Source organism: Somniosus microcephalus, chromosome 21, assembly GCF_052327205.1.
Source record: "Somniosus microcephalus isolate GS21.2 chromosome 21, FLI_Smic_1.0, whole genome shotgun sequence".
In the NCBI taxonomy this organism is placed as follows: domain Eukaryota; kingdom Metazoa; phylum Chordata; class Chondrichthyes; order Squaliformes; family Somniosidae; genus Somniosus; species Somniosus microcephalus.
Window position 1 is genome coordinate 44222692 of NC_141007.1, and position 576716 is coordinate 44799407.

The following is a 576716-nucleotide window of genomic DNA, read 5'->3' on the forward strand; positions in this document are numbered from 1 at the left end:
AAGTGTTGGCTGCTGGTAGGGGAAAGAAATTTGGGCTGTGCAGCAAAATTCACCAACCTACCATCATTTGCACATGAAAAGCTGAGGAGGCAGCAGTCAAAGATGACCAACCCCAGTAGGGGCGGACAGGTGGCACTTTTTGGGGGCAGAGAAAGTCTCCACACCGAATTTTCTTTAATTATCAGCCCTGGCATCACCCATTTTTGCAGGTGGTCAAACTGAAGATAATCTATGACCCCCCTCCCACCTCCCACCCCACCAATCCCCACCCATCCATCATACATCACATGATGTTTCAGCCTATTTTTTTCAGTTGGTCCACCATTTCTTTATTTTCTTTGTGAGAGTAATATTCTCCTCTTCTCACTGCCCTGCCCTTCTGAACCATGCAGCATCAGCAGCCAACAGGGTGTTTGACCAAAGTGCTACCCAGGCGTCCTCCAATATTATTTCAGTGGCCACCAGCAGATTGGACTATTTCTTTCAGTTCTTTCAAAAGGAGGGACATTTTTTTCAGTCAGTCTGGTACACATAGATACCCCATCACCATGGTTTAAAGTCTCCAATTGAAGCTACTGAGAAACCTACATCCATGGGTTTCCATATTTTAATATGGAGTGCACTCTCTCCCCTATAGAGACGCATCCCACTTACTTATGTCCATAGAGTTTGGGTGCAGGCTGTCACACACAAAACGTAGGGATTTAGGGATGATCGAGTGTGCATAAGGGTAGTGCTAGAGATTAACCAGTTAAAACCATGCAGCTTACCAGAGCCGATCACTGGTAAACTTCCCATTGCTTGTCTAGCTAGAACCACCCTACCCATTAGAACATTGACCTACAGAGTTACCTGAAGCTAAGTGGGAAGATTCCCAGCTCCCAGTAGCAAGTCTACCCTTCCAGGTTCTATTAATGAGTTTGGTTGACTGGTCATTCATCAACAGCTCCCTGTCTCCCTGTGGACTTGACCAGCTCAGGTATCACATTACCATAGAGGGTTGACTTGGTTCCAAACTTCCATCACCAAGCATGTCACCTGGGGCCGCTTTGATCCCAGACACCCATCTACCACCCGCACCGCCCACCCCCCCCCCCCGCATCCCCAAGAAGAATGGTCACTAGTTTTTTTTTTAGATATTTGACAAGCACAGATAGAACATCTTGCTAGGTGGACATCAGGTACTAAGAGCTCCTCACCAATGGTATAATGAGCAGCGCAACTCACTATAAAATGTGTGAGTGCATTGTCACCATCCATGTAATCGCAACTAGACACACATCACAGCTCATTCCACCAGTTAGAGGTGTGGAACTTCAGCAGTTGCTGTTTGGTTCTCTGCACCCCACTCATGGTAGACACCAATTCCAGGATATATGAGCACACATTCTCATACCCAACTTCCACCAGCTGCCATTCAACGTCTTGGAGCTTCCTCAACAGATATACAATGGATACCTGCCTTCAGCATGGTTTAAGGAATCACAAAGGCCAACTTGTGTTGTGTCAGTCACCTGGTGATTTAGATATACAAGTCCAATGCCATATACCAGGCTTAGTCATCACCAACTCCAACTGCATAACCAAGGTCCTCATGTGAGGGGCTTTGGCAAAGAGGCATTCCTGCCATGAAGGAGACTTCGCTTTCAGGGTACCTAGTGACAGGTCAGTGTCGACAGGAACCTTTTCTCCTTGCAACTGCTAAGGACACAGGGGCCTAGAAATTGAGTTTTGGCTTAGCCAGGGCTTTAGCGCCGGAAGTTAGTGCCGGCGCTAAGTCCCCCTGCGCGCGCCAAAAATTCAGCAGGGCCGCGCCCAAACGGCTGCCGGCGCTACTGAAGGGTCTTTGCGGCGGTAAATCGGCGCTAACTGCCGTTTCGCGCCGCAATTCCGGCGCTGCGGCACCCGATGCGGTGCGGCAGGCTCGGGAAGTGCAGGCCTCCTCCTTCCCTTAAGGAGGAGCTGCCTGCACCCGATCGCGGCCCGCGAAAATCTTTTAAAAAATGAGCCCGGCACCTCGGACAAGTGCCGGGCTTGCTTCTGTTCCGGGGGGGGGGCGGGGGGAAGTCCGGGGAGGGAGCTACGGCCAGGCGGCCGGCGGGAAAGCGGCCGGCCGCCGCGGGGCCTTTAATGCGCCGGCGCAAAGACTCGTAAGACTCTGTTGCCAGAGTCTTAGTTGCGGCTGTCACGGGCGAGGCGGCCGCAACTGAATTTCGGCGCTGGGGCCCGTCGGCATGGCAACCGGGACGCTGCGCACACCGATGACGTCATCGGTGCCGGCGCAGCGCTACCGGTCTACCGCGGCGTAAGGGCCCCAGGCAATTTCGGCGCCGGCGCCAAATGCAGCGCTAGGCCCTCTAGCGCCGCAAAATCGGCGCTAAGGGCACTCAATTTCTAGGCCAGGCATCGCCAATGATTTGGCCCAGGTTGCTGACCATATCCAATGTATTTGAAGCATGAAATTATTCACAGAATGAGGAATAGTGCAGCTCACGCTGAGGAAACTTTCTTTTGATTTCAACAAAGTTTTGAACAAAAAGGTGAAGTTTCAAAATTCTAGAGAGTGGATCAATGTGGATCAAATGTAATCTGACTATTCTAAATGGTTAGGTGTATTTGGAAATACTTTCTGATTAAAGGATACCAGGTTAGGTAGTTGTCATGCAAATTTAGCAAAGCTAAGCAAAAAATGATAGTGAAACACAAGAATTTTTAAAACAAAACACTACAATATAAGTCGCTACAAATCTCAAACAGTAAGACACTAATCATTTATTTTACTCGTTCCCAAATTTTGAGGCTCTGATGCTTCATAAAAATCTTGGATGTTCCAAAGTGACATTGATGGAAGCATGGAGCAGGTCCCATTCCTGGGATGGTGTTTTACCAAATGATCATTCAAAGAGAGGGAAGAAAATATCTTCAAATACCTTCCCATCCTAATGAAATGAAAGTGTGTTTAAATATAAACGAGTTCAGGCCTATGGTACTAACTGTCTTGGACTGCTTTGTGAGTTTCATTCAATCTGGATTATGGGAAAGGCTCCTTTTGATAAATGAATAGTAATTAAAGTGAATGTTCTGAGGCACCTCCACTTTCATCTGCTGTTGATTACAGTGCCAGAGAGGTCGTTTCCAGAACCTTCCATAAAAAAAGTAGTAAAATCTTAATGGAAGGGAAGTTAGCTCTGTATTAAGCTCAGTAAATATTACCCCAAGTAAGGATGGGGAGTGGGTCCGCCCAGATTTACGATTTTACTAGGATTGGGGCAGTTAGTAGAAGCCTTCGACACTTGGGAAGATTCCTGGGTGAGTTTCCAAATATGGCTGTGGTACAAGAGTGTATAGAAGTCTCGCACTAAAAGAAGTTTTAATTGGCCCGGATTTTGCGGTAGAAACAAAGGTGAGGTTATCAGCGCTCACCATTATTATGGAGTAAATCAGACAGCAACTTCCGGCGTCCACACGTGCACAGTTAAACGCGGAAATCAGGAAGTAGCTGTCCGAGTTGCCCTGCTCCTCCAGAATCTGCACTCACTGGTACCTCGCTGAGAGACTCGGCATTCAAACACATGGGAGGTCGTGAATTTGCTGCACTTACCCACTAAACAGGCTAGAAAAAGTTAGGGCTTGTTTATTCAAATGTACTCTTTTGAGCAACCCATAAACAAATAAACTGTAACTGTAAAATACCTTAAAAGAAACTTAAATTAAATTTAAATTTGGTTGGCCAGGGTAATGATGCACCCCAGCCCCTGCGGTGCCCACTGGTCGCGGAAGGCCTCGAGCGTGCCAGTGGACACCGCGTGCTCCATCCCCAGGGCCACCCGGACACAAACGTGGCCGCAGAAGAGAGGCAGGCAGTCGGGCTGAATGACCCCCTCGACCACCCGCTGCCTGGACCAGCTGGGCCCAGAAATTCGGGTCCCCATGGGTGAGTACGTACTGTGTACTCACGCGTAGGGCCAACGAAAGTGCCGGTTTCGTGCATGCACTGCGCATGCACTGGAAACCGAAACTTCCGTTCCCTTGAAGGAAGGGGTTCACAGGTCAAACGCGTGCGCCAGAGAGGCAGCGCGCACGCCTGGAACTTCCGATTTTTTTACAGGTTTCTCCGTGCGGGTAAGTCCCTAGCAGCTGCGCATGAGAAAAGCAGTCGCAAGGCCTGCTTTTAACAAGGTAAGAGGTTAATTAAGTAAAATTAAAACATATTTTCCACAGGTTTACCATTTTAAAACACTTTAAAGAAACATAAGTTTATTTTTAGCCCCATTAAAAAATTTAATTAATTTTTTCAAAAATTAAAATTTTTGTTTAAAATAGTTAATTTGTGTAATTTATAGTTATTTTAAAAATGTGATTTAAAAAAGTTATTTGAAGTTTTACTTAGGTTTTAGGGTCGATCTCTATTCATAGATTTGACAGGTCCTCCTGTCAAATCTATGAATAGAGATTCCCTGCTCTGATTGGCTCCCCATGGCCCACGTAATCCCAGGGGACACTGCGAACTAACTTCACCGCTGGGATACGCAAGCACTGCACAGCGGCAGCTGGAGGAGGCCCAGGATCAGAATCCCACGCGGCCCCAGGCACGCTATGTAACTGCGCCCACGGGAAACCTCCGACCTGAATTTCTGGCCCCATGTTTCAGTAAGGAATCTTCAATCTGATTGTTTAAGGAGACACACCATCGCTTGCCCTGTTCACACTGGTCCCAGCTGCCCGCTAGAGGGCACTGCACTGTTTTGGCTCTCCAGTAACCGCACATTCCAGTGCAAAAGCCCACAGAAAGTCTGTGGGCAAGTGTAAATGTAATGGAAAGCTAGCACCATCCGTTCGCCGCTGACCGCAAAATCCGGGCCAGTGGCTCGGAATTTGCTTTTGTAATGACAGCGAAACTGTCAGTGCTCGCTGTCATTATTGTGTAAAACTGCCAGCAATCTCTGGCTTCTGCACATGCGCAGTTAAACGTGGAAATCCAGAAGTTGCTATCAGTGATACATTGCTCCTGCACAGTCACTGAATTGACATGAACTTCAACTTTTTACACACTAGTCATGCTGTAAAAACTTTTGAAAAAGTTAAGCTTTGTTGAATGAGGTGTAACTGAGTTTTTAACGGCATACTAAGTCATAATTGTAGTGTATGTACCTTTAAGAGAGAACTACTTTTACAGCTCCTGTATACTGTAGTACCGGCAGTGACCACACCTCAAATCTCAAATCTCAAATCAACTTTTATTGTCATTGTTAGTGCACAAGTGCAGTACAACGAAATGTAGGCTTGCGGCTCCCGAGAGTGTACATTTGGATTAAGACATTTAAACATTCAACATACATTTGGCTTGTAGTATATTAACATAAATATGACCATAATAAAGTGCATTGGCAGATGTGCAGGCTTTAGAGTTTATTTGTGGAGTTCAGTAGGATGACAGCCCTGGGAAAGAAGCTGTTCCTAAATCTGGTCGTACGGGTGCGAATGCACCTGTAGCGTCTCCCAGATGGTAGGAGGGCAAACAGACTGTGGCTGGGGTGGGTAAGGTCTTTGATGATGGACCGTGACCTCCGTAGACAGCGTTTCTGGTATATGTGCTCTATGGTCGGTAGCCGGGTGCCGGTAATGCGTTGGGCAGTTTTGACTGCCCGCTGCAGGGCTTCCCGGTCATAGTAGCTACAGCTGCCATACCATACTGTGATACAGTTTGTCAGGATGCTCTCTATAGTGCAGCGGTAAAAGTTAGAGAGGATCAGGGGTGACAGATTACATCCCTTCAGCCTCCTTAAGAAATATAGGCGCTGCTGGGCCTTCTTCACCAGAGAGGAGGTGTTGAGGGACCAGGAGAGGTCTTCCGTGATGTGGACTCTGAGGAACTTAAAGCTGTCCACCCTTTCCACCACAGCCCCATTGATGTGGATGGGGGTGTGACTTCCGCCTTTGGACTTCCTGAAGTCCACAATGATTTCTTTTGTTTTCTTGGTGTTAAGGGCCAGGTTGTTATCGGCGCACCACTTCACGAGATGCTGGACCTCCTCCCTGTAGGCTGACTCATCGTTGTTGGTGATCTGGCCTACTACCGTGGTGTCATCCGCAAACTTGATGATGGTGTTGGAACCATTAACAGCCACACAGTCGTGGGTGAAGAGGGAGTAGAGGAGGGGGCTCAGCATACATCCTTGTGGGGCCCCCGTGTTCAGGGTCGGGGGGGGAGGTGTGGTTACCTAATTTGACAGACTGGGGTCTGTTTGTTAGGAAGTCCAGGGTCCAGTTGCAGATGGAAGTGTTCAGACCAAGAGTTTGGAGTTTGGTGGCCAGCTTGTTGGGGACGATAGTGTTGAATGCTGAGCTGTAGTCTATAAACAGCATTCTGATGTAAGTCTCCTTACCATCTAGGTGATTCAGTGCCGAGTGTAGAGCAGTTGTGATTGCATCCTCCGTTGATCTGTTTGCACGATAGGCAAACTGGTGTTGGTCAAGGGAGGCAGGAACACTGGCTTTGATGTGGGCCAAGACCAGTCACTCGAAACACTTCATTATGATGGGTGTGAGTGCGACAGGTCGATAGTCGTTCAGGCACGTCACAGCCGTTTGTTTTGGCACAGGAATAATGGTAGCGGTCTTGAAGCATGTAGGGACTACTGCCTGGGCCAATGACAGATTGAAGATGGCGGTGAAGACATCAGCCAACTGATCAGCACATTCCTTGAGTACCCGTCCAGGGATGCTATCTGGTCCAGCAGCCTTTCGTGTGTTCACTCCGCGTAGAACACCCCTTACGTCGGAGGTTGACAGAGTGAGCACCTGGTCTTCCGGGGGTGGCAAGGCTTTGGTAGCTGGCTCCATGTTGTCCCTGTCGAAGCGAGCGTAGAAGTTGTTAAGCTCCTCCGGAAGGGAGGCATCGCTAACCGGGGGACTGGTGTTTTTGCCCTTGTAGTCAGTGATGGACTGGGTGCCTTGCCACATGCGCCGGGGGTCCGAGTTGTTGCGGAAGTGATCCTCTATCTGCAGTGTCTGTTTCCTTTTGGCAGTCCTGATAACCTTTTTTAGGTTGGTCCTAGCTGCACTGTAAGCCGCCGCGTCGCCTGATTTAAATGCTGCGTCGCGTGCTTTCAACAGTGAGCGGACCTCTCCGTTCATCCAGGGTTTCTGGTTGGGGTATGTCCTGATATTTTTATGGGTCGTGATGACCTCGACGCAGCTGTTGATGTAGAATAGCACTGTGGATGCGTATTCCTCGATGTCATTATGGGCAAACATGCCCCAGTCAGTGCGTTCGAAGCAGTCCTGAAGCTCCGATACAGCCCCCTCTGGCCATACTTTCACTGCTCTCACTGATGTTCTCCCTCTTTTGATGAGCGGTTTGTATGCCGGGGCTAGAAATAGAGAGAGGTGGTCAGACTTCCCAAGGTGGGGGCAGGGAATGGCCTTATAAGCGTCTACAATGCTCGTGTAGAGCCTATATATAAGCCTTGAGCATGCCTCTACTGTTAGTCTTTAGACTACCCTCCTCCAGTAAACACCTGTTGATTGTTAAGTTACAGCCTCCGTCTAGTTATTGGGAAACATCATACTTTAAGAATGACGGATTCAACAGTGGCGACGAGGTCGATTCGAATCTACCTGCAACTCTGCATTTCCTTTCAAGGATTCGCTCCGGGAGGGCGGTGGAAGAAAGTCGAGGCCGGAAGCACGGGCGTCGACCACGAGCAACCGCCCAGTCATCCGGCAGAGAGTGAACATCGCAGGGGAGGCTGTTGAGAGTCGGGCTTGGTTCTCCAGCCATGACGATCCAGCAACAGACTGGCAACAGGTACAGCGCAGACCCTTCCCGGACAGCGGCGGCTGGAGCCAACTGACGACACAGAAAAGGCCGAGCAGCGTCGACAGGGTAAGAGAGAGGGTGAAGCGCACAGGGCGCAGCCGGGGGTTGAAAACCGAGCGGCGTCGAGGAAAAACAAAAAAAAGAGAGAGAGGGTAAAGCAGCAGCCGGGTTCAGGACCGAGCGGCGGCAAAAGGCGAGGCGCACAGGAGAACGCGCAGAGCACAGCCAGGGCTCAAGGGCTGAACAGCGTCCGCGGGGGAAAGAAAGGAAGCGCGGGAGACGCCATTGAGCCGTGGAGAAGAAGGGAGAGCGCGGGAGACGCCATTTCAGAAGCCGCAGCGGAGAAGAAGGGCGAGCGCGGGAAGAAAGGAAAGCGTGGGAGACGCCATTTTGTGCCAGCGAAGAAGAAGGGAGAGCGCGGGAGACACCATTTTAGACAGTTTAATCACATCCAGGGATGCCGAAGAGTGGCAGTAACACTGCGTTCGACAATGAAGTCGAAGATTGGGCGACATATGTGGAATGCATTGAGGTGTACTGCAGGGCAAATGAAGTGCCAGATGCTAGGAAAGCACTAGTTTTGTTGAATTCCATGGATGCAAAAACTTATGGCTTACTGTGAAACCTAATAACACCAGAGAAGCCAGTGGATAAGAATTTCGAAAGCATAGTGGAAATCCTACAGGACCACTTAAACCCCACACCGCTGCTGATAGCAGAAAGATTTAAGTTCCACAAAAGGAACCAGCATAAAGACAAAAGTAATGCCGAGTACTTAACGGAACTGCGCAAGCTATCGAAACACTGCCAGTTTGGATTGGGACTAGCAGATACGTTAAGGGACAAGTTTGTGTGTGGGCTTCAAAGTGAAGGAACCCAGAAAAGGCTTCTATCAGAAAAGGATCTTACGTTGGACAAGGCTTTCAGCATGGCAGTATCATACGAAGCAGCCGCACGGGGCGCTGCAGAAATACAACGGAGACCGCAAGAATATGGCACCAATGAAATGTCATATGGAGCAGGGAAGTGTTATCGCTGCAGCAGAACAACACACGACCAGAAGGATTGTTGGTTCAAGGACCAAGTGTGCAGACAGTGTGGAAAAGCAGGACACATAGCAAGAGTCTGCAGGTCAGGTCAGGGAAGAAAACCAGCAGCAAGAAATCTCCACAGGAGAAGTACAAAAAGGTACACAAGGTGATGGTCAGTACTTCAGACGAACAGAAAAGTGATACAGACTCCGGAAGCAAGGAGCTGAGTTGTCTGAAACTACATAAGGTAATCAAAATGGAGGATCACCAGACTATCTGGGCCACGCTCAAGATAGACGGAGTCCAAGTGAAAATGGAATTGGACACAGGATCAGCCCTAACTGTCATAAACCAAAGGGACTACAAGCGGCTATTTTCACATATACCCTTGAAAGCTACAGAGATTGTCTTGAAGACGTACACGGGGCAAAAAGTCTACCCCAAAGGAAAAATAAGGGTGAACGTGATATACAAAGGCCAGAAAATACCTAAAATGGACCTATATGTATTGCCAGATGGAGGACCACCACTACTAGGACGTGAATGGATCCGGAAGATACAATTAGATTGGCATTCCATACAGGCACTGAAGGTTGAGGCCAAAAAGGATGACGACGTCACACCTGGACGACTGTCAAAAATGCTAACTGACACACAAGAAGTGTTCCAGGAGGGACTCGGAACATTAAAAGGCATAACAGCGACGATTAAAATAGAGGAAAATGCAAGCCCAAAGTTTTTAAGGCCAGACCGGTGCCTTATGCGATCCGACCAGCCGTCGAAGCAGAGCTGGAAGGGTTGGAACGTTCAGGAGTACTGTCCAAAGTAGACTGGAGCGAGTGGGCTACACCCATCGTTCCTGTAATGAAGAGGTCGTTGAGTAATACGCCTGGGGAACCAATGAAAGTCCGCATCTGTGGGGATTTTAAGGTGACAGTGAACCCAGTCCTTCACACAGTACAATATCCGCTTCCACGGATTGAGGATATTTTCGCCTCGCTATCTGGAGGTAAACGCTTCACCAAAATTGATCTGGCCCAGGCGTACTTGCAAATGGAGGTAGAAGAAGCCTCGAAAGAATACCTCACGATCAACACTCATAAAGGTCTCTACCAATACAATCGGCTGGTGTTCGGGGTAGCATCGGCTCCGGCTATTTGGCAAGGGGCAATGGATCAAGTCCTGCAAGGGATTCCAGGGATCCAGTGTTATTTGGACGACATCCTGGTCACGAGCAAAAATGACAGTGATCACCTCGCCAACCTGGAGAAGGTGCTCACTAGATTAAAGGAATATTGGCTACAAGCTAATCGCCACAAGTGCGAGTTTTTCCAGAAGCAGATCTCGTATTGTGGCCACGTTATTAATTAATACACAGACTCCAAGAGTAACTTAAAACAGGACTTTACTATTCGAAGGTCAGGGCGAATCTGCCCAATAATCCTGACACAGCACTTATATACCGGTGTGGTCACCGTCGGTATTACAGTGTACAGAAGCCAACAAAGTAGTGCAACACCTAAAGTAGTTCTCTTAAAGGTGGACGGTTACATACAATAGTTCTCTTAAAGGTAGACGGGTACATACACTACAATCCTCCCTTTTTAGCTTACAACATACTGATTCCCCATTAAACATACATTATAACATATACACAACTTTATGCAAGACAGTTCACAGATTCAGTCTCTCTGGAGGTTTCCGGACTCTGTCCGGATAACGCCTCGGTGATGTCGTAACTCCCGGCGGGGTAGTAGGTGCTTCTGGCAAGGTCAATTCGGCTTGAAGGACAGTGTCAGGTTCATCTGATTCCAGTATTACCAGATCGGAGGTAGGTGTTCTGGGTATCTCTGTCTCAACATTAACCGTGTAAGGTGGTGGAGTAGGTTGGCCATTTGTGGCTGACCCTATGATCTGGTCAACATGGCGCCTTATTATACTGTCCCCAATGTCCACCGTATACATCAACGGCCCTAGCCTTTTTCCAATAGTTCCAGGCTGCCATTTCTCGGTACGGTAGTCCCGGGCCAAAACTTGTTGACCTATCTGAAAAGATCTAGTTGGCCTTTCATTCATGCCCTGGAATTGCCAGTTCTCTACGTCCCTTCTGACGTTTGGCTTAAGCAAATCCAGCCGGCATCTTAGTCGTCTATTAAAAAACATCATGGCGGGAGTTTGATTTGTGACCGCATGTGTTGCATTCCTGTACGCCAACAAGAAGCTATCCACCTTATGTTGTAAGTTAATGGCTTCATTACCCATGGCCTTTATGGCCTTCTTGAAGGTCTGGACAAACCTTTCAGCCAATCCATTGGAGGCGGGATGGTATGGGGCTGACGTGTAGTGCTTAACCCCATTGCTCTTTAAGAATTTCTTGAATTCTTCAGACACAAATTGCGGTCCATTATCAGAACAGATCTGTTCCGGCAGCCCATTCCTAGCAAACATGGTCCTTAACACTGTGATGGTTTTTTCCGTGGTGGTGGTGGACATCTTTATTACCTCCACCGCTATTAGAAACATTGAGCCCATAAATGGACCAGCAAAGTCGATGTGTACCCTTTGCCAAGGAGATGAGGGCCACTCCCATGGATGCAGAGGAGCCTGTGGTGGCGCGTTTTGGACCTTCTGGCATCCTAGACAGCTCTTAGTGATTCCTTCGATGTCCCCATCAATGCCTGGCCAGCACACAAACGCTCTTGCTACGTTCTTCATTTTCACTCCACCCAGATGTCCCTCGTGCAGCTCCTTTAACACCTTCTGTTGAAGTTTGGGTGGAATCACCACTCTAGATCCACACATCAGGGTTCCTCGACACACTGACAGCTGTTCTTTTCTCTGTGAAAATGCTGGCAGCGTTGGTTCGCCCTGTGCTGGCCATCCCTCCACCGTTAAATCATAGACTCGTGAGAGAGTCGGGTCATTTCTTGTTTCGTTTTCGATCATCGAATTTGTTACTGGTAGACATTCCACTATGGATGAGTGGAACATCTCTACCTGGTCCACTGTAGTCGCTTCTTCTACTATCGGCAATGGCAAGCGCGATAACCCATCAGCATTTCCATGCTGTTTGGACCTTTTGTATTCGATGTCATATTGGTGTGCCCCAAGTAACACGGACCACCTCTGTAACCTTTGCGCTGTCATGGTGGAAACGGCCTTGTTAGGGTTGAATATGGACACCAACGGCTGGTGGTCTGTCAGTAATGTGAACTTCTTGCCCTGCAGGTAATGATTGAATTTCTTTACGCCCCACACAAGGCTGAGGGCCTCCCTATCTATTTGAGCATAATTTCGCTCCGCGGAGGTCAATGATCGGGACGCGAATGCCACTGGCCTTTCCGAGCCATTTGGTAACTTGTGTGAAAGTACTGCTCCAATTCCATAGGGGGAAGCATCACAAGCTAGACAAAGAGGTAACGTTGGGTTGAAATGAGCCAACACTTCTTCAGAGGTAATCAACGCCTTGCTTCTGCGAAAGGCCTTTTTACATTCCTCACTCCACTTCCATGGTACTTCTTTCCGCAACAGAGCATTCAGCGGATGCAGCACCGTGGATAGATTCGGCAGAAACTTGTGATAATAATTAATCAACCCCAAGGATGATCTTAACTGTGATACGTTTTCCAGAGCGGGGGCCTTCACGACAGCTTCTATCTTGTCAGGTGACTTGTGCAGCCCCTCTCGGTCAATGACATGACCGCAGTACGAGATCCGTTTTTGGAAGAACTCACATTTCTTGCGATTAACTCGAAGGCCATATTCCTTCAACCTAGTGAGCACCAGTTTCAAATTTGTGAGGTGTTCTTCCTCGTCTTCTCCCGTAATCAGGATATCATCTAAGTAACACTGCGTGCTTGGAATTCCTTGTAATACCTGCTCCATGGCCCTCTGCCAAATTGCTGGAGCCGAAGCTACCCCAAAAACCAGTCTATTATAACGATACAAGCCTCTGTGTGTGTTGATGGTGAGGTACTGACGCGACTCTTCCTCGACTTCCATTTATAAGTATGCCTGTGCCAGGTCTATCTTGGTGAAGTGTTTCCCTCCAGCCAACGAAGCAAAGATATCTTCAATCCGCGGAAGCGGGTATTGTACCGTGTGAAGCATCGGATTCACTGTGATCTTGAAGTCTCCGCAGATGCGGACCTTCCCCGGTCCCCCTGGCTTGTTACTTGGTGAAGACTTCATGACGGGAACAATGGGCGTGGCCCACTCACTCCAGTCCACTTTTGACAGTACCCCTGATCGTTCAAGTTCTTCCAGTTCTGCCTCCACAGCAGGTCGTATCGCGTAAGGTACCGATCTGGCTTTGAAAAATTTTGGGCTTGCATGTTCTGCAATCTTAACCTTTGCTTTAATTCCTCGCAGTGTTCCCAGTCCTTGCTGGAATACCTCTTTAGCTTCGTCTAATATTCTGGACAACCGTTCAGGTTTGACATCTTCCTTTCTGGAATCTACCGTCATGGTGTTTAGTGAATGCCAGTCTATCTTTATTTTCCTGATCCACTCCCGTCCCAGAAGTGGTGGACCTCCCTCAGGCAACACATACAGGTCCATCCTTTGGTGCTCTTTGTCCTTGTATCTCACCTTGACTTCTATCTTTCCGATGGGGTATACTTTGTGCCCCGTGTATGTCTTCAATACTAGTTCCGTATCCCGTAGGGGAATATGCTTGAATAACTTTTTATAATCATGCTTATTCATGACCGTCAACGCCGATCCGGTGTCCACTTCCATTATCACTTGGACTTTTGCAATCTGTAGTGTGATCCAGATAGCTTGTCGGTCAGCTTCATTACTCACATTGTGAATTCTCAGACTATCCAGTTCCTTGCAGTTGGAGTGTGAGTCCGAATTCTGTTCTTCCGGACTCTTTCTAGTCACCTCATGTACCTTTCTGTACCTCTTTTGTGGTGACTCATTATTGTTGGTCTTCTTTCCTGACCGGCATACCTTAGCTATGTGACCGAGCTTGCCACATTTCCTACATTCCTGGTTTTTAAACCAGCATTGGTTCTGGTCGTGTGTTGTCTTCCCACAACGATAGCATTTCGTTGTACCCGAAGTAATTTGCTGCACCCTGAGTGCCGCTGCCTTTAGCTGCATTTCCGCCGTTCCTTTCACTGCGGCTTCGTTCGATGCAACAATAAGGACAGCCTTCTCAAGTGTAAGATCGTTCTCTTCGAGCAGTCGTTTTTGTGTTTCTTCCTTCGACATTCCGCACACGAATTTGTCTCGCAATGCCTCTGTCAGATTCCCTCCAAACTGGCAGTGTTTCGCTAGTCTACGCAGTTCGACCAAGTATTCTGCGTTGCTTTCATCTTTCCTTTGCGTTCTCGCATAGAATTTGAATCGTTCCGCCAACATCAACAGTGTGGGGTTCAAGTGATCCTTCAGAACAGCCACAATATCATCGAAAGTCTGATCCGCCGGTTTAGCTGGTGATAGTAGATGCTTCAAGAGCCCGTATGTCTTCGCGCCCATCGAGTTTAGCAAGGTTATAGCTTTGTCATCTTCTTCTATTTTATTGGCCTCACAATAGATCTCAATGCGTTCCACATACGTGGCCCAGTCTTCTACCTCGGAATTAAAATCGTTGATGTTACCACGCTTAGGCATCTTCCTCTCTTCCTGATAACACCACGAATTATTTCTTTAAATTTTCTTTTTTTTTTCCAAGATGGCGGTTCCCGCGAAAATGGCGGTTTCCCGCGCTTATCTTCTCTCCCCGCCCACTTCAATGGCGGTTTCCCGCTTCTGTCGTCTTCTCCGCCTAATGGCGGCTTCCCGCGTTTCTTCCCCTGGCGGGAGGGGTACACTTTCCCCACGGGCTACGGCCGCTGGCTTTCAGGTTCACAGCCTGCGCGTCGGCTTCAGTGCTTTCCCTTTTCTCGGCAGGGCAACCGGCGCTGGGTACACCCCGTTGACGGCGAACAGTTTCAGCTGCTGGGCTGGCTCTCGCTCAGTTCCCCTTGCTCGGGCTCTGTCTCTCTCCCGCTCGCTCGGCTCTACCGGCGCTGGGTACACCCCGTTGACGGCGAACAGTTTCAGCCGCTGGACTGGCTCTCGCTCAGTCTCCCTTGGTCGGCTCTGCCTCTCCCGCTCGCTCGGCTCCCAATCGCGCCTCCCAGCCCTCTCGCAGTCCGGTGCTTCCCTCCCCGGCTGCGGCTGAGTTTTTATATCTTCCCGCGCCTACGCTCCCGGTCGCAGCGCTTCGTGGCTTCGGTCGCTGCCCGGCCTTTTTCGCCGGTCGCGGTCTAGCTGTCTCACGACGCCGTTGCGTCCCTAGCCTGTCTGTACCGCGGCTTCCTTGCTCCACGCTGCCCCAGTCTCAGCGCCTCTGGGCCCGACTTCTGTCCGGCTCCTTTCCCCCTCGACCGTGGTCGAGTGCACCGCCCTTATCCTCCGGTTATTCTTTTTACTTTTCCCTTACTCACAGTCACCGTGGCCGGCTTGCTTCTCGTGCTGATTGGCTCACTCCTCATCATGGCAGAAGGGACAGTCAGTGCCTGTTGCTGATGGAAGTCTTTGTCTCTGAATTCTTCCTCCTTTCCAGCTCTGCAGACTCGAGTTTTCTCCCAGCAGAATGACGAGGGCGGTTGCCTCTTCTCGACGCTCGTTAACTGCTTCGGAAGTATTGTTGCCGCAGGGTACGATCGGACTCGTCGCCACTGTAAAGTCTGTGGGTTGTTTAGTTAATTAATACACAGACTCCAAGAGTAACTTAAAACAGGACTTTACTATTCGAAGGTCAGGGCGAATCTGCCCAATAATCCTGACACAGCACTTATATACCGGTGTGGTCACCGTCGGTATTACAGTATACAGAAGCCAACAAAGTAGTGCAACACCTAAAGTAGTTCTCTTAAAGGTGGACGGTTACATACAATAGTTCTCTTAAAGGTAGACGGGTACATACACTACAGTTACATAAGTCACCTGAAAAGATTGAGGCAGTAGTCAAGGCTCCAGCACCGGAAAATGTGTCACAACTGAGGTCGTTCCTCGGGCTGGTGAACTACTACCATAAGTTCTTACCAAATTTGTCTACAGTACTACACACACTGAACACCCTACTGCAAACGGGGGTACCATGGGAGTGGAATGACGAATGTAAACGAGCTTTCCAGAAGTGCAAAGAATTGATCACATCAAAAGAGGTGTTGGCCCATTTCAACCCAGCACTACCAATTTGGTTGGCATGTGATGCATCACCCTATGGTATTGGAGCGGTGCTGTCGCACAAATTCCCAGACGCGTTGGAGAGGCCAGTAGCCTTTGCGTCTCGGTCACTAACCTCAGCCGAGCGCAACTACGCCCAGATTGACAGGGAGGCCCTCAGCCTAGTATGGGGAGTAAAAAGATTCAACCACTATCTGCATGGGCAGAAGTTCACCTTGCTGACTGACCACCAACCACTTGTCTCCATCTTTAATCCAAAGAAGGGTGTTCCGGTGATGACTGCACAACGGCTACAAAGATGGTCACTTTTTCTAGGGGCGAACCAATATGAAATAGAGTATAAGGGCACGAAACAGCATGGAAACACTGATGGGCTATCATGCCTGCCACTGCCTACGGTGGAGGAAGCACCAGCGGTGGACCCTATCGAAATATTTTATTCGTCGATAATTGAACGATTGCCAGTAACTAACGCGGATATAGAGAAGGAGACCCGCAATGATCCGGCACTGTCTCGGGTATATGATTTGACGGTGAAGGGATGGCCAACACATGGCAACTCACTGTTGCCAGCATTCTCATCCAGAAGAGAACAGCTGTCAGTATGCCAGGGGACAGTGATGTGTGGATCCCGAGTGGTAATTCCACCCAAGTTAAGGGAGAGAGTGCTCAATGAGCTTCACGAAGGTCATCTGGGAGGGGTGAAAATGAAAAGCCTTGCTAGGGCTTATGTGTGGTGGCCAGGGATCGATCAACAAATCGAGGACCTAACAAAGAGCTGCTCAGGATGCCAGAAGGTCCAAAATGCACCACCACATGCCCCTCTACATCCATGGGAGTGGCCCTCCTCTCCATGGCAACAGGTGCATATTGATTTTGCTGGTCCATTCATGGACTCAATGTTTTTAATAGCAGTGGATGTGCACTCGAAATGGCCTGAGGTGATCAAAATGTCCTCAACCACTACAGAGAAAATGATCGCAGTCCTACAGACCATATTTGCCTGGAACGGCTTGCCAGAGCAGATTTGCTCTGATAACGGACCACAGTTCGTGTCCGAAGAGTTTCGGAAATTTATGAAAAGGAATGGGGTAAGGCATTTCACACCCGCCCCGTATCATCCAGCCACAAATGGATTGGCTGAGAGGTTCGTACAAACCTTTAAAAAGGCAATAAGGGCCATGTGCGATGATGAAATTCCACTAGAGCATAAGGTGGACAATTTCCTGTTAGCCTACAGAAATGCGACACATGCAGTTACCAACCAGACCCCGGCCATGATGTTCTTTAACCGAAGGTTGAGATCTCGTCTGGATTTGCTCAGACCAAATGTGCGAAGAAATGTTGAGGTTAAGCAATTCCAGCACATCAATGAGAAGCCAACAAGGAGCTTCAATGTAGGACAACCAGTCTTGGCCCGCAACTACCGAACAGAGAAATGGCAACCCGGAACGATATGCACACGGCAGGGGCCATTAATGTACACAGTGGATGTCGGGGAGAACATTGTGAGACGCCACATCGACCAGATCCTAGCGTCACAGGAACGAGTCAACCCCATGTCTCGCGTCCCTGGGGATGAACCTCAGAAACAGTAGCAGCGGAAACTGATGAACTAACCAACAAAAGGGGGCCAGAATCGCCTCCGCACCAAGAACAAGAACCTCAGGAAAGGCGCTATCCAGAAAGGATCAGGAAGCCGCCCCAAAGACTGAATCTATAAATGGACTATTTCAGTTTAATGTGCATGTTAAAGTGTTAACTGTTATTTGAATGTTATGGGTACTGTTAATCTAAAAGGGGAGGAATTGTAGTGTATGTACCTTTAAGAGAGAACTACTTTTACAGCTCCTGTATACTGTAGTACTGGCAGTGACCACACCTGTATATAAGCCTTGAGCATGCCTCTGTACTGTTAGTCTTTAGACTACCCTCCCCCAGTAAACACCTGTTGATTGTTAAGTTACAACCTCCGTCTAGTTATTGGGAAACATCATACTTTATGAATCACGGATTCAACAATAATTACTACTGAACAACATCGCTGACCCTGAAAAACTCTTATAAGAGTGGAGTGTCATTCCTTCCATTCCATGATAAAAATTCCATAGATTTTTTAAATAATAAAAATTATTTTTAATTTTTTTTAAGATTGTTTATATTTCAGCTTCTACCTTAATCCCATGTATATATCCCAATCTTTATTTTGTTTTCTGTAAACTGAATAAAAAGTGAATGACAATCAGTGCTTTTTACTTCCTGGATTGCTGGCTAAGAATTCTTCAATCTGATTGGCTGCTCAGCTTGCTTGATGACATCACTGTTCCTGGGATGTGGGTGTCGCTGGCAAGGCCAGCATTTATTGCCCATCCCTAGTTGTTCTTGAGAAGGTGGTGGTGAGCCTCCTTCTTGAACCACTGCAGTCCGTGTAGTGAAGGTACTCCCACAGTGTTATTAGGGAGGGAGTTCTAGGATTTTGACCCAGTGACGATGAAGGAATGGCGATATGCTTCCAAGTCAGGATGGTGTGAGATTTGGAGGGGAACCTATAGGTGGTGGTGTTCTGATGCACCTGCTGCCCTTGTCCTTCTAGGTGGTAGAGGTCGTGGGTTTGGGAGGTGCTGTCAAAGAAGCCTTGGTGAGTTGCTGCAGCGTATCTTGTAGATGGTACATACTGCAGCCACGGTACTCTGGTGGTGGATGGGGTGCCAATCAAGTGGGTTGCTTTGTCCTGGATGGTGTTGAGCTTCTTGAGTGTTGTTGTAGCTGCACTCATCCAGGCAAGTGGAGAGTATTCCATAACACTCCTGCCTTGTGCCTTGTAGATGGTGAAAAGGCTTTGGGGAGTCAGGAGGTGAGACACTCACTGCAGAATATCCAGCCTCTGATCTGCTCTTGTTGCTACAGTGTTTATGTGGCTGGTACAGTTAAGTTTCTGGTCAATGGTGACCCCCCAGGATATTGATGGTGGGGGATTCAGCGGCAGTAATGCCGTTGAATGTCAAGGGGCGGTGGTTAGACTGCACCAGATTGAAACTGACATTGGAATTGGGGAAATTGACGCCAGAGAACCTGCTAAAGCTTTGTAGGCAGCTTCCTTCAAGGTCCGCGGCGAATGCTGTCCCTACGTCACTGACTGCAAAATCCAGACTATTATCTTTATTCAGCAGAGCTGCTGGTTGATGAGATATCCCTTTGTGATGAGGGGAGTTGAGCAGCCTGAAAGATTTGCTTCATCAGATGGAGCTCTACTCATTTGAATAATTACAAGAAGTGCAAATTCTGGCCAGAGCCGACCTCTTTAACTAATTGCAAAATCTTTTCAAAAGCTCATGGATGCCGCACCCATCATGGATTAGCAACTGCACCTGGACGAGTGGGTGGCAAATTCCACCCTTACAGAATTGACTTAGAGTTTAGGAGAGGGGGAGTTCAGAGGAAGGCACATATGGGATGAGAAAAGATCTTTCTGACTGAACCCCAACAATAGAATATGATGTAATATTTAACACATACGTATACTACCTGGACCTGACACAGAGAGGTATGGTTCAAGACTTTACCAGTTATATAATACCTTTGTTGAGACTCAACACTCTTCACACACTTATCCCCTTGCGTAGCCAAAAAATGTAGTCTGATTGGAACTTCACTCATGTACTGAAACCAATGGCATGTTGGGAATGGAGATTCATGCAGTGACAGCCAGCACTAGTTGGGCTTTCCCATTGAAAAGGGCCATTCTCCAGAAGTGACTGTCACCTTGCAGGACATCTGTTTGCTGCATCCAAACCATACACATGAAGGAATTAAACATTCCAATCCAGGATACAAGGCATAAGAAACCTCTAGAAAGTAACTACAACTGAAAATGCAATCTACATTTGACCATTAAGCCTGACCAAGTATTATAAAGTTTGGGCCTATTGTGAGCAGTGGTGTGTGTGGAAGCAGGAGGTCCTAAATTAGCAATATTGAAAGACTGATTGGAAGTTTGTTCTTGGTGGGGTCTGATAAGCTCACTGGCTTAGTTCAGTTCATCTCTCCTATCACTTCCTGAGTTCAATCTGAGGACACCCATCCTCTTACTGATATTAGAGGTCAACAACCATTAAAAAATCAGTCTTTATTCCAAAAGAAACACAAAATGTAATCTTTAGACTAACTTAAAAGGCAATAATTGGGAGCAGGCCTTATAATAACCTTGGGGGTAACAAGGTAAAAAAAATCTTTAATGCAATTCAGTTTAGCATTTAAGATATTATTTGATGATTACATAAGAAATAGGAGCAGGAGTAGGACATAAGGCCCATCGAGCCTGAGTTATGGAAGATACATTAGAAGGAACAACCAAAATAAAAGTGGTGGGTGTAGTTGTAGAAATTGTAAATTCAAAGATGCTTTAAGTGAGCCAATGCTTGGAAAACATTTAAAAGTCGTATTGGGCTGATTTCCTCTAAAACTGTGAAATTTGCAAACCTATTTGGCAGCCTTTATTTTAAAGCTTTTCCCTCAGATGAGTGAGCCACCAAAATATTCCTGGGACCGCATTCAGTTATCTTAAACTAAATAAAGAGCAGAATACGCAGGTGAAAAGGCTTTGGTATGATTTTGAGAGAAACCATTTAGTTTTGCTCCTGCAATAGTTCATTGCACAGAAGCAGCTAAATCAGATTGGCTTTAGGACCCAGTGGAAAAGGAAAAATTACCTTGAACACCTGCCTCTCATGTGTTGTAATAAGCATAGGCAAAGCACAAATAAAATGCTAGTTGTATCACATGTAAAGAGTCTGAGCTTAATTTTTGTTTGTATAGAACAAATGGGATTCTAGAAATTGAGCCGTTAATAGTGCTGAAGTAAGTGGCATTAGAAACCCCCACGAGGATGATATCTGGAATGCAGTAGTTGATGTCTCATTTGTTATGCTATTTACTTTAAATGTGAGGAGTGAAAGTCTTACAATACTGAATGGACTATGAGTGGAATCTCTTTCAGTACTTCTGTTTGATCTTAATGTGAAAAGGTTTGAACTATTATCTTGCAGTTTCAGATGGGAGCTGCAATGTACTTTGAACAGTGAATTCATCCTACAGTCCATGCAACTGTACTAAATGAGCTGCACCATGTAGACAGGGTAGGGAGGGTGGTTTTTTTTACACACCGAACAATCATGTTGATTTTTCTTTTTGAACTACATAAAATGGTATCAAACTAATCTGTAGATCTTCCAACGTGTGTTGTAATAAAACTATAGTTATTACTAAGAGTTTTAAAAAAAAACATGCTTGAGAACAAATGAGTTTGTGATTTCCCTGCTGCTTTTGATTAGTTGGGCAAGGCCAAAGATGTCTAAGTTCATCTGATTAGGAAAGGTGTGTACTAATTAATGGGAGTGTTGCATGAGCAGTTGGGCTGTGTGCAAGGGAGCTCAACTTACTGGTTCTTTGAATGAAAGTCTGAAACTAAGTCAGTTTCCTGTGAAGTTGTCCTTTTTTTTTGATTACTGAGCACTGTGTAAGTAACCTAACTTGATCCTGAAGAGTGTCCTTTTTATATGCAACTTAGAAACTAGCCATGAAGAAAACTTCTTTTTCAGGTGAGTCTTTCAAGAGGCTGTGTTAGTCTTCATGTACTGGATATTTTGGTAGGAGAGTTGTTCCAATTTGGCGGCGGGGGGGTGACGGGACTACTGAAGTAAGGTTTTAATCATTTTCCTGGCAACAAGAATTAGTGGCAAGGAAGTTCTTCATGGTTTTGTATGTTTGAAAAGAATTAAAAAGTGAAGCAGTTAATTTTCTTGGGCTCCATAAACACTGCAGTAGGTTGTACCTCCCATATAAAACGATTAGACGAAAAAGTCTGTGAAATTTTAACTAAAATAGGGACTGACTAAACATTCATATCAGCTTTCCGTTTGGCCTCTGATGACTAATTGTAAAGTCTGTTAACATTACCATGCCCATCCCAGCTTGTGCGTGGAACTGCTTTGAACGACTAAGCGGCAGCTGTATTGCAGGACCTTGATCTGAGCCAAAATGTATACTTCCATGGCCGTAAATCTGTTTTGTTAAGTAAATAAAGGAAGCAAGATGTCACTTCACTACTGTAGTAGCTCATTGGTGGTAGAGTTGTACAGATTTGTTATACTTTGTTTTCCTAAGGCAGTACATTCTCTGTTCTTCTATCCTGTGTTTTTTTTTGTATTTGCCTGGGCAGGACTGGAGCTGCACACTGCTTGTACAGTAACAATCAGGTTTTTTTTTATAAACGTTAATACATTCCAGACAGTTTTCTGGAGATATATATGCGCGTAACATGAAACTCATTCCCCGCTTTCTGTTTCTCTTAATTAAATCATTTCTTTTAGAATAAGACGATGTGGCTATGTTTCTGATCTACATTGTAAAAGCTTTTTAAGTGGTTTTTAAAAATTGACATTACCTGTATCACTTTTTTTTATATTTCAGATATATGCACTGTATGCTTCCAAAACAAATCTGCAAGTAATCTGGGCTTCTTGGGGCTGTGACATCAGTTTGAAACTGTCCAAAATGATTGCATATTCTGCTGTATCTTTTGGATATTCCAATATTGACACATTTTTAGGTTCTTAATTTGTTCCCAATGTTACACTTTGCTAGAAGGGAACTGGTTTTCATAGTTCCATCATATTACTATTTTACCTTGTTTCCACCACCCCCTCCCCTTCAATAAATAAACCTCTCTGCGGTTATACCCTTTGCTTTACTTAAGATCCAAATTTTTAATAGTCCTCTTGTTAAATCGTGCATAAAACTTCAAGATCCCAATTTTTAAAACCATCTTTAAAAAGCACGATATACATTTTGTAACCTTGCACAATTTAGATAAGTGACAAGGATTTGATTGCGTGTCGCAAGGTATGCTGGTCGTAATACCACATATATAAATGTTCTTTGCCTCATTCTTATCTTGCATATCAAACGGGGGGCCAAGTTGAAATATATGGAACGTATTTTCCTTGTATAACTTTAAAGATATTCCAAGCAACCTAATGGCTCCTATATCCTGAATTGTTTGTCAGACAGACTTGCTCGATTATGACTTGTACATTTGCTGTCTGGTGCTACATCAACAATTTTTTTTCAGTTTGAGCTATGCATTTGAGACTGTTGGCAGCCAGCTAAAAATGTATGACTTGGAAGGTTTCATCCCATACATCGAAATTCCTCAGCAACCTCTTCATGTCTGGTTTCAGTTTGCAATACATGGCATATGAAAGATAGAATATATAATGTATACATTGTCACAACAGTCCTTTGAGTGTAGGCAATGTTGCCCTTTCTGTGACACAAAGCTCCTAAGTTTTCTTCCATTTGAAAATCCTGTAATATCTCAATAATTTGAATTGTACTTGTGGTATAAAGTGTCAAAAGTCTGGGAGCGTGTTAACAAGGGTAAAATGTAGTCTCTTGACCAGACTCCATTAATACTCATAGTTTGACGTTTTCTGAGCTCATTGACTGTGCTACAGACTCCTACTCGACCACTCTCAATTATCTGCTCTTTTAACACTCTGATGTTACAGAACTGTTGAGATGAGCCTGATCAGACAAGTCCTCTTGTATCCCACAGATAGTTTCCCTGTATAGTTTTACCTTCATGTAAGTTAGGTTTGGTGCAATATCTATTTATCTTTTAGACTCAACGCCAGGAATTTGGGATACAGTTGACAGGGTCTTCCTATTATCCAACATGCACATCCAGTATCTGAGAATTTCTGCCGTCTGCGAGAAGACAGCGTTAAAGAGACAGTATGTCTTTTGTTTGTATATGTGGCTTGGATTTCAGAGTGTCAAAAGTTAATCTGGAACCCAATTTTTATGTAGTCCAGCTGGTTTGTGAACTGAAGATAGTAAAGCTCACAATTGGCATTCGCATTCCTCAGCTAGGAAAATGTGGGGACGGAATGCCACACTTTCTATTTCTGATGGCTATCTATCTCCAGCTCCTGCTGGAGAGTGAATCTGGTGGGAGAGCTGTGATGCTATCCATAGTCAAAGAGCTTGCCACTGTTCACTGTCTAGGCTCTCGGAAAAAGAATGTCCACTTTGGAAGGCTTCTGCTGCTCATGGTGCTGTACCCCAGTAAGAGGAATTGTCTTCAGGAGAGGAGGGTGTATAATGGGTGGCCCATCTACTACCACTCACTTTCCGTTCCTGCTGAAGTTGAATTTTACCCCCATTCTTACACTTCCTTTTTTGTATCCTTGTTGACAACTTCCCACTACGCGTGCTCAATTACATAACACTGGGTAGTCGAAGCTGCAGATTTTACAGCCATTAAGAGGTGGCGGGTGGGGCTCTCCAAGATTTTACCACTCTCCTTCACTAGGTGCCACTCCTGAGGATTAAAACTTCAGTTTACATTAAAAGCTTGCATGTGGTGAATCATGGGCATGAACCCACTTCACTACATTCCATTAAACTGTGAGCTACTGTGGTAGGAAGTAATGGTTGCAGAGGGCAATTAGGAAGGCTATGGAGGCCAGAAGTGCCACTCCCATCCACCTCCCCGGGCAAGCAGGAAGACTCTCTGTTTTCCTGCTGTTATTTTTGACCTTTCCCAGCAGCTGCCTTTCATTGCACTTTTATTTAAATTCACCAAGGTATGACATAAATGTATTAATTTTCTAAAGGCAGTTCAATGACCATAACTTGCATTTCTATAGTGCCTTTTAAAGTAGGAAGGCATCCTAATGTGCTTCACATATAGCTTTATAAACAGGGAAAGATGATTCATGTGGTGAAAACAAAGATAGATATTCAATGATTGTCAAATACCAATTTTATAAAATATCTTTCTCGGCAGCATAAAAAATATTTTCTCCACATGAATTATCTTAAAACCCAGTATAAGAATATAGCTTTACTTGAAGTTGCAATCACACTGATCTTCATAACTGGTGCATTTGTATGGAATTCTTTTGTCTTTTTTTGAACAATGGCTGGACCAGCCACACATACTGTGGCCAGAAGAGCAGGTCAGAGACTGGGTATTCTGTGGCAAGTGATTCACTTCCTGATTCCCCGAAGCCTATCCACCACTTAAAAGGCACAAGTCAGGAGTGTGATGGAATACTCTCCACATGCTTGGATGAGTACAGCTCCAACAACACTAGAAGCTCAACACCATCCAGGACAAAGCAGTCCACTTGATTGGCACCCCATCAACCACCTTAAACATTTACTCCCTCCGTCCTCGGCATGCCGTGGCTGCAGTGTGTATCATTTACAAGATGCACTGCAGTAACCCAAGCCTTCCTGGTCACACCTCCCAAACCCCCAACCTCCTCCACTTGGAAGGAGGAGATTGGCAGACACATGGGAACACCACCACCACCACCACCTCCAAGTCACACACCATCCTGACTTGGACACATATCGCCATTCATTCATTGTCGCTGGGTCAAAATCCTGGAACTCCCTACCTAACAGCACTGTGGGAGTACCTTCAGCACACGGACTGCAGCAGTTCAAGAAGGTGGCTCACCACCACCTTCTCGAGGGGTACTAAGGATGGGCAATAAATGCTGGCCTTGTCAGTGATGCCCACATTCAGTGAATGAATAAACAATTTATTGCCTTTCTTAGCTAGGAATTACCAATGAATGTGTTGGTGGGTCCATTGCTTATGTCACATAGCAAGATTTCAACTGTTTTGTTGATGAACAATTAAGAATTAAAAAAAAAAAAAAAAAAACTTTTTGCCATAAAATGTAATTTGGTAGGTGGTGGAAATATTCTGCTCTAAGGTGCAGGTCTATTATCTGATTGCAAAGCATGTATAATGACGTTTTGCTTAGTTGTACATGCAGTTGCTGCAGAGTTTTATGATTGTTAAAGTCCCAACACAGGCATGATGGGCTGAAGGTCCTCCTTGTATCATTCGATGGTAAGTCAGACTTTTATGGTGGAAACTATATTGCCTGTGTATGGGGTAGGAACAAAACCCTTTGTATCAGAACATTGCGGATATTCAAACTTCACTAACTGTAATTTAGTGAATGTTATTTTTAGTAAATGTGTACCATAGAATTGTGAGATTGCAGGGTAGAGTTTCCACTTCGGGCATAATCGGCAATCTGAGCACAAATTGAGCTAGTTTTCCAAATTGACTTTTTTTGCTCCAGTTTCTGCTCAAACTCATTTGCATATCACCAAACATAAAGGAAAAATTTGTTTGCTTTACGCCTCGCGCAAAGCAACTAGCGCTCGGGTGCGGCATGGCCAACGCCTCCCGTGAAATTCAGCGGGAGGTTAGTAGCGGCAGTAACTGTTAGCACCCTGCGGCGCTGTGCCGCGGCGATGACATCATTGCCATGCCCAGTGCCCCGCTCGCGCCCCGGCCGCGATCTTCTGTAGTGCCCCTGACTTCTCTTGAGTGCCGGGCTCTTTTGCCGGCTCTCCGATCCCCGGGGGCCCAGCCAGGCCCCAGGTCATGCTGCACAAGGCCCCTCCCCTTTTAAGAAGGGGAGGAAAGCCTGCAATACCGCGGCCATAGCGCAGCTATATTCCCTCGCAGCGCCCCAAGAGAAGAGGAGGCGGGGCGCAACACTCAATTTCGGTCACGGGTGCTAATTTTTCCGGTAGCACCCTGGCGAAGTTAGCGCCCCAAAGAGGTGTGACTCAATTTTTTTCACCCAAAATCTTACATGAGCCAGTGCAATCGGGCCGTGTTTTAGAATGTAATTTTGTTTTTGTGTTTTTTCTTGTATTAAAATAATTTGCTATATTTGAGTGGTAACCTGATTTTCCTAATACCACTGAAAACAGCTTTATCACTGATTTTCTGCAGCGTCTAATCCACCACCTAATAGGTAACCTGATTTTAAACTACTGAAAATGACAAAAAACTATACAGAATCATTTATTAGTTTCATTGGTGTACAGTAGTCAGTTTTTTTTGAACGTTAAATTTAATTTACTAAGCGTTTAAAAGGTGCAGATGAGCGATCTGGGGGCATGGCCAGTTTTGTGGGCAGGGCCGGCTTCTAGTGCGATATTTTTAAATTAGGGCTAAAGATCGCAGAAACTCTTATTTGCGCTGAATGTAATTTGCGCATGAAATTCCTTGATCTTTTGTTATCTTCAGCGAATGATGCTGAAAACTCCAGTTTTCAATGGGTGTGAGATATGACCTCTAATTATGAATGAAATATAATGGAAAGTTTGAGTTGGGGAAAAAAAGCTCCCTATCTTAATAGACCTTTAGCAATTGGTTATTAAATAGTTAGATTCCTAACGAAAAAATAACACTCCAGTTTTAAAGTTTGCAGACTGTTTGGGAACAATTGTTTGAACGTCAGCTGTGGCTCAGTGGGTAGCACACTCGCCTACGAGTCCGAAGGTTGTGGGTTCAAAGTCCTACTCCAGGCACTTGAGCACAAAAAGCTAGGCTGACCTCCAGTGGAGTGCTGCACTGTCAGAGGTGCAGTCTTTCGGATGAGACGTTAAACCGAGGGTGCATCTGCTCTCTCAGGTGGACGTAAAAGATCCCATGGCACTATTTCGAAAAAGAGCAGGGGAGTTATCCCCCGTGTCTTGGCCAATATTCACCCCTCAATCCACATAACAAAAACAAATTATCTGGTCATTTATCACATTGTTATTTGTGCGAGCTTGCTGTGCGCAAATTGGCTGCCGCATTTCTCACATTACAGCTGTGACCACACTTCAAAAGTAGTTCATTGGCTGTAAAGCGCTTTGAGACATCCGGTGGTGGTTGAAAGGCGCTATAGAAATGTAAGTCTTTTTATCTGCAAATTATAAATTTATATGGTTTGTCTTTCTCTATACAGTACTTCATATGCAGGAGTTAACCAGTACAGAATATCACCAATAAACCTCACTAATTAAACCATTAATTACCTACAACAAGCTTTTCCTTGATAAATCATCTCTCCTGGGTATCTCTTTAGTGCCTTCCCTGTGACTGATTCAGCCTTTATCTGTGTATTGCTGTCCCTTGCCTTTTTTTTACAAATCGTGGAAACCACTGTTTGTATAAAATTGTCAGCTTTGCTATAACTAATGACATTGTTTTGCTCTAGGACTGCAACCTTGCACAAGAACAATTCTGCTGCTGAATACGTGGGATTTTAATATTGCAAGGCTAATTTTTGAAAAATAAACCCATATTCATTTTTTTTTTTTTTAAAAGGCTGTGGAACATGTGTTCACTCACTGTTGAGCTGAATAATTGTTGCACCCCCTACAGAGCTCAGCAATGCACCCAGCTCATTAGTGTCAGGCAATGCTCCGGTCTCGTTCTTTATTTGCACAATTCAGTTGCAATATTTTAGGTTTGGACAACAATTAATCTACTGGGCCCATTTATTTATTTTAATCCTTTTTTATTATTGGGTTAGCATCAATGTAGGATGATCAGGAGCTTTAAAATTGGCCTAAAAAATTTCATTTATCTAAAAATTAAATATTTGGTTTTTTTTCCAAAGAAACTTCTATAATGTGGGAAAAGAGACCATCATCCAGCGCTACACAAATGGTATCTTATTGGAACCATTTGATTGTTGGGGCTGATTTTTCTCTCTTCCTTTTGGGCCCCCTTCCCACCAGTGTGAAGTGCACTCCATCTGGCCCAACCTTAATTCAACCATGTTTTTTGGTTCAGAATTTTAAGCTAGGCCCAGTGTGTCCCAGCTACCTGGCAGGGCCTTGGCACCTCCAGTGGGGACAGAAATACAGCAGTGGTATTGCCTTCAGCAGCAGGCCCAAAAATAACTGCCAGAAGGCCCCAAGATTTTTCCTGCTTGCTTGGGAAATGGGTGGGGGTCACACACCTCCCTTTTGGCCTCCAGGGCCTCTAATTGCCCTCCTTGAGATCTTCTAAGTGAAGCTAGATGCACAGCAATCCTACTTCTTCTGAATGCCTTTCCTCATGGGAGTCTGCCTAACATTGTGGGAGGAAGATAAGGCAGGAGATGCGAGGGCATCACTTTTGGCTCATTTTTACATGGAATTAGTATCTTCGCCTTCTCCAAGTTCAAGTACACCTCCTCACTTTCACCCACCCCAACCCCTTCTATCTCAATTCCTAGCAAAAGCTTACCAATGGTAATTTTTCCTAACCAAAATGATACAAACCTTGTTTTCAACTGTTTCTCATAACTCTCTTCTGTTGATGTTTCTATTCAGAGAGGATGTTTGTCAGTATTTTCTGATAAATCCTCAAATTAAGGATAGAAACTTATTAAAGAGCATCATTTGTACATTAAAGTTCAATCTTTTATCTCTTCTGTCCCTTCCCTTCGCCCCCACCCACAGTCCTCATCCTCTTCCTGTTCCTCTAACATATATTAGTGGTGACCAGAGGGCAGCATCTTCTGCATACGTCATAGCCCCGTGCTGCACATTGTAACAATATTCTATTATGTCTCCCTATCTGCACTGAGATATCCCTTTTGGTCTCTTTCCTCTTGGATTACACAGGATTTCTATTGGGATTCCCTTAAAAGACATTCTGCTTAAATGGCTAAACTACCAAAACACTCTTTTTTGCTGAATCACCTGGGATACTGATATTTAAAGAAAATAACACATGGGTCTTCTCAAGTTAAATGCATAAACAACAACAAAACTAAAGCTGTGGTAAATGTTTAATTTAATCCCAATACTTTCTGTAAAATGATCTTCACACAGTTGAGACTAAAGCTTGTCGGAGCAAAATATACTTGATGTTTTGTTGGATTAAATTTACTGTATTACCATGTTTAAAATTAAAATGACATTTTTAAAGGTTTGAGTACTATGAGATGACGGTTCAGGTCAGATTTGAACTAAACATTGACACATTTCTGAACTTGAAGCTGAGTACTTAAGCCACCATGGATATCTCAACTTATCAGGTTCAGTTCTCGAGGAACATTGGGTGGGTCTAAAAATGACCAAGTTGTTCCCCCACCCCAAGGACCACTGACTATTTTGCATGTCTGATGTATACCCCTTGACTACTGTAGAAATTGGACTAAGTTTCCGAGTTGTCGGCAAGGAGCCTCCCCTTCAGACTGCGGAAATTAACTTTCCGTTGCGTTCCCTGCTGGCAGTGCTTACGTTGAAACTCTACCTGTGGCTTCCTAAACCATGGGAGAAATCTGGTGAATTAGCTGGATAGTCAGTAGGCCACTATGGAAATAGAACAGATCAAATGCATAGCACTGTAGACAGCAAGAGAATATGGGTACATATTTATCTCACTCGACGTGTACGGACATCAGATGTGTACCCTTTTTTTTTAATTATACGTTTTTTAGGGGAAAGTTTGTCCTCTTTACAGAAAAGCGTAAGCAAGTGGCTGAAGCTTGGTGACTCTTGTCACATGATCTGCCAATATAGCACTGAATGCATGCTACGTTAGGCCACATAAATGCCGCTTTTCCTGCATCTTCTGTTGAATCCGTGATTCTTAAAGTATGATGTTTTCCAATAACTACACGGAGGCTGTAACTTAACAATCAACAGGTGTTTACTGGAGGAGGGTAGTCTAAAGACTGACAGTACAGAGGCATGCTCAAGGCTTATATACAGGTGTGGTCACTGCCGGTACTACAGTATACAGGAGCTGTAAAAGTAGTTCTCTCTTAAAGGTACATACACTACATCTTCCACCACCCTGGACAGTAACAGATGACAGCAACACCAAGCTTTCCTGTCCTGTGCCATTAATGTGATCTGATTGCACTCCGAGTGGAAGCCTGCCCTGCCCTCTGGTAAGGCATAGCGATAATCAGGAGAGGTAGGAAATGTAAGTGCAGCAATCTAGGAACAGGGCCTTCTGATTGCTGATGGTGAGCAATGAGCACTAAAGCCCTTGGAAAAGCACAAGGCTGTACGTGGGCGATGCAATTCTTGGTTCAACCCCTGGAGTCCAAGGCTGATATTTTCCTCCCAGCTGCAATGTTCTGGCAGTACAGGACTACTGCCTGTCATTAAGCTTGCTGAAACTCTGACCCTGTTTCCTGGGCTGGGGAGAGGGGTCATCTCCTGCATGGTGGGCTCCTGGCATGATTGATCACATCCAAGAGGAAGCCTGCCCTGCAGATGAGGGACATTTTACCAGTGGTGGTAATGGCGTTAAATGGGCAAAAGTGTCTCAAAGATTGAAATGGATCTCCCACTGAAAGCAAAGACTGGGGCCCAACAGAAAGTAAGTGCTGGGAGTGTAATGGAGGGAGGAGACAGTAAAAAATCCCTTCTCCTCCTGGGGGGGGAGGGGGTGGGGCACCTCCGAGCTCGTACCACTATTCCTCGGGTCCTTCCGGCACATTGCCAATGGTAGCCCTGGAAGCAGTGTTAACACAGGGATGTAAGTGGGAAATCTGGACCCCTTCTTCCTGACCCCCTCCCCCCCCAATCCTGCCTGCTGCTGTTTACATATGGCGAGTGGGGAAGGAGTGGCGGTGAGGTGGCAATAGGTTTAACTGCCCGAATTTCCCCTCATTCTCCGATTTGCAGAGAATCCAAAATCAGAAACTGATTTGAATGGAAGGTATTTGTGCCATTCCGCACTCCCAGTTGGGAGTGGTGCCTGCAGGGGAGCAGGTAGGGAAATTGCTGGCATAATTTTCTGTCAATGATGGAAAATGACAGGCGCTACACACCTGTGGTTTCCCAAGATGCATTGCCTGAGTGGATCAATTCCCGCTGAGAGCATAGCCCTATGGAGAAAAGTCAGCAATATATAGTCCAAGCCAAAAGGCCCGAGTTGTTACTTTCTGTCTGGCTCAAAGACAAAGGTAAATGTTTGCATTCCATAATAGGCCAGCTGTTATCTAAGCCTTATTGATACTTTGAACCGTGTAGTGTGCTGCATTTCTACTAGAGTGAAAATCCCTCCTTGCATTTAGCCATTTTAAAGCACATATCTATAAGCTTGCCTACTTTTGACACTTACCAGCAATTGAAACCTTTTCTGCACGATTGCATGGTGGCATCTACAAACAAAATACCCATTGTCCTTCAAAGGACGCATGAATTGACTAACACCTAAAGTCCTAAGATTAAGGGATGAACTAATTGAGGTGTTTTAGGTGATTAAAGGATTTGATCGTTTCTCTCTCTCTACCCTATTTCTCTGGTTGGGGTGTCCAGAACACAAGGGCGTAACCTTAAAATTAGAGCTTGGCTGCTTGGGTGATGTCAGAAAGCACTATGCACAAAGGATAGTGGAAATCTGGGAATCTCTCCTGCCCAAAAGCTGTAGGAGCTTGGTCAATTGAAAATTTCAAAACTGCGTTGATAGATTTTTATTACCAAAGGTATTGAGGGTTACGGAACCAAGGTGGATAAAGATACAGAAAATGCTGGAAATACTCAGGTCAGGCAGCATCTGTGGAGAGAGGAACAGAGTTAACGTTTCAGGTCGATAACCCTTCATCAGACGAAGGGTCATCGCCCTGAAACGTTAACTCTGTTTCTCTCTCCACAGATGCTGCCTGACCTGAGTATTTCCAGCATTTTCTGTTTTTATTTCGGATTTCCAGCATCCGCAGTATTTTGCTTTTGGATAAAGATACAGATCAGCTATGATCGAATTGAATGGCGGAACAGGCTCGAGGGGCAAAATGGCCTATTCCTACATCCTGGCTAATCTACAGGTCAAGGAGCCTGCCTGCAATTTGCAGACAATTGTGCACTGGTCGAATTTTGAAGTTTAATAGAAAAAGGCAGCCTCCATCTTAACTCTAGATTATTTCTATAAAACGTTTCCTCAGTATATTTATGATCATCCCATTTATATCACAATAAGAGGAAGAAAGAACTCTCATTTTATATAGCATTGTTCGTGACTTTGATGTTCCAAAGTGTTTCACCGCTAATAAAGTACTTTATGAAGTGCAGTCACATTGCACATATAACTAATGTATGTAAATGCAGTTCAAGATAACACAAATCCTCACTGCACTGTGCTAATGAGGCAAACAAACAACTGCTTTGTCCCTGCTTATTTTGTACACTTTTTTTTTCCTGTAAGTATTCTGGGGTAGATTTAACTGCAGGCTTGTGTTTTCTGTTTGAACTCAATCCCATGACTCTTAATGTGGCTAGTGTACATCACTATTTACAAAGCATACTAATGACCTCCAGTTGTACAAAACTTGTTAATTGCAAGCTCTCCCTGGCTACAGGAAAAAATATAATTTTAAACCACGTAACAACAAAATGTGTTTTCAGGAAAACTGGCATGGAGGCAAAACATCCCTGGTTTCTCAAAGGCTTGTGAATGGAAGCCAAATATTTTCAAAATTTGAGGCAGATTGTCAAACAGCCCATTATTAAGGCATTTTTGGCCAGCGTGCTGGTGGGAAGTACGTGTTTACTGCCAGGCATTCCAGTTGTCCGCATCTTAACTTGTTAAGGTACCAGTCAGATATTGGTTGAAATTATTGAAATTTGCTGCTCTATTGAGCAGAATTGAACTTCTTGATTGCAAATGAATTTTGAATTTCCTGGATCACACTTGTGCAGAAATTATGCCTCATTTTATGCTGGTTTCTGCACCAATCAGAGCAACTGAAACTTGCACCTAAATTTCCTGCAGAGCTAATTTGCTTATGCCAGGGCGTAAAGCAAGTGCAAATGCATTACCACCAATGGGGGTAACAGCAAATGGGTTGGTGTCTTTCAGTCTCTGTCTCGGAACCTCTTGCCTCTTCCTTCACCCAACCATTGGCGGCCATGCATTCAGCTGTCTAGGCCCTAAGCTCTGGAATTTTCTCTCTAAACTCGCCACCTCTTTCTTTTAAGATGCTCCTTTAAAACCAACTTCTTTGACCAAGATTTTGTTCACTTTCTTAATGTCTCCTCCTTTTGGCTTGGTATCGATTTCTGTCTGATTCACACTCCTGTGAAGCACCTTGGGACATTTTACTATGTTAAAGACGGTATATAAATGAAAGTTGTTGTATTGTAGTTCAACAGGGACAGAGTGAATGCAACTCGTGATCCAGCATGTGCATGCAGACGAACGTGCGTGCACACGCACACTTAATTTGTTCATTGTCACTGGAAATGCCTGCACCCAACCCTAGGTCACATTTCTAAATCAAATCCTGGGCTCCACACAGAATGGTAGGCCTGACTGTGGGGAAAACTTGTGGCAGGCATTTCTAACGGGAACTCATTTTATGGGTAAATGTAATGGTTTTTTAATGTTTATACTTCTATAAATGTTTCTAGCAAAAGTAGCAGATGAAAATTAGTGAAATTATTTGGCAACTTGCTCAATTTTGGAGGCTAAAGTGATTGCTTGGTTTTCTGTTTTTTTCTTAATATTTTTTTGAGTCATTTACATTTAATCATTCAAATATTTGATCAACTCAACAGAATTTTTGATGGCTGCATGTGAGTTGCTTTGGAGTTGTAACGCTTCTGATGTGCAGCATCTTTTGAGGAGGGGACACGAAGGTTTTATTGTACAGGAAACTTTGGTTTATCCGGAGGTTGTATGTCCAGAATACTCGATCTAACGGCAAAAATTAGGAGCCGCTTTCTGTAAGTATTTTTAGATCTCGTTCCTTTTTTTTCCCAGTCAGCCACTGCAAGGTCTGTAGCTATAGCAACAGCTTCAGCTACAGATGCTTGCAGCTGCAGCCGACTCTTTAGAAGCTGTTGCTAAGCAACAGTGTTTGTTGTCAGATACGGAGATGAAAACCTCCGTATGCTTCAACATTAACTTTGTATGTCCGGCAGTTTTGATAGATCGGCAACACGCCGGTGCCGGATATATCACAGTTTCCTGTAATTGGATATTTTGTCTACATGAACTTGGATAGAAATTATGTATAAGACGCTTGACCTAACTGCTTTATATACCAGAAAACTTGGCGTATGCCATTTGAACATCCATAGTTGTTGTGCAGGTCTTGAATTAAAACAAAAATGATGATAGGAGTGAAAGTGTTTCTCACTTGGAAGCTGTTGCGTTGCAGTACAAAGCTTTGCATGCAGTTGGTCAGAAGGGTTATGAAAACTATATTGCTTCCGGTTATCCTTAATTTTGTAAACCATGAATAGGTATTGATGTAGTCGGGCCACACTTAAATATCGATAGAACAGACCTCAAATAATCTCAACTTTCCTGGTGTGCAGTCTTTTCATTTTTGTATGCTAGAAACTGGAGTTACAGTTCCAACTTTTCAAATAAAAGACACCATTCCAGTAACTGGCGCTATTAAGTTTTTGCTATTTAGTTGTGGTGACTTTGCTCTTTTTTGGGTCATGCACAGCCTGAAAGGATTCTCTATTACAAAGCCCTGTTCTGTGTAACGATTTGTCAGTAACTGAAACCAAATCCCTATTGCATTTCTTGACAATACAGCTACCATTTAGTGCACAACTGGATCAATGTAATTTAAGAAAGATTAGTTGGACTTTCAGATGTTTTTAAGGTCACGTACACTCTGTATTAAAGAGTGACTTGGGTTTAAGTAGAATCCACAGCGTGTACTTCCTTGCTATCAATTCTTCGACACTGGCTGACCTTGCTTGTGGTCAACCTTCCCCTGTAGTGCTTGTGTATTTGAGAAAATGCACCAAATACATAGGGAGGATAGCAAGTGAAAGCCCCGATCAGACTAACCAGAACACTGTTCTCGATGGTGTAAAAGCAGATATGCTGCTCAGGAATTTCCTTGGTCTATGATAAACAAATCTGGATATATGCTGAACTCGTGCAATTGTTCTACTCAAATAATGAATACATTAAAACAATATGGTATTCTCACTGATCGATTAGTTATAATGCCCAATTTTTAATTATAATCTACAATATATCTTCATTTATAGTCTGCAATGCCCAACATCAGAACTCAGTAGTTGTCTTATAAAGTTGAGCTGAAGCTATTTTGTAAAATAAAAAATTCCTATCGAGTTAAAAATATCCAGAATTAAAGAGAAATTGCTTGGAGGTTTTCAGGTGAAAATATTTACAGGAACGATCACCCTACTGCTCACACATATACCATAGTAGTTAGTGCAGTGCCATTTTTTTTGTTATCATTAGAACTTGAAATAACACAAGATAAAATACATCATAAAAGGACATTGTGTTACAATGCATTAGAACATGATTAGTTTGTCCCTTCCACTGCCTTTCTCTACAGTAACCATAATAACATTTGAGGACCCATTAAGAGGGAATCTGAAGAACATGGAACACCCAATTGGTTATTTTGTATATTTTCTTTGTCCAGGCTTTCAGAATGGATCCCTCCAAACTGTCACACTCTGAATTAATTCTTGCAGTATCAGACCAGAGATAAAAGGAACTTGTAAATATAAACAACTCCAACAAAGATGAGATTTGAATTAGAGTTGGATCTGTTGTGGGATTTCTCTCTGCCTCAAAGCAGACGGAGATGAGCGTGTACTGGTTCCAAGCGATCTTTATTCAAGCACGTGCAGGGAGAGGCCCTCTCAGTCTGAGCTGAGACACAGGAGTCTAATTTTTACATTCGAGCAGTTGGCTTATATACAATCTTGCATCTTGTTTCCTTCACATCTTCGGGACTTGGCCAATTAATTGTCCAAGTCACACATACTTAATCACATCTCCACAAACCACATCTTGTTTATCTCATTTGCCCTGTTTCCACATCTGCCATTGTTCTACTCTTTAGCTCTTGTCCAATTTACGCACACTTAACCACATCTTCGCAAATCACATTGGCAGCCCATTGTTCAATGCATGGCCTCTTCGCCGCCTTTCACTCCCCCAATCATCGTGTAATATGCTTTTTCCAACTGTCAGCAACTGTCTTTGTTCTGCCAGACTTCTCCTTTATTACATCAGCCAGCTAGTCCATTAAGCCGCTAATCTAACTTTTAACCCCTTCAGATCTCTGGTTGTCTATTCTCCCTTTTTTATTGCTCAGAATTCTGTTATTTTATTTAAATGCAATTCATAGAACCAGTTTAAATCTGTCATTGATGAGCTATGCTTTGAGACCTATTTCAGTTTGCTTACAGGCACTAGAGTATGCCAAAGGAAATCTTAATACATTCAACAGACCTGGTTTCTCTCTCAAATATTCTAATGCCTAGGCCAATATAAAAATGTAAATGATAAGAGTTCTGAGTTAAAACTGGACAAGTCCTAGGATTCGCTAGAACTAAATTCAATCAGGAAGTGCTTGACTATTGGGAAAAAAATGCTAATCTTATTTCTACATACAATGCTTTAGTCAAACAATGGGTTCCCGCTTGAAATGGCCATTAAAAAAATCTTCCTGCACTGAAATTCTCCTAATTAAGATTTGATGAATCAAAAGGCCCAGATGCCAGTGGAATTCAATATGAAAATTCCACTTGTAAATGGTTATAATCCTGTTTTAAAGTTGCATTAGGAAAGGTTTTTTTTTGGGTGTTACCACAGTAGTTGCTCTGTGGCCTGAATTTTGTTCAGTCCATTTTATATATAAACTGAAGAATAGGAATTTCTGAGAACTTCAGTTTTACCATGTGTAACCTTGATATTGAAGTAATTTGTACCTTGCCCTTTTTATCATAACGTAATGATGCATGATCCCACACACTATACAAATTGCATTGTACAGTGTTCTTCTGACCATTCTTGGTGTATCAACAACATGTATTTTGAAGGCCCAGAAGTCTGGACACAATGCAGTATTTACATTTCAAAAATGTACAAACAAGTTTAAATCAGCTGAGTTGCTGATTTAATCAGTTGATGCTGAATAAAGGATTTGTACCTCTGAAAGGAGGAAGGGAAAATCAGACTGACTAGTGTCTTGACTTATACAAAATACCTCGGATGCTGGAAATCTGAAATAAAAAGCAGAAAATGCTGAAAATACTCAGCAGGTCAGGCAGTATCTGTAGAGAGAGAAACAGAGTTAGGTCGATGACCCTTTGTCAGAGTTGGAAAAAGTTGGAGATGTAACAGATTTTTAAGCAAGTGTAGGGGCAGGGAGAGGGGGGAGGAGAGGAAAGAACAAAAGGAAAGGCATGAAAAGATCTAGAGAAGTTAAGAGGCCAGAGGGAGGGGTCCAGGTAGAATGAGAATTCTGAAAACGGGAGAAAGAATCCGCCGTGCGGGGGGGAAGACTCCTGGCCAAAGAAGTGGGCACGGAGATGAAGGCGATGGAAAAAAAGCTCAGCATCGTGCCGAGTTCGAAATTCATTGAGGTGGGGGCATAAGGAGATGAAGCTCAGGCCTTTGCTGAGGACTGATTGTTCGGGATCCGAAAGGGGAAGGTCAGAGGGGAATAGTGAAAACACAGCAGGGGGTGAGATTGGAAGAAGGGATGGGGTCAGAGGAAAGTGAAGGGGAAGAAGGTTCTGGAGGGGCATTAGTGTCCAAGAGTTGTTGAAGCTTACCATCCTTTACACCTGAAAGGAAGAAAAATAGTTATTTGTTAAATCACTGGATGAGGCGAAGGATGAAATGGAACGGTGGACCAGGACAGCTTTGAGAGAGTGCGTCAGTGCTGCTGAAGAGAGAGGTTGACCATGTGGCAGCGCATGGCGTTGAGTGTTGAACTCGGGATGCGGTGAGCACAGTGGTTCGAGGAACGCTGAATATCTTGGAGATATCTGCAATCCTGGGTGGATCCAAAACATGAAGGGTGGAATTTCAGTTGGAATCCACATGGAATAAGTCGGAGCCGAAGACGGTTGCTGAGGACAGATATGTGGCTGTGAAAGCAAGTTTTGGTAGATACCTGATCAAGCACAAGAAGGGAAACAGAAAGCAATGAAGATGAACAAGGTAAAAGAGACAAACTGAAATCCCGTCGGAGAGAAGAGCAGAACTTCAAGGTGGGCATTACCAGAAGAGAAGTGGCAGTGAATTAAACACGAAAACCAAAACCAAATACTGCGGCTGTTGGAAATCTGACTTCTTGCTGGTGGCTGATAATAGAACTAAATGTCGAGGTCTTCAAGCTAATATTGTATCTGTTTCTTCCACCATAGGAGACTTTTATCCCATTGGGACCTGAAAGCAAGAAAAAGTAGGAAAATTGAAAGATAAATATGCGTCAAAAATAAACAATTTAAATGTGCTGTATATTGCGATAGCTCAGATTGAACTTGATATGTTTACAATTTAAAAAAAAAACTCCTGTCTCATTGAGCATCCAATTTACAGATGAAGAAATACATCATTTTATTAACTTTATTTTATGCCTTTTTCGTGTCAGCTTAGTTAGCAGCAGTTATTCCTCCCTGAGGCAGAAGACTGAGCGTTCCTGCCCCACACCAAGGTTTGAGCACCTAATCTAGACTGACACCACCATACGATTGAAGGAGTGCTGCATTGACCAAGGTGCTATCCTACAAGCTAAGGCCCATCAACCTGTTCATGGAGGCTAAAAATACCAAGGCCCCATTCAAAAAGCAAACAGTTTTCCCAGTATCCTGGCCAACCGCAAAAGTGTTTGTAGAATTTTGATATGCGCAAAATTGTCACCATATTGTGCATGCATTTGTGATAATTATACGTGAAGTGTTTTAGAATGTTTGTTGTGATTGTAAATACAGTTTCTAATAAACCATTTTTTAAAGTTAAGTTGTTTTATGTAACCATGGACTCGGCACCGATCCTTGTGGAACATCACTTCCCACCTTTTGTCTATCTGGGTAACTACCTTTTAATCCCTACTCTGTTTGTTTTCTGTTTTGTAGCCAGCTTGCTATCCATTCTGCTACTTGTTCCCTGACTCCACATGTTCCGGCCTTAGTCATGAGTCTACTATGCGGTACCTTATCGAAGGCTTTTTGAAAATCCAATATTACTTCTATTGCATTGCCCTTAACGACCCTTTTTGTTACTACTACAAAGAATTAAATAAGGTTGGCCAAGCATGACCTTCCCTTTTGATATTAATGCTGACTATTATATTTTCAGTTTCTAGATGTTTTTCTATTGTATCTTTGAATAAGAATTCCATTATCTTTCCCACCACTGATAAGCTAACTGGTCTATAGTTCCCTGGATTTGTTCTATCTCCCTTTTTTAAATAGTGTTTTTTGTGGCATATTGTATGGGATAAATCCAATTTGGTAAAAAATGCACGAGCCTGCTGTGTTTTGAGGGCACTCCATTCCTCTGTGACACTAGTGACCAATGAACATAACTGGTTGCAGTGTATCTGATAACGGCTTACTTGATGGGAACCAGCTATCCTCAAAAGGAGTTTTGGTATTTGTTTAAAGGCTTTTGTCCAGAAATCAAATCGATCATGAAATTGTTTGAAGGCGGCATTTGTTTATTTTTAGTAATATTTTATGGATTGAAAGATGGATTGTATAATTTTAATCCTAAACATAGAAGATAGGAGCAGGAGTAGGCCATTCGGCCCCTCGAGCCTGCTCCAGCATTTAATGAGATCATGGCTGATCATTCAAATTCAGTATCCTGTCCCTGCTTTCCCCCCATATCCCTTTAGCCTTAAGAAATATATCTAACTCCTTCTTGAATATATTTAATGAATTGGCCTCAACTGCCTTCTGTGGTAGAGAATTCCACAGGTTCACCACTCTCTGGGTGAAGAAATTCCTCCTCATCTCTGTTCTAAATGGCTTACCCCTTATCTTTAGACTGTGACCCCTGGTTCTGGAACCCTCTGTCATTGGGAACATCCTTCCTGCATCTAGTCTGTCTAGTCCTGTTAGAATTTTATACGTTTCAATGAGATCCCCTCTCATTCTTCTAAACTCTAGTGAATATAAGCCTAATCGACCCAATCTCTCTTCATACGTCATTCCTGCCATCCCAGGTATCAGTCTGGTGAATCTTCGCTGCACTCCCTCCATGGCAAGAGCATCCTTCCTCAGAAGGCGACCAAAACTGCACACAATACTCAAGATGTGGTCTCACCAAGGCCCTGTACAACTGCAGCAAGACATCCTTGTTCCTGTACGCAAACCCTCTCGCTACGAAGGCCAACATACCATTTGCCGCCTTAACTGCCTGCTGCACCTGCATGCTTACCTTCAGCGACTGGTGCACAAGGACACTATTCAAAAAAGGTGGTAGAGAGAAAACGGGGAATTACAGACCGGTAAGCCTGACGTCGGTAGCGGGGGGAAAATGCTAGAGTCCATTATAAAAGATGTAATAGCAGAGCACTTGGAAAACAATGACAGGATCGGACAAAGTCAACATGGATTCACAAAAGGTAAATCATGCTGGACTAATCTACTGGAATTTTTTGAGGATGTAACTGGTAAAATAGATAAAGGAGAACCAGTGGATGTGGTGTATCTGGACTTTCAGAAGGCCTTCGATAAGGTTCCGCATAAGAGATTAGCGTGTAAATTTAAGGCACATGGGATTGGGGGCAAGGTATTGACTTGGATAGAGAACTGGTTGGCAGACAGAAAGCAAAGAGTTGGAATAAACGGGTCTTTTTCCGAGTGGCAGGCAGTGACTATTGGGGTACCGCAGGGATCGGTCCTTGGACCCCAGCTATTCACAATATATATTAATGATCTAGACAAGGGAACTAGATGTAATATCTCCAAATTTGCAGACGAGACAAAGATGGGTGGCCGTGTGTGCTTTGAGGAGGATGTCGAGAAACTCCAGGATGATTTGGACATGTTGGGTGATTGGGCAGAAACATGGCAGATGCAATCTAATGTGGATAAATGTGAGGTTATCCACTTTGGTGGCAAAAACAGGAAGGCAGATTATTATCTAAATGGCAATAGATTGGGAGAAGGGGAAGTGCAACGAGACCTGGGTGTCCTTGTGCAACAGTCGCTGAAGGTAAGCATGCAGGTGCAGCAGGCGGTTAAGAAGGCAAATGGTATGTTGGCCTTCGTAGCGAGAGGGTTTGAGTACAGGAACAAGGATGTCTTGCTGCAGTTGTACAGGGCCTTGGTGAGACCACATCTGAGTATTGTGTGCAGTTTTGGTCGCCTTATCTGAGGAAGGATGTTCTTGCCATGGAGGGAGTTCAGCGAAGATTCACCAGGCTGATACCTGGGATGGCAGGAATGATGTATGAGGAGAGATTGGGTCGATTGGGCTTGTACTCGCTGGAGTTTAGAAGAATGAGAGGTGATCTCATTGAAACTTATAAAATTCTGACAGGACTGGACAGACTAGATGCAGGAAGGATGTTCCCGATGGTCGGGGAGTCCAGAACCAGGGGACACAGTCTAAGGATAAAGGGTAGGCCATTTAGGACAGAAATGAGGAATTTCTTCACCCAGAAAGTGGTGAACCTGTGGAACACTCTACCACAGAAGGCGGTGGAGGCCAGTTCATTAAATATATTCAAGAAGGAGTTGGATATATTTCTTAAGGCTAAAGGGATCAAGGGGTATGGGGAGAAAGCAGGGACCGGGTACTGAATTTGGATGATCAGCCACGATCGCATTGAATGGCGGAGCAGGCTCGAGGGGCTGAATGGCCTACTCCTGCTCCTATCTTCTATGTTTCTATGACACCCAGGTCTTGTTGCACTTCCCCTTTTCCCAATCTATTGCTGTTCAGATAAACTGACTTCCTGTTTTTGCCACCAAGGTGGATAACCTCGCATTTATCCACATTGGGCAGATGCATGGCAAATGCAGTATAATCACCCAACCTGTCCAAATCATGCTGGAGTTTCTCGGCATCCTGCTCCCAGCACACACGCCCACTCAGCTTTGTGTCATCTGCCAACTTGGAGATATTACATCTAGTTCCTATGTATGTATGTATGTTCGTTCCCTGCGGTACCCCACTAGTCACTGCCTGCCACTCGGAAAAAGACCCGTTTATTCCAAATCTTTGCTTCCTGTCTGCCAACCAGTTCTCTATCCAAGTCAGTACCTTACCCCCAATCCCATGTGCCTTAACTTTACACGCTAATCTCTTATGAGGGACCTTATCAAAAGCCTTCTGAAAGTCCAAATACACCACATCCACTGGTTCTCCCTTATCTATTCCAGTTGCATCCTCAAAAAAATTCCAGTAGATTAGTCCAGCACGATTTACCTTTTGTAAATCCATGTTGACTTTGTCCAATCCCGTCACTGTTTTCCAAGTGCTCTGCTATTACATCTTTTATAATGGACTCTAGCATTTTCCCCACTACCGATGTCCGTCTTACCGGTCTATAATTCCCCGTTTTCTCTCTACCGCCATTTCTTTGTTCCCCATTATAAATTCCCCTGATTCTGACTGCAAGGGACCTACGCTTGACTTCAACAATCTTTTTCTCTTTACATATCTATAGAAGCTTTTACAGTCAGTTTTTATGTTCCCTGCAAGCTTACTCTCATACTCTATTTTCCGCCTCTTAATTAATCCTTTTGTCTTCCTTTGCTGAATCCTAAACTGCTCCCAATCCTCAAGTTTGCTTCTTTTTCTGGCCAATTTGTATGTCCTTTCCTTGGATTTCCCTTGTTAGCCATGGTTGCACCACCTTTTTTGTTTTTTTTATGCCAGACCGGGATGAACAAATTCTGTAGTTCATCCATGCGATCTTTAAATGTTTGCCATTGCCTATCCACCGTCAACCCTTTAATTAACGGTCCCCATCCCTCCTAGCCAACCCGCGCCTCATACCATCATAGTTTCCTTTAAGTAAATTCAGGACCTTAGTCTCTGAGTCAATTACTTCACTCTCCATCTTAATGAAGAATTCGATCATATTATGATCGCGCCTCGCACAACAAGATTGCTAATTAATCCTTTCTCATTACATAATACCCAGTCTAAGATGACCTGATCTCTAGTTGGTTCCTCAACATATTGGTCCAGGAAACCATCCCGTATACATTCTAGGATTTCCTCCTCCACAGTATTGTTACTAATTTGGTTAGCCCAATCTATATATAGATTAAAGTCACCCATGATAACTGCTGTGCCGTTATTGCATGTGTCTCTAATTTCCTGTTTAATGCCATCCCCAACCTCAGCATTACTGATTGGGGGTCTGTATACAACTCCCACTAACGTGTTCTGCCCCTTGGTATTTCTCAGCTCTACCCATACAGATTCCACATCATCAGAGCTAATATCCTTCCTTACTATTGTGTTAATCTCCTCTTTAACCAGCAATGCTACCCCACCTCCTTTTCCTTTTTGCCTGTCCTTCCTGAATATTGAATACCCCTGGATGTTGAGTTCCCAGCTTTGGTCACCCTGGAGCCATGTCTTCGTAATCCCAATTATATCATATCCGTTTACATCTATTTGCGCAGCTAATTCATCCACCTTATTACAAATGCTCCTTGCATGAAGACACAAAGCCTTCAGGCTTGTTTTTTTAGAATTATTATTTACTGTGGCCCTGTTTGATTTACACCCTTGATTTCTCTGCCTTCCACTTTTTGCTTTTCTCCTTCTTTGCTTTTATCCTTGCTTCCCTTTCCTCTGTCTCCCTGCACAGGTTCCCAACCCCCTGCCATTTTAGTTTAAACCCTCCCCAACAGCACTAGCAAACACTCCCCCTAGGACAGTGAACCATCAAGGGAAATGTCTGATGGAAGTTTCAAGAGTTCAGAATCTCAATCGCTTCTGAAAATGCAACAACTGTTTGTTCTAAAATAAATTCTGTAAAGGTCCTCCTGATCTCTCACTGTAATTTCAGTGGAAACTCCAGAGAAACAGCATAAATGTCCATTTACACCATTTCACCGCGTTTTCCACTGAAGTGATGATGGGGAAAGAGACCCCATGGACATTCTGGGCATCAATCTATTTATGTAAAGGAAAAGTACAACCTGAATTACTTCATAAGTATGACTGTTTAACTTTAGTTCTTGATAAGAGACCCAAACTTCATGGATCAATAGGAAATTTGCATGGCTCACATAGAACACATGGGGGTCTGGAACACATTGCCTGAAAGGGTGGTAGAGGCAGAACTCTTCATCGCATTTAAAAAGTACTTGGATGTGCACTTGAAGTGCTGTAACCTATAAGGCTATGGACCAAGAGCTGGAAAGTGGGATTAGGCTGGATAGCACTTTTTTGGCTGGCACAGACACGATGGGCTGAATGGCCTGTTCTGTACTGTAAATTTCTATGGTTCTAACATTGCATCTGGAAAATCTACTATGGCACAAACCTATGAGATAATGTATATTGCAAAAAGGGTGTGTGAATTGATTCTAAATTTATAGATTTTTAAAAAGTATTATACTGATTCAGTATCTTGCATGTTTTTGGCTTCCGTGTATTTAACCTGTAAATAAATCTTGACGAAATAGTTCTGTACGCAGTGATCTGACTGCCTTTAGGGAAGTACAGGAGAGTTCAGTTGGCATCTCTCCTGTTCTCTAGTGAGTGATATGCCACAACTGAAAGTTAATTATTAAATCTCAGCATGTTCATTCATGCAGCACATACAAGGGCACAGGTTTTAGATCATGGGAGACTCTAAGCCTGTGGAAATATCCTTTCTTTCCACAGACACAAAACAAAGGTGTTGGTGGGGGGTGTGCGGAGACACTAAATGCTAAAAGTTTTCTATTAAAACTGTAGAGGGAAATCTGTCTTTTCAATTCACTCAGCCATAATATATCTACCGAGTTAAATCATGAAGCCTATCACTCAAACATTTCAATGTAGGATTGCATAGGATATACGGCACAGAAACAGGCATTTCGGCCCAACCAGTCCATGCCGGCGTTTTATGTTCCACTCGAGCCTCCTCCCGTCTTTCCTCATCTAAATCTATCAACTAACCCTCTATTCCCTTCTTGCTCATATGCTTGTCTAGCCTCCCACTAAATGCATCCATACTATTCACTTCAACCACTCCCTGTGGCAGCGAGTTCCACATTCTCACCACTCTTTGGGTAAAGAAGTTTCATCTGAATTCCCTATTGGATTCTTGGTGACTATCTTATATTGATGGCCTCTAGTTAGGTTCTTCCCCACAAGTGTAAACATTCTCTCTCTATCAAAACCTTTCATAATTTTAAAGACCCCTATTAGGTCACCCCTCAGCCTTTTTTCCAGAAAGAGAGACCCAGCCTGTTTATCCGTTTCTGATATGTATACCCTCGCATTTCTGGTATCATCCTTGTAACTCTTCTCTGCACCCTCTCCAGTCCCTCTAAATATCATTTTTTCTAATATGGCGACCAGAACTGTATGCAGTACTCTAAGTGTGATTTGGGATAAGCAGAATAGCTCATGTCAGAAAGGTAGTGAATTTCTTGAGCGTGTTAGGACAGTTTTCTACAACAATGTCCTAGAACCAACAGAGGCAGGCCATATTCTATCTAACGGTACGTGAACATTTATCTAATAGCGATCATAATATGCTCGAGGTCAACATTGTTTGAAAGGGAGAAAAGTGAAACTGCTACCAAGATTCTAGATTTAGGAAAGGCAGACCACCAGGGTGAGAGTGTGTTCACAGTAAACTGGACAAATCTGTTAATGGGTAAAACAACAGATCAGTGGGAGGTGTTCAATAAAGAATTTAACGTGATACAGAACCAGTTTATACCTCTTAAGAGGCAAGAGCTCTGTCTATAACAGAGATGCCGTATAAACACACTACTTGCCTTAAAAAAAAAAAGCGATGGGGCAAAAGAAAAAGCCTACAAGAATGCAAAAAATAGCTAAGATCCTGGCGAATGGGAGAGATACAAAGGGTGACAAAACCGACGGTAAGAGCTACAAAAATGGAATATAAAATGAAACCAGGGATATCAAAATAACGCAACTTTTACAATTATGTTAGGAAAAAGAGGATAGTTAAGAGCAATATGGACCCCTTAAAAACTGATAATGGTGATATAAATGAAAATAAGGAAATGGCAGACGTGTTAAATAATTACTTTTGCATCGTAGTTACAGTAGAGGGAGAGCATAGCATGCCGGACATCCCAAGGAAACTAATGTTTAATCAAGGACGGGGACTCTCCATAATTAACGTAAGCAAATTAATAGTAATGAAGAAAATAATGGCACTAAAGAGCGACACATCTGTAGAACCAGGTGGCTTTCATCCCGGGCTTTTGAAGGAAGTAGATGAGAACCTTGCAGATGCCTTAACTATGATCTTTCAAAGTTCTCTTGATGAAGCAACCGTTCCTTTAGATTGGAAAATTGCACATGTCAGTCCACTGTTTAAGAAAGATGAGAGAGGGAAACCAAGGAATTATAGATCAGTTAGCCTAATCTCTGTTGTTGGGAAGTTACTAGAGTCTATAATTAAGGATAGAATAGTTGAACACCTCCTGAGAATTTTCAGCTGATCAGAGAGAGCCAGCATGGATTTGTAAAGGGTAGGTCATGCCTGGTGAACCCAATTTTGAATTTTTTGAAGAGGTGACTAAAGTAGTGGACAGAGGAATGTCTATGGATGTTACTTATATGGACTTCCAGAAGGCATTTAATTAAAGCCCCTCATAAGACACGGTTAGCTAAAGTTGAAACTCATGGAATTGAAGGCAAATTATTGACCAGGTTAGGAAATTGGCGGAGCGGCAAGAGACGGTAGGGATAATGGGCAGGTATTCTAATTGGCAGGATGTATTTAGTGGCGTCCCACAGGGATCTGTGTTTGGGCCACAACTATTAACTGTATTTATTAATGACTTGGATGACTGGATAGAGAACCACATATCAAAGATAGGCAACATTGTAAGCCATGTAGATGGAAGCATAAAATTAGAGATATTAATAGATTAAATAACTGGGCAAAACTGTGTCAAATGGATTTCAATATAGGCAAGTGTGAAGCTATCCACCTAGGGCCTAAATGGGATAGAACAGGATACTTTCTAAATGGTGCAAAGCTAGAAGTAGTGGGGGTTCAAAGAGACTTGGGGGTCCATGTACATCATTAAAATGTCATGGACAGGTACAAAAGATAATCAAAAGGCTAATGGAATGCTGGCCTTTATGTCTAGAGGAATAGAATACAAGGGATTAGAAGTTATGCTACAGCTATACAAAGCTGTAGGCCACACCTGGAGTACTGAACAGTTCTGGGTCCACACCTTAGGAAGGATATATTGGCCCTGGAGGAAGTGCAGCGTAGATTTACTAGAATGATACCCGGACTCCTAAATTATGAGGAGAGATTACACAAACTAGGCAAGTACAGGTTAGACCCATTGGCTGAGATAATCTGAAAGTCTATTTGTTTCCAAGGCATAAATGTTCTCTGGATCTTAGAGTTGGGGCTCATCAATGACCATAGTCAGAAACATGGAAGCCAAAAAAAAAAGTAGAGAATAAAATTTAAAAACACAAGCATGTTGACAAAATAGCATTGTATAGATCGTAAGACCTGTGAACTACACGTACATCTTGCAGTTCACAGTTTCTTCCACACAATTGCGACAGTTGCCCCTTTAATTTTTTTTTAAAGCCTAGAGACCTAAAGGTTTGGCCACGGAGTTCCCGGACCAATACACCCACAAGAATTTCCATCCTGCTGCTTAACACGTGAAGTCTGTTTGTACGGGCAATGATACCAAAGATTACAAGCTTTTGCGAATTGTATGCTTTTCATTTATGTTGGCTTAAAATATTTACAGGCCTTGGATTAGTGGTCCACTGTACCAGTCATTCAGTGATGTATTGAGATAACATATAGAACTTAAATGGGATTTACAGACACAGCCACCTCCTGACTTGTGATAGTGTCTAGTTAGCATAGCACAGGCCCAGAGAATTGGAAAGTATGACTGTAACCTCGTATCACAAAAAAACAACTCTGGTAAATAGCATACTGGCATTTACAAATGCACTTTTGAAAGTTGAAGAATAAGAATGGTGGGTTTAGTGGAACTCCAGGGCTATGCTCTTACAGGGCTATTTTGAAGCTAAATGCCGAGATATTTTTTTATAAATCTGCAGTAACTTAATATATTGTAACTTAATATGCTGTTTGGGATTTTATTTCAAATATTGTTTCTTTAGAGGATTTTTTTTTAGGCCAGGCTACTGTTTGTAATAAAAAAAACTTTTATGCTTTCCATAAGAATGTTTAATAGAACATGGTACCAAAAATATTCTCCCACTTGAAAACCCTAAGGGGCCAATGGCCAGCTGTTCCCTGTGCAATGGAAACTTGATTTCCAATTTATACATGACATTTTGATAATTGTAAAACATTTCTCTTGATGCCAGTTTTAGGACATCATGTAAGATGGTAGCTCTTGTCCTGCCTGTGTCCACTTTGCATAATTAGTTCAGCATCTATTGAAGTGAGCAAAAAGAATTGCAAATGTTTAAACATGATGGAAGAGAAATTGAGTATAGCCCCGTTTGGGATGCCAGCCTCGCCAGGGCGCTAAAAGTAGCGCCCCGGAAACATTCGCACCCGCGCACCAGAAATTGAGTTGTTGCGCCCCAAAGGGAAGCACGGCACTACTGGAGGCGCCCCGCATCCCTCTTGGGGCGCTGTGAGTAAATATCGTGGCGCTACGTGCAGCAGCACCACACGCTGCGGCACATCGCGCTGCGGTATTGTAGGCCTTCCTCCCCTTAAAGGGGAGGGGCCTTGTGCAGCGCGATCTGGGGCCCAGCTGGGCCCCCGAGGATCGGGAGTGCAGGCAAAAGAGCCCGGCACCGAGAAGTGGTGCCGGGCTCTTGGAGCGCAGCCGGCACTTCACGGGGCGGGGGGGGGGTTCAGGAGGCCGGGGACGGGAGCGCAGGCAGGTGCTGGCAGGCGGCCAACAAAAATGGCCGCCCCGCACCTCGCCTTTAATTTGCGCCTCCCCGGCCACAGGTAGGCCCCCCCCCCCCCCCCCCCGAACCGGTCGGACATGGCATCCGGTGGTAAATCAGGGGGCGCTGCCAAATATCGTGGCCGGGGCGTCAGCGGGGCACTGCGCACACCGATGATGGCAGAGGCGTAGCGCTAACGGTTAGCACCACCACTAACGTCCCGCGGAATTTAGCGGGAGGTGTGGGCAGTGCCGCGCCCGGGCGCCAGTTGGCTTGTGACCCACTTAGCGCCCTCTTAAGGCGCTAACGGGTGGCGCAACCTACTGAATTTCTCCCCTGAAATGTCTGAAATGATTGGTTTCAAGGATGAACTTAACTTGGCTTGGGTGAAGTAAATGGTACCATCAGCAGTTTCTGTCTCCTGATCATGTTTGGTGTTGACCTTGGCTCAGTGGTAGCACACTCTCCCCTGAGTTAGGAGATTGTAGGTCCACAGTGCCACTCCGGAGACTTGAGCCCATAAGCTAGGCTGACACTTGGGTGCAATACTAAGGGAATGGTGGGTGTAAAAGATCCCATGGGACTATTTTGAAGAGCAGGGAGTTTTCTTGGTGTCCTGGACAATTATCAAAAGTACTTAATTGGCTGTAAAGTGCTTTTGGGACACCGAGGTTGTGGAAGGTGCTGTATAAGCGCACGTTCTTTATTTTGGGTGAGTATTGAAAGTTATGAAGAAGTGGCTGTACCTGGAAAATCCAAGAAAGCTATATTTCAGTGAAGTTGACACAGTGGCAGGGCAAAAAAAAACCTTTTCCCAATTCTGAGTGCGTGAAGATTCCAGGTTATTTTAATATTTATTCAAACTTTATACAGTGATCACTCTTAAACAAGCTTCTTGCAGTATTTAGAATTTTTTTTCTTGTTTTGATAGGAAATTTGGGGTCTGGTTGCATGCTTATAAAATCAATCTAGCTCATAATAAAAACTCTAGGCAGTTTCTGCTGTTTCCCAGCAGTAGATTTTGGTAATGATCTCCAGTCTATTTTATCAGCTGAGATTCATGTTAAAAATGCTGCCATTGAGGTATTCTTGGCATAGAGAAAGGATGGCTTTATTATTAACTCTTCTGGGTGCAGGAGCAGTCCTCTTGCTGAAGGTGTTCTGGACCAGACAAGTAGTGTGATTTTTTTTTGTTTGTTTTAATTGTTCATTTTACTGACTCTTCAGTCTAGGGAGTCCTGAAACATGACTGATAACTTACACGAGATTCATGAGTCAGGACTATCGAACTCTATTTTGTTAATCATTATAGTTATTTTATAAAAAATACAAAGACATTTATGGACTCTTGATCTCTTGCAAAGGATGGTTTTGACTACAAGACCTAGAAAAAATGTATTGTATGTGTAGTATAATCATCTTGCTGGCCCCTTTTGATTTAATTTGGTTTTTTTAAGAGCTTGGTGTTTGAAATTATTTTTGAACTATTTTCATGAACCAGTGGCACGGTTAACAGTAAATTGGATCACGGGGCTGTCTCTTGTTTGTCTGTTATTCCATTCTTCCTCTCTCCCCTCCATTTTATTTCTCTTTCCTTGGGTGAGGTGGTAGGGGACTGGGCCACAAGCCTCATTTTTTGTGTAACCCCTTCACGGTTCTTTAGATATATGTGAGATGTGGTCTCTGTTGTAGACAGTATTCTATAGTCCAGTAAGGAGATCACTACTACAATGGCTTAATTCTAACTATCTTACTTTATAGTTTTAACATCAGACAGTATAAGAAGATTACAGGTCAATGAACTAAATTAGACATTTGCATACATTAGAATGACTCTAGACATAATAGACATACATTCTCCATTTACATGGATTCAAAGGACTATCCCTGTGTCCAAATTCGAGTGCACTCTTTCGTTGGCGTGCTTAAGTTGGAGCTCATGGTATGTATAATGTCTGCAAGACTTACGACTCCGAACCCCTTCGTTGAATTCTCTTCACGATCACTGAATCCCACTTTGAGTTCTGGGTGCAGAGCACACAGCAGCCGCTGGAGTTGGTGGCTCTCTCTCTCTCTCTCTCTCTCTCTCTCTCTCTCTCTGCAGCTTTTCCAAGTAGCTCCCCATCAGCACGAGGCAAGCAGCTCTCCCCAGACCTCTGCCTTGCAGATCTGGGTTCAGACGACGATCCCCCGGTACTGGTGACTTGCAGCCAGCCAGTTCAGGATGCAGTGCTACTAATACGAAGGGCGGCGGTCGAGTTTGGAAGCCTGGGACGGGATGCGGCAGCCATTTGCCTCCTGAGCCCTCTTTTCAGAGCTCCTGCCCTCTCCTCTTCCAGTCGCTCTCTGCAGCTTTTCTCGCTCGAAAAACCCAACTCCACCCCTTCCTCCTGGGGTTTCTGCCTGGAGACAGCGCAGCCTCACTGTCTGCAACAGTTGATACTGGTGCAGAATTATGGAAAGTCTGCTCTTAGTCACATTGTGTCCTTAAAAGTTCTTGCCGTACCTTCACATGGCAACTTTAACCCAGGGATTTATAACAATGATAATACCACGTCTAAGTTAAAGATTGATAACCATACTTAGCGTACATAACATTTCCAGTGGGTATTACACTCCCCCACCCCCCTACCAAATATAGGCATGTCCCCATGACTAATGAACTTTACACATATGTGGTTGCATGCTTCCCAACCATGTATAAAGGGAGGTAACATTACACTTGGCACTCCTAGTCACTTTGCATGTGAAACAGAGGAGCAACTCTTTTAGGTAAAGTCTTTCTCTGGACACCGTGCACAGGACTTGCAGAGCTCCTCAACCGCAGACTTCATACGCGGCCAATAGAATCTGTCCTTGATCATCCCATAGGTCTTATCTACTCCCAGATGACCTGCGTCATCATGCAAAGACTTCATCACTATTTCCCTGTACTTTTCAGGCAGGACCAACTGTGAATGACATGGTTTAGTGGGTGGGTGAGTGATTCTACACAACACTCCCTCTTTAATTTCCAAGCGGTCCCATTCTCTTAGGAGCAGATGACAGTCAGGATGTTTTGATTTGTCGATCTGTGTAATATCACCCAGACGGAGAGCTGAAAACACCTCATGAATACAGGGATCCTCCTGTTGTACTTTGGATATTTCAGATGAACACAACATGGGTAAGCTTTGTACATCCAAATTGGAAAGGTTGCAAAATGCCTGGGGAACAGCATGCATTGACGCTCCCAAGTGGTCAATCTCTCGGGCATGAAATGAATTCTTTGGTCCAGATACCACGGACATCTGACACATTACTTTCACATCTGCTGAAGCAACATCTTTCCACTTTGGTTTCTGGTAGTGTGGGTGACTGGTAGTGTGGGTGACGAGACAGAGCATCTGCGTCAATGTTCTGTTGGTAATTACGTGGTGGCCCTCGGCGGCTAGGGTTGTAGCGACGGCAACGATTTCGGTCCACGGCATATCGGCTTCCTTGAACTGGAACTCCACCTGGACCAGTGATGTTTGCCGCCTCTGCACCCTTTTCACCTTCCACTACGTCAAACTCCACAGTTTCACCGTCACCAACACTGCGTAGATACTTCCGTGGGTTATTCTTCTTTATGGCAGTCTGATGTACAAATACATCTTCCTTTGTATCATTCCTGTTGATGAATCCATAGCCATTTCGTACGTTGAACCACTTTACTGTTCCAAGAACCTTTGTTGCGATGACTTTCTTCTCCCCTCGTCTATTATTGCACTTAGCGGAACGTGTCTTAACTACAGGGACAGCAGGCCGTTCTGTTACTGTGCCCCTTTTGTAGTTTCCCGACTTCTTGGTAAGTGTGATAATAATAATAACTTCCGGGAAGTTATGTCATCACTTACTGTGAACTATGAACTGTGTACATACCTCACTTCCTGTCATATGTCACTTCCTGTTGGACTGGTATAAATACTGGACTGTTCAGTATTGTAAGAGGCTTCTACCAGAGGCATGGTAAAGACCTCTCTTGTATATAGTGTGTTTGTAAGTTGCTTAAAGCTTACCTTTAAAGTTACTTGATGTGAAGACTCCTTTTCTTACATCAATTTAAGCAACTTAATATTTACACTCTCAAATACTAGACCTTCGGGCAAACTCTGAGTTAAGGATCCAGGGAACCACCCATCATGGAGAGAATCCTTAGACCTATTCGTCTGGACTTGGACCCGAATACACCAGCAGCTGGCAGGGTATGGAAGCATTGGTACCGTACTTTTGAGAATTTTCTGGATGAATGTGAAGCGGATGCTCCTACTAGATTGAGGATACTTATCAACTATGTGACCCCAAAAGTGTTCGAATATGTTGATGAATGGGATAATTACGATGAGGTGATTCGGGCACTTAAGAAACTGTATGCCAAGACTCCAAATGAGGTCTATGCTAGACATCTACTGGCCACAGCCCAACAAGGGCCAGGGGAATCGATTAACGAATTCCTTCAAGAACTTCGCAGGCTCAGCATAGATTGTAACTTTCAGGCAGCCTCAGCTGAGCTGTACTGTGAAGAAATGATTCGTGATGCTTTCATCTGCGGGATTGCCTCTCCATTTATACGCCAGCGTCTACTAGAAAGTAAAACACTTGAGCTACAAAAAGCTTTTGACCTAGCTTGTTCTCTGGATTTGGCAAAGAGAAATGCAGACCTCTATCAGCTGCCCAGATCTCGATCTGCTGCTGTAACTGCAACCAGACAATTCAAGCGGTCTCAGGTGAACCCTATCATGGGGGAATCTAATTCTGATGAAGAAGAGGAGGATGACCCCACTTTAGCAGCCTCTTGGCAATCTAGGAGGGAATGCTTCTTTTGTGGAGATGCTTTTCACCCTAGGAAAACCTGCCCTGCTCGCAATGCAATCTGCAGTTATTGCAAAAAAAAAAGGACACTTTGCTAAAGTTTGCCTATCAAGGGCCTCTACGAGGGCCAATCCAGCTAAGGCCTACCGAACTGCCCCAATTAGGGCCTATCAAGCTTCCTCTCGAGCTCTCTCCCGAAGAAGCACACTGAGAGTTTTAGCCACTCTCTGTGCAACGACACCAATTACAGCTGCTTGCCCACAGAACCTGTCTCATGCAGCTACAAAAGTTTCAATTAAAGGGCATACCTTAGATGCCTTAATTGACTCAGGAAGTACTGATAGTTTCATGAAGGAACAGATTGTTGCGAAATTGAAACTACATGTCTTCCCATCGGACCAGGCAATTGCGATGGCTCAGTCATCACTGAATACCAGAATCTCCGGCTTTTGTATTGTTGATATGACACTTAATGGTCGCATGTATCCCTCCACCCGACTTTCGGTACTCAAGGACTTATGTAGTGATCTCCTCTTAGGGCTGGATTTCCAGAAACAGCATAAGAAACTCACTATTGAGTTCGGCGGATCCAAACCTGGTCTTACTATTTCTAATATACCATCTAAATTACCATTTTGTGCATTATCAGCAGCTTCACTGGATGAACCCTCATTATTTGCCAGTATTCCGCCTCGATGCAAACCAATAATAACGAAATCGCGGCGCTTTAATCAGGAAGACCAATCTTTTATTGAGGCTGAAATCTCTCGACTTCTAGCAGAGGATATCATCGAACCATGTTCATCGCCCTGGCGGGCTCAAGTCGTCATTGTCAAGGACCCTCTAAAACCTCACAAACAGCGACTATGCATTGATTATTCGCAAACCATCAATCAATATACCAACTTGGACGCCTACCCATTGCCACGCATTGATGATATGGTTAATAAACTGGCCGAATACAAAGTGTTCTCAACTTACGACTTAAAGTGCCTATCATCAGGTACCCTTGAAGGTCTCCGATAAGCAGTACACGGCCTTTGAGGCTAATGGACGGCTGTACCAATTTCGTCGCCTCCCATTCGGGGTTACTAATGGAGTGGCTGTCTTCCAACGGGCAATGGATGGCCTGGTTAAACAGGAAAACCTAAGGGATACTTTTCCCTATCTTGATAACATTACCATTGCAGGTCACGATCAACAGGAACACGACGCCAGCCTCCAAAAATTTCGGGATGCCCTCCATCGCTGTAATTTAACCCTGAATGAATCCAAATCTGTTGAGTCGCAACCGACCATCAACATCCTTGGCTACTGCGTAGGCAATGGTATCATTAAGCCAGACCCAGAAAGACTTCGCCCGCTCCAAGCGCTCCCGTCACCTAAGAATCCGGCTTCTTTACGTCGGGCTCTCGGTCTGTTTGCATACTACGCTAAATGGATTCCTCATTTTTCGGACAAAATCCAATCCTTGCTGCATGCTAGATCATTTCCACTGGGAACAGCAGCTGTTGCAGCCTTTAACCTTCTCAAAAAACAGTTGGAGAAAGCGGCTCTTCACTCCATCGATGAGAATCTCCCTTTCGTGGTTGAATGTGATGCCTCGGAGGTGGCGATCTCGGCTACTCTGAATCAGGAAGGTCGTCCTGTAGCATTTATGTCCAGGACCTTACAAGGTGCCGAGCTACATTATCCTCCGGTTGAGAAAGAAGCCACAGCCATCATAGAGGCAGTACGGAAGTGGAACCATTTTCTAGCTCGCCAGCACTTTACATTAATCACGGACCAACGATCAGTCGCCTTCATGCTCTATAATCGAAAACGAACCAAAATTAAGAATAATAAAATACAACTTTGGAGGATGGAACTGGCCTCTTTTGGTTATACCATTCTCTATCGGCCAGGCAAGGAGAATGTGGCCCCGGACACCCTCACACGGGCATTCTGCTCCACTATGTCGTCCTCGACTCTCGTGGATGTCCACAATGGATTGTGTCATCCTGGCATTACGCGCATGCTACATTTCGTACGATCACGGAATCTGCCTTTTTCCACTGGAGATGTAAAGAAAATATGCTCAGAATGCCGGCTTTGTGCGGAATTAAAACCTCAGTTCTTCCGCCCCTCAGATGGTATACTCATACATGCAACCCAACCGATGCAACGACTTAGCATCGATTTTAAGGGCCCAGTGCCCTCTTCAACTCGGAACACATATTTGCTCACCATGATCGACGAATATTCACGTTTTCCGTTTGCCTTCCCCTGCTCCAATATGCTGGCGTCCACAGTAATCTGCTGCCTTGAGCAGGTATTTTCTCTCTGTGGCATGCCGGCTTATATTCACTCAGATCGGGGTCCATCCTTTATGTCAAGGGAACTCCAGGACTACCTCTCAGAACGGGGAATTGCTACAAGCAAAACAACACCATACCATCCCATCGGAAATGGGCAGGTAGAGAGGTATAACGGTATCATCTGGAATTCCGTACATCTCGCTTTAAGATCTCGGGGCCGACCAGCAATGGGAAACAGTGCTTCCAGATGCATTGCACTCTATACGGTCCCTGCTTTCTACAGCCACAAATACTACACCTCATGAGCGGTTCTTTGGATTCCAGCGTCGCTCATCTCATGGGACATCACTCCCATCATGGCTAACTACTCCTGGACCTGTATTACTCCGAAGATACGTTCGGACATCTAAAAATGACCCTCTCGTAGACGAGGCCGAACTAACCGATGCCAACCCCACCTATGCAAACATACGATATTCCGACGGCCGAGAATCTACCGTATCATTACGGGATCTGGCTCCCTGCCCACCAGGACCTAGTGGGACATCGGGTGATGGCATTTCACCAGGAAACTCTTGGGACCTATCGGGTACCCCTCTCCAGGATCCTGATCGGACACCAACTAGCTTGGAAGCCATGATCTCCCCGACCCTTCACAGGGCAATCCAGGCCACACAGACTCTGACCAATGGCCAACCGCATGTAAGCGGACCAGCGACCCTCTACGACGGGAACCCAAACGGGTGCGACTCTTCCTCGTTCGGCAGCTGCGGAACAAAAGGTAGACCACAGCCTCCTAATCCTGCAGGAGGGAAGAATGTGATAATAACTTCCGGGAAGTTATGTCATCACTTCCTGTGAACTGTGAACTATGAACTGTTTACATACCTCACTTCCTGTCATATGTCACTTCCTGTTGGACTGGTATAAATACTGGACTGTTCAGTATTGTAAGAGGCTTCTACCAGAGGCATGCTAAAGACCTCTCTTGTATATAGTGTGTTTGTAAGTTGCTTAAAGCTTACCTTAAAGTTACTTGATGTGAAGACTCCATTTCTTACATCAGTAAGTTTTATGAGACGGTCATTTACTTTTTTTAGATTTTCCTCACCTCTACATTCTCGCTTGAAATGTCCATCCTTTCCACAGTTATAACAAAAGACTCCAGGTCTATCTCCTTCATGGGGATATCCTTTAGAGGAATCATTCATTTTGCTGTTAGACTTCGCAGGGTGTTCAACCTTTTGCACCCATGCGTCATCCCTTTCTGTGTTGGGCTTAGACCGAAAATATGCCATCTCGGCTCTCATGACATTTATGTTCCATCTCAGGGTTGACATCACCCTTAGGAGTAGGAACTGTAACAGGAGTCACAAGCTTGGACATCACAGCACTCTTTGCTACATTCCGGGCCTGAAGCATATCCTCCTCCTCTCTGACTTCCCTTAGCAGCTCAGTGAAGGTAGGTGGATCTCGCAACTTATGGGTCATGCGTATGCGAAGAGCAGTCACGTCTTCGAGCAATGCACCTCGCACAACCTGTTCAATGCGGAACCGATTCATTTCAGGCAACTCAATCCCTCTTTTCCGTAACATACAATGCAGCAGTTTGTCTATTCTCAGCAGATAACTGGACAGCTTCTCTCCCTCACACTGGAATGTGCTTCTGAATCTGACCATCAAATCTGAAATGGTTTCAGTAGTTCCAAAGGCAGTTTCTAGAGCCTGCATGTAGTCAAAGGAAGTAGCAGAGGTGTTCTGCGCCTTTAAGAATCTTACAATGTCAGCAGCAGGACCCTTAAGGCTTTCTACTATTCTCTGCCTCTTCACATTGTCACTGCCCTGCCATTCCTCTAGCAGAGGCAGGGTCTGCTCAGCCCAGGCGTCGTACTCCTCTTCCCCACTGGGAGTTGGTCTCACTCCTGAGAACATACGGAGCTTACGGTATCCCTGAGCCTCGAAGGGCAGATTGGTGCATTTATCCACCAGAGAACTAATGGCACTGACCAACTGAGTGTTCATATCCAGGGCCGAAGGACCTATCAGACCTTTGACATCAGCAACAGTCTTTCCTTCTTGTCTCAAGAATGACAACAACTTGGTCTGAAACCCTTCTTCTTCCTTAGTAGTAATAGGGACAAACTGAACTGGCCAGGGACCAGCCTCTTCAGAAAGCCCAACTGCCTCAGGTAAGCCATGACCTCTCAGGTTCTCTGATGTCTGGATCATCACAAACTGCTTCTTGGTAGCTGTATCCAAGCAGCGCTCAACTATCCTAACCTTTCCAAAGGCTTTGACACAATTCAGAGCCCTTAGCAAGACATCATCAGGGTCATCGTTAGCAACACCATTCAGCACAATGGCATGGGTAATAGCTATCTGCTTCCGTTTGCACCAATCTTCAACCTCAATAACATCCATCTTTTATGCTCAAACAGCCCAGTAGAAACCACAAACCACTCTCTCTTAGCAATGAGCATTCAATACTGTTAGTTTACTGACATAAATAGACCACAATCCCGGGCGAGCCCCCAAAATGTAACCCCTTCACGGTTCTCTAGATATATGTGAGATGTGGTCTCTGTTGTAGACAGTATTCTATAGTCCAGTAAGGAGATCACTACTACAATGGCTTAATTCTAACTATCTTACTTTATAGTTTTAACATCAGACAGTATAAGAAGATTACAGGTCAATGAACTAAATTAGACATTTGCATACATTAGAATGACTCTAGACATAATAGACATACATTCTCCATTTACATGGATTCAAAGGACTGTCCCTGTGTCCAAATTCGAGTGCACTCTTTCGTTGGCGCACTTAAGTTGGAGCTCATGGTATGTATAATGTCTGCAAGATTTACGACTCCGAACCCCTTCGTTGAATTCTCTTCACGATCACTGAATCCCACTTTGAGTTCTGGGTGCAGAGCACACAGCAGCCGCTGGAGTTGGTGTCTCTCTCTCTCTCTCTCTCTCTCTGCAGCTTTTCCAAGTAGCTCCCCATCAGCACGAGGCAAGCAGCTCTCCCCAGACCTCTGCCTTGCAGATCTGGGTTCAGACGGCGATCCCCCCGGTACTGGTGACTTGCAGCCAGCCAGTTCAGGATGCAGTGCTACTAATACGAAGGGCGGCGGCCAAGTTTGGAAGCCCGGGACGAGATGCGGCAGCCATTTGCCTCCTGAGCCCTCTTTTCAGAGCTCCTGCCCTCTCCTCTTCCAGTCGCTCTCTGCAGCTTTTCCCGCTCGAAAAACCCGACTCCACCCCTTCCTCCTGGGGTTTCTGCCTGGAGACAGCGCAGCCTCACTGTCTGCAACAGTTGATACTGGTGCAGAATTATGGAAAGTCTGCTCTTGGTCACATTGTGTCCTTAAAGTTCCTTAAAAGTACCTTCACATGGCAACTCTAACCCAGGGATTTATAACAATGATAATACAGTGTCTAAGTTAAAGATTGATAACCATACTTGGCGTACATAGCAACATTTCCAGTGGGTATTACATTTGCTTGTGGGTGCAGGATGCCAGGGGATCTGACCATGGCTTCACAGCCCAGATGAGAAGATCCTCGGTTGAGGGAGCAATCCAGCCAGGGCCATTGGGTTGCTTTGGGCTGATCAGTTGTGGAACTTTTGGATCTCTGTGCAGGAAGGAATCTGACCATAGCAGAAGGCTAGTTTTACATCTTGTTTTTGGGGAGAGGATCTGACTAGTGTTTGGCTGGAAACCGAAAGGAATGTGAAGGAGATGGTGCTCATACCTCTTTATCCACCTTACTGTCATTCCCTCCACTGTCTGTCACCCCACTGTTACTTGCCCTTTCCCTCAATTGTCTCTACTATATCGTCCCTTTCTCACCTCCCCTACCCCTTAACAGTGCCCATTTCCCTCTTCACCTTCCATTCCCTCACCTCCCTATTCAACATAATTTCCTTCCCTTCTTTTCCCCTTTCTTCACTTTCACCAATTTCTCCACAACACCTTGACCCCAAAACTACTATAACATGCATTTTAAGAAAAAAAAGTTAGTGCTGGGAAACCAGTAAAGGAAAAAAGGAAACCAGTAAAGAAAAAAGGACGGGTACACTCAGGGTGGATACCAGGGAGTACTGCCATCAGCATGAGTGTGGGGTACAACTGGGATAGTACAGCAAGTGAATACTATTGACAGAAGGTAGGTTGGTGCACAAACATGGAGGTGGAAGATCAGGAGTAGAAAGGGTGAAAGTGCACCTCACCTATGATGAAGACAAGGTTGGGGAGAGTAAGCAGGCAGAAGCAGAGAGGCTTGTGGAGGTGGCAGCAGGGAAACGAACTGAAATAAATCTTGCATAAAGTTAGATTAAAGTAATTTGACTGAAGGATACAGGACATGAAAAATAAATATTTAAATGTAAACTTATCTATGGCCCTCCTGGGAGATGAGTCTGAAGGAACAAAAGCACCACTTTGTAATGGGTGCACTGAAAGATAATTGGAATTATACGTACACTAAAGTTTTTTTTAAGGCATGACACAATTGTGACACTGAAAATGCGAGAAAGAAATCCACAACTTTTTTAAAATAGAGACATATGATGTTTGGGTCAACATATGTCATTCATTTGAGTTTCAAGATGTCTTAATTTTTACACAAACACATTCTGCAGTTTACTGTTGGGTGTAATTGGTGGGGCAAGATTTTGAAAATCTAACTTCAAATGGTTCACTTATATTTATATATCTATATATCTAAAATCTAACTTCAGGATTTTACTGTTTTTAATTTCTCTCCTCCTGCTTTCATTTTCTGTGGGATTAATTATATATAGTAAAACAAAAAGTTGAAAACAAATCTGCAATAAAGCGCAAAGACTAGAAATACAGCTCCCTCATTGCCTGATCTGAGCCTTGTCAAGTGTGAATAGGGGGGAGGGGAGGCGAGGCATCAGCGAAAGGAGACAGAACCATGTGATCCTTGGCTTGCCCTGGTATCTGATTACAGGGACATTGGTGACACTGGGATCAAGTTGTGTAGCTGCCCCATGGCTGTAAGCATCAAGCCAGATAGATGAAGAAAGGAGATTTTAAAAAGTCACAAATTTGAGTTCTAACATTGGTGTTCTGAATATGGGGGGAAAAAAATATTTGGTTTGGAGGAGCTGTAATTGGATTTTAACACAGTAAATGGAAAAAACCTTGCACGTGACCTTCCTTGTGCTACTTGATTGAAGTGTTTTTTTAAGAAAGCTAACCCAGCTGAAGAGTGAGTCACTGCAGTGACTCACTGACCTATTCCTGCCACGTTTTTGCAACGGAAGAAATTTATGAGAAGAATGATTTTGGTTTTGGTTAAAAATTATTCCCTTTGAATTCCATGGTCTCCATTTAGTGGCAAATTAAATACTTTTTAATCCACATGGACTTCACTAAAGAGTTTTCAAACATGAAGTATTTTTTTCCAACTGGCCTGCCAATCCTGTTGAGCGAAATTTCTCTTCAAACCCTGTTTGACCATGCCAGCACTTTTTCTGTTTGTTTTTAACCAAATACTGTAGAAGTTTTAGATTTTAAAGAAACACAAAATGGGGATCACAGTATTAATGGTTAAACTGCAGTCCAGATGTGTGGGGGGTGGAGAAGCGAAGCTGAAGGCTTTAGTCACTTAGCAGATCAGTTTTTGACTGCAGGCTTTGGCAGACTGACATCGCATTTAGATTGCAACCCGAGACATCAAATATCCGGTTGCAAGCCACTGTTTTCTTAACGTGTAACTAAGAATGCTTTATGTTTTTGATTTTCATTCTTAAAATTGCATTATGTAATGGCTACTGTAATAGTTCTTCTAGCAGCAATTTTTCTCTCTCCCTTCCTTCCGAAAATGAAATATAAGAATATCATCGTCCTCCTTTCTTTTCCCCCACCGCCCCTCACCTCTATTCTGCCAAAATCCATTGGTCAAAAAATCATTAGCATGAAAAGAAGTCATGGACTGTTGCTGCTGCTCTTTTAGTGGCAGTGACTGTTGGAGGCAGACATTAGAACTGGCAGGATACCAGGATATAATCTGAAACTGGCAGTTGTTACTTCAGTTTTCTGGCCTTTCTATACTTAATTTTTTTTTTAAGAAGCGGCCAAGAAAATATCTTAAATCAGATTTGAGGTTAAGACTTTTTCCTAATTAGATGGCAGGAGAAATGCACTGTTTACTCCCCTTCCCCTACCCTGGTTAGAGTAAATTGTCCCCACCTGCTGATCTCCTCGAGGCTACCATGATACTGAAGTAGCATCAAAACCACAATGAATATTCAAAAGGACAGCCACTGAAGAGGAGTTTGGGAGGGTATGCTGGCAATAGTCTATGCAAACAACAAATGTCCAGCTTTGGTATTTATATTAAAATAGCTATTGTGGTATTTATATTAGCTATATATTAAAACCACCCTTGATCAACTATCAATGGGACTGCTCAAAAGTGATTGTCCCAGTGAGGTGGTTGGCTTCGAAGGACTTCCTGATTTTCCTATTATGTGAAATGAACACGTTGTTCCCAGGTTTTATGTTTTATTATATGAAAGGAAGACACACTCCACTCCTCTAGCACTTTGATATTCAAATAGCATCTCTTCCTCCCAACTGTAATTCTTGTGCAACCATACTTGCATCTATAGCCAAATACAACAGTTTCTAGGTATACCTCTAGTTAGAAATCAAAGTAATTCATGACCACGGTGACTACAACAACCTGCAATGTAGCAAAAGATCCCAAGGCACTTCACAAACTTAATCAGTCAAAAATGGAAGTCAAACCAAAGGAGGTGATATTAAGAGGGGTAACCAAAAGTTTGGTCAGAGGTTTAGGTTTTCACCGTTCCTTTTATTTACTCATCAGTTAATTTCTTTCCCTCTTGATCTGTTTTCATTATCCCTACCTCTGCCTTTTATTGGTTTAAATGTTCTCACTACCATAGCTACCTTCTCTGCAAGAGCACTGGTACCATTCTGGTTTGGATGGAGCTTTCCATCCTGAAAACTTCCAATTGTTTCAGAACTTGCCTTAATGCCCTAGAATCTAAAATCAGTCACGCAGTAATGTATTTAACCTGTTACAGTTGAGTGGTCCATCGAATGGCATCAGGAGTAAACCGGCGACTCCCCTTGAGGTCTTGTACTTCAATTTAAAACGTAACTCCCTCTGCAAGACCTTCACTCCACTCTTTCTTATGTCATTGGCTCCTGTGCGACCCACTACTTCGGCTGGTTTTCTTCTCCAAGTTTTACAACTCTTCGTGTTGCGTCTCTTACCCTGGCATGAAAGGGGTGAGATGCCATTCAGAAGTCCAAGTCCCAGCTGTGAATCAAGCTGTCGTAGACCTCTAATTGTTGAATTGTCTCCCTCACGTTTATATATTTTTTTTAAATTTTAATTGCCCACCTGCCAGGTTTCTGCTGAGCGAGTAGAGTTAAAATCCCCCCCATTGTTTTAAGCACTTGGGGGTATTTTGCAACTCCCCACTTGAGCGTAACACCAGTGTTGTGGGTTGGGAACCTGTTATACAAACTGACAGATTTTCCTTTTATATTGTAGTATTTAAATTTTTTAATAAAATGCAGCAACAACAAAAATGAAGCAAATAGACAATTATATGTTTTTTTCCTCACCATGCAGCTCTCTAAACCAGCTCTTGCCACTGAGGGAGGGGAGGTAGATGCACAACCTGTTGCCCTGCCAATGCCATCCTCGGCTATAAACTTCTGAAATTTCTCAATTTAATAAAACAATCATTATTTGGCAGAATTTTCAACCATTCTTCTTGGTAAGATGTCACCTTGACGCCACTGTTATATGCATTTGAAATGAATGGATATTTCAAATAGTGGAGATCTCTGCAACCCATTCACTTTCCTCTCGGTAAAGGAAGATGTTTGGCGATAAAGTGTTGGGGGGGGGGGTTGTTGTGGGGGAGAGATATCTGGGATAACCAGGTAGATAAGTAAATCACGTATTGTGAATATTATGTTCTATCATTGTGTTTTAGGAATTACAAGGACAGCTAGTGGAAAATTGAGAAGAACTTCCGATGTCACTAGTCCAAGTAAGTAACCACATAATCAACATTACTGTATGGAACACTAGCAGCTCATCAAGCTTTCTGCTCTGGTTTGATCCGTGATGAATTCAGTTTCATTTATGAAGCCTTTTGTCATGTGCTTTTGATGTTGCAGTGATGTGCACTTCATTCAGTGCTGTTTGCAGCATTTTCTCACGGTATTTAATCTAGTTTCCTTTTATTTAGGAGTTAATTGGGAATATTGATTGAAAACAATTGCTTCTTCAGTGAGTTCAATGGGTATATGGTCACAGCAGAACACATCCAGGCCAATTCTATAATGCAGTTAGTGAAAACAATGAGATAGAAGAAAAGGAAAAAACTTTCAAGCATTGCTGAGCGAAGAACATTACAACCACTAAATAAGCTAGTCTGTCTGGACATTCTTTATGATGAGGAGCAGAAAGCTTTAGTGGATGGAAGCATTATAGATTGTGGCAGTTTGAGAGACACTTGTATCAATTTGGCTTCGGTGGCAGCACTGAGTGGGCAAATGAATCGGCAGTAATAAAAACAGAAAATGCTGGAGATACTCAGCAGGTCAGGCAGCATCTGTGAAGAGAGAAACAGTTAACGTTTCAGGTCGATCTTTCATCAGAAATGAATCGGCAGGCTGTTTTGCACTCTGCCTGATTTTTTTCTTTTCCATGGATTCAGTTCGCTACTGCCCATTTTGCGCTACTGACCAAGACTAATTCATGTACCACTGTTTCCTTTTCTGTTCACTGAGGGTCGGAAGGTTGAGGCATAGACCTGAGGTATTCCCATGTTCTAAAAGACTAGAAAAGACCATTTTGATCTGTGTAGCTGGTCTTAGTGTTCAAATTATAACCCAGAGTGAGTTATGGGCGAGTGCAAAGTGCACTCGCATGCCTAAATTTTTAGGCCTGGGGTATTTTAACTCCAAGGCCTCATTTTTACATTATGCTGCTCCATTTCTCTGCAATAGGCCAACAGTTGGACATCTGCCGGCTTCCAGGTAAGTGGCAGGAAGAGGGTTTCAGGCAGCTCTCGTGGGAGGGAGGGCGAAGAGTCCAAAGCAGGATAGGCCATGACTTTCCTTGTGGGACTCCGAGGAGCACTCCTGCTTCTCTGGCCCCACAACGGAAAGTTTTAGGCTTGTCTGATGAAGCCTCTTCTGTCTTATGACCTGATTGGGCCTAGCGGGAAATCTGTCTTAGCTTCCCAGCTCAGGCTCTGGTTTAAAACTGCATCGTGGTCCTATTGTATGTCTTTGTAGGTATGTATAATAAGCAATATTTGAAATTATAGCTTCTAGCTCTATTTCCAAGATCATGCAAGTGACCTGCTCTCATCCCTTTTCCAATTGTGTTCCTGAGTTGACCTCTGGGATGCCTTTTCCATTGTATTCTTTTCCAGGGCTTTGCTTCACGTTGTTACCATGATAGAATTGTAAGTGTGAACTCCCTACCATGTTGTGGTACACCAGTCTGAAATGGTTTTTCATTCTTGTCACCGGGATTTTAGATTTCTCACTGCCTGGTGTGAAATTTGAAGACTTTGCCCCTTTTGTATTGTTTAGATTTGCAGAAACCAGAAATTTTTGACCTTTGGTTCATCTCCGTGTCCTGTTTGCACTGCATTCGTGGTTGGTTGGAAATTGATGATTACACTAAAATCTCTTGGACTGATTCTTCTGCGGCATATCACAGCAAATTCTGATTCCCTGGCCTGAATTATATCATTTTAGGTGTTTAAATTATAATGGCCTGCGCAGCCTTCTTCCTGATGATGTTAACAGGTAACTACCTTCACTTTTTACAATTTCTAAGTTATCCATCAACTGATAACTTGACCAACAGTTCTATATCAGCAGCTGGACTTCAGACACTTTTTTTTTTAAAAGCTTCTGATTATGGTTTAACATTTGGATTAATAACATGTATCCTCGAAACATAAAGTACGACAATTCTTTCTTCAGTCTGACAAAAATGAGGATTGCCTTTTCACTGTTGCCATTTTTCTAGTGTAAGTTGCATCTGGTACAATTAAACTCCTGGAGTTTGCCAACTGCCACCAGGTGCCAACGTATTTGAAGCATTCATGTCAAAAATGGATAGATCCTGATTCAACAGCAAGTTAGCAGTCTGGAGTGGAGTGAGAATGGAGTTTAAAATGGCTGGAGAGAAGAAGAAATCAAAGTAGATGAGCTGAAGAGCCTTTTTTTTTTGTATTGTGTGTATTGAAGCCTGAAATTATTTTTGTATCAAACAGCATGAGTTCTTGATTTTATTGTGATTATGTGGCAGGATGAATGGACTGAGCCTCATTTGCTGTAATTAGCTGAGTTTTGTTTACTGCTGAACAGCTAAATGGAGCAAGGTATTCCATCTCGAGGCACAAAACTGAAATCATATCTTACCTGGCTGGCCAAAAAATGGCTTCAGTGGCTCAGAAATCCTTGGCCTGGACCATCCTACTTTGTAGTTCGAGGAGAGTAAATGGTTAGTGTTTAACTGTGTTCTCAGGATAATTTTGGCTTTTGATGAGACCAACAAAATAACTGTTTCTAGAAACATAGAAGATAGGAGCAGGAGTAGGCCATTCGGCCCCTCGAGCCTGCTCCGCCATTTAATGAGACCATGGCTGATCATCCAAATTCAGTACCCTGTCCCTGCTTTCTCCCCATATCCCTTGATCCCTTCAGCCTTAAGAAATATATCTAACTCCTTCTTGAATATATTTAATGAATTGGCCTCAACTGCCTTCTGTGGTAGAGAATTCCACAGGTTCACCACTCTCTGGGTGAAGAAATTCCTCCTCATCTCTGTCCTAAATGGCTTACCCCTTATCCTCAGACTGTGACCCCTAGTTCTGGACTCCCCCGCCATCAGGAACATCCTTCCTGCATCTAGTCTGTGTAGTCCTGTTAGAATTTTATAAGTTTCAATGAGGTCCCCTCTCATTCTTCTAAACTCCAGCGAATATAAGCCCAATTGACCCAATCTCTCCTCATACGTCATTCCTGCCATCTCGGGCAAATATCAGTTGGATACTTGCACGTATATCCCCACCCCTACCACACAATCTAATATTGTATAGAATACTTCCATTCTGTAGTATTTCTAATTTTCCAGTGATACTGACTTGCAAGGTTGTAGAAAATCTTAGGTTTTAATTTTTGCCATTTTATTAACTGACATAGGATATAAAATTTCAAAATAATGAAGGCATTCAGAAGAATGACTTGGGCCATTTTAATAGCTAGCACATCATAATAGCGGGTGTCTGGAACAGGCTGCCGTCTCGTGCGGTGGATGCTGATTCGCTGAATTCCTTCAAGCGAGAGCTGGACCTGTTTCTGGCTGGGGCAGAGATCACCTCTTGGGTACTGCAGGGGATTCAGGGCCAGAGCGATCTCCTGGGCCAATTTCGATCGCCCAGATGGATCAGGGAGGAATGTTTCAGATTTGTTTTGTCCCAAATTGGCCTGTTTTTTTAATCTCTCTGCCATACCCAGGCGATCACATGGTTTCGGGTAGGGTGGAGTATATATTTTGTGATACACAAGGTATCTCAATTGTGTGGGGCAGGCGCGATGGACCAGATGGTCTTTACCTGTCCGTCATTGTTGGTAAGTTGTTTGTAATTTCAAATTATAGCTGTAGAGCTTTTAAACTACCCCAGAGATTGAAACGACTAAAGTGCCACTTGTTGATTCATCACGTCACCTAGGCTACATCAAGGCAAATTGTGCACTCTCTTTAGAAGGAGCTGGTTTGATATTTTGATATGTTGGGAGGGTTATGTCAAGGTACTCAAATGACTGGTCATTGGTCATTTTCCACAGCATTGTATTCAGGCCCCAGCATGCGATTTGTTAATTCCGAATAGGTTTTTTTGTTCAAGGCGTTGCCTCTCTCATGTCTACAGCCCCTGCAGTCTGTGAACACTATCTGGTCCCATCTTCCCATTAGTCAGCAACTTCAGAACATGGCCTATAATTATCATATTAATGTGGTCTAGATATAATTGGTGAGCGTTTTGTTTATAAAGCTGAATTAACTTGCCTCCAATAAATTGTAAAAGTAAGGAATCCTGTGAAGCTAATCCATTTCTGGCTGGCTGCCAAAATATTAAACTGGTGGTAATCATGTGGTTATTTCAAGGAAAATTCATTAAAAATTATTTCATGGCAAAATCTTGGTAAGAAATGGAATGTCTTGCTGTGTGGTGTATGTGAATAACCATAACCTTTTATCTCCATGTGGCGTATGGGTATTTTTTGGTATGTTGTCCAATTTGAATTGTAGCTTCTGACTTGCATGCCACAAATTTGTAATTACAAAATCAAATCCCTTACCATATTTAAAGTAATTATGGCAGTACAATCTTAAACTCCAGGGCCTAGAAATTCAGTTGCTTGCGCCAGCCGGTAGCGCCTTAGGAGGAGGAGATGTTGGGCGCTAGGTGGCTAGCGGCCGGGCGCAGCGCGATCTGCGCCTCTCCCCAACTTCACTAGAGATTTAGCGTCGGTGCAAAGTCTTTGCGCGTGCTCAGCTGCGCGCGCAGATCCTGACGTCATTTCATCGTGCAACGCCCTTTGTGCGCCCCAAACCGGAACTTCAGTGGCGCCGCCCTTCTTTGCGCCTGGCGCCCCCAGCGACTGGTAGAGGGGAACGGTTCCCAGTCGCTGCGGGGTGCGGGGGGCGCTATTTAAAGGGGACTCCTCCTGCATTATAAGTGACAGCCATTTTGTGCCAATCCTGTGTGAGAGACAAAGGCAGAGAGCTTTCTGCTTTGACTCAGTGCTCGCACAGCATAACTTCTCTACTTTTGTGCTCAATACCTCTATTTATGAAGCCCAAGGTCCCATATGCTTTGCTAACCATTCTCTATGTCCTGCCACCTTCAGGTGAAGGGATAATTACTAGTCCTAGCCCTTTTCGGGCTACACCAGATCAGGCATATTCCCCAGACGTTCACCTTCAACTAAAGTTAGAGATAGCTGAATTCTATAAGATGCTTAATTGGGTCTAAAGGTTCAGGCCATCTCTCCCTGAAGGGAAGGAACGACTTGAAGATGTTACCATCTTCCAGATAGCATTTTTAATAAGTTTAACAAAGCAGTAACCTTCCGGATAATGAGGGTCTGGAAACCCCTCCTGGAATTCTGCAACTCCTCACAAAAAAAGTGTACAGAAATTGAGTGTGCGAGTTTGATACAGAAATACTATTTGAGACAATTCTAAAAATATATTTATTTATTTAAGAGCTGACATAGTCACAATTGACTCATCAGCTGTTAACTAACAGTTCAAAATACAAATGGCTTACATTTCTTATTCTCAGAGATCCTTGCTCTCAAATCTTTACTTCGTACATGAAATAAAGAATAGATTTGCCTTCCAAAGTTAGGCTTTATTAACTTTAAAATCGGCAGCATATCTTTCTACATCCAGTCCCAACTAAAGCTAGAAAAGGACTGAATTTAAGGTAGCCACAACACATCATGTGATCATCAACTACCAATGAGATTACAACACATATCCCAAGGCAGTTAACAAACAACGAATCACAATACTTTTACTAATCAAGGAATAATCACCACAGTACATTTATATATTTCTTATTATTTCTAATCCAGAATATCCACCAAAATCAAATAAGAGTACCTTTTTGATCCCTGAGACTCAAAGAATTAAAAACTTATAGAGCCTATCTCTGAAGTTGAGAATCGCTTGCCCTTTCCAGCAACTTCTGACTTTCCATCTGAAAAGCTCTATTTTTTATACAATTTTTTAGTGGCTTGTTCGTTGAAGTTTTCTGCTGATGTAAGCTAATTATCTCTAGTCATTCTCTATTGAATTCTTTCTACTCTTGCTGTCATTTCAGCTGCCAACTCTCAGAATCCTGTTTCTTGTGTAGGTGTTCAACTTATCATAAAAAACAATATGACTATTTATTTGATGCCATTTTTATTGAAGGACTTCCATTCAATTCTAAAATCACCTAGCTGTTTGGAAGCAGATGTCGTGACTCCTACGTGTTCCAAGTTCAACACAAACACAATATGATTGCTTGGTGTCATCTATTGAAGTCATATTTTCAAAGTCTTCTGTAGGTACTTTTTACAACATGTAAATCAAAACCACTTCAACCAGTGTGTTTACTGGTTTTCTAGCTATCTCAATGGTTGTATACATAATCGTGTTTCCTGTTTTTCATTTGATGTTACTTTTATCAAAGGCACATGGTTTTTTAATGTATTGCGCTTATGTTCAAAGTGTTAGTTTTTAAACACTTGGGCATTGTTATTGTGTTGGTTTGAAACTGCAGACTTTCTGGGCACTCCAATGGTTTGCTTCAATAGGGCCATTGTTTTATTGTCAATAACCCATTCCCATTTCAAAAGCTTGTATGGTGTTTACAGCTTGTGTTAACAACTGATCTTCTCTCAAAAGCCTGTGTTCTGTTTGCAGCCTGTGTTGTTGAGGCTTTTAGATTTTTAAACACAGTTTTCATGTTTTAATAAAGTCAAAATTCTGTTCATAGGATGGTGTCTCTCTTGGAATATGGCTATTTCCTTTACACGGGGACCTATGCACATTAACTCCCAGGTCCCTCTGTCCCTGCACACACTTTAAAACTGTGTCATTAAGTGTATATTGTCTCTTCCTGTTCCTTCTGTCAAAGTGCATCACCTCACACTTCTCTGTATTAAATTCGATCTGCCACTTGTCTGCCCATTCTGCCAGCCTTTCTATGTCTTGTTGTAGTTGATCGGTATCATCCTCACTGTTTGCCACACCCCCAAGTTTGGTGTCATCGGCAAATTTAGAAATTCTACTCTGTATTCCAATATCCAGGTCATTGCAGTGGCCCCAGCACTGACTCTTGGGGAACACCACTGTCTACCATCCTCCAGTCCGAAAAACAGTCATTTACCACAACTCGCTGTTTTCTGTCCTTTATCCAATTCCTTATCCAAGTTGCCACTGATCCACCTATTTCACGAGCCTCAATTTTGTTAACCAGCCCTCTATGTGGTACTTTGTCAAACGCCTTCCGAAAATCCATGTAGACAACATCCATTGCATTCCCTTCATCAATCCTCCCTGTTACTTCATCAAAAAATTCAATTAGGTTAGTCAAACACAATCTGCCTTTTACAAATCCATGTTGGCTCTCCTTAATTAGCTTAAACATTTCCAAGTGCCCATTTAATTTTTTTCCTTGATTATTGTTTCTAAAACTTTACCCACCACTGATGTTAAACTGATCGGCCTGTAGTTACTAGGATTGTCCTTGCACCCTTTCTTGAACAATGGTGTCACATGCCATTTTCCAATCCTCAGGCATCTAGGGAAGATTGGAAAATTATGGCAAGCCCTTCCGCTATCTCCTGCCTCAATTCCCTTAGCAATCTGGGATGCAAGCCATCTGGACCAGGCGACTTATCCACTCTAAGCATACCCAGCCTTTCTTGTACATCCTGTCTTATCAATTTTCACCCCTTCCATTGCTTCTACCTTTTCCACTTCTAATATTTTGTCAGCATCCACTTCCTTAGTAAATACCGGTACAAAGTACTCATTGAGTATTCTAGCCTTGCCCTGCGCCTCTAAGGATATATCACCTTCTTTGTCTCTAATAGGCCCCACCCCACCTCTTGCTACCCGCTTACTGTTTTTACATGCCGGTGGAAGATTTTTGGGTTCCCTTTTATGTTGACCGCCATTCTACTCTCATATTCTCTCTTTGCCAATCTTATTGCCAACAATTTTGGTAAATAGACTTCCAGTCAAACTAACTGTGTACTCCATCAAATCTGAATGTACTCGAAGTACAGCATTAATCTAGTCAGAATATTGTATTTTCAACCACTGTGACCAAACTTGTAAGAATGCTGAATGACCTCTTTGGAGAACAACCCCATAATTGTGGGCATGCTAAATAATCACTAACTCAATTTTGTTTAATGTAACCTTTGCTCATGTCAGAAGTGGCAATCAATGTTGATGTTCGGGTAACCTCAGCTTGTCGTCTTTAAATCTACGGATGGGACTTTCTTTTGTGGCAATTCATACAACAGGGACAAAATTCAATGGCAGCCATTTAGGCAATTTATTAATAGTGTATTGACACTGCGTACCTGCAGAAGAACAAAAAAAATGAAATTTGAGATCCCATAGAGTGCCCCAATTTCACTGACAATTCTTAAAATAAAAACAGCGGGGTGGAAATCTCGGTGTAGGAGAAATTAATATTAATGTCTTAAATTTTTAACTGCCTGTATTGGAGTACACGTTTTTATATAATTTTTACAGCAGCTGACTCCACATCTCCTGCTTTTCTTTGACCAAGGTAATTGCCTCAGTATAGGGGTTGCACTGACTCCGCTCAAATATAATAGCTGGAGTGGAGACAATCTGGAGAATCCAATGCATTTCATGCCAACACAGCATTGATTCAACCTGCCTTATATTGGCTGGTGCACTTGTGCTAGTAAGTTGATACAGTGTGTGCACAGCCAAGTGCCATGGGCTGATTTGTTCTCATCTGAATCTACCACCACAACCTTTGCCAGTACTTGACACAAGAAACAGGAATGCAGGGCTGAAACCTGGTTGGTGAGGTAAAATGCCTGATTTGCACCAATTGGATAATGGCTGCACAAGAAAAATAACTATCAATATATTTTTTTAATCCGAAGGGGATCGGGGTGGGGGAGGGGTTGGTGACAAACAGAGGCCTCATGGGAACATCTCTGATCATGGGGCGTGGGTTAGGCAGGGCCCCTGGAGGTAGGTGTAAAGGCACTTGCCTCCTGGATGCAGCAGTCCCCGCCTTGCTGTAGCTGGCGAGCTTTACGAAGTGTGTAAAACCAAACCAGACCAGCTACAGTTAAATACAAAATAGAGGTTAAAGAAGAGGTTTCCAGCCTCATTATAATATTTAAATAGATGGCCCGCCTCCTGCCTGCGGGTTGGCTGCCTGCCACCCTCCCCCTGGGTCCTGTCTCCGTTAAACCGGAAGTGGGTGGGTTGATGGAGGATTCAGTTCGGGATTTCAATTTTTTTTTAATACTAACTACCCCCACACCCCAACTCGCCCTTTTTAGGTTAAAATTCCTCCCATTGTGTTTTTTTTAAAACTTTTTTAGTAAAACCTTTTATTCCTATAAATTAATGTTCCTTGGTTTAACATCCTAATCTCTGCCTTATCTTTCCTTTTACATTTTCTTAAATTTTGGCAGTCAGATTACTACCTCCTCGGCCTCCGCAGATGCTGCTTTGTTACTAATGAGTCGGGATCTATGTAAGGATGGCTTGGTTTGAATTTCCCTCTGTATGGAAAAGGGTTCCAGCTTCCACTCAGTGCCTCTCTTTCCTTAGCAGCACCACTGATATTGCACACAAGGGGCTGGATTTTACTCATCGAGACGCGTTGGGGGCAGGACTGCTGCATTCCAGGTTCTAGTCCCACCCCCAGCAACATCCGATGCACAGACGCTATTTTCCCCTGATTGGCCTTGTTAAGCCTACCCTGCGGGCTTGCCGGCCAATTAAAGGAAAGCCGGTGTCAGTTGATGACACTTCATCTGCCGGTTTTTTTAAAGGCACATGAACCATAAATTTTTGATAGGTGATTTGACAGTGTTTGACAGCATTGAGTTGCTGTCAAACACTGACAATCACTGTACACAGATGAGCCCTTGCACCTAAGCTCTCCAGTGACTCTCTCCTTAGGATGAAACAGATGGCAACTGCAAGTGAGGGTGCAGAAGCGATCTGTCACTTCTCCCAATGAGGTGAGGCCACACAAACACTTCAAAGCTAGCCACCTACAGAAAAATCTAAACACATTAAAAATGACTTCCAACATTTCCTTACATCTGATACTCACCAGTATCCCATTGCATCCTTCACACCACTTCTGCAGCTGTCACCTGTACACCAACATAACAGACCCACAGCATGCCTCACCTACCCTCGTGGGGTTCCCTGACATCGGGAAGCCCACAGCAGAAGTCTCAAAATGGGGAAAAAGCCTCTTGACTGCCTGTTAATTACCTGCTATAATCCTCTTCCCGCCGCAGGGAGTCGGGTCTCTGCGCAAATCGGGGACCCGACTCCCGGGAAGATTGGTTGGGAGTGGGTTCGGGACCCGCTCCCATTCTTTTTGACTTTCCCAGCAGTCCCGCCTCCTCAGGGCTGGTAAAATCCAGCCCAAGATGTTCGAGCGGCAAGCTTGCATGTTACTACTCCACGGTACCATATGAAATCCCTGTCATTCTGTTCCCTCTTTTATTAAAAAAAAAGCAACCAACTTTAAATCGGTAACATTATTTGGGATTGTTGCTGCTAGCAACAGTGGGGGAGAGGAGGACAGAAATAATGAGAACAGAAAGGAATAGAAACACAAAGCATGGTAAATTTCCCGCAATGTTTGAAAACGATATTCTAATTGCTGAAATAGTTGTGGGCCTGCAACAAACTCCAGCATTTTTTTTAATGAAAAATTCTCCTTCATGTTCAAAATTTGAGTATTATAGCCTCATAATACTACTGCAGTATAATATCTGCAGGACTGCCTTTTTATAAAAAAAAAAAAAAAAAAAAATTCATTATCAGTAAAATCTATTCTTCCTGTCAACTGGCATTGGTTGACAGGAAGAATAGATTCTACTGAGAAATAATGTGACTGTGACCTCTCGCCTTCTGGCTATAGGCTATAGAACACCCCTACTTCCTGTCACTAGACAAGGAGTTGGACAGACTTCGGCAGCACCTCCCAAACCCGCAACCTCTTCCACCTAGGACAAGGGCAGCAGATGCGTGGGAACACCACCACCTCCAAGTTCCCCTCCAAGTCACACACCATCCTGACTTAGAAGTATATCGCTGATCCTTCATCATCGCTGAGTCATAATCCTGAAACTCACTCCCTACTAGCACTGTGGGAGTACCTTCACCACAGGGACTGCAGCGGTTCAAGGCGGCGGCTCACCACCACCTTCTCGAGGGCAATTGGGGATGGGCAATAAATGCTGGCCTTGCCAGCGACGCCCACATCCCATAAAACAAATTTAAATAAAAGATAAACTTGGCAATCGTAGCGGTGAAACGTCAAGGATACAAATTCAAATTCTTATGAGCAAGCTCTGAAAATGTTTGTTTTTAAAAATTGTTTACATTATAATGTGTGGGTGTGTTGAAAGTTGCAACAGAATAGTAGCATTTACAAGAGCATGATCAATAGCTTCACCTTTGATCTTGCATTTAATCATGTCATCACTCCTCGGGCTACAGCCTTGTAACATTTTACCAGCATCCTCTCTTTTCTATATAATATATAGCTTGCACTGCAAGAAAATACCATCTTAATTCCCTCTTGGCCTTTGAGTCAGAAGGTTGTGGGTTCAAGTCCCACTCCATAGACTTGAGCTCAAAAATCTAGACTGAAGCTCCCCTGCTGTGCTGAGGGAGTGCTGCACTGTCAGAGGTGCCATCTTTCAGATGAGACTTTAAAACGAGGCCCCGTCTGTGCTTTCAGGTGGACATAAAATATCCCATGGCACTATTTTGAAGAGGAGCTGGGGAATTATCCCTGGTGTCCTGGCCAATATTAATCTCAATCAACATAAATAAAAACAGCTTACCTGGTCATTATCACATTGCTATTTGTGGGAGCTTGCTGTGCACAATTGGCTGCCATGTTTCCTACATTACAACAGTAACTACACTTCAAAAAAGTACTTAATTGGTTGTAAATTGTTTTGGGACATCTTGAGGTCGTGAAAGGCACTCTAGAAATGCAAGTCTTTTTTCTTGTCGTGTGATCCTATTACCGGGTGCATTTATTATTTGCCATTCTGTCACCTGATGTGTGTATAGAGATCATTCTAACAAATTTGTTCTAATGGCCTCAAACTGCTGCACAGGCATTGGGTTAAAAATGCAAGTGCTGAGAAATAGTACATTTTACTTAATGTGAACTAAGACTTGTGGAACTGTTACAGGCTGTAATGTAGCCTCACTTCCTGAAGTATTTATTAATTGCTTTGAGTAACCCTCTTGTGGGTTAAAACTTCATCACAATTCCTTCCAGCAAGTTGGAGCCCAGTATCATACTCCCACTCATTTTTTATTCTCTATATAATTGTCATTCTGCTCTGAGACCATTTCATGGAAATGCATAAACTAAATCTTTCCTTGAAGGTAAATGCTGCAATAGTATTGCAGCCCATATTGCAATAATTCAATTTTCAACTCCAGTCCACCTTTGTAATTGAATTTGGACACTTCAAATATTTTATTTAAAAAAAAAAAAAAATGATTATCAGTAGAATTGCACTCTGCAGATATATATTTTAAGATATACAGTTGCCTCCTCCTGGTAGGTTATTTTAAGCTTATGAATGTAGTCACGTGCTCAGTTTTTAAGCCACAAGCTGACAATGCTGCTTCAGTGTGTGGTACAAACATATGATCAGCACATGGTAATGTGGTAATATGGTGCATTCATGATTGCACAGATTGAAGAAATTGTATCGGAATAGACACTTGTAGAAAGCCAACTCTTGATACGATAGACAATATTGCTGTGGATACTACTGTAAATGCTGTTTGTACTAATGGACAGAGTCAGAATTTCAGGTAGGTTACAGAACTTTTTATTTCAGAATCCTTTTTTTATGTGCTTACTGCTAACTCTGGTAGCTGTTCCATTTGAAGTTTGTATTTTGCTGGCCAAGATTCCTTTTCTGAGCAGACAGTGTCTGTCTTTCATTTCGGCTTCCTACTAGAAATTATTGAGTCTTCAAAAATGGTATGCAGATTGTCGGATAATGAAGTTTTTTTTCATATATGTCTTGTGTTTTGTATCAGCAAATCTTATAACTTTTTTTGTCAACAAGAAGTTAAATCTCTACATGCATCTCAATGTCTAAACTATAACGATTTAGACTGGGGGCAGAGAGGAATGTGTTGCTCATAATTCTGCCACAGACCCAGAACTGCAGTTTGTAAACTTCAAGAGAGTTACTGTTAAAGAATGGGCATGAAGTGTCTTTTTCCTGTATTATCTGACCGACAGGTTTACAAAAAGCTAAATGTATAGTTTGCACCGTGATTTGGAACTGTGTTCCAAATAAGGAAGGGACTGAGGTTGAATGCTGGCAGCCGACAGTGGCAGCAGCCTGTGACACAGTTTTTAAAATATTCATCGTGAGCTTTTCCATAAAAGTAATTCCATTTGTTTGCATTTTTTTCCCCTTTCTTCACTTGACATTCTCTTATTAAAGTCATAAAAATGTTCATATTCCAATAACGGGAAATATGTCAATGCAGTAGGAGAAGGCATTCATTTAAAATCTAATTTCTTGAGTTTAACAGTGGGAGGACACCATTATTTGTCATGCTAGTATTGAGTTTAACCTTAACTATAGTCAAAAGTTGTTTTACAATTGCAATTACTTGGCCATGTAATAAAAGTGCCACTTAAATGCGGTTGAAAATGATGTTTGATCATGTGAAACATTTTGCCAAGAAATTTGATAGCCGCTTTGGAATGAATTGCAGTATTTTTTTTAACATTTTAGACTGAGAGGAGTCTATGCCAGGGATTCTGTTAAGGTCATAATGTGAATGTGGAGTTCCAGTAACATCAGTAACTGCAAGAGGAAATTTTGATTTTGTTTCTATATTGATTAGAAGGCTGAAGTTGCCTCACAGCAAACGCCATGCTCCTGGCCATTCTTTAACTCTCTTCCTAAGCTGCTACTTTCTGTTTACTTCCATTAACGTTTCTTTTCTTCCTTCCCCCCCCCCCCCCGACCCCCAACCAACCAACCAACCACCATCCCCACCAAACCAGTCAGTTCCCCACTACTGTCATTATGAATGTTCAATTTGTTACTATTTCCAGGCCATGTGATGTGGTTTAGATGAAAATAAGTGATGTGATCTTGTGATGGGAAGGGACTGTTTTCATGGCAATTACTACAGCAATGAATTTCACAATATAACTACAGTGTATTCTGACTGCTAATAACATTCAGTAAACAAGCCGCGATTACTCTCGGTTGTTAGTCCCTCAGTGTAGATGTCGTCATGCATCACACCCGTGGATTGTGCAGGACGGAAAGAGCGGAGAAAATAAAACTGCCCTCACGTACTTCACAATAGATGTGGAAAATGGGAGTGGTTTACAGCCATTGATCATCTCTTAAGGATTCTAGTAATGCAAAGTATTCCAGCTTCTCTCATTTAATGGTATCACCTGAATCTTTGAATGAGATCACTGCCTGCTGCACTCTCCTGGGCATCCACTATTCTCTTGCATATTTTTAGTTAAGGTCACACGTAACCTCCTCCTCGACCCAAGGAGAGCTATTTTCAGTTTTAAAACCTGTTATTCATTATGCTTAATTGAATTAGGAAATATTGACATCTCAAAAGTAGAAAAATATCAAGTGCTGGCGCAAATGTTAATAACAGGAAATGTAATGGTTAATTGGTACTTGACTTCCGTTGCTAAGAATTAATGTCAAAATTGTCAGGTTCAAGGGCGACTTGCCAAGCGGAAATGATTGAAGCAGCTCAAATGCTTTACTCCATTTGTTTCAATCGCTACCAACTTTTATGTATGGATCCTCATACTGTGCTGACGGCATGCAGACAATACTGGTGGAGCCTCGTCATCTATATACTGTTAATCTAATAAAGGCATAGAATGTCACCGCAGCAACAACACCATACTGCTAAACATGTAAATATTGAGTGATGGTTAAATCCTTTCCCTTGTGTTGGTTCTTTCTCTATATATTGATGGATGGTAATTTGCTGCTTTATAATAATGCCACTTCAGTATTTATTCTAAGAAGCTTTCAGGATATTAAAACTGCTACAAGATTGAAGTAGCTATAAATGAATATAGCTCCAAACGAGTGCTTGATCTGAAACTTTTAAACATGATCTAAGAAATTGTATAAACGTGTGGATGGCATTGTCACATTATATTAATGATTCAGTGGCATAGGTTGGCAACTCTAATCTTTCGCACAATAAATTACTTCAATATATAGTAAAATAACGCAATTGCTTATCAGAAGCAAACTAGAGGACTAGCTGTATGAAAATAATCTTAATGTACCAGTTAACATGAAGGGAAGATTTTGTCTGATTAACCTCCTTTTCAATATTTTTGAGGGACTGACATTCCAAATTGACAGTGATAAACTATGAGGTGGTGTACATAGATTTCCAAAAAGCCTTTGATAAAATTCCTCACACAAGGCTGCTGTTGAAATTGAATGCGGTGGGAATTCAAGGTAAACAGTGTGCATAAGGGGAGAAATGTCAGTTGAGCAAAGTACTGAGTGGGATGTCCCAGGGATCAGTGGTGTGCCCTTCCAAGCAATGTGTGGTGTGGGGGGAAAATCTAAGAGATGGAGGAAGCATGAGACATTAAATAAAATAGAATGAGTTCATTATGAAGTGTTGCATTTTCTTGCATTAAAATGTACATTTGGGTGTTAAAATTCTTAAACCCATGATGTAATATTTCTAATAATAGTGCTGGAAATACTCAACAGGAAAGGCAGCATCTGTGGCGAGAGAAACAGAGTTGGCGTTTCTCTGTCTCTGTCGCATCAGCTCTGATGCTGGCTTCTATACTAGTGCTTCGGATATGTCTTCCTTTTTCCTCAACCGAGGATTCCCCTCTACTGTGGTTGACATGGCGCTCAACCATGTCCATTCCATTTCCTGCACTACTTCTGCTCTCGCCCTTTCCCCATCCTCCCAGAACCACGATCGGGTTCCCCTTGTCCTCAGCTTCCACCCCACCAGCCTCCACATTCAATGGATTATTTACCACCACCTCCAGTGTGATTCCCATCACCAAACACATCTTCCCCCCCCCCCTCCCCTGTTCAGCATTCCTACCGAAGGGATCATTCCCTCCACGGCACCCTGGTCCATTCCTCTATCACCCCCTCCCCTTCCCATTGCATCTTCCCGTGCAAGCACAGGAGATGCAACACCTGCCCTCTTACCTCCTCCCTGCCCACTGTCCAGGGTCCCAAACACTCCTTCCGGGTGAAACAGCAATTTACTTGTACTTACAATTTAGTATACTGTATTCGCTGCTCACTATGCAGTCTCATCTACATTGGGGAGACCAAATGAAGATTGAGTGACCACTTTGTGGAACACCTCCATTCAGTCCGCAAGTGTGACCCTGAGCTTCCGGTTGCCTGTCAATTCAATTCAATTCAAATCGCTTTATTGGCATGACAAGGTACATCTTATGTTGCCAAAGCATTGAAAAACATTCATGGTTGAACACATAAATACAGATCTATCCATAGTGTATAAATAGATATATCCCTGAGTGTATAAATATACATTCATATAATTTGTATATACTCTTATATTTAGTGGTTGTCCCTCTGTTGCACAGAAACCCCACAATGCAGATAGAGGCCATTTCGGCCCATCGAGCCTGCACCGACACATATCCCACCCGATCCCCGTAACCCCTACACCAACACATATCCCACCCTATCCTCGTAACCCCCCGTATTTAATCCCCCTAACACTAAGGGTCAATTTATCATAGCCAATCAACCTAACCCGCACATCTTTGGACTGTGGGAGGAAACCGGAGCACCTGGAGGAAACCCACGCAAACACGGGGAGAATGTGCAAACTCCACACACACAGTCAGCCAAGGCCGGATTCGAACCTGGGTCTCTGGCGCTGTGAGGCAACAGTGCTAACCACTGTGCCACCGTGTTTATGGCAAGCTGTAACATAGTGTGCCGCTAAGGTTACACAATTTCTCTCTTCCCTTAGTAGGTATGGGAGTTTTTGGTCGTCATTCAAATTTCTGAATTCCGGGCATATTTTTGTGAATTTTGGGTAGAAATTCTCCCTTTATGCCCTGATATTTTCTACAAGCTGTGAGGAAGTGCATCTCTGTCTCCAGCACTCCCTGACTGCAGTGAGAACATAGCCTGTCCTCTCTTGGTAGCCGGGTCTGTCTGTGTCTACCTTTTTCGATCGCCAGGCTATGTTCACTAAGTCTGTACATTGTCAAGGTTTTTCTCAGTTTGCTATCCTTTACCATGGTCAGGTAATCAGCCATGTTGCCTGTCGCTTTAATTCACTGCTCTACTCCCGCTCTGTCCTTGGCCTTGCACTCTTCCAACGAAGCTCAATGTAAGCACGAGGAACAGCAACTTATCTCGACATTGAGTTCAACATTTTCAGAGCATAACCTCTGCCCCCATTTTTTCAGATGGCAAATGTTTCTGCTATTCTCACTTACAACTCTTCTCGACCCATCTTTTGTTTCTTTACTTGTCCCATTACCATCACCGTTTGCTTTGTACAATCATACCTTTATCATTTAATCTCTCCTGCCATCCACCCTAGCACAGACTTTCCTTTTTGTTCTTTCCTCCCCATCCCCCTTTCCCTGCCCCCTGCTTAAAATCTGTTATACCTCTAACTTTTTCCAGTTCTGAAAAAAAGGTCATCAACCTGAAACATTAACTCTGTTTCTCTCTCCACAGACGCTGCCTGACCTGCTGAGTATTTCCAGCACTTTCTGTTTTTATTACAGATTTCCAGCATCCGCAGTGTTTCGCTTTTGTACAATATTTCTACTTGTTAAATGCCTACTTGTTTGTATCTCCAAAGTACAGTGATATTGGGGATAATATAAATATTTTGGCTGGAAACAAAATCTATTTCAACTGGACCTTGTGGGTAAATAAGTCACTCCGATGTCATGGTGTCACATTCTAAGTGAAGCCATGCTGGAGTGTTGAAGATTCACTGTACTTCTCAAAAGCCTGGAAAGCATTGTCGTTTGGTTGCAAACAGTTGACATCCTGTATGAGTGTGTATATGTCTATATATTTCAGGAAGGGTTTGACTTGAAGAAATTGCTTTCCAGTGGTACAGTGCTTCACCATGCCCCAGCCTTCTGGGTAGAGAATTCCACAGGTTCACCACTCTCTGGGTGAAGAAATTCCTCCTCATCTCAGTCCTAAATGGCTTACCCCTTATCCTTAGACTGTGACCCATGGTTCTCGACTCCCCCGCCATTGGGAACAACCTTCCTGCATCTAGTCTATCTAGTCCTGTTAAAATGTTATAAGATTCAATGAGATTACCCCTCATTCTTCTAAACTCTAGCGAATATAAGCCTAATCGACCTAATCTCTCCTCATACGTCATTCCTGCCATCCCAGGTATCAGTCTGATGAATCTTCGCTGCACTCTCTCCATGGCAAGAACATCCTTCTTCAGATAAGGTGACCAAAACTGCACACAATACTCAAGGTGTGGTCTCACCAAGGCCCTCTACAACTGCAGCAAGACTTCCTTGCTCCTGTACTCGAATCCTCTCGCTATGAAGGCCAACATACCATTTGCCTTCTGCACCTGCATGCTTACCTTCAGCAACCGGTGCACAAGGACACCCAGGTCTCGTTGCACTTCCCCTTTTCCCAATCTATTGCCATTCAGATAATCTGTCGTCTTGTTTTTGCCACCGAAGTGGATAACTTCGCATTTATCCACATTATACTGCATCTGCCCAATCACCCAACCTGTCCAAATCATACTGGAGTTTCTCTGCATCCTCCTGTTTGAATTTCGGTCTCTGTTACTGCAGGCTTCCCATAGACAACGAGTTGCTTGTCTCGTTCAAGCTATCAATAAGGCAGTGGGAAAATCTGAAGAAGGTCCAGCCACAAACCCATACAAAACCTCCCAGTTGAAAGCAGTTCTGATATGAATGGTTTCTGTGGAACCAGGCCAGAACCTGCATCCTTGCTGGTAAGAGCACCTCACTGGAAATATAAGAGGTGCAGTTAGGGGGACAATAAAGAGAGTGCAAATTCAACAAATACTTTCTTAATAAAGGCTTTGGTTCTATTAACTTTTTTTAAAGGTTGTAAAAATAAAATTTAATTCCTGACTTAAAACAATGTAATCATTTGACATTTTATCATTTTAATAACTATATTTTGTGTATTCTGAAGTGGGTTTTGAGATATTTCCTCCTTGCTTCCAGTCTGTGTGGCCATTGTGACCTGAAACAGCTTTGCTCAAACAGAATGCATAGTGTCAGAGGTCATTACTGTGACCCACAGACTGTTACAAAGAGCACTTTATAATGTTTTTCTATAAAACTGTAGTGCTCACCCCAGCAACCAAGGCATGCAGGGAATTTTATTATACACAGTTTTGGATATTTTTTCTTTATGCTGACATTGACTGTTACACTCTTTAACCACTTAATGACCGTATTGTACTGGTGTTCATACTAAAATGATTGTTTCTGCTGAAAATGCCTGCATTAGTAAATGATTTATTAGATACTGACTGTGTCCTCTGTGCTATGTTGGGTCTGTTTTATTGTAGCCTATTGGGGATTACACGGAAGAGAATATTTCTCTGACATTTTTTAAACATGTTGTAGGAACGGAGGTTCCTATCAAAAGACTGAGTTCGACTCAGATAATTAAATTAATGAACTTTAATGATAACAAGCGAGTTCAAACTGGAAACTGCTAGGGCACATCAATAACAATAAATTCTCTCTCGGGACTCCACGAGGACTGATCTCCTGATCTGGAGAGTGACGTCATGACGTCATCACGTGCTGTAAAGGTAACTGATAAACAGTGTAATTAAAGGTACAGGTACAGATAGTAACTACATCGCTGTTAAAGGAATTATGTACAACCGCTCTGAGTCCTTTGGTGGCTCCGCCACATGCGCACCCCCCCCCCCCCAGAATTGTCTTTAACAGAAAAGGTTAGGCGAGGAGGAGGCCTGATGAGCCTGTCCGATCGACTTCGATACCCTGGTAGAGGAAACTGACGACTGGTGGACGTGTTGGCAGACGGTGGTGGCTGAGCAGGCGGGATGTCAGGCGGCTTTGGTTGATCAGGTGCGGCGGCCACGGGCGGTCGGCCACGTTTGGGTGGTTGAGCGACTACGACCGGGTGATCCAGGTCCAGATGAGCCGGCTTCAAGCGGTCCACTGAGATGTGATCCGGTTTCCCTCCGACGTCGACCAAAAAGGATTTGTCATCCGGTTTGATGACGTGGAAAGGACCAGTGTAAGGAGGCTTGAGTGGATCCTGGTGAGCGTCGTGTCGCATGAAGACATACTCCGCATTCTTCAGTCCCGGTGGCACGTAAGAGGTCTGCAAACAGTGATTGGACGTAGGGATCGGGGCAAAGCATCTGACCATTTCTTGGTGGCGAACGAGTTGCCGGGAGGCGGACCATGGCTATGTGGCCGAAGGGAGGAAATATCCTAGCACCCGGAGCGGCTGGCCATAGACGAGTTCAGCTGAAGACGATTGTAGATCATCTTTGGGCGCCGTACGGAGACCCAACAGGACCCATGGGAGTCTGTCCACCCATCCTGTGCCTTGAAGACTGGCCCACAGAGAGGCTTTAAGCAACCTGTGGAATCGCTCACAAAGGCCGTTTGCCTGAGGATGGTAGGCGGTGGTGCGATGAAGCTTGGTACCGAGCCCCTGAGCCACAGCATTCCAAAGATCCGAGGAAAACTGCGGCCCGCGGTCCGAGGTAATGTCCGCCGGTACTCCGAAATGGGCGACCCAACAGGAGATGAAAGCTCTAGCGACGCCTGCCGACGTGGTGGAAACCACAGGAATTGCCTCTGGCCACCTAGTGGTGCGGTCCACTATGGTAAGGAGATGAGTATAACCTTGAGAAGGCGGAAGCGGCCCCACAAGGTCCACATGCACATGGTCGAAACGACGCTCCGGAGCAATGAATGCAGCTACTGGAGCCTTGACATGACGCTGGACTTTGGCCTTCTGGCATACGACGCAGATATTAGCCCAGTCACGGACATCGATGTGCATCCCCTTCCAGACGAACTTGGCTGACGTAAGCCGTTGCGAAGCCTTCATCCCTGGGTGCGACAACCCGTGTATTGCATCAAAAACCTTCCGGCGCCATTCAACTGACACTATGGGATGAGGGACTCCCATGGAAACGTCGCAAAGGAGCGTGGCACCTGTGTCCTGGAAGACGACGTCGGTCGCTTGGAAGCTGGAGGGAACGGTTCGATATGATTGGACCTCCGAATCCGAAACCTGATCTTTCGCCATGAGGGCGTAATCGATCCCCAGGTGGACCGTCGCACGGGAGAGGCAATCTGCCACCAGGTTGTCCTTACCAGACACATGTTGAATGTCCATAGTAAGTTCGGAAATGAACGTCAAGTGACGTTGTTGACGAGTGGACCATGGTTCGGTGGTCTTGGCCACGGCGAACGTAAGGGGTTTGTGGTCAACAAAAGCCGTGAAGGGGTGCCTCTCCAATAAAAACCGGAAATGGCGAATGGCGAGGAAAAGGGCCAGTAGTTCCCTATCAAAGGTGCTGTACCTTTTCTCATTTGTTCGCAATTGACGGCTGAAAAACGCCAGCGGTTGCCACGTGCCGTTGACCCATTGCTCTTGCATCGCACCAATGGCGTAGTCTGACGCGTCGGTGGTAAGGGCGATGGTAGCACCTGGAAGTGGGTGTGCCAGCATGGTTGCGTTGGCCAAAGCATTCTTGGTGTCACCGAATGCCTGGATCATTTCAGCTGTCCAGCTGATTGGATCTTTACCGGACTTGCCCTCGAGGACCCCGAACAAGGGTTGCATGAGTTGAGCCGCCTTGGGGACGAAACGGTGGTAGAAGTTAACCTTCCCCAGGAACTCCTGCAAGGCCTTGACTGTCGACGGCCGCGGGAAAGAAGTAACCGCCTCAACCTTCGTCGCCAAAGGGACGGCGCCGTCCGATGTTATGCGGTGTCCCAGGAAGTCGATTTGTTGTAGGCCGAACTGACACTTGGCCGGGTTGATGATTAACCCGTGCTGGCTGAGGCGCGTAAAGAGGGAACGCAAATGGGAGATGTGCTCCTCCTTGCTGGCACTGGCGTTGAGTATGTCGTCCAGGTAGACGAAAAGGAAATGCAGGTCCCATAGGACGGAGTCCATTAAACGCTGGAATGCCTGTGCTGCGTTCTTTAAGCCAAACGGCATCTGCAGGAACTCAGAGGCCAAAAGGGGTGATGACCGCGGTTTTCGGAACGTCTTGTGCGTGCACCGGAACCTGGTGATATCCACAGATGAGGTCGACTTTAGAGAAGATAGTATTTCCCGCCAAGTGGGCCGAGAAGTCCTGGATATGCGGGATCGGGTACCGATCCAGAGTGGGGATGTTGTTGAGGCATCAGTAGTCACCGCATGGCCGCCAGCCGCCGCCTGGTTTCGGCACGATGTGGAGGGGCGAAGACCAGGGACTGTTCGATCGCCTAATGATGCCGAGCCACTCCATTGTGGCGAACTCCGCCTTCGCAGCTGCAAGCTTGCCGGGTTCGAGCCTTCTAGCCCGTGAATAAACTGGGGAGCCAGTAGTGGTGATGTGATGTTCAACACCATGTTTCGTCGCTGAAGAGGAGAAGGTGGGCCTTGTCAGCTCCGGAAACTCCCCGAGGAGCCGTGTGAAATCATCTGGAGGAGGAAAAGCACGAGCAATGGAACGGGCCACGGAGGTACCGTGGAAACACGGGATCGAGTGGAAGGTGGCCGCGTTGATCAACCGGTGGTGTCGGACATCGACTAGCGGGCTGTTGGCACACACAAAATCTGCCCCTAGGATAGGCTGAGAGACTGTAGCTGTGACGAAATCCCAAAAGATGCGCTGACCGCCGAAACGGACTTCGACCCCGTCGCTTTCGGAACGTTCGAATAGCTGCGCCATTAGCCGCTACGAGGGAAAAACCGAGGTTCCCAGTCTGCGTGTCGAGCTTCGACGCAGGTAGAATGCTACACTGCGCCCCGGTGTCACAAAGGAAATGGCGGCCCAAGAGGGAATCGGTGATATAGAGGAGTTTCCCCGTAGAACCGACGGCCATTGCCACTGCGGAACACCCGTTAGATTTGGTCATCCGTCGCCAGGGATGCCGCCTGCGCCGCCTTGTTTTTTTTGGGGGGCGAAAAACTGCAGGGGGAACGGCAGCATCGTGCATTCGCGCCAAAATGGGTGTGGTAGGAGCACCAGCCCGCTGTAGGAGAAGCCGGGACCGCGTCTGTGCGGGGTGGGTGCCTCGTGGCCGCGCAACGCTGCTGGGTAACCGTGAAAATCTTATCGGCTTCGGCTGCAAGCTTGGCGCAGTCAGTAATGTCGGAGCTGGCCAGGGCAGCCTGAACCTGTTCAGGCAGTTAGTAGAGGAAAAGCTCCCGGAATATGAAACATTCCAGTTCAGCACCCAAGAGCGTGAGCATTTGGCTCATGAGCTCGGACGGTTTGGAATCCCCGAGGCCGGGCAGTGTGATGAGCCGGCGAGCACGCTCCAACTATGATAGCCCGAAAACCTGCAGCAACCGCGCCTTAATTGCATCATACTTGCTGTCAGTAGGAGGACTACCGACGAGGCTGATGATCCGAGATGCAGTTGCGCTGTCGAGGGCGGAGACCACGTAATAATAACGGGTCTGATCCGCGTTGATGTTCCGGATGGCGAACTGGGCTTCAGCCTGGATGAACCAGGCGTCTGGTTGTTGCTCCCAGAACTGTGGCAGTTTCAGCGTGACGGTGTTCGTGTCCATGTTGAATCTTCCACAAAAATCGTTCGTAGAAGTCGGGGTCACCAATGTAGGAACGGAGGTTCTTCTCAAAAGACTGAGTTCGACTCAGATAATTAAATTAATGAACTTTAATGATAACAAACGAGTTCAAACTGGAAACTGCTAGGACACATCAATAACAGGTCTATTCTCTCTGAGGACTCCACGAGGACTGATTCCCCTGATCCGGAGAGTGACGTCATGACGTCATCACGTTATTCCCGCCGTTGGGGCATCACGTGACTAACGGCATGATGTCATCACTTGCTGTAAAGGTAACTGGCATTGTACAGTCAAACAGTGTAATTAAAGGTACAGGCACAGACAGTAACTACATCGCTGTTAAAGGAATTATGTACAACCGCTCTGAGTCCTTTGGTGGCTCTGCCACAATGTGATCTATCCTGCTGGCTCTCTCATTGCCACTCTTCCTGCCAATCAAGCTGTTCATTTGTTTTGATAAGTGACTTTTTTCTGTGATTCTTTTCCAGTGTAACAATCCTAGGCCTAGGTTGTAGGCGTCAATCAGTTAAGTAGGTAGCCATTTAGTGTTGAGTAAAATAGCAATCGGAAAATTATGCTTCAGCCACAAAAAAGAGGAAATGGTGGAAGATTCCCAGGCAGCAGCAGTGGGACTGTTCAAATTTCCATATAGTTTATTATTTTGGATGAATATCTATAGTATACTCGTGTACAAGTATCCAATTATGTTTTTTTAACTATCGCTTCTCTGGTTTTCTTAGCGTACTATTTCCTGGTGCAGTTAATTGCCCAACCCGATGAGTTCATTCATATTTCTTTTTCTGTGCTGTGCAATTCGATTTGCAGCAAGTTCTACTTGTGAAATTTTTAAAGATTACCGTCCAAAAATACTAAAGCTTGCAGCGAAGGGACCAGACACTGTCGGCGGCGGGTGGGGGGGTGGGGGTGAGGCCACACACCGTTTGGATTCTTTCTTGCAGGAAAGTATTTCTCCTGAAGTGATCTGTTAGCAACTTGTGAAACATATGTGTTTTTTTGTACAGAGGAGTGTAAAGTTGCTCCTTTTAGTAAACTCTGCCTGGAGACTCCACCCAAGTCAGTGCAAGTCGCAGGTGAAATGCCAATGAAGGCTTATTCTACTGAACCAACAACTTCTTGTTGCAATAGCTTAGTCTATACATGTCTGGGCAATGGCAACAATATATACATTTTGAATTCTTTTTGAAATGTAAATCTATGCAGCTGGAGGGCATGACTTGCGAAACATAGTCCTAGGGTGGAAGAGTAATATTGAGAGTTGGCTGTGGCTCAGTGGTGTTTCTTGAATGTGTTGAATGATCTCACTGGAACAGACGTGACCTAAAATAAAGAGAAAAGATCGGTTCTGACATTTTGGGTGTACACCTTTCATCAGAACGGAGGACTGCTACAGTGATTATTTTGAATTACCTTGCGTGAAAGCTACAACAACACGGCAGTTTAGGCATTTATCCTCGACCCGAGTAGTAGTCCTAATCCCATGTGCCCACCCACTGCTCATGTCCCTTTTATCCCCCTTTCCTTCAACCAGCTACCTTTTCTTTTAATCTATTCTTAAATGTTGACCCGGGGATAGATTGTCCAGCTGCTGTCTGGACATAAAGTTGGTGCAAATCGGTACTGGTTCTAATGACCATGCCTTTCAGGAAGACATATTTGAAGCTGTTAAAGTTTAAGGTTTTGTTCACTTTTGCAGAACCTTTTGGCTGCCAATGTTGAAACGTATAACAAATTGAAGGTGTCCTTATTCTATAATCCTTTTGGTTTCCATTTCCATCATTGGAATTTATTTGCATTTGTCCACTTACTGAACTGTTGGTTCTTAAGTCAGCTCAGCGTATGAACAAAGTCAGATCAGTGTATGAACAAAGTTTTGCTGAATTCATCCAATTTATTTATAATTGGTCTAGTAGGACATTGCACAATAGATAATGCATCATAAGTCTGGTTATTATTAATGAATCCCAACAGATATAAGGGGTGCAATTCCCTAATTATTGGTGGAACTTCAGATGACACTACTTCCTAAATACTATGTTGAACATTATTATGTAAGCAAATCTTAAATTATGAATTTTAAGTGGCAGGCGTTGGAAAATCAATTTTCATGTTGCCCAGAAATGTGAATGATGCCTGATGAATGGTTGGGTTAACACTGGTTAAAAACTGGTTCAAAATTGAGCTGATGAATTGTAAGTGTCCTTTTTCTCTAACGGTCGTGAGTCCCAAGTGAGTTAGTTGAAACCATCTCAATCCAATTCTTCGCAAGTGTGAGTCAATGACACAAAACGGACCTGTAATTCAATAATAATTAGTAGTAAATTTGTGATCTCGCTCAGACCACAAGCAAATCTAATGTAGGCAATGGGGGGAAAAAGTTGCACTGGTTGAGTATAAAGAGAATTTTTTAACCCTTATACAAAGCACATTAAAAAGACTGACAAAGAGCAGCTGGCCCATCAATGTGTATCCCATTCAGCTATACTGCAACTAGGCGAATGACCCCAATGCTCCTCACCCAGCAACAGCCATGTCATCTCCTGGGAGAGACAAAAATAAAATAATAAAACCCGAGGCCAATTCTGGGGGAAAAAGTAATTTTGCGAAATTCCTCTCTGACCCTTGAAGCTGATCCAAAAACTGGTTCCAAGAGATAACAATGCCCACGTGACGTATTGCCCAACTTCACCTACCTTTTTTATATGCAGCGATATCCTGCTTCCTCCAGGAACTTGTCCAGCCCCCTTTGGAATGTTGTGCAGTGGGTGCAGATTCACTGTAAAGCCGGCAACTTATTTCAAAGGTCAATGACGCTCTGGGAGAAGAAAAACCTCCTGACCGTTTACTTAACTTGTATGCGTGTCCCCTCATTCTTCCTAACTTAGCTAATTCAAATAATCTTTCTAGGCCCTTTGTCAATTTAAATACATCAATCCAGTCTCTCCAAAATCAGGACTTTTATTTTGAGTAAAGCGATCTTGCTCCTTGAGCCTATTGTGATAACTAAGGGTTTTTCAACTAGGTATTAATGTAGTTGCCCTGCTCTGAACCTTTCCTAGGAACTCCTTCTCCCAACATGTGAGGGGACCAGAATTGGGCATTGTATTCTGGAAGGGGTTTTACCAAGTTCTTGTAGAATGACATTATGGTGCTCTTTGTTTCATATTGGCTAGCTTTAGCTCTACATCCTAGCACACTCTTTGCTATCACTAATTGGTCCATGACCAGTGCCGCAAAGCTACAGAGACTTGTGCATTATAACACCCAGGTCTCTTTCCTTCTCAACTGACTTTAATAGAGAGGCCAGCATGGTATACAGATGCTTGGCATTAGCCCTACCCACATGAATTACACTACATATATCTACATTCAATGTCACCTGCCAGATGTAGGCCCATTCTTCCATTGCATTTAAATTGAATTATAACTTTTTTTCCTCAAGGGTTCTGACACCAGCACAGATCTTTGTCATCCACAGACCTGCAGACATTTATCCTATATTTTTAATGGAGCACTTCACTTGAAACTGAAGGAGGTGGGGGAAGGGTGTGGAGGTATACAGGGATCCAACCCCAGGTTTCAGCATGCTATCTCTTGCAACTGATACAGTGGTGGTTTGTTTTTCCATAATTTATTGCATACGTATTTACCAACAGAGAAAATGTTTCATCATTGTGATGTGCTTTGAGTGCCAAAACAAGATATTGCCTCTGGAGTCTAGTTCTTCTGATCACCCTTGATCATGTGTGGTATTGGTGTGAATTGAAGAATGTAGGTGGTTGTATTTATTACAGGGACGGGTAATATAATTGAATGTGGACTTGTATAGACACGTTTTCAGTGTGTCTTGAAATGGAGTGGTTGTTTCTTGTCCAAGTGTATTTGTTTCAACTGTTCCATTTCAAATGATAACAAAAGTTTCATCAATTCAAAATGCAAAGGGTTCAAAACACGCACAACATCTTTTATTGTTTAGTAAGGTTGCTCATGTCCTTAAGAATAAATTAAAAGGATTGCAAGCATTTGACTGTAATTATCTTGTATTGATGTATTTTGGCAATTCAGTACCAACTATTAAACAAATAAGGACTGTGGCTAGACAATGTCTGAGTCAAGGTTTGCAGCATTAATGCACATTGCTGGAAGTGAAATTTTAAAATTTAAATTACTGTGCTTTGTAGCCAAAAGTATTTAGGGGGCTCACATTTTCTGAACTCTTACCAGCAGATAATAGTTACTTTCAGAAGTGTGGTTTTATAATTTCACTGCACTGGTGGTCAACGATAATAATCTATTGATGTGAAAAATACCTGTTAGCAGTTCATGGATTCCATCATTCATTCAAAGATTTGACATGTACTTGAAGAGGACTAATTTGCAGAGTTCTGGTGGGGAAAAACTGGGGTGTGGAACAATGTTTCCCTAATTTTTGGGGGGTGCGCGGTCCCTTTAACAGGCTGTGCGGCCCATTCAAAGTTTTTTGAGTGTATGAAATTTTGCATTTGAAAAGCCAGTCCTAGGCTGCACCAGACCGGCAGACAGCTGCGTGGCCACGCAGTTTAGAGGGAACGTTGGTGTGGAACCAAATTAGACAGCTCTTTCAAAGAGCCGGCACAGGCGTGACGAGCCGAATAGCCTCCTTCTATACTGTAAGATTCTATCAGGAACCAGGTACTCGTACAGTAAGCTGTGTGACATCATGAAGATTCACTCACAGGCCTATGTACTGACCTACTTGAAGGGAAAAAATTGCAGGGCTATGGAGAAAGAGCAGGGGAGTGGGATTAATTGGATAGCTCTACCAAAGAGCCGGCACAGACAGAATGGGCTGAATGATCTCCTCTGTGCTGTATCAGTCTATCATTCTATGTATATTATTTCTTCCTTTGTCAGCACTTAACCCCATGCTATTTTTGTAATATATAATTAATCATAAATGTTCCTCTGTTGCATTAATGAAAATGTGTTTGTATATAATAAGAATTCAAGAATAGAATGATCACGAGTGGCGCTACCAGGTGACGGTAAGGACATCAATTTCTTGCCCAGTATGTTTGCAGCCAGTTAATACTGTATAATAAAAATCATAGGTTTTTGTCACCTTTGTAAAATTAACATATCCGAGCAAATCCACAATGGAAAGCACTATTGTGGCACTTGCTGCAACGGTTTGAAAAAAAAAATCCCGAACACATGCACGTACATAGAAATTGCCAAGCGACTAATCAACAAAGTGTATGAATGTTGTAAATCTGTAGCTTACATTCAACAAGTATGTAAACTTTGCTGGTGAGTTGTAAGTCATATGAACTTTTACATTCCTGGAATAAATTTTAGATTGCAGTCACAACTGATATCCTACCCCTACATGCACACGCATGTACACATCCACACGAATTGGAAACAACAATTTTTGTTGTAGATCTATTAAAATTGATTGATGTGCACCAAGATCATGAGTAGTCAAGGAGCATACAGCTGCTTGCAAGTACATCATAAAAATGGGAAAAAGATACAGTTTTTCATGCAGTATGATTTTTGCCATTCCCATTTGCAACATTTTATCTTTCCTGCCTCTTACAAAAGTACAGGGTGTTCTTTCTATTCCTTCCTCCCCTCCCAAACCCCCCCCCCCCCCTCCCGCCACCCCTATCTCTGCACCTGCTTAATATCTGATATCTCCAGCTTTTTCCAGTTCTGATGAAGGGTCCCAGACCTGAAACGTTAACTCTGTTTCTCTCTCCACGGATGCTGCCTGGCCTGCTGAGTATTTCCAGCATTTTCTGTTGTTATTTCAGATTTCCAGCATCCGCAGTATTTTGCTATTACATAGAATGATAGACTGATGCAGCACAGACTGATGCAGCACAGAAGGAGGCCATTCGGCTCATCCTGCCTCTGCCCGCTCTTTGGTAGGGCTATCCAATTAGTCCCACTCCTCTGCTCTTTCCCCATAGCCCTGCAATTCTTTTCCCTTCAAGTATTTATCCAATTCTCTTTCGAATGTTACTATTGAATCTGCTTCCACCGCTCTCTCAGGCAATGCATTCTCAATCACAACAACTTTCTGTGTGTATTTAAAAAAACAAATGTCACCACCTGATTCTTTTGCCAATTAACTTAAATCTGTGTCCTCTGGTTACCGGCCCTTCTGCCACTGGAAACACCGTTCTCCTGATTTACTCTATCAAAACTCATGATTTTAAACACCTCTATCAAATCTCCCCTTAACCTCTGCTCTAAGGAGAACAACCCCAGCTTCTCCAGTGTCTCCACATAACTGCAGCCCCACATCCCTGGTAGCATTTTAGTAAATGCTTCTGCACTGTATCTGGGGCCTTGACATCCTTCCTAGTTTGTGGTGCCCAGAATTGAACACAATACTCCAGCTGAGGCCTAACCAGTGTTTTATAAAGGTTTAGCATAACTTCCTTGTTTTTGTACACTTTGAAATTGTGCCCTGTATACCCAAGTCTGGTTCATTCATAGAATTGCATACAAATACATAGAATATACAGCACAGAAACAGGCCATTCAGCCCAACCAATCCATGTAGGTGTTTATGCTCTACTCGAACCTCCTCCCATCCTTCATCATCTATCAGCATAACCCTCTATTCTCTACTTCCCTCATATGTTTATCTAGCCTCCTTATCTATAAATGCATTTATACTATTCATCGCCACCACTCCCTGTGGTAGCGAGTTCCACATTCTCGCCACTCTCTGGGTGAAGTTTCTTCTGCATTCCTTATTTGATTTATTAATGACTATCAAAAAGAGCCTTGGTCCTAATAGCGACCCCTGGGGAACACCACTGTGTACCTCCCTCCAATCTGGAAAAACAACCGTTCACCACTACTCTCTGCTTTCTGTCCCTTAGCCAATTTTGTGTCCATGCTGCCACTGTCCCTTTAATCTCATAGACTTGTTAGCAAAATTAAAGTCCACTATTGTCGAGTGCCTTTTGAAAGTCCATATACATTACATCAGCTGTACTATCCTCATCAACCCTCACCATTACTTCACCAAAGAACTCGATCAAGTTAGTCAAACACAATTTGCCTTTAACAAATCTGTGATGACTTTCATTTATTAGCTCATACTTTTCCAAATCTCAATTAATGTTGTCCCGATTATTGTCCCTAGAAGTTTTCCACCACCGATGTTAGGCTGACTGGCCTGTAGTTACCAGGTTTATCCCTTTTTACCATCCTCCAGTCCTCTTGCGCCACCCCCATATCCACGGTGGATTGGAAAATTGTGGCCAGAGCCTCTGCAATTTCCACCCTTAATTCCATCAGTAACCTAGGATGCAATCCATCCAGAGTGGGTGTCTTTTCTACTTTGAGGACTGCCAACCTTTAAGTATCTCCTCTTTATCCTATCCAATATCGCTACTGCCTCCTCATGCATGCCTCAACAAGTGATAATCACAGAATCCTCACAGTGCAGATAGAGGCCATTTCGGCCCATCAAGCCTGCACCGACACATATCCCACCCTATCCCCGTAACCCCCACGTATTTAATCCCCTAACACTAAGGGTCAATTTATCATAGCCAAATCAACCTAACCTGCACATCTTTGGACATAATGTAGGATAATAAATCATGCTACCATTTAAGCTTTGGTGAAGGAAATTTTGAGCCTTGTTACAAAGCCCTTTGGAAATGTATATTCTAATAAAACATCGGTCACCAGTACATGTAGGAAGAGATCAAAATATTGGTTAGTAATAAGAATAGTAACTAGTGGAGAGAAAGGATTATGCGGGAAGACATTGGAAACAAATCTACAGGAGTGAATGAATCGGAACATTTTAATATGACCTCTGCCAATTCTATAGTCCTGCATGTGTCTTCCCAGTCATTGAGTGATGGTCTGCACATAGATATTTTTACTAGTGTGTGTGTGTGTGTGCTATCGCTCTGTTGAGCAGTGATGGCATTAAAGAGGCAATAGGTACTGTTCTTCTTCATTAGAAATAGAAAATGGAAGTTTATAACGGTGAACTTCTTCCATTTTCTATTTCTAATGAAGAACAGTACCTATTGCCTCTTTAATGCCATCAATTTGGAAGGTATTTTTGCTTATTTTTTGCCATGTTAAGTTGCATACTTTGCCACAGTATTGAGACTACATTACTAGGTTTTAAAAAGTGGATTTTGTGCTGCAGCAGTGGACGTGTCACCAAGTTTTTAAATGTCTCATTCGCAGTCTCATTCGCGGTTTTACATGCCAACTTTAAAATAAAAATAGATTTTTTTTTCCTGTGAAGTGACATTTGTTACCCAAACTATGCTGCCAGACTAACTGTTAGTAGCAGAAAATGTAATTTTATAACTTTTTTAACATTACTGCTGGCTCAAAACTCCCTTGAGTTTGTACCCGGCTGAATCAATACAACATGGTCCAGTAGCTCTCGTGACCATAGCGATCCTTACTGACTTGAGCTTTTGATTTTTCTCTCCACTCCCTTCCACTGCAGTGTCATTTTTAAAATGTAATGACATCACCATGAATGTTTCAAGGAAAACAGGAAGAGAAGTATTAACACGGGCTGCCTTTAACACCAAAGAGTTTAAGTTAACGTGAAAAGAAAAGACTGTGGTGGAAATTAAAATGATGCAATACTGCTGGCTGGGGAAAGACATTCCAACCCGGCAGTGCTCCAGCCGTTGAGCGTTGACTCATTTTACAAAGACTAAAGTGACCCTTTGTGGCTGTAATAGAATGTTGCCAGCCAGAAGTGCTGAATATCTGGCCATTTATTTATTTAAATGTCATGTTTCCCTCAAAGATCTGGTGTCATTCGACATTCTGTGCTATTCCATAGGTTTAAAAAAAGACAGGTCTAGAACACTACCTTTTTCACCTTCTCATCTACAGTCAAATATGTAAGGAAAAGGAATCTGGCAGCATATTTTGGAGGTTTGTATGTAATTGTATTGTAATATTTAAACAGTTTGTATGGTCAAGAGTATATGCAATGCTTTAGTGCATTTATACTGTTCATGACATCAGCTGTAAAGATTGTGAATAGGAAACTTACAAATTGTCCATGAGTTGGGCCACAAGTAAGTATTAGAAATCACTCCTGAGAATTCTGAGTGCTATTCATGCCAAGTGAGTTTATTAGATACTTCAAATATAAATTTTAGGCATTCTGCAGCTTGAATGATATAAAATAGGCTTGCGTATAATGTAGATGGGGTAGTTTCCAGTCTGGTCACATTAGGGAGTCTCAGTGTGTGATGGCAGAAGAAGTGAAGGCCTTTTCTGCCTCTGGTATGTTGCTGTCTGAAGCCAGAAATCTGAGTTCACATGTGGTGGGGCAACATGCCAGTTGCAGTTCAACACAACTTGGATTTTTACAGCATCTTTAACAGAGAGAAATACCCAAGGCACTTCAGAGGTGTAAGGAAAAATGGATGCCAAATCTAGGAAGGGTGACCAAAAGCTTGGTCAAAGCAGTAGGTTTTAAAAAAGGTCTTAAAAAGGAGAGGATGGTGGAGGATTTTAGGGAGCTAATTCCAGAGCGTGGAACTGTAGCAGTTGAAGACATGGCTACCAATGATGGAGAGGCTTTTGTGGGGGGGGGGGGGGCGGGGGAGTGGGTGTGGGGCTGAAGGAGGTATCCGATATAGGGAGGGGCAAGGTCATGGAGGGATCCAAAGATAAGAATCTTAAATGTGAGGTGTTGGGAGATCATGAGGCAATGTAGGTCTGCAAGGACAGGGGTGATGGGCAAGTGTGACTTGGTGTGGGATAGGAGATGGGGAACAAAGTTTTTTGGCTGAGCAGAAACTTAAAAGGCATTTGAGTAATTTGAGCCTGGTGATGACAGAAGCATGTATGAAGGTTCCAGCAGCAGATGGGCTGAAGCATGGATAGAGGCGAGGTGATGTTGGAGGTGGAAGTAGACTGTCTTTGTCATAGAGAAGATATGGGGTTGAAAACATGGTGCGGAACTGAACAGGACGCTGAGGGTGCAAATAGTCTGAGACAATGGCCAGGGCAAGGGATGAAACCAATAACAAGTATGTGGAGTTTGTGGCAAGAGTGAAAGATGAACAATGTTTAGCTGTTCAGACAATGGCCTGGTTTGCTGCTAGCATTTTGATTTATTAAAGATGAACTTGCCCTTCACAGCACCAGACATTTTGTTTCTTTAAATGATTCTATGGATTTCTTCCTCCATTACCCTACTTGGATGTCCATCCCATGTGTTAGTCACTTTGTGAGAAGAACATCCTAGAATCAGTCCTAAACTAGGTTTAAACATCTTCTCTTGTCCTTTTTTATTTTAGTTTAAAGTAGTGTTTCTGGATCTACCTTTTCTGTACTGTATATGCATCTTATAAGGTCAGCTCCGAGTCACTACCATTCAAGGCTGAAGAGCCCAGTTTGCTCCAGTCTTTCCTCATCATTCTGTCCTGTCCTGAAAGGGCATCCGTCTTGTGGCTTTTTTCTGAAGGGCTTGAATGTCTCCTGTGTCTAAGTTTGTTTGTCGATTAAAACTTGCACCGACCAGTTGTTACATAGGCACTGCTAACAGTACAGATACAATAACTGTTTTTAAAACTTGCATTTATCTGGTGCTTACACATCTGAGAAAGAACTCAAAATGCTTCATGGAAATTCCTTTTTAATTGTAGTCACTGCAAACATGAGAGCCCTATTGCAAAAGCAAGATCCTACAAACAACAATGAAATGATTGATCAGTTAATCTGTTTATTAGTGAAAATGAAAGAGTAGAATGTTGGGCAAGAGAAACTTTTCTCTTTTTAACAAGGCTTTAATAATGAAAAGAACAAAGCTATTTCTCTGGGAAATGATTAAGCAATCAAATGATTAATCTCGATGTTGTTTCAGTTTTCTCTTTCAGTCTCTATTCTTTGTGCTACACATCATAGTCCAACTAAAGAGGCTGGCAGTCCGCCTGCCTGCCTGTGACCTCTGCCGGTGGTGTGTTGCCTTGCCTATCAGATGTTTAAGAGCAGCTCATGCTGATGCTCTGTCAGATTTTTTTCTTCTTCTTGGAGAGGTGGTTGGTCTCCACTTGGGGTCTCCCCAAAGTGTCAGCTCTAAATCCAGGGGTCAAGATTTCCTGTATTCATTGTTTGTAGTGAAGTCATAAATGCATGTATAAAAACGTTTGAAATTTCACTACAAATAGCTAATAGAGAAAACCTTCCCCCTTTACCCCTATGTGGAGAATCATGGGCACTGATCCTTCTCCTGTTATGGCAGATTAGTACATTATAATTGTAATGTGATTTATTGATGCCCTATTTCTACTGTCATCCTTGATGCTAGTGATCTGTTAGACAGTTCCAAATTGTTAGCAAAAAATGCTCTACTTCCCAGTGGAATATCTGATGTTTTCTTTAATCCTTTTTTGAAGACTGCTGCAATACTTATTGCTAAAATTAGTAGGACTTAGCTCATAGAATGCACCTGTAGCAGAAGTAACTTTCAGGATTCATTATTGAAGTGCTGAGACAGTCCCAAGACTCTTGTGCCATGCTTGATGTCTGTAGGCAACTCGTTTCACATTCTTGTTCATGGAGTACATCAACTGACTTCTTCCCTCCCAATTGGAAAGGCAGTTTTAATGAATGGTTTTATTGTGTTTGAAATGAACAGTTGCGACATGCAGCCTGTTTCTACAAAGGATCTGTGTGGGTGTAAGGATTTGCTTGCAGTGTCTGTGCAGTGGGGTCTGGCCAGGTATTTCTGGCCGTCAGCCACAACACAAGTCGACCTGAAATATGGCTCAACATTTAAAATGTAACTGGGTAACCATTTAATAAAGAAGATGCTTTTTCATCTGGGAATATTGCTGTGCTTTGCTTTGCTTCTAATTCTATTTTGCCCGAGAAGGAACAAAAGGCAGCATAATCAGTTTTCCTGATGGTGTATATGGTTGACTATATTTGTATGGCTAAGTTTTTCAGCGCTCATACTGTTAAAAAGGATTACCTCACAAACCTGTTTCAGTGAACCTGACCCAGTGCCCCTGTAATGTTTGATTTGTGTGTTTTAATATATAATATTGAAATTAAACCTGGTTGACATTATAAGCTGAAAAAATGGGCATTATTTCAATATCCACTAGATGGCATTTTGACATCAGCTGTTAAACCTTGCCAGCTTTAGATGTATAGTCCCTTCAGCTGAAAGTTCTTAAAAGGAGATAGAAAACCGTTTTCGTGTCTAACAAGACAGATGAAAATATACCCAGATGAAAAAGCATCTTGTATCAAAGAATGCACACATCTTCCAATAAACTAATTCCAAAGTGATTTAAAAGTTCAGCTTCTTCGCTGACCTGTAAATGCAAACTTCAACTTGCATAAATAAAACTTTCAGAATTGCGTCTTGATTTCACTGAAAGCTGTAGCATAAATGTAAGGACTAAACGGTCAGAAAAACATTAATCAGCTGTATTTTCAATGTCCTTAATTTCCCACTTTTTCAAAGTAACATATTAATAGATACATAGAACTTTAGTATTGCAGCTGGAAACTCCTCTTTGTATGTAATCATTCTCCTAGTGTTGATTGGCCTAAAAGATTGATTAGTGTGCAGTCTGGTATTTACGGATTCATCTTGAAAGTCCAAACCAACTACCGAGACATTTTGAAATCGAACCAATTGGATACAGCAAAAGTTACAATTGTTCTGTGCTAGTCATTTTCTCTCTGATACTGAAAACTTTTAACACAATTGATTATTTAAAGAAGAGCTTTTCCTAATGAGGACTGTACCATTTGCCTGCAAATAGCTTGAAATCTGAAGTCCTCAAGGATTTCTTGGGCTGGAAAACAGCACTTCCTTAAGCATATGGAAACAATTTTTTGTGGGATTGCAGCCTTTGCCAACTTTAAAATAGGAATCATATGATGAGTAAGCAGATATGATCATTGTTTGTGAGTAACTGTAGTCTGTTTTGCAACATCTTGGACTTAAGTGAGGAACAGAACATCTGAAGTGTTTCAGATGGATTGTCTCTGAGGTGTGTGTTTTCACATCAATTAATTAATATGGGGAATATATTCAGTATTTTGGGAAGAAAAATGTTTGGTTCTTTCTCGCAGCTCTGCCTCATCCGTTGCATGGTTGTCTCCGACTGGGCTCTGGTCATCTCGGGGGGGGGGGGGGGGTTGGTGAGGGGCAGGATAGAACCCGAGTAATCAAATTGTGCTATAAAGGTCAAAGAAAGCGGACAGCACACACATAGGCTGTATTGGGAACAATGCTGACCAGTCGGTCTTTGTAGATTAATGCACACATCATACTGAGCTCACACATAAAGTACCAGTACCACCACCTTTTGCTGTGAGTGGGAAATGCTGCATTATACTGGCTGTTTATGCAGCTATGGGTGGGGTTAACTTGAGTTCATGTGTAGTATTCTACATCAGATTTACACTAGAAGCCTGCTACCATTCTAATTCCCTATTGCTTTGAAGAAAAAATGCTGTTGGAAGAGAATAAAATGTCAATACAGGAGGCAGCATCAGACATAAAAACAGATGAATAAAATAATGGTTATTGTATTGGCTGCAGTTGTCACAAAACCAAATCTGTACAATACTGTGGCAATGAACTCCTTTATACCACGAAAGAGGTGGAATGGAGCTGTAGGCAGCACGCTGCACTCTTGGGGATGGTTTGATGGAAGCCTTGTAACATCACTAGTGCAAGCACATCCTAGTTCCAGCTAGGAAATGTCCAGTGCCATGAGATTCTTTCCTAAACTACACTGAACTATTTAAATATCAAATCGATTCTGGGTGGCACCCAACATAATAGCACCATGCAATGATAACATGCAAAAAGATGTTGACACTATGAATTCCCTATCTCTGCCCTGCCACCATTTTTAACAGCCATTTTGTTTTGGCAATTGTGATTGTTTTCATATAGATATCTATTACTGCCATTCTATAACAAATACAGTATTGTCTGCTTGCATCCAGATTCCAAAATGACACTACTGGCACTGTTATTGAATAATTGGGTAAATAAAAACTTTTATTTAAAAGAAGCCTGCTGTTCGCAAACCAAGATAACCTATCTCATGCTGCTCTTCAGTGGACATGAGTATTTGATATTGTAAACAAGTATTAAAATAAAACACTAAAGGGACATTAAACTACAGACAATTGTCTTTTTTAAGTCCTTTCGAGATAAAGGCATCCCAAAGTCACTATCATTTTTGAGGGAAATATGGCAGTAAATTTAAACAGCAAGGTCCCACAAAAACCAGTGAGATACATGTCTTGATGTTGGTTGACTGGTGAATGTTGGCCAAGGTATCGGGAAAACAACTCTGATCTTCAATAAAGTGTCATAGAACCTTTTACATCCATCTGAAGAGACCGACAGGGCTTCAGTTTAATGCCCCCTCCAAAAAGTAGGATCTCTAAATGCAACAATCCCTCAGAACCAGATTATCACCCAACTTCTGCACTCAAGTCCTGGAGTGATTCTTGAACTCATAACCTTCTGACTCAGAAATGAGTGCTGACTGAACCAAAATAACATTTCAACAAGAAAAATGAAACTTTTATTGCAAATTTATTTTCTAGCTGAAACATCAATGTAATCTTCAAAGAATTAAGTCCTTCGTATTTACAGAACCGACTTAATATTAATATTTATGTTTTCTGTCATGACCATTGTGTCAATCTATCAACTTTAGTCATCATCTTTGCTTATCTCTGTTATTCTCCTTTCTACTTGCTGTTTGGGTTACTTCCTACCTTCATTATTCTCCAATCGTATTGTATAAAACCTTTCTGTTAGAATGTAATTGGGGAAGAAATTTAAATTTATCAAAAATAAATGCCACCCCATCACAGTGCAGTTGGTATGGGGTAGTCTCCATCCAGCTTGGAGGAAAGATTTAACTGGACCAATCATGTTAACACTGGTTACAAGAGCAGGGCAAAGGCTGGGTACTGTGCAACAAGTGGCTCTCCAAGCCTTTCCACCACCTTTCACACTGAAGTCAGGGTGTGATAGAATACTCACCAGGGTGGGTGCAGCCACAACACAAAAGCAGTTCCATACCATCTCCAGCCAGGCCATCTGCTGGATCAGTGCTCTTGTTACGTAACGCAAGACCCACCCCATTCTTTACCACAGCTGCAGTTTATACAATCTGCATGATGCAATGCAACCATTTAACCCAAGTTACTTTGACAGCAGCTCCCAGCCCTGCAAGCTCCATCAATTAGAAGCACCAGAGCAAAAGTGCACAGGATTGTCATCATCTCCAAGTTTGACTCATGTTGTACCTCATCCTGACTTGGACATATAGGGGGAGAAATTGAGTATAGCCCCGTTTGGGGCGCCAGCCTCGCCAGGGTGCTAAAAGTAGCGCCCCGGAAACATTCGCGCCCCCGCACCGGAAATTGAGTGGTTGCGCCCCAAAGGGAAGCGCGGCGCTACTGGAGGCGCCCCACATCCCTCTTGGGGTGCTGCGAGTGAATATCGTGGCGCTACGTGCCGCAGCGCCACACACTGCAGCACGTCGCGCTGCGGTATTGCAGGCCTTCCTCCCCTTCTTAAAGGGGAGGGGCCTTGTGCAGCGCGATCTGGTGCCCAGCTGGGCCCCCGAGGATCAGGAGTGCAGGTAAAAGAGCCCGGCACCCAAGAGAAGTGCCGGGCTCTTGGAGCGCAGCCGGCACTCTGCCGGGGGGGGGGGCGGGGGGGTTCAGGAGGCCGGGGACGGGAGCTCAGGCAGGTGCTGGCAGGCGGCCAACAACAAAAATGGCTGCCCCGCACCGCGCCTTTAATTTGTGCCTCCCTGGCCGCAGGTAGGCCCCCCTGAACCGGTCGGACATAGCGTCCAGCGGTAAATCGGGGCGCTGCCGAATATCGTGGCCGGGGCGCTGCGCACACCGATGACGTCATCGGTAACGGTTAGCGCCACCACTAACGTCCCGCGGAATTTAGCGGGAGGCATGGGCAGTGCCACGCCCGGGCGCCAGTTGGCTTGCAACCCACTTAGCGCCCTCTTAAGGCGCTAACTGGTGGCGCAACCTACTGAATTTCTCCCCCATAGTGCCATACCTTCATTGTTGCTGGGATAAAATCTTGGAATTGCCTACCAAGTATCATCACCACTAGTACTGCAACTATTCAAGGAGAAGGCTCACAACCACCTTGGGGCAACTAGGGATGGGTAGTAAATGTGGCTTATGAGTGTGTCCCACATCATGAAAACAAATGAAAGAAGTGTTGCAAATTCAGAACTGAGTAGATTATCATCTAGCAGAGGTATTGGGCTGGATTTTCATTGAGGAGGCAGGACTACAACTTTTAGTGTTGTAGTCCCGCCTCCATCGAGTTCTAGACAACCCACGCAATTTTGACTTGATTGACCTTGTTGAGCCCACCCAGCGGGCTCAGCAGGCCAATTAAGGGCCACCCGGCAACAGGTGACATCACAGATTGATATTTCATCTGTCAAGACCTTTTGACAGATGAAATATCAGCGTTTCACAGCTTTTGAAGCTGTCAAACATTGACAATCTGTGATCTCTAAGTTAATTCTTTCCTCTCAGGATGATTTAGAGATCTCCCCGGAACAGCAAGCTGAATGCTCCAATTTTTGACAGCTTTCAGCCATTCTGATTTCTGTGCCGGTGAGATGAGGGACTTCCGAGACCTGAAGGAAGGAAGGCTGTTAAGGGAAATAAAGGTATGTAAAACTTATTTAAAGACTTTACACACACCAAGCACACTTACCTTTGCACCCATCACTCACTGGACATCTCGACCCCTCCAAGCCCTTCATCCCGACGGTCCGCCTCCTCTAATTTGGCGTGGTTTGGAGCCATTGGGAATCCCACACTTCAACATTAAAAATAGGGATTAGGCTAAAAACTGCCTGTTAACTACCTGTTAACAGGCAGTTAATTGGCACTAATCCCCTTCCCGCCTCGGAGGCGGACCCCAGTGCGGGTCGGGTACCCGCCTCCTTTGAAACTGGCATGGAGGCGGGTTGGGTGCGGGATGGGTTCGTGCCCCCCCGATTTTGGGATTTTAACCACCCACACGCCTCCAATCCCACCTCCACGGCCCAATGAAAATCCTGCCCATTATCTGCACAAACCTTCTGTTTGATTTCCAACATGCTGATTTAAGAGATGTCTGGATAAACAAAATCTTTTGCATTTGATTCAAGGAGCCCACTTACCTGCCTCATTGTTTGGTTCTGGTCCCAATATGTGCATAACCAAACCTTAATTTGGCAACATCCTCCTCCTGAGTGTTGGCGATGGCCTCCGCTCAAACCCACCTGACTTCTTGCTCATCTGTTCCAATCAGACACACGACCACATCTCCTCCTTGTTTTGGTAGCAATGTTGCAGGAGATCATAAAAATAAACACATCTTTTTTCTGTGACATGAATTTGATATAACTGAGTTAATTGCCAACATTGTGAAATTACAGTTTTTAATCATTATTTTGGCATGATCTTGTGTAATTGCAGTATTATACCACATGACATTCCTGGTAAAAGGCCAATCAATCACAGCTTTTTGTTAGCTGATATTAGAGCACATGCACTTTCCTTTCATTTTCCCTTTACTGTATATCTGCCATGAATATAAAACTGTATTGAGCCTTAACTGCTAAAATATTTCTCTCCCAATTTTCACGTGCTCCTTGGGCTCATGCTGGATTTTGGATCCACTAATATTGGGAACCCTAGCGACTATTCTTCATGTGTGAACTTGGACAATGTGTGTTGGAAAGTTTTTTGACGGGAGGAGGGACACCACAACCAACTGTGAACCTGTCCTAACCAGACATCTACACATGAAGTTCCAACAAGATAGCAATGAATAATCAAAAACTTGGTTATTGTTTCCTCTCCGTAGTCCAGGAGAGCTGAAGCTAAGAGTAGCACCTCAACTTCCTGATAATCGGCCCTAAATTTTCTCTTTTTTTGAATATGACCTAATCTTGCAATTTAATTGAATTTTCCAGATTTATCTTTTCCATACCCTTGACTATCATATTTATATCTAAGATTACATCTCGGATGCCTGCTTTCAGCACTGAAAAGCCTAACTTCTTCCAATTTATCCTCGTAACTCGGACCTTTTGACATTATGGTTCAGCCTCATGTCTCTTCCCTGCATTGCCTGCAATATTTGAATGTTTGCCTTGTCTCGGTGATGAGAACTGGACATAGTACCCGAAGTGTGGTCTGACCAGAGAGCTGTACAGTTTGATCGGGGCTTCTTCCTGACTTGCATTCTCCTGTTTTGGCTACATAGATTAACCTTCTATTGGCTTTGTTGATTGCTTCTCTCTGTTAATTGAGCATGTTGAGCATGGACTCTACTTAGATGGTGTGTGACCTTTGAGGGCGACTTGCAAGTGATCGTGTTCCCACGAGACCGCTGCCCTTGTCCTTTGTGCTTGAACTGCTGGTGGAGTAATACTGCAGCCACTGTGCACTAGTGACAGAGGGATGTATATTGAATTGAATGACAGTAGTGCCAGTCAAGCGAACTGCTTTGTCCTGGGTGGCATTAAGGTTCTTTGCACAGCAAGACCCAAGGAACAGTAAATGGGATAGCTGACCAGTAAATCTGTGTTTAGTGTTTGAGAGGGGAATACTTGCTTGGACCCTAGGCGAGCATCCTGTTCTCTTAAATAATGCCCTGGAATCATTTATATGCATCTGGTCTCCATCTAGCATATCACCTGAACATCCATGTCTCCACGAATGTAGCACTCGCTCAGTATTGTACTGGCTGGATTATGTGTTCAAGTGTTGGAATGGGACTGATCTTTTAATTTTCTAACTCCAAGGTAAGAATATGATCTATTGAGCCAAACTGACACTCTGATGGCTGAGGTAGTTATGGAGATATATTTAGCACCCACACCATTGGGCTAGTCAAAAAGCCTGCTGACCCTCACCGCTCTGGCTCATACATGAAGAATGGCTACTTCATGGACATCCAAGATAACTGGCAATCCCTGTGAGACCATTTTCCAGGATGATGCACCTGAGGAGAAAAGTGGGAAAAAAACAATTCGATCTATGTTTGTGATGTGCGTATATCTTCTCCCTGTAGGATGTTGTGTTTTTGAGCTATTATTTAAGTGGAACTACATTCCACAATGAAACTGTACATGCTCTTGAAATCAATGGCCTGGGAATCTTGACATAGAAAAGCAAAATACTGCGGATGCTGGAAATCTGAAATAAAAACAAAAAATGCAGGAAATACAGGCAGCACTTGTGGAGAGAGAAAGGGATTTAACTTTGTGTTTCTCTCTCCACAGATGCTGCCTGATCTGGGTATCTCTAGTATTTTCTGTTTTAATCTTGATATAGAATCAGATTCTAAATATTGTGGCAAAGGAATACTGGAGATTTTGAAAGAATTTCATGTGGGAACACGCACCCTACTTCAAGGAAAATTTGTAAATGATCCGTTTATAACATTGGATCCAAAAACATTTATCTGATTACCAAACCTTTTTCATGGGTCTTGAGAATTTGGATTAAGATTTTACACTCTTGTACATTTTTGGCAATCAGAATCTCTGAACACACATGATACCAGCGACATCTTAGCTGGTTGTAAAATCTTGAGCAGAGTGGAACCAGATCTACAGAAACATTCTATAATTTTTGTTTCCACTTAACTATTTCAATGAAGTAGAGCTTTTAAACTAAAATGAAGGCTTGTTTCCAAGATATTGATGGTGGGAGATGTGGTGATTTACAATCCAATTTGATTTTTTTAAACTTGCTAATTTAGTTTTAAGTTCCAATTTCTCAGATTTTTGCTTGACGCTTGCATATATGTGCATTAATTGTTGTATATTCTCCTAAAATCTTTGCAAACTAATTAACCATGTTCAGTTTGTATATTTCACAAAAAAACCTAAAATACAAAAGGGCAGTCTCTTATTTTTCTGTATTTAGTTCTATTTTCAAAGTTTGGAGGGGGTATTTGTTTTGCCTGAACAAAATTCTATAAAGTCAAATGAGTTGAACAGAGACCACATTGTTCTGCATGTCACAACACATGACCCCAAAATGCTCGTTCTTCAAGATGTTGGCTTCAACTTCTTTTACAAGCTGTTTTGTAGCTAAAAATCATTGAAAAGCTTGGATGAGGCCTTGCATTATGGAGCATATGTGAGGTTGAAGACAAAAACCTGAGAGAATCAGTTAGACTGGAACAGTTACTGTATTATAAAATGGAAGAACGAAAAGGAAGAACTTGCATTTAGATAGTGCCTTCCACAACCTTGAGACGTCCCAGCTTTAAAGCCAATGAAATACTTTTTAAAGTGTAGTCACTGTTGTACTGTAGGAAGGGCGACAGCCAGTTTGTGCACCGCAAGGTCCCATAAATAGCAATGTGATTATGACCAGATAATCCGTTTTGGTGGGGTTTTGAGTGATAAATATTGACCTGGACACTGGGAGAACAGCCCTTCTTCAAATAGTGCCCTGGGGTCTTTTAAGGCCACCTGAGAAGGTTTAACGTCTCCTCCAAAAGACAGCACCTCCAACAGTGCAGTGCTCCCTCAGTACAGTATTGAAGTGTCCGCCTTCTGCTCAGTTCTCTGGAGTGGGACTTGAACCCACAAACTGAGCCTTGGCTAACCCTTCCCAAAACGCCTAAACACTACTATCACTGCTATGGGATTAACCAACTATTCTAGTAATATGAACATTCCCTGATGGCTCATTTGGAGTATTTGGCCCAGTCTGGAATTGCGACACACGAAGCAGATTGGTCCCAAGTTTGATCTCTGATCTATGCTGAGTTGGATGATGAAGGAGATTAAAGGCCTTGATGATCATTCAGGGAGTCACTGGATGAAGTGTTGTCAATACATTGGTAACAGACTGAAATATTGGCCATTATCAAAAAGGGTGACCAAGCAGAAGCAAGCAACTTCCGACCCATTAATCTTGCTTCAGTCCCATGTAAAATAATGGAATTGAATGTCAGGAGTAAACTGGAGGATTATCTGTAAAATAATGCTCTGGTTAAGAGCAGTCAACATTGATTGATTCACTGCCTCTATCTCTGTCTCGTTCCTGATCCTATCTCTAAAACCCACCATGGCCTCCTCCCTCATGATCTCGATAACCTCCTCCATCTCTACTACACCATCACCCCCCCCCCCCCCCACCCCAAGAGAAACTCTCTGCTCATATGACTCTTGCCTCAGACATTTTTCCTTCACCCTACCATTGGCGACTGTGTCTTCAGTCAGCTAGATCCTACTCTACGGACTTTCTTCCCTAAGCCTATCCACCACCACCCCGCTCCCCCCCCCCCCCCCCGTCATCCCTTTTAGACCCTTCTTAAATCCATCTCTCTCTGCAAGCTTTTGCCCACCCCTTCTAGCCATTTTTCTACCTTTTTTAAAGGCACTATAGAAATCCATGTTGGCAGTTTTCCCCTTCCCCTTTTTTTTTGCTTGCTTTCTCCCCCTTCTCTCTTGCCTTATTTGCATTTCCCTTTCTTACTTTCCTCTTTTTCCTCCTTTCCTGCCCATATTCCTCCCTTCCCTCACTCTTTTTGGGAAGTCCAGGACAAGGGGATACAACCTTAAAATCAGAGCCATGCCATTCTAGAGAGAAGTTAGGAAGCACTTCTTCATGCAAATTGCAGTAGAAGTGTGAAACTCTCTCAAAAAGCAGTAGCTGCAAGCTCAACAATTCATTGTAAATCTGAGATCGATAGACTTTTGCCAGCCAAGAGCCTAAAAGGATAAGGAGCCAAGACAGGTGGATGGCGTTAAGATACAGATCAGCCATGTTCTCATTGAATGGTAGAACAAGCTCAAGGAGCTGAATGGCCTACTCCTGTTCCTAGGTTTTTTTCCTCCCCGCTTTCCTCCCAATACCATTCTCCAGCCAAGACACTCAACAAGGAGCCTGCTTCTGGGCCTCCATCAATATTGTTCTATAACTGACCTCCAGGAAAGAAACAAGAGCAGCTTGGGTTGACTCACGCTCTGTTATTCCCTACCTCCCCAAGGGGGAAGTGCAGCCCATAGTGCTTTTCTTGTATTTGGACAGCAGATGTTTCACATGAGGAAAGTTTAAATTCGAACTGGATCTGTACTTCAAAATAACAGATAACCGGTCACAGCAACTTTGGAGAAGCTTGTTTTGATGAATTTCAGTATAATTACTGACAGACTCCCTCTACTCGTTCATTTTGTTTTAGCTGAAGGAGAGGGGGGAAGTAAAACATAATGATTTTCTTTTCTTGTGACCACAGTTCATTCCGATTCCCATAGCAAGAGTATTTGTTTCCAACAAAGCAAAAGTTCAAAAATAGTTTCGTTCTTCAGGAAACTGCACTACTGGGTGTTCATAACCACACCTTTGGCACAGAAAACTAACTGCGTTAGCCAGTATCAATGCACGTGATGAAGCTTAATCAGTCACTTTTATTTTTAATGGAAAACATAATCAGAATTTAAAGTTACATTAACTTCAACCTAAGAATAAGATGAGATGTGGTCATCGTTCATTTACTGTTCCTCATTTAAATATGCCACCATTGGTTCAGGCCAGAAAGTGAGTGTGGTCTATATATCAAATTAAAGTCTTAAAAGATGATTACTACTACTACAACAACAACAATAACTTGTATTTATATAGTGCCTTTAACGTAGTAAAACGTCCCAAGGCGCTGCACAGGAGTATAAGACAAAATTTGACACCGAGCCACATAAGGAGCAATTGGGGCAGGTCAACGAGGTAGGTTTTAAGGAGCATCTTAAAGGAGGAAAGAGAGGTAGATAGGCGGAGTGGTTTAGGTAGGGGATTCCAGAGCTTAGGGCCTAGGTAACAGAAGGCACGGCCACCGATGGTTGAGCGATTATAATCAGGGATGCTCAAGAGGGCAGAATTAGAGGAGCATAGATATCTCTGGGTGGGGGGTTGTGGGGCTGAAGGAGATTAGAGATGGGGGGGGTGAGGCCATGGAGGGATTTGAAAACAAGGATGAGAATTTTAAATTCGAGGTGTTGCTTAACCAGGAGCCAATGTAGGTTAGCGAGCAGTGGGTGAACAGGACTTGGTACGAGTTAGAACACCGGCAGCCGAGGTTTAGATTACCTCAAGTTTATGTAGAATGTGGGAGGCCAGCCAGGAGTGTGTCGGAATAGTCAAGTCTAGAGGTAACAAAGGCATGGATGAGGGTTTCGGCAGCGGATGAGCTGAGGCAAGGATGGAGACAGGCAGTGTTAGAGGTGGGACTAGGTGGTCTTGGTTATGCCGCGGATATGTGGTCGGAAGCTAATTTCAGGGTCAAATATGACACCAAGGTCGTGAACAGTGTAGTTCAGCCTCAGACAGATGTTGGGGAGAGGAATGGAGGCAGTGGCTAGGGAATGGAGTTTGTGACAGGAACCGACAACAGTGGCTTCAGTCTTCCCAATATTTAATTGGAGAGCATTTCTGCTCATCTCATCCAGAACTGGATGTCAGACAAGCAGTCTGACAATTTAGAGACCGTGGAGGGTTCGCGAGAAGTGGTAGTGAGGTAGAGCTGGGGGTCATCAGCGTACATGTGGAAACTGATGCTGTGTTTTCGGGTGATGACGCCAAGGGGCAGCAGGTAGATGAGAAATAGGTGGGGGCCAAGGATTGATCCTTGGGGGACACTAGAGGTAATGATGCGGGAGCGGGAAGCAAAGCTGTTGCAGGTGATTCTCTGACTACTATTGGATAGATAAGAATGGAACCAGCGGAGTGCAGTCCCACCCAGCTGGATGACAGTGGAGAGGTGTTGAAGGATGGAGTGGTCAACCGTGTTAAAGGCTGCAGACAAGTAAAGAAGGACGAGGAGGGATAGTTTACCTTTGTCACAGTCACAAAGAAGAGCCATTTCGGTACTGTGGCAGGGGCGGAAACTTGATTGGAGGGATTCAAACATGGAGTTGTGGGCAAGGATTTGGGAGGCGACAACACATTCAAGAACTTTGGAGAGGAGAGGGAAGTTGGAGATGGCACGGTCGTTTGCAAGGACGACCGGGTCAGAGGTTTTTTTGAGGAAAGGGGTGATGACTGCAGCTTTGAGGGAGAGGGGGACAGTACATGAGCAGGGAGAACCATTAACAATGTCACCTAACATGGGACCCAGAAAAGCAAGTTGGGTGGTCAGCAATTTGGTCGGAATAGGGTCGAGGGAGCAGGAAGTGGGTCTCGTGGACAAGATTAGCGCAGACAGGTCGTGAGGGGAGATCGGAGTGAAACTGGAGAAAGATGTGAGTTCAGAGCCAGGGCAGGGGGGAACCTTAGAGGAAGTTTAGCCTGGTGGGCTAGGGGAAGGAAGCGAAGTGGCAGAAGCAGCTGAAAGGATGGTCTCGATCTTTGAGGCAGAAGTCCATGAGCAGCTCACACTTGTTGGGGGCGAGGGTGGAGGAGACTGGGTTTAAGCAAGTGGTAGAAGTGGAGAATAGAAGCCGGGGTTTATCTTTGCATTCCAGAATGATTCTGGGATAGTGAGCAATTTTGGCAGATGAAAGCAGGACCCGATAATGCTTTGTGGTCCAGCCAAATCTGGCGGTGAATGGCTAAACCAGTTGCCTGCCATATCCGTTCAAGTCTGTGTCCCTTGGACTTGAGCGAAGATGAGAGCCGTACCAGGGGGAAATGCCAGGGTGAGGGAGAGTAATTGTTTTAATAGGGACTGGGGCATCAAAGGTGGTGGTGAGGAGGGTGTGGTTGAGCAGATCGGTAGCCGCAGAAATGTCATGGTGAATGGAGGGCAAAAGGCTTGACAGTTGGGATTTCATAAGTGCGAGTGTTTTCCAGGGGCGAATACAGAAAGAAGTAGGGTTGGGGGAGCGGTGGTGGAAGGGGGATGTGGGTGGAGAGCGATACGAGGAAGTGGTCAGAGATGGCCTTAACTGCGATTGACATGATGGGAGTAGCGAGGCCACGAGAGATGGCAAGGTTGAGGGGGTGGCTGTGAATATGGGTTGGGGAGTTTACATGGAGGGACAGATTAAAGGAGGATAGGAAGCTAGTTAACTCGGAGCATGATGACTTGAGATGGAGGTTGAAATCACCGAGGATGAGAAGTCATTCATTGCAGAGGCTGAGGGAGGAAAGCAGTGAAGATATCTCGGTAATAAAAGGTAAGGTGAGATGCTCAAAGGAGGAGAAAGTGCCAGAGGAGTAGGGGGACAGACAAGGTGTGATTTGGTGATGAGAGCCACACTGTCACCACTGCGGTCTGAGCGGAACAAGTGGTCGAAGGTATAGCCAGGCGGGGAGGCTGCATTTAAGGGTAAGGTCTCATCACCCCTCAACCTTATAGGCTGTATTAGAAGGAAGGAAGGTTGAGGTTATGCACTTCTGTGCAGTATGAATTGATCATCAATTCTGTTTGTTTTTGTTTCAAAATTCAATTTTGAGTTTCTCCCCTTCCTCCTTGTTGGCATCAGTGCCACCAAGCTTCAAGTGGGGAAGTTCACGCTGCACTATATGGGATTGATCTAGGGTTCTGAAAATTGTGCCTTTATGAATTAGTAAGTATGTGGAAAATGCAAGATATCCTTGAAAGGGAACTATTTGCAGGGCTATGGGGACGAGCCAGTACAGGCACGATGGGCTGAATGGCTTCCCTCTGTGCTGTATGATTCTATATATCAGCAATAACTTGTTTTTTAAATTTGAGCCAAGCCAAGATCATTACCATAGGATTCTACCAAGGTTGTAAAGATTAAAAGATATTAGGTAAGCTAGGAAGCAGTGATTTCAATAATCCTGCATTTGGATTTTCAAAGCCCTGGCAGGAGGATGGAAAAGTCTTCTGTTCAACTCCCATTGAACTCTGACTTGAGCTTGTCCTGCTGCTTGCCCTCAGTATTTGCAAAGGTGTCTGGACAACTCCTGGAGCTGTGAGTTCCCAACCACAGAGTCCCACGTCCTAGGTTTTATAGCTTTTATAGACCTTTTAAGATTGTGTAATATGCATTGTCAGCCTCCTACAATTACATGGTAATTAAAAACACATTGGAGAACTGCTAACAGTTGAGCAAGATTGCAATGATAGTTCATGGTGCATGCAGCAAAAGCCCTCGAGTTTACTTCATTGTTTTAACCATTTGTTCCCATTCCACCACCAGACTGGGGAGAGCAGGTTTTGGTTGTGGTCTTGTTGTCCTCACTCGTTTCCTCAGCTCTGAGGTCGAGCTGCTCCACTTCAGGAGTTTTGAATCAGTGGCACTATTGATGTGGTGCATGTCTGGCATTCTAGATGGAGTCCAGGGGAGAAGAAATGCCTTTTGGCTTGCCTACGTGCAGCTGCAACCAAACTGATTGTGTTAGAATCCCTTGATCAGCTACTTTTGTGTCTGGGTTTCTGGGTGCTTTAATTTCCCTACTTGCCTCACCCTTCAAAATACCCGAGTTGCCCAAGTCTATATGGCATGTGCACTTGTTCCATAGAGTCTCAATCCAGCATGGGAATAGGTTAACTTGGTGTTCAGGAGGCAGGACACACTGTATGCAAAGTATTATCTGTAGGCTGGCCTTGCATTTACTTGGGCATGATGGGACTCTCCTAGTTTGTGATGGTGGGTGCTCTGGGTTTGATTCCTTACCCTGAGTGGGTGATGCCTCCCCGATGCAGGGAAACAGAAGTATAGGCCTTTGGAAACTTGGATGAAATTGCCCTCTGCTGTTAATAGTCCCTGCTTGTAGTGTTGACTTGGGGCTTGGTATTAATCAGAGTATTTTTACTGAGGTCAGTGAGAATCTAATGGGCAGCTGAGCAACAGTGGATCCGCTGAGGGTGCGGACCAGGGGCTTCTTGGCTGCACTGAAGGTGACATTTCTGGAACCTATACGCTCACTCTGCTGTCTTTTAAGGCTGAACAGAGGACTGCAGTGGGACTACCATGCTGCTAGAAAGGCATCAAGCACTGTGTTTGAGAGCAGTGAGGGGAGGGGAGTCCCATTTTGGTTTTATAGGTGATGGAGCCTGTTTTTAAAAAATCTGTAATCATGTCGAGTTTCAAGAATTTTTACCCATTTGGCCTTGGAGGGATCTTGGAGTTTATTTGTATTATGATGTTACAATGAAGTTGTATTCAATTCACAAAGAGTTAACTCCCAGAAACACAAGCTATCTGGAATGTCATTTAGAGCAAATTAGCTAGGATACTAGCCATCTCGGCATTCTGCTTCTCGTACAGATAAGTTTGAGATAATGCGCATTGTCCACACTGGTAAAGTTATTCAGCAGAGCAGGGATCTTAGCTTAGCAGGCAATGCAATTGCCATGACACTCACTAGATGGAGGAGGGGAGAAGGTTATACAGTTGAGGTAATAGTTTGATTGGCAGCTTGATGAGACAATCCTTGACACAGATCTGGGGGAGGAGTAGAGATTAAGCTTTTGGCTAGTTCTCTCTTCACATAGAAAATGTTAGTATACTGGACATTTGTGTCTGGAACAAAGAGAGGCAAAAGTACCTTGCTTCTAAGCGAGTGCCAGACAGCCTGCAATACTGACATGTACAGTGAGGTAGGTCCATATCAAGGGAAAAGTTTGCATAATTTATTATTTCTGAGTGCTTGGAAGTCAACCTTTCAAAATATAAAAGAAGGGCACATGGGTGATCACAGTATCTAGTGCACACAATGAAGAGCCTTAATGTTACGGTACAGTACGGACATAAGACCAGTGACACTGAACCTGAGACAATAGTGCAGAACGATTTGTAACAACCTGCCTGGTCTGTATGTTGATACCAGACTAGCTCTTGCTTTCCTGGCCATTCTCCAAGTTCTGCAGGAGATATTTATTTTGGAACCCAGCAGGTGGTCCTGGAACTGCTTTTTGTCATCTGCTAGCTGTCACTGGAAAACCACCTTTTTCTGCTTTGATTTCAGATTTCCAACATTTGCAGTTTTTCTTCTATTATCACATTGCTTTTAACGCAGTATTAAAACCAAGTTAAAATTTACCTGAATGCTCCTATCTAGTAAAGTGGAATCATTTTGCTTTGAAGAAAAGAAAATATCATTTTAGTGGGAAATAGTTAATCTCCAGAGTTAGCAACAGGTCCTTATTGTTTTAAAGAAAAGTTTAACATGACTTATGCATTGATTCAGCCCTTTCGTATACCAATGATTCAAATTTCATATTTTGGTTGATGAGGAAGCTCTATTAGAGCAAGTGATCAGCCGTATGCACCTGTGTTGTGCAGAACCCAGTCTTGTGTCTTTGCATCTGGGGAGTCCTGTTCCTTCTCCTGCAGGCAGTGATTTTTTTCCGGGTAAGGTGACCACAATCAAATTACTCTAGTTTGCTGCATCATTTTGACAAGTTCAGGATAAAGTAAGCTCCTTACTTTTAAATGGAGCAAATTATTGTAACAATTAGTAAACATCATCAATCTGTAGACAGAGTATCCCATTCCCTCTTTCTCTTCTCCTTTGACTGATTTCCATTTTGTTTGACATTTTTCTCATTTACATATACTGTTTTTGACTTGCTCTTCTTTCACTAACAACATATATGTATTATATAACCCCTTTTAACATGGCAAAATATCCCAAGGCATTTTATGGATTAATGTCAGACTTGTAGAGGAGAACCTAGGGGACTTGGCTGAAGGTGCAATTGAAGGTGTTAGTGTTACGGACTGGTCAGTGATTTGGAGGAAGCTTTTCTTTCTAACTATTGTACATGTATCTGCCATTTCAGAGGTATTTTAATGAATACAATTCATTTCCTACTTGAAAACTTGTAGTTGAATTCTCTTAATATATAATTTTGTTTACTGACTGATCTACCTTTGTTAATCGCTATGTTCCGCATACTTAACCTTATAGTAGTTCTGGAACTTAAAAAAAAAGTGTTCATGGGATGTGGGCGTCACTGGCAAGGCCTGCATTTATTGCCCATCCCTAGCTGCCCTTGAGATGTGGTGGTGAGCCGCCGCCTTGAACCGCTGCAGTCCGTGTGGTGAAGGTACTCCCACAATGCTGCTGGGTGGGGAGTTCCAGGATCTTGACCCAGTGACGATGAAGGAATGGCGATATATGTCCAAGTCAGGACATGTTGCTAGGAAGTGATTGTTTCTGGGAATATTGCTATTAGATTTCTGTTGTGGGACCTTCTTGATCTGAAAGTACCCTGACATGGGGTAGAAAGCAACAGTAAGCGCAGCTATTTGTAAATCCATCCGTATCACTTTTTACTGTAGAAGAGATTAGTTTGAAGAGTAGTTTTTCCCAAATTTACTCAGTTAGTTGGGATTTGTTTGGCTACGTTACACATCAAAGCCAGAGACTTGCCACAAATATATTGCTATGTATTCAGCAACAGCTGTATTCTTTATTGTTGACTGGCACTTTTTATTTTTTAAAGATTTTCCTTCTCCTGATTCTTTGGTTGACATTCTTCATTTTTGACTTGTACAGGAATATAAACTGAAGACTCTGGAATGCTGAATGCAGAAAACCAAAACATATTAATTGTCAGTGGATAGCTAATTCAGATTTAACTAGTTATTCTGCACTCCATTTACAGAGGTACGGTATCTGATACAGCCACAGATTTTAAGAGCTACTGCTATGCCTTAATGGTGCAGACACAACCATTTGAGTGACAGAACTGAAGAAATCAGAGTGCAATGGAATAGAGAGTAGAGTGCAGGGCAGAAGGGGGTCTGTTTCTTTAGAGAGCACTCGAGGTGATGCTGAGGGTAATGCAGCAAAGAAGGGTTTCCAGTCTTTGGGGAAGATGGAGATTCTACTCCAAAATTCTGCTCTCTGGAAGTAGCAGAGCAGGTGAATGCTGTTTCATGTGTGGAGATCATCAGCATAGATAAGGAACAGGTTTGCAACAATAAGTGAACTCTAAATGTAGTAACCTCCTCCAGCTGCTCACAAACACCAGTTTCCTGACTGGCTCACTGTGTTTTACACATTTGCTGCCCCCTCATCTCCGATCTACCATAGATTGTAGAACTTTCCACCATCATGACCCTGCTCTCAAATTTTCTTCCTAATTTGACCTTTCTGCTTTACTATTTCGCTGCCCACCATCAAAAGTCACCTCAAAATCATCTACTTCAACCTGCCCTTCAGTCATTTCCCTTACCTCCTTAACTAATCCAAGTCTGGGTGATTTGATAACATTCATTATTGTTTTCTGTATTTCTCTCCATGGCTCTTTTTTAAATTTTAAACGATATTTTTACTCTCGTTCTCCTTTCCCCTTTATATTTTCTCTGGCTCCCTCTTTACACATTTTAGTATCAACAACAGCCTCCCTCAGTCATTTAATTCATCACATTAAAACAACTGATTATAAATTGTGGGGGTAAAAATCAGCTCTAATGAAAACCAATGGCCATTAGGTGACGTGTTATAAACAAAGAAAGCACTGTGGGTTGCTGTGAGGTGGGCTGCATCAGGACAGGCTGTGACTTTTCTACATTTTCTCTTTTTTCAAAATGTAAGCTGCAAATAGGCAGAACATTCAGGAGGTACCCAACCCATTTAGTGGTGGCCATGTGGATTACAATTCTGATCTCTCCCTTGTAACAAAAGATTCTTGCCATAGGGCTAGATCAGATAATGTGGCATGGTCTAAAGAACAAAGTAGAATAAAATGGCTGACAAGACAGCTGGGTAGAGGTTGGATACTCTGACAAGTTTCTGGCCTCCTGAACATTAAAGGCCAATCCACCATCTACAAGGCTCAAGTCAGGGGTGTGATGGAATGCTTAACTCACCTGGATTGGTGCAGCCTGATGTGCCATCAATAACTCAAAGACAAGGAGTTTAAAGGATTCAACTAAAGGCTTTTAATCACTAAGAACATTGCAAGTCTTTCCACATCGGGTTCGTCTGGTAGAATGACTCATACAGCTCTTGAGACCTTTATATGACAAAAGACGGACGTAGCCAATACACACAATAGGAAAAAGGGGCGGTACACACAATACAAAGCAGGTAAAACACAGGGGCTGATGAAGGCATATATTTCATCACATTCACCCCTTCTACAGATTTAGTCTGTCCGGGGGTGTGATAGTCCTTCCTGAACGTCGCAACAATACCTCGGGTTCCGACCGGGAGTCCGTGGTGCCCTCCTGGGCATACCCATGTGTTGGGGGTGTTGCAGGTACTTCTGGGGATGGTGGAGGCTCTTCTGGGGGTGGTGGTGATGGGTCGTCATTGCTTCCTGCCGAGGCGAGGTCCTTTATGGACACGGTGTCCTCACGCCCGTCGGCGTGCTTGACGTACGCGTACTGTGGGTTTGCGTGGAGTAGGTGTACTGCCTCCACGAGGGGATCCGTTTTGTGGCCCCTCGCATGCTTCCGTAATAGGACTGTCCCTGGGGTGGAGAGCCACGAGGGTAGGGACACTCCTGAGGTTGATTTGCGGGGAAAAACAAACATCTTCTCGTGAGGAGTGGCGTTAGTAGCAGTACACAGTAGCGACCTTATCGAGTGGAGTACGTCTGGGAGGGCCTCTTGCCAGCGGGAGGTGGGGAGGCCTTTAGACCTTAGTGCTAAGGTGACCGCCTTCCACACTGTCTCGTTCTCCCTCTCCACTTGCCCATTACCCCGGGGGTTATAACTAGTGGTCCGACTCGTGGCTATCCCCTTCGACAGCAGGTATTGGCGCAGTTCATCGCTCATGAACGACACCCCCGTCAGTGTGGATGTAGTTAGGCATGCCGAACGTGCAAAACAGGTTGCCGAGGCACTTGATGACCGTGGCACTGGTCATGTCTGGGCAGGGGTAGGCGAATGGGAAGCGGGAGTACTCGTCCACAATGTTGAGAAAGTACACATTGCGGTCGGTGGAGGGGAGTGGTCCCTTGAAATCTAAGCTCAGGCGCTCGAATGGCCGTGTAGCTTTGATCAGGTGGGCTCTGTCGGGCCTGAAAAAACGGGGCTTGCATTCCGCACAGGTGCGGCAGTCCCTGGTCATCGACCGGACCTCCTCGATGGAATAGGGGAGGTTACGGGATTTTATAAAGTGAAATAGCCGGGTGACTCCCGGGTGGCAGAGGCCATTGTGGAGGGCCTGTAGCCTGTCACCCTGGATGCTGGCACACATCCCTCGTGATAGGGCGTCGGGGGATTCGTTGAGGGCCCCCGGCCTATATATTATGTCGTACTCAAACGTGGAGAGTTCGATCCGCCACCTGAGAATTTTGTCGTTCTTGATCTTCCCCCTCTGTTTGTTGTTAAACATGAAGGCTACCGACCGCTGGTCGGTAAGCAGGGTGAAGCGTTTGCTGGCTAGGTAGTGCCTCCAGTGCCGCACTGCCTCCACTATGGCCTGGGCCTCCTTCTCTACCGAGGAGTGCCTGATCTCGGGCCCTTGGAGGGTTCTTGAGAAAAGGGCTACGGGCTGCCCATCCTGGTTGAGGGTGGCTGCTAAAGTGAAGTCGGACGCATCGCTTTCGACCTGGAGAGGGATGTTTACGTCCACTGCCTGCAGCGCGGCCTTCTCAATGTCGTGTTTAATGCTGTTGAAGGCGGTGTGGGCCTCGGCCGTGAGCGGGAAGGACGTTGATTTCAGGAGGGGACGGGCCTTGTCGGAATAATTGGGGACCCATTGGGCGTAATAGGAGAAGAACCCCAGGCACCTTTTCAGGGCCTTAGGAGTGTTTGGTAGGGGTAGCTCCCGTAGGGGGCGCAATCGGTCGGGGTCCGGGCCGATTTCCCCGTTTTCCACCACGCAGCCCAGGATGCAGAGGCGCGTGGTGCTAAAGACACACTTATCCTCGTTGTAGGTGAGATTGAGTCTGAGGGCGGTTTTCAGAAATCTCGCGAGGTTCGAGTCGTGGTCTTGCTGGTCATGGCCGCAGATGGTGACGTTGTCTAGGTATGGGTAGGTGGCTGTTAACTGGTTCTCATCAACCATGCGGTCCATCTCCCGCTGGAAGACCGAGACCCCGTTCGTGACCCCAAAGGGGACTCTGAGGAAGTGGTAGAGGCGTCCGTTCGCCTCGAAGGCGGTGTATGGACGGTCCTCCGGCCTAATGGGGAGCTGGTGGTATGCCGATTTTAGGTCGATGGTGGAAAACACCCGGTATTGCGCGATTTGGTTAACCATATCCGCTATGCGGGGCAGAGGGTAGGCGTCTAGCTGGGTGTATAGATTAACCGTCTGGCTATAATCTATCACCATCCGCTTCTTTTCGCTACCCTTAACTACTACTACCTGGGCGCGCCACGGGCTGGTACTGCATTCGATGATACCCTCCCGCTTGAGTCTTTCTACTCCCGACGCAATGAACCGTCTATCCTCCCAGCTGTACCGCCTACTCTTGGTCGCTATGGGTCGACAGTTGGGTGCGAGGTTGGCGAACAGAGAGGGCGGCTTGACCTTCAGGGTAGCCAGACCGCACACTGTGAGGGGCGGCTGGGACCCACCGTTGGTAAGCGTGATACTTTGGTGGTGGCACTGGAAGTCCAGACCCAAGATCACGCTCACACAGAGATCTGGCATTATCAATAGTTTAAAATCTCTGTAATCAGTGCCTTTTACCAACAACATAACTGTGCAGAAACCTGTAATTTTTGAGGTATGAGTCTTATCAGCCATGGCGATTTTGCCCTGTGTGGGGACTATCGTTAGTGAAAGTCGTTTTACCAGGCTAGGATGAATAAAGCTTTCGGTGCTCCCGCAGTCAATCAAGCATTTAACCTTGTTCCCGTTTACCTCTATGTCCATCATCGATTTAGACAACGGATGCGGCCTGGATTGATCCACTGTGATCGAGGCCACCAGTGGGTCCTGGAGGTCCGTGTAGTCGGGGCAAGATGGTGGACTCCATGAGGGTGGACAAGATGGCGTCCAAGATGGCCACCCCACGGCGCGCACGCGCCGGTGGTGGAGTTGGAGGCGGGGTTCCCTCTGCAGACTTTGCTGAAATGTCCTTTCTTCCCGCATTTAAAACAGGTGGTGCCCTTCGCTGGGTACAGATGCCTGGAGTGTTTATCCTGGCCGCAGAAGTAGCATTTCGGGCCCCGATGCATCGCGGCAGTAGTGGGGCTCCTGGGTGGGGGCTGGGGCTCCGATGGTGCTGGGCTGGCCTGAGACCTGGGAGGTGAAGATGGCGGCCCCCACGGCATGCACGAGGCGGAGTGGGCCGCGTGGCCTGAGGAACAGGATTCAGAGTTCCTCTGGGCCATATCCAGCGATCGCGCTATGCCCATAGCCTGTTTTAAGTCCAGTCCCTCCTTTTCAAACAGTTTCTGCCGAATGTAATTTGAACTGAGGCCCGCAATAAAGGAGTCTCGGATCAGCTCCTCCGTGTACACGGCGGCAGACACGGCCTTACAGTTACAGTCTCTGCCCAGTACTTTTAGGCTTAGCATGAAATCCTCTAGTGACTCACCATGCCGCTGCGTGCGAGTAGTCAGAAGATGCCTGGCGTACACCTCGTTTATTGGCCGCACGTAATGGGCCTTCAGAATGGTGCAGGCATCCCCGTAGCTGGTGGCATCTTGGATGAGAGGGGAGACCCGATGGCTCACCCAGTTTCGCAGGATTCCCAGTTTCACGTCTCCGGTGGCGGTTGCGGCTGCTATGGTGGTGGATGAGTTTGCGATGAAAAATTCGAAGCATTGGAACCAGTGTCCGAACTGTGTGGCTGCGTCTGAGGCATGGGGGTCCAGATCCAAGCGCTCTGGTTTAAGGAGTCGATCCATCTTGGTGTTTTAGTGATTAAAATTGATGTGCCATCAATAACTCAAAGACAAGGAGTTTAAAGGATTCAACTAAAGGCTTTTAATCACTAAGAACATTGCAGGTCTTTCCACATCGGGTTCGTCTGATAGAATGACTCGTACAGCTCTTGAGACCTTTATATGACAAAAGACGGACGTAGCCAATACACACAATAGGAAAAAGGGGCGGTACACACAATACAAAGCAGGTAAAACACAGGGGCTGATGAAGGCATATATTTCATCACACAGCCGCAACAACATTCAAGAAGCTCAGTACCATCCAGGACAGAGTGGTTCTCTTGATCGGCGCTTCTGCCACTGTGCTCAATATCTACTCCCTCTATTACCGGCAGAGAACATACTATCTATAGGATGCACTGTAGCAACTCACCAAGGTTACTTCGACAGCATCTCCCTCCCCTGAAACCTGTACCATCGAGAAGGACTAGAGTAGTATTGTTGTGGGAACACCACTACCTCCAAGTTCCTCCCCTCAAGTCACATAGAAACATAGAAAAATAGGAGCAAGAGTAGGCCATTCAGCCCTTCGAGCCTGCTCTGCCATTCAGTATAATCATGGCTGATCCTCTATCTGAATACCGCATTCCCGCTCTCTCCCCATACCCCTTGATGCCTTTTGTGTCTAGAAATCTATCTCCTTCTTAAATATATTCAGTAACTTGGCCTCCACAGTCTTCTGTGGTAGAGAATTCCACAGGTTCACCACCCTCTGAGTGAAGAAATTTCTCCTCATCTCAGTCCTAAATGTCCTACCCAGTATCCTGAGACTGTGACCCCTCGTTCTAGACCCCCCAGCCAGGGGAAGCTATCAGAATGTTATATGTTTCAATGAGATACCCTCATTCTTCTAAACTCTAGTGAATACAGGCCCAGTCGACTCAATCTCTCCTCATACGACAGTCCTGACATCCCAGGAATCAGTCTGGTGAACCTTCACTGCACTCACTCTATGGCAAGTATATCCTTTCTTGGGTAAGGAGACAAAAACTGCACACACTACTCCAGGTGTGGTCTCACCAAGGCCCTGTACAACTGTAGTAAGACATCCTTGCTCCTGTACTCAAATCCTCTTGCAATGAAGGCCAGCATACCATTTGCCTTCCTAACTGCTTGCTGCACTTGCATGTTTGCTTTCAGTGACTAGTGTACAAGGACACCCAGGTCCCTTTGTACATCAGCATTTCCCAATCTATCACCATTTAAATAATACTCTACCTTTCTGTTTTTCCTACCGAAGTGGATAACTTCACATTTATCCACGTTATACTGCATCTGCCATGTATTTGCCCACTCACTCAACCTGTCTAAATTGCCTTGAAGCCTCTTTGCAACCTCCTCACAACTCACAATCCCACCTAGTTTTGTGTCATCAGCAAACTTGGAAATATTACATTTGGTTCCCTCATCCAAATCATTGATATATATTGTGAATAGCTGGGGCCGAAGCACTGATCCCTGCAGTACCCCACTAGTCACCGCTTGCCACCCCAAAAAAGACCCATTTATTCCTACTCTCTGTTTCCAGTCTGTTAACCAATTTTCAATCCATGCCAGTATATTACCCCCAATCCCATGTGCTTTAATTTTGCACACTAACCTCTTATGCGGGACTTTATCAAAGGCCTTCTGAAAATCCAAATACACCACATCCACTGGTTTTCCCTTATCTATTCTATTCGTTACATCCTCAAAAAAACTCCAGTAGGTTTGTCAAACACGATTTCTCTTTCATAAATCCATGTTGACTTTGTCTAAAATAACAACAGAAAATGCTGGAAAAACTCAGCAGGCCAGGCAACATCCGTGGAGAGAAATTAGAGTCAACGTTTCAGGTCAAAACCCTTTATCAAGACTAAAGAGGCACAGGGAATGAAATAGATTAAGAGGCCGGGCTGGGAGAGAACAAAAGAAAGAAGAGACATTAAGAGGTATTCAAAACGAGACGAGATGGTGATAGGACTAGTGGAGACAAAAGACAGCTCTAGATTAGGTGTGAAATGCGCTGGCAGAATGGGAGACAGCTGCCATGTGGGGGAGAGAGAGAAAAAAGGAAAGGGGGGGAAACCAAAACAAAGGTGTGGATAAAAAATATAAGTAAAAATGTAATGGGGGCCGAGGTTATGATCTGAAATTGTTGAACACGATATTGAGTCCGGAAGGCTGTAAAGTGCCTAATCGGAAGATGAGGTGCTGTTTCTCGAGTTTACGTTGAGCTTCCATGGAACAATGCAAGAGGCCAAGGACGGTGAGATCCGAGTGGGAATGGGGCGGTAAATTAAAATGACAGGCGACCGGAAGCTCAGGGTCACCCTTACGGACTGAACGGAGGTGTTCCGCAAGCAGTCACCCAATCTGCGTTTGGTCTCCCCAATGTAGAGGAGACTGCATCGTGAGCAGCGAATACAGTATACTAGATTGCAAGTTCGCCAAACAACAACAGCACCACCCTTGTCAGCAGGTTTAATGACAATGTCAGGGTTGGATCTAAGAGAATGGAGTGCTGCAAGTTCAGTGGGTGGGAGGTAGGTTGGAGTGAGTGAGGAGAGCAGAGAAATTGAGATGGCCGATGTCACGGCAGCAGTTAGCGATGAAAAGATCTAGAGAGGGTAAGAGGCCAGGGGGAGGGGTCCAGGTAGAATGGGAATTCTGAAAGCGGGAGAAAGGGTCAGTCGTGCGGGGGGAAGACTCCTGGCCAGAGAAGTGGGCACGGAGATGAAGGCGGCGGAAAAAGAGCTCAACATCGTGCCGAGCTCGAATTTCATTGAGGTGGGGGTGTAAGGGGATGAAGCTCAGGCCTTTGCTGAGGACTGATCATTCGGGGTCAGAGAGGGGAAGGTCAGAGGGGATAGTGAAAACGCGGCAGGGGGTGCGATTGGGAGAAGGGGGATCAGAGGAAAGTGAAGGGGGAAGAAGGTTCCGGAGGGGCGTTGGTGTCCAAGAGTTGATGAAGCTTGCGATCCTTGACATCGGAAAGGAAGAAAAAAAGTTTTTTGTTGAAGCGTCGTTGAATTTGTCTAATCCTGTTGATATTTTCTAATAGACTCTAGCATTTTCCCTACTACTGATGTTAGGCTAACTGGTCTGTAGTTCCCTGTTTTCTCTCCCTCTTTTAAATAGTGGGGTTACATTTGCCACCCTCCAATCTGCTGGAGCTGTTCCATAATCTATCGAATTTTGTAAGATGACAACCAATGCATCCACTATTTCTATGGCTACCTCTTTTAGTACTCAGGGGTGCAGATTATCAGGCCCTGGGGATTTATCAGCTTTCAGTCCCATTAATTTCTCCAACACTTTTTTTTACTACAGGTAGACTATCCTTTATCCGAAAACCTCGGGACCAGCCGTGTTTCGGTTTTCGGAAAATTTCGGATTTCGGAAGGGGGGTCCGCGGGGGTCGGGGTCGGCGGGGGTCCGCGGGGGGGTTGGCCAGGGTCGGGGGGGTTGGGGTCGGCGGGGGTCCGCGGGGGGGTCCGCAGTCGTGGCTTGTCCGTCGCTGCTAGCCTGGAATGCAATGAAGTTCTGCATTTCCACCAACAGGTCGTCGTGTTCGGTCGGAACAGGGGCCGGCACCGCTGCGGGCTCAGAGCTCTCGTTGCTTTCGAGCCTTTGGAAGAGAGTCAGGTGGTTCCGCGGGGGGGGTCGGCGGGGGGTCGTGCGCACGACTTACGCTGACCCTCTGCTCAGCGTGGGTCCGCGGGGGGGTCGGCAGGGGTCGGGGTCGGCGGGGGGGTCCGCGGGGGGTCGTGCGCCACTCTGGTCATGTCATGCGCACGACTTACGCTGACCGAAAAAACCTTCGGTTTTTAGAGGGTTTCGGTTTTCGGAAGTTCGGATAAAGGGTAGTCTACCTGTAATACTAATTTCCTTTAATTCCTCCTCCTCTCTCACTAGACCCCTGGTTCCCTCGCATTTCTGGGAAGTTATTTGTGTCCTCTTCCGTGAAGACATAACCAAAGTATTTGTTTAATTGCTCTGCCATTTCCTTGTTCCCCATTATAAATTCTCCCGTTTCTGACTGTAAGGGACCTACATTTGTCTTCACTAACCTTTTTCTTTTTACATACTTGTAGAAGCTTTCAGTCCACTTTTATGTTCCTTGCAAGTTTACTCTCACGCTCTATTTTTCCACTCTTAATCAATCTCTTGGTCCTTTTTTGCTGAACTCTAAACTGCTCCCAATCCTCAGGCTTGCTACTTTTTTCTGGCAACTTTATATGACTCCTCTTTGGATCTAACCATCATCCTGACTTGGACATGTATGATCATTCCTGGAATTCCCTACTTAAAACCTTTTGCGGCAGTTCAAGGAGAAGACCCACCACCAGCTTCTTGGGGCAACTAGGAATGGACAATAAATGTGGTGTTCAGAACAAATATTATAGTTCTGTAACAATCATTTTACCGAGAATCTACATGAATAGGATTAAAGAGAGTTGACTATATTTAAAATTGCCCTTCAAGCATAGTATGAAATGAAAGTTGATGTACACTGTCATGTATTTTGTGGTTTGTGAAGTGCCTACAATCATAGATTTTTCAAATTTGCATGTGGTACCTTTTCTTTAATTGAAGGTTTTTAGCCATTAGCTGTCTTTGTGTAACATTTTAATGCTGGCTGAATAGCATGATGTTATCCAACAACAACTTATATATTTATAATATAGCGGCTTTAATGTAGTAAAACCTCCCAAGGCACGTCACAGGAGCGTTATTGAACAAAATTTGACACCGAGCCACATGAGATATCTGGGCAGATGACCAAAAGCTTGTTCAAAGAGGTAGGTTTTAAAGAGTGTCTTAAAGGAGGAAAGTGAGGTAGAGAGGCATTTCACTAACTCACTTAGCTAAAAGGGAACGAAAGATCATGAAGTGAGCTTGTTGTGCACATTCAGGAGACAGAATCCAAAGAATAGAAGGAAAAATGTTTTCAACGTCACCGAAGTAGGTTTTGGTGATTTGTGTTTGTTCTCTGGAAGCATCTTGCATGGTGAAAACTGAACAACAGTGTTCAGAGGCTGCGCTGGGTTTGGCAGCAGGGGAGAGCATGATACAAGGGAAGAAGCTTGCAGACAAGTTGGATCGTGTGGTGCTTAACGTATTGCGATCATGACTGTACGTGACTATCATTTACTATAATACAGTGACATAGAATATGGCGAGTAGAATAAACTAGATTGGGATTAAACTAGATTTAGGAATTAAAACTCCCACAAGGTGTGATTTGTGTTATCAATGGTATTTCTTTATTGATTGTTAAAAGATGCCAAAGAAACAAATTACCAAAGGTGGTTCAAGCTTTTGTTGATTTACATGCTCTTATGGTTAACTCTGGTAATTAGAGTACCCTTCACAATACTGGTCACAGACTTGTGTTGGATGGTGTAAAACAGCTCGAAAGGAACATTAGTACACTCATTTGTTATGTAATTTGCCTCTTGGCACTCTCCAGAATTAACTGTCCACCATCTACTTTTGGACAAATTCATGAAGGAGAGTTAAATGTTTAATTCACAAACTCATTTTGCCCTCAAGTAGTAATTGTCACATCAATGAATCATGTGGCTAGTTTGAACTTTCAATTGTTATTTGGACTACATTCATTCATTTTTTTTTTGCTTACATGAGTATTTTTAGCAATTACTGTGTTTGAGTCCATTTGAAGTAAAGGATCTGTGGAGTTGTTATATTGACAGTCGGTAACTTTAATAGTTTTACGTTGGGGACAAATATTCCACCATCTTTATTGGTAAAAATATGAAGAGATCAAAATTCGCTTTTTCCATCATTGAGAGGTTTATTCATGAATTACAGGTTTTATGGATTTGCTGGGAAATGGGAATAATGCAGTGTGATGTCCATGAAGGTGTGTTCGTGCTCCTGTTTTTGCAGTTGATTGCCCAGGTTGATTCTATGTCCAATATAAACTTTAAAAAGGTCAAAAAAGATTGAGTGCTCTTGACATCATTAACTATGAGAACAAGGTTTAAAGAAGTCAACGCCATCTAATCACAAGAACACATGACAATTCTAAACAAATTCCCAAACTTAGTGGATGAGCCATGGCACTGATGATGGTAATTTAAATAATCAGAGGAACGTTGGACCATGTGAAGCATATGACATTTATTGTACTGAAAGGTAAAGTTGTGTTTGTCTGGCCTGTCACTATTGGGCCAAAGAGGTTAATTATTGTAATTAGGACATCCTGAGGACAATTCGGAGTTAACTGCTTAATTGGTGAGGGATGTTTGCAGGTAGGGAAGTGTTTGTAAATTCTTGGCTCCAGATCAAAAGAAACTGCCATGAAAGGGCTGCCTTTCGTTCTTGTTTGATGCTTTCAAATGTAAGACTCCATTTTTCTTTTTGTACATTAAAATATCACATTTCACCCTCCGTATTCACTAAGGCTGAGGCATCGTACTAGAACTGCTGGAAGTATTATAGTTAAGGCAAGTGATTTGTTGAGATGCAATATGCTATGACAAATCCCTTTAAAGTGCAACTTTCCTGGTCTTGTATGTCTCCTTCAATTTTCATAAGCATTTCAATGTTTCCTTGGTCAAGTGTTTTTAAAGCACTACTGTTCTGCCCCTCAACCTGACCAAGAGTGAAGGAAGCTTTCTGCTGGTTACTGTAACAACTGCTCATGTACTGGTTACTGACAATTGAATCCAACCATGCATCTTAAACAGCTGGTGAGCAAAGTACTTGCTGATTGTATGGCCAGCTGCGCATGATCAGCTGGGAACTGCCTTCAAACTTCGGCGGGCTATGAGAAGCACACAAGGGTGTGTTAAGACATGCTGATTTTTAAAATGCTCGCTAGGGTTAATACTGGTTTGGAAAAGTTGATGATTGAAGTATATCCTATAATAACTGAGACATTAGCTTCTTCCCCAAGTTGCTGAGATGTTTTTTGGCAATTTTTCGGCACAAGATCAATTGCCTTAATGAGAGTTGATCTCTGGTGCCATTGCTCATGGACACAAATCTAAAAGAAATTCAGGAAGAGCCTCATAACTGTCTCTGTCTCTTATTTGTTCCCATTCTCTCTCCTTTTGTTTGTCTTCTACTTTTTCTGTTTATCTTTTCATGCCTGTATATCTTTCACACATTTTTGTAGTTTTCTGTATCTTTGAGTTTCTGTGTACTGTTTGCAATTCTCTTGAACTCTTCCCTCAGTAGGAGTTCAAGTGTTGTGTGTTAAGCCAAAGTGAAATTTAACCAGCTACAACCCTGAGATGAGTGTGTTAATGGTGCAGGTGTTGAAGAATTGTATAAAGCTAGATGGGGCAGTTTGTGGAATGTTGTGGCTCGCCGTCCAATTCAAATGGAGACGTTGAGAGTAAATTGACTCATATCGGACTTATTGGCAGGATGGTACCAATTCATTTTTGAGAATAGCAGGAGATGGTCTCTTGAGACGCAGTCTCCCAGGGAGGACAAGCAGTATGACAGGCCCACTGACTAATCTGGGAATGGGAAAGAAGTCATACTGGCTGCCCTCCCACTTGCTGGTAATAGGAAAGAAAGACATGGGGACATATGGCAAGTCAGTTAGGTTCCTAACCGGAAACTGGAGGAGTAGGCCTACAGCTGGAAGCCAAGTTGCAGGAGCTCAGTTTTTGCAATTGGAACTTGAAAGACCTTTGGCATTTTTTTGAGGAGAGAGGAGAAAGTGGAGTTTGTTCACAGCTGTCTGGTCACTTGCTGCATGTAAAATGAAGCCGCTTAATAATTTGCATCAAGCCTCATCTCACTGAAGTATTTTTCAGTCCACCCACTGAAAGATTGGAGAAGCACATGTGAGGGCAAGTGTGGAAGATACAATATCCAGTTCAGATCACAAGTGTTCTGCCCTTACACCCCTGGATTATACTAATGTATAATTAGACACTAAGCATTAAGGGCACACTCCTGAAGCTCAGACCACTTACAGGAGAATATCTGAGACAGACCTGAAACTTTTAATGGGGAGGCATTAACCCAGTTTATTTTGAACAGGTTAAAACCTCAGTTAAAATCATATGGAAAAAAGGAGAGTCATACAATGACTTAACCATTCATCTGTAATATCACAAACAGTAAATTCTGGACCAAGTACAGAAATCATACTGAAAGACACTCTTTCCTCGTCTTGAGCATCATCGCATTGGTGAAAGTCAAAACAGCTTGTCGGGCTTTTCTACCCTGACCAAAATAAAAGTGTCCCATAAGGACAATGCTGCCTTTTTGATATGACAGGAAAGGAATAATTTTATAAGGTTAAGATGCTTAGCAGAGCTCTAATAGTGTAAACTGTCCAGCAGGAAGACAGTTTTACTGACCAGCAACACAAACTGTTTTACAAAGATGGTATACCTCTGGATGTATTATTACCTGAATTATTGAGGCTAGACAAGCTAGGAATTTGGCCTGGCATATGCAAGACTTTTTGGCAGCAGAAGCTTAGAAGCTGATGGATTTTTTAAAAATGGATAAATGGTTATTTACACTCGGAGTTTGGGTGAGCCTAAATAAAGCTTTTGTAGCATTCATTCTGAATAATCGATGCAAGCTACATTTCCTATCTGTAATCCTTTTAGGTTTTACTAGTAAGCATACAGCTGTTTTTGTCGGTGAAATAATATTGCTGAAAGAAAATACAGCTAATGAAAGAAACTAAAACAGACTGTTTAATATCCTGTCTTGGTTGCTACTGGCAACCTCTCTAATGAAGGCATCTTAATTGGTGAGATCTGGCACACTAAATATTTCCTCTAATATTGTTTTTTCTGATGTTGGATTTGTGTCAACTAAGTTTATGGCATGTCTGTGCTGTACACAGCTAACCCCATTGGACACTCCAGGGTCATCTCTAATTACATCTTCATGGCATGCCCCTGGTTTCGATTAATCCTTCAGTTGGAAGCTCACCATGTGGGCAGAATTTTTGGCACTATTGCAGTTTTCAAAAGGGCTGTGGCAGCCATTTAAAGGGATGCTTATTTGTCTTTTTTTTGGGCCTGTAATAAACTTCACTATGTCTGGAAATCTCTGTTCAACCAATTGAAGTGACGGCAGTCACGAACACCCACTTCATGGTAATTGAGCATTCCATGGCATTGTAATTATCTATCGGTAGAGAGAGAGAACAATTTATTGCCCATTTTGTTCTTCGAGTTGTGGGCGACTCTGGTAAGATCATATTTATTGCCCATCCCTGGCTGCCCTAAGAAAGTGGTGGGGGGCTTTCTCAAACAATTGCAGTGCTTGTGCTGATGGTGCTCCCACGATAAGTGTTATGCAGAGAATTCCAGGCTTTTGACCGTGACGATGCAGAAACAGCAAAATCTGTTCAAGTTAGGATGGTGGGAGACTTGAAGGCGAACTTGGGGGCCGATGGTGCTCCCAAGTCATAGCTGCTCTTGCTCTTCTCGCTGATGGAGGTCATGGGGTTAGAAGGTGCTAAAGGTAAACTTAATTAGTTGCTGTAGTGCATCCTATACATAATACACACTGTAGCCATAGTGCAGTGGTGGTAGAAGCTGGATACTGAGTCCAGTTGGGGGTGCCAATCGAGCAGACTGCTTTGTCCTGGATGGTGTTGAGCTTCTTTGAGTGTTGCAGCTGTCCAGATGATCACACTCCTAACTTGAGTCTTGTAAATGATGGAGAGGCTTTGAGAGGCCAAGAGGTGAACCATTCAAGTCAGACTACTTCGCTTCTGCCCTGTTCTTGAGCCCAAAATTCCAGTGTTGAAGGGGCTGGTCCAGTTAAGTTTCTGGTCAATGGTGATCCTAGGATGTTGATGTGGGAAATTCGGTAATATTTATAAATGAAAATGTTGTGCTATATGGAAATATACAAGCATATTCATGCGTGAAGCTTGATTTTTGTCTCTCTCTACTTACATACATTGACTGCTACTGGGGCAGATTCTTGTGTTCTGGATGTGCCTTCTATAATTTCTGTAGATAAATATAATTAGTTAATTCAGAATCTAAACCCGTGGCATGTTGATAATGCTACTGATAGAAAGAGCTGGATAGACATGTAAAGTGAGAATTAATGTTCTAGGTTTGTGTAAGGCTGAAGAGTTCTAGATTTCTGTGCCTGCAGAAAGCCACAAACTGCAGCTTCTGCCTAATAGGTGATGCAAGGTCAACATTTTAAGATGTGGTGAGACCATTGTAGGAAGCTCACTAAAATAGCCTAAAGTTAAATCTCATTTGTGGTTGCAAGTTGATAAACATATCTCGTCACACTTTGCTAAATCTATGGAGCAACAGCAGCCATGAACACCCCCTTCATAAATAAAAAAGAAAGACTTGCATTTATATAGCGCATTTCACGACCACTGGACATCCCAAAGCGCATTACAGCCAATGAAGTACTTTTTGAAGTGTATTCACTAATGTAGGAAATGCGGCAGCCAATTTGTGCTCGACAAGCTCTTTCAAACAGCAATGTGACAATGACCAGATAACCTGTTTTAGTGATATTGACTGAGAGATAAATATTGGCCAGGACACCAGAAATAACTCCCCTGCTCTTCTTCGAAATAGTGCCATGGGATCTTTTACATTGACCTGTTTAATATCTCATCTGAAAGACAGCACCTCCAACAGTGCAGCATTCCCTCAGTACTGCACGAGTGCTAGCTTAGATTATTATTTTTTGTGCTCAAGTCTCCGGAGTGGGACGCGAACCCACAACCTTCTGACTCAGAGGCAAGAGTGCTACCAACTGAACCACAGCTGATGCTACAATGGCTGCAGCTGTAGTGTGATGGCTTCAGGAACTGGGCGAAAGGCAGGTTGCTCGATATGGCACTCCAAGAGAATAGCTCAGACTGCATTAGAGGAGATGGTGGAAATGACTGGGAGCAGATGACCGAGAACTTTGCCAGCCTGAGAAAATTGTTCAAGGTAGCATAGTGTGGTGATTATTCTTTATGTTTAGTAAGAAGTATTGTGATTGGTTGTTTGTTTCCTGCCTTGGGATATATGTTGTAATCTCATTGGTAGTTGATGTCATGTGATTTGTGGTGGCCATCTTAAATTCAGTTCTTTCCAGCCTTTAGTTGGGACTGGGTGTTGAAAGATGTGCTACAGGATTTTTAAGTTAATATAGCCTAGATTAGAAAGGCAAATCTATTCTTCATTTCAATTTATTAACTTTATCTCAGAATGGAGCGATATCTTCAACCAGAACGATTCAATGCTGACCCTAATTCTGCAGGAGTGGATGATAAATGGAAACACTGGTATTGTACATTTAAAAACTTTTTGGGCGTGTTGGATCAAGAGTCTCTAAATAAGCTGAATATGCTGATCAACTACATTGCTCCGGATGTGTATAAGTATATTTTGGACTGTAAAACTTACGAAGTGGCTATTTCTACATTGGAAAAGATTTTTGTTAAACCAAAGAATGAGGTATTTGCACGTCACCTTCTATCTGCCCATAGGCAGCAGGTGGGAGAATCTTTGGATACTTATTTACAAGCACTTCGGTGCCTTAGTGTTAACTGTAATTATAAGGCCGTGACGGCTGAAGAATATAAGGAAGAATCGGTACGGGATGCTTTTATTAATGGATTACTGTCTAGATCAATTCATCAGCGGTTGTTAGAAAATAAGACTTTGGATCTTAAGAGTGCTTTTGAGCAAGCTTCTACATTGGATGTGGCTCAGAGAAGTTCGCATTCTTATGCTCTTTTTAATCGGCCTGTGACTCTGGTTTCGGCAGTTCCGGATGAAAAGGAATTATGTGGAATTAATAGGAGTGGTTTACTAGATTCTGAAACAGTTTCTACTTCAGCGGCTGTTGCCTCTAGGATTCAGAAGTGTTATTTTTGTGGGAACGTCCGGCACCCTCATCTGAAGTGTCCTGCTCGGGAGGCTGTGTGTAGTAAATGCGGCAAGAGAGGTCATTACGCATGTGTGTGTAAATCATCAGGCTCAATTACCCCCTCTGTGACTATTCAGCCTTTAGATAGGGCGTTTATTGCATCAATTTCTGCTGCATTTGCTCATGGCCTAAACAAAGCTATAGTTATGGCCCAAGTTAATGGGTTGGAAGTGAAGGCCCTTATAGATACGGGCAGTACCGAGAGTTTTATAAGTCTTCAGTTTGCAAAGGAGAAGCATTTGAAAATTTCGCCTGTTTCCTATCAGGTGTGTATGGCTCAGACGACTCTCACTTCACAAGTAGCTGGTTGTTGCCTTGTGAAATTGATTCTTCTAGGTAATACGTATACTGATATATGCTTATCTGTTTTGCCTAATCTCTGTGCGGATATTTTGATTGGTCATGATGTGCTTCAGTTACACGAGTCTCTCAGTCTTTCATTTGGAGGGACTAAGCCACCTTTATCTATTTGTGGATTAACCTCTTTATCCATTTCTCCATTATCACTTTTTTCCAATTTGATGCCGGATTGTAAGCCAATTGCTACCAAGTCAAGAAGGTATAGCAGTCAGGATAGAGAATTTATTAATTCTGAAGTTCAACGTCTCTTATTGGAAGGAACCATTGAACCTAGTTGTTTGCCTTGGTGGGCACAGGTAGTTGTCACGACTAACGAGAGACATAAGAAACGAATGGTGATAGACTATTCCCAAACTATTAATAGGTATACTCAATTAGATGCGTACCCTTTGCCTAAGATTGATGAGCTTATCAATAAAGTATCTCAGTATAAGGTTTTTAGCACTATTGACCTAGAGTGCTTATCATCAGATTCCTATTAAGAAGGATCAACCATATACGGCCTTTGAGGCTGGTGGAAAGCTGTATCAGTTTTGCCGAATACCATTTGGTGTTACTAATGGTGTTGCTTGTTTTCAACGGGCAATGGATGCTTTTATAAGTGATAACTCTCTCTCTGACACCTTTTCATACTTGGATGACATCACGGTGTGTGGCAAATCAAGGGTGGAGCATGATTCTAATTTAGAAAGATTCCTTCAAGCTGCGGAAAAAGTTGGTTTAACTTTCAATAAAGAGAAGTGTACCTTTTCAACCACTGAGGTAAATCTACTGGGGTACATTATCTCGGGAAACAAGATTAAACCAGACCCAGAACGTCTGCGACCATTGATTGATTTACCTTGTCCTACTAATTCTAAGGCTTTGCAACGAGTTGTTGGACTGTTTTCTTACTATTCTAATTGGATTGCAAATTTTTCACAGAAGATCCGGCCTCTTATTCGGGTTACGACATATCCTCTATCATGGGAGGCCAGGACGTGTTTTGATAATTTAAAAAAGGATATCCTTGGAGCAGTTGTGCATTCTATTGATGAGCAGGTTCCTTTTGTGATTGAGACGGACGCTTCTGATTTTGCAATTGGGGCTACTCTGAACCAAAATGGAAGACCTGTGGCCTTTTTCTCACGTACCTTGAACAATAGTGAAAAAAGGCATTCTTCAATAGAGAAAGAGGCGTATGCAATAGTAGAAGCACTGCGTAAATGGAGACATTATTTATCGGGGCGACATTTTACGTTGGTAACTGATCAAAAGTCTGTGTCCTTTATGTTTGATGTCAAACATTTTGGAAAGATTAAGAATGATAAAATAATGAGGTGGAGGATTGAGTTGGCATGTTACCATTTTGATATAGTTTATCGTCCGGGGAAGGATAATGCTGCTGCTGATGCGCTGTCGCGGGCTTATTGTTCTGTGATTCACGGAGATACGCTTATTAATCTTCACAATGCCTTATGCCATCCTGGGGTTACGAGGATGATACACTTCGTACGCAGTAAGAATTTGCCCTTTTCAGTTGAAGACGTCAAGCGGATGACTTCATCATGTTCTATCTGTGCTCGGTGTAAACCGAATTTCTTTAAGCCTCAACGAGCTCATCTTATAAAGGCTACTTCTCCTTTTGAATGTTTGAGCGTCGATTTTAAGGGGCCTCTTCCTTCAACTACTCAAAACCGATATATATTTACTGTTGTGGATGAGTTTTCAAGGTTCCCTTTTGCTTTTCCTTGCGCAGATGTATCAGCTGCTACAGTTATCAAATGTCTGACTCAACTTTTTGTCATCTTTGGGATGCCTGCGTATATCCATTTGGATCAGGGAAGTTCTTTTATGTCTTCCCAGTTGAAGGAATACCTTCAGAGTCGGGGAATTTCTACTAGCAGAACTACCCCGTATAATCCCCAGGGTAATGGACAGTGCGAACGATACAATGGGGTGATCTGGAAGGCAGTTATGTTGGCTTTGACATCCCGGAACCTTAAGAATACACAGTGGGAAATGGTACTGCCTGATGCCCTGCATTCCATTAGATCATTGCTTTCAATGGCTACTAATGTGACCCCCCATGAAAGGCTCTTTAACTATCCGCGGAGATCTACTACGGGATATTCGGTACCTTCATGGCTTACTATGCAGGGACCTGTGCTGCTTCGACACCATGTTAGATTGTCAAAATATGATCCTTTAGTGGAGGAGGTGGAGCTGTTGGAGGCAAATTCCCAATATGCTCATATTCGATTCCAAGATGGGAAAGAAAGTACCGTTTCAATTAAAGACTTGGCTCCTTGTGGTGGCCAGCCCTCTTCTGAGGATATTAACAATAGTCATGATTCAGATAATGTGGATGCTGTTACAGATACTATGAATATTTCCAATCCGACTGCAGATAATTATACTTCTATTAGTCAGCCCTCGATGGATGTTCATGACCGTCCCAGTTTACCTCCTGATGGGATTTCTAATCCGGAAACCGTTGAAAATCGGGATATGGATAGCCTTCCTGCAGAAGATACTTCTGTGTATCCTGGTGTGGGAGGGCAAGGATTTTCACCAAGGTTAAGAAGGTCGACACGAACAAGATATCCGGTTGACCGATTGAAAATGGACTTTTAAATTGATAGTAATGTTTTAAAATTGTTGAAATATTATATTATATTGTTTTAGTTGAGAGATACTTAATACTTATGTGCAATGTTACTATTTGTTGTTGCTCACTTAGTATTGTGTCATGTTGAATAGTTTTATTTTGTCTGTGCATAGTTTTAGTTGTAAATAATTAATTATAAATTGTAAAGGTTATTTAGGTTGGAGTATATTTTAAAAGGAGGGGTGAATGTGGTGATTATTCTTTATGTTTAGTAAGAAGTATTGTGATTGGTTGTTTGTTTCCTGCCTTGGGATATATGTTGTAATCTCATTGGTAGTTGATGTCATGTGATTTGTGGTGGCCATCTTAAATTCAGTTCTTTCCAGCCTTTAGTTGGGACTGGGTGTGGAAAGATGTGCTACAGGATTTTTAAGTTAATATAGCTTAGATTAGAAAGGCAAATCTATTCTTCATTTCACATAGCCAGCATTTTCCTATACCAAGTAAATGGGCAAAATGCCAAAGCGTTTCCTCTCAATGTCTCGCACCTTGACTACAGACATATGCAAAGCACTTGGAGAACCTTGCACTTCTTTCATAGTTTCACATGATGTACATACTGTGGTTTAAAATTGGAACCGTTCTCTCGCATACAGCTTAAATGTTCCCCAACAGCAATCGTCCATAAAAGGCTATGTGCATGATGTATGTTCAATTAGCCACGCACCTGCAGGGACACAGAATGGGCACTTGAGTGCCCCTTTATCATCTTACATCTTCAACATTTGTAGGAGAAGCTGGTGGATAGAAGGTGGGAGCAAAGCTTCATGGGAGAAGGGCCTAGCTAGTTCAAGCTCATGAGTCAATTTGAAAAGGCAAAGCTATAAATGGCCTCTCTCAAGTTCAGGACCAATCCCATCCCTTTTCCTATCTTCCTCCTTTCCCTCCACCATACACACTTTGAAAATTGCGCAATGAGTCATTACCTTGCCATTTGCATTAATTTCTTAATTAAAATGAAGCTTTTACAGAGTGAGCGAGAGCACTTTTGTCCACTCTGATAGGCCAGCCAGAAAGTAGAGCACTGTCCAAGATGAAACATGATCCAGTTAAATAGATGCCCACTTGATTTTCTGTCCTTCAGGTGTCAATTTTACGCTGACTAGAAAACACACCACCATTTTCACAAATCAAAACTTTTTAAAAATATGGGTATTGATGGAGCCATGTTTAATATACTTTGTGGTTATTTATAATACCGTGGACTGGACATACCTCACACTTGTAAGGGGTGGTGTGTGTGTGGTCTGCTTTGCCTCTGACTCCCTGAGCGGTTCGAATCGCTCCCACTCCCTTGGTTCTAGACTTTGGACTTATTTGGGGGTTGTAATGAAATTGCAACAGACAACTGAGTTGGTGAAAAAGAGTTCAGATTTTATTTTAAGACAGGAAAATATACAATACAATAAATCTTATACTCTAAAAGGGGGAACACTTCAGAATATGCGAGGGAGAATGACAATAGACAAAAATACCTTACCCTTCCAATCCCATTACACTAACCGCTTGAATTCCAGAGGACCAGGAAATACTCACCAAATGACTTTCTTGACCGATTGTAGAGGTTCGTGATTTCGGGGTTCTCTTTTTAGTTGTGGCGGTTGGGGCCTGCCATACCCCGGACGTGGTGGAAGACTGCACCTGCGTTAGGTTTTCAGTCTTCGCCTGTCCGCTGATGCGGTTGGATGCGTAGTTGGATTTATCGGGTAAGTATCCAATTTCCTTTGGTTAGGTATAGTTTTTAGAGTCTTGTGTCAAATCTTACCCAGGGGTAAGTCAGGTTAGTTTGTAGAGTGGAAACAAACTTGCGAATTTTCGACTTGTTGGTTGGTTTCTTGATGGTCGCGGTGGCCCAATATTACCTAGTTGGTGGTAATATTGTTTGTTGTTTTCTTGAGGCCTTTGGTTGCCGTGGTTTCCTTTTCCTTCTGTTTCGTTCTTCTTTCCTCAAGTCTCCGATCCTCCGACTAAGTACAGTGATGATAATGAGTAGTACTCTTTCTGAACCGTACTTTCTCTCTCCTGTACTGAACTTGAACTTTCTCTTGAGCTGTGTCCTCAACTGACTCTCTCAACTCAAACTGTACTGTCAACCGTCTTTACTGAATAAGCAGGCCACAATTATACAGTGTTGAGGCCTGGCTTATCTAACCTCCAAATCTGGTCCATTGTTAATTTTGGCGGGCTTGTTAATTTTAATAGGTTTAAATTCTCATTGAGTTTCGGGGCTGGCCCCATTTATTTTTAATTGGCTTTTAACTGGTTTCAGGATTGTGTCGAAATCAGTTTTAAGTGTGCAAAGTGGTTTTGGAAATCTTTGAGTGGTTTAAACTGTTGTTTGATTGTCTTCTCCTGCTGGGGTCAGGGTCACTTTTGTTGGTTGTTGGCATGTATTGTATTATTCATGTACTTGATGGCCCTGTGGGTTTTCGGCGGGAACTGTCCTTCCGTGGGCCTATTGTCTTTATGTAGAATGACTGGGGCAGTCCAGAACATTCTCAGACAATTTGGCCTTTTCCAATACTCAAACTGTCTGTCCCATAGTGTCCAACCTATTCCCGATGTTGCAGCTTTTCCACAGGCCTGAACATGCCTTTTTAAACTAGCAGAAATCCTGGGGTTTGATTTTTGTCTCTTTTGGCCCAATATTTCCTTGAAACAGTCCAAAACCACCTCTTTTCTTTGGGGGAATCTGTAAAAATTTTGCGAGCCTTACACACTGAAACTACGAGGGTCCAGAATTTCAATAATGAGATGAGAATTTACTATTTTGAGAAGCTTTGTTGCAAATCTCAGTAACTTTTGGTCAGCTCAGTTTAAGCATGAATATTAAGATGTGGCAGCTTCACTGTACAGTCACATTTTTTTGTCTCATTTGAACAGCGAAATGGATATTTCCAAAAAAGGCGTCAAAGTTCTCAACGTCACTGGGGTTTATTCCTATTCATTTCATTTACTGTTCTCTATAATCTTGTACAGTAGAATAACCTGGCAGAGCACTGTAGAACACAATTGCCTAGAGGCCGGCATTACTTGAGAACCGATGCAGTTGTCCAAAAACCAAGTAAAGTGAAAGTGGTGTTGGACCGTGTACCTCCTGATAAGAGACAGATTGTGGAAATGAATTAGTTTGACGCTAACCCAAATGGCCCAGTTAGTTTCTATGGTATGTTGGCTGGAGTAGATTTAATCTCTTCTTTCCAACTCGCACATTGTTGTTCACTTATCCTCATCAATATTTGTCTTGTGGCTTCCCATTGGACTTTGAAGCATACTAACAATAATTGATCAAAATAGCACTTCAATATAAAAGCGTTATATTTGGTGAGCATTTTCTATCTGTTGCACTCCTGGGCTTCATTTCCATCTCCTGAGGTTGGACTTCTGCCCAAACCTGGCAGGAATTGCTCCCTGGCTGGCAAGTGGGAATGGGATTTCAGTCACCGCTGGAACTCAAAGGAACCATCTCCAGAACGAAGTTGAGTAGTGATTGTCATGAATCTTCTCATGACTCATGAAGTAACACTGGGCGGCCAGCTGGTGGCGCCGTCCAAGGAGTATAAATACTCGGGCATGGGCCCAGCTTGCTCAGGATGTTTTTGTAACCAGGAACTAGTGATGTAACTAGAATCTCATGGTTGTGAAACAGTTGATTAAAGCCTTGTTTTATACTCAAACCAAGTGCTCAGTAGTCTTTTTACATCAGTGATCCCCACTGCTAAGGTTGGGGGGGTGGGGGTTGGGGGTCCAAATAGGGTCGCAGTTGGGAGAGAATGAGGGAAACCGGGGTAGAGAAGGTTCAAGGTTTCCTTTTGGATTCCACTAGGAACTCCAATTATTTTATTTTTTTAAACTTTCCTTTCTGAGCCCTTGGACCTGGATCCCACTTCTTGACCAGTTTCGCCTGGAGTTAAGATTGCTGTCGGGCCCAAATGACGTCTTTGGGACCTGACCTGCATATTTAAACAAGGACCCCGCCGTTGGTGCCTGCAATTTAAAATTGCAGTCAACCAGATCGGGGTGGCTGGCGGGTGGGTAAGTCTCCTCCTGGTGTCTGCTGGATGGGGTGGTTGGGGAGGGGGGGTGGAGGGTGGGGGCGAGAGGGGATTAAAATTCTGCTACAGACTGTCTGCAGCCTCTTAAATAGAAACTGAATCTATAGATGACAACTAGCAGCAGCAGCCTCTACACTGACCTCCTGTATGAACACAAATCAGACTTTACAGCCGAAAAGGAACACACCTTCATTTTAGCAGCAAAATAATACATTGTGCTTTACTTGATATAATGCTGCTTTCCTCTTACTTACTGTAAGTAGTAACATTGAAGATGTGTCTGTGTTTAGTGTGCTTTTTGCCCTTCACACACCAGATACCACACTTTGTTACAGATGCAACTGCAATTCTCTATTTTTGAAGCAGTGAGGGAGATGAGAAAACCAGTCATTTAGTGTCATGTACTTCTGACCTGGAACTTGAAATTTACGTGTTTTCCAATCTGCATATTTCCGTAAACAAACAAAAATTAAATGTTAACATGCTATTTGAGTCCTGTTCTACTAAAACTGTATCATGTGACTTGCCATAAGCAACAGCAAAAGCAAAATCTGCTACTTTCAAAACATATACACGCGCGCACACACACGTTTCAGTTTGGCTGATTTTTTTTTAAAGTAATACGTTGCACTGATCATACTGGTTACCTTTTGTAGCATCACCACAGCTGTCATTCTCATCATGCTAGTTTAATTTTTCTGTATGTTCAAACTGACAATTTTCTGAAGATGCAGTTACAGTATACTGTCATGTCTGATTCTGCTCAGACTCCTAACTTTTAGTGATGGCTTAAAATAAAATGAAATCCGTTCTCTGTGAGACAGTACACAGGAATTAAATGAAATCAAAATATGCTCAAGCACTTTTCCAGGATACACATTTTTCTACACTGAAAACCCATGATAAATCTGGTTTAGTCTACAACCACTTTATACTGTCATGTAATTTATACTATGGTGTGTGTGTGGCAGACTATTATTGGCTGCACTGGAAAATACAATTGTAGCTCGCATGATAACTGAACAGATTCTCCGTGCAAACCATCTTGTCATGTGGGGTACATATTTTCTGGACTGATCAAAGACAAATTGAAGAATGAGCTTTGTATTTGGGATTCTCTTCCAACTGCAGTGCATTAGTAGCCATCATAGAGGCTGTGGCCAGAAAGGTACATTTCTACACGCATGCAGCTCCTATCCCTGCATCCATCTGTTTTGGATATCATTCCTGTAAGGCACAGAGAACAATATGGGTCTCAAAATTGCTATGGGCCCATACCTGTGTCTATTGGACCGACTCACTGGACAGTCCGTTTATCTCACAGGCTAATGGAATTTTGGCCTTTATCTTAACAGGGTTGGATTTCAAAAGCAAGGTGGTTATGCTTCAGTTGTACAGAACCTTGGTCAGGCCCCATCTGGAGGACTGCATTCCTTTTTGGGCACTGAACCTCAGGAAAGATATATTGGCCTTGTAGTGGCGACAGCGCATATTCACCAGAATGATACCGGGGCTTAAGCTGTGAAATCGTGAGAATCGGTTGCTTAAACTTAACTTGTATTCACTTGAGTTTAGAAGGTTGAGCAGTGGTGTTTAAAATGATAAGGATTCAATACAGAGAAACTATTTCCTCTGATGGGGGAATCCAGAACAAGAAGGCTTAATCTTAAAATTAGTGTTAGGCCATTTAGGAGTGAAATCGGGAAGCATTTTTTCCACAGAAAAGTCGGTGGAAATCTGGAACTTACTCCCCCAAAAGGCTGCGGATGCTGGGTCAATTGAAATTTTCAAGACAGAGATGTTGGGTAAGCGTATCAAGAGATTTGGACCAAAGGTGGGTCAATGGAGTTGAGGTAAACATCAGCCATGATCCTAATTGAATAGTGGAATAGGCTCGAGGGGCTGAATAGCCTACTCCTGTTCTTGTGCTTTACAGGCTGGCACAGTTCTCTGTTAATTGCAAGAAGATACGTTCCATCCTGTCCCAAAATATAGTCCACCCCACAACAAACCTGTGAGTGATATATCTGTAGATTAAATACTGGTTGGAATTGATAATCGTCTGAGGAGGTATAAATAGGCTAACTCAGAATGGGGTCACAAGCTAACAGCAACCCCCTCTTAAAGCCCCACAAAGGGACGCACACCAAGATCATCTCTCCAGGTTGATAGGATTCTGACCCAGCCAAACCTTGGGAATGAATGTCGAATTATTTTGAACCTGATCTGAGATAGTTCCAACAACCATACCCAATTCCAGTGCATGAAATGAATTTGCGCAGGCTCAACCCAACCTACACTGCCCATTAAATAGCACTCATCGGCAGTCTCACTCCGAGACCAGCAGTGGCCAGTGTCGGAATGAACTGAGAGTTGCTCATTTGAAGTTGGGGGCTAAGATGTTTTGTTTGTGGCAGAATAAAAGAAGCTTTATTCTACACTCCACATCCTATTCCTGTCCAGGGTGTGATTTATCATGACAGTGGTTGTTAAAAAGTGGAAAAGTAACCTATTACCTCCCTGAATTTTTTTTTAAAAAAAATAAAAAAAAAAAAATTTTTTTTGCATCGTGAGATCCTGCCCATTTGGAGCTGGGCAATGCAAAATGAATTTGGGCAGCGTCTAAAATGACATCCTTGATCTTGAAATGTGAAAGAGGAATGATGAGATAACAGACACTTGCTTTCATGTGCTTTGCTGTAGCACTGTGCTGGTCTAAGAAAAGGAAAGTGTAAAAAGGAATAGTGGAAGATTGGGAATACAGTAACTTTTAACTTTCAAACCATTGAGAGTGCTCCTTAATATTCTGGACTCTGCACTTCATTTTTCCACTTTCTTACAACAATCGGCATTTTATTGTTCCTTTAGATATTAGGAGATCGTGTTGGGCAACATCCGGAACACACACAATTTGTTAACTAGGTAGGCATTTGCACTTTATTGGACACCTATTCCTGTGTTAATGGAATACTAGATAAAACCTCCCATTGCTCTAACTCGGAATTCCTTTAAGTTGTTGTAAATCTCATACACGTGTATAGTTCTTGAGCTTTTACTTTTTTTAATGAAATATCTAGTCAATCACAACCATGCCTTGGTTAAACCATCGTGGAAACAGATTCAACAGTTCCCCAATGGCCCAATAACTATGTACATTGGCCAGTGTGACACTGAGCCACCGAGTCTAACCAGGTGTTAATTGTGCTCCCTGTTTCTGCTGAATGTGCTCATCTCTGTCACATTGTTTGAGCAGTACAAATTGACCTCAGCAGCCCGGACAAAGGAGGGGAAAATTCAGCCATATTCCCACTCTTGAACATTATCCAGTGGCCTTGCTGGAAAATGTGCGCGCATTTTGGGTGAGACGTGCATAGTGGATAATCCTTTTTGAACTCCTAGATAAACTCACAGATGAAGAATGGCCACTTGAGAGAGGTAATGGTGAGCTGCTGGCATCTCTACCACAGAAAAGGGAGGAAAATGGGACAGTGTGAAAAATTACAGGCAACCATTCTGAATAATCTGGACTGTATAAGTAGTGGCAAAACAGTGTATTCTGGGTTCATCAGGTTTATACCAAAGGTGGTCCTTGAAAATGGCATTGTTGCTGTTCTTGTTGAGGGCAGATGCACTCTAATTAAATTCATGGCTGAGTTCAAAGGTCATTTACTATTCTGGTCATTTGTTGGTGCTAAAAAAACACATGCGGATTAGTCTGTATATATTTGTTCTAGTATTCCAAAAAGAGATGGTGGTGGAGAATCTCTGCAACCAGAAACTTCTAGTAGCTGGCAAAAGGTAATGTCTGACTGGGTTTTCAGTCAAGCTGCTGTTTTTAAATTTGGGTTTGGTTGTATTGTAAGGTAAAGGACTGTGGTGAGATCATGCACTGATCTCTATGATGGGTAGAGTACAAAGTTGAACCATAACCTTTTAAAGATTGTGGTGATGTTCTAGATTTCCACTTGTGAGGAAATCTAGAACATGGGGGCACAGTTTTAGAATAAAGGGTCGCCCTTTTAGAACTGAGATGAGGAGGAATTTCTTCTGAGGGTCGTATGTCTGTGGAATGCTCTGCCCCAGAGAGCTGTGGCGGCTGGGTCATTAAATACATTTAAGGTGGAGATAGGCACATTTTTGCAAGATAAGGGAGTGAAGGATTATGGGGAGCAGGCAGGGAAGTGGCTTTGAGCCCAAGATCAGCCATGATCCTATTGAATGGCGGAGCAGGCTCAAGGGGCCAAGTGGCCTATTCCTGCTCCTATTTCTTATGTATTTGGCAGGGGAATACATATAGAGGGAACTTTAATTTGCTTCTTAGCTGTGCTAGACTTAGCCTGCATTACTTAACTCTTCGCTTTGTAAGTATTGACATGTCTCATCTTGAGCATACTTTTATATTTTACAAAGGATCGTATAGTCATAGCAAAACCTATAATAATCCCAAATATTTTAAAACCCTTTGACAAATCACTTTGCTGCGTTTCATTCAGAATTTAAATACCAGCCTTATGAATATTAATTAGTAGCAAAAATAAACAAATGTTCCCTTTTAGTATGCACCTGTTAAAACTCAACAAATCAATGAAAAAGGCTAGTAACTTTTAATGTATTAACCAGCAAAGATTTGTTTTGTGCTTGTTTTGCCCCAACATTGTGCCTCAGGGAGTCGCCCTTGAGTCAGGAGGTCATGGGTTCAAGCCGCACTCCAGAGACAGGAGCACATAATGTAGACTGACACTTCAGTGCAGCACTGAGGGAGTACTGCAAATTGGCTGCTGCTTTTCCCTACAACACTTCAAAAAGTATTTAATTAGCCGTGAAGCACCTTTTTGGAATGTCCTGAAAGGCTTTATGTTCATGCAAGCTTGCTCTTTTTCTTTAAATATGACCTCAAAAGAGGCCCTCTTGCTGCGCTGGTGGTCTTTCTGAGCGAGATTGCCAAATTAGGGCCCATTTTCTGCTGTAACTCTACGTCCATTAGGAACTGTTACTGCCCAAACTCTTCCGGCATGGGTAACTAGTGGTCTGCAGAGCGAGGAAACTTTCATTCCATCACAAGTGCCTGATGGAAAACCAATCCCAAAGATGAAAGGGCAGTGCATCACCCAGACCCCTGAAATCATTTGAATTAACGTTACACTCAAAAATTGTAAATTGAACTGTAACCAAAGGAACCTAGTCAGAAAAAAGGTCTAAAACTGTATTTTATATGAATATGGATCCATCCGTGAGGTAAGGAGATACAAGAGTCACAAGAATGTGGTAAAAGCACATTCAACAAGAAACACTAAAGAATTAAGATGAAAGGATAGACACCCCTGACAGTACTGCCAGCTGGTGAGTTGCTTTGTCAAAGTCTCAAAGTTGGAAACTCACTTGCTGGTGGAATATTCCTGCCCAAAATATGTTGAAAAATTCATGTGAAGTTGGTAATGTCTATCTGCCTATTTTTTTTTCTTCAATAAATGGAATAGTGGTTTGTGCATGTAAACTGAGAATGCTTGATTAAAACCCAAATTTCTCTCCGTACATACGTGTTGGAATAGAAGCAGGGAGATGGAGTAAGTGTCAGATACCATACTTATTTCTGATCCTAGGCTTGTTTCCTATCCTAATGGTTCAGTGTCTTCATTTTCTCTTGTTTGTCAAGTGATTTTTTTGGAGCTGTCTTGATGCACTTCCCAGTGGCCATGACTGGACAACACAAAACAATTATCACAATCCATGATCTGTGGTGTAATTTTTTTTTTTTTTTAAATGGAAAAAACAAAAATTCTTGAACTGAGGAGGGCCGAAAAAATATCGAAGCAGCTTGAAGAATGCACTGAATGGAAGTCAAAGCTTCCTCCCTCTGCAGTTTTGAGCATGTTTTAAGCAGGTTTCTGTGGAGATTGATCAAGTAAACTACATTTCCCAGAAGTGTTTGCAAACTCTTCACATCTGCACAAATAATGTTGGTTGTTTAATGAAATTTGAATAGATGTAGCTCAGAGACATCCTCTTAGTCATTCAGAACTATCACCTAGTACAGTAGGTAGAAAAGAGAAGAAAAATATTCTACAACCAGAAATTGCCCTTCAACGACACAGCAAACCTGTTTGCCCTGCAGGAAGGCATAAAGTAAGATGTAACCAAAAAACTGATCCAAGATAAAGCTACAAAAGGGAACAATACACAGCAAAAAGATATAAATATAAAAGCACTCAATTCCGTACACACACAATACAAACTACACAAAAGGTACTTTGGCTAAAAGGTACTTATCCAACTTTGGAAACTACCTACAGTATACAGCAGCATAATGTTTACACTAAGTTAAGCAGGAGTACTCAGGAAAGCACTGCCTGGCCTGGCTTGCTTTGTTTTCCATGCTTCTTGCCAAATGACTCTCTGCTTGTTGTTTTGATCCTAGAGATTGGTTTATTATCAGCCCAAGAGGGAAGATGTTATTGGTTTAGACATTACTTAGTGATTAGTTGTACATTATAGGCCAGAACAATGCACATTCTCCCTGAGGAGACCATAGAATCGACATGCCATAGTTCCATTGAAGCTGATTCTCGAGTAATGTAAATGCTGAGATATTTTAATTTACATTTATAAAGGTAATTTTGAATCTTGTGATTCATAATTGATTTATGTAAATGAATAGTGTTGGCAGCAGAGCATAAACATGCATTTAAGATACTATCAAACTATCATTAAGTTAATGGGATTAAATTGTAGTGTGCACTCTAATCAGCCTATTGTATTTTATACAAATTTGCATAATTGTTTGTGACATGGGCTCAATGCGTGGGGTCAGACTCTTGCACCGATTTAATGGGAGCTTTAGGAAAATGGCCTCAAAATTCACCTCGACAAAGCAGATTTTTTTTCTCTGCATTGCGTAGGGAAATTTATCAGATCAAAAATAGGGTTCTTTCCTTGAGCAGTAGTTGTTAGATTATACACTTCTAAGTAACGCTGAAGGAACGGATGTGTTCTTGTTTATCGTTTATCAGGGTCACGATTCGAGGTCAATAGGATGTGACTAATGTGGATAAATATAATTTACAGCTTTAACTCAGGACCGAGTGCCCTTTACAGCCCTCAAAATACAAAATGTTGTAAAGTATGATTTTAATTAAGGGAAGAAATGTTTGCAGCTGTAAGATGTTTGCAGTGAGAAATTGTAGATTTATGCCATGCTGCTACAAATAAAACACTTTTTTTAAGCTGCAACTTTTTTCTGCAGCTTAAATAAGATGATCTGAAAGCTTTTTAAGCATTTGTACCAAACAAGATTCATCTGAGTTCCTTTGCAGCTACACTGTACTGCCCCCAAGCTGCAGTCTTCCGCTTCAGTGGTGTACCACAATTCCCAGCAGAACAGAGCCTTTTGATAGGCGTCTCTTTCAGCCAGTTAAGTTCCTGCCCAGTTCTCTGCTTGCATCTGTGAGGAGGGTGGGCCCTATCCATTCATCCTGCATGCTTTTGCCTTTGGTTGGCTTTGCGTAGTTCAGTGCAGTCAACCCTCACTAAAGTCCAAAAAGTTGTTTTAGTAAGTACTGAAGACAAAACATTCTCGCAGCTCCAGAAAAAAAGCTGGTGGGATTGTATTGCAAGTTGTTTTTGGGATTTGTATCTGGAGTGAGACTAAATCAGGGTCGGAAAGTATTTTGGGAAGATGTCTGACATATCAGTAAATGACCAATTGGAGGGAATTATATCAGATTTTGAAGGTTTGTGACTCTATTCTAATTGATAACTGTTAACTTGTGATTTATAGATTGGAAATATGAAAAGTAAAAGTGACTTGCAAGGCAGTAAGGAATGTAATGTCTTTGTGCTTTGTTTAACTCTTGTAAGTGTTACTGTTGACAGTGATAATTTATATGTGGATTCTGTTTACTTCTAAGTTCACTGGTAGAGTAACACTTGGATCAGAGTTTAAACAAACTAAATCAAATTTCTTTGGTTGTACCATGTCTGTAGTGTTAAATATGATGGCTAACTGTAGACCTTTTTTTTTAAAACCAAAAAGCTCTCAACTGTTTAGAACTGCAGCCTAGGGTTTCTGTGAAATGCATCAAATGCTATTTAATCCTTCACAGCAGCATTCCTGGCTGTCATTCCTTGGTATTCTGCTCTTGCTCTGACAATTTTCCCCCAAATGCAGACTTCCCTGCAGGATACTACAGCTAACAGATAATTGTTGCATGTGGCCTTTGCTTCCTTTCTTTCCAATATGCCAAGCAAACTATTTTAAAGCACAGGAAATGGGAATGTTATCTGTTTCTGAATGTGCTGCATTTCCCTCAGCACATAATAGGCAATCCCCCCAGCGCATTGTGATTTTAGAGAGAGATTTTAGGGGCTTGTTTGTTTATAAAAGCACTTCTAACCAAACGTGAAAGCAGCTGAGCTTTCTTGAAACGGTATTAACATTTTGCAAGTCTGTGTGATCTTGTATTGCAGAGTAAACGGTTCAGGCAATCAACAATGGCTGAAAGCTTGGCAGACCATAAGATTAAGTAGGAGACGGGTGAAATGTCTACTGAGTTTTTAATGCTTGATGCTCTGTTGTAATACTGGTTCTATTGTGGGAGACACAGACATACTAGACTTCTAAGATAGTTTAAAAAATCGTACGTCATCAGTGACCTTTCAATGTGTACTGGCAGACATGCTGATCAGTAAAGCAGCAGGAAATTGTGTAGCCAGGCACACGTTGAGGTTGTGAGTGTTCAATCTCTGCTGATCTTTTAATTTTTACTTTTTGTTGAAGTGAATATTTAATAGCAAGTTACTTCATCTATTGATGACCTTGGCATCATGGAAAAAAAATATTAGCTCTGTGTTCTAGGACACCAAGTGAGTCAATAGTGAAACTGTTGCCAGTTGCCAATAGCCACTTAATATTTATCTAACCTAATCATGGTTATGTTGTTAAGTGTCAAAACTAAATGAGTCTGTGTGTGTATATACGTATGTGTGTGTGTAATTTAGATTTTCAAGGTATAGTTTGCATATCATTGTTAATAGTAACTTCTTTAACCCTTAAATTGCTGATCATTGCATCAGACAGATGCAACCTTGGTTTAATGTTTCATCCGATAGACAACACCTCTCATTGCCTCAGTACGACACTGAAGTATTGGCCTTGATCAGATGTTCAAGTCATGGAGTGTGACTTGAATCCACACACATTCTGACTCCAAAGTCAGAGTGCCTACCAACTGAGCCAAGCAGGCACTAAATCTATAGACACACTGATGCACCCTTCCTCAAATCTACCCACACATGAGTTCTATTGTACCTATAGAGTGGAGTCCATTTCAATGAATAAACTATTGCTTTAAAAAAAAATTGTTTATCTAGACTATTTGCTATGCAGTTTTCCCATTTTCAGCATTTTGGGTGGCCTGGGCTCTGTTGAGGAACAGCGCGCTGGGTGGGTCTGGGCTCGGATGGGAGCAGGGCACTTGGTCAGGTGGACTAATTCTGAGCAGAAAACTTGAATGGCCTACCATGGATGAGGTGGAAGTGAGATGAGATTTGAGTAAGGATGCTCTAGGGTAATTCTGAATTTACCACTGGAGCAGAACACTGGAATTGTAGGTCAGACGCCCTTTATACAAACCACCCAATTTTCCTTTCCATTGAAAGTGTTGTAATGTCCTTTTAGGGACGGAAACCTGCTGCCCTCACCCAGTTTGGCCTGTATGTGACTCTAGTCCCACATCGATGTAGTTGGCTCTTAACTGCCCCCTGAAGTGTTCTGGCAAGCCATTTAGTTGTATCAGGGAGCTACCAGCAGTTTAAGAGGGCCCACCACCACCTTCTCAGGGCAACTAGAGATGGGTAATAATTGCCAGCCAAGTCAGCGACACCCACATCCCGAGAGAGATTTAAAAAACAAACAACAGTAGGAAAGAAGTGTTTGTTTTCTGTTACTTCTGTTGTCCACACTTGGTGATCTGGTTCTTCATGCATTCCAACACCATCGGAGGCATGGTGCTTTCTTCCCTTTATATGGTGGTGGTCAAAATCATTCCCTCCGACCACAAGTGTTAAAAATATTAAAGTGCCCTCAGGCACACATGTCACCATTAGACTGTAGGGCAATAGACCCTGTCCTCCTTCTCTTCATTGCTCTCGTCCTCTTACTCCCTCCATTTAAAATACCAGAAATAAAATTTCAATTTAAAAAGTCATTGATTTTCTAGTCTGATAGTTCATGAGTTTCCAACAGGCTGCTTCATGCAGTGTGATACAACCTAGGCTTTTGCCAAGATTTCCATATCAGATTCACAATCTCAGGAGGTAGTTTAGTTGAACTGTTAAATGAAGGGTAAATTACATTCCCTTTTCTTCTGCCGCCCTCCTCCCCCCTCCCCACCCTACTCTCCACTTCTTGGACCACTCCTGTATATCTTCTAGGAGCCAATTACAAAATAACATTGCAAAGCTTTGCCAACATGTCTGGCGCCTGACTTCTCAGCTGCAGAATTGACCATGGCAGGAACGTCAAACCATATGGAGCTGGGGCTGGACGTAGCTGCTACAACCATTGAGTGGGCTACATGTGATTACATAAAATTGAGCGCTTCCCATACTCAAAGTCCAAGTCCATCTATAGATAAAAATAAGACACCCCCCATTCATCCTATGTCTCCTCTGAAGCTCTTCAAACTTGCTGACTATGGAGGACCATTGAAAGCAGATTGGCCTAAATCAGGGAGCAGCATGCTGGAAAATTTCAGAAGTTGAAACTGAGTTTCAATCTAAATCATTTTTTGCGCCACTGCACCTGAGCACCAAGAGCCATGCACAAGCTGAGCCATGTAGAAGTTGTCTTGGATACTACAAGATCAAGGGGGGGAAATTCAGTTGTTTGCGCCTCCCATTAGCACCTTAAGGGGGCGCTAAGCAACTAGAGGCCGGGCGCGGCGATGTTTGTGCCGCTCGCGAAATTAACTAGACATTTTGCGGTGGCGCTAAACACTACCGCCACGATCTCCTGCACTGGCAGATTGTGACGTCAGTAGAGTGCACAACGCCCCGTTAGCGCCCTGGACCGGATATTGAGTGGCGCCCCCTGCCTTACCGCCTGCCGTTAGCAACGACCGGTTGAGGGGAGCGTTATGCTGTCAGAAAGGGACTAGGGGAGTGCTATTTAAAGGCGACCGCTTCCTGCCTTTTTTTGTCGGTGACATTTTTGCTCCACGCAGTCAGAGAGAGGGAGAGAGATTTCTGGAGAGATTCAACGCTGTGTGAAGGAGTTTGGAGTTCTGAGCAGCACTTTGCAGGTTTATTTTGATTTGCCCTTCCTTGCTTCACCAGCACTCTGAGGTAGCGCCTCACTCCTCGGCGTTTGCGCCTTAAGACAGGTGTGAAGCACCTGATTTAGCGCTCCAATCACCTCCAGGGGCGATAAAAAACAAGTTTGCTGTCAGAGGTGATAATTAGCGCCAGATGCTAAACTTTGCGCACGGCCGATAATGGCGCCCCAGACGGGGCGATACTTAATTCCCCCCCCCCCCCCCCAAAGTATTTAATTCATAGTATTACAGGTTCCAAGTTCTATTTTGATTATTCCAATGGAATTTACGTATAGCAGGAATATCCATACTTCATGGACCATTTGGGTACACATTCTGGATGCTATGGACTGCAGATATAAGGGGAGATATTTCTGGATCTGCACGCACACAAACTGAATGCCTCAGCGCCGCGAATATTCTACAGCTGACTATTGCTAAATCCATAATGGAGAAGCTAAAGTTAAACGTTCTAGATGAGATCAACCATGGTCGTTTCGTCTGGAGTCAAATAGTACACAGATGGGACAGAACCTTGAACCCTGTGAAACCCTTTTAACTGTTCAGATAAAATGCTCAATATCTAGTTGCTATTTTTATTTTGTTTTCATTTGAACCTTTTAAAACATTGATGATGTCTCACAACGTGATGCCTAACGTTACTGCTGGTCCAAGGTAAACCTAGTTCAGTAAAATGACCGAGCGTCATCTTCAACAACAAACCTATTCCAGATAGTTACACCTATTATTATTTTGTTTCTAAGATGTAACTGCAGAAGTTTATCGGAACACACTAGTTTGTGACAGCAAGATGAACCTCAAAAATAAGAAAGATATACCGAGCTCTGCAGCAAGCCTAAAAGAACAGAATTGAAACAAAGTTGCCAGAGCATTGAGGGCCGGATAAGCAGGGCTTGTGATATTTTTAGACCACAAACAATAGTTTTGCAATAACTATCTTAAACCTACCTCATCCATTAGAGACTGAATTAGATTTCTGCTCTAATACAAACTACTGAAAGCCCCTCAAGGTAGAGGTGCTGCAGCATAGTGAGGTGTACAAAATGTTCAATAGAACCCCTTCTATTTTAGTTTAGAGAACAGCCATTTTTGTTGTCTACACCATCACAACCCTGTGCTAATCTTGGTTCTTGTGGAGGGATTTACGGAAAAAACACATGTTTCCTTGAAAGTACCCTGATCGTTGAGTGAACGCTTAAGTTTAATCAAATAGGTCTACCAATCAAACTTGAACTAAACTCTGGCTGTTTTGCAATAACTGCTACAAAATTTAGCATTTTTCTTTTTTGTCATGTTTTATTTTTTACATATACATTTAATCCACGTTTCCAAAGGCAAGCGAATTCTTTCAGGCAACCAATTTACCTCAATTGCTAAATAAATAAGTGGTTATTCAAAGCACCACCCTCACTTTGCTTGTGATGGTAAGAGTCTATTAATGTGTGCTGATAATCTTGGGTTCCTGTTTCAGATAAATAAGCACAGTAGTGTGTGGTAATTGTTTCAACATTTTATATGTATATCTCTTGCAGTTCTCTGATTTACCACACTGCACTCCTATTATTACAAATGGGCAGCACAGAGAATTTTCATGTTCTAGCATTAGCCAAATCAAGCCTGAGTTTGGCCTGCAGAGCTAATGGGGGTGGGCGGGGGGGGGGAATAAGTTATTGCACAGTAGACAAGGACAGTTCGTATAACAAATGTGGAGGGAGTATGTGGGTGGCAGCATATTGCTCTTGCTGTGGTAGGTAAGTTTTATGGTTTTGATGAGTAGTATGAATACATTTTTTTAACCAAAATTAAATTGGCTTGAATGCTTAAAATAACTTTTCATAACTAGTTTTTGAAATTGGATGCAGGAGAGTTTAAAATGGCAGCTCTGTGTGCAATATTGACCTCCAAAAGGAAATGCTGGCCTTCCAAGTGAGTTGAATAAAATATCTGTGCTCTCTGACCTCCCCTGGAAGTTTGAAGACACTGTAGGATTCTACTGTATTTTCTCCCTCCTCCTCTCTCTTTTCCCCCCTCTCCCTCTTTCTCCCCCTCCTCCCTCTCTTTCTCCCCCTCCTCCCTCTCTTTCTCCCCCTCCTCCCTCTCTTTCTCCCCCTCCTCCCTCTCTTTCTCCCCCTCCTCCCTCTCTTTCTCCCCCTCCTCCCTCTCTTTCTCCCCCTCCTCCCTCTCTTCTCCCCCTCCTCCCTCTTTTTCTCCCTCTCAGGTGCAGCAGGCGGTTAAGGAGGCAAATGGTATGTTGGCCTTCGTAGCGAGAGGGTTTGAGTACAGGAACAAGGATGTCTTGCTGTAGTTGTACAGGGCCTTGGTGAGACCACATCTGAGTATTGTGTGCAGTTTTGGTCGCCTTATCTGAGGAAAGATGTTCTTGCCATGGAAGGAGTTCAGCGAAGATTCACCAGGCTGATACCTGGGATGGCAGGAATGACGTATGAGGAGAGATTGGGTTGATTGGGCTTATACTCGTTGGAGTTTAGAAGAATGAGAGGGGATCTCATTGAAATTTATAAAATTCTAACGACTAGACAGACTAGATGCAGGAAGGATGTTCCTGATGGCCAGGGAGTCCAGAACCAGGGGTCACAGTCTAAGGATAAGGGGTAAGCCATTTAGGACAGAGATGAGGAGGAATTTCTTCACCCAGAGAGTGGTGAACCTGTGGAATTCTCTACCACAGAAGGCAGTTGAGGCCAATTCATTAAATATATTCAAGAAGGAGTTAGATATATTTCTTAAGGCTAAAGGGATCAAGGGATATGGGGAGAAGGCAGGGACAGGGTACTGAATGTGGATGATCAGCCATGATCTCATTGAATGGCGGAGCAGGCTCGAGGGGCCGAATGGCCTACTCCTGCTTCTATGTTTCCCCCCTCTCTCTCCCCTCAATTATTGACTTTAATACTAATGTTGTGTGTTCTATCTCGGTATATTCGCTCTTTAATTTATGTGTTGAATTATTCTCCCTCACTGGTAATTCTTGATGTTTTTATTTGTGGCTTGTTGCTGTCCTATGTTGTCTTGTTCTGTTTCTAAACCTAACTTTTTTCATCCATGACACCTCGGTGAGTTTCTGATCTTGGCTTCAATGTCAATGCAGACACTGAGTGAACCAGAAGTATTTACCTCCGGAAGAACAATTAGAAATGTTGTATACCTGCTGTTGATTAATTAGAAAGTACAGTACTAGGAGGGACTTGAGATCAGGTCATCTGCCTGTTCTATTAGCTAGAGAACAGTTTGGTGGGACTTGAAGAGTGGGGGAAGGAAATCTCAGAAATGTGATAAAAATTAACGTTAATTTTTCCAAGGAGCTAGGAGCTTGAGAGAACCTGAAGACCCTTTCATGAACTTGTAACTGCTAAATGACTAGAGCCAAGCCAGGCCAGAATGTAGAGAAATACTACACAAACTGAGCACATATGTCACTTCCTATTCATTTAAAATTTTTCAGAGGATAGTTGGAGTGCGCAGAAATAATTCAGCATTGTAACCCATATTTGTAACTTCCAACAGATATCTTGCATTCCCATTGTCTTGGTCCACATTGGTTTCTCTTTCTGATTCATGTAGTTATCTGTTAAAATTTCTGGTAGGATTTTCAGCAAGATTGAGGGAAAATAAAGGAAGGAGATGGACTGAGGGAAGTGGAAGCCTTGTAGGGTGGTCTGATGGTATGCAGATAAGCCCTAGGAAAAATATAATTTGTCCAACAGTAGCTGATTTAGCATATGAAGCTGACCTAGTTTGTTTGCAATCCTATTTCTTTCATCTTGCTTCATTTATAGGCAGACATGATCGGACATGTGAAGAATAAAGGAAATAGTACTAAATGTTTACATTCTTTTAATTACTGCCTTCGCTTTTTCAGCTAGTTCTGATTTGAGGATCATATTTTCAAATTCTTTCCTGCCAAATATTTGAGACTTCTTGTATCCTTCCCAGTATCAGCTGTCTACATGGACACATCTCTAGTTTAAAAACAAACCCACGCAATGAAATACTGTCTATTGGGAAAGAAGTTTGGCAAATCTCTTCTTTCATTTTACAAATGCGTTATACAATAACATGAGTCACATTGAAATGGATTATTATCTCATTTACTTGACTATTTCAGTGTCTTGAAAATAGTCAAGTATCTGTCTGGAAACCAGATTGGAGGTTATAGGTATACACTGTAATGATTAAATACTCCATGGGACATAATGGCCTGTGCTTGGGGAGGGAGATTACGGCTGATGGAAGGCATTCGGTTAGGATTGAATGTTCAAGATGCTAGGATCGATAAATATTCTGACCTTTTGCTTGATCAGCTTTTGAGTTTCCAAGATTATTTTGCCAAACTATCATTCGAGAGAGAGAATTACATTTTTATATATATATGTAATATATCTATCAAGGGTGGGTTTTACATGGTCTGTGGAAATAGACTTTTTTTCCTTCTGTGATTTATTCCATGATTAAAATGTGCACAGGGTTCTTCTCCCTCTCCAAATAGGGAGGAAAAAAAAGGTTTGTCAAATGTCATTGCATGAAAACACTGCCCTTTTGGTATGATCACCAATATTTTGGGATTGAGAATCCTTAAACTACAGTCATTATCTGTGCACAGACCATTGTTATTATACATACATATCGGGTAACCCCTTCATCTCCTCCCCTCCCCCCTCTTCCTGCATTGAAACACCGAAAACTACAATGAGCAAAACACTTCTCTCTTCTAAGGTTGGTTGAACTGTTTATATTTGAGGTGTCCTGTGGCATTGGTGTTCGTTCATCTCCAGGTTGTGTTGGATTATTTTATACACTTTTTTTAACTTTTTGTGTCAAAACTGTTCAAATCCTGCTGTAGCAATTTTGTTTTCACATCGAAAAGCAAAATCACAAAATTATATTCATATGCTCACTTTAAAGAAATCTGAAATGGGTGTAATATTTTTAATGTTTTTGTTTTTAAAAAGAAAACAAAAAACACCTCCACTGTTGCTATATGCCATTGTGCTTCCTATTCTCTTTGGTCAAAGCGTTCTCCATTATCATCATCAGTGTAGCTCACTTCTTTGGTGATTTGTTTATCTTCAGCTTGCTGAGATGGGCAACCTCACCACACGAACAAACACAATGGGCCGAATGGCCGCCTCCTGTGCTGTAAGATGCTGTGATTCTATCTATTTGCCTACTTTATAGCACTGCTATGAGTGCCAGTGTGATCCTGGCAGCATTTGTGGCACAGTCCAATGGAAAAAAAAATCCAGTAAGAGTGGCCACCCACATCTCCTATGGAGGAGATATAGGAGAGCTCTGTTCATGCGTTCAAGCACAGAGTGCATCTTACCCACCTCCTGTACTGTGAGTGAACTTTCTAGTGAAGTGAAGAACTACTGGGACAGCAGCTCTTTTTTACACCAGTAGAAAATGTAGGGTGAAGAACATTGTTTTATAGCAGCATTGTAAATGGATTCATTAAGAATTCTGTTGGCCAGTACTTCGACTGAAATGGTGACTATAATCAAAGGAGCATGTTAAAATTTAGAATGTTCGAAACACCAACCAGAGAAAGTCTGCAGAATGGATTTACACTCATGGACCGGGACAATTCTTTTCCCCCTTTGGTGGGACAGGAGGCTGTAATGTATTATCGCGTGGTTTAGTATGAGCATGCTCAGTTCGCTCTGGCCTAATAAAGCAAGCACATGGACTAGCAACTCATCGTGTCTCTGTCCTTCATTTGTTCTACCCAATTATATTGCATTTTGGCGACGAGGATGGGATCCCAAAGCCATTTTTAGGAGTCATGGAAGGACACAATGTTCAACCTTCGAGTGGACAAGTTGAAGATGAATTTTTGACACCGAAACTGAAGTTTTGCGATGTTTTACCGTTCATCCTCATGCGGAATCTTCTGTGCTTCGCCTTCACGTGTATGTATACATAGCAACAGCAGCATTGATTCTCACAGGTACACAGATCATGTGCTGAGTCACTGTTCAATGAGATCGGGATACAATCATGGCCGCACCTACTGGATTCATCGGAAGCCTCAGCATGTATGACTGAGCTCGCGAACCAACCATTCAGCTGTTACATTGAGCAGATGGAGATGTTTCTTAAGGCCAATAACATTATTGAGACCGAAGGTGCATATGAGAATGTTCAAGCTCAAAATAAAGTAATTTGTGAACTGAAAAAAGCAATTTTTCTAACCGAGATTGGGCCAGATGACTATGGAATGTTGACAAACCTACTCACCAGGGAAAGCGACGGATGCGTCGTTTGAAGACATTGTTGAGAAACTCTAGGACCATTTCCACCCAAAGCTGTTAGAAATAGCAGAGAGCTATAAGTTTGGTATCAGAAACCAAAAACAAAGTGAAACCATCAGTGAGTACATTGTAGCTCTTAAAAACCTGTCTTTGCATTGTAGCTTCGGCACATTGTTGGATCGTGCGTTGCGAGGTAAGTTTGTGTGGACTGGTGGATGAGCGCACACAGTCCAAGTTACTGAACACTCTGAACCTAATAACAACAGAAAATGCTGGAAAAACTCAGCAGGCCAGGCAACATCCGTGGAGAGAAATTAGAGTGATGTTTCGGATCTAACCCTTTTTCAAACTGGAAAGGAAATAAAATAGATCGAAGGCAGGGCTGCGATAGAACAAAAGAAGTAAAAGAGACATAGAGTTATTCAAAACCAGACGAGATGGTAATAGGACAGTGGAGACAAAGGACGGCTCAGATTAGGTGTGAAGTGTACTGGCAGGATGGGAGACAGCTGCCATGTGGGAGAGAGGGAAAAAAGGAAAGGGGGGGGAAGGGAAGATCCAAAACAAAGGGGTGGGAAAAAAATATAAGTAAAAATGTAATAGGGGCTGAGGTTATGATCTGAAATTGTTGAACTCGATATTGAGTCCGGAAGGCTGCAAAGTGCCCAATCGGAAGATGAGGTGCTGTTCCTCGAGTTTACGTTGAGCTTCTGTGAAACAATGCAAGAGGCCAAGGACAGTGAGGTCCGAGTGGGAATGGAGCGGTGAATTAAAATGACAGGCGACCGGAAGCTCAGGGTCACCCTTACGGACTGAACAGAGGTGTTCCGCAAAGCAGTCACCCAATCTGCGTTTGGTCTCCCCAATGTAGGAGACCGCATTGTGAGCAGCGACTACAGTATACTAGATTGCAAGAAGTACAAGTAAATCGCTGTTTCACCTGGAAGGGGTGTTTGGTGCCCTGGACAGTGGGAAGGGGGAGGTATAGGGGCAGGTGTTACATCTCCTGCGCTTGCACGGGAAGGTGCCAGGGGAAGGGCTGTTGGGGGTGATAGAGGAGTGGACTAGGGTGTCTCGGAGGGAGTGGTCCCTACGGAATGCTGAAAGGGGAGGGGAAGATGCATTTGGTGGTGGGGTCCTCACCTTTCACCCCACCAGCCTTCACATCCAACGGATCATCCTCCGCCATTTCCGCCACCTCAAGTGATCCCACCACCAAACGCATCTTCCCCTCCCCTCCCCTTTCAGCATTCCGTAGGGACCGCTCCCTCCGAGACACCCTAGTCCACTCCTCTATCACCCCCAACAGCCCTTCCCCTTCACCTGGCACCTTCCCGTGCAAGCGCAGGAGATGTAATACCTGCCCCTATACCTCCCCCCTTCCCACTGTCCAGGGCCCCAAACACCCCTTCCAGGTGAAACAACGATTTACTTGTACTTCTTGCAATCTAGTATACTGTATTCGCTGCTCACGATGTGGTCTCCTCTACATTGGGGAGACCAAACGCAGATTGGGTGACTGCTTTGTGGAACACCTCTGTTCAGCCCGTAAGGGTGACCCCGAGCTTCCGGTCGCCTGTCATTTTAATTCACCGCTCCATTCCCACTCGGACCTCACCGTCCTTGGCCTCTTGCATTGTTCCACGGAAGCTCAACGTAAACTCGAGGAACAGCAACTCATCTTCCGACTAGGCACTTTGCAGCCTTCCGGACTCGATATCGAGTTCAACAATTTCAGATCATAACCTCGGCCCCTATTACATTTTTACTTTTTTTTTTCCACCCCTTTGGCTTGGATCATCCCTTCCCCGCCCCCCCTTTTTTTTTCTCTCTCTCTCTCCCACACAGCAGCTGTCTCTCTTTCTGCCAGTACACTTCACACCTAATCTTGCTGTCTTTTGTCTCCACTGTCCTATTACCATCTCGTCTGGTTTTGAATACCTCTTAATGTCTCTTTTTTACTTCTTTTGTTCTATCGCAGCCCTGCCTTCAAACTATTTTATTTCCTTTCCAGTTTGAAAAAGGGTTAGACCCAAAACATCACTCTAATTTCTCTCCACGGATGTTGCCTGGCCTGCTGAGTTTTTGCAGCATTTTCTGTTGTTATTTCGGATTTCCAGCATCTGCAGTATTTTGCTATCACTCTGAACCTAATGTTTGACATACCATGCAAAATTGCCCTATCTATGGAGATGGCATCTAAGAATGCTAGGTAGCTCCATTCAACTCAAGTGACTAGGTTTGGCGGTGGCTTTGTGACTGTAGACCTCAGCTGCACTAAAGTTGAGACCAAGTCAAAAGCATGTCGGTGAGCGCAGTTCAGTGAATTGTTATCGCTGCAATGGAAATCACTCAGCACAGTCCTGCCAATACAGAAATGCAAAGTGTTTTCACTGCCAGAAGCAAGGTCATATTTCAACAGCTTGCAGAGCTAGATCTAAAGCAGGAAGTAGGGACCATTCTAGTGGCAATGCAAAGCAGCGACAACAAAAGGGAGGAATTCACAACATTGAAGTGAACACACCTGATGTTGAACTAGGCATCTACAGTATCTATGCCACTAGCGGCAACGCTAGCAGTCATGAGAAAGACTTCCGTACAAAACTTTTGATCAACGAGCAATATGTTGACGTGTATCGACATGGCAATGTGTTGGTGGACTGCTGTATCGTGAGTAAGGACACACATGAGAGTAAGTTTAATCAAGTACAACTTACAAAGAGTACCATAGAGTTAAAAACCTACTCTGAAGAAATCCTAGAGACATGTGGAATGTACAGTTCAACACACTGACCAGTCAGTAAAGCTGCCTATTATTGTAGCGAGCTACAACAACAGGCCAACCCACATGGGCAAAGACTGGTTGAGAAAGTTTAAACTAGACTGGAAAACCATCTTCAGTGGAGATGCTTCAAAGAAGCGACTCGACACAATGCTGAACAAGTATGAAAGCATGTTCACAAACAGTTATGAGGGTATCACTGGGCATGACGCACATATCCACATCAAGTCCAACGTGAAGCCTGTCTATTGTAAGGCAAGGCCGGTCCCCTATGCATTGAAAAGTCAGGTGGAGCAAGAGTTAGCGAAGCTCAGAGAACGGAGTGCTAGTAAAAACTGACAAAAGTAAATGGACTACCCGATTTGTGGTTGTGCCCAAAGCAGACAAAACTGTACACTTGTGCGGTGACTACAAAGTTACTATCAACAAGTAGTTGACGATGAGCAGTACCCATTATCAATATCGCAAGATTTGTATGCAGCACTCTCTGTCAAAGATTTTCTCTAAGCTTGCCTTGTCGCATGTTTATGCTCAGCTGAATGTTGACAGTCAACAGTATCTCACTATCAACACGCACAAGGGACTGTACTCATACACCAAGCTGCCATATGGTGTAAAGTCCTCCCCCAAAATCTTCCACGCTACGATGGATAAGATTTTGCAAGGAGTTTCAAATTGCTTATGCAATCAAGACAATGTGCTGATCGCAACAAGCAGTGAGGAAGAAAATCTAGAAGTGTTAGATTTAGTGCTTCAAAGGTTGAATGTCCACATTATCAAATTGAAAAGGAGCAAATGTGCTTTTGTACAGCCCGAGGTTGTGTACTTTGGTCTGAAAGTTGATGCAAATGGCTTGCAACCAGTGAAGGAAAAGGTTGATGCTGTCATCAATGCTCCAAAGCCACAGAATGTGTCAGTTAAAATCTTCTGTTGGAATGGTCTAGTATTGCGCACGTTTCTTACCTGAGTTAGCGACCATGTTAGCTCCATTGCACGAGCTCCTCGAGAAGGATGTCCAGTGGAAGTGGATGAAAGTGCAGCAGGAAGCTTATGACGCTTGTAAGAAGTCCTTTCTAGCGATGCTCTACTTGTGCACTGCGACACGGAGCGTGAGCTTAAGTTAGCGTGTGATGATTCTAGCTATGGTGTGGGAGCTGTCATAAGCCATGGAATGGATGATGGCCAAGAGAAACCAATCGCGTTCACATCGCGAACCCTCACAAAGAGTGAAAGAAACTACGCGCAAATTGAAAAGGAAGCACTCGTCATAGTGTTTGGAATCAAATTCCAACAGCTCCTGATCGACAAAGTTTATCCTGCTAACCAATCACAAACCGCTCCTAGCAATATTGGGGCCCAAATCTGCCATCGCTGCAATGGCCGCATCAAGAATGCAACGTTGGACAGTGTTGTTGTCGCAATATGACTACACGATTGAATATTGCATTTCAAAGCAAAACTCAATCGCAGATGCCTTGCCCAGGTTGTCACATGAGGACTTGTGTTGGGAGTGAAGGTGAGATTTTCACGCTAGGTGCAGTTGACAAAGACTTTCCCATGAATGCAACTGAGATTGCAAATGAGACTCAAAAGGACTTAGTACTGAAAAGAGTGTATGAAAACACCTTGAATGGATGGACTGATCAGTGTATGGACACCGAATTAAAACCATTCCATAACTGTCACACTGAATTGTCTTGAGCAAGGTTGTATCAAGTGAAGAAACAGAGTGGTAGTATCTATTTCTTTGAGAGATAGAATTCTGGCCAAGCTTCATACTGAACATCCAGGGATCGTCAGTATGAAATCAATTGCAGGCAGCTTTGTTTACTGGCCTGGATTGGACAGTGATCTTGAATCACTTGTCAGCAAATGCAGCATTTGCCAAAATTGCAGAACAAACCACCCAAAACTCCACTACAACCCTGGTCATGGCCAAGTAGACCTTTTCAGAGAGTACCTGTAGACTTCTGTGAGAAAGCAAATGATTATTTCCTGGTACTTGTAGATAGTCATTCAAAGTGGATTGACATGAAACATATAGGTTTAAACAAGTCTGAGATAGAAACTGGATCATTTTTTGAGTTCGGAACCAAAACAAAACAGTCTGAAAATTGGTTCAACACCAAAACCTTCTTTAAGGAGATCAGGAAGGCTCCGCAAACCTGTTATTAAACTGGATTTGCAGTTCGTTTAAAAGAAAGAAAGCCAGGATTTATTGTTATGTGATAAATGTAATGCTGGGAAAGATGGGACCATAGTTCTGTTGTATTTGAGAGGGGAATACATACATTTTTTAAGGGGGAAAGCAGTGTAATGTATTATCACATGGTTTGGTATGAGCATGCTCAGCTCGCTCTGGCCCTATAAAGCAAGCACAGTGACGAGCAACTCATCGTGTCTCTGTCCTTGTTCTACCCAATTATATTAGAGACTGACTAAATTTTCACAGTTTTAATGTAACTAAAAGTTTTAATGTAAATACAAGGTGGGCTTCATAGTTATTCTGCAGGGAATGTGAAGTAAAACGAATGCTCAGCCTAACTTAGTTGAAATCTTAAATAACAACAAAGTGCTGGAAACACTCAGCAGGTCAGGCAGCATCGAGGAGAGGAGAAACCATGTCAACGGGGGAGATTTTGCCAGCTCTGGGGAGGCGGGTTTGGAGGCGGGACTGCTGGGAAAATGGCAGAAACTGGGAGCGGGTACCCATCCCGTCCCCAACCCGCCTCCGTGCCATCTTCCCAGGAGGCGGGTCCCCGACTCGCGCTGGGACCCGTCTCTGCGAGGTGGGAAGTGGATTACAGCCACCTAACTGCCTGTTAACAGGCAGTTAAGAGGATTATCCCCATTTTTCCAACAGAAGCGCGGGCTTCCCGACGTCAGGAAACCCCGCCAGGGTCAGTGAGGCGAGCAGTGGGTCTGTGGGGGTCAGAGGGGTCAAAGTGCGCTGTAGAGGTGTGTGGAGAGGTAAGTATGTGAGGTGAGTGAAAAGTGTTAGAAAAAGTTTACTTACCTTTGTTTCTTCCTGCAGGCTTCAATCGTTGGGGATCCGGAGGCTCCGGCATCTCAATGGCAGAGATGACAGAATGGCTGCTGCATTCTCCGATGCAACATCCATCTGCTTTCTGCTCAGGAAATAGGTTTGGTGAGCCTTGAATACAAGAACTCGCCAAACAACAGAGAATGTCAGTGTTTGACAGCTTTTCAAAGCTGTCAAACAATGACAATTCATCTGTCAAATTTTTGACACATGAAACGTCATACGCTGACGTTCTCTGTCACCGGCTTTCCCTTAATTGGCCTGCTAAACATGCTGGGCGGGCTTAACGAGGTCAATCAAGGGAAAATAGTGTGGGTTGGCCGGACGTCGATGGAGGTGGGACTAAAACCTGACTAGCAGCAGTCCCGCCTCCATCACGTCCCCATTGGCAAAATCACCCCCAACATTTGGGTTGAACCCTTCGTAGTTGAAATCTTGGTGAGGCATGGCACTAAAACTGCAATTTAGGAAAGGCTCAAGATCCACTGAACTGCAACCATTGCGGTCTAATGATGGTCAAGACTGGTTTTATTTGAACTCTTGTTCTCTAGTTGTGAGTCTGGTATCCGAGCAGAGGCATTATTTTTAACTTTGAAACTCTAGTTATTACATACTAATTTGATTTGATTCATGAAGGGTGTTCATCAGTTTGCTCTGTAAAGCTGACCTTGTGTGAAAACATTGAAACTCGTACCCTGGAAATGTTGTGATATATGGCAGCACCTGAAAGTGCCAATATCGTTTCTGAGACCAGCATTCCCACTAGAATTCTAATGGATTGAGTCCAATGATGTCGAGTATTTGAAAAATCAGGTCCTTTTTCCAAATCTTTAGGACATGGGCTCCAAAATTCCTGAGGTTATGATCCCAGTGCTTTGGCTGAGAGCGCACCCACCAGGGCCCTTCAGAGTTTACAGGGTCAGTGGAAAGGCACCTTATTTACATGGGACAGGCTGAGAAAGTGCCACTTTGGGTGTCTCCAGTGCCCATCTGCTCATGATTGCTGGAAACTCTGGCACCCCTCTGCCCTTATGGGAAAGGTGGGGGGAATGGCCCAATTCCAGGCTTGTCTGACCCCAGTCATGGTCCCCCTTAACCCCTGTGTAAAGGGGCTAATCTATTCAAAATTCTTTTTTGTTTATTTATTTTCCCAGGGTCCTGCTTGCTGGGCCTAGAGAGCACTGGTGGGGCCCACATCCACCCTGTAGAGGCTATACCTTTCCTCTCTGGGTTTCCCATGCTCCATACAGACAACAGGTCTCAACTGAGCCTGAGGAGTAGGGACTCCCAGTGTCGAGAGTTCTTGTCTTCTGCTGTCATTTGCTTTAAAAGGGCTGTACAGAGGTTCCACCCCTTACAAGGCAACCAGGGAACTCCTGATAGGAAGGAGACCTCGTGAAACTCGAAGTCACGTTGGGACACCTGCAAAACCTCCCAAAGAACTTCAGGGCCAGTAATCTTGGGACAAATGGAACAAAAATTAAGAGATTTTACATTGATTTCCTATTTAAAAACAGATATACATTTTATATTGCCTGTTACTATGTAATGTATGGAATATACAATAACTCTTGTAGACTGACAGTTTAGGAAAGAAAGCTGTACAAGAGGCTATGGAGCAGACGGAGTAAAACATTCTTGGGTGGGTGTTAGAAACCCAAACATGTGGGAAGCATAAGGGGGTAAATACATTTGTCAAAAATAGTTGCCCACTCCCTCTCCATTCAGCTAGAAACATAATGAAGAATAAATGTTGATGTACACTAATTTTTAGTGTTAGTAATTCATGGCCTTCAACAGCTTCTAAATGTGATGTGAAAATAAGCAATAGTATATATAGCAATGATTACTTGGAAGTGAATAACAAATCTGTAACCCAACTGAGGGACTCTAAAGGGATCATGAACATTGCTGGATTTCTGTGTGCTTCTGGTATAAGTCTTTCACTACATCAGAATAAGCTAATTGATATTTTCGCGAAAACAGCAAATTCTAGTTCATTTACAGTGAAGGATCATCATAGCTATAAGAATGCAGTCACTTTCAGGAATGGATACGGATATGAAATGGACCATCATGTTTGCTGGCATGAAACTAATTTTTTAATTTAGCTGAATTTGAATGATCACTTTTGAAAAGACTCCAGATCATTATGTGTTGTGGGTGGGGCAATGGGTTAGTGTATTGTCCCAACACCTCTGAAACTTGGGGTTTGAATCCAGCCCAGACTGGTGTGATGAAAGTCTCTTTGCTACAGGCCGAAAGAAGCCTGTATGAGAGGGGTTTGGTATGTCAGCCCAGTTCCTTGTGGGTATGAATCCTCGGCATAAAACTACTTCTAATTCAGCTTAATTGCCACCAATTTGGCAACATTTTGTCTGAGCAATGACCAAAAATTCTGCTCATCCCCTATTGTCCAGGAATCTGGTGGAACTATGAATTTGGGCTTGCAAGCTACAGTAGGATAGGCAGGAGATGTTGTCATCAAATCATGGAATAATGTTTATAAGGTGTGATTACCTTGTATGCTGGAAAATTGCAACAGTAGTAGAAAAATTATTTTGGTTCAATTAATGTGCTTTTTTTCTCTATCTCAGCTTTGAAGAGATCATTTGAGGTAGAGGAAGTAGATCAGCCGCCAAATCCCTCCATTCCAACAAGACGAATTCCGACTCCTCTGAGACCAACTCCATCATCTGGACACAAATATCAAGAATTGGGGGCAAAGTTTACAGATCCAACCTCAAAACAAGCAGAAGCACCTAATGCTAAATCACCAAAGTCATCTGTCAAGAGAATTGAAATTACAGGACCTAAGCACACAGAACCCGTCTCGCGAAGAGCAGAAATTTCTATCGACCTTTCTTCGAAGCAAGTAGAAGCTGCAAGTCATGGCGCACCAAAGATTGGCCTTAAAAGAGCAGAAGTGCTAGGCCACAAGCCTCCAGAAGCCATTCCTAGGAGAACAGAAATTTCTGGAACAAAACTGCAGGAAATTTCCTCAAGAAGATTGGAAACTGCAGGATCCAAGCTCACTGAATCCATTCCAAGAAGAACAGAAAGCTTTGGACCCTCCCTGACAGAGATATCTCCAAAAAGGGTGGAGATTCAAACACCAAAGCATCAAGAAACCCCAGCTAAGCAGGTGGAAAATTCAGTCTCTCCCCACACTAATTACCACCAGCAACAGGAAGTGCCACCAGAGAGAGCCGTTACTGAAACCAAAGTGAAGAGTCAGAACAGTGAGTAAAAGTTTAACGTGTTTTACTGCTCAAGAACGTCCACTCTTTCCTAGAATTGTAAGCCTTTATTTCAAGGGAACAATGTACCACTAATAGTTAACATTTTATATAATTTGCGTAGGTCTGAATAGATTAGATTTTGATGAGCCTTGCGTAAGATGTCAGAAGTATGATCAGATAAGCGATGGGGGTTTAATTGAGTCTGTGGCAGTAGCTGATGTAGTTGACTCTGAATATTTTCATTTAACAGTAGCAGCAGTGTTTGCTTAAATCTTCTTTCTCTTTATAAAAAAAAAAATGTTTTTTTTAAAAGGCTATAATTTATTTGGAAAGATATTTGTGATTGATAATTTGGGCCCAGTTACTATAATAGTTTGAAAGTTTTAGTGCCATTGTAGCAGTTATGTTTGAGTGGGGTGCCAGCTCTAATTCTTTCAGTGCCATTTTTTAGGTGTCTGTTTTTATAACTTAAAGATTACTTGAACAAGGGGGATCCGTGTGAAGCAAATTAGACTGATTTCATTGTAGCTCTTCCTGTGGCATTGCTTTTGGAGAATTTAAGTATCCTTGAGCAACCAAAGATGAGGTTTATGTTTTTTCAAAGTTTGTATAGATCCTGCTTTTGAAGGAATTTATTTAAATATTGCAAGTGACCTCTCAGAAATTATTTATTAAGCTCGACTAAGAAACGTAGGCAAATGGAGGAAATGACTGAAATACAGTGTATTATTCAGGCCTTCATAAAAGGCTATGGTTTCCTTGTTCCACTGCTAAATCAACATGTGCTGTATGCATTGTATTGTAATGTACTGTGGTGGTTGTAATGAGAGTAGTTGCATCAAATTTATTAACCTTATCTAATCCACCTTTCGAGTATAAAGTGTGAAACAATTCACATTGTACCTGATTGAGCAAATTATTCCTCCTTGGTGTTATGGTTGTACAAGGGCCGACAGAATATTGTGTGACACAGTTGATTAATGCCAAATTCAGGCAAAGGAAGTCGAGTCACAAGCACTCTGCTGAATGCCTCACTTCGCAAAACCACAACACCCACAATATTAACTGATAGAAAATCTCTTCCTGTGACACAGCCAAGTGAGCTACACCTGTTCTTCAGCCTTCATTTTGTCAGATCAGATTAATTCAGCATAATCAAAATGAACGAAAGAATGCTGCCACAAATTGACTGATTTATAAATTCTAAGTAACTACTGTTCCAAAATCTGTATATAGTGTAGAGAGGGGGCATTATTCGGGGAAAATGTATGATGTGTGGTTTTTGTTAACTCAAAATCTTCAAAATGGAGTATTCTATACTGATCACCTTCCAAGTGTTATTTAGGAGTTGCTCGGTTTTGGTATACTGTGCCATAGTGATACAAGGTGGTTAATGCATGTAATTCTCCACATGTTGAGTTTGTGATCGTGGCTCATTTTGTTTGCGAGAGATGCCAGGGCAAGGGTAAATGCTTCTCGCAAAGGTTGACTAAAAATTGTCTAGCTATTCACGCTGGGCTCCTCTGTCACACTGGTGAGCATCCAGGGTGGGAGTGACAGTCATTAACGCGATTGCCTGCCTCCACACTCTTAGCCAGCAAGTGATGCATAGTGCTGTGGGAATGACCAAATAAATGGAGAAAAATATAATTTTATGTGAAATTTGAGCTCGTAGATATTAGTGGTGGTAAACTGAATATGTTCCCACTTTATACAGTATTGGACCTGGTCACAAGTGGTTTAAATCTCCTTCTGTATTTCTCCCAGTGTGCCTTAACCCCAGCCTCTGATAAGCACCAACTCCTGGACCATTGCAGCATTTCATCTTGATGTGTCTTGGTCAGTCTACAAGGAGGTGAAATTCCTCTCGTCAATAATTTTAACAAAGGTCAGCAGGGGTCTACAATGGGATCTCACTTTGCACTCGCGCTGATTTTCTCAGTAAAAGTTACGCTGCCCCATTATTATTCGCTGTTGGAATCTGGGTTTAAATCTAGCTCCGATAAATGGGATGAAAGCTGCCTCTTGTTTTTTCCAAATTGCTTTGTTCAGTGCAAAATTCTGTGTTAATTGGCACTAAATTTCCCCCGAAATAAAATTGGCTGTTAATAGGAAAATAGAAAAATTGACACACGTGCGGTGAGGAGGGCTTTTCTGAGGCTGAGGCAAGACATGTTGAGCTGAATAAAGAAAGCGTTGCACTATTTCCAGCACAAGTTGTACACGGGGACTTTATACTGAGGCTGGGTGGCAAATGTGCAGAAGTGTTCCATTTCCAGTACTAGCTTCCTTCAGCTTGATGAGCACAACCTTCTCCCTCCCCCCGCCGCCCCCCCCCCCAGAAAACCAATTTAGAGGGGGGGAAATGCCTGTGCGGAGAAGAGAGCATTTTTTTAGGTACTGTAGCCAAGTGGTTATAGTGCTAGGTTGTAAATTCAAATCGCATCATGGCAAGTTGTGAAATTGAATTCAATAAATTGGGTCATTTGTGGACTGGCACGAGAAAAAGATGAGCATGAAAGCTGGAAGATTGTTGTCGATCCAACTGGTACACAATCATCCTTCAGGGAAGGCAACCTGTCACCCCCTGCCCAGTCTGGCCTACGTGTGACTCAATCCCACATTGCAGGCTGAATTTTGCCGGCGCTCAGAGTGCAGGTTTAGAGGCAGGTCCGCTGTCAAAAGTGCAACGATTGACAGCGGGTTGGTATCCCGCTGTAAACCCGCCACCTTGTCAGTTTCCCAAGTGTCGGGTCTGTCATCCCTGAACAGACCCGACACCAAGCGGCGGGTCAGCCAATTTAGATACTTAAAAGCTTATTAAAAAGTAGCTAAGAACCATTTTTCCATGTACTTAATCATTTTACCAGGTTTTCAACGAGGTTCCTGGAGAGCGGCTATTATGTCAGGTAAGTATGTCGGGTTCTCAGTGACTGTGGATTGCTGTGAATAGGTGAAAGCTGCAAAAGTGGTGTAAAACCTACCATTTCACAGCTGTTCACTTCCCAATCTTAGAAGCTGAAGCATTAATGATTTGGAATCCACTTTTAAGCTTTATGCACTTTTGAAGTGTTTGGAGTAATCTCTCTATCCACTGTCACCACCTTGGAACAGCCTATCTCAACATTGACAGATTACTTATGTCATCTCAACCTCACCTGCCATCTATTCCATCAGCATCGGCGCCCTTGGAAAAAATCTCACCTTGGTCCTCAGAATCCCAACACCAGCAGCACCAACATCCATACCAACCTTCTCTGCAATCAACTGATGCTGCACTGGACACAGGGCATCATCACCCATTCACATTGCTGCCTGGGACGCCAGCGATAGCCTCACCATGGCCAGCTTTGCTTCATTTAACACGTCTGCCACATGATGCATCAGGTTGGCACCACCCCAGCACCATAAAGCATCCCTACAATGCCCAAGCCATTCCTTTCACACTCATCGCCATTTGGTGGGGGTGGGGGGGGGGTGGAGAGAATGTGGGTGGGGGGGGTGGAGAGAATGTGGGTAGAGAATGTGGGTAGGGGGGGGGGGAGAGAATGTGGGTTGGGGGGGGGGCAATGTTATGACTCTCAATTCACTGCAACTCACTAAGACACTTTCAAAGGTGCACACAAATCTGTCCAAGAAGGCAAAGTGGTAACAATCAGGATTTCAATGCTTGACAACACAATAACAAAGTTTACAAGGACATTGTCTAAAATACCCAAGTGCCTACCCTTGTGTGTTAGTTGGTATGATTGCACTAGGATGAAGGTGAGTGTGAGGGGTGGCTAGTGAGATGGAGAAGTGATAATGTAGATAGAGAGGGATGGGTGGAGGTGCAAGGTACGTTGGTGAGAGTAAGGATGTTCAAGGGTAGGGTAGGGAAGGCAGAGTGATGGGCATGTGTTTAGTGGCACAGGAGGATGAGATTGAGTGTGGCTTTGCAGTAAAGTTTCGTGATCTTCTGAGATCATTGAAAGGTTTGCACCACTGCAGCCTGGTCCTCCTGACGACATCCCAGCTTTTGTCCTCCTGTGCAATGTGCAACCAGGCTGTGTTGATCTCCTGGGGAGGTCTCTTCCGCCCATGGGACGGGAAAAGGACCTCCCTGCGTGCAGGGAGTCATGGGAGAGCCTGGGTGCAGCCGTGCACCTTTGTGCAGTGCTTGTCAGTGTTTGCAGCACCTCAATGCTGTAGAACACTGACAGCACAACTGTCAAAATCAATTTGGACATGGCCCCTTTAAGGACACCGACTGATTACATCATCGAATGACGTCCTCAGACCTGCTTCCTATTAATTGGCCGGGAACCTGGCAGGGCGGGCTTAAGAAGCCCAATCAATGTAAAATCTTGTTGGAGGCTATGATCGAGACAGATGCCAGGTCCCCACACGCCACGGATGTCGCCCACCGCGGACTCGCTGAGGTTGGAAAAATCCAACCCTATGTGATTGACATTCATGCTTTCAGGGCAACTAAGAATGAGCAATAAACACCGGGTTTCCAGTGGCACCTACATTCCATGAACAAAAAAAATACATTTAGCCCTGTTGATGAATCAGCCAAGAGGAGGATTGGCATGGTGTCACTGAGTGTTAAAGGGCTAATGTTTCGAGCATAGAGGTGAGATTAAAATGTACGTTTGACACCCCTTTCCCCCCCCCCCCCCCCCCACTTTGCTTGCTTGCTTTCTTCCTTGCTACTTTTGAGCTACACTGGAGTATTGAGGCATCAAGCAGAAGCTGTGATGTTTCTCTCTGAGGGACCTAAACTAGAGCGGACAGTTGGCCTGGAGACTGGATATCTGGGATCACTTCAGCAAAGAAGTGCTACCAATGCTGGGGAGACCAAAAATGCGACATCATTTGCCAGATTTTGTTTTAAAAGAATAAATTAACTCAAAGGGGAAATGAGTACACTCGAAACACTGACCTGTACACTCCAGCAGCAGTGCTATGAATTTTGTCCCATTGTTGCACATCCTCAGAAGGTCAACCCAGACCTTTTCGCTTACTATTTAAATATGGTCTGTGGTGACCGTGACCATTCACATAGCAAAGAAGCGCCTTGATCAACTCTAGTGCATAAAAGATTAAAGATTCAAATGATTGAAAACTTGTCACATGCAGGTAACACTGTTTACAGATAACAGATTAAACCTACTCAGAAACTCCAGTGAGGTTCAGCAAAGATCAGATGACCCACCCATCATGTTTGGACTGGTATCAATTTGTTGGGGGGGGAGTTGGACTCATTACAAATTCTTTAAACAAAAATATTTATATTGAAAGCCTCCTTTCAGGTTTTTGTTTTAAACACATACTCCGATTAATTAGTAGGTATTGTCTCCCTAAATTTCAATGACTCAGTTACTTGTTATTTTAAATTCCCCTTTAATATTTGTATTCTAAGGCTCTGTCAGCACAGCAGAAGGGTGGGGGTGATCTGCTTCACACACCTCTTAAACTACATGATCAAACAGTACTACAAGTATCACAACACTGGAAGAGGATCCTCCTGATCTTCCCTCCCCTTGAGAGAGAAAGTGAACACAATTTGAAAGCTCTCTTTTAGCAGCCGCGATCATACTAACTAAGACTTCAGAGGGCAGTTAAATTTGAGTGTTAGTTGGGCCAAGGATTTGGTTGTGGAGTTTCTGAAAGATATTTTCATAATCAGCATTGAATTTGTACATCTCCGTGCTCCTAGAGGAATCCTGCTTCTATAGTTAATTTAAATCGATAAATGGACAACATATTGGAAAAACATATTTTGAGTGCATTTTCTCTCCTTGTATTTCCCTGAGGGATACATCCTGGATTCCAGCTGGCATAGTGCATAAGAAGCTGCAGAAGTTTGAGTGGCATACATCATGGGTAAAGGGTACTGAGTGTTGACTAAACTGCACTTTCTTATTTAACATAGATGTTAGTCGGTTTGAGCAAGATCAACATCAGGGGAACATCTCAATATTTAAAGTGTACTATGATGTCCTGTTATAAGACCTTGTCCTTTAAGTTTATTAGATGATGCAGGATTGTTTTTCCTTAAGTGGTCCAATTACTTAGCTTCCTTCATTTGCAACACAATTATTTTAATTTATGAAATATTTCCTCTTGATGCAGTTAGAATTGAGTCTTGACAAGTTTTCTCCCAGCTTGCACCTACTTCAATATAAAGTCTCCAAATTAGATGGAGTGTCATTCTTTGATTCCAGTAGGTGAAATGTCTCCAGAGTCACTAACCGCTTCGTATACAGAAACATGTGTAATAATGTCTTTGGTAATGCAAAAGTTACATTCCAATAGATAACTACAAAAGATAACCGTATCTACAACAGTCCAAAGCTGCCCTCAAGTCAACATGGTAAATTTTAAATTTGGCCTTTGGCTTTTTCAGGACCCGAGTCAAACTGAATTCTGCCCAGTACCACATCATAAACTATCCTGAAGATAGGAACTTTAATGTAAATTTAAATGTGCCTGATATCCTACTGTAAATCACCCAATTATAACCAGAATGAGTGCAATTTCTCTGTTCAAATTTAGCCTGGTTTTGTAGAAAAGCAGTCAAACTATCTTTTTGTTAGATCACAGAAAACCTCGAATCTACTCGGACATTTCCTCCTTTTGAATTTACTGCACTTGATTATAATAAAAATCTTCAGTTACTTCGTTTTAATATGTTGTGCGTTTTCAATTAAATAATTTCTTCAAAGATTTATAAATTGCTGATTTCTTGGTCCATAAAGACAAGTAAAAAGATTTAATATCCTTATACTTTACATTTTATGAATCCACATAGCATATACCTTGAGCTTTGGCTGCAGTAAGTAAAATATCATCCAAATCTCTGCCCAACAAATGTAAAAATAACGAACATCATCTTTTCCTTGGCTGCTAAATGCCATTCCTCCTACTCTCTCTAGATTTAAAGTTGTTTAAAATTTGATTGCAGCCAGTATTTAATAAACATTTTCTTTTGCTCAAATACGTTTAATGCTGACTGAGGTGATAACGGATAGTATTGAAAGCTAAAGCATTTATTTTAGCTTACTTATTTAATATTGAATTTATTTAATGCAGAAAAACTCTGGGAAGAGGAATGAGTAATGAGTTGACAATCTTGGAGATGGTTCATAAAAGGGCCTCTTTAGAGGTAACTAAGATGCTTAACTGGATAGCGAAGGTAGACCCAAAACAATACATTCAGATACACTGGGCAGCAGGACAGGAAGGCACAAGTTTGGATTTCTGAGGGCAAATTTAAGACAGATGCCAGGAACTATCTTTTTTACAAAAACAGAGGAGAATGCCAGGACACTGGACTTATTTAAGAAATGACTGGATGAATAATAGGAAGATGGTAGTGTTCATATGATGGAAGGATGAGAATGAAGGGGCTGATGGACTTTCTTCACTTAAATCTATCTTGTAATGTCTTATTTGTTTTCTAAATATTAGGGTGTATTTGTGTGGCCTAAACACAGATTGCTGGTATAATATGGACTATACCTGTAATCTTTAGGCGTTTGAGTGAAATCACTCTTTTTATTGTTGTGTTCAAAAAATGGGCAAAGTCTTCCTTCTGTCAGTGGTGGTGGGTTTTCTACTGAATGCTTCATTTTCTCCTGAAGCCTGCAACCAGCAATGTTGAACAAGTGTCGAAACAGCTTCCTTTATATGTACTAAAATCTTCATATTTGGTGGCTGTCATCAGTATTCTTTGACTAAGATGTAATAGAATCATAGAAATTTACAGCACAGAAGGAGGCCATTCGGCCCATCGTGCCTGCACCAGCCGAAAAAGTGCTATCTAGCCTAATCCCACTTTCCAGCTCTTGGTCTGTAGCCTTGCAGGTTACGGCACTTCAAGTGCATATCCAAGTACTTTTTAAATGCAGTGAGGGTTTCTGCCTCTCCCACCCTTTCAGACAGAGTTCCAGACCACCACCACCCTCTGGGTGAAAAAGGTTCTCCTCCACTCCCCTCCTAATCCTTAATTACTTAAAATCTATGCTCCCTGGTTATTGACCTCTCTGCTAAGTGAAATAGGTCCTTCCTACCCACTCTATCTAGGCCCTTTATCATTTTAGACACCTCGATTAAGTCTCCCCTCAGCCGCCTCTGTTCCAAAGAAAACAACCCCAGCCTATCCAATCTTTCCTCATAGCTAAAATTCTCCAGTCCTGGCAACATCCTCGTAAATCTGCTTTGTACCCTCTCTAGTGCAGTCACATATTCCTGTAATGTGGTGACCAGAACTGTACGCGGTACTCTAGCTGTGGCCTAACTAGTGTTTTATACAGTTCAAGCATAACCTTCCTGCTCTTATATTCTGTGCCTCAGCTAATAAAGGAAAGTATCCCATACACTTTCTTAACCACCTTATCTACCTGTCCTGCTACCTTCAGGGATCTGTGGACAGGCAAAATTATTAAAAATTATTACCTGTACTCTTTATATTTCGTTTATGAGCAGTGGACAGTTGTTCTGGGCTACTGTCTAATAGGTCTCCATGCACAATTTGTAAGCAGAAATGTATATAATTAGCTGTTAAGGCAACTTTCAATTGGACAAGCTCCTTCCTTCAGTGATGTAGCCAAAAGAAGCAGAAAATCAGGAGATGGTTTTCCAGAAAACCCAGCCAGTTCCCCCTTGAGGACCAAGAAGATCACTCCTGAACCCATAGTTACAGCTTCTTGCTTCTGGCACTTAGAAGCCTGGTGGCCATAGCCAGATGGAAAACCACTGATGGTAAAACCATGCTTGCCAGCAGGATACTCCGACCAGGTCATCAGAGAAAGCAATTTTGAAACCAAAGTACAGGAAACTCTCTTTTTACCGGCACTTAAATAACCGGAAATCTCTCTTAACTGGCAAAATTCAGAGTAGGTTCAGGTAAGTTTTACTTCATATTAGTGGCCGTGTAATTGGGGTTCCTGGATCTGTGGCTGTGTGACCGGGGTTCCTGCACCTGTTGCCATGCAACAGGGACACCTGGATCTGTGGACGTGTAACCGGGCTTCCTGCACCTGTTGCCATGCAACAGGGACGCCTGGATCTGTGGCCGTGTACAGGGCTCTCATACCTTAGTAAGTATACCTCTCTGTAATCCGGGCTTTTTGATCAACTGGCACCACGCCGGTCCCGTCGGTGCCGGATAAAAAAGAGTTTCCTTATGACATTTTTCAAAGTGGGTTTTTAAAGAAAGGGTTTGCGTGTCCAATTTGAATGCACTAACTGCTGAATACCATAAAGGGAGAAGAATGAGAAGCCAAAAAGGGAGAAGATTCAAGAGCCAAAAATGACCTAATACATGCAGGGAACAGAATTTCCAGATTTTTGGCAGCTTAAACATCATTTCCTTGGAAAACAGTTCTTGAAAGCAGTACTTTTCATTTCAAAAGCTGTTTGAACTGTATTAATGTGCTCTGACAGACTAGTATATTTGTTTATCAAGCATGTTAGTGATAGTCATTGTTTTTGATATACATCTACTCTATATCTTGAGCAATACAGACACACTTTCAGATCTGGCTTCCTCCTCATTTCCATTTTCTCGACCGGCAAAGATGTACGCTAAATGGTTCCAGCTATATTGTTTTACATTAACTATTTTACTTTAAAGTCTAAAGTATCAGAAAAACCTGTTTCTAAAATATGTAAATGTCATGTTTGTATGTTAACTTGGTTTCAAATCTAGCTGTGGCTATTACATCTTAACATCTCTCGACTTCGACCCTGCCTCAGCCCATCTGCTGCTGAAACCCTCATCCAGGCCTTTGTTACCTCTAGACTTGACTATTCCAATGCTCTCCTGGTCGGCCTCACATCTTCCACCCTACATAAACTTGTGCTCATCCAAAACTCTGCTGCCCGTATCTTAACTCGCACCAAGTCCTGTTCCCTGATCACCCCTGTACTTGCTGACCTACAGTGGTGCCCGGTCCGACAATGCCTCAATTTTAAAATCCTCGTCCTTGATTTCAAATACCTCCATGGCCTTGCCCTTCCCTATCTCTGTAACCTCCTTCAACTCTACAAGCCTTCAAGATCTCTACGCTTGTCCAATTCTGGCATCTCTCTCGCTCCATCATTGGCGGCCGTGCTTTCAACTGCCTTGGCCCTAAGTTCTGGAATTCTCTCTGCTTCTCTCTCTCTCCTCCTTTTAAGATGTTCCTTAAAACCTACCTCTTTGACCAAGCATTTAGTTATCTGTCCTGATACAGGAAACTCTCGATTTACCGGTACCTAAATAACCGGAAATCTCCGTGAACCGGCAAAATTCAGGAGTAGGTTCAGGTAAGTTTTACTTCATATTAGTGGCAGTTCCTGTATCTGTGGCTGTGTTAGTGGGGTTCCTGCACTTGTTGCTAAGCAACAGGGAAGCCTGGATTTGTTGCTGCGTACGGATCTCTCGTACCTTTTAACTATACCTCTCTGTAATCCGGACTTTTTGATAAACCGGCACCACGCCGGTCCCGTCGGTGCCGGATAATAGAGTTTCCTGTACCTCCTTCTGTGGCTCAGTGTCAACAATGCTCTTGTTAAGTGCCTTGGGATGTTTTGCTACATTAAAGGTGCTATATAAATGCAAGTTACTGTTGTTGGATGCAAAGTTTTCTCAAACAGACATTATAGATTGTATTTTTGCCAAGCCTACCACCAATTTTCAGTGTGTTGACAGACTTGCCTATATGATACACGTGCTGTCTTTCATCAGACATATTTTGTTTGCTGTCTAATACACTGGAGAGCTGCATGACCAGGGTAATGTCTTTCCATAGCATGATTCTATTTCCATGACCATTGCAGAGATAACGGGTATAAGACCAAAATTAAATTAATTGCTGCCAGAAGTAATTGACGCCCAGATCCCATTAACGAATAAAAAAAAAAGTGACAAATTGTCTGCATCAGCCCTCCGCCTTTTTTCTCAAAGGCCTGGGAGGATCTCCCTGCAGGCAATGCTCAAAAGGGAAAAACTGAACAGCTGGTAGTAGTACATCTTTACTGGTACCGACAGGTGGAAGTTAGATTATTACTAATGGATAAAATGGTGCCCAATAAGTTTCTAATGACTCCTTTAATAACTCAAAACTGATCCTTGTTCTAACCGCTTTGGCTTCTTGACTTTGTATGGCAATTTGTAGTCACAAAGCAAAGAAACATTGTGTTACTGTCACTTTAACATGTTTTCAGAGCAAACCTGAAGATCTGTTTATGAAACGTTGTGGAGTTCAGAACAAGTCCTGTTCTGATCTAATTAAAAGTTGGCCCCAGGTAAAATCAAATTTGTCACCAAATACGTAATTGAAAATCCCCAATAGGAATTGTAACCATTTTAAAAATACAGTCTCTAATTGTTGCTGTTTACTGTAGTCTTAGAGGTGCATTGTCAACATGTTCATGTACAGAGAATGGTAAAATCACTTGACCGAGTGACTTCAGTACATCATGCACCGTTTCAGCTACGATGGACTTTTGAAGAGAAATATTGTTGTAGTTTTAGTAAAAATGAAAACTTAAAACATATCCTGCATCATGAACTTACCCCAGAGTACCTGGACGACACTACACCAGACTGGTCGAGGACCTTGGCCTACTTGGAAACTCTTAAGGGCTGGATTTTGTGAATGGTGGCGGGACTGCTGCTTGTCATGTCAGTATCCCGCCTCCACCCTCGCCTGACCATTCAGAGGGATTTTCCCCTGATTGAGCTTGTTAAGCCCGCCCTGCAGGCTCAGCAGGCCAATTAGGAAAGAAGTCACTGACCGATCACGTCAATGTCAGATGTGCTATCTGTCAAAACTTCTTGAAAGAAGAAATTACAGCGTTTGACAGCTCTGTGACGCTGTCAAACACTGACATTCTCTTTAGTTTGATGAGCCTTTGTGGTGAGGACTCATCAAACATTGCAAACTTGTAAATTTCAGATGTCTGATGGATCGGAGGGTCCATCAGCCATTACCTGAAATTGACAAGGAGGATGTCCGCTCTCCCCATCCAGCGTGGCTAAAGGTTATGGAAGGAAAACAAAGTAAGTGAACACTTTTTTAAACTTATCACTCACCTTGCATACTTACCATTCCGCACTTGCACCCATCACTCACCTCTACACCTTACTTCCAGGTGCCTCCGACCACCGCAGACCTCCTCCACGTCTCCTCCAACCCAGCGGGGTTCTCCGAGGTCGGGAAGCCTTCACCTGTGATGGTAAAATGGCATTAATCCTTTTTTTCTGCCTGTTAACTACCTTTCCCACCTCCAGGAGACGGGACCCAAAGCTGCACATCTTCCTTTGCTTTGCCATCCGCCCCCAATTTCTCCGAATTTAACGGCTGTCCCGCCTCCTCGGGGCTTGGAAAATCCAGCCCTAAGTATATGGCAGCGCTTCTTTGAGAAGAAAATCTTTAGCTCAAGGTTTGCCTGTTTTAGCTGAGAAAATAATATTTTATTGCGTTATTTTTAGAAGTATTTGCAAGTCCTATGTACTGCACAAACTTTCTTGCGGTCAGTCTGTTGTGTGTCCTAGCTACACAAATACCAGAAACTGTGGTCAGATATATTTCTAATTGACTTGTACCAATAAAAATGCACATCTGAGGTGTACAGTGGCACATTACTGCAGTGCCCTGTCTGTCACTCAGCATGCCAGTCATTGATACCAGTACACGAGACCTGTAAGGATGGCACTTCAAAAATTGCCATCATGTTTGACAGCAGAAGCGTGCCCTGTTCTGCAATATTTTTGAGTGCCTACTATTGATCATTTGTCAGTGTGACCGGGTCTGTGCAAATCAAAATCGAATTTTGAAATATTTTCTAAATCCTCAAAAACAAATTCTTGCCATGCCTTCTTGCCCTGTGCTGCTGACTTTATTGTCTTACATCTATTTTTGTTTTGTGTGCTTTGTATTTTTATACTGTCACTAAAATTTATCTCAAGAAATTAGAGTAGTAAATGTTTTGATGGTAATGCATTACAGTATTCATTCTCTCGAATGAAGCCAATATTTTGCAGAGTATTTTCCTGTTGGGGGTTTCCATGTTTTAATCTTCTCCCAATTGCCTGTTTCAAAGACTCCTCTGTTCTTTTGCTGTTTCATTTTTTCAGTGTATTACTTAATTATGTTGTCCTTGATTGGAATTTAAAAGTCAAGTTTTACCAGCATAATTATGCTGCACTATGCAAAGTACTTCTTAAAATCTTGTAAAGATGAATAAAATTGTCAGTGAAATACAATATGGTGCCATTTCTCATCAAGCTAACAAGTTACTAATTTAAAAGCATATAACGATAAGATTCACACTGTAGATACTGTAAACAAGATGGTGGTCATTTCGCACTCCTGACTAGACAGTGTAAAGGTTACCATCTTACAGATGGTCAATGACACCTACAATATCCTTTGCAACTGTAACAGAATATGCTTTCACATCCTCCTTGACCTCTCTCTGGCTTTTGATTATGGTCCATTGTCCCATCCTCCTCCTCCACCAGGTTCCATTTCTACCTATCCAAACATGGTCAGTACATCTCCAATTGTTTCTCCTTCCATCATCTCCAGCATATTTTGCATTTGTCTACATGTTGCCCTTGGACTTCATCCACCAGCAGCTTCCATCTATATTCTAATAATGTTCCACCTTGCCTCCCTGCTGCCACCCTTGACTATTGTCATGGATGAGACAGAAATTTCTTAAGCTCAATATTGCTAAAAGATTAAGCCATCCCATTTCATTCCAATCATACACACTGCATCTTAGTTGATAATGCCCTGCTCCCCCAGCCCCTTTTCGGTTCTCACTCAGGCTGAACCCCACATCCAGTCTACCATAATAACTACCTGCTTCTACCTCTCTAATATTGCCTACCTCATTCCAACACCATTGTTATTCTGATCGCTGTACCTTTGCCACCTCAACGGTTGATTTCTCCAATGCTCTCTGGTGGTCTCCATTGTCTACCCTACTTCAAAAAGCTCATCCTCATTTTAAAAGTGCTCCGCTCTGAATCTCCCAATGTCCTTTCATCTGACCTGTGATCTTACTGTGCATCCCACCCTTCCTCCGCGCCACCATAAATAGCAGAGCTTTCAACCGCAATGCCCTTGCAGCCTGGAATTCTCTTTCTTAATCCTCCATCTTGTGACCTCTCTTCCCCATTTTTTAAAGTCTTATCATTGTCTTTCTATTAGTCTGAGCCTTTAGTCATGTCTCTTAACTTTTGATTCTGCATCCAACTCCGTGTCGACCAACCTTGTAAAGTGCCTAGGGTTGTTTTGTTACCTGCAAATTAGGATGTAGAGTGGGATCAGATACCTATTATGTTTGGTTGACCTTTTAGAAGACAGGAAAAAAGTTTGTAGAACATTTCCGCAGAAGATTAGATGGATTGAATAGGTTGTATATGACCTGTTGAAACAACTAGCTTTTTGGGCTAATAGGTCTTTTTTTTAAATTCCATGCCTTATGTTCCAAAGTGGGTTTTTTTGAATAAAATTATTTACATAACTTTCTTATTGTGGCTTTAAAAACATTTCTAATACAATTAATCTTTGCAAGATAACCCAACTGTTGTACAGTACTGCACACATGCCTGCAAAGCCAGCACTGTAGTAAATCCATGCAGTACATAGAGGAACAGATGGTTTAAGTGTGCTTGTCTGACTAAAGGACATTTAATATACTTCAGTTCTAAAGGGTATATGCTGATGTGTTATGAAGATCACAGTCACATAAGTGAAATGGCAGACATTTTAGGTACAGTTTTCAGAGCAGGTTTTTCTTGGCTATTTGAGGAAATGCGTTTGGTTGAAGACTCCCCTGGGTGATGCCAATGCCCAGGGGATGCTTGTGGTCACTAGAAAATGATGTCTGAGATCAGCAGTGCTGGGAAACAATGGAAATGAAAGGGCTGTAGAGCATGCCTTCATTCTGCAATCCTCATGAAGCTTTCTTAAGCAGATCACTCTTGAAGAGTTCCCAAAGTGAAACTGTGCTCTACGATACATATTGAATCTTGTTTCATATAGGGATTAAAAAACACAGATAATGTGCAGACACGCAACAGTTTTCACTTTGTCCAGCCTCCCCAAAGAAATAAGTCATCAGAAGCTCAAGAAAGGAGAGTTTCTGTGTGTAATCATTTTTTGTCTGATGGGCTACAGCATTTTAAAATTTCTTTCTTTTAAAGTAAAATCAAAACTGAAACCCTCTTAGCCAGAAATATCAGGAGATCATTTATTGCAGAAACATGCATATATCTTGAGCTAAGGTAAGTTTTTTTAAGAGGTGAAAAAGATGAAGGGCTCCTAGAGCACTGTTTAAAAAAAAACACAGTGGAAACCACCATTGGTTAAATAAATGGACTGGAGAAAGGTATTCACATCCTTTCAAGGAAGAGCTTCATGAACAGTGTTGTTCCATTACAATCAACCTCATCTGAAGCCCGCATCGCCTTGCGGAAAGACCGGCTCGCCAGCCTTGAACAACCCCCAGCGATGGAAATTTTACCTGATGAAAGCCTTCCCCCAGGAGCTAATTGCAACTGGGCAATCTGGAAGTGCCTTAACAGACTTAGGACCACTGTAGGTTGCTCAAAGGTGTCACTAAACAAATGGGGATATTCAACCAGCCCGACAACTTGCGAATGTGGAACTGAGGCACAGACTATGCAACATCTCCTGCAATGCCCATCGTTAGAGGAACCCTGCACTGTTGCAGATCTTGCCGAATCCAACAACAAGGCGCAAAAATGTGTCCAGTTCTGGCTGGGCTATGTATAGACTGTCCGTGGACACGATAAGAAGAAGAAGTCATGAAATAACTACTAATTGAATGTTGAATGATGGGCGATGTGTAATGTTTTACTCTAGTTTAAATACTGTCCAATATAATATTTGTAACCCTATAGGTACTACTTGTTTGTAGTGTTAAGGCAAGCCAGGGCCTCCATTTTAAGGCCTGTGTAACCTAAAACCACTCAGCTAATGCCATCCAACAGAGCCTCAGCCCACAATGACACTGAAGGAAACTGAGCATCATAACTGTGCGAGAAGAGAAAAAGACCAAAAAAGTTTTGCCCTTTGAGTTTGAACCTCTTTAAAAAATTTTAAACTGTATTTTCCTATTCAAATTTAAAAATTGATTGTTGCAATGGAAGAAATGTTAAAAGAACTGTCATAGTAAAATGTTTGCAAACTTATTCATTTATCTGACGACATTATCATTAGTCACATCTACATGAATAATTTCAAGACTGTTTGGGGAAAACCGAGAAAGAAAGAGAGAAGCACATTCTAAAAGTTTATACTGCATTGGATATAACTGGCCATTTTATGTGTTCGTGCTCCTGGCAGGGAGCCTTGACCACTGGGAGTGCATATCCAGAATTTGGGTGCAAGCTGCCATGTTGTTACGTTCATTAGAATGAATTGATGGAAAACAGTGGGGAGCATGTGCCTGAATTCCCCGATGTGTGCTGAGAGAGCAAACTACTAAAATTTTCACTGTATTGTCTTTAATGCAGTGCAAACCTATTCTGGTAACAAAAAAGGCAGGCTTTACAAAAAGCTTTTTAGTACAGGCTATTTTTCACTTGCGGGCAATTAGTATTAAGATGACCATGCCCTTTTCAATATGGTGCATCTATGTTCACTGGAAAGTCATACTGCAACATTTCTATAAAAACGGCAATTAGGCTAATAACTAAACTTGGATTTGTAAAGCAATGTATCACAGCGAAACATTTAAATGACCCTCACAGTGAATTACTTACATAAGAACATAAGAAGTAGGAGCGGGAGTAGGCCATACTTTTGAAATCAATGACTGTTGTGAGCTATTAATAACCAGCAACGTTTCACAAGCAGCAGAGATAAATGACCAGTTAATCTCCTTCTATTGTGTGGGTATTGGTTTATGAAGGAATTTTGGGAGAGCTCCCAGCTCTTTGAAAAATCATGGGATTTTTACCATCCACCTGGAACAGTTGGCAGGACTTCAGTTTAGCTCTCATCAAAAACCACAGCATTTTCTGCCAATCCAGCACTCACTGGGTAGCAGCTTGGATTAGGAGCTGCTCTGAGGGTGAAAACCTATAACCTACTGACCCAGAGGTGAGAGAGCTACCAACTGAACTAACCTGAAAATTAAGTAAAACAGAATTCAGTTCTCCAGAGCTTTTAAATTGATGTAAATGGCATCAATAATTTATATGTTGGGTTCAAAGCTCTGTTGCTGGGGGGAGGGGGTTGGAGGTTCAGGGCAATGAACAATGTCTAATTATTTCCCCAGTGCGTTATCCGAATTATTCTCACGGGTGAATAAAAAGGCATGTTCCCTCCCTGATAACTATATATTTATGTGGGTGTGAGAAGCAACTGAATGAATGTTTGTTTTGAATTTACTTAGCAAAGTCCCATTTTTTTTGGTGGATGATAAAGATCCCATAGGACTAACTTTAAATTTAGAGTCCAGCCAATTTTCTCACGAGAACCCTCATGGGATTAGTTTTTTTTAAGGGGCCTCATAAGTAAGATTGGGCTACATTCTGTTGTTGAATATTTACAAAAAACAACTTTGTAAATTTAATTTCATAACCGAACATACTAAGGGTTGACTTGTAATTCGTGTTAATTAGCTTCACTTCAGCAAAATGATCATTCATATCTACAGAGTGTGGAGATTAGTAAGGACCAAACTTCCTTGATATTACTGTTGACATGTTTATCGGTTCATCTGATGGCATGTGGAAAGCCAGATATTGCCTCAAAAATAATAAAATTCTTGGTTAAACCCAGTTTTATGAAAATCTTGCAAGTTGTCTCTCCAGAACAACTCTGGGATTGAGTGACTTATGTTATCAACATAATCACAACTTCCTTCTATTCTGTAGGAGAAAGTGATCGGAAATAGTATCCTGAAATACAATTTAAGGGTATGCCTTAGCTCTTGTATTGTTTGTAAATAATACATCCAGCTTTCAGATTACCCTGAAAAATGATTCCAAACTGAACTGTGGGAATCTCTATGACTGGTTATACCGCAACTTCCAAAAATATGACACTGTTCCAAATTTGGGATTTTCAACACTGTAATTCTAAAAGTATTTGTTCTCATGATTAAAGACTCTGTGCAATTAGCATACTGATTGACTTTGACTTTGAACTTATTTTGCAGCTCCTTTGGCCTAGTGGGTACAGGTACTATAGAGCATACAGACAATAAGATTCCCAGTTTAATTCCTGGTAAATGTTGAGTTACTTACTTTTGGCCTGTGTTGCAGTTGGGTTGCTCCAATTGGCCTTAATGAGCCCGTGTTAAGGAAAGGAAAAAAAATCAGCCAAGGTTCTTGCTCCTGTTTGTGTCTTGTGTTGGAGTGTGCACATATGTGGATGTCTGCTTGGAACAGGATCGAGCTTGGCTGCGATACCTTCTGTGATTTGAACAGCCAGATAACTGCCACTATCCAGGCTCATGCATGAAGAATGGTCACCAAAGATTGTTGGCTTTAATGGAACATTTACCCAGCAAGATTTGAATCACCAAGGGAAAAGTTGCACAATCCATCCATTAGAGTTCAAGCCAATTGTCTTCCAATGCTCGATTTTTGTATCCATAGTTATTACTTTGCTCAAAAACAAATGGTTGTCTCTCGTGCTCCAATACTAATACATACAATACTAATACAATCACTTGGGGTATTTTCAGTTAAGTGTCTCACTAAAAATGCAACTTGGTGAAGTTTTGCCCTGCACAATGCCACATTATTGTTGCCTTTTGTCCTGATTGTGGATGCAAATACAAAACTAACAGACCTCAAACAAGATGAGATATTGGACGATGTTATGCACCCATCGAGTTGAGGTTTTGTAGAATGGTCTCCCAGCAGAAACGTTTAAAACCTTCAAACGGAGCTTGTTAAAAATGTAATTGAAGTTTAAATATAATTGGAGAAGGTTAAATACTTTATGGAACACCATGGTTCTTCCTGGTAGAGATGACCAGCAGCAGTAAATTTAGCTCCCTATCTCTCTCTACATTTTGCACCATTGACGGTGGCCAACAGATTATAGGATTACATTCGGGTGTTCTGCTGTTAACACAACTCTGCTGTCAATAGAGAGAAGGCAAGAAATCCAACAGAATGGAAAAGCAGGGCTACAAGTTGCATTAAGGAAATTGGCTTTGTTCTCATGCCTCCCTCCCCTCTCCTGTCTGTTTAAGTTGGAAGCCCAGAGATGAATTAGCTATGGGACCAGGCCAGACTGGTTGCCAATTAGCCAAGATGAATTAGCTTTATCCTAAATCCTAAACAAGTAATAATTCTAAAAGCATTAAAATATGTGCAAAGACTGGAGGAGAAGTAAACGTCTGATCAGCTAATCATTCTATGCTTGGGATGCTCCAATTTGTCTTTGAATGTCATTCCTCTTGATTGACTGCCTTATTCAAAGGTCTTTGGACTCAGATAAATACTGGAGATTATGATTTTAGTTTCAGTTCAATGTAACTGATGAGTTCTATACAGTGGGTGGGAATTTAGCTCGGATACAAGCATCTCATTGTAAATGTCTGATTGATTGTTTGATCCAAAGCTTGTCACATAATTACCTGTATAAGCAATACATTATAGAATGCATATTTGAATCCCTTGTGAACTGATTTTAAGTATCTGTACCGGTAGTAACTTGATGTGTTTTTCTTTGTACTTCTGTGTATTATTTTACTTGTAAATAAGTCTACCTATTTGTTTCAGTCTGAATGCAATGGCTTGACAGTGTCATATTTACCACCTTTTGGAAAAAACCAGGGAATGGGTATCCCATTTAGTCTCCAGTGTATTGTATTTTAATTAAAGTTTAAATGCTAGTCCCATGCTGCACTATCCCACTCACATGTATAAAAACACTGGTTGCAGTTCATGGGGGACTTGGTCTGTTTAAGATAACTATTTCCCAGCTGCAGGCACATGGCAAGAAGGTTGGAAGAAAGGCCGAACTATATTGGCTGTGCCTAGACATGATGGGCTGTGGATTCCTACCTACAGTTCTTAAATATTTTGTTAGTTTTCAATTACATAAGTATGGTCAATTATGACTTACTTTGTCTTCCCTTCTATTTTCTACTCTTTTCAACCTTTACGGGTGTCATATACTGCGGGCCTTGACCTTTCATCTAGGTTTCTCAATAAGAAAAGGGATGCCAGGAGGAAGGATAAAATGAGGTGGGCGAGCCACCTTGTGAGCCTCCTACCTCCTACTAGTACAGCATTGGCAGAGGTCTACCAACACATTGCCAACCCATGCACATAGGCATGGTACGGAGTATGGCATGGAGAAGCAACTATAGAATTGACCATCCCCAACAATATGTCTGACTTCTTGTTGCGATATTTGGGATTCTGTTTTCTGTGGCCAAGAAATATTATTTCTTTCTTCAGGGTACCTCTTTTGTTTAACACAAATAGACCTTTCTAATTGGAATTGATGGTGGCAGGAACATGTTTTATCTGAACCTAAAACCAGGCATCCATCTGCTGCTAAGGCACACTGTTCTCCCCACAGCATTAGTGTCATCAATATTCAGTGAATTAATTTATGTAATCAATTGGAAATCAAGAGTAAACAAGGATGCTTGTTTCCAACTTTCTTTTATTAAAAAAAAATGTAAAGATAGTGAAACTTGCTCTGTAAATGGAATTTTGTGATGCACAACACTTCAAGAGTAGAAAAACTCCCTTGTAACACACTCTCAAATCCTAGGTGTTCTGCAGGCACAGGCTTGAACATCACAAAAACAAAAGCACTGATGGGAGGTGCCTCAGTCATTCCCAGTCATGGTTTTCTTTGGAGCACACATCGATAAGGTCCATTGAGTGTATGAATATTTGTGGAGCCCTCAGTTCTCAAGCCAACTTTATAACAAATTGATTATTACCAGATGAACTTACAGCCTACAGATAAAATTACATTCTATTTCCTTTCTCTGCTGAAAGACTTGTGATCATCTACAATTAACCTCCTTATGAGATATTATGACCTGTGTAAAATTGCAGTTCAGTAAGAAACCGAGAAGAATGTTTAATATTTCAGTTCTTTTTCGGACCAATTAGCTTACCAAGGGTAGGATTATAGCCCCAACAATCTGAATTTTGTTACTGACCAGTAAACAACTAGTCCTTACCCTGTGTATGTAATGGGCTTGTTTATTTGGAGATATTGTGTGTTTTAATAAACTTTGGCTGAACTCTTGACTTCATTAGGCTGTTAAGCTTTGACTCCTCAGGAGATGATAAAACACATCTGTCTTACCAGCCTCTGTTCACAGATAAACTCTGTGTTTGATTGTCAGTTGAAATGGCCTTGACTATTCTATTCTGCGACAAGCTAAGCAGAGTTAGGCTGTCTTTGTTCTTTCTATATATTGCAGTTTGACATTATTGGAAGCTATATGGCCTTTAATGATAAACAGTGCCAAGTAAGATCTTTTAATTTTGAATTCAAATTTTTTTTTTTTTAATGTGGCATGTACTAATTTCTGCAGCGGAGCAATTTTCTCCTACCACACGTCCCTGCCTGCATACTTCACTCCTCTGACTCCAGGTTACTGCTTGTTTCCTGTTCCTGCATCAGAGGCTAATCATCCAGTCCTTAAACTCCATCCTTTAGAATCCTCTCCCAAAAGTATTTAATCTCACCATCTCCCTCCCTGCCTTCAAAATACTCCTGAAAAACCCTCCTCATTGTTGTGTGTTTACACATAAATAGCCCCTTCCAAATCGACCACTCCCGGAGCAGGCATCCTGCCCTCAAGTCAGTTGACCTCTGGTAACGTTTTGCATTCTTGCCATTGTTAGATAATATTACCCTGACTCTGATGGAAGGGAACTTTATTACTGCAGAGTATATTCTTATTAACTATCTTAAGCTATATTGTATAATCTGATGTTTAAGTCAGGACCATGTGCAGGTTTATTGAACCTTTTTAAGTATAGGCGTGCAACTTATACAATTGTACAATTTTGAACAGGTTGTGACATACACTGGATTTTATAGATTTTGAAGATTGTGATGCATTTGTTGGGTTTTCAGAGCCGATTTAGAGAGTATGAGAAATCAGACTTACATAATTTTAGAACTTGGGGTAAAGGTGCGCTCAATGATGGTGCCATCAATTTTCAGTGACCTGGATCAATAGTAATTCATAATGATGCATGTAACGCTTAAATATTTTTGAATAGAATATTTTGTTTGAAATTTTTAACTTTGAATAAAATGCAACTCAAGATGTAGCTTATCTTTAGATTAACAGGCTCCTGTTAACTGTGTGTGATTACTTTCAAGCACTGCACTTTCAATCTTCTTTAATTTCCGCCTTTCAACCAGACCCCCACAATCAGCTCGGACTGAGTGTGTGGGCAGCAAAATGCTCCCACGCCTCACTAGTGCTGATCTGTAACTAATCATCAACATGGCTATGCCCCCTCCCCCACCCCCAACCAGAACTAAAGGATCTAAAAGAAACACACACAATGAACAGATAACACATGTGATATATGGGCTCTACAAGATAAAATAGCAATGGGAAGTTTGCTCGCATTCTGCCTCTGATTTGCAATTATTCACAGGCCCTGAGTTTTCAGATGATTCTAAGGATACAACTTCCAAGAGTGATGATGGAAAAATTAAAACGTGTTCCAGGCCCCTCGGGAGCATTCATTGCCCTTTTGTGAGTTTTTAATCTTCTCTCGAGTCACTTTTTTTTCCTCTTGTGACACAATGTTCACAGCACTCAAGCTTTCAGTGAGGTGCTATATGTGCAGCACGTTTGCTTTAGAGACCTGTTGCAGGATCACAGTTTCTCCAAGTAAAGTTGTATTTAGATATATGCCTAATGGAATCTAAATGATCACTACCATGAAGAAGGATGATGTTAAGTGACTAACCTTGAAACTGTCAAATGGACACTTGATATGAGCATAACATTATGGCCTGGAATTTGCTGCTTATCTGCGCCCAGATATACCCACAATCAGGGTGCAGATCATATATGCGGCCTACAAGTTTGCGGAATTTGGGGCATCTAAGTTACACACGTAAGTACAATATGCCCAAATCGCCTTGATCTTTTATGATCATCTATAGACCCCTCCGCCCATAATGGCCCCATCCACAACTTAGAGAGCCTTGTATGCGAGTTTCTTGCAATTGTGTTTGATAAATAAGTTGAAACTTTAATTTTCATACTTGGAGAAATATATGGTGTAAGGTGCTTTTCTTGGGCACCAATTGTTTATGTTGATTCCTGCCCATTATACGTTCAGGCATATTCTAATGACCAAATCTGAGCATAGCTTGACATCGGCGGAATGGGTGCATTTTTGGTTATCACTTCCAGGTTGTGTCCACAGAGGAAATTCCCGGCCTATATCTGGAAAAAATTGTGAAGCCCAATTCTAAATGGAATGTAATTTCTAGATGACCTGACAGTAAGACTTATTTTAGGCCGCATATTTGATCTGCACCCCGATTGCGGGTATATCTGGGTGCAAATAAGCAGCAAATTCCAGGCCATAATGTTATGTTCATATTGTTTTTATTTCGGATTTCCAACATCTGCAGTGTATTGCTTTTGTTTCATTTATCCACATTTGCTTGGCTTGCACCTCTTTGGGTTTCAAGCACCACATTGAGCACCTTGTGATAGATAATACCCAAAGCCATTTTTTATCCTACACTGTCAGATGCTGGACCAATATGGCAAAAGTGTTTTGGGGCAGGTCTATTTTAAGTTCTCATTGAACAGTAAACACTGCATCTGCCAAATTTGAAACTTTTATTGTTCTGATTGAATAATGTCACAGACTGAGTTGTTTGATTGCATGGAGATGTTTTTTCAACTGAATAAACCTGATGGACTGATTTTTATATTAAGTTGTTATGCTGCGTGTTCACATCTTGCAGTACAGGTTGAGCGTCCCGAATCCGGCAACCTCGGGACCGAGGCCGAGCCGGTTTTTGGGTTTTTCCCGACTTCGGAATGTGTTTCTGATGTACGAAGTCTGGAAACGCCCGAGCCCAGGTTGCGATAGTTCCAGACTTCGGACATCAGAAACACGTGCCGAGTCTGGAAATGCCTGGGCCCAGGGTGTGCTATTTCCAGTTTTTGGTAAGCCTCCCTCAGGGTGTCCGGATTCTGGAACATTTTACGGATTCCGGACCCCTGCCACCAATCGTCCCGGATTCCGGAGCATTATAGATTCTGGAACTCCGGATTTGGGACGCTCAATCTGTATTCTGATTCATTGGATTAAAATTAGACTAAGATTTGTACCCATACTATATAGTGGGCCAGTAATTCCGGTCCCAACGCGTGAGTACGGACGGGGTACTCACGCGTGGGCCCGTTGGAAGTGCCGGATTTCAGCATGCACAGCGCATGCGCGGGAAACCGGCATTTCCTGTCCTCTGAACCAAGGGGTTCAGAGGACGAATGCGTGCGTGCAGGAGTCTGCGCGTGCGCGCTGAAAATCATTTTTTTCGACAGGTTTGCGCGTGTGTAAGGACCTCAAAGGAGACGTAAGGACTTCATTCTTTAAGGTAAGTGGTCTATTACTTAAAATTATAACATTTTTTCCACAGCTTTATTGTTTTTTAGGACTTTACAGTAAGGTAAGTGTAGTTTTAGACCCGATTTTAATTTTTTTCAAAAATTTGATTAATTGTTTAAGATAGTTTTTTAAATTATTTATAGTTTATTTAATTATTGGGATGTTTTTTTAAATTTTATTTGAAGTTAAACTAGTCTTTTGGGCGCCCGTACTTTTCATGAGTTTGACAGTTCTTACTATCAAACTCATGAATGAAGTTTCCCCTCCCCTGATTGGCTGCACAGTGCTCACCTGATCCCAGCCGGCACATCGCACTAACTACGCCACTGGATCAGGTAAGCACAGTGCGCCGACATCCGAACCGGGCCAGTGACAGGAATTCCAAGCAGGCCCAGGCTTCAGATGTCGGCGCGCCGGGTGAGTGCACATCGGGGGCTTGCACGCGCAGCAAGCCCAGTGTGTCTGCTTTATCGTCTCTCTTTTTTGAATGCCACTTTGGGTGAGATGTGTTGCTCTGTCACCAGTGATGAGTTTTAATTTAGAAGTTCTAAACTGTGGTAATTATAACTTCTGATTAAACAATAATGTGCATTTCTGTGTAGCATTTAATTAAAGGAGGGGGCCTGCTTTCATTTGGCCTAAAAACATTTTTATTTAAACTCTGGGTGTTGCTGGTATGGTTACTATTTGCATTTCCTAGCAACAGGATCAGTTTTCTTTTTAGAAAATTTAAGAGTTCCTTGATGACGCACATAATGTGCTGGAATGCTACACTAAATGCATGCTAGGATACCTCGGCTGTATCGAGAGCTGATTTTGGAATTAATGGACTTTTAATTAGTGACAGATCAGGAAGTACTACAGCAATTCCCTCAGGCTGCCCAAATTGAACAAGTGACGAGAACAGGGTAACAAGAGCACACTTCCATTATGAAACGTATTTTCAAATGGTGGTACATAGTTAAATGAGTTAATAATTATACACATTAGTAACACAAGGTACAGTATTAGTGATTCTGCCACCTTAAGGGAGAACATCCTTTAAAAGTTAATACTTATGTGAAGGGCATATCTGTCTCTCTTCAAATGGTTTTGTCTGTTCTTTAGTGACTACATGCAGTATCTGTAACTTTGATTGGTTAAGTGTTTGCAGCATCTGTTTATCTGCTTCCTACAAAGTTATTTTGCGCTTTTAATTGGTTATCTCACCAGTCACCTTGCACAAAAATGACCAATCACATGCTAGCGACAAAAAAATTCTCAGATGTAACCACAATGGTAGTTCAATCCATTGAACCCAGGGCTTCAGAGAGAGGGACAGCAAGGTGGCAACACCATCTATTAGTTTTAAAAAGTGACGCGGGCAAGAGGAAGCAGCTGATTGGGTGAGTACGGCCACGTGAGTGTTTATACGACCCTATAGTTTGACAGTTAAGATTAATAGTTTATAAAATTCAGACGGTCTTAATTTTTGTGGTTGTAGTTTCTACGGTCTCTGTTGTGTATCGGGGAGTGCTAGTTACCAAGGGCCCTTGAGTATATCATTTAATTGTAGTGTAATTAGTGGTTTTGATTTGATTTAAATTAATTAAAGGGTAAGTCATGGCAGGACAGCTCGTCCCCGTGGCATGCTCCTCCTGCACTATGTGAGAAATCAGGGACTCTTCCTGTGTCCCTGACGACCATGTGTGCAGGAAGTGTATCAGCCTGCAACTACTGACAGACCGCATTGCGGTGCTGGAGCTGCGAATGGATACATACTGGACCATTCGCAATGCTGAGGACAGCGTAGATAGCACGTTTAGGGAGTTGGTCACACCGCAGGTAAAGGCTGCACAGGCAGGAAGGGAATGGGTGACCACCAGGCAGAGTAGTAGGCGCAGGCAAGTAGTGCAGGGGATCCCTGTGGCCATCCCCCTCTCAAACAGATATACCAATTTGGATATTGTTGAGGGAGATGGCTTATCGGGGGAGGGCAGCAGCAGCCAAATTCCTGGAACCATGGGTGGTTCTGCTGCACAGGACGGGAGGAAAAAGACTGGGAGAGCTATAGTGATAGGGGATTCTATTGTAAGGGGAATAGATGGGTGTTTCTGCGGCTGCAAACGAGACTCCAGGATGGTATGTTGCCTCCCTGGTGCAAGGGTCAAGGATGACTCTGGGCGGCTGCAGGGCATTCTGGAGGGGCAGGGTGAACAACTAGTTGTTGTGGTGCATATAGGTACCAACGATACAGGTAAAAAATGGGATGAGGTCCTAAAAGCTGAATATAGGGAGTTAGGAGGTAAATTTAAAAAATAGGACCTCAAAGGTAGTAATCGCAGGATTGCTACCAGTGTCATGTGCTAGTCAGAGTAGAAATAGAAGGATATTTCTGATGAATACGTGGCTAGAGGAATGGTGCAAGGGGAGGGATTCAAATTCCTGGGACAATGGAACCGGTTCTGGGGGAGGTGGGACCAGTACAAACTGGACGGTTTGCACCTGGGCGGGACCGGGACCGATGTCCTTGGGGGCGTGTTTGCTAGTGCTGTTGGGGAGGGTTTAAACTAAATGGCAGGGGGTTGGGAACCTGTGCAGGGAGACAGGAAAGGGAAGCAAGGATAGAAACAAAAGACAGGATGAAGAAAAGCAAAAGTGGAAGGCAGAGAAATCAAGGGTGTAAATCAAACAGGGCTACAATAAATAATAATTCTAAAAGGCCTAACAGTGTTAAAAAAAAACAAGCCTGAAGGCTTTGTGTCTTAATGCAAGGAGCATTCATAATAAGGTGGATGAATTCGCTGCACAAATAGATATAAACGGATATGATGTGCAGGAAACTTTCTGGTATCCAGCACTGACGGGACCGAGCTGGTGCCGTACCATCAAAACCGCCGTAGAAACCAGCGCTAATGTTAAAACATACAGAGCTTTTGAGCTCCGTGTGAATCAACAAACCCTGTTGCTTAGCAACAGCTTCAAAACAGTCGGCCGCAGCTTAAAAGCGTCTCTGTAGCTAAGCAACAGCTTCAGCTAGACCTTGCAGAGCCTGACTGGGGAAAAAAAGCAATGAGAAGTAAAAAAAACTTATAGGAAACGGCTCCTGAATTTACCGGTAGATAGAGCTTTCCGGACATTTAACCTCCGGTTAAATGAAAGTTTCCTGTAATTGGAATTATGAAGACATGGCTCCAGGGTGACCAAGGCTGGGAATTCAACATCCAGGGGTATTCAATATTCAGGAAGGACAGGCAAAAAGGAAAAGGAGGTGGGGTAGCATTGCTGGTTAAAGAGGAGATTAACACAATAGTAAGGAAGGATATTAGCACTGATGATGTGGAATCTGCATGGGTAGAGCTGAGAAATACCAAGGGGCAGAAAACGTTAGTGGGAGTTGTATACAGACCCCCAAACAGTAATGCTGAGGTTGGGGAGGGCATTAAATGGGAAATTAGAGATGCGTGCAATAAGGGCACAGCAGTTATCATGGGTGACTTTAATCTACATATAGATTGGGCTAACCAAATTAGTAACAATGCTGTGGAGGAGGAATTCCTAGAGTGTATACGGGATGATTTCCTGGACCAATATGTCAAGGAACCAACTAGACATCAGGCCATCTTAGACTGGGTATTATGTAATGAGAGAGGATTAATTAGCAATGTTGTTGTGTGAGGCCCCTTGGGGAGGAGCAATCATAATATGATAGAATTCTTCATTAAGATGGAGCGTGAAGTAGTTGACTCAGAGACTAGGGTCCTGACTTTAAATAAACAAAACTATGATGGTATGAGGCGTGAGTTGGCTAGGATGGATTGGGGAACGTTACTTAAAGGGTTGATGGTGGATAGGCAATGGCAAACATTCAAAGACCGCATGGATGAACTACAGAATTTGTTCATCCCCGTTTGGCATAAAAATAAAACAAAAAAGGTGACTGCACCGTGGCTAACAAGGGAAATTAGGGATAGCATAAGATCCAAGGAGAGGACATATAAATTGGCCAGAGAAAGCAGCAAAACTGAGGATTGGGAGCAGTTTAGGATTCAGCAAAGGAGGACAATGGGATTAATTAAGAGGGGGTAAATAGAGTATGAGAGTAAGCTAGCAAGGAACATAAAAACTGACTGTAAAAGCTTCTATATATAGATATGTGAAGAGAAAAAGATTGGTGAAGTCAAGCGTAGGTCCCTTGCAGTCAGAATCAGGGGAATTTATAATGGGGAACAAAGAAATGGCAGACCAATTACATACATATTTTGGTTCTGTCTTCACAAAGGAGGACACAAATAACCTTCCAGAGATGTCGGGGAACATGGGGTCTAATGAGAGGGAGGAATTGAATGAAATCAGTATTTGTAGGGAAATGGGGTTGGGGAAATTGACGGCATTGAAGGCCGATAAATCCCCAGGGCCCGATAATCTACATCCTAGGGTACGTAAGGAAGTGACCCGAGAAATAGTAGATGCATTGCTGGTCATCTTCCAACATTCGATGGAATCTGGAATAGTTCCCATGGATTGGAGGGCAGTTAATGTAACCCCACTATTTAAAAAAGGTGGTAGAGAGAAAACGGGGAATTATAGACCGGTAAGCCTGACATTGGTAGTGGGGGAAAATGCTAGAGTCCATTATAAAAGATGTAATAGCAGAGCACTTGGAAAACAGTGACAGGATCGGACAAAGTCAACATGGATTTACAAAAGGTAAATCATGCTTGACTAATGTACTGGAATTTTTTGAGGATGTAACTGGTAGAATAGATAAGGGAGAACCAGTGGATGTGGTGAATTTGGACTTTCAGAAGGCTTTCAATAAGGTCCCACATAAGAGATTGATGTGCAAAGATAAAGCACATGGGATTGGGGATAAGATACTGACTTGGATAGAGAACTGGTTGGCAGACAGGAAGCAAAGAGTTAGAATAAACGGATCTTTTTCTGAGTGGCAGGCAGTGACTAGTGGGGTACTGCAGGGATCGGTGCTAGGACCCCAGCTATTCACAATATATATTAATGATCCAGACGAGGGAACTAGATGTAATACCTCCAAGTTTGCAGACGATACAAAGCTGAATGGGCGTGTGCGATGTGAGGAGGATGCAGAGAAACTCCAGTATGATTTGGGCAGAAGCATGGCAGATGCAGTATAATGTGGATAAATGCGAGCTTATCCACTTTGGTGGCAAAAACAGGAAGACAGATTATTATCTGAACGGCAATAGATTGGGAAAACGGGAAGTGCAATGAGACCTGGGTGTCCTTGTGCACCAGTTGCTGAAGGTAAGCATGCAGCAGGCAGCTAAGAAGGCAAATGGTATGTTGGCCTTCATAGCGAAAGGATTCGAGTACAGGAGCAAGGATGTCTTGCTGCAGTTGTACAGGGCCTTGGTGAGACCACACCTTGAGTATTGTGTGCAGTTTTGTTCGCCTTATCTGAGGACGGATGTTCTTGCCATGGAGGGATTGTAGCGAAGATTCACCAGACTGATACCTGGGATGGCAGGAATGACGTATGTAGAGAGATTGGGTCGATTAGGCTTATATTCGCTAGAGTTTAGAAGACTGAGAGGGGATCTCATTGAAACTTATAAAATTCTAACAGGACTACACAGACTAGATGCAGGAAGGATGTTTCCGATGGCGGGGGAGTCCAGAACCAGGGGTCACAGTCTAAGGATAAGGGGTAAACCATTTCGGACTGAGATGAGGAGGAATTTCTTCACCCAGAGAGTGGTGAACCTGTGGAATTCTCTACCACAGAAGGCAGTTGAGGCCAACTTATTAAATATATTCAAGAAGGAATTAGATATATTTCTTAAGGCTAAAGGGATCAAGGGATATGGGGAGAAAGCAGGGACAGGGTACTGAATTTGGATGATCAGCCATGACCTCATTAAATCGCAGAACAGGCTCAAGGGGCCGAATGGCCTACTCCTGCTCATATCTTCTATGTTTCTATGTTTATTCCCCAGCAAAAGGTTAGCTGTGTCTGCTGGTGGTTTATTTTGGATATGGCCCTATTTTCACACTTGAGGGGGCGGGGTGGTGGTGAGGCGGCATGAGTTAGTCATGTGCAGTCCTGCTGAGAGAACTTGTTTGTGCAGAGCAGGCAACTGAGGTGAATATTGCGGCTGTGACCCAAGCAGAGGAGTAATGATGCATTGGGCCCTGCAAATAATTGGAAGTGGTTACTCTACATTAACAGAAACCTAGGTACAGGTTTAATTTTGCACTAGCAGTTTGAATAGCATTATTCAGTGTACAGTACTGATTTAATTCCTCCGCAATAATAACATAGCAACTCCTTCATTCTTAATGTCATGATTTTGCAGAATTGCTTTTGTTACTGTTCCCAAAATAAATAAAATTCTTAATGCCTGTTACTGAGTGAGAAACAGCCATACATCTGTTAGAGTTTGGGGATTTCAATTGCCTTTTATAATTGTTATTTTATCTGTACATAGTTTCACTGAGGCAGCATAGTATTAATATAGCCCAGCCATTGGTATGTCACATGACCACGATTCAAACCGCTCCCCAACTTGTGGTTTCACGCCAGGCCTCTTGTCACTTCGATATTTTGTTTGTCCTGAGAGCAAGTTCAATTCATTTCTTACAATTCCCCTATTTGTTTCTAAGGCACTGAATCTTTACACTGTTGCACTTAATAGTTTTAAAATATGTTTAAGTACAATGCACACAAGTGACCTTGTAGACTAACCATGCATTGCACTCCTGTGTGAATTGCGCACTCTGCTCTCTCGTTGTCGTGACAACCTCACGGATGTACTTAATACCTAGTTTTGAAATGATGGTACATCTAATGCACTATTTTGTCGAACTTCCTGTATCATATTTCTCTGTTGCACTTTATTTAGACAAATGTATTTGGGCAATTTTCGTGCAACTGACTTGGTTCATAATCAATGTTCACTTTCTTATCAATCACCAAGACAACTGCAGTATAACTACTACAAGCTATCCATTGAGATCATTTCTATCCATGTTTCTTCTCTCTTTCCTCTAAGTGGTTTTCTCGGGTGCACCGAAAACACACCTCTTACTACAAGTTATGGACGATAGGGATTATATGGATAGATCAGACTCAGACACCCGTTTGAGCTCAACCGTATTGTGTTTAATAGGATTAACAATAACACTCATAACAGTACAAAACAATACAACCCTGGCTCGTCCAACAAGCCATACCGTACTAAATTACCACTGTCTACTAAAAGAACCCCCTCCCCCTCGTGAAATAAACTAACGCAGGACCCCAGCACTATTGGGAAAATAGATTAAAGGGTAAGACGATACATGATCAGTGGTGTACATTTAAGGAGTTATTTTACAACTTCCAAAAAAAGTATATTCCACTGAGGAAAAAAGGGTGTAAAAGAAAAGACAGCCATCCGTGGCTAAGTTAAGAAATTAAGGATAGTATTCGACTTAAAAACAAGGGCATATAAGGTAGCCAAATCTAGTGGGAGGATAGAGGATTGGGAAAACTTTAAAAGACAGCAAAAAAATAACAAAAAGATTGATTAAGAAAGGAAAGATAGATTATGAAAGTAAATTAGCAAAAAATATAAAAACAGATAGTAAGAGTTTTTATAGTTATATAAAAAGAAAAAGGGTGGCTAAAGTAAATGTTGGTCCCTTAGAGGATGAGACCGGGAAATTAATGGTGGGAAATATGGAGATGGCAAAAACACTGAATGAATATTTTGTATCAGTCTTTACAGTAGAGGACACCAAGAATATCCCAACACTGGACAAGCAGGGGGCTATAGGGGGGGAGGAGATAAACACAATCAAAATCACTAAGGAAGTGGTACTCGGTAAAATAATGGGACTCAAGGCGGATAAATCGCCTGGACCTGATGGCTTACATCCTAGGGTCTTGAGGGAAGTGGCGGTAGGGATTGTGGATGCATTGGTAATAATCTTCCAAAACTCCCTGGACTCAGCAAAGGTCCCGGCAGACTGGAAAACTGCTAATGTAACACCCTTATTTAAAAAGGGCAGTAGACAGAAGGCTGGCAACTATAGACCAGTTAGCCTAACATCTGTGGTAGGTAAAATTTTGGAGTCCATTATTAAGGAGACAGTAACAGGACATTTGGATAAGCATAATTTAATAGGACAAAGTCAGCATGGTTTTATGAAGGGGAAGTCATGTTTGACAAATTTGCTGGAGTTCTTTGAGGAAGTAACATATAGGGTGGATAAAGGTGAACCAGTGGACGTAGTGTATTTAGACTTCCAAAAGGCATTTGACAAGGTGCCACACAAAAGATTATTGCTTAAGATAAAAAATCACGGGATTGGGGGTAATATTCTGGCATGGATAGAGGATTGGCTATCTAACAGAAGGCAGAGAGTTGGGATAAATGGTTCATTCTCAGACTGGCAATCAGTAACCAGTGGTGTTCCGCAGGGGTCAGTGCTGGGTCCCCAACTCTTTACAATCTATATTAACGATTTGGAGGAGGGGACCGAGTGTAACATATCAAAGTTTGCAGATGATACTAAGATAGGAGGGAAAGTAGTGAGTGAGGAGGACATAAAAAACCTGCACGGGGACATCGACAGGCTAAGTAAGTGGGCAGAGATTTGGCAGATGGAATACAATACTGGGAAGTGTGAGGTTATGCACTTTGGCAGGAAAAATCGTAGAGCAAGTTAGTATCTTAATGGCAAGAAACTGGAAAGCACTGAAGTACAAAGGGATCTGGGGGTCCTGGTGCACGAAACTCAAAAGGTTAGTATGCAGGTGCAGCAAGTGATTAAGAAGGCCAATGGAATGTTGGCTTTCATTGCTAGGGGGATAGAATATAAAAATAGGGAGGTATTGCTTCAGTTGTACAAGGTATTGGTGAGACCGCACCTGGAATACTGCATACAGTTTTGGTGTCCATACTTAAGAAAAGACATACTTGCTCTCGAGTCAGTACAAAGAAGGTTCACTCGGTTAATCCCGGGGATGAGGGGATGGACATATGAGGAGAGGTTGAGTAGATTGGGACTCTACTCATTGGAGTTCAGAAGAATGAGAGGCGATCTTATTGAAACATATAAGATTGTGAGGGGGTTGGATCGGGTGGATGCGGGGAGGATGTTCCCGATGATGGGTGAAACTAGAACTAGGGGGCATAGTCTTAGAATAAGGGGCTGCTCTTTCAAAACTGAGATGAGGAGGAAGTACTTCACTCAGAGGGTGGTAGGTCCATGGAATATGCTGTCCCAAAAAGCTGTCGAAGCTACATCATTACATAAATTTAAAACAGAAATAGACAGTTTCCTAGAAGTAAAGGGAATTAAGGGTTACGGGGAGCGGGCAGGAATTTGGACATGAGTCTAGGTTCGGATCGGTCATGGCCCTGTGGGTAGCGGAGCGGGCCCAGGGGCCGTGTAGCCTGATCCTGCTCCTGTTTCGTGTGTCTAATTCTGTTAGATTCAGGAGATAGTCCTGTCATAGTGGATTGGCGGTTAGGATCAGATCAGCCATGATCTTATTGAATGGCGGAGCAGGCTCGAGGGGCCAATTGGCCTACTCCTGCTCCTATTTCTTATGTTCTTATGTTCTTCTGTAAACCCCTCTAAGGTTTGGTTGGGACTTGCAATCACCCCCTCACACAGCTAAGTGGTCTTGTGGATGTGTAGGTGCAGGCAATATGCTCACCCCGATTGCCCGTTGTCTTGCTTGCAGCTTCTTCTCATACGTCTCACTCCTGGTTCCGTACCACCGATGCGGTATCCAAGTTCCAGTTTGAGTCGAGGCCCATTGATGAGGGATGAAGAGCAGCGCTTGGCTTCTGGCGGTGTTCCGTCGAACCGAGCCCCACTCTGGAGACTCGCTGTAGACTGATGCCGAGGAGAAGAGAGAGCGAGCAGCCCCCAAACAGTTCTTTATATACCCAAAACTCATCACCTTTTCTCCCGCCAATACTGATCAATGTATTGACTCAGGTGATCTGTCTGGAGCCCCCCCGTGGCCTGGAGTGGCTCATGATCTTTGAAATCTTTGAAAAAAGATATTCCGTTTCCCTGCTTCCAGGTCTGGCACCTGGAGAAACAATGATTACTGGATGTCTGTCGTTTCCTGAGTTGATGGCCCCCATTAGCAGGTAATGGGTTTCAATCTCAAACCGAACTGGCTTAACTGGCTTCTCTCCTGGAAGGCAATGGCCTGGCCATCTCCTGCCTTCCACCAGTTTCAGTTGGGACTTTGCTTTATTGATGTGAGGGCATAGTTTCTCTGAGTTACCTCTCGGGGTATTGTTCCCAGTAATCATGTTAGATGGTGATGATGTCATTCGGCCTGGGTTCCCTTCCACCCAGCCCGTCCGTGTGAGATGGCTGTTTGCATATGAATGCACCTTAGTCAGGTTAACCTGGTTTGCAATCCTATTCCCTAAGCCACTCCCACAAGCTTGCCCAACAGTACAGTTCTTTCTTGGGGTTTTGGATATAAAATATGATTCATAAAAATGGCTAGAAAGCTGGTGCAACACCTCCTTATTTCTTTATTTTTCACCTGAATCTATTTCTTCTTGGTTGTTTAATTATTTTGCAGACTGCTCCAAATCAATTAATTTCTTTATTTCCAGCCACGCTTCCTCCATCTCAATTATTTATTTTCAACTGCATCTTTACCTATTGAGTCAATTATTTCCAACTTCCCACACCCTCACCACCAGCCTCCCCTATCAACATATCAAAGGTACTACCCAGTCCAATCAACTGCATGTCCTGCACCACCCACGATCCACCAGATTATATATTCATACATTCTGTTCTACATGCCATACCACTCATGGTCATTTTAAACCACAGATTTTCCATCTTGACTCGCCCAACACCACAGGAGCACCACAATTATATAGAATAATAGAAGTTACATCAAAGCATTTTACACAAGTTACTATTTTTTTGCCACTGAAATATAAATTTAGAGATGCTAAGGTTCTTTACTTAGCAAGCTATCATTTTAGCTAGAAACCAGCGCCTCAGTGACCTTTAACCATGCATTGCAGTACCTGCCTCCTGTCCATTTAGCACATGTGCTTGGCAATAACACGGCTGATAACGCAGCAATATATTCTTTGGTGTGACTTGCATAGTAGATTGGCAACCTAAAATTTCAATATCAGACTCTGAAGTTAGGACACAATGTCCGCCGTTTCCAGTGTAAATGAGCAATGCGGTGACCTTTGTCCTGTACATTGCGGTGTTGATGCAAAGCCGCAAAATCTTCAGAACTTCTCATCAGTCAATTCCCAAAAACAACTGATGGTGGATTTTTGGAGTTCCCATTGCTGCTGGGGAGCGCATCCCTGCTGGAAATCGTGGGCACATCACTCAATGTTTTCAATTATGAATTTTAGTGGATAGAAAATGGTGGTAAATGAATCTACGATTTCCTGATTGTGTGGTGAACCCTCATTTGTGTGAGCTTGGAATATTAACCCCTTGCTGCTGACTTAGTGTGCACTTGTACTGTAGCAACCAGTCTGAGCTACTGGATTCAGTCCTGTTGTGTCTCGTGTATATTGTCTGGCTGTGATAGGGATTCTCGCATCTAAGAGAGCGCTCTGCAAGGGTGCTTGCATGCACAGAGCTCCCCTCACAGCTGTTTAAACTTAAATGTCTTGCGGGTGGGAGCGTCCCTATTCTCTTAGCATGTAAATTACTACATTAGAAGTGCTGAGGAGATGCAACTTTTAAACCAGGTTTGACACTATGTTGGAGTTATACTACATGTGATGTCAAACTCCAATGGTGTGAGACTACCTGGTCCAATGGATCTCCAACTGCTTCTCTTCAGAGTCCTGTTGGAATCTGACTTCAGAATTAAACTGCAACTTTAGTGTTTCTATGAAACAGAAGCTGCTTTGCAGTGATAAAGTTGCAGTATAAATTTGCCATTTATAGTACTGTAATAACACAGGCTTATAATTTTTCAATATGATTGATTGTCAAAGATCTAATAAATGCTGCCTTGGCTTTCCCAGAAATCATTGTACTATATTTCAGAAGCTGGTCTACTTAAATGCAAATCGCACAAGAGAAATTCATCCTTAAGCAGCAGAGCAGGACTTTAATATTCCCCCAGCCACTCTGACTCAGCTCCCAGTGGTCAGCTGCAGAATGATGCAGGCAGAAAACTACTTGGTCCCCTGCCCAACCGCTTGGACAAGAAGTGATGTTTGTAATGGGGTCCATCTGTCTGTTGTGTTCCGTCATAGGTTGGGTCCCAACTCAAATCTCACGTGAGATTCATATGAGGGAAGAGTAGCCTCATTGCCTTCCACACAGTTTTTATCTTCCGCGTACTTTCTCCCAGTTGGGTTGCAACCAAGTCTAAAGCACCCTACCTACCCTTTTACAATAGGGGCCCACCCGTACCCATTGGAGGCAAGTAACCCCCTGCTGGACGTCAATCCAGTGTTCGGAGCCGGTGTTCCGGTGTGTCTGCTTGTTTGGGCTGTCTGGTGCGAGGTCCAAACCCAACGCCACTGACTCGGGAGGGAATGCTACCACTGAGCCAGTGGTCACTCTTCCCGTGCGCAAACACTCCGCTGGACGTCAACCCAGTATTTAGAGACCATTTTCCAGTCTCCACTCGTCGGGACTGTCTCTGGAGTGGGGCTCGAGCCCATCACCTTCTGACTCCAAGGTAGGTATGCTGCCACTAAAACAAAGTTTCTGCTGGCACAGTGTATGGAGTTTGGAGGGAAAAAAATCAGTTCATAATTGACCGCAGTAAATCTTTTTTCATGCAAGTAAGGTCTAGAGAAAAAGGGGAAAGTTAATTTTACCCTTTAACCCTCTAATAATTAATACCATGTTACTGTGCGTAAGCCTCTCCCACCTTCCCACACTGCTATTGTCAGCTTCTTCTAACAGGAAACCACAGATGGATTTGACTGCATATTATGAATTCCAATCTGGAATTGAAATTTAAACTCTCTTGATTTACTGAACAAGATGTAATGTTGACGTGGTCCGGGCTCCCAAGCTTGGCAGCAGCTCTTGGATATTTTTTTTTTTGGTTCATTACTTTCATACCTTTTGAATTTATTTAATCAGTCTTGCTTTCTGTAATAAATTGGGTTCTTTGCAGTGCAGGGAGGTCTACTTTGCTAAACTCAGCCTTATGAAACCTCGCGCAGCAGCTGGTTGACTTGCTCTCAAGAATTTGTACACGTGGCATATGGTACTGCATCTCTGATAGTCAAACTTGACGTTTGTTTTGGCTCGTGTGAGATCTCCCACAGCACTTGGAGGTTGCCCTTACCCTCTGAGTTCACATACATCAGTCACAATCTTGCTTTTCTTCATTTCCAAGGCGTAATGGCTTTTGTTTTTAATCTGGATTAGGTAAACACTGTTAACTAGAAAAATAAAAGCTGCAATATTTCCAGGAGTATTTTCTAGCCTTGCTCGCGATGGTATTCATTTACCATACGTCGCTGTAAAATTTAATTTAAGTAAAGAAACATAAATATTGCATAGAAAACTTTGGCATCACTTTGCTGACTGCCATTTGTTGAAAGGTATAAAAGCAGCTCAACTGTCTGTCCTTTTGCTGTACTCAATTAGTAACGGGTATAGTGGTTTAACTGTGGTGATGAACTGATAAGGAAGCTTAATGTTTCTGTTCAAGGTGCTAGACTGTATGGGTGACTCACTTACTGCAGACATAACCCTGCCAGCAATGGGTTTGTCTGCTGTAATTAACTTTTATAAAGCCTAGGAGATGTGGATACCGAGTCTCCTCACCAGTGTGGGGGAGGGGTTGCAGCAGAAAGTGTGGAACATAAGTCATTTTGCAGGGAGGCAGTGGCTGCTTGAGGCTGTAATGAGAGATAAACTGTTCTTTGGCTGATTCTCGGTGCCGCTTTCTTTAGACAACTTCGGGGAGGAGCTCCATTAAGAGTGCAAAGGCTTTTTTTTAATGGTAGCTCTTTTGCTTCTTTGCTGAAAGAGTTACTGCTGTTTGAAAAGAAGCAAGAAGGACCTCCCCTGGTTTGTGTTGATTTGCCTGTACTCAGTGAAAATACGTTAATTTTGCAGCTCTGATTGTTTGCTCCCAATTTCTGAGCCAGGAACAGCACTTTTCCATATGATATATCTACCCTTTGTCAACCAAACTTTTGCCCGAGTGTGCCCTTTTTTAGTATTTTTCAGCTGCTCCCTTCATCGAGAAGAGGGCAAGTTCCCACTTCCTGCTGCAGTGTGCTTCTTTGTCTCCTCCTAGCTAAGACCTGCTATGGAAAATGAACTGGTATAAGTAGACATCGTGGCTGTTTCAGCAAGTTCACCTCCTACTAGCTGAGCACTGAGTGGCAAAGGTGGATTTTCCTTGATCGAAGGCACTGGAATCCAGACGGGCACAAATTGTTTGTGTTGCAAAAATGCTGCAACAAAAGATATTGTTTGAAGATTTTAATAACTTTATCACTACTTGTTAAATAAAGTAGATTCATATATTTATTAAAAAATAAAAGTATCTAAAATATTTGGTCAAATATTTCATTCTTGTTTTATGTCAATGAGATATCAGCTTTTTGTGTAAATTGTGTTTTTCTTGTTGGTGATATCCAGGACATTCATTACCATCATAGTTACACGTCTAATACTGTTGTCTTGTACAATACAGATAATGCATCCTCTTTTTGGCCCACATCTGGAAGCTACATTTGAACATTGAGAAATACAATACCGACATTTCTGTTATCAAGTCCTGAAATAGTTTTCCTTCCTTTGTTAATTAAATGTTAAGACTGTTGCACACTAATTGGCACTTTGCAACATCTATAAACATTGTAGCAATTGGCCTTCATACCCAAGGGCAGTCTGATGTTATCATCTTAAATGTAATGGCAGCTTTCAATGCACTAATGACCTAATTACTTTTCTCCTGTTGTTGTAAACCCCATGTGCCCTCGGAAATTACGCTTGATAAGAAAATAATTTGATTTGCAAATTTCATTGTACTACTTAATAAAGCCTCTTTTTGCATATTGAGTGGAAAGGGATTTGAAACGAGGAGTGCAGCACGAAACAGCAGTCTAAACGTAAGAATTCAGCAGCATTGCCATTGGTTGCAGTCTGATTGTCTCAACTGGTGTGGGAAGCAGGGCAGACTGACTGAAGTGACGTATCTATTATCACTGACTTACCGTTGGATTTCCCATTCAGTGGAATAGGTAAGGAGGGTAGAAGTCGGTCGTCTTGTCACTGCACAGTACCTGTGAACACAGCTTGAATTGCTGCCCTGTGGGTGATTGCTAGGCACACGTGTTTTTCTTCTTCATTTAACTGAACACTTATCGACAATTTGACAGTGTTCAAATATTGGCTTTTTTCTGCGCGTTCCTTCTGCCTGTGGTTGCTGTGTACTGGCCATGCACACAGACCCCAGAAGAAGTGCCACAACTATTTGTACTTGTGAAATTATTGTAGATGTTTTTAGGTGGTCTGAGAGAAAGTCTGCTGTGTAGACATTTGAATCATTCAATGAAAGTATTTTATTTTAAAATGAGAGATTTGGAAAAGCAGCAAATTATAGCAGTTTTATTTTATTCATTCCTGGGATCAGGGCGTCATAGGCAAGGCCAGCATTTATTGCCCATCCCTAATAGCCCTCGAGAAGGTGGTGGTGAGCCGCCGCCTTGAACCGCTGCAGTCTGTGTGGCGAAGGTACTCCCACAGTGCTGTTAGGGAGGGAGTTCCAGGATTTTGACCCAGCGACGATGAAGGAACAGCGATATACTCCCAAGTCAGGATGGTGTGTGACTTGGAGGGGAACTTGGAGGTGGTGGTGTTCCCATACACCTGCTGCCCTTGTCCTTCTAGGTGGAAGAGGTCACTGGTTTGGGAGGTGCTGCCGAAGGAGCTTTGGTGAGTTGCTGCAGTGCATCTTGTAGATGGTACACACTGCAGCCACGGTACGCCGGTGGTGGAGGGAGTGAATGTTTAAGGTGGTGGATGGGGTGCCAATCAAGCGGGCTGCTTTGTCCTGAATGATGTCGAACTGCTTGAGTGTTGTTAGAGCTGCACTCATCCAGGCAAGTGGAGAGTATTCCATCACACTCCTTACTTGTTCCCTTGTAGATGGTGGAAAGGCTTTGGGGAGTCGGGAGGTGAATGCCTAACCTCCGATCTGCTCTTGTTGCCACATTATTTATGTGGCTGATCCAGTTAAATTTCTGGTCAATGGTGACCCCTCCCCCCAGGACGTTGATGGTGGGGGATTTGGTGATGGTAATGCTGTTGAATGTCAAGGGGCGGTGGTTAGATGCTCGCTTGTTGGAGATAGTTATTGCCTGGAATTTGTGTGGCACGAATGTTACCTGCCACTTATCAGCTCAAGCCTGAATGTCGTCCAGGTCTTGTTGCATGTGGGCATGGACTGCTTCATTATCGGAGGAGCTGTGAATGGCACTGAACACTGAGCAGTCATCAGCGAACATCCCCATTTTTGACCTTTATGATGGAGGGAAGGTCATTGATGAAACAGCTAAAGATGGTTGGGCCTCGGAGACTGCCCTGAGGAATTCCTGCAGCGATGTCCTGGGACTGTGATGATTGACCACCAACCACCACAACCATTTTCCTTTGTGCTAGGTATGACTCCAGCCAGTGGAGAGTTTCCCCCACCCTGATTCCCATTGATTTAGTTTTACTAGGGCTCCTTGATGCCACATTTGGTCAACTGCTGCCTTGATGTCAAGGGCAGTCACTCTCACCTCACCTCTGGAATTCAGCTCCTTTGTCCATGTTTGGACCAAGGCTGTAATGAGGTCTGGAGCCGAGTGGTCTTGGCAGAACCCAAACTGGGCATCAGTCAGCAGGTTATTAGTGAGTAAGTGCCGCTTGATCGCACTGTCGACGACACCTTCCATCACTTTGCTGATGATTGAGAGTAAACTGATGGGGTGGTAATTGGCTGGGTTGGATTTGTCCTGCTTTTTGTGGACAGGATGTACCTGGGCAGTTTTCCACATTGTCGGATAGATGCCAGTGTTGTAGCTGTACTGGAACAGCTTGGCTAGAGGTGCGGCTAGTTCTGGAGCATAAATCTTTAGCACGACAGCCGGGATGTTGTCGGGGCCCATAGCCTTTGCAGTATCCAGTGCGCTCAGCCGTTTCTTGATACCACGTGGAGTGAATCAAATTGGCTGAAGACTGGCTTCTGTGATGGTGGGGACCTCGGGAGGAGGCCAATATGGATCATTCACTCGGCACTTTTGGCTGAAGATGGTTGCAAATGCTTCAGCCTTGTCTTTTGCACTCCTGTGCTGGGCTCCACCATCATTGAGAATGGGGATATTCATGGCGCCTCCTCCTCCCGTTAGTTGTTTAATGGTCCACCATCATTCACGACTGGATGTGGCACGACTGCAGAGCTTTGATCTGATCTGTTGATTGTGGGATCGCTTAGCCCTGTCTGTAGCATGCTGCTTCCACTTTTGAGCATGCATGTAGTCCTGTGTTGCAGCTTCCCCAGGTTGGCACCTCATTTTTAGGTATGCCTGCTGCTGCTCCCAGGGATGTCAGCTGTGGCTCAGTTGGTAGCACACTCGCCTCTGAATCAGAAGGTTGTGGGTTCACGTCACACTCCAGGGACTTGAGCGCACAAAGCTAGGCTAACACTCCAGTGCAATGCTGAGGGAGTGCTGTACTGTTGGAGGTGCCATCTTTTGGAGGCCCCGTCTGCTTTCTCAGCTGGACGTAAAAGATCCCATGGCACTATTTCGAAGAAGAGCAGGGGAGTTATCCCAGGTGTCCTGGCCAATATTTATCCCTCAACCAACATAACAAAAACACAATTTCTGGTCATTATCACATTGCTGTTTGTGGGAGCTTGCTGTGCACAAATTGGCTGCCGTGTTTCCCACATCACAACCATGACTCCACTTCAAAAAGTACTTCATTGGCTGTAAAGCGCTTTGAGATGTCCGGTGGTCATGAAAGACGCTATATGCAAGTCTTTCTTTATGGTGATGGAGGAGTTTGGGACATTGGCTGAAAGGTATGATTCTGTGAGTATGACTATGTCAGGCTGTTGCTTGACTAGTCTGTGGGACAGCTCTCTCAATTTTGGCACAAGTCCCCAGATGTTGGTGAGGAGGACTTTGCAGGGTTAACTGGGCTGGGTGGTGTCATTACTGTGTCTGTAGCCGGTGCCGGGTGGTCCGTCCAATTTTATTCTCATTATTGTCTTTCGTAGTGGTTTTTTACAACTGAGTGGCTTGCTAGGCCATTTCAGAGGGCAGTTAAAAGTCAACCACATTGCTGTGGGTCTGGAGTCACATATAGGCCAGACCAGGTAACGACAGCAGATTTCCTTCCCTAAAGTTACTGTTGATAAATTCACAATCATTGTTACTATAAAAGAGACACCGTAGGGCACAAGTATTTCGAGTATGAATCTAAAGTTACAAAGTCATAAATAACATGAGTGCGTCCAAATTCAGCGGTGTAGTTAATAGAGAAGGACTACGACAAAATACGGGAAGACACTAAAACCTGTAGAATGGGCATGTAATTGGCAAACTAATTTCAATTTTCCTGAATTTCCGATCGGAGGTTTCCTGCAGGCAGATGCCTCCGATTGGAAAAAAATCTACGAACCTGGTTCCGTAGATCCCGAGGCTTGTGATCCTGGGCCTCTCCTGTTGGAAATGTGCAGAGGTCCACATATTCCAGGGGCGCATGCGGTTCGCATGGGATCACGAGGGCCAGGTGAACCAATCAAAGAAGGGAATCCCCCTTCATACTTTTTGACAGTTCTCTACGCACAGAACTGTCAAAACTATGAATGGGGATCACATTTAAAAACACACTAAAATATTTTTAAAAATTAAATTACATAATTAAAATTCCATTTAATTATTTTAATTCAATTTTTTGGGGGGATAAAATGTAATGTTTTTACAGGGCTAAAAATAAACTTTTTTTGAAGAGTATTTTTAATTTACAATTGAGATATCAAATTTCATTTTTCTATTTTTCAACACTCTTAAGCTGGTAAAAGCAGGCCTTGCGTCTGCTTTTACCAGGCACAAGAATTCTATGGCCTTTCAGTGGGCAGAAGTTGTGCAAAAAAAACAACACTCCATCCCAGAGGCACTTTACCTGGGCAGGCGGATGCTCTGTCAAGAGAATTCTTGACCGATCACGAGTGCTGGTTTCAGGCATACAAAGCACATGCCTGAAACCGGCACTTGCGAGGCCCCTACAGGCGCATACGCACCCGTGGGGGTCAGAAAATCCGGCCCAATATTATTTATTTTCTTCCTTTTAGGCAGTCCCTCGGAACCGAGGATAACTTGCTTCCACGTTAAAAGTGAGTTCTCAGGTGACTGATGAGTCCAATGCAGGACCTACAGTCTCTGTCACAGGTGGGGCAGACGGTGTTTGAAGGGGTGGGTGGGTGGGGTTCTTGGGTTGACGTGCACTGCTTGCACTTGGCTTCCGCTTGCTCCCGGCGAAGAGACTCGAGGTGTTCGGCGCCTTCCCGGATGCTTCTCCTCCACTTTGTGCGGTCTTGGGCCAGGGATTCCCAGGTGTCAGTGGGATGTTGCACTTTTTCAAGGAGGCTTTGAGGGTTACAGTTGTTACAGTATGCAGATGACGCTTGCGTCTGCGCACACTCGGAGGGCAAACTCCAAACCACCGTTAACACCTTCACCAAAGTGTACGAGAGCGTGGGCCTTACATTAAACATCTGTAAGACAAAGGTCCTCTACCAACCTGTCCCCGCCACACAGTACTGCCCCCTGATTAGTGTGATGTGGTGCATTTTGATAGGAAGAGTAAGGAGGTCTCACACTCCTTGGAAAATAAGAGTCTAAATGGGGTAGAGGAGCAAAGTGATCTAGGGGTACAGATACACAAATCACTAGAAGTAGAGATGCAGGTGAATAAGGCCGTAAAGCAAACAAAGCACTGGTGTTTATTTCAAGAGGAATAAAATTGAAAAGCAGAGATGTTATGTTAAACTTGTATAGACCCTTGGCTAGACCACACTTGGAGTACTGCGCACAGTTCCCGTCTCCATATTATAAAAAGGATAGAGAGGCATTGGAGAAGGTGCAAAGAATATTTACAAGCATGATACCAGAACAGTGAGGTTATACCTATCAGGAATTTCCCACTATCAACATCCTTGGGGTCACCATTGACCAGAACTTTAACTGGGCCAGCCACATAAATACTGTGGCAACAAGAGCAGGTCAGAGGCTCGGCATTCGGCGGTGAGTGTTTCACCTCCCGACTCCCCAAAGCCTTTCTACCATCTACATGGTACAAGTAAGGAATGTGATGGAATAATCTCCCCTTGCCTGGATGAGTGCAGCTCCAACAACACTCAAGAAGCTCAACACCATCCAGGACAAAGCAGCTCGCTTGATTGGCACCCCATCCACCACCTTAAACATTCACTCCCTCCACCACCGACATACTGTGGCTGCAGTGTGTACCATCTACAAGATGCACTGCAGCAACTGACCAAGACTTCTTCAGCAGCACCTCCCAAACCCGCAACCTCTTCCACCTCGACGGACAAGGGCAGCAGGTGCATGGGAACACCACCACCTCCAAGTTCCCCTCCAAGTCATGCACCATCCTGACTTAGAAGTATATCGCCGATCTTTCCTCGTCACTGGGTCAAAATCCTGGAATTCCCTACCTACATTGGATGTAATATCTCCAAATTTGCAGAAGACACAAAGCTGGGTGGGAGGGTAAGCTGTTAGGAGGATGTCGTGAAACTCCAGTACGATTTGGACAGGTTGGGGGATTGGGCAGAAACATGGCAAATGCACTATAATGTGGATAAATGTGAGGTTATCCACTTTGGTGGCAAAAACAGGAAGGCAGATTATTATTTGAATGGCAATAGATTGGGAGAAGGGGAAGTGCAAAGAGACCTGGGTGTTCTTGTGCACCAGTCGCTGAAGGTAAGCATGCAGGTGCAGCAGGCGATTAAGAAGGCAAATGGTATGTTGGCCTGCGTAGCAAGAGGGTTCGAGTACAGGAACAAGGATGTCTTGCTACAGTTGTACAGGGCCTTGGTGAGACCACACCTTGAGTATTGTGTGCAGTTTTGGTCGCCTTACCTGAGGAAGGACGTTCTTGCCATGGAAGGAGTGCAGCGAAGATTCACCAGGCTGATACCTGGGATGGCAGGAATGACGTATGAGGAGAGATTGTGTCGATTGGGCTTATACTCACTGGAGTTTAGAAGATTGAGAGGGGATCTCATCGAAACCTATGAAATTCTGTCAGGCCTGGACAGATTAGATGCAGGAAGGATGTTTCTGATGGCCGGGGAGTCCAGAACCAGGGGTCATAGTCTAAGGATAAGGGGTAAGCCATTTAGGACTGAAATGAGGAGGAATTTCTTCACCCAGAGAGTGGTGAACCTGTGGAATTCTCTGCCACAGAGGGCGGTGGAGGCCAGTTCATTAAATATATTCAAGAAAGAGTTGGATATATTTCTTAAGGCTAAAGGGATATGGGGAGAAAGCAGGGACAGGGTACTGAATTTGGATGATCAGCCATGATCTCATTAAATGGCAGAACAGGCTCGAGGGGCCGAATGGCCTACTCCTGCTCCTATCTTCTATGTTTCTATGTGGGAGTACCTTCACCATACGGACTGCAGCGGTTCAAGAAGGTAGCTCACCACCACCTTCTCGAGGGCAATTAGGGATGGGCAATAAATGCTGGCCTTGCCAGCGATGCCCACATCCCATAAACGAATTTTTTTAAAAAGGAAAGATTGGACTGGCTGGGTCACTCTGCTCTAGAAAAGAGAAGGCTGAGGGCTCACCTGATAGACAGCTTGAAGATTATGAAGGGGTTTGATAGGGTAGACATAGAGAAGATGTTTGTACTTGCGAGGAGTCCAAAACTATGGGCCATAAATATAAGATAGCCACTAATAAATCCAACAGGGAATTGAGGAGGAACTTCATTACCCAGAGAATAGTTAGAATGTGGAACTTGCTACCACAAGCAGTAGTTGTGGCAAATAGCATAGATGCATTTAAGGGGAAGCTAGATAAGTTCATAAGGGAGAAAGGAATAGAAAGAGATGCAAATATAAGATTAGATGAAGAGGGGTGGGAGGAGGCTTGTGTGGAGCATAAAATCCGGCAGGGATCAGTTGGGCTGAATGGTCTGTTTCTGTGCTGTACATTCAATGTAATTCTTGAATTAATTAAATGATTTAGTCTTTCTAATTGTATATGTTCTTTATGCAACAAATGTGAGGATAATATAATTTTAATCAAAGTAAGCTGGGGTTTTCTTTAACTTGATTTTTAAGCAGAACTACTACAAATGCAGACGAAGCTTTAAAATTCTGCACTACATCAGACGAACTCTCTTCATGTGGCTGGGCACCCATCTTAATGAGAGTTAATAGAGATTAAGCAGTAAAATAATGGGCTTCATTGCACCAAGCATTTTATTTCTTGAGGCACAGCTAGCAGGGATTTTTAGTTTGGCCAATTAATACCTTTAATTCATTGTCTTTTTTTTCCAGAAAATATACGTGTAGGAGGCCAAACATAAAGCAGATTGTAATTGCAATAAAGCACACCACAGAGATTTACTGCAGATCGTATCAGTTGGGAGATTGCACAGCCGTGCAAGTTGCTATTTTTGAGCTGTTCTGAGCTGAAGTAGGCTAGCTAGCATATAAACTTCATATTCCAGAAAGTGTGTAAAATAACGAGTTTACTTCCGATATTCGTCACCAGTTATTATAACCACTCTACTTGTGGGCAGTAACGTTTCTAGTATACTTATGAGAATAGTATATTTACTGATAATTAACTGCGCCTCAGTTAATGAAAGAAGTGAATACATGATTTATCATGCTTCCTTGCATGTACAGTTCCTATGTCACTAAAATCTTTATTCCTAGTTATCCTATGTTCTGTTGCCTCTTCCATAAAGTGGACAAATAAACAAATGCCACAGTCAAATTATATATTTTCTCATTCCGCATAACAAGAAACATGAAATTGTGTGCAAAACAATACTTAAACTCTGTTGAAAGTGACTAATAATGCATTCACAAGTCAGCAATCGAACGTGGGGTGCTCACTTCAACTTTTGAAGGCTGGTTCGTTCTGGCAGCTCTGAGATCTAACTTGAATTCATTTGCATGGTGCTGTCATAATATCAACGCGTGGAGCAGTTTAGTTCATTACTGAACCATTAAAAAATATTTTTTAACATCCCCAGGAGGAACAACCAATTGGGGAATGATTTTAGATGCAACATTTTTTTCCCTCTTCTAGCCTTGCTCTTTGAGACCCAACTGTGATCTCCGATCAGATGCTCCTCGTACACCATTCTTAGCATTTCTGTGAAGTGGGATCCATTTCACAGCAGTGCCAACAGTGGTGTGTGAATGCACCCTAAGATGTTTCTGCAATATTGAAGTTATTGCTGCATTGTAGTGTACATTGGAAGTGTCTGAACGCCATTTGTGTTTGGGTGTCTCTGATTTTCCCAGCTGCCACAACTGAAGATTGTACATGGCAATCTGCCCATTCCTCAGAGGGTTTTTTCCCATCTGTTTAGTTCATTACAAAATAGCATTAATGCTGCAGTCATTTTAGTGGTATTTAACAGTGCCTAATGACTGATGGGGAGGTTACAAGGTTGTGTTTTGTGTTGAGGTATGGGTCATTCACTGTATCGAAATTTTATACATCAACAATAAAATGTGATTTAACAAATGCACCAAGCTCTACTCACTTTTTTTGTTACTGCAAATCCAGGGGGACGTCTCCCTTCAGTTTTCTGCTTCTCGTATCCTGTTGCTTATGGATCCTAGTTGCAGTTCATGCTGCTATGATGCAGGCTAGCTGTCTGATTTTTTTTTTTCTCTTCCTATTTTTCCACCAATTTTCTCCCCTCATTTCCCCTTTTGAAGACATTGACACCTTGCTGGTTCCATCGGCATCAGTAATCTTCCTGTACCTCATCCAAGTGTTCATCCTTCATGCAAGACATTTGACAGTAAATGCCCACACATGCACTTCCAGCGGATATTATTAGATACCAGTCTGGAGTAGATAAACCCTACACAATATTTCCCCTTTCTGTCCTGGAAATGCAGAGGTCAATTTGAACACCTCTATCATTACCACAGGTGAGATCAGCTAACCTCAGACTGGAGGTAAACCCTGTAACCTCTCAGCTACTTTACAGCCTTAGCCATCTGAGCCACTGGGGTGCTGGCACTTACTGATGCTAATCCAGGTCTATGTACTTCTCCATACAGCTTCATTCTGGCCAGCCAAATGCTTGTATCCAATCAGTGATCCCACCCCACCACTGCTCTATTGAGGTGGACTTCTGAAACCGGTACAATAGTGCCAAGAATTCACTAGTTAAACCTGAACTAGCCCAAAAAAATCCCAACCAAAGAATATTTAGGAAAATATCCAAACACAAAAGCATACATGGGAGGAAAAGTCTCGCCCTCTGGGAACCATAGAAAAAAGGAAAATACTCAACTTGTGACCTGACCTGCACAACCTACCCACGCCATGACAACTTGTGGGGCGGTAATTTAAATTTCCAGCTGGATATTCTCTACTTCCAGGGAGAACTACACTACAGTGCATCAATGGAAAAAGCAGAGCCACAGCAGATGACGTGGTAAAACAGCCACTGAACCCAACACAGATAAGGTCCAACAGTAAACAATTGAAGATGTTTGGCATACAATATAGAATAATTAAAGAAGAGCACATTGATTCCAGTTGCATTTTGTACATGTGATAATACTTAAGAATAGTTTTATCCATCTGGCTTCATTCACTGAACAAATGTTACTTATGTTTTGATTTTGTTTATGAATTTACGATTTAAAAATAAGTCAGTAATTAATCTAAAAAAGAACTTGGTCTGCATTCTATACTGTAAAATGAGTCACATCATTATAGATGTAATATGGGTCTGATATGTTTTAACAGCATAAGAACTGCACTGGGTCAAAATCCTGGAAATCCCTACCTAATGGCACAGTACCTTCACCTCACGGACTGCAGCGGTTCAAGAAGGCGACTCGCCACCACCTGCTTGAGGGCAACTCTGGCTGGGCAATAAATGCTGGCTTTGCTAGTGACACTCCCATCCCGAAAATGATTTTTTTAAATGTGAGGTTACTGAGTATTTTGTTTAGAGATGGAACATTCCTCTTCACAACCAACAACAACAACGTGTTGCTCAGTAACTTGAATGGTTGTGCTGAGGAGCATTTCCGCTGAGACCAGTGCCAGAATATAAATTTGGAGCTGACTGTTCTTTGGGATGAAAATAAAAGCATGGACAGGTACATCTGAACCTGAAGTAAATTGATCAAATCTACATATTTGTGAACAAACTAAAATAGATCAGATTCCGACCACTCACCCGATAACACTCGAGTTACAATTGCAGTCAATCCCAAATCAGCACATACCTGATTGAAGTAAAGAGTCCCAATGTACTAAATCACTTTCCGTTCCCTCCTATTGGAGTAGTATGTCCAAGTATAACACACACATGCAAATTCCTGATCCAAGCATTCCCCAAATCCTCCAGTGTTTAATGCTCAGCTTACTCTTTTTAATAACACATCCACAGCTCACCAGTAATAGCAGTACATTTTAGAATTGATTTTGGAATTTGGTTGAACATTTTTGCACTTGTCTTGATTGCTGAGTAAATGATTCAATGGGCTGGGGAGCTGGAGATTGCAATTTAGCCATGTTATTCAGCAGTTGATGGAAACCTTCATCTGTTTACAACATTCCTTGGCAGACTATAGGGCAGGTTTTCCTCTGGGGTCGAGCTGGCTCCGTAATGTGACTCCAGTGGGCGGGGGATGAAAATCGAGCTGAGAGCTGATCCCATAGCTCCCCGCCACTTGCTGCTATTTCCTGCATTCCCCACCGGAAGTGATTTAGGCATTCACCCGAACATGTAGGGTAATATATTATAATGAGGTGAAAATTACTGGACTATGTTATTGACGAATTTCCTGTCATTTGCCTCACAGGAACATTGGATGCTAGGAATGCCATGCACTCCTGGTGTGCGCCATTGCTATGGTATGATGAGGGGTCATTTAAATTTTATAGGTCCCAAGGGAGTGTAATCGATCAATTACGTTCCCTATGCTCTAAATTGCTTTGGCTGCCCCAGAGACTGCTAGCTATGCAACACTGCTGTAGGCCTTTTGAGCCTGCAGTAGTCAATTCCCTCGTGGGCGGTCCAAAGCAGATTGGAATCCTGCTGGAAGCCCACTCAACAGAACAAAATGACTGAGCCTGGGGTTGGTGGAAGATTTGCTTGCCGAAGTCGTGGCAGTTTAGGGACCAGAGGAAGATCGGCCCTTGTGTGTTTATCGGCAGTCAGCTTTACTGTCCTTTCTGCTGAAGCGCATCTTTATTTGACTAGGATCTGGAGAAAACTATAAGTTGAAATTCTATTTAATGGTTTGGCTGGTGGACATCCAATCTGACCATGTATTTTCCAATTGAATAATATTATGCTTATAAATAAACATCAATCTTTGCTCTAAGCTCCCATATCATGATCAGATTTTTCCGTTTTATATGAATTTATTGTGTATTTATTTTTGGCTTGGCTTGGTTTTCTTGCATATTTTCCTGAATACACATAAGTACAAACACACGCATATATAAAAAGCACTAGCCCAAACTGATACTTATGGCATTTTGCTTTAGTTTTATTGCTGTTCTTAATTTCTCCTTTTTTATTTTCTCCTCTTTTGGTTTTATTCATTTGCCTCCTTCCATTCCTGTTTTATATATTGCTTGGCTGATCTTTTGTTCTTCATGATTTAGTCTTTCTCCCAATATTCTTTACTAGTGCTATAAGCAGAAGTCTGCCTCCAGCGGCAAGCATGTGATTCATATGAACAAAGACTTGATCTTGTGTGCAAAGTATCTCAGGCTACTGGAGAGAACTGACGATAGAAGTGTGAGCTGCCATGGAAGCTGTCAGAGCTGTCTCCAGAGGCTCCATCATGGTGGGCCACACTGTCATGTTCATGGATGTGACCACTCGCTCCATGATGGGTGAAATAGTCTCTGTGCGAATCCCCAACACAAGTTGGAGGTGGACTCCTCCATGCTCTCAGCCACTGTGCGCGAGCTCTCTGACAGGTTGCCCAGTGCACTTGGCATTTCCTGGTGTATACCTGAGTCAGTAGCCTGGACCCTCAAAGTCAGCATCTGAGTCCTCTGCAGCAGGGCTAAGATGCGATTGCACGCTCCTGCAAGCTGGCACCTGTGCTATCCTATCGCCCTGCCCTAGCTCCTGCACACTTGTGCCTCTGACCTACCGTGTAAAGACCCTGCTCTAGCCTACCCTCTAAAGGACGCATGGTGCCAGCCTGAGTTGGTGCTTGCTGTGGTCAGATCAGAGTGACACTACATCTTAGGAAGGCTGCCTTCCTCCTCAGGAAGGCTGCCTTCCTCCTCTTGAACTAGCGTGTGGGCCTCGACACTTTCTGCACCCGAAGTGAAAGAGAGGGACAAAGGGTTAGCTTGTAGTGTGAAGGGAGAGCAGAGAGAGATGAATGGCTGCTGAAAGCAGCTGCAGTTTAGGGGAGATGAAAGTAATAAGGGAAAAAGAGGATGAGGTGTGAAGAAACCTTGCGCGATGTCTCCTCCAGCATTGCCACTCGCCGGGGCCATTACTCGTCCCATGTTTGTGATGTCCTAAACGTGGCCCTTGAGTGGGGAGAGGGTGTACAGGTGGTCTCTGGCTTCTCTGATTATCGCCTGGCACTCATGCGGGATCTTCTCTTGCAAAAAAGGGGACTATGTTAGTAGCAGCCTTGTGACCTGTTTTGAGAATGTACCTATCATGATGGAATAGTTTGGATGCTGTGTGCAAGATGTGAGGGGAAATGAGAATTGCAATAGTGATGACAGTAGGAGGTGCAGAGTGTAGGAGAAGGAGGTAGAGTGAAGTGTGGTGCATTGATTGTAGGAGAATGGACGGGTGGGAGACGGGATTGTTAAGTGGTTGTGATACAGGTGTGAGGAGTAATTGAGGTGAGAGAAACGATTCTTAGCTTGACAAGTCTGGTGAGGTCACTGAACTATTTGCGGCATTGCAGCCATGTCTTGGGAACAAAGCTCCTTACTTGCATCCCTTTGGACAGCTCTTCGCACTGTCCTGAGGTGCTGCCTTGAGGGCATTCTACCTGCTAGAGGGTGGACAGGATCCCTCCTCCTCATGCTGACCGCCTGGACCATGGTCTCCAAGAACCTGGAGCCCCTCTCTTGACCTCATGACGCCATTTTATACCTTGCAGAATGTTTCCTGCTGTCTGCAGCCACAGTGCACCACCCCTTTAAGAGGGGCTGACCGCCTTTAAGGGGCGCCAGAGATGCACGATTTCCTGCACTTCCAAACAGCCACACAGCCAATAAGCAACACGAGGAGTGCTGGCTGTGCACCTGACTTATCACACTGAGGTTCCAGCACTCCTTTCCGCATTCCGTGCAAGCACGTTAAACATGTGCCCCAACATGTGCCCTGTCCCATGTGTGTGCTTTGTCCCTCGCATGACCATTTGTGTGTGCAATTAAATTTCTAAGCCTGAGTTTCTCAGCATTTGGTTCTTGCTGGTTGTGCTTAAACAAAACTTTTGGATAAACCTGTTTCAGCCACTCGGCAAGACAGGACATAATCCAGAGCTCAGTGATTCCTATTCTATGCATTATACAGTTTAACTAGTGTCAGTACAATTGAAAGAATAGGCCAGCCTGCCCTTTTAGTTAGGGAATGGTGCATGAGAATCTGGAAGAGGGGTGGGGGGAACATTTAAAGGAAGATAGATGCTTTTATCAGTGCTGAGTACTTTTTGCTTGACCTAAGACGAGAGCCAAAAAATTCATGCTTTAGTTATAAATTTGGTTAATAAATTAAAACAATCTGCGCCACCAGTGGTAATTGAGCTTCTTTAATGACGACTGAGAATCTTGGCGCAGTCACAGAATATGTGAATACTTAGCTTTTTGATAACTGAAGTGGGTGACTTTGATTTTCCTACGTTGACTGTCAACATATGTTTGTATGCAAGTACAGTGATGATTGGATGCATGCCCAAGAATACAAAGAAAATTGCTTGAAAGTGAGGGCAGCATTGCACAGATCATTTAACAAAATGGCCTGCTTGAGTTCACAAGTTCAGAAATTGCCCCCCATCCATTTGCCAAAGTCCTTTTCTTGTAAACCAAATAATGGGCTATTTGACCAAACAATGGCTCAGGGTCTTTAATCTGTGCTGGATTGTTATACTATAGTGCGGTTGCTAACCCAAGGATTAACCTTATTTGTTCTGTGTGAAAGCACAACTGTCTTTTTTCCCCCCTCCCATTTGCTCCCTCCCTCACTCTTGCTGGGTACAGTTCCATGAGTGCAGACAACCGTTAAGTACCTCTCCCAAGTGCAAGTGGCATTTCTTCATGTGTGGGCCGAGACCGTGAGTGTTGTCATTACTTTTTGCACAATATATGCTTGTGCATATATTAAAACACTCTGCTCTATTTTAAAATGTCATACAGGCTACTTTGAACACATTTCTGTTTGTTTGCTTTGGTTAGTTGAGGAAGGTTGTTATGGCCATGTGCCATGAATAGATAGCTATAGGTGTAAGTAGATAGAGGCAATAAGTTTGAGAGAAGAAAGAACGTGCATTTGATCCAAATCTTTTTGCAGTTTATGTTCGCGTGACTGCTAAAAGCAATGCGTTAATGTGCACCCATGAGAACATAGCGATAAGTTTGCTATTGTCTCCATCCATTTCTTCATGTAGTATGGAAAGAGGAAGGCATTCTCTTAAAATGAACACAATCAAAGCAATTGGAGCAGGTACATTGACTATAATTTAAAGCATTCCTTTTAATCTCCGATCTTGGAAGCTGATCTTAATTGGTTTAATTGTGAACTGTCGAATGTTTTTCTTAGTACATTGAGTCAAAAGCAGGTTGAAATGGGATTGAACAGGATGAAAATTACAAATAGAGCCACAAGTCGTCCTTTTTGCTGCCGCCCCCCGCCCCCCATGAAACTCAAGTAAAACATTCCCTACAGGGGTGGGGGGTAGAGAGAGGGAGAGGGAAACACATACTAAAATGTGACATCATGACAATTCTATGAGCTTTGTGATTATGCTGATATGTCTGTTTATCATGTGTACGATCTAATCTGCGGTAGTTCAATTCGAGTGCAAATTATTTTCTTGTATTGCTGATTGATTCATCTTTTGAGCTTGTCTTTTTAATTAACCTTGTCCTTTCTGACCTACATTGGCTCCCCTTCATGGCCTTGCCTCTTCCTATCTCTCTAACCACCTCCAGTGCTATAACCCTCCCCACCCCCTGAACTCTTCATTCCTCTGACTCCAGCCTCTTGTGCATCCCTTCCTTTTGCCCAGCCATCTAGGCCTATGCTCTAGAATTCTCTCTAAACCCCATCCACCTCTTGCCTCCTTTAAGATTCGCCTTTAAAAAAAAACCCACTTCTTCAACCAAACCTTTGGCCACGCCTCCGAATATATAATTCATTGAATCAGTGCCCATTTCCTTCCCCTTATACCTCTGTGAAGCACTTTGGGGTGTTAAAGATGCTGCAGAAATGCATAGTGGCCCGTATTTTCCGATCAGAGGCTTCCTGCGTGCGGAGACCTCCGATCTGGAAAAAATCTACGCCCTTATCTGAGGGCTCCTGAGGTCCAGCCATTTCCACTCCTGGGCCTCTCCACGACAAAATGCGCAGGACCCACGTATCCTGGGGCTGCATGTGGTTCGCAAGTGTCCCTGGGATCATGTGGGCCGTGGGGAGCCAATGGGAGAAGGGAATCTCCCTTCATACTTTTGACAGCTTAGATCTGTCAAAAGTATAAATGGAGATCACTCCAAAAAGACATCAAAACATTAAATACATTTTTTTAAATCACATTTTTAAAATTAGTTAAAATTACATTAAATATTTTAAACAAATTAAATTTTTTGAAAAAAAAAAAAAAACTTTTTAAAAAGTTTTTTTTAATTATAAATGAGTGGGGGGAATTTTTTTTTAACTTAAACTCTTATGCTGGTAAAAGCAGGCCTTACGCCAGGCGTAAGATTTTTAAGTGTTTTCAGCGGGCGGAGGTTTTGCAGAAAGCGGAACTCTCCGCCTGCAGAGGCCCTTCTCCAGGGCAGGTGGAGGATCTGTCAAGAGGATTCTTGAAAGATCAGAAGTGCCGGTTTTCAGCGCATGCGCGTAGGGGTCGGAAAATACGGGCCATTGTTCTTGTTGTGATGGCTGTAGTAGAGATTTGAAATGTATCAAATGCAAAGAATGTCCTGTATTGCAGACTGTAACCTCAATACCTGACAATTTGAAATGGCCTTGATACCATGTGTGGATCCACACTTCATGCAGATAGATTTCAGAGGTTGAAACAAAGTAAAGACTGCAGATTTCAGAGTGGCTGGAGTGAGTCTTTTGACTCAGTTTGGACATCAGTGTAAACATTGTATGGGATTTGCCTCTGAGGTTCCATTTGTATCATTTCTTTTGGCCCCACTTAATTCCATTATAAACAAACTTTTTATTTATGCAGAAACATAGCAACATGTGTCTGCCTAGACTCAGTTAGTAGTGTACTGGCCGCGCTAGACGTGCTCCTATCTAGTTATCCAGCAAGTTAAACACTTATTCAAAGTAATTCCTCGTGAAGCCGTTTGCTGTTTTGAAGCTTTATTTGAACAAATTTGTGAAACTGTAAACAAAGATAAAGTATGTTTTGTACATAAACTGAGTACTATACATTCGATATTACATAAGATATAAACATATTTACAACAGTAGAATAGACTAATTGTATAACTAACTAACATTTGGACTAACTTCTGTAACTATCAAATATTAACCTTTTATAAACATATTATTGTCAAAATACTACTGACAACATTGCTATTATGCTAACAAACAAAGATACTCACGGATATTGCACTTGGCCTAACATATGAAATCAGATTACATTGGATTGTGAAACCCTCATGGAATCCTCCATTACTGCCAGGTTCTTCCTGGAATTCTACTTCCTGGGTTACACAGGAAGAAAGGAACAAAGGTCAAATGACCTCACACAGGAGAAAGGAACAAAGGTCAAATTACCTCTGTTTCATACAAACACACTGCTAACACAATAACCACCACCAGAGGGTGCTATCTGCATATAAAATAGTCCATCGGTCCAGAACACTCCCCGTCTGGGGTCGTTAACGACTCCACATAGTCCGAACTCTACTTGTCACTGGAGTCCTCTGGCGACAAAAGAAGAACCACCTTGGAGACAGTCCGTCGGTGTCGATGATAGGATGCAGCTTCATTAGACTGCTGTGAGGGGGTAGGTTGCGTTCTGCTATGCACAGTTCCAATCTGGGTATGGTGAGGTCTGGCTGGGGCGCCAACTTGCCTCTATCAAAGACGAAGCCGATTTTGCTTTGTCCTTCTTGAGTGTTGACCTTCAGATAAGCCACGCTTGCAATGGCCTTAGCGGATGCGTCTGCAAAGACGCAAAGCTCTTTGAATTGGGCATTTAAGGGAGAGAAAGACGAATAGCAGCAAGGTATTCGGATCTTCTGTAAGTCTTGGAGTGAGTCTCTCCATCTGTCCCACTCTGCTTCCATCTCTTCAGGGAGAGGTGAATCCCACTCTTCAGCGCGTGTGGAGAGTTCCTTGAGGAGCAGCCTGCCTTGTATGGTGACAGGGGCTAAGAAGCCGAGAGGGTCATATAGGCTGTTGACTGTAGCGAGCACTCCTCTACGTGTGAAGGGTTTCTTGACGTCTAAGACTTGGAACGTGAACGCGTCTGTTGCTATGTTCCACGACACCACTAGGCTATGCTGTAAGGGGAGGTCATCAGTGAAGAGGTCTAGGTCTTTGACGTCCTTAGCATGATCTTCAGGGGGGAATGCCTCCATCACTGCTGGTCTGTTAGAGGCTATCTTATGCAGCCTGAGGTTGGATAGTGCAAGTAGTTCCTGGGCTCGTCCGAGGGTACTGATGGCCTCTGCTTCGGTCGGGAATGACTTCAGTGCGTCGTCGACATAGAACTCTCATTCGATGAACCCTCTCACATCACTGCCAAAGTCATCGTCTTCTTCCTTGGCAGCCCTCCTTAGTCCGTATATGGCGACAGCAGGGGATGGGCTATTCCCGAAGACATGGACATGCATTCTGTAGTCCACAATGTCTCTATTGGGGTCATTGTCCCGATACCACAGGAAGCGGAGGAAGTCTCTGTGGCCTTCTCTCACCACGAAGCAATGAAACATGTGCTGGATATCGGCAGTGATGGCGACGGGCTCTTTCCTGAATCTCATGAGCACTCCCAAGAGGCTGTTGTTAAGATCGGGCCCTGTGAGGAGTACGTCATTGAGAGAGACTCCCTGATATGGTGCACTGGAGTCAAACACCACGCGGATCTGACTACTGCATGGGGTAAGGTAGCTTGGACGACCATTCGCCAAGATGGAAGTCTTGAGTGTGCTCACCTGAGATGGCTTGTTCTCTAGTGTGCGACGTCCTACAGGGTACACATTAACGAGGCATATCTTGGAGCATGCTCTTGCGCTCACTCCTTCTCCACACACCTCGGTGCACCTGGATGTAATCTCCGGACCGGCAGCTCCCCCTCTCTCCCTGCCGTGCTCTGAAGCGGGAGGAGGCGACTCTTGCATTTTGTGGACAGATATTGGTGTCTTTCCATGTCTGTCGAACTTGTCTCTTCTGGCAAGTGCTGGGTGGGAGGAGAAGAAGTTGAAGCTGGGGTCATTCCTGGCTTTGGCTTCTTTACGGATGAATTTAACGAACACAGAGAATGATGGGAACGCCACGTTGTGCTTTAGCTTGAACTTTGATGTAAACGTTATCCACTTCTCCTGCAGGTTAAATGGAAGCTTCTCAATGATGGGACTTACCCCTCTGGAAGTGTCTAAGTACGATAGACCGTGTAGGTAGCCGTCCTGCTTTGCGGCTTCGAGTTCCGACAGCAGATCTCCAAGGTCACGGAACTTCTGGGGTTCCTTACTCATCAACCTCGGAAAGTTCTCCAACCTGTCAAAGAGAGCCCTTTCAATGGCTTCGGGCGAGCCGTAGCTTTCTTCCAGCCTCGCCCAAGCCTTCTTCAACCCCTCTGGCAGCTGTCCCACATTGGCCGCTTTTATCCTGCAGGCCTGTCCAGCGGACTCTGGGCCGAGCCATTTGATAAGGAGGCTGAGCTCTTCTCCTGCCGACAGGTCTAAGCTCGATATGGCATCGTGGAAGCAGGACTTCCAAGCCCGATAATTCTCCGGCCTGTCATCAAACTTGATTAACCCCGAAGTCACCAGCCGGGTGCGTGCAAGGTATTTGGCAAGGTCGCAGGTGCTGGGACCTGTGCCAGGGTTGCCTTGGCTAGGGGCTCTGTTGGGGGTCTCAAGGAACCAAGAGGGGATTTGCCTCTGACTTTCTCTATTCGGCGTCCTATTCCTCTGCACCGTGTCTTCCGTTCTGCTGGGGGAGACTCTGCGGCTTGAGGCACGCCGTCTGCTGTGACATTGGTTGGCAACTTGTGGCATGTTATACAAAGTGCTTGTGTCTGTAGAGATGTGCGGGCCTCCATCCCTTTCTCCTGTAAACTGTATGTCAGCATGGTCGCTCACGTAATCTATGGTGCGCTGTCGTGGACTCTGCCACGAAATGGGTATTAAAGGTTTGTAAGCTGTCTCGGGATCAGCTCCCTCCAAAATTGCCTCGAATACTTGTACTTCTCGCAATCTAGTATACTGTATTCGCTGCTCACGATGCGGTCTCCTCTACATTGGGGAGACCAAACGCAGATTGGGTGACCGCTTTGCGGAACACCTCCGTTCAGTCCGTAAGGGTGACCCCGAGCTTCCGGTCGCCTGTCATTTTAATTCACCGCTCCATTCCCACTCGGACCTCACCGTCCTTGGCCTCTTGTATTGTTCCACGGAAGCTCAACGTAAACTCGAGGAACAGCACCTCATCTTCCGATTAGGCACTCTGCAGCCTTCCGGACTCAATAATCGAGTTCAACAATTTCAGATCATAACCTCGGCCCCTATTTCATTTTTTCTTGTAATTCTTCCACTCCTTTCCCCCCCCCGCCCTTTCCTTTTGTTTCACTCTCACACCTGGCAGCTATCTCTTGTCCTGCCAGTACACTTTACATCTAATCTCGGCCTATTACCATCTCGTCTAGCTTCCAATACCTTTTATTGTCTCTTTTACTTCTTTTGTTTCTTTTATTCTTTTGTCCGATCGCAGCCCTGCCTCCGATCTATCTTTTCTTTCCAGTTTTGAAGAAGGGTTCGACCCGAAACGTCAACTCAAATTTCTCTCCACGGATGTTGCCTGACCTGCTGAGTTTTTCCAGCATTTTCTGTTGTTATTATCTATCTCTTTTTGTTGCTGCAGAGCGTCTAATGTGGCTTGGAGACGGGCCTGTTCAGCCTGGTGTTCAACTTGGTGACGGGCCTGTTCGGCTTGGAGTCAGGCCTGTTCGGCTTGGGATCGGGCCTGTTCGGCTTGGGATTCAGCTTGGAGACGGGCCTGTTCGGCTTGGGATTCAGCTTGGAGACTTTTATCTCTATTTCACTGTTCGCATGCGCAGCTCTGGCTTGAGCTGCCACTAGCTTAGCCCGTGCTCTGGCAATAGTCACGCTTATTCTAGAACCACCTGATGACCGTGAACCAGCTTGCGATCTGACGTAACCGGAGCTTATAGACCGATTCTCACCTTCTACAGTTTCGTCTGCCCGTTTAAGGTCTTCTCCTCGCTGCAAAGCATTTTCGTTATTATCTTCTGACATGTTGATGTGAGGTAGATGTGCTCTACGAAGTTAAGGCTTACTCTGGGTTCCTCCTGCTCCGCTCTTCACAGCTAGCCGTATTGTTATCTTTTCACTGATATCTTTTCACTGTACTGGCCACGCTAGACGTGCTCCTATCTAGTTATCCAGCAAGTTAAACACTTATTCAAAGTAATTCCTCGTGAAGCCATTTGCTGTTTTGAAGCTTTACTTGAACAAATTTGTGAAACTGTAAACAAAGATAAAGTATGTTTTGTACATAAACTGAGTACTATACATTCGATATTACATAAGATATAAACATATTTACAACAGTAGACTAGACTAATTGTATAACTAACTAACATTTGGACTAACCTGTAACTATCAAATATTAACCTTTTATAAACATATTATTGTCAAAATACTACTCTGACAACATTGCTATTATGCTAACAAACAAAGATACTCACAGATATTGCGCTTGGCCTAACATATGAAATCGGATTACATTGGATTGTGAAACCCTCATGGAATCCTCCATTACTGCCAGGTTCTTCCTGGAATTCTACTTCCTGGGATTCTTCTTCCTGGGTTACACAGGAAGAAAGGTACGAAGGTCAAATGACCTCTCACAGGAAGAAAGGAACGAAGGTCAAATGACCTCTCACAGGAAGAAAGGAACGAAGGTCAAATGACCTCTCACAGGAAGAAAGGAACAAAGGTCAAATGACCTCACACAGGAAGAAAGGAACAAAGGTCAAATGACCTCTGTTTCATATAAACACACTGCTAACACAATAACCACCACATAAAATTTTATCTGCGCATAAAATAGTCCATCAGTCCAGAACAAGTAGCATTCTCTTCAGAGGATTGTGGATTCAAGCCCTAATCCAGAGATTTGATCACATAATCTAGGTGGACACTTAGAAACAATAATCAAGGAAAAAATTAACGGGCACTTGGAGAGATCATGTTTGACTAATCTAATTGAATTTTTTGATGAAGTAACAGGGAGGATCAATGAAGGGAATGCAATGGATGTTGTCTACATGGATTTTTGGAAGGCGTTTGACAAAGTACCACATAGAAGGCTGGTTAACAAAATTGAGGCTCATGGAATAGGTGGGTCAGTGACAGCTTGGATAAGGAATTGGCTTAAGGGCAAAACAGCGAGTTGTGGTAAATGGCTGTTTGTCAGACTGGAGGATGGTAGACCGTGGTGTTTCTGGGGCCACTTATAACCTGGTTTTTGGAATACAGAGTAGAATTTCTAAATTTGCTGATGACACCAAACTTGGGGGTGTGGCAAACAGTGAGGGTGATGCCAATCGACTGCAACAGGACATAGAAAGGCTAGTAGAATGGGCAGACAAGTGGTCACATCTGGAATATTGCATCCAGTTCTGGTCACCATACTTTAGGAAGGATTTGAAGGCACCTGAGAGGGTGCAGAGGAGATTTACCAGAATGGTTCCGGGGATGGGGGATTTTAGCTACAAGGACAGGTTGGAGAAGCTGGATTTGTTTTCATTAGAGCAAAGGAGGTTGAGGGGTGATTTGATAGAGGTGTACAAGATTATCACAGGTTTGGATAGGCTAGACAGGGAAAGGCTGTTCCCACTAGTTGATGGTACAAGGAATGGGGACACAGATTCAAGGTTTTGGGCAAGAGATACAGGGAGGATGTGAGGAAATACTTTTTTACGCAGTGAGTGGTGAGGACCTGGAATTCGCTGCCGATGGAAGTGGTGGAAGCGGAGACAGTTGATGTTTTCAAGGGGAGACTGGATAGGCACTTGAGGGAAATAAACTTGCAGGGCTACAGGGATAGAGCGGGGGAATGGGACTGACTGGATTTCTCTACAGAGGGCCGGCACAGACTCGATGGGCCGAATGGCCTCCTTTGTGCCGTTATGACTCTGACTTACTAGAGCGTAATGAGGGAATGCTGTGCTGTCGGAAGTGCCGTGCTTCAGATTAGGTTTAAACTGAGGCCCAGTCTGTCCTTTAAGGTGGGTGTATAACATCCCATGGAACTCTGGTGAAGAGCAAGGGGATTCTCTGGGTACCCCGGCCAATATCAACCCAACATCACTTTAAAAAAAAAAGAACATCTGCTCATTGTTTGCTATTTGTAAAACCTTTCTGCATGCAAATTGGCTGCTTGTTTCCTACATTACAATGAAGGCAACACATCAAAACAGAAATTTTATTGGTTGTAAAGCACTTTGGGATGTCCAGAGGTCATGATAGGTGCTCCATAGCTGCAGGTTTGTTCTTTAACATGAGATTTCAAAATGGGAGGTGGTGCAATGAAATGTTACATAGCATAATCATAACAAAGGAATTCGAAATGGTCATTCCAGTCTTTAGAATCTAGTCTGCTTATTTTACTCTTTTTTTGGGACTTACTAGTACCCACAAAAAGGATATCGGTTCTGCAAGTAAACTTGTTGGACCCATTGCCATTATCAAGCAGTCCCAGTTGAAGTTATTGGATGGTTAGACATGAGATAAAAATCTGTACTGTCCCAGCAAAATAATGTAATGCCAGACTTGAGAGCATTCTCTAATACACCAGGTGATATCACAGTGTCGGCTGTGGCTCAGTGGGTAGCACCCTCACCTCTGAGTCAGAAGGTTGTGGGTTCAAGTCTCACACTCCAGGGACTTGAGCACATAAAGCTAGGCTGACACGTCAGTGCAGTGCTGAGGGAGTGCTGCACTGTTGGAGGTGCGGTCTTTCAGATGAGATGTTAAACTGAGGCCCCGTCTGCTCAGGTGGATGTAAAAGATCCCATGGCACTATTTTCGAAGAAGAGCAGGGGAGCTATCCCCGGTGTCCTGGCCAATACTTATCCCTCAACCAACATAACAAAAACAGATTATCTGGTCATTATCTCATTGCTGTTTGTGGGACCTTGCTGTGCGCAAATTGGCTGCCGCGTGTTCCACATTGCAATAGTGACTCCACTTCAAGAAAGTACTTCATTGACTGTAAAGTGCTTTGAGACGTCCGGTGGTCGTGAAAGGCGCTATATAAATTTCTTTTCCTTCTCTCTCCCATAGCATCTATCCTTATAGTCTCTTAGTCAGATTGTCCAATTACTAGCATTTGTGGCAGTTTTGTGCACTGCACTTGTACCTGAGTCTGTTCAACCTTCTTTCATTTAAGGTGCTTTTACACTGGTGTTGGTGGGGCACTAGTGCTTTTTGTTCCCAATGCACAGGTCGTCTTGTACCCACTGGCAACCAAAATGAAATGAAAACCTGATGGGACTATTAATACATTCAGTATTAATAGTTTAAAAAATGGGTATCCTTGTTGCCAGTCTTAATTGAATTTAAGTTTACACTGGAGCTTCTGCCAGATGTCTGAGACCCACATGTCATGAACTGGTGTAAGCACCCTCCTAAGGCCAGTATTCAGCTTTAATAATTAGAAAGAGAACGTTTAACCTAATCAGTCTGAACTGGATTGAAAACTGTAGTGTCTGCGTATCAATAATACACGGACTGCAGGAGAACAATAATAACAGGTATTTACTGAACAGAGGGTAAGCTTAAACTGACAGTACAGAAGCCTGCTATGGCTTTATATACAGGTGGGGTCACTGCCGGTACTACAGTATAAAGTCAGTTCTCTCTTAAAGGTACATACACAACAATTCCTCCCCTTTTAGATAAACAGTACATAACATTCATTTAACAATTAAATAATAACTAATTACAATTACAATTTTCTCTGTACTATATACATCAACTGAAATAATCATTTATAAGTTCAGTCTTTGAGGAGGCTTCCTGATCCTGAATGGATAGCGCCTTTCTCGAGTATCCTGTTTTTGCGGCGGAGTCGATTCTGGCTCATTGTCATTGGCTGGTTCGTCAGCTTCCAATACCACTGATTCTGAGGTAGACGCAATCTGTACTTCGGGTTCATTACCAGGTGCACATGCTCGTGGTATGGGTTTGGCTTGTTCCTGTGACTCTAGAATCTGGTCAGCATGGCATCTCACGATGCTCTCTCCAACATCCACTGTGTACATTAGTGGTCCCTGCTGTGTGCATATTGTTCCTGGCTGCCATTTTTCTGTTCGGTAGTCGCGGGCCAAGACTGGTTGCCCTATCTTGAAGCTCCTGGTTGGCTTCTCATTGATGTGCTGGAATTGCTTATCCTCAACATCTCGTCTTATGTTTGGTTTGAGCAAATCCAGGCGACATCTTAGCCTTCGGTTGAAGAACATTATGGCTGGAGCTTGGTTGGTGACTGCATGTGTTGCATTCCGGTAAGCAAACAAGAAATTATCCACCTTGTGTTGTAGTGGTATGTCGTCGTTATACATCGTCTTTATTGCCTTTTTAAAGGTCTGAACAAACCTCTCAGCCAATCCATTTGTGGCTGGATGATATGGGGCAGATGTGTAATGTTTCACCCCATTATTCCTCAGAAACCTCCGGAAATCCTCAGACACAAACTGTGGCCCATTGTCGGAGCAAATCTGTTCTGGCAAGCCATTCCTGGCGAAGATGGTCCGTAGGACTGCAATAGTTTTCTCCGTGGTGGTGGCGGACATTTTGATGACCTCTGGCCATTTCGAATGGGCATCCACGGCGATTAAAAACATTGAGTCCATAAATGGACAAGCAAAATCAATGTGTACCCATTGCCATGGAGATGAGGGCCACTCCCATGGGTGTAGCGGGGCCTGTGGTGGAGCGTTTTGGACCTTCTGGCATCCTGTGCACCTCTGGTCATATCCTCGATTTCTTTATCGATTCCCGGCCACCACACAAACGCCCTGGCTAGGCTCTTCATTTTTACCCCTCCCAGATGACCCTCATGAAGCTCATTGAGCACTCTATCTCTCAACTTGGGTGGAATTACCACTCGGGATCCACACATCAAGGTCCCCCGGCACACTGACAGCTGTTCTCTCCTTGGCGAGAATGCTGGCAACAGTGAGTCGCCATGTGCTGGCCATCCCTTCACCGTCAAATCATAGACCCAAGAGAGTGTCGGGTCATTTCGGGTTTCCTTCTCTATACTTGAGTTTGTAACAGGTAGACATTCGACTATGGTCGAATGGAATATCTCAACAGGGTCCACTGCTGGTGCTTCCTCCGCCGTAGGCAACGGTAGGCACGACAGCCCATCAGCGTTTCCATGCTATTTCGTACCCTTGTACTCTGTCGTACTGATGTGCCCCTAGAAAAAGTGACCATCTTTGCAGCCGTTGCGCCGTCATCACCGGAACGCCCTTCTTTGGGTTAAAAATGGAGACCAGAGGCTGATGATCAGTCAGTAGGGTGAATTTCTGCCCGTGCAGATAGTGATTGAACTTCTTCACCCCCCACACCAGGCTGAGGGCCTCCCTGTCAATCTGGGCGTAGTTACGCTTGGCTGAGGTTAACGAGCGCGACGCAAAGGCTATTGGCCTCTCTGAACCGTCAAGGAATTTGTGTGACCGCACCGCTCCAAGGCCGTAGGGAGACGCATCACATGCCAACCGAATCGGTAGTGTTGGATTGTAGTGGGCCAATACTTCTTTTGAAGTGATTAGGCATTTACATTTCTGAAAGGCACGCTTACACTCATCACTCCATTTCCATGTTACTCCAGTTTGCAGCAGGGCGTTCAGTGGGTGCAGAATTGTAGATAAATTTGGCAAGAACTTATGGTAGTAGTTCACCAACCCGAGGAACGACCTCAGTTGCGACACATTTTCCGGTGCTGGAGCCTTGACTACTGCCTCAATCTTGTCTGGGGACTTATGCAACCCTTCCTCATCAATCATGTGGCCACAATACGAGATTTGTCTCCTGAAAAACTCGCATTTGGGGCAGTTGACTCGTAGCCCATATTCTTGTAATCTAGTGAGCACCTGCTCCAGGTTGGCAAGGTGTTCACTGTCATTTTCGCCCGTAACCAGGATGTCGTCCAAATAACACTGGGTCCCCGGGATCCCTTGCAGGACTTGTTCCATCGCCCTCTGCCAAATAGCCGGGGCTGATGCTGCCCTGAATACCAGTCGGTTGTACTGGTAAAGACCTTTGTGAGTGTTTATCGTGAGGTATTTCCTAGATGCTTCTTCCACCTCCATTTGTAGATACGCTTGGGCCAGATCAATCTTCGTAAAGCATTTCCCTCCAGATAGTGAGGCGAAAATATCTTCTATCCGTGGAAGTGGATATTGTACTGTGTGCAGGACTGGGTTCACAGTTACCTTGAAGTCCCCACAGATGCGAACCTTCTTCGGTTCCCCAGGCGTGCTGCTCAATGATTTCTTCATTACAGGAACGATGGGTGTGGCCCACTCGCTCCAGTCCACCTTGGACAGCACACCCGAATGCTCCAGACTCTCCAGCTCTGCTTCAACGGCTGGGCGGATCGTGTACGGTACCGGCCTGGCCTTAAAACATTTTGGGTTTGCGTTATCTTCGATTTTTATCGTTGCTGTTACTCCTTTTAGAGTCCCAAGTCCTTGTTGGAACACCTCCTTCGCGTCAGTTAGAATTTTTGACAGTCGTCCAGGTGTGACGTCGTCATCCTTTTTGTCAGTCACAGTTAGCGCCTGAATGGAATGCCAATCCAATTTTATTTTTTGGTTCCATTCACGTCCCAATAATGGTGGTCCTCCATCTTGTAGTATATATAGATACAGTTTCTGTGTTTCCTTGCCATTGTATTTAACTGGCACCCTTATTTTTCCTCTTGGGTAGACTTTTTGTCCCGTGTATGTCTTCAATACAATGGACGTGTCCTTCAAGGGTATGTGTGAGAATAGCCGCTCATAGTCGCATCGATTCATGACAGTTAGGGCTAATCCTGTGTCCAATTACATCTTTACTGGGGACCCTGCTATCATGAGGGTGACCCAAATGGTTCGGTGATCCTCCTTTGCGATCACGTTGTGTAACTTTAGACAACTTAGTCTCCTGCTCCCAGAGTCCTTATCACTCCTGACCTTCTGAACTACCGTCTGTCATTTTTTTAACTTTCTTGTACTTTTCCTTAGTTCTTTTAGTGTTGGTTTTCTTTCCCGACCTGCAGACTCTTGCTATGTGTCCCATTTTCCCACATTGCCTGCATACTTTGTCCGTAAACCAGCAGTCCTTCTGATCATGGGTTGTTCTGCCGCAGCGATAGCACTTTTCTGCTCCATACACCATTTCGTTAGCGCTGTATTCTTGTGGTTTCTGTTGTATTTCCGCAGCTCCCCGTGCTGCTGCTTCATAGGATACTGCCACGCTGAAAGCCTGTTCTAGCATCCGGTCCTTTTCCGAAAGTAGTCGTTTCTAGGTTCCTTCACTCTGGAGCCCACAGACAAACTTATCCCTTAAGGTGTCTGCCAGTCCTGCTCTGAACTGGCAGTGCTTCGATAACTTGCGTAGTTCCCTAAAATAGTCAGCATTGCTCTCATTTTTGTGCTGGTTTCTTTTATGTAACTTGAATCTTTCTGCTATCAGCAGTGGTGTCGGGTTTAGATGTTCCTGTAAGATATTAACAATCTCTTCAAAAGTTTTCTCCATTGGTTTAGCTGGGGTAATTAAATTCCGCAATAGGCCGTACATTCTCGCGCCCATCAAATTTAATAATACCGACGCCTTCTTTCCATCGGCCACCTCATTTGCCTTGCAGTACACTTCAATTCTTTCCACATACGTGGTCCAGTCTTCTACCTCGTTGTCGAAAGCAATGATACTGCCACTCTTCGGCATCTTGGGTCGTTTAAAATGGCACCTCCCGTGCTTTTCCTTCTTCCCCTTGCTGCCACGCTGCTCCTAGCGTTCTACAGGGTAATGGTGGCGACCCGCGGCTTCGGCGTGTCTCACTTTTCCTTCCCCTCGTTTTATTTCTCTACACTGCCCGGTTCTTGAGCACCGACCGCGCCCTGTGCGCTCCACCCTCTCTCTCTCTCTTTTCCTCCTGACGACGCTGCACGGCCCCTTTGCAGAGCCGCTCGATCGAGCTCGAGCCCGCCGCAGTCCGGAAGGGTCAGCGCACTACCTGCTACCAGCACGATTTGCTGGAACACCTTGACTGGGGAGCCAAGCCCAGCTCTCCACAGCCTCCCCTGCGATTCTCCGAACTCCGATGGATCCCTGGGCGGTTGCCCGCGGTCGACGCCCGTTGCTCTGACTTCGACCTCCAAGAAGCTTTTTAGGGAAAGATCCCCGTGAGGTGATGCAGTACTGCAGGTGAGTTCGAACCTGCTCGTCGCCAGTGTAGTGTCTGCGTATCAATAATACACGGACTGCAGGAGAACAATAATAACAGGTATTTACTGAACAGAGGGTAAGCTTAAACTGACAGTACAGAAGCCTGCTATGGCTTTATATATAGGTGTGGTCACTGCCGGTACTACAGTATAAAGTCAGTTCTCTCTTAAAGGTACATACACAACAAAAACGAACTTCCAGATATGAAAGGGTAATGTTCCGATTCCGACTAGGCTTTGGATGTGAAAAGGCAATGTTGTAATCCCTTACAGTATTAAGACACCCTCCATCAAACCATGACTGATATTCCAATGCTGGCAGCTTTTCTCAATCAAACACAGACAATTTATTAGAATGTTAAGCTTACAAAAAACTGTCCCGTACTTGTGGTCAAATTGACCGTTAAAAATAATTTGGCAGCAAAACAAACTCTGCTGTCAAAACTGGTTTACAGTAGAAGTTCATAATTGTGAATAACTGGCAAAAAATAAAGCTTTTTTGTGTTTTTGTTTGTATAATGCAAGCTTATTCTTTTGGCAACAGTTTAACTCTTCATGTTAGTCATGAAATTTCTGTTTCATCCTCTGTGGGCTGGAAGCTATGCACATAGTTTCCATCGCCACATTCACCGCCTCAAATGGTTCCGTCATGTGAGCTGAAGATTCACGCATGATTTTTCTTTGCTTTTACGGCTATAATTAAATATTATTCATAAATTTTGTTTTGGAACAAGGAGTGCAATAATTTAAACACTGGCGCACCACTGCGACATGCACTGTGCAGCAGAGTGCAGGTTCACGCTTATTGTTTTCCTTAAAGGAAGTTCCCAATTTTATCTGGGTCATTTGGGAGAGACAGCAAGCAGAGGTCAGGAATAAAGCTGTATGCAGAAAGGAAAGTCTCTGTTATAGTCACACCAGCCACCTCCTAATGAATGCTAATGAGATGACACTTTCAAAAGTCTAAGCGTAGGCTACTTCCTCATCCTCTTGGTCAAGGACTGTGGTATGGTATCGGGAGGAGAAAATAATTGATTTTTTAAAATATAACAAAGAACACGCTAAGTATGCCATTTTTACTTTTGGTCATTCGACTGATGTAATAAGAACAAAAGAAATGAGAGCAGGAGTAGGCCATATGGTCCCTCGAGCCTGCTCCGCCATTCAATAAGATCATGGCTGATCATCGACCTCAATTCCACTTTCCCGCCCCATCTCAGTATCCCTTGATTCCCCTGGAGTCCAAAACTTTATCTATCTCAGCCTTGAATATACTCAAAGACTCAGCATTCACAGCCCTCTGGGGCAGTGAATTCCAAAGATTCACAACCCTCTGAGTGAAGAAATTCCTCCTCATCTCAGTCTTAAATGGCCTACCCCTTATCCTGAGACTATGCCCCCTAGTTCTAGACACTCCAGCCAGGGGAAACAACCTGGACCTCTGAAAATTTTCAATGAAATCAATAAGGTTCAAAATCATTCAAGTTCATATTTAAGAAATAGGCACCAAATGTCTTGAAGCTGTTGTAACTTCGATACATGTGCATAAAAAGTTTAGAAGATACAAGACTGAAGTTCCTGTGCCATATTCAGTAGCTGTAAAGTACTGCTTGAGATATAATGTATGTTCACTGTTTTATGCATACAATTGCAAAAAAAAGCAATGACTGCTCTGCAGAGTAGAATCTGCATGACGCCTACTTGGGCAAAGGATGGGAGGAAGTGGTCAGTAAAGGTATTTAGCAGCTTATAGGACTCGAGCTGGCCAGCAGATACAACACAGGATGGTGGTCAATGGGAAATGAAAAGGCACAGAGAAAGACCTAAAGATTGGCCATTCTTTCCTGGTTGTACAGGTTGAGGCTTAATAGTAACGGCAAAAACTCATGATATATAGGTGCGAAATCAGACTTCTGACAGCCAGAAATGTTTTCTTTTTTTCTTGTCAAATATATAGCAGAGTTTTAGATGTGTATCATGTGACATTATTTCCACACAACCGCATCAGTGATTTCCTCTTCAAATTGGAGGTTAATGCGCTCTCGCTCACTCGTGCTCTATTTCTCTCTCTCCCTTTTGTATTTGAAGATGGAGAACAATTTAAATTTTGGTGAGACAAAATGCTATTTTAAAACATTAACACTTGCTCATGGTAGATTGGCTGATAAATAGAAAGATCAACTTTCAGTTGTTTAGCATCTTATCACATTTCTTTGAAGTCTCTCAAAGCTTCACACACTTATTTTCAAATAGTGCTACTGTTCTGTAGCCAAATGTGGCTGCTATTTTGTGCGCAGGAAGATCCCAGAAACTGCAATTGGATGACTGACCAGTTTAAGTGTTGGTTGAAAGAGGAATCTTGGCCAGGACGCCAAGAACACCCTCTGCTCCTCCTTTAATCATAGTGTGGGATTTTTAACATTCGCTGGAACAGGAAGATGGAGACTCAGTTTAATGTCTCATGCAAAGATCACCTCTGACAATGCAACACTACCTCCGGGTTATCAACCTTGGTTAGGTGTTCATGTCCCGCTATTTGACCTGAACCATCCATTTTCTGATTCAGGTGACATGCTATCTGATCTGTGCCTGCCTGTTGTAGCTCATGATTCATATTTAGAACTGCATGTTTTTCATGGGCTATAAAACCATAATTATCAATGAATTTTGTGGTGTTTTTATGGTGGTCAGGGGAGGGATTGTAAAATTTTACAGACTTTCCTGACTTTGCATACCTTCTCCGATTCCATGCAAAAGTGCAGCTTGAGAGATACCTAGAACCTGTTAAATTAATGAAATACTGAAAAACACTAAGCTTCAGGACCATGCTTGCTCCCATTCTGAGCAGATATTAAACACTGTGTTTCCTTTTTTATTCGTTCCGCGATGTTGGCGTCACTGGCAAGGCCAGCATTTATTGCCCATCCCTAATTGCCCTTGAGAAGGTGGTGGTGAGCCGCTTTCTTGAACCGCTGCAGTCTGTGTGGTGAAGGTACTCCCACAGTGCTGTTAGGGAGGGAGTTCCAGGATTTTGACCCAGTGTCTTGGAAATGTAAGTTGGAGGGGAACTTGCAGTTGATGGTGTTCCCGTGCGCCTACTGCCCTTGTCCTTCCAGGTGGTAGAGTTTGTGGGTTTGCGAGGTGCTGCCGAAGAAGCCCTGGCAAGTTGCTGCTGTGCGTCTTGCAGTTGGTGCATCCTGTAGATGGTACACACGACAGCCACGGTACGCCGGTGGTGGATGGGGTGCCAATCAAGCAGGCTACAGATATATATATTCCTGCGTATACATAAATTACTATGGTATTTAACAGCCCTAATAATGTTGGCAAAATGACTCAATACAGTCAATGTTTAAAGTATTTTGTGTTGAATATTAGGAATTCCTCTAGCTTTAGCAAACCGAGGTGTTGCCCTGAATCACCAACTCCCGCTCATGTTGTAAAATCTCTAAAATTGCTGGTAAATACTGAACTTGCCCACTCTGAACTCTATCTGAATTGTGCTTCTAACAGCACTCTCAAAACACATACTCCCTTGATTGATGACTTGCATTGTATAGTGGGTAATGATTACTCCTGTATTAATGCCCCTTTGTTCATTCTTTGGAACTGCACACATGACTTGGAACAAGTAGGTGTGGCTTTTACTTTTATGCCAAAGTTAAGAAACCTAGCGACTAGGGTTTGGTAAGTGCAAACTAATCTGCTTGATAATGTTTTAACTTCTTTACAATATATCTGTATGCAACACGGACCTTATTTCTTAAAAGATGCACAGACACTACAAGAAGTGCAGAATGTTATGGGATATTAGTGCCATGTGGGAGTCTTGTCTTGTGGATTTTATCAATCCATTATCAGGTGACTGGATTTTGCAATAATTCCTAACGAGTTGTTTTGTTTAGTTATTAACCATAATGTTTTAGTGATTAGGTTAGTTGCAAGACACTTAAACTTTTGTTAGTTTTTCACATCTGCATCTGTACAGTAATACACAAGGTTAATGGGAAGTGCTGTGTTAAAATATTGTTTTAGGGTTCGTGTTTGTTTGGGAATGGTTTATTTAAATTATTATCCATACTGGAAGTTGCCCATCACCTTTTTGGAAACTTTTGTAGATATCAATTTGGGAACTTAAGCAAAAATTCAAAGAAGTATCTGTTTCTCCCCATTTCACACCACTTGGGATCTTGAGATGCACTTCAAATGCCTTGTCTTTTTCATTAATGGGCCAGAAATTCGCGGCCAAAGGCGTGAGTGCGCTCGGGGTACTCACGCATCTGGCCGTTGGAAATGCCGGCGTTCAGCATGAACAGCGCATGCGGGGAATGCCGGCATTTCCAGACCTCGAGCGCGTGCGACTGCACAGGCAGCGCTTGCGCAGTGAACTTCGTAGATTTCATTCATGAAATCCATGAGGGTAAGTCCTCAGAAGTTACACTTGAAAAAAGCAAGTGTAAAGTGGTTCATTGGCTGCGGAGGAAGAAACATTTTATCGTGGAGCTTCTGAAATGCAATATTTTTGTTTGGGAAAGGGAGGGAAGTTATTTTAAGAAATTTTAAGTAAGTTTTAAAGTTAAAATTTTTTTTTTTTTTTTTTTTTAAAGGGTTTTCAGAACGGTAGGTAGAAGGAGCAATTGTGGCTGTGTGAATGGAATGTGAGAATGAGTTATGTATGTATGTCCACATATATTCCTTTACGTATATGTATGTATGTTTTATATTCCTTTACTAATGTGTATGAATGTATGTTTTTAATTATGATTTTCCAATAAGTTACTTTCTCTGAAAGTCATAATTAAATAATACATTCATACACATAAGTAAAGGAATATATACATAACACGCAAAGGAATATATACAGACATACATACTTTCAGAAGCTCCACAATAATAAATATCTTCCTCCGCAGCCTCTGGAGCAACTGTACCCATGCTTTTTTCATGTGTAAGTTGTAATGACTTGACCTCACTGAAAGCATTAATGAAAGCGGCGAATTATACTGCGCACGCGCTGCCTGTGCAGTCGCACGCGTTCTGCCTCTGAACCCCTTCGTTCAGAGGACAGGAAATGCCGGTTTTCCCCACATGCACTGTGCATGCTGAAAACCGGCATTTCATCCAGCCAGATGCGTAAGTACCCCGACCGTACTCGCGCATTTGGAAGGGAATTACTGGGCCAACATTTTACATGTCAATAAAATGAAAAATTTAACAATTGCACGACTTGCCCCCTCGCATCTGCGACTGAGGGTCCAAGGAGGTGCATTGCACAAGAGGTCATCATCGTACGTATCCTCACACTGTTCCCTTTGGGGAACTGTATGAAGTGGTGGAAGGATTTATGGCCATGATTAACGCTCATTCCGTGACCGTAACCATCTTTGAACCAGCCATTAGGGTGGTTAGTCCTATGGCGGGAGGGTTTTACGGGCTCCCACAACTCATCTGAGGGGGGGGGGGCCACCAACACCCACGGACGCAAGTATCCCGCTGGATGTCCACCCAGAATTTAAAGTTGGAGCTCCGACTCCACTTGCCGGGACTGTCTGGAGTGGGGTTCAAAACCCTACTCCTTCTGGCCCAGCGGCGGGGATGCTTACTGCTACGCAAAAGGCCCACTCCGCACAAAAGGTGACACCCATACGTTTCCTGCGCCTTTTCCCTCCCCGTGACTGGAGCCCTATGCTGCCATTTCACGTTGCTAATCGGATTGGGCCTTTGTCATAGCGGTAGGATCCCCGCCGCTGGGCCAGATTAGAGTAGGGTTTCGAACCCAGCTCCAGACAGTCCCGGCAAGTGGAGTCGGAGCTCCGGCTCTAAATTCTGGGTTGACATCCAGTGGGATATTTGCGTCCGTGGGTGTGGGTGGCCCCCCCTCCTTGTATAGCTTGTGAGAGCCCGTAAAACCCCCCCGCCATAGGACTAACCGCCCTAATGGCTGGTTCAAAGATGGTTACGGTCACGGAATGAGCGTTAATCATGGCCATAAATCCTTCCACCACTTCATACAGTTCCCCAAAGGGAACAGTGTGAAGACACGTATGACGACGACATTGCTAAATAAATAAATGGAATTAAAAAAATTCTTTTAGGGCTTTTAAAAGTCTTTAAATTGCTTTAATTCTCTTTAAAACTACTTCAGATTACTCAAAATAATGTAAACATTTTAAAAAGTTTATAAAAGTTACCAAAATCTTCAAAAAACTTCCAAAAACCTATTTAAACTGCTGCTTTGCATGTAAAAATGCTTAGCAGTTTGACAGAAACATTGGGGGCGTGTCCAGTGAAACTGAGACCTCAAGGGGCGTGTCTCACTTGCACTGCACGCTCCTGGCTTCGCGCTGGCTGCACTCCTGGGCGGCGTGACGTCATACGCTGCCCGGGATTCTTCTTCTGGAAACACCAATTCCAGGCGTCCCTGGAGCTGATCGGCAGTAGCGCAGGGTAAGTGCAGAAACGGGGCTGCAAGCCCCGTTCACCAATTTCTGGCCCAATGTGTCAGTACAATTGTGCAGAGCAAATGCCTAACATACTGACAGTTTTACAATTTTTTTATGGTTAATGGTAGCTTTTCGTTATCGTGATCATTAGTAATAGTTTAGTATTATGGTAAATTGTGCACTTTTTCCCTGCTATGTGGGAGGAGAGTGAAAGGAATGCATTAAAAGTAAGCTTTCAGATAAATTAGGGCACTGGAATTGAAAGTTTGAAAATTCAAATATGAATAGAACATACTGATATCAATGAGCAGGAAAACCATCTTCCATAATGTAAGTACTTGCATATCTCTCAGTAGACCTCCTGAGATCAGTCATGTCCCTTATTCCACCTGTGATTGGACATGTATCCACATTAAGGCTATATATCCCACACTCTGCTTTGATCAAATCCATACCCATGATGATCTCTATCTTGTAGGAGCCCTAGCAACACTGAGGTAGCTGGAATCATACCTGATGGCAAAGGAAGATGTTTGCGGTTGTTGGAGGCCAATCATAACAACCCCAGAACATAATTGGAGGAATGATTCTCAGGGCAGTGTACTCAGTCCAACCATCTTTAACTGTTCCATCAAACATCTCATTCTATCAAAAGGTCAGGACTGGAGCTGTGTTTTGACAATTCCACAGTGTTTATCTCCATTCACAGCTCCTCCAATAATGAAGCAGCCCACAGCAGGAACTGGGCAACATCCTGGCTTGGGTTGATAAGTGGCAGGTAACATTTGTGCTAGATAATAACCATCTCCAACAAGAAACGGTCCAACCACCTCCCCTTAACCTTCAACAGCAGCACCATTGTCTAGTCCCCCACTATCGGCATACTGGAGGTCACCACTGACCAGAAGCATAACTGGACCAGCCATATCAACACCATGGCTACAAGGGCAGGGCTGAGGCTGGGTACGCTGATAAATGCTTCACCTCCTGACCCCTCGCATTGTCTCGACCATCTACGAGGCTCAACTCAGAAGTATGGTGGAATATTCGCTACTCTCGAAGCTCAACAACATCTAGGAAAGAGCCATTGACTTGATTGGTAACCCTCCACTTGACTCAATATATGCTATCTGAACCACGGGCGCACAATGGTTGCAGTATGTACTATCTGCCGGATGCCCTGGAGCAACTCAAGGTTACTTTGACAGCACCTCCCAACTCCACCAAGGAGGGCGAAAGCACAAAGTCATGGAAACACATTCACCTCCAAGCCACATTATAATCTTGACTTGGATATATATTGATGTTCCCTCAATGCTGGGTCAGAGTTCCCTACTTAACAGCATTGTGGGAGCATCATCACAAAGACTACAGCAGTTCAAGGAGGAGGCCCATCATTACCTTCTCAAGTAAATAAAAATGGGCAATAAAATGTGGCCTTGCCAGTGTCGCCCACATCCTGAGAATTTTTTTTTTTAAGTTTAGCTGGCACATAGGTAATGACCATAAGATTGCATTTCCTCCACTCCCCACGAGACCAACAGATATTTAATTGCTATGTATTCTCAAGATCATGAGCCAGATTTTTGACCCATTTATTATAATGTGGAAGAATACCTAGTCCCATATTTCTTCCTCCTCCCAAGACTACACGCAAATGAAAATAAAATAATTGCTGTGCACATTTACGAACATGCACTACATTGTTGATGTGGATGCACTTAACCACAGACTCCACTAAGTTAGGGGGATGGGTAGGGGGGCGGCGGTGAAAATGGTGCCTGCTCAGGGTAGATTCTGACTTTAACTTGAATACTTACGCCTACCATGCCCTCTATTCCTGGAAGTCTGGTAGCTAAGAGAATGCATGATGGTCCTTTTTAAAACATTCTCTCAGAATGTGGGCAATGCTAAAAGGCTGCATGTACTGCTCCTCCCTGAGAAGTGGTGGTAGGCCAGCTCCTTGAAAGCAAGTTGTGAGGAGGACATAGAGTCTGCAAAGAGATATTGATAGGTTAAGTGAGTGGGGCAAGAATTTGGCAGATGGAGTATAATGTGGGAAAATGTGAAGTTATCCACTTTGGTAGAAAGAATAGAAAAGAAAAATATTATTTAAATGGAGAAAGACTACAGGATGTGGCGGTACAGAGGGCTTTGGATGTCCTCGTCCATGAAACACAAATTACCATGCAGGTGCAACAAGTAATTAGGAAGGCAAATGGAATGTTGGCCTTTATTTCAAGGGGGATAGAGTATAAAAGTAGGGAAGCCTTGCCACAACTGTACAGGGCACTGGTGAGACCACACCTAGAGTACTGGTCCCCTTATTTGAGGAGGGATATACTTGCATTGGAGGCAGTTCAGAGAAGGTTCATTAGGTTGATTCCTGGGATGGAAGGGTTGTCTTATGAGGAGTTGAGCAGGTTGGGCCTGTACTCATTGGAGTTTAGAAGAATTAGAGGTGATCTTATTGAAACATATAAGGTTCTGAGGGGGTTGGACAGGGTAGATGCTGAGAGGATGTTTCCCCTCGTGGGAGAATCTAGAACGAGGGGGCATAGTCTCAAAATAAGGGGTCGCCCATTTAAGACGGATGAGGTGGAATTTCTCCTGAGGGTCGTGAATATTTGGCATTCTTTACCCCAGAGAGCTGTGGAAGCTGAGTCATTGAATATATTCAAGGCTGAGATAGACAGATTTTTGAGCAATAAGAGAGTCGAGGGTTATGGGGAGCGGGCAGGAAGGTGGAGTTGAGGCCAAAATCGGATCAGCCATGATCTCATTAAATGGCGGAGCAGGCTCGAGGGGCCGAATGGCCTGCTCCTGCTCCTATTTCTTACATTCTTATGAACCACTGCAGTCTTTGCTGTGATGGTGCTCCCACAATAGTGTGTGGCAGGGAATTCGGGGATATTGGATCAGGAGCAGCAATATATGTCCAAGTCGAGATGGTGTGTAACTTAGTGGTAACTGTGTTCCCACTACTTCAAACTTACTTATTAACATATATTAAAAGTCTTGCATATATTGTGTGCACTTCCTATGGGTTACACCTAATTGTTAGAACGCTTTCTCCATCATACTTTGTTAATAACACCTTTGTTATAAAACAAAGTACCATTTGACTGGCCATGAACAGCATCATGGGAGATGTATATTTAGCATGTACATAGGTGGGCGGGGCTGAGTCCAGTTATAGTGCTGTTACTGACGTCCCAGCTAACCCAGTAGAGATCAGACATTGAACATGGGACACTTCTGTTACTTTCTTCACTCAGCTTGCCACAACATTTTAAATGCATGTGATTGAATTTTGAAATCCGCACTCCGAAAATGCAACTTTTTTTTACATTAGGAACACAAGCACCACATCACTAATTTGCAAACTGTGTTTGCTCTTTACAAGCATCCGATTAGTTCTGTTTCAAAGCATACTTGTATTAAACATTGGTTGTCTTTAGAAAGTATTACAACTGACTGCAATAAGATTGGTTACCACCAACAATAATAATAATAATCAACTTTATTGTCATTGTACTGCACTTGTGCACTAACAATGAAATGTAGGCTTGCGGCTCCCGAGAGTGTACGTTTTGCTATATAAATACAACAACTTGTATTTATATAGCGTCTTTAACATAGTAAAACGTCCCAAGACACTGCAGAGGAGTATTTTAAGACAAAAAATTTGACACCGAGCCACATAAGGATAAATTAGGACAGGTGACCAAAAGCTTGGTGAAAGAGGTAAGTTTTAAGGAGTGTCTTAAAGGAGGAAAGAGAGGTAAAGGAGGAAGGAGAGGTAACGAGACGGAGAGGCTTAGGCAGGGAATTCCAGAGCTTAGGGCGAAGGCACGGCCACCAAAGGTTGAGTGATTAACAATAGCATTTTATTATACTAATGGTTGCTTAATGCCTACAAGTGACTTCACTTTTTGAATAATTGTGATAGAACTGGGTAACTTTTTTCTGAATGGTAAAGGCAATCCTATTTTGAACTTCTGATACATTTTGTTTAAAGGCCATAATGTGAGACTGATCATTAGAAATAAGGTCAGTGGTACAATAATTTACAATTACCAGAGTAAATTGACACACACAAAATATGCACCTTTATTCAGTAACATTGTGATACTAACAGTTACGAAAAATTTGCTGCAGATTGTGCTATACCTTGCAACTCGACTAGGAAGTAAATTCCTTCAATATTGACTGTCCCACACTCCACCTTAATTCATGAAAAATGTCGTGAGCGACTTTTATGCATCTAAAGCAGAAAATACTGGAAATCGACAAATCAGTCATTTTCTGTAGAGAAAAAACAAATTAGCATTTGTGGTGTAAGCAAGATAAGCAAGCATTTTAGTAGAGTTAAGAGACAAAAGAAAAGGAGGGAGAGACAACGGATGCTGCTGTCACCGGGAGGAAGTTAACAGGTTGAATGACTTGAAAATCCATGCAAGTCTGTGCTATTTGTCTTAAGTCTATTTGACTTTTGTAATGTATACAACATTTAAGGGACTACTTTGTTTTGCGGATGTGCCACACAAAAGATTATTGCTCAAGATAAAAAATCACGGGATTGGGGGTAATATTCTGGCGTGGGTGGAGGATTGGCTCTCTAACAGAAAGCAGAGAGTTGGGATAAATGGTTCGTTCTCAGACTGGCAATCAGTAACTAGTGGTGTTCCGCAGGGGTCAGTGCTGGGCCCCCAACTCTTTACAATCTATATTAACGATTTGGAGGAGAGGACCAAGTGTAACATATCAAAGCTTGCAGATGATACAAAGATGGGACGGAAAGTAGTGAGTGAGGAGGACATAAAAAACCTGCAAGGGGACATAGACAGGCTAAGTAAGTGGGCAGAGATTTGGCAGATGGAATACAGTACTGGAAAGTGTGAGGTTATGCACTTTGGCAGGAAAAATCATAGAGTAAGTTATTATCTTAATGGCAAGAAACTGGAAAGTACTGTAGTACAAAGGGATCTGGGGGTCCTGGTGCACGAAACTCAAAAAGTTAGTATGCAGGTGCAGCAAGTGATCAAGAAGGCCAATGGAATGTTGGCTTTTATTGCTAGGGGGATGGAATATAAAAACAGGGAGGTATTGCTGCAGTTGTACAAGGTATTGGTGAGACCGCACCTGGAATACTGCATACAGTTTTGGTGTCCATACTTGAGAAAAGACATACTTGCTCTCGAGTCAGTACAAAGAAGGTTCACTCGGTTAATCCCGGGGATGAGGGGGTGGTCATATGAGGAGAGGTTGAGTAGATTGGGACTCTACTCATTGGAGTTCAGAAGAATGAGAGGCGATCTTATTGAAACATATAAGATTGTGAAGGGGCTTGATCGGGTGGATGCGGTGAGGATGTTCCCAATGAAGGGTGAAACTAGAACTAGGGGGCATAATCTTAAAATAAGGGGCTGCTCTTTCAAAACTGAGATGAGGAGAAACTTCTTCACTCAGAGGGTGGTGGGTTTGTGGAATTTGCTGCCCCAGAAGGCTGTGGAAGCTACATCATTAAATAAATTTAAAACAGAAATAGATAGTTTCCTAGAAGTAAAGGGAATTAAGGGTTACGGGGAGCGGGCAGGAAATTGGACATGAGTCTAGGTTCGGAATGGTCATGGCCCTGTGGGTAGTGGAGTGGGCCCAGGGGCCGTGTAGCCTGGTTCTGCTCCTACTGTGTTCTAATTCTGTGTTAGATTTCAGGAGATGGTTTTATTCCTGTTCCTGGCTGGGGCGGAGATCGCCTTTGCAGAAGGTAAGTACTGTCGAAAATATAGGGACAGAGTGATCTCCTGGAAGAATTTCGATCGCCTAGATGGGTCGGAGAGGAATTTCCCAGATTTTTTTCTCCCAAATTGGCCATTGGGTCTTTATTTGGTTTTTCGCCTCTCCCGGGAGATCACATGGGTTCGGGTGGATGCAGAGTGATAGAAGATTTGAGGTTAGGATCAGATCAGCCATGATCTTATTGAATGGTGGAGCAGGCTCGAGGGGCCGATTGGCCTACTCCTGCTCCTATTTCTTATGTGCATCCTTAGTTGCGAGCGTATATAACAGACGTGTATCGATTTGTATAGTCAGTGCCAAAGTTCCAGTTACCCAGTAAAGATCACTTGAAGTTACTCTCAGTCTCTGCAGCTTTATTATTTTATGTAGTTGTGTATAGCGGTACAAACACAACAACTTTCATTGCACATTTTTGTCTCTTGCCTCTCTTTCAATCCCATCTTTCTTCACCTCTTATTATGCTTTCTGTACATGATTTGACATTGAATTAACTATTCTAATTGACACTTCCTGATTCAGACTCTGCATGCTTCAGTAAGGATTCTTCAACCTGATTTGGTTTGGTTAAGGAAATATACAGTTGCTTGACCTGTTCACACAGGTCCCAGATCCCCTGTAGAGCATGCTGTGCCAAAATGGCTTTCTAATCACAGCAAGTTCTCGTGCAAAACCCCATAGAAAGCCTCCTGGCAAGTGTAACTGTAATGAATGGCTGGTGCCGTTTGTTTGCCGCTGACCGCAAAATCCGGGGTGTGATTTATAGTCCTTATCAAAATATTTCCAACCCATAGATTAACTGCAAAATTGTGCAGACTTTGTGTGAAGGTCTGGTTCCCTGGTATGTCCCTCTAATTTCACCAGAGAAAAGAGAGAATTTCATCCACTACTTGAGATCACTGGTTTCAAAATAAAGGATGGGCTTTATGTATTGATCATTTGTTTTAAGGATTTTTGTTTGCTTATGACTATTTATTTAAGTAGTGTTGTAAAAGATCTCCATCTTCTGGGATACCTGCTACAGAGAGTGATATATATGTGCTGAAGTAATACTGGTTAATTGTAGCCATCTTGTTTTGTATTCAGTGGAAAACCTTCCAAGGTGCAGGTGTTGTTCAATCTGTTGTCAAGTAAAAGCCCTTCTAAATAATTTGATTACATGAAACTTCAATCTTGGAAGTCCTCCTCAGACGTTAAAAAAAACTTGGTTTAACTCTTGGGGAGTTGAGGAAGAGAAATGTAGGAGTGGGTGAAAGATAGATCCAAGTAATGGTTAGCATACATTTTCTCAAGTAGTAATTGTATAATAAACATCGTGTTACTTCAAATCTTGCAGCGTAAAAGTTAGCAAATATCTTTGAATATGCATCAGCATATTGTAAATAAAATGAAATTGAAGTGAGCTGCTGTCACCAGCTACCATTTTATTGGTGGTTGAGCTTGCAAAACTTGATGACCTGTGATCTTTAATGGGGCTCTGCCTTAATGGGAAAAACTGTTTGGCTACAACAATGTATTTTGCGTGGCCACGTGTTTTTCACCACTTGTGGTGAAAGCTGCACAACATACTATAGGAATTAAACTACCTGCTGTCCAGGATATCTACCCCGAGAGGTGCCGGGGGAAGGCCCTGAGAATCATTAAAGACGCGAGCCACCCCAGCCACAACCTCTTCGCCCTGCTCCCGTCCGGTAAGAGATACCGAAGCATACGGTCTCGTACCAGCAGGTTTCGAAACAGCTTCTACCCCCAGGCCATAAGACTCATGAACGTATAATTTATTATTATTTATTACTGTTGTTTTATTTATTGCTGTATTTCTATTAGTATTTTTATCATTGTTATGCCATATTTATTCCAATGTTGGGAGGACTCGTAAAAATCAACATTTCGTTGTGCAGTACACACGTCTGCTGCATGTATGACAAATAAAAATTGAATTGTAAATATTTGAAAACAATACACATGACTGCACAAATGGACAAGGTTTGCCAACTGTATTGTCATGAAAATGGGGCTCCTTTAAAATGTGGCAGCTGTTTGTATACAATGATAAATTTCACTTAAATTGGTAATTGTGCCGAAAGAGATTTTGATACCATATTGGGGAAACTGTGGGGCAAACTTGGTTGTAGAAATAGCCTGCTGGTAGAATGCTTGAACATGTTGGCTTATTGTACACGCTATGTTCTATCAGAAATGCTCTCGTCGATCGCAGTTTGAAACTTGGTGTTTCTTTATTTCTATTGTCTTGTAGTCTAGCTTATGATCGATGTAATTTGTAACTTAGCAGCACCTTTTTTCAAAAACCTAATGGAAGTACCCTGTAGGGGCTATTATCTGACTAAGTTATCAAAATACCTGCAACTGTTGTTTTTGAGTCCAGTTTAATCAAGGTGTTTACTATTTTTGCATATGCAATAAGATGCTAATTTATTGCCCTTCACCCCTCCTTGTCTTAATGGTTGATTTTGAAGTTTTAAAAATATTGAATAGTTAGAAATTATATTTTGTACCCCTGAAATATTAAGATTCCTGTACCAGCCCCTCAATTTTGTAACCCTCAACTATTAGCCTGTTTGGTTTTATTTTTCCCAGTCCTGGGCCTGTGAGAAACATCAACCCATTGGGTACAGAAAGGGCACCAACAGACCCTTTTGAGGTGTGTGCATGTGTGTTTTGATCTTGGATATCTATCTTGGAGTTCTAAGAACAAATTATGCACAAGCCCTTTTCCGCTTTCCTAATTCATTACAGATTTTTTCTGCTTTAATCTCTCACTGATTAGCTCATTTTGATTTGTAGCAGTACAATGATTATTGCATCAATAATTTAATCTATAAAAATAAATTGTTTTTTCTCTTTCCATACTGATAGGTGCAGAAAATAGCTCAATCAAAACCAGCATTATGTCTGAACCTTCTCGAGACGAGAGCGTTAAGCAATCCATGCAGAATGAAAAGCCAGGATTTGACCACTTTGGATATGTGGGTATTGATTCCATTCTTGAACAGATGAGGAGGAAAGCTATGAAACAAGGATTTGAATTCAATATAATGGTTGTAGGTAAGTTACTGAGGAACAGAAGTTTTCTTTTTTAATTAATCCAATTTTCTGATAGTTTGAATTTAACACATAAATGAATGTTGGCTAGCCCTCCTGTTTGAAGGAGAGGTGTAGCCTCAGATGATTTATACAGTGATACCCCATATAAGAACACAACATAAGAGATAGGAGCTGGAGTAGGCCATTTGGCCCTTCAAGCTTGCTCTGCCATTCAACAAGATCATGGCTGATCTTCTACCTCAACTCCACCTTCCCACACTATCCCCATATCCCTTAATTCCCTTTGTTCCCAAAAATGTATCGACCTCTGTTTTGAATATACTCAATGACTGAGCATCCACAGCTCTTTGGGGTAGATAATTCCAAAGATTCACAGCCCTTTGAGTGAAGAAATGTCTCCTCATCTCAGTCCTAAATGACCAACCCCTTATTCTGTGACGGTGACCCCATGTTCTAGATTCCCCAGTCAGGGGAAACATTTTCCCAGCATTAACCCTGTCAAACCCCTTAAGAATGTGTTTCAATTAGATCACCTCTCATTCTTCTAAACTCTAAAGAATATAGGCCTAGTCTACTCAATCTCTCCTCCTAGGGCAATCCCCTCATCCCAGGAACCAGTCTAGTGAACCTTCGCTGTACTCCCTCTAAGGCAAGTATGTCTTTCCTTAGGTAAGAGACAGTTTGAATCATGCACATATAGGGGGAAGAGGTCAGTTTGTGTAATTCTCTTTTTCTGCACAACAGATTTGAAACTCTTTGTTAACTAGATTGAATGGCTCAATCAATACGGTGGCATACAGGCAAAGCAGGCCATTTAAACATTGAGAGTGTAGGCCAGAGCTTTCCCTTCTTTCAACTTTTTTTTAACAAATATACCTCGCCTGGAAGCCGCACGTGGGTGAAGGAAGCCATTCTGTTGTACGCATAGGAAGTCCAAGCCATGAAGGAGAAATGTTTTGGCCACCACAAGCTGAATCTACACTGGTCCTTGGTTGTCATTAGTGCCATTCTCCGCATGACTTTGAAATCTGTATCGAGGCTGAAGTTAGCGTCCACCAGAACCCCCAAGTACCAATATGAATCGACAGCTGGAATAGGATCCCCCTGCATTTCCCAATCGCTCTCCTCTTAGCCATGCAAATGCATTAGGTGCCCACTATTATAATCTACTCTTCATCCCATTGTTCATGATGGTGAGTAGAATATACCAGACCCCCAGGTAAGTCCATCACCAATACAATACCACCTGTAAAAGCAACACCAGTGTGTTCTCAAATTTGCCCGAATGGATATTCTCACAGGATACTAATGGACAAGGAAGGCCTTTTGGGCCATTTTATTCATCCATCCGAAGAGATCCTAATGTCTCCATTGTATTATCCAATTGTTTCTTAAATGATTCCAGGGCTTTTTGTCTCCACTACTCAATCTGGAAGATTATTCCACATGTTGATCACTCTTGTGTGAAAACGTTTTTTGTTATTTGTCAAAAAAGTACCCTTCTCTAGTTTGATCCTGTGCCCCCCGTTTTACTCCACAGCTTAAGTTAAAGTAATATTCTAGGTAAACCTTTTCTACATCTAACAATTTTGTATACCTCTATAAGATCGTGTCTTAGACGTCTCCTTTCCATGGTGAAAACACCAAGTCAATAATCTTTTCTCATAACCCATACCCCTGATGCTGGGGATTAGCCTAGTGCCTTTTCTCTATACTGCTTTCAGTGCTTGAATGTCTGTCTTGCTTCTTGGCGATCAGAACTGCAATAATGTGCAGTCTGACTAGAGGACTATAAGTTTGGTTATCACCTCCTCTGACTTGTATTATACTGTTTTGGCTATGCAGTTCAATATTCTATTGGCTTTGTTGATTGCTGCTTTGCATCGGTTGGACATCTGAGCATATAAAATTGATGGGCAGGAAAAGACCAGTTGGTCTACTAAACCTGCCCACACTGTGATGGTTGGAGCATCATGTCTAAACACTTCCATACCTCCCCCCCTCCCCAGTGCAAAAAAGGGAAACAATACTCTGGAAAATTCCTCTCCGGCCCCCTCAGGCAATTGAAACCAGTCCAGGAGATCACATGGACCCAGTGTGATCTATAAAGACACCTACCTTCTATACGATGTGATCTCTGACCCAGTCAGGAACTGGTCCAGCTCCCTCTTGAAGGAAGAAAGTCGGCACCCACCACACCAGCTGGCAATGTATTCCAGCGGCTCTCAATTCTCTGGGAAAAGAAGAACTGCCTAACATCCAGTCTATTCCTACTCTTACATTCCCGTGGTTTACCTGGGGTCCTCACAGCTTTGGATTTAATTAATAGCCTTTCATGTGGTACTTTGTCAGAAGTTTTGGAAGTCGAGGTACGCCACATCATTGGGCTTACCACAGTCCACTTGGGTTGTCTCTTCCTCAAAGATGTCAAGGAGGTTGATCAGGCAGGATCTTCAACTACTGAATCCACGATAACTGCTGTTCACTAGGCTATTGTTGTACAGATAATCTTCGTGTGTACTCCTGATAATCGATTCCATTATTTTTCATGGAATTGAAGCAAGACCAAGGGATCTGCAGTTGCCTGTGTCTGCTTTTGAATACAGGCACCACATTAGCCTGTTTTCAATCTTCTGGTACGTCTCCAGTGTCCAGTGTGTAGTGTATGTGCCTTTAAGTCAGAACTACTTTTTACAGCTCCTGTATACTGTAGTACCGGCAGTGACCACACCGGTATATAAGCTGTGTGCATGCCTCTGTACCCCGGTCTAGAGATTACCCTCCTCCAGTAAAGACCTGTTATTTGTTAATGTACAGCATCCGTGTGATTATTTATCCACTGAACCACGGATCTAACAGTGGTGGCGAGTGTCGATGCGAATCTACCTGCAACATAATTTTTTTTTTAAATAGTCGAGCCCAGGAACACGGGCGTCGACCGCGAGCAACCGCCCAGCAGTCAGGCAGAGATCCAACTTCGCTGGGGAGGCTGTGGAGAGCCGGGCTTGGTTCCCCAGCCACAACGAGCAGTAAGAGACCGACGACAGGTCCAGAGCAGACCCTTCCCGAGCAGCGTCGGCTGGAGCCGACCAACGGCAGAGAGAGAGAGCCGAGCAGCGTCGACGGGGTAAGAAAGAGGGTGAAGAGAGCAGGGCGCAGCCGGGGGTTGATCACCAGGTGGCGTCGAGGGAAAATACTGCAAACTGGAGAGAGAGAGAGGGTAAGAAGCAGCCGGGTTCTAGACTGAGTGGCGTCGACAAATATCAAGAGAAGAACGCGCAGAGCACAGCCAGGGATCACGGGCTGAGCAGGGTCCGCGGGGCGAAGCAAGGGGAGACGCCATTGAGCCACGGAGAAGCAGGGAGAGCGCGGGAGGCGCCATTGAGCCGCGGAGAAGCAGGGAGAGCGCGGGAGACGCCATTTTGCGAAGCCGCAGCGGAGAAGACGGGCGAGCGCTGGAAGGAAGGAAAGCGCGGGAGATGCCATTTTGTGCCAGCGGAGAAGAAGGGGAAGCGCGGGAGGCGCCATTGGTGATAGTTAACGCACAACCAAGGATGCCGAAGAGTGGCAGTATCTCTACGTTCGACAACCAAGGATGCCGAAGAGTGGTAGTATCTCTACGTTTGACAATGAAGTCGAAGATTGGGCGACATATGTGGAATGTATTGAGGTGTACTGCAGGGCGAATGAAGTGCCAGATGCTAAAAAAGCACTGGTTCTGTTAAGTTCCATGGGTGCAAAAACTTATGGGTTACTGCGAAATCTAATAACCCCAGAGAAGCCGGTAAACAAGAATTTTGAAAGCATAGTAGAAATCCTACAGGACCACTTAAACCCCACACCGCTGCTGATAGCAGAACGATTTAAGTTCCATAAAAGGAACCAACACAAAGACGAAAGCAATGCTGAGTACCTAACGGAACTGCGCAAGCTATCGAAATACTGCCAGTTTGGAACGGGACTAGCAGACACGTTAAGGAACAAGTTTTTGTGTGGGCTACAAAGTGAAGGAACCCAGAAACGGCTTCTATCAGAAAAGGACCTCACGCTGGACAAAGCTATCAGTATGGCAGTATCACACGAAGCAGCCGCAAGGGGCGCTGCAGAGATACAACGGAGACCGCAAGAATATGGCACCAACGAAATGACCTATGGAACAGGGAAGTGCTATCGCTGCGGCAGAACAACACATGACCAGAAAGATTGCTGGTTCAAGGACCAAGTGTGCAGACAGTGTGGGAAAGCAGGACACATAGCAAGAGTCTGCAGGTCTGGGAAGAAAAAACAGTAAGAAATCTCCACAGGAGAAGTACAAAAAGGTACACCAGGTGATGGACAGTGGTTCAGACAAACAAAAAAGTGACAGAGACTCCGGAAGCAAGGAGCTGGGTTGTCTGAAACTACATAATGTAACCGAAATGGAGGATCACCAGACTATCTGGGTTACACTCAAGATAGACGGAGTCCAAGTGGAAATGGAATTGGACACAGGGTCAGCTCTAACAGTCATAAATCAAAGAGACTACAAGCGGCTATTTTCACACATACCCTTGAAAGCTACAGAGATTGTCTTGAAGACGTATACGGGGCAAAAAGTCTACCCCAAAGGGAAAATAAGGGTGAACGTGACATATAAAGGTCAGGAAATACCTAAAATGGATATATATGTATTGCCAAATGGAGGACCACCACTGCTAGGATGTGAATGGATCTGAAAGATACAATTAGATTGGCATTCCATACAGGCACTGAAGGTTGAGGCCAAAAAGGATGACGACGTCACACCTGGACGACTGTCAAAAATGCTAACTGATGCAAAAGAAGTGTTCCAGGAGGGACTAGGAACACTAAAAGGAATAACAGCAACAATTGAAATAGAGGAAAATGCAAGCCCAAAGTTTCTGAAGGCCAGACCAGTGCCTTATGCGATCAGACCAGCGGTTGAAGCAGAGCTGGAAGGGTTGGAACGTTCAGGATTACTGTCCAAAGTGGACTGGAGTGAGTGGGCTACACCCATCGTTCCTGTAATGAAGAGGTCGTTGAGTAATACGCCTGGGGAACATCTGTGGGGATTTTAAGGTGACAGTGAACCCAGTCCTTCACACGGTGCAATATTCGCTTCCACGAATTGAGGATATTTTATGCCTCGCTATCTGGTGGTACTTGCAAATGGAGGTAGAAGAAGCTTTGAAACATTACTTTACGATCAACACCCATAAAGGTCTCTATCAATACAACAGGCTGGTGTTTGGAGTAGCCTCGGCTCCGGCTATCTGGCAAAGGGCGATGGATCAGGTCCTGCAAGGAATTCCAGGGACCCAGTGTTATTTGGACGACATCTTGGTCATGGGCGAAAATGACGGTGATCACCTCGCTAACTTGGAGAAGGTGCTCGCCAGATTAAAGGAATATGGGCTACGAGCTAATCGCCACAAGTGCGAGTTTTTCCAGAAACAGATCTCGTATTGCAGCCATGTCTTCGATGAAGAGGGGTTACATAAGTCCCCTGACAAGATTGAGGCCGTAGTCAAGGCTCCAGCACCGGAAAATGTGTCACAACTGAGGTCGTTCCTCAGGCTGGTAAACTATTACCACAAGTTCTTACCAAATTTGTCTATGGTATTACACCCGCTGAACACCCTACTGCAAACAGGGGTACCATGGAAGTGGGATGATGAACGTAGACGAGCTTTCCAGAAGTGTAAAGAATTGATCGCATCAAAAGAGGTGTTGGCCCATTTCAACCCAGCACTACCAATTCGTTTGGCATGTGATGCATCACCCTACGGCATTGGAGCGGTGCTGTCGCACAAATTCCCAGATGGGTTGGAGAGGCCAGTAGCCTTTGCGTCTCGGTCACTAACCTCAGCCGAGCGCAACTACGCCCAGATTGACAGGGAGGCCCTCAGCCTAGTATGGGGAGTAAAAAAATTGAACCACTATCTGCATCGGCAGAAGTTCACCTTGCTGACTGACCACCAACCACTTGTCTCCATCTTTAATCCAAAGAAGGGCGTGCCAGTAATGACTGCACAGTGGTTACAAAGATGGTCCCTGTTTCTAGGGGCGAATCAATATGAAATAGAATATAAAGGCACGAAACAGCATGGGAACGCTGATGGGCTATCGCGCCTGCCACTGCCTACGGTGGAGGAAGCACCAGCAGTGGACCCTATCGAGATATTTTATTCGTCGATAATTGAACGATTGCCAGTAACAAACGCGGATATAGAGAAGAAGACCCGCAATGATCCAACGCTGTCACGGGTATATGAATTGACGGTGAGGGAATGGCCAACACATGGCGACTCACTGTTGCCAGCATTCTCATCCAGAAGAGAACAGCTGCAGTATGCCAGGGGACAGTGATGTGTGGAGCCAGAGTGGTGATTCCACCCAAGTTAAGGGAGAGAGTGCTAAATGAGCTACATGAAGGTCATCTGGGGGGAGTGAAAATGAAAAGCCTTGCTAGGGCTTATGTGTGGTGGCCGGGAATCGATCAACAAATCGAAGACCTAATGAAGAGCTGCTTAGGATGCCAGAAGGTCCAAAATGCACCACCACATGCCCCTCTACACCCATGGGAGTGGCCCTCCTCTCCATGGCAACGGGTGCACATTGATTTCGCTGGTCCATTCATGGACTCAATGTTCTTAATAGCAGTGGATGCTCATTCAAAGTGGCCTGAGGTGATAAAGATGTCTTCAACCACTACAGAGAAAACGATTGCAGTCCTACGGACCATATTTGCCAGAAACGGTTTGCCAGAGCAGATCTGCTCTGATAATGGACCACAGTTTGTGTCCGACGAGTTCCAAAAATTCACGAAAAGGAATCATCCAGCCCCGTATCATCCAGCCACCAATGGATTGGCTGAGAGGTTCGTACAAACCTTTAAGAAGGCGATAAAGGCCATGTGCGACGTGGAAATTCCACTGCAGCATAAGATGGACAATTTCTTATTAGCCTACCGAAACGCGACACATGCAGTTACCAACCAGACCCCGGCCATGATGTTCTTTCACCGAAGGTTGAGATCTCATCTGGACTTACTCAGACCAAATGTGCGAAGAAATGTTAAGGACAAACGATTCCAGCACATCAACGAGAAGCCGACAAGGAGCTTCAGTGTAGGGCAACCAGTCTTGGCCCGGGACTATCGAACATAGAAGTGGCAACCCGGAACGATATGTACAAGGCAGGGGCCATTAATGTACACCGTGGATGTCGGGGAGAACATTGTGAGACGCCACATCGATCAGATCTTAGCATCACAGGAATGCGCCAACCCCATGTCTCAAGTACCTGGGGATGAACCCGACATACCGGTAGTATCTACTTCAGACCCAGTAGCAGTGGAACCCGATGAACTACCCGATGAAAAGGGGTCAGAATCGCCTCTGCACCAAGAACAAGAACCTCTGGAAAGGCGCTATCCTGAAAGGGTCAGGAAGCCGCCCCAAAGACTGAATCTATAAATGGACTTTTGTTATTGAATGTACATGTAAAAATGTAATTGTTATTTGAATATTAAGGGGGTATTAATCTAAAAAGGGAGGAATTGTAGTGTATGTGCCTTTTAAGTCAGAACTACTTTTGACAGCTCCTGTATACTGTAGTACCGGCAGTGACCACACCGGTATATAAGCTGTGCGCATGCCTCTGTACCCCAGTCTAGAGATTACCCTCCTCCAGTAAAGACCTTTTTATTTGTTAATGTACAGCATCCGTGTGATTATTTATCCACTGAACCATGGATCTAACACAGTGAATTTCAGGATAGTTGTCAGAGAGTGTTTGAAGACCAGGACCTCAAACCCAGCACTAAGCTCATGGTCTACAGGGCAGCAGTGATACCTGCCCTGCTGTATGCCTCAGAGACATGGTCCATGTACAGCAGGCACCTCAAAGCACTGGAGAGGTACCACCAATGCTGCCTCCACAAGATCCCGCAAATCCATTGGCAGGATAGGCGCACCAACGTCAATGTTTTTGCTCAGGCCAACATCCCCAGCATCGAAGCTCTGACCACGCTCAATCAGCTCGCTCAATCAGCTCCGATGGACGGGTCACATTGTCCGCATGCCCGATACGAGACTCCCAAAACAAGCGCTCTACTCGGAGCTCCGGCACGGCAAGAGAGCCCCAGGTGGGCAGAGGAAATGCTTCAAGGACACCCTGAAAGCCTCCTTGAAAAAGTGCAACATCCCACCGACACCTGGGAATCCTTGGCCCAAGACCGCACAAAGTGGAGGAGAAGCATCCGGGAAGGCGCCGAACACCTCGACTGTCTTCGCCGGGAGCAAGCGCAAGGAGCGCAGGTCAACCCAAGCACCCCACCCACCAGCCCCTTCAACCACCGTCTGCCCCACCTGTGACAGAGACTGTAGGTCCTGCATTGGACTAATCAGCCACCTGCGAGCACATTTTTAATGTGGAAGCAAGTCATCCTCAGTTCCGAGGGACTGCCTAAGAAGAGAAGAAGGAAGAGTTGTCAGTGCTTCACAAATCTATTTGCTGGTCTCTTTCAGCACCCTGGGATGCATATCACCTATCCCTGGGGGATTTATTTGTTTTGAGCCAGATTAGCCTGTCTTGTTGATACCAAAGTCATTGATTTTACTTGGGTTCTCTTTATTTAGAGAGGGTATGTTGCTTATGTGTTTCCTTGGGCATACTTGGAAGTATCCATTAGGATTATTTACTATTTTGTTGGTTTCAAACTAATTTTAATTTTTTTTGGTTTTCACTTCTTCATTGACTGCCTTCTTGTTGCTCTGATACTGAGAGGATAGATAAGGGAATGTCTGTGGATGCTATTTATATGGACGTTCACATTTATGGGATGTGGACATCGCTGGCAAGGCTGACATTTATTGCCCATCTCTAATTGCCCCCGAGAAGGTGGTGAGCCACCTTCATGAACCGCTGCAGTCCGTGTGGTGAAGGTACTCCCACAATGCTGACTTCGTCGTAGCAGTTTGGCACAACTGAGTGGCTCGCTAGGCCATTTCAGAGGGCAGTTAAGAGTCAACCGCTGTGGGCCTCGAGCCACATATAGACCAGACCGGGTGAGGATGGAAGGTTTCCTTCCCTAAAGGACATTAGTGAACCAGTTGGGGTTTTTTCAATAATCTGGTAGTTTTTTTTTAAATTCCAGATTTATTTAATTAACTGAATTTAAAATCCCCCAGCTGCTGTGGTGGGATTGGAACTCTCATCTTCTCGATTATTAGTCCAGGCCTCTGGATTACTAGTCCGGTAACATAACCACTATGCTACCGCACCACTTGGCTCAGTCACTTGTACCACAGAGGCCATTAGCCACTCCAATTTAGCAGTTATCCTTGATCAGAAGACCAGGATCTTGCCCAAGACATTTAAAAGGTACCCTGTTCAAGAAGATGATAACTTACCAGTGGTCTGAAATTTCCCAGTTATCTCTGGCAATACAATTGGAAATCAGAAGACATTCCAATTTATTCACAACTACATGCTAACTTGCTGTGCTGCTCTGGATCTATTCCAGTGCCATGTAATTGGTGTACCTTGGGGGGGAAAAAGGCAAAAACCTGAAGGGATTTGCAGTACCTTCCATGCTCAACATGGGAGCAATGGACAGTCAAGCGACTGTTTTGCACAACCATCCAAAAATGTACCTACAGTATTGAGGATCTCCATATTGTGCAGCTTCTGAGCAATGAACACATTCCATAAGACAGCCACCACCAGTTCTCCTTTCAAAATCAAAGTTCCTTTGCTTTTCATTTAAGTTTAAAATATCTTTTTATTTTAATGGTGCATTGCAACGTTGAATGAATTATAGTTTTAATGATTTGGGTTCTTGAAGGGTAAGAAACGTATCGTTCAAGAAGTTCTCTTTGGAAGATATCCAGGCATTCAGTGTCGGATGATGACAGCTCCAAATATAATCTATTAATGCTTGAAATCAAAATACTGCATCTACACAGTAATATCACCGAGACGAGAGGGAATGAATCATCTAGTCTTCGTCGGCCAACTTATTTATGTAATGATCAGTAACATGTCATTCTAGAATGGTACACTAGGTGGAGCTGTATGTTTAGTAAGGGGCTACCCATAAGGCAGTAGTCAAGATGGATGCCTGTACACTAGTCCACATGGTTGAATAAATGACACGCTCAAGCTAGCTGTTCAAAATGAAAATGTCTATTTATTTATGAACATAACATGGTACGAGGATTGGTAATCTCTGCTGAATATTGTGAAACACGACATGGAGAATTTGAAGCCACCGGAGGGTTTGAAACTCATGGGGAATGTCGGCTGCAATTGGCGGACTTTCAAACAACAATTCGAACTCTATATTGCTGCCATCAGGTTCAGTACGAAGCCAGACGCAAGGAAAATAGCGTTACTGCTCACGGTTGCAGGCCCGCAGGCGATAGAGGTATTTAGTACGTTTGTATTTGATTAAGAGGAGGACAGAGAAAAAATGGACGATGTGCTAAAGAAGTTTGATACACGTTGTTCTCCCAAAAAGACTGAGACCTATGAGAGGTACGTGTACCGTTCACGGACACAGCAGCAAAATAAGACTTTTGATAGCTTTGTGACCGATCTAAAACTGAAAGCACAGACATGTAATTTCTCTGAACTGAAATCATCCATGATTCGTGACCAGATTGTGTTTGGTATTCATGATAAAAAGGTCAGGGAACGTTTGTTGAGGGAAACTGAACTAACATTGGAGGATGCTGTGAAAATATGCCATGCCAGTGTGCTAGCTCAACAGCACGCAAAGACTTTCAGTGAAATTAATAATAATGCGACTGTAGTGAATGACTGTGCTGCTGTTAGTGCTATGTCCAACAAGGGGGAGAAACGTGGGCAGAACAGAAATGCAAAGCAATCGGAGGATGGAATTTTTAATTGTAAACGCTGTGGTTACCAGCACCAGTCAAGACAATGCCCAGCGTTTGGGAAAATGTGCACAAAATGTAATGGAAAGAATCACCTTGCCAAACAATGCTTTTCAAAAGTAAAAACAAAGAAAGGGCAACAAGTCAATGTGATTGAGGACACTGATTTAAGTGAGACATTTTTTGTAGGAATGGTGTCATGTGACAATATCAAAACGGATACAGAAAATGTGCAGCCCTCAGGAATGGACAATGCTGAACATAAAGTTAATGCAGTAAAAGAGGACAAATGGATAATGCCACTGCAGATAAATGGAGCATTAGTTACATTGAAACTAGACACGGGGCAAAAGAAAACTTAATCAGTATGAGTGACATTAAAAATATGAAAGAAAAGCCCAAAATACAGAAAAAGTCAGTACTACTGAAGAACTATAATGGACAGAAAATAGATAGCTTAGGTATATGCACACTCAAAGTGACAGTCAAAGACAAAGTGCATCATCTCATGTTTTCTGTTGTGGCTGAAGGACTTGAGTCACTACTAGGTGACAAAGCTTGTGAGGACTTCGAACTGGTCAAGAGAGTCTACCGTATAAACTGTGCCATAAGCAGACCAGATGACTCAGTGGATTCTGTAGTGAGTAATTTCCAGGATGTGTTCAAAGGATTTGGAGTTCTACCATTCACTTACAAGATCCAGCTAAAGGAGGATGCTCAGCCAGTGGTACATGCTCCACGGAGAGTTCCAGGACCCCTGCGTGACCGGCTCAAGAAAGAACTGGACAGCATGACCACACTAGGAGTCATCAGGAAAGTCAAAGAGCCAACAGACTGGGTTAACTCCATGGTATGTGTAAAGAAAAAGAACAATGATCTAAGAGTATGCATGGATCCAAAGGACTTAAATGCAAACATAAAACGTGAACATTACCAGATTCCCAAGCGAGAAGAAATCACCAGTGAAATGTCAGGTGCCAGATACTTCACAAAGCTCGATGCCTCAAGGATTTTGGCAACTAAAACTGGATGAAGAGAGCACCAAATACTGTACCTTCAACACACCATTTGGCAGGTATTGTTTCCTCAGAATGCCTTTCGGGATAATATCTGCATCTGAAATCTTTCATAGAACGATGGAACACATAATTGAAGGTCTGGAAGGAGTTCGGGTCTTTGTTGATGACATCATCATCTGGGGCTCCACACTGAAAGAACACAATGAGAGACTGACTAAAGTGCTACAGAGCATACGCCGGAATGGACTGAAGCTCAACAAAGCCAAGTGTCAGTTTGGTGTCCAGGAAGTCACTTTCCTAGGAGATAATCTATCTGGTAAAGGAATAGAGCCAGATATGGAAAAAGTAAATGCCATACTCAAAATGCCCCGACCCACTGACAAAAATGGAGTGCTACGCATCATGGGGATGATAAACTTCATTGGAAAGTTCATTCCTAACTTGTCAGCCAAGACAGCCCATCTGCGAGACCTGCTACATAAAACAAATGAGTTCGCATGGACAGAAAGACATGAACAAGAGTGGATGAACCTCAAAACAGTGCTGACAACCACACCTGTACTCACCTTCTTTGACCCAACAAAGAGAATCAAAGTGTCAACGGATGCATCAAAAGATGGCCTAGGCGCGTTCTTGCTACAAGCAGAGGGTGAAGATTGGAAGCCTGTTGCCTATGCCTCCAGGTCTATGACTGATTCTGAGTGTCGATATGCCCAGATTGAAAAGGAATGTCTAGGCTTGGTAGTTGGACTAGAAAAATTCCATGGCTACATATATGGACTTCCAGGTGGAACCGCCGTTCCCTCCTGAAAACACAAGAAACTATCCAAGAGCAAATCGATGACAATGCCGCAACTGAATCTTGTCACTCACCACCAGAACAATCTAACACAAACACACATACAGGCTCTCATGAAAACACATCAGACTTACCTGTGCTGAGAAGATCCACACGTGAAGTAAAAAAGCCTGATATAGTTTTCTTTGTACTCAAAGATTAAGTCTAATAAAAGAATGAAAAGCTTAGAGTTCATAAAGTAAAGCTTTGAAAATGTGTTGACTGTTGTGAAGATGTTTATGTCGTTATGATTGATTGATATTGATTTTGTTTAACCTCTAAGGAAGGGGGATGTAATGATCAGTAACATGTCATTCTAGAATGGTACACTAGGTGGAGCTGTATGTTTAGTAAGGGGCTACCCATAAGGCAGTAGTCAAGGTGGATGCCTGTACACTAGTCCACATGGCTGAATAAATGACTAGCTCAAGCTAGCTGTTCATAATGAAAACGTCTATTTATTTATGAACATAACAATTTAGATCTTTCAATTGATGTTTTGCCTTTTATGGTGACCTGAGGAATATTGTGTGGAGTGCCTAGAAACGTGGAGCTGAGCTAGAAACTAATTCCGTTGCCTTCTGGGGCAGTATTTCCTTCCAGGTTTAAAAACCTCGGGCTGCAGAGGTTTAATTTAATATAGTCTTGTGCCATTTTTCATAATGGTAATAAAATCGCGCTTAATATGTGGGTATATGCAATGCACAGCTGCACAGTGTCTGCTATGCTACACAGCACATTGTTTAATTATTTTGTTTGAAGTCTGAAGTAGTTTATGGCTATCTTGGAAGGAACCATTAAAAAAAAATAATAATAATAATAATTGGCATTTATTTCTCTCTTTATTTGCCATAATAATTAATTTTCAGTAGTGCTCTGTCCTGCTTATGCCAAATAGGAGTCGGAGAGAAAAGCAACAAGGGAGATTGTATCAATTGGGGCTCTAAACTTTGAAGAGAGATTCGGAGCTTATTTTATATCCATTGGAGAAAAGATTGTGAAGGGACATGATGTAGGTCTTTGAAATGGTTTGATGTAAATATAAGCAATAACTTGGAGAGTGAACATGGAATTGGGGGACACAAGTACGATAAACCTCAAGTGAGACTATTGATGAGGGAAAAATCGTTTTCCTCTACTGATTAATGGAAAGTACTGTTGGCAGAATAGTTGATGCCTGTCGCATTTTCAGGTTTCTTTACTGCTTTTATTCCATTTTTTTTTACTTCCATGTTTCAAACTACCCTCCTAGGTGAGCACTGGATTTCTATGTGCCATATCTAGGTAAATTCATAGTGTGACCAAAGATTGAACCCTCATCAGTTTAGCTGCTGGTTTTATCATTCAACCTTCTGTTTCTCCTTGTCTTTGGAAGGTGGCCTTTGACTTTGGTGTTAACTGCCAAACAAATGCAATAAACAGTAAAAGAACAAGCAAATATAATAGTAATGCAAACAGTGTCTTTACAATAGTGGTTAAGTTTAGCTAGCTCTTTGAGTAGTAGACAGTAATAGTTTCACTGCTGTGCTGAACTCTGATATCTATAATACTGATAATATCTCTGTACACCCTTTCATTATAAACTGCCTATGTAAACCTGTCGTTGTGTAATTACACCCTCCTACCAGTGGTGCCACTCTAGTACCACAGTTTTTTCTTATCTCCCAGCTCCTTGGCCTATACTACAGAGAACCTCCGATGCTCAAACAAATTCTGTTAAATTTGGGGGGGAAATGCTAATGTGGTAAATATTTTAAGAAATACCACAAGGTGTTTCTATTTAAATTGAATGGCTTGACTTTTCCCTTGGGCATCAGGCACAGACCAGCCAACTAAAATTTCTAGCAATTGTAAGTAAAACTGGGACTCCATTTCTATGAGTGAACCTGTTTTTTTTTAATGCCTTATATACTGTGACACTTAAAGGAGGCTAACTCGTAGACAAAAATGTTTCCTGGCTCCTTGGAAAAAGAGTTTGATAAATATCTGTTTAGGGATGGAATTGGAAATTACAGGGATAAGTCCACACATAAATAGTCAAACACTTCATGCTATTGTGACCAAAGAAAGAAAGAGAACTAGCATCTACATTGAGCCTTTCATGGCCTCGGGACATGCTAAAATGCTTCACGGCCAATGAAATACTCTCTCTTTTTGAAGTACTGTAATGTATGGAAATGTGATGGCCGATTTGCACACTGCAAAGTCCCACCAACAGCAGTGAAATAGATGACTGATTGATTAATCTGTTTTTTAGTGATCTTATAGGGATAAATGTTGGATAAACACTGGGAGAACTTTGTTATTTGAATAGTGCCAAAGGATCTCTTGCATCCATCTAAGAGGGCAGACAGGGCCACAGTTTAAAATCTCATTTGAAAAATGGCACCTCTGACAATGCAGCATTGCCTGAATACTGCACTGAAATATCAATCTAGATTGTTTGCTCAAGTCCTCACAGTGGGTCTTGAACTCATGTCTTTGCAACTCACAGGCAAGATTGTTTCAACTGAGCCAAGCCTGGCAGTACATTATTATTTGTGGAAGTAACCAGCTAGGTCTGACCAGTGGAAATGTGAGAATGGACTAATCTTCTGGCATTTTTGAGGGTCCAGGGGTAAAGGAAATTTAACAAATGCAGAAATGTTTCTTGGGAGACTGAATGGGTAAGGGAGTGCCACTTATGGCCTGTGGAAGGAATGGGATTGATGGTCTGAATGGCCTTTTCTCTCTCAATAATTACTTCTGTTTTTAAGTGCTTTGGCCTGGCTGATATGTTGGTAAAAAGCAATTTAATATAATATTTATTAAACAGGATTAATCTTCATCTTTTTGCAGTTGAATTATTGGCTTGCTACTAAGAGACCCAGAGAGTTGTTTAAAAAGTTACTGTGTTAATCAATTTGACTCATTTTAGTCCTGAAGGAGAGAAGGCTAAAGGCTAAAGTTCAGCAGATAATGTACTGTACATTGTAATATTCATTAAAGATGTTGCATTCCTGTGTAGGTTTGTGAATGTGATTTGTAAACTAAAGCATTCTTTTCCCACCCACAGGTCAGAGTGGTTTGGGAAAATCCACACTAATAAACACTCTGTTCAAATCCAAAGTTAGCCGTAAATCTGTTGTTGGAACTGAGGAACGGATTCCCCAAACAGTTGAAATGAAATCAATCAGCCATGGTGAGTTCATCAGTGGGACTGATTTGTACATTTATTTATCCAGTGATGCTGTTGCAATTCTTTGTCTGATAGTTTCTGGTGACAGTAATCTGGCACCGTACGTGCTGTCCTTTTTGGCGATTGTTCACAATAGGATCAGAAGGGGTTGGGAAAGAAAGGCCTTTCCCAGGATGGGGAGAGTGACTACTCAAATTTCTCTCCACGGATGTTGCCTGACTTGCTGAGTTTTTCCAGCATTTTCTGTTGTTATTTGGGGAGAGTGACTGTTGCATACCAAGACTTAACACTGCTGTTTAAAACTAGAGAACTCTGGTAAAGGAGTTTTAGAAAAATGAATATTGAACAGTGACACAACTGAAATTCTTGGGGCCCTGGGCACCTCCCCCCACCCAACCCCCAAATCCATTCAAATACAAATGTGTCTTAAATGCTTAAACAAATAGGCCCATAGAATCTTTTTACACATTGCATTAATAATAAAGCCAATCGTATCACAGTATGCTAATATAAAAGTGATCCTGTATGCAGTTTTTCTACTTTATGGTGAGTTTTACCAGGACCCCATTTTTTTTTCGTTCACGGGATGTGGGCGTTGCTGGCAAGGCCAGTATTTTTTGCCCATCCCTAATTGCCCTTGCGAAAGTGGTGGTGAGCCGCCTTCTTGAACCGCTGCAGTCCGTGTGGTGAAGGTACTCCCACAGTGATGTTAGATAGGGAGTTCCAGGATTTTGACCCAGCAACAATGAAGGATCGGCGATATACTTCCAAGTCAGGATGGTGTGTGACTTGGAGGGGAACTTGGAGGTGGTGGTGTTCCCATGCACTTGCTGCCCTTGTCCTTCTAGGTGCTAGAGGTCACGGGTTTTGGAGGTGCTGTCGAAGAAGCCTTAGTGAGTTATTGCAGTGCATCTTATGGATGGTGCACACTGCAGCCCATGGTGCGCCGGTGGTAGAGGGAGTGAATGTCTAAGGTGGTGGATGGGGTGCCAATCAAGCGGCTGCTTTGTCCTGGATGGTGTCGAGCTTCTTGAGTGTTGTTGGAGCTGCACTCATCCAGGCAAGTGGAGAGTATTCCATCACACTCCTGATTTGTGCCTGGACCATAAGAAGCAAATGCACGGCCAATCATACCTTGGGACCTTCTAGTCACAGTCTGGGCCTGTGTTTTGACTCTAACTAACTGCCCCCCCACTCCCCAAACCCTGATCCCTCCAAGTGCATTCAGGCCTGGCTCAGACTCCATTACCACCAGCTCCTGCTATTCCATGTAAAGTGGCCTAGTTGTTTATCTTGAAGCTAAAAAATAATTTATAGTCAATGTTGCCATGTGACTAGGAGGTCTAAAAGAATTGTGAACTCACATTTAGTTGAGTGTAATATCTTTTGTTATTAGAAAATTATCAGGTATGGAATGCTACAGTTTCTTCCGATGCGATACATTTATCCTAGAATTTGAGGAGTAAAAAATTGTTCTAATGTTAGTCCAGGAATTTAATGCACTTTTTCAGGTATGGCTGAAGAAAGCAAGGCAGATGCTGCTGGTATTGGTTCTGTCTGGGGCAGAACATTTCCACCTGAAGAATATAAAAATCTCCAGTCTTGATTTGACTGACTTGGTTTATCCAATACCATTCTCAATTTATTGCAGATGTTGAGGAAAAGGGGGTCCGCATGAAACTAACAGTAGTTGATACCCCAGGATTTGGCGATCAGATAAACAATGAGAATTGGTGAGTACCAGTCTCTACCACGTTTAAAATGTCTATGTTTAAAACGTCAGTTTCAAAGTTGCCATTTGTAGCGTTTTAAGTGCTCCGATTATTTTGGGCAGATACAGTTGTTTGCTCACTAGTTCACACCTCATTTACGGAGCACTGAATGCAAGAACAAAGAGAAGTAAATAACACCTCATTGAGGTGCACTGAATGTAATGCAAGAGCTTTATTGAGGCCGACCTCATTTTAATATTTTGTAGTTTCTGTTGAGAATCCTTCACCAAAATCTGCATGGCTTTTCAGGCGATTCCCTACATTAAAGACTGATCAAAGCAAAGAAGGAACTTTTTTTCACCTTTTCAAATGAATTTGCGCTTGCAGTAATAAATGACACATCTGAAAGCTGTCCGGTAACATACCTTATTGAGTCACTTGTCACTTTCAAATCCAGCATATTTAAGTGCAGGAGTCCAGTCCGAAACAGAGTAACAGTTTGCAATTTCAGACATGTACCAGGGCTGATCTCCACATAAGGCTCATTTAAACTGAACTCTGCACGGCAGCAAATCGTTAAGAAGGCAAGCAACAAAAGCTTAGAAGGCAATAATCTACAAACCAACCCTGTCCTCTCTGGCAGTATTTAAAGCCGGAACACTCCCAATTCTGCTCAGCAGCCACTCGACTATAAATGCTACCACATTATGCATCGCGTATAATGGACAAATCGCATTTGCACGAACGTGCCCGTTCTAAGCAGTGGAGACTGTAGTTGTTGAAAGGTGATCTAGTGATGGTTCCATTTGGTCTTCAGACTTTTTGTTAACAGCAATGATGCACTTCCTTATGACTTCTTTCACTTCAGATTGGAATATTTGATTTAAGAAAAGTGTGTCCTTTTAAGTAGTTTGCTGTATGTTAATTAAAAGAATACTTTCATAGACAATATTCCCTTTAAAGCAAACATGAAAATCAACTGAAACAAAAACGAATTCCAAGTTATGTCTACCAGGATGGTAAACGGTGAACTAAATGGGCTTTGGCCTTTCTTCATCCAGCAATTCCTATGACCGTTCTGAAGTTTTGTTAAATCTAGTCTGGGTCAGACACAGTACTACAACATTTAGCTGTCCCTGCCTTCTCCCTGCAAGCATAACTCTCTGCTGGGAACTTGTGATCACAGAATGACCTGTATTGTGCGCCATCTGAAAATACAAGCGGTAACTCACTTTGATTCAGTGTTTAATCTGAAACTTTGCTTTTGGAAGCAGAATGCTTAAAACTTTCTGCTGATACCTACTTCCTTCAGTTCTTGAAAATAATCCTGTCTGGTGGGGGGAGGACTTCAGTCCTTGGACCATGAAGTAGAGGACTTCTCTTTAATGATCCACATGGTAATCAATACTGAGGATTATGCATTAGAGTGTGAAGTTTCTTTGAGCCTGTGTAGGCTTGAAGTTTGAGTACCAGGCTCAACTCCAGAAAATAAAGCACACAGGAACAGGAGTAGGCCATTAAGCCCCTCGACCCTGTTTGCCATTCAGTAAGATCATGACTGATCTGTGACCATATACCCGCCTTTGCTCCCTATCCCTTAATACCTTTGGTTAACAAAAAGCTATCCAACTCAGATTTAAAAGTTAACAATTCACAGAATCTACAGTGCAGATAGAGGCCATTTCGGCCCATCGAGCCTGCACCGACACATATCCCACCCTATCCCCGTAACCCCATGTATTTAATCCCCTAACACTAAGGGTCAATTTATCATAGCCAAATCAACCTAACCTGCACATCTTTGGACTGTGGGAGGAAACCGGAGCACCCGGAGGAAACCCACGCAGACACGGGGAGAATGTGCAAACTCCACACAGACAGTTGCCCGAGGCCAGATTTGAACCCAGGTCCCTGGTGCTGTGAGGCAACAGTGCTAACCACTATGCCACCGTGCTGACCCAGCATAAATTGTCATTTGCGGAAGAGAGTTTCAAACTTCTACCACTCTGTGTGTAGAAGTGTTTCCTAACTTCACTCCTGAAAGGCCTGGGTCTAATTTTTAGGCCATGTCCCCTTGTCCTAGAATCCCCAACCAGCGGAAATAGTTTCTCTCTCTCTACTCTATCAGTTTGCCTTAATATCTTGAAAACTTCGATCAAATTTCCCCTTAACCTTCTAAATTCCAGGGAATACAACCCTAGTTTGTGTAATCTCTCCTTGTAATTTAACCCTTGGAGTCTAGGTATCATTCTGGTAAATCTACACTGCACTCCCTCCGAGACCAATATATCCTTCCTAAGGTGCGGTGCCCAGAACTGAATGCAGTACTCCCAATTCTGAAGCACCTTCTTTCTATAGGTCTATTACTGACAATCCAGACTAAAAATTATGGTGGGGGGTTGTTATGTGAAGTTGTTTCTAGTTCCCACATTCATTCTCTGTTTATACACTGGATAAACCATTCAATAGACTAAAAACCACTAAAGCCTAGATATATTAGTGTAAGATCTCCTGGCCACCTTGGTGCTTCCAGGCAAGCTATCTGGAATATTTTTTACTAGTGTCTTTCATTCACTTCTTGTCAAGAACTCCTGAGTTGGTGTAAAATCCCTAGATGCAGCACATTTGTTTTTGTGTTGTGCTCTAAGTTAGTGTTAACTCTCTTACTCTACTGCTAGGATATTCACAAGAGCACCTCTTTAAAGTTTCCCACCCTTCTGATGGAGAAGTGCCTTTGGAGATGCCCTGAATTACTGATGTGCGTTCCCGTGACAGCACAGCTGATGCTGGGAAATCCTCATGAGGCAATTGGAAGCCTATAATGTTGCCTTATGTTCTCAGAATGAGCAAAGCCCGTTAGGCCCATATGCAATTACCCTGGGTTTTTTGTCTGATATGTTACACCACTCTTTCGCTGCTTCTTTCAACAAATTCCCATCAATATTACTTGCTGCTTCCATCCAGATATGTTAACTGGAACATCCCAAAAAGAAGCCTTAACGTGTAGCTAGTTCCTCATAAATGTCCGACTGAATTTCAAAAAAGTTGAATAGCTGGTTGCAACTTTATAACCTGCCCCCTTAAGGAGTTAATATTTTGATCTAATTTTGTATTGTTTTAATACCATACCTCCAAATGTACCTTTTTTGATTAGGATTTTAGCTTTCCACCTGAAAAGTAGCTTGCCATCGTAAAAAGAAATGAAAATGTCAAAACCATCTCAAATTTTCATGGTCAACTCGACATTCCTCCTTGTGGGGAAAAAATATATACAGCTAGAAAGCAACCACATCAAAGAACATGACCCTTTTGGAAGTTCAAGGCAAATCTGAACTTTGTTTTTAATTTTGCCTTCTTAAATCATCAAGTTTAATACTGTAGTTGCTTTGATAACTGCTGTAGTTATATTTCTGCTTGGTCAGTTTAATTACATCTTCTATTTCTAATTTTCCATTTAGCTGGCAGCCCATTACAAAGTTTATTAATGATCAGTATGAGTTGTACCTGAAAGAAGAGCTTACTGTCAATAGAAAGAAACGGATCCAGGACACGAGAGTGCATTGTTGTATATACTTCATTGCTCCGACTGGACACTCGTACGTACCTCTTGGCTCCCAGCTCATTTTATTGATTACTGATCTAAGAAAATGTTGTTGATAACAAATTTACGGTGGCTGCTGAAGTAAACTGCTTGCCCTTGTTCTACTTTGATGCTGATGAACTTCTTTTAGATAGCGAACATGCCAATGATGGCATCTGTTAAAAGCAAATTGTTATGATGATGTCTGTTAAAAGCAAATTGTACTTCACACACACAGTAAATCTTTTGAGTTGAGATGCATCCAGTAGCTCGAACAGTTGAGTGTAGTCCCAACCAGCACATTAGGAGTTTCAACCTTGGGGTTCATCACTCAAGCTCGCTTGCATGAGTCTCATAAGATCTAAGCGCGCCCACTTAATGCTACACTGGGCAGAAAGTTACTAGTTTCCTTGGGAGAAGGAGGACACTGATTTTAGTTAGCAGGAAGCACTGCATGAATTAGCAACGTTTCTGTTAACAGTTGGGGAGAAGTTCCTGGTTTCTGTCAGTGTTAGCAAACTAAATGCAACATTTTATGACCTGTAATTCCAATGAACTGGGTCAATACTACTTTAAAGAGCGCACTCCCACTCCCTGTGCCTGTTTCCCCCTCCAGATTCTTCAAGCTGACCCAGACCATGTGTTCCTTTTGTCCGTTTGTTATCTGGCTGGATAGGTGGTCAAGGGCTTGACCTCTTTCCCTCTCCCAGCTTTCTGTGTTCAGGGATTGCCTGTGGAGATGGCAATTAAGATGGCCCCTCGAAGTGACAACTCCCAGAAACTACCCCTTGCTGTTTCCAAATGAATAAATTATTCTGACAAGGTGTCAGCTGTGGCTCAGTGGGTAGCACTCTCGCCTCTGATTCAGAAGGTTGTGGGTTCAAATCCCACTCCAGAGACTTGAGCACAAAAATCTAGGCTGACACTCCAGTGCAGTGCTGAGGGAGTGCTGCACTGTCGGAGGGTGCTGTCTTTTGGATGAGACGTTCAACTGAGACCCTGTCTGCTCTCAGGTGGACATAGAAGATCCCATGACACTATTTCAAAGAGCAGGGGTGTTCTCCCCAGTGTTCTGGCCAGTATTTGTCCCTCAATCAACATCACAGATTATCTGGTCATTATCACATTGCTGTTTGTGGGAGCTTGCTGTGTACAAATTGGCTGCCACATTTCCTACATTACAGCAGTGACTATTGACTAGACTTCAAAGGTACTTCATTGGCTGTAAAACGCTTTGCGACGTCCTGAGGTCGTTAAAGGTGTTCTATAAGTGAAAGTCGTCTTTTTTCTGACCTATTGGGTATGGAAGTTTACTTGAAAGTGGTATGTGAGAGGCATTACTTTCTGAACTAGATCTCCACTTGACTGCTATGGAGTTTTTAATCTGTTTTGAGCTAAATTTCACAAGTAAGGCAACAAACAAAAAGCATCACTATGCATTGATGTGGAAACATTGTGTTCTCGTACCGGCAATGCACCAAGAGAATACTGGGGCTAGTTGGGCCAGATGGACCAGTAGTGGTCTCCTGCCTGAAACCGGTACTGTGTTACTGTACCTGTGTGTTGCTCCATGAGCTCTCCAGTGTGAATAGTTATTTAGCTGACAGTAAATGGTTTGCAGTTTAAAATCAGGTTGGAACAGACAGTCTAAACATACCATTTAAACAGGTACATTATTAGTGCAGGCACTGCATCAGTAAACCCTGTTGTTCTGTTATCCACTGTAATAAATATTGTAATCTTAAATGGATAGATTTTAGGGGAACAGAAGATGCAAACATGGTGAAATATTAGACAAATGGAACAGATTTGAAAAATTCCAGAGATGGGCAGCTGGATAATATCTCGTAATAAATGGATTGGGTGTAACTAGATATGAAGACATAAAACCTTGGCCAATAATTTAGCATAGAGCATGACAACTGACCAGATTGAAAACTAGAACATTGGAAACAAATGTTATTGTTCGGAACAAAAAAAAATTGCAGACGCTGGAAATCTGAAACACTGGACACATTCAATGGCTCAGTCAGCATTTGTGGAGAGAACAGATTGGGTAACGTGTCGGGTGTGGATCCTTCATCAGTACTTGGGTTTTGATAAAGGGACCACACCTGAACTGTTGAGCCATCTGTCCTCTCCACAAATGCTGACTGAGACACTGAATGTTTTCAGTGTTTTCTGCTTTTGCTTGTGTTGTTAGGAGTTGGGGCAAATCTTCTGAGACAATTGCAGATGTAAAGCGAATGAGGAACTGTTCATACAGGCTACGGTAACATATTGGGGAAAATACGAAGGATGTAACTGTAGGAAACCTTGTCTAACAAAGGCAATCGGAAAAAAGTGGATGAAAAGATGCAGAATAATACCGGGAAGAGTCAATTAGAAATTAATTACCGTGCCGCAATGCGCACTATCTCTCTCTCTCTCTCTCTCTTTATATATCGCTATCTCTCTATCTAAAAAGTGACATTAAGAAGGCTCTCAAACCTTCAGGAGAGGCAAGTGTCTTATCAGCTGTCAGCTTGTTACAGCATGATTACAATATATATAATATATATATATTATATATATATCTATATATAGATAGAGATATATATAGATATATATATAAACCACCCCCCCCCCCCCGGATGTGTATTGGTAGCGTGGTTTGTGCATAGTGGTGAAAATGGCCATCCTGAGATATTGTGGCTCAAAATGGCAATGAATCAGTTGAACATCAGGTCATAAAAATTGCTATAAAATAGAAGCTTTGCAAGTCTTAAACAGTTAATTGCTTAAAGAAGCACTGTCTTCCAAAAATTTGTAGATTTTTTTTATTCCCCCTAATTTTGGGGAGAAAGAATAGCTGTGCATTTTTGGTGACCCCTGATTGATTTTGATGCAGTTTACATCATCATGATGCATATATGACAAAGTTCTGTTTGCTTTTGCTTTCTCTGGAGTACAGACTACAACTTGCTTACAGGGGATCATTTTCCGTGTACTCACTGCTTCATCTGGGCAATGTGTGCGGCCACGGCAATATTCCCTGCCACCGGAACAGACTCAAAGAAGACCTCCACGATAGAAATTTACAAAATGTTTGGCTGGTCACACAGTAGGAGCAAGATTTCCCTGATGTATTGGGTAGTTAGTGGAATAATAAAGGAGGAGAGAGTAACAAATCTGTCTAGGTTAGCAATAGTACACACTCATGTTCACACTAGCTAAATCTGAGGGGAAACATCCATTAGATGTGACAGCAGGATGTGAACTCTTAAATCCATTATTCTGTGTGGACATTCCATTTAAATATTCTGAAAAGGAAATGGAGATGGATTGTGACAGTACAAGGTTTTTTTTCCACTTTTTGTGCCCCCTTCCCCTCTAAGATGCTGCTTACAAAAGAAAATCTCATCAATTAGTTGAGTATGTAAAAATGAAGAAAGGTAAAATGAGATGAAGCCACAGGCTTATGTATGTGGTGTTAGGCTGGCTGTAAAACCATTTGGGGACAGGAAGTGGAGACGAAAATAGTTTGATAGTCAGAGTTGAGAGAAGGTCTATGTGTGTTAGAACAAGAATGCGAACCTGAATACTGTAAATAGAAAACCACATAGTAAGGCTTTGGTTAAAAATACATTGAGACCCACTGAAGTAAATGCAGATTTTTTTTTTAAATGGATAACCATGTGTGCATAAAGATAGCAAGGAGGTATCACTAATTATATCTGGGATTGCAATCCCTTTTTCACATCAAATATATATTGTATGGCATCTCCAACCAATTTAGCATTTGGAATCCTGTCCAATTTGGCACTAATTCTAGTGATTTTTATTTTTCATCCTGTGGTGTGCATCGTCCGTATTGTTAATTATAGGTTCTTGACTCTCCCTCTTATTCGTTCCTGGGATGTGGGTGTCGCTGGCAAGGCCAGCATTTATTGCCCATCCCTAATTACCCTCGAGAAGGTGGTGGTGAGCCGCCGCCTTGAACCGCTGCAGTCCGTGTGGTGAAGGTACTCCCACAGTGCTGTTGGGGAGGGAGTTCCTGGATTTTGACCTAGCGACGATGAAGGTACGGCGATATATTTCCAAGTCAGGATGGTGTTGTGACTTGGAGGGGAACTTGGAGGTGATGGTATTTCCATGCGCCTGCTGCCCTTGTCTTCCTAGGTGGTAGAGGTCGAGGATTTGGGAGGTGTTGTTGAAGAAGCCTTGGCGAGTTGCTGCAGTGCATCTTGTAGATAGTACACACTGCAGCCACGGTACGCCGGTGGTGGAGGGAGTGAATGTTTAAGGTGGTGGATAGGGTACCAATCAAACGGGTTGCTTTGTCCTGGATAGTGTCGTGCTTCTTGAGTGTTGTTGGAGCTGCACTCATCCAGGCAAGTGGAGAGTATTCCAACACACTCCTTACTTGTGCCTTGTAGATGGTGGAAAGGCTTTGGGGAGTCAGGTGGTGAGACACTGATCGCAGAATACCTAGCCTCTGACCTGCTCTTGTTGCCACAGTATATATGTGGCTGGTCCAATTAAGTTTCTGGTCAGTGGTGACCCCCAGGATGGTGATGGTAATGCCATTGATTGTCAATGGGTGGTGGTTAGACTCTCGCTTGTTGGCAATAGTCATTGCCTGGCACTTGTGCGGCGTGAATGTTACTTGCCACTTACTAGCCCAAGCCTGAATGTCATCCAGGTCTTGCTGCATGTGAGCATGGACTGCTTCATTATTTGAGGAGTTGTGAATGGAACTGAACACTGTGCAATCATCAGCGTACAACCCCACTTCTGACCTTTATGATGGAGGGAAGGTCATTGATGAAGCAGCTGAAGATGGTTGGGCCTAGGACACTACCCTGAGGAACTCGTGTAGAGATGTCTTGGGGCTGAGATAATTGACCTCCAACAACCACAACCATCTTTCTTTGTGCTAGGTACGACTCCAGCTAGTGGAGAGTTTCCTTCTCCACCCACCACCGCCCCCCACCCCCACCCCCCCACTGAGTTGCATTGACTTCAATTTTACTAGGGCTCCTTGATGCTATACTCGGTCAAATACTGCCTTGATGTCAAGGGCAGACACTCTTGCCTCACCTCTGGAATTCAACTCCTCTCCACTAGACCTTGGTGTTAACCAGATCGTGTCATGTAGATGTTCCAAGTGTCTTTTCAACCAAAACTTCATGAGCCCACACTGAACAATATTTGAGGTCCCAGTCGAGGTTTTCCACTATGTATCTTGTCTGCCCACAATTTTCCGCCTGTTCACGTCAATGAATGAAATTTCACTAGGGAGGAAGCAGACATGGAAAAACCTTGCTCACTGGCTCAATAAAAGGAATTGCTAGAAATGCACTCCAGATCAGTCCACATCTGAAAGAGAAAAACAGGTTAATGGTTCACGTGTGATTCTGTTTCCAAACTGGTTTGTATTTCAGATTCCAGCATCTGTGGTTTTATTTTTTATCAGTTATTTAATACTATGTTTTAATATTTGGGGATGTCATCTTAAATTGGTCACAGTGTTGTTGAGGGTTATGATGCTTTCCTCAAACATAGAAACAAATAGTATATTATGAACACTGATATAGAGGCTCCTGTTGATGTACTATGTATCTTGGATATTTATACGAACATATGAATTAGGAGCAGGAGTAGGCCACTCGGCCCTTCGAGCCTGCTCCACCATTCAGTAAGATCATAGCTGATCCGATTACTCCACATTCCCGCCTACCCCCGATAACTTTTCACCCCCTTGCTTACCAAGAATCTATTTACCTCTGCCTTAAAAATATTCAAAGACTCTGCTTCCACCGCCCTCTGAGGAAGAGAGTTCCAAAGACTCACTACCCTCTGAGAAAATTTCTCCTCATCTTTGTCTTAAATAGGTGACCCCTTATTTTAAACAGTGACCCCTAGTTCTAGATTCTCCCACAAGAGGAAACACCCTCTCCACATCCACCCTGTCCAGACCCCTCAGAATCTTATGGGGGAAAAATTTGGTATCGCCTCCGACAGCAAACTTGGCTTTTATCGACCCTGGAGGTGATTGGAGCGCTAAATCAGGCGCTTCACACCTGTCTTAAGGCGCAAAGGCCGAGGAGCGAGGCACTACCTCAGAGTGCTGGCGAAGCAAGGAAGGACAAATCAAAATAAACCTGCAAAGTGCTGCTCAGAACTCAAAACTCCTTCACACAGCGGTGAATCTCTCCAGAAGTCGAAGTCTCAGTCTCAGTCTCAGTCTCTCTCTCTCTCTCCGACTGCGTGGTGCAAAAATGTCACCGACAAAAAAAGGCAGGAAGCGGTCGCCTTTAAATAGCGCTCCCCTAGTCCCTTTCTGACAGCATAACACTCCCCTCAACCTGTCGTTGCTAGCGGCAGGCGGTAAGGCAGGGGGCGCCACTCAATATCTGGTCCGGGGTGCTAATGGGGCGTTGCGCACTTGAATGACATCACAATCTGCCAGCGCAGGAGATCGTGGCCGTTGTGTTTAGCGCCGCCGCAAAATGTCTAGTTAATTTCGCGAGCGGCACAAACATCGCCGCGCCCGGCCTCTAATTGCTTTGCGCTCCAATTGTCACCCTCTTAAGGCACTAACGGGAGGCGCAAACAACTGAATTTTTCCCCCTTTATGTTTCAATCAAGTCAGCTCTTACTCTTCTAAACTCCAGCGGATACAAACCTAGCCTGTCCAACCTTTCCTCATAAGACAACCCACCCATTTCAGGTATTATTCTAGTAAACCTTCTCTGAACTGTTTCCAATGCATTTACATCCTTCCTTAAATAAGGAGACCAATACTGCAGACAGTACTCCAGATGTGGTCTCACCAATGCCCAGTATAACTGAAGCATAACCTCCCTACTTTTGTATTCAATTCCCCTCGCAATAAATGATAACATTCTATTAGCTTTCCTAATTACTTGCTGTACCTGCATAGTAACCTTTTGTGATTCATGCACAAGGACACCCAGATCCCTCTGCATCTCGGAGCTCTGCAATCTCTCACCATTTAAATAATATGCTTTTTTATTCTTCCTGCCAAAATGGACAACTTCACATTTTCCCACATTATACTCCATTTGCCAGATCTTTGCCCACTCACTTAGCCTATCTATAATCCTTTTGTAGCCTCCTTATGTCCTCTTCACAATTTACTTTCCTACATATCTTTGTCTCATTAGCAAGTTTAGCAACCATACCTTCGGTCCCTTCATCCAAGTCATTTATATAAATTGTAAAAAGTTGAGGCCCCAGCACTGATCCCTGTTTCCTGTTAGCTAGCCAATCTTCTATCCATGCCAATATGTTACCCACTACACCATGAGCTTTTATTTTCCGCAATAACCTTTGATGTGGCACCTTATCAAATGCCTTCTGGAAATCTAAGTACAGTATATCCACCGGTTCTCCTTTATCCACAGTACATGTTACTTCCTCAAAGAGCTCCAATAAATTGGTTAAACATGATTTCCCTTGCACAAAACAATGTTGACTCTGCCTGATTACTTTGAACTTTTCTAAGTGCCCTGCTATAACGTCTTTAATAATAGCTTCTAACATCTTCCCTATGACTGATGTTAAGCTAACTGGCCTGTAGTTTCCTGCTTTCTGTCTCCCTCCCTTTTTGAATAAAGGAGTTACATTCGCTATTTTCCAATCTAATGGAACCCTCCCCGAATCTAAGGAATTTTGGAAAATTACAACCAACGCATCAACTATCACACTGGCCACTTATAAGACCCTAGGATGAAGTCCATCAAGACCCGGGGACTTGTCAGCCTGCAGCTCCAACAATTTGCTCAGTACCACTTCCCTGGTGATTGTAATTTTCTTGAGTTCCTCCCTCCCTTCCATTTCCTGATTTACAGCTATTTCTGGGATGTTACTTGTATCCTCTATAGTGAAGACCGATGCAAAATACCTGTTCAATTCAACTACCATCTCCTTATTTTCCATTATTCATTCCCCAGACTCACTTTTTATAGGACCAACGCTCCCTTTGTTAACTCTTTTCTTTTTAAAATATCTATAGAAACTATCTGTTTTTATATTTCTAGCTAGTTTTCTCTTGTACTCTAATTTTTCTCTCCTTATTAATCTTTTAGTCATTCTTTGCTGTTTTTTACATTCTGTCCAATCTTCTGACCTGCCACCCATCTTTGTGCAATTATATGCTTTTTCCTTAAGTTTAATACTATCTTTAACTTTTTTAGTTAACCATGGATGGTGGGTCCTCCCCTTGGAATTTTTCTTTCTTGTTGGAATGTATATATTCTGTGTATTCTGAAATATCCCCTTAAATGTCTGCCACTGCAACTCTATTGACCTATCCCTTAACCTAATTTGCCAGTTCACTTTAGCTAGCTCTGCTTTCATGCCTTCATAATTGCCCTTATTTAAGTTTAAAATACTAGTCGTAGACCCACTCTTCTCTCTCAAACTGAATGTAAAATTCAATCATATTATGATTGCTGCTACCTAGGGGCTCCTTCACTATGAGGTCATTAATTAATCCTATCTCATTGCACAATGTCAGGTCTAGTATAGCCTGCTCTCTGGTTGGCTCCAGAATGTGCTGTTGTAAGAAACTATCCCTAAAACATTCCATGAACTCATCTATGCTACCTTTTCCAGTCTATATGCAGATTAAAATCCCCCATGATTATTGCCATACCTTTCTGACAAGCTCCCATTATTTCTTCCTTTATACTCCATCCTACCATGTGGTTACTGTTAGGGGGCCTGTACACCACTCCCACAAGTGACTTCTTGCCTTTATTACCCAAACCGCTTCTACATCCTGGTTTCCTGAACTTGGGTCATCCCACTCTATTGTGCTAATACCATCATTAATTAACAGAGCCACCCCTCCACCTTTTCCCACCTTCCTGTCCTTCCTAAATGTCATGTACCCGTCAATATTCAGGTCCCAATCTATGTCATCCTGCAGCCATGTTTCTGGAATGGCTATCAGATCATTATAGCACCTTGTCTCACTGGTCTGAGACTCAAACATTCTGATCAATCTCATTACAAAATTGCTTATCTGCAACTTTATATAATACATTTTAATATATTAATGAATGCAGAATGTGAACAGTGGATTACAGGTTAATTTCACTTGAGCTATATGCCAGATGGCTTTTTGAACATGTACATTTTTTCATCTCTATCAAATGGATACTTGCCAGTTGAGTATTGTGGAGCTGAAAAAGTCCTATAATTGAGAAAATGATTGTGTTGTTATCACTAATGGTGGCAGAGGCAATAAGTTACAAACATTAAAAACATTAATGACAAATGGTCAGCAGACAAGGATATGCTGAGAATTGATATGGAAGTGGTTTGAAGCTACTTTATAATATTCCTGGTGACTAGTTCTAAAAGTGAGCAACATATTTTGACGAGCATTTGCGGCAAATATATACAGGAAACTCTTTGGTATCCGGCACTGACGGGACCGGGATGGTGCCGGTTGATTAAAAATTCCAGATAACGGAGAGGGTTATCTACTCAGGCTATTTTTAACAAACAAAAATTTTAAAAATCAAGAAATGTGCAGTATACAGTAATTGGGTACTCACCTACAGAATGTTGTGTTAAATGGATGGTGGAAGATGCTTGATTAAGTACAGTACTGCCAGTTGAGGGTAATCCATAACTCTGTAATGACTTCCGACAGCGCCAAGAATCCAAGTAGTGGCAGTTTGGAGAACTACCCCCACTGACTAACTCGGCCACCGCGGGAGACTCGGACTCGGCAACATTTCCGGTTATTGAGGTGTTGTTTTCAGAGTGAGAATTTTGCCGGTTAATAGAGAATTCTGGATATTTAGGTGCTGTTTAAATGAGAGTTTCCTGTATATCTGTTATTACATGAGTACAAATAGTGGAAAATTTCATTCTCCTCAATTTGATAAGCAGAAATCACTTATGTTTCTCATCCCAAAATGGAATGACCTATGCTTAGTGATATTATTTCAAATCTACAGTGCATGTTGTCCTGGTGAGGGGCCTGAATGCCCTGGCAGGACCTCTACGACAGGGGAGAATGAGGAGACCATGCAGTTAGCAAGTCTCCTGTATTCCCACTTCAAGAGGTTCCATCTACTGACTTCCAACATTCTGTCAGTGAATTGCTTTTAGACTTTCCGAAGTACAAGTTCTTTTCTATTCATAATATTGAACTAAATGAAATCTTTCCATACCAATGCATCACATTTTGCAAACAAAATGATTTGGCCAGACAACAGAAATGGAATCAATCTATTAAATGCTCAGTTGAATAAATCACAATGTAATTGTGGATGAGGAATGCCAACTAGTCTCCAGACATCCTTCTAGAATGACCCTAAAGTTCCCTCATTGTAGCATCCAATTGGTTCTTAAACGATACCTGGGTTTTTGCCTCAATTACTTTATCTGGGAGTCCATCCACTTGTTGGTCACTCTTTGTGTGAAGAAAGACTCCATGATTTTAATTCTAAATTTGTCTTTTACTGTGGCCCTTTGTCCCAGTCCCGAAATTGAACTTATTTTTCCAGTTTTACTTCTGTCACTTACTATCATCTTATCTCTATAAAATCACCTCCAAGATGCCTCCTTTCAAGACTAAAAAGCCCATGTTTCTCCTCAGAACTCAACCCTCTAAGACTCTGGATCAGCCTTCTGGTTGTTCTTGGCACTTTCTCCAACAGTTGAATGTCTCCCTTGTGTTCAGTTTATCAAAAATGGATGTAGAACTGAAGGTGTGCTCTAATCAGTCCACAAAACCATTTGATCATGACTTTCCCCAAATTTGTATTGTACTGTTTTTCCTAATATAGTTCAATGTTCAATTTGGTTTGTTCAGTGTGACTCTATTGTTTGGACATGTTGAGTGTTGAGTCTAAAACTCGGAGGTCTTTTTCGACTTATCCATAACTATTTCAATACCTTCATCGAGTAAGTATTGTCTCATTTCTTTGCTGTGCACAATACTTTACATTACATTACAATGCCATGATGAAATTAAAAGGCGAGGAATAGAAACATAGAAGATAGCAGCAGGAGTAGGCCATTTGGCCCGTCGAGCCTGCTCCGCCATTTAATTAGATCCTGGCTGATCATCCAAATTCAGTACCCTGTCCCTGCTTTCTCCCCATATCCCTTGATCCCTTTAGCCTTAAGAAATAAATCTAACTCCTTCTTGAATATATTTAATGAATTGGCCTCAACTGCCTTTTGTCGTAGAGAATTCCACAGGTTCACCACTCTCTGGGTGAAGAAATTCCTCCTCATCTCTGTCCTAAATGGCTTACCCTTTATCTTTAGACTGTGACCCCTGGTTCTGGACTCCCCTGCCATCGGGAACATCCTTCCTGCATCTAGTCTGTCTAGTCCTGTTAGAATTTTATAAGTTTCAATGAGATCCCCTCTCATTCTTCTAAACTCCAGCGAATATAAGCCCAATCGACCCAATCTCTCCTCATATGTCATTCCTGCCATCCCAGGTATCAGTCTGGTGAATCTTCGCTGCACTCCCTCCATAGCAAGAACATCCTTCCTCAGATAAGGTGACCAAAACTGCACACAATACTCAAGGTGTGTTCTCACCAAGGCCCTGTACAACTGCAGCAAGACATCCTTGATGCTGTACTCGAAACTTCTCACTATGAAGGCCAACATACCATTTGCCGCCTTAACCGCCTGCTGCATGATTACCTTCAGCGACTGGTGCACAAGGACACCTTGGTCTCGTTGCACTTCCCCTTCTCCCAATCTATTGCCATTCAGATAATCTGCCTTCCTGTTTTTGCCACCAAAGTGGATAACCTCGCATTTATCCACATTATACTGCATCTGCCATGCATCTGCCCAATTCCCCAACCTGTCCAAATCATACTGGAGTTTCTCTGCATCCTCCTCACAGCACACACGCCCACCCAGCTTTGTGTCGTCTGCAAACTTGGAGATATTACATCTAGTTCCCTCGTCTAGATCATCATGAATATATATTGTGAATAACTGGGGTCCTGGCACCGATCCCTGCGGTACCCCACTAGTCACTGCCTGCCACTCGGAAAAAGACCCGTTTATTCCAACTCTTTGCTTCCTGTCTGCCAACCAGGTCTCTAGGAGGTGGGTGGGCATATTGGTGGAATATTATCAAGTGGAGGCTTTTCCACAAATAATAAAACCTCCAAGAAGCTCTTTTTGATCCTATGGATTATCAATTTGTTTAATGGGAGGCTCAAAACTAGAATAAGCATTGCAACTGAATCCCTTCAGAGATGTGATCAAATATTCCAGATGCATCTGAAGAGAACTAGTGCTGCATACAAAAAGTTGTTATTAATGGACTTGTATTTTTTTTTGGACTAGATATCAAAACTGGACAGCTGTCTATTGACCCTTTTTCAACTCAAAGGATGCAGAAGGGTAGGGAAGCCAAGGAAGTAAGGCTTCCATCAAATAGAGTATGATTCATTAAGTCAGCTTTTCAAGTCCCTGAGGGTAGTGTAGTATTTAAGATTCCATGTGTACTTCTGGATACAGTTTATATATTGTGTGATACTGCTGCACTCGGAGGTTAATACAAGGCATTCATTTTTCCTCTTAAACTGGTTAGCTCTCAGCTTTGTTCCAACTGTCGGAAGTCTATTGTTTGAGTTGTTCAGTAATTCTTTCCCTTTGGGTTGTACATATTACGTACAGGAAGTTCAGAGGCAGTGGGCTGGACGGTAAATCCTTTCTAATTGCTACCCTGAGATTTCTTTGGGGGAGGGGATGAAAAGGAAAGGGCTCCATTCAGTTCCTGCAGTGGTACACTAGCAATGCACAATACTTTACATTGCCTTACAATGCCATGATGAAATTAAAAGGTGAGGGACGCAAGGAGATGGGTGGGCATATTAGTGAATATTATAAGTAGGGGCTCTTCCACAAAGAATAAAAGCTCCAAGAAGCTCTTTTTGATCCTGTGGATTATCAATTTGTTTCAAGGGATTTTCAAACTAGAATACTGCCACCACCGCCCCCCCCCCCCCCCACCACCCAATTACTGCTCTTCAAAAACAGTCTTAAAAATAGATTAGTTTTAACATTTTTTAATTCTTGGATCCTACAATACCAGGATAAATGATCTTACTGTCATAGGCTGACTACTGTATGCAGTTACTGTAACAATATTGTTAATGCTTTTATCAATTTGTTTTGATTTTTTAATTCCTTTTATTTGACTTTTATTTTGTGCACCCCTTCAAGAGAATTGGAGCAATTAATTCATTTTTCCTATCTATTTTAGGAGGGGTGGGGGAGTTGATTCACTCTGAAATACTACCCCACCCCCTCCCAATTAGTGCTTTTCAAAAACGATCTTTAAAATAAATTAGTTTTAACATGTTTTCTACCTTGAAGTTAATTCTGTGGTTAATGAAAAGCAATCCCACAGATACTTGTCTCATTAAATTTTCAGGCAGAATCGATCCGATTGGGTGATCTATTCCGCAGGTCTGTATTTGGCTGAGTCAATCTACAGTAGATACAATCCTTTGCAATGAAGGTTTTACACCAGATTGCCGTCCAGTATGTTTTAGCTGTTGTCACCCAGGATATTGCGGTCATCCAACATGTCCAATCTGGTGTTGTTCAAGTATACTTCCAGTTTCTGGTTATGTGGTCCTTAAGTTTCTTGATAAACCTTGGCCTAGAAATTCAGTAGGCCTAGCGCCCCATTTGGGGCGCTGGAGGGCCTAGCGCCGGAGTTATGCCAGTTTAAAAATTCCTGGGCCCTGGAATCGGCGGTAGACCGGTAGCGCTGCGCCGGCACCGATGACGTCATCGGTGTGCGCAGCGTCCCGGTTGCCATGCCGACGGGCCCCAGCGCCGAAATTCAGTTGTGGCCGCCTCGCCCGTGGCAGCCGCAACTAAGACTCTGGCAACAGAGTCTTACACGGACTTTGCGCCGGCGCATAAAGGTGGGAGCGGCGGCCGGCCGCTTTCCCGCGGCCGCCGCACTGCCCGCACCTCCCTCCCCGGACTCCCCCTCCCCCCCCCCCCCCCCCCCCCCCCCCCCCCCGCGGAAACAGATGCTTCTCGGCTGCGAGCCCGGCACTTCCCCGAGGTGCCGGGCTCATTTTTGTGGCGATTTTACCGGCCAGCGGGCGAGTGCAGGCAGCTCCTCCTTAACTGAAGGAGGAGGCCTGCACTTCCCGAGCCTGCCGCAACCGCATCGGGCGCCGGAATAGCGCCGCAATGAGGCGCGTAGCACCAGTTTTCAGGCGCAAACACCCTTCAGTAGCGCCGGCAGCCGTTTGGGCGCGGCGCTACTGAATTTTTTGGCGCGCGCAGGGGGGACTTAGCGCCGGCGCTAACTTTCCGGCGCTAAAGCCCTGGCGCGGCGCCAACTGAATTTCTAGGCCCTTGACTTTATCATCTAAGTAATGAGTCAGAAAGGCATACAAACGCAGGCCCATGCTAATCTGCAAGTCTAGCACACAATGATAAAAATTTGCTGCAGAGGACATAACTACCTGTTCAGCGTGGTGATAGCTGTTTTTTAAGGCTGACTAACTAATACTTTTTCCAAGTTGGAGACATAACATGGTGGGTCTTCATGCAGGCTGCTCTGCGACTAGCAAGAAGGGAATATATTATACCTTTGCACTCCCATTTTTCCTTTGCCCCATTTATTCAACAGAGGAAATCAAGTATCTTGCCTCAAAAACTGAAGCAACCATGTACCTCTTTCACTCATAGGAAGGGTCACGCTACCTTAATTTATTTCAGCGCAATTTACGTTCCAGTCCCTCTTGTTCTCTACATTTGTATTTAAATGGTTATGCTGGAACAGTCTGTCACTATGCTGTACTCAAATTCGAACTTGTTGCTTCAACTTTGAGGGATTTTCTTTCATCAGACTCTTGGGGGTTTGTCTCATCAGGATCTGGCTTCCTTTTTGATGTTTGCAAGTTGGAAACTAGCCATTAGAGCTAATAAATTTCAGATTTAAAGTCCCTTCTCTAGTCATGTGATCATCTGACCTCATTTAACATTCAGGCAAAAATAAAGCCATTTTCTGGTTGGGGGAGGGGGGGTGCAAAACAGCCAAATGAAAAATGGCTCCTGTACCATTTTAGGAATTATTAACGGGGGGATTTGGCTCATTTGTGTGCACTTTAAGTTATCATTTTTCCTGGTCCTTATCTGGTTTGCTGTAATGACTTGTGGTGGAAGGAAACAAGTTTTAGTGATAACTGCAGCCGCTACACGTGAGTTAACCACTGGAAAAGGAAATTAGGTTCCCAGCTGGCCTTCGCTCTCTCTTGAAACATTCTGCCATTATTACGGTACAGTATGTCAGTTATTAAGGTCTTTAGCACGCGAACAATTGCAACACCCAAATGAAATTTTCAAAAAGCTGTTTAAATTGGCTAGAACTGTAGTTTGAAGCTGTCAAAAGCAAGTATTCCTTCTCACACTAAGTTTTTTTTAAAAAGCCTCTTCCATTCAAGGTATTTATCAAAGACAGTCTGACCACTTGCCATGAAATTGGCACTCATCCAGTACTGTAGTTATCTTTGGTGAAGAAATCCGTTCTCTGACGACGCAGTGTTAATATTTTTATATTCCAAAAATCTCTCATTTCCAAAGTTGAGAGATGCTCCCACAATTGGAGTTCAAAGTGAAAACTCTGGAACCAGAACTAAAGAAGTTGAGTGAAATCATAGAAAATGAGAATGCATTAGTCACCATTATAATATTAGGCTCTTTTCTTGGCTTGAAACTTGAAAATGCATGTACTCAAAACTTTATTAACGCATTTTTTCTCCCCCGTCCCCCCCCCAACCCAGTCTTCGACCTTTAGATATAGAATTTATGAGGCATCTGAGCAAAGTGGTAAACATTGTCACTGTCATTGCAAAAGCAGACACGCTAACACTGGAAGAGAGGGACCTCTTCAAGGAAAAGGTAAGCTAATTATATTTCAGCAACCATTTCAAACTAAATAATGCCATCTATATGGCACACTGCCATTTTCATTTTCTTCTCATTTCCTGCTGAAGTGATTTCTGTTGCCTGAAGGAAAAGTGTTAAAAAAAAAACAATCGGCTCTTTTTTTTGGAATGGTGTCTGCAGGCAGGGAGGTTAAATGGAATCTTGGGACTTTTTTGGGCAGTTGCCGATTGTTATTTTCTGAGTTTAAATGCAGTGGCCTGAGCTATGTCCAGCTGTAGAGTACAAGCTGTGCTTCTACATTGACACTTGTGGACCTAAATGGAGAATATGAGCAGTGTTTAACCAGGCGGAACATGTTACATTCAGTCATGTTTACGTTTTTGTACTCCACTCAAAATCTGAAAGATTTTCCTTTCATTTTCAGCTCTGTGTGACTTGAGTCTTTTAAGTTGTTCAAAATTAAAGTTGCTGGTTCCTGTGGCTTAGTTGTTAAATGTATAATCCAGCGTGGGATTGAACCATACAGATTAGGAAGATTCCAAGTGTTGATCCCTACTTTATGCTGAGTTATCTGAATACAACCTTGATGATGATGATAGAGGTGCTACAGTTGGCTTTGGCCTTCTTGGGCTATGGAGGAGCAAATTAGCCCTGGCATTCACTCCTGGATGCTTTCTAACGATTAGAAAGTGCACGTATGCATAGGCTCGGCTATGATGGTCGAGTAACCTTCCTATGCTTAGGCCTGGGTTTTCCATTGGGTTGTTGTGGCAGTGTAAGTGAAGCCTGCTCACTTTTGCCTGCCCCCCTGAGATAGCCCCCTGATCCCGTTCACAGACTGATGACAGTACTGGAGGTTGGCCCACACGCCTCTGCTTGGGGAGTCATGCCGGTCTGGAGCTGGAAATGGGCAGTCGCAGACCCTGTCGGCAACAAGAAGTGGGCCAGCCTGCTGCCTGCCAAATAAATTCAAAAGTATCTGGAGAATCTCCATCTTTCCTGAGGGGTTTGTGCAGCACCACGCTCTCTGGAGCAATTGCATAGGCACCTCTCCAAGGTGAGCCGAGTGCTCCCTTGCCCAATTCTGAATGCCGGACACGAGGACCAAATAGGCAGTCCCAGGGTCTGTCATTCTTGCAGGCTGTATTTTTTCCTCTTCAGTATTTTGTTCACATGTGCCCCACGTGGGTGGGGTGGCTGGAGCTGCCCATGTCACAGCTGAGCCATGAAATGCAGTGGGGAGATGGGCACGCGCATCAGAGTTGCTTTTTTTGCCTCTACCTACCGTGGATCTGCCATTAAGTTTGTGGAGAGGGAGGCGGATAGCCTAGTCCTTGCTGTCCAAACTCTCAGTGAATGATAGTCAATTAGACGAGTTACTGGAGAGGAGCTGACTCGCACTGAACTGTACCTCAGAATGAGTCCGTGCCATTTGATGGCCCAGAGAAATTGGAGGAATAATGTAATAAAAATGATTTAAAAATTATATGAGGCTAATTTGATTTAATTTAAGTCAAACGGTAAATACTCCATTAAGTTTTTCAGGTATGTTTTATCTTGAATTTCCCCCTCCTATGTAGGTCCCTTTCTGTTTCTCATCCACAATGCATCATTCTTTGACTAACAAGGTCAGCAAGTGCCTGCCCTGAGAAGATTACAGAGCAATTTTCCTAAACCCCAAGAACAGTCCAGATTTACTGGAGCAATTTAGGCTTGCATTTCTTCCCTTCCTGTATAAAAAAATTATGTCCCTTTGCTTGTACACATAATCTAACAATCTGTCTGAGATCATGTGGTGGAACTGTACAAAATAGTATTCTGGGTTATCTCCCAGACTGTGATCAATGGGGTTTGGTGGTTAGTAGCTGTTGTTGCTCTAAGTGGTGACGCAATGGATTGGAACTCCAACATGTCTTTTCCAAGATGGATTGGACATGAATTTGGCCTCTGTACAGAGCCAATAATCTATATCTTTCACTGTCTTCAAAATTGGACTTGCAAAGTTTTCAAATGGACACGACATAACAATGAGTGCCATCAAAATATATCCTCGCTAATAGATCCTTCGTATAAATCCTACAAATTTGGATCAGTTTCATTTTTTTTTTAAAGGGCTAAAACCTCATACTCTATAGTTCTAACTAAAAACATACTGGAAAATGCTATGCTAACAGGATGTTTACTGGCTGTATTTTGTATACGCTTAGCAACAACTCCCTGTGCCAAACACTCCAAATAACACAAGTATAAATTGCAGCAGAATTGAAGCCCTTCACTTATTAGGAAAAAAATGTAGATTTAACACGCAATGAGATCATAAAATATTTTCTACAGACTTTTTAATGATGTGACTTTTTAAATTTTGAAATCATCTTCTAATTTAATCTATGTAAGTTAACAAATAAAACTGTGCCAGTTTGTAAAACGATTTACTTGCTGACTTATTCAAAAATATTAAATGGCATTAAACCTCTCCACCTCTCTACGTCCCTTCCTTAAGATGCTCCTGTAAAACCTACCTCTTTTTGACCAAGCTTTTGGTCACCTGTCCTAATATCTCCTTGTATAGCTCGATGTTAAATTTTGTTTCATAATTGCTCCTGTGAAGCGCCTTGCGACTTTTTACTACGTTAAAGGCGCTCTATAAATGCAATTTGTTGATTTGCACCTTTGAGCTAACAGTGCTAAACTGGGATAATCTGGTAGAAATTCATGCAGCAGCATATTGTACCACCAAATTTCTTATTCCTTTTAATAAAAAAAAGTTGAAAACCAGGTGCAAGCAATAAAGCAAGACCAGTTCTTAGTACAATAATTATTTCCAATATTGGCCTGCAATGATAGCATTAGAGAGTCTTTTGGCTTTGGCACTGGTACTGGAGGTGCAATGTGAAGATGATGCCAGAGGCTACAGGGATGGCTGGCAAGAAAAACTTTCACTGATGCAGGTGGGGAGTGTTGTTGGAAGGCTGAAGTTGAGCATTTTTGGAGTGGAATAGAAGGAGCTTTACTCTGAATCTGGTAGTGTTGTAAGGTACCAGGAAATGTACGATGATGATATTGCTGATTTAAAATAAAGTAAACAAAGCGTCCCATTCATGTACCTTCAGTATCACAAATCTCCACCATATTAACTGTGTTGTAAATATTTGCAAATGATGCAGAAATTAGATTCATGGAGGATAACTGCAACAGGACTGCACAGATTATAATCAACTGCACTACTATAGAGTGGCAGCACTTTCAAAGTTGGAATTCTGAAACCAAGTCCTTTAGACCAGCGGTTCTCAAACTTTTTTTGGTTGAAGGACCCCTTTTCAAATGGGTTAGTAATCACGGACACCCCCCCCCCCCCCCAATCTAAAATGTAATTATAAGGCCACAGGTATTCAGTAATGCCAACCCCACCATCTCATAAATCAAGAGACAAACTCTTAAAAATCAAGATATTTGGGTACAGAAATCATGGGTTGCTATTTTTTTCCCCCAAACTTAAACAAATATAGATTGACACAAAAGCAAAATACTGTGGATGCTGCAAATCTGAAATAAAAACAGAAAATGCTGGAAATACGGTTAATAGTTCAGGTCAATGACCCTTTGTCAGAACTGGAAAAAGCTGGAGATGGAACAGGTTTTTAAGCAAGGGGAGGGGAAGGGGGAGGAAAGAACAAAAGGGAAGGTCTGTGATAGGGTGGAATCAGGAAAGATTAAGAGACAAAAGGGATGATGGTGCAAGGCAAAAGCAGATGGTAATGGGACAAGTTAAGAAACAAAAGATGGCTCTAGATGAAGTGTAAATGGCACTGGCAGAATAAAAGACAGCTGCCATGTGAGAGAGAAAAAAAGATAGGGGCCAAGGTTATGGTCTGAAATTGTTGAACTCTATTACGATAGCAAAATACTGCAGATGTTGGAAATCCGAAATAACAACAGAAAATGCTGGAAAAACTCAGCAAGTCAGGCAACATCCGTGGAGAGAAATTTGAGTTGACGTTTCGGGTTTGACCCTTCTTCAAAACTGGAGAGAAAAGGAACTGGATCGAAGGCAGGGCTGCTTTGCGGAACACCTCCGTTCAGTCCGTAAGGGTGACCCCGAGCTTCCGGTCGCCTGTCATTTCAATTCACCGCTCCATTCCCACTCGGACCTCACCGTCCTTGGCCTCTTGTACTGTTCCACGGAAGCTCAACGTAAACTCGAGGAACAGCACCTCATCTTCCGATTAGGCACTCTGCAGCCTTCCGGTCTCAATACCGAGTTCAACAATTTCAGATCATAACCTCGGCCCCTATTTCATTTTCACTTATATTTTTCCACTCCTTTCCTTTCCCCCCCCCCCCCCTTTCCTGTTGTTTCTCTCTCACACCTGGCAGCTATCTTTTGCCCTGCCAGTACACTTTACACCTAATCACAGCCTATTACCATCTCGTCTAGCTTCTAATCTCTTTTACTTCTTTTGGTTCTTTTATTCTTTTGTCCGATCGCAGCCCTGCCTTCGATCTAGTTCCTTTTCTCTCCAGTTTTGAAGAAGGGTCAAACCCGAAACGTCAACTCAAATTTCTCTCCACGGATGTTGCCTGACTTGCTGAGTTTTTCCAGCATTTTCTGTTGTTATTGTTGAACTCTATGTTGAGTCCAGAAAGCTGTAAAGTGCCTAATCGAAAGATGAGGTGCTGTTCCTCGAGCTTACGTTGGGCTTCATTGGAACAGTGTAAGAGGCCAAGAACGGTGAGGTCTGAGTGGGAGTGGAGCAGAGAATTAAAGTGACAGGCGACCGGAAGCTCAGGGTCACCCTTACGGACTGAACGGAGGTGTTCTGCAAAGCAGTCACCCAATCTGCGTTTGGTCTCCCCAATGTAGAGGAGACTGCATCGTGAGCAGCGAATACAGTATACTAAATTACAAGAAGTACAAGTAAATCACTGTTTCACCTGGAAGGAGCGTTTGGGGCCCTGGACAGTGGGAAGGGAGGAGGTAAAAGGGCATGTGTTGCATCTCCTGCACTTGCACGGGAAGGTGCCGGACGAAGGGGAAGGGGTGTTGGGGCTGATAGAGGAGTGGACCAGGGTGTTGCGGAGGGAGCGGTCCCTTCAGAATGCTGAAAAGGGAGGTGAGGGGAACAAGTGTTTGGTGGTGGGATCACGCTGGAGATGGCGGAGGATGATCCGTTGAATGTGAATGCTGTTGGGGTGAAAGGTGAGGACAAGGGGAACCCTATCGTGGTTCTGGGAGGGAGGGGAAGGGGTGAGAGCAGAAGTGCGGGAAATAGAACAGACACGGTCAAGGGCCATGTCAACCACAGTAGAGGGGAATCCTCGGTTGAGGAAAAAGGAAGACATGTCGGAAGCACTGGTATGGAAGGTGGCATCGTCAGAGCAGAAGTGGCAGAGATGGAGAAACTGGGAGAATGGAATAGAGTCCTTACAGGAGGTGGAGTGGGAGGATGTGTAGTCGAGGTAGCTGTGGGAGTCAGTAGGCTTGTAGTGAACGTTTGTCAATAACCTATCCCCAGAGATGGAGACAGAGAAGTCGAGGAAGGGAAGAGTCGGAGATGGACCATGTAAAGGTGAGGGAAGGGTGGAAATTAGAAACAAAGTGTATGAAATGTTCTAGTTCGGGACGAAAGCAGGAAACGGCACGAATACATTTATCAATGTACTGGAAAAAGAGGTGAGGGAGGGAACCCGAGTAGGACTGGAACAAAGAATGTTCCACATATCCCACGAAAAGGCAGGCATAGCTAGGACCCATGTGGATTCCCATAGCAACACCTTTAATTTGGAGGAAGTGAGTGGAGTCAAAGGAGAGTTCAGCCAGGCGGAGGAGGGTGGTGGTGGATGGGGACTGGTTTTGCCTTGCCCCATCATCCCTTTTGTCTCTTAATCTCTCCTGCCTTCCATCCTATCACAGACCTTCCCTTTTGCTCTTTCCTTCCCTCCCCACTTTCCCTGCCCCTACACTTGCTTAAAAACCCGTTCCATCTCCAGCTTTTTCCAGTTCTGACGAAGGGTCATTGACCTGACATGTTAACTCTGTTTCTCTCTCCACAGATGCTGCCTGACTTGCTGAGTATTTCCAGCATTTTCTGTTTTTATTTCAATATAGATTGACAATTAGTTTATAAACCTCATTAGTGGCTCTCTTGAGCCACTCCTCTCCCGGACTCATGTCTCCTTGCCTGGCCCTGTTCAGCCGCTCTGCTCTGCTCCTGGCCTGGCCTGGCCCTCTTCAGCCACTCCACTCTGCTCCTGGTCTCATTTCACCTCGCCCTCTTCAGTCACTTCGCTCTGCTCCCAGCCTTGTCTCGCTTCACCTCGCCCTCTTCAGCCATGCCACTCCGCTCTGCTCCCAGCCTTGTCTCGCTTCACCTCGCCCTCTTCAGCCATGCCACTCCGCTCTGCTCCCAGCCTCGCCTCGCCTTGCCTCGCCCTCTTCAGCTGCACCGCTCCACTCCTGGCCTCGTCTCGTCTACATTTTCAAGTAATTTACTTGCACGCTACCAATGCTCTTGAAGCTACCGAGTACTGCGAAGTCCTGGGCAAGGGCCTCCCATGGAAGACTAACTGCTGTTCCCTTTCCAGATCACTAGCAGCTGTAAAGTCCCTGGATGCAAGACATCAGTTTAAAGTTTAAATTAACCAATCCGAGGTGTACTTTCTGGTCACGTGTGGCAGTTTGAACATGGCCCCACCAGCTTTCCCGTGCCCTGTGAGCTTATTTTGTGGACCCCATGGGATGTCTTTGTGGACCCCATGGGATGTCTCCATGGACCCCTAGAAAAACTGCTCTCGATTGTGTGCTCCATGTGTGAGCTGGCACTATTAGTTACACCCTGGGTTCAACTGGATGTACAAGAACTAGGTTATTGCACACAACGCCAGGCCACAGATTTCATCAGGATGGTTGTCAGTACTTTTGTTTTAAATACAGGAAACTTTGTGATATCCGGGACCGGCGTGTTGCCGATTTATCAAAACTGCCGGACATACAAAGTTAATGTTGAAGCATACGGAGGTTTTCATCTCCGTATCTGACAGCAAACACTGTTGCTTAGCAACAGCTTCTAAAGAGTCTCTCTAGCTGAAGCTGTTGCTATAGCAACAGACCTTGCAGTGCCTGACTGGGGAAAAAAAAAAGAACAAGAACTAAAAAAAACTTATAGAAAACGGCTCCTGATTTTTGCCGTTAGATCGAGTATTCCGGACATACAACCTCCGGATAAACCAAAGTTTCCTGTAGCCCAACTGCAGCATAAAATATGAGCCAGAACTAGATGAACCAAATCAAATAATCAGTAGGCTTAAAATGAAGCCATTCGGTACACCTTTCCTAAGATTGGAAGTAACTAACTTGGGTAGGAGTTGCTGCTGCTTCAACATTGATCCAGTTTTTGTTACTACTGAAATGTATTTGACACTTCAATTTTTTTTTTTTGCTGAGATATTTCTGCTTGCTGTTGAACAAAACTGCAAAGCCATATGTTGCCCTGAGAGAAATTTGAGTTGGGAAACATGAACCATTTTTTACAGCTCCCCAGTGACAGTTGTGGAAACAGATGGCATGAACTGTTGACATGTAATGATCAATAACTTTGCTCTGTAAGCAATTTAGAAGTCAAATTGAACTACTTTTATTGCAACTCGTTTCTTTTTTTTTGGTTGACATTTTCAATAAGCCATAAATCCTGATGCCCAATGATCAGCTGGAGCTGAAATGTTCAAACTGGGGCCTATGGTCCTGATCCAGCCTGTGGGTGTGGGTTATCCAGCTCGCCAAGCCCCAGTTCCCTCGCTGCATCATTAACTGGAGTGGCCCAGGGTAGAATTTGCAATTAGTTTTTTCTTTAAAAAAAAATATTGCATATTTTCATTAGCTTGTATCTTGGGGTGAGGAGTGGTGCTGGTTTGCGACTTGGGAGAGTTTAAGGGTGTGTGCGAGGGCGACTAGCCAGTTATTTAGGGAATTTTTGAAGGTGTTTTTTTCTGTGGTTTATTTTTGTTGCAGTGCCTGGTGATGTGTTTGTATTGAAAATGTGCTGCTTTCAGGTGTTGAGGCCTCTGCAGGTTACCTTAAGACTCCCTGCTCACCAAGTCACAGGACATTAACTCAGGCTTTTCATTCCAGTGTTTTAATTGATTGAACTAGATGGTCTTGGCTGTTTAGTTGCCGCCACTATAAAAATTCTAATGTGTAATTCTTGCACAATAGGTTTTCTTGGGAGGGGAAGAAAATTCACCATTTTGTTTTGTCATCTCATTGTTAACTTATTACCTGTGACATGAAATGTGCCATTACTGTTTTTTTCACCCTTTTTTGGTATCTGATTTCCTCTGGAACTTTCCTTTGGTACAATATGAACTGTAGAATGCTATTCAGAAGGCGCCTTGAGCAACATTTGTTTGTGACGAGTTCCCACAACTCCGAGTTGAGTTATGGATCAAAAAACGCTGTTTTCTCTCAATAAGAGAACCATTTTTCACAACCCAAGGTCCCTTTGCACCAATCAAAGAGTGACATTTGTCAATCATCAGCCTCCTATTTATAATTCCAAAACTACAGCTAGAAGTAAGCTCGATTTGTAGCAGCCAGTGCTTCCTTGAGAGTTGCCATTTCCAGCATGATCCCCAACATGGACAATTTGGTTGAATCCAAGAACCATTTATTTCATAATTACCTCGCATTAGTTATAGGGTATCTTGTTGCAGATGAAAGGAAAATAACTGATTTTGTTCATGTTTAGTTTTAGCATCTTTTGTCATATGCTAATTATTGTTATCTTCAGTACGGGAGAATGTTGCGAGAATGTGATGTTCGTGTTTCAATTGTTTTCCATGCATTCCCAGGCTCCATGATCACTATCTGAGAATCCCATAAAGGGAAAATGTTTGGGCAACCTTATTTAAAGATGCATCAAATCAATGTTGTTAATTGGCAAAGGTGTCATAAAGTATACGTGCCAACAAGGCATGAGATACTGAATTAACCTTTGACCTCAGCAAAACCAGCAGTACAATTTGTATGATACTAACCTTTTTTAAGCTTAAAATGGGGTTTCTAATCATCCATGTAAATGTTGCTGTTAGGAATATTGTTGTATCCGTGTGTTAATGGAGACACGAAATGCAGGAGTTGGTTTAACAGGTGTTTACTGAACAAAGTCTGGAGGTGAACTAAAAGATACAAGACACTATACAGGCTTATATACCCGAGTGGTCACTACCGGTATTACAGTACACAGGGGCTCTTAAAGGTACATACACTACAATTCCTCCCCTTTTAGATAATTAGTACATAACATTTTAAGTAATCATTAATTAACATGTTTACAAGAACAATAATCTACACATTTGCTGCAGTTAATCAATTATAAGTCAGTCTCTCCTGGAGGCTTCCTGACTCGGTCCGGATAACGCCTCGGTGGTGTAGTAGTTTTTGGTGGTGTAGTAGGTTCTTTTGGCAAGGTCGATTCGGCTTGAATGCCAGTGTCGGGTTCATCTGGTTCCAGTATCACCGGATCGGAGGTAGATACTATGGGTATCTCTGCTTCATCATTAGGCGTATAGAGTTGTGTAGGTTGTCCCTTTTCGGATGACTCTATGATCTGGTCAGCATGACGCCTTATTATGCTTTCTCCAATGTCCACGGTATACATCAGCGGTCCTAGTCGTGTGCAAATAGTTCTAGGCTGCCATTTCTCGGTACGGTAGTCCCGGGCCAAAACTTGTTGACCTATCTGGAAGGTTCTAGTTGGCCTTTCACTCATGCCTTGAAATTGCCGGTTCTCTACGTCCCTTCTGATGTTTGGCTTGATCAAATCCAGCCGGCATCTTAGTCTTCTGTTGAAAAACATCATGGCGGGAGTTTGGTTTGTAACCACATGTGTTGCATTCCTGTACGCAAACAAGAAGTTATCTACCTTATGTTGTAGATTTATGTCTTCATTACCCATGGCCTTTATGGCCTTCTTGAAGGTCTGGACAAATCTTTCAGCTAATCCATTGGTGGCGAGATGGTATGGGGCGGACGTGTAGTGCTTAACCCCATTGTTTTTTAAGAACTTCCTGAATTCTTCGGACACAAATTGCGGTCCATTATCAGAACAGATCTGTTCAGGCAGCCCATTCCTGGCAAATATGGTCCCCAATACTGTGATGGTTTTTTCCGTGGTGGTGGAGGACATCTTTATTACCTCTGGCCACTTGGAGTGTGCATCAACCGCGATTAAGAACATTGAGTCCATAAATGGACCAGCAAAGTCGATGTGTACCCTTTGCCATGGAGATGAGGGCCACTCCCATGGATGTAGAGGGGCTTGTGGTGGGGCGTTTTGGACCTTCTGGCATCCTAGACAGCTCTTGGTCATTTCTTCGATGTCTCCATCGATACCTGGCCACCACACAAACGCTCTGGCTAGGTTCTTCATTTTCACTCCACCCAGATGCCCCTCGTGAAGCTCCTTTAGCACTTTATCCTGGAGTTTGGGTGGAATCACCACTCTGGATCCACACATCAAGGTTCCTCGGCACACCGACAGCTGTTCTCTTCTTTGCGAGAATGCTGGCAACAGTGGTTCGCCATGTGCTGGCCATCCCTTCACCGTTAAATCGTAGACTCGTGAGAGAGTCGGGTCATTTCTCGTTTCCTTTTCAATGGTAGAATTTGTTACTGGTAGACATTCCACTATGGCTGAGTGGAACATCTCCACTGGGTCCACTGTAGGTGCCTCTTCTACCGTTGGCAACGGTAGGCGCGATAACCCATCAGCATTCCCATGCTGTTTTGATCCTTTGCATTCTATGTCATATTGGTGTGCCCCTTGGAAAAGGGACCACCTCTGTAGCCTTTGCGCTGTCATAATGGGAACGCCCTTTTTAGGGTTGAATATGGAGACGAGGGGTTGATGGTCAGTCAACAAGGTAAATTTTTGTCCGTGTAGGTAATGGTTGAATTTCTTCACTCCCCATACCAGGCTGAGTGCTTCCCTGTCGATCTGGGCATAGTTACGCTCAGCTGAGTTCAATGAGCGTGACGCAAAAGCTATCAGCCGCTCCGAGCCATCAGGGAATCTATGCGATAATACCGCTCCTACGCCGTAAGGGGATGCATCGCACGCCAGTCTGATTGGCAGTGATGGGTTGTAATGAGCCAACACTTCCTTGGACGTGATCAAGCCTTTGCATTTATGGAAGGCACGTTTACAGTCTTCGCTCCATTTCCAAATTACTCCTGTTTGTAGCAGTGCGTTAAGAGGGTGCAGAACAGTTGACAAGTTCGGTAAAAATTTATGATAGTAATTTATCAATCCCAGGAACGAACTTAATTGTGAGACATTTTCAGGTGCTGGGGCTTTTATGACCGCTTCAATTTTTTCAGGTGACTTATGCAACCCTTCTTCGTTAATTATATGGCCACAATATGATATTTGTTTCTGGAAAAATTCGCACTTGGGGCGATTTGCTCGTAGGCCCCGTTCTCTCAGCCTAGTGAGCACCTGCTCCAAATTGGCAAGGTGCTCGTTGTTGTTTTCTCCTGTTACAAGGATGTCATCTAGGTAGCATTGAATCCCCGGAATCCCTTGCAGGACTTGCTCCATAGCTCTTTGCCAGATAGCTGGAGCTGATGCTACTCCGAAAACCAGTCGATTGTACTGGTACAGGCCTTTGTGTGTGTTTATCGTGAGATACTTTTTAGAGGCCTCCTCAACCTCCATCTGTAGATATGCCTGTGCCAAGTCAATTTTGGTGAAACATTTCCCTCCGGATAGTGAGGCGAAAATATCTTCTATCCTCGGAAGAGGATACTGTACCGTGTGAAGGACCGGGTTTACAGTCACCTTGAAGTCCCCACAGATGCGAATTTTTCTCTGTTCTTCAGATTTATCATTATTCAATGTTTTCTTCATGACCGGGACGATGGGTGTTGCCCACTCGCTCCAATCTACCTTGGATAACACGCCTGCCTTTTCCAAATTCTCCAGCTCTGCCTCGACTGCTGGACGAATTGCGTATGGCACCGGCCTTGCCTTAAAAAACTTGGGAATTGCTGCATCTTCCACTTTTATTGAGGCGGTGACGCCTTTCAAGGTTCCTAGTTCCTGTTGAAACACTTCTTTGGCGTTGGCCAAGATGTCTTTTAATCGATCAGGTATGACGTCATCATTTTTTTTCCTACTGGTCACCGTCAGTGCCTGAATGGAGTGCCAGTCTAACCGTATCTTCCTGATCCATTCACGTCCCAACAACGGTGGACCACCATCTTGCAGAACGTATAAATACAACTTCTGTATTTCCTTGCCGTTGTATACAACAGGCACCCTTATTTTCCCTCTGGGGTATACTTTTTGCCCCGTATATGTCTTCAAGATAATGGATGTGTCTTTCAAAGGTATATGCGGAAATAGCCGCTCGTAATCCCGTCGACTTATGACGGTCAGAGCTGATCCTGTATCTAGCTCCATTTTAACTGGGGACCCCGCTATCGTGAGGGTAACCCAAATGGTCTGGTAATCTTCTTTGGCAATTACATTATGTAATTTGAGACAGCTTAGTCTCTTGTTTCCGGAGTCGCTATCGCTCTTCTGGTCTTCGGAGCTACTGTCCGTCATCATTTGTACCTTTCTGTACTTTTCCTTATTGATTTTTTTTTCTGTCAGTGGATTTTTTGTTTCCAGATCGGCATACACGTGCCATGTGTCCCATCTTTCCGCATTGCCTGCATGCTTTGTCCTTGAACCAGCAGTCCCTCTGGTCATGGGTGGATCTGCCACAGCGATAACATCTCTCTCAACCCCGTGTCATTTCATGGGTGCCGAAGTCCTGTGGCTTTTGCTGTATCTCTGCAGCTCCTCTTGCTGCTGCTTCGTATGATACAGCCACATTGAAAGCCTTGTCCAGTGTCAAATCTTTCTCAGAAAGTAGCCTTTTCTGTGTTTCTTCACTTAGGAGACCGCAGACGAATTTGTCTCGTAGAGAATCTGCCAGTCCTGCCCCGAATTGGCAGTGCTTTGACAGCTTTCTTAATTCGGTGAGGTAATCAGCGTTACTTTCATTCTTGTGCTGATTCCTCCTGAAGAATTTGAATCGTTCCGCTATCAGCAGCGGTGTTGGGTTTAAGTGCTCCTGTAGGGTATCAACAATCTCCTTAAAATTCTTGTCCATCGCTTTGGCTGGAGTGATTAAGTTTCGTAACAGCCCGTATGTCCTTGCGCCCATCAGATTTAGAAGTACCGATGCCTTTTTATCATCCTCTACTTCATTCGCTGTGCAATATACCTCCACTCTTTTTCCACATATGTGGTCCAATCCTCTATATCACTATCGAAAGCAGTAATATTGCCAGTCTTCGGCATCCTGAAAATCAAAAATGGCACCTCCCGCGCTTTCCTTTCTTCTCTGCCGAGAAAAAAATGGCGCCTCCCGTGCTTTCCCGCCACTGTCGCTGCTGACAACGCTGTTCTCTGCGGTTTTTATTTACACAGATACTGTATTTTTAATAGTTGGAGACTCATTCCCGCCGGACTCTCTGGGTCTTTTCCCTCCCTCTGCTTGGTCCGAACGCCGACCTGCTTTGCAGCGACGGCCGTCTCCCGAGTGCTCCACCCTCCTTCTCTGTTTGCCTCTGCCTTCCGACTCGCTGCTCGGCCCCGCTGCAGAGCCACCCGATCGAGCCCCAGCCCGCCGCCCAGGAAGGATTAGTGCAGTACCTGCCACCAGCCCGGCTAGCTGGTGAAACCACAGTTTTTTTTTCTTCAACCTTCGTCTGAGGAATCGATCTCCTTGAGGTGCTGCCGAATTGCAGGTAAGTCCGTTTCCAATTCAGCGCCACTGTTGTATCCGTGTGTTAATGGAGACACGGAATGCAGGAGTTGGTTTAACAGGTGTTTACTGAACAAAGTCTGGAGGTGAACTAAAAGATACAAGACACTATACAGGCTTATATCCCCGAGTGGTCACTACCGGTATTACAGTACACAGAGGCTCTTAAAGGTACATACACTACAAATACCTCTAATTGTGGATGACTGGTGCTTGTACTGAGAGCAGGACAAATAACTTTGTCATGTCAGGTGGCTATGCCTGTCTGATTTTGACCACAGCAGCTGCACATTACTGATATTTCCTACAGGAAAAGCTTTCAGATTTAGAGGGGGGAGTAAACCACACCATGATTGCATGGAGAAAAAGTTGGATAAGAAATACATTTTAAACAATCTTTGCCTTAAGAAGAAATCAGGAGGACAACTTCCTCTCTGCATAGGTAATGCTGCGTAAAATGTAGCGAGGAATTTAAATCTATCTGGTTAATTTCTGGCAATGCTGTACTCAAGGCATTGAGAGTAAATGCTCTCTTCAGGGATTAGAGAGCAGGAGATAATTGGGCCAGGGTGCATAGTTGTAATTCAGCCTCCCATTTTAAAAGTCTTGCATTCTGTCCTTATTTTATATAATACTAATGATTTTATATTATTCCCAGTAAATCTCATGTGACATTGCACATGGGATGGGTCATTTGCAACTTCACCACCTGACCTGGCAGAGTGGATTATCCACTTGTTGTAGAACCCGTCCGATTTACATTCTCTTGAAATCAATAGAATGAAAACTGGACAGTTTCTAGAAATGACAGAAGCTGAGGAAAACCGTGTAAAACTTGGAAGTTGCTACAGTGCCGCCACTGGTGGGAGGGTGTTGTTGCAGCACGACAAGTTTACAAGGGACGTTTTCTGCATAAGGATGTAGGGATTTATAATGGAAAGATTGACACACGGGTACAAAAACGTGACAAGAGGAAGTAAGGAAATGTGTGCAGATGGAAAGGCGAAGAGTGAATAGCTCCTGCCCCAATCAACTTCAAAATTGATGTATACAAGAGCTGTGACTGATACCCAAACTTTGCAAAGCAGCAAGGACCTTCAAAATGTATCTGGAAATTAACATCAAAAGAAGTGGAGAGGTGAAAGTAAGCAAGATAAAAATGCACTTGCAAGACAACAGGCTTTAAAAAAAAAAATCATAATTAATCTGCGCAGTGACTGGTTGAAGCACGATCAAGGGTTAATTTTTTTTGCAGATCAGAAGTGACCTTCAGAAACATGACATTGATGTGTATCCTCAAAGACAATTTGATGAAGATGCAGAGGATCGACTAATAAATGACAAAATTAGAGTAAGTGGAATCTTTTTCTTAACGTCCAAATTCATATAACCTTGTGTGTTGTTAGTTGGTTTGATTGCACTAGGATGAGGGTGAGTGTGAGGGGTGGGTAGTGAGATGGGGAAGTGATAATGTAGATAGAGAGGGATGGGTGGAGGTGCAAGGTATGTTGGTGTGAGTAAGGATGTGCAGGAGTAGGGTAGGGAAGGCAGAGTGATAGGGATGTGATGAGTGGCACAGCAGGATGAGGCTGAGTGTGGCTTTGCAGTAAAGTTTCAAGATCTACTGAGACCATTGAAAGGTTTGCACCACTGAAGTCTGGTCCTCCTTACGACATCCCTGCTTGTGTCCTCCTGTGCATTGTGCAACCAGGCTGCGTTGGTCTCCTGGGGAGGTCTCTTCCGCCCATTGGAAGGGAAGAGGGCCTCCCTGCGTGCTGTGACTCCCTCCGGAGGGAGTCATCAGAGAGCCTGGGTGCAGTCATGTACCTCTGTGCAGTGCTTGTCAGTACCTCAATGCTGTAGAACACTGACAGCACAACTGTCAAAATCAATTTGCGCATGGTCCCTTTAAGGAAACCGACTGACGCATCATCAAATGACGTCATCAGACCCGCTTCCTTCAATTGGCTGGGAAACTCGCAGGGCGGGCTTAACAAGCCCAATCAGGGGAAAATCATTTTGGACAGCGGGCTGGAGCCAGCATCGAGGTTGAGACCTGCCACAGACGTCGCCCGCCACGGACCCACCGAGGTTGGTAAAATGCAGCCCCTTGTTTCTGATGGGCTGAAAATTGGTTACAAATGCTGAAATTTTGGTATGCAAATAGAATCGTAAACAGATTAGACTCCATGCTATTGGATTTAAGAAAAATTTGAGCAAATATCTTGATTCTCTATAGTCACTAATGATAATTTGATCAGATCTTGTTATGATTTGGTATTGTTTTGAGAAAGATGGCAATCATTCTTGCACTACATGAGCACTAAGTGAAGATTATACACTTTTTAGGTCCCATTGAGGTTTAGATTGGGATGCGTTGTCCCCGGGCATGAAATTTAGCAGTGGGACAACTATGCCCAATCTGTCCTGGCATTCGGTCCACTGCTAAATTTGTTGGGCCTATTTTTTAGGTGTCTTGGACAGCCACCTTAAACAGGCATAATGTAAACGAGGGGCCTCATGTCAGTGCGAAGGACTCCTTGATGAAAATAGTTTAGGAAGAATTGAGCCAGCATTGGGCCTGACCGGCTCAGAATTCCTCGGTGGCCCCTGACAACACCAGATCTACAGTAAAATCAGTGGGGAGACTCTTCATACAAAAATTGTACAGTAACTGGTAAGTTTGAAAAGGTAGCCACAATCGATGTTGAAGAGCAATAGAGACAAAAGAACTCTTAACCAGTAAGGCCTTATGGGATCAGTTATGGGCTCAGTGAGGAGAGTAAACATGCCATAATGTTGTAGGTTTGTTAGGAAATGGACCATATTAAGAAAAAAGAAAAAGCAAACTTACATTTGTACAGAAACTGTCCTAAAGGCCATAGGTTTCATATGTTACTTTCCTATTTATTCAGGAAATGGTGCCTTTTGCAGTGGTTGGAAGTAACCTCGAGTACCAGGTAAATGGAAGGAGGATCCTTGGCAGAAAAACAAAGTGGGGAACTATTGAAGGTAATTCAGAGGATGATCACAATTAGACTCTAGTTACAGAATAGAATCATAAAACATTACAGCACAGAAACAGACCATTAAAGCCATCGTCTGTGCCAATGTGTTTCTCCATATGAGGCATTTAATTTATTCCCACTCTCTTGCTGTCTACACATATCCTTTACTATTCCATTAAGCAAATGTCTAGTTCCCTTTTAAAATAACTTATGGATTCTGCTTCAACATATTTGTGGCAGCATATTCCAGATGCTAACCACCCTTGGGAAAATATTTTTTTCGTAAACTCCCCTAGTTTTTATGATCCTCTTAAATTACTATTTACCTTTTCATAGCCCTTTATAATTTTGAAGACCTCTATCTGATCGTTGTATAATCATTTCGTAATTGTGGGCTGAAAAATCTCTAATTTAAGTCTCCGTTTATAATTGTAACCTTTAAGCCTGTTAACATCCTAGTGAGTCTATGTACCTTTTCCATTGCTTTTATAACCTTGTTATACAGTAATGGGATTCCCAAAACGGTACGCAGGACTCCATCTGTGGCCTAACTTTAAGGTTTTGCAACAAGTTTCACATTACCTACTTGCTTTTGTATTCTATTTCTCCAAGTACAAAATCAAGTATTGCATTTGACTTTCTGGCCTTGTCTTATTTTGCCGCAACCTTTAATGTCCTGTGTAGCTGCACACACTGGTTCGTCTGCTCCAATTAAAATGTTACTATCCAAGATATGTTTCATTTAGTTATTCTTAATTTCAAAATGGATTACTTCACAATTTTCTACATTGAACTACATCTGCCCACCCTGCTAACCTAGGTATGTGCTCCTGTCGTCTTTCAGAATCCTTGTCAACTTTTGCCTTGCACTCAATTTGGTGCCAGCAGCAAAATCCAATACGGTTTCCTCAAATGCTGAGTTCAGAACGTTTATGTTTCAAATAAATAAGACTCATCTCATTGTAGACAATATTCACTACATGCTTCCAGTCTAAGAAACTTGCTTTTATCACTGCCCTCTGTTCCCTGCCCTCTGTTTCCTGCCCTCTAACCATCTCCCTGTTCAAGGGGCCCAATCCATCTTAATTCCATGTACCATTATCTTTGTCATAACTCTTAAGTGGTATTGTACTAAATGCTTTCTGAAAATCTATGAACCACATCCACTGCATTTCCTTTATCTATTATTTGTTATCTTCAAAGAATTCTATAAGGTTGGTCAATCCTGACCTGTCCTCTAGTAATCCATGCTGACTGGTCTTGACTAACTCATGTTTTCTCCAAGTGCACTGTAATTTCATCCTGTATTATGGGCTCTGGTAATTTCCTAACAATTGAAGGAAGACAAACTAGCCTGTAACTTCCTGTGCAATCCCTGTGTCCTTTTTCTGGGGGAGTTGTATTTGCCATCCTCCAGTCCCCTGGTTCAACTTTCCTTTCCAAAGAACATTGGAAAATGATGATCAGAGCCTCCACTATTTCTTCCAGCTTTCCTTAGCATCCTGGGATATAAAGGAGCAGGTCCTGATGATCTTTTCACCTTAAGTTTGAGTAACTTCTTTAGCATATTTGTCTTTGAAGAGTACTTTCAACTAGCTGTTCTACATCCACATCTTGCTCCACGAACCTGTGGTATTGTTAATGATTTACCACCCCTGAGTTACTATCCTTGCGTATGTGAGAGGTATACAGTAGTTGATCCCTGTCGGAGGGCTTTAGATCCCTAAGAGTTTCCTCCACTGCCTCTTTCCCCCACCCCCACCAGCTGATTGTCCACCTGCCTTCCTTTTCCCTCTCTACTGCAGAGTATCCCTGATTGTTTCTCACGCTCAGTAACCTTAAGGTTGAGTGGTCCACCTTGCGATGATTCTCGCACCATCTTTACCACACACAGTTTCCACATCAAACAAGTTTCACGCTACACTGGTTTCCACTATCCCAACAAATGGACTTAAAGGACTTAGAAACTGAAATAACTGAAAGTAGTTTTAAGCCAATTTCACTCCCAGTGTCAAATGCTAGTTGAGGCTGCATTCATTCAGCTACCTCTTTCTGGTACAATCTACTTAAGTACTTGCTCAAAAGCAGTCACGACAAACAACCAATTCTCAAACACTGGTATCACTTCCAACTTAGACATCACTTCCAACACAGATAACCTGTGGAAAAGAAATCACAATCAGCCACCTAGTTAATATCTAGCTTGTTAATCAAGTCAGCCCATTTAGTGCATTAAAAAAACAAGTCAAAATTTAGCACTTAACCACTTCCTGCAAGTCAAACTTCCTGTACTTGCTGAGCAGCCTTCTCTCTGCTGCCTTCTTGCAACAGAATGTTTGGTGACTATTGAAAGTATTAATTATTTGTATATGCTGATCTGACTATTCCTCACTACTGGTAAGCTGTACAGAATTTAGAACACCGACTAGTTGTTTCTTGTTTTTCCTCAAACAAATTGCAATCTTTACAGTTCTTTTTAACCACACCCACATTGCACAGCTGAAGAGAGATTCTATCTGGTGGTTTCCTGGAAAAAGGGACTGCAGTGAGGTTGATGGTAAATAGCATCTTTAGCAGGGTATGAGTTCCACATGTTTGTTGTACAAGTGACTAAATGGACTGAGGTTCAAATATTACAATTTCTTCAGGTAATTTTCTGAATTAAAAAAAAAACCTGGTTCCAATTTTGTGACAAATTGGGTTAATATTGTTGTATGGTTGATATGGAGTGTATGGGTAAATTATTCATTGCATCTGGAACAGGTATTGATTTGTTGTAGTGGAACATCTTATGACCAATCCCATAATGTTTGGCACTAACTGTCTTATCTCTTCCTCCTCCCCCGCCCCTTCCTTTCCCCAGCCCAGAGCAGCACGATTTTCTAAATTTTACCAATTGAGTTAGAAGTCTTTTTTTTCTTTCTGGCTCTCATCACCATTGTATAATGTTCCTCCTCATCAATATGCATGTTGTAGCCATAATACTACTGTGACTAATCTTTACAAATACAACAACAACATATAATGCCTTTAATGTAGTAAAACATCCCAAGGCGCCTCACAGGAGCATTATCAAACAAAATTTGACACCGAGCCACATGAGATATTAGGGCAGACTTGTAAGAGAGGTAGAGAGGTTTTTGGAGGGAATTCCAGAGCTTGGGGCCTAGGCAGCTGAAGGCACGGCAATTTACAATTCACTGGGTATCTCTTCCTGACCACAAGTTGCCGGCTGATTTGCTCGTTAATAATGGCGTGCATCATTCATACACCATCATTTTTTTCAACAAATTCTGAGCCAATATTTTAAAGTAGGTTAAGGAATTTACTACTTCGTGAGCAATGTCCTGATTTATTCTCCATCAATACGCGATTGGTTGTGCCTGTTTTCTTTTAAGTTTCTCTGTGTCCGTATATCCCTTACAATACTTTGCAACATCTATTTTAAGTGAGTTTTTCAGTATCTACAAACTTACTCCTATTATACACTTTTTGATCTATTACTGTTAACTCCACTTTACATTTCCAGCAGTCCTACAGTTTCTCATCCCTTTCTATTTCAGTTCAGATTAATCTTCTGGTCAGATACTGACGCAGTCATAAACATGTTCGATTGAAAATCCTCAACAGCTTTTCCATTGTATTTTGTATTTTACTTTGCTTAATAGTGTAGCAATAGTGTATGTAAAAATCCCTTGATATATAGAACCCCTTCAGATCTTACCTCTGTAGCCTGATCATCATTCTTTTCAATAACAAGGGCACTCATTCGAGGATTTAAAAAAAAGAGTAATTAGCAGTTTTTAACTGTTTCAATAGTACAGCTATACACAAACCAATTTGAATCTTTCACAAGCAAAGGTAATCCTTGATGGGTCCTTCACAAGCTGTACATATCTGGTCTCCACACCAAACACTGAACCTGATGCACAAGCATTGCGTTACCACTGATCCTAGTTTTGCAACAGCACAGCTCCTAATCCCGCCTATAATGCTTCTGCTGAATTTTTTTATTAGTGTCTCAGTATTATAGAATTTTGGAACATGTTCTTGCACTAACAAACCCTTTCCTCATTTTCCATGATTATTGCTGTTCCAACTCCATTCAGTGGTCTTAACAGTTTTCTAAGACGTGATCTTTTTTTCCTGAAGGATTTTGACTCAAATAATTGACCAAACCTAACCGTCTCCATATGTTTTTTTTGCACTGTGGGCATGGCATGTACTCAATAGATGAGATTTTTTATATTGTCAAACTCATTGGGCTGGATTTTCCTAAGCCCCTGGAGTCGGGTTGGAGGCGTGCGGGCGATAAAAATCGGAGATCCGGGGGTCCCGACCCCAACCCGCCTCCATGTCAATTTCATAGGAGTCGGGTTGCCGACAAGTGCTGGAACCCGACTCCCAGAGGCGGGAAGGGATTAAAGGCAATTAAACTGCCTGTTAACAGGTAGTTAACAGGTAGTTTTTTGCCTATTCGCGATTTTTATTGCTGGTTTGTGGGCTTCCCGACAGCTCCAAACCACAAAGTTTTCGAGGCGGGACGTGGGTCTGAGGTCTTGGAGGGGTCGAGATGCCCAGTGTCCAGGTGAGTGAGGGGTGCAGGAGTGCAAAGGTAAGTGTTTTGCAAGTGTTTAAAGTGTTTAAATAAGTTTAACTTACTTTTACTTACCTTTACAGGAGTCCTGCATTCCGGTGTCGGGAGTCGGCTGCAAGAACCACAGAAGCTCCGATTTAAAAAAAAAAATCAGCTTCTTGGTTTCTGCAGCAAAATGATTTTAAAGTTATCCTGAGAAAGGACTGAGGCTGAATTAGCAGTTTTTCAGTGCTTGACAGCTTCAAACAGCTGTTAAACACTGATATTTCATCTGCCAAAAGCTTTTGACAGATGAAATGTCAATCTCTGACGTCACCTGTTGCTGGGTGGCCCTTAATTGGCCTGCTGAGCCCACAGGGCGGGCTCAACAAGGTCAATCAGAGGAAAACCCAGTGGGTTGGCCACATCTCCATGGAGGCGGGACAACAAGCCCAAATGTGGGTTTCCCACCTCCAACCCGCCCCCGTAGCAAAATCCAGCCCATTGTCTTCACCAGTGATTTCATCGACAATTGTCCACTTAATGGCTCCAGACGCACACTTGTATAAGTTTCAGCTTGACTCTTCTTGAACTTTCAATTACTTTTTGCTATCTGCCATCCTGTTTCTTTTTTTGACATACCCCACACCATTAAGTCATCCATTGATGTGTCCGTGTTGTTGATGTGCTTATATATCATATAGATTGTTTTGTAATGTGCTTCCAGAGTGGAAGCGCTGCCAAAGGCGTACGGTAAAATCTCACGATATTTTTGCTTCCCTTTTTGCCTTGAAGGTCATCATTTCAGATTTCTCATTTGGCTGCCTCTTAATCCCTTTCCTAACTATTGCCTGAGTGGTTTCATTTTCCCTCTGCACAAATCTTTTTGCTTCATTTTTCTTTTTGCTGCCCTCCTTCAGTCACACTGTTTATTCTAAGGCCAGGTCTTGCTCCTGAGAATTATCTGGTATTCTACAAATGATTCTGTTTTTATTAGTGATTCTGTCAATTTGACAATTTCACAATTTTTTTTAAATGGTTGCATATTGATTATTTTTTCTGTTTTCTGCAAACATGTAGAGCATATACAGTTCAAATTTCATTTATAATTGCAGTATTTCTCAAGCTTATTCATTATGCCCAGTTCCAGATTCTCTCCTTTCTTAAAGTTAAGAGTATTATTAATACTTGTGCTCATTCTCAAATGACAAATCCTTTCATCCCAATTTTAAAAAAAAAATTTGCACAGCACATACATCGAGCCACTTTTTTTTCTAATTTTCTGCAAGACTTCTGGTAACCTAAGGCGAGATGAGATTTGGATGTTATCTGTTATATCTCGTCATTTACTTAGTGTTTTTTTCAATTACTGTTTCTTTACTTGTTTCTTTTCTGGCACACTGATCATAATCCACCATCGAACTGGAAAGTTGGTTTTACAAATTTCCACACGACTGCACTCAGCAGGTCACGGCCAGTTTATAAACTTCATCGTGCAGACCGACTGATGTTTAGAGTCTGAACTTAACCCGTTGATTCATTGCACAGTTGATCGGTGTTGAGGACACTTTTGTAAATGTTCCTACTCCAACTGGGCTACCATTGAAGTGCCTTGTAGAAAGGTACATTGTGCCTGGAGTGTTACTATTTTGAACTTCCCTTGTGCTGTGGGTTTCAATTTCCACCCGAGCATGCAGGCATTGCCAATCGGAAGCCAAGCACTCCTTGGGAAGATAGAAGGGCTAAATCATTATGCCCTCATTTGCCTCTAATCAGGTGGTTCAAGGTGCCATTGGTGAAGGCCTAGAAAGAAAAGACAGACCAACCTACATATATATGTTGTGTTTTTTCTCAGTCCTGACGAAGGGTTTCGACCTGAAACGTTGACTCTGTTTCTCTCTCCACGGATGTTGCCTGGCCTGCTGAGTTTTTCCAGCATTTTCTGTTGTTATTTTGGATTTCCAGCATCCGCAGTATTTTGCTATCGTACATATATATCGCACTTTTCATGGCCTTGGGATGTCCCAAAGCACTTTACAGCCAAAGAAGTACTTTATTTTTATTCAAGTGTAGTCAATCTGCTCTTCTCTTCTTAGGCAGTCCCTCGGAACCGAGGATGACTTGCTTCCACACTAAAAATGAGTTCTCAGGTGACTGATGAGTCCAATGCAGGACCTACAGTCTCTGTCACAGGTGGGGCAGATGGTGGTCGAAGGGCTGGGTGGGTGGGGTGCTTGGGTTGACGTGCGCTTGGCTTCCGCTGTTTGTGCTTGACTTCTGTTTGCTCCCGGCGAAGAGACTCAGTGTTCGGCACCTTCCCGGATGCTTCTCCTCCCCTTTGTGTGGTCTTGGACCAGGGATTCCCAGGTGTCGGTCACTCTGCTAATGTAGGAAAAGCAGCAGCCAAATTGCACACAGCAAGGTCCCACAAGCAGCAATGTGATAATGACCAGATATTCTGTTTTCAGTAGTTGGTTGAGGGATAAATATTAGTCAGGAAACTGCCCCTGACTCCACCCTAAAAAATAGTGCACATAGAAAGTAAAGAAAGACCTGCATTTATATCGTGCCTTTCACAACCTCAGGACATCCGAACTTCCCTGCTATACTTTGAAATACAGCTGTAGTGCCATAGGATCTTTTATGCCCATCTGAGAGGGCAGACAGGGCCTCAGTTTAACGTCTCATCCGAAAGACGGCACCTTCAGTCAGTACTCACTACTACACTGAAGTGTCGGCCTGGATTTTGTGCACCAAGTCCCTGCAGTGGGACTTGAACCCACAACCTTGTGACTCTGAGATGAGAGTATTGCCACTGAGCCACGGCTGGTGCATGATGTCCACCATGTGGCAGAACCTAATGACGTGCAAGAAAATATCTTGAAAATTAGGATGTGGTGGCGCAGCAGCGGAAGGGAGGATCAGAGAGTGAAAGGAGAAACTTAAGGATGTTGGTACCACGTTTCACCAACATCCTTGTCCTGTGCAGGGCTGAACTCCATTGAAAATCAAGTTGATGTACAATATCAAAATTTGGGGCAGAAAGCATCCTAAACGCAAGCAGGATTATGTGTAATGTGAACTCGGCCAGAATGATTTTATTTCTATGATTTTCTAAACGTAATGGGGTACAGTTTCCACTTTGGGTGCAATTGGCACTCTGGGCGCAAGTTGGGCTCAAAATTGTGCTAGTTTTCTGAACTGCATTTTTTGCTCAAGCTCATTTGCATATAACGAATGCAAAATCTTCCATGATCCAGCACAATGGGGCAGCGTTTTGGAATATCGTTTTTTTTAAAAATTGGATTAAAACATTCCTTGATATATTTAAGTGGTAGCCTAGTGCAGTTCTATTAATACAGGATTTATCACAAAAAATAAGCATTCGTGTGTCTGGTTCACCACCTGTGAGTAACGCGATTTTAAATAACTGAAAATGGCTTTAAAAAAAAAAAATATTCAGAACCATTGACTAGTTTCATGAAAGAGAAAGACTTGCATTTCTATAGCGCCTTTCACGACCACCAGACATCTCAAAGCGCTTTACAGCCAATGAAGTATTTTTGAAGTGGAGTCACTGTTGTAATGTGGGAAACGCGGCAGCCAATTTGCGCACAGCAAGCTCCCACAAACAGCAATGTGATAATGACCAGAGAATCTGTTTTTTGTTATGTTGGTTGAGGGATAAATATTGGCCAGGACATGGGTGTATATTAGTCAGTTTCTCAGTAAATTAAATATTTTAAAAGGTGCCTACTGGTGTCCTTGCACCAAAAGAAACTTAATCTTTAAGAGTCTGCTCGAAGGTCTGCAAACTGGCGCAATTAGCAGAAACTTGCCCTGGTGGTTAATTTGATGTGGGGGGCAGTGGCCAGTTTTGTGGGCGGGGCTGGCTTCCAGAGCGATGTTTTTTAAAAAACCAGCACAAAAGATCACGGAAACTCAATTTGGGCTGGGCGTAATTGGCGCTTGAAATTTCGTGGTCTTTGGCGCTGATTTGGCCGCCTTGGGGCAAATTGTGCAACCTAATGGAAGCTCCAGCTGTGTGCCTATTCCTACATTAGATCATTTGACAGGTTGACTGTAATAATTCAGAATCCACTGCTGCTAATCCCCCTTCACTTGCACATGGCAGAGAATTGGGTTAAACACGAATGTAAATTTCTTTTGCTGATCAAACGCTGCAGATGAAAGCAAAATATCTTTTCTGAAGTTCTTTACCTTTGCCGGCTGGCATCTCTAGACACCTGAAAGGGAGCAGTGAATAATATTTGTAGGATGTCCTCCTGAACTGTTCTCCCAGTGGACAGAGAGACTAATGACCCGGTTCTTGGGGGGAAAAAAACTTACAAAAGCCTATTTGTTAGCTGCTCTGCAGAATAATCTGCACATAATTGGGGAAAAGGAGCCCAAAGGCAGCTATCAGCACAGCTTGTTGCAAAGCACATAGGATAGTAATTTTATAGGGTATTCTTTCTCCCGTGTTATTAAAGAATCTAATTTATTCTATAATAGTTACGTTCCTTGAATTCTTGATTTTTCTTCTCTCTGCATTGAAGATTACAATGCATTTAACTTCTGTTGGGCCTTTCAAAACATTTTAGACATAAATGTGTCTTCAAATTGTTGGTCAATGTGCTGTTTGAGAACAGACAGACCAATGAGCAAGATTAGGGGATTCTTGAGTTATAATCTAGCTTGACCCTGCAGTGCATTACTCTGAGAGATGTTAAATCAAAGGCCTCTCTGGTGGACGTAAAAGATCCCATGCACTTTTCAAGGAAGAACAAGGGAAGTTCTCCCGGTGTATTGGTCAAAATTTATCACTCGGCCAACATCGCCAAAAAATTGATTATCTAGACTGTTATCTCATTGCTGTTCGTGGGAACTTGCTGTGCGCAAATTAGCTGCCACATTTCCCTACATTACAACAGTGACAACAATTCATTGGCTGTGAAGTGTTTTGGGCCGTCCTGAGGTTGTGCTGACGCAAGTACTTCTTTTACATTTTGTAAAGCTTAATTATTTTGTGAGGCACCTTTTTTCTTGTGTGGTTAATGACCTGTCTGTTGAATAACTCATAACCATAACTATGTTGAACATATGAAGACAAGAATTTCTATGCAATCAGATATACAATCTGAAACACATTTTGCATTACTGTGTGTCTGGAGATGATGTAGTGTGATCTGACTAGAATCAGCTGTTCTCTTTCCAGTTGAATACACTATTGTAAAGATGTTGCATTTTCTTCTGCCCTCTTGTGGTTATTTAATGAGGGTGAATATGTGTGTGTGTCTATAATTGAGGTAATAATTTATCCAACAGGTCATTAACTTTTGTTCTATAACTTTTCACTGGATAACAACAACAACAACTTGCATTTATATAGAATCTTTAACGTAGATTATACAAGGTGTAATCAGAGGAAAATGGGCATTGAGCCAAAGCAGATTTAAGGAGAGGTAGCCAAAGCAGATTTAAGGAGAGGTGACCAAAAGCTCGGTCAAGGGATAATACAACAGACATTCAAGTTGAATACTGCACCGCCGCCATTAACAATCATTGATGCATTTACACAAACAGCTGAGCATCTGGTGTCTGACATTCTTGCAGTCTCTCCAGTGATCTTTCACTCCTTCCCCCACCCTTCACACAAGCAAAGCAAAAATTCAATTTGTAGCTAGCTAAGAGTTTTGACGAGAAATGGGTATGACAGCCAAAGTGGCCTAAGATGCAAAAATGACATTGCTGTAAAATGTGTCTCTTTCTTTCAATTGAGATCTGTTTTCTCTGCCCTATCCCTTTCCCAGTAAATGAAGTAGTACATTTACAGTTCCAAAATGTTTCATCAGCGGTTAAGAGCAATTTTGCTACCTCACTGTAGTTATGTAACAAAAAAAGGAGGGAAGAATGAGATAGACACTTTAACGAATTAGATTAGAGCCCTGAACAATTAACCTCAACGTCCAATATTTTTTGGTCCCAGAAAATGAAGGGCTGCCCATTGTGTAGATCATATTTGAATCCTGCATTTCTGAAGGTCAGGTGGGAAAACAAATGGAAATGGAAACATTAAAACTTAAGTTGCAATAATCTTTGAGAGCAAGGCTACAGATAAGGCTATTTGCAATGAATACCCTGCTTATATAAGCACACTATGACCCTATCTCTATTATGTAGACAAGTTATTGTGGTGGCACACACTGGATGCTCTGAGTTCCATACCCAGCAGTGTATTTTCTGCCTACTCGAAGGGTGGACCTTAAATCTGTAGGTAGGTGTGAGTTGCAGCTCCAATGCGAGACCATAAGACATGTTAGATTTTTGAACGTTGTAGTGATGTCCACTTCTAGACTGGAGTAGAGGCAATGTTGCACTGCCAGACCCGCCACCACCTTCGATAGATTTCAGTGGAATTAATGCATTCTGTGTATGTATACTGGGAGTTTGTATTGGATTCTCATTGTTACAAGCATGATTGCAGCATGAAAATCCAAATTTATAACCGGTGACCCATACAATAGCAAAGATAACATGATGAATGCAAATTGAAGCCTCTCCTTGCACTGCTGTCCTGTTGCTTTGAACATTAAAATAGATCATATTGGAAATGAAGCATTAAAATGAATCTCAACAAATTCTACATCAACTCATTCTTTTAATGTCTCTTACAGTGGAAAATATATCTCACTGCGAATTTGCCTATTTGCGTGATCTGCTGATAAGGTTAGTTGGGAAGTGGGTGCTCTGCATGGAAACCTATTCTGTACTCCTATTCTGCCTTTGTAATTGTAGCTGGTATGCTGTACCATGTGCATTTTATTTTAAGAAGCTATTCAGTGTCGGTGATTGTAGATTTATTTCCAGTAAGATGTTTCACCACAGAAGCATCAATATACAATGTTATCCATGAATTGCACTATTGAATTTAATTTCTAAGTTGAAATAATGGGCCAGTTTTTGCTGTAACAGGGCATCCAATGGTGTCTGCTGTTGGTTAGACTTGCCCCTGCACCCTTCTGCTCAAAAAAAAAAATTTGACTCACCAAGTTGTTGAAAGTGTGAGCTGATAACAGTGGAGCGAGGGGGAACAGGACATCTGGGACCTGAGTGAACAGGGAAACCAACAGGGTATCTCTTTAACCAATGAGTTTTAAGGATTGTGAAATAAACAGCGGGGACTGAGAAGGTAGTGTAAGTTAGAGTGGGTGATTTCAATGTCAAATCGGGTAAAAAAAAGAGAAATAGAGAGGGCAAGAAAGATTAGAGAGAGAAAAAAGACAAAGGAAAAGTAAGAAAGAAAATTAATTTAAAATTACATTTTTAAATTATCCCCGCAAATTTTAAACCTGAAGGAAAAACACTTCACACTTGTAATAGTTAATTTTCAGTGCCAGAGAGGTTGATTGGCAATAATTAACAATTATCACATTATTAAAAACTTAGTTGCGCTACGAATTACTAGCCCTAAATATCTCGCGTGGGTTTAGTTCATATCTACCGTGCAAATACAACAACTTCATGACGTTCAATGGTGAGCCATACAGCAAAATTCTGTTTTCGCGGAGCGGCGCAACACGGACACAAACTTTTGGATATTCACATTTAACCGTGCATCTGCTCCTCACCTGAAGTTGCTGTACCATTTACGCATAAATAGCAGCAAGCGCCATTAGGCCTCACCATTATTTTGAAAGCAAATTCTGGCCCAGTGTTTTACTATGATGGCAAATGGAACTGTTTAAAATGGTTCAGTATATCAAGTTTCATATTCTGGTCATGACACTGTACTAAATATCCCTCAGGACTCACATGCAGAATCTCAAAGATATAACCAGCACCATGCACTATGAAGCATACAGAGTTCAACGGCTGAGTGAGGGAAATGGGTGTTCCAATGGACTAGCAGAAAAGGATTTGAACAGCAACATGTAAAACATATATGGCTTTTTCCGTCAGGCTGCTGAATTTATTTGACCAGCTAATAATTTAGGTATAAAGTATGTGGTAGTGTATCGGCACTGCTCGTCTTAAGATAATTTATTCCACACTATGCAGTTCTGTTCACAAACAAATGACTATTACACATCACAAAACTAAGTGGTGCACACTTGCCATATTTTTCTATTGTTTTGCTTCATAGATTACCTTTTAGACTTGCATGAGGCCAAAGGGGTTATTAAGAAATGTTTTGCAGAAAACCACAAAATTGATTTTTGTGGATTTTTTTTTTTGTAATAAAACTAAATTGTTCAGGGAGAAGCTTAAAGCAAAATTGTGTCAATTTGTGAAAGGAATGCTTTTTTGTGTCAATTTGTGAACAGAATGCTTTGGTGGATTAAAAATTGCTTTTAATACTATTACAGTGCTAAAGCTAAATAAGTGTTCTACAGGACAAAAAAAGAATGTAATTGGCTTAATTATTACTGCTCTATTTATTTCCAATATATTACTAGCATGTTTCAGTATATCAAAACACAGCCGACTGACATGTATTCCAGAAAATCCCAAAGCTACCTTTGTTCCTTGACAGCTTTAATTGGAGAAGTGAAAGAAACCACATAATGGAAGCATTTACATTTGTGAAATAAGGTGGTGGTTGTTGTAAAAAGACAAGCTCTTTAGTGATGTAAACAATGTTAAACGGTGGGTAGAAAGACTGTTTCTTTGCCAAAATATGTGTTACTCACTGAGAGATATAAAGAGTTAGTTTTCATTAAAATGAGGCACGTCTTGGACCTTCACCCATCTAAACAAAGTGTAAAAGGAATGTCACAATAGTTACTCAGTATTTTGAAAATGTAATTATATTGAAAATTGAAGCTTATCTTTTGTCTTTTCTTATATGACCTTTTATGTGCATTTTTTGGGTTTACATTCATTGTCAAATTCGACTTTTTGTATAAAATAAAAATGTGTGTTTGATATATATTTCCTAAAATAAACATTGCAAATTTAATGTTTTCAATTGCCTTTTGTTATTTGACTCTGTCTGCTCATCATTTATGTGTTGGTGTTTAATATGGTCATATTAAAGAAAAGACTTCAGTAGGAAAAGCAAATTAGAGTTGGTTGCGACTTTGTTTTTCATTCTAGGCATTTATTGCCTAGCTCTGCTTGTCCCAAAAAGGTGATGGTTGGCTGCCTTCTTGAACTGCTGCAGTCTGTGTGGGTTTGATATCTGATAGCTTCATGGTCACTTATTTTTATTCGATGCCAGGTTTTTTTTAATTTCCAGATTCTTTTTAACTGAATTAAAATTATATTGATAATATGATCGAATTCTTCATTAAGATGGAGAATGAAGTAGTTGACTCAGAGACTAGGGTCCTAAATTTAAATAAAGGAAACTACGATGGTCTGAGGAGCGAGTTGGGTAGGATTGATTGGGGAATGTCACTCAAAGGGTTGACGGTGGTTAGGCAATGGCAAACATTCAAAGACCGAATGGATGAACTACAGAATTTGTTCACCCCAGTTTGGCATAAAAATAAAACAAAAAAGGTGACTCAACCGTGGCTAACAAGGGAAATTAGGGATAGCATAAGATCCAAGGAGAGGACATATAAATTGGCCCGAAAAAGCAATAATCCTGAGGATTGGGAGCAATCAACAAAGGAGGACAAAGGGATTATTTAAGAAGGGGAAAATAGAATATGAGAGTAAGCTTGCAGGGAACATAAAAACTGACTGTAAAAGCTTTTATAGATATGTGAAGAGAAAAAGATTGGTGAAGTCAAGCGTAGGTCCCTTGCAGTCAGAATCAGGGGAATTTATAATGGGGAACAAAGAAATGGCTGACCAACTAAATACATATTTTGGTTCTGTCTTCACAAAGGAGGACACAAATAACCTCCCAGAGATGCCGGGGAACATAGGGTCTGATGAAAGGGTGGAACTGAAAGAAATCAGTATTTGTAGGGAAATGGTGTTAGGAAAATTGATGGGACTGAAGGCCGATAAATCCCCAGGGCCTGATAATCTACATCCTAGGGTACTTAAGGAAGTGGCCCTAGAAATAGTAGATGCATTGCTGGTCATCTTCCAGAACTCGATAAACTCTGGAACAATACCCATGGATTGGAGGGTAGCTAATGTTACCCCACTATTCAAAAAAAGGTGGTAGAGAAAAAGCAGGGAATTATAGACCAGTAAGCCTGACATTGGTAGTGGGGAAAATGCTAGAGTCCATTATAAAAGATGTAATAGCAGAGCACTTGGAAAGCAGTGACGGGATCGGACAAAGTCAACATGGATTTACAAAAGGTAAATCGTGCTTGACAAACTACTGGCATTTTTTGAGGATGTAACTGGTAAAATAGATAAGGGAGAACCAGTGGATGTGGTATATTTGGACTTTCAGAAGGCTTTCGATAAGGTCCCGCTTAAGAGATTAGCGTGCAAAATTAAGGCACATGGGATTGGGGGCAAGGTATTGACTTGGATAGAGAACTGGTTGGCGGATAGAAAGCAAAGAGTTGGAATAAACGGGTCCTTTTCCGAGTGGCAGGCAGTGACTAGTGGGGTACCGCAAGGATCGGTCCTAGGACCCCAGCTGTTCACAATATATATTCATGATCTGGACGAGGGAATTGGATGTAATATCTCCAAATTTGCAGACGACACAAAGCTGGGTGGGAGGGTATGCTGTGAGGAGGATGTCGTGAAACTCCAGTACGATTTGGACAGGTTGGGTGATTGGGCAGAAACATGGCAAATGCACTATAATGTGGATAAATGTGAGGTTATCCACTTTGGTGGCAAAAACAGGAAGGCAGACTATTATTTGAATGGCAATAGATTGGGAGAAGGGGAAGTGCAAAGAGACTTGGGTGTTCTTGTGCACCAGTCGCTGAAGGTAAGCATGCAGGTGCAGCAGGCGGTTAGGAAGGCAAATGGTATGTTGGCCTTTGTAGCAAGAGGGTTCGAGTACAGGAACAAGGATGTCTTGCTGCAGTTGTACAGGGCCTTGGTGAGACCGCACCTTGAGTATTGTGTGCAGTTTTGGTCGCCTTATCTGAGGAAGAACGTTCTTGCCATGGAGGGAGTGCGTCGAAGATTCACCAGGCTGATGCCTGGGATGGCAGGAATGACGTATGAGGAGAGATTATGTCAATTGGGCTTGTACTCACTGGAGTTTAAAAGATTGAGAGGGGATCTCATCGAAACCTATAAAATTCTGTCAGGCCTGGACAGACTAGATGCAGGAAGGATGTTTCCGATGGCCAGGGAGCCCAGAACTAGGGGTCATAGTCTAAGGATAAGGGGTAAGCCATTTAGGACTGAAATGAGGAGGAATTTCTTCACCCAGAGAGTGGTGAACCTGTGGAATTCTGTGCCACAGAGGGCGGTGGAGGCCAGTTCATTAAATATATTCAAGAAGGAATTGGATATATTTCTTAAGGCTAAAGGGATCAAGGGATATGGGGAGAAGGCAGGGACAGGGTACTAAATTTGGATGATCAGCCATGATCTCATTGAATGGCGGAGCAGGCTCGAGGGGCCGAATGGCCTACTCCTCCTATCTTCTATGTTTCTCAAACTGCCATGGTCACATTTGAACTCGTGTTCTCCAGTAATCTAACCATTACACTGCTGTACCTTGAAAATGGAAATGAATTTGCAGCAAGGAAAATTCTGAAAGTTGTTTGTATCGTGTGAAAGTTTTCAAACCGGTATTACAACTTAATCTGGTGTCGAGCCCATTTGGGCATAGTAAGAATGCTGTGGTTTAAAGTGAGGCAAACAATTGGGAGCCAAGGCAGTCAGGAATAGGAAAGCTGATAACCAAGTGCTGCAAAGAATAAGTTTAGAATGTAACTCCTGTCAGAGTAATTATTGGTTTAACTGGCACTTGCCCCATCAAAAGTAACTAGAAAGGATTTAGCTCATCTCTTCCAACAGGTAGAATTCTGAGCCACGAGGCCGGAGCAAATTCGGAATTGGGAGTCTTTTTTGACACAAGGCGACTCTGGTCAACATTCAGTATTTCTGAATGGGATAATGAGAGTTAAAAGCTGGAATTCAATGCACCAGTTTTTTTAAATTAATTACAAGTATGGAGCTTGAACAACAGAAAATCCCTAGATGGAAATATTACCTTAAATTCATAGGCAGGTGTTTATATATTCAGAATAGCTTGTGTGTGTTTGTGTGACTGTTTACCTGTGCTTCTGCACTTAGTATATGCAGTGGATAATTAATAGGACATTGGTGAAAGGCTAATAAAGTGAGGACATGAAACCTGACCTGAAGTTACACAGCATCTTGTGACTCAGTTTAATATGTGTTTTTTTTCCCCTCATAGTGATTTGCAAATAAACTATTTATACATGAATGTGATCAGATAAAACTGCAAGTGACCAGGTTGTAAACTCGAGATGTAGTCTGCTCGCAGAGTGGAGATGTTCATGTTATTCTCAAGATGGTCTTTCATGCATTTAATTTGAGTTTCACACCGTTCCCAAATCACCATTGAAGGAAAACAAGATTTTTCAACCTTCCGAAGTGCCATTTATCTCTTCTGGATATTTTCAGTTACATGGAAAAGCTTGCTAACTTAATTTTTGACTACTTTAGAAGTAAAAATTTCTTTTAAAACTGTAGGTATTGCAAATTATTCAGATGATCCCAGACTTTGTGTTCAGCGGCTGGGTTTATTTTTTATTTGGCTGTTTTCATCCACTATCAAAACATGACTAGTTGTAATCAGTACGTGGGGGAGAAAGAAAGGAGCTTCCTATTGCATAGAATCATAGAATGATACAGTGCAGAAGGAGGCCATTCGGCCCATCGTGCCTGTGCCAGCTCTTTGAAAGAGCGATCCAATTAGTCCCACTTCCCTGCTCTTTCCCCATAGTCTTGCAACTTTTTCCCCTTTTTAGGGGAATTCTGTTAGTAGATGTAAACTAATACCACTCATGTTTGGTCAGCAAAATTGCTCTATTTAGTGATTGCTTGTTCTTGTTCAAAGGCTGTTATTGATTTGTGAATTTGTTAATGATACTTGTGGAGCAATTGGTTTTGTTTTGGTTCAGAGCCACTTTAATCACTTTCTCCCTGCAAGGCCACCTTTACAGCAGGTTTTTCTCTCTCTGGCTTATAATTTACTTTTGATTTTCAATCTGTTGTAGTCAGGAGTGGTCTTTGTCTTCGGCCACTGGTTATTTCTGCAACCAGTATCTGGCAGTTTAAAACAGGAAGGATAGACACATATTGTAAGTTTTTAAAATGGTTTAAGAATTGACCTGTTTGTGAAGTTGTATAATTGAAATTTTATTTAAATTGCATTTGCAGCCTTTTCAAACTTGCTATGATATGTATATACAAGAACAGCTCAACAATCAGAGCAGCCATTCCTATAAGTACATATGCAAAAAAATAATTACATGCCATTCTAGTCTTCATTGGCTAATTCTACCACTTGTTTTAATAATTGAAGCTGTTTAAAGATATATTTGCTGTTATGCAATGCCGTCAAGTCAAGGGGATCTCCAGTGTCCAGCAACAGTGATGTCATCAAGCTGGCTATGCAGCCAATCACATGGAGGAATTCGCACAGAAGGCAAGCCAGGAAGTAAAATGCACTGATCTAAACTTAATTAATCATTTTACAGAGAGTGAAATAAAGATTGGGACATACACATTGGGACATGGGATTAAGGTAGAAGCTGAAATAAAGTTTAAAAAAAATAATTATACCATGGAATTTTTATTATAATGAAAAAATTTGACATTCCACAAATACAAAATTAGTTTTTCAGGACAAGAACAGTTGTTCAGCAGTCAGTGCAGCATTTAAAAGCCCAGCTACACCTCTTTCAACAAGGCTTAACTTTGTCGGGGTTTTTTTTAACAACAATATTCCAGCGTAAAAGAGGAAGTTTTTGTCAGTTCAGTGATTTGAATTGATTGCCAGCTCCAGGGAGTTCCACAGCGCAGGCTGTGGAGGAGCAAAGAATGACTGACAGCAACATCTGGATTTCCCTGTATATCTGCACGTGTGTGGACTCCAAAAGTTGCTGTCTGTTTCAGAGGAATAATGACAGCGAACACTGACAGTTTCGGCGGCTACTACCGCAAAATCAGGGCCGTAATGTACTGTGCCGGAAGAGGTCAGACTTGGACTTGAGTCCTGCAATTTCCAAGTGAAAAGTTCTCAATTTGAGAACTGTTGAGTCATACTGCTTAGTTTCCTTTTTAAAATCAAAAATGTCCTGCACTACAAGAAAGTGAACATCAAAATCAATTTATAATAAATGAAACCAGATTGGAATCAGTAGTATTTCTCATCTCCAATGTAAGGGGTCGTTTTAACGAGCTTATGGTGTGCTAAATCGGTTTTGATTTTCGCACTACTCGTGAGCGGTTTCGAAGCGCTCCCCCCTCACGGTTCTAGACACTGGGCTTATTGCCAGACAACCTTAGTGTGTTGGCCCAACTCGTGACTCGGAAGACAAATGGTCAGATGAGACACATTGAGTTTTAAATCAAAACGATCTTTATTTTTGAAAGAGAATGTACACAGAGAAAAATGGCAAGAATAAATGCAGACGAAAAATAACGTTTCTCACAGAGGACTAAATTATACACTGAGAAAAATAACATCAAAGCATATAAACAGTTCTAAAATAGCGATAAGCTAAAAGCGGGGGTGAGGGAAGCGCACGGACACATCGAGGGATAAATCACACTCCTGACTTACAAATACCCTTAACGTTACAAACCCTCCCATTACTGAATATACCTCAATTATGTCAGTTAGGTAGAGTTGGGCCTTTATGCTCACCAGAATTTCAAAACCCTTCTGGACCTTGGTACTTCTTGTTACGTCTGGAATTTCCGATCTTCCTTATGGGACCGGCTCCTGGACCCTGTTACTTGGTGTCGTCCGGGACCTCCGACCTTCCTTATGGGACCGGCTCCTGGACTCGCTCTCCTGTACAAACTTTGGAAGTCCTCCGAAATCCTCGAGCCGTTTTCTGTTCCGCATGGTCCTCGAACTCCTGATGGTAACTGGACTTGGACTTCACGGTGTGAACCGTCTCCGGAGGAGTCTTCCTTACTCTGGTCGAATCTTAGACTGACTTGCTGACGATTTACCTGAACGGTTATACTCTTTTCTGGCCCTAATCTTGGCGCCAAATCAACCGTTTTCCTTTGTTAAGGTTGCTTTAACAAAAGCAAGCACATTAATTTTAACTGCTCGCAAATCGAACTAATGGGAATCCGATTAGTGTCCCTTCGTTTGTGTGTGCTCAGCAGTTTCTGAGATCGGTTACCGCTTTGCCATAATGGGAATCCGTTTAGTGTCCCTCCGTTTGTGTGTGCTCAGCGGTTTCTGAGATCGGTTACCGCTCTGCCAGCGATTAGCGCACCTCCAGGTGCTAATAGTTTTGTTTACTGCTGTAACCACATTACAATATCAAAAACAGTAAGGTTCTGGATTCTTCTAATTGATGATGACTCAGACTGCTGTTAGGTACTGTGTGTGTGTCCTTTTGAACTGGGCCATGAGAACTGCCAACTCCATTCTGTGTTCTCACAATGTGGCCACTTCAGGGGCCCTACCCGTATACTGTATTTCATGGATTTTTGCGAATCCTACACCAACGTTGTTTGAATCTCACACGTTTGCTTTATGCAGCATATCCTTGAACTTTAACAGCCCTCTTGAATGCTATTTAATTCTCTTAATCAATGACCGAGTGGATTTGGGGAATATTGAAGCACATCAAGTTACAATTGTTATGGGTGAGTAAGCAATATTTTTTAGCACCAATCAGAACAGAATTCAAAAACTGTTTTTCAATACATCATTAGAAGAGACTTGTCTCTTTTAAAATGTGATTTGATATATTCATTGGTTTATTGAAATGTAAACTCTTAGAATTTCAAACATTACAGAATTTGAAATTGCCCTTTTAGAGTTTTTTAATTTAAATATATTGATATATTTTTCTGATTCTGAAGATGATGGCTACAAGTATTGGAAATGTAATCTCTTTCTGTTTTTAGCAGTATTGACATTAAGCATTTGATTTGCAACAGCCAGGGGCAGAGCAAAGCTTTTTGCTTTACCTCCACAACGTGTTTTTGCTTATTTTCAGAAAATCACTCTATTCTTTTCCACTTCCCACAACAGCCAACTTCATGGTGTCTCAAAGAAAGCTGAGCTTACAAGGTGCTTTTATTATTTTATTGAAATAACCACTTTCATTATAACGGAGTTTGAATTCAGCCTCAAACTGATGGGATTTAAATCTTCCTCTCTGACTATCAGAAACCTTAGTGAAATGAGATCAGGCAAGGGTGCATAATAAATCAAATTGATGGCTAGTGTGGGAATTAGCCATAATACACAATTTATTTTGGGGATATTAGTAGAAATTTGTGTGCAAGATGCATTTTAGGGGGAGTCATTGAGTTTTATTATGTCTCTAACTTAGGCTATACATAATCTGAATGGACTTGCTTTTTACCCTGAGTGCAAAAAAGGGATAAATATGCCATTATCCTTTACTTCAGAAAAAAGAATCCATCTGCCCCATCCCATCAGAAAATTACAATGGAGTAGAGCCTCTGGGGGAAAAATTCAGTATCGCCCCTTTTGGGGTGCCATTATCGGCCGTGCGCAAAGTTTAGCGCCTGGCGCTAATTATCACCTCAGACGGCAAACTTGGCTTTTATCACCCCTGGAGGTGATTGGAGCGCTAAATTAGGCGCTTCACACCTGTCTTAAGGCGCAAGGGCCAAGGAGCGAGGCACTACCTCAGAGTGCTGGCGAAGCAAGGAAGGGCAAATCAAAATGAACCTGCATAGTGCTGCTCAGTACCCAAAACTCCTTCACACAGCGTTGAATCTCTCCAGAAGTGTCTCTCTCTCTCTCGGAATGCGTGGTGCAAAGATGTCACCAACAAAAAAGGCAGGAAGCGGTCGCCTTTAAATAGCGCTCCCCCAGTCCCTTTCTGACTGCAAAACGCTCCCCTCAACCTGTCGTTGCTAACGGCAGGTGGTAAGGCAGGGGGCGCCACTCAATATCCGGTCCGGGGCGCTACCGGGATGTTGCGCACTCGACTGATGTCACAATCTGCCGGCGCAGGAGATCGTGGCGGTAGTGCTTAGCGCCGCCGCAAATAGTCTAGTTAATTTTGCGAGTGGCGCAAACATCGCCGCGCCCGGGCGCTAGTTGCTTTGTGCCCCATTAGCGCCCTCTTAAGGCACTAACGGGAGGCGCAAACAACTGAATTTTTCCCCCTCTGTCTTCTATATACATATCAAAACATAACTCGCGTTGACCAAAAAATACAATATTGTTTCTTTAACTGACCTTTGACCTACTGCGCAAATTGTTGGCAGGTCATTTCAAGCAAATGTCCAATATCTCATCCCTCAGTATTCCTTTTTCCTGCTGAAAAATAGCTTTGAATGGAACCATTCTTCCATTTTGTTCTTTGAAGGGAAAAGCAGCTGAAGAGAGAGAGATCATTGTTTTTGGCAAGTGATGAGAATGAACCATTTCCAGATGTTTGCTTTCCTGATTGCCATATGACCTGGAACACTGATGCAGTAAAACCATTTTTTATCAAGAAGACAGAGCAGTGTACACAAAAACCTGATCTAATCTTTGCAATTTTTATTGCTTGGGCTAGAATTATGAAGTGCAATTTATGGGCAGATAACATGCATGACGGGACAGCTATCTTGTGATATCCATGCATGTAAAAATAATTAAATGGGTAGGAGTCATTCCACTATATATACTGGGGAAAAGGATACATGTGGAAGTTTTTGTGATGGAATAATGGTCATATTATTGGAAATGTTAGATTAATCCCAAAACTTGTTCTGCTATTTTGAGTAGTAACCAGTTTTCAATCCAAGAGTGGGTTATTTTCCTTCTAAGTGGCATGCACTTAATGTAACAATACAGATAATATCCAATTGTGGGTTAATTTTGTACCTCTTTGTTGCAGTGTATAACTGGTTAATAAGATGCAGCCCACAAAATAACCTGCCGTTCATTCACGTAACGGGATTAGTTTTCACTGCCTATGTCACTTTTTATGCAAAATTGTTGAATTTGGACATCAAATCTTGCTACACGTGGGAAGTGTAAGAGTTGTCAGGATCCGTTGGCAGGTTATCATGCTGTGCCTAAACCACTTGCCCTACAGATGGAATGCAACCTTTTTACAAAAAAATTCTTTATTTTAATTCTTTTAGAAACTGCCTTCCCGGGCAGAAACATTTTTGACCAAGTACAGAATACTAGATATCGAGATGCTGTATATTTATTTCATTTAAGGTTTTAGTTTGTGCGTGGAACTTCTCTAGCCTGCATTTTTCAATCGGAGTTATTTTAACGCTGGCGGTAACCTGTTTAAAATAAATGGATTATCATTGGCATTAAAATAATGCCAATCAAAAAAGCCAGACTTACTGGAACATAGAAACATTAGGAACAGGAGTAGGCCATTCAGCCCCTTGAGCCTGCTCTACCATTAGATCATGGCTGATCTGCACCTCCACTCCATTTTCCCGCCTTTGCTCCATATCCTTCGAGACCCTTGCCTAACAATTGGTTTAAGATGGGCGCAGGGTTGTTTATTTTCCACGATAGATACTTAGTCCCAAAGTACAAGATTTTCCCTTTGGTAGCTTTCATTTAATTCCTAATAGTTAAATATTTTTTTTAAAACGTGATTGACCTCCAAATCACACACCAATCCTGACTTGGAAATATATTGCTGTTCCTTCATCGTCGCTGGGTCAAAATCCTGCAACTCCCTCCCTCACCACACGGACTGCAGCGGTTCAAGAAAGCAGCTCACCACCACCTTCTCGAGGGCAATTTGGGATGGGCAATAAACGCTGGCCAAATCCCATGAATGAATTTTTAAAGAACTGAAGACACCTGCAATCTTTCTGTAGGAAAAGATGATTAGAATTTTTTGTATTGAAATAGAATATACAGAATTTAATAGGGGCAATATTTCCTTGAACAGTTTATTTATGGTGTGGTGCTGATAATCATTACTTTTTACAATTACGTTTGATACCTGAAAGTGGTACTTCATGTCAGTTTAGAGAAGCAAGAGCTACTTGATAGCACTTCAAGGATCATGCAAAATTGGACATATCCTTGAAATGTTTCTTGTTACTGAACAATTTAGTTTTGTTTCCCCTTAGCATTTATTCTCTGTATTCAAACAACTGCTGTTTATTTGTTGAAGTTTTCTTGAGCAGCTACTCTGGAGCATTTTAATTGATTGTGTTGCGATGACTCTGAACACTGCCTTTTCACCTCAAGGTTTAAATCTAGCTTTTACAAATTTTGGATCTGCCGTAGATGTTCTGTCAGGTTCAGTGATGCTGTCTCCTGAATCTTTCTGGAGTTAGCTTGCACTGCCCAGGACCTACTTATATGGTCAATATAACCTAGGGCATGCAACAATGCCGTATTTTCCGATCGGAGGCTTCCCGCATGTGGAGGCCTCCGATCTGTTTATAAAAAAAAAGTGTACACACGTAACTGAGGGCTCCTGAGGTGCGTATAGTTCCGCTCCTGGGCCTCTCCAACTCCAGGTGCGCAGGGCCCACGTATCCCAGAGGCGCATGTGGTTCGCAAGTATCCCTGGGATCACGTGGGCCATGGGGAGCCAATCAAAGAAGGGAATCTCCCTGCATACACTTGACAGATAGACCTGTCAAATATATGAATGGAGATCAATGAAAAAACATAGTAAAACTTTAAATACATTTTTTTAAATCATCTTTTTAAAATTAGTTGAAATTACAATAAATTATATTTTAAACATTTAATTTTTTGAAAAAAGTAATTAGCGTTTTTTGCGGGGCTAAAAATCTTACCTTTTTAAAGTATTTTTAAATGATAAATGACTGAAAAGCATTTTTTTAAAAACTTTTTTTCAACTCTTATCATGGTAAAAGCAGACCTTACGCTTGCTTTTGCCAGGCGTAAGGATTCTAAGGGTTTTCTGCGGGTGGAGGGTCTCCAGAAAGCGGTACTATCCGCCCGCAGAGGCCCTTTGCCAGGGCAGGCGAATGCCGGTTTTCAGCACATGCGCAGTGCATGCCTGAAACCGGCATTTCCGATGTCCCTACGGTGGGGACACAGCGCGTACCCACCCGTAGGGATCAGAATATCTGGGCCATCTCTCCTCCTTATAGGAACTGCTATTGTGTCTTCGCACATGCCCTTGTGACTCCCCCAATCTTGTGGTACTGTAGTTAGAACTGGTAAACAGTCTGACATGAGATCAAAGCAAAATCAAGATGCTGGTTTATTTTGAAGAATGCATGACTGAACAGGATAGTATTTCCAGACTTTTTTAGATTCTTGTATTTCCAGACTTTTTTTTTTAGATTCTTTTATAACGTTTCCCATAGCAACAAAATCATACTGCCTTATCCTGCAGGGCAGACTGGGGCCTCACTTGTAAACTTTCCTATCTTTCTAATCGGCCTCTAGCTGTGAAAATTAACCAGCTACAATCTAACTCTCAGTCCAGGGCAAGGCCTGCCTTCACGCAGCCTTTTTTGGAACTGACTGATGGTCTTGCACATGGGTTTTTTCCTCCATTTTGTTACTTCAGACCACAGGACGGTGGGAGGTTCTGTCCCTCTGAATTCTCTCCTGTTCACTGATTCACCAGTTTGCCGATAAATAAAACTGTCTACTACTTCTTCCCATTACCCTACCCATCCCTCACCCCACCAAACAGTGAATTCTCAAAAAACAACCCATGCTGAGCTGAAATAAATTGGGTTAGCCCAACAATAATGGGTGCGGATATTTACAGGAATGTCTGAGATGAGGCAACCACCTCGGCCATGGTCCAAGATCATTAAGGTAAACAGTAAGGATAGTTTGCTTGTCTGCTTTGACTACATACCCCTCTCTGCCTTCAGCTTTAGGTGCAGACTAGATTTGAACCCTGTGTGAATACACTAATTCAAACATGCTTCAGTATTAACAATGGTCAAAAATCTTACGACACTAGCTCAGACCAATATGATGATTTTCTCTCATTATGTTTCTTGGTGAAATTGGTTTGTTCTATCTTGAGTTCCTACTGAACAGCACAAATTTGTTATCGTACTAGTGCAGTTGGAGAGCAATTTTGAGGTTTAGTTAGAGCAGGGTAGAGGGACCATTATTCTACAACTTAACAGTACCATACCTGATCTAGGATGATTGCTAACTCAGGCAAGTGAACATAATCCATTCCTAAGTAGTGACATTTTACATCTTTGAGTCCCAAACAAATATGGTAAGAAATGTAAAAATGAAAATGTTGTTTCTATCACAGATATAATTTAAGAAGTCACACAACACCAGGTTATAGTTCAACAGCTTTATTTGAAATCACAAGCTTTCGGAGCGCTGCTCCTTCTTCAGGTGAAGTGGAGAAATGCATTGCATTTCTCCACTTCACCTGAAGAAGGAGCAGCGCTCCGAAAGCTTGTGATTTCAAATAAAGCTGTTGGACTATAACCTGGTGTTGTGTGACTTCTTACATTTGTCCACCCCAGTCCAACTCCGGCATCTCCACACCACAGATATAATTTACATACAGACACTTGCAAGATCACCATTGTGCAACAGTACAGATACATTCAATGCATGGTTGAAATCTCTGATTTAAAATAAAACTACTGAACTACTTTTTGGTTCTTCCCATCCCATCTTTAGACATTTTGCACCAGTCTTAAGACTGTGTCATGTGCAGCTATATTCCAAAGATATGATATTAACTACACACTGGCTCCCCTGGAGTTCTCATATGAGAATCATGGCAAATGGAATTGGTTATGGGTCCCCTCATGCAGTGACTAATGAAATTCTATATTTGTGCACCAACATTCCTTTAACCAATAAATACTATGTTGCTATAAAATCTGATGTCCCTTGATTGGCTGAAGGGAAGCTTGGAGACCAGAGAAGGCTTAATAGCAACAGAACTACGAATACTGGACATCATGAAGGCCCAATGAATTTAAATGTACTGTTTGTGCCTGATAAAGTGGTGTAAGCTGTATAAATAATTCCATAACTACAATTACTAGAAGTCAACTTAAACCTATAATTTTTCAATGTACCAGGTAATTTGAGTATTGCATCATATCTGGTTCAGACTTGATACAACAGCATATTTATTAAGTGATGTAGTGGAGGAAAAAGCAGGTTATTTTTTTTTTAAACTAGTGTATAATTAGAAATTTTGGTTTTATGTTGGATTTTTTCTGTTAGTGGTTTTTTAAAATTTGTTTTCCCTTCCCCTTTCCAGAACCTCTCGTGTCACGCACTTCTCTCCAGTGCTCTAGCCTGGAGCCTAGCAGTATAGCAGAATGAAATGGGGCCGTTTACCCTTTTTGGGGAAGTCACTTGGCCCCTCCTCTGACAGAAAAGTTCAGACTTGTGAATTATACTCTGACATGCTTAACCATGAGCCCTGTCGCTGATCACACAGAACATTGGAGTACCAGCTCTTAGCATGATCACATACTGACATTACGTTTATGGCCTGGAGTTTCCTTCAGCTCCAAATCATGTGGAAGAACGCTTCTGTTTCTGCGACCTCCAGAATCCACCAGGAAGAGGGGTGATGGTAAACCCTGTGGCAGTGATGGAAGGCCCCTTTTGGTGGAGGGGGGGGTGTCATTGTAAAGGGCACTTCTCCCATCAGTTAGGCCATGTTCCCTCAGATCAGTTTAAGGCCTAAAGGTAAAATGTACCTCTAATCTTCAGGACTCCGCCACCTTTAAATTTGCCTCTGCTTTATCTGATTCTGCAACAACTGACCCACTGAGCACCACCAGAATGTCCCTCTGTGGGGAGCAGCTGGAGCTCACCTTATGTACATGATGACCTCTGACCCAGGAAAATGGGTCCTGGTTGTGATGGGTGTTGAGTCTGTGTTTTCAAATGTAGTTATGCTGAATAACAGGACACAGACTACAGAAATAATTAAACAGGTCTTTAGTGATTGAGGGTCAGGGCTGAACTGGGATACACTTTGCTCTGCAGGGTTTATATACCACCGCCGGTACTACAATGTACAGGAGCCATCAAAAAGTAGTCCATCACCTTAAGGTATCCTCTTAAGGTGGTACAGGTTACATACACCTTTTAGCTTAACAGTGTACACCCCAAATTAAACATTACATGGATAACATATATACAATTTACACACAACTGTTAAAAGATTCAGTCTCTGAGGAGGCCTCCTGATCCGGCCCAGATAACGCCTTTCGGGGGTCTCTGGTTCTCGTTGCTGGGGTGACTCCTACGGATTGAACATCATCAGGTACGTTCGAGTCTGAGGTAGATGCTACAGGCTCAATAAGTTCTTCAACTGGTGTCTCTGCCGTAGACATGGGGTCGACCCTTGTTCTCAATTCCACAAGTTGGTCAGCATGACATCGTATTACGTTCTCTCCAATGTCTACCGTGTACATCAAGGGTCCTTGTCGTGCACGAATTGTTCCAGGTTGCCATTTATCATCCCTATAGTCCCTGGCCAACACTGGTTGTCCTATTTCGAAACTACGAGTGGCCTTGTTATTTACATGCTGGAATTGCTTGTTTTCGACTTCCCTTCGCACATTGGGTTTTAACAAATCCAACCGGGACCGCAACCTTCTGTTATAGAACATTATGGCAGGGCTTTGATTTGTCACTGAATGCGTGGTGTTTCGATACGCCATCAGGAAATTGTCCACCTTGTGTTGTAGTGGAATATGGTTTTCACTCATGGCCTTTATCGCCTTTTTGAACGTTTGAACAAATCTCTCGGCCAACCCATTTGTAGCCGGATGATATGGGGCAGATGTATAGTGTTTCACCCCATTCTTTTTCATGAATTTCTGGAATTCTTCTGACACGAACTGTGGTCCGTTGTCTGAACATATTTGCTCCGGCAACCCATTCCTTGCAAATATGGTTCTTAGAACTGCGATCGTCTTCTCAGAGGTAGTGGTCGACATCTTAATCACTTCTGGCCATTTAGAATGTGCGTCTACTGCTATCAAAAACATGGAATCCATGAATGGACCTGCAAAGTCGATATGCACACGTTGCCATGGGGCTGAAGGCCATTCCCACGGATGCAGCGGTGCAATTGGAGGTGCATTTTGAACTTTTTGGCACCCTGAGCAGCTTTTAGTCAATCCTCTATTTGATTGTCGATACCTGGCCACCACACATAAGCCCTAGCAAGGCTTTTCATCTTGACTCCCCCCCAGATGACCTTCGTGCAATTCTTTCAGAACTCTCTTAAATTTGGAGGAATAATCACCCTTGTACCATACATCAATGTTCCTTGACATACGGACAGCTGTTCTCGTCTGGCTGAGAATGCTGGTAACAGTGGTTCGCCATGTGCTGGCCATCCCTTCACTGTCAAGTCGTAGACCCGAGACAGTGTCGGGTCATTTCGGGTCTCTCTCTCAATACCTGCATTGGTGACTGGTAAGCATTCGATGATGGTCGAGTGAAATATCTCTACAGGGTCAACTGCCGGTGCCTCTTCCGCTGTAGGTAGTGGCAGGCGCGACAGCCCATCAGCATTACCATGTTGTTTTGTACCTTTGAATTCAATATCATATTGATGTGCCCCTAGGAAAAGGGACCATCTCTGAAGCCTCTGCGCTGTCATTACCGGAACACCCTTCTTAGGGTTGAAAATGGAAACCAACGGCTGGTGATCTGTCAGCAGCGTAAACTTTTGGCCTTGCAGGTAATGGTTAAATTTCTTAACTCCCCACACGAGGTTGAGAGCCTCCCTATCTGAGCATAGTTGCGCTCAGCGGAGGTCAATGATCTGGATGCGAAAGCGACTGGCCTTTCCGAGCCATCTGGAAACTTATGTGAGAGCACTGCCCCGATACCATATGGAGAAGCATCACAAGCTAAGCGAATAGGCAGCGTTGGGTTAAAGTGAGCCAACACTTCCTTAGAGGTGATCAGTGCTTTGCTCTTTTGAAACGCCCGCTTACAATCATCGCTCCACTTCCATGGTATTCCCATTTGCAAAAGAGTGTTTAGTGGGTGTAACACCGTGGATAAATTTGGAAGAAACTTATGGTAATAGTTAACCAACCCGAGGAACGACCTCAACTGGGATACATTCTCCGGTGCAGGAGCTTTTACAACAGCTTCGATCTTGTCAGGTGACTTATGGAGCCCCTCCCGGTCAATGACGTGGCTGCAGTACGAGATTCGCTTTTGAAAGAACTCGCATTTCTGGCGATTAACTCTGAGCCCATATTCTTTCAACCTGATGAGCACCTGCTCCAAATTCGCGAGGTGATCGTGATCGTTATCTCCTGTAATCAGGATGTCATCCAGGTAGCATTGTGTGCCTGGAATTCCCTACAATACCTGCTCCATGGCCCTTTGCCAAATCGCTGGATCCGATGCCACTCCAAAAACCAGTTTATTATACCGATATAAGCCCTTATGCGTGTTGATCGTGAGATACTGACGTGACGCTTCATCAACTTCCATCTGTAGGTACGCCTGCACCAGGTCTATCTTAGTGAAGTGTTTCCCGCCAGACAGCGAAGCGTAGATATCTTCAATCCGCGGAAGCGGATATTGCACCGTGTGAAGAACCGGATTAACAGTGATCTTGAAATCGCCACAGATGCGAACCTTCCCAGGTTCCCCCGGCTTGTTGCTCAAAGAACGCTTCATGAGCCCATTCGCTCCAGTCCACCTTGGACAGTACCCCTGAACATTCTAGCCCTTCCAGCTCTGCTTCCACAGCAGGTCGTATCGCATAAGGCACCGGTCTGGCTTTGAAAAATTTTGGGTTTGCATGTTCTTCAACCTTGACGGTTGCCGTAATTCCTTTCAGTGTTCCAAGTCCTTGTTGGAACACCTCCTTAGCATTGTCTAAGATTTTGGACAGTCGTTTAGGTTTGACGTCGTCCTCCTTACAGGCATCTACAGTCAGTGCTTGTATGGAATGCCAGTCCACATTTATTCTCCGGATCCATTCCCGTCCCAGTAGTGGCGGACCTCCATCAGGTAACACATACAAGTCCATTTTCTGAAATTCTTTACCATTGTAGACCACGTTTACTTTTATCTTTCCTTTGGGGTATACTATTTGCCCCGTGTATGTTTTCAATACAATCTCCGTATCCCTCAGGGGAATGTGCGAGAATAACCTTTTGTAATCTTGCTTATTCATGACCGTTAATGACGACCCAGTGTCCAATTCCATCTTCACTTGCACTCCTGCTATCCGAAGCGTGACCCAGATAGTTTGGTGGTCTGCTGTGTTACCCACATTATGTATTTTCAGACAACCCAGTTGCTTACTGCTGGAGTCTGAATCCATCTTCTGTTCATCCGAACTGTTCTCTGTCACCTTGTGTACCTTTTTGTACTTCTCCTGCGGTGACTTTTTGCTGCTGGTCTTCTTTCCTGACCGGCATACTCTCGCTATGTGACCAAGTTTGCCACATTGCCTGCATTCTTTATCTTTGAACCAGCACTGGTTCTGGTCATGCGTTGTCCTTCCACAATGATAGCACTTTACTGTGCCCAATGCCATTTCATTGGTGCTGAATTCCAATGGCCTTTGCTGTATCTCTGCAGCGCCTCGTGCTGCTGCCTCGTGTGATGCTGCAATGCTGAAAGCTTTGTCCAGCGTAAGGTCCTTTTCCTCTAGCAGTCGCTTCTGGGTTCCTTCCCTTAGGAGCCCACACACAAACTTATCTCTCAGTGCGTCTGCTAGTCCTGTACCGAACTGACAGTACTTTGATAACTTGCGCAGTTCGGTTAGGAATTCAGCGTTGCTTTCTTCTTTAAGTTGAATTCTTTTGTAGAATTTAAATCGTTCTGCTATCAGCAGCGGCGTGGGGTTTAAATGCTCTTGCAGGATAATAACAATATCCGTGAAACTCTTCCCTACTGGTTTATCTGGTGTTACAAGGTTCCTTAATAACCCGTACGTCTTCGCACCCATCAAATTTAATAGGGTTAGTGCTTTCTTATCCTCCGGTACCTCATTCGTTGTACAGTAAACTTCGATGCGTTCCACATAAGTGGCCCAATCTTCCACATCGTTATCAAAAGCAGTGATGTTACCCGTTTTTGGCATCCTTGTTGAGTTTCCTTTCCTTCGGATATGATTATTATTTTATTTATTTATTTATTTTTCAAAATGGCGGCTTCCCGCGCTTGGCGGCTTTTCCCGCGCTTGTCTTCTTCCCCCGCCGACTCAAAATGGCGATTCCCGCGCTGTTGCCGTTCACGCCTCCCAGCAGTCCTTTATTTTCCCCTACGCTGCTGCTCTTGTTCCCCGCCGCTCCCGCGGTCCTTGTGGTCATAAACGCTTTTCTGGCTGCTGCGCGTCTCTGCCCCGATTGCAGTCCGGCCCCTGACACCAGCTGCGGTCGTGTTCGCCGCCCTTTTCGTCGTTTCCCTCCCCTTCTCTTACTGACAACTCGGCCGACATCCCCCCCCCCCGTGCCGCTCGATCGGGCTTACCCGCCGCTGTCGTCGAAGGGATGTTCACTGATGTTTGATTTCTTGGCCAGAAACCAACCCGGGTTCCCGATGGCCTCCCGTGCGATGCAGTGTCCAGCAGGATGTTGAGGGTGGATGTCCTTGTTCAACGCCCGTTTCAGAGGACGAAGCTTCCTTTGATGCAACTGCCGCTAGGTAAGATCAGACTCGTCGCCACTGTTGAGTCTGTGTTTTCAAATGTAGTTATGCTGAATAACAGGACACAGACTACAGAAATAATTAAACAGGTCTTTAGTGATTGAGGGTCAGGGCTGAACTGGGATACACTTTGCTCTGCAGGGTTTATATACCGGTGTGGTCACCACCGGTACTACAATGTACAGGAGCCATCAAAAAGTAATCCATCACCTTAAGGTATCCTCTTAAGGTGGTACAGGTTACATACACTACAATGGGGTCACAGGAATGGGCAAACTTTCCTTTTGTTCCAAATTTAATTTCAACGATGTTCGCTGATTAAAAATTACTGTTGCCCCTATAAAAAGGAATGGAATGAAAAGAAAATTAGCATAAATGACCATTGGAAACTGCTTGTGCTTCAGTCTTGGAGTTTATAATGTCATTTGAACCATCTCATTGGTGAGACTGCTGCCTGGTAATTACTACTGGTTATTCAGTGCCACCTTGTTGGAATAAGTGAATTATTTTTCAGTACTTTTCTTCACTATCAGCTTTTCATTGTATGACTTTATTTTCATAATGAATAGAATCTCTAATCTGTATTCAACGTAATTAGACATCATAGGGGCAACTGTGAACAAAAAGTGCCCAGAAAACGGTTGTGTAATTTTTCTTCAGAGCACAGGTGTATCATTCTCATCTGCCCCGTCCTCTATTGGGTTGACACTATTACCTGTTAGAACCATGTTGAGTTGTCACAGATCACTATCATTTGTGCTACATGGCAACATATGAGCAGAGTCTTCATACAATAAAGGACCAAAGGAGGAGCAAAACAATGCAATATTTTGATGGAATAAAAGCAACATACTGTGGATGCTGGCAATCTGAAATAAAAACAGAAAATGCTGAAAATACTCAGCAGATCATGCAACGTCTGTGGAGAGAAAAACAAAGTTAACATTTCAGGTAGATGACCTTTCATCATATTTCTTAGTATTTCCAACATTTTCTGTTTTTATTTCAATATTTTGGTGGGGTGGGGGGAATTGCCAGCATTGAGGGCTTTCCCTGCAGTACAGGATCCAATTAAACCCAGGCCATGATCTACATAAATGCAATATGAATAAGAACATAAGATCATAAGAAATAGGAGCCATACAGCCCCTCGAGTCAATAAGATCATGGCTAAACTTCTACATCAACTCCACTTTCCCACCCTATCCCATAGCCCTTGGTTCTCTTCGTGCCCAGAATGATGCAGTACCAAAATTCCTGAAACCAATAGACCATTCCTGTGTTGTAATACAGATGCCACGCTTTAATTTCATTGGTTTACTGAAAGGAAATACCGAATCCCAGTTTAAATGTCATCAATGGTGTATTTTTCAGCAAACTTCTTGAATTCTATTATGAATCTACAATAATGTATACAGAAGGATGAATAAGGCAGATAATATTTTACAGAAGGTCTACACAGAGTTGCACATTTATCACCTTATCCATATTGTTGGGCCAAAACTGACTGAAGGCAATATGCACCACTACAATTCGGCCTGATCGCATTGTTCTATATAATAAGCACCAGGCATGTTTCCCCTACTGTTACATGTCTGTTTAATTAACCTAGTAATATTTTTATTGCTTCACTTCAAGTGGGAAATGTTTGCACTGTGTGGTTCATTACACTTGTGATATTTGGTTAACTTCAAAATTTCTCGCCTTCCCCTCAATTTACAGGAAGATGGGTTTATTGACATCAAACGTCAATGTGAATGGTGCAAAGTATCGTAGTTGACTGTGCTACTCCCGATGGTGTCAATTAAGCATAAATTGCTGCCACAGACCCGATCATTATTGAATGCATGTCGGATGTTAAATGACCGCACTCAAGGTTTGCCATTTTGCTTCTCTAGTTACTAAAGAATACTTTTTTATTAACAAAACTGAGTGTGCGACATTGCATATGCAGCTCCAAATTCCCCCTCCCCCCTATGTGCCTAATGCGTTTACTTTAACTACTCTACTGCTAATCATGTCAATGACGTACACAAATGCTAATACAGGAAACTCTTTTTTATCCAGGACCGGCGTGGTGCCGGTTGATCAAAAAGTCCGGATTACAGAGAGGTATACTTACCAAGGTACGAGAGTCCCATACACTGCCACAGGTGCAGGAGCCCCGGTTATACGGCACTTGTGCAGGAGTCCCGGTTACATGGCCACAGATCCAGGAGGCCCTGTTGCACGGCCACAGGTGCAGGAACCCCGATTACACGGCCACTAATATACAGTAAAACGTACCTGAACCTACTCCTGAATTTTGCCAGTTAAGGTCAAGTATAGCTTCAGAGTAGAACTTCCTTTGCTGTGCCTCAACAGTATGCCTTAACCCCCTTCTTAGAAGAGTGCCCTGACTCCATCAGTGACATTTCCCATGCCTGCCCTATCGCCAATGAAAATTGCCAAAATACTCTCAATTTTTTAATGAGGTCCCATACCCACTTGGAACCAGACTGGCTAGACTTAATTAACAGAGGGGGAGAAATTCATTATAGCCCAGGAATGGGTGGTAACTTCAGAAAAGTTAGAGATTTAGGGCCAGGTGCTAATTAATCACGCTGCATGCTAAACTAAGTCTCATCGCTCTAATAAAGGATGGGAGCACTAAATCAAATGCTAATGGCCTAGCTCGGTGGCATTACACTCAAAGTGCGAACCAATATCAGGTGCAGTCTATTGTAAATACGTGTTAACTGATTTATTAATTCAGTTTGGATTATTTTGTGGTATGTGTCATTTCAGCTTTGTGCTGTGAAATGGCCTGCGACAGAAATGGAATAATGGGAATGTGGTGACCAACGGGGATCTGGGGTTTAATTAATTCTAACCGCAGTCTGATGAGGCGGTCACGGATCGCCCTTCCAGAAGGCCGATTGAGTGGCTGTCTCCTCCCTCGCTCCTGTTCCTCCTCCTCCTCCTTATCTTCCTCCTCATCCTCCTTCTCCTCTCCCTCTTCCTCCTCCTGAGGTGGTCCCTCAATCCCTGGTGGCAAGGGCTGGGCCCTCATGATGGCCAAATTGTGGAGCATGCAGCAGATGATGACAAAATGGGACACCCGCTCAGCTGAGTACTGGAGGGCTCCTCCCGAGCAGCGAAGGCAGCAGAGCCATTGCTTGAGCACCCCGATGGTCTGCTCAATGATGTCCCTGGTGGCGGCATAGCTCTGATTATGAGTGCTGAGCAAGGGTGCTGGAGTTGCGGAGAGAGGTCATGAGACAGGTGGAGAGTGGATAGCCCTTGTCTCCCAGCAGCCAGCTGCAAGCTTGATATGATGGCTGGAAGACTGCTGGCACACAGGTCTGGCGCAGGATGAAGGCATTGTGGCTGCTGCCTGGATAGCGGGCATTCACATTGAGGATTCACTGTCTGTGGTCATGCACCAACCGTACATTAAGTGAGTGGTAGCTGTTGCGGTTACGGAAGATCTCAGGATTGTTGTGCAGTGCCCGCAAAGCCACTTGGGTGCAGTCAATGGCACCCTGCAGCATGGGGAATCCAGCTATCCTGACAAAACCACATGCACGCTCGTCCTGCTTCTCTTTGGTGATGGGGAAGGAAATATAGTCCCTTCTCCTACTATAGAGAGCCACTGTGACCTCCCTGTTGCAGTGATGGACAGCGAACTGTGAGATGTTTGCTATGTCTCCTGTTGCAGACTGGAAGGATCCGCTGGTGAAGAAATTGAAGGCGACGGTGACCTTGACTGCCACTGAGCCATGGTTGTCCTGATCTGAGGCTGGAGGAGATAGCGGAGTTCTGTGACCACGTCCTTGCTCCTCGCTTAATTGAAGGTAGGAGAAGTGCTGTCGGAAGACCCTCAGAGGGTAAGGCCTCCTGTTGAGAGCCCTGATGGCCCTCTTTCTCCCTCTGGCCACATCTTGCAATCTTTCTCGCTGCCTGCGCTCCCTCCGCCGTAGATCCTGGAGGGCGAGGTCGACTGCCAGTACAGCTCCCATTAATGTAACCAAGTGTAGCACTTTGATATGTAGTCAGCATAAATGTAACTAATTTTTAGTAGACGCAACACTCCGAAGACTAAAGAACCTTTAAATGACTGAATGAAACTGTTCCACAATGTGAAACTGACAAGGAAGCAGAGAAACAGCACTAACCTGAGAGCTGCGACTCCTTACTCATGATCCCTTTAATGAGCGCCCCTGGAACTGGCATCCACCTGCTTCACACCCCCTCTCCCTGTCGCTGTTGGGGTGAGGCGCTAAGGCAGGGGACGATTATCAATTTGACAGATCGGGCGCCCAGTGAGCATTGCATGTGCACTGACGTCACGATCTGCCTGGTGCTAAAGTCCCCGGCGCTAACTCATAGTGGCAACGTTGGGGAAGCTGAATTTGGTGTGCAATGCTAAATTCGCCTCGCCCCAGCACTACTGCCTCAGTGCCCCATTAGCGCCCCCGCCAGGTGCTAACTGGAGGGGCTAACCAACTGAATTTCTCCCCCATCGGACCCTCTCAGTTAATAGACCAAGATGACTTTCACATGTGCCAACCATTGTGTCATACAGTCCCTCTGAGAACCTGCTCCTTCCAACTAAGTAGAAAATAAAATGGAGAGTGTAACTTGTAATATAATTGTGGTGCCAATACACTGTACTATGAAGTCACTCTTATCACCATGATCAGATTTAAAGTGATAGAGGCAGCATCTTGGAAGCAGGTAGACTAATGACTAAGGCATGAAATGGACAGACCAAAAGAGAGGAAGAAATACACACAAAAAGAACATTTTCAAGTTCTGCGCATATAAAGCCTAATTAAAATTGAGGTTTTATATCAATGTTTACATAGATTTTCAAATCTATTTGAATATTTTGACCTTTAATATTTGTCCTGTTGTATCTGAGTAAGCGTGTACTGTATGAAGATTTGTTTGTTTGCCTAGCCTGAAGAAGTGCAGTAGCACAGCTATTTCATTGAGAGGCAGCATAGACCATAGAGTTAAACTGTCGAATCTATGTACAGTACAGAGAATCTTTATGATTCTCAATTCTGATTCCAATCCAAATTTTGATTTGGTTGCATGAAACACCGCTGAGGAAGATTCCCTCTGTGCAGCAAAATTGTAAAAATGTTCTCAATAAAAGAAAAAAAACATTGAATTTAATCTTGTATTGCAGAAAAATATTTTACAACGAATTCATAACTAAATCGATTAGAAATTAGGCAAAAAACTGATGCATTATTCATATACCATTTTAACAGATGTGGATTATACAAGTTGTATTCTAGCATTTTTCTGTTCTATATTCTCTCTGGCTTTATTTAGCAATGAATAATTTCCGCAGATTTCTAAAATCTTTTTGGCTTATATTCCATGAAGCCAGTATCTCAAACTACATACTATTACCTCTAACAATAAAAATTAAAAATATGCGGCTAAATAGGCGCTACACCAGAATAAGGGTGATTAATCAGTAATCATTCAAAAAGTGTCATTTGTAATATTGTCATCAAAAATGATAAACCTGCAGTGCTAAAGTGCTTAAAATAGGAGCGATGTCGAAACCAATGTGTCCCCACCTTTCAACTGATGACAAGTCCAAGCAAATTCCTGTCGTCTTAGGCTAGTCAGTTTCAACATTTTCAGTAAACACTGATACTGAAAAAGCACTAAATTACAAAAATCATGAAAATCTAATTTTTATTAAAATGCACAAAAACACTTATCCAATTCATTACCTGTCCTTTTTTTCTAACTTTGATTTTTTTTTTTCTAATTTAATTCATTTTTACTCATTTAACCCAATCTCTTTTTTAAAGAACAAGAATTTCTAACTTCAAAACTATTTTCACACCTTTCTCCACTTGCCTGGATGAGTGCAGCTCCAACAACACTCAAGAAGCTCGACACCATCCAGCTTGATTGGCACCCCATCCACCACCTTAAACATTCACTCATACCATGGCTGCAGTGTGTACCATCTACAAGATGCACTGCAGCAACTCACCAAGGCTTCTTCGGCAGCACCTCCCAAACCCGCGACCTTTTCCACCGAGAAGGACGAGGGCAGCAGGCACATGGGAACACCACCACCTCCAAGTTCCCCTCCAAGTCACACACCACTTAGAAGTATATCGCCGATCCTTCATCGTCGCTGGGTCAAAATCCTGCAACTCCCTACCTAACAACACTGTGGGAGTACCATCACCACACGGACTGCAGCAGTTCAAGAAGGCGGCTCACCACCACCTTCTCAAGGGCAACTAGGGATGGGCAATAAATGGTGGCATTGACAGCGACGCCCTGATCCCATAAACTAATTAAAAAAAGATTTCATCATACATTTTGGAGATGGCAGCGACGGCCGCAAGTCTAATTTTAAAGGCCAGATTTTCAACCAATCAAAACTTGTGACATTGAAGACTGACCTGGTCACATCAGGCCAATTTTTAACACATGAAACATGAGGCCCTGCCTATGAGCAATCCTGTCAGCAACTCTCTGCTTCAAAACGTCCAGACAAGGCAAGACAATACAGGTAGTGTTGAAAAATGTATATTTTTATTCCACACTTTGCAATTGTACTTCTCACTTTAGGTCCCTCTTCATAGCTTGGATGCCAGGTGCTTCTTCACAGATAAGGAGAGGGGGAAATCATAACCTGCGCCTCATTCAACACCACTTGGCAGTCAATTACAGACTGGCACAGAGATCTCAAAGCTGCTTGGCTGGCTGACCTTGGCTTATCAAATGGATGGGATTGGAAAACACGACAAGAGAAGGAAGAAAACAAAACGGGATTTAGCCAAAGAATTAGAATGTAAGATTCCATGGGAATGACAATGCAGGAAAGAAACAACAAATGATATATATTGTGACAATTAAATATAAATTATTTGAAATAACTAATATTTTTCCACATTACCTTTTAGTTGTTCAGTGTGTACTAATGAGATGAAGCAGGAGATATAATTCTTGTTGTCCATTCCTCCTTTGTGCATTTGAAGATATTGAAGAGCTGGGTGTCAAAATCAGACTACTGTTTCATGTCTGAGATATCATTTATTTCATATGACATAAATAAGCACTTCATTCCAAACTATGTAAAATTTTCCTGGAGTGAGAGAATTTTCTCTCCCTATATAAAACAGCTGTTGTGAGAATGAACAGTGGCATCCTAACTGGCTAATATTTGTAACCCATTATGAATTATTAATTCTGGAATTTAGTGCTAGTTATCAGATCCATAAAGATTCCAGTAACTGCCCTACACATAGACCATGTCAATGTACAAGGTGTTTGTGCATCACCAAACTGAATCTTCTGTCAAAAGTCGATTTGAATGCAATACTAGTAGTACACAACCAGTTACACGGTCTCTCAGTGGAAAAGTTTGGCTATTGTTTAAAAAAAAAACAGCCTTGCTACAAACGTAGATTTTAAGTTTTCCAAATGATATGTTTATCTTAGCTGGCATCAAACAAAATGGCTGGAATCTTTACCCTGAAGTCAGGTCGGGTGTGTGCGGGCTGCGTAGTGGGTCGCCATTCCAAAGATTTTAACACTGCATTCTGCACTGCGCGATTAACCCAATTGCACCAATTAAGAGTTGTCTGGTTTATTACATGCAGATAGCACCCTCTAGTGGTAGTTATTGTATAGCAGTGTTAGTATATAGCAGTGTGTTATTTGACCTTCCTGTTTGACCCGGAAGTAGTATTCCAGGAAGAACCTGCTGAGTTATGAAGAAGCTCACATGAGGGATTCTCAATCCTGTTGCATCCTTCTCATACGCTAGGCAAGACGCAATGTCTGTGAGTATCCTTGTTTAGTAACATGATGATAACCTTGCCAGTGAAGTATTTTGACAATACTTTGTCTATGAGAAGTTATTAGCTGTTAGTTACCGAGGTTTAGCTTCAGTGCTATTTAGTTATACAATTAGTCTATTCTGTTGTCATAAACATGCTTATATCTTATGTAACATCTAATGTATAGTACTCAGTTCTATGTACAAAACATACTTTGTCTTTGTTTACAGTTTCACAAATTTGTTCAAGCAAAGCTTCAAAACAGCAAACCCGCTTCTCGAGGAATTATTTGAATGAGTGTTTAGCTGGCTGGATAACTAGATAGGAGTAGTCTAGTGAGACCAGTACAAGAGTCATGCGTGTTTCCCGGACCAATTAAATGGAGCAGGTCTGATAACATCACCGATGACTCGTTTTCAGCGCGGATATTTAAAGCACCCTTACACACCTCATTTGAAGGTTGCTGTAGGAGTGTTCAAGGTGCTTTGTAGAGCTGCAAATTGCTGAATAAGATTGAGAACTCTGTTGGTCATGGAGGCACACATTCCCAGTGCCAAGATTCCCAGATGCCTCCCTGGAAGTGCTGGCCCAGGGTGTAAGAGCACGCAGGGAGGTCCTCTTCCCTGCGGATGGCCAAAAAAGACCAGCCAGAGACACTAAGAGGACATGGCTAGAGATCGCAGAAGAGGTCAGCAGCAGGGATGTGGTGAGGAGGACGTGGATCCAGCGCTGCAAAAGATTCAATGATCTCATGAGGTCAGGAAAGGTGAGTGCATTGCCACATTCACCTACATCCTGATGTGCGTATCACCCCAACCCCATCACTCTGCATTCCCAAGTCTGCACATCGCTCTCACCAACCTACCTTGCAGGTGCACCTATCCCTCTCAGCATCTGGCAGACATATGGGTGCACTGGTGCAAGTTAAGTAAATCTGGCTATCCTGGGCCTCCCGGGCAGCAATGTGCGTCGCTGCTGGTGCCATCTCCTCCTCCCCCTTGTGTAGCACCTGTTCCCCCTCCTCTCCTCCTCTAAAGAGGCTGTGCACTCTGCATCTTGCTCCTCCTGCACCTCCAATCCTTGCTGCTGTGCTAGGTTTTACAGCACGCAGCAAACCACAATGATTCTGGAGACCCTGGCTGGTGCGTACTGAGGGTTCCTCCAGATCTGTCAAGGCATCTGAAGTGCAACTTCGTCATGCTGATTGCTTGCTCGATAACACATCTGGTGGACGTGTGGTTGCCATTATAATGTTATTTGGCCTCCTCAAGGATGTCATCAGCCACGTTTTCAGTGGATAGCCCTTGTCTCCAAGCAGCCAGCCAGTATGTCTGTTTGGAGGTGTGAAGAGCTGAGGGAAGATGCACTGACACAGGTTGAAAGAGTCATGACACCTGCCAGGGAATCTGGTGTACACATGCATGATCTTTTTATGGTTGCAGACGAGCTGCACATTAAGGAAGTGGAAGCCCTTGTGATTCACAAACACTCCTGGGTGATGATGGCCACGTGTGCAGTCAATGACACCCTGCACCTGTGGGAAGCCAGGCAGAGCCACAAAGCCACGTACCCACTCAGTAACACTGGCCTCATCAGTGACAAAGTTTACATAATTGGTTGACTTGTGAAACATGGCACTGGTCACCTGGATGATGCATCTGTGGGTGATCAACTGTGAGATCCTGCAACTGTCTGTTGCAGATCCCTGGAAGGAGCCTGAGGCGAAGAAGTTCGGGGCAATGATGACTTTGACAGCCACTGGTAAGGCATGGCTGCCAGGTCCTCGAGGCAGCCTGTCTTAATACAGCAAGATACAAATATCTGCAATGACCTGGCACGATAGACTGAGCCTCCTGAAGCTCTGCTGTTCAGTCATGTCCAGAAAGCTCATCCTCTGACTGTAAACCCTGTGTTGGGGGTATTGCCTCCAGCGTGATGCACCCCTGTGCTGATCCCCTCTCAGTGATGTGTGGGTGGTGCTGGGGCTCATCTTGGTCTGATTCTGAGGTCCAAGGTGAGACAACATAAGTGGCACCCATGCTGATCTAACAGATGGCAGGTAGAGTGGAGATCAGAGGACTCTCCTTCAATGTTCTGATAGTGACTACCAATGTGGTGAGAGTGGCTTCCGAGGTTGCAGAAATGACCAGCAAACTCCTGACCTCTAAACCTCTGCACAAAATGGTGTCAGCAAGAGCCTTTCCCTTCGGCAAGGAGGCGAGTGTAATGTGTGAGTATTTGTGTTTTTTCCAGCTGTCACTTAATGAACTCACACAATGGCCACTGAGCTTCCACCTCCCCTTCACAGGCAAGGTTCCCGGGGTGCATGAATCCCATGCACAACGCGTTGTCAATTTCCGCATTTTTAACTGCCAACCCGCACGCTGGGCAATGGGAAAATTCCGGCCAATGTTTCGGGAACTGTCAATTAACAGCATGAAAGTGCATTTAAATTGGGTTTCTGTATTTGTTTGTTCAGAAGTGAAATGAGTTATCCCATGAGATCTATTTTCCCCATTTAGCGTGTCGACTTTTTAAAATTTGCTCAACTGAGTAACAACAACAACTTGGATTTAAATAGCACTTTTAACGTAGTACAACGTCCCAAGGCGCTTCACAGGAGTATTATTAAACAAAATTTGACACTGAGCCACATAAGGGGAGCTTTAGGTCGGGCTTCAAAAACACAACAGAGGTAGATGTCCCCTATTCAGTATTTATAACCAAATCAAAAACTGGAGTATGAAGAACATGCTTACAATTTCAATACAAATAGCAAACAGAGGAAATGTTTCATGTTGATTTTATTGTAGAAATGATAGCATAGAGCTAAAGGTGACCAAAAGCTTGGTCAAAGAGGTAGGTTTTAAGGAGTGTCTTAAAGAAGAGTGGAGAGGTGGGGAGGTTTAGGAAGGGAATTCCAGAGCTTATGGTCTATGGAGCTTAAGGTGCAGCTGCCAATGGTGGAGCGATTATAATCAGGGATGCGCAAGAGGCTAGAATTGGAGGAGCGCAGATATCTCGGAGGGTTGTAGGACTGGAGGAGGTTTCAGAGAGAGAGAGAGAGAGGGGCGAGGCCATGGAGGGATTTGAAAACAAGGATGAGAATTTTAAAATCGAGGCGTTGCTTAACTGGGAACTAATGTTCCCTCTAATTTTATTTTGTGTGCGGTATCTCTTCCAGCGGCAATAGCTTGTGAGCAACCTGCTGATTGATGCACAGCTGCACGCCCATGCACCTTAGGGGGAACATTGGAGATCAGCGAGCACGGGGGTTGATGTAAGAAAACTACTAAGCACTTGGTCTAAGTATTAACCAAGGCTTTAATCAACTGTTTTTCAACATGGAGATCTAGTTGTGTCCTTCACTAGTTCCTGTTAAGGAATGTCCTGAGCAAGCTGGGCCCATGCCTGAGTATTTATACTCTCCCTGGACAGCGCCACCAGCAGGCCGCCCAGTATCATTTCATAAGTCATTTCCACATGAATGACAAGATTCATGTCAGGGGTGATGGGTGAACAAGACTTGGCGTGAGTTAGGATATGGGCAGCAGAGTTTTGGATGAGCTTAAGTTTATGGAGGGTGGAAGATGGAAGGCTGGCCAAAAGTGCATTGGAACAGTCAAGTCTCGAGGTAACAAAGGCAGTAACAAAGGCATGGATGAGGGTTTCAGCAGCAGATGAGCCGAGGCAGGGACAGAGTAGGGTGATGTTACGGAGGTGAAAATAGGCCATCTTCATGAGGGCGCGGATATGTGGTTGGAAGCTCATCTAGGGATCAAATATAAGAACAAGGTTGTGAACAGTCTGGTTCTGCCCCAGACACTTGCCGGAGAGAGGGATGGAGTCGGTGGCTAGGGAACGGATTTTGTGGTGGGGACACTGGCTTCAGTCTTCCTAATATTTAGTTGGAGGAAATTGCTGCTCATCTGGTACTGGATGTCTAAAGATAGTGGAGGGGTCGAGAGAGGTGGTGGTGAGGTACAGCTGGGTGTCGTCAGTGTACATGTGGAATCTGACTGTGTTTTCGGATGATGTCGCCGAGGGGCAGCATGTAAATGAGAAATAGGAGGGGGCCAAGGATAAATCCTTGGGGGAAACCAGAGGTAATGGTGTGGGAGCAGGAAGAGAAGCCATTGCAGGTGATTCTCTGGCTACGATTAAATAGATAAGAATGGAGCCAAGCGAGTGCAGTCCCACCCAGCTGGATGATGGATGAGAGGCGTTGGAGAATGACGGTGTGGTCAACCATGTCAAAGGCTGCAGACAAGTCGAGAAGGATGAGGTTGGAAAGTTTACCATGGGCACAGTCACATCGGATGTCGTTTGTGCCTTTGATGAGAGCCGTTTCAGTACTATGGCAGGGGTGGGAACCTGATAGAAGGTATTCAAACATGGAGTTCCGGGAAAGGTGGGCACTGATTTTGGAGGTGACGGCATTTCAAGGACTTTGGAGAGGAAAGGAAGGTTGGAGATGAGGCGATAGCTTGCAAGGACAGAGGGGTCAAGGGTTTTTTGAGGAATCACTGTGAGGTGCAGTTGTATGCTGGGGAATTTTGGGCCTCAAATCAATAACTATCTGGTGGGACGGCAATGAGTCTAACTCTACGCATTGGATGACCTTCCAGAAATAATTGGTCTTGACTGTTGAGGTAAAAACAAGGTAAAAACATCACAATGCACTTGATGGTATCACTGAGGGCAAAATGGGAGCAGTGGAGGGCAGTTAGCTGACATTGTGTGGAGGCACAGAAAACATTATAATCCAGGGCCCAGGTCAACGAAATATTGAAGGTGTGTGTGTGTGTGTGTGTGTGTGTGTGTGTGTGTGTGTGTGTGTGTGTGTGTGTGTTTTGCAGTTATTGAAAAATGGAATTTGGGCAGCACGGTGGCATAGTGGTTAGCACTGTTGCCTCACAGCGCCAGGGACCAGGGTTCGAATCCGGCCTCGGGTGACTGTCTGTGTGGAGTTTGCACATTCTCCCCGTGTTTGCGTGGGTTTTCTCCGGGTGCTCCGGTTTCCTCCCACAGTCCAAAGATGTGCGGGTTAGGTTGATTGGCTATGATAAATTGACCCTTAGTGTTAGGGGGATTAAAATATGTGGGGTTACGGGGATAGGGTGGGATATGTGTTGGTGTAGGGGTTACGGGGATCGGGTGGGATATGTGTCGGTGCAGGCTTGATGGGCTGAAATGGCCTCTATCTGCACTGTGGGGTTTCTGTGATTCTGTGTGAATTGGGTATGTCCCCCCCCCCCCCCCAAAAAAAAAATTGTTAAATTTATAATACGTTCACTTTTTTAAGTGTGCACACTGGAGTAGGTGAGGAACCAACATGGCTGCTAAAAACATTGGGGGAAAATGTAGGGTTGTAATCCATTCTGAAACTAGTTTTAGAAGGAAACTATTTTCCTTTTTTTTAGGGAATATGATTGCTTTTGAGAGTTAGTGAAGGGTGCAGTGTGTATGTGTGAGCATTTTAAGTGTTTATCTAATTTGATGCATTTTAGTGAATGTGAATCAGCATCTCTCGCACCCTCCAGACATTTTCCCATGCCCTAAAGGCACTTTCCTGTGCCCTGTGAAAGACCACATTATAATTATATAGATACTTAGCTTAAAGTATTGTGGAACTGGAGGATGTCTGAAGGTTGGCCTGTATGAGCATTTACCCCCATTCTACTTAATTACAGTTATGAGTTCTGGTATTCCTTGTGATGTGTTCAGTCTAATGATTGGAGTTATTCTTGTGGTGGAGGGCATTTCCTCTGTGGCCTGTTAAGTGACTCATGTTTGCATAATTTCTTATAGGATACTTATAATTAGATTTGTGATTCAAGCATTAAAAATCTTGACTTTAGATAATATGTAACCCACTGTGTCCACATAGAGTGGAGGAAACAGAAGAAGTTTTCAGGCTGTAGCTCTATGCTATCATTTCTACAATAAAATCAACATGAAACATTTCCTCTGTTTGCTATTTGTATTGAAATTGTAAGCATGTTCTTCATACTCCAGCTTTTGATTTGGCTATAAATACTGAATAGGGGACATCTTCCTCTGTTATGTTTTTGAAGCCCGACAACACAGCTGGTTCTTCGTATGAGGACCAGGATGTGGATGTCGCTGGCAAGGTCAGCATTTTTTGGCCATATTTAGTTGCTCTGAGAAGATGGGGGTGCTGGGCCGACTTCTTGAACTGCTGCAGTCCACGTTTGTAGAGGTTTGATACAACGGAGTGGCTTGCTAGGTCACATCAGAGGGCAGTTAAGAGTCAAACACATTGGTGTGGGACTGGAGTCACATTTAGGCCAGAGTGGGTAAGAACAGCAGGCTGCATTCCCTGAAGGACATTAGTGAACCAGTTGGGTTTTTCCGACAATCTGGCAGCCCCATGATCACTTTTACTGATGCCAGGTTTTTTTTTCCAGGTTTGTTTAAACTGAATTCAGATGCTCAAACTGCCATGGTGGGATTTGAACTGGAGTTCTCTCGATTTTATGAGTCCAAGCCTTACTGGTCCTGTAACGTAAATTCTGCGCTACCATATCCTGTTTTTTGTGCATTTTACAAACTAAATTTTTGCTCTTCCCAGCAGGGATCAAGATCAGTAATATACCATTTGTGTCCTTTACTCTGACCTTTGTTCTCACCATGGATTCTTCCCAATCACAAAGCAGGGACTCAAAGCAACGAACTGAGGTAAGTACATAAGCCATGTGTTATTGATGAACGCCTGTGGGATAAACACAGTACCTTTAAAATAAATTAGATTTGGAAATGATCTTTTTTCTTTAATATACTTCCATGGTTCATATTTCTAACCAGCATAAAATTGTAATTATGGGATAAATCAGCGTTAACTATTCTAATCAACTTGTTTTATTTAAAGATCTCCTGTTGCTTCCAATTAGAACAGTTGTAACATAGTTAGTTGAAAGCTAATTTTTCATGGTAAAACTGACTCGAAGCTTGCTTGAGTGAGATAGAGGTTGGAATACAGGCTAAAAATAGGCTTGGATCAATTTGTGATAAACCAAAACTTGATTGCTTCATCACAGATGGCAGGTCTATATATAATTAATGATAAAAAAAACCATGCATTCAAACAGGTGTAGTATTCTGAAAAATCGCTTAAAAATCCTAAGGTACACTCTTTGTTCTGAAAACAAATTGTTATTTGGAATCAAAGGAGGTTAAATTGTGTCATGTCGCACCTGTTTATCAGGCACTACCTGGCCTTCTAAGGCCCCAAAATGATGGGCAGGAAGTGCGCCCACCTTATTGGGTAAGGACAAACAACAGGCATCCTTTACCCATGCCTGAAGCAGGCGTTAGGCCGTTTGCATATTCAAATAAGGGGCCTATTGCCTGCTTCAGGTCCCTGATCCAACATCGGTTTGCTCTGAGGCAACCTACCCTAAAGATCGCCTACATTAAAAAAAAAGTTACTTATCGCAATCACCATCTGGAACACTGCCACTGCCAGAACCAAGATCCCCTGACCTCCGACCTCCAGACCCTGGCCTAGACATCCGATGTGTCCCTCTCCCACCCAGCCTCGACCTCCAGCCCCCTGACCCCCAATAACACTCCCCAAGGCCCCGATCACACTCTCCCTCCCCGTGCCCCCAATCTCTCCCTCCCTCTCCCCCTCCCCCTCCCCCATGCCCCCGCGCTCTCTCCCTCCCCGTGCCCCCAATCTGTCTGTCTCTCTCCCTCCCCGTGTCCCCGCTTTCTCTCTCTCTCTCTCTCTCTCTCTCTCTCTCTCTCTCCCTCCCTGTGCCCCCAATCTCTCCCTCCCCCTCCCCGTGCCCCCGCTCTCTCTCTCTCCCTCCCTGTGCCCCCAATCTGTCTGTCTCTCTCTCTCCCTCCCCGTGCCCCGATCTCTCCCTCCCTCCCCGTGCCCCGATCTCTCTCCCTCCCTCCCTCCCTCCCTCCCTCCCCGTGCCCCCGATCTCTCTCTCTCTCTCTCTCTCTCTCTCTCTCTCCCCTGTGCCCCGATCTCCCTCCCTCCCCCCTCCCCATGACCCCGATCTCTCTCTCTCTCCCTCCCCGTGCCCCCGATCTCTCTCTCTCTCCCTCCCTCCCCTGTGCACCGATCTCCCTCTCTCCCTCCCTCCCCCCCTCCCCGTGCCCCCGATCTCTCTCTCTCTCCCTCCCCTGTGCACCGATCTCCCTCTCTCCCTCCCTCCCCCCCTCCCCGTGCCCCCGATCTCTCTCTCTCTTCCTCCCTCCCCGTGCCCCGATCTCTCTCTCTCTCTCTCTCTCTTTTTCTCTCTCTCTCTCCCTCCCTCCCCACGCCCCCGATCTCCCTCTCTCCCTCCCTCCCCTGTGCCCCGATCGATCTCTCTCCCTCCCCGTGCCCCCGATCTCTCTCTCTCCCCGTGCCCCCGATCTCTCTCTCCCTCCCTCCCTCCCCGTGCCCCCGATCTCTCTCTCCCCGTGCCCCCGATCTCTCTCTCTCCCTCCCTCCCCATGCCCCCAATCCCTCCCCCTCGCTCTCTCTCTCACAAACTCTCTCCACCCTGCGGCCCCGATCATGCTCTCCCTCCCCAAAGCCCCAACCCAAAACCATCCCAACATAACTCCTTGAACAAGTACTTACTTCAGCCAATTTCTTATCCATTTCCAAAGTGTACCATCAATGCCCATCACTCTGAGATTAACTAGTAGCCTTTCAACTTTCCCTGCCTGTTGAATGGAATTGCCATAGCAAGGGAAAAAATGGCTATATTGATTATTATCCAATGAAAACGCAAGGCTTACCAGTGTTTTCTCCCAACATGCAATAGAGTATAAATAGCTTTGGTAGTTTATTTTAAAGGATTTGTCTGTGTAAATTCATCTCAGTGCTTTAAGTGAATGATAGTTTACGACTCGTGGAGCATAAACACCTGTGGACCCGTTGGGCCGAATGGCCAGTTACTGTGCTGTAAATACATTGCATTTCCAGTTGATCTTTTCCACTTTCAGGCTGCCATGATGCTCATATATATGGTACCATTTAAAGGTTGACACATTCTCAGCAACATTTTTCTATGTTTGGCACATGATACAAGCCTCGTTGACCTATTCCCCTGGTAATCTCCCATACTACCACTACCCAGTTCTTCTTTGTTGGTTAATGTTCCATGCTGTGTAAGTCATTCCTCCTCTCCTACATTCCCTCTAAAATTATGCCTAACACCTCTCAGTGAATCTGGGCATAGAAGGGTACCCAAGAGCAAGGAAAAGTGAGTTAGCAGTGTGTGCATTGTGGGAGATAAAAGAGTAAATATCCCTCTTCAATATTTTGCTGATATCAGGTGGAAGGTGTAGATAACTATAATCCTCGATTTTGCGCTCTTTCCTTATGGGGTCCATGAACAGTGGTACAAAATTAAGTTGCAAACTGCTATGCCATCCGGGAGGTACCATGTTAAGGACTGCACGTAACCATTGCCCTTTTGTGCACAGTATCTCTCATTGTATCAAAGCTGCATGATGCACTTTTCTTGAACGTGGAAGTGGCAGCCAAAAGACAGTAAAACAGTTCCTGGTGCCCTTCTGCATTTAGGGGGTTTTCTCAGTGTGGCGAGCAGCTATGGATGCAGAAGATGACCCTATTCTCCCAAGTGCCATCCACCCTCTGTTTCTACTCCTTCACATTATGGGGTCACTGTGGAATGCTATCCAATTAAGGTGTCATAGCCAGTGTTCCCTCTAATTTTCTTTTGTACTGAGCGGGCCATGAACTCCTTTGAGCGTGACCTTTTCGTCTGTGGTCAAATTTTACAACGACAACATTTACTAACAGCAACCACTTAAATGCATATATACAGTAATGCCATATTGCCAGCCCACCATCTCAAATCATGAGACAATCAGACAAGGTTCAATACAGGTTGAACACAACTTCTCTGCTTTTGAATTCTATTCCTCTAGAAATGAACCCCAGTGCTTTATTTGCACTTTTATGGAATTTTTAACATGCTTTGCTATTTTAATGATTTGTGAATCGATACCCCTAGATTTTTTTGTACTTCTACCCCTAGATTCTTATTTTCCAAGGAGTAGATAGTCTTCTTATTCCTCCTGTCAAAATGCACCACCTCAAACTTATCTGTTATTGAAATTCATTTGTCATTTACATGCCCATTCTGCAAGTTTGCTTATGGTAGAATTAATTAAAAGCTTTTAGTTCATCATGTACAAACTCTATTTAAAATAAATACTTGTCAGAAATGCCTGGGATATATAAGAACTGCATAATGATGCATTAACACTTCAGAAACATCACTCAGTTACGTGGTTATGCATCGACAAAAAATCTAAAAATCCAAGGTGAGCAGAAAGAGGCATATCTATTTGTGCAATTAGAATTAATTTTAAAGTTTTCAATGCATTAGCCCATCCCTCATGTCACTATAGCAATGGCTGCACAAGCAGCAGGAGCAGTGGCTTTCCTATGGTGCTGATGTGCTGTACGCCCACATAAGTAATTAGAATATTAATCACCATGCAACCAGACAAACAACAAATATAAAGTGCTGCAGTTCTTTAGTTCACAGTATTAAAAAGAATTGAACAAGAACGGGTATCTGTATTTTCAACTTCACTCACTTCCAATAATAAACATTGTCTTCTTGAACCAGCACCGCCCCCCCCATGTAACATGTCAGAAATGCAGCACTTATTCACAAGTGCAGAAAAACATATACACAATTTGCATCACCGAATTAAAAACAAAAAGCAGGAAAAGCTGTGATTTAACAGAAATAAACATTCATCTTTCTTCCAGGACAGCAGAACCAATCAGACTGACTTGGAAATGTTTACTAATATGGTGACGTAAAGATGTTACTTTATGAATTTTGCTTCTAATGTTTTTCTCTCAAACATTCTCCATGATATTAATCCTTGTTCTTATCACGGAAAGTGTTGTGTCCGTGTATAATAAGACACAGCCTGCAGGAGAACGGTACAACAGGTGTTTACTCAACGTGGCTCACACTGGAACTGATCTGTACAGATTACTACTCAGTGCTATATACAGGTGTGGTCACTGCCGGTACTGCAGTATACATGAGCTGTAAAACATAGTTCCCCCCTTAAAGGTATATACATTACAATTCTTCCCCTTTTAGATTAACAGTACCATAACACTCATTTAACAATTAAATATCAAACTAATTACAATTAACACTTTTAACATGCAACATTAGCTGAAAATAGTCTATTTATATATTCAGTCTTTGGGAGGCTTCCTGATCCTTTCTGGATAGCGTCTTTCCCGAGTGTCTTGCTCTTGGTGCGGAGGCGATTCTGGCCCCCTGTCGTCGGTTGGTTCATTAGCTTCCGATGCTACTGTTTCTGGGGTAGATGCGAACTGTACGTCGGGTTCATCACCAGGTACGTATGGGCGAGGCATGAGGTTGACTTGTTCCTGTGACTCTAGGATCTGGTCAGCATGGCGTCTCACGATGCTCTCCCCAACGTCCACTGTGTACATTAGTGGGCCCTGCCGTGTGCATATCGTTCCTGGCTGCCATTTTTCTGTTCGGTAGTCGTGGGCCAAGACTGGTTGCCCTACATTGAAGCTCCTTGTTGGCTTCTCATGGATGTGCTGAAATTGCTTACTCTCAACATATCTTCGTACGTTTGGTCTGAGCAAATCCAGGCGAGATTTTAACCTTCGGTTAAAGAACATCATGGCTGGGGCCTGGCTGGTGACTGCATGTGTCGCATTCCGGTAGGCGAACAGGAAATTGTCCACCTTGTGCTGCAGCGGAATGTTGTCATTGTACATAGCCTTTACTGCCTTCTTAAAGGTTTGTACGAACCTCTCAGCCAATCCATTTGTGGCTGGATGATACGGGGCGGATGTGTAATGCCTTACCCCATTCTTTTTCAAGAACCTCCGGAACTCTTCGGACACGAACTGTGGTCCGTTGTCGGAGCAAATCTGTTCTGGCAAGCCATTCCTGGCAAAAATGGTCCGTAGGACTGCAATAGTTTTCTCCGTGGTGTTGGAGGACATTTTGATCACCTCAGGCCATTTCGAGTGCGCATCCACAGCTATTAAAAACATTGAGTCCATGAATGGACCAGCAAAATCAATATGCACCCGTTGCCATGGAGATGAGGGCCACTCCCATCGGTGTAGAGGGGCCTGTGGTGGTGCATTTTGGACTTTCTGGCATCCTGAGCAGCTCTTGGTCAGGTCCTCGATTTGTTTATCAATTCCAGGCCACCACACACAAGCCCTGGCGAGGCTTTTCATTTTTAACCCTCCCAGATGACCCTCATGAAGCTAATTGAGCACTCTATTCCTTAACTTGGGTGGAATTACCACTCGGGATCCACACATCAAGGTCCCCCGGCACACTGACAGCTGTTCTCTCCTTGTCGAGAATGCTGGCAACAGTGAGTCGCCATGTGCTGGCCATCCCTTCACCGTCAAATCATATACCCGAGACAGTGTCTGGTCATTTCGGGTTTCCTTTTCGATACAAGCGTTAGTTACCGGTAGGTATTCACCTATAGTCGAATGGAATATTTCGACAGGATCCACTGCTGGTGCTTCCTCCGCAGTAGGCAGTGGCAAGCGTGATAGCCCATCACCATTTCCATGCTGTTTCGTGCTCTTATATTCAATCTTATAGTGGTGCGCCCCTAGAAAAATGGACCATCTTTGTAGTCGTTGCGCAGTCATCACCGAACGCCCTCCTTCGAATTAAAAATGGAGACAAGAGGCTGGTGATCAGTCAGCAAGGTGAATTTCTGCCCGTGCAGATAGTGATTGAACTTTTTCACTCTCCACACTAGGCTGAGGGCCTCCCTGTCAATCTGGGCATAGTTACGCTCGGCTGAGGTTAGTGATCGTGACGCAGAGGCTATTGGCCTCTCTGAGCCGTCCGAGAATTTGTGCGACAGCACCGCTCCAATGCCGTAGGGTGACGCATCACATGCCAACCGAATTGGTAATGCTGGGTTGTAATGGGCCAATGCCTCTTTCGATGTGATTAGTGTTTTGCTCTTCTGAAAAGCTCGTCTACATTCGTCACTCCACTTCCATGGCACCCCAGTTTGCAGTAGGGTGTTCAGTGGGTGTAGTATTGTAGACAAATTTGGCAAGAACTTATGGTAGTAGTTTACCAGCCCGAGGAACGACCTCAGTTGTGACACATTTTCCGGTGCTGGAGCCTTGACTACTGCCTCAATCTTCTCTGGGGACTTATGTAACCTCTCTTTATCGATAACGTGGCCACAATACGAGATCTGTTTTTTAAAAAACTCGCATTTGGGGCGGTTGGCTCGGAGCCCATATTCCTGCAATCTAGTGAGCACCTGCTCCAGGTTGGCAAGGTGATCACTGTCATTTTCGCCCGTGACCAGGATGTCGTCCAAATAACACTGGGTCCCTGGGATCCCTTGCAGGGCTTGTTCCATTGCCCTCTGCCAAATAGCCGGAGCTGATGCTACCCTGAATATCTGCCGGTTGTATTGGTAGAGACCTTTATGGGTGTTGATTGTGAGGTATTTTTTTGATGCTTCTTCTACCTCCATTTGCAGATACGCCTGGGCCAGATCAATCTTCGTGAAGCGTTTCCCTCCAGATAGCGAGGCGAAAATATCTTCAATCTGCGGAAGTGGATATTGTACGATGTGAAGGACCGGGTTCCCTGTTACCTTAAAGTCCCCACAGATGCGAACCTTCCTTGGTTCCCCAGGCGTGCTGCTCAACGACTTTTTCATCACAGGGATGATGGGTGTAGCCCACTCGCTCCAGTCTACCTTGGACAGTACACCTGAATGTTCCAGAAACTCCAGCTCTGCTTCGACGGCTGGGCGGATTGCATAAGGTACCGGTCTGGCCCTAAAAAATTTTGGGCTTGCGTTTTCTTCAATTTTAATCTTCGCTGTCATGCCTTTTAGTGCTCCGAGTCCTTGCTGGAACACTTCTTTCGCGTCAGTTAGGATCTTTGACAGTCGCCCAGGTGTGACGTCGTCATCCTTTTTGTCAGCCACAGTCAGTGCCTGTATGGAATGCCAATCCAGTTGTATTTTCCGGATCCATTCACGTCCCAGTAATGGTGGTCCTCCATCTTGCAATACATACAGGTCTAGTTTTGGTGTTTCCTTACCGTTCTATATAATGGTCACTCTTATTTTTCCTTTGGGGTAGACTTTTTGCCCCGTGTACGTCTTCAAAATAATTTTTGTGTCTCTCAAGGGTATGTGTGAGAATAGCCGCTCGTAGTCCCATCGGTTTATGACTGTTAGGGCTGATCCTGTGTCCAATTCCATCTTTACCTGGACTCCTGCTATCTTGAGAGTGACCCAAATGGTTCGGTGATCCTCCGTTATGATCACATTATATCGTTTCAGACAACTCAGTTCCCTGCTTTCGGAGTCATTATCACTCTTTTGTTCGTCTGAACTATTCTCCATCATCTTATGTACCTTCTTGTACTTTCCTTTGGTAGGTTTCTTATTGCTGGTTTTCTATCCTGACCTGCAGACTCGTGCTATGTGTCCTACTTTTCCACACTGTCTGCACACTTTGTCTTTGAACCAGCAATCACTCTGGTCATGTGTTGTTCTGCCGCAGCGATAGCACTTCTCTGTTCCATATGACATTTCGTTTGTGCCATATTCTTGCAGTCTCTGTTGTATCTCTGCAGCGCCCCGTGCTGCTGCTTCATATGATACTGCAATGCTGAAAGCCTTTTCCAGCATAAGGTCCTTTTCAGATAAAAGCCGTTTCTGGGTTCCTTCACTTTGAAGCCCACACACAAACTTGTCCCTTAAGGTATCTGCCAGTCCCGCTCCAAACTGGCAGTGTTTCGATAGTTTGCGCAGTTCTGTTAAATAATCAGCATTGCTTTCATCCTTATGCTGGTTCCATTTGTGAAACTTGAATCTTTCTGCTATCAGCAGCGGTGTGGGGTTTAAATGTTCCTGTAGTATCGTTACTATGTCTTCAAAACTCTTTTCCATTGGCTTCGTTGGGGTTACTAGATTTCATAATAAACCATACGTCTTTGCACCCATTAAATTTAACAATACCGACGCTTTCTTGTCATCTGACACCTCATTTGCCTTGCAGTATACCTCTATTCATTCGACATATGTAGTCCAATCTTCGACTTCATTGTCAAATGCGGTGATACTGCCACTCTTTGGCATTTTGGGTGTGGTTTAAAATGGCGTCTCCCAATGACTTAAAATGGCGTCTCCCGTGCTTTCCTTCCTCCCCCGCTGCTGCCAACACCGCTCCCGGCGGTTCTCGTGGCAATGGCGGCGCCCTGTAGGTTTCGCGCGCTTCTCCTGCGCTGCTGCCAACGCCGCTCTCGGCGGTCCTCGTGGCAATGGCGGCGCCTCACGGGTTTCTGTGCGTCTCTCTCTCCCTCTCTCCGACGCTGCTCGGTCCCTGAACACCGGCTGCGCCCTGTGCACTCTGCCCTCCCTCTCCCCCGTCGACGCTGCTCGGCCCTTTGCTGTGCCGCTCGGTCGGGCTCTAGCCCGCCGCTGTCTGGGAAGGGTCTGCGCGCTGTCTGGGAAGGGTCTGCGCACTACCTGTTGCCAGCCCGTTTCGCTGGACCACCTCGACTGGAAAGCCAAGCCTGGCTCTCGACAGCCTCCCCCGCAATTCTCGAGTCTCTGCTGGATGACTGGGCGGTTGCCCGTGGTCGACGCCCGAGTCTCTGGCCTTGACCTCCAATCCACTGATCTCCAGGAACGAATCCCCGGGAGGTGATGCAGAGTTCCAGGTAGGTTCGAACTTGCCTTGTCGCCAATGTTGTGTCCGTGTATAATAAGACAGACTGCAGGAGAATGGTACAACAGGTGTTTACTCAATGTGGCTCACATTGGAACTGATCTGTACAGATTACTACTCAGTGCTATATACAGGTGTGGTCACTGCTGGTACTGCTGTAAAAGATAGTTCCCCCCTTAAAGGTATATACATTACAGAAAGTGTTGAATTATTTTAGGTACTTCGCAATTAAATAGTGGGAAACAAACTTCATTGTACTCTCAATTTTTAATCTCCTATTTCAAACATTTATACCAAATCGAAATTTTACATTATCTGTGTCTTTCTCAATAAACAAATAGTGGTTTCTTCTAAAGTCGCTTCCTGCAATTTTTATACATCATTACATAACTCTTGTTACTATTAACGCTCCAATAAACGTTTAAAAGAGGAAATCTATATTTACAATATTCCTGGGATTTGTTCGGACTATAGAACGACAGACAAAATAAAATGGTTTGTGCTTTTCCCCTTTTTTGGTTCTCTTCCTAAATGTCTTACTTTTTATTGGCTATTAAATAAAATATTAATATGTAACTCCTACAAATCCACCTCTGCCCCCCCCCCCCCACCACTCCTCAACAGCATGGTTGCATGTTTGTGTAAAGCTACTCACTTCTGTTGATCGTTCAAAATCAAATATTGAGAAATTTCAATTTTAAAACATTTTAAGCAATTCAGAGTCTCTTTAAAAGCATTTGGATTTCAAGACCTGGTTGAAACTTGGTTTAGATGAGGAGAAAATTGATTTTTGCTTGTTTCTTCCAAAAAGGAAAGTTAGGGGGGGAAAAGAAGTGTTTTTAACACTCCTTTTTTGTGAAAAGTTAAAATAAATTATTTAAGTCTCATTGCAGCTTTGACAGAAGTTGCTCCAAGTTTTTCTTTCCCTCTTCAACGTTGTTGTTAAACATACAACAAAAGATAATTTTAAAAAACTCTAGCTCCAAACAGAGCTCAAATAAGAAAGTGAATAAAGTGGTTAAACTTCCTGAGAAGGCGGTGAGGTTATCTATCCCCGGCCTTGGCGAGGAGTTGGGGTCATTTTTGGAGAAGTTGTTTCCTCTTTTTCTGCTGCAGTTCACTCCGTTTCTCACAGACTCTGAGGTACAAACGGGGTCACAAACTTCTTCCCCCCCCCCCCCTCTCATAACATGATTTAAATAACCCTGATAAACTCTTTCAAAAAGTGGACAACACCTGGCAAAATTTAACTGGAACTTACCGCGGGACATTCAACATCAATTTCCCATATTTTTTCCAGCATTAAGCAATTTCCCGAATTTTTTTTTTAAATTTCACCGTGGGCCTAAAAATGTTTTGCTTTAGCCTCCTTCCAGCGGCCATTGTACATGTGCTGCGCCTCCATCTGTGTTGTTCCAAAGTGCGGCCGCTGCTCAGTCCCCAGGAACAGACTACACGGGCCTGGAGTGGACCCTCACCCCCTTTCTCTCTCTCTCTCTGTGTCTCTCTCTCTCTCTTTCTCCCTGTCCTTGTCTCTCTCTCTCTCTCTTTCTCTCTCTGTCTCTCTCTCTCTCTCTCTGTCTCTGTCTCTGTCTCTCTCTCTCTCTGTCTCTTTCTGTCTCTCTCTCTCTGTCTCTCTCTCTCTGTCCCTGTCTCTTTCTCTCTCTCTGTCCTTGTCTCTTTCTCTCTCTCTCTGTCCCCTGTCTCTCTCGTTCTCTCTGTCCCTGTCTCTTTCTCTCTCTCTCTGTCCCCGTCTCTCTTGTTCTCTCTGTCCCTGTCTCTGTCTCTCTCTGTCTCTCTCTCTCTGTCCCTGTCTCTTTCTCTCTCTCTGTCCCTCTCTCTCTCTCTCTCTGTCGGTCTCTCTGTCGCTCTCTCTCTCTCTCTCTGTCCCTCTCTCTCTCTCTCTCTCTCTCTCTCTGTCGCTCTCTCTCTCTCTCTGTCGCTCTCTCTCTCTCTCTCTGTCCCTCTCTCTCTCTCTCCCTCTCTCTCTCCCTCTCTCTCTCTGTCTCTCTCTGTCCCCCTCTCTCTCTCTCTGTCCCCCTCTCTCTCTCTCTGTCTCTCTCCCTCTCTCTCTCCCTCTCTCTCTCCCTCTCTCTCTCCCCCTCTCTCTCTCTGTCTCTCTCTCTGTCCCCCTCTCTCTCTCTCTGTCTCTCTCCCTCTCTCTCTCCCTCTCTCTCTCCCTCTCTCTCTCCCCCTCTCTCTCCCTGTCTCTCTCTCTCTCCCTGTCTCTTGTAGGGGTTCACAAAAATCCCCTAAATCCCTGAAGATCGGAAAATATTGGCCCACATCACGGACGAAGAATTGTGTGATTTGAATTGTCTCTGGGTTGGACAATGTTTTAAAAGCATACCCAGAACTCTTGCCAGGACTTTAAGATTAAAATGGTACCTCTGAGTTTCGAACTGTGTAAATTGCAGAGGGGTTTGAAAATGGCCGTCAGAAAAGCATGGCCAAAAGGACAAAAGAAGCAGCTCGAAGTGTCTGTGTAAGTGGGAGGATCAAACAGTGGCAGTCAGATTCTGTCAATCAAAGGGGATTTCCCTTCCCTCCTGACAATCGATGTTTATTTATTGAAACTGCTGTCTTGTTGACATAGCACTCAGGCTGCGGTTTCAGGGAACCGCAGAACAAAGGGCTTCTGTTTACACAGAAATCCAACCCCATTCAACACCACTTACACATAATGGGACACATCAAAACTATGGAAAGAACTTTGATAAGGAATGAATGGGTTTTTGAATCACCCATTAAACTCCGGATGTGGCGGGAACATTTTGGCCCCAGAACGTAGACACATTCAAACCACTCTGAATCAGCCAATCATAGCCTTTCTCTTGTGTATTCGAAAATTTGGGTGCCAATTTGCACACAGACCCTTTCAGAGCCAAACAGCAGGAGCTGGCAGGATATAAAGATAGCTCCTGAGAAGCTATCTCTCTCTTTTATTTCCTTGGACCACAGGTGAGCAGGTTTCTGACTCCTCAGCAAGGCGATCTAGTAAGGAGTTTAAGGGGGGGGGTGGTAATTTAAGGGAAATTGCTAAGATTGTTTAATTAACATTGTAGCCATTTATCCCTCATTTTGCTGTCTGTTTTTCCCCCATTTAAGCAATTGTACAGTGATTACTAAAATCGTGTGATGTAGTTTTCTTTAGTTTAATAAAGTTTGACTTTCTCACATCCAGACCAGTTGTCCATTTTAATATATATAATTAATTATAAGTCCTCCAGTCAGAACTGGAAGGGTGGGTTTAGCGATTTGAAACCGCTGTTTGGGATAGGTCAGAGTGTAGTAGCAAAAGGCTGCCTGACCAGGTGAATTACCGTAAAGGAAGGTAAATTACCGTAAACCCCGAAAAAGATGCCCCCCTACTCTCTCTCTGTCCCTGTCTCTCTCTCTGTCCCTGTCTCTCTCTCTCTCTCTCTGAACCTGTCCCTGTTGTATCTATGCTTTAATGTGTTCAATCAAGCATGTAGATACGTTGAATTAAATCAGAGTCAGGCAGACAGGCTTCTAACTGTGACCTTTACTTTATTTGTAAAATGGCTGACTGTCACTTTCCCGGGTAATTCCCATAATGCATTGCACATTACATTACCGTATTAACTGGTGTTAAACTCGCACATTACATTACCATATTAACTGGTGTCAAACTTGCAATCAATACACGACATCCCCCTTTTCCTTGGAAACAAACTTGCAGTTTACCAACAGTTGCTTACAATAATACTGCATAACTTATTTGATTTATAAACTTTTTACAAACTTGTGTCTTACCACACAACTAAATAATTCCCAGGTTTAAACATTTAACATCACCCATACAGTTCTCGCACAGTTTATGTTGTGACATAATCAGACAATCTTTGGGGTTTTCTTCTAACCCTTTGAGGTCTGGCTGTATTGGGTATGTCTGACATGTTGGTGTCAGTGAGTATTGCCTGTGTTACAGTGGTATTTGTGTCAGGGTCTACTATACTGTCCTCAGTCCCTTGTGTTTCCTCCTGCTCATGGAGTGTCTCCTTTGGTCCATTGGTTCTGTATTTCTTCACAAACGTAGTGTTTCTTGAGTAGCATGCTCCTTCTGGAGATTCTACTACTACTTGATTCCCTGTTTTACTCAAAACTTTGTGCGGTGTGGCATTAAAAGGAGTGGTGAACTTGTCCACTTTGTCCTGCCATACCAGCACCGTGTCGCCAACTTCCAACTCTGAGTATTGTGTTCTCCGCTGTTCATCTGCATACAGTTTGGACTTGCCTTTTTGTTCTGCGTCCCAGTCACGTACTTCCATGTCTGTGCGCGACTCTGTGATGTCTGGCAGCTTTCTTCTCAATTTCCGTTTAAAGAGCAGCTCTGCCGGGCTCTTTCCTGTCGTGGCATGGTCAATGCTCCTGTACACAGTCACATATTTTCTAAGTTCACGTTTCCAATCTAGTCCTTCTGACTGAGCAATTCTGATTCTCTTCATCAGCGATGCATTCTGACGCTCGACTTCTCCGTTAGCCTGAGCCCATTTTGCTGTCGTTTTCAGGTGTTTGATCCCGTTGTTTTCACAATACTCTTTGAATAATTCAGATCTGAATTGGGGATCATTATCAGATTTGCAGGTGATTGGCAAACCATGACGGCTGAAGATTGACTCTAAACTATTAATAACCTTCTCTGTTGTTGTGGAGGTCATGATGTCGTATTCATAGTAGCGACTAAAATAATCAACGACCACAAGAATGAAGTGGGTGGATGGCAAGGGTCCCAGTAAGTCTATAGCTACATCCTGCCAGGGGCCCTCCAGTAATGGTGCTGGTCTCAACGGTTCAGGTGGGTCGCGTCTGGCTATTATCTGACAGCCGTGGCATGCTTTACAGTGTTTTTCAGCTGCCTTGTCCATGCCAGGCCACCAAACCTTGGTTCTGAGATGTTGCTTTGTTCCAACTATTCCCAAGTGTCCTTCATGTGCTAACACCAGGGCTCATGCGTATAACACTGTGGGTAGCATGATGCGTGTTCCCCGAAGAACTATGTACCCCACTACGCACAGCTCATTTGTAATTGCTGCATAAGCTTTACAGTTCTCAAAATGTCCGTTTGTGATCGCCTTCCGTACCTCAATCAGCTCTGGGTCAGTAGCAGAGGCTTCCTCCACACCTCTAGTAGTGAGTGCTTTTGGTGTCGCACTCACAGCTACAAATCTCATGTATTCATCTGAGCCATGAGAATGTCTCTCCTGTTTTGCTGTCTCCCCCAGCAATCGTGACAGTGGGTCTGCAATGTTTTGCTTGTCTGGAATGTGTATCACCTTAAAATCGGACGGCTGTAATCTAAGTACCCATCTCTCTATACGGGCACAGGGTTAGAGTGTGGGCCATATATCACCTGTAATGGCTTATGGTCAGTTACCAAGTTAAATTTTTGGCCATACACATGGATGCAGCCTCTCACAAGCCCATACCAGAGCTAAGGCCTCTCTCTCTGTTTGAGAGTATTTCCTCTCTCAGTCTGTTAAACTACGACTTACATAACATATTGGCACCTCTTGTCCCTGTTGGTCCTGGACTAGTACTGCGCCTAAACTTACAGGACTGGCATCTGCTATCACCTTGGTTGGTGCGTCCTTATCAAAATATGCTAAAGTGCCGGCTCTGGCCAACTCTTCCTTGAGTGCACTGAATGACTGTCTCTGTTGTGATCCAAATTTAAATGGTGTGTCTTTCCTCGTCAGGCGTCGCAGTGGCTCTGATAGCGTTGCAAACTGCGGGATGAATCTGCTACTGTACCCAACAAGTCCCAAGAAACTCCTCACCTCTGTAGCATTCTCTGGTTCCCGAGCTTCTGCCACCGCTTGCACTCCACTGTTGGTCCGATGCCCTTTTTAGACAACAGGATTCCCATGAAAATCAAACGGTCCATGTTGAATTGGCACTTCTCCGAGTTTAGTGTCAGTCCACTTTCCATTAGTCTGGTCATGACAGCATGCAGGCGTCTGTCTTGCGTTTCCTGGTCATGTGCATGCACGATAATGTCGTCTGAGATGTTTTCAACACCCTCTATTCCAGCTAAGTCATTAGCTATCTCATGCTGATATTGCTCACTAGCTGAAGGTACACCGAATATCAGCCTCTTGTACCTGTATACTCCGTTATGTACTGCAAACGTTGTGATTTCTCGTGACTCAGGGGTCAGTTCTAGCTGGTGATAACCCCATTTCAGGTCTAGCTTACTAAACACCGTCGAGCCGTTCATACCTTGGAGTATCTCATCAACGGTGGGGATTGGATATCGTTCCCTCATTATTGCCTGGTTTGCTCGTCTCATGTCTAGGCATAACCTTACATCCTTATCCGCTTTTGGTACAATAACCACAGGATTTACCCATGGGGTGGGACCAGTTACAGGTTCGATAATGTCCATGTCCCTCAATTGTTTTAATTTGGCCTCTACTGCCCCCCTTAAGTTGAATGGTATACGCCTGAGTGGCTGGGCCACAGGCTTCACTTGTGGGTCGATATACAAACTGATCTGTTTTGTGTTCAGCCTTCCTACTCCCTGGAACACCTTTTGGATACCGCTGTTCCAGTAGCTGTCTTACATCTACCACAGCTGAGACATCTGCGCCTATTTTTAAAACTCCCAGTTTCATGGCTGTCTCCCTTCCTAGCAACGGTTTTCCATGGCCTTTAACCACAATGAACACCACCTGCTCAGTTCTCTTACCTATTGTAATCCCACATGTGAATACACCTTTAACTGACAGTGGTCGGCTAGAAGCAGAAGAGAATAACTTTCTCTCTGTCTTAGGGACATGTGACTGACACTTAATGTGTTCTGACTTTAATCCTTCCCATGTATTCTCATCTATCACATTATTAGTTGCACCCAAATCAATTAACATTCTCAGGTTTACTCCCCCCACACAAAAGGTAAGTCTCTCTGACACATTATTTCCAGTAACAGCCAATGCAAAGTCATTTTGTTCCTCTACATTGTTCACACTGTGTTTCTTTGTACCCTTTGTGCGGCATACTTTGGAGAAATGATCCTTTCCCTTGCACTTATGACACGTTTGTCCGCGTGCTGGGCATTTCGGATCTCTGCCCATGTGATCTGTGTGTCCACATCTGTAACATTTCCTTTCGTTCCTATCGCCATTTCCCTTTGGTTTCTCTGTTGAGCTTTTTGTATAATACCCTCTTTTCCATGTAACACAACGAACAGTATCTGTCTCCGCCTTCTCTGTACATGACATGGCTGACATCTGCTCCTCGACGGTTTCACATTGTGAGGCCAATTGTAACGTGCAGGTGAGCGTTAGATCATACCCTTCCTCTAGCAATTTCCTCCGCACATAGGCTGACGTGCACCTACTCAGGATAGCGTCTCTTATTTGATTATCCGCATCCCCCCAAAAGCACAGTCTTTAGCAGCCTGCTGCAAGCGAGTAGCAAATTGTTGCACAGTCTCACCTGTCTTCTGGGACAACTTATGAAAAGTCTGTCTAGCAAATGCTGCGTTGACCTGGGGCACGAAGTAGTGATTCAAAGCACTAACCGCCACCGTGTAGTCTGCTGGCTCTCCTGTGTCCGGTCGAGTCGAAAAGATATCCTGGACATCTGGTCCTGCTAGGTGTAGAAGTAGAGCTCTTCTCCTCTGCTTCATGGCAGCTGTAGAAGTATTGTCGATAATGAGTCCTTTGCCATCGGCATAAAGCTCAAAAGACGTTAACCACCTCGTCCATCTTGGACCCAACGTGGCTGGCTTGGCGAAGCAAGCAAAATTTTGAATGCCGGTCTTCTCCATCCTAGCTAACTAAAACTTGGGCAACTACCTATCTAAAATGATTCTTTTCGTTATCCTCGTCGCCAATGTTGTATCTATGCTTTAATGCGTGCAATCAAGCATGTAGATACGTCGAATTAAATCAGAGTCAGGCAGACAGGCTTCTAACTGTGATGTTTACTTTATTGGTAAAATGGCTGACTGCTGCTTTCCCGGGTAATTCCCATAATGCAATGCACGTTACATTACCGTATTAACTGGTGTCAAACTCGCAATCAATACACGACATCCCCTGTCTCTCTCTCTCGCCCTGTCTCGCTCGCTCTCTCTCTCTCTGTCCCTGTCTCGCACTCTCTCTCTGTCTCTCTCTCTCTCTCTCTCGCTCTGTCTCTCGCCCAGTCTCGCTCTCTCTCGCCCAGTCTCGCTCGCTCTCTCTCTCTGTCCCTGTCTCGCTCGCTCTCTCTCTCTGTCCCTGTCTCGCTCTCTCTCTCTCTCTGTCTCTCTCTCTCTCTCGCTCTGTCTCTGTCTTGCTCTCTCTCTCTCTCTCTCTCTCTGTCCCTGTCTCGCTCTCTCTCTCTCTCTGTCTCTCTCTCTGTCTCTCTCTGTCCCTGTCTCGCTCTCTCTGTCTCTCTCTCGCTCTGTCCCTGTCTCTCTCTCTCTCTCTCTCTCTCTCTCTCCCCCTGTCTCGCGCTCTCTCTCTCTCTCTCTGTCTCTCTGTCTCTCTCTCTCTCTCGCTCTGTCTCTGTCTCGCTCCCTCTCTCTCTCTCTCTCGCTCTGTCCCTGTCTCGCTCTATCTCTCGCTCTGTCCCTGGCTCGTTCTCTCTCTCTCTCTCTGTCCCAGACTCTCTCTCTCTGTCCCAATCTCTCTCTCGCTCCCCAGTCTCTCTCTCGCTCCCCAGGCGCTCTCCCTCTCGCTCCCCAGGCGCTCTCCCTCTCGCTCCCCAGGCGCTCTCCCTCTCGCTCCCCAGGCGCTCTCCCTCTCGCTCCCCAGGCGCTCTCCCTCTCGCTCCCCAGGCGCTCTCCCTCTCGCTCCCCAGGCGCTCTCCCTCTCGCTCCCCAGGCGCTCTCCCTCTCGCTCCCCAGGCGCTCTCCCTCTCGCTCCCCAGGCGCTCTCCCTCTCCCTCCCCCAGTCTCTCTCCCTCTCGCTCCCCCAGTCTCTCTCCCTCTCGCTCCCCCAGTCTCTCTCCCTCTCGCTCCCCCAGTCTCTCTCCCTCTCGCTCCCCCAGTCTCTCTCCCTCTCGCTCCCCCAGTCTCTCTCCCTCTCGCTCCCCCAGTCTCTCTCCCTCTCGCTCCCCCAGTCTCTCTCCCTCTCGCTCCCCCAGTCTCTCTCCCTCTCGCTCCCCCAGTCTCTCTCCCTCTCGCTCCCCCAGTCTCTCTCCCTCTCGCTCCCCCAGTCTCTCTCCCTCTCGCTCCCCCAGTCTCTCTCCCTCTCGCTCCCCCAGTCTCTCTCCCTCTCGCTCCCCCAGTCTCTCTCCCTCTCGCTCCCCCAGTCTCGCTCCCTCTCGCTCCCCCAGTCTCGCTCCCTCTCGCTCCCCCAGTCTCGCTCCCTCTCGCTCCCCCAGTCTCGCTCCCTCTCGCTCCCCCAGTCTCGCTCCCTCTCGCTCCCCCAGTCTCGCTCCCTCTCGCTCCCCCAGTCTCTCTCCCTCTCGCTCCCCCAGTCTCTCTCCCTCTCGCTCCCCCAGTCTCTCTCCCTCTCGCTCCCCCAGTCTCTCTCCCTCTCGCTCCCCCAGTCTCTCTCCCTCTCGCTCCCCCAGTCTCTCTCCCTCTCGCTCCCCCAGTCTCTCTCCCTCTCGCTCCCCCAGTCTCTCTCCCTCTCGCTCCCCCAGTCTCTCTCCCTCTCGCTCCCCCAGTCTCTCTCCCTCTCGCTCCCCCAGTCTCGCCCCCTCTCGCTCCCCCAGTCTCGCCCCCTCTCGCTCCCCCAGTCTCGCCCCCTCTCGCTCCCCCAGTCTCGCCCCCTCTCGCTCCCCCAGTCTCGCCCCCTCTCGCTCCCCCAGTCTCGCCCCCTCTCGCTCCCCCAGTCTCGCCCCCTCTCGCTCCCCCAGTCTCGCTCCCCCAGTCTCGCCCCCTCTCGCTCCCCCAGTCTCGCCCCCTCTCGCTCTCCCCCCCCCCCCCCCCCACTGTCTCTCTCTCTCTCTCTGGAGTTTAGAAGAATGAGAGGGGATCTCATTGAAACTTATAAAATTCTAACAGGACTAGACAGACTAGATGCAGGAAGGGTGTTCCCGATGATGGGGGAGTCCAGAACCAGGGGTCACAGACTAAAGATAAGGGGTAAGCCATTTAGGACAGAGATGAGGAGAAATTTCTTCACCCAGACAGTGGTGAACCTGTGGAATTCTCTACCACAAAAGGCAGTTGAGGCCAATTCATTAAATATATTCAAGAAGGTGTTAGATATATTTCTTAAAGCTAAAGGGATCAAGGGATATGGTGAGAAAGCAGGGACCGGGTACTGAACTTGGATGATCAGCCATGATCTCATTAAATGGCGGAGCAGGCTCGAGGGGCCGAATGGCCTCCTCCTGCTCCTATCTTCTATGTTTCGATGTTTCTCCCCCATTCCCCTGTCTCTCTCGCTCCCTCCTTTCAATCCTCTCCTCTCTCCCCCCCCCCCGCCACCAGCCACTGTGAAGGAATAAGCCATATAACCTATTCAGAAAAAGACACCATTCTGTGAAAGAATTCTGGCCTTATTCAAACATGACAAACTGGCTCTGGAAATCTAGAAACCGAACTGTGAAAACGCTGTGAAATCATTCTGGCTGTAGAGATAAGATAGTTGTTGACACTGAATCAATAACCTTATTGAAACAGAAGGTTAAAGGCTCCGGTAGGCTAACATTTCGGAACAAGACAATGGTTCACCCTGTACAAGGTGTTCTAATTTACACTTCGTAAAGAAGCACAAACATCTGCCTTCGTAAAAATGACATCAAGTAAAATGCACTTGCCGTTACACCGTTTTTTATGGTAAACTTAGAACACCTAGAGAAGAGACATAATTCTGTAATGCTACCAGCTGAGGTGACTGTAAGAATTGCAGGGGTCAGCTGAAAAATGACTAGAGATAATTAGCTTACATCAGCAGAAAATCTTAAAGGAAATACCACTGGAAAAGGGTATAAATATTGAACTCTCAAATGGGATAGTAGACTCACTTTAAAGGGGCAAAGTGATTCTCGGCTTCAGAGGCGGCTCTAAGTCTCCAACTCTTTGTACCTCGAGGATCAAAGGTATTTGATTTTGGTGGATATCCTGTAGAAAACTAAGAACTGTAAAACTGTAGTGAAGTTAAGATTTGAGAGTAAGGTTCTCTGATAATAGAATTGTAAGCTTTCTCTTTTTGGAACTGTTAATGTTGCGATTGACTCACCAACTGTAAATTACATGTCGGTTCTTTAATAAATCTATATATTTTTAGAATTGTCTCACATAATACTTCTGTATTAAACTCGTGAACTCAATTTCTGTACACTCTTTGGTGAGGAGTTGCAGAATTCTGGGGCAGTTTTCCGGACCCTCATAATATCCGGAACATTATAGTCTAGCTAAACTTATTAAAAGTGCTATCTGGGGGATGGTAACATCTTCCGGTTGTTCCTTTCCTTTAGGGAGAGATAGTCCAGGCCTTTATACCCAATTAAGCATCTTTAGGATTCGGCTACCTCAAACTTTAGTCGAAAGTGAACGTCTGAGGAATACGCCTGATCCGGGGTAGCCCTAAAGGGACTAGGACTAGTAAATATCCCTTCACCACCAACGATCCAGTTCTCTCCTAAAGAAAATGTGGCCACGTTGCAAGGCCACAGTCATTGGGTAATGCACATGTATGGGGCTGGGATACTGCGCACATGTGCAGAAAGCGGGCGGTGTGGATAATCGGCATTCACTTTCAGTACCTCGGGGCTCAGGGTCAGGCCTGTAGCAGTTTCCAGGGCACAGGTGCCGAAGGCCCGCTACCCCGCTCCTGCGGGCCTAAAGAACGAGCCTGCGGGACTGCGCGGCCTGCAATACATGGTGCACGACAGCCTCGGGGGAACTGCGCAGCCGCGCAGCTTAGGAGAACAGTGGTCACAGCTATTTCTGAATAGCATGATGTTGTTTGTGGTCAGACCCCACCTGAAGAGTAATTGAGTGCAAATCCTATCTATTTGTTCAATCTGTATTTGTTATTGTACTATCTGACATCCTATCTGACAGAGTTTTGGATCAGTTGGAATTTCCTTCACTTACTATCAAGAAAGATGAAACCATCCTAGTTGTCTTTTGCCAATACCTACATTTCTCTAATGCTGACTCCATCAATGTCCCTGGCTGCTTGCGGAGGCTGATCCTGGTGGTGTTCTGCTTAATCTTGACTTGAGGTTGCTTCCCAAGACTTCACCTGCTTTGTGTCTATAATCTTTATCAAGGTTTCATGGTACCAGTTTGCATGCATTCATTCAAACCCAGGTTTTTGAGGCACATACGAACAGGAGTAGACCATTCAGACTCTCGAACCTGTTCCACAATTCAATTAGATGACGGCTGATCTGTGTCTCAACTCCATGTACTCGCCTTGGTTCCATATCCCTTAATTTCTCCTTAGCAAAAATCTGTCACTCAATTTTAAAAATTATCAATTGATATAGCCTCCAGGTAAAAGCCTACTAATCTGTTCTGTCATCCAATTTCCCCCTGCTTCACAGCATGCTGTAAAGAAATAGTACACTGTGCATAAATACATCTCAACAAGATATTTCTATTTTTTTTAAAAAGCAAGGCTGTAATTTTAATCTGTGGATTCAGAATTCACATAAGGGGGCCATTCTTCTGATGTAAGTTTAGCGCCACTAATGGAGTTTAATGCTTTAAAAAAGACCTTTTGCAGGTGGCAGCAATTTGTGATCTCTGCTCTCCACTGAGCCATTAATTCCACATATTGCCATTATTGTTAGTGGCCAGTGGTGAGCCTGCTCAGCTCTGGCTATATAACACCTTCCGAGTGACATGACAGCTATGAAAAAAGTAGGATGAAGTGTCAGTCAGTGCGTGCTGAGCTGTTTTGAGGAGAGACCTCACTGCTGTGGCTGCAGGTAGGCAAAGAAAAGCATTTCTGGATCTTGTAAACTCAGAACCAGTGCATGCAGTTACTGAGGATATTCGATTTCTTTCATGCTCCTGGCTTCACCACCACCACCAAAGTTTGTTGCAAGCTTGCATAGGAGCGGGTGTGAACTGCCTAAAAGACACTGCACATCCTTCGAGGGCTGTCCAGCAACATTTAGCGGCATAATGGGCCAAAAATTCTGGTCGGCGGCATAGCTCCGGTGTACACTGCCAACGTGCGAAAAGAATACATAGGATTACATAGGATATACGGCACAGAAAGAGGCCATTCGGCCCAACCAGTCCTTGCCGGTGTTTATGCTCCACTCGACCCTCCTCCTGTCTTTCCTCATCTAACCCTATCAGCATAACCCTCTTCCCTTCTCCCTCATACACTTGTCTAGCCTCCCCTTAAATGCATCTATACTATTCGCTTCAACCACTCCCTGTGGTAGCGAGTTCCACATTCTCATCACTCGTTGGGTAAAGAAGTTTCTTCTGAATTCCCTATTGGATTTCTTGGTGACTATCTTATATTGATGGCCTCTAGTTATGCTCTTCCCCACAAGTGGAAACATTCTCTCTCTATCTACTCTATCAAAACCTTTCATAATTTTAAAGATCTCTATTAGGTCACCCCTCAGAACTTTTTTTTAAGAGAAAAGAGACCCAGCCTGTTCATCCTTTCCTGATATGTACACCCTCGCATTTCTGGTATCATCCTTGTAAATCTTCTCTGCACCCTCTCCAGTGCCTCTATATCTATTATGATATGGCGACCAGAACTGCACGCAGTATTCTAAGTGTGGGCTAATCAAGGTTTGATACAGGTTTAGCATAACTTCTCTACTTTTCCATTCTATCCCTCTAGAAATAAACCCGAATGCTTGGTTTGCTTTTTTTTATGGCCTTGCTAACCTGTGTTGCAACTTTGGGATTTGTACTCCGAGATTCCTTTGTTCCTCTACCCCACCTAGACTCGCACCCTCCAAGTGATAAGTGACCTCCCTATTCTTCCTACCAAAATGTAATACCTCACATTTACCTGTGTTGAACTTAATTTGCCAATTATATGCCCATTCTGCAAGTTTATTAATGTCCTCCTGTAATTTGTTGCAGTCCTCCTCAGTATTGACTATCCTCCCCCCAATTTGGTGTCATCCGCAAATTTAGAAATTGTGTTTTTGATTCCAAGGTCTAAATCGTTAATGTAAATTGTGAACAACAATGGTCCCAGCACTGATCCTTGTGGAACACCACTACCCACCTTCTGCCATTGTGAATGGCTACCCTTAACTCCCACTCTCTGCTTTCTGTCTTGAAGCCAGCCAGCAATCCATTCTGCTAGTTGTCCCCTGACTCTGCATTTTCTGACCTTGTTCATCAGTCTATTATGAGGTATCTTATCAAAGGCCTTTTGAAAATCTAGATAAATTACATCTACAACATTACCATTGTCTACTCTCTCTGTTACCTCTTCAAAAAATTCAATGAGGTTGGTCAAGCAAGACATTCCCTTTTGAAATCCATGCTGACTATTCCTTATTATATTTTTAGTTTCTAGATGTTCTTTTTTCTCCTTTTAGTAGGGATTCCGTTATTTTTCCTACCACCGATGTTAAGCTGACTGGTCTATAATTCCCTGGACATGTTCTATCCACCTTCTTGAATATAAGTATTACGTTAGCAATCCCCCAGTCTTCTGGCACTACAACTTTTTCTAATGCATTATTAAATATGTGTAGTAAAGCCTCTGCTATCTCTTCCCTAGATTCCTTTAAAATGCGTAAATGCAATCCATTTTATCCCCTTTGAGTTTGATTAGTTTATTTAAAATATCCCCTCTTTTTATTTTAAATGCACTTATCTCATTACTAATCTCATCATCCATGTCACGTCCACCTGTTCTATCTCCCTGGTAAATACTGAAGCAAAATAATTATTTAATATTTCTGCCATCTCTCTATTGTTACCTGTGGTATTATCCTGTTTATCCCTTAATGGCCCTATTCCCATCCCAACCTTCCTTTTTTTATTGATGTGCCTGTAAAATATTTTACTATTTTGTTTTATGTTCCCTGATAATTTAATTTCATAGTTCCTCTTTGCCTTCCTGCTTGTTTTTTTGACTTCTCTCCTAATCTCTTCATATTCTCTCTTATCATGCACTCCCCTGCTGTCTGTGTACTTAGTGTATGCCTCTTTCCTCACCCTCAGTTGTTCCCTTATGGCTTTATTCATCCATGGAGTCTCATTAGTGTTTTGTTTGTTCTTTCCTTTTAGAGGAATATATTTTTCCTGGAATCTGTTGAACACTATTTTAAATGTTTCCCATTGCTGTTCTATATCTTTGTTTGCCAATACTGTTGCCCATTTTATTTTCCCAAGTTCAATTCTCAGCCCCTCAAAATCAGCTTTTCTCCAATCTATGAACCTGATTTTCATCATATTTATGTCTTTCTCAATTATCATCTTAAAGCGTATCATATTATGGTCACTGACATAAGAAAACTACTAGGCATTTGGTCTAAGCGTTAAACAAAGCTTTAATCAACTGTTTTACAACATGGAGGTCTAGTTGTGTCCTTCACTAGTTCCTGTTAAGAATGTCCTGCACAAGCTGGGCCCGTGCCCGAGTATTTATACTCTCCCTGGACAGCGCCACCCGCAGGCCGCTCAGTTGATTCATGTCAGTCACTATTGCCTAGATGTTCACCTACTTTTACTCCTCTTATCTGCTCTGGTTCATTCCCCATTACTAGATCCAACAGCCTTGTTGGGCTTTTTACATATTGGATTAGAAAGGAGTCCTGTACACTTTGTTGGAACTGAATTCCCTTATCCCATTTGCCTAGCTCTTCTGTCCAATTAATAAATACTTATCTCGTGCGAGGCCCGAAATGGAGACTTCCTCTTGAGCATTGCAGAGGTCTGCACAGCATATGACGTTAGGGAGGCCAGGAGCACAGCTTATAGCCTATGTGTAAGGGAAGACACGCCCACAAAAGTTATCAAATCTAAGCCACGCCCACAGAAACTTCGTTCAGTCTCTTCCATTGAAATTACATTTTAAAAACTTCTAAAAACATTTAATTAAACTGGTACTTGGACTTATTTCATATATCAGCATTTTGTTTAATTTTCATGCAAACTCTCAATTTATTTGTCCCTATGGCAGAGATTTTATGAATCTCGGCGGGTCTATGGCGGGCGATGTTGGTGGTGGGTCCCGCTGCTGTCTCCATCCCGGCCTCTAAAATGAATTTCCCGAGATTGGGTTTGTTAAGCCTGCCCAGCGCGTTTCTCGGCCAATTAGAGGAAGCGTGCCTGGTGACATCATTTGATGATGCATCATTAGCCGGTTTCCTTAAAGGGACCATGGCCAACTTTCTTTTGACATTTGTGCTGTCCCTGTTCTACAGCATTGAGGTACTGCAAACACTGACAAGCACTGCACAGAGGTGCAGGGCTGCACCCAGGCTCTCCCATGACTCCCTCCATATGCTTATGGAGGGAGTCACAGCACACAGGGAGGTTCCCTTCTCTTCCGATGGGTGGAGGAGATCTCCCCAGGAGATCAACGCAGCCTAGTTGTACAGGAGGACACAAGCAGGGATGTGGTCAGGAGGACCTGGATGCAGTGGCTCAAATGTTTCAATGATCTCAGTAGATCACAAAAAGTTAGTACAAAGCCACACTCAACTTCATCCTGCTGTGCCTCTCATCACATCCCCATCACTTTGCCTTCCCTACCCCACCCCTGCACATCCTTACTCACACCAACTTACCTTGCACCTCCACCCATCCTTCTCTATCTACATTATCACATCCCCATCTCACTAGCCACCCCTCATACTTACCCTCATCCTAGTGCAATCATACCAACTAAAAACACACAAGGGTAGGCACTTGGTTGTTTTATGCAATGTTTATGTAAAGTTTATGTTAATGTGGTGTCAAACACTGAAGCCTTTATTTTCAACACTTTGCATTCTTGGACAGATTTGTGTGCACCTTTGGAAGTGGCTTAGTGGACACCCTCAAAGCCTCCTTAAAAAAGTATAACATCCCCACCGACACCTGGGAATCCCTGGCCCAAGACCGCACAAAGTGGAGGAGAAGCATGCAGGAAGGTGCCGAACACCTCGAGTCTCTTCGCTGGGAGCAAGCGGAAGCCAAACGCAGGCAGCGCACGACAACCCAAACACCTCACCCACCGCCCCTTCAACCACCATCTGCCCCACCTGTGACAGAGACTGTAGGTCCCGCATTGGACTCATCAGTCACCTGCAAACTCATTTTTAATGTGGAAGCAAGTCATCCTCGGTTCTGAGGGACTGCCTAAGAAGAAGGCTTAGTGCATTCCAGTGAATGATGAGTCATAACGGTACTTCCTGCAATGGTGATGAGGGTGAAAGGAATGGCTTGGGCATTGTAGGGATGCTTTATGGTGTTGGTGTGGGGTGGTGCCAACTTGGCATATCATGTGGCAGCCAGGGTGTACAGCATCAAGTGAATTAAATCTGGCCATGGTGAGGCCATTCATGGCCTGCCGAGCAGCAATGTGGTCGGGTGCTGATGCCCTGTGCAACATTAGTTGACTGCGGAGAAGGTTGGTGTTGTTGGTGCTGCTGGTGTGCCTGCTGCTGCTGGTGTTGGGGCTGATCGTGGTGGGATTCTGAGGACCAAGGTGAGAGCATTTCAAGGGCACCCATGCTGATGGAATAGATAGCAGGTGAAGTAGAGATGACAGAAGTGATCTGTCAATGGTGGGAGAGGTAATGAAGTCAGACTGGATGGAGGCTTGTGTAAAGACTTGCAGCATTCTGAATCTGTAGTGGAAATGCAGTTTAGAGAAGCTAGTGGCTAAGGAAACATATCTCAATCAGCTGGGAGCTTTGACTTGACATTTGAAGCTGTCAACTCATCAGCTGATTCAATGGCTACTGAACTCCCACCTCAACTTCACCTTGACAGATCGCAAGTTCGGGATTCAATGCGTGTGCAAGCGCATGCAGAAATCCCGAACTTGCAATGTATTTCAAAGGCGGTATGATGCCGTACTCGAGTACACCGTCATACCCATCACAAAATCCGGGCCAATGTCTGTGTACACGATAGCTGCAAAAGTCACTGCAGACTCACTCATTCTATGAAAAGCACTCTGGGATTTTTCTGAGATGTGACAAGGTGCTACATGAATGTTCTCTCTTAAAACTCTAAGAGGGAAAAATTCATCCCCTTAGCACCTTCCATTAGCACCAGTAGATGGCATTAATGGGGTGCTAGACCAGTATCGCTGGAACGAAGCGAATCCAGTGCCGCACTCCAAATCCGCCAGCCCCCCGTAGCGCCACAGGTAAGAGGTATCGCCAGGAATGGCAATGCCAGGTAGATCGTGACCTCAGTGAGTGTGCAACGCTCACTGACCAGCCAATTTGTAAAATCGATTCTCACCATCTGGAATAAACACCGACATGGAGAGCTGGCGTGCAGCACCAGGAAGCTGGTTCCAGGGACATTATTTAAAGGGATCATCAGTAATCACTCGCAGCTGTCAGGTTAGTGCAGTTTCAGTGTTTTTTTTGTTAGTTTCACCCACTGCAACGGTTTCATTAAGTAATTTCAAGGTTCTTTTGTATGTCAAGTCTTCTGGCAACTAAAAAGTAGTTACATTTATTCTTCAAAGATTCAAACTGCTACACTTAGTAACATTACAGTGGAGGGAGCGTAGGCAGTGAGAAATACAGGAGCATGTGCGCAGTGGAAGGAGGAGGGCCATCAGGGCTCTCAATAGGAGATCTTACCCTCCAAGGGCATTCCGAGTACACTTCTCCTACCTTCAATTAAGCAAGGAGCAGTGCATTAGAAGGCTTCGCTTCACCAAGGAGGTGGTCACTGAACTCTGCCACCTCCTGCAACCACGGCTCTCCCAGTAACAGTCAAGGTCACTATGGCCTTCAATTTCTTTGCCAGCGGATCCTTCCAGTCTGCAACAGGAGACATAGCTAACATCTCACTGTTTGCCATCCATCACTGCATCTGTGAGGTCACTGAGGCTCTCTACAGGAGGAGAAGGGACTACATTGGCTTCCCAACTACCAGAGAGAAGCAGAATGACCATGCATGTGGCTTTGCCAGAATAGCTGGCTTCCTCATGGGGCAGGGCGCCATCGACTGCACCCACTTGTCTTTGCGGGCACCACATAACAATCCTGAGAGCTTTCATCACTGTAAAAGCTACCACTCACAGAATGTGAAGTTGGTGTGCGACCACAGACAGCGAATTCTTAATGTCAATGACCGCTATCCTGGCAGCAGACACGATGCCTTCATCCTGTGCCAGACTGGTGTGCCAGCACTCTTCCAGCCACCATGTCAAGCTCTCCAGCTGGCTCATGACTCCCCTCTGCAACCCCAACACTCATGCCCAGCAAGCATATAATGAGAGCCATGCTGCCACCAGGTGCATCATCAAGCCGACCATCAGCTTATTGAAGCAACAGTTCCGCTCCCTTGACCACTCAGGAGGAGCTCTCCAGTACTCGGCTGAGCGGGTGTCCCATTTCATGGTGGTCTGCTGCATGCTCCACAACCTGGCCATCACGAGGGTGCAGCCCTAGCCAGCAGGGATTGTGGGACCACCTCAGGAGGAGGACAAGGAGAAGGAGGAATAGGAGGGAGGGAGGAGGCAGCGAGACAATCGGCTTTCTGGATGGGCTGTCCGTGACCTGCTCATCAGACCCTGATTCACATGAATGATACCCCAGACCCCCGTAGCTCACCACATCCCCATCATACAATCCCTGTCTCATGGTGTATCACAGCGTCCTCCTGGGCGCAAAGGTGAAATGAGAGTGACCACAAAATATTCCAAAGACCATTGATAAATTTATCTATAAACATATCACATGAATTTTAATAACTAATGACCCTTACGCCTGCCATAGTTGAATAGCTGTCATTGTGTGCAAGGTGTGAGATGTGGGTGTGAGTGTTGCTAGGTAGAGTGCTTGGGGGTGTGGTGCTTTGGGAAGCGTGTGAAGATTGTGGTTCAGATGGTGGTATGCAGCATTTGTTGAAGCATTGACTCACCCTGACCACCCAAGTGAGGTCGTTAAATTTCTTCCTGCACTGTGTGTGGGCCCTGGGGACCACAGTGCTGCCCGAGACATGCTGCACTACCTCCCTCCACATGGTGTGGAAGACTTGTGGTGAGGGCCTCCTGCCACTTGCTGGGTAGAGCAGCGCCCTCCTTCTCTCCACAGCGAAAACCAACACCTCCAATGCTTCATCGCAGAATCTGCGGGCTCTCTCCTTGGGGTATGGAACTGCCAGGAGCACACTTGGTTCAGTCCTCTGGCTTCGGCTTCTGCTTCTGCTTGCTGAGGCAGCTGCACAGCCAGCAATGCTGAGACTGAGGTGTTGCAGCATCAATGAACCTCCCCTTTTAAGTAGTGAAAAAAGCCTATGTCAATGATAAGTTGCAATTAGACTGCACCCGATATTAGTCCACCCTTTGGGTTTTAAGACTTGATTTGACTCCAATCATTTTATTGAGCAGTGAGCATGAATTTTTTGTGCAGTCTAAAGCATTTGCGCCTGGCGCTAATTCTTCAACTCTTCTACTGACCTCGCCCATTCCTTGACTATAACAAATTTCTAGCCATAAGAGTTACAAAGGTGAGCCCTTGAGGTTTACCCAGTATTATGAACTGTAAATGGCTATGAAACCCTTATTTAAACAGTGAATACATTTTTTTGGCCCAGTTACTACAATCAAAATAAAATACTATCCACTGCTATTAGGCAAAATTTACTGCAGTTGTTTTTCATCACAAAGGAAAAAAGATGACTGTTTAAAATTGCCCAGATTCTACCTTCACTATATAGACACCTCTCTGCTGTCTTTCAAATTGTCTGCAGATGTTTCACTGAACAAAGCACCTGCTGATGTGAACTTTGAAATCGATTAATAAACTGCACAATCTAAACAGCTCATTGCAAAGGATTTTCCTCATCGTAATACATATCTATGGAGAGGCGTTTGGAAGGGTTTGCTAGATTTGTTGGGACTACATCATACTTTGGAATGGACTTAATAAAATTATCTTAATGGAGCTGTGTACAGAAGTATAGTAAGCAACATACCTTTATTTTTATCACTAGTTGGTTTACCACACTCGTGTACTGGCAGACATGGACAGAGGACATAGCACTCAGAGTTACTGCCCTGAGAATATTGCATCCTGACCTTCACTGTCAGGGACCTATTTCTTGCTATAGAATGTCCCTGAAATAAGGCCACTCAAGGCACCTAGAGGTATGAGTGTGTGTTGCTTTGGTGCCTGTGAAAAGTATGGTCATTCTAAATCCAGAAAATTACCTTGAACTAAGTTGTGATAGTAGGAGAAGGGGGTGCAGTTTCAAATGAGTGAAAGGCAAAATTAAACCTGTTTGCAGGAAGTTCTTCACACAAACAATTATCAATATATGGAATTAGCTTCCAGATATTGTAGGGGAGACAAAAAAGCTTGGAATTAGTTAAGCAACATTAGGGTGGCTCAATGAGAGACTTTTTGATCTTTCCAAATGGATTGATTGAAAAGGCCTTCATTGTTGGACATCTTGGAGAGTTAAGGGCTAATAGTCAAAATTTTTTATCTTCGAGCAACAGACTTTCCAAGATAAACAGGGTAGCTTTGAAGTGTCATGAGAAAAAAGCATGGCTTGTCTTCTGCGCTTAGTGTCTAAATGTTGTATACGACAAATGCTTGTGCAAAGAAATAAGGGACAGTAATGACGTCAGCTATGAGTGATTAAGGTACAACTTTGGTGGCTAGAGTAATAAACGTAGGTAGAGGGATCTATTAATTATAGTATGGAAAGATAACGGTTAATAAAGCCTGCTCTTCAAAGGATTAGCGAACAGTTAAGTCAGGAAGACCTGTTAAAGAAAAGTATCTTTGAAGTGAACAACTATGACTGTTTATGTAAATAGACTGTTTTCAAAGAATTCAGGAATGGATATGTCATGAGGTCTTATCTGTGATATGTAAGAAAAATATAGTGCATAAAGGAGCATGGTTTTCAACAGTTCTTCAGCGGGCTCAAAAGATAGAATTAGAAACCAAAAGCCACTCTCTGTGTACAGTATAGATTGATCACCAATACTGGTTATCAATAAAGTCTGTTCCATAAACACCAGCATCAAGTGTCTTGTGCTTACTCGAAGCGTGTCGTTGTGAACCATAGAAGGAAGGAGGTTGACTAACAGTTGAATGTTAATATTCATCACCCATAATTATCTTATGGTTTTGTGTTATCCATATTGCATTATATGCAGACATCACGAGTGCAGTAAATGTGTAGAAATGCCTGCATGAACACACCGTCTATTGTCCCAAAACTACTATTTTTGCTCCTCGGGTGCAGGAGCACATCACAAGGGAGAAGGGTGAGCCCTCGGCATCACCAGTTTAGGCTGCACTGTCATTAACATTGAGCACAGCAAGGCCAATAGTAGTACGGCCCCCCAAGATGAAGTGGACGAGATATGCACAGAGTCGATCCAATACATTCCAGGGCCATTCAAGAGGGCCCTTTAAGAAGGGTCAGCTCGCCTACCACCAGTCCTTTGAGGGTAATGGATGAGAACCCTAATGCAAATACTTTGGACCAAAAAATGTTGGATTGTAGGCAAGAAACACAAAAGGGCACCGAGGTCCATGAAGCAAAATATGTTGGAACGTTTCATTGTGTCTTCCTGACATGTAACTAAAGAGGGCAGCTGGTTAGCTGTGCAGGTCAAGGGTTCAGTCAAATATATTCTGACACTCGGCAACTGCCTGTACATGTGGCTGTAGTTGCAGCTTGCATAATATCTGACAGCTTGGCTCCAGTGTCTGCAGAGGAAACATTCGTTCTGACAAATGCTGTGAATGTATTGGGACTAGTGTTGCCAACCCTCCAGGATTGTCCTGGCCTCTCCAGAAATAGAAGATTAATCTCCAGGACACTGCTCCAAGCAACCCAGGAGAAAAATCATCGAATGACAGAATGGTTACAGCACAGAAGGAGGCCATTCGGCCCGTCGAGCCCGTGCCAGCTCTCTGCAAGAGCACTTCAGCTAGTCCCACTCCTCCGCCCTTTCTCCGTAGCCCTGCAATTTTTTTCCCTTCAGCTACTTATCCAACTCCCTTTTGAAAGCCACGACTGAATCTGCCTCCAACACCCTCTCAGTCGGAGCATTCCAGATCCTAACCACTCGCTGACTAAAAAGTTTTTCCTCATGTCGCTTTTGGTTCTTTTGCCAATCACCTTATATCTGTGTCCTCTGGTTCTCGACCCTTCTGCCAATGGGAACAGTTTCTCTCTATCTACTCTATCCAGACCCCTCATGATTTTGAACACCTTTATCAAATCTCCTCTCAACCTTCTCTGCTCTAAAGAGAATAACCCCAGCTTTTCCAGTCTATCCATGTAACTGAAGTCCCTCATCCCTGGAACCATTCTTGTAAATCTTTTCTGCGCCCTCTCCAAGGCCTTTACATCATTCCTAAAGTGCGGTGCCCAGAATTGGACACAGTACTCCAGCTGAGGCAGAACCAGTATTTTATAAAGGTTCATCATAACTTCCTTGCTTTTGTACTCTATAATCATGGGGGCATTAAATAAAATTGTATATTTTTTCATTTTTCTTTTAACATTTTCATTTATTCCATCTGCAAGATTTCTATAATTAAAGACTTTCACTAGCTGTCAAGATTAATCCAATTGGGTGACATTTCAGTTCCGTTTACAATTGGTGTGGCCTAGAGGATGGACCAATGGCAGGCATGTGGGATTGGGGTGGTTATGTGATAAAAGCTCCAGGAATGCACCCAACCAGAGTTGGCGTCCCTAATTGGGGCACAGAATGCAAGAACCATCTTGGACAAAAAGGTGCATAGGAACTCTTCCAGAAGCACAGAAGTCCGCAGAGTGCATGGTTAAACACATCGGGCAGGATTTTCATTGGGCCGTGGAGGTGGGACTGGAGGCGTGTGGGGGGTTAAAATCCCGAAATCGGGGGTCCCGCACCCAACCCGCCTCCATGCCAGTTTCAAAGGAGGTGGGTACCTGCCCCGCACTGGGACCTGCCTCCCCGAGGTGGGAAGGGGATTAGTGTCAATTAACTGCCTGGTAACAGGTAGTTAACAGGCAGTTTTTAGCCTAACCCCTATTTTTAATGTTGAAGTGTGGGATTCCCGATGGCTCCAAACCACGCCAAGTTAGAGGAGGCGGACCGTCGGGATGAAGGGCTTGGAGGGGTCGAGATGAGTGATGGGTGCATGAGTGCAAAGGTAAGTGTGTTTGGTGTGTGTAAAGTGTCTAAAGAAGTTCTACTAACCTTTACAGCCTTCCTTCCTTCAGGTCTCGGGAGTCCCTCATCTCACCGGCACAGAAAGCAGAATGGCTGCAAGCTGTCAAAAATTGCAGCATTCAGCTTTCTGTTCCGGGGAGATCTTTAAATCAGCCTGAGAGGAAGGAATTAACTTAGCGTACAGATTGTTAGTGTTTGACAGCTTCAAACAGCTGTGAAACGCTGATATTTTATCTGTCAAAAGGTCTTGACAGATGAAATGTCAATCTGTGATGTCACCTGTTGCTGGGTGGCCCTTAATTGGCCTGCTGGGCCCGCTGGGCGGGCTCAACAAGGTCAATCAAGTCAAAATCGCGTGGGTTGGCTAGAACTCGATGGAGGCGGAACTACAACCCTGAAAGTTGTAGTCCCGCCTCCTCAATGAAAATCCAGCCCATCGACTCACTCACATGCTTTCTCAACAGCAGCTGGAAATCTCAACAAAAAAAAAAGGTCTGGATGAAAGGCTCAATCCTCGGATCTCACCTGCAAACCTGTGAGGAGGAAAAGTCTCGCAGATATTTCTCGCATTAAATAACTAATATATGGGTGAGCATTATGATTTTTCTGAACTGTATAATTTATTTTACATGTATGTCAGATTTATTTTTTAGGTGTAAACACTGACCTGAGTGAAGAGGGAAAATAGTGGTTGCAAATAATGTGAAGAAATTAATGAGCAATTTGATTGGTTTCTTTTAGTTGAATTTCTGATCCCAGGTTGTTGTATTTGGAAAAGAAATTGAGTAATTTGAGTGGGTGTTCTTCTGGCACTTGTTGATTGTAGCTTTCCTATTGTTCTAGTAAATGTAACTCTATTTTGATTGCTTTGCATTTTGTCAATAAGAAAGAAGAAACAAGAAAATAACTTGCATTTACATAGCACCTTTCACTACCTTTTGATGTTCCAAAGTGCTTTACAGCTAATGAAGTAATTAAGTGGTAGTCACTGCTGTAATGTTGGGAAATGCAGCAGCCAATGAGTTATTTGAACCATTCAGCATGGTTAATTTAATGGATTATGGTTGTTTCTGCCCAACAGATGTGATGCTTTTGAGGTGTGATACCTTTAAAAGGTGTGAAATTACAAATGCAGTATATATGTATACATAGGAATAGGAGTAGGCCATTGAGCCCCTCGAGCCTGTTCTGCCATTCAATGAGATCATGGCTGATCTGCAACCGAACTTCATATACCCGCCTTTGGCCCATATCCCTTAATATCTTTGGTTAACAACAATCTATCAATCTCCGATTTAAAATTAACAATTGATCTAGCATCAATTGCTGTTTGTGAAAGAGAGTTCCAAACTTCTACCAGCCTTTGTGTGTAGAAGTGTTTCCTAATTTCACTCCTGAAAGGTCTGGCTCTAATTTTTAGACTATGCCCCAAGTTGTAGAATCCCCAACCAGCAGAAATAGTTTCTCTCTATCTATCCTATCTGTTCCCCTTAATATCCTGAAAACTTTAATAAGATCACCCCTTAACCTTCTAAATTCTAGGAATATAACCCTAATTTGTGTAATCTCTCCTCATAACTTAACCCTTGGAGGCTGGGTATCATTCTCGTAAACCTATGCTGCACTACCTCCAAGGCCAATATATCCTTCCTAAGGTGTGCTGCTCAGGACTGCTCACAGTGCTCCAGGTGTGGTCTAACCAGGGTTTTGTATAGCTGCAGCATAACTACTATCCCCTTGTACTCTAGTCCTCTGGATATACAGACTAGCATTCCAGTAGCCTTTTTGATTTTCTGTACCTGTGATCTATGATCTATGTACCTGGACCCCCAAGTCTATTTGGACCTCCACTGTTTTTAGCTTTTCACCAATTAGAAAATACCTTGTTCTATCCTTTTTAGGTCCAAAGTGGATGACCTCACATTTGCTTACATTGAAATCCATTTGCCACAGTTTTGCCCATTCACTTAATCTATTGATATCCCTTTGTAATTTTATGCTTTCATCTGCACTGCCTGCAATACTGCCTAGCTTTGTGTGATTGGCAAATTTGGATATGTGACTTTCTATGCCATCATCTAAGTCGTTAATAAATACTGTGAATAGTTGCGGCCCCAACACAGATCCCTGCGGGACACCACAAGTCACATCCTGCCAATTTGAGTACCTGCCCATTATCCCTACTCTCTGTCTCCTGCTGCTCATCCAATTTCCTAACCAGGTCAATAATTTGCCTTCAATTCCGTGGGCTTCTACCTTAGTTAATGGTCTCTTATGTGGGACTTTATCAAATGCCTTCTGGAATTCCATATAAATAACATCCATAGACATTCCTCTGTCCACTACTTTAGTCACCTCTTCAAAAAACTCAATCAGGTTTGTCAGGCATAACCTAACTTTCACAAATCCATGCTGGCTCGCTCTGATCAACTGAAAATTTTCGAGGTATTCTGTCACCCTATCCTTAATTATAGACTGTAGTAACATCCCGACAACAGGCTAACTGGTCTATAATTCCCTGGTTTCCCTTTCTCGCCATTCTTAAATAGCACAATTTTCCAATCTAAACGAACGGTTCCTGAATCGAGAGAACTTTGGAAGATTATGGGCTGGATATTCCGATCCCTACGGGTGGGTACGCGCTGTGCACCCATCCGTGGGGACATCGGAAATGCCGGTTTCAGGCATGCACTGCGCATGCACTGAAAACCGGCATTTCCGATCTGTCAAGAATCCTCTTGACAGATCCTCTGGCTGCCCTGGAGAAGGGCCTCTGCGGGCGGATAGTTCTGCTTTCTGGAGACCCTCCGCCCGCAGAAAACACTTACAATTCTTACGCCTGGTAAAAGCAGGCATAAGGCCTGCTTTTACCAGGATAAGAGTAGAATTTTTTTTTTTTAATTTCACTGATTTATCATTTAAAAATACTTTAAATAAAGGTAAGTTTATTTTTAGCCCTGTAAAATACTTTAATTATTTTTTCAAAAAAATTAATTTTTGTTTAAAATACTTAATTTATTGTAATTTCAAGTCATTTTAAAAATGTGATTTTATTTTTTAATTTATTTAAAGTTTTACTATGTTTTTTCATTGAGCTCCATTCATATATTTGGCAGGTCTTCCTGTCAAATGTATGAAGGGAGATTCCCTTCTGTGATTGGCTCCCCATGGCCCACATGATCCCAGGGACGCTGCAAACTACCTGCGCCTCTGGGATACGTGGGCCCTGCGCACCGGCAGTTTGGAGAGGCCCAGCAATGGAACTCTGCGCCTCCCGGGAGCCCTCGGGTAAGGGCACAGATTTTTCCAGATCGCAAGCCTCTGCCCGCAGGGAAGCCTGTGATCAGAAAATACGGGCCTATAGTTAGGGCATCTGCAATGTGCTCACCTACTTCCTTTAAACCCTGGGTTGGAAGCCATCTGGTCCTGGGGATTTGTCACTCTTTAGTGCCATTATTTTCTTAATTACTGTTATTTTTCGTATGTTTATTTTATTGAGTCCCTGTCCCTGATTCAGTATTAGCTTCCCTGGGATTTCCGGCATGCTATCCTCTTCTCTAAATACTGATGCAAAGTAATTATTGAACATGTCCGCCATTTCCTTATTATCATTGGCAATATCACCACTTTCAGTTTTTAAGGGGCCAACATTGCTTCTGACTACCCTCTTTTTCCTAATATAATTGTAAAAATTCTTTGTGTTGATCCTTGATATCCCTTGCGAGTTTCTTTTCATATTTCCTTTTTGTAGCTCTTGCTATCTGTTTTGTGACCCTTTGCTGTTCTTTGTATCTTTCCCATTCGCCAGGATTTGTGTTATTTTATTTGCATTTTTGTATACTTTTTCTTTTAGTTTTATGCTGCCCCTTTACCTCTTTAGTCATCCATGGCTGGTTTTTGGCAAGTGGAGCTTTTGCCCCTCAGGTATAAACTGGTTAAGTATACAACTTAATTGGAAATTAGAAACAGGCAAATAATATAAAATTTAATAAATTTATTTGACCAATGATGTCTAAGAGATCTATTTATTTCAATGTACTTCCAGGATTGTCAATCATGTCATTGGAAATAACATATTTGAATTGTCTTGAAGTATATATATTGCTTATATAACAGTCAGTGCACTTCCTAAGTAATTCATTGTATGTGGAGCACTGAGACATTTTTGAAAAATGAGATAAGGTGCCATCGCGATCTTTTTATGTTAACATTCTATAGTAATCTGGGATGTAATGTTTAAGTTATCCACCAGATGGAGCCAAAGATTAAGGTTTCTCATTCACCAGTATTTAAGGTAATGGGTCATGTACTCAATGTCCTGGTACACCAGTTATTAAGGTAATGTGGCATTGCATTATGGGTATGAGTCAGAGGTGAATCCTCCATGTTGGCATCGTGCAGTTAGAAATACTGTGTTTTGCCTGCAGCCTGTAAGAGCCATGTCTCTCTGCTACACCATGTAATAAACAGTTGGGTTTTGTTCCTTAAGATCTTGCTTCTCTCAGTTTCGGACCTTACCACTCGGATATCACATATTGGTGATGAGGATCAACAGTTCGCATCTTGAAGAAGAAAAAAAAATAACAGAGCGCTGAATAACCAATCATGGCTGCTATGGTAGGAAAGATCTCTGCTTTTGATGTTCAGACTCAGACCTGGGATGAGTACTGCGAGGTGCTGATGCATTTCTTTGAAGCAAATGATATAGATGATGTCAGAAAAAGGCGAGATATTTTGCTCACTTCCGTGGGAAGTCAGACGTATAGTTTAATGAGAAACTTATGCAGTCCTGCAAAGCCGGGAGACAGTATATTTGCTGAATTAGTGGCCTTGCTGAAGGAACATTTCAATCCCAGACCGAGTGAGATTGTACAGCGTTTCAAATTTAATTCACGGAACAGGAAACCGGGAGAGACTGTATTGGACTATGTAGCGGTGTTGAGAAAATTGGCACACGATTGCAATTACGGGAACAACCTGAAAGACATGCTGAGAGATAGGCTTGTTTGCGGGATAATGGATGATCGAATGCAGAGGAGATTATCCTCCGAGACTGGGCTTACGTATGAAAAAGCATTGGAACTTGCTCAAGCCATAGAGACAGTGAACCGAGATGTAAAAGAAATACAAGTTTCCGACTGGGCTACTACAAAGCAAGTTGGAGGTCCGGTTGTTGTGCACAAGTTAAATAGGCATCAGAAGCCACAACGTGTGCATGTAAAGGCATGTTATAGATGCAATGGCGATCACCTGGTGAGGGAATGCAGGTTTCTGGAGGAGAAGTGCCACATGTGTGGGAAAAAAGGACACACAAAACGTGCATGCAGGGCAAAAGCAATCGTGGAGGAATACAAACCAAAAGGGGGAGGAAAGCAAAACCTAGGAAGAGAAGTGAAAAAACAGGGAGCACATCACATCAGCGGAGAAGCTGAGGAAGAAAACGACATGTTCATAATGCATAGTATGCTAGAGAACATTCCAAAAGTGGATCCTATCACTTTGCAACTGACAGTAAATGACTTTAAGGTCAACTTTGAAGTAGATACAGGATGCGGAGTGACCATAATGAACAGGGAGGAGTACTCAAAATTGTGGAACCGTGCAAAAGTTCCAGAGTTAAAGTCTTGCTCTATGCAGATTAAAACATATAACGGTGAACGAGTGGCGACATTGGGTACAGCTACTGTAACTGTGCAACACAGGGACACCGTGGAACAGCTACCTGTAGTTGTAGTATCGGGTTCTGGACCAAACTTGTTAGGTCGGGGCTGGATACAAGAATTTAAATTAGATTGGAGAGCAATAAATCAAATAGAGGGAGGCAAACAATTGTCTTTGCAAGAAGTGTTGATTGAACATGAGAACGTGTTCAAGGAAGAACTTGGCACATTTAATGGCCCCCCAGCTAAGATTTATGTAGACAAGGAGGCACTGCCAAGGTTTTTTAAACAATAACCTGTGCCGTATGCCATGAAACCGAAGGTAGAGGCTGAGCTTGACTGTCTTTTGAGAGAGAACATTCTGGAACCCGTGAAATGTTCAGAATGGGCAGCTCCCATTGTACCTGTTTTAAAATCGGACAATTTGGTAAGACTCTGTGGAGATTATAAATTGACTGTAAATAGGGTGTCTAAACTAGAACAGTATCCTATTCCCAAAACAGAGGATCTCTTTGCGAACCTGGCTGGAGGGAAGAAATGCACAAAGCTGGATATGAGTCATGCGTACTTGCAGATTACACTAGATGAGGAATCCAAGAAGTATGTAACCATAAATACGCACAAGGGTTTGTTTACCTATAACCGCTTACCATTTGGTGTCTCATCTAGTCCAGCTATTTTCCAGAGGACTATCGAGGGTGTACTGCAAGGAATCCCACGTTTCAATCTATCTGGATGACATTCTGGTGATGGGAAGAACCGACCAGGAGCATCTGAGCACTCAGAGAGGTACTACAAAGATTGGATAAGGCTGGGTTACGGCTCAAGAGGAGTAAGTGCACTTTCCTGGTAAATGAGGCCGTGTTCCTGGGACACAGTGTGGACGCCACCGGGCTCCATCCAATCAAGGAGAAGGTACAAGCACTGCAGGAGGCCCCAGCTCCTACCAATGTGACTGAGTTAAAAGCTTACCTGGGACTGCTAAACTATTATAACAGATTTTTACCAAACTTGGCAACAGTGTTAGCACCTCTTCACAAACTTTTGTGTAAGGAGACACAGTGGCAGTGGGAAGAGGAACAGAGGGTTTCATTTGAACAGTCCAAGAAACTGATGCTGTCCTCGGATGTGCTGGTTCACTACAATGCAGAGAAAGACATCATTCTCTCTTGTGATGCTTCAACCTACAGGGTGGGGGCGGTTCTTTCACACAGCTTGGAAGATGGAACAGAAAAACCAATAGGGTTTATGTCTCGAACTCTGACACCAGCGGAAAAAAACTATTCCCAGTTCGATAAAGAGGGGTTAGCAGTAATGTTTGGGTTACAGAGGTTTCACAAGTACATATATGGCAGGAAATTCACCATATGCACCAATCATAAACCTCTTCTATCTCTTTTTAATGAAATGAAAGCAGTACCACAGATGGTGTCACCCCGGATCCAGAGGTGGGCAGTGACGTTAAGGGCATATGAGTATGTCATCGTTTACAAGGCGGGCAAGTACCATGGGAACGCAGATGCCTTGAGCCGTCTTCCACTGCCAGGTATACCTATCCATGCAGCTCCAGAGGACAGAGTTTTGATGTTGGAGGACACGGACACTGCAATTGTGACCGCGGAACAAGTAAGGACATGGACCGGTAAAGATCCAGTACTGTCTAGAGTCCGAGAATATGTGATGAGGGGTTGGCCACAGCATCTGGAAGGGACTGATTCCACACCTTACAGTGTCAGGAAGACAGAGCTGAGTGTGCAGGATGGTTGCGTGTTGTGGGGAGCACGAGTGATTATTCCACAGCCAGCACGACAGTCTATCCTAGGGCAACTACATCAGTGTCATCCTGGAGTTTTGCGTATGAAAGCCTTGGCAAGGAGTTACTTGTGGTGGAGATAGAAAATCTAGTCAAGACATGCAGCACTTGTCAAGTACACAGGAAGGCACCAGCAGCGGCTCCTCTCCACCCCCGGGAGTGGCCAGATAAACCATGGAGAAGATTACATGTAGATTATGCGGGTCCATTCATGGGAAAGATGTTCCTCATAATCATTGATGCACATTCCAAATGGATGGATGTGTATCCTGTAAATTCTGCTTCATCTACTGTTACTATAGACTGCCTGCGTAGGAGTTTTAGTAATCAAGGACTACCGGAGATCGTAGTAAGTGACAATGCCAAGTGTTTTGTGAGTACAGAAACAAAATAGTTCATGAGAAACAATGGCATAGTGCACGTGACCTCAGCTCCATATCATCCATCTTCAAATGGACTTGCGGAGAGAGCCATACAAACATTTAAGGAGATGATGAAAAAAAGTGCGGAAGCGAGTTTGGCAACCAAGGTGTCACAAGTTCTGTTCAGCTACAGAATAACACCTCAATCTACCACAGGACTCTCTCCTGCTGAGCTGTTGTTAGGACATTGACTACACTCCACTCTTGACCTGGTTCACCCAGACCTAAAAAGGATGGTGGAAAACCGACAAATCAAACAAAAGGAGAACCATGACAGAAGGACAAAGAGCCGCAGTTTTGGAGAAGGAGATGCGGCCCTTACCAGGAATTTCAGTTATGGTCCAAAATGGATTCCTGGCATCATAGACTCAATGACAGGTCCAGTATCATATACGGTCATGGTGGGAACTGGTCAGGTAGTACGCAGACATATAGATAAGATACTGACCAGATAAGGGGAAATCGAACTGGAGGTTCCAGAGGAGATGTCGGAGGACAAGTTGGCTCCCAGTTATCCAAATGCATTGGTGGTACCAATACCACGAACAGAGCCAGTTCCACCTGGACCCCTTCGTCAAGAGGAAACCATCGTAGCAGAGTCAGATACTCTGAGTACTGCTCAGGAGCAGCAGGTGGCTCTACCACAACCAAGCAGGGACTTGACTGTAAGACGTTCACCGAGGTTTCGCAAGCCGCCAGAGAGATTGATAACGACCTGCTAGATTCGTTCAGTATGGACTATCGTTAAAGGAGTTTCCTTATGGGACTTTTTAAGAATGTTGTTAAGAAATTAATGTAAACTTAAGAGGGGGGGGATATGGTAATCTGGGATGTAATGTTTAAGTTATCCACCAGATGGAGCCAAAGATTAAGGTTCCTCATTCACCAGTATTTAAGGTAATGGGTCATGTACTCAATGTCCTGGTACACCAGTTATTAAGGTAATGTGGCATTGCATTATGGGTATGACTCAGAGGTGAATCCTCCATGTTGGCATCGTGCAGTTAGAAATGCTGTGTTTTGCCTGCAGCCTGTAAGAGCTATGTCTCTCTGCTACACCGTGTAATAAACAGTTGGGTTTTGTTCCTTAAGATCTTGCTTCTCTCAGTTTCGGACCTTACCACTCAGATATCACACATTCCCACTGATTTTTCTCCCTGCTGACCATTGATCACCTTGCACCTTTACGACTGCAGTTGTACTTTGTTCAAACATTCTTAAGTAGGTTTGTTATCCAGTTAAGATGTACATTACTATATTAACTATTTGTCAATGTTAAGTCTACATTGTTCAATGTTTAAAGGTAATTAAAATAGAACCAACTCCTTAATAGCTTTGTGGGTTGTGGGTGGCTTGGTAGCACAGTACACTGGTGTGGTGGTCAGATGCAGTGATCTCCTGCCCTCATTTTTGGCCAGAATAAGAAAGCAAAAATTGTAAGCTGACCCACGCTATTCCAATTTAGACAGCTCCTTGTGATGGGTTCAAGATGAGAATAGATAGAAGAGCAAACCAGAACCACAAGAGCTTTACATGCAGACACTTGTTTAGATGGCTTGCAATTGTTTGCTTTATCTTATATAAACTGTCCTAGGAAAATATAAAAAGTGGTTTATTATTAACAAAGAAATATTTTTTTTCATCTGCGGACAATTTTTACTTCAATCAAATGCAACAAAGAGAAGGCTATTGATCTGTGTGTTTGTGGTCTGAAATGAGCTCGATGGCATAAAAGAGAGGCTGTGAGTGTATTGATTCTGTCCTGTGTGGTTTTGCAAGTAGTAGTGTAGTTAAACCGCATCTTTGAAAATCGTACTTGTTTCACAGTGAATCAAACATAAAGTTAAAATCCTAAAGAGTATTTTACCCTGAAGCTGGAGCCTACTTTAAATATTCTGATTAACATTGCATTGCTATCGAGGGACTTGGAGGATTGAGAGATACAGTAAACTGGGGCAAAGTGCTGGTGAATAATGCAGTTAAGAATTAGTTTGAGGCAAAAGACCTTGCCTGAAGCTATAGCTATTTCCCTGGTGCTTTAGTTAAATAGGAATCCCTGTATCTCTTAAGGGAAGCGTTTTCCCCTCTCCTGTTTTATTTGAAAGAACAATTATGATGAATAATAACAGAAGAGCAGCACTGACCAATATTAGAGTTCACACATTGCTCAGTCAAGGAATATGTAAAGGTATATCTTCACCTGATCCTGCACTACTCTCCTAGGTTTATGGAAAGCTCTCATTACTAAACTCCTTTTGTTTATTTTTGGACATACTGTACTTTCCAATACATTTTGCCCTTGTGTGACACAAATGTGACATTGTATTACTGAGAATAATTTACATTTAAAAATGTCAGCTCATGCCATCAATATTAAATTTATGCATTTATGTAATACGTATATACTCAGCTCTCTGATCTCTATATTTTGCAAATGTTTTACTGGCGAATACTATATGCTTTGAGATTTGCAAATGATTGCGCAATAACCAGATAGACCAAAATGAAACTGCGACTCAGAATTATTCTGGGCCCCAGAATATACACACATCAAGGATGTTAGCATGATGATGGATGCGTGTATTATCCTATGTGCATGTATTGTCATTGTATATGCGTGTACGGTCACTCGTGTGCATGTGTATGCAAAGCAGGTTGGAGGTCTGTTTGAATTTGCAGAGGCAAGCATTCTTCTGGCACTCCTGACTTGATCTGATTTCCTGCTGTAGACCTGGGGGGCGATTTTCCCCTATACTTTAGGTGCTAACGAGCCTCCAAGGTGGCCAAGATGGGGTCTTAAGCTGCAACACTGGTTTAGCCTGCCTTTAGTGCAAAATGCCATCTTGGTAAAGGAGGTGAAGCACCTTCCCCAACTGCCCCCTTTGCGGGTACAGGACATCCCTCCTCCTCTGGACCTCCTCCACCAGGACCTCCAGTGCCCTGCCCGAGAACCTGTGCGCCCTCTCACTCGGTCCCTGAGCCATCCTGAAACATTCCGCTTTGTGTCAGCCAGCACATTCCACACCTTCAGTGGAAGTGGGTGCGTGGAGGTTACATATACCGCTCCACGAAAATTGCTTCAAAACAGCGCTTGAGTGTTAAACCTGCAGGTGTCTCCAGGCACGTTTAAATCATGTTGATCATCGATTAGCTCCAAAATTGCAGGCTAAAACCAGACTTTTAAACAGGCATGTCTTATTAGCACAGCACTCACTTAGCGTCTGTTTTCACCCTTTCACCAAAATAACCTCCCTGAACTCTTAACAGGCTGCAGTTATACTGTTACCTGTTTGCTGGAAGAAGGATGTGAAAACACCAACCCTTCCTGTATTGATATATTAAGGAATCAGGCCACTGATCTGGCTCCAGAGCTACACTGGAACTTGCATGTCATTGTGAGGAGGACACTGCTTCACACTAACAGTTGTACAAGGTGGTGGTGGATATGACATGTAAAATCGAGCATGTGCCTGATTCACTGAGTGCACCACATTTTGTGACAGCAGAATGAGGCTGCGCTTCAGGCAAGAGCGAGCCTCATTAACATTGTACGTTTAGTCAAATTAGGTCCTACACCGAATTCCATGACCTTGGACAAATGTTAGAAACTAGGGGTGCCTAAAAACATATATGGTTATGCGAATGAAACTGTAACATGAATAATACCGTGTTTAAATTATTGTATTAGTGCTCGAGACAAGTAAGGGGTTAATGTATAGGTTGTGTTTTACTGGAACTGTGTAAGTTTAATTTTCCTGGAGGTTTGTATTAGACTTTGAGACAAAATGTCTTCAGTTAGTTAGATTAGATGAGGCATAACATCCCACACACGGGCCCATAGTATGGCCTTGTCAGCTAACAACAGGCTAGCTGTCTGTTTGTAAATTTAGGATTTTGACTCTTGTTGTGTCTTTAATTTGGCCAATGAAGGCCCAAAACTATGTTTCTTCCATTATTACTAATAACCATATTATAATGCTATGGTAGAATTTGGAGTTTGTTTAACAGAACTGCTTGCAAAGAAAAGTAAAAGTTAATTAGTATAAAGGACATAGAATAGAAGGAAATTATGAGAGTTAAGCTACCATCTCCTGATGGAATAGTCTATTAGATTAAGGGGAGATAGTTTGGATAGTGGCTGGTTCAGTAAGACAGCTCTGGATTGTGCCCCTGATTTAATGGCCCAAAGCTATCCTGGTACACGCACTGGCTGCACCAGGGGCAGGAACAACACAGGTTGAGATAAGAGACTATGGGGAAAAATTTGGTTGCTTTGTGCCTCCCATTAGTGCCCTAAGAGGGCATTAATGGGGCGTAAAGCAACTAGTGCCTGGGCACGGCGATGTTTGCGCCGCTCGTGAAATTGACCAGACATTTAGTGGCAACGCTAAACACTACCACCACGATCTCCTGCGCCCACAGATTCTGACGTCAGTTGAGCATGCAATGCCCCGGTAGTGCCCTGGACTGGATATTGAGTGGCGCCCCCTGCCTTACCGCCTGCCGCTAACAACGACCGGTTGAGGGGAGCGTTTTGCAGTCGGGAAGGGACTGGGGGAGTGCTATTTAAAGGCGGCCGCTTCCAGCCTTTTTTTGTCGGCGACATTTTTGCACCACGCATTCAGAGAGAGAGAGAGAGACTTGAGAGATTCAACGCTGTGTGAAGGAGTTTTGGGTACTGAGCTGCACTTTGCAGGTTCATTTTGATTTGACCTTCCTTGCATTGATTTAAGAGAGACTGTGGGGACTGCAGTCTGAGCTCTTGCCCTGGGCCTCTCCATTGATCTTTCCAGCAGACTTGATGTACAGGTCTCTCCAGGCCAAAATTCAAGGCTGCAATGAGCAGGGTGTGGATGGAGAGCAAGATTGACCCTTCCCTTTAAGAACTGGCTGGAGCAAGTGTGTCTGTGTTCCATTGCTGACTGACATCACATGAGCTTCGCCAGAGCTCTGAGGTAGCACCTCGCTCCTCAGGGTTAGCACCTTAAGAGAGGTGTGCAGTGCCTGATTTAGCGCTCCAATCACCTCCAGGCTCGATAGAAGCCAAGTTTGCAGTCGGAGGCAATAATTAGCGCCAGGCGCTAAACTTTACGCCCGGTCGATAATTGCGCCCCAAACGGGGTGATACCGAATTTCTCCCCCAATTGCTTTGGAAGGAAAGGGCCGGATGAGCTAAGGGAAGACAGTCCTCAAGATGCTGCAAGTACAGAAAGTATGTGTAATGGTTGTGAAGACCCCTTGAGGGAGGGATTTCATCTGCAGGTTTATTCAAAGAACTCGACATGCCATTGGGCATCTTGTTATAAGGGGAATCTCTATAGGTTAAATGGTCTTGTCCATTATCCTACCTCAGGCCCACCCCTAAAAAGAGAATAAAAGGAAGAGCTGAAGAACTCTTAGCTCAGACCGTGGAGCGAGGGGCTCCCAAGAGTGGAAACAGTAGTCTAACACTCTTCAGAGAGTGGGCCCATGCGGACCCTAGTCTAACACTCTAGGGTAGTTCAGAAAGAGAGAGAGACACATGAGACAAGAAGGAGAACAAATAAAAAGAGTTGTTCACGCATGCCAGCCGTCTGTCTGATCGGGTCTGATACCAGCTATTTGTCACGGTCGTATGTTTTTGCTGTATAACTAGTGTGTTATATTCCATCCTAAACTCTGATTAAACACAATGGCCTAGAAATTCAGTATCGGCACGTTTGGGGCGCTACAGCCAGGCGTTCGCTAAATTTAGCGCCCGGCGCAACTTAGCGCCACCTTCGCCGAAATTGAGTTGCATCGCCCCAAGAGGTTGCTGCTGCGCTAAAGCAGGCGGTGCACGACTATCATAAGGCGCTAAGCCGGCAAGCTGAGGCGCTACCACCGAGGGCGGGCGCAGCGCAGGTGTGGCGAGTTATCGATTGCAGGCAGACACGCTGGCGTCAGTCAGCTCTTAAAGGGGGAGGGTCGATTTGGTTTGCCGCCACGCCCTGCACACTGCAGCCCTGAATCTAGGCCTGGACATACCTGCTTCGACAACGCCATGCCCACGACCATGGAGAAGGCCAGGGAGCGAGCGCAGCACTTTAGTGAGGGTGCCCTGAAGGTTCTGGTTGGTGCAGTGGAGTGCAGGTGACCTGTCCTCTTCCCTGACAGTGGCAGGAGGCCGCTGCCCAGCGAGTACAGAAAAGCCTGGAGGGAGCTGGCAAACAGAGTGACCTCCAGCAGCATGGTCCCCAGGACACCCACGCAATGCAGAAAGAAGTTCAACGACCTCACTTGGGTTGTCAGGGTGAGTACCCTTTCCAGTATCCTCTTCATCCCTGCATGTGCACCTCAATTTATGGCCAAAGGGTCCTGAAAGCCCCAATGCCCAGCCCTCATCCAACACCTATGGCACTCTCATGAAAATCACATGCACATTCACCACTTTACACACTGTCAGGGCTATTCCACCATGGGAGGCAGTGCAGGCAAGATGAGGGCTTGACACTGTCAGGGCTATTCCACCATGGGAGGCAGCACAGGCAAGATGAGGGCTTGACACTGTCAGGGCTATTCCACCATGGGAGGCAGTGCAGGCAAGATCAGGGCTTGACACTGTACTCAGAGCCCGTCCTTTCTCTTGCAGGGCAAGCTGGCGCACAACAGGAGGCAGCAGCTACGGACCGGGGGAGGCCGTCCTGAACTTAAAGACCTCAGCGACCTGGAGCAGCGAGTGGAGCGGATTATGGGAGGCCGGCTGATTGGCCCTGTCGCCACTGGAGATGCCGACCCTGTTCTGGACAGCAATGGTAAGGTCGTCACCTTTTTGACCTCTCTCTTTCCACTTGTGCCTCACACCAGCATCCTTTGCCACTCTCGAACCAATGCAGTGCATTGCAGCACTCATGCCTCCCTCGCTGCCGCCCTGTCCTCACTCTAAAGCAACTCTTGTGCCTCACTGCTTTCAGATGCTGATTCGCCAGGTGAGGAGGCGAGCCCTCAAGCTGGCACTGTGAGTGAATCGGAAGGTGAGGAGGAGGAAGAGGAAGCCGGACCATCAGTGCTACCCTCAGCTGAGGCAGTCCATGGCCATGATGGGGACACGTCTTCCCTGGAGGGGAGCAGGGGGGAAGGGTCTGATGAGGGTGAAGCTCCGGGGCCCAGCAGGCTGCAGCAACGCGGGAGGGGTAGGGAAGCTCAGTGGCCTTCTCCCCGGAGGGTGAGTTCGGCCTCCAGTCCTGCTACAGTGAGCGCAGAGGAGGTGCGGCTCCTTGGTGCATTGGGCGCCCAGGCTGAGCGCAGGCACATTGAGCTCATGGCTGCAGTGCCAAGGATGCCTGACTGCATAGAGTCACTGGCAAGGAGTGTACAGGAATTCGGGGCAGCACAGGCCAGGAGTCTGGAGGAATTCGGTGCAGCACAGGCCAGGAGTCTGCAGGAGGTCGCTGCATCACAGGCCAGGAGTCAGCAGGAGGTCGCTGCATCACAGGCCAGGAGTCAGCAGGACATCGATGCATCACAGGCTAGGAGTCAGCAGGACATCGCTGCATCATATGCGGCTTCCAGCCAAACGCTTAGTCGTGCCATGCATTCACTGGCTGGTCTGATGCAGACACAGATCAGGGCCACACGGGCACTAACTGCTGCCACCCTCGCTGGATCGGCCAGGAATTGCCGGGGCCCTCGCCGTGCCGCAGCAGCCCAGCAGTCTGTGCTTCAGCAGATTGCTGCGCATGCTTCAGTGCTGGCCCGTGCGAGTGCCAGTGTCTCGGCCGACCAGGGAGTGCCTGTGCTCTGTCAGGTTGGCAGCATTCCTGCAGCCAAAACTGTCACTCCTCCACTGCAGCTGCCACCACCCGTAGGACAGACTGCTGCCGCCCAAGCAGAGTTGGAGCAGTGGGGGAAGGGTCTGATGAGGGTGAAGCTCCGGGGCCCAGCAGGCTGCAGCAACGCGGGAGGGGTAGGGAAGCTCAGTGGCCTTCTCCCCGGAGGGTGAGTTCGGCCTCCAGTCCTGCTACAGTGAGCGCAGAGGAGGTGCGGCTCCTTGGTGCATTGGGCGCCCAGGCTGAGCGCAGGCACATTGAGCTCATGGCTGCAGTGCCAAGGATGCCTGACTGCATAGAGTCACTGGCAAGGAGTGTACAGGAATTCGGGGCAGCACAGGCCAGGAGTCTGGAGGAATTCGGTGCAGCACAGGCCAGGAGTCTGCAGGAGGTCGCTGCATCACAGGCCAGGAGTCAGCAGGAGGTCGCTGCATCACAGGCCAGGAGTCAGCAGGACATCGATGCATCACAGGCTAGGAGTCAGCAGGACATCGCTGCATCATATGCGGCTTCCAGCCAAACGCTTAGTCGTGCCATGCATTCACTGGCTGGTCTGATGCAGACACAGATCAGGGCCACACGGGCACTAACTGCTGCCACCCTCGCTGGATCGGCCAGGAATTGCCGGGGCCCTCGCCGTGCCGCAGCAGCCCAGCAGTCTGTGCTTCAGCAGATTGCTGCGCATGCTTCAGTGCTGGCCCGTGCGAGTGCCAGTGTCTCGGCCGACCAGGGAGTGCCTGTGCTCTGTCAGGTTGGCAGCATTCCTGCAGCCAAAACTGTCACTCCTCCACTGCAGCTGCCACCACCCGTAGGACAGACTGCTGCCGCCCAAGCAGAGTTGGAGCAGTCAGCAGCCGGGCCCTCCAGGCCCAGAGCTGGTCCAGGCCGTCCTCCAAGGGCATCTGCCGACTCACTATCTGACCCTCAGCAGCCTTCCCCCAGCCTTGCTGCAGCCACTGGGGTCCCATTGAGGAGGAGCTGCAGGCAGGAAGGGGCCAATCGCGCAAGCGAGGCGGATCACCCTCGCAGGCCGAAAAGTAGGAGGTGCGGCAAAATGTTGAGTTTTTTATGAAGGCTGAGAATGTTGTGTTTGTTTTTTATGAAGGCTGAGAATGTTGTGTTTGTTTTTTATGAAGGCTGAGAATGTTGTGTTTGTTTTTTATGAAGGCTGAGAATGTTGTGTTTGTTTTTTATGAAGGCTGAGAATGTTGTGTTTGTTTTTTATGAAGGCTGAGAATGTTGTGTTTGTTTTTTATGAAGGCTGAGAATGTTGTGTTTGTTTTTTATGAAGGCTGAGAATGTTGTGTTTGTTTTTTATGAAGGCTGAGAATGTTGTTTGTTTTTTATGAAGGCTGAGAATGTTGTTTGTTTTTTATGAAGGCTGAGAATGTTGTGTTTGTTTTTTATGAAGGCTGAGAATGTTGTGTTTGTTTTTTATGAAGGCTGAGAATGTTGTGTTTGTTTTTTATGAAGGCTGAGAATGTTGTTTGTTTTTTATGAAGGCTGAGAATGTTGTTTGTTTTTTATGAAGGCCGAGAATGTTGTGTTTGTTTTTTATGAAGGCCGAGGATCATGGTCATTTTTGTTTAACTGTATTGTTCATTTTCTCCAGGTTGTGAGAGCCAGTTATGTGTCTGACTGTTTTTTGGGGGGTTTCTCTGTATTTGGTTGTCATGCGGGAAGGGCACAGAGTTTGTTAAATAAAAAATTGTCTTTATTCAGATTGTCCATGTTTGCACTTTGAACTATTTGTTGCCTTGACCGCCTCAGGGTTTGCGGAGCGGCTCCATTCATATTCTTTCAATGGCACAAACCATTCCCTGAGAGGGGGCCTAGAACCGACTTGCAATAAGCCGCTGATGGACGGCCCTTGCACTTTGTGCCTCCCTCCCCTCTTGGTGCTCCTCCTCCTCCTCCTCCTCTGGTGGTCCTCCAATGTCTGCTGGCAGTGGCTGAGTCCTGAGGATAGCCAGGTTGTGCAGCATGCAGCACACTACAACGAAATGGGAGACTCGCTCAAGCGAGTGCTGTAGGGCTCCCCCGGAATGGTCCAGACAGTGGAACCGTTGCTTCAGCACACCGATTGTGTGCTCAATTATGTTCCTGGTCACTTGATGGCTGTCATTGTATCGCTCTTCAGCAGGGGTGGTGGGCGCACAGAGCGGGGTCATCAGCCAGATGCACAAAGGATAGCCCTTGTCCCTGAGAAGCCAGCCTGCTGGGTGAGCCAGGGCTTCGAAAATGTCTGCCACAGAAGTCTGGTGCAGGATGAAGGCATCGTGGCTGCTGCCTGGAAAGCGGGCATTGACGGCCAGTATGAGCTGCCTGTGGTCACACACCAACTGCACGTTCAGCGAATGGTAGCCCTTCCGGTTGCGGTAATCCTCGGCATTCTCTAGAGGCACCCGCAAAGCCACATGCATGCAGTCAATGGCGCCCTGGACCATGGGGAAGCCCGCTATTCTTGCAAATCCCATTGCACGCTCTTGCTGCTTGTCCAGGGTCATGGGGAAGGAAATGTACTGACGTCTCCTTCTGAAGAGGGCATTTGTGACCTGTTGGATGCAGCAATGCACCGCGAACTGGGATATATTGGCAATGTCCCCAGTAGCGGATTGGAAGGAGCCGGTGGCATAGAAGTTGAGAGCCACTGTCACCTTCACCCCCACCGACAGAGACGTCCTGCTCCTCAGCTGAGGCTACAGATCTCTATGAAGCAGGTGGCAGATCTCAGTGACCACCTCCCTTCTGAATCGAAACCTCCAAATGCACTGCTCCTCAGATATGTTGAGGTAGGAGAAGTGCTGGCGGTGTACTCTGGGAGGGTAAGGCCTCCTGTGCCGACGCCTGTTGGCCCTTCTCCATCTGGCCATGATTGGCACTCTCTCTCGGCGTCTCTGAGCCCTTTCAATGCAATGCAGAAACCCAACGTTTCCACCCATTGCAGCCCCCATTATATGTGGCCACTCAAGGCTATGGCACTGAAAAATAAATCCAACTGCAAAGCTCTGGCCTGAAGCCAGAAGTACCTTTGCGAGTGCTGAGTCAAATCAGAAACCTCTCTCCCTTTGTCTCTCTCCAAATCTCTCTCTCTCACACAGAAGGAGTGGAACAAAATGGCTGCCACCAAGAATGCAGGAAAAGTCCCCTTTAAATAGCGCCACCCCAGCCCCACAGCGACTGGGAACCGTTCCACTCAACCAGTCGCTCGGCGCACCAGGCGCAAAGAAGGGGGGCGCCACTGAAGTTCCGGTTCGGGGCGCACCAAGGGCGTTGCACCATGAAATGACGTCAGGATCTGCGCGCGCAGCTGAGCGGGCGCTGCGGTTTTGTGCCGCCGCTAATTCTTGACTCAAGTTCGCGAGAGGCGCAGATCGCGCCGCACCCGGGCGCTAGCCGCTTCGCGCTCCACTTCTCGCCCTCTTAAGGCGCTAGCAGCTGGCGCTAACGACTGAATTTCTAGGCCAATATACCCACCATATTGGTTTGCACTTGCTCCTGTTTACCAGAGATGCGTGAATCTCTACACAAGACTCTGCCAAATTACTGGATTAAATGAATGAATGGGAAATTCCTGGAACCTGGCCTGTTCAAGTAGGCCGCTCAAAAGGAGGTGTCGTTTGAGTTGCTGTTAAAGATGTTTGCTTTTTTTTACATTTATAATTGCATTTTGCTCCATGCATGAGTTGCTTTTGTTGGGTAGCCTGTTCCTTTTACATTTTTGGTTTATTTTTTGCCAAATAGCTTATTCTCATAATGGTACTGAAAGTTTAACAGTTACATCTCAAATGTGTAAATTGGAACAAAATATTGGGCCGTATTTTCTAATCGGAGGCTTCCTGCGTGCGGAGGCCTCCGATCTGGAAAAAATCTACGGACTTACCTGAGGGCTCCCGAAGTGCGTATACTTCTGCTCCTGGGCCTCTCCAAACTCCAAGTGCGCAGGGCCCACGTATCCCAGAGGCTCAGGCAGTTCGCAAGCGTCCCTGGGATCACGTGGGCCATGGGGAGCCACTAGGAGAAGGGAATCTCCCTTCATACACTTGACAGATAGACCTGTCAAATATATGAATGGAGATCACCCCAAAAACATAGTAAAACATTACATACATTTTTTAATCACATTTTTAAAATGAGTTGAAATTACAATAAATTAAATATTTTAAACAAAAATTAATTTTTTGAAAAAAATAATTAAAGTTTTTTACAAGGCTAAAAATAAACTTACCTTTTTTAAAGTATTTTAAAATTAGAAATCAGTGAAATTTTTTTTTTACTTTTTCAACTCTTATGCTGGTAAAAGCAGGTCTTACACCTGCTTTTACCAGGCGTAAGATTTCTAAGGGTTTTCTGTGGGCGGAGGGTCTCCAGAAAGTGGAACTCCACCCGCAGATACCCTTCTGCAGGGAAGGAGTCTGATCTGTCGAGCATTCTTGACAGATCGGAAATACCGGTTTTCAGCGCATGCACTTCTCATGCCTGAAACCGCCATTTCCGATGTCTCTACGGGCGTGTCCACAGCTCGTCCACAGCTCGTACACACCCATAGGCATCGGAAAATACGACCCATTGTTTAGTGTTTTGTATAATTTAATGTGGAGAAACGGCTGTTTGTTATTTCTTAGGATTTCAAATCAAATCAAATCAACTTTTATTGTCATTGTTAGTGCACAATGTAGGCTTGCGGCTCCCGAGAGTGTACATTTAGATTAAGACATTTAAACATTCAACATACATTTGGCTTGTAATACATTAACATATAAACATAGCCATAATAAAGTGCATTGGCAGATGTGCAGGCTTTAGAGTTTATTTGTGGAGTTCAGTAGGATGACAGTCCTGGGAAAGAAGCTGTTCCTAAATCTGGTCATACGGGTGCGAATGCATCTGTAGCGTCTCCCAGATGGTTTTCTGCTGCTTTTCTTGATATATATCAAAGACTTGGACTTGGGGTGTACAGGGCACAATTTCAAAATTTGCAGATGACAAAAAATTGGAAGTATAGCGAACAGTGAGGAGGAGAGTGATAGACTTCAAGAGGACATAGACAGGCTGGTGGAATGGGCGGACATGTGGCAGATGAAATTTAATGCAGAAAAGTGCGAAGTGATACATTTTGGTGGGAAGAACAAGGGGAAGCAATATAAACTAAAGGGTACAATCCTAAAGTGGGTGCATAAACAGAGAGACCTGGGGGTATATGTGCACAAATCATTGAAGGTGGCAGGGCAGGTTGAGAAAGCAGTTAAAAAAGCATACGGGATCCTGGGCTTCATAAATAAAGGCACAGATTACAAAAGCAAGGAAGTTATGATGAACCTTTATAAAACACTGGTTCGACCTCAATTGGGGTATTGTGTCCAATTCTGTGCACTGCACTTTAGGAAGGATGTGAAGGCCTTAGAGAGGGTGCAGAAAAGATTTACAAGAATGGTTCCAGTGATGAGGGACTTCAGTTACGTGGATAGACTGGAGAAGATGGGGTTGTTCTCCTTAGAGCAGAGAAAGTTGAGAGGTGTTCAAAATCATGAGGGGTCTAGACAGAGTAGATAAAGAGAAACTGTTCCCACTGGCGGAAGGGTCGAGAACCAGAGGACACCAATTTAAAGTGATTGACAGAAGAACCAAAGGCGACATGAGGAAGTTTTAGGATCTGGAATGCACTGCCTGAAAGGGTGGTGGAGGCGGATTCAATCATGGCTTTCAAAAGGGAATTGGATAAGTAACTGAAGGAAAAATATTTGCAGGGCTACGGGGAAAGGGCGGGGGAGTGGAACTAGCTGAAGTGCTCTTGCAGAGAGCCGGCACGGGCTCGACAGGCTGAATGGCGGCCTCCTGTGCTGTAACCATTCTATAATTGTATGATTCTTCTGCCAAGGTTATGATGGGGGATTGGGGAACCCTCGCGGAAATTACTGGTGTATGTGTGCAAGGACAACACCTTCACTTTACTTGTGGAAAGGAACCGTTAGCTGGTCAGTTAAGGTACAAGGCCTACCCAATAGCGTGGATCTGAAGTGAGTTGAACGTGTATCAATTGTGCACAGGGCCTCAATTTTAGTTAAATCAGGGCAAAGCCCCATAACACGACTGGAGTGTCTGACCAGCATTCCAGCTGCTTGGTGCCCATTTAGAATGGGTGATTCAAGGGAAGTCAGATTTTAAAAAATTGAAGCTTTGCTTGCTGGGTGGCCCTTTTCTCCATATAGGTCTACCATTCATTGCAGAACTTGTTTCATATTGGCCTCCAAACGCCAAATTGATTAATCAAGTTGACGTAAGAAAACTACTAGGCACTTGGTCTAAGCATTAAATAAAGCTTCACTGGTTCCTGTTAAGAATGTCCTGCACAAGCTGGGCCCGTGCCCGAGTATTTATACTCTCCCTGGACAGCGCCACCCGCAGGCTGCTCAGTATTATTTCATAAGTCTTTCTTTCATGAATGACTGATTCATGTCACAAGTCATTTTTGAAAAACAGACTTCTTGGCAACCAGAAACCCATTAACAGCTATTGGCATGTCATAAACTGATCACACGACAATACGTTTGGTTCACATTGTTGGCCCATGACCTACATTAATATTTGGCCCACTGTATCTATCCTTTATCTTTATCGGGTCTAAATGCTGCTCTTAACTAGATATTTATTGAAAGAATCAATTTGCTGGAAGTCTATTCAAAATATTGACGATCAGGTAGAGAAAAAAACCTTCCAATCTCCAGTATTGCTTCAGGAATGTTAATTTTATATTACCATCTTTGATTTCTGGGATCACTCTCAGGTTGTATAATCCACATCTCTCATCATTTAAAATAGCCACTGTTAATCTTCGTTCAAATGAACACAGGTTTAGTTCTGTAAATCTCGCTTCATGACATAGAAGTCTAAATCCTGGAATCCTTAGTCTAAAGCATCGATATCCTCTTGAAGGTCAGGTGGCTGTACCCAACATTCCATATGTGTCATTAACAGTGAGTTACACAGTGTGAAAGTAATCTGCTTTCATTTGTGATGAAACACTGTTGAAATGCATCCCACTGCTTGATTACCTTTGTTGATAACAGCTTCATATTGACTGCTTTTCTTTTTATTGTTTGATACTCTCATCCAGATCCTTTTTCACTTTAGCTGTAATTCATTGCACTATCTATCCATTGTCTACCCATGTTTTGTGCTTCCTGTCCAAAGTGCATTAACTTCCATTAATCCACCCTGAAATCCATCTGCCATTCTTCAGTCTATCCACTTAATTAGTCCTCAACCTACTGAATGCTATCAATCTCCTTTACACTAATTACCTGCCCACATGGCTTTGTTAAGGGAGAAGCTTTATAGGGAACGATGAAGAATTTAAAAGCTATAAACATCTGTGAGGAAATAATTGTTTAATGCCAGCAATACTGCAAGAAGTTTTTAATCAGGGTGTATTTACAGTATTTAGGTATATATACTTACCATAGAAAGGAATTTGTGTTAACAGTAGAGTTGAATAAAGTACAGAGCGAGTCAATGAATCAAACCATTCCCATGCACATTTATATATTGTACATCATTTTGTCGCACAATTGTATTATTTTACTGGATTACAAGACTGCAAGAAACTTAAAATAAGAAATAATTATACTCCACCTAATCTAATTAAAATTTCTTGGCCTGCGAGTTAATATTATGGCCTGGAATTCACAGCAAGAAAGAAAGACTTGCATTTATATAGCGCCTTTCATGACCACCGAATGTCCCCAAAGCACTTTACAGCCAATGAAGTACTTTTGAAGTGTACTCACTGTTGTAATGTAGGAAACATGGCAGCCAATTTGCACACAGCAAGCTCCCACAAACAGCAATGTGATAATGACCAAATAAACTCTTTTAGTGATGTTGATTGAGAGATAAATACAGGACACCCGGGATAACTCCCCTGCCCATCTTTGAAATAGTGCCATGGGACCTTTTACATTCACCTGAGAGAGCAGACGAGGCCTCAGTTTAACGTCTCATCTGAAAGACAGCATCACCAACAGTGCAGCACTCCCTCAATACTGCCCTAGAGTGTCAGCCTAGATTTTTATGTTCCAGTCTCTGGAGTCTCGATGACGATATTGGTGACGAACGGCATGTTGGACTGTTGTGCTCCCCAATCTTCCAGTGGTGAATTCATGCCACAATTTGCTGGAAAAATTATTAGAATACGCAGCAACGGCACAGCCAATGGCCAAAGCAAAAACGCATTGTGATGTCAAGCTACTCTGGCCAGGGAATGTTTAAAATAGATGTTTAAAGGTTGAACTGATTGGCAGAAACAAGCACAAATTCAAATTATAGAGAGATGATTCGCCTAAAGTACTGTTTTTATATCTGCCTGGTTGGTTCATTAGATGGAATAGTGACCCCCCACCTTTCCTATTGAAGTTGTACGTGCATGGAAACCAAAGGCTTTGTCTTCAGTTGCTTAATGAGTCTGTAATCTCAGCGCTATTTCTGGCCTTCTACTTGGATTGTAATAAGGTGCAAATGGGCACATTGTGATCACAAACAACAGCATTCACAATGCATAGGATTAACTATACAAATTACATATAAAATAATTCACATTGGGATGTTAGTTTAAGACAAGGAACCAGCAATCAGTTTCCCCCAGATATATATATCATTTATTTTGCTTTGTACTTTGCATCAGTGACCAGAGGCTCTATCAGAACTGCTGCACTGAATAATAAAAAAAGCACCTAATGAGGGCAATACAATTATTTCTTAATTTAAACAAGAAACTACGATTCTAGTGATTTGTACCAAACACACTGAGACCACCAGTGCCATTCTGCAATGGTCAAAGTGGCTGTGCCGATCACAGTGGTGTTAGTTCAGCTAACTCCATCTCACCATTGATTTGAGTGAGGGACGAAGCTATGATAATTAGCTGTTTAACTTTTTTTGGCAAGGATCTCTGTGGAGTAGCAATTGTTTGAAGAAATGATAGCATGTCATACGCAATGTTCCCTTTTAGCTGCATGGCCACATGGCTGGGCAGCGCTCCAGGGGTCCCCCGCAGCCAATGAGCCAACTTTTAAATAGAAAAAGCCTCGCATGCGCAGACTTTTGAATGGGCCGTGCAGCCCCCAAAAATGTAACGGGGACATTGGCCATATGTAATGATGTACGTTACTCACCATAATGTCCTAGAATTTCTGAACCATAATAATGGCGTATGCCATGGATGCAGTGCTGGTTTGCGGCTAAAAGAATGTTGGTTCCACAGCTATAAAGCATGATGCATGCTTTCATTTGCTTTATGTAAAGTCAGAACTGCCAAGACATGGCTAGTTAACAGTGTTATGTCCATTATGATACAAAGTTACCTATTTTTCATTTAACTTATGGATGAGCAAGTTGTTAAGTAATACTCAACATTAGTGATGTATCACTAATTTATGAAGTGTCAGTCTATCCCACATCACGTCATGTAATTGTGATGCATTTCATTTGGCTTGTTTCTCTACGGCAAAGCACCAACTTCGACCAAGTAGGACATGAATAAACACCGACTCCAATTTGGATTCAGAGCATGAACTGCACCACAGTGTGTCTAACCTAATTGCGTAATGTCAGAGCTGGAACAACTTGCACCATCAATCAGATCTACTAATGAAGCTAACGAGGTATTGCAATAGAAATGCACAAAATGGTGCTCAAACTGGAAAAAATGGCAGACAAATTAAACTGCACACTGTTTATTCGCATTTTTTTTCTGCAACACCGCAGTCCAGCAACATACGGGAGGATCAGATAATATGCAAATGAACCTGGATGATAAATACAAGGCAACAAACTGCAGAATAATTGAAAATATCAACGCACAAAAATAGGCTGTCGAACTAAACAGCCTTTTAAATATATCCTGTCAACTGAAATTAAGCAGTTTCAGGAATTTAAATACAACTCCATTATCCAAGAAAACAACTCCATTATCCAAGAAAACAGTAGGCTAACAAATGAGGGCCACTGTATCTTACATAAAATATCTTGAGGCGAAAGCTCAACTAAGCTGTGGGTTAGTTCAAAAATTAAAAGATTCCAAGATTGTAAAGCAACAGTATAAGAATGCAAAGCATACTAAGCATCAGAGCTGTCATTACAAAATACGGAGTCAATTTTACTTCACAGTGATTTCACATATAGTTAGAAAATCCATTAAATGCTTTAGCTTTTAATATTGATTCCTTTCTAATCAGCAAATTATAAAAAATGTGAAGTTAATATAAATACTTCAAAAGTTTGTCTGGAGTAACATCAACCACTGTAAATAGTCTTAACAGAAAGACCCTGTGTAAATGGTATTCTTGGGAAGTAAATAACAGTACAGTGAATAATCTTACAGTTGTGTAATATCTTGTTGCTTTAATACAAAATAATACCGTCTGTTGTACAAAAGCAGCTTGGCAATTAAACCTAGTTGCAATATACAATTTGTAAATTAACTCAACTCTTTGAAAACTGCAGGAGTCTCTTTAATTCCTGGGAAACATTTTTTGCATCCGGTACTTTTAAAGCAAACATCCAGCAAGCTTGGTAGGTGGTTGAGCGAAAAGTGAGATTTCAACTGTTGGTCTGACATTAGGTCTCGACAACGATACCGAAAAACTGTGACTGCTTCCCTTGAACAACAAAAACTGTACTGAATCAGTGAGTGCACATCTGACTTGTCAATTGAGGTATGTTAAAGTTCATTTTACCATGGTTTTATTGGCATGATTTCCACAGAGTGAGTAAACATTCTCAGTTCCACTGCCAAAGGATCAAGCAAGTGAAAGCTAACCACTTTTCCAAAGGGGGAAAGAGGGGAATTTCCATGAATTACTCTGATACCGCCTCAATAAAACTTATCCTATATTTAGCCCTTCATACACAGACTCGCCTAGACAGATACATTCCAGCCCCTCAACTTGAAGACACTGTGCATCACTGCCTTGCTGGAATAGAGACAATTAATTATCTCACCTTGGGCTTTAATTAGCATTGTGTTACCTACACTCCCTTATAATTGCTGGATCATTCATAACATAACTTACTAAAAATAAGATAGCTAATCAACCAGCATGGATTTGTAAAGTACAGGTTATGCTTGACTGATTAAGTTAAAGTTTTCAAGGAAATTACAAAGTACACAAATAATGAGATTACTGTGGGTGTTATGTATAGATTTTCAGAAGATGTTTCATACAGTGCCACATTGCAGACTTGCTATGAAAATTAAGGCGCATGGGCAATTTTAACCCTACCTGCCTGGCGGAAACTGGGCAGTTAAAATTGCTCAAGTTACTTACCTGATCCGGAGCCACCAGAAGTTGGCCGCTCCAGATTTTAACCTGCTCAACTGAGCAGGCAGCAAAGACACCCAACCAAAGCAGGCAGGGTCCTTTTTTTTATATATGCATTTCAGTTCCCAATGACATCATCAGGACCTGACTCCAATTTTAACCCTGCAGCCTGAGTGGGAAACTACAGTGCGTATCCCACCAGGCCAACCTCGCAGGTAAGAGGATCAGGGCAGTAGTTTAAAAGAAAAACTTCCCTTGTGGGTCCAGTGTTCCTCCAGGCCCCACAAGGTAAACTTAAGCCTCCTCTTCCGTGGCTTGGACTCGCGGCCCCCCCCCCCCCCCAACCCGTAGGACCATTGCATAATTGTGCTTGTGCTGACTCTTTGTTAGAACAATTCTGTGCTGTAAATTTCTATGTTTCTATGGAAAGTGATGGCAATGAGGGTTGGGCTTCCCTAGCCTACATTTTGCATGGTTTTCCCAGAGGAAACAGGTGGTCCTAGTTGTAATATATGTGGCTAGAACAAATGAAGGACAGAGACACGATGAGTTGCTAGTCCATGTGCTTGTTTATTAGGCCAGAGTGAATTGAGCATGCTCATACTAAACCATGGAACTGTTGGGATTTCTTGATTCCAAACACTATGACGAGTGCTTCCTTTTCAATTTGTGCATAGTTTCTTTCGCTCTTTGTGAGGGTTCGCGATGTGAATGCGATTGGTTTCTCTTGGCCATCATCCATTCCATGGCTTATGGCAGCTCCCACACCATAGCTAGAATCATCACACGCTAACTCAAGCTCACGCTCCGTGTCGCAGTGCACAAGTAGAGCATCGCTGGAAAGACTTCTCTTACAAGTGTCGTAAGCTTCCTGTTGCACTTTTGTCCACTTCCACCGGACATCCTTCTTGAGGAGCTCGTGCAATGGAGCTAACATGGTCGCTAACTCAGGTAAGAAATGTGCGTAACACTGGGCCATTCCGAGGAAAGATCTTAACTCAGACATGTTCTGTGGCTTTGGAGCATTGATGACAGCATCAACCTTTTCCTTAACTGGTTGCAAGCCATTTGCATCAACTTTCAGACCAAAGTACACAACCTCGGGCTGCACAAAAGCACATTTGCTCCTTTTCAATTTGACTTTGTGGAAATTCAACCTTTGAAGCACTAAATCTAACACTTCTGGATTTTCTTCCTCACTGTTTGTTGTGATCAACACATCATCTTGATTGCATAAGCAATTTGAAGTTCCTTGCAAAATCGTAGCGTGGAAGATTTTGGGGGAGGACGTTACACCATATGGCAGATATGAGTACAATCCCTTGTGTGTGTTGATCGTGAGATACTGTTGACTTTCTTTTGTCAACATTCAGCTGAGTGTAAGCGTGCGACAGGTCACGCTTAGAGAAAACCTTTGACCCAGAGAGTGCTGCATAGAAATCTTGCGGTGTAGGTAACGGGTACTGCTCATCGTCAACCACTTGTTGATAGTAACTTTGTAGTCACCGCACAAGTGTACAGTTTTGTCTGCCCATTTACTTTTGTCAGTTTTTACTAGCACTCCGTTCTCTGAGTTTCTCTAGCTCTTCCTCCACCTGACTTTTCATGCACAGGGGACCAGCCTTGCCTTACAATAGACAGGCTTCTCATTGGACTTGATGTGGATATGCGCATCATACCCAGTGTTGCCCTCATAACTGTCTGTGAACATGCTTTCATACTTGTTCAACATTGTGTCGAGTTGCTTCTTTGCAGCATCTACACTGAAGATGTTTTTCCAGTCTAGTTTTAACTTTCTCAACCAGTCTTTGTCCATGAGGGTTGGCCTGTTGTCGTAGCTCGCTACAATAATAGGCAGCTTTACTGACTGGCCATTGTGCTGAACTGTACATTTCATTTGTCCGCATGTCTCTAGGATTTCTCCGGAGTAGGTTTTTAACTCTACGGTACTCTTTGTAAGTGGTACTTGATTAAACTTACTCTCATGTGTCCTTACTCATGACAGAGCAGTCCACTGCCATGTCGATACACATATCAATATATTGGTCATTGATCAAAAGTTTTGTACAGAAGTCTTTCTCATGACTGCTAGCACTGCCACTAGTGGCATAGATACTGTAGATGCCTAGTTCTTCAACATCAGGTGTGTTCACTTCAATATTGTGAATTCTTCCCTTTTGCTGTTGCAGCTTTGCATTGCCATGAGAATGGTTCTTACTTCCTGCTTTCGATCTAGCTCTGCAAGCTAGGATTGGAATTGAACCCCTCTTAGTTTTGGTGAGAGCCAAGTGAGTTGGCTTTGCTCTTGCCAATGTATCAATGAAGAAGCTTCTTGCTCACTCATGGTGTGATGCGGAACAAATAGACAGTACAGTGATGGTCAGTGAGTCATGGATGGTAATGAAGAATTAGGGTTGGGTGTCATCAACATAAATATGAAGCTGGCCCCATAGCTGAGCGTGATTGTGACAAGGTAATAAAGGAGCCTTGGATAATCCTGACATTGCCATGCAAGAGTGGGAAAAGAAATCACTGCAGGAAATGTGCTAGCTATGCTGGAACAGGTAGGAGTGGAATCAAGTGAAGACAGTGCCATGAAGATAGACTATGAAGGAGAAGAGGTTGGAGTGAGCAAAAGTCGAGGATGCCAAGGATGGGGAGCATGCCATCGTTGCACTCACAAATAATAACTCCCAGCAGACACCTCGAAAACCTTGACCATATTTGATTTTTCTATGGCATTCTCCATATACAGGAAGACATATCAAAGCACTTTACATTGAGGAGGAGGATGTCAAGTTTTTGTTCCAAAAGTACACTGTGCCAATGGAGCACTGCTCAGGCAAGCATTCCAGTTGCATTTTGGGGAGACCACTGTGATGAAATATGCCATTCATCAGGCACTGTATTCTCTGTGTTTAGTTTAGTTTCAGTTTCATTTCCTTACCTGTATTGTATTGTGTGTAGGGCTCCGCCCATACCTGGCCCCTACTTAAGCAGGCCCAGCGTGTCTCACATCCAGTACAGCAGATCTCTGGATGAGAGACACTTCTCCAATGTGTATTACTTTCTGAGTTAATAAAAGCCTTGCTTTGCTCCGTTAACGTTGAGTCTCGGATTCATTGAGGCACATCAACCACCTCATTTAAATTTTTCTCGGACCTTATAATTCCTTGTTACGAGTTTGTGTCAGCTCCTAGTGCCCTTCATCCTATCAAACTGCAATAGAGCATATTGGTGCCTCGCTGTGTTTCAGGCTTCCATCTCTGATAATGTTGGGTTGAAGTGCTTCAGCCTGGCGTCACATTTTTGGTTCCACAGGGTTACAGTCAAGTGCCCTAAAAATGTATCCTGCCATTTTGGTGGCACCTTCACATTAAGTGGATATTTTCAAATTCAGTGATCACTCATGATACATGAATTGCTGTTTTTCTGTTCCACCTTTACAAACATAAACAGGTAAAAATAGGCAATCCTGCTCAGAGAGACCAAGGTAACCTTCTTCACCTTGGATATAGTATAGTTCGGCTTCCCTATTGCAGGGGAGAAACATTGAGATTGGACAAGAGGAGAAGTTCTCCCGAGGCTAGGAAATGTCTCAGCTAAACTAAACTTGCTTTTAGTTTTACAATATTGTGGCTTGTGATGAGCTTGAGAAGATTGGATTGGATTGGAGTGACACTGGAACTAATGCTTACAGTACAGCATGTCATGTTTGTATAATTTAGTGTACTGACTAACCTTATATAGTGATATGTCTTAGCATCAGTATGGTCTGTAGCCGAAGGGAAGCTGCCAACACAAGGATGATAAAATAAATTGGATTATTCAGTACCAGAGTACTTTTTTGTGAGTGCATTGGCTGCTTGGGCCAAGATTCTATATTTTACATTTCTTAGTGGCAATGTAAACCTGTCCAATGACTAACCACAAGCAGCAACTCCCTCAGGACTCCATCCCTGTTGTGGCCCACCCAGCCTGGCATCACATCACTAATTTAGATTTTTGTGAGGTACTAGTATCAGGAATATGAAGCTAAGGCAGCTAAATGATGTTGAGGTAAAGATCAGCCCTGACCTAATTGAATGGTAAAGAAGGCTCGAGGGGCTGAATGTCCTACTCCTGTTCCTTTGTAACAAACTACTTTAAAGAGAATTTCTGATACATTTTGCGGCTTAATGTTGCAAGAACGATAGCATCACGCGACGTACCTGCTGCCAATTTTAATTGAATGGGGGTGGGGGTGCCCACAGATAAACAATTGTAACATTTTCAAATTAGTTGTCTGATCTAATCTCAGCAGGAACATGCTATCGCCTTTTTAATCCTCGTTTGGAAAGGAATACGGATTGTATTTAAATATATGCATTGAAGTAAAACAGCACAAATTTCACCATTTGTGACCAGTTAGTTGTATTTGTTGTTAACCCTCCAGACAAGCTTCATCAGAAATGGCTGGAGCAAAATGGTCATTTGTAGATCTGAGTGGAGCCGATTGTATTTTCTGCATGTTAGAGAAGGGGCTGTTAATTCAGACTTGGATAGGTCACAGCTGCATTGAGCAGGTCTTGGTGGAGAGCTTAAATATAAGCAACGTGATGCAGACTGACTTTGACAGCAGCCTGGGGCAGGTTTAGACATGCCGGGGATCGATGCTGAAGGAGTTGCCTGAAATAAACAGAAATTCTGCAGTACATGGCAACCTTATTTTCTTTTAAGACAATCATTTGTACTTCTGGCACCTTCATCCATACCTTGTAACATGTTTTAACTACAAAGCCATGTTTATTTCACTGCCTTTTTACTTTCTTGTTTCAATTAAGTTTTTATACGGGAAGGACCTTTAATTGCATAGACTGGATGTATATCTTCTGCCGCGAATTAGGCTCCATGTAATTACAGTGAGTACTGGAAGGTCAAGGATCCTCGAAGTTTAATATCTCCCACTGGCAGATCATGGAGTGTTATTGGTGGCAACAGTAAGGATGCCAAAAAGGCCCAGAACATCTCGTGGTCCTGGCTGAAGAGGTTTGCATAATTGGTGAGTTGCAGAAAAAAGATGGGGAAAATGCTTAAATAAAAGTTTTTAAGATTGAAATGCACGCTTAATGAAATGAAACGCTTAACATATTTCTTTGTGGAGCTGTCTTTAAAAGATCTCTGTTTTGAGGAATTGGGACTTGTAGCAAGTAGACTTGTAACTGTGTACAATTCTGGTCGCCATGTTATAAAAACGATAGAGGCACTGGAAAGGGAGCAGAGAAGATTTATAAGGATGATACCAGAAATGCGAAGATATACCTATCAGGAAAGGATGAACAGGCTGGGTCTCTTTTCTCTTGCAAAAAGAAGGCTGAGGGGTGACCTAATAGAGGTCTTTAAAATTATGAAAAGTTTTGTTAGAGTGGACACAGAGAGAGTGTTTCCACTTGTGGGGAAGAGCAAAACTAGAGGCCTTCAATATAAGATAGTCGCCAAGAAATCAAATAGAGAATTTGGAATAGTGCAGATGATTTAAGGGGCGTCTGGATAAGCATATGAGGGTGAAGGGAATAGAGGGTTATGCTGAGAGTTAGATGAGGAAAGACGGGAGGAGGCTCGAGTGGAGCATAAACACCGGCATAGACTGGTTGGGCCGAATGGCCTGTTTCTGTGCCGTATAGCCTATGTAATATATATTCCAGAAGTGAGTTCAGAGTGGCACTGGCATGTGCGTCATAAATTTCTCGTCTCCCTTCTTACTTGGGGCTTGGTGCAAAGTCGCCGTATTGGGTGACCAAATAGAGGTTTTTAAAATTATGAAAGGTTTTGATATAGTAGACACAAGAGTGTTTCCACTTGTAAGGAAGAACAAAACTAGAGGCCACCAATATAAGATAGTCGGCAAGAAATCAAATATGGAATTTAGAAGAAACTTCTTTACCCAGAGAGTGGTGAGAATGTGGAACTCGCTACCACAGGAAGTGCTTGAGGCGAATAGTATAGATGCATTTAAGGGGAAGCTAGATGGGCATATGAGGGAGAAGGGAATACAGGGTTATACTGATAGAGTGAGATAATGAAGGATGGGAGGAGGCATAAATGCCGGCATGGACTGGTTGGGCCAAATGGCCTGTTTCTGTGCTGTATATTCAATGTAATCCTATGTAAAAGTGAAGAGGTCCTAACAAAGAAATGAACAGACATGTGAGGATGAAACTCTCAGTTTTCCCTGTTGATCAGTGGGTCCTGCCAGTCTTGTGCAGGATTTCTCAGGTGGCATCAAGGAGCTTGTTGAAATGTGCATCGTCGTTTACTTTTTTGCTTCACCCACTAGAAAGCATTACACTTACTTAGATATAAAACTGTTTAAATAATCAGCGGCTTGTATTAACTATTTGATTATCTGTGATGCACATTCTTGTTTAATCATGAAATTTTATAAAGCATTTATGCATCTTGGCCAATGAGTTAGAAATTCCAGTTGGGACAAGTATGTGTCGATGCAGAATGGTCAATCATAGACAAGCAACTTGGTTTGATATCCATTTTGCCATATCCCCACTTGAATTGCACTGTGCATAAATTTTAAGCTGGCCTTTTTGGCTGACATAAGCTGTGTGAGTGCATTAATTCAATTTCCAAATTGATGCTAATTGCATTTAAATGAAGTTTGGAGCAAAATCCTGTTTTTGTTCTAATGGGATCTTGGTCACACAGCCTACCTATGCATAATTGGTGTAAAGGTCAGGAAGATTAATGCCTGGTCTAAGAGGCCATTTCTTGACATAGAAAAATAGGAGCAGGAGTGGGCCATTTGGCCCTTCGAGCCTGCTCCGCCATTCAATATGTTCATGGCTGGACCTCTATCTCAATACCATATTCCCGCTCTCTCCCCATACCCCTCGACGCCTTTTGTGTCTAGAAATCTATCTCCTCCTTAAATATATTCAGTGACTTGGCCTCCACAGCCTTCTGTGGTAGAGAATTCCATGGCCTAGAAATTCGGTGGGCTACGCCACCAGTTAGCACCCAAAGAGGGCACTTAGTGGGTTTAGCGCCACTGGCCATGCCTCCCGCGAATTTTAGAGGGGCACTAATGGCGGCGTTAGCCTGTAGCACTGCGCCGCCACCGATGACGTCATCGGTGTGCGCAGTGCCCCGCTACCGCCCCGATTGTGATATTTGGTAGCGCCCCCCCCCGTAACGCCGGTCGCAATTTGCGACCGGTTCAGGGGGGCCTACCTGCGGTGGTAGAGGCGCAGAGGTGCGTGGCGGCCATTTTTTTTGCTGGCCGCCTGCCAGCACCTCCTCGCGCCGCCGTCCCTGGCCTCCTGAGCCTCCCACCCTCGCGTAGCCGGGCTGTGTCCCAAGAGCCCGGCACTTCTCCTCGGTGCCGGGCTCTTTTGCTGGCACTCGTGATCTCCGATCGCGCTGCAGCAGGCCCCTCCCCTTTAAGAAGGGGAGGAAGGCCTGCAGTACCTCAGCGCGTCGTGCCGCAGCATGTGGCGCTGCGGCATGTTGCGCTGTGATTTTCAGTTGCAGCGCCTCAAGAGGGGTGCGGGGCGCCTCGAGCAGCGCCCCGCTTCCGTTTGGGGCACTGAAATTGAATTTCCGGCTGGCACACACGGCTCCTTCCGGGGCGGTACTTCCGGCGCCCAGTCGAGACTGGCGCCCCAAATGAGGCGCCACCGAATTTCTAGGGCCATATGTTCACCACCCTGAGTGAAGAAATTTCTCCTCATCTCAGTCCTAAATGTCCTACCCCATTTCCTGAGACTGTGACCCCTCGTTCTAGAGCCCCCAGCCAGGGGAAACATCCTCCCTGCATCCAGTCTGTAGCCCTGTCAGAATTTTATAGGTTTCAATGAGATCCCCTCTCATTCTTCTAAACTCTATTGAATACAGGCCTAGTCGACTCAATCTCTCCTCATACGACAGTCCTGCCATCCCAGGAATCAGTCTGGTGAACCTTCGCTGCACTCCCTCTATGGCAAGTATATCCTTTCTTAGGTAAGGAGACCAAAACTGCACACAGTACTCTAGGTGTGGTCTCACCAAGGCCCTCTATAACTGTAGTAAGACATCCTTGCTCCTGTACTCAAATCCTCTTGCAATGAAGGTCAACATACCATTTGCCTTCCTAACTGCTTGCTGCACCTGCATGTTTGCTTTCAGTGACTGGTGTACAAGGACACCCAGGTCCCTTTGTACATCAACATTTCCCACTCTATCACCATTTAAATAATACTCTGGCCTAGAAATTGGGTTGGGGGTGCCAAAGTCACCTGAGCGCAGGATTTAGCGCAGCGTTCGAGGCTTTAGCGATCGTCAGATATTCAGTTTCATTGCCCCTAGAGGGAGACGGGGCGAGGCTCGAGGCGCTCCGCGTCCCTCTTAGGGCGCTGAAACTGAATATCGCAGCGCAACGTGCCGCTGCGCCACACACTGTGGCACGGCATGCTGCGGTACTGCAGGCCTTCCTCCCATTGTTAAGGGGGAGGGGGCTGCAACAGCGCGATCCCCGCTCGCGAGTGCCAGCAATCGAGCCCGGCACCGAGGAGAAGTGCCAGGCTCTCGAGAAACAGCAGGCAATGCCGCGGGGGGGGTGGTCAGGAGGCCGGGGACGGAGGTGCTGGCAGGCAGCCGCCGGAAAAGGTGGCTGCCCCGCACCTCCACCTTAACTTGCACCGTTGCCGGCACAGCAAGGCCCCGTGAACCGGGCGCGGGTAGTGAACAGCGCAACTGTGGCGTTCGCTACCAAATATCGTGAATGGGGCGCTGCGCACACCGATGACGTCATCGGTGGCGGCGCAGCACAAATGGCTAACGCCACCATTAGCGCCCCTGCTGAATATCGCGGGAGGCGCAGCCAGTGGCGCTACAGCCACTGACTGCCTCTTTAGGCGCTAACAGGTGGCGCTACTCACTCAATTTTTCCCCCTCTACCTTTCTGTTTTTCCTACCGAAGTGGATAACTTCACATTTATCCACGTTATACAGCTTCTGCCGTGTATTTGCCCACTCACTCAACTTGTCTGAATCACCTTGAAGCCTCTTTGCATCCTCCTCACAACTCACAATCTCACCTAGTTTCGTGTCGTCAGCAAACTTGGAAATATTACATTTGGTTCCCTCATCCAAATCATTGATATATATATTATGAACAGCTGGGGCCCAAGCACTGATCCCTGCGGTACCCCACTAGTCACTGCCTGCCACCCCAAAAAAGACCCATTTATTCCCACTCTCTGGGGTTGATTTTGTGAATGGAGGTGGGGCTGCTGCTTGTCGGGTTTCAGTCCCGCCTCCGTCGAGTTGTGGTCAACCCACGCTATTTTCCCTTGATTGACCTTGTTAAGCCTGCCGAGCTGGTTTAGCAGACCAATTAAGGGAAAGCCAGTTGCAGAGCACGTCAATGTATGATGTGTCATCTGTCAATTTTTTGACAGATGAATTGTCATCATTTGACAGCTCTGTGAAGCTGTCAAACAGTGACAATCTCTGCAGTTTGATGAGGTCTTGCATACAAGACCTCATCAACCTTTCTTTTACAGAATTGAGATGTTTGTTGCATCTGAGAATGCAACGGACATCTCTCATCTGCAACACGGAGGGTGCGAGACTCTCCGTATAGAAACCGACTGAAGCCTGCAGGAAGAAACAAAGGTAAGTACACTTTTAAAAACACTCAGGACTTAGCTCAGATACTCCCCTCTACTCTCTTGCACCCATCACTTACCTTCACACTACACTTTTGCACTCGCCCCGCCGACCCCCACAGACCCAGTACTCACCTCGGTGACTCTGGCGGGTTTTGGTGCTATCGGGAAGTCCACACTTGTGAGGGCAAAAATGGGATAATCCTATTTTCTGCCTGTTAACTACCTGTTAATAGGCTTTAATCCCTTCCCGCCTCCAAGGAGACGAGACCCGGCGCAGGACGGCAACCCACCTCCTGGGAAGATGGCATGGAGGCGGGTTGGGGGTGGATTTGCCACCCGCCCCCCAAATTCTGCCATTTTCCCAGCAGTCCCGCCTCCATACCCACCTCCTCGGGGCTGAGAAAATCACCCCCTCTGTTTCCTGTCTGTTAACCGATTTTCAATCCATGCCAGTATATTACCCCAATCCCATGTGCTTTAATTTTGCACACTAACCTCTTTTATGTGGGACTTTATCAAAGGCCTTCTGAAAATCCAAATACACCACATCCACTGGTTCTCCCTTATCTATTCTACCAGTTACATCCTCAAAAAAAAAACTCCAGTAAGTTTGTCAAACATGATTTTCCTTTCATAAATCCATGTTGACTTTGTCTAATCCCGTTGATATTTCCTAAGTGTCCTGTTATCACATCCTTTGTAATAGATTCTAGGATTTTCCCTACTACTAACATTAGACTAACCGATCTGTAGTTCCCTGTTTTCTCTCTCCCTCCTTTTTTAAATAGTGGGGTTACATTTGCCACCCTCCAATCTGCAGGAACTGTTCCATAATCTATAGAATTTTGGAAGATGACAACCAATGCATCCACTATTTCCATGGGTACCTCTTTTAGTACACTGGGATGCAGATTATCAGGCCCTGGGGATTTATTGGCTTTCAGTCCCATTAATTTCACCAGCACTATTTTTTTACTAATACTAATTTCCTTTAATTCCTCCTTCTCACTAAACCCTTGGTTCCTTAACATTTCTGGGAAGTTATTTGTGTCCTCTTCCGTGAAGACAGAACCAAAGTATTTGTTTAATTGCTGTGCCATTTCCTTGTTCCCCATTTATAAATTCTCCCGTTTCTGACTGTAAGGGACCTACATTTGCCTTCACTAATCTTTTTCTTTTTACATACTTGTAGAAGTTTTTACAATCCACTTTTATGTTCCTTGCAAGTTTACACTCATACTCTATTTTTCCCCTCTTAATCAATCTCTTGATCCTTTTTTGCTGAACTCTAAACTGTTCCCAATCCTCAGGCTTGCTACTTTTCCTGGTAACTTTATATGACTCCTCTTTGGCTAGAAGTAAAGGGATTTAAGGGTTACGGGGAGCGGGCAGGAATTTGGACATGAGTCTAGGTTCGAATCGGACATGGCCCTGTGGGTAGCGGAGCGGGCCCAGGGGCCGTGTAGCCTGATCCTGCTCCTATTTCGTGTGTCTAATTCTGTTAGATTCAGGAGATGGTTCTGTGATAGTAGATTGGCGGTTAGGATCAGATCAGCCATGATCTTATTGAATGGCGGAGCAGGCTCGAGGGGCCGATTGGCCTACTCCTGCTCCTATTTCTTATGTTCTTATGTAATACTATCCTTAATTTATTTTGTTAGCCATGGTTGGGCTGCTTTTCCTTTTGTGTTTTTGCGCCAGAAAAGAATGTATAACTGTTGCAGTTCATGCATTCGTTCCTTAAATGTTAACCATTGCCTATCCACCGTTATGCCTTTTAATGAAGCTCCCCAATCTCCTCTTCTTGGGCAGTCCCTCGGAACTGAGGATAACTTGTTTCCACATCCAATGTGGGACCTACAGTCCTAGAAACAGAGAAGATAGGAGCAGGAGTAGGCCATTCGGCCCTTCGAGCCTGCTCCGCCATTCAATGAGATCATGGCTGATCATCCAAATTCAGTACCCTGTCCCTGCCTTCTCCCCATATCCCTTGATCCCTTTAGCCTTAAGAAATATATCCAACTCTTTTTTGAATATATTTAATGAACTGGCCTCCACCGCCCTCTGTGGTAGAGAATCCCACAGGTTCACCACTCTCTGGGTGAAGAAATTCCTCCTCATTTCAGTCCTAAATGACTTACCCCTTATCCTTAGACTATGACCCCTGGTTCTGGACTCCCCCGCCATCAGAAACATCCTTCCTGCATCTAGTCTGTCCAGGCCTGACAGAATTTTATAGGTTTCGATGAGATCCCCTCTCAATCTTCTAAACTCCAGCGAGTATAAGCCCAATCGACACAATCTCTCCTCATACGTCATTCCTGCCGTCCCAGGTATCAGCCTGGTGAATCTTCGCTGCACTCCTTCCATGGCAAGAACGTCCTTCCTCAGGTAAGGCGACCAAAACTGCACACACTACTCAAGGTGCGGTCTCACCAAGGCCCTGTACAACTGCAGCAAGACATCCTTGTTCCTGTATTCGAATCCTCTTGCTACGAAGGCCAACATACCATTTGCCTTCTTAATCGCCTGCTGCACCTGCATGCCTACCTTCAGCGACTGGTGCACAAGAACACCCAGGTCTCTTTGCACTTCCCCTTCTCCCAATCTATTGCCATTCAAATAATAATCTGCCTTCCTGTTTTTGCCACCAAAGTGGATAACCTCACATTTATCCACATTATAGTGCATTTGCCATGTTTCTGCCCAATCACCCAACCTGTCCAAATCATATTGGAGTTTCACGACATCCTTCTCACAGCATACCCTCCCACCCAGCTTTGTGTCGTCTGCAAATTTGGAGATATTACATCCAATTCCCTCGTCCAGATCATTAATGTATACTGTGAACAGCTGGGGTCCTAGGACCGATCCTTGCAGTACCCCACTCGTCACTGCCTGCCACTCGGAAAACGACCCGTTTATTCCAACTCTCTGCTTTCTATCCGCCAACCAGTTCTCTATCCAAGTCAATACCTTGCCCCCAATCCCACGTGCCTTAATTTTGCACGCTAATCTCTTATGTGGGACCTTATCGAAAGCCTTCTGAAAGTCCAAATACACCACATCCACTGGTTCTCCCTTATTTATTTTACCAGTTACATCCTCAAAAAATTCCAGTAGATTAGTCAAGCACGATTTACCTTTTGTAAATCCATGTTGACTTTGTCCGATCCTGTCGCTGCTTTCCAAGTGCTCTGCTATTACATCTTTTATAATGGACTCTAGCATTTTCCCCACGACTGATGTCAGGCTTACCGGTCTATAATTCCCCACTTTTTCTCTACCACCTTTTTTGAATAGTGGGGTAACATTAGCTACCCTCCAATCCATGGGTACTGTTCCAGAGTCTATCGAGTTCTGGAAGACGACCAGCAATGCATCTACTATTTCTAGGGCCACTTCCTTAAGTACCCTAGGATGTAGATTATTAGGCCCTGGGGATTTATCGGCCGTAAGTCCCTTCAATTTCCCTAACTCCATTTCCCTACAAATACTGATTTCTTTCAGCTCCACCCTTTCATCAGACCCTATGTTCCCCGGCATCTCTGGGAAGTTATTTGTGTCCTCCTTTGTGAAGACAGAACCAAAATATGTATTTAGTTGGTCTGCCATTTCTTTGTTCCCCATTATAAATTCCCCTGATTCTGACTTCAAGGGACCTACGCTTGACTTCACCAATCTTTTTTCTTCACATATCTATAAAAGCTTTTACAGTCAGTTTTTATGTTCCCTGCAAGCTTACTCTCATATTCTATTTTCCCCTTCTTAATTAATCCCTTTGTCCTCCTTTGTTGAATCATAAACTGCTCCCAATCCTCAGGATTATTGCTTTTTCTGGCCAATTTAATGTCCTCTCCTTGGATCTTATGCTGTCCCTAATTTCCCTTGTTAGCCAGTCTCTGTCACAGGTGGGGCAGACGGTGGTTGAAGGGGCGGGTGGGTGGGGTGCTTGGGTTGACGTGCGCTCCTTGCGCTTGGCTTCCACTTACTCCCGGCGAAGAGACTCGAGGTGTTCGGTGCCTTCCCAGATGCTTCTCCTCCACTTTGTGCGGTCTTGGGCCAGGGGTTTCCAAGTGTCGGTGGGGATGTTGCACTTTTTCAAGGAGGCTTTGGGGGTGTCCTTGAAGCATTTCCTCTGCCCACCTGGGGCTCTCTTGACGTGTCGGAGCTCCGAGTAGAGCGCGTGTTTTGGGAGTCTCGTATCGGGCATGCGGACAATGTGACCCATCAATCGGAGCTGATCGAGCGTGGTTAAAGCTTCGATGTTGGCCTGAGCGAGAACACTGACGGTGCGCCTATCCTGCCAATGGATTTGCAGGATCTTGCGGAGGCAGCATTGGTGGTACCTCTCCAGTGCTTTGAGGTGCCTGCTGTACATGGTCCAGTTCTCTGAAGCGTACAGGAGGGCGAGTATCACTGCTGCTTTGTCGGCCATGAGCTTGATGCTGGGTTTGAGGTCCTGGTCTTCAAACACTCTCTTCCTCAGGCGACTGAAGGCTGCACTGGCACACTGAAGGTGGTGTGGACTTTGTCATCGACATCTGCCCTTGTTGACATTAGGCTCCCGAGGTATGGAAAGTGGTCCATGTTAGCCAAAGCCTTGTCATGGATTCTGATAATCGGGGGGCAGTACTGTGTGGCGGGGGCAGGCTGGTAGAGGACCTTTGTCTTATGGATGTTTAGTGTAGGGCCCATGGTCTCGTACGCTTTGGTGAAGGTGTTGATGATGGTTTGGAGTTCGACCTCCGAGTGTACGCTGACGCAAGCGTTGTCTGCATACTGTAATTCAATGACAGAGGATGGGACGACCTTGGATCTGGACTGGAGGCGACAGAGATTGAACAGTTTCCCGTTTGTTTTGTAAATTAGCTCCACTCCAGTGGGGAGCTTACTGAGGGTGAGATGGAGCATTGCAGCAAGGAAGATCGAGAAGACCATTGGTGCAATGACACAGCCTCGCTTGACCTGGGTCCATATGTGAATTGGGTCTGTGGTGGAACCGTTGGTCAGGATCACGGCTTGCATGTTGTCGTGAAGCAGGCGGAGGATGGTGACAAACTTTTGAGGGCAGCCAAATTTGAGGAGGACACTGCATAATCCCTCACAGTTGACAGTGTCGAAGGCCTTTGTGAGGTCTATGGCGGCCATGTACAGCGGTTGGTGCTGTTCCCTGCATTTCTCTTGTAATTGACGCGCGGGAAGATCATATCCATTGTGCCCCTTAGTGGGCGGAATCTGCATTGTGACTCTGGGAGGGGCTCTTCCCAATCTATCATAGCAACTCCCCCCTCATACCTTCGTAGTTTCCTTTGTTTAGATTTAGGACCCTAGTTTCGGATTGGATTACTTCACTTTCCGTCTTAATGAAGAATTCTATCATGTTATGGTCACTCTTCCCGAAAGGACCCCGCACAACAAGATTATTAATTAATCCCTTCTCATTGCACAATACCCAATCTAGGATAGCCTGTTCCCTAGTTGGCCCCTCAACGTACTGGTCTAAAAAACCATCTCATACACACTCCAGGAATTCATCCTCCACAGTATTATTGCTAATTTGGTTTGGCCAGTCTATATGTAGATTAAAGTCACCCATGATTACTGTAGTACCCGTCTTACATGCATCTCTAATTTCCTGTTTGATGCCATCCCCTACATTACCACTACTGTTGGGAGGCCTATAGACAACTCCCACCAATGTTTTTTGCCCCTTGGTGCTTCTTGGCTCCACCCAGACTGATTCTACATCTTGATTTTCTGAGCCAATATCCCTTCTCACTATTGCTCTGATTTCATCCTTTACTAACAATGCCACCCCACCTCCTTTTCCTTTTTGCCTGCTCTTCCTAAATATCGAATATCCTTGGATATTCAGCTGTCAGCCTTGGTCACCCTGCAGCCATGTCTCCGTAATCGCAATTATATCGTATCCGATGGGGCAGCTGAGCATTTTTGATTGCTGCAACAAAAATAGTTAAAATGGGTATTGCAGTGTGTGCTCCCCTGTGCTTGAGATAGTGGGAGATGAAAGAAGAGCATAAAAGAAAGGCTGCAAGGGGAGGTGCACTGAAACAGAAACAGACTGCCCACACCCACCATTTGCCGTGTAGCCTTGTTTACAGACTTGAGTACACCTCATCGAATCTTACATCACAGAAACAAGCCATTTAGTCCATGAATCCTGTGCCACCCAGTCTAATCCCACTCACCTGCTTACTTGCTATACCCTTTAATATTAGTCATTTTCAAGCAACTATCTACTTCCCTTTAAAAAGAATTTATGGACTTTGCTTCAGCAATGGTTCGTGGCAAAGACTTCCATGTTCTAACTACCCTCTGTGTAAAGATTTTTTTTCTAATCTCACCTTTAATTCTTTTTGGAATGATCTTAAATTTTAGCTCTATTGTTACTGTTAGTGGCTGAGGGAAAATCGGTATTTACCTTATCGCAATCTGTTCGAATCCTAACAATCTTGATCAGGTCACCTCTTTATCTTCTCCCCTATTTGGGAATGTTTAAAGAAAACTCTCTTCAAAGGCTGGGATCCACCAGGGAAGCAGAAATGGAGTTTTGCTTCCTGTTACAAGCTGACCTGTCGAACAGCCTCCATCAGAGAAGGTAGTGATTTCTTTATGCCTCCCAATCCTTCTATGCTACCACAGAGGGCAAGTAAAACATGTCAATATGCAATGCATAGATGGAGCAGTTAAATCACTGATGCTTTGTTCACCAGGGCCAACGACTTCCTCATGGGGAAAGCCAACAGCAGAATGAGAGGGCACTGCAATTCTTACACAACAGGATTTGCCAAATTCCAGGACATTATTGATGGGACCTATGTAGCCATCTGAGCCTTGAAACACACCATGACATTCATGAACCACAAGTGTTTCCATTCCATCAATGTTCAGGTGGTCAGTAACCAAATTCATGTAGGGTAATGCCTGATTCCCAGGTAGCAATCACCATTGTTTTGTTTTATGACAATCCTCTGTACCTGTTTTATTGAAAGGATGACTTCCAGGAGACCAAAGCTCCCCCCTGCAGCCTTGGGCATTGGCACTCTTGCAAGAGCTATGAACAGAAACTGAATATAGATACAAGACAACGTCCTTTACAGTAGTGGTGTGATTATTCATATGAGACACTCCCATTGAATATAGAGGGCTTCTGTCACTGGGTACTCCGCTACAGATGTCCATGGAGTGCTCCATGGTAGAATGCAGTTCCAACCAGTGGTCATATTGGACTACACAGATGCAGGTAGTGGACTCCTACACAGACATCACCAAACCTTAGTGTTATGCACAAGATTAAATAACCAGAAAACAATTGTACTCATGTTTTTTTGATGCAGGGCTTGCGAGATCTAAATTCCTGTGTTTTGCAGCAAAGGAAAGGCATACATCACCACGTGCTTATCCTCATTGCTGTGATTCAGCTAATGCTGTCCCCTCAGATTAACAAGGTAAATTCCCTGGGGTGGATGTACCGGTGCTGATGCTTGAGATGGGTGAAATAAGTAGCACTGGGTGCTGTGACGTGCCAACTTTTTCTATTTCACTGAATGCCTGAAGGTTTTTTGTGAAAATGCTTCTATGTGTGCTGCATGGTGTCGTTGGCATTCAGACTGCTGCCACCTCTTCCCAGCCACTTGGCGAGTGCCCCAGAGTGCTGAACAGAGCATCCTCCTATGGTGTGCCTCTTGCAGCAGTAGCTGCAGCTCCGGTTCTGAAAAATCTGCAGTTCAGTATTTGCCTTGCGTAGCTCCATCCTGTAGATGTTAACTGACACCCCTTTTAATTCTGCACCAAGTGTTGCAGCCCTGCAAATTCCTCTGCTTGTGCAGGAAATCCCACAATCACCCACCCCGCCCAGTCCCAAATGTGCCAGCTTCCAGAGGTAGGCTTAAATTGCACCGGGGGTTTGCGCGCTCTCATGAATTCTGACCCAGAAAGTTAGGGGCTCACCATCGCGTGCCTAATTCAGACATGTGCAAATCATCCCATCGCAGTGATCTCACCATCTCCATGACGATTGTAGAAATTCCGTTGCAATATTCCATCAGTAATTCTTAGTTAAGGATATTTCAGTTTCCCTTTTGTAAACTCTGACCTTCCTTGCTGTATAACTGTGAGACATGCATGTAAAAGATACCGATGAAAGGTGTGTTATTAAAATAGTCCTACACGTTTCTACTTCATTAATCTGTTTAACCCACGGTCAGTATGAAAATACAAAGCCTGGTTTGAAGTTATTTTGCTGGAATCCTCACTGAATGCCAGCAATGTAACAGCAGAGTGTCACAATGTAACCACAGTAAGACGCATGGTTACACTCTGCTGCTGATCTACTGCAGCAGAATGACCAATTTTGTTACCATGTCGACCAAAACTAGATTCCTTAACCACTTGTTTGAAAATAACTAATAGCGACTCTACTTTTAAAAACAGTTGTACAAATACATTTAGATCACCTCTATAATTCATGTGAAAGTTTGTAGGTTGATTTATATTTAAAAAAAAAAAAATTTTTACAAATAAATTTACATTACTTCTATGCATTATGACATAAATAAGATTCTCAAAAATTAATGAATCTGAGGAAACATCTGAATTACTAAGGAGAATAAATACCTCCTCAGAGTCGGTTCTGTTTTTCACATTGTTGACACTGCACTAAGTGTGAGCCTGTCATCAGTCAATCATGCTCAATTTTGAATAGTGGCGGAAAGTGACTTTTTAGAACAGTGTCAGGAAGATTTCAAAATCTTTTTCTTGATATGAGGAATCCTGCAGTTCAAGTATGTTCAAAAATACATCTATATATACCTATATACGGATGTTTAGGAAGCTAAAGATTTTTAATGGGGTATCTTGTCTAGGATGCTTGTGATTTGCCTAGGTAGCATCATGATTATGTCTGAAAATTCTGGGAGTTTGGAACTGAAGTACCCTTGTCAGTGAAATGTTATTAATATATCTGTATTGCCCAAAAGTAAAAATATTTATTTGGCAAATTTGAAAGGTATAGGAATCTTCCCAATAGATCTGTTGATGTGAATGTAATATCCTGTGAAACTGTGTAAGTACTGTGGTTATATGTGTAGTCGACTCTTAATTAAAAACCATCTTATTCAAATTATCTAATAATAAAAATAAAAATTAAACTAAATTCCCACTTTGTGTTATTTACATTGCTTAATTCAAATTGTTGAATAATTCAATTTTAATGCAAAAAATAACATTTAATTATCATTATACTTTTAGTAGGAGAGTATGAAGAGAGTACAGACCAGAGATTGAGGCCAGTTGCAAAAGCCATTTGGCAAGCTCTAACACAGGACTACTTTCTCTTAACTTGCAAATGTGGCTGTTGAATTAACAGTCCTGTCTATGCCTTCCCAGCCCCTGCATGAATGTGCCTTCATCTACAGTGCTTCAAATCTTCCAGGCAGCTCATAAATAGCATGTTCATGCCAGCTGAGAAAAATGCTCATAAACCTTTACAAGAACACTCTCTGCAGACATAACCTCATTGCAACCAGATTTTTCATGTCAATCATGAAGTGCGTACAAGTAACTAATGTTTACTTCCATGGTAATTCCCATTGGTGACCATGTGTGACGTGTCATGGGATACTGAGAGACAGTACAGTCATCTGTGCCCATCTCATCCATGTTCTGCTACTGGGCACTTCCTCACCATGGCCACTGACTGGAGTGACAGCAGACCGTATGGCGTCAGTGAAGCCTACCTTATGGTTCTTATGATACTAGCTCCCACTCCCTCTATTACCTCCAAGTCTGTGAGAAGTCAAGGGTCTTTAGATGAGATGACTCCTCCAGTTACATGCGCTGCTTCTTTGGTACGTACATGAACAGTTGGAAACGTTCTCATTCTGGGATACTCCTAATAGTTAGATTTAAGTTCAACTCAAATTTAAAATTCTTGTCCTTATCTACAAATCCCACCATGGCCTTTCCCCACCCAATCTCAGCAACCCTCTCCAGCTTTACACCCGCTCCTGTGACATCTGGTCTTCTGATTCTAGCCTCTTGTGTATCCCCCATCCCTTTGCTACAGCCTCAGTACCAGAGCATTTAGCCACCTTGGCCCTACCCTCTGGGATTCCCTCTCCAAACTCCATTGCCTTTAATGGACACCTTAATCCGGCGCCAGCACTCTAATTTACACATTCAAGGGGCCTATTGCCTGTCCACCTGGGACCCCTAAATGGGTTGCACAAGTTTTGCAGGGGGCCCAACACCGGAGCAGATTGGGCGCAGGCTGCCCCACTACTAAAATGGTAGGCTTTGCACCCATTTTTCAGGCGTAAATCCTTAGCGAAGCACTTAGCACTTTACTTCAGAGTGAAACATTTTCTTTTAAAAGCCTCCTTGGCGCAGATAATAATAAATTATAGGGTAGCAAGAGTAGCGTATATAATAAACTCTACCCTGTAATTCAAAATAAAATTATATTCTAACATTATATTCTGCATCCAGTTTAAAAATGTGCTCAATGCTCCTAGCCTTTCTCATTTATGTCAGAATATAATGACTTGCTTTGTGTCACGAACACGAGCATTGGAACTTTTTGCATTCTATATTTATTTTAAAATCTGTTGTCAGTGTAGAGAAAGCGGATAGAAATTAATAATATACTGAAGCCTCTGACAGCAGAAAGGAAACCCAGAAAGAAAATGACACTTGAAAATTCATGTTTCTAAATGCCTTTTTATAAACTAGATGGAATCTATTAACTTTTAATTTATAGCAACCTGAATATATTAGTGCATCATTAAACTTGCTGTTGTCTCCTGAGTGGAACTCTGTTTTTAAAGACATGAAAAATTATCACTTAATTGGTGCATGGTCATATATTTAAATTCATCATCATTCTCTGTTTAAGTAACACATACAGCAAAAAGTTCCTTTTCATGCCCTTTACTGATCAAAAGAGATTCATTTGTTTTTATTCTTTACTCCATTACTTTTTCTGTGTATGTTTATCGTTTAGTAGAAAGAAAGACTTGCATTTATATAGCGCCTTTCACGACCACCGGACGTCTCAAAGCACTTTACAGCCAATGAAGTACTTTTGGAGTGGAGTCGCTGTTGTCATGTGTGATATGTTAAGAACAAAGTGCATGTTGATGCATATGAAATAGGAGCAGAATTAAATTAATTATTAGAGAAGGAAGATCACGGTTAAATGCAGGTGGCAGCAAGAGTGTTCCACCAGTATTTCTAAGGTATATAAGAGGTGGCTACAGTACTGAGGTCCTTTTTAAGGGATAACATATCCTACAGAATTGGGAAATGGTTTAAAATGAATTGTTCACATCAGCTTCCACCAATGGAGAATGGGTAAATTGCAAGATCTTGCCTTTTTGGCTCAGGAAGTACAACACATGCAGATTTCAATAAAATATATTTTATGAGAAACTTTGAACCAGATACGATGCACCTTGAAATCCTCAAGAAAGGCAAGAGGCAATAGATGAGACTCTAGTCAATTTTTTCCGGAACTCCATAAACATAGGGCTTTACCTGAGGACAAATTTCCACCAGGATTGAGTTCATAAAGTGTAGAACTATTAGCCTTACAGCAATGAGGAAGTGCTCGAGCATTTTACAAGATCTGAAGAGCGCAGGGCCCTGAGCAACTGTCAGCATGGATTCAAAATTAGAAATTTATGTCTTTAAAAAAAAAGCTATTGGAATTCTTTGAGGGGCTAACGAGAGAAGAAAGTGCTATACAGAACGTACTATTAATTTGGAGTTCTAGAAGCTAGTCAACATCTCTGTACATAGGAGCCTTTAAAGAAGATAAAAGCTCACGAACTTCATAAGAAATGAAGTAACTAGATTGTAAAATGATCTTGGCAGAAGAAAGCAGGTGATGATAAAGAAAAGGTACTGTTGGGGTGCAGTGAGTAGAGGAGGTCTGTCAGGTTCGGCTCTGGATGCCTGTACTGTTCCCATTACCAATAAACAATATGCAGGAGGGTACTTCTTATATTATAACATTTTCTGATCAGTTAAGCTAATAAAGTATCAAATGGGAAAATGCTTTTTTGGTTGTTCAAGCATATCTTTCCCACAAACCCCCATGGATCATATACAATTTTCCTTTTCCTGGATTCTACCAACAGGTGCCCTTAGTTCTTCCTGAACAATCTGCTCTGCTATCAAATAGATCCCCTACGTCTCCTCTTTCCGGACTATATTGACATCGAGACTTACTAATATGTCTCTTATCAAGAGTCATTGTACAGTTTCTTCTTCTAATTCGGCTTTTCCTAGGCCTTAAAACTGTGGAACTCTTGGCCTCCCTCTGTCTTTCCCTCTTCTGGCTTTTAAAACCCAAGTGTGGCATTTAGCTAATCACGACTTACTTTCCTCATCTTCCCTTTTATTCTTTCCGACCTTGGTGATGCCTTGGACTATACGTTTTGGTCCTTCGGCTTGATTTTTCAATAAATCATTTAAATAACAGTAAGCTGGTGCAGATTGGAGCATAAATCATTTAGCCAGATTTCACAATGCAAGAATATGCATTAGTAAAGGGAAAAAGGATTTACATGTGATTATTAACTATTCACTAAGTATTCATTTGTTGCAAAGATGTTGCCCTTGAAATTTATCCGATCATGATTCTGGAGCCCAATAGTGCCCACCAGCACGAACCACACCAGAGTTTGTGTAATCAGTGGGAGGAGCACCTCATTAGTATGGAAACCAGGATGAGTCCGGCGGACCACCTGCCCACAGATATCAAAATCTCTGGGAGTCACCTGCTGCGGTAGTGATGGGGGCGGGGTGAAAGGGGAGTTTTCCCAGGTGGCTCCTAACCCCGGCAACATTCCCCTTGACCCCCCCCCCCGCCCTGAACAAAGAGACTGATCAGGTGACATTTGAAAAACATTAGCACTCACTGTGGATCCAAGCAACCTTTAAAAGTGCAGGCTGTTTACCTAGCAGTGGGGCCCACATATGCCCTTGTGGAAGCAGTCCACCAACATTCACTCCCATTTCTTTTTACCTTTGCTAATACACACTCTTTTTGTACACACGGCTCAATGATTTATGTTCCAATCTGCACTAGCTTACTTTTTTTTCCAATAATTTACTGATAATTGAAGCTGAAGGACCAAATCCCATAGTGTTTGATGCCAATAATACACTGGGTTCCCTTCCAGGCTTAACAGCGGAACTCCTGGCTCCACCCACTGGCTGCCTATTGGCTTGCAGTCGGTGAAAGAAGGTCCCAGCTTTACAAGGCATCGAAGAAACTCTCAAGTTTCCTGCAGGTTCCACCAGAGCTATGACCAACAGAACTCCCGAGGAATTTCAGGGCCATTATCCCATACGCTGTTTAAGTATTGGGGTGCACCTAAAGTGTATTCAGTTATAAGTCAACACAAATTATAGCAACTTTACGTAAATTACTGGTAAGGCTACATGCAGAAGATTGTATTCAATTCTGAGCCCCCCTACCTTCAAAAGGCAATCAACGTGTTGGAGAACCTTTGGAAACTAGTGCCCAGGATGAGATACTTAGGTTTCTAAATAGTAAGACTTAGACAACTGAATGTGTTTTCGTTGAGGGAAAGATTAAGAGGTGATATGATCAAGGTCGTAAAATGCTGAAAAGTATGGATAACTTAGATGAATGCAATTATTTAACTTGTACTGAAAGCATAGAACTAGAGGAGATGGACACAAAATTAACAATTATGCAGCAAGACTAGAGATGATTTAAAAAAAAATTCCCTTCACCCTGTTCAGACTCCTATGACAATGTTATAGCTTCATTCTTGTCAACTTGATACAGTAAGAACTAATGGTGATGGAATATGCATTTATTCTTTACTCCCACAAGCAGTTGCTTCAGCGGCTTAATGAAGATTTACCAAAAATCAGAACAATTTGTTTTCTTCCCTATCATGTGAATAGCTTTTTAAAGTTGTGCAGAATAAAAATGGGCTTTCTTAACCACCCAGAGATTTGTCGAGCATTTTCTTTACATTAAGAGCTCTCAACATAAATAGAGAATAACTTAAGAATAGAGAATACTTGGGAGAGACTATATCAAACTCTTTGGTTTGTAATTGTCTCCTGCATTGTCAAAATAAGATCATTCTTTGGAAATCACTTCAGGGTCATCTTTTCAGTAAAAATATAATGCAGACTTGATGGAGTAGTGTTTTTTAATTTATTTTCTTCCCCCTCCCCTTTTCCCAGTAGTACTGTTAGTGCAAAGTTGGTTTGCTTTATGTCATTACAGAATTAACAACTAATTACTAGGTAGATGGTTAGTATTCTATCAGTGATATAATCAAGTGTTTCATAAGAAAACATGCTGATAAAATTGATAAATTCAATCATCTTTTTGTAAACTAGTTGTTCACTGCTATCTAAAGTGGCACTTGTCATTGTATGTAGTGGGTCTCTAATCATTGGGGCCTCCACAGAACTTAGACCAGCTGTGTATTGTGTTACCTGGCAACAAATCGAGAGAGAGAGAGATTACATTAGGTTAACCATACAGCAAATTTCTATTAATTTAGCTATCAAATAGGTGTTTATATACAAACACATTCTGAGTACTCTTTAATTTTCAAACAGAACTTTCAGTGTAACCCCCCACAAATTTTAATTTTAAAATTATTTTAATTTAATACATCATCAATCATTTTTAATCACCATGATTTTATTCAATTTAATAAAAATCCAGTTAAGACGTTAATTTGCTGAAATGAACTCACATTTTAAAAGAGCTACTTTATTTCTGAATTTAAAAAAAAATCTGAATAATTGTATTGCATGTAGAACATTATTAATATCGAGACCAATTAAATATAGTAAAGCTTAAACCAATTGATTAAATGGAGAATAATGATTATCTGTGAGTGATGACAACACTATGATCTAAAAGCGATTTGATCACTGTATTGAAATCTCTCTCCAGTATATATTTATAATTTATAATGTATTTCAATTTTATGTGAAGATTTTTCTTCTGTCTATTTTTAAGCCAGCAGTTACCATTGCTTCAGATACAGCAGTCTGGGAACTCTGTGGCCTAGAAATTCAGTTGCGTTCGCCAGCCGTTAGCACCCTAGGAGGAGTAGATCTCGAGCGCTAGGCACTTAGCGGCCGGGCGCAGAACGATTTGCGCCTACGCCCAACTTCAGTAGACATTTAGCGCCGGCGCAAAGTGTTTGCGCGCGCTCAGCTGCGCGCGCAACTTATGACGTCATTTCGTCATGCAACGCCCTTTGTGCGCCCCAAACCGGAACTTCAGTCGCGCCCGCCCAATGTGGGCGTGGCGGTGTTAAGAACTGTGAAGTGGAACGCAGCAGAGGCCCTGCGGGCCTCGGGGAGCGCTAATTAAAGGGCACTTAGACTGAACTATAAAGGCCAGCCATTTTGCTGCAATGACTTTAGTGCAACAGATTTCTGGACAGAGACCAAGGAAGACACCTTACTGATTTGGCCCAACATAGGAGAGGTATTTTTGGCTTCTGGCCAGAGCTTGGAAATTTGACTCATTGTGATTTCACTGTTTGCAAGTATATTATGGGGGCTGCATGGGGTTCCAACCCTCAGTTCCAGCATTATGTGCGAAGGGCTCACAGACGCTGTGTGAGAGGGGCAGCCATGCCTAGACGCAGAGGGGGCATCAGGCGTCGGCAACGTAGGCCTTACCCACTCAGGGAATACCGCCAGCAGGTGTCCTATCTCACCATGACTGCCGCGCAGTGTGTTAAGAGGCTGCGCTTCAGAAGGGAGGTGGTTGCAGAGATCTGCCAGCTGCTTCACAGAGATCTGCGTCCACAGCTGATGTGCAGGACATCTCTGTCGGTGGAAGTGAAGGTCACGGTGGCTCTGAACTTTTATGCAAGCGGCTCCTTCCAAGCCGCTGCTGGGGACATAGCGAACATCTCCCAGTTCGCCGTGCATCGCTGCATCCGGCAGGTCACCGATGCCCTTTTCACAAGGAGACACCAATTCATCTCCTTCCCCATGACCCTAGAGAGGCAGGAGCAGCGTGCAGTCGGATTTGCGAGGATCGCCGACTTCCCCATGGTGCAGGGCGCCATTGACTGCACGCATGTGGCTTTGCGGGCACCTATCGACAATGCCGAGGATTACCGCAACCAGAAGGGCTACCATTCCCTCAATGTACAGCTGGTGTGTGACCACAGGCAGCGCATCCTAGCTGTCAATGCCCGCTTTCCAGGCAGCAGCCACGATGCATTTATCCTGCGACAGACTACTGTGGCTGACATGTTCCAGGCACAGCCTCCCCCAAGAGGATGGCTTATCGGGGACAAAGGCTATCCTTTGTGTACATGGCTCATGACCCCGCTCCGCGCGCCCAGGACCCCTGCTGAGGAGGCATACAACGAAAGCCATCAAGCCACAAGGAACATCATAGAGCAAACGATTGGCGTCCTCAAGCAACGGTTCCGCTGCCTGGATCGCTCCGGCGGATCTCTGCAGTATTCGTCGGATAGAGTCTCCCAGTTCGTCGTCGTTTGCTGCATGCTGCACAACCTGGCTATCCGCAGGACTCAGGCACTGCCACCTCACGTTGGACCACCACCTCAGGAGGACGAGCAGGAGGACCATGAGGAGGAGGAGGAGGAGGAGGAGTACCAGCCCAGGAGGGAGCCACAACGTCCAAGGGCCGTCCGTCGGCGGCTTATTGAACGACACTTCTAGGCCCCCTGTCAGGGAATGGCTTGCGGCAATGAACGCACATGAATGCAGCCGCTCCGCAAGCCCTCAGCCGGTTAACGCAACAACCACTTGAAACATCACACATGGACAAGCTGAATAAAGAAAAAGCTTTATTGAACAAACTCAGGGCCCTTCCCACATGAAACCGAAAAACAGACAACACCCCCAAAAAACACTCAAATACATATCTCACTCCCACAACCTGGGGAGGAATAACAAAACTTGTCCATCCAAATGGCCTTCATCCTCGGCCTTACCAAAAGAATCCCCCCCATAGACAAGACAACCACCCCCATATAAAAAAACATTTGCCAACACACTCTACTTTGTGTGCCGAGAGGGCGAGTCCTTGTCCAGGCTTTTCCGGCCCCTGGCCGACCTGCTGCTCCGCCTCAACCTGGGCCCTGTGGGTGCTGCAAGGCTGGGGGAAGGCTCCTGAGGGGCACATTGCGTGACGGCAGATGCCCTTGGGGGTCGGCCTAGACAAGCTCTGGCCCTCGAGGGGCCGGCTGCTGACTGCTGCAGCTGTGGCTGGGCAGCATCAGTCCCTCCAGCAGCTCGTCGCAGCTTCGCTGGGGGAGTGGCAGTGGCGGCTGCAGCAATGGGGGCAAGCTGGCTGATGCCAGGCGTGCGCTGCTCGCCTGAGACACTGGCACTCGGACGGGCTGGCACTGCAGCAAGCGCAGCAATCTGGTGAAGGCCAGACCGCTGTGCTGCTGCAGCGCGGCGGGTGCCCTGGCGATGCCTGCCTGACACAGCGAGTGTGGCAGCAGTGAGTGCCCGTACTGCCCTGGTCTGTGCCCGCATCAGACCAGCCAGTGACTGCACGGCACCACTGATCAACTGTCCACTCGCTGCCTGTGCTGCCCTGAATTCGTCCCGACTCGCGTCCTGTGCTGCCCTGAATTCGTCCCGACTCGCGACCTGTGCTGCCCTCAATTCAGCCCGACTCGCGTCCTGTGATGCCCCGAATTCGGCCCAACTCGCGTCCTGTGATGCCCCGAATTGTTCGAGACCCCTGGCCTGTGCTGCCGCGAGTTGTTCGAAACCCCTGGCCTGTGAGGCCCCGAAATCGGACACACTATGAGCCAGGGACTCGATGGCCTCAGGCAACCGTCCCACAACCCCCATGAACTCGGTGTGCCGACGATCCGAGTCCGCGGACATTTGATCAAGGAGGCGCACCTCCTGGGTGAGGACCGTCTCCGGACTGGAGGCCGGACTCTCCCTCTGGGGAGAAGGCCGCCGAGCTGGCCGACCCTTCCCGAGTGGCTGGACGCCACTGGGCCCAGCAACTACACTCCCCTGCAACACTTCCCCCCTCTGGGGAGAAGGCAGCTGAGCTGCCCGACCCTTCCCGCGTGGCTGGACGCCACTGGGCCCAGGAGCTACACTCCCCTGCAACACTTCCCCCCTCTGGGGAGAAGGCAGCCGTGCTGCCCGACCCTTCCCGCGTGGCTGGACGCCACTGGGCCCAGGAGCTACACTCCCCTGCAACACTTCCCCCCTCTGGGGAGAAGGCAGCCGTGCTGCCCGACCCTTCCCGCGTGGCTGGACGCCACTGGGCCCAGGAGCTACACCCCCCTGCAACACTTCCCCCCTCTGGGGAGAAGGCAGCCGTGCTGCCCGACCCTTCCCGCGTGGCTGGACGCCACTGGGCACAGTAGCTACACCCCCCTGCAACACTTCCCCCTGGATCTCCTCCAGGGAAGACGTGTCCCCTCCATTGCCATCCCCTGGCGCGGATGAGGGTTCCCCCGATGTGCCGCCTTCCTCTTGCTCCTCCTCGTCCTCCTCTTCCGAGGGACTGACACTCGCAGCTTCAGGGACCTCCTCCTCACCAGCTGAAAGCAGGAAGGCACAAGAGTAGCTTTAGAGTGAGGACAGGGCGTCAGCGAGGGAGGCATGAGTGGTGGCATTCTGCGCATTGGTCGGACAGTGGCAAAGGATGTAGATCTGAAGCGCAAGGGGAACGAGAGAGGTCCAAACGGTCATGTCCTTACCATTGGGGTCCAGCACAGGGTCGGCATCTCCAATTGCAACGGGGCCAATCACCCAGGCACCCATGAGTCGACCCACGCGCTCCTCCAGGTCACTGAGCTGCTGGAACTGGGCACGGCCTCCCCCGGTGACAGTCCGGCTCTTCAGATTCTGGGCCAGCTTGGCCTGCAAGAGAAAGGACGGCCTCTAAGTACAGTGTGGTGCCCTGTTGTTGTGTGCACTGCCTCCCATGGTCGAATAGCTTGGCCAGTGTGGTGCCCTGTTGTTGTGTGCACTGCCTCCCATGGTCGAATAGCTTGGCCAGTGTGTAAAGTGCAGAAAGTGCAATTGATGTTCATGCCAGTGCCATAGCTGCTGGATGAGGGCTGGCCATTAGGCCTTTGAGGTCCCTTTGCCCATAATGTGAGGTGCACATGCAAGGACGAGGAGGACACTGGAAAGGGTACTCACCCTGACAATCCGAGTGAGGTCGTTAAACTTTTTCCGGCATTGGACACCAGTCCTGGGGACATCGCAGGTGGCTGTGACCCTCTGGGCGATATCCCTCCAGGCTCTCCTGTACACCCTCTTGGGAGGCTTCTTGCCACTGTCGGGGAACAAGATATGGCTTCTCTTCTCCAAAGCCCTAACCAGCACCTTTAAATCATGGGCAGAGAAGCGCTGCGCTCGCTCACGGGCCCTCTGCATCCTTCCTGGCGCTATTTCTCTCCAGCAGCAGTGTTTAGGCCTAGCTGGAGGGCTGCAGTATCCAGGGCGTGGCAGCAGACCAAGTCGACCCTTCCCCCTTTAAGAGCTGGCCAGCGCCAGGGTGTCTGCTGTCAATCAAAACATGACCGCACCTGCGCTGCGCCCGGCCTCGGCGGTATCAGTCTGCACCGCCGGCTTAGCGCCTAAAGATAGCCGTGCAACGCCAGTTTTAGCGCTCGAGCAAACTCCTTGGCCAAAGCTACTGAATATCGGCGAAGTGGCGTCCACTTTCCGGCGGGCGCAAACTTTAGCGGCCGCCCGACTTTACCGCCCCAAAAGTGGCTATACTGAATTTCTAGGCCTATATCCTTAATGTATAATGAATTTCACATAACAGGATTAATTCTTATAACACATTTACTGTATGTTTTAGCAAAGAACAATCGGCAATTTGGAAATTCTGGGACTTCTGTGTCCACTATGCATTTAATGCCAAAGACTCAAAAGTGGGAATTATTTTCTGGCCTCAGAACTTCTTTCCATAAATTCTCGGTTAAAAGCATCAAAATGCAAATTATATTTTAATTCATAGGGAGATAAGTAGCATTGCGTTTATTCTATTCATACCTTTAATTTTTAAGTACAGTGGGTGTGATTTTGGTCTCCCAGAGGACTTGTGCAGGAGATGGGTGGGGCGCGAGCTGCAGGAATTGGCAAGGGACTTGTCTCCTTTCTAGCTCGCCCCCCTCAATTGCATGGTGAAGGCAGCCTGCCAGTGGTAAACAAGCTCGCCATAGGCATCTCACCAGTTAGGTGGCGGGAAATAAGCTGCTGCAGGTTCTTGCGGGGTTATAGCAGCTTAAAGAGGAGGTGCTTTTTAATGGACAAAAGAAAGAGGAAAGCAGCACCCTGGAGATGCAGGGATATCTCTGAGCAACACAAGTTCCAGCAGAACCCCAAAGGTTTTTGGATGCGGCCATAGAGATGGTGGTAGAGCAAGTGAACAAGAGAACGGAGGTCCCTTCCTCACTGATGATTGGTGGGTACTGCAGCAAATTATGTACCTTTCTAAGGTCCTCATTCATTTACCTCCTTTTAAGGCTGAAGAGTCCAAGTTTTGAGAAGCAATGTTAATTAAAGGTGATTAAAGGATTTGATAGGGTAGATAGAAACTATTTCCTCTGATGGGGGGAGTCCAGAACAAGGGGTAATAACTTCAAAATTAGAGCTAGGGCATTCAGGGGTGACGTCAGGAAACATTTCTTCACATAAAGGGTAGTGGAAATCTGGAACACTCTTCCCCAAAAAGGTATTGAGGCTAGGTCAATTGTAAATTTCAAAACTGAGATTGATAGATTTTTCTTATGCAAAAGTATTATGGGATATGGAGCCAAGGAGGGTAAATCGAGTTAAGTTACAGATAAGCCATGATCTAATTGAATGGTGGAACAGACTCAAGGGGCTGAATGGCCTACTCCTGTCCAATATGTTCCTAACTGATGCAAATTCCTGGTTATCAGAGTTCTTGACTTTTAATTATTGCTGTTTTTTTAACATTGGCCCATATTTTCCGATGCCTTACGGGTGTGTACGCGCTGTGTACACACCCGTAGGGACATCGGAAATGCTGGTATCAGGCATGCGAAGTGCATGAGCTGAAAACCGGCATTTCCGATCTGTCAAGAATGCTCTTGACAGATCAGATGCCTGCCCTGGAGAAGGGCCTCTGCAGAGGGAGAGTTCAGCTTTCTGGAGAACCTCTGCCCACAGAAAACCCTTAGAAATCTTACGCCTGGTAAAAGCAGGCGTAAGGCTTGCTTTTACCAGCATAAGAGTTGAAAAAAGTTTTAAAAATAATATTTTTCACTCATTTATAATTTTAAAATACTTTTTTAAAAAAGTAAGTTTATTTTTAGCCCCGTAAAAAAACTTTATTTTTTTTCAAAAAATTAAATTTTTGTTTTAAAATTACATTAAATTAAATATTTTACTCATTTTAAAAACGTGATGGTTTTTTAAAAATGTATTTAATGTTTTGCTGTGTTTTGGGGGTGATCTCCACTCATACTTTTGACGGGTCTATCTGTCTAAAGTGTAGGATTCGCAAAAATCCAGGAAAATACAGTCTACATTGTAAAACCCCTGAAATGGCCACATTTTATGAACACAAGATGGAGTTGGCAGATCACATGACTCATTTCAGAAGGACATACCACTGCAGTATCTTAAAGAAACCTGAGTCGCCACCGATTAGAAGATTCCAGAACTGACTGCAATTGATATGATAAAATGGTTACAGTAGTAACGAAGTCAAAACAAAAGTATTTACACCTCAAGGTGTGTTAATTGCTAGCAAAACGCAAACCCATCTCTGAAATCGCAGAGCACAGACAAAACCTATTATCTGTACCAAACTCAGAGGGACACGAGACAGATCCCATTAGTTTCATTTACAAGACATTAAAATAAAGTACCCGCTTTTGTCAAAGCAGCCTGCCCATTACTTTAACAAAAGAAAACCCCTGATTTGGCACCAAGATAAGGGCAAGAAAACAGTATAACTGTTGGGGGAAAAGAGACATTCAAAAAAACACAGTTTCATACAGGAGCACCAAGGTCAAGGACAGTTTTAAAAACCCTGGTGAGGTTTGAGGAGCACAGAGGGCCTAGAAGTTCGAGCAGGAGAGTAGGTTCAGGAGCCGGTCCCGTAAGGAAGATTGGAGATCCCGGACGATACAGGAGCACCAAGGTCAAGGACAGTTTAAAAAACCCTGGTGAGCATAGAGGCCCAACTCCACCTAGCTGATCTAGTTGAGGTATACTGTAGAGACGGGAGGGTTTTTAATATTAAGGGCTTTGTAATTCGGGAGTGTTATTCATCCTTCGTTGTGCCGTGCGCTTTCTCCACCCCCGTTTTATTATATCGCTGATCTAGAATTGATGTATTATGATAGTCAAGGTAACTCTTGTGTGTTAAATTTGAGTTCCCATTGAGAGGTGTGTTCATGATTTTTGTCTGCATTGTTTCTTCATTCTCTATGTTTTATTCTCCTTAAAAATAAAGATACCTTTGATTTAAAACTTACCTTGTCTCACCTGATCCATTTATCTTCCGAGTCACAAGTTGGGCCAACACATCAAGGTGGTCTGGCAATAAGCCCAGTGTCTAGAACCGGTGAGGGGGGAGCGCTTCGGAACCGCTCACGAGCAGTGTGAAATCAAAAACCGATCTCGCACACAAGCTCGTTAAAATGACCCCTTACAAAAGTATGAAGGAGGATTCCCTTCTCCTATTGGCTCACCTGGCCCACGTGATCCCAGGGACGCTTGCGAACTGCCTGCGCCCCTGGGATACGTGGGCCCTGCGCATTTCGACTGTGGAGAGGCCCAGGAGCGGAAATATACGCACCTCGGGAGCCCTCAGGTAAGAGCATAGATTTTATTCCGATAGGAGGCCTCCGCACGCAGGAAGCCTCCTATCGGAAATTACAGGCCATTGTGTCAATTAGTTGAATTAAAACACTGAAGGAGATTGGATGAACCAGTTCTTCAGTCAGGTTGGGTCAAGTGTGGTCTAACAGTTTTTTTAATAGTTTTTTTGTAACAGAAATTAATGGTGAGCAGCCTAGCACATTGGTACATCCCAATTTGTAACTTCAAAAATATACACCTTGCATTGTCATTTACTATAATGGTAATTGTGTGCTGTGAATCCAGTGCTGCATTGGTACAGTAGCCACACTCTGGGTGCTTTACCATAAACTTGTAGGCAGTGCTGTTTGAATTTGAGGTGGAAGTAAGTTGTTTACTTGTAGGTCTATTACTGGTGAATTGAATTTTTCACTTAGTTGTGCTATGTTAGTTGGGCTATAGGCATATTAACAGTAAAAGGATTTTCATTGGAGCAGTGGGGCCTAGGAACCAAAAATGGAGATCTATTGGTGGAGGCAGAAGGCATGGCTGAGGTACTAAATGCATATTTTGCATCGGTGTTTACGAAGGAAGAGGACTTTACCAAAGTGTAAGGGGTTTTCCTTGAGAGATGTCTCTGAGGTTTCTCTCTCTAGAGGCCTCTCTCTCTTGCACAGTAAAACCTTGAGCGGTTCGACCCACTTGCCCCTTAGATTCTATACTCTGGACTTTGGGGCAGGAACTACAATGTAGAGAAAACTCTTGTAGACCAAGTTTGATGAAACAAAATGAAATTTTATTGCATATGGAAAAATAAATCAAATGCAAGCAGATAAGAGAGTACATGGGAGGGAAAAACACAAACAAATCATAATGACACAATACTAACTAAGGCAAATACAGGCATCCTATACTCTACAGAGATCATCATGAAATAAGGAAACACACGGAATATCGAGGGACAACAACTCATGTTAATTGTACCCTTAAATCCACCCCCTTAAACCTATCTAGATCTGATTTTGAAGGGCCAGAAACATGCTCACCAATCCAACTAGGAAGTGCAAGGTTTTGAACCAGTCTGCGTTTGATCCTTTCAGGCGTTCCGTCTCCACGTGGATCGTGGAGCCCCAGCGAGCTGCGCCACACCTCTCTCCTGAGGTGGGGGTCGGGGGCGGCTGGATGTCGGCGGGGTCGGGGATCGTCGGCTCGACCCCAGTCAGAGGAGCCTTGGGCTGGCTCCCATCGCTTCTTCAGTTCGTTTTTGTCTCTTCTCCCAAGTTGGGTCGATGGCCTCTCGTTCCGGCAACGGCCCGGGGATGGTCGATGATCTCCCGATGTTTTCCCCGGGGCGGGACGCCGGCTTCAAAATGGCCTTCTTGATGTTGGCTTGATTCTTCTTCCTCCTCCGATGGTGGAGAGGAGTTTGCTGATCTTCTCCCGAAGCGACTCCTCTTCACCCACTGCCACTCGGTTGTGTGTCTCTCTCCGAGTGTGTGTCTGCCGTGTCTTCCGTCTGAGTGTCCTCTGAGTGTCTTCTTCCAAGTGTCACTCGAGTGCTCAACTCTTGTTCCACTGCAACTCCGATGTGTCCTTCAGTGTGTCTTCCGAGTGTCCGTACCACTCCAACCCCCCCAGTTATACCTTTCTTCAGGAGTCTCCACTTCCCGCCCAAAATCAGGTTAGTCTTTGTTTAACTTTTGGCGGGCTGGGAGCACAGCGGGGTAGTTATTATATTTTAAAATGTTTTCGATGGCCGGTAAAGGCCCATCTCTGGTCTGGAATGACCTCCATTGTTTTTAATGTCCTGCTGATCTCGTTATCTAGTCCTGGGTGCTGTTCTCATGAATATGAAATTGTCCCCTTTTTGTCTGGGTCAACATTTAGATGGCCTCTGTCTCCAGGCCGATCTTGACTGGATCTGCATCTAATCCATATGTATATGTGTGGGTCTGGTTTCGTTCTCTCAGAAACGGCTTCCAGAACTTACTGTGGGTTGAATCCACAAAGCTGTCTGAGGTTGCGCAGGAACCATTTTAAAGTGTCCCAATAAGCCGGTCACATGGTATGGTGGCCATTTTGTATGCCCCTTTATCTGGGCTTCTTTTAAAACAGTCTTTAAAATCATGGCCTCTTCTGCCATTTGACCCTTATTAATACAAAGTCCAATTTTGCGAATCCTACAAAAGCTATGGTAAATGAGGAGGTTTACTGGATGAGATAAAAATAGATAAAGAGGAGGTACTAGAAAGGCTGGCAGTACTTAAAGTGGATAAGTCACCCGGTCCGGATGGAATGCATTCTATGTTGCTGAGGGAAGCTGTTGTATCCGTGTGTTAATGGAGACACGGAATGCAGGAGTTGGTTTCACAGGTGTTTACTGAACAAAGTCTGGAGGTGAACTAACAGATACAAGACACTATACAGGCTTATATAGCCCGAGTGGCCATTACCGGCATTACAGTACACAGGGGCTCTTAAAGGCACATACACCACAATTCCTCCCCTTTTAGACAACCAGTACATAACATTTTAAGTAATCATTAATTAACATGTTACAAGAACAATAATCTACACATTTGCTGCAGTTAATCAATTATAAGTCAGTCTCTCTGGAGGCTTCCTGACTCAGTCCAGATAACGCCTCGGTGGTGTAGTAGTTTTCGGTGGTGTAGTAGGTTCTTTTGGCAAGGTCGATTCGGCTTGAGTGCCAGTGTCGGGTTCATCTGGTTCCAGTATCACCGGATCGGAGGTAGATACTATGGGTATCTCTGCTTCCTCATTAGGTGTATAGAATTGTGGTGTAGGTTGTCCCTTTTCGGATGACTCTATGATCTGGTCAGCATGGCGCCTTATTATGCTTTCTCCAATGTCCACGGTACACATCAGCGGTCCTAGTCGTGTGCAAATAGTTCCAGGCTGCCATTTCTCGGTACGGTAGTCCCGGGCCAAAAATTGTTGACCTATCTGGAAGGTTCTAGTTGGCCTTTCATTCATGCTTGAAATTGCCGGTTCTCCACGTCCCTTCTGATGTTTGACTTGATCAAATCCAGCCGGCATCTTAGGCTTCTATTGAAGAACATCATGGCAGGAGTTTGGTTTGTAACCACGTGTTGCATTCCTGTAAGCAAACAAGAAGTTATCTACCTTATGCTGTAGATTTATGTCTTCATTACCCATGGCCTTTATGGCCTTCGTGAAGGTCTGGACAAACCTTTCAGCCAATCCATTGGTGGCGGGATGGTATGGGGCGGACGTGTAGTGCTTAACCCCATTGTTTTTTAAGAACTTCCTGAATTCTTCGGACACAAATTGCGGTCCATTATCAGAACAGATCTGTTCAGGCAGCCCATTCCTGGCAAATATGGTCCTTAATACTGTGATGGTTTTTTCCGTGGTGGTGGAGGACATCTTTATTACCTCCGGCCACTTGGAGTGTGCATCAACCGCGATTAAGAACATTGAGTCCATAAATGGACCAGCAAAGTCGATGTGTACCCTTTGCCATGGAGATGAGGGCCACTCCCATGGATGTAGAGGGGCTTGTGGTGGGGCGTTTTGGACCTTCTGGCATCCTAGGCAGTTCTTGGTCATTTCTTCGATGTCTCCATCGATACCTGGCCACCACACAAACGCTCTGGCTTGGTTCTTCATTTTCACTCCACCCAGATGCCCCTCATGAAGCTCCTTTAGCACTTTATCCTGGAGTTTGGGTGGAATCACCACTCTGGATCCACACATCAAGGTTCCTCGGCACACTGACAGCTGTTCTCTTCTTTGCGAGAATGCTGGTAACAGTGGTTCGCCATGTGCTGGCCATCCCTTCACCGTTAAATCGTAGACTCATGAGAGAGTCGGGTCATTTCTCGTTTCCTTTTCAATGGCAGAATTTGTTACTGGTAGACATTCCACTATGGTTGAGTGGAACATCTCCACTGGGTCCACTATAGGTACCTCTTCTACCGTTGGTAACGGTAGGCGCGATAAACCGTCAGCATTCCCATGCTGTTTTGATCCTTTGTATTCTATGTCATATTGGTGTGCCCCTAGGAAAAGGGACCACCTCTGTAGCCTTTGCGCTGTCATAATGGGAACACCCTTTTTAGGGTTGAATATGGAGACGAGGGGTTGATGGTCAGTCAACAAGGTAAATTTTTGTCCGTGTAGGTAATGGTTGAATTTCTTCACTCCCCATACCAGGCTGAGTGCTTCCCTGTCGATCTGGGCATAGTTACGCTCGGCTGAGTTCAATGAGCGTGACGCAAAAGCTATCGGCCGCTCCGAGCCATCAGGGAATCTATGCGATAATACTGCTCCTACGCCGTAAGGGGATGCATTGCATGCCAGTCTGATTGGCAGTGATGGGTTGTAATGAGCCAAAACTTCCTTGGACGTGATCAAGCCTTTGCATTTATGGAAGGCACGTTTACAGTCTTCGCTCCATTTCCAAATTACTCCCGTTTGTAGCAGTTCGTTATGAGGGTGCAGAAGAGTTGACAAGTTCGGTAAAAATTTATGACAGTAATTTATCAATCCCAGGAACGACCTTAATTGTGAGACATTTTCAGGTGCTGGGGCTTTTATGACCACTTCAATTTTTTCAGGTGACTTATGCAACCCTTCCTCGTTAATTATGTGGCCACAATATGATACTTGTTTCTGGAAAAATTCGCACTTGGGGCGATTTGCTCATAGGCCCCGTTCTCTCAGCCTAGTGAGCACCTGCTCCAAATTGGCAAGGTGCTCGTTGTCGTTTTCTCCTGTTACAAGGATGTCGTCTAGGTAGCATTGAGTCCCCGGAATCCCTTGGAGGACTTGCTCCATAGCTCTTTGCCAGATAGCTGGAGCTGATGCTACTCCGAAAACCAGTCGATTGTACTGGTACAGGCCTTTGTATGTATTTATCGTGAGATACTTTTTAGAGGCCTCTTCAACCTCCATCTGCAGATATGCCTGTGCCAAGTCAATTTTGGTGAAACGTTTCCCTCCGGATAGTGAGGCGAAAATATCTTCTATCCTCGGAAGAGGATACTGTACCGTGTGAAGGACCGGGTTTACAGTCACCTTGAAGTCCCCACAGTTGCGAATTTTTCTCTGTTCTTCAGATTTATCATTATTCAACGTTTTCTTCATGACCGGGACGATGGGTGTTGCCCACTCACTCCAATCTATCTTGGATAATACGCCTGCCTTTTCCAAATTCTCCAGCTCTGCCTCGACTGCTGGACGAATTGCGTATGGCACCGGCCTTGCCTTAAAAAACTTGGGAATTGCCGCATCTTCCACTTTTATTGAGGCGGTGATGCCTTTCAAGGTTCCTAGTTCCTGTTGAAACACTTCCTTGGCGTTGGCCAAGATGTCTTTTAATCGTTCAGGTATGATGTCATCATCATTTTTTTTCTTACTGGTCACCGTCAGTGCCTGAATAGAGTGCCAGTCTAAACGTATCTTCCTGATCCATTCACGTCCCAACAGCGGTGGACCACCATCTTGCAGAACGTATAAATACAACTTCTGTATTTCCTTGCCGTTGTATACAACAGGCACCCTTACTTTCCCTTTGGGGTATACTTTCTGCCCCGTATATGTTTTCAAGATAATGGATGTGTCTTTCAAAGGTATATGCGGAAATAGCTGCTCGTAATCCCGTCGACTTATGACGGTCAGAGCTGATCCTGTATCTAGCTCCATTTTAACTGGGGACCCCGCTATCGTGAGGATAACCCAAATGGTCTGGTAATCTTCTTTGGCAATTACATTATGTAATTTGAGACAGCTTAGTCTCTTGTTTCCGGAGTCGCTATTGCTCTTCTGGTCTTCGGAGCTACTGTCCATCATCATTTGTACCTTTCTGTACTTTTCCTTATTGATTTTTTTCCTGACCGTGGATTTTTTGTTTCCAGATCGGCATACACGTGCAATGTGTCCAATCTTTCCGCATTGCCTGCATGTTTTGTCCTTGAACCAGCAGTCCCTCTGGTCATGGGTGGATCTGCCGCAGCGATAACATCTCTCGAAACCCTGTGTCATTTCATGGGTGCCGAAGTCCTGTGGCTTTTGCTGTATCTCTGCAGCTCCTCTTGCGGCTGCTTCGTATGATACAGCCACAATGAAAGCCTTGTCCAGTGTCAAATCTTTCTCAGAAAGTAGCCTTTTCTGTGTTCCTTCACTTAGGAGACCGCAGACAAATTTGTCTCGAAGCGAATCTGCTAGTCCTGCCCCGAATTGGCAGTGCTTTGACAGCTTCCTTAATTCGGTGAGGTAATCAGCGTTACTTTCATTCTTGTGCTGATTCCTCCTGAAGAATTTGAATCGTTCCGCTATCAGCAGCGGTGTTGGGTTTAAGTGCTCCTGTAGGGTATCAACAATCTCCTTAAAATTCTTGTCCTTCGGTTTGGCTGGAGTGATTAAATTTCGTAACAGCCCGTATGTCCTTGCGCCCATTAGATTTAGAAGTACTGATGCCTTTTTATCATCCTCTATTTCATTTGCTGTGCAATATACCTCCACTCTTTCCACATATGTGGTCCAATCCTCTATATCGCTATCGAAAGCAGTAATATTGCCAGTCTTAGGCATCTTGAAAAAAAAATGGCGCCTCCCGCGCTTTCCTTTCTTCCCCGCAGAAAAAAAATGGCGCCTCCTGCGCTTTCCCGCCGCTGCCGCTGCTGACAACGCTGTTCTCCGTGGTTTTTATTTACATAGGTATTTTTAATAGGTGGAGACTCATTCATGCCGGACTCTGGGACTTTTCCCTCCCTCTGCTTGGTCCGAACGCCGACCTGCTTTGCAGCGCCGGCCGTCTCCTGAGTGCTCCACCCTCTGTCTCTGTTTGCCTCCGCCTTCGCTGCTCGGCCCCACTGCAGAGCCAGCCGATGGAGCCCCAGCCCGCTGCCCAGGAAGGATTATTGCAGTACCTGCCACCAGCCCAGCTAGCTGGTGAAACCAGAGTTTTTTATTTTTTCTTTCTTGTTTTTCTTTGGCTTTCGTCTGAGGAATCGATTCCCTTGAGGTGCTGCCGAATTGCAGGTAAGTCCGTTTCCAATTCGTCGCCACTGTTGTATCCGTGTGTTAATGGAGACACGGAATGCAGGAGTTGGTTTCACAGGTGTTTACTGAACAAAGTCTGGAGGTGAACTAACAGATACAAGACACTATACAGGCTTATATAGCCTGAGTGGCCATTACCAGCATTACAGTACACAGGGGCTCTTAAAGGCACATACACCACAGAAGCAAGGATAGAAATTGCGGTGGTGCTGGCCACAATTTTCCAATCCTCCTTAGATACAGGGCTGGTGCCAGAGGGCCGGAGGATTGCAAATGCTACACCCTTGTTCAAAAAAGGGGAGAAGGATAAACCTGGCAATTACAGGCCAGTCAGTTTAATGTCGGTGGTGGGGAAGCTTTTATGAACAATAATCTGGGAGACAGTTAACAGCCACTTGGACAAACATGGACTAATAAAGGAGAGCCAGCATGGATTTGTTAAGGGCAAATCGTGTTTGAATAACTTGATTGAGTTTTTTGATGAAATAACAGAGAGGGTGGATAAGGACAGTGCAGTTGATGTTGTGTATATGGTCTTTCAAAAGGCGTTTGATGAAGTACCACATACGAGGCTTGTTAGCAGAATTGAAGCCCATGGGATAGAAGGGGTAGTAGCAGCTTGGATACAAAATTGGCTAAGAGATAGAACACAGAGTTGTGGTGAATGGCTGTTTTTTGGACTGGAGGGAGGTATACAGTGGTGTTCCCCAAGGTTCAGTACTAGGACCACTGCTGTTTGTGATATATATTAATTACTTGGACTTGGGGGTACAGCGTACAATTTCAAAATTAGCAGATGACACGAAACTTGAAAGTGTAGTAAACAGTGAGGAAGATAGTAATAGACTTCAAGAGGACTTGGACAGATTGGTGGAATGGGCGGGCACATGGCAGATGAAATTCACTGCCGAAAAGTGTGAAGGAGGAAGAATGAGGAGAGACAATATAAACTAAATGATTTTAAATTTTAGAAGAGGTACAAGAACAGAGAGACTGTGGGTGTTTGTGCACAAATCTTTGAAGGTAGCAGGACAGGTTAACAAAGCAGTTAATAAAGCATGTGGGATTCTGGGTTTTATAAATAGAGGCACAGAGTACAAAAGCCAGGAAGTTTATAATGGGAAACAAAGAAATGGCAGACCAACTAAATTCATACTTTGGTTCTGTCTTCACAAAGGAGGACACAAATAACCTCCCAGAGATGCCGGGGAACATAGGGCCTGATGAAAGGGTGGAACTGAAAGAAATCAGTATTTGTAGGGAAATGGTGTTAGGAAAATTGATGGGACTGAAGGCCGATAAATCCCCAGGGCCTGATAATCTACATCCCAGGGTACTTAAGGAAGTGGCCCTAGAAATAGTAGATGCATTGCTGGTCATCTTCCAGAACTCGATAGACTCTGGAACAGTACCCACGGATTGGAGGGTAGCTAATGTTACCCCAGTATTCAAAAAAGGTGGTAGAGAAAAAGCGGGGAATTATAGACCGGTAAGCCTGACATCGGTAGTGGGGAAAATGCTAGAGTCCATTATAAAAGATGCAATAGCAGAGCACTTGGAAAGCAGTGACAGGATTGGACAAAGTCAACATGGATTTACAAAAGGTAAATCATGCTTGACTAATCTACTGGAATTTTTTGAGGATGCAACTGGTAAAATAGATAAGGGAGAACCAGTGGATGTGGTGTATTTGGACTTTCAGAAGGCTTTCGATAAGGTCCCACATAAGAGATTAGCGTGCAAAATTAAGGCACATGGGATTGGGGGCAAGGTATTGACTTGGATAGAGAACTGGTTGGCGGACAGAAAGCAAAGAGTTGGAATAAACGGGTCGTTTTCTGAGTGGCAGGCAGTGACTAGTGGGGTACTGCAAGGATCGGTCCTAGGACCCCAGCTGTTCACAATATATATTAATGATCTGGACGAGGGAATTGGATGTAATATCTCCAAATTTGCAGACGACACAAAGCTGGGTGGTAGGGTAAGCTGTGAGGAGGATGTCGTGAAACTCCAGTACGATTTGGACAGATTGGGTGATTGGGCAGAAACATGGCAAATGCACTATAATGTGGATAAATGTGAGATTATCCACTTTGGTGGCAAAAACAGGAAGGCAGATTATTATTTGAATGGCAATAGATTGGGAGAAGGGGAAGTGCAAAGAGACCTGGGTGTTCTTGTGCACCAGTCACTGAAGGTAAGCATGCAGGTGCAGCAGGCGGTTAAGAAGGCAAATGGTATGTTGGCCTGCGTAGCAAGAGGGTTCGAGTACAGGAACAAGGATGTCTTGCTACAGTTGTACAGGGCCTTGGTGAGACCGCACCTTGAGTATTGTGTGCAGTTTTGGTCGCCTTATCTGAGGAGGGACGTTCTTGCCATGGAAGGAGTGCAGCGAAGATTCACCAGGCTGATACCTGGGATGGCAGGGATGATGTATGAGGAGAGATTGTGTTGATTGGGCTTATACTCACTGGAGTACAGAAGATTGAGAGGGGATCTCATCGAAACCTATAAAATTCTGTCAGGCCTGGACAGACTAGATGCAGGAAGGATGTTTATGATGGCCGGGGAGTCCAGAACCAGGGGTCATAGACTAAGGATAAGGGGTAAGCCATTTAGGACTGAAATGAGGAGGAATTTCTTCACCCAGAGAGTGGTGAACCTGTGGAATTCTCTGCCACAGAGGGCGGTGGAGGCCAGTTCATTAAATATATTCAAAAAAGAGTTGGATATATTTCTTAAGGCTAAAGGGATCAAGGGATACGGGGAGAAGGCAGGGACAGGGTACTGAATTTGGATGATCAGCCATGATCTCATTGAATGGCGGAGCAGGCTCAAAGGGCCGAATGGCCTACTCCTGCTCCTATCTTCTATGTTTCTATGTTTCTAAGTTATACTAAACCTACTTTAAAACACTATTTCGGCCCCAGCTGGAGTATTGTGTCCAATTCTGGGCACACACTTTAGGATGGATATGAAGTCTGGAGAGGGGACAGAAGAGATTTACTAGAATGGTTCCTCGGATAAGGGATTACAGTTACGTGAATAGAATGGAGAAGCTGGGGTTGTTCTTCTTAGAAGGCTAAGAGGATATTTGAGAGAGGTGTATAAAATCATAAAAGATTTAGATAGAATAAAGAAAGAAAAACTGTTTCCAATGGCTGTAGGGTCAATAACAGAGGGCTCAGATTTAAGGTGATTGGCAAAAAGAACCAGAGGTGACATGAGGAAAAACCTTTTTACTCAACGAGTGGTTAGGATTTGGAATGCACTGCCTGACAGATGGTGGAAACAGATTCAACAGTAGCTTTCAAGAAGGAATTCGATAAATACTTGAAGGAGAAAAAATACAGGGATCTGGGGAAAGAGCGGGGAAGTGGGACCAACTGGATTGCTCTTCGAAAGAGCCAGCGCAGACTCGATGGGCCAAATGGCCTCCTTCTGTGCTGTACTGTTCTATGTGCATTTTTTGCCTTTCTGATTGCGTCCTCTTGCGAAGATATTGACCTGCTGGGGAATGACTTCATGGCCACTGGCAGCCTCCAGTACCTTGCCCAATTGATTCTTCTTCACATGTAGTGTTGGAAAGGGAAGATGTTCTTGAGGGGACAAGGACAGAATCCATTTGGTTAGAGTTGAGGAGCAAAAAGTGTATGATCACGCTATTGGGGGTATTCTACAGGCCTCCAAATAGTGAGAGGGAGGTAGATGAACAAATCTGCAGGGAAATCGCAGAGATATGCAAGAGATATAGGGGGAAAAATTCAGTTGTTTGTGGCTCCCGTTAGCGCCTTAGGGCGCTAATGGGGCGCAAAGCAACTAGCGCCCGGGCGCGGCGATGTTTGCGCCTCTTGCGAAATTAACTAGACATTTTGCGGCGGCACTAAACACTACCGCCACGATCTCCTGCACCAGCAGATCGTGACGTCAGTCAAGTGTGCAATGCCACGGTCGCGCCCCGGACTGGATATTGAGTGGCGCCCCCTGCCTTACCGCCTGCCGCTAGCAACGACAGGTTGAGGGGAGCGTTTTGCAGTCAGGAAGGGACTGGGGGAGCGCTATTTAAAGGCGACTGCTTCCTGCCTTTTTTGTTGCTGACATTTTTGCACCATGCATTCTGTGAGAGAGAGAGAGAGAGAGAGAGAGAGAGACTTCTGGAGAGATTCAACACTGTGTGAAGGAGTTTTGCATACTGAGCAGCACTTTGCAGGTTCATTTTGATTTGCCCTTCCTTGTATCTATTTAGAAGAGACTGTGGGGACTGCACTCTGAGCTCTTTCCCTGGGTGTCTCTGTTAAGTCTGTGTGTCCCAGTTATGCTTATTATAAATCACTGGACACAGACCACAAGAATAACTTTAACAGGTCTTTACTATTCGGAGGTCAGGGCTGAACTGCCCAGCAAATCCCTACACAACACTTATATACCGGTGTGGTCACCACCGGTATTACAGTATACAGCAGCCAAGAGAAAGTAGTACATCTCTTAAGGTAGTTCTCTTAAGGTGGAACAGGTTACATACACCACAATCCTCCCTTTTTAGCTTAACAGTTATATCCCCATTTAACATAACATAATAACATATATATATACAACTTCATGCAAAACAGTTCAAAGATTCAGTCTCTGAGGAGGCCTCCTGATTCGAGTTGGATAACGCCTTTCAGGGGTCTCTGATTCTCGTTGCTGGGGTGACTCATCTAGTTGGTCTCTTATGGATTGGACATCATCATCAGGTACATTCACTTCTGAGGTAGATGCTTCAGGTTCACTAACTTCTTCCACGGTTGTCTCTGCCGTAACCATGGGTTCGACCCTTGTTCTCGATTCTACCAGTTGGTCAGCATGACGCCGTATTACGTTTTCACCAATATCTACCGTGTACATCAGGGGTCCTTGTCTGGCCCGAATTGTTCCAGATTGCCATTTCTCATTTTTATAGTCCCGGGCTAACACTGGTTGTCCTACCTCGAAACTCCGAGTGGTCTTGTTATTTATATGCTGGAACTGTTTGTTTTCAACTTCCCTCCGCACATTTGGTTTTAACAAGTCCAACCTGGACCGCAACCTCCTGTTATAGAACATCATGGCAGGACTTTGGTTTGTCACTGCATGAGTGGCATTTCGATATGCCAGTAGGAATTTGTCCACCTTGTGTTGTAGTGGAATCTGATCTTCGCTCATGGCCTTTATTGCTTTTTTGAACGTTTGTACAAATCTCTCGGCCAACCCGTTTGTAGCCGGATGATATGGGGCAGAGGTATAATGTTTCACCCCATGCTTCTTCATGAATTTCTGGAATTCTTCTGACACGAACTGCGGTCCGTTGTCTGAACATATTTGTTCTGGCAATCCATTTCTTGCAAATATTATTCTTAGCACCGCGATCATCTTTTCCGAGGTAGTGGTAGTCATCTTAATCACTTCTGGCCATTTAGAATGTGCGTCCACCGCTATTAAAAACATGGAGTCCATGAATCGACCAGCAAAGTCAATATGTACACGTTGCCATGGGGTTGAAGGCCATTCCCATGGATGCAGCGGTGCAATCGGAGGTGCATTTTGCACTTTTTGGCACCCTGAGCAGCTTTTCGTCAGATCCTCTATCTGTTGGTCGATACCCGGCCACCACACAAGCCCTAGCAAGGCTTTTCATCTTGACTCCCCCCAGATGACCTTCATGCAGTTCCCTTAGAACTCTCTCTCTTAACTTAGGAGGAATAATCACCCTTGTTCCATACATCAATGTTTCTTGACAGACGGACAGCTGTTCTCGTCTTGCTGAGAATGCCGGTAACAGTGGATCACCATGTGCTGGCCATCCCTTCAGTGTCACTTCGTAGACCCGGGACAGTGTCGGGTCGTTCCTGGTTTCTCTTTCAATACTTGCATTGGTGACTGGTAAACATTCGATGATGGTCGAGTGAAATAACTCAGCAGGGTCAACCGTCGGTGCCTCCTCCTCTGTAGGTAGTGGCAGGCGTGACAGCCCATCAGCATTACCATGCTGCTTTGTACCTTTGAATTCGATCTGATATTGATGTGCCCCTAGGAAAAGGGACCATCTCTGGAGTCTCTGTGCTGTCATCACCGAAACACCCTTCTTAGGGTTAAAAATGGATACCAACGGCTGGTGGTCTGTCAGAAGCGTAAACTTTTGGCCCTGCAGGTAATGATTAAACTTCTTTACTCCCCACACAAGGCTGAGAGCCTCCCCATCTATCTGAGCATAGTTGCGCTCAGCGGAGGTCAATGATCTGGATGCGAACGCAACTGGCCTCTCCAGGCCATTTGGCAACTTGTGTGAGAGTACTGCCCCAATACCATATGGAGAAGCATCACAAGCCAAACGAATAGGCAGCGTTGGGTTGAAGTGAGCCAACACTTCCTCTGAGGTGATCAATGCCTTGCTTTTGCGAAAGGCCCTCTTACAGTCCTCGCTCCACTTCCATGGTACTCCCTTCTGCAAAAGAGCATTCAGCGGGTGCAGCACCGTGGATAAATTTGGCAGAAACTTATGGTAATAGTTAATCAACCCTAGGAACGACCTCAACTGGGATACATTATCCGGAGCGGGAGCCTTCACAACAGCTTCGATCTTGTCAGGAGACTTATGAAGCCGCTCCTGGTCAATGACATGACCACAGTATGAGATCTGCTTCTGAAAGAACTCACATTTCTGGTGATTAACTCGAAGTCCATATTCTTTCAATCTGGTGAGCACCAGTTCCAAATTTGCAAGGTGTTCCTCGTCATCATCTCCTGTAATCAGAATATCGTCCAGGTAACATTGTGTGCCTGGAATTCCCTGTAATACCTGCTCCATGGCCCTCTGCCAAATTGCTGGAGCCGATGCCACTCCAAAAACCAGTCTATTATACCGGTACAAGCCTCTATGCGTGTTGATCGTGAGATACTGGCGTGACTCTTCCTCAACTTCCATCTGTAAGTACGCCTGCGCCAGGTCTATCTTGGTGAAGTGTTTCCCGCCAGACAACGAAGCGAAGATATCCTCAATCCACGGAAGCAGATACTGCACCGTGTGAAGCACCGGATTAACAGTGATCTTGAAATCTCCACAGATGCGAACCTTCCCCGGTTCCCCCGGCTTGTTGCTCGATGAACGCTTCATGACGGGGACAATGGGCGTGGCCCACTCACTCCAGTCTACCTTAGACAGTACTCCTGAACGTTCTAGCCCTTCCAGCTCAGCTTCCACAGCAGGTCGTATCGCATAAGGTACCAGTCTGGCTTTGAAAAATTTCGGGTTTGCATGTTCTTCAACCTTGATGTTTGCCGTAATTCCTCTCAGTGTTCCCAGTCCCTGTTGGAACACCTCTTTAGCATCGTCCAATATTCTGGACAATCGTTTAGGTTTGACATCTTTTTTACCGGAATCTACCGTTAGTGCTTTTAAGGAATGCCAGTCCATATTTATTTTCCTAATCCACTCCCGTCCCAGTAGTGGTGGACCTCCCTCAGGTAGCACATATAAGTCCATTCCTCGGCTTTCTTTGCCCTTGTGGACCACCTTTACCTCTATCTTCCCGATGGGGTATACTCTTTGCCCCGTGTATGTTTTCAATACAATCTCCGTATCCCGTAGGGGAATATGTGGGAATAACCTTTTGTAATCTTGCTTATTCATGACCATCAATGCCGATCCAGTGTCCAATTCCATCTTCACTTGGACTCCTGCTATCTGAAGTGTGACCCAGATTGTTTGGAGGTCTGCTTCATTACCAACATTGTGTACTCTTAGACTACCCAGTTCATTACTGCTGGAGTCTGAATTTGACTTCTGTTCATTCGAACTGTTCTCTGTCACCTTGTGTACCTTTCTGTACTTTTCCTGCGGTGACTTTTTGTTGCTGGTCTTCTTTCCTGACCGGCATACTTTAGCTATGTGACCAAGCCTGCCACATTTTCTGCATTCCTGATTTTTGAACCAGCACTGGTTCTGATCGTGCGTTGTCTTTCCACAACGATAACATTTTACTGTACCCAAGACCATTTGATTGGTGCTGAGTTCCGGTGACCGTAGCTGCATTTCCGCAGTGCCTCTCGCTGCGGCTTCGTGCGATGCTGCAATAGTGACAGCTTTATCAAGCATAAGATCATTCTCCTCAAGCAGTTGCTTTTGTGTTCCTTCTTTTAACAATCCACACACAAATTTATCTCTCAGCGCATCTGCTAGTCCTGTTCCAAACTGACAGTACTTTGATAGTTTACACAGTTCAATTAAAAATTCAGCGTTGCTTCCGTCTTTCAGCCGCGTTCTTCTGTAAAATTTAAATCGTTCTGCTATCATCAGCGGCGTGGGGTTTAAATGATTTTTCAGGACAGTAACAATATTCGCGAAAGTCTGATCCGCCGGTTTATCTGGTGACAGAAGGTGCTTCAATAGCCCGTATGTCTTTGCACCCATTGAGCTTAATAAGGTTAGTGCTTTCTCATCATCTGGTACCTTATTTGCTTTACAATAAACTTCCATGCGTTCTACATACGTGGTCCAATCTTCGATATCGCTATCAAAGGTATTAATGTTCCCATGTTTAGGCATCCTTGCAAGTTTTTAAATTTTTCTTTTCTCAAAATGGCGGCTTCCCGCGCTTGTCTTCTTCCCCCGCCTACTAAAATGGCGGCTTCCCGTGCTTGGCGGTCTTTCCCGCGCTCGTCTTCTTCCCCCGCCGACTACAATGGCGGATTCCCGCGTTTGCCTTCTTCCCCCGCTGGCTGCAATGGCGATTGCCGTGCTGCTGCCGTTCTCGCCTCCCCAGCGGTTCTCAATTCTCCGACGCTGCTTTTACTCCCCCGCGGTTCCCGTGGGCATTCACGCTTCCCCTGCTGTTGCGTCTCTCAGCCCCGCATGCAGCCCGGTCCTTTACACCGACTGCGTTTGAGTTCTCCGCGGCTCTCGTGCCTTAAGCTGCCCCAGTCACTGCGCCTCTCGGCCTCGATTGCAGCCCGGCCCTTTTTACCGGCCGTGGTCAAGTTCTCCGCCCTTTTTCCTCCGTTTCCCCCCCCCCACTCCACAGTCAACGCGGCCGACTTTCTGCTCGTGTCGCTGATCGGCTTACCCACCACTGTGGTAGAAGGGATGATCACTGCCTGTCGCTGATGGAGGGCTTCGTGGTCAGAATTTTTCTTTTTAACCCGGGTTCTCGATGCCTCCCGTGCGATGGTGCTCAGCAGGATGATGAGGGCGGATGCCTCTTCTCGATGCCCGTTCTGAGGACGAAGCTGCCTTGGATGTAAAACTGCCGCAGGGTAAGATCGGACTCGTCGCCACTGTTAAGTCTGTGTGTCCCAGTTATGCTTATTATAAATCACTGGACACAGACCACAAGAATAACTTTAACAGGTCTTTACTATTCGGAGGTCAGGGCTGAACTGCCCAGCAAATCCCTACACAACACTTATATACCGGTGTGGTCACCACCGGTATTACAGTATACAGCAGCCAAGAGAAAGTAGTACATCTCTTAAGGTAGTTCTCTTAAGGTGGAACAGGTTACATACACCACACTCTCCATTGTTCTTTCCAGCAGATTTGATGTACAGGTCTCTCCAGGCCGAGATTCAAGGCTGCAATGAGCAGGATGTGGATGGAGTGCAAAATCAACCCTCCCCTTTAAGATAAAAACAAAAAAATGCTGGAGAAACTCAGCAGGTCAAGCAGCATCTGTGAAGAGAGAAACAGAGTTAACGGCCCAGAAATTCGTGTCGGGGGCTTCCCGCGGGTGCAAGCCCCCGACCTACACTTACATAGCGCGCCGACAGTTGAGGCCTGGGCCTGCGTGCATTTCCTGTCTGTGGCCCGGTCCAGCTCCCGGCGCGCTGTGCTTGCGTGATCCAGCGGCATACTTAGTGCGATGCGTCGGCTGGGATCACGTGAGCACCGGGCAACCAATCGGAGGAGGGAAAAGTCCATTCATGAGTTTGACATAAGACCTGTCAAACTCATGAAAACTCCGGGCGCCCAAAACAGTACATAACCTTAAAATAAATTTTTTAAAAACATCACACTATTTAAATCAACTATAAATAACATTAAATAACCATTTTAAACAATAATTTAAATTTTTGAAAAAAATTATTTTATAAAAAATCGGAGCTAAAAATACACTTACCTTACTGTAAAGTATTTAAAAATAATAAACCTGTGGAAAAAATGTTCTAATTTTAATTAATTGACCACTTACCTGTTAAAATGAAGTCCTTACATCTGCTTTTTTAATGTGTAAAAAGTGGAGGCCTTCACGCACGGGCAAACCTGCCAAAAAAACGGAAGTTCAACGCGCACACGCAGACTCATACGTCGCACGCGTTTCACCTCTTAACCCCTGCTTTCAGGGGACCGGAAGTGCCGTTTTCCCACGCATGCGCTGTGCATGCAAGAAACCGGCACTTCCATCAGGTCCACGCGTGGGTACCCCGTGCGTACTCACGTGTTGGGACCCGAATTACAGGGCCAATGTTTCAGGTCGATGACCTTTCGTCAGACCTCCTCTTTAAGAACTGGCCGGCGCCAGTGTGTCTGTGTTCCATTGCTGACTGACATTACATGAGTTTCGCCAGCGCTCTGAGGTAGTGCCTCGCTCCTCGGCCTTTGCATCTTAAGACAGGTGTGAAGCGTCTGATTTAGTGCTCCAATCACCTCCAGGGGTGATAAAAGCCAAGTTTGCCATCGGAGGCGATAATTAGCGCCAGGCGCTAAACTTTGCGCACGGCCGCTAATGGCGCCCCAAATGGGGTGATACTGAATTTTTCCCCCATACAGTGGTGATATTGGGGGACTTTAATTACCCAAGAATCGATTGGGATAATGCTAGGATAAAGGGAAAGCAGGGGGAGGAATTTCTGCAATGTGTTTAGGAGAATTTCCTTGACCAGTATGTTCTTGGCCCAACTAGGAAGGAGGCATTGCTGGATCTGGTGCTGGGGAATGAGGTGGGCCAGGTCGACCAAGTGTCTGTGGGAGAACACTTGGGTACAAGTGATCATCATATCATAAGATTTAGATTAGCAATGGAGAGGAGCAAGGAACAATCTAGAGTGGAACTTCTAAACTGGAATAGGGCTAACTTCAATGGGATGCGAAAGGATCTAGCCAGGGTAAAATGGAACCAAAGACTGACAGGAAAAACTGTAACCGAACAATGGGTGATCTTTAAGGAAGAGATGTTCCAAGTACAGGCTAGGTACATTCCAACAAGAGGGAAGGGTAAGGGAACCAAAGCAAGGGCTCCTTGGATGACAAGGGAGATAGAGAAGATGATGAAACAAAAAAAGAGGGTGTATGATGAATGTCAGGTGAATTCTTCAAGGGAGAACCAGACCAAATTTTCATTCAGAAGTCGGGAAGGAGGCGGGACTGCAACTTTTGGGTTGTAGTCCTGCCTCCATCGAGATGCGGCCAATCCACGCGATTTTCACTTGATTGACCTTGTTGAGCCCGCCCAGCGGGCTCAGCAGGCCAATTAAGGGCCACCCGGCAACAGGTAACATCACAGACTGAAATTTCATCTGTCAAGACGTGTTGACAGATGAAATATCAGTGTTTCACAGCTGCTTGATGGTGTCAAACACTGACAGCTATACTTCTAACCTGAGTCCTTCTACGCAGGCTCAGTTAGAAATCTCGCCAGCACTGAAAGCTGCAGGCTGTCACTTTTGACAGATCGCAGCCATTCTGCTTTCTGTGCCGGCTGAATGATGGACTCCCGAAACCTAGAGGAAGGAAGGCTATAAAGGTAAGTACAGGTAATTTAAACTTCTTTACACACTTTAGACACACCAAACACACTTACCTTTGCACTCATGCACCCATCACTCACCTGAACACAGACATCTCGACCCCTCCAAGTCCTTCAACCCGACGGCCCAACGACTCTAACCTGGCGTGGTTTGGAGCCGTCGGGAATCCCACACGACAACCTTCAAAATAGGGATTAGGCTAAAAACTGCCTGTTAACTAGCTGTTCACAGGCAGTTAATTGGCACTAATCCCTTCCCGCCTCGGGTCGGCGGGTCCCGGTACGGGGCGGGAACCCGCCTCCTTTGAAACTTACATGGAGGCGGGTTTTGGGGGGGTGGTGCCGGGACCCCCGAATTCGGGATTTTAGCCCCCCGCACGCCTAAAAGCCCGCCTCACGGCACACTGAAAATCAACCCCTATAAGTTGAGAGGGAAGTGAAGATGAAAATAAGATTGTCAAAGAGAGAATATGAGAGTAGAATGGTGGTCAACATAAAAGGGAACCCAAAAATCTCCTACCGGCATATAAACAGTAAGCGGGTAGTAATAGGCAGGGTGGGGCCTATTAGAGACAAAGAAAGTGATATATGCTTAGAGGCGCAGGGCAAGGCTAGAATACTCAATGAGTACTTTGTATCGGTGTTTACTAAGGAGGTGGATGCTGACAAAATATCGGTAGAAGTGGAAAAGGTAGAAGCAATGGAAGGGGTGAAAATTGATAGACAGGATGTACTAGAAAGGCTGGGTATGCTTAGAGTGGTCAAGTCACCTGGTCGAGATGGCTTGCATCCCAGATTGCTAAGGGAATTAGGGGAGGAGATAGTGGAAGGGCTTGCCATAATTTTCCAATCTTCCCTAGATGTGGAAGAGGTGCCTGAGGATTGGAAAGTAACAAATGTGACACCATTGTTCAAGAAAGGGTATAAGGACAATCCTAGTAACTACAGGCCAGTCAGTTTAACATCAGTGGTGGGTAAAGTTTTAGAAACAATAATTAAGGAAAAAATTAACGGGCACTTGGAAATGTTTAAGCTAATTAAGGAGAGCCAACATGGATTTGTAAAAGGCAGATCGTGTTTGACTAATCTAATTGAATTTTTTGATGAAGGGAATGCACTGGATGTTGTCGACATGGATTTTAGGAAGGCGTTTGACAAAGTACCACATAGAAGGCTGGTTAACAAAATTGAGGCTCATTGAATAGGTGGGTCAGTGGCAGCTTGGATAAGGAATTGGCTTAAAGACAGAAAACAGCGGGTTGTGGTAAATGGCTGTTTTTCAGACTGGAGGTTAGTAGACAGTGGTGTTCCACAAGGGTTAGTGCTGGGGCCACTGCTTTTTTTGTTATATATATAAATGACCCGGATATTGGAATACAGTGTAGGATTTCTAAATTTGCTGATGACACCAAGCTTGGGGGTGTGGCAAACAGTGAGGATGATACCAATCGACTGCAACAGGGCATAGGGAGGCTAGCAGAATGGGCAGACAAATGGCAAATGGAATTTAGTAGAGAGAAGTGTGAGGTGATGCATTTTGGCAGAAGGAACAGGGAAAGGCAATATACACATAATGGCACAGTTTTAAAGAGTGTGCAGGGACAGAGGAACCTGGGAATTCATGTGCATAGGTCCCTGAAGGTGGCAGGACATATTGAGGGAGTGGTTAGCAAAGCATATGGGATCTTGGGCTTCATAAGTAGAGGTATTAAGTACAAAAGTAGAGAAGTTACGCTGAACCTTTATAAAGCGCTGGTTAGGCCACAACTGGAGTATTGCATCCAGTTCTGGTCACCACACTTTAGGAAGGATGTGAAGGCACTTAAGAGGGTGCAGAGGAGATTTACCAGAATAGTTCCGGGGATGGGGGATCTTAGCTACAAGGACAGGTTGGAGAAGCTGGATTTGTTTTCATTAGAGCAAAGGAGGTTGAGGGGTGATTGGATAGAGGTGTACAAGATTATGATGGGTTTGGATAGGCTAGGCGGGAAAGGCTGTTCCCACTAATTAATGGTACAAGGACTAGAGGACACAGATTTAAGGTTTTGGGCAAGACATACAGGGGGGAATGTGAGGGAAAACTTTTTTACGCAGCGAGTGGTGAAGACCTGGAACTCGCTGCCGACGAAGTGGTGGAAGTGGAGACACTCAGGCCTAGAAATTCGGTTGGTAGCGCCAGCGATTAGCGCCTAAAGAGCCCGAGAATTGGGGCGTTACCCAATTTTCGGGCGGGCGCAGTGAATATAGCGCCACCTCCCATACTGAGTATCCTTTTAGCGCCGGCGCTAACTCTTTGCACGCGCCCGCGGGCGCAGGCAGATCATGACGTAATTTCAGTGTGCAATGCCTTTTTGGCGCCCCGGACCGGATATTCGGTGGTGCCCGGAACCTTTGCGCCTAGCACTGTTAGTGACAGTTCGATGGAACATTACCAGGCCCTTCTCGTAGTCGGGGGGCGCTATTTAAAGGGGACAGCTCTAGTCTAAAAGCTGCAGCCACTTGGCCTGTTCATTGTGATCGTTGCTGGAGAGAGTTGGTAAGCTACTGTGGAGCAGATTTTTTGGAATTTAGCCTTAGAATACTTGGGACCTTCAAACCTGTCCAGAGCAGTTGGAGCGCTACACCTAACAGCGTTTTGACCGACTGGCATCGGAATGGGAGCTGCTTTGGATGGCAACGTCCTCATGGCCGGACACTGTGAAGGGGCAGAGAGACGGCGGGAGAGAGGGCCGGGAGTGGCCAGAAGGAGGAGGGGCAATGGAGGTCGGCCAATCCGAGGGTACGCTGCGAGGGTATTCAGGCAGCAGGTGTCATACCTTGCAATGTCGGAGGAGCAGTGTGTGCGAAGGCTCCGATTCGGGAAGGTGGTTGTAACTGAGCTGTGCCACCTGCTTGCTCAGGATCTGCAGCCACGTCTACGGTGCAGGACCTCTCTGTCGGTGTCCGTTAAAGTGACTGTTGCCCTCAATTTCTATGCCACCGGATCCTTTCAGTCAGCCACTGGGGACATTGTGAATATCTCTCAGTTTGCAGTCCATTGTTGCATCCAGCAAGTTACAGCTGCCCTTTATAGACGAAGGCGTCAATTCATCACCTTCCCTCTGAGCCTGGAGAAGCAGGCGGAGCGCGCGCAGGGCTTCGCTGCTATTGCGGACTTCCCCATGGTGCAGGGGGCGATTGATTGCACACACGTGGCTTTGCGGGCGCCATTACTCAATCCTGAGGACTTCCGCAACCGCAAGGGGTTCCACTCCCTCAATGTGCAGCTGGTCTGTGACCACCGCCAAATGATCATGGCAGTCAACGCCCAATTCCCTGGGAGCAGCCACGATGCCTTCATCCTGCGGCAGACCTCAGTTTGTGACCTTTTTGAGGGGCCGGCTCGCCCACGAGGCTGGCTTCTTGGGGACAAGGGCTATCCTCTCTGCCCATGGCTCATGACACCACTCCGTTTGGCCGCCACCCCAGCAGAAGAGCTGTACAACAGCAGCCATCAGGCGACCAGGAACATTGTAGAGCACACTATTGGTGTGCTCAAACAGCGTTTCTGCTGTCTGGACCATTCGGGGGGAGCCCTGCAGTACTCGCCAGAGCAAGTGGGTCACATCGTCGTCGTCTGCTGCATGCTCCACAACTTGGTGATTCGACGCACCCAGCCAATGCCAGCTGTCCCTCAAGGTCCAGCAGAGCAGTTGGATGAGGAGGAGGAGGAGGAAGATGGGAGGGCTCCTGAAAGTGGAAGGGCCATCCATCAGAGGCTCATCAGGACTCAGTTCCAGGCCCCTCTGGCGGAATGATGGGTGTCATTCGTCCTGCGCACTTCGGATCTTTGAAAGGCTCTGAAGGCCAGCATGACTGTAAATAGTTACGTGTACCATTGCAAATTAAAACTTTTCTTTATTGTCACAAAAGTCCTTCCTTCCAGCATAACAACGTCATGTCAACAGAAACCATAACTAACAAAATAGCAGTTAACTCTTCGGCAAAGCCGCAAAACTAAACAAACCATTTCCAACAATCACAACAGGTGGGGGAGTCCTTGAATTTGGCCAAAGAAACATCTCTGCACCTCCCTCTACTGCTGGCCCCTTGATGGAGAACGACTTCTCTTTCGCGGTCGGCCCCTTCCCTCCCTGCTGCTCCTACGTAATTGAACCCCAGTGGCGGGTGTAATGTATATACCTTTAAGGGGGGAACTACTTTTTACAGCTCATGTATACTGTAGTACCGGCAGTGACCACACCTGTATACAGCACTGAGTAGTAATCTGTACAGTCAGTTCCACTGTGAGCCACGTTGAGTAAACACCTGTTGTACCGTTTCTCCTGCAGTCTGTGTCTTATTATACACAGACACAACATTGGCGACGAGGCAAGTTCGAACCTACCTGCAACTCTGCATCACCTCCTGAGGATCCGTTCCTGGAGATCAGTGGATTGGAGGTCAAGGCAGAGACTCGAGAATTGCGGGGGAGGCTGTCGAGAGCCAGGCTTGGCTTTCCAGTCGCGGTGGTCCAGCAAAATGGGCTGGCAACAGGTTGTGCGCAGACCCTTCCCGGACAGCGGCGGGCTAGAGGCTGACCGAGGGACACAGCAAAGTGCCGAGCAGCGTCGACAGGGGAGGGAGAGAGAGGGCAGAGCGCACAGGGCGCAGCCGGTGTTCAGGGGCCGAGCAGCGTCGAAGAGAGGGAGAGAGAGACGCGCAGAAACCCGCGAGGCGCCGCCATTGCCACGAGGACCGCCGAGAGCGGCGTTGACAGCAGCGCAGGAGAAGCGCGCGAAACCTACAGGGCGCCGCCATTGCCACGAGAACCGCTGGGAGCGGTGTTGGCAGCAGCGGGGGAGGAATGAAAGCGCAGTAGACGCTATTTTAAGCCATTGGGAGATGTCATTTTAAACCACACCCAAAATGCCGAAGAGTGGCAGTATCACCGCATTTGACAATGAAGTCGAAGATTGGACTACATATGTCGAACGAATAGAGGTGTACTGCAAGGCAAATGAGGCATCAGATGACAAGAAAGCATCGGTATTGTTAAATTTAATGGGTGCAAAGACGTATGGTTTATTACGAAATCTAGTAACCTCAACGAAGCCAATGGAAAAGAGTTTTGAAGACGTAACGACACTACAGGGACATTTAAACCCCACACCGCTGCTGATAGCAGAAAGATTCCGGTTTCACAAACGAAACCAGCATAAGGATGAAAGCAATGCTGATTATTTAACAGAACTGCGCAAACTATCGAAACACTGCCAGTTTGGAGCGGGACTGGCAGATACCTTAAGGGTCAAGTTTGTGTGTGGGCTTCAAAGTGAAGGAACCCAGAAATGGCTTTTATCTGAAAAGGACCTTATGCTGGAAAAGGCTTTCAGCATTGCAGTATCATATGAAGCAGCAGCACGGGGCGCTGCAGAGATACAACAGAGACCGCAAGAATATGGCACAAACGAAATGTCATATGGAACAGAGAAGTGCTATCGCTGCGGCAGAACAACACACGACCAGAATAATTGCTGGTTCAAAGACAAAGGGCTAGAAATTCAGTATCGCCACTTTTGGGACGGTAAAGTCGGGCGGCCGCTGAAGTTTGCGCCCGGCGCAAAGTCGAGGCCACTTCGCCGATATTCAGTTGCATCGCCCTAAGAGGTTGCTGCAGCGCTAAAACTGGCGATGCACGACTATCTTTAGGCGCAAAGCCGGCGGTGCTGAGCGATACCGCCGAAGCCGGGCGCAGCGCAGGTGCGGTCATTTGTTGATTGACGGCAGACACGCTGGCGCCGGCGATCTCTTAAAGGGGGAAGGGTCGAGTTGTTTGGCTGCCACGCCCTGGACACTGCAGCCCTCCAGCTAGGCCTGAGCACTGCTGCTGCACCTATTTAGCGACCAGGATGATGCAGAAGGCCCGGGAAAGAGTGCAGCGCTTTACTGAAGCTGACCTGAGGCTGCTGGTTCGCGCTGTGGAGCGAAGACGCCATATTTTGTTTCCAGACACTGGCAAGAAACCGGTGACCAGCGTCTTCCGCAAAGCCTGGAGGGATGTCTCCAACAGGGTGACATCCAACAGTGTGGTTGGCAGGACTCCTGTACAATGCAGGAAGAAGTTTAATGACCTCACTAGGATTGTCAGGGTGAGTACCCTTTCCACTGTCCTCCTCATCCTTGCATGTGCACCTCACATTATGGGCAAAGGGACCTGAAAGCCCTAATGGCCAGCCCTCATCCCGCAGCTATGGGACTGGCATGACCATCAATTGCACATTCTGCACTTTACACACTGTGCAAGCTATTCCACCATGGGAGGCTGTGCAGACAAGATCAGGGCTACACACCGTACTTAGAGGCCATCCTTTCTCTTGCAGGCCAAGCTGGCTAACAATAAGCGTAGCCAGCTTGCCACCGGGGGAGGCGGTCCTCGGCACCAGGAGCTGACCGAACTAGACCAGCGCATGGAGCGCATCATGGGAGTCTGTGTTATTGGCCCCGTTGCCACTGGAGATGCCGACCCTGTTCTGGGCACCAATGGTAAGGACATGACCTTTTGGACCTCTCTCGTTCCACTTGCGCATCAGATCAACATCCTTTGCCACTGTCCGACCAATGCGGTGAATGGCACCACTCATGCTTCCCTCGCAGACGCCCTGTCCTCACTCAAAAGCTACTCTTTTGCCTTCCTGCTTTCAGATGGTGAGGCGCCAGGTGAGGAGGATGTCCCCGAAGCTGCCAGTCTCAGCCCCTCGGAGGAGGAGGAGGAGGAAGAGGAGGAGGAAGAGGAAGGCGGGCCATCAGTGGCACCCTCAGCCGCGCCAACCCATGGCGATGTAGGGGACACGTCTTCCCTGGAGGGGAGCCTGGGGGAAGGGTCGGTGGGGAGTGCAGGTCCTGGGCCCAGCGGCCTGCAGCAACGCGGGAGGGGTGGGGAAGCTCGGCGGCCTTCTCCCCAGAGGGTGAGTGCGGCCTCCAGTCCGGCGACGGTCAGCGCAGAGGAGGTGCGCCTCCTCGAGGAAATGGCGGTCGACTCGGAGCGCAGGCACACGGAGCTCATGGGGGTAGTGGCACAGGTGCCTGACGCCATAGAGTCATTGGCGAAGAGTGTCAAGGAATTCGGGGCATCACAGGCCAGAAGTCTGGAGCAATTCGGGGCATCACAGGCCAGAAGTCTGCAGCAATTCGGCGCAGCTCATGACAGAAGTCTGCAGCAATTCGGCGCAGCTCATGACAGGAGTCTGCAGCAATTCGGGGCAGCTCAGGCCAGGAGTCTGGAGGAAGTCGGGGCAGCTCAGGCCGCTAGTAGCCAAATGATCAGTGGTGCCGTCCAGTCACTGGCTGGTCTGATGCGGTCACAGACCATGGCAACATGGGCACTAACTGCTGCCACACTCGCTCCGTCAGCCAGGCATCGCCAGGGCACCCACCGCGCTGCAGCAGCACAGCGGTCTGTCCTTCAGCAGATTGCTGCGCATGCTGCAGTGCTGGCCCGGGCGAGTGCCAGTGTCTCAGGCGACCAGCGAGCGCCTGCCATCAGCCAGCTTGCCCCCATTCCTGCTGCCGCCAGTGCCACTCCCCCAGTGGAGCTGCCACGAGCTGCTGGACAGACTGATGCTGCCCAGCCACAGCTGCAGCAGTCACCAGCCGGACCCTCGAGGGCCAGAGCTCGTCTAGGCCGACCCCCAAGGGCATCTGCCGTCACGCAATGTGCCCCTCAGGAGCCTTCCCCCAGCCTTGCTGCAGCCACTGGGCTCACTTTGAGGAGGAGCAGCAGGGCGGGCAGGGGCCACACAAAGATGCCCAAGGCATCGCCCTCGCGGGCCAAAGAGTAGAATGTGTGCCCAGTTGTGTTTGGTTTTGGAGGCCGAGAATTTGATGTGAGTTGTTTGAAGGCCGAGGCTGTGATGTTTGTTTTTTACGAAGGCCGAGGATGACGGCCATTTTTGTTTCACACTTTTGTTAATCCTCTCCAGGTTGTGGGAGCGAGTAATGTGTCTGAATGTTTTTTGGGGGTTTCTTCTGTTTTTGTTTTTCATGTGGGAAGGGCTCTGAGTTTGTGCAATAAACAATTTTCCTTATTCATATTGTCCATGTTTGAACGTTGAAGTTTTGGTTGCCTTAACTGGCTGAGGGCTTGCGGAGCGGCTGCATTCATGTTCTTTCATTGGCACAAGCCATTCCCTGACAGGGGGCCTAGAACCTACGTTCAATAAGCCGCCGATGGGTGGCCCTTGCACCTTGTGCGTCCCTCCTGTGCTGGTCCTCCTCCTCCTGCTCCTTCTCCTGAGGTGGTGCTCCAACCTGAGGTGGCAGTGCCTGAGTCCTGCGGATAGCCAGGTTGTGCAGCATGCAGCAAACGACGACGAAATGGGAGACTCACTCCAGCGAATACTGCAGGGCTCCGCCGGAACGATCCAGGCAGCGGAACCGTTGCTTCAGGACGCCAATTGTTTGTTCGATTATGTTCCTGGTCGCTTGATGGCTCTCGTTGTATGCCTCTTCAGCAGGGGTCCTGGGCGCGCGGAGCGGGGTCATGAGCCAGGTACACAAAGGATAGCCTTTGTCCCCGATAAGCCATCCTCTTGGGTGAGGCTGTGCCTGGAACATGTCAGCCACAGTTGTCTGTCGCAGGATAAAGGCATCGTGGCTGCTGCCTGGAAAGCAGGCATTGACAGCTAGGATGCGCTGCCTGTGGTCACACACCAGCTGTACGTTGAGGGAATGGTAGCCCTTCCGGTTGCGGTAATCCTCGGCATTCTCCAGCGGTGCCCGCAAAGCCACATGCGTGCAGTCAATGGCGCCCTGCACCATGGGGAAGTCCGCTATTCTTGCAAATCCCATTGCACGCTGCTGCTGCTTCTCCAGGGTCATGGGGAAGGAGATGAATTGATGTCTCCTTCTGAAAAGGGCATTGGTCACCTGGCGGATGCAGCAATGCACGGCGAACTGGGAGATGTTAGCAATGTCCCCAGCAGCGGATTGGAAGGAGCCGGTGGCATAGAAGTTCAGAGCCACCGTCACCTTCACTGCCACCGACAGAGACGTCCTGCATCTCAGCTGTGGCCGGAGATCTCTGTGAAGCAGCTGGCAGATCTCTGTGACCACCTCCCTTCTGAATCGCAGCCTCCTAACACACTGCTCGTCAGACATGTTGACATAGGAGAACTGCTGGCGGTATACCCTGAGTGGGTAAGGCGTCCCTTGCCGACGCCTGTTGCCCCCTCTGCGTCTAGCCAGGGCTGCCACTCTCTCACGGCGTCTGTGAGCCGTTTGGACGTAATGCTGAAAGCCAGCGTTGACAGCCCCCATAATATGCTGGCAAACAATGAAATCCCAATGAAGGCAAAGAGAATTACAAAGCTGTGGCCTGAAGCCAGAAATACCTGTCCTAGTGTTGGGCCAAAGCAGTAAGCTCTCTAACTTGGTCTCTCTCCAAAAAACCATCTCAAAAGAGTGAGTGCTGCAAAATGGCTGGCCTTTATAGTGCAGGGGAAGTGCCCTTAAATTTGCGCTCCCCGCGGCCCGCATCGGCTATGCACCATTCCACTCCACAGTCTTTAGGGCCGCCAGGCGCACAATGGGGCGGCGCGACTGAAGTTCCGGTTTGGGGCGCCCAAAGGGCGTTGCACGAGGAAATGATGTCATGATCTGCGCGCGCAGCTGAGTGCGCGCAAAGACTTTGTGCCGGCGCTAAATGTCTACTGAAGTTGGGGGGAGGCGCAGATCGCGCTGCACCCGGTCGCTAAGCGCCTAGCGCTCGAAATCTACTCCTCCTAAGGCGCTAACGGCTGGCGCACGCAACTGAATTTCTAGGCCAAAGTGTGCAGACAGTGTGGAAAAGTAGGACACATAGCACGAGTCTGCAGGTCGGGAAAGAAAACCAGCAATAAGAAACCTACCAAAGGAAAGTACAAGAAGGTACATAAGATGACGGAGAATAGTTCAGACGAACAAAAGAGTGATAACAACTCCGAAAGCAGGGAACTGAGTTGTCTGAAACGACATAATGTGATCACAACGGAGGATCACCGAATCTTTTGGGTCACTCTCAAGATAGCAGGAGTCCAGGTAAAGATGGAATTGGACACAGGATCAGCCCTAACAGTCATAAACCGATGGGACTACGAGTGGCTATTATCACACATACCCTTGAGAGACAAAAAAAATATTTTGAAGACGTACACGGGGCAAAAAGTCTACCCCAAAGGAAAAATAAGGGTGACCATTATATATAACGGTAAGGAAACACCAAAACTAGACCTGTATGTATTGCAAGATGGAAGACCACCATTACTGGGACGTGAATGGATCCAGAAAATACAACTGGATTGGCATTCCATACAGGCACTGACTGTGGCTGACAAAAAGGATGACAACGTCACACCTGGGCGACTGTCAAAGATCCTAACTGACGCGAAAGAAGTGTTCCAGCAAGGACTCGGAACACTGAAAGGCATGACAGCGATGATTAAAATTGAAGAAAACGCAAGTCCAAAATTTTTTCAGCCCAGACCGGTACCTTATGCGATCCGCCCAGCCGTCGAAGCAGAGCTGGAGAGTCTGGAACGTTCAGGTGTACTGTCCAAGGTAGACTGGAGCGAGTGGGCTACACCCATCGGCCCTGTGATGAAAAAGTCATTGAGCAGCACGCCTGGGGAACCAAGGAAGCTTCGCATCTGTGGGGACTTTAAGGTAACAGTGAACCCGGTCCTTCACACCATGCAATATCCACTTCCGCGGATTGAAGATATTTTCGCCTCGCTATCTGGAGGGAAACGTTTCACTAAGATTGATCTGGCCCAGGCGTATCTGCAAATGGAGGTAGAAGAAGCATCAAAAAAATACCTCACAATCAACACCCATAAAGGTCTCTACTACTACAACCGGCTGGTATTTGGGGTAGCATCAGCTCCGGCTATTTGGCAGAGGGCAATGGAACAAGTCCTGCAAGGGATCCCAGGGACCCAGTGTTATTTGGACGACATCCTGGTCACGGGCGAAAATGACCGTGATCACCTTGCCAACCTGGAGCAGGTGCTCACTAGATTGCAGGAATATGGGCTCCGAGCTAACCGCCCCAAATGCGAGTTTTTTAGAAAACAGATCTCGTATTGTGGCCACGTTATCGATAATGAGGGGTTACATAAGTCCCCAGAGAAGATTGAGGCAGTAGTCAAGGCTCCAGCACCGGAAAATGTGTCACAACTGAGGTCGTTCCTCGGGCTGGTAAACTACTACCATAGGTTCTTGCCAAATTTGTCTACAATACTACACACACTGAACACCCTACTGCAAACTGGGGTGCCATGGAAGTGGAGTGACGAATGTAGACGAGCTTTCCAGAAGAGCAAAACACTAATCACATCGAAAGAGGTATTGGCCCATTACAACCCAGCATTACCAATTCGGTTGGCATGTGATGCGTCACCCTACGGCATTGGAGCGGTGCTGTCGCACAAATTCTCGGACGGCTCAGAGAGGCCAATAGCCTTTGCATCACGATCACTAACCTCAGCCGAGCGTAACTACGCCCAGATTGACAGAGAGGCCCTCAGCCTAGTGTGGGGAGTGAAAAAGTTCAATCACTATCTGCACGGGCAGAAATTCACCTTGCTGACTGATCACCAGCCTCTTGTCTCCATTTTTAATCCGAAGAAGGGCGTTCCGGTGATAACTGCGCAACGACTGCAAAGATGGTCACTTTTTCTAGGGGCGCACCACTATGAGATTGAATATAAGGGCACGAAACAGCATGGAAATGCTGATGGGCTATCACGCCTGCCACTGCCTACTGCGGAGGAAGCACCAGCAGTGGATCCTGTCAAAATATTCCATTCGACTATAGTTGAATACCTACCAGTAACTAACGCTTGTATCGAAAAGGAAACCCGAAATGACCCGACACTGTCTCGGGTATATGATTTGACGGTGAAGGAATGGCCAGCACATAGCGACTCACTGTTGCCAGCATTCTCGACAAGGAGAGAACAGCTGTCAGTGTGCCGGGGGACCTTGATGTGTGGATCCCGAGTGGTAATTCCACCCAAGTTAAGGGATAGAGTGCTCAATGAGCTTCATGAGGGACATCTGGGAGGGGTAAAATTGAAAAGCCTAGCCAGGGCTTATGTGTGATGGCCAGGAATCGATAAACAAATCGAGGACCTGACCAAGAGCTGCTCAGGATGCCAGAAAGTCCAAAATGCACCACCAGAGACCCCTCTACACCCATGGGAGTGGCCCTCCTCTCCATGGCAACGGGTGCATATTGATTTTGCTGGTGCATTCATGGACTCAATGGCCTAGAAATTCAGTGCCCTTAGCACCGATTTTGCGGCGCTAGAGGGCCTAGCGCTGCAATTGGCGCCGGTTCCTAAATTGCCTGGCGACCTTCCGCGGCGGTAGACCGGTAGCGCTGCGCCGGCACCGATGACGTCATCGGTGTGCGCAGCGTCCCGGTTGCCGTGGTAACCCGGCCCCAAGCCGAAATTCAGTTGCGGCCGCCTCGCCAGTGGCAGCCGCAACTAAGACTCCGGCAAACGAGTGTTGCCGGAGTCTGCGCCGGCGCTTTAAGGAGGCGCGGCGGCCGGCCGCTTTCCCGCCGGCCGCCTGCCCGCAGCTCCCTCCCCGGACTTCCCCACCCCCCCCCCCCCCCGGCACTTGTCCGAGGTGCCGGGCTCATTTTTGATGAGATTTGCGCGGGCCGCGGCCGGGTGCAGGCAGCTCCTCCTTAACGGAAGGAGGAGGCCTGCACTTCCCGAGCCTGCCGCACCGCAGCGGGCGCCGGAATAGCGCCGCAATGCGGCGTGTTGCGCCAGTTTTCAGGCGCTAAAACCCTTCAGTAGCGCCGGCAGCCGTTTGGGCGCGGCGCTACTGAATTTTTGGCGCGCGCAAAGGGCTTTAGCGCCGGCGCTAACTTCCGGCGCTAAAGCCCTGGCGCAGCGCAAACTCAATTTCTAGGCCAATGTTTTTAATAGCCGTGGATGCGCACTCGAAATGGCCCGAGGTCATCAAAATGTCCTCCACCACCACGGAGAAAACTATTGCAGTCCTACGGACCATTTTTGCCAGGACAGATTTGCTCCGACAACGGACCACAGTTTGTGTCCGAAGAGTTCCGGAGGTTCTTGAAAAAGAATGGGGTAAGGCATTACACATCCGCCCCGTATCATCCAGCCACAAATGGATTGGCTGAGAGGTTCGTACAAACTGTAGTGTATGTAACCTGTACCACCTTAAGAGGATACCTTAAGGTGATGGACTACTTTTTGATGGCTCCTGTACATTGTAGTACCGGTGGTGACCACACCGGTATATAAACCCTGTGGAGCAAAGTGTATTCCAGTTCAGCCCTGACCCTCAATTACTAAAGACCTGTTTAATTATTTCTGTAGTCTGTGTCCAGTTATTCAGCATAACTACATTTGGAAACACAGACTCAACACAAACCTTTAAGAAGGCAATAAAGGCTATGTACAATGACAACATTCCGCTGCAGCACAAGGTGGACAATTTCCTGTTTGCCTACCGGAATGCGGCACATGCAGTCACCAACCAGGTCCCAGCCATGATGTTCTTTAACCGAAGGTTAAGATCTCACCTGGATTTGCTCAGACCAAACGTACGAAGAGATGTTGAGAGTTAGCAATTCCAGCACATCCATGAGAAGCCAACAAGGAGCTTCAATGTAGGGCAACCAGTCTTGGCCCGCGACTACCGAACAGAAAAATGGCAGCCAGGAACGATATGCACACGGCAGGGCCCACTAATGTACACAGTGGACGTTGGGGAGAGCATCGTGAGACGCCATGCTGACCAGATCCTAGAGTCACAGGAACAAGTCAACCCCATGCCTCGCCCATACGTACCTGGTGATGAACCCGACGTACAGGTCGCATCTACCCCAGAAACAGTAGCATCGGAAGCTGATGAACCAACTGACGACAGGGGGCCAGAATCGCCTCCGCACCAAGAGCAAGACACTCGGGAAAGGCGCTATCCAGAAAGGATCAGGAAGCCTCCCCAAAGACTGAATATATAAATAGACTATTTTCAGCTAATGTTGCATGTTAAAAGTGTTAATTGTAATTAGTTTGACATTTAATTGTTAAATGAGTGTTATGGTACTGTTAATCTAAAAGGGGAGGAATTGTAATGTATATACCTTTAAGTGGGGAACTACTTTTTACAGCTCATGTATACTGTAGTACCGGCAGTGACCACACCTGTATATAGCACTGAGTAGTAATCTGTATAGATCAGTTCCACTGTGAGCCACGTTGAGTAAACACCTGTTATACCGTTTCTCCTGCAGTCTGTGTCTTATTATACACAGACACAACAGCGGGGTCAAGGCTGGGGGACACCTGCTGACTGTGTGGAAGCGCAGAAGCCCCTGAGGGACGGCCTGGCCGACCTCTGGTCTTGGAGGGTGCGGACGCAGGCTGCTTGATCTGAGCATGGCTGGAAGCAGTGTGCCCTGCAGGTGGTGGCAGCTGCACTGCAGACGTACCAGCGGTGGCATGAGCAATGGTCACCTGCCAAGAGAGGACACCTGCACCATGGTTGGACGACACACTGGCTCTCTGAGGGGACCGGTTCGGCTCAACCGCCACAATCACCTGCTCCACTGATTCCTGGCCTTGTATGGTACTGGAAGGGCCCGGGATGATCCGAGCTGATGCAGATAGGGTGGCTGCAGTGAGAGTTCGTGTTGCCTCAATCTGGGTGTGGACGAGGCCAGCAAGTGACTGCGTGGCAGCAGTGAGGATCTGTGTGGCAGGTGCCAGTGCTTCGGAGAAGCCCTCGACAGTTCTTTCCATTGCTTCGGACAAGGCCGGAGCAGTCCGTTCCACTGCCTCGGACAAGCCCTGGACAGACCTTTCCAGGGATTGTCCGAAGCTCTGAACAGTCCTTTCCATAGCAGCCTCGAAGCCCTGGACAGTCCTCTCCATTGCTGCCCCGAAGCCCTGGACAGTCCTCTCCATTGCTGCTCCAAAGTCCAACACACTCTTTGCCAGTGTTTCTATCGACTGAGGCATCCTCCCCACTGCAGCCATCAGCTCCGTGTGCCTGAGCCGGGCCTGGGTGTTCATTTCAGCCAGGCTATGCACCTCCTCTGCACTCTGTGCAGCAGTCATCACTCCCTGCCTTGCCCTCCGGGGAGCCGGTGGCCGAACTTGCTTACCCCCCTCGCGTTGCTGCATACCACTTGTTCCGGCAACTGGCTCATCAGCAGAGCACACCCCCCTCCCCTCCAGGGAACTACTATCCCCAGTCTGCAGATGTGTACGCTCCCCTGAAGTTAGAACGGATGCTCCGGCTTCCTCCTGATCCTCGCCTCTGGAGGCACTGGCACTGGCAGCTTCAGGGCACAGATCCCGAGTTGGTGATGCAGCATCTGAAAGCAGGGAGGTGGAAGAGTGGCTTTACCAAAAGGTCAGGTTGGCGGCAAGGCTCTGACATGACTGCACACTGAGAAAGCATGCTGGTGGGGGGACCAAGTGGAAGGAGACAGCTGAAAAAGGTGAGAGCCTTACCCTCGCTGTCGAGAATGGGGTCGGCAGCTGCAGGGGTAACAGGACCACTCAGACGTCCTCCAAGAATCTGGTGCACTCTCTCCTCGAGATCGGTGAGAGTGACCACTTGTGGAGGTCTGCCACCGGTTCGACGCTGGTCCTTTCGGATCGTCGCCAGCTTGGACTGCAGGGGATAGAAGGGGAAGTTCTGTTACATGATGCCTTGAGAGATCATCTCATGCCCCCCATGGTGCAAGAGCCCTTACATGATGCCTTGAGAGATCATCTCATGCCCCCCATGGTGCAAGAGCCCTTACATGGTGCCTTGAGTCAAATGTCCATGTGTGTGCCCAGAAAGGGCCATGGGTGCTTGCTGACAGATGGCCATTGGGGCATCATGGCAACAGGGTGTGCGAAGTCAGGTGCAGATGGAGGGAATCAGAAGTTTGCATAAACAACACTCACCCTAACGACCCGAGTGAGGTCGTTGAATTTGCTGCTGGAGTTGACCCTCTGAGAAACGTCCCTCCAAGCTCGGCGGTAATCCTTTTGATTCGGCCTCCTGCCATTGTCAGGATACAGAACATCTCGACAGCGCTCCACTGCGGACACCAACTGGTCCAGAGCCTCAGTGCTGAAGCGCTCTGCTCTCTGTCTCACCTTCTCCATCCTGACCAAGTTTTTTGCGCCGAGAAGGAAGAGCGCCGATTCTGAGGCCTACAGGGCGTTGAGTGTGGAAGCTGAGGCTGACTGACCCCCCCCTTTAAGAGCCGGCCGGCGCCTGGAAGTCTCGTGGTTATCGGTAATTGAGATCACCTGTGCTGCGCCCGTCCGCGCCGATATTGAGTAGCGCCGGAAGTTTTACGCCTTAGGAGGCCTGTGCAACGTCTGAATTCGCGCCTCAATCCCCTTTGGGGGCGATGCAACCCAATATTGCGCCAGGCGGCGATAAGTTTCGTCTGGCTATAAACTTTGCGCAGCGCCAGTTCTAACGCCTCAAGCGGGGCGATACCCAATTTCTAGGCCTCAGTGTTTTCAAGGGGAGACTGAATAGGCATTTGAAGGAAATAAACTTGCAGGGCTACGGGGATAGAGCGGGGGAATGGGACTGACTGGATTGCTCTGCAGCGAGCCAGCGCTGACTTGATGGGCCGAGTGGCCTCCTTCTGTGCTGTTATGACTCTATGGGGGAGAAATTCAGTAGGTTGCGCCACCCGTTAGCGCCTTAAGAGGGCGCTAAGTGGGTCGCAAGCCAACTGGCGCCTGGGCGCGGCGCTGCCCATGCCTCCCGCTAAATTCCGCGGGACGTTAGTGGTGGCGCTAACCGTTAGCGCTGCGCCGCTGCCGATGACATCATCAGTCTGCGCAGTGCCCCACTGACGCCCCGGCCGCGATATTTGGCAGCGTCCCCTGATTTACCGCCGGACGCTATGTCCGACCGGTTCAGGGGGGCCTACCTGCGGCCGGGGAGGCGCAAATGAAAGGCGAGGTGCGGGGCGGCCATTTTTGTTGTTGGCCGCCTGCCAGCACCTGCCTGCGCTCCCGTCCCCGGCCTCCCGAACTCCGTCCCCCCCCCACCACCGCGGAGTGCCGGCTGCGTTCCAAGAGCCCGGCACTTCTCTTCGGTGCCAGGCTCTTTTGCCTGCACTCCCGATCCTCGGGGACCCAGCTGGGCCCCAGATCGTGCTGCACAAGGCCCCTCCCCTTTAAGAAGGGGAGGAAGGCCTGCAATACCGCAGTGCAACGTGCCGCAGCGTGTGGTGCTGCGGTACGTAGCGCCATGATATTCAGTTGCAGCGCCCCAAGAGGAATGCGGGGCGCCTCCAGTAGCACCGCGATTCCCTTTGGGGCACTACCACTCAATTTCCGGTGGGCGGGCACGAATGTTTCCGGGGCGCTACTTTTAGCGCCTTGACGAGGCTGGCGCCCCAAACGGGGCTATACTCAATTTCTCCCCCTATGACTCTATGTGAACCTAGCTGAACAACTTTGAAGGTCAACATAGCCATGCCCACTCCTGCTGTGAACCAGTATTTGCATATGTAGTTTCCAGACGGGCTTCCACCACCTGAGCCCAGGGGTATTGAGGCCAATTTTAGTGCCCCAGCTAGCGCAGTACAGACTAGAGAATGCTTTAATACACTTAATTGCAGGTTATGTTAATTCAACTAATTCTTAAAATTTGGGTTGTGAGCACTTCCCAAATTACCTCCTGATTATTGCATCAAAATTTATTGTCTGAACAGAAATTTGCTTTTGAAAGGTTCACATTCATAATTTTTCACAGTAATTTTAAGTAGAACTGATACTTAAGCTCTCTTTAGTACAGGAAATGATCATACATAGCGAGTGAACCTTGTTAAACCTATCAGTGATATCAGATTTACTTACTATGGGTTTCAGCTACATGCTACTTGTAACGCACAACAAGTTGTTGCCTACTTTAGTCATTCTTTGATGCATGCTGCATTTAAATGAAAACCATATTACAAACACAGGTAAAATTATAGGATTGGATTTCCAGTATATGAGAAATAGCGGTTTTACAAAAAGTTACGGGATGGAATGCTACCTATTTGTTCAGGAACATAGCCTTGTCTTGACTGACATGTCCTTTTAATATTTTACATAGACAAAATACATGTGCATCTAGATCTGTTTTATACCTTTGTTAAAATTCTGACCCTACTACAACACTGAGATCTAAAGTACAAATTGCAAAAACAATGCAAATATGAACTATGTCAAAAAGACACACCATGATGAAAATGGAACATAACTCTTTTGACTTTTCTCCCAACACAAAGACCTAGCCCCCTACAAACAAATATGCTGTGAGTGGGCTGTGTGCCACGAAACTAATTACTCATTAATTATAACACAACACACTTGACGTTACATGGGATGCTCCCTAATCCTACTCCAAAAGGCGATAAATACTATGCTTTCAGACCACTACGTTGAGGCTTAACTTAAGCCAGTACCCAATATTAAGTGTATTGGTAACTCTGCTTATTTGTATTAACCTTTTCTACTGAACTTCCTAATGAAAGGAGAATGGACTATGATGAGTACAAAGATGGGCTGTCTAAATTAATTCAAAAAGGTTAACTTGTACAGTTATATTTATTACATTTAGTTCAAAGTAACCAGGATTATTTTGGACTAAATGTAATAAATATAACTGTACAAATGAACCTTTTTGTATGCATTAATATATTCCATTATAAATAGGTCATGAAAAATTATATAAGGCTACTGTGCACTACATTTGCTAGTGTTACAAAAATATTGCATTTTAATTTGTGATTTTAAAATAATAGCAGAGATATTTACCTAAATTAGTTTGATACCATTTTTACTTAGAAGCCTTAATTATTAAATATTATAGGAAAACAATTTTTCACTTATATTAATTCCCTTGTAAAACAATAATGACCCAATCTGTTACATATATAACAATTAAAATTGAAAGGAAAAAAATAAATGTTTATCCATGCACAATTTTTACCTATGCCTGAAATCAGAAACATTCTTTTAAACCAAGTCTATTAGAATGAGTAAAAATTCTTGGTAACATTACAAGTATAATTTTATATAAATAGTCCAACTTCATGTTAAGCAAAACACAAAGAATTATGTGGTGTTGTAAACCAATTGCACTCTAACCTCAGTTATTTCTTTTAAAAAAAACTTAAATACATTGAGCTAGAAATTAGATTGTGCAGCACCTGTTTTTTGGGCATGAAATGGGCCAATATGGCGTGTGGCTGCACCACTATTGGTTAGGGTGCCCTGTAGTTGTTCAGGGCACCCGCCTGAAACCGGCGTTAGGCCCTCTATTTGCAGTCAATGGACTTAACATGTGTTTCAGGCCTCTTTGCCAAATTGGATCAACTGAGCATAGCACACATCAGTTTTCTCAGGCGCACAGCTGCCAAACCTTAAAAGGGACTACTGGAGACTGCCACCAAAAAAGGTAAGTACAAAATGTTCTACTTGTCTGGATGTGAAGCCAGGAGGAGCATTAAAACTACAGACCACTGCCTGCTTGCACTTGTTTCCTCTCGATTGCCTCACTCATCCCCCACACTTACCTGCTGCTCTCAGTCGGCTTCCCAGCCAGTCAATCTCGCTCCCCCTGCGACTGGTGAGCTGCCTCTGGGACCGCCTCCGGCATCCTGCTATTCCTCTAATGAGGCCAAAGGGCCAGTTTTCTGTGGTCCTGCCGTTGGATTCATTAACGATGATATTCAGGCACAATTCAATTCTAGGCCAATGTATTTCACAACCTGCCATTTTCCAGAACTTCGGTTTTTGTTTGACAAGGTTGTTTTATCTTTTTATTTGCTTTATTTGAATTGTTAGTTGAGTGGAAGTAATAATGGCCTAGAAATTCAGTGCCCTTAGCACCGATTTTGCAGCGCTAGAGGGCCTAGCGCTGCAATTGGCGCCGGTTCCTAAATTGCCTGGGGCCCTTCCGTGGCGGTAGACCGGTAGCGCTGCGCCGGCACCGATGACGTCATCAGTGTGCGCAGCGTCCCGGTTGCCGTGGTAACCCGGCCCCAAGCCGAAATTCAGTTGCGGCCGCCTCGCCAGTGGCAGCCGCAACTAAGACTCCGGCAAACGAGTGCTGCCGGAGTCTGCGCCGGCGCTTTAAGGAGGCGCGGCGGCCGGCCGCTTTCCCGCCGGCCGCCTGCCCGCAGCTCCCTCCCCGGACTTCTCCCCCCCCCCCCCCCGGAACAGATGCAAGCCCGGCACTTGTCCGAGGTGCCGGGCTCATTTTTGAGGAGATTTGCGCGAGCCGCGGCCGGGTGCAGGCAGCTCCTCCTTAACGGAAGGAGGAGGCCTGCACTTCCCCAGCCTGCCGCACCGCATCGGGTGCCGCAGCGCCGGAATTGCGGCGCGAAACGGCAGTTAGCGCCCTTTTCCAGGCGCTAAGACCCTTCAGTAGCGCCGGCAGCCGTTTGGGCGCGGCGCCACTGAATTTTTGGCGCGCGCAGGGGACTTAGCGCCGGCACTAATTTCCGGCGCTAAAGCCCTGGCTAAGCCAAAACCCAATTTCTAGGCCAATGTTTCTATTTGAACCTTCTTGGGAAATTCCTATTTGAAAAGTAGACCTTTTGAAGTAGTTTGCTTTGATCTGGCAAACTCTTATCTAAACATCTGCCAAAAAAATCCTGCCTACATCACTGTCAATTACAGATTGATGCTGGTTCATTTACAGCTTTTGTGTCTGTACACGGTAAGTAGAATTTTTTTTAAATGATTGTTTCTATTCTAATTTATGGCCAATAGACTATGAGAAAAATAAATTGCTGTTTCTATTACTTACTGAAATAAATGCTTCAGCATATTTTGCACTAGAAAAGGGCCTTTCAGTGTACTAAAGTATGAAATACACATCTTTCAGTTTCTATTCTAATTTAAAATGAACTACAGCATTCATTTTAGCCATACTAGTGCCTTTTTTCAGTTTCACCTTCCCTGCTGTGCACTGTGCTAATTGCTAACAGGACTATTGGCAGCTACTGTGGCGAGCTTATATCTTTATCACTGCTTGCACCAAGTAGGGTAGTTTGTTCTGCTGTGGCACGCTGCTTCTTGTCTGGATTTCAAAAGTTTCATTGCAGGGAAGGCCTGTGACTAAAGTTATAATACTGTTCAGCTAAAGTATTTCTGGAATTGTAGATGCGTTCTCTCAATTTTTCGAGGGTGTAGTTTTATATTTCTTTCCGCAGCCATCAACTGATGCTTATGTGCTGACTGATTCAGTTAGACTTTGCAAAGTGTGCCCTCCACAGTGAGCTGCACTAGACACTAAATTCATTAACGATTTGAATTTTATTTAAATTCGGGGATAGCTCCATAATGCATTTGAAGACCGTTGGGCACATAATAGGCCTCAGGCCTCTACAGTCAATAATGAGGTGCACCTGAAATCACATTATTGGCCTCATAATCCTCTGTTTTGATGACCTTTTATATAATTTAGGTTTTTGTCTTCCGCATTTCTGAACCCTTTGGTTACATTGTTGCCTTCTACTCATTCGTTTAATCTGTAGGGTCAACTGAAACTTAATTTCATATCAACTGAAACTTAAAGTATATTGTTGCAAATGTTAAATTGTGAAAAGAAGGAATGCATTTCCTTCCTAAAATGGTGTTAGACCAAAAAGCATATTCAGACCACAGAAGTTGAGCCTCATCCCTGGAATTGGAGAATTGAGTTATCAAGAAACATTGGGTAAATCTTTAGCATCCAAGGGAAGTGACTGAGAGGGGATGTTATAGAGGTATACAAGACGTTACATAGCACAGATAAGGGATATCTGGAGAACTATTTCAAGGTAAACCAAGACAATAGGGAGTCAATAAAGTGATGTTCAGCAGCCATAGTGCTGCTGTGTATCAGGCATTACGTGGTACTGAGACCTACTCAGTGCCCAGTGTCTGTGCACCTATCATGTACGAGATTCATTAAAGATTTGAATTTTATTTAAAATCGGGGATAGCTCCATAATGCATTTGAAGCACCCACATGTTGAGTGCCTCTATGATACATGTGCTGCATTGGAAGCCCCTACCACAAGAGGGATCCTTTCTGTTAAAGAGCCTTGTTTTTTTTTTCAACCAGTTGCCAGTATGTTTGTTTTCACCTATTTCTGCGCTTCTTTTCTGTTTAGCTACCTGTTAATCTGCTATGGTGTTTTGTTGGAAACAAACATACTGACAGCTTCTTAAAGCTGAACCCCATCTGCTATCTGTGCAATGTTTCATTGTGTGATGCCTATATAGGAGCTATGGGTATTATCCTGGGAATTACTTTGTATTTGCAAATTGTGGAGGAAAAGGATCAGAGCACACGTGCCAGTCAGGTGCATTGCCACTTTCGGGGGATCATTTTGGATTACGACCCATGCTTGTGGGTCAGACAGTCAGTTGCAACTAGACATATCCTAAGATACGTATTTGCAGAGACTACAATTCCCCAAGGAAGCCATCACAGAACTGTGTGCACTCCTGCAGCCAGTGTTGAAAACCAGTTGCAAGAGCGAGGTGCTCTGACAGTGGTTGCCATAGAAACTGCTGCCTTGAACCATTGAGCTCTTCCATGCAAGAGATATCGGCCAAATCTTTCAATCTGGAGTGCACAGTTCAAGCATACAGGTCACAGATGTACGTTTGCATGTTTCCTCAGGGAAAACGGGCAATAGAAGAGAGCCCTACATTTTTATCATCTAGCTTGAAGTGCAGGGCATTATTAATGGTGCATGCGTGGCGAGAGGGCACCTTGTCCATAATGCTACCATCCTCGTGATACCGAGGAGTTCCTGCCCATTTTGGTCTGTGGCCACAGGTATAGAATAATGGGCACGGATACATGCTGTTGTCATGTCTCATTCATCTTATGCCAATCCACAGTGCCATCATTATTACGAGTCAGGAAGACCAGACAGATGGCTGCTGAGGAAGCAACGCATTCCACTGCATTGATGGCTGCTCACTCCATTTTGACACTCAAGGGCAAGACCTGAAGAGTGGTATCAGATGCACAATGCTACCAGAAGCAGGCCACTGGCATTGTGAAAAAGTTCCTCTTGCAGTGCTACTAAACAGGCCAGCCAAGCTGTCTGAGATTATTGTTGCTTGCTGCATCATAAACAAGGGGCGTTTCCATGTAGCAGGCAGGAGCAGGTAGGTAGGAACAAGTAGAGGTAGACCAAGAAACGGAAGATTTGTTTGCAAAAGGAACCAGCGGTTTCTTAGCAAGTCACAAGACAACACATTCATTTAATACATGAAATACCCAGTGCATAACAGTCATCTGCACATGTTCCAAATACCCTTACCAATAAGGTATCGGCTCCATTGGCCACAGCTGTACATCAATACTGCGGCATTTCTCTGCAACAGTCATATTCTGACTCATTCCAAATGAACTCTCAACATACTGGAGTAACAGTTCACCCAAGTTTTATTTATTTTTATTTATTTATTCACGGGATGTGGGCGTTGCTGGCGAGGCCAGCATTTATTGACCATCCCTAATTGTGAAAGTGGTGCTGATCCGCCTTCTTGAACCGCTGCAGTCCGTGTGGTGAAGGTAGCCCCACAGTGCTGTTAGGGAGGGAGTTCCAGGATTTTGACCCAGTGACGATGAGGGATCGGCGATATATTTCCAAGTCAGGATGGCGTGTGACTTGGAGGTGTGGTGCAGGTGTGTTTTGGCCCAGTGCTTTCCTTCAGTCAATAAATGTTGTGATTCCCAGCTAAATTCCCCTTCTAAATGTTTCCCAAGTGGGAGGAGGAAGTGAGGCCAATGGTTGTTGGGTGTAATCAGGAGTGGCCACCTTGTCTCAAATTCATGTCTTTTTTTCTGTTGCAAATTTGCAACCTTAATAATTGGAATTTTTACATGATGAGCAATTTCCCTATAAATAGGGCTATGTAGCAGGTGCGGTGCTATCTGCACCCTGTCCTATTAGCTGCCGTTTGTGTCCGTTAAGCAAAGTCGTGCTCCTCAGCACAGGCAAAGTTCAGGCTTTTTTTTAGGTAATTTTCCGACACCATTTTCAATATCAGCCCTGCCCACAACTGTAGCGGCCTGAGTCCCACCAGCAGTCCCATCCCTCCCACTTCTTGTATTTAGCAGTCTACTCCTCCAGCCACCTGCCATACTCCTGCCTTGTCTGTAAGTTATTGTTAGATTTGATTCCAGGTTTCAGTAAGCTGTAGTAAAGAGTATTAATAATGCTGGTCTCTTGTAGGAGCCTCGTTGCTAAAGCCCTTCTCTGATTTCAGAGTGAGCTCATGCTAATTTTCATTCTCCTGCCTTTAAAAGTGTAGTCCTTTACAAAAGGGAATAGAGTAAAATTTGTTTTGGGGACTGTTATAATATTTTTGATTTAAAAATAACTGAGGTTTCCAAGTTCCTCGGGGTGGGGGCGGGGGGTGGGGCTGGGGAATTTGGATATTTCACATGATATTTAATCAAATAGAAACAAAAGAAGGAAAAGGAGCAAAGTTTGTTCCTTAATCATTAATGATTTTCTGCTATTCATAATCCGCTGTACTGGTGAATACTGTGAAGATGAGCAGGAAGCAGAACGGTTTGGTCTGAAGGGTTATTTAGCATGTGTAATCCTCCCTACATTACTGATAGAAATCAGCAAAATCCCTTTCGGAAAACTGCCTACTGCCTTTTCAGGGAGCTTTCCTTCACATCACTGTCGGTGTTCTTTAGACCCAGGTGCTATCAGCTGTGGAGGGTGTGGAGAATCATCATCTATTGATACTGATTCTTTATGTCAATACATAGGAGATATCAGCCAGTTGAAGACTAACGCATTGAGAGCAACTGATCTTCATTTCGAGAATAAAATGTTTCCACATTCACCTTTTATTTCAAAGTACGTGTTTCAAAGTGATTAGTTTATAATCAGAATCCTGCAAACAACTAAACAGCCTGCAGACCAACCCACTCCCACTATATAAAAAAATAAATAACGCAAATGTGAAATCTAACCTGAAAAATCATATGATCTTGGAAAGAGAAAGGGGAAGAGGTTCACTGGGGTGAATATTGTAACGAGCAGAAAAATATTAAAAGGGTGAAACATGTTGGATGGAGGGCAAAGGGGGACTTAGATAAACCCACAGCAACACAGGCCAAACATAATAGTAAGAAATCTGTTCATTACTTCAAGCAGTAAGAGAGGAAATGAAAACCATATAATATACAAATGAACTTGAAACAGAGGATGAGCACAAGACAGTAAATATTCTGGGTGATTATTTCCACCAAGTATTTGCAAGGGAAGATGAGTAACATGGCTCTCCAAACAGAGATAACCTACACAAAATGAATGGCCCTGAATTTCCGATCGGAGGCTTTGTGCGGGCGAATGCCTCCGATCGGAAAAAAATCTACGCGCTTACCTGCTGGTTCCGTAGGACCCGAGGCTTCTGATCCTCGACCTCTCCACTACGAAATGCGCAGAGGTCCAAGAATCCCAGGGGCGCAGGCAGTTCACAAGCGTCCCTGGGATCACGTGGGCCAAGGGGAACCAATCAAAGAAGGGAATCCCCTTTCACACTTTTGACAGCTCTCTACGCACAGATCTGTCAAAAGTATGAATGGGGATCACTTAAAAACAGAGTTAAACATTAAGTAATTACATTAAATTAAATATTTTAAACAAATTTAATTTTTTGAAAAAATAATTAAAGTTTTTTACAGGGCTAAAAATAAACTTACCTTTTTTGAAAGTATTTTTAAATTATAAAGGAGTGAAAAAGTTTTATTTTTATATTTTTTAAAACTCTTATGCTGGTAAAATCAGGCCTTATGCATGCTTTTACCAGGCGTAAGATTTTTAAAGGTTTTCAGCGGGCAGAAGTTGTGCCGAAAGCGGAACACTCTGCCCGCGGAGGCCCTTCTCCCTTCTTGACAGATCGCAAGTGCCGGTTTTCAGCGCGTGCGCTTCACATGCCTGAAACCGGCAGTTGCGAGGTCCCTATGGGTCCGTACACACCTCATGGGGGTCGGAAAATCTGGCCCAATGACTGACATAATTGAGCTGGAAGTCCTAAACTGGCTAAAAGGGCTCAAAAGCAGTAAACCCCAGGAAGAAATCTATCCCAGAGTTCTGAGAGAGACTATGAAAGAGATGCATGAGTCGTTGATAATCATTGATGGTCTCACTGGACACTGGGGAGGTCCCAGTAGATTGAAAACATGTTAATATGGTACCCACATTCAAAAAGGGTGACAAAACATACACGGGCAACTATAGATTCAGTTGTATTCAATTCCATGTAAGATAATGGAATTGATTATCAAGAGTAAACTTGAGGATTATCTGAACAATAATAGCCGAGGATTATCTGTACAATAATAGCCGAGGATTATCTGTGCAATAATAGCCTAGTAAACATCAGTCAACATGGATTTGGATGGGGAAGAACCTGGTTGAATAACCTCCTTGAGTTCTTTGGTATGTGACAACCCAGGTGGACTGTGGGATGTCCAACCATGTGGTGTACCTAGATTTCCAAAAGACATTTGACAAAGCTCCACATGAAAGGCCAATAGTAAAGCTCAAATCAAGTTTGGGAATGGATTAGAAATTGGCTGAAGGATAGAAAATAATAGGTACTAGTTAAATGAGTTATGTTAAAGTGGGGAGAAGTAATGAATCTGGTGCTCTAGGCAATGATGTTGGGACTGCTACTGTTTCTAATTTACACCAATGATTGGTTTTGTAGGATAGTGTAACATGACAGGCTAAAAGCAAACCGGAGGAGACCACTTGAAGCAAAGCTTTACTTGGCAGAACAGTGTAGTATGTTGTACTGTAGTATATGAATGAGCAAGGGGGTAAGAAATGAAAAGTAAAGTACAACTCTAGCCATAAACTTGGGGAAGGATTTCGAGCTCCCCCCTCCCCCAATTCCTCTATTGCCTCCACACTTAGCATCTCGAGGGCCGTCTCTTTGTAAGGAGTTGAGGATTACAGCGTAAATTACAGCGCAACACTATCGTCCCCAACAAGCTGGCCACCAAACTCCAAACTCTTGGCCTGAACACTTCCCTCTGCAACTGGACCCTGGACTTCCTAACAAACAGACCCCAGTCTGTCAAATTAGGTAACCACACCTCCCCCCCCCCCCCCCGACCCTGAACACGGGGACCCCACAAGGATGTGTGCTGAGCCCCCTCCTCTACTCCCTCTTCACCCACGACTGTGTGGCTGTTCATGGTTCCAACACCATCATCAAGTTTGCGGATGATACCACGGTAGTAGGCCAGATCACCAACAACGATGAGTCAGCCTACAGGGAGGAGGTCCAGCATCTCGTGAAGTGGTGCGCCGATAACAACCTGGCCCTTAACATCAAGAAAACCAAAGAAATCATTGTGGACTTCAGGAAGTCTAAAGGCGGAAGTCACACCCCCATCCACATCAATGGGGCTGTGGTGGAAAGGGTGGACAGCTTTAAGTTCCTCGGAGTCCACATCACGGAAGACCTCTCCTGGTCCCTCAATACCTCCTCTCTGGTGAAGAAGGCCCAGCAGCGCCTATATTTCCTAAGGAGGCTGAAGGGATGTAACCTGTCACCCCTGATCCTCTCTAACTTTTACCGCTGCACAATAGAGAGCATCCTGACAAACTGTATCACAGTATGGTATGGCAGCTGTAGCTACTATGACCGGAAAGCCCTGCAGCGGGTAGTCAAAACTGCCCAACGCATTACCGGCACCCGGCTACCGACCATAGAGCACATATACCAGAAACGCTGTCTACGGAGGTCACGGTCGATCATCAAAGACCCTACCCACCCCAGCCACAGTCTGTTCGCCCTCCTGCCATCTGGGAGACGCTACAGATGCATTCGCACCCGTACGACCAGATTTAGGAACAGCTTTCCCAGGGCTGTCATCCTACTGAACTCCACAAATAAACTCTAAAGCCTGCACATCTGCCAATGCACTTTATTATGGTTATGTTTATGTTAATATACTACAAGCCAAATGTATGTTGAATGTTTAATGTCTTAATCTAAATGTACACTCTCGGGAGCCGCAAGCCTACATTTCGTTGTACTGCACTTGTGCACTAACAATGACAATAAAAGTTGATTTGATTTGATTTTGAAGTGATACGTCTCCTGTCTGCACGTGCTTGTTTTGGTCACATGGTCTTCTCCTGCAAGCAGATAAAAAAAAGTGCACTATTTCCAGTGGCAGAAGGGCCGGTAACCACAGGACACGGAGTTAAGGTGATTGGCAAAACAACCAGAGGCCACAGGAGGAAACATTTTTTTACACAGTGGGTTGTGATCTGGAATGCACTGCCTGAAAGGGTGGTGGAAGCAGATTCAATAGTAACATTCAAAAGAGAACTGGATAAATACTTGAAGCAAAATATTTAAGGGCTATGGGGAAAGAGCAGGGGAGTGGGATTAATTGGATAACTCTACAAAAGAGTCGGCACAGGCATGATGGGTTGAATGGCTGCATCATTCTATGATTCTATGTTGAAATAAGCAATATAATAAATGTGTGTCAGGGGTCACCTAAAGAGAGTGCGTGAATAGGTAGCAAGCAGCTACCTTGTGTTGGCAGTGTGCTTGATGTTTGTTGTTTGCCACATTTATTGAGGCACAGGGCAAATGCACTGTCATGCCAGAAGTTCAGAGTGCCCCTTTAAAACCTGGGCATTTAAGTTGTCTTATAAGGCAACATTTTAAAATGAAGCAAAATATGAACAGTACTTACCTTGGCAACCTTCTTGAGACTATCAAATTCCTTCCTCGCCTGCTCTCAGATTCGCTGCACAGGTGAGACAGCATTAACTCTTTCTGCCGCCTCCATCCAGGTTGCTCTAACATTACTCTTGACTGCAAGGGGACCCTCAGCTCCCAAAAGTACCACTTACTGTAGCAATACCTGCAAATCAGCATCACTGAAAGGAGCAGTTTGTTTGCATGACTTACTCCAACCATTTTCTCTCCAGGACGGCTTTGAGGGCAAGCAGCGGCCCTCTAAGAACAGCCTCGTTTAATATTCCACAATGAGGCACAGGGCAAATGCAATGTCATGGCAGCAGTGCAGAGTGCCCCTTTAAAACCTGGGTTGTTAAGTTGTCTTATAAAGGCAACATTGTAAAATGAAGCAAACCGTGAAAAGACGGACGAGTAAATTCCTTTCAGCAAGTCATGTGTTGTGCACCAGAAGCTTCACGAGATTAGGTTAATGAGCTGATCTTGCACAATGGCTGCTGTGCCCAAACCACATTATCAGCCCCAGAGCACAGAAGTCTAGGTTAAAACTAGAAAAGAAGATATTTTTTAATTAAAAATGGTCAAGCCTTAGAATGGTTTTTTGGATAGGGTACTGGAGGTAAAAATCATAAGGTGCATTTATACTGCATTTTGAGACCAATGGCTCCTGTTTGGGTTCCAGTCAGGCAGAACCCTGCTCACATTACTTGGCCTCTACCTGGATGGGTCTTTAATTGTCCTGTGTTGGACAGAACTCTACACTTGCCTGGATACTTGGATGGGCAGAGCTCTCTCCCAAGAGTTAGAGATTCAAATGTTTATCGAGAGTGATGAGGGGTGAATCCCTACTCTCCAAACATTTTAATTAGGGTCAGACAGATCCAGGGTGTCCAACAGGGCTCCCCTGAGCCCATGGCAAACTGGATTTAACACCAAACTGGATTTACGTCCAGTGATATTGAACGGAAGTTGTGTGAGACTACTCCACACCCCCAGGAGGTTTGTTCCCCTCGCTCCAGAGTCAAGTGAAACCCTGAGTCCGGGTTTACACTGTCAGTTTAATGTCCGTATGAAACTGAAATTGATCTGCACTAATGCTAGACTTGCAATCTCAAATGCACCCTTAAATTCATTCAAGATACAGTTCGATTACATAATGGTTGGGGGTGGAGGGGGGGGTGGTGGTGAGACCTCATTTTATTCACAAATAACCTCCCTCTTCATTTATTTATTTTGTAATTTTGTGGCAAGCTTTTAATTTCTGCGAGTAGCAAAACCTAGTGTAAAGATCACACCCACATTGGCAACTTTCACACCAGACAGCCACGAGAATGCACTGGTGTAATCCACACCACAGGTTCACAAACTGTGATGCACTACGAGTATTAGTATGCGGTGGATTTGAAGGTGTATTTCTTCATTGTGTTTGCTGCTAGCAAGTGGCGAGACATTAACTGTAGTGGATGGAGTAAGCCATACATTTCCACTAGGGATCAAAGCACTTTAAATGATCAGTAGGTGAGGCTGCATGGGCAAGGTGCCAGATGCTGTTGCCTTTGTGGAATTGCACCGAACACAAGTCTCTACCTTCAGGGCAGAATGTGTAAAGGAAGGAAATTGAAAGTTTTGTGGGGCACTTGCATTGCAAATTTGTGTATTCAGTTCCTAATATTTAGTCAGAACACTACAGAAGCTTAGAAAACAGCCCGGCCCAGAAGGCAGAATCTATCATCTGTGTGGAGTTTGCACATTCTCCCCGTGTTTGCGTGGGTTTCTTCCGGGTGCTCCGGTTTCCTCCCACAGTCCAAAGATGTGCGGGTTAGGTTGATTGGCTATCATAAATTGACCCTTAGTGTTAGGGGGATTAAATACGTGGGGTTACAGGGATAGGGTGGAATATGTGTTGGTGTAGGGGTTACGGGGATCGGGTGGGATATGTGTCGGTGCAGGCTCGATGGGCCGAAATGGCCTCTATCTGCACTGTGGCGTTTCTGTGATTCTGTGATTCTGTGAAAGAGAGATGTATAGGTAACACCCAGTATAAATTAGCAATAATGATTCTACCTAAAGAATTAAAAGGGAATCTGGAGTAACCAGATCCCTATGCCATCGAGCTCATTAAAGTAATAAGAGCGTTGACATTTTATCCTGAAAAGGCTCCTTGGAGCCAGACTTAGCATCAGGCATTTATGTGGATGCCAAATGGATATATGCAAATTAACAGATGCATTAGTGCATTTCCCTTCCTTCTCAATTGACCATCTTGATTTCCTCACTTGCAGCTTGTGAGGAATAGGGATGGCAGCGATATTGAACTTTGATGACGTTCACTTTTACAGAAATAGTTGCCAGATGATTGTGTGCGCGGATGAGTTTGTTTTGATTGGGAGTTACTTGGCGTTCACATAAAAGGTGGTCCTTTCTGTGCTTCAATTTATTATGAATGTTGAATTTAAAAAAATATATATTTGTTCATGGGATGTGGGCGTCGCTGGCCAGGCCAACATTTATTGCCCATCCCTAATTGCCCTTGAGAAGGTGGTGGTGAACCGTGTTATACAACTGAGTGACTTGCTAGGCCATATCAGAGGGCAGCTAAGAGTCAACCACATTGCTGTGGGTCTGGAGTCACATATAGGCCAGACCAGGTAAGGACGGCAGATTTCCTTCCCTAAAGGACATTAGTGAACCAGATGGGTTTTTACAACAATCCGGTAGTTTCATGGTCACCATTACTGGCACTAATTTTCTATTCCAGATTTATTTAATCAACTGAATTTAAATTCCCCAGCTGCTGTGGTGGGATTTAGAACTCATGTTCCCCAGATCATTAGTCCAGGCCTTTGGCTTACTCGTCCAGTAACATAACCACTATGCTAATGTGTGCTGTTTTGTGAACGCAGTTTGAAGAAGGTCTAATATTTGAAATTCCTGTGTCTTCCTTTCATTAGGCATCTTGTTGCCTTACTTGCCTCATGGTTGATTTAAGATCTCAAAATATCTATTCCATTGTGCCCTGTTTCCATGATGGTTTTGATGTTCTCTCTTCGATCCTCAGAAATTAGTTGAGCTTTTGGATGAGCAACCTCCAAAGTGGACTTTCTTTCTCTTTTTACTACTTTTTCTTTGGGCTTTCACGCAGCACATTAACTGGGAACCAAATGGTCTTTCAAGGCGCTAACTGATAATTGCTGTAGGTATTTCTACCCCTTCCTCCACCTGCCAACTCCATACTCAATTTTGCATCCATATAGCTCCTTTAACAGGGAAAATGCCCCAAAAACCTTCACAGAAGCATAAACAAAAAATAGATGTCAAGCCAAATGGGGACACATTAGAAGGGGTGACCAAAAGCTTGATCAGATAGGCGAGTTTTTTAAAAGAGTCTTAAAGGAGGAGAGGTAAGTGGAGGGATGGAATTGCAGGGCATGGGGCTTAAGGCGGTTGAAGACACAGCCACCAATGGTAGGGCTGTGAAGATCTGTAGGTCCTGTAAGCAAATTGTTTCCTTTATGCTCCAGTTGACATCTTGCTTTAATGTGTTGCCTGCTCCATTTAAAACCTGATTTGAGCACCAGGGACATTTAATTCTGCATTGGCACTACAGCTACCAGCCTCCGAACAACAGCTGTGATGATGGTTCTAGCTGGACTGCACACTGTTTACACTACCTGGCAGAAACTCCAATTCTTCTGGCCAGGAGAATGGTGTGTGTGCATGTGACACTGCCCTGCCATGGAGTCAAACCAAAGCAGTGTGAGAATACCCCTTCCCGTTTCAGCAACACCAAAGGTCTGGTGTAAACACATACTTAGAATATTTGCCACACTTGCATAAAATATTAATTGTTAAGTGATATAAACACTGCACTTAGTGTGAATCACAATGCAATGTAAAAATACTTAACGTCTAAACATGGTGTTAAAAAGTTAATCCCCAAGTCAGCATTAAGTGTTCTTGTTGGCTGTTGGACAATATCACAACCATAATAAAAAGTGGAGTGTGTGGTTCATTTTCCCACCCTTGCCACCTCAATGAGTAACTATGCTGGGGGTCAGGAAAATCTTGAAACTAATGTAAATAATTACCAGAATTAATCACTAAAAACAGTACCCACTTGTGGTGATTATTCCTTGTTTAGTAAAAGTATTGTGATTGGTTGTTTGATTAACTGCCTTGGGATATATGTTGTAATCTCATTGGTAGTTGATGTCACATGATGTGTGGTGGCCACCTTAAATTCAGTTCTTTTCCAGCTTTGGTTGGGACTGGGTGTGGAAAGATGTGCTGCAGATTTTAAAGTTAATAAAGCCTAGCTTTGGAAGGCAAATCTATTCTTTATTTCAATTTATTAACTTTATGTTAGAATGGAGCGATATCTTCAACCAGAACGATTCAAGGCTGACCCCAATTCTGCTGGAGTGGATGATAAATGGAAACATTGGTATTGTACATTTAAAAACTTTTTGGGCGTGTTGGATCAAGAGTCTCTAAATAAGCTGAATATGCTGATCAACTACATTGCTCCGGATGTATATAAATATATTTTGGACTGTAAAACTTACGAAGTGGCTATTTCTACATTGGAAAAGATTTTTGTTAAACCAAAGAATGAGGTATTTGCACGTCACCTTCTATCTGCCCATAGGCAGCAGGTGGGAGAATCTTTGGATACTTATTTACAAGCAATTCGGTGCCTTAGTGTTAACTGTAATTATAAGGCCATGACGGCTGAAGAATATAAGGAAGAATCGGTACGGGATGCTTTTATTAATGGATTACTGTCTAGATCAATTCGTCAGCGGTTGTTAGAAAATAAGACTTTGGATCTTAAAAGTGCTTTTGAGCAAGCTTCTACATTGGATGTGGCTCAGAGAAGTTCGGATTCTTATGCTCTTTTTAATCGGCCTGCGACTATGGTTTCGGCAGTTTTGGATGAAAAGGAATTATGTGGACTTAATGGGAGTGGTTTACTAGATTCTGAAACAGTTTCTACTTCGGCAGCTGTTGCCTCTAGGATTCAGAAGTGTTATTTTTGTGGGAATATCCGGCACCCTCGTCTGAAGTGTCCTGCTCGGGAGGCTGTGTGTAGTAAATGCGGCAAGAGAGGTCATTATGCACGCGTGTGCAAATCATCAGGTTCAATTACCTCCTCCTCTCCTGGTGTGGGAGGGCCCTCCTCTACCACCTCCTCCTCTGTGACTATTCAGCCTTTAGAAAGGGCATTTATTGCATCAATTTCTGCTGCATTTGCTCATGGCCTAAACAAAGCTATAGTTACGGCTCAAGTTAATGGGTTGGAAGTGAAGGCCCTTATAGATACGGGCAGTACTGAGAGTTTTATAAGTCTTCAGTTTGCGAAGGAGAAGCATTTGACAATTTTGCCTGTTACGTATCAGGTGTGTATGGCTCAGACGACCCTTACTTCACAAATAGCTGGTTGTTGCTTTGTGAAAATGATTCTTCTAGGTAATACGTATACTGATATACGCCTATCTGTTTTGCCTAATCTCTGTGCGGATATTTTGATTGGACATGATGTGCTTCAGTTACACGAGTCTCTTAGTCTTTCATTTGGAGGGACTAAGCCACCTTTATCTATTTGTGGATTAACCTCTTTATCCATTTCTCCATTATCACTTTTTTTACAATTTGATGCCGGATTTTAAGCCAATTGCTACCAAGTCAAGAAGATATAGTAGTCAGGATAGAGAATTTATTAATTCTGAAGTTCAACGTCTCTTATTGGAAGGAATCATTGAACCTAGTTGTTCGCCTTGGCGAGCACAGGTAGTTGTCATGACTAACGAGAGACACAAGAAACGAATAGTGATAGACTATTCCCAAACTATTAATAGGTATACTCAATTAGATGCGTACCCTTTGCCTAAGATTGATGAGCTTATCAATAAAGTATCTCAGTATAAGGTTTTTAGCACTATTGACTTAAAGAGTGCTTATCATCAGATTCCTATTGTTAAGAAGGATCAACCATATACGGCCTTTGAGGCTGGTGGAAAGCTGTACCAGTTTTGCCGAATACCATTTGGTGTTACTAATGGTGTTGCTTGTTTTCAATGGGCAATGGATGCTTTTATAAGTGATAATTCCCTCTCTGACACCTTTTCATACTTAGATGACATCACAGTGTGTGGCAAATCAAGGGTGGAGCATGATTCTAATTTAAAAAGATTCCTTCAAGCTGCGGAAAAAGTTGGTTTAACTTTTAATAAAGAGAAATGTATCTTTTCGACTACTGAGGTAAATCTATTGGGGCATATTATCTCGGGAAACAAGATTAAACCAGATCCAGAATGTCTGCGACCATTGATTGATTTACCTTGTCCTACTAATTCTAAGGCTTTGCAACGAGTTGTTGGACTGTTTTCTTATTATTCTAATTGGATTGCAAATTTTTCACGGAAGATCCGGCCTCTTATTCAGGTTACGACATATCCTCTATCATGGGAGGCCAGGACATGTTTTGAGAATTTTAAAAAGGATATTTTAGGAGCAGTTGTGCATTCTATTGATGAGCAGGTTCCTTTTGTGATCGAGACGGATGCTTCTGATTTTGCAATTGGGGCTACTCTGAACCAAAATGGAAGACCTGTGGCCTTTTTCTCATGTACTTTGAACAATAGTGAAAAAAGACATTCTTCAACAGAGAAAGAGGCATACGCAATAGTAGAAGCATTGCGTAAATGGAGACATTATTTATCGGGGCGACATTTCACGTTGGTAACTGATCAAAAATCTGTGTCCTTTATGTTTGATGTTAAACATTTTGGAAAGATCAAAAATGATAAAATAATGAGATGGAGGATTGAGTTGGCATGTTACCATTTTGACATAGTTTATCGTCCGGGGAAGGATAATGTTGCTGCTGATGCACTGTCGAGGGCTTATTGTTCTGTGATTCACGGAGATACGCTTATTAATCTTCACAATGCCTTATGTCATCCTGGGGTTACGAGGATGATACACTTCGTACGCAGTAAGAATTTGCCCTTTTCAGTTGAAGACGTCAAGCGGATGACTTCATCATGTTCTATCTGCGCTCGGTGTAAACCGAATTTCTTTAAGCCTCAACGAGCTCATCTTATAAAGGCTACTTCTCCTTTTGAATGTTTGAGCATCGATTTTAAGGGGCCTCTTCCTTCAACTACTCAAAACCGATATATTTTTACTGTTGTGGATGAGTTTTCAAGGTTCCCTTTTGCTTTTCCTTGTGCAGATGTATCAGCTGCTACAGTTATCAAATGTCTGACTCAACTTTTTGTCATCTTTGGGATGCCTGCATATATCCATTCGGATCAGGGAAGTTCTTTTATGTCTTCCCAGTTGAAGGAATACCTTCAGAGTCGGGGAATTTCTACTAGTAGAGCTACCCCGTATAATCCCCAGGGTAATGGACAGTGCGAACGATACAATGGGGTGATCTGGAAGGCAGTTATGTTGGCTTTGACATCCCGGAACTTTAAGAATACACAGTGGGAAATGGTACTGCCTGATGCCCTGCATTCCATTAGATCATTGCTTTCAACGGCTACTAATGTGACCCCCCATGAAAGGCTCTTTAACTATCCGCGGAGATCTACTACGGGATATTCGGTACCTTCATGGCTTACTATGCAGGGACCTGTGCTGCTTCGACGCCATGTTAGATTGTCAAAATATGATCCTTTAGTGGAGGAGGTGGAGCTGTTGGAGGCAAATTCCCAATATGCTCATATTCGATTCCAAGATGGGAAAGAAAGTATCGTTTCAATTAAAGACTTGGCTCCTTGTGGTGGCCAGCCCTCTTCTGAGGATATTAACAATAGTCATGATTTAGATAATGTGGATGCTGTTACAGATACTACGAATGTCTCCAATCCGATTGCAGATAATTATACTTCTATTAGTCAGCCCTTGATGGATGTTTATGACCGTCCCAGTTTACCTTCTGATGGGATTTCTAATCCGGAAACCGTTGAAAATCAAGATATGGATAGCCTTCCTGCTGAAGATACTTTTGTGCCTTCTGGTGTGGGAGGGCAAGGAATTTCACCAAGGTTAAGAAGGTCGACACGAACAAGATATCCGGTCGACCGATTGCAAATGGACTTTTAAATTGATAGTAATATTTTAAAATTGTTGAAATATTATATCATATTGTTTTAGTTGAGAGATACTTAATACTTATGTGCAATGTTATTATTTGTTGTTGTTCACTTAGTATTGTGTCATGTAAACAGTTTTACTCTTGTTGTGCATAGTTTTAGTTGTAAATAATTAATTATAAATTGTAAAGGTTATTTAGGTTGGAGTATATTTTAAAAGGAGGGGTGAATGTGGTGATTATTCCTTGTTTAGTAAAAGTATTGTGATTGGTTGTTTGATTAACTGCCTTGGGATATATGTTGTAATCTCATTGGTAGTTGATGTCACATGATGTGTGGTGGCCACCTTAAATTCAGTTCTTTTCCAGCTTTGGTTGGGACTGGATGTGGAAAGATGTGCTGCAGATTTTAAAGTTAATAAAGCCTAGCTTTGGAAGGCAAATCTATTCTTTATTTCACTACTATAATGGGTCCATTTGGCAGTGTTTAACCTGCTACTATGGGTGCTTGGCGGGAGTTAATTAACATTCGGTTCTGCCAGTGATTCCAGATCGGTATCACCTTTGGAAGGTATTCCTGGACTGGGAAATGTAGTTATTGCAAAGTGCATGTGTTCAGTTTAGTTACACTTGTTTGCTTTTGCGCTGAGGAACCCTTACTCCTCTTCAACCTGCTTGCAACAGGCTTCAGTCTGGAGCCAACATTTGCTGATGATACAAAGGGAGTGTAATTTGTGAGGAGGATGCAAAAAGGCTTCAAGGGGATATAGACAGGCTAAGTGAGTGGGCAAGAACATGGCAAATGGAATATAATGTGGAGAAATGTGAAGTTATCCACTTTGGTAGGAAAAATAGAAAAGCAGAGTATTTTTTATATGTTGAAAGATTGGGAAATGTTGGTGTTCAGAGGGACCTGGGTGTCCTTGTACATGAATCATTGAAAGTTGACATACAGGTACAGCAAGCAATTAAGAAAGCCTTGATTACAAGGGGATTTGAGTATGAGTAAAGGGCCTAGAAATTCAGTGCCCTTAGCACCGATTTTGCGGCGCTAGAGGGCCTAGCGCTGCAATTGGCGCCGGTTCCTAAATTGCCTGGCGCCCTTCCGCAGCGGTAGACCGGTAGCGCTGCGCCGGCACCGATGACGTCATCGGTGTGCGCAGCGTCCCGGTTGCCGTGGTAACCCGGCCCCAAGCCGAAATTCAGTTGCGGCCGCCTCGCCAGTGGCAGCCGCAACTAAGACTCCGGCAAACGAGTGTTGCCGGAGTCTGCGCCGGCGCTTTAAGGAGGCGCGGCGGCCGACCGCTTTCCCGCCGGCCGCCTGCCCGCAGCTCCCTCCCCGGACTTCTCCCCCCCCCCCCCCCCCCCGGAACAGATGCAAGCCCGGCACTTGTCCGAGGTGCCGGGCTCATTTTTGAAGAGATTTGCGCGGGCCGCGGCCGGGTGCAGGCAGCTCCTCCTTAACGGAAGGAGGAGGCCTGCACTTCCCGAGCCTGCTGCACCGCAGCGGGCGCCGCAGCGCCGGAATAGTGCCGCAATGCGGCGCGTTGCGCCAGTTTTCAGGCGCTAAAACCCTTCAGTAGCGCCGGCAGCCGTTTGGGCGCGGCGCTACTGAATTTTTGGCGCACGCAAAGGGACTTAGCGCCGGCGCTAACTTCCGGCGCCAAAGCCCTGGCGCAGCGCAAACTCAATTTCTAGGCCAAGATGTCTTAATGCAATTATATAAGGCCCTGGTGAGACCACACCTGGAATATTGTGTACAGTTTTGGGGCGAGAAATTTGGCTCCTTTGCGCCTGCCGTTAGTGCCTCCCGGGGGGGGGGGCGCTAACGGGGCGCAAAGGGCTTATTGTCCGGGGGGGGCGGGGGGGGCAAAAAAAGAGACTCCCGAGAAATTTGGCGGGGTGTTGCTGAGGCACTATCCGATAGCACCACGCCCATGCCGGTAGCGCCCGGGGCCACTGCACCGCCGGTGATGACATCACGGCATGCGTGGCAACCCTTTAGTGCCCCCCCACCCCGTGTCTCCTTACCGCCCTGAGGCAGAAATTCAGCTGCGCCCTGCGAGTCTGCCACAGGCGATGTCAGCGCCAGCCTCACAGGTTGCGAATCGAACCGGGCCAACCTCCGCTCACGGAGCAGTATTAAAAGGGGAGGTGCGGCTATGACCCGCACTTCCAGTTTCTTTTTTTGGCCGACCTCCAGGTTGGACCCCCGTGATGGGCCGTGACGTGGTCCTGGCCGCCATCGCACAGCCTGGCACCGTGTCTCGGTGCTGGTCTGCGGCCATGGCACCACACCACCCTGGTGGCCTAGTGTGGGCCATCGGAGGCCCTGCAGGATGCGCAACAGCCCTCCCATTTAACTGAAGGGGAGGGGCGTTGAAACGCGCCAGCGTCCGCAGAGTGCAGCCAATCGCGCCCCGACATCGCCTCGGTTACCGCCCCACCAGGAAGTGGAGCGCCCGAGATTGTGCTCCACTTCCTGTGCGGGCAGTAAGCCAAATTTAGCGGCCGGGGTGGTACTTCCTCGCCAGGCGTTAAATGCCTGGCATTAACTCGGTTACCGTCCCCAAACGGGGCATAACCAAATTTCGCGCCCTTAGTCTCCTTACCTCAGGAAGGATATAATTGCCATGGCGAGGGAGTGCTATGAAGGTTCACCAGACTGATTCCTGGGATGTGGGCGTTGTCCTATGAGGAGAGATTGAATAGACTAGGCCTATATTCTCTAGAGTTTAGAAGAATGAGAGATGATCTCATTGAAGCATATAAAATTCTTACAGGGCTTGACAGGGTAGATGCAGGGAGGATGTTTCCCCTGGCTGGGGAGTCTAGAACCAGGGATCACAGTCTTCGAATAAGGGGTCGGCGATTTAGGACTGAGATGAGGAGAAATTTCTTCACTCAGAGGTTGGTGAATCTTTGGAATTCTCTACCCCAGAGGGCTGTGGAGACTCAGTCGTTGAGTATATTCAAGACACAGAGATCGATAGATTTTTGGATATAAAGGGAATCGAGGGATAGTTGGATAGTGCTGGAAAGTGGAGATGAGGTAGAAGATCAGTAATGATCTTATTGAATGGCAGAGCAGGCTCGAGGGGCCAAATGGCCTACTCCTGCTCCTATTTCTTATGTTCTTATGTAATTACAAGTGAGTCCACACCAGCCCAGCCCAACCCAGCTCAGCCCTGACCTGACCTATTCCTGGCTCAGGTGGGTAGTCTGAAAAGCCTTTTGCTAATCAGTGTTAGAGAATTGAACAATGACTGAGTGTAAAGGAAAGAGAATATTTCTTTTTAACCAAACAGCAATACTGTACAGATAAATGTCTTACAAATAGTATCCTTCTGCACTGTCAATTTTGTTGAAATGTGATGCAGTTTCTTTTAGATCTTGCCTGTAAATATGGCTATTACCAACGCACTCTTGGCTGGCCTCCCACTTTCTACACTATGTAATCTTGAGGTTATCCAAAACTCAACTGCCCGTATCCTAACTCGCACCAAGTCCCATTCGCCCATCACCCCTGTGCTCGCTGGCCTACATTCGCTCCTGGTTAAGCAGTGCCTCGATTTCAAAATTCTCATCCTTGTTTTCAGATCCCTCCATGGCCTCGCCCCTCCCTATCTCTGTAATCTCCATCAGCCCCACAACCCCCCGAAATATCTGCGCTCCTCTAATTCTGCCCTCCTGGGCATCCCTGATTATAATCGCTCAACCATTGGTGGCCGTGCCTTCTGTTGCCTTGGCCCTAAGCTCTGGAATTCCCTGCCTAAACCTTTCTGCCTCGCTACACCTCTTTCCTCCTTTAAGACGCTCCTTAAATCCTACCTCTTTGACCAAGCTTTTGGTCACTTGCCCTAATTTCTCCTTATGTGGCTCGGTGTCAAAGTTTTTGTCTTCTAATACTCCTGTGAAGCGCCATGGGACATTTTACTGCGTTAATGGCGCTATCTAAATACTACTTGTTATCAAATTCACTGAATATTTAAACATACACAGTATTTGTTGTGTTTATTTTTCTAAGACTATTATAGTTCCAATTAATAGTCAGTTATAGATTAACATTTTTTCTTTAGAGCCTTGTTCATCGTGTTTAAACATCATTACATGCAATAAGAATAGCCGATCTTTCCAGCAAAGGGTTAAAGTAGCATCCAAAATTATCAGATATAATAACTTATGTACAATGTATGTATTGATTTAATAAGGGTATTTTCTTACCGGGTGCAGGGTTGCTATTGGTGACTGTCTCTGTTGGAGATTGGTACACAGTAACGTTGCTACCATCATGAGGACGATGAGCACTTTTCAGATTTAACATAGTTGGAGGGACAAACAGCATTTGAGCCAAAAAAAATAACAGCTTCATTTGAGGTGTAACTGTATTGTTTTTTGGGACATTACTGAAAAATTAAAGTATAAATGATTAGATGTTTATGTGCTTTTGCAAAATAGTGCATTATAGTTCAGCACAAGTTCACAAGCCGGACTAATTACTTTGTAAGATCTTCAAGGTAGGATGAGCAGGATAGTTAGGTAGTATGGAATGAGGTGAATCGTACTGATGAGAGACACAATAAATTCAAAATGATACTTCTATGTAGATGTGTGTGGGGGGTGGGGGGTGAGCATTAGATGAAATCTCAAGCTCACTATGCATAAGGATGTAATAAAAAGTATTTTGTTTCCTTACCAGATGCCTAAGAATAGTAATCAGTTTTATGCTTTGATCCATGGAATATGAGCTAGTTCCCCATCCCAGAGAAAAAAATTACCTTGTTTTTGTGGAGCTACGTATTTGATATCAGCCGATTCATTGAATTTTGGAATGTAGTGGCATAAGGTGGTTTGTTATTTAAGCAGCAGGAACAGGAAACCTGTCCGATTCAGAAAATTCATCCAAGTTAATTGTAAAGATTTGTCAACAGAAAATGGTCATTTTCATGTTCAAGAGAATCGAGACAACTCTAAGAAATGAGCTGGTGAGCTAACTGGCTCATTTTGCTTTTGGCAAACATTAGTTAGATTTTTCAGCCCAGTATACGTCCGATGACGAGCAAATTTAGAGATAGCTCATGTTCTGAGATCTGCCAAATGCCAACAGATCTTTTGACCACATTAAACAAATTGACAAAATATCGAATTGTATGCAAGTAAGCTAGCTGCTTCATATTTATTAACCATATATTTAATCACCACCTAATTTGTGTCATTTCTTCATTTCAGATTTGGTGTATTCTTTACTAATGAAGTGTGTGTTTAATATTTCCCCCAAATATAAGCTCTTTCTATTCAGAGTCATAGAATAATATTGGTTTATGTATGGCATGATTGTGTTTTGCTTAGACTTTTTAAGTACTTCATATGTATAATTTATTGCATATAATTGAGATCATAATTTGAATCAAAATTGTTCCATTTTATTTTTAACAGCTTTGAGATCGCTGCTTTTTTAAACTCATTTACCACCTTACAATAGTGATGCTGTTAAGATAATTGTCAAAATCCTAACATGCACATCACTGTTGTAATTTAATTTTAAATATTAGCTTTGCATTGTTTGCATTAACAACCCTTTATTGCTTAGTGTTATACTGTTTATAAAATGGCTGCTGCATCCCTCCTCATTTCTAGCTTGACAGAATGAGACAGATGGCATCATGTCTCATTTTGCTATGTGCACAATCATTAACTGTATCTGCTTGCCTTTAGGTTAGCCACATAGATTTTCCAGGTTTGTACTGTAACTTCCAGTGGGAGAAACAAAAGAGTCCCCTCTCGTTCATTTACAAAGTGGTGCTTTGTAGCTTCATATGATTAATTAACATACTATTCAGCGCAGTACAAGGCTGGCATACTACAGGTGCACAAATATGCTGCAGTGTAGAGCGGATTTCGCACAAAACATTTTTTCACGGAAGCATAATTCGTCACTGCTGGGAGTAATCAAATCCCGAACATAACTACGGTAATTGCTAATTTGCAAGTAAACAATAGTTTCGTAGCAAAGTTAGGCAAATTTCCAGCGCTCGTAGCAGGTCACTGGATTTCCCTCAAAATAGTCCTGCTGGTAACAAAAAGCATTAAAGAGGCAATGGCTGCCCGGTTGCACATAAAATTAAAACTGTGGTTAAATGGCCAGCATCATTAGTATTTTCGCAAGTGTGTTTCATCGAATATTTTGATGGTGTGAAGTAAGGATGTGTGCTGTAGCTGCGTCAGCCTGTTTGAGTGTGATGTATTCATTTTGCAGTTGGCTGTTGCAGCCTGTATTGCAGAGCTTATGACCTGCTTTCACATGCAGCAGATTCTCCCATAAATTCTGATTCATATCCAGCAGCTGAATCCTGGGTCTTGCTGGATATTCTTTATTCGCTTTGTTTCGATTTTGTCGCCTTGAGCTGAATAAACTTCACGAAGCTGATGCCTGGCCGATCAGTGAGGTAATTTAGCGCTAATTAATTAGTGACGGTTGCAGAGTGCACAGGAATTTCAGCCTGGCCTCGTTTTTTTTTTTGTTTTTGTTTCGTCCACTTTTTTTTTTGTACAGTATTTTGTATCTGTACCTTAGTTGGTGATTGCTAAATTCCTTCCCGCACAGAGAGCGAGTCGAAGATGCAGGAAGAATGCGAAAGTGTGGGCTTCAACAGTCTACGCGTGCTTTCTCTTCTAATTTTCCCACCCTTTGTTAATTGTTTCACCGTTTCGAGTGAGCCAGTTTTTGCAGTGTTCAGCTGTTTCCACGTTTTCACCTCCAGGCCCTATGTTTGGCTATTCAGTCGTGCAGTAGGCTCATTGCCAAGTTTGCACAATGAGGAATGGCAGTATGCAGATTTGCCTTGTCTTCATTAATGGCAGCTGCGGAAAAAAAAAATTGTTCAAGAGCTGATTACTGATTACTTAGAATAAGACCGTGGGAAAATCGCTGTCTGGTTAACGTATCCTACTGTGTTTGCCATAAGCCTTGCATCCAACATGGCTGACAAGGTTACTCTCCTCAGATGATCTCGATGCTGCTCTTTAACTAGATTCTGCGCTGAGGCTTTTTGTCGGTTTAGTGTTTGAGATCCATTAGGTAGGAGCCCGATTGCCTTCTCCATTACAGTACACTGTTGAATAGCTGCACGTCTTAGTGATGCGAGCTGCCGGCGTGCACTCCACTCGCCTGTTTTGCATGTGTAATGCGACTGCGCTTAATGACTGTGAGTAATTATGCCAATCAAAGTTTGTCTGGCCTGTGATTTTTGAAAGTTAGCCAGTGCCGGGGTTAAGTTGGCACAGCAACTGTTGTTAGGGGAGAAGTGAGCCTCTCACAGCAGCAGCCAGCTGAATTGTAATAAGAGAGTTGGCATCAGTCCAGATTCCACAGCATTCAGAGGTATGGTATATTGTGCAGGGGAAGCTAGCTAATTAATCTTCCAGTAGGGAAGAATGTAGCTTCAGACAATTACAAAGCTGAAAGAAAGATTAGAATAGAAACTGCCTGCCAAAGAAACGTTGATGATTTCTTATGATAAAGCTGGCATATATAATGCTTTACGCTAGGAATAATGTGTTCATTTAATGTAGCAGTCCTGATGCCGTTCTGTACAGTGACAAATTTTATTTTATCCTTTTTTATATGCAGCAATTAAAGAGTGGAAGGAACAGACCCTAAAACACTTGTACCTTCTTTTAACACAGTTTACATGATTAGATTGTTTTGTAACCCAGCACGGTATGGTGGGACCACAACAGTGTCTGTAGATGGTGTTCTTGGTGTGTACAGTATAGAATGACTTGGGCTTCTACATAATCCATGAAACTTTTTCTCTTAATTAAATAGCGATCGTTAACTATAGTTAGACCATGACAACTGAGCTTCGTTTCGAAACACAATTGTGGATTTTTATAATCTCCAGTAGCCGTGCACAATAAAAGATTTTTTTGAAATCGTTGTCAAACAGCATAATAACAGCAGCGATGTGCAGTGAGAAAGTGCAGCAGACATTCTCATAATACCTCATTCAATATTTATATTATTTGTTTGAAATGCAGAGATTATCCATTCTGGTGGCACACAGTGGCAATAATAAACTAGTACAGTAGGAGGGAAGAAGCCTGAATAGGGCATTTGTGCTTGGCATGTCAATCAGTGGGGCTCTGCTCTGTCTTCAGCGGCCCAGCAAGATGGACAGTCTCGCTTCATCATGTTGATATGTATAATGGAGCAAGTTAATTAGTCTGCTTTCAACTTTTAAATATGAAAGTTTAGAGACCTGATTTAATGGCACGATATTTTTTTTAAAGCACCTTGGTCTTGCATGTGTTTAATAGATTTCATGCTGGACGCAGTGCCAAGTGTTTACGATGTTGTACTAATTAATTTGCATGTGCAGCAACGCACATCAGTTTTTACCCTGTAGTTTTTGAAAGAAAATACCATTTGTCATAGCTCGGGCAAAGCCAACATCTTCAGACCGCAAGTTGTCTGACTGCACAGGGCACAGGATTGCTGGCAACTCACTTGAACTATAATTACAATAAACAAAACTTGGTTTGATCTCCTTCCTTACTGGTTACTTTTAATCTTGGTAATCTCTTGTAACAAAACAACCACGTTCCTTTAGATTTAGCCATTGTACGCTTGAGAAATGGCGTCTGCAGGGACCCACCCTAGTCCCTTTGTCTTCAAAATCGATGACAGTAAAATTGCAATCTTCAATATGTACCAGATTAAATCTTTGCATGCTGAAATTAGTGAAACACGTTTATTTTGGTTTGTACTTTCACAATCTTTTAATTTTATATATAATATTCCCATCACATTTTAAAAGAAAGCAGTTGAAGTAGGTTGAATGGTGTAATGAATACAGATGTCACCTAGGATGATTGTTTCAGGATAAGTAGAAAGTTTATTGAATGTAGGAACTGAAGGACATGTAATGTAAGTTGGCACTGTTAAAATATAGATGTTAAACTATATACTACCGCTCAGGAAGTAAGGTTGTCCTCCTTTCTATTTGTTGCTTTTCTTTGATGTGGATATATTTAAAAGAAAAATTAATTAGCTGCACTGAAGATCAGCTATGATTTCTGTGACCTGACAGGTGCTGATTGTGAGGAGATGCTGACTGATGAAATGAGATGCATTAATTAATAAGCATCACTGCAGATAGCATTTACACAGTGCAGCCTTTGTACTTAGGAAAGTGAATAGATTTGATTCTGGAAACATTTCCGTTTTGGTCTGTAACTCCTGGGACTGCCATTATACATGACTCACGAAGTATATTTCAAGACTTGTGGTGAACAGTACACTTAAATGCTTTTCTAACACCAGGTTACAGTGAAGGCAAGATCAAAGATAGTTCTTCAAAAAATTGGGGGCAGATTTAGGCCTCGTGATCATTTTCTGGGTGGAAAACGGAGGCTCAGAGATCCAGTTTAGGGGGCCCACCAGGAAACATGTCCGACGCCACTTTGGTTCAGGCGTCCCTGGAGTCATCCTAAAGCAGGCGCTGGGCCCCTTGAATATGCTAATAAGGGGCCTAACTCCTGCTTTAGGAACCCCTTTCTAAAACTGGGAAGAAACTAGGTAGAGCTTGTGCCACGCAAGCTCCGACTGGTATTTCAAGTTCTACAGCAGGCTAACCAACATCCTTAAAGGGACTGCTGGAGGCCACTGAAAACCCAAGGTTAGTTTTTGTTTATCAACTTTTTAAAATTTACCTTAATGTGGAGCCAGGAGGAGCAGGATCGCCAAGCAGCACAAACAGATTTCTCCCCCATTGTTCTTTCGCTCACCGAAGGAAGTTTACGATTATAAAGGACATATTTTTCACTTTGTGCCCCACCTGTAAGGCAACTGGTTACCTGTGGAGTTTAAGTCCTCTACAGTACCATTTCTAGCTTCGCAGTACTGCTTTGTTATGTTTACTGTATCTCTCAGTTTTTTTCTGATATGCATTTTTGGCCCTGATCCTAGTGTGTTTTGTACATTTTTTCTAGTTTCTTTGTGTTGACAGGTGCAGTATTGAATCTTGAACACAACAACTGTGCCGCACTGAGCTATCAGAGTTCATCACGTGAATGCGACTTCTTCCGAGTTAACCCCTCTCCACCTAGAAATGGAAGGGGGCTGACAATCTGATTCTGCATCTTTCTAGTCCAACTCTGAAGAAATAACAAGGGTGGGGAGTTGGGGTTAACTGCCATTGGGTTCCCAGCGGGATACCACTGGTTTCACCCACAGCAGTAAAAAGCCACGACAATTCTGTCCACTACCCCACCCATAACGTAGCATATGTGAGTTAGCCACCTGTTAGGAAATATCACTTAAAATTGGAAATGGCAGGATCCGGGCAGCTTTCCGGCAGATAAGTAACCTGGGGCATTTTAAGTGAATCGGGAGAGGGTGGGAAAGTGGAGTTGAGGTAGAATATCAGCCATGATCTTATTGAATGACGGAGCAGGCTCGAGGGGCCATATGGCCTACTCCTGCTCCTAATTCTTATGCTCTTAACCACCCGGTTTCCACCCGGTCGGTAGGGTTCAAATCCCTCCTTGAGAATTTCGTATTCTTAAGAATCAAAAATGATTGCATCAAGTATAAAGAGAACCATGTCAGAACCTGGATCTCCTTCGTAGTTGTGAGGAGGTTGTCATCACTCAGACTTGAAAGTATGACCATTGACATGCAGACTATGCTTCGCCTGGTCATAGAAAGCAAGTATCTACTTGGGTCATAAGTAATGTAGATAGCCCAATACTAGGAAAATCAATAAAATTGGTCTTTTATTTTCCTTGCTCTGACCTTGCATGTTAAAAACAGGGTAAGAAAGTCGAATGTATCAAAATGCTAAAGCAGCTACTTAATCTTCAAGTTCTATGTGTGGGTGTCTTTAAAGTTTAATTCTATAATTCTAACCTTTATATCTGAACTCAGCTGGTGAAAATTCAGTGAAAATGTCAGAGTGGGTAAATTCTGTAACAGTGTACCCTGAGGCATTTTGCATTTAATAGCACATCTGATTTTTTTTTCTGTGCATTGAAGCATTTATTTTGTGTCAGTGCCAATTAGTCATTTTGGCCCAATTAATGATTCTATTACAAATAAGCAGATCATTTTTTATTCAATTTATTTATTGCCGATTATCTCAGATAAAACCACAAAGTTACAGAAAATATCCCTTCCCGCTGCTTTTCCCTAAAGCCTTTCCTTGGCTTGATTATATTTTCTGTAAGCAAAGCAGAGTCTCCTATGGATTGAAAGCTGAGCCTGTGTTCTCTGTATATTTGTCTAGCATAGCTTAATTAACCCCAGTCCCAGCAAATAGTTTACTGGAGAATACGTAAGATGTCCACTGCAGCTCCTGTCAGTCCAGATAATGAAGTCAACTTAATACAAGCTAATCTACTGTTCCAGATTTATTTATTTTATTTTTTGTTCTTGGGATGTGCCCGATGCTGGAAAGACAGCACTTGCTGCCCTTCGTTGTGGTAGTGGGCCTTCTCTTGGAACCACTGCAGTCCGTGTGGTGATGGTGCTCCCATGAGGGTGTCAAGTTGAAAATTCCAGGAAGATGACCCAGTGATGATGAAGGAACATTGATATATGTCCAGTTCAGGATGGTATGTGACTTGGAGTACAATTTAGAAGTGTTGGGGGGCGAAATTCGGCTCCTTTGCGCCTGCCATTAGCGCCTCGGGCAGGGGGGCGCTAACTGGGCACAAATAGATTATCTCCCGAGGGGGCAATAATAGCTCCTTCTGAGAAATTCGGCAGGGCGCTGCTGAGGCACTAGCTGATAGCGCCGTGCCCCCCCCCCTCCCCGGTAGTGCCCTGGGCGTCTGCGCCGCTGGCAATGACATCATTGATGATAGCGCCAGCCTCGCGGGTCGCGAACCGGGCCGATCTCCACTCATGGGGCGGTATTTAAAGGTGCGGCCGCGACCCGCGCCACCATTTTCTTCTTTTGTCCGACCTCCAGGTCGGCCCTCCGTGGCAGCCCTTGGCATGCTCCGTAGCCACCATCGTACAGCCCAGCACCGCGTCTCGGTGCCGGACTGCGGCCATGTCACCACGCCGCCCTGGTGGCCTAGTGTGGGCCATCGGAGGCCCTGCAGAGCTCGCAGCGTCCCTCCCCATCAGCATTATGCGGACCGGCGTTCGAGCGCATTGCGCCTCCGACACCGCCCCGAGAGGAAGCGAAGCGCCCGAGATAGCGTTTCACTTCCTCTCCGGGGCATACGCCAAATTTAGCGGCCGGGGTGGGACTTCCGCACCGGGCGCTAAATGTCCGATGTTAATTCGGTTACCGCCCCCAAATGGGACGTAACTGAATTTCGCGCCCTTGGTGGTCCCACATTACTGCTCCTGAATTTCTCGTTGGTAGAGATCACAGGGGAGGGAGGTCCTGTCGAAGTAATCATGGTGATTAACTGCATTGTATCCTGTAGATCATACATACTGGAGCCACTGTGCACTGGTGGTGGAGAGGTTTAAAATAGAGTCCAGTGGCATTGTCCTGGATAATGTCAAGATTCTTGCGTGTTGCAGCTGCACCCATCTAGCCGAATGTTGAGTGTTCCGTCACACTCCTCTTGAGCCTTATAGATGGTGGAGAGGCTTTGAAGTGAGCCACTCATCACAGAATATCCAGCCTCCACCCTGCTATAGCCGAAGTGTTGATGAGGTTGGTCCAGTTAAGCTTCTTGGTCAATGGTGAAAAGATGGTCATTACCCGGCAGTCATGTGGTGTGAATGTTAGCACCAGGCTGGATGTAATCCGACTTCTGCTGTGGGCTCGTATTTGTTGCTTATGATCGGAAGAGTCGTGAATGGAGCAGAGCGCTGTGGAGTTGGCAGCGAACAACTCCACTCCTGCCCTTATGGCAGAGGACAGGTCATTAATGAAGTAGTTGAAGATGGTTGAGCCAAGGATATTTCACTGAAAGAACTCCTGCAAGAAATCCTGGGTTGCAATGATTAGTCTTTTGTTTTAGGTATGACTCCAGGGTTTTCCTTCCCCCCCACCCCCCCTCCACCCGCCAGCCCCATTGACTTCAGTTTTACCAGGGTTTCCTGGTGTCATACTTGGTTAAATGCTGCCTTGATGTCAAGACAACTATTCTCACCTGCCCTGTGGTATTCATTTGTGTCTGCATCTAGGCTGTGATAAGGTCTGGAGCTGTGTGGTTCTGGCGGGCTCCTACGTGAGCATCAGTGAACAGGTTTTTGATGAGTAGGTATTGCTTGTTGGTGCTGTTGATGATGCCTTCCTTCACTTTACTGATGAATGGGAGAATGCTGAGAAGGTGGCAGTTGGCCGGGTTTTTGTGGATAGGATGTACCTGGGCAAGTTTTCACATCGTTGGGTAGATGCCTGTTTCATAGCTCCGCTGGGCCAGTTTGTCTAGGGAGTGCCTAGCTCTGGTGCTCAGGTCTTCAGCACTACAGCCATGATGTTGTCAGGCCCCATAGACTTTGCTGTGTCACGTGCACTCAGCCTTGGGAGGAGGCCAAGCGGAATTATCCACTCAGCATTTTGGCTGAAGATGCTTGCAAATATTTCAGCCTTATTCCTTACCCTCACAGGTTGGGCCTCACCATGGTTGACAATAGGGATGTTCATGGAGCTTCCTCCTCCAGTTAATTCCTTGCTTGAACACCATCATTCTTGACTGACTGTGGCAGGGCTTGCATAGCTTTGTTATACTCCATTTGTTCGGGGACTGCTTAGCTCTACCTATAGCTTGCTGCTATTGGTGTTTAGCCTGCAGCTGGCCTTGTGCAGCGTATATGATTCTGTGAGTACGACTATTTCAGGCTGTTGCTTGACTAATCTGTGGGACAGGTCTCCCAATTTGGGCACCTACCTGCAAACATTACTCTGTGAGATCAACTGGGTTGAGATTGCCTAGGTCCTGTTCTGATTGATGCCGATAGATCTAACCAGCTTTTTCATTATTTTTGAAGTTTGGAGTGATTGTTTACAACTGAGCGGCTAACTAGGCCACGTCAGTGGGCATGAAGCATCAACCTTATATTGTGGGATTCGAGTCATGTACATGCCAGATGAGGTAGGGGTGATGGGGCTCTCTTCCCTGAAGGGCATTAGTGAACCAACTGGGGTTTTATGACAGTCTGGCAGCTTTTATGGTTATTTTTCTGGTGTGATCCCAAAGATTACTAGAATTATTGAATTCTTTACAAATAAAATTATGGACGGAAGCAAAATAAGGACATAGGCAAAATGAGATCGCCAGACTCAATCCATAAGTCTGCCTTCTTGTAGCTTCTTGGGATATGACAGTTCTGTTGGATCAATCAGCTGAGATTTCTCTATTCTTGGTATAGGGCTGTAATTTGCGGCCCCTACGGGTACGTACAATGTGCACTCGTGCCCGTAAGGGGTCGCGTATGTTCCGGGTTTAGGCATGCGAAGCGCATGCGCTAAAACCTGGAACTTGCGATTTCTTAACAGATCATCCGCATCCCCAGGAAAAGGGCCTCCGCGGGCGGAAAGTTGGACTATTTGCTCAACCTCTGCCCAGTGAATGCCCGTGAAATTCTTACACCTGCTTTTTACCAGCGTAAGAGTTTTAAAAAACAGAAAAATAAAATTTTATCCATGATTTATACATTAAAAACCTGTGAAATAAGTGTAAGAAATCACACAACACCAGGTTATAGTCCAACAGCTTTATTTGAAATCACAAGCTTTCGGAGCGCTGCTCCTTCGTCAGGTGAAGTGGAGAGATGCATAAAAACACAGCTTATATAGTCAGAGAATAATGTCAGATGTTTACAGGTAATCTTTCTAACTGCCATTTATCACACCTCGGCAGAGAGATAATCACAGCAATCAAAGGTGTAAATGGTGTCCAAACAGGTCAGTCAGGAAAACATTACATCAAAGAACAATGAGGTGGGGTCACAAGGGGTCAAATGTTGCAGATGCTGGGGTCTGTATGAAAAACAAAAAAAACAGACAAAAAACATTTTTTTTGTTGCTGGAAATCACAGCAGGTCCGGCCGCATCTGTGTGGAGAGAACAAGCCAACGACGACTCGAGTCTGGATGACCCTACATCAGGTGGGGTTACATGTAGCGTGACATGAACCCAAGATCTCCAAGGCAGCCTTCGAGACACACGACAACGCAAAATCGTCAAGCAGAAACTGATAGCCAAGTTCCGCACCCATGAGGATGGCCTCAACCGGGATCTTGGGTTCATGTCACGCTACATGTAACCCCACCTGACGTAGGGTCATCCAGACTCGAGTCGTCGTTGGCTTGTTCTCTCCACACAGATGCAGCCGGACCTGCTGTGATTTCCAGCAAAAAAAAAATTTTTTTGTCTGTTTTTGTTTTTCATACAGACCCCAGCATCTGCAACATTTGACCCCTTGTGACCCCACCTCGTTGTTCTTTGATGTAATGTTTTCCTGACTGACCTGTTTGGACACCATTTACACCTTTGATTGCTGTGATTATCTCTCTGCCGAGGTGTGATAAATGGCAGTTAGAAAGATTACCTGTAAACATCTGACATTATTCTCTGACTATATAAGCTGTGTTTTTATGCATCTCTCCACTTCACCTGACGAAGGAGCAGCGCTCCGAAAGCTTGTGATTTCAAATAAAGCTGTTGGACTATAACCTGGTGTTGTGTGATTTCTTACATTTGTCCACCCCAGTCCAACACCGGCATCTTCACACTGTGAAATAAGGTAAGTTAATTTTTAGCCCCTTTAAAACATGTAAATTTATTTTTCAAAAAATTACATTTTTGTTTTAATTATTTAATTAAATGCCATTGTAATTTTAAGTATGTGATTTTTTAAATTTATTTGAAGTGTAGGTATATTTTGGGGTATTCCCATTCATACTTATGGAGTTTCCGTACATATGGAATCCCCATAAGCATGAATGGGGATTCCCTTGTGTAATTCGTTGGGCCGGCCCACGTGATCCCAGGGGCGCTTGCGAACCACGTGCCCAGAGAGGCCCAGGACCGCGAATCCCCGAGCATCAGGTAGGCTGTGGATTTTATTGGCGGATCAGAGGCATTTCCCCGCGGGAAGCTGCTGACCGCAAATTCAGGGCCATTGAATCTCTAAATGTATGCTTTGGAATCAGGTGTGCTGTACGTATCATTTGTGAGCTTCCAGTACTCGTGAAGTCTGGACATCCCTCACAAAAATGAAGGCGAGCAATGACTTTTCAGTGGAACCTTTTGATGTAAAGCCATTTCTTTCGAAACAGTTAAGCAAATAAAATGTTAACTGTCTTCACACCTTGGTAGACAAATGTTGCCTTTCTTAACACAATAGCCTTTATGTTTCAAACCTGAGAAAAATGGAAAGTTATATTTCCATTTGACAAAATACTGCAGCCAATCACGTTTTATTCGTGCTGCCCTGCCATCACACACAATCCTTTATCAGCTATCTGGGTTCATGCAGACAATGGGCCGGATTTTGCAGTAGAAATAATGGCGAGGCTAACGGTGTTCACCGTTATTAAAGTGTAAATCGAACAGCAACTTCCAGTGACTGCACATGCGCAGTTAGATTTAATTTTATTAGTTGCTGTCTGAGATACCCTGCTTCTCCAGAAGCTGCGCGAGAATAATATTTCGCTGAGAGACTCGCCATTGAAATACATGGAACGGCGTGAAGTTGCTGTCCGATTTACACTTTATATATACCCCTTAAACTCACCAGAAAAAGTTAGGGCTTGTCCATTCCAGTGTGAGTAAATTTTTAATGGCATGATAAGACTTAATTACTGCCAAACAACCTCTCTAGCACTGAAAATTAACTTTAACAAATGTGGAGTTTCATTCCTTCAGATTTTAATTATTGTTGAAGATTTTTTTTTAATGAAAATATTTAAATAATTTTTTTTAAATGTACTTCTTCTTAGTGTCTTTTATCTCTCTCTTAATCTAATCCTTCTGTCCCTCTCTTTATTTTGCTTTCTGTACCTGATTTGACATTGAATTAAATATTGTAACCGACGCTTCCTGGTTCAGACTCTGCGCTGCTCATTACTGATTCTCCAATCTGATTGGTTAAGGAGATACACAGTTGCTTGCCCTAGTCACACAGATGCCCTGTAGAGGGCACTGTGCTTTTTTGATGGTTGCTGACAGGAACGTCCAGAGCAAAAACTCATAGAATGTCTATGGACAAGTGCACATCTAATGAACGGGGGGTGTCATTCATTTGCCGCTGACTGCAAAATCTAGCCCAATGCATACGAGTCCATCATTTTGTACTTAGTGAAAAGAGAAGTTTCCTAGTTTTTCAAAACTGTATAAAATTAACAGAAATTCCTACTTTTGCATGCTGCTCTTTTCCTAGTCTACATCTCCATATAATTTTCTGTCAAACCCACCTTCCGCCACTTAACTGAGCATTTAATGAGTATTTTCCAATCATACCTTACTCATCATTTGAGAGTATATTCCATTCTCCAAAGGTCTCCCTCTTGTTTCCACACAATTGGATTGGAACTTCCATGATCTGTATTCTTTTCAATCTGTTCCAGCGGTGGCCTCTTGTCCTGTATAAAAATCCAACTTTCATTGTTCTAAGTTCAATGCACACATAGAAAGAGCCAAGGAAAGCAAAGCCTCTGAATCCTATCTCATTTTCATTCCACGTTCATTGACTAAATCATGAGATAAAGTGTAAAATGGCTGTTGATTCTGAATTTGCTGTTGATACCAAATGGATGCTGGATATTACTTAAACGTGAATGCTAGAATTGGTGAAAAAATGTACCCCTCAGGATTTACATGTGACATCAATTTTATTCATGTTGCATGAATCACTGCTTGTAGTTTTTGGTATCATAGCACATTAGCATATACCTTGGCTATTAGAGTATAAGACTGCAACCAGTTACACCCAACCAAAGAACATGACCAATGCGCTCACATTGTATGTAACTATTTCTGGGGACAACCATAAACATTAGTTAGTAATGTCCAAATTCAAGTTTCTAAGTCACAGCTTTTTTTGTGAGGAAGATACTGTGTGAAAACCGCTTCCCATTATTAATGCAGTGTAAAATATTGATCTTCAAAGCATTATCCCCACATAACCATCCATGCACCTACAGAAAAGGTGCAGGATTATATTAACAGGAAGGGTTTGCATTCTGCGATTATGCGCATGATCCGTGAAGCCAAAATCTACATCACAGACGCGCATACTATCTACCCTGGCAGCACCTGTGACTGATGTATTCTTGCCAGTTTGGAACTCAGCAGGAATTTTCTGCAAGGACAGATGACAGGTGGATAACTGCTCGATAAAATATTCATCTATACGTCGGTGTGTGTTCTGTCAGTTTTATTTTAATGTAATGTCATTCTCTCAGGTGAGCGAGCTAAGGTCCAGCTGATAACTCGAGTATAATTCCCAAATTATGCAGAAGAGACAGATAATGAGGCACACAATACTTAAAGAAGGCTCAGAGTGCATGTTTGACAGTTTAAAAAATGACATTCCACTGTTTGGATTGTCTTGTGGGGGAGGGAATATCACAATAAAACTCACTGAAGAATTGTGAATGTTTGGCTGGATGCTGTATCCTCCACAATTTGGCAACACACTGCAATATTAATGTTGGCCTGATGGATGATGACAATGGCAAGTGGAGATGGGAAACCAAGAGAATGTGGAAGAACTGGACGTGTGGCCTCTGCGGATGTTTAGCAGACTACTAGGTTGGTTCTTCTGTGATCTTTGACACCTAAGCAGTCGTATTTGCATTTACAGAATAAAACAGAAATTTGTAGGTGTAACAGTGGTGTCAGCTTGGCTCATTTGGCTGACACTCTCATCCCTGTGTCAGAAGGTTGTGGCTTCAAGCCCCGTTCCAGGCCCTGAGCACATAACCCAAACTGGCATTTCAGTATAGTACTGGGGGAATGTTGCATTTTCAGATGCGCTGTCTTTAGTTGAGACATTAAACTGAGGCCCAGTCTGCCTATCTATGGCACTATTTGAAGAAGAGTATGGGGTTCTCATGACAACATTCCATACCCCACCAGCACTACTAAAAACAGAGTAATTGGTCATTCATCTCATTAGTTTTATGGGGCTTTACTGTGCACAAATGCATTTGCTTACCTAATGGTGGCTATACTTCAAAAGTAATTCATATTGGTATAAGAATCAAAAGAGGTGTCCAGGGCCTACAGCAGAGCCACTGGGCGGCTGCGTTCAGGAAAACCAGGTCTACATGTGGCCTAACCACCGCTCATTAAAGGGACCACTACAGGCCACTACCCAAAAGGTAAGTTTAAAAAAGTACTTACTGAATATGTAGCCAGGAGGTGCAGGAATGTTCCTCCCAGCTCCACATTAAATCCACGGGACATTGCCGAACCCCATTTGCTCCCCGCCACCCCCCGCCTCCCACTTCCAATTGCTGCCATGACCCTCTACCCGATCGCCCCCTTCTCTAGGTCTCCAGCCTCCCGGTTGCCGCCTTTTCCGATCACCCACTTTTCCGATCGCCCTCTTTTCCGATCGCCTCCTTTTCCGATCACCCCCTTCTCCCGGTCACCACCTCCCCTTTTCCCAAGTCCTACCTGACCTACTGACGACACAATGGCTCTAAATTCAAATATTCTTTGCCGCTAAGCTCCATGGCGATGCACAGCAGGTGTCCCCAGCTCATCGGTATGATGTAAATGAGGCCTGAGGCCCAATATTGGGTGGACCTCTGGCCAAGCCATTCTGGCGCAAGGATCATTCGCAAACCAAGTTCTAGGCTATAACCCTTCCCTGATAAATAGGCCTCTCTCAGTTGTGACAGTTCTGACACTATGGCATCCCTATTTTCCTGAAAAATGTCAGACTACTGACAATCTAATTGAACTGTAAAGTGAAAGAACATTTGGCCACCCATCTTCTTAGAAGTTAACGCTCACCTCTGTGGAACTTGATACATAAAACACTTGTAGCTTATAACATTATTATATAGGTTGGGGTGCTAATGTCTGAAATGTTTGAGTGCTGGTAATACCAGCGTTAATGATGGTGGTGTTTAGTTCCATTCCCTGTCTGGTGTCTTTGGTGCTTCCTTGCTGTAGTGTTTTGAAGCAGAGGGATGTCATTGTGTACTTGGATTGATTAGCACATTGGGGGCCTCAACACTCACAACCTGCTCATGACTGAGGACTGGAATAGCCCACTTTATGGGGGTAAGTTATGCATGGGAAGTAGACCCTCTCCCACTCACCACCACCCACTTCCCCCCACCACCCCACCCCCCAGCCTGCTTAGTTTACACTGAGAATGAAAGTGTTACAAACAAGAAAAAATAACTCTTATTAAAATGAAGCCTCTGTCTGTCTCTGTTGTGTGGAATTTAACTTTGACTGTAGATTTAAAAGACAACATGATGGTCTTTTTATCTGAAGACTGTAATGGTTCTTTCTTGATAATGGATGATTTCATGACATACCTGGCTAGAGAATGTTACGGGGAAAGGGGAAAGAAAGTCCTAAGAAAATACAAGGTTCTTTCTGCAAGAAACACATTTGACTAAAGGGGCATGTGCCAAATTAAAGCTTAATAGGATCAGTTAAGTATTTCATTCTTCATATAAGTCAATCAGTGGGGGAATGGCATCTATCATTGACAATAATCTACTTTTATCTTTTAACAAATTGCTGACCTATGTTCTGCTGCCTGATTGGATCCTATGGAAAATCAATGACGATTCCTGAGTGCATGCAAGCTTAAACTGTATATCGCCTCCCAAAATGTCATTATCATCTCCAAATGAAAAAAAAGATTGTAATGCCCAGTGAACGTGCAACTGGATAGACTCGGAAAAGAACTTGACACCCTCTTCATTCTAGAGATTCAAACTTGACATCACTTGGATCGTATGTCCGATGTTGTCAATTATACCTACTTCTTTAGACCACATGAACACGATGCCAGATTACATTGCACATACAAATTTTCTGCAGTAAAAAGGAACTAGAAATGTACGCTGTCTTGTTCTCCACATCATGACATGCATCAGTTCCGATATAAATTTGTGAGACCAGCTAGCGAAATTCAGAGTTCCTGATACTTAATTCCACTTTGTGAGGCAAACAAATTGCCGGTATTTTGCTTGAGTAGATGAAGAATAGATTTACAGACATTATGCTTCTGTTAAAACTACTGGTATGTGTCTGTTATAAAAACAGAAAATGCTGGAGATACTTAGCAGGTCAGGCAGCATCTGTGAAGAGAGAAACAGAGTTAACGTTTCAGGTCGATGACCTTTCATCAGAACTGAAAAAGTTCTGACGAAAGGTCATCGACCTGAAACGTTAACTCTGTTTCTCTTCACAGATGCTGCCTGACCTGCTAAGTATCTCCAGCATTTTCTGTTTTTATTTCAGATTTCCAGCATCTGCAGTATTTTCTTTTAGTATTGTGTGGTATGTGTCTGTTGTCCATTGGTGAGCATTTATTGACACACCAGTTTTGATGGTAGAACAATGCAACAAAAACAGATAGACTGATGTGACTTGCTAAAGGATTGGATCACACGACCCAATTAGAATTAATCAAATGTTCCACTCTCAATAGGAGAATTTTCTATACTTGAGATTTCTCATTGATGCAACAGATTTAAGGATTCATTTAACAATATAAGATGTTCAGGAGGGTAATGAGAAGGCATTCTTTGTGGAGTGACTGAAAAAAATGCTTTTCCAAATGCAAAGCTCAAATGCCTCAGGCCTAGACAATTTACAATTCATTAAAAAAAAGTTTGGCCTATCTCAGTTTGTTTGATGTTGCAAATGTGTGGGAACACCTTTATTTCTCGTTGCTTTCTCACCTAACCTGAAAGGCTCTTAACAGCTTCATTAATTTATGAGAAGGGGAGTGATCCCCTCAATCCGTCCTTATATAGACCTATATATATTCTCATTAAAGGTTGACTTTAAGCATTTGCAAAGATGTTAGCAACGGGTCTCAAGGGAATACATCCCACGTTGATTAAATCTGATCAAACAGGATTTATATTTTTTCAAAATGATATGTGAATTTATCAAGAAATTCGCCACAGTGAGATTGATGGATTAGGAGTCTTGGTGGTCTCCTTAGATACTGAAAAATCTTTTGACCTTGTGGAATGTGAGTTCCTGTTTGCTGTGCTGGATGGATTAAGCCTGGAAGACACATTGCAGAATGTTTACAAAATCAGGAGTCTAAGATAGCAAACTGAACAAAATATTCAAATCTCTTTGGCTTTGCTCAGGGCTAATCTGTGACTGTAATTATGGGGGTAGAAATTGGTATGCATTGCGCCTATTTTTCTGCCATAAAAGCAGCACAAAGCTTGCCAGTTTAGCAGTGGGACGGCTTGCACTCAATCTGCGTAGGCGTTAGTCCTATTGCTAAACTTGTGGGGCCCATTTTGTAGGCGTATCTCAGCTCAATCACAATACCTCAAATCCTATTGGACAGTCGCCACTTGAGTTTCTAGGTAAGATAAGCAGGCTTAAATTACTAGGATTTATTATAAACCTCGCATTTAAATCAAGAGGGGAAAAATTCGGTATCGCCCCATTTGGGGCGCCGTTATCGGCCGTGCGCAAAGTTCAGCGCCTGGCTTTTATCGCCCCAGGAGATGATTGGAGCTCTAAATCAGGCGCTTCACACCTGTCTTAAGGCGCAAACGCTGAGGAGTGAGGCGCAACCTCAGAGTGCTGGCGAAGCAAGGAAGGGCAAATCAAAATAAACTTGCAAAGTACTGCTCAGTACTCAAAACTCCTTCACACAGCGTTGAATCTCTCCAGAAGTCTCTTTCTCTCTCTCTAACTGTGTGGTGCAAAAATGTCACTGAAAAAAAAAGGCAGGAAGCGGTCGCCTTTAAATAGCACTCCTCTAGCCCCTTTCTGACAGCATAACGCTCCCCTCAATCTGTCGTTGCTAGCGGCAGGCGGTAAGGCAGGGGGCGCCACTCAATATCCAGTCCGGGGCGTTGCACACTCGACTGACGTCACAATCTGCCGGCGCAGGAGATCATGGCGGTAGTGTTTAGCGCCGCCGCAAAATGTCTAGTTAATTTCACGAGCGGTACAAACATCGCCGCGCCCGGCCTCTAGTTGCTTTGCACCCCAATTGGCGCCCTCTTAAGGTGCTAACGGGAGGTGCAAACAACTGAATTTTTCCAAGATGTCTTAATTTCTTTTTAAAAAAGCAAAATACTGCAGATGCTTGAAATCGGAAATAAAAACAGAAAATGCTGGAAACACTCAGCAGATCGGGCAGCGTCTGTGGAGAGAGAGAAACAGAGTTAACGTTTCAGGCCGATGACCTTTTGTCAGAACACATCATACCCCTTTCATTACTTTAAGGAGAATGATGTTTGGGGGAATGGCTTAACAAATGAAGTGAATCTGTAGTCACATTGCCCATAATTTTAGCAGGAGAAAATATGTCTGAGCAACTAAAGTCATCTTAATAATTATTATTATTTAGTGTCTGCAGGGCTAAATTGTTGAAAATGAAGGACATGGGTTAGAGAAATTGATAACTGTTGATAAAATTGAGTAATGTTATGAAAAGAATGACTTCACCACTGGTTTAGATTGTCTGTGAGCTGCCAGTGTAAATACTGCAATTATTCCTGACATTCACCCATCTATAAGTCCATAGTCACGTTAAAAAGTTGTATTTAGATTTGCACGCTGTAATATTCCTAAATCAATATAGAGACATCATATTCAAGCTTCATTGTTACCGAGAATAAAATTTTGCAATAAGTGTTTTCGCTGTGTTTATAAACACTTTGATCATTGAACCAAGATGCAACCTTGAGGTTTAGCATAACTACTGATAGCTTTTGGTGCCATTCTAATTTCACTCTAGTTTATTTTCTAATATATTAAAGTGCAAAATATTGTTTGGAGTAGGTTAACTGCAGCGACATCCAGTTTCTAGAATGCCACGATGCATTTTAGCAAAATTATAGTGAGCTACGATTTTCTCAGAAGACATTTTGGAGGGAAAAATTTGTTACGGGCCATTTTCAGATGCATCACCAACAGTGCGCCCGAACCAGCAGGCCTGAAGCTGGCCCAAAATTAGGCCTCGGGCTTCATTTGAATAATTTTTCTCGAGGTGTCAGAGTTTGTCGCACCTCCAGAGCTGCTCACGCTTTTCCACAAACCAATTTGGGCAACTTCCCTCGCCAGCAGAGGACATCAGGTTAGTCCCAGGAGAGGAGAGGCACAGAAATTGTTTTGGGGGGGTTGCGGGTTGTCGGGCTGGAGGAGGTTACAGGATAGAGTAGGACAAGGCCATAAAGGAACTTAAGTGCAATGGTGAGAATTTCAAATTGATGGTGTTCATGGACCAGGAGCCAATGTAGGACAGTGAGGACAGGGGTAATAGGTTAAGCAGGACCTGGTGAGTGATAGGATATGGGCAGCAGAGTTTGGGATGAGCTGAAGTTTATGGGGCTTGGTGGATGGGAGATCGGCCAGGAGAGCACTTAAGACTCACAGTTCCGTTTTGGCACATAAGAGTAGTGAGACTGAAGTTGCATTCATGGGGCGAGAACATGACAGTGCAATTATGGAACAGGGGAGTACCTTATGAATTAAACCCAAGAGACAGATCTCACAGTGGACTGGCTTTAGTCTAGCCTGTTTATATTGCAAATCATAGTAAAAAATGCAGTTTGTAGCCGTTTCTTTCAAATTTATTATTAACCTTGATAACGATTAGTTGATGCTCTACATATGTATTTTGGACAGGCAGTAAAAGCTACACTTGTTTGCAGATTTGCCAGCTGGCTCCTAACAGCTTCTGATAATGCAGTTTCTGTTTTAATGGAGATGACTTAATTTGAAAATTAAAATTCATTAGCATGAATAAACCATGTAACTGATGAAAGATGTCTAAAAAAATTGCATGAATATCGAGGAATTTGCATATGTGGACTGTAGGTTTAAATTGAATTAAGTTGTAGAGTAGCTGTAGTTTGAGCAGGTTTTAATTTTTCTCCAGATAGAGTTTGTTGTAACAATCAAACCATTTCATTTGAATACCACCATGTATGTTTTCTTTTCATTACTTCCTGTATTGATAGTCTTGAGCATTTCGAGATGTTCTATTACTTTAGTAAGTGCCTTGTTTTGTTCCGAGCTAGCACCAGATCAACTATAACTGACCCACCCTCCCATTCGAAGGTGAGCCAGCACGAATAAAAATACAGACGGTCTGTGTCTGTTCAAATTAAAAATCCAGGGCTGTAATTTTAATGATAAAGTTGAAATTTAAATAAATCAAGCAGTCAATGTTCCACACTCCAGGAAGTCTCAACGTTTCATGTTATTTCGTGTATGCAATTTAAAGACATTCCCTGAACAAAACAATCAGTATCTGCCAACATATCAATTTTAAAAAAAACCAATTTGATGCAGATTGTTCCAGCAGAGCACTGAAGATTGAGCAAGGATTGAACTATTGCTAGGCATTCGTTTTTTTCCTAAGCCGTAATAAATTTATTTTTCATTCAATCTTGGATTACAAAGACCCATAAGAACATTGCCCCCTCGACATTTTTACCCCTCCTCTTCTGAAAGTGTCGACTCCTGTTGGAGTACAGTTGCACAGATGCTAGCAGCCCTCCAGTATCCTGGGGGGAGGGCCACTCTGGCTGCCTGCCTCTCTTCTGCTGCCTTGTCCATGCCCAAGTGGCCCTGGAGGGGGGAGCATGTGGAGGCCACCCGTATGGTTGGGGCCTTCTGTGACTTGTGGCGACCGCCAGACATAGAGGCCTGGAGCTTCCGCTCGATTGTGGTGGGTTTTTTCAGCGCAATTCACCTGAAATCAGCCAATCCAACACAAAAGATCATGGAATTTTAATTAAGTCCAGTGCAAATTTGCATCAGTTTAAAAAAAATCGCGCTAGAAGCCGGCCCCGCCCACAAAACCATCCACGTACCCAAATCGAATTAATCACCATTGGGAGTTTCCGCTAATTGTGCCCGTTTGTGCACCTTCGAGGAGGCTCTTAAAACTAAGCTGGATCTTTTGAGCGCAAGAACACTAATAGGCATGTTTTAAAAGCTTTTGAACATAATTTGTTTTTAATTTACTAAGAAACTGACTACCGTACCCCAATATAACAAGCAAATGGTTCTGTACAGTATTTTAAAGTTATTTTCAGTTACTTAAAATCGTGTTATTCTCAGGTGGTGGTCTAGACACTCTGATTAAAAATGCTTATTTTAAACCCATTTTCAGCTGTATTAATAAAGCTGCACCAAGTTACCACTCTTAAATATATTAAGGAATATTTTTTAAAGGAAAATATATATATTTTTAAAATTACGTTCTAAAGCGTTGCCTGTTGCGCTGATTCATGGCAGATTTTATGTTCGGCAATATGCAAATGAATTTGAGCGGAAACTTGGCGGGGGGGGGGGGGAAACACGTCTCGAAACCAGCACAATTTTAGGCGTACTTTGCGCCCAGATTGCCGATTGCACCCAAAGTGGAATCTCGGCCCTAAAGTGTCTTATCGACGTAGATAATAACATCATGATTTAAATTGTAAGTTTAGTTTAGTTTAATTAGATTTTATGTTTAATTATATTAATGGTGCCTCCTCGGTTTAAGGGGCCACTTATGCAGTTGCCTTTCTGTTAGTGACACTGTGGCTAAATTAGGACCAGTCAATGACTAGCTCTCCCCTCGAAAGCAACTTACCTGAAGGAGCTGCTTCTTGTGGTAGCCTAAAAAGTGAGTGTCAGCTGGCTATTTGACTGAGGAAGGCACTGATTAAGGTCCTATTCTCATGTCACATTTCTAGCAAGGGTCACAACAGTGCCAATATTGGTTAATTTTTTTCCCACTTGGGGCACTGAGACTACACATAGATTCTGAGCTGTTATCCAAGCTGACAATGGGACCATCTGGTTTATATGGCTCGGTACTGCACTGGCAATATACTGCAATTTATCTCCCACTCCTAAATAACACTCGTGCTGCAGCTTGCCTTGCTAGCATTGTTTAGTGATGATAAACAAATAGAAAACTTTTGACCGCAATGACTTAAATCTAAAACAATAGCAAAATACTGCGGATGCTGGAAATCTGAAATAACAACAGAAAATGCTAGAAACACTCAGCAGGCCAGGCAGCATCCGTGGAGCGAGAAACAGAGTTAACGGGCTGGATTTTCTCAATGGGAAGCTTTTGGAGGTGGGACTGCTGCTTGCCGGCTTTCAATCCTGCCTTCATCGGCTTCTGGCCAACCAGCGGGACCTTCCCCTGATTGACCTTGTTAAGCCCGCCCAGTGAGCTCAGCAGGCCAATTAGGGGGAAGTCTGTGACAGAACATGTCAACATCTGACGTGCCCTCTGTCAAGAACTATTGAAAGAAGAAATGTCATTGTTTGACAGCTCTGTGAAGCTGTCAAACACTGACATTCTGTATAGTTTGATGAGTCCTTGTGTTCAGTTCTCATCAAACCTTTCAACTTTGCAGAAATCACCTGGCCGTTGCTTTGGCGGATCCAACAGCCAGTCTGTGATATCTACAATGGAGATGTCGGGACTCCGGCTCCACAGTGGCTGAAGGCTGTAGGCAGAAACAAAGGTAAGTGAACATTTTTTCTAACACTTTACACTCACCTTACATACTTACCACTCCACACTTGCACCCATCACTCACCTCTACATTGCACTTTCGGACCCCACAGACCCCCGCAGACCTCCTACTCGTCTCCTTCACCCTGGCGGGCTTCCCTGACGTCCGGAAGCCTGCACTTCGTAACGAAAAATGGGGATAATCATATTTTCTGCCTGTTAACTACCTGTTAACAGGCAGTTAATAGGCTTTAATCCCTTTCCCGCCTCGGGGAGACAGAACCCGGGGCAGCATAGCTTCCCGCCTCCTGGCAAGAGGGCATGGAGGCGGATTGGGGCGGGTTTGCCACCTGCCCCCAAATTCTGCAACTTTACCGGCAGTCCCGCCTCCTTGGGGCTGACAAAATCCAGCCCAACTTTTCAGGTCTGTGACCCTTTGTCAGAAGGGTCACAGACCTGAAACGTTAACTCTGTTTCTCTCTCCACGGATGCTGCCTACATGTAGTCTTGCTCGTATATTTTTTGTACCTGTATTCCTGTCCCTGAAGGCAGTGAGGTGGCTCCATGGCTGCCAGCAGTTTCTTTGGTCCTGGACTAGTCTTAATGTACGAGACTGGACACATCACCCTATACAGGCACCAATTTCAGATGGGCGTCGGTGGAATAACAGTGATTGTCTTTTATCTCACTTTACATTTCCATCAAGGGGTCCTTTCTATTTACAGAGCTGATTTGATGTTGATATAGTCCACGGTGCAGAACACAGTCCTGTGCTAAATGTCGCAGAGATGTCAACTTATTAAATAATGCCTTTTTCTTAAGCCCCAAGGCATTTAATGAATTTGTAGTTATATTCATAAATTCTACAACCAGCAAGGCATCTAATTAAAATCTAAATGTCAGACAAACCAGATTTGTTTTGATTTGAGATATTTCGCCAAAAAACTGGAGAAAAAAAAACTTCACTTTAATATACAATATGTAAATTTTTTTCACCATAGGTCATATGACCCCTTGGGCTATCTTCCATTCAGACATTACTCGTTTCACACAAAATAACTCTATACATTGGTTTTAATATCACAAGTGGACCGGAAATAAATTTCTTTTATTTTGCTTGCGTTCGGTATAGGAAAATAGATTTACGATATACTATGTGTGCGCTCCTGTGAAATGACAAGGATTTCTTTGTGGCTAAAAATAGGGGGAGAGGAGTTGCCCTGCACGTGAGTGATATCATTGGCCAAGCACTTGTCTGAATTCTTTCCCCCGAGGAGCAATTACAGTGAAAGAGAATGAACCCAGCAGTAGGACTGTAGGGACTGGGAAGCTCTGACAAATGAGAACAAACAGAAAGAGAGAGAGCGAATGTATTTGTGGCCAACATCAAGGTGAGAATCTTGGTGGATGTAAGCTTTGTAATGTTGCCCCTCCTTTTAGATAAGGTTAAAGATTTTTTTTCATTTTGTTGGATGAAATTTAAGGAGGGGTGGGACAAAGATCGAGGGCAACTTTCATCTGCTCACCATCTCATTCATACTGAAATATGGGACAGCAGGCAGACAGTTTTTTAAAATAAAAATTCCACTGGCTGACTGACTTAATTTCTGAGCGGCCTCAAAACGGGCGGCCAGCATTCCCACCAGACACCTTGGGCAGGAGTTTCATTGGGCCGTGGAGGCGAGATTGGAGGCATGTGGGGGGTTAAAATTGCAAAAACTGGCATGCGGGCCCAACCCCGCCTCCATCCCGCCTCCAAGCAATTTTCATTAATTCGTGTCCAAGAGGCAGGATAGGCCGTTAAGGCCCTTAACGAGCACTAAATTGCCTCTATAATGCCATTTTGAAAGGCCTTTGCGATTTTAACCCTTTTCCCACGTGAAACACGCCTGTTCTGAAACACGACGGTGAAACCTGGCAGGAGCACAATTGGATTGCTGACTATCAGCTGCAGCTCAACCATTAAAGTGGAAATTTGATCAGCCATCATTTGCAGGTGGCAGGACTTTGTAGTCTTAGGTCTGGGGGAACTTTTAGAAGGCATAACCACAGCTGTGGAAGTTTGGAGCCTGACACCCATCTCTAGTGTGACCTCCTGGGAAAACCCTCTCGCCACATTCACTGAGTGCTTCCTCAACTGAGGCATATACGAGAAGCATGGGAGCCATTTATTTCCTTCCCTTCTGGACATTAGATGAGGACAAAGACCAGCCGCGGCACCAGCAGAACCCTGAACAACAGCAGCACCAACAGCAGCAGCAACAACAGGAGCGCCAAGCTGCTGCTCACCCACCTGAAGCTGCACAGGCCAGAAGGGGCCAGCGCATGGAAGCCCATCGGCGCAGGAGATACCCCCCAAACAGGGTTTACAGACACAGGGTCAGCTACCTCAACATGTCTGAGCAGCAGTGCCAAAGGCGGCTCCAACTTTCGCGAGAAGTAGTGGGTGACATCTGCGTAATGCTGCAACAAGACCTGGAGCCCAGAGGAGCAGGTGGACAACCCTTACCAGTGGCCGTCAAAGTCACCACTGCACTCAACTTTTTTGCCTCAGGCTCATTCCGGGGATCAGCAGCAGACGTCAGTGGCATCTCCCAGGCGGCCGCACACACTTGCATCACGCAGGTAACCGATGCCCTCTTTGCCCTCGCGCACAATCACACCCATTTCACCAGGGATCAAGCAAGTGTCACGGCGCGTGTGGTTGGATTTGCTAATCTGGCAACTTTCCAAGGGTGCAGGGTGTCGTTGACTGCACACATGTGGCCCTTAAGGCACCCCATCGCAATCCAGGTATTTTTTTCAACCTCAAGGGCTTCCACTCCCTTAACGTTCAGCTGGTGTGTGACCACAAAAAGGGAATTTTTCATGTTTGTGCCAAGTACCCTGGCAGCTGTCATGACTCTTTCATACTGCGCCAGACTAGTGTGCCTCCGCTATTCAGTCCACCAGATCAACTTAACGGATGGCTACTTGGAGACAAGGGCTATCCCCTGAAGACGTGGCTAATGACGCCGTTGAGGAGACCATCCAACAAAGCTGAGGAGAGCTACAACTCCAGCCACATGTCCACCAGAGCCATAATCGAGCAAACCATCGGTTTGCTGAAGATGTGTTTCAGATGCCTGGATAGATCAGGTGGAGCCCTGCAGTGCTCAGCAGCTAGGGTCTCCAGAATCGTCATGGTTTACTGTGCACTTCACAACATGGGACAGCGTCGTGGCTTGCAGATTCCTGAGGACCATGTGGCTTGTCACATATCCTGCTCAGATGAGGAGGAGGAGGAGAGCAAAAATGAACATCTTGCAGAGGCCCATCAACCAGCGGCAACAGTACACGAGAACATTGCTGTCCGGGATGCAAAGAACGCACTCATCTTGGCCAGATTTGCTTAGCCTAGCCAATCAAGCATTTTGCCTCGCAGCTTCTTACCTGAGCATCGACAATGGCCAAACCCTGCGGATTCCTAGTTATTTGGCCACCATACTGACAATTGCAAGTAATCCTAAGCCCTCAATGTGAAAGTCCCATTCGCGAAATGACACATGCCACAACTACAGCAGTAGCCATCAGATTTTTTATTTACATTATTCATCTGATGGCTTTTTCACAGAAAACATCAAATTTCACCCAAGTGACTACCCTTGTGACTATTTGTGCAGTATCTTTCTCTTACGCGTGCTCCTACGTGCTGCTTCCCCTGTGGCTTCAGCAGATGTGGAGGCCCCTTGCTCCCTTTCCTGCTGCTCCTGTCTCGACACTTTTGGCGGGCGTCCTCTGGGCTTGCAAACCTGTGAGGGCTCGGCAATAGTCTGCTGCTCCTATGGCTGTGCAGGGGTTGAGACGCCGACCTCAGATGGGTGTGGACTCTGGTGGGGCTCTGACCAAGGGCTCTGCAGTGGCATGGAAGTGTGAGTGTGTGGAGAGAAGCCCCCACTTCCTTGATGTCTGCCACCAACTTCCCTCTCATGGGTCAGGTCCCCCTCAGTGCTTGCAAGTGGCTTGAGAGCATCTTGCTGCACATCAGGGGGGCCATGGGGACCCGTATCTGCACTGGCAGCCCTACTCAGAAGGACTTCCATGAAGATCTGGTTTCTCTGTTCAATAGATGACCATCGCTCCTCCAGAGATGTCATTCTATTCTGAACACTCACCATGTTTTCTGCACTCTGGCGACTTATCACCTCCATGGAGGTTGCCATCCTTTCCATAATGATGTGTTCATGCGCCAATGACTCCACAAAGGCTCTGCTCATATTCGCTATAGACTCCTCCATTCGCTCCACACTCGCGGCGACCCTGGAGACAAAACCTGCCAGAGACTCCTGCATCTGTTCCTGGAGTTCCAGCACTGCTGATCTTATGGATGGACCCAGAGGCAGAGGGTCGACATGCAGCTGAGCCGAGCTGGCAGAGTCCTGCGCCCACCGACTAGGACTTTCCACTGCTGTCCCTGTCTCCACAATCTGCTGATGCTCACTTGTGAGCTGTGATACACCAGGTGACAACACTACTCTATGTCCCAAAGGTCCCACCAAGGTGTGAGTGTCTGCGCTGGTGCTGGGTGCGCTGAATTCTGCTGATGCTGCGCCCTCAGAGGTTGCAGCTTCCTCTGAGGAGTCTTGAGGCTCATGCTGTTCCTCCTGGCTAGTGGGGAAGGTGCTTGCGATGGTCCTGTGGGGGAGTAAAGAAAGGAGTTAGAGATGTGATGCCAAGGTTACATGCACATTGCATATTGCCGATGATCATTAGTCCATCTGTTAGAGCTTCAGAATCATTATCAGTGACTCATGCAATGTCAATGTGAGAGATGGAAAACTATTCTGTCACCAGCTTACTGTGATGCACCCCTCTGTCCATCCCCCCACTTGCGCATCTTCCTCCACTCCTACGATCTCCAGGACCGCCTCCTCCCAGGGGGTGAGGTGCGCTACTGAGGGTGGCCCTCCTCCTGTCCTCGCTCTTTCTCGCTTATTGTGAGCTCTCTTTTCCTGCAATGAGGGAGACAAGTGGAGGTTGAGTGAGAATGAAGGAGTGAGTGTAGAGAATCCATAGCATAGATGCTTAGAAGGAGACAAAGATGGAGTGAGGTGGCAAGACCAAGGGCCCTCCCTGTGTTGTCAGTTGTTTTCATAGCATCACAGTGATAGGGAGTGTGAGGCCTGCATATTCGAATAGTTAGGTGAATGTGACCATAGAGAGAGAGGGAATGGGTAAGGGTGCATGGATGTCAGTGTCAAGTGGGATATGGAGGAAGAGATTGCTAAAGCTGAGTGCTGGTGAGGAAAGGCAATGGGGATCAGATTGAGGGTGATGGGAAATTCATTTTTCCAGTGCGCAGAAGGTCATGAAATCTCTTCCTGCACTGAATCCAGGTTCTGCGGGTCACTGATAATGAGTTGACCTCCTCTGCCACCTGGATCCACACAGCCTTGGCCTGCTGGGGAGGCTTCTTCCTCCCTGAAGAAGGGAAGAGCACCTCTTTATGAGCTCTTGCTCCCTCAACTAAAGCCTACAAGGCAACGTCATCAAACCTGGGAGCAGACCTAGGTCTCTCGCTGGTCATTCTTCTTCCAGGTCCCTGTAGCATGAAAGGCCAAAAGGTTGGCAGTCTGCAGAAGAAGCAAGGCTTGTTGCAGACCTTAAATGCAGCAGCAATGATGACGTCATCGGAGGCGACTTTCAGACTGGAAAAACTCATTTGCCATGGGTTCCCACACGTTGGAACTCAATTGGCCAATTAAGTTAAAATCGCATCAATCTCCCACATCGATTTAGATTCGGGTGGATAACACAAAATGCGGATTACATGTCCCCAGCCCGCCCCTGAATTAAAATCCAGCCCCTTATGTCAATATTTAAGTCGTGATGCTCCGTTGGTTGTAGAACCCCGACACATTGTTCAGGTACTAATGGGTGCAGCACCAGTGGCACCGGACATGGAGCGGCTGAACCAGCTGTCCTTAAAGGAGCGGCTGCAGATGCCCCCAAAAATAGGACAAGCACGTTGCTGTCACTGACTTTTGTGGGGCTAGGACGCATTCAGGCTCTTCCTGGACCCACAAAAATCTTCCCAGCTGCTCAGTGCCCTCTGACCCTGAAGCAGCCTTAAAGGGACTGCCTGCTAGGCCACAACCAGCAAGGTAAGATTTTAAAATATACCACCTTGAATGTGGATACAGGCCTCACAGATGTAATGTTTGTATTATTATTTAGCCACCGCTTTCCAAAATTTGCTGGAGATGCATATAACTTGTTCTTCCCTTCTCAAAACCCCTCAGTTGCATCCAATATATGTTTTTTTTTGCTCTATGTTCCACAGCAGTAATTACTTAAGATGCAACTATTTCATTTGCTTTTTCGTTCTTCCCTCCTCCTTTCCTAAAAATTCCCTTCCTTTTCTCAGGTATTTGTATAATTATTAAGGATTTCTTTTTTTCCCTTTACTTCGCGTGGTGGACTTGCAGTTCTTGTGGAAGTTCTTGTCAATCCCTGGGGGGCCGCACTAGCGAGGTTATCCATTGTCGAGCCTCCAACGTCCAGTACCTTGAACGAATTCGACATTCGCCTGGCCTGACTGTGACTCCAGAGACACGGGGATGGATTTTCAACTTGCCACCCGGCTGTAAAACTGGCGTTTCAGATTAGCCACCCCTTTACAGAAACACCCAATTTTCCATTTGTTTTTCCATCTGTTTAGACAGGAAAAAAAAATACAACATCAGTGAAACAGTCTGTCAGATTTTATTCAGTGCACAGGTTCCAGCTTCCAGCTTCCATTTGCACAGATCTGTCAATCCCCATCCTCCGCCCCAGACAAATAGCAATGCAACTAGATACCCTTTTCTTGCTTCTCAGCACAGATGGTGTTGGTACTATTCTAAAACTGTTAATGTAACAAGGAAATAATAAATAGGGCAACATCAGTGGATATAATCAATGAATATCTTAACACACACACTGTCAAAATAAGAATGATGAGGTATTTTTGCAATAGGCAGGTAGTGAAGATCAAGTAATTGGGGAGAAATAGTGAATTGGATTGAAAACTGGCTCAGATGTAACCGGTAGAAATTGCAATGTGTCTCGCACATTTTCAGAGTCCAGAATGGGCACCATGAAGGTCAATTTAAGGGGCATGTCAGAAAAGTGTCGGAAGTGCGAGTGATGCCATATTGGTCCGGGTGCTCGATAGGGGATCTGGGCGCTCGATAGGGGGCCCAGGTGCTTGATAGGGGTCCGGGCGCGCGATAGGGGGTTTGGGCACGCGAAAGGGGGTCCGGGCGCTCGATAGGAGGTCCGGGCGCTCGATAGGAGGTCCAGGCACTCGATAGGGGCGCTCGATAGGGGGTCCGGGTGCTCGATAGGGGGTCCAGGCGCTCGATAGGGGCGCTCGATAGGGGATCCAGGCGCTCGATCGGGGGTCTGGGCGCTCGATAGGGGCGCTCAATAGGGGGTCCGGGCGCTCAATAGGGGGTCCGGGCGCTCAATAGGGGGTCCGGGCGCTCGATAGGGGGTCCAGGCGCTCGATAGGGGCGCTCAATAGGGGGTCCAGGCGCTCGATAGGGGGTCCGGGCGCTCGATTGGGGGTCCGGGCGCTCAATAGGCGCCCCCAGCGGCCGTCTGCAGCTGTATGGCCTACTCCAGTTCCTATGAATGACCTTCCTCATTATCTTTTGATCTTGTATTAAATATTTGAGTAAATGCTTATAAACTGGTTAAATGTGAAACAATTTAACAGGTCCACAAGAAAATGAAAACATTGATATGCTGATTTGTCATTAGGCTTAACTGATGAATTGATAGATTTTCTGTTGTATTGATTGGTAAATTTTCTTAATAGTCTGTATTTAATTTTAGTGATGGATTAAGATTAATTCTGTTAGTCCCTGTCCTTACTTATTGATCAATATGGACTCGTTTAAAAAACAAAAAAAAGAGCTTTCTAAGCCTGTTGTTCCAATAATTTTTGAAGTATGCTATTTGGCATCAATCAGCAGTTCTTTAATTCTAAATTGGTCAATTGGAGCTCTCAAGACGGTGATCAATAGATTTTTGTTAGCTAAGGGATTCAAAGGATAAGGAGCTGAGGCGGGTATATGGAGTTAGGTTGGAGATCAGCCATAATCTAATTGAATGGCCGAGCAGGCTCGAGCGGCTGAGTAGCCTATTCCCGCTCCAATGCACCTAAATCTTAACATGGAGGACACCATATGGCAGCGTGGTTTCCCCTGTGCCGAGCTGATGTCGTCTGCAGCAAGGGCATTACAATACCAGCGTGTACTGTTGAGCAACAAGAAGATACCCCAATATGATATAAATGAGAGTCAAGTGTTAATATGAGAACTGCAGTGACTTTCGTATAATTTCAGTGCACCAAAGAGGAGACCTTGTTTAATAATATCGAACCAAACATGTATTAAATTATGGGTGGCCACTGGTCAGCTGAAACCCTTTATAAAATCTATAATAAATTGTTGTTCAACCTTAGAACATTTCATCGTTCAATAAGGAGTGAAAATCCCAGTCAGTTTGACGATGAATGTTTTAGTTCACAAAAAGGTCATAATAGTTTGTAGCTTCACCTTGTGCCAAAATGGTCCCAGTTTTTTAAAATTCGCTTATGGGATGTGGTCGTCGCTGGCAACACTATCCCATCCCTAATTGCCCTTGAGAAGGTGGCGGTGAGCCGCCTTCTTGAACCGCTGCAGTCCATGTAGTGAAGGTACTTCCACAGTGCTGTTAGGGAGGGAGTTCCAGGATTTTGTCCGAGCGACGATGAAGGATCGGCGATATACTTCTAAGTCAGGATGGTGTGTGACTTGGAAGTGGTGGTGTTCCCATGCGCCTGCTGCCCTTGTCTTTCTAGGTGGAAGAGGTCACGGGTTTGGGTGGTGCTGCCGAAGGTGCCTTGGAGAGTTGCTGCAGTGCATCTTGTAAATGATACACACTGCAGCCACGGTACGCCGGTGGTGGAGGGAATGAATGTGGTCGATGGGGTGCCAATCAAGCGGGCTGCTTTGTCCTGGATGGTGTCAAGCTTCTTGAGTGTTGGAGCTGCATCCAGGCAAGTGGAGAGTATTCCATCACACTCCTTACTTGTGCCTTGTAGATGGTGGAAAGGCTTTGGGGAGTCAGGAGGTGAGACACTCGCTGCAGAATACCTAGCCTCTGACCTGCTCTTGTTGCAACAGTATTTATGTGGCTGGCCCAGTTAAGTTTCTGATTAATGGTGACCCCCAGGATGTTGATTGTGAGGGATTCGGCGATGGTAATGCCATTGAATATCAAGGGGAGGTGGTTAGATGCTCGCTTGTTGGAGATAGTCATTGCCTAGCACTTCTGTGGCACAAATGTTACCTGCCACTTATCAGCCCAAGCCTGAACGTCGTCCAGGTCTTGTTGTATGCGGGCATGGACTGCTCCATTATCTGAGGAGTTGTGAATGGTGCTGAACACTGTGCAGTCAACAGCGAACATCCCCATTTCTGACCTTATGTTGGAGGGAAGGTCATTGATGAAGCAGCTGAAGATGGTTGGGCCTAGGACACTGCCCTGAGGAACTCCTGCAGCAATGTCCTGGGGCTGTGATGATTGACCTTCAACCACCACAACCATCTTCCTTTGTGCTAGGTATGACTCCAGCCAGTGGAGCGCTTTCCCCCTGATTCCCATTGACTTCAGTTTTACTAGGGCTGCTTGATGCCAGACTCGGTCAAATGTTTGCCAAAGCAAATCATGAACCGACATCTTTATAGTTGATTATTGCCTGAGATACAGATTTACGTCACTACAAAGCTGTTGCTGAGAAGTCAGGAAGCAATGAAAAACTCATTGCACATTTTTAAGTAAATAATATTGTCAGTACTATCTGTAATTTAAAGGCAAAATAAACTCAAAAATGCGATTATCTAAATTTTAGCATAACTGGTTTAGCACACACCTTAAAATCCTGCTAAAACAATACAATGGCCTAGAAATTCAGTGCCCTTAGCGCCGATTTTGCGGCGCTAGAGGGCCTAGCGCTGCAATTGGCGCCGGCGCCTAAATTGCCTGGGGCCCTTCCGCCGCGGTAGACCGGTAGCGCTGCGCCAGCACCGATGACGTCATCGGTGTGCGCAGCGTCCCGGTTGCCATGCCGACGGGCCCCAGCGCCGAAATTCAGTTGCGGCCGCCTCGCCCGTGGCAGCCGCAACTAAGACTCTGGCAACAGAGTCCAACATGTTTTTGCGCCGGCGCATTAAAGGCCCCGCGGCGGCCGGCCGCTTTCCCGCCAGCCGCCTGGCCGCAGCTCCCTCCCCGGACTTCCCCCCCCCCCCCCCGGAACAGAAGCAAGCCCGGCACTTGTCCGAGGTGCCGGGCTCATTTTTAAAAAGATTTTCGCGGGCCGCGGCCGGGTGCAGGCAGCTCCTCCTTAAGGGAAGGAGGAGGCCTGCACTTCCCGAACCTGCCGCACCGCAGCGGGCGCCGCAGCGCCGGAATAGCGCCAAAATTCAGCGCGTTGCGCCAGTTTTCAGGCGCAAACAGCTCTCAGCAGCGCCGGCAGCCGTTTGGGCGCAGAACTATTGAATTTTGGGCCCGACCAGCACGACTTAGCTCCGGCACTAACTTCCGGCGCTAAAGCCCTGGCTGCGCCAAAACTCAATTTCTAGGCCATTATGTGCAGACATCCAAAATAAGCTTATCCTGTTGGCTATTATTTTTACTAGTTCTTGCTCAAGAGTGGAAACTTCCTCATAGGTTTTGTGAAGGCAATGGGGCAACTGCAGTAAAATTTTGGAAAATCAATATAAATCACTGTCTTTGCACAGTCTGTTGTTATTACGTTCGCCCTCTTTCAATGTGTCCAAATATATCTGCTTTTATACCTCGGCTTGAAAATCTCAACCCCTTTACGTTTTCTAGCAGTGATTGTAAATTGTATATCCCTAGGCCACTAGTAGAGCCAGACAGATTGTTTTCCAGTAGCCAACTGAATTGTTTCAGCCAATATTTTAAGGTTAGTAAAAATACAGATCTACCTAGCACTGTGTTTAGGCTTGAGTGTTTCATCTAAAGCTGTGTTGTTTATGGTGCCGTAGGCAAGAGGAGTAAATTTATTACAAAGCAACTTAAACAGTTTATAACAGTTAATCTTATTGTGGACTGCAGATAACACACTGCAACTACCTTGCAGTGCGTCTCCAATAAGTAGACTTATGTGGACACAAGTGTCACTGGATATTGTTTTCCAGATTTATAACATTTTCCTTTGCTCTTTTATCCAGTTCCATCATTGCTGTTTATACTTTATTTTCTTCCTTCAACGGGGAAATGAGCTGTAGATTATTCTGCAATTGGCCTCGATTGTACCCAGTAACCGACCCAACAGGCATATGCATAAAGTGGAGTACAAAAAAATTAAACCTCACTCTTTTTTTAGGATGTAGAGTTGAGTGAGTGTCGTAATTAATGTACTGCCAGCCAATCCAGCGATAATAATTCATTATAATTCTATTCCAGTTTATTCCCATTTTATTCCCAATTTTTTCCCACTTGAATGACTTTGTTCGTGCAGAATGAACTTACAGGCTTTTTAACATTTGACTGGTCATTGCTTTAGGGATTGGATTCTCCCGATCAGCTGCTGTTACTTCAGCGGGCGATCAGTGGGAACCTCATTTATGCCTCTACGTGGAGTTTCTGCTAATCATCTGCCGACATTACGACAGCTGATCAGGGGAAACCCTGAGGAAAGTCATGGGGGGAAAAATTCAGTATCGCCCCGTTTGGGGCGCCATTATCGGCCGTGCGCAAAGTTTAGCGCCTGGCGCTAATTATCGCCTCCGACGGCAAACTTGGCTTTTATCGCCCCTGGAGGTGATTGGAGCGCTAAATCATGCGCTTCGCACCTGTCTTAAGGCGCAAAGGCCGAGGAGCGAGACACTACCTTAGAGCGCTGGCGAAGCAAGGAAGGGCAAATCAAAATGAACCTGCAAAGTGCTGCTCAGTACCCAAACCTCCTTCACACAGCGTTGAATCTCTCCAAAAGTCTCAATCTCTCTCTCTCTCTCTCTCTCTCTCTCTCTCTCAATGCGTGGTGCAAAAATGTCACCAACAAAAAAAGGCAGGAAGTGGTCACCTTTTAAATAGTGCTCCCCCAGTCCATTTCTGACTGCAAAACGCTCCCCTCAACCTGTTGTTGCTAGTGGCAGGCATTAAGGCAGGGAGCGCTACTCAATATCTGGTCCGGGGCGCTACCGGGGCGTTGTGCACTCGACTGACGTCACGATCTGCCGGCGCAGGAGATCGTGGCGGTAGTGTTTAGTGCCGCCGCAAAATGTCTAGTTAATTTTGCGAGCGGCGCAAACACCGCCATGCCTGGGCACTAGTTGCTTTGCGCCCCATTAGCGCCCTCTTAAGGTGCTAACGGGAGGCGCAAACAACTGAATTTTTCCCCCATGGTGTAAGAGTTGTACTTCAACCAAAGAAAGAAAGACTTGCATTTATATAGCACCTTTCACGACCACCGGACGTCTCAAAGCGCTTCACAGCCAATGAAGTACTTTTGGAGTGTAGTCACTGTTGTAATGTGGGAAACACAGCAGCCAATTTGTGCACAGCAAGCTCTCACAAACAGCAATGTAATAATGATCAGATAATCTGTTTTTGTTATGTTGACTGAGGAATAAATATTGGCCAGGACACCGGGGATAATTCCCCTGGCTAAAAGGCCAGTGCCATGTGCCTTGTACGATTTGAAATCTTGTCACATACCATATGCACTGGCCTAGATAAGAACCCAAGAAATTCATTCAGTTGAAACCAACCAATTCTGAGGGTCTGTGATGTATACCTATGGTCTACGAGGCAGGCACTTTGACATTAAATTACTTGGCAACTGATTATTCTGAAATGATAGTTTCTTCAATTACCAACATACTCAAAAACATTTGCCAGCAGGATTATTTAGTGGCTGAAAGTTTTAGGTGAGCTGTACACATTTGCAACAAATTTCATCTCGTAACATGCACGATAAAAATCAGGCATTTGAATAATCGAATTTGAAGAAGTGACATTCAGATAAGTATAATACGTGGCACAAATTGTGGTTACTTCACAGGCTGTGGTTCCCATTTAAATCTTCCAAGCTACCAGGGATAAACTCAGAAGCGGTTTCTGAGTCTGAATTGATGCAGATTGGTTCGTATTTATGCAAATTTGCTCAACCCAGATCAATTCAGCCTTGGGATGCCGAGTCTTCTAATTCCATGTAAGTAGAGTGACAGGTGTTGTCACAGATAATGACTGGTGCTATCTGTAAAGCCAACTGCACTGTTATGAAATTTACATTGAGATTTAGAAACGCAGAAATTAGAATTCAAATCCATATTTAAGCAAAAGTTGGTTCTTTCTACAAGCTGCAAGCTAACGGTGGTGGATGAGCGCTCCAGCCCTCGGATCTAGACAGTTTCTGTGGTTGGCAGGCATCGATGCGTCGTTAGCACTCACCCTGCCCATGATTATTAACTTCTGGTCCTAGCCAAGGCTGAGGCAAAGTGTGATCTGTGTGTGTGCTCTTCTGGATAAAGTAGAGGTAACAGAATTAAGTACTGATGAAATAGGGCAATCAGTAGAGAGCAGTGTCCATGACCACATGGCAGCTGTCCTTCATTCACAGAATCACACAGAGTCACAGAAACCCCACAGTGCAGATAGAGGCCATTTCGGCCCATCGAGCCTGCACCGACACATATCCCACCCTATCCCCGTAACCCCACGTATTTAATCCCCCTAACACTAAGGGTCAATTTTATCATAGCCAATCAACCTAACCCGCACATCTTTGGACTGTGGGAGGAAACCGGAGCACCCGGAGGAAACCCACGCAAACACGGGGAGAATGTGCAAACTCCACACAGACAGTCACCTGAGGCCGGATTCGAACCCGGGTCCCTGGCGCTGTGAGGCAACAGTGCTAACCACTATGCCACCGTGCTGCCCGTGCAATTCACACCCCATCTTGAGCCATCCTTTGTTTCTTAACCTGTCCCATTACCACCTCCTCTCGCCTTGAATATCTCTGAATGTCTCTTAATCTCTCCGGCTTTCTATCCTATCACTGACCGTCCCTTTTGTTCTTTCATCCCCTCCCCCTTTTCCCAGCCCTTAAACCTGCTTTCCATTTCCTGCTTTTTTCCAGTTCTGACAAAAGGTCATCGACCTGAAACGTTGACTCTGTTTCTCTCTCCATGGATGCTGCCCTGGCCTGCTGAGTTTTTCCAGCATTTTCTGTTGTTACTTTGGATTTCCAGCATCCGCAGTATTTTGCTATCGTATTGGTGTCCATGACCTATTTACCATAGAACACTACCACACATTGGGGAATTTTAAAAAAAGAAGTAACAGTTAAGCTTCCCTCGCAGCCAATGGAAGTGTACCTCACTTGAATGATGAACACATTTCCTCATTCCCAGCGAGTCTTCTGGTTTCTTTGTTAAGAAAACAAAGGCCGTTGCTTTTTTGTTAAGCATCTTCTGTAGAGATGTTCACTGTGAGGGTGTGCAATTGATATTGGGCCAAATCTTCCTAGAAAAATAATGCCATGTTAACAACGCACACCATTATTAATGCACAAATCGGCCAGCAATTTCAGGGGATTAAGAGATATGCCGTGAGTTGTGAATCTCCAGAACTTGTTGGTTGATTGATGCCACTCCACCATTTGCTGCACGCAAACGGCACCTTGCCCTTAGCTGCTCCATTATTTTTTTAAACTTGCTGGATTTGCACCTTAATTGCTGATTAAACATGCCACAGAAAGTTAAATCTGGTAATTAAGAGCACAAGTACCCTTTTAATGATGTGAAGATTGTTAATACAATGCTTAGCAACCTCTCTGGACCAGAAAGGGAACAATTTAAACTGTTGAGTCTCATTCCTGCATGTAAAAATGTCAGATTTTAATTTTTTTTCTGACTTTACTTTCTGTCTATTTTTCCCCCTTAATCCAATCTTTCTTTCCCTCTCTTTATTTTTCTTTCTGTACCTGATTTGACTCCAGTTCACCCACCTTCTTCGTAATTCCTGTTTCTTTCTCAATCCTTAAATATTTTTGGTTAAAGAGATACACTGTTGGTCCTGGTGTTCACTAAGGTCCCAGATGCTCTATTGCCTTCACCATGCCATTATAAGTTCGCACCTCCAGCAATAGAAAGCACAAAAATTTTTGAATTGCAGGATGCAGGAAACTAATGGCATACAGCGCGAGTTTCCCTGCTCCTGAATCCCATTGTTTGTGGTGGTATGGGGTCAAGTGAGGCATTTGTAATTTTGTCATTTGAAAGAGTTCAGAAAGATGAAGTGCTATTTCTAATTATAATGGCCCAGATTTTGCAGTCAGCGGGAAAGAAAGGCACTCGCAGTTCACCTTACTGACAACTGGCCACAAAGTTTTTGAGGGCTTTAGAGCGGAGACTTGCTCTAATCCGGCATCTGATCCTGCTCGCCACCCTCTATAGGGGACCTGTGGCGTTTATAAGCAGGCCAAGAAACAGCGAGGCTCTTCAACCAATCAGATTGAAGAATATTCACTGAGATACGCAGACTGCAGACCAGGAAGTATAAAGCAGGAAATATTAATTAGATTAAAATCATGTACAGAAAGCAAAATAAGGATTGGGAAATACAGTTAGGATTAACCGAAAGAGATAAAATAGACAGACAGAAAAAGTTTTAAAAATATTTAATTTTTTTTTTATAATCTCCAACATATTTTCTTCTGAGGGAATGAGACTCCACACTTATAAAATTACTTTTTCAGGGCCAGAGAGGTCATTTATCAGTAATTATCATTATCACGCCATTAAAAACTCACTTACTCCTGAATGTACCAGCCCTATCTTTTTATGCCGTCTTTAGTGAGGAACTAGTGGGCAAGTACAGCAAGTTCACGCCGTTGCATTCACTTCAATGCTGAGTCTGTCAGCGAGGACTGCAATCGCGCACCCTGTGAAGGAGCAGGGTATCTTTTTTTTTAATTTGTTTATGGGATGTGGGCGTCACTGGCAACGCCAGCATTTATTGCCCAACCCTAATTGCCCTTGAGAAGGTGGTGGTGAGCCGCCTTCTTGAACCGCTGCAGTCTGTGTGGTAAAGGTACTCCCACAGTGCTGTTAGGGAGGGAGTTCCAGGATTTTGTCCCAGCGACGATGAAGGATCAGCGATATACTTCTAAGTCAGGATGGTGTGTGACTTGGAGGTGGTGCTGTTCCCATGCGCCTGCTGCCCTTGTCCTTCTAGGTGGAAGAGGTCGTGGGTTTTGGAGGTGCTGCCGAAGAAGCCTTGGCGAGTTGCTGCAGTGCATCTTGTAGATGGTACACACTGTAGACACGGTACAAAGGTGGTGGAGGGAGTGAACGTTTAAGGTGGTGGATGGGATGCCAATCAAGCAGGCTGCTTTGTCCTGGATGGTGTCGAGCATCTTGAGTGTTGTTGGAGCTGCACTCATCCAGGCAAGTGGAGAGTGTTCCATCACACTCCTTACTTGTGCCTTGTAGATGGTAGAAAGGCTTTGGGGAGTCAGGAGGTGAGACACTCACCACAGAGTACCTCGTTTCTGGTCAATGGTGACCCCCAGGATGTTGATTGTGAGGGATTCGGTGATGGTAATGCTGTTGAATGTCAAGGGGTGGTGGTTAGACTCTCGTTTGTTGGAGATAGTTATTGCCTGGCACTTCCATGGCGCAAATGTTACCTGCCACTTATCAGCCCAAGCCTGAACGTCGTCCAGATCTTCTTGTATTCAGGCATGGACTGCTTCATTATCTCAGGAGTTGTGAATGCCACTGAACACTGTGCAGTCATCAGTGAACATCCCCATTTCTGACCTTATGTTGGAGGGAAGGTCATTGATGAAGCAGCTGAAAATGGTTGGGCCTAGAACACTGCCCTGAGGAACTCCTGCAGCGATGTCCTGGGGCTGTGATGATTGACCTTCAATCACCACAACTATCTTCCTTTGTGCTAGGTATAATTCCAGCCAGTGGAGAGTTTTCCCCCCGATTCCCATTGACTTCACTTTTACTCGGGCTCCTTCATGCCACACTCGGTCAAATGCTGCCTTGATGTCAAGGGCAGTCACTCTCTCCTCATCTCTGGAATTCGGCTCTTTTGTCCATGTTTGGACCAAGGCTGTAATGAGGTTGGGAGCCGAGTGGTCTTGGCGGAACCCAAACTGGGCATCAGTGAGCAGGTTATTGGTGAGTAAGTGCCGCTTGATAGCACTGTCGATGACACCTTCCATCATTTTGCTGATGATTGAGAGTAGACTGACGGGGTGGTAATTGGCTGGATTGGATTTGTCCTGCTTTTTGTGGATAGGACATACCTGGGCAGTTTTCCACATTGTCGGATAGATGCCAGTGTTGTAGCTGTACTGGAACAGCTTGGCTAGAGGCGCAGCTAGTTCTGGAGCACAGGTCTTCAGCACGATAGCCAGGATGCTGTCAGGGCCCATAGCCTTTGCTGTATCCAGTGCGTTCAGCCGTTTCTTGATATCACGTGGAGTGAATCGAATTTGACAGCAGCTTCCAGATTGCCGCATTTAACTGCACATATGCGGACACCAGAAGTTGCTGTACGATTTATCCCGTTATAATGGTGAGCGCTGTTGGCCTTGGAGTATCTGGGCCAACTGTTCCAGAATCGACAGTGTTGTGAGCAGATAGTTGTCCCAGATGCTCAGTGACAAACTTGGTGGCAGTGTGTTAATCATGCTGGAAATCATTGTAAAACAGTGCTGAAATATTTAGATACCAGCACTGTAATCGACAGAGCACTGTCAAAGATGTTAATCGTGATTATAAAAATCTGTTCAGCAGATGGACTTTTTTGAAGTGATGGTGTGCATTTCTTTGAGTAGAGAAGTAATAAATTTGTACAAAACATTGGTTAGGCCACAGTTAGCGTACTGTGTAGAGCTTTAGGCATCCCATTAAGGACAAAGGACATTAGGGATGCCATTTGGGACAAAGGATATTAAAACAATAGGGAGCATACAGTGTTGATTCCACCAAGGTGATTCCAGTGATTGGGAACTGTAATTATGAGGAGAAACTTGAGGTACTGGATCTATTTCCACTGGAACTGAGAAGACTAAGATTAGATTTAATTGAGTTTTTTTTAATTATGAAGAGTTTTGATCAAATGAATAGGGGAGGACTATTTTCTCTGGTGGGGGAGTCAATGAAAAGGTATCATCAATTTAAAATTGTCACCATGTTATCACCCAAGATGGCTGAGATCATAATTTATGAGCGACAAGGTGATCAGTGAGAAATGTAGTTCAGTTTAACATGAATAACAAACAAGTCATTTTGCCATGTTTGTCGTCTTCCAGTTTCTTGAATTCTGATTTTTTTTTTTGAACTTGTGACTAGTGTGAAATTTTGGAGTGTTGCTCAGTAAATATTTTTTAACTAGGCAAGCGTTGGGTGTGTGACGGGCACTTTCATGTTTTGTTCAATAGTGAGGTGATTGACTTTATGCTCTTTTTCTTTATATATAACTATACGGTCTCCTTACTGTGAGCAGAGACCAAGCAGAACAACTGCCCATCCTTTCCTCACACAGACATCATACACCAGTGACAAGATGATATTTTTTCGAATGTGGTCAGATATTTTGATACGAATTGCATCATTATGTGAACGTATTTCAATAAAAGCAAAGCTCCGTTTAAAAAAACCAAATTGCAATCTGAGGGTTCTTTAAATTATATGTTTGTTTCAAAGTTGTTATGCAAAGCAGGGAATAGGTGTGCAAGTAGGTGTGCAATTATCAGATAATAGAAGCTGCAGTAACATTGGACTGTTTGGATGTTTTTCGTTGTTATTGCATAAAACAGAAGTATGGTTCTTGGATAATGTTCATTTTTCATATACCCTAGCAATTTCACTGATCTGACTAAAAACATCTCCACACAGAAAATACTCACAGGGAACTGGGTTTGCAAGCTGCCATTATATTTATGTCGTATCTACAGTTTCTCCCCCAAATTTTACAGCTTTTTAACTCGTTTTATTTTGTATTAATTTTTAAGGCCTCGGTTCTTGCTCTTGTGGGGGAATAGCATTGTCGTGAAGTTTGAGTCAAGCTGTTATCTCTAAGGGTGCTGATGGTTGCTGCGGATTTCAGAAAGGAGATTCAAAGGGACGCTGTATTCAGTTTGCTTCTGAGAAAGTCTGTTGTCAGAAGCAGACAGATTCTTTTTTTTCTTCCGCGGGGTAACATTTTCGCGGTTGCTATGGCTGTTTCCTGGGAAATTAGCTGTTAGGAACTGGAAGCAATGTTGGGGGCAGTCAGAGTTCATCCACGTCACATGAGTCTCATACTGCATAGTTTTCTTTTATAAAGAGTTCTGGTCACTGTGCTATTTCACGGAGGTTAGTTTTATTCCAAATTAGAAATAACACACGGTCTTTCGGTCTTATAATTCTGCTGATTTCAGTGAATGGCTAATTGAGGAGAAACTGAAAAAATTCACCCATTTTTCATCTACACCCATTGCATTTGCTCATTAACTGAATGATTTTAACTGTCTTACCAGTAGAATATTGATTTATTTTCTTTTAGTTCAAATGTTTTATCTATTTGTAATCAGATGAATCCAGTTGTTGTTGCAAGATTTGTATTATTTCAGTAATATACTAAATTATATAAAAATAGTAATATACTAAAAAACTACAATGAGTTAAGAGTAACTACAGAATGGATGACAAGTACAACTTTGCACTTGAAATTTGCCAATGTTTTGTTTTTTATTCGGCCATAATTTGCTGCAATCAGGACACCTAACAGCGTCTGCCGTTAGTTAGACTTGTCCTTGCATGTTTAGGTTTTTAAATTTTTTGCATGGCAAGTTGCTGAAAGTACGAGCAGATAACGTCACAACGAGAGAAACAGAGCATTGTAGTTTGGTACATTACTGAACTAATACAGATCTTGCAACAGCAACTGGATTAATCTGGACTACAAATAGATAACACTTTTGAACTAAAAGAAAATAAATCAATATTCTACTGGTAAGAAAGTTAAAATCATTCAGTTAATGAGCAAATGCAATGGGTGCAGATGAAAAGTGGCGAAGAGAGCAAGCAACTGTGTAGCTCCTTAACCAATCCGATTGAAGGATTGTGTAATTATCAGCGCAAGGACTGAGAAAGAAGAGTAAATTAGAGTGGGTGAATTCAATGTCAAATCAGGTACAGAAAGAAAAATAAAGAGAGGGAAAGCAAGCTTGGATTAAGAGAGATAGAAAAAAGAGACAGAAAGGAAAAGTAAAACAAAAACAATTTAAAATTTAAATTTGACATTTTTCAAATCCCCAGAAACAATTAATGGCCCAGAAATTCCGTTCGCAGGCCTCCCGCGGGCGGAGGGCTGTGATCTGGAAATATCTGCGCCTGGACCGGAGGGATCCCGGGAGGCGCAGAGTTCCGTTGCTGGGCCTCTCCAAACTGCCGGTGCGCAGGGCCCACGTATCCCAGAGGCGCAGGCGGTTCACAGCGTCCCTGGGATCACGTGGGCCATGGGGAGCCAATCAGAGAAGGAAGACCTGTCAAATATATGAATAGCGATCACCCCCAAAACATAGTAAAACTTTAAATAATTTTTTTTTTTAATCACATTTTTAAAATGACTTTAAATTACAATAAATTAAGTATTCTGAACAAAAAATTTAAGTTTTTAACGGGGCTAAAAATAAACTTACCTTTCTTTAAAGTATTTTTAAATGATAAATCAGTGGAAACATTTTTTTTTTACTTTTTCAACTCTTATCCTGGTAAAAGCAGGCCTTATGCTTAGAATTGTAAGTGTTTTCTGCAGGCGGAGGGTCTCCAAAAAACGGAGCTCTCCACCTGCAGAGGCCCTGCTACCTGGGCAGGCGGATGATCTGACAGATCGGAAATGCCGGTTTCCAGCGCATGCGCGGTGCATGTCTAAAACCGGCATTTCTGATGTCCTTACGGGTGAGTACACAGCGCGTACGCACCCGTAGGGAACGGAATTTCTGCCTCAAAACCTGAAGGAATGAGACTCTGGCACTGAAATTTAACTACTACAAGTGTAGAGTTAACTTTCTGTGGCGAGTTTAGTTTGTATCTACTGCGCAAATACAGCAACGTCACACCGTTCAATGCATTTCAATGGTGCGGCAGACAGCGAGATGCCATTTCCGAGAACAAAACTGCAGATCAGCGACTTTTGGATTTCCACATTTAACCACGCATCTGCCCTCGCCTGAAGTTGCTGCAGCATTTGCATATACATAACAGCGAGCACCAATAGCCATTGTGTTCTAAGTGGTTGAGGGGTAGCTGAATCCCTTTTATTTATGTGTATCTGCAAGAGAAATGAGACCAGCAGGATAAGGGTCAACTTACAGGAGGGAAACACTAGAAGGACTGTATCGTTATTCATGCATGATCGATAATTCTTGGTTAGGTAAAGGTATCAAGGGATGTGGACCAAAGCAGATAAATGGAGTTGAGGTACAGATCAGCCATGTTCTGATTGAATGGTGGCACAGACTCAAGGAGCCTGAATGGCCTACTTTGGTTCTTATATTCCTGTGCAAAGAATGGGAGTTCTGGATAAAATGTCCCTAATTTAGACATGTTATATAAGCTGTATAGTTTGCTAGCACCAAGTACTGTTGCAGAGATATTTGATGAAGAATGAAAGACTACCTGTGAGAGTTGTACTTTGGCTGTTACACCTGTACCACTGAAGTCCAGTCACTGGTCCAGCATTATACAGGTACAGTCATTGGCTACCATTGGAGTAGATTGTACTTAACACTGAAATGGTAGCTATTTGCAACATTAAAACAGTTTGACATCATAATAGAATCAATCTAATAGTCGTAACAATCTATGATGTATATTCTAAGGTTCAGTGGAGAGCAGCTGTTATTTATAAAGTTCATTCTCAGATTGAAAGTATGACAACTTCATTATAATATTAAGAATGAAGACCAGTGTTGTATGAGATTAACAAGTAATTTATTTCTTGGGCAGATTCTATTAGTAGTGCTGTTTCATGTGTGATGCAGCTGATTTTGTTAACTATTATTTATGTGATGATATGACCGAGGCAATAAACAGTTGGCACACCGGTTGAAGGGGAAGGTAATTGTAAAGAGGAGGACTTTAAAAGCAAGTCTAAGGAAGATTGACAAAGATTATGATCTCGGTAATAAGTGCGAGTTGGGAAGGGAGCGGGTGGGAGATTTAGCCTCCGGGAAACCCGAAAGTATGGGTTTCTTGGAGGTTCTGCTGAATTTAACGGCAGGACCAGATTTCAATTTTTTTAATCGTTTCCCCAACCGCCCCCTGCCAGACTGCGAGACTCATTGGTTGTCAGGCAGGCAGGCAGGCAGCTCGGGAGTGGAGCGGAGGTGAATCGGACATGGTGGGGGGGGGGCGCGAGGGGAGGGGAGTTGGACATCAGAGGTTGGTGGGGGAGGGGTGTTAAACATCAGGTCAGTGGAGGAGGAGCATTAAACATCAGAGGTTGTTGGAGGAGTTGGGCATTGGAGGTTGTGGGGGGTAGTATTCTGCAGCGAGTGTCTCACCTCCTGACTCCCCAAAGCCTTTCCACCATCTACAAGGCACAAGTAAGGAGTGTGATGGAATACTCTCCACTTGCCTGGATGAGTGCAGCTCCAACAATACTCAAGAAGCTCGACACCATCCAGGACAAAGCAGCCCACTTGATTGGCACCCCATCCACCAACTTAAACATTCACTCCCTCCACCTCCGGCGTACCGTGGCTGCAGTGTGTACCATCTACAAGATGCACTGCAGCAACTCGCCAAGGCTTCTTCGGCAGCACCTCCCAAACCCGCGACCTCTTCCACCTAGAAGGACAAGGGCAGCAGGCGCATGGGAACACCACCACCTCCAAGTTCCCCTACCATCCTGAATTAGAAGTATATCGCCGATCCTTCATCGTCGCTGGGTCAAAATTCTGGAACCCCCTACCTAACAGCACTGTGGGAGTACCTTCACCACATGGACTGCAGCGGTTCAAGAAGGGGGCTCATCACCACCTTCTCAAGGGCAACTAGGGATGGACAATAAATGCTGGCATTGCCAGCGACGCCCTGATCCCATAAACAAATAATAAAAAAGTTGAACATCGAACGGCGGTGGAGGAGTTTGACGTCAGAGATCGGAAGGTTAGTCAAACATTGGGAGGGTCGGACATCAGGAGGGTCAACAACTACACCAACTTGCATTTATATAGCGCCTTTAATATAGTAAAATGTCCCAATGTGCCTCATAGGAGCATTATCAAACAAAATTTGACACTGAGCCACAGAAGGAGAAATTAGGACAGATGACCAAAAGCTTGGACAAAGAGGTAGGTTTTAAGAAGTGTCTTAAAGGATGAGAGAGAGGTAGAGAGGCGGAGATGTTTAGGGAGGGAATTCCAGAGCTTAGGGCCTTGGCAGCTGAAAGCACGGCCACCAATGGTGGAGCGATTAAAATCGAGGATGCACAAGAGACCAGAATTGGAGGAGCGCACAGATCTCGGAGGGTTGTGGGGCTGTAGGAGGTTACCGATGGGGAGGGGCGAGGCCATGGAGGAATTTGAAAATAAGGATGAGAATTTTAAAATTGAGGCATTGCTGGACCAGGAGCCAATGTAGGTCAATGAGCACAGGGGTGATAGATTAATGGGACTTGGTGTGAGTTAGGATACGGGCAGCAGAACTTAGGATAAGCTCAAGTTTATGGAGGGTGAAAGATGGGAGGCTGGCCAGGAGAGTGTTGGATTAGTCAAGTCTAGAGGTAACAAAGGCACGAATAAGTGTTTCAGCAGCACAACTGGGGTAATGTTATGGCATCCAGGGTCCGATCACAGTCAGCCGAGCGAGAGTGTCAGATCACAGGGTGGTTTATAGGTTTGCTTGGTGGGCTGGGGCAAATCACTCCTGCTCCTCTCAGCCCACCAGCAGTGCTGGAAAGGCACTTGCCTGTTCCACCCAGTCGCTCTCGCCTCCCTTCAGCAGCATGGTTTCCAAGGCCCAGAAAGCCCAACCCAGAGGAGTTAAATGTGAAACCGAGGTTAAATTTGAGGCAAGCAGCCTCATTAAAATACTTTAAGGACAGACCTGCCTCTGGAGAGCAGGTTAGTCATTGCGTTGGAGGCAAGTTGTGCCATTATTTTATTTATGAGCCCCCCATCCGCCTTCCCCCACCCCTCCTTGGGGGACAAAATTCCCCCTACATCTCTGTACTTCTTGTATTCAACATATTCATAGCAAATTAATTCATCCATGATAGGATTCCTGCACTAATTTTCAGAGCCCTACAGCACTAGACATGACATAGAATCATGCACAAGTGCTGGACACCAACTTTGCTGCTTTCCAATTTCAACACTAAGAAGACTGCCTACTGCAAATAAAATGTTGTTCTTACAATTCCTGCCCCCTTAGTGGGCAGCCTCTTCGGATTTAATCTAACTGGAAAATGAGCCAACCATCTTCTTGGCATCTTGATGTGCCAGAATTGCGAAGGTTGGAACCTTGTCACGTGTGGGAGCTGACCCACATCCTAAGGTTGTGATAATGGCACGTTGTGCCACTGGTTTTCGACTAATATATACGTTCAAAGTTTCCCTACATAAAGCAGTTGTGTGCGCAGAAGACGTGTTGCTCAGAGTGAGGCAGAGGTTAACCGGTAGGAAAGGGGAGTGACGAAGAAGTGCACAGGCTGAAAGAATTTGGAAAGAAGTTTGTAAGATGGGCTGAATGGCAGCAAAGGAAATTTAAAAAAAAATTAATTCCTGGAAAATAAATAAGTATTTTTACTTACAGTTTTTACAATGACAGTACTATTTTTAAACAATAGCGAAATACTGCGGATGCTGGCAATCTGAAATAACAACAGAAAACGCTGGAAAAACTCAGCAGGCCAGGCAGCATCCGTGGCGAGAGAAACAGAGTTAACGTTTCGGGTCTGGGAGCCTTCTGATGAAACTCTGTTTCTCTCTCCACGGATGCTGCCTGGCCTGCTGAGTATTTCCAGCATTTTCTGTTGTTATTTTATATTTCAATCAGTTAGTTTGTGAATTCTGTCTGTGACTACAGCCCTAAATCCAAGCATTATCCTTCTCCGAAATAATGTATCGCTATTGTGTGCACACAACTGTCAGGGCCCAGAATAAATAGGCTGAGAAACCTAATTTTATTCTGACACACTTAACATCACTTTACCTTTGCCCCCAAAGACCATACTAAGCCACTGATTTAATGCTCCATATTAACTGAATGAAAAATGGTAGCTTGACCATTGTGTCAAATAAAAACTTCTTTACATAACTAGAACAGCTGGGCTGGGGTGACTGCTGAAGGTACGTTGCAATTTCATGAAAATAACTCCATTTATGCAAAGCAAAATATTCCTGAGTATACCCTAAGTGCATGAATATATTTACCAAGCAATATCGTGGGAACACCATTACATAGAATTACATTGAATATACGACACAGAAACAGGCCATTCGGCCCAACCAGTCCATGCCGGCATTTATGCTCCACTCGAGCCTCCTCCCGTCTTTCCTCATCTAAATCTATCAGCATAACCCTCTATTCCCTTCTCCCTTATTTGCTTATCTCACTTCCCCTTAAATGCATCTATACTATTCGCCTCAACTACTCCCTGTGGTAGCAATTTTCACATTCTCACCACTCTCTAGGTAAAGAATTTTCTTCTGAATTCCCTATTTCATTTCTTGGTGACTATCTTATATTAGTGGCCTTTAGTTTTGCTTTTCCCTACAAGTGGAATCACACTCTCTCTCTATCAAAACCTTTCAGAATTTTAAAGACCTCTATTAGGTCACCCCCTCGGCCTTCTCTTTTCAGGAGAAAGGAGACAGCCTGTTCTTCCTTTCCTGATGGGTGTAACCTCGCAGTTCTGGTATCATCCTTGTAAATCTTTTTTGCAGTGGCAGAAGGGTCGGTAACCAGAGGACACAGATGCAAGGTGATTGACAAAAGAACCAGAGGTAATACAAGGAAACATTTTTTTACACACTGAGTTGTGATCTGGAATGCACTGCCTGAATAGTGACATTCAAAAGGGATAGATACTTGAATGTTCAAAATTTGCAGAGCTCTGGAGAAAGAGCAGAGGACTGAGATTATTTGGATAGATCTGCCACAGAGCCGACACAGGCACGATGAGCTGAATGGCCTCCTTCTGTGCTGTATGATTTTATGGGGGAGAAATTCAGTATCGCCCCGTTTGGGGCGCAATTATCGACCGGGCGCAAAGTTTAGCGCCTGGCGCTAGTTATCGCCTCCGACTGCAAACTTGGCTTCTATTGCCCCTGGAGGTGATTGGAGCGCTAAATCAGGCACTACACACCTCTCTTAAGCCACTAACGCCAAGGAGCGAGGCGCTACCTCAGAGTGCTGGCAAAGCTTGTGATGTCAGTCAGCAATGGAGCACAGACACACTGGCGGCGGCCAGTTCTTAAAGGGGAGGGTCGATCTTGCTCTCCATCCACAACCTGCTCATTGCGCCACTCAATACCAGGACCGGGGCGCTGCACGCTCGACTGACGTCACGATCTGCGGGCGCAGGAGATCGTGGCGGTAGTGTTTAGCGCCGCCGCAAAATGCCTGGTCAATTTCGCGAGCGGCGCAAACATCGCCATGCCCGGGCGCTAGTTGCTTTGCGTCCCATTAGCACCCTCTTAGGGCACTAACGGGAGGCGCAAAGCAACCAAATTTTCCCCCCGATGTCGCCCAATAAATTGTGCAGTTTTTTTATAGCCATGTTAACTATTTGGTGTATAATTTTACAGATTAAAATTTGAAGAGTTAGTTCCTAATTTGGCAACTGTCTTATATCAAGTCAAAAAGCTGCTTTGTTCCAAATTTGACAAAAAAAAATAGTCAAATGTTTGCAAATTGTGAGGAAATGTTACCTAGAGATAGACTCACATTGACTGGACAGAATTTTCTCACAAGGTTTGGAAAATGCTGTAGATTTGAGACTATTGAATCTTGTGCCTCGATGGTATGGTGCTTTATTTTTGATTTGCGAAAGGCCACAACCTCCCTGAGTTTCTTCTCTTCCTTTGGGATTTAATGCGACACTAGGTTACCCACCTCTGCAGATATTAGTTTGTGGCTGGTGTTTATTGTCTTCCTCCTTGTAGAATTTACCGGTCACACAAGAAAGGGAGCAGAGCACTCTATTGAGAAATCACTTGGTTCAAATTCAGTCCTTCGGTCCACTTCCCCCGGGAATGTAAGGGGGAAAATTTTCTGCACAAAAGCAGGTGAAATGTGAAAACTTGTGGGACTGTCAATTTTCCTGAATATAGAATTTGAAACGCGAAGGCAGCTCCAGAGTACAGTAGAAGGTTTTTGAGGATCTGTTTTGCAGATTGTTTCACTGCCAGTTGGAGGGTTGCTCAGTCTATCTTTGTCCTCTGTGTGGAATTTACTGGGATAGTAGTTAATATTTCCATGCTAGACCGAGGATATATTATATGGAGCTGTGGGATATGAATCATATCCCATAAATCTTCATCATTATGCCGTGCTTTAAAAAATAAATTAGGTAAAGAGGCAAAAAAACAAGGTTTAACGGGGGCATGATATTCCTTTGTGTGTTAGTTTCAGTGCAACTGAAAGGAGCATGAGTGCTAATTAAACTATCATCGTGTGATGAGAGTAGGCAGTACATGGATTTCTCTCCAGATGAATCTTCAAAGGAAAAGTAGTTCCAGTAACTAGAATGTGAGGTGAGGCTATCTATATTTCATGGAAGTAATACCATGTAGAATATAAATTATATAGAGACAATAACAAATGTGAAAGCATTACCTGTCAAGGGTGCATTTATAAGAAACCCGTTCAGTCTTTCTGGAGGATTGGATAACTTGGAACTCATGTTCTTTATATAATTCATATATAGCAGTTTTACATTTGTTCTTGTGCATAAAATATAACTATGGCCCACCTAACCGGTTATGGTTGACTCAGAGGCTTGGTTTTCAGCATAATAATTTGATTTTTCTTTTGTTGATGCATATTTGCATCGATTAGAGATCCGGGCCTACAGATTGGATCACGGATGAATTCTGCACAGGCCTAAAGAGATCAGCGGCAGGACCGCCAGAAGTTCATCTGCTGGCCTTATTTGTATATTACTGGCCGCTCACCGGTCATGGGGGGGATGCGAGGTTGATCATCTGGAGACACCGGCGGAGGGCAGTAGGTTAGTATGGGGGAGGGGGAGGCAGTTGGGAGGGGGGCGAGCGCAGACCAGCAGAGGCCTGTAGTTTTAACCTGGAGCCAGGAAGAGCACTCCCGCTCCTCCTGGCCCAAAATTCAGGTAAGTATCAAATTTTGTATTTACCTTTTTGCTGGCAGCCTCCAGCATGGCATGTGGTGCACTTCCAGCACAGACTGAGCGTGTGCATGCTTCACGACATTTCAGCGCCCGTTTCTGGCCCAAGAAATGGTGCTCCGCAATCAAATTTCCAGGCCCCTGGGTCTTTTTTCTTGAAACAAGTCTCAAAACTACCTCAATGTCCCTTAATTTTAAGAAAGGATGTTAATATTCTTTGACGTCTGTCTACCTCAAGTTGGATACAGACCTCACTCTTTACTGATCATTTAATTAGCAAAATTTAGAAAGCTAGAGGATGATGCAGACCACCTGGAGTGTAAATAATTTTCCCCTCACCACTGAATTGTATTAATGCTTTCATTGTTACCTTACTTAGTGTCCCAGCTGACAGCACCAGTGATAAGATTAGCAACATGCTGATTTTGTAAGAGGCATTTATGATCTTTAAATGTACTTATTCAGATTGCACTGCCTTGGCTAGTTAATAATTGAAGAACATCCAATCTTGTAAAAACAATTGTTTAATCTAGTCTAAACAATTGTTTAGTCTAGTCTGCTTTGACAGGCAAATAACCTACAACATATTCAATGTAGGCGGTTCATTTTAATAAAGACAATGATATGTAAATTATTTACAATAGAAAAGTTAATAAAATAGTATGCAAAATTATAAACTAGCCAGTCTATCCAGCTGGTCTCATCATTTATTAGGTTTTTCAGAAAGAAAGAAAGCAACTTCCATTGCAGGACTGGTTATGTTACGGACGAGTAATCCAGAGGCCTGGACTAATCATCCAGAGACAAGAGTTCAAATCCCACCATGGCAACTGGGGAATTTAAATTCAGTTAATTAAATAAAAATCTGGAATAAAAAGCCGTAATGGTGACCATGATTGTCACAAACATCCATCTGGTTCAATAATGTCCTTTAGGGAAGGAAATCTGCCATCCTTACCCGGTCTGGCCTCTATGTGACTCCAGACCCACAACATTGTGGTTGACTCTTAACTGCCCTCTGAAATGGCCTGGCAAGCCACTCGGTTGTACCAAACCGCTACTGTGGGAGTACCTTCACCTCACAGGCTGCAGCAGTTCAAGAAGGCAGCTCTCCACCACTTTCTCGAGGGCAGTTAGGGATGGACAATAAATGCCGGCCTCGCCAGCGACGCCCACATGAACAAACAAAAAAAAAAAGGTGGTCTGATTGGTCGTGATGGGAACATTTTTTGTCAGCAATTGTTTTTATTCGTTAAACTGGCAACACATTTCTATCAACGCTGCTACCAATCCATGTTTATCATTATGCATAGATTCCTATTCAAGCCCCCATGAAATTCATCCCCATAGTTTGGCTCCAATGGCTTTTCATCAACACAGAAATATAAACCTATATATGACTGTTTCAGATTCCAGTCTGCCGTAGACATCTTCTTAGGTTCAGTGGCATCAGTCATTCCCGTAGACGGTCTGAATGCCTCACTTTTGCGGGAGTTGGCTCACACTGCCCGATATCTGCTTGTATGATAACATAACCCTTGAGACAAGACCCTTGAGACCTGAACCAGATATTCATGTTCCTTGCAAGTGTACTTCAATCTCACTGAAGGCATATTGAGCAAATATTTAGTGAGACCTGGCACCTTATGAATCGATAAGCTACTTATTTCACAGTAAGGTGAACATACAGAATGGCACTTATGATCAGATTAATTCAATCCAAACAGTACAACCTATCTTTGTGTAATAATAAAAAAAACTAAAGAACATGCCTCGTTTCCCTATATCAGGCGGTCCTCTTACTTGACCAACAAAACAATTTCTGACTATTCTCTCCAACCTTCTTGCAACCTTTTTCTGCCTGACTGCTTCACAGCAATCTATTTCCAAAAGCCTCTGCTTGACTGCCTGCCTGTGTGTCTTTTATCTTTCACTGTTCACAGCCAGAAAGGGAAGGCCTACTGAGCACCCAGGCCCAGTGACTTTCCAACATGATGGGCGAGAGGTGTTTATCGATTACCAAGACAAGCTAATGAATTGCTTATTATTTACAATCTGTGGGGAAAGAAGCTAGTTTATAAGCATCTTAACTACCTTTCATCTCTGACCCCTTTTGTAACTCAAATGAATAAACTATGCTTTACAACACAACATTTAAAATAACTTTTTTCCAAACCCTTTCTGTGGAAAAATGGTCACAATATCCTGAAACCTGACAACGATAATCAGTGAATCTACACAATACCTGTAATGGATAGCCTGCTATGATGTGAGATATTGTTTTTTCATGAGTGATGCCTATGTCCATTTTGTTTCTAATGGATAAAGGAGGGGGATGCGAGAAAGCCAGGACCACAAGGCTTTTACAATAATTTTGAATCAAAATACCATCCCGCAGGCTTAAGTGAGTTTGGGACCAGGATGAATGAGATTCAGTGTGAAGGAGATAGCAGTAACATTAAAGAAAATAAAGTGGTACCAATGACTAAGCTACAAAACATTGCTAATGGCATAGAATTTTCCTAAGAGCACTATATAAGCAGTGATTGAACTGGTGGCTTTATGTAGTTCCATATGTGACTCTTGACCCATGTCAGATATGACTCCGTCCCTGGCATGCAGTCAAATATTGTAATATTTTTATTGAGGTAGGCCATTTTTAATCTATTATTTAACCTAGCACCAAATAAGGAAAGAACGTGAGAATGTATATACAGTACTGCCTTATCTGGTCTCAGAAATGATCCAAAGCACTTCCCATACAATGAAATGCTTTATGAAGTACAGTCACTTTTGTCATTAAATAAATTCTGAAAAACCTGGTCAATTAACTGTTTATAAATCGGACAAGTGGAAGTCTTCCATTCACTGTATACAGTTCCGCATGCTTCCTCCTGAAATCTATGCGGGCACAGCTCCACTTATATATCTTTACACGAGAACATAAGAAGTGATGCAGATCGCCAACCTCTGGTATGTAGAGACTAGAAAGTAGTGTTGAATTAGACTAACTTCTCAGGTTTGTTTGTTGTAGGTGTGAAGTAGTTGATTTCAGAAATACAATGAAATAAAGTAATGTTGGGGTAAGGTGTTTCTTTGAGTCTGTCTGAGCTCAGGATGAGAATCACAAGCGTTTTACTGAGAAATATGCACGTCTGATCATTCCCATTAACAAAGTGGGTGTGCAGTCGCAACTTTCTAAAAATGAAATTGTATTTGGAAAAATCCCAGAGAGCAATTGTCAAGCCCAAACTGATTGAAAACAATCGTTTTGACAAAATCGACAGTTTAAAAGAAGCAGTGGTATATTTTTATGCATATATCTAACTGTAGTTATTATTACAATAAAGGCAAAGGTAATTCATTATGTGAATACTGCAAAAAAAAAAATGATGTTTCATTTTTGAGCAATCTTATAGCCCAATAGTAATCTCATTACTTTTCCAATTAATAGTGTCATTTTCTAGCATTCTCATTGGTAAATAGCAACCATATGACTATTCCGTTCCCATTGCAATCTAGCAATTTCATTGGCTGAAAGTGAGCATGTGACCAACCTGATTTTGTTGTGTATTTGATTAATAGGCCTCTGGACCAGTGGCAGCAAAAGCAGGCCAAAAGGGACAACGATTCATGAGTTTCAGTGTTATACAGTCATGGCTCATTGTTCTTGGCATCAACAGTTTCAACTTATTTTTCTTGAGATACATAAAAGTCCTTTCAAAAATATGTTGCTAGGGTAACAGAGTATAAATTCGAAGAGTGAGGTCAAACATTTTCTTCCCATTATAACATTAATAGAGGTACATAAGTAAAAGCAACTGAGCAATGTAACAACAAGAAATATAGATAGTATAATGCATCGAATACTGTACATAATTTTCCAGGAACAATACTTGGGAAGTCAGTTAGTTTTCAATAAAAAGTTCAGCTGCACTGATTGCCTTGAAATGTTTAGTATCCTTAGTGCAGATTTCCGGTAAAACATACAAAATACTTGCCATACAAATTTCGTGGAGCGTTCCAACACAAAAAACATGTTAATTCCTTTAATGCTCCTTGTGGTGGAGAAGCCATGAGAGCAATGAAAGCACTGCAATACATCTTGGGAAACGTCTCAAAGCATCACTATTGGGCTGTCTGAAACCCTTGTAGCAAATCCTTGTGAATAATGAATGTGATGGTGAAGCCCTGTGAAAATAGTGAATTTTTTACAGTTGATTTCAACAAGAGAGATCATTACAGCAAATGTGTGTTGGGCAGAAATCTCCTCCCTTAATCATCTTTCCTTCAAAATAAGCAAATTTAGTTCTGTAGGCCTCGCCTCATACAGTTGAGTCCTAAGTTCTGAAATCCTCCTTGCCGCTCTTCCCTGAAGTTGCTCTTAAGCATCAATGTCCTTGTTGTTGGACTTTGGTGTTTTCTTTATTATTCTTTACTCAAGATCTTTTTTTGGCTTCCATGTTTCTCTCTCTATTCTCATGGGAGCCCTATAACCTAGAGAATATATTCACTTGCCAATCCAAGTAAATTCATAGCATATGCCTGGAACAAATAGAGAACCCTCTTCGGTTTTGCTTTTATTCTGTGCTTTCATCTGATCATCCTTATGTTTGGAAGGTGGCAGAATAAAACTACACTGGACGTTGGTTTAAGCTTCAACTGCCAAGCCAATGCAGATTTAAATAGCTATATGTTATTTTTTTTTTTAAGCTGTTAATCAAACACATATTTTAACAAATTCCAGAAGATATTTGTATTTGAATTGAATGACTTAGTTCCCCACTTAAACATCAGGCACAGATTAATTTAAACTGGAACATGATTTCTGTGAGTGAAGCTGGTTTTTTAACCCCTTATGTACCATAACTGAATTAAAGAAGCTAATACCATGCGACGTCTGAGACAAATCGTCTCATTTCTATCAGCCCTTTTGATGGTAACCATGGTAATGGAGCATTGAAAATATCTGCCTGGCAATTCTGATTAATGAGTTAGAGGGTGGTGGTGGCCTTCATGCTGAGCTTTCTAGAAGAAAGAAGTATGAAATAAATGATGTGAATGAAGCTATCATCTAGATTATCTTTTCTGCCAGTGGTACTTGTATCACTACCTAAATTAAAGTGTGACCACAGTCATGTGAGTAGGCAACAGTAGACAACCCAACCAAGCATTCACAGAATAGAGCTTAGCCAAAATACGGGGATTGCCCACTTTTGATTTAAAAGCTTATTGTTGTCCACAATTTGGGTTGAATGAGCGCTGGCTGCAGGACACCATAATAGGGACCACTGCTAAGATCTAATTCAAGTGGATTCAATACTAGTTCAAACTTGTTAGCAGGTGCTTGGACCTGGTGTAGAGCTAGGAAACTGGAGATTGATTACATCAATTTCTTAGGTTAATTACGTCATAGTCAAGTAACAAATATATTAGTGTGATTGATAAATAGCTGCCTGTTCTTTTACTGCCCCTTCTGACCCCCAGCGTGGTAACATTCAATAATCTATGCTGCCTTTAATACTGTGGTGTACAGGAAATGGGTGTCCCTGCAACACTACGTAGCTGGAAATGTCTTTAAGGAGAGACAGTGATGATGATGCTTTACAAAAAGAGATTGTCACAACTAATCATTCATACCTTTCAAGTGTTAACATTTAATCGGAATATCCTGACTTGAAGCAGCACGGTTGAGAAAAGCAACAACGGTGCACAAGATTCTCATTTGCAGAGTCTACAGAGAACTGTGCTGTACTGGAACAACTTGGCTAAAAGCACGGCTAGTTCTGGAGCACAAGTCTTCAGCACGATAGCCGGGATGTTGTCAGGGCCCGTAGCCTTTGCTGTATCCAGTGCGCTCAGCTGTTTCTTGATATCACGTGGAGTGAATCGAATTGGCTGAAGGCTGGCTTCTGTGATGGTGGGGACCTCAGGAGGAGGCCAATATGGATCATCCATTCGGCACTTCTGGCTGAAAATTGTTGCAAACGCTTCAGCCTTGTCTTTTGCACTCGTGTGCTGGGCTCCACCATCATTGAGGATGGGGATATTCATGGAGCCTCCTCCTCCCATTAGTTGTTTAATGGTCCACCACCATTCACGCCTGGATGTGGCAGGACTGCAGAGCTTCGATCTGATCCGTTGATTGTGGGATCGCTTAGCCCTGTCTATAACATGCTGCTTCCACTTTTTAGCATGCATGTAGTCCTGTGTTGCAGCTTCCCCAGGTTGGCACCTCATTTTTGGGTACGCCTGGTACTGCTCCTGGCATGCTCTTCTACACTCCTTATTGAACCAGGGTTGGTCACCTGGCTTGATAGTAATGGTAGAATGAGAGATATGCCAGGCCATGAGGTTACAGATTGTGGCTAATTGTGGACTGAAAGTATCTACACTGTTAAGGTGAGTTGCTCTGGGAAGTGAAACAGCTTGATGAATCGCAATGAGAAATGAGAACATTGCAATGGCTTATGAGAAACTGGTGTTCCATGTCACAGCAACTAAGAGAAATATTAGTGAATGGCTGAGGGAACACATTCACAAGGCATTGAAAAAAGCAAGAGCTTTGCAAAAAATAATACAAATATGTGTCTGTACATCAATTTTAAGTTTGTCTCAGTTGAGCAAATAAGCAAATTCCTCCCAAAATATTATGAAAAGCTAAAGTGGCAAAAATTTGCCACACATTGTCGCTGCTATTAATTGAGATGGGAGAACACCATGGCAAAACATACAATAAACAGAAACATCACAACAAATCCCTGTAGAGAAACAATATCACCATGAATCCTCCAAAGGAGAGCAGGCCCAATTAGTATGAAAAAGTCCAGGAGAGAAACATTACAACTGAGCAAATCCTTCCTTTTCCTAGTTGTCCCTTGATTTTTGTAAACTAAGCCCACTTTATAACTTCTTGACTAGAAAAAGTGGGCAAGTGACTGGTTGTCAGGGATCTGTCGATGCTTTTCTTGAAGCAGCTACAAGAAGTTGTGGGCTTTTCCTAATTTGCTTCTAGGGATGTGCCTTCCTTGTGTTCCCACAGGTAGCTTAGTAGTAGGATCTCCCCATCTGGGTAATAAGGGAAAAAAAACTATGCCTTGCCATTCATGTTATTTCTGTAACAGTAGCAATCGGTTACTACAAGTCCTTTCTCGAGTGTTCAGAGACACGCACCTTACCGGCAATAAACTAGCAATCCACCAGGTAGCAGTGGGAAAATAAATGAATGGCAAGTGGCTGATTTATGTCTATTACTGTAGCCAAGAGAAGGATTCAGCTGGATGACTTATTCTGTGGTATCACTGACCCAGTGCATATTTCTCCTCCTCTAAGACTGATACTACTGACAGTGGAAATAAGGAAAACGGACCTTGTCTTATCTGTAGCTCTACCCCGCTACCGAGATGTTTAGGGCATGGAGTCTGCCCTCGGTGGGATATGACATCAGCCATTAATGGCAACTTAAAAAAAAAAAAAAAATACAATTTGCTTACGGTACAGATGCTGTTACAAGTAACCGCCTCATCCCCCTCCCTGACTGCTGATGAAAACAACACATTTCAGCACATAAAATCATCAATATTAAGGTGTTGGTTCAAATATTCACTGAGAGAGAAATGTGGCTTTTCAACTCACAACTGGTGGGTTCGGGTTATTGCCCTACCATGGAGAAAATTGCTGTCCGATTTTATTTTTTGTCATAGAGCTGCACTCTCCTCTTCAAACCAACGAGATTTTCTACATAATGAAATAGGAAGAAAAAATAGGAGTTTTAATGATGCAGCTTTGTTGAGCCAAAGAAAAACGCTAACACTATTTTACATGAATGAGGAAACAGCTGTAATTGAGATTAAATCTTTAATAGGGTGGTTTCTTTAAACATTACGTGATTTTAAAACAAAGAGACTCGCATTGTTCAACTTGTCCATTGCCAGCCTTTGCAGACACCATGGCACAGACTCTGCCGTGCTATTGTATTGTGCGTAAAATACAGTGGGAAATAAATATTTTGATTTGTTGCATCCACAGATAAATGTGCAAAATAAAAGGTTGACAGCATTTTTAATGCCATGGCAATGAAGCGAAACCAAATATTTGAGTAACTGGACTGAAAAAGCATTGAATACATTTAGGTAGCTTTAAGCAGACAGTATGATTGGCTTATCAGTTCCCATAGCAACAGCCAATGCTGAAAGGTTAGATAATCAGTATAACAGGAAAGCATACACACACACTCACACACATACACTCCCACTTAATGAATCGGTGTGATCACTCTGAATCCCTTGGTGTATACATGGGGTCTGATAATAAGGTGCTCCACTCTAACGCAACATGCCTACAAGTATTAAGAGAATAGCAGATTGTCAAGGCTTTGAATTTACCAGTATTTTGCTTGCAAAATTTCTCAAGCCAATTTTTTTTTACTTTAAGGACAGCTGTGCTGCTGCCCTCCTTTGTTCTTAAGCCTAATTATACATGCAGTACAGACAAAGTGTGTGTAAATTCCACATTAGAAGAATTAAAGGGGAGGTTAAAAAAAAAGCTTTCTTTACATGGGTTGGTTAGAATGCAGAACTTACTGTCACAAACTTTTGTTGAAGTATAGCCGATAAATTCTTTGAAAGGGAATCAAATAGTTGCTTGAAAATGAGGATATTAAAGGGACTGAGGACCAAGCAAGAGAGTGGATTATATTAGGTGGCTCATGTGGAGTAAAAATATTGGCCCGGATTTTGCGGTCAGCACTGACCTCGAAGAAAGCTGCCCACAAAGAACTAGCAATCTCTGTGGCGTGGATTTCATCTTTCCTGACATTAATTTAATTTTGGTGCCACCTATAGGGAATCTCCGATGTCCAACAATAGTGATGTCATCAAGCAGGCTAAGCAGCCAATCACATTGAAGAACTCTCACAGACAGCAAACCAGGAAGTAAAAAGCACTGATTATCCATAACTATTTACAGGAAACTCTCGATTTACCAGCACCTAAATAACCGGAAATCTCTGTTAACCGGCAAAATTCAGGAGTAGGTTCAGGTAAGTTTTACTTCATATTAGTGGCCGTTCCTGGATCTGTGGCTGTGTAATCGGGGTTCCTGCACTTGTTGCTAAGCAACAGGGACGCTTGGTCTGTGGCCGGGGTTCCTGCAGCTGTTGCTAAGCAACAGGGAAGCCTGGATTTGTTGCTGTGTACAGAGCTCTCATACCTTTTAACTATACCTCTCTGTAATTCGGACTTCTTGATAAACCGGCACCACGTCGGTCCCGTCGGTGCCGGATAAAAAAGAGTTTCCTGTAATAATTTTATAGACAGCGAAATAAAGATTGGGACATACACATGGGATTAAAGTAGAAGCTAAAATATCATAAACAAACTTCCCACTTCTAGTTTTCCCAGTGGCGGGACAAGCATGGGACAGGGGCGGGTGACCAATCCACTTCCAGGGGACATTGCTTCAATTTAAATATTGTAATGAGGCTGGAAGCCGCTATTTTCCCCTCCATTTTGAAATTAATTGTCTGGGGATGGGTTTCACACAATTTGTGAAACCCGGCAGTTGAACAGAGGCGGGGGCTGCTGCATTCAGGTGGTAAGTGGCTTTATACCAGGGTCCCAACCATACCCACCCCCACCCCCGCGATCGGAGACCCCAACCCCCCCAACGAAGCCTCCCATCACATTCCCAGGCCTCTTCCCCTCCCCACCACGCCCCAACAATGATGATGCGGCCGGCCACGATCCTCCGGTCTCCGGCCCCCCTGCCGATCCACCGCGACCCCCCCCCACCCGCCGCGATCCCCGATTTCCAATCTCCCCCCCGCCTCGATCCCCGATCCCCACCATCGTCTGCTGACCCCCGACCTCCCCAATACCCCCAACCACCCCCCAAATCGCCTGCCGATCCCCGACCCACTGCCGATCCTGCAACCGCCCCCAGCCGATCTCCCCCCCCCTCCCAATTGCCGACTCCCTCCCGCCGCTTGCCGACCTCCTCCCAATTCCCGAACACCGCCCCCGGCAATTGCTGACCCTCCCCCCGATTCCCTAACCTCCCCCGCCCCGCGCCAATTGCCGAACCCCTCCCGACTCCTGACCACACCCCCCCCCTCACCCAATCCCCTCCCCCGGACTGACCTCTCACAACTGAGACCTACTCACCCGCAGGTTTTCTCCCCCACCCACCACCCCCCCCCGAAGAAAATTCCGACCTTGGTCTTTACTCACTGAGTGCAATGCCACAGGAGGTTGACTAGTTATATAATGAGCATACTTTTCATTCAAAACACCTCCAAAGATCCATTTAATTTTTGGGATTGACCTACAATTAATTATTTTATGTAGTCCTTGACGAAGAGCGTGGAAAATAAAAGGTCAGCGCAGCCATGACCTTGATATCAACAATTAATAATTGAGAAAGAACAAAATTTCAAGACTCCTTTACTGTGTCCATTTACAGCAGTCACGAAATGAAGCAGTGCAGGCACCTGCTGCACATTTAAATCAAACTAATTGGCTCAGCCATGAGGAAGAACAAGGAGATCCTGGCTAGTTGGTATAAATCAGCAGAGGTGCGTTTAACTGTCACCCACTGGACTGAGGACACACTTCATCCATGTGACTTTCATGTCCCAACAAAACCGCAGTCGCAGGAACAGCAGATGGAGGTCATCAGGTTTCAAAGCTGCAATTACCATTCTTGATGAACATTGTGGGCGCTTTGGGCGCAATCAGGAAACTGGACGCAAATTGCGCTGTTTTTCTGAAGTGAAGTTGTGGTTCATGTTTCCGCCAAACTTAAAAAATCTTCCATGACCCGGAGCAATCGGGCAGCGTAATCGAACATTATCGTTTATTTTTTCCCCTTGCGTTAAAAAATACCCATGAATGTATTTAAGAGTGGTGACCTGGAGCAGTTTTATTAATACAGCTGTAAACGGGTTTATCACAAAAAAAATAAGCATTTTTAATAAGAATATCTAGTCCTCCACCTGTGAGTAGCCTGATTTTATATCACTGAAAATGACTTAAAAAACGAAACGGAACCACTTACTAGTTTTATTGATATACACTAGTCAGTTTCTGAGTAAATTAATATTTTATTATTTAAAAACCTTTAAAGCATGCATTTGTGCCCTTGTGCCTATAAAGAAATGAGCTCAATTTGAAGAGCTTCCTCGAACGGCTGCAATTGGCGGAAACTCGCCATGCTCGTTATTTTGATCTGGAGCGAACATCGAGACATGTTTAGTGGGGGAGAGTTGATTTCCAGTGCAATGATTTTTATACCAGCACAGAAGATCATGGAACCTCAAATTACGCTAGGTGGAACTTGCATTTAAAATTCCGCAATCTTTTACGCTGGTTTGGCCAATTGCACTGGTAAAACCAGTAGAAACTAGGCTCAAATATCTACTTACTGTACCATAGATCACAAGTGAGCAGTTAGATTATCCCAAGTTAGAATGTTATTTGAATGAAAATCAAAGGATGCCGTTATACTGCAGGTACCAGGCTCAGTTTGATATTGCACTATGCTCAGCCAACAGGCCTGAGTTATACTGCGGACAGTAATCTGTGGAATTCTCTGCCCCAGAGAGCCGTGGAGGCTGGGTCATTAAATACATTTAAGGTAGAGATGGACAGATTTTTGCAAGATGAGGGAGTGAAGGGTTATGGGGAGCGGGCGGGGAAGTGGCTTTGAGCCCAAGATCAGCCATGATCTTATTGAATTGCGGAGCAGGCTCGAGGGACCAAGTGGCCTATTCCTGCTCCTATTTCTTATGTTCTTATGGACCGTGCCTCACATTGAGCTTAGCGACAAAGGACTTCTTCACATGCATGCTCATTTTTAATGTTATGTGTTTGCACTGGCAATATTAAGAAGCACAAATCATGTTATAAAATTCACAGGAGTGGTAATATAATTGCAACTGTAGAAAGGGTTTGAAATCATACACACTCATCAAACAGCTGAAAAAATTCCCCGGCAGGAGTCACACCTCCAAGAAAGAGAGAAAATAGAGGGGGACGAGTCGGGGCACAGATTCACTGCCCAAAAGTCAGGCTTTGAATTCTAAAACCAGAACTTTTGGTTGTGTAATAGTTTCAGTATGTCGACAGCTCAAATATCTTTTTATAAGTTCCTTATTTTCAAATTTTATCTTATTATAATTTATTACATGTGTATTTTAAATTTGTCCATTTGCTTCCGTTGATATATGAAGTGTTTCGACACTGCAGTGCACAGCTCACTTGTACGAGGAGAATTTAGGAGCCATTGATAATTTCTGTCGGGTTCCATGCCTGTATCAGGTAACCTTGGCTTTCCACTTTCGGTTCTTTTGTGAAAAACCCATTCTTAGTTGCAGATTGTGCCACAGCCATCAACAGATATTTTGTCCAAATTAATTGCTAATGTGAACACAATCATAGAAATTCAAACCATGATGCTAAACAATCCCACCAGCATATGTGATAAAAGTAGTGGCACAGCCAAGAGTCCCATTCAGCCAACAACTAGATTAGTCACCGTATGAGAATGTGGCCCTTCATAAAACGTTAGTTAATTCCCTAGAATATGTTAAGTGGAAGCAGCTGAACACTAATCAAGCTTCAGACAACTTCTCTACTGTTGTATATGACAGTGCCGTCTTTCCAAAACTATGCACATCTGGCTGTTACACATTGGCCCAGAACTTGGTGTCGGGGGCTTGCCGCGCGTGCAAGCCCCCGATGTGCACTCACCCTGCGCGCCGACATCTGAAACCTGGCCCGCAGTGGATTTCCTGTCACAGGCCCGGTTCAGCTGTCGGCGTGCTGTGCTAACCTGATCCAGCGGCGTAGTTAGTGCGATGTGCCGGCTGGGATCAGGTGAGCACTGTTCAGCCAATCAGGGGAGGGGAAACTTCATTCATAAGTTTGAGAGTAAGAACTGTCAAACTCATGAGAAGTACTGCACCCCAAAACACTACTTAAACTTTAAATAAAATTTAAAAAAACACCCCAATCATTAAATTAAGTATAAATAAGTTTTAAAAAATAATTTAAACAATAATTTTTTTTTTTTTTGAAATTTTTTTTTTTTTAATGAAAAGGGTCTAAAACCAAACTTACCTTATTGTAGATTCTTTAAAATAATAAACCTGTGGAAATTTTTTTTTCTAAATTGCACTAAAACACCACTTACCTGTAAAAATAAATACTTACGTGTGCTTTTTACAAGCGTAAAGACTGGAGGCCTTTACACATGCGCAAATCCCCCAAAACAGAGGAAATCCAAGACGCACGTGCTGCCCCCTATAGCGCACGCGCTAGCCTCTTCAACTCTTGGGTTAGAGGAGAGGAAATGTCGGTTTTCAGCGCATGCGCTGTGCATGCTGAAAACCAGCATTTCCTCCGGCCAGACGCGTGAGTACCCCTTCCGTACTCACGCGTTTGGGGAGGAATTACTGCCCCATTGTTACTAGATGGATCCCTGGGATGAGAGAGTTGTCCTATGAGTAGAGATTGAGTAGACTGGGCTGATACTCTCTGAAGTTTAGAAGAATGAGAGGTGATCTCATTGAAACATCTAAGATTCTGAGGGGGATTGACAGGGTAGATGCTGAAAGGTTGTTTCCCCTGGCTGGAGAGTCTAGAACTAGGGGGCATAGTCTCAGGATAAGGGGTCGGCCATTTAAGACTGAGGTGAGGAGGAATTTCTTCACTCAGAGGGTTGTGAATCTTTGGAATTCTCTACCCCAACGGGCTGTGTGGCTGCTCAGTCAATGAGAATATTCAAGGCTGAGATAGATACATTTTTGGAGTCTAGGGGAATCAAAGGATATAGGGATCGGGCAGGAAAGTGGAGTTGAGGTCGAAGATCAACCATGATCTCAGTGAATGATGGAGCAGGCTCAAGGGGCCGTATAGCCTACTCCAGTTCCTAATTCTTATGTTGTTTAAAGGGTAAGAAAGATGCACTGAAAAGTAGGAAAATATATTGGGCCGTATTTTCCGATCAGAGGCTTCCTGCGTGCGGAGGCCTCCGATCTGGAAAAATCTACGGACTTACCTGAGGGCTCCCGAGGTGCATATACATCCGCTCCTGGGCCTCTCCAAACTTCAAGTGCGCAGGGCCCACATATCCCAGAGGCGCAGGCAGTTCGTAAGCGTCCCTGGGATCACGTGGGCCATGGGGAGCCAATAGCAGAAGGGAATCTCCCTTCATACACTTGACAGATAGACCTGTCAAATATATGAATGGAGATCACCCCAAAAACACAGTAAAACATTAAATAATTTTTTTAAAACATCACGGCCTAGAAATTGGGTTGAGGCGCCAAGTTCGCCTGGGCGCTGATTTTTGCGCAGCGTTCGGAGCATTAACGAATGTCAGAAATTCAGTTTCAGCGCCCCTAGAGGGAGACGGGGCGAGGCTCGAGGCGCTCCGCGTCCCTCTTAGGGCGCTGAAACTGAATATCGCAGCGCAATGTGCCGCAGCGCCACACGCTGCAGCACGGCACGCTGCAGTACTGCAGGCCTTCCTCCCATTGTTAAGGGGGAGGGGCCTGCAACAGCGCAATCCCCGATCGCGAGTGCCGACAAAAGAGCCCGGCACCAAGGAGAAGTACCGGGCTCTCGGGAAACAGCCGGCAATGCCGCGGGGGGGGGATCAGGAGGCCAGGGACGGAGGTGCTGGTAGGCGGCCGCCCCGCACCTCCACCTTAACTTGCTCCACTGCCGGCACAACAAGGCCCCGTGAACCGGGCGCGGGTAGCGAATGGCGCTACAGCAGCGTTCGCTACCAAATATCGCGAATGGGGCGCTGCGCACACCGATGACGTCATCGGTGGTGACGCAGCGCAACAGGCTAACGCCACCATTAGCGCCTCCGCTGAATATCGAGGGAGGCGCAGCCAGTGGCGCAACAGCCACTGACTGCCCTCTTTAGGCGCTAATAGGTGGCGCTACATACCCAATTTCTCCCTCCACTTTTTTAAAATGAGTTCAAATTGCAATAAATTAAATATTTTAAACAAAAATTTAATTTTTTGAAAAAAACTATTAAAGTTTTTTACAGGGCTAAAAATAAACTTACCTTTTTTAAAAAAGTTTTTAAATGATAAATGAGTGAAAACATTTTTTTTACTTTTTTCAACTCTTATGCTGGTAAAAGCAGGCCTTACGCCTGCTTTTACCAGGTTTAAGATTTCTAAGGGTTTTCTGCAGGCGGAGGGGCTCCAGAAAGCGGAACGCTCCCCCCGCAGAGGCCCTTCTCCAGGGCAGGCGTCCAATCTGTCAAGAGCATTCTTGACAGATCGAAAATACCAGTTTTCAGCACATGCACTTGGCATGCTTGAAACCGGCAATTCTGATGCCCCTACAGGTGTGTACACAGCCCGTACACACCCGTAGGGATCGGAATATACAGCCCATTGTTTATCGTCTAATCAATGCTCCTTATCGGACTCTATTAACGATTAGCTGTTTAAACATCATATTTTACTTTTACAGGATTGTAAAAAGGAGGGGACATTTCCTGGAGAGTAATCTGATCTAAAGGTAAGGAAATCATTTTATTTTCAGACTGCTTCTAATTCTGAAAGTAAACCATTGGCCTGGATCAAATAAAGCTCAGTAATTTCTCAAATAACAACAGAAAATGCTGGAAAAACTCAGCAGGTCAGGCAACATCCGTGGAGAGAAATTTGAGTTGACGTTTCGGGTCGAACCCTTCTTCAAAACTGGAAAGAAAAGAAAATAGATCGAAGGCAGGGCTGCGATCGGACAAAAGAAGTAAAAGAAACAAAAGCAGTAAAAGAGACAATAAAAGGTATTTGAAGCTAGACGAGATGGTAATAGGCTGAGATTAGGTGTGAAGTGTACTGGCAGGGCAAGAGATAGCTGCCAGGTGTGAGAGAGAAACAAAAGGAAAGGAGGGGGGGGGGGAAAGGAGTGGAAAAATTACAAGAACAAATGTAATAGGGGCCGAGGTTATGATCTGAAATTGTTGAACTCGATATTGAGTCCGGAAGGCTGCAGAGTGCCTAATCGGAAGATGAGGTGCTGTTCCTCGAGTTTACGTTGAGCTTCCATGGAACAATACAAGAGGCCAAGGACGGTGAGGTCTGAGTGGGAATGGAGCGGTGAATTGAAATGACAGGTGACCGGAAGCTCGGGGTCACCCTTACGGACTGAACGGAGGTGTTCCGCAAAGCGGTCACCCAATCTCCGTTTGGTCTCCCCAATGTAGTCACGATGCGGTCTCCTCTACATTGGGGAGACCAAACACAGATTAGGTGACCGCTTTGCGGAACACCTCCGTTCAGTCCGTAAGGGTGACCCTGAGCTTCCGGTCGCCTGTCATTTTAATTCACCGCTCCATTCCCACTCGGACCTCACCATCCTTGGCCTCTTGTATTGTTCCATGGAAGCTCAACGTAAACTCAAGGAACAGCACCTCATCTTTCGATTAGGCACTCTGCAGCCTTCCGGACTCAATATCGAGTTCAACAATTTCAGATCATAACCTCGGCCCCTATTACATTTTTTCTTGTAATTTTTCCACTCCTTTCCCCCCCCCCTTTCCTTTTGTTTCTCTCTCACACCTGGCAGCTATCTCTTGCCCTGCCAGTACACTTCACACCTAATCTCAGCCTATTACCATCTCGTCTAGCTTCAAATACCTTTTATTGTCTCTTTTACTGCTTTTGTTTCTTTTACTTCTTTTGTCCGATTGCAGCCCTGCCTTCGATCTATTTTCTTTTCTTTCCAGTTTTGAAGAAGGGTTCGACCTGAAACGTCAACTCAAATTTCTCTCCATGGATGTTGCCTGACCTGCTGAGTTTTTCCAGCATTTTCTGTTGTTATTTCGGATTTCCAACATCTGCAGTATTTTGCTATCGCTCAGTAATTTATCTCTGTGGCCAACTGAGTAATGCTGCTGGGGCTGGGACATTCATGTAGCTCACCAGTTTTTTTAATGTATTACATTAATAACGTGCCACCATAATGAGAAGCGATGTAATGGGCAAGACACTACTTGCTCTGATTTAAGAAATAGAACAAGAAATCAAGTTTGCCTTGGGATTGGGGAAGAGTCCCGACAATTTTTGCCCCAAAGTTGTTAACAGTTTATATTATTTATTCTCACTGGCGCTGATATTTTGCTTTCCCCTTAATAGTGATGTTCTTTAAACCTCTGTGGGGATAATACAAAGTGGAGCTAGCAGAGTCAAAGTTACCTCTAATACCACGGGTGCTATATTCCAATTATCATTAAGTGGGTGTAAAAATTGCTGACTTTCAGGAAACCGAGCCTTTGGTTATTTATTTTCTTAAGTCGGTCATCTGCCGTGTGTGCAGTTTGGAAATGATGATAATGCGAGTGACCTGGGTGATGTATTCGTATGTAATTTACGTCGCTAATCCGTGCTTTTCCTTGTGATGGAGCCACACTTGTGCAGCTGTGAAATTCAGGATTTTGCCCAAACACGGCTATACAAAAATACCAATTGCAGAGTGTGAGGCAGCAAAGGTTTTAATTGGGTTCAAGGACTAACCAAACTTTGATGTATCAACTTGGGTTTGAAACTAAAATGCTAACCTCAAAGCACATCATCCAGGCTGCTTCCCATAATGAGTTCTGAGTATTTTGTTGAAAAGATTACCTGACGTAACACAACCTTCTCTTTGCTTCTCTTCTGGTTTTTTTTCTTTTTCTCCATGTTGTTAATTTGTTATCAACTCTTACTGCTGCTTGTTGTTCTTATTAGTGTCTTCCCTTTCAGGTCTTTAAGGGACTTCTATTAATCTTTCACTCCTTACCCTAATAAAATGATTCATCGTCATTTTTAAGCTTCGATGCACTCTTTTCTTCCAACGTATCACTGCTCAGCCATTGATGCCATATTTTTGACTCTTTGCATGGTAACTTACTGATGGCATCCAATCTGCTAGTTCAGATTATGCAAATATATTGTTTTAAGGGGTGGGAAAAAAAAGCCACTGGGGACCTATGGCCATGAAATTAATACACAACTGGTGGTAAAATGTAGAAAATAGCAAAAAGAAGACTTTACACAGATGACCATGTTTTAGGAAAGTTGAATTGTTTTTATATATATATATATATGGTAAATTCAGAACTTTTTCATATTAACATATCACTGCCCAGTCAAAAGCATGGACCATTATTGTACATGAGATTAACAATTTCTGAAGCGCTAAGATATGCAGAAGACAGCAAAAAAGTACCAATCAGTAAAAATGGTTGTACTAAAATAAAATAGCATATACATTAAAGGAGGCAAATACAGTCCCAT

At 44.1% G+C, this 576716-nt stretch overlaps 2 protein-coding genes across 15 annotated transcripts in view; both read left to right on the forward strand.

Moving 5' to 3' along the window:
• The first annotated feature begins 21435 nt into the window (after nt 1-21435).
• On the forward strand, nt 21436-320591 carry LOC147102756 (neuronal-specific septin-3-like). Of its 4 annotated transcripts, XM_085963518.1 has the most exons (12): nt 21436-21635; nt 64852-64908; nt 168363-169007; nt 252877-253065; nt 268882-269007; nt 270656-270737; nt 274175-274312; nt 290121-290238; nt 305297-305392; nt 306957-307053; nt 318303-318354; nt 319434-320591. In XM_085963518.1, exons 1-12 carry the CDS (start codon nt 21614-21616, stop codon nt 319561-319563), a joined length of 1752 nt encoding a protein of 583 aa, XP_085819644.1. In that variant the 5' UTR covers nt 21436-21613; the 3' UTR covers nt 319564-320591. The 4 variants fall into 4 exon arrangements, with proteins under 4 accessions (XP_085819644.1, XP_085819647.1, XP_085819646.1 ...); XM_085963521.1 differs by lacking the exon at nt 64852-64908; XM_085963520.1 differs by lacking the exons at nt 21436-21635; nt 64852-64908 and adding an exon at nt 77346-77546.
• A 188057-nt stretch (nt 320592-508648) lies between these two features.
• tnrc6c1 (trinucleotide repeat containing adaptor 6C1) overlaps nt 508649-576716 on the forward strand; it is a 672712-nt gene continuing 604644 nt past the window's right edge. For 4 of the 11 annotated variants that reach the window (XM_085963522.1, XM_085963525.1, XM_085963533.1 and 1 more), the window contains exons 1-2: nt 508654-508797; nt 573907-573954. The gene's annotated coding sequence lies outside the window, so the exon portion shown is untranslated. Of the gene's footprint in view, nt 508798-573906; nt 573955-576716 lie in introns of all 11 variants that reach the window. The other 7 variants (XM_085963529.1, XM_085963534.1, XM_085963536.1 and 4 more) reach the window with 6 other exon arrangements.

Bases quoted from the DNA above. Each gene is read 5' to 3' on its own strand.
- LOC147102756 (XM_085963518.1), top strand. From the start codon at position 21,614: ATGAAGAAAACTTCTTTTTCAG. The intron at 290,239-305,296 runs GTAAGCTAATTA...TTTTTTTTGCAG, and splicing joins GGGACCTCTTCAAGGAAAAG to ATCAGAAGTGACCTTCAGAA. The intron at 307,054-318,302 runs GTAATTCAGAGG...TGTCTCTTACAG, and splicing joins AAAGTGGGGAACTATTGAAG to TGGAAAATATATCTCACTGC.